Source organism: Nymphalis io, chromosome 28 (genome assembly GCF_905147045.1).
Source record: "Nymphalis io chromosome 28, ilAglIoxx1.1, whole genome shotgun sequence".
Classification (NCBI taxonomy): domain Eukaryota; kingdom Metazoa; phylum Arthropoda; class Insecta; order Lepidoptera; family Nymphalidae; genus Nymphalis; species Nymphalis io.
This window is the reverse complement of record NC_065915.1, coordinates 6,344,648-6,880,207: the sequence shown is the minus strand read 5'-3', so window position 1 is coordinate 6,880,207 and position 535,560 is coordinate 6,344,648. Positions and strand designations below refer to the sequence as shown.

General features: G+C 35.6%; 10 protein-coding genes, 1 long non-coding RNA gene, 43 other non-coding genes and 1 pseudogene across 74 annotated transcripts; 28 read left to right on the top strand and 27 right to left on the bottom strand.

Annotated features, from left to right (window-relative positions):
- Positions 1-14,179: 14,179 nt before the first annotated feature.
- On the bottom strand, positions 14,180-14,298 carry LOC126779341 (5S ribosomal RNA). The gene has a single exon (XR_007670315.1). It is a non-coding gene; the product is annotated as a 5S ribosomal RNA (ribosomal RNA).
- A 1,759-nt stretch (positions 14,299-16,057) lies between these two features.
- On the top strand, positions 16,058-17,965 carry LOC126779189 (zinc finger protein 260-like). Its single transcript, XM_050503101.1, has one exon. It carries the CDS (start codon positions 16,165-16,167, stop codon positions 17,794-17,796), a length of 1,632 nt encoding a protein of 543 aa, XP_050359058.1. The 5' UTR covers positions 16,058-16,164; the 3' UTR covers positions 17,797-17,965.
- Positions 17,966-19,330: 1,365 nt separating this feature from the next.
- On the top strand, positions 19,331-19,449 carry LOC126779337 (5S ribosomal RNA). Its single transcript, XR_007670312.1, has one exon. It is a non-coding gene; the product is annotated as a 5S ribosomal RNA (ribosomal RNA).
- Positions 19,450-21,286: 1,837 nt separating this feature from the next.
- LOC126779363 (U1 spliceosomal RNA) lies at positions 21,287-21,448 on the bottom strand. Its single transcript, XR_007670336.1, has one exon. It is a non-coding gene; the product is annotated as a U1 spliceosomal RNA (small nuclear RNA).
- Positions 21,449-24,933: 3,485 nt separating this feature from the next.
- Positions 24,934-25,095, top strand: LOC126779367 (U1 spliceosomal RNA). Its single transcript, XR_007670341.1, has one exon. It is a non-coding gene; the product is annotated as a U1 spliceosomal RNA (small nuclear RNA).
- Positions 25,096-25,544: 449 nt separating this feature from the next.
- On the bottom strand, positions 25,545-25,663 carry LOC126779343 (5S ribosomal RNA). The gene has a single exon (XR_007670317.1). It is a non-coding gene; the product is annotated as a 5S ribosomal RNA (ribosomal RNA).
- A 3,305-nt stretch (positions 25,664-28,968) lies between these two features.
- On the bottom strand, positions 28,969-29,087 carry LOC126779344 (5S ribosomal RNA). The gene has a single exon (XR_007670318.1). It is a non-coding gene; the product is annotated as a 5S ribosomal RNA (ribosomal RNA).
- A 5,092-nt stretch (positions 29,088-34,179) lies between these two features.
- Positions 34,180-34,298, bottom strand: LOC126779336 (5S ribosomal RNA). Its single transcript, XR_007670311.1, has one exon. It is a non-coding gene; the product is annotated as a 5S ribosomal RNA (ribosomal RNA).
- Positions 34,299-40,924: 6,626 nt separating this feature from the next.
- On the bottom strand, positions 40,925-41,086 carry LOC126779358 (U1 spliceosomal RNA). The gene has a single exon (XR_007670330.1). It is a non-coding gene; the product is annotated as a U1 spliceosomal RNA (small nuclear RNA).
- A 2,127-nt stretch (positions 41,087-43,213) lies between these two features.
- LOC126779375 (U1 spliceosomal RNA) lies at positions 43,214-43,375 on the top strand. The gene has a single exon (XR_007670348.1). It is a non-coding gene; the product is annotated as a U1 spliceosomal RNA (small nuclear RNA).
- Positions 43,376-43,823: 448 nt separating this feature from the next.
- LOC126779334 (5S ribosomal RNA) lies at positions 43,824-43,942 on the bottom strand. Its single transcript, XR_007670309.1, has one exon. It is a non-coding gene; the product is annotated as a 5S ribosomal RNA (ribosomal RNA).
- A 5,062-nt stretch (positions 43,943-49,004) lies between these two features.
- Positions 49,005-49,123, bottom strand: LOC126779333 (5S ribosomal RNA). Its single transcript, XR_007670308.1, has one exon. It is a non-coding gene; the product is annotated as a 5S ribosomal RNA (ribosomal RNA).
- Positions 49,124-55,332: 6,209 nt separating this feature from the next.
- On the bottom strand, positions 55,333-55,494 carry LOC126779355 (U1 spliceosomal RNA). Its single transcript, XR_007670328.1, has one exon. It is a non-coding gene; the product is annotated as a U1 spliceosomal RNA (small nuclear RNA).
- Positions 55,495-57,629: 2,135 nt separating this feature from the next.
- LOC126779374 (U1 spliceosomal RNA) lies at positions 57,630-57,791 on the top strand. Its single transcript, XR_007670347.1, has one exon. It is a non-coding gene; the product is annotated as a U1 spliceosomal RNA (small nuclear RNA).
- Positions 57,792-58,239: 448 nt separating this feature from the next.
- LOC126779332 (5S ribosomal RNA) lies at positions 58,240-58,358 on the bottom strand. The gene has a single exon (XR_007670307.1). It is a non-coding gene; the product is annotated as a 5S ribosomal RNA (ribosomal RNA).
- A 5,022-nt stretch (positions 58,359-63,380) lies between these two features.
- Positions 63,381-63,499, bottom strand: LOC126779331 (5S ribosomal RNA). The gene has a single exon (XR_007670306.1). It is a non-coding gene; the product is annotated as a 5S ribosomal RNA (ribosomal RNA).
- A 6,165-nt stretch (positions 63,500-69,664) lies between these two features.
- LOC126779362 (U1 spliceosomal RNA) lies at positions 69,665-69,826 on the bottom strand. Its single transcript, XR_007670335.1, has one exon. It is a non-coding gene; the product is annotated as a U1 spliceosomal RNA (small nuclear RNA).
- Positions 69,827-79,301: 9,475 nt separating this feature from the next.
- On the top strand, positions 79,302-79,463 carry LOC126779364 (U1 spliceosomal RNA). The gene has a single exon (XR_007670337.1). It is a non-coding gene; the product is annotated as a U1 spliceosomal RNA (small nuclear RNA).
- Positions 79,464-79,911: 448 nt separating this feature from the next.
- LOC126779339 (5S ribosomal RNA) lies at positions 79,912-80,030 on the bottom strand. Its single transcript, XR_007670314.1, has one exon. It is a non-coding gene; the product is annotated as a 5S ribosomal RNA (ribosomal RNA).
- Positions 80,031-82,686: 2,656 nt separating this feature from the next.
- LOC126779345 (5S ribosomal RNA) lies at positions 82,687-82,805 on the bottom strand. The gene has a single exon (XR_007670319.1). It is a non-coding gene; the product is annotated as a 5S ribosomal RNA (ribosomal RNA).
- A 4,351-nt stretch (positions 82,806-87,156) lies between these two features.
- Positions 87,157-87,318, bottom strand: LOC126779360 (U1 spliceosomal RNA). The gene has a single exon (XR_007670332.1). It is a non-coding gene; the product is annotated as a U1 spliceosomal RNA (small nuclear RNA).
- A 2,685-nt stretch (positions 87,319-90,003) lies between these two features.
- On the top strand, positions 90,004-90,165 carry LOC126779373 (U1 spliceosomal RNA). Its single transcript, XR_007670346.1, has one exon. It is a non-coding gene; the product is annotated as a U1 spliceosomal RNA (small nuclear RNA).
- Positions 90,166-90,625: 460 nt separating this feature from the next.
- On the bottom strand, positions 90,626-90,744 carry LOC126779330 (5S ribosomal RNA). Its single transcript, XR_007670305.1, has one exon. It is a non-coding gene; the product is annotated as a 5S ribosomal RNA (ribosomal RNA).
- Positions 90,745-95,715: 4,971 nt separating this feature from the next.
- On the bottom strand, positions 95,716-95,834 carry LOC126779329 (5S ribosomal RNA). Its single transcript, XR_007670304.1, has one exon. It is a non-coding gene; the product is annotated as a 5S ribosomal RNA (ribosomal RNA).
- A 6,616-nt stretch (positions 95,835-102,450) lies between these two features.
- On the top strand, positions 102,451-102,569 carry LOC126779328 (5S ribosomal RNA). Its single transcript, XR_007670303.1, has one exon. It is a non-coding gene; the product is annotated as a 5S ribosomal RNA (ribosomal RNA).
- Positions 102,570-106,624: 4,055 nt separating this feature from the next.
- On the top strand, positions 106,625-106,743 carry LOC126779327 (5S ribosomal RNA). Its single transcript, XR_007670302.1, has one exon. It is a non-coding gene; the product is annotated as a 5S ribosomal RNA (ribosomal RNA).
- A 3,156-nt stretch (positions 106,744-109,899) lies between these two features.
- Positions 109,900-110,061, top strand: LOC126779353 (U1 spliceosomal RNA). The gene has a single exon (XR_007670326.1). It is a non-coding gene; the product is annotated as a U1 spliceosomal RNA (small nuclear RNA).
- A 2,678-nt stretch (positions 110,062-112,739) lies between these two features.
- LOC126779342 (5S ribosomal RNA) lies at positions 112,740-112,858 on the top strand. The gene has a single exon (XR_007670316.1). It is a non-coding gene; the product is annotated as a 5S ribosomal RNA (ribosomal RNA).
- Positions 112,859-119,434: 6,576 nt separating this feature from the next.
- On the top strand, positions 119,435-119,553 carry LOC126779348 (5S ribosomal RNA). Its single transcript, XR_007670322.1, has one exon. It is a non-coding gene; the product is annotated as a 5S ribosomal RNA (ribosomal RNA).
- Positions 119,554-119,951: 398 nt separating this feature from the next.
- Positions 119,952-120,111, bottom strand: LOC126779368 (U1 spliceosomal RNA). The gene has a single exon (XR_007670342.1). It is a non-coding gene; the product is annotated as a U1 spliceosomal RNA (small nuclear RNA).
- Positions 120,112-125,115: 5,004 nt separating this feature from the next.
- LOC126779326 (5S ribosomal RNA) lies at positions 125,116-125,234 on the top strand. Its single transcript, XR_007670301.1, has one exon. It is a non-coding gene; the product is annotated as a 5S ribosomal RNA (ribosomal RNA).
- Positions 125,235-129,507: 4,273 nt separating this feature from the next.
- Positions 129,508-129,626, top strand: LOC126779317 (5S ribosomal RNA). Its single transcript, XR_007670293.1, has one exon. It is a non-coding gene; the product is annotated as a 5S ribosomal RNA (ribosomal RNA).
- A 3,178-nt stretch (positions 129,627-132,804) lies between these two features.
- LOC126779352 (U1 spliceosomal RNA) lies at positions 132,805-132,966 on the top strand. The gene has a single exon (XR_007670325.1). It is a non-coding gene; the product is annotated as a U1 spliceosomal RNA (small nuclear RNA).
- A 2,685-nt stretch (positions 132,967-135,651) lies between these two features.
- LOC126779370 (5S ribosomal RNA) lies at positions 135,652-135,770 on the top strand. Its single transcript, XR_007670344.1, has one exon. It is a non-coding gene; the product is annotated as a 5S ribosomal RNA (ribosomal RNA).
- A 5,855-nt stretch (positions 135,771-141,625) lies between these two features.
- Positions 141,626-141,744, top strand: LOC126779338 (5S ribosomal RNA). Its single transcript, XR_007670313.1, has one exon. It is a non-coding gene; the product is annotated as a 5S ribosomal RNA (ribosomal RNA).
- A 450-nt stretch (positions 141,745-142,194) lies between these two features.
- On the bottom strand, positions 142,195-142,356 carry LOC126779369 (U1 spliceosomal RNA). Its single transcript, XR_007670343.1, has one exon. It is a non-coding gene; the product is annotated as a U1 spliceosomal RNA (small nuclear RNA).
- Positions 142,357-145,425: 3,069 nt separating this feature from the next.
- Positions 145,426-145,587, top strand: LOC126779354 (U1 spliceosomal RNA). Its single transcript, XR_007670327.1, has one exon. It is a non-coding gene; the product is annotated as a U1 spliceosomal RNA (small nuclear RNA).
- A 4,390-nt stretch (positions 145,588-149,977) lies between these two features.
- LOC126779359 (5S ribosomal RNA) lies at positions 149,978-150,096 on the top strand. Its single transcript, XR_007670331.1, has one exon. It is a non-coding gene; the product is annotated as a 5S ribosomal RNA (ribosomal RNA).
- Positions 150,097-154,481: 4,385 nt separating this feature from the next.
- LOC126779347 (5S ribosomal RNA) lies at positions 154,482-154,600 on the top strand. Its single transcript, XR_007670321.1, has one exon. It is a non-coding gene; the product is annotated as a 5S ribosomal RNA (ribosomal RNA).
- Positions 154,601-154,779: 179 nt separating this feature from the next.
- On the bottom strand, positions 154,780-154,941 carry LOC126779312 (U1 spliceosomal RNA). Its single transcript, XR_007670288.1, has one exon. It is a non-coding gene; the product is annotated as a U1 spliceosomal RNA (small nuclear RNA).
- Positions 154,942-158,933: 3,992 nt separating this feature from the next.
- LOC126779357 (U1 spliceosomal RNA) lies at positions 158,934-159,095 on the top strand. Its single transcript, XR_007670329.1, has one exon. It is a non-coding gene; the product is annotated as a U1 spliceosomal RNA (small nuclear RNA).
- A 3,754-nt stretch (positions 159,096-162,849) lies between these two features.
- On the top strand, positions 162,850-162,968 carry LOC126779335 (5S ribosomal RNA). The gene has a single exon (XR_007670310.1). It is a non-coding gene; the product is annotated as a 5S ribosomal RNA (ribosomal RNA).
- Positions 162,969-163,367: 399 nt separating this feature from the next.
- On the bottom strand, positions 163,368-163,527 carry LOC126779371 (U1 spliceosomal RNA). Its single transcript, XR_007670345.1, has one exon. It is a non-coding gene; the product is annotated as a U1 spliceosomal RNA (small nuclear RNA).
- Positions 163,528-168,426: 4,899 nt separating this feature from the next.
- On the top strand, positions 168,427-325,355 carry LOC126779266 (uncharacterized). Of its 2 annotated transcripts, none has more exons than XR_007670279.1 (2): positions 168,427-168,576; positions 324,872-325,355. It is a non-coding gene; the product is annotated as an uncharacterized LOC126779266 (long non-coding RNA). The 2 variants fall into 2 exon arrangements; XR_007670278.1 differs by lacking the exon at positions 168,427-168,576 and adding an exon at positions 219,673-219,834.
- Positions 169,400-169,518, top strand: LOC126779311 (5S ribosomal RNA). Its single transcript, XR_007670287.1, has one exon. It is a non-coding gene; the product is annotated as a 5S ribosomal RNA (ribosomal RNA).
- Positions 173,584-173,729, top strand: LOC126779376 (U1 spliceosomal RNA; annotated as a pseudogene).
- Positions 182,618-205,211, top strand: LOC126779179 (angiotensin-converting enzyme-like). The gene is made up of 15 exons (XM_050503077.1): positions 182,618-182,794; positions 189,817-189,893; positions 195,769-195,988; positions 196,611-196,986; positions 197,706-197,897; positions 198,812-198,926; positions 199,524-199,676; positions 200,515-200,639; positions 200,874-200,958; positions 201,391-201,484; positions 202,417-202,491; positions 203,685-203,759; positions 203,944-204,077; positions 204,489-204,587; positions 205,015-205,211. The coding sequence occupies exons 1-15, from the start codon at positions 182,723-182,725 to the stop codon at positions 205,181-205,183; spliced, it is 2,061 nt and encodes a 686-aa protein (XP_050359034.1). The 5' UTR covers positions 182,618-182,722; the 3' UTR covers positions 205,184-205,211.
- Positions 214,956-236,511, bottom strand: LOC126779170 (chaoptin-like). Its single transcript, XM_050503058.1, has 19 exons — positions 236,373-236,511; positions 235,270-235,537; positions 233,791-233,960; positions 232,989-233,141; positions 232,239-232,342; positions 229,793-229,891; positions 229,179-229,280; positions 228,304-228,448; positions 227,639-227,893; positions 226,453-226,625; positions 224,668-224,871; positions 223,726-223,960; positions 222,514-222,713; positions 222,008-222,092; positions 220,685-220,880; positions 220,211-220,288; positions 218,035-218,232; positions 216,806-217,073; positions 214,956-216,490 (listed from the first exon to the last, which is right to left on the bottom strand). Exons 2-19 carry the CDS (start codon positions 235,529-235,531, stop codon positions 216,052-216,054), a joined length of 3,366 nt encoding a protein of 1,121 aa, XP_050359015.1. The 5' UTR covers positions 235,532-235,537; positions 236,373-236,511; the 3' UTR covers positions 214,956-216,051.
- Positions 239,004-267,393, top strand: LOC126779177 (3-hydroxy-3-methylglutaryl-coenzyme A reductase). Of its 3 annotated transcripts, XR_007670276.1 has the most exons (3): positions 239,004-239,211; positions 259,532-262,411; positions 264,778-267,393. XR_007670276.1 is itself a non-coding variant. In XM_050503071.1 (2 exons), the coding sequence occupies exon 2, from the start codon at positions 259,564-259,566 to the stop codon at positions 262,069-262,071; it is 2,508 nt and encodes an 835-aa protein (XP_050359028.1). In that variant the 5' UTR covers positions 239,004-239,211; positions 259,532-259,563; the 3' UTR covers positions 262,072-263,429. The 3 variants fall into 3 exon arrangements, 2 of the variants coding, with proteins under 2 accessions (XP_050359028.1, XP_050359030.1); XM_050503071.1 differs by lacking the exon at positions 264,778-267,393 and having other exon boundaries at positions 259,532-263,429; XM_050503073.1 differs by lacking the exons at positions 239,004-239,211; positions 264,778-267,393 and adding an exon at positions 257,067-257,215 and having other exon boundaries at positions 259,532-263,429.
- LOC126779207 (uncharacterized) lies at positions 270,015-272,472 on the bottom strand. Its single transcript, XM_050503124.1, has 2 exons — positions 271,929-272,472; positions 270,015-270,684 (listed from the first exon to the last, which is right to left on the bottom strand). The coding sequence occupies exons 1-2, from the start codon at positions 272,059-272,061 to the stop codon at positions 270,068-270,070; spliced, it is 750 nt and encodes a 249-aa protein (XP_050359081.1). The 5' UTR covers positions 272,062-272,472; the 3' UTR covers positions 270,015-270,067.
- On the bottom strand, positions 272,762-310,788 carry LOC126779165 (paired amphipathic helix protein Sin3a). 14 transcript variants are annotated; one of them, XM_050503037.1, is made up of 32 exons: positions 310,624-310,788; positions 301,953-302,050; positions 294,415-294,478; positions 290,774-290,916; positions 290,366-290,574; positions 289,738-289,873; positions 289,297-289,481; positions 288,097-288,215; positions 287,272-287,363; positions 286,685-286,813; positions 286,335-286,457; positions 284,212-284,343; positions 283,785-283,875; positions 283,362-283,572; positions 282,965-283,119; positions 282,684-282,830; positions 281,944-282,041; positions 281,553-281,669; positions 281,279-281,455; positions 280,768-280,872; positions 280,421-280,619; positions 279,054-279,221; positions 278,180-278,271; positions 277,730-277,826; positions 277,158-277,270; positions 276,715-276,889; positions 275,725-275,906; positions 275,315-275,452; positions 274,974-275,078; positions 274,519-274,589; positions 274,318-274,429; positions 272,762-274,212 (listed from the first exon to the last, which is right to left on the bottom strand). In XM_050503037.1, the coding sequence occupies exons 2-32, from the start codon at positions 302,019-302,021 to the stop codon at positions 273,931-273,933; spliced, it is 4,236 nt and encodes a 1,411-aa protein (XP_050358994.1). In that variant the 5' UTR covers positions 302,022-302,050; positions 310,624-310,788; the 3' UTR covers positions 272,762-273,930. The 14 variants fall into 14 exon arrangements, with proteins under 14 accessions (XP_050358994.1, XP_050358993.1, XP_050358996.1 ...); XM_050503036.1 differs by lacking the exon at positions 310,624-310,788 and adding an exon at positions 309,424-309,815; XM_050503039.1 differs by lacking the exon at positions 310,624-310,788 and adding an exon at positions 305,126-305,782 and having other exon boundaries at positions 278,180-278,268.
- Positions 311,408-325,355, top strand: LOC126779206 (protein seele). Its single transcript, XM_050503122.1, has 7 exons — positions 311,408-311,611; positions 311,685-311,752; positions 315,283-315,382; positions 318,138-318,292; positions 318,844-318,936; positions 320,766-320,861; positions 322,680-325,355. Exons 1-7 carry the CDS (start codon positions 311,524-311,526, stop codon positions 322,833-322,835), a joined length of 756 nt encoding a protein of 251 aa, XP_050359079.1. The 5' UTR covers positions 311,408-311,523; the 3' UTR covers positions 322,836-325,355.
- A 2,194-nt stretch (positions 325,356-327,549) lies between these two features.
- Positions 327,550-347,408, bottom strand: LOC126779212 (ras-related protein Rab-31). Its single transcript, XM_050503130.1, has 6 exons — positions 347,214-347,408; positions 333,757-333,884; positions 331,039-331,181; positions 330,392-330,536; positions 329,646-329,763; positions 327,550-328,996 (listed from the first exon to the last, which is right to left on the bottom strand). Exons 1-6 carry the CDS (start codon positions 347,254-347,256, stop codon positions 328,890-328,892), a joined length of 684 nt encoding a protein of 227 aa, XP_050359087.1. The 5' UTR covers positions 347,257-347,408; the 3' UTR covers positions 327,550-328,889.
- A 15,855-nt stretch (positions 347,409-363,263) lies between these two features.
- Positions 363,264-382,455, bottom strand: LOC126779196 (homeobox protein Hox-C4). Its single transcript, XM_050503108.1, has 4 exons — positions 381,939-382,455; positions 381,504-381,692; positions 364,523-364,680; positions 363,264-363,620 (listed from the first exon to the last, which is right to left on the bottom strand). The coding sequence occupies exons 1-4, from the start codon at positions 382,453-382,455 to the stop codon at positions 363,264-363,266; spliced, it is 1,221 nt and encodes a 406-aa protein (XP_050359065.1).
- Positions 382,456-431,090: 48,635 nt separating this feature from the next.
- On the bottom strand, positions 431,091-504,813 carry LOC126779167 (R3H domain-containing protein 2-like). Of its 5 annotated transcripts, none has more exons than XM_050503050.1 (31): positions 504,425-504,813; positions 457,981-458,288; positions 456,372-456,452; positions 455,690-455,917; positions 455,366-455,526; positions 454,767-454,861; positions 454,287-454,353; positions 453,560-453,615; positions 452,885-453,014; positions 452,241-452,371; positions 451,692-451,785; positions 450,037-450,157; positions 449,398-449,493; positions 448,964-449,069; positions 448,597-448,695; positions 448,136-448,236; positions 446,998-447,075; positions 446,537-446,603; positions 445,844-445,938; positions 443,454-443,951; positions 443,191-443,299; positions 442,147-442,223; positions 441,469-441,574; positions 440,751-440,820; positions 440,220-440,319; positions 439,618-439,764; positions 438,480-438,796; positions 438,068-438,147; positions 437,199-437,302; positions 436,327-436,375; positions 431,091-435,856 (listed from the first exon to the last, which is right to left on the bottom strand). In XM_050503050.1, exons 3-31 carry the CDS (start codon positions 456,438-456,440, stop codon positions 435,804-435,806), a joined length of 3,504 nt encoding a protein of 1,167 aa, XP_050359007.1. In that variant the 5' UTR covers positions 456,441-456,452; positions 457,981-458,288; positions 504,425-504,813; the 3' UTR covers positions 431,091-435,803. The 5 variants fall into 5 exon arrangements, with proteins under 5 accessions (XP_050359007.1, XP_050359008.1, XP_050359011.1 ...); XM_050503051.1 differs by having other exon boundaries at positions 438,068-438,144; XM_050503054.1 differs by lacking the exon at positions 437,199-437,302.
- Between the last annotated feature and the right edge of the window lie 30,747 nt (positions 504,814-535,560).

The following is a 535,560-nucleotide window of genomic DNA, read 5'->3' as shown; positions in this document are numbered from 1 at the left end:
TTTTGATCTATCCAAAATAAATATAGAGAAATAAGATTATTTATAAATTAACTCATTTTATTGTTATTTGAAAGTACGACTTAAAAATAAAAACATTTGAAATATACTTAAAAGATAATTTAAAAATGCGAAATTACATAAATTAAATCACAAATTGAAAATCGTTTCGAAATCGACTTAGCAATTTTAATCACAACTAATTACAAACCATACAGAGGTAACTAAAAGTATTTTTTTTTTATTATTTATTCACAATTATTGGGTTTAACATTATGTCTTAAGATAATTAATTAAAACCTTGCAACACTTCAATTAAAAAAAAAATAGTGACTTACCTAAAAAAACATTAATCCCTTATATGTTCACAGATTAAAAATAAAGTTTTAACAACAAATTTCGCCGGCCACCGTTTACTCTTGCGAAATATATGGGAATGCAAAAATTTTCATTCTATTTCTGTCTTATATAAACGTCAAACGGGTCGCGTTATTTATTCGTGGAATCCAGAATGAAGGATTTGGTAGAGTCAGCAGAAAAATTTAATTAAACATTAAAACGATAATCTTCAAAAAAAAATTCTTAATCTAATACTTTATTTATATTTTATTGTTATATTTTTATATATTGTATATAATATTTCAAGACCTAAAGCCATCAATGTAAGTAACTGGGATGATGGGAACACGTAAATCTAAAACGAAGATTGCGAATTCAAATCCAGATAATCACTGAGACAACATATGCTTTTAATTCGTCTCGTGCTTGACGGTGAAGGAAAACATCGTGAGGAAACCTGCCTATGTCGGTTTATAATCTGACACTTATTTAAAGTGGTGTGGTGTTGAGCTCCAAAACCTTCAAGAGGAGGTGTTTTAAACCCAGCAATACGACTTTAATAGGCTGTTACTGCATCATTGGAGTAACCCCTTTGAAAATTCTTTATGCATATGAGGGATAGATATACGCTACAAATCTTCTATAGATATTTTATGTAAGGGACTTTCTATAGATCTGTATATCTATAAAAAAAATTAAAACGCAAAAGGCATACATTACATTTTTATTTAAATGTTTTTTAATTATTACATATTTTAAAAACAATGTCATCTCATTGTTATATGACTTAAGAAAATTCTAAATATTATTAACGTGGTTGGAAATGGTGTGTTCTCCTATAATTGATAAGTAAATAAGCATGTGTTGGTTGTATTTTAAGTACAATGTTGGATATACAAATAAATAAATAAATAGACTGTTCGCGTAAGACTGTTCGCGTATGACAATATTTCCTAATACATAAGATAACTTCAGTTCTAAAAAATATTATTTTTATAATATATTTTTATTTCGACCAACACTTACACAATTTACATATGCATTAGCATAGAATATTTACCTTATATATTCAATAAAATATTGAAAATAAATAATATATGTCAAAAATAATAATTTATTCAAATTTAAAATAAAAAGTTATTAAAAATTGAAGAAATTACTAGAATTAAATATTCATAAACATAACATCCATTTTTGTTTTGCTATCCGTACATCGCTTTGGCTGGCCCGCGAAAGATGTGACCCGAAACTCTAATAGCTTTAAATTCAACCAACAACCTTGACTTTCAGCTTATTATTATCTATGGAAGCCATCTTTATCGATGACGTACGAATGAAACATTTTACTAGGTATTTAAGAAAATCTAAACTATTCGTCAACTTAAAAGTCCCGTTAAACTATTCAAAAAAGCCCCGATGATCCATTAGATAGAACGCTTGGACGTTGAACCATGATAGCAGCTTCAAGAAACATATATAGACATAACAAGCAGAGTTTTGACCGTGCTGGAAACGCTTATAGTAGCGGAGAGGAGGTGAATTCGTGACCGCCACATGGACTTTTATGGCCTATTACGTTTACAATAGCCGGAGGATTTGTTGATTTCTATTAACTCTCTTATTGATTACTAAATATTACATATAACTTAATCCTAAGACACAATACTGCTCGATGCTGGATGCAGATATTGAATCCTACCTTATATATATAACTTAATCCTATGAAACAATACTGATTGTTACTGGATCACATATTGAATGATACATATAATTATATTAGACTAATTGAGGTGGTACGTGCAGAGCTGACTCGCGAGGGCTACTTCGCGGCCACGTGCTGTGTCAGCGATCCCTCCTGAGGTGCTGTACGGTTGTGTGCTGTATGCTGTACGTTACGTGGCCTATTACAAATGGCAATTGATTTATTTATAAAAATAAAGTTTACTTGATATAATCCATTTTTTTATACATATCATTACAAACATTATATAATTATATATTACATCATATAATTATATATTATTTTAGTATATAATTTTTTTATTTACATCTCCCTAATTACAGTTAATAAGCAAAGAACATTCATTGTTATCTTTTTAAAAACAAAATAGGTGACATACTGACAAAAAGGCCACTTGTGGTGGTTACCAGCTCTTAGAGATTGATAGTGTATGAAATTTTAACCAATACATCGTCAATACCACCAACCTTGGTAACTAAGATGTTATGTCTCTTGTGCCTGTGTAAAGGTCACTCACCTTTCAACACAAGAATACGCAAGTATTGCTGTTTGGCGGTAGAATATCTTACGTGGGTGGTACCTACCAACTTGCACAAAGACCTACCAAGTAAAGTATTTTGTCATTTCGAAGACGATCGGCTATCACGATCGCAATCATGTTCAAAAGATCTTTATCAACATTAGCGAAACAATGGAGTTCTTTGTTGTATTTTCACCAACGGCTTCATTTAACACATTTTATATTCGAGTCGATACGGTCTAGTGGCCAAAAATACGTGAATATTAGCCGATGATTGCGGGTACAAAGCCGAGGATGTTCCTCTTGAGTTTCAACTGCTTAATTTGTACTTATTGCTTAATTCAGCTCGTTTTCATTAAAGGAATATGTCGTGAGGCAACCTACATTGGATAAAATCTGCCACACGAATAACCTTCCTCCAATACCTTCTAAAACTTCTCCTTAAAAGAAGAAATATAAATGTTTTCTGTGGAGGGGAAGGCTTGAAGTTAATTCCGCCACGCTGCTTCATTGCGGGCTTGTGTATAATATTATTAATACTTAAGACTAGAAACTTATATAGACATATATACTTATATCAATACTAATATCATAAATACGACACTGTCTGTTACTTATTTATTTGAAGAGGCACATCTATAGTACATATATTAAACATTTGTGACCTTAAAACAATTAAGTAACTCTCTGATATATACAAAACACTGACAAGCTTATTGTCTAAATACTTAACAAAAATTAGTTGTAATAGCTCCCATACAGCCTCGTTGATCTAATGGCTAGATATAAGGCCGCCGACCCGGATGTCCTGGGTTCAATTTCCAGGTCGGGCCAATAAATAGTTATTGGATTTTTCTGTCAGAAAATTCTCAGTAGCAGCCCGGGGTCTGGAAGTTGGAAGTGTGTACACTCCCGTGCCTCAGAAAGCACGTGAAGCCGTTAGTCCTGCGCCTGAACTCTTTCCGGTCGTGTCGGATTGCCGTCTCATCGGATTATGAGAAGGAATAGAGAGTGCACCTATGTTTGCGCACACACTTGTGCACTATAATATGTCCTGAGCAGTTGGCTAATCTCTCCTGAAATTAGCCGCCGTGGCCGAAATCGGTCTGGAGGACCTTACTTATACATATGTTTATTATATTGTTTGTTATTATATGTTCAATGCTAAGCTAATGTCACAATAAAAAATCCGATAATAAAATTTAACCAAGCGTCAATAGCTCAATGGTATACGGAAAGCCTAGCGATGTAAGTTGCAGGTTCGATCATGAAACTTTGGGCTAGTTTTGTCCCCACTCCATTTTATATATATATATATATATATATATATATATATATATATATATATATATATATATATATATATATATATATATTTTTAATTTTTTTTCTCGCAGTGGAAACCTTCAGAAAGGTACCCGGGTCCTATGGGGGTGGAACTGGGTTATGTGGGATTCTTACCCACTAAAACCACTGCGATGGCCATCCTCAGCACGGGTCGGAGAGGCTGCGGGATCGTGTTGATATAACGCATCCGCGGCCTCTCCCGTGCTTTGCTCCACTCGTGGCTCAGCGGAGCTCTCATCAGGAGGCGAATTTCGCCCCCCCACACTCCTCGCTAGGGCGTACGGCAGCGCGAGGACATCACGGCTGCCGTCTTCCACAGGACCGTCTGAAATAGGACACGTGAGGCCCCCCCCTCACGCATCCACGGCCCTAGGGTTACGCCCTATCTTTTAAGCCCCGGGCGTCTGGGCTATGGGAGGGCCGAGACGACGCCGTCGTCGTCTCCGCCGAGCAGGATCGGCCCTTTCCCGTTCCCGCTCCGCCGTCTCCTTCTGAACCATGACGGTCTCACAGAAGGAGGCTACGGCCCTTCACGCTGATTCCCTGCGAAGCATCGCCGACACGATTGCTCGCAGGGACAGGTCTTGTCCGACTTCACGGACCAGGATCTCCCTTTCCACACTCCACGCGGGGCACACTTCCAACGTATGCTGAGCGGTGTCCCGGTCCGCACCACAGTGGTGACACATCGCCGTCGATTCGCGTCCGATCTTACACAGGTATTCTCCAAAACAACCGTGACCGGTCATTACCTGCGTAAGTCGGAAGGTGACTCGTCGCTTTCGTCTCATCCAGGCTTCGAAGGCTGGCAGGATCGCTCCAACGACGCGTTTGCGTGTGTACCGTTCTTCACAGAGACGGTCGCGCCACGTCGCAAGACCTCCGGTGATCCTGCCGCTTCAACGCCTCGAGCGCACTCGAAGTGGGCGCGCTTTCACTGTTCTAGCGGAGGATGCGGGTCTGTTGGTAGACCCTCGCATCCATATCCGCCAGAATATCCAAGGGCGGAAAGCGCGTTAGGAGGGTTGCCGCCTCGTAGGATATCGTGCTATATCCCCGCACTATGCGGATGGCCACTCTCCGCTGCGAACCTTGGATCTTAGTCCTGCAGCGACGGACGCCCGATAGTCTGTGAGACCAAACGGGTGCCCCGTAGAGGGTCATCGATCGCACGACACCGGCATAGAGACGGCGAACTTCCTCCCTCGGTCCCCCGAGATTAGGCAGCAGTCTGTGCATGGCACCCGCTACCTTCTCGATCCGGGGGGCTAGGCGCTCGAAGTGCTTCTCAAAGCCCCAGCGACCATCCAGTGTGAGGCCCAGGTATTTCATGTACCTGGCCACCTAACACAAGCTTTACGCTTAAATGGAGGGGTGAATTGAAATACTAATAATTTTGTGGAAAAAAAAAACCTGAATTGCTAATATTCTGGAAGAAAAATACAAGACATTATTTATTTGTAGTGTTTTGATATTTGACGTAAATAAATATTTATTTACGTAAATAAATATTTATTTATTTATATGATGTTTTCCTTCACCGCAAAGCACGAGATGAATTATAATCACAAATTAAGCACATGAAAATTCAGTGGTGCTTGCCCGGGTTTGAACCCATGATCATCGGTTTAGATTCATGCGTTCTTACCACTGGGCCATCTCGCCATTTTTCCAACAGCAATACGTATAATTGTTTTCCGGTTCAGAGGGTAGGTTAACTACAGGCATGAGAGACATAACATCTAGGTCCACAAGGTTGGAGGCGCGTTGGCGGTGTAATGGATGACATATATTGCTTACTATGAGGGCTAGTGACTTCTTACTATTAAGTTTTTGGTTTATCATGTCTAGTAATAAACGAAAAGTAAAATTGGACGAAGCAATATATAGCGATTCGATATTTTAATGGATGCTTTATTATTGTAATTGTTAACGATAGCCGTTACGGTTTAAGGCTGTATCTAGTTCCTATAGGTCAAGGATGCCTAATATCTAAGTATTATAAGATTAAGCAATTTTTATATACTACACTAGCTACCAGTTCCGGCTTCGCACGTGTAGAATAATAGTCTACATGAACCGTTTATTTCGTAATACATAACGCTGTTTAGAATGTTTATCGACCAGTCGACATGATTTCTTCCGATATCTTCAAAAATCATCGTCATATTTCAGCAAATTTAGACTTTTTCCGCCAACACGCATTGGAGCAGCGTGGTGGAATAAGCTCCAAGCATTCTCCTCAAAAAAGGAAAGGAGACCTTAGCCCAGCGTTTGGAAATTCACAGGCTGTTACTGAGACAATACTTTAACGAATTATACTCCTAAACCTTCATCATGAATTACTTCGTCCAGTGGTGAAAACTATTTTAATTCGGTAGTTTTTGAGTTTATCGCAGACAGACAAATACGACGGTGGGATTGAATTTAATAATATGTAGTGATGTTTGATAATTCAGGAACAGAACGTATACACATATTAATTGTTAACCGATTAATTCGCAGCAGTAAAGTGTGGTACTTATTTTTAATAAATGGATTGTTTTTCGTATGGTATACTCCACCAAGGATTCCGGGTTCCTGAAAGAATTATATGTGAAACCTATATTAAACCTCATCTGTATGAAACAAAAAACAAAACGTGACGTCACCGTTTATTCCTAAATGGACAAAAATTGTGTTATTTTCAAGTTAACTAAACGCCAGTCAGAACCCAATACTCACCTCAAACTGTCATTGATATTCCGCTCGCGAAACGTTAAATTTTCGGGCTTATTTAAAAATACAGTTAGTGACCCAAGTACGCTTTAAATCGCTATCGTGTTTGGGATTACCACTGCGTGGAAGAGGTAGACAATAAAACGGGACAAACGTATCGTTGATCAAATCAAATAAAATCATTCTTTATTCAAGTAGACGAAATGGCCAAGTAGTTCAAACCTGGGCTGGTGAGGTTTATAATTCTCGTGCTCGTATGAATGACATCATGAGTACGTTTGTCTGATGAAAATATGAGCAGCGTGACCGAATATGCTCTAAGCTTTCTTAAAAAGAGTGAACTTTAGCTCCACAGCGCGGAAATACTTACTTTACTATTATATATAAAAATTGGCTCATAAAACCACTTTTGAATTGTCATGTTACAGAATTAAATTGAAGTTTAAGCTACTAATGGTTCGGAATAAGAATAAAAGATTATAACCGCCAAGAAACTGAGTTTCTTACTTACTTACTTTTATATATTATAGGTAGACAGACAAGCAAATGGGCCACCTGGTGGTAAGTGGTCACCAACGCTCATAGACAATGGCAATGTAAAAAATGTTAACCGTCACTTACACCGCCTTGGGACAACAACAACCTTGGGAACTAAGATGTTTTGTCCCTTGTGCCTGTAATTACACTGGTTCACTCACCCTTCAAACCGGAATACAACAATACTAAGTGCTGCTGTTTTGCGATAGAATATCTGATGAGTGGGTGGTACCTACCCAGACGAGCTTGCACAAAGTCCTACTTACTTAGTTAGTTATAGTTATAGGTATGTTGATTGAATACTAATTAATTTTTTGCCAATCAAAATAGGAATACCAATGGTTGTAATTTACTTTCTCTTTTTTTATTTATTTAATAGGAAGCTAATGTTATATACTAAGAAATACATTTTCTTAATGATTATATGAAATTAGTGTCACAAACGATTTACCAATAACAGGCTAACTTAACATTCAAATAAAAGTTATTGTTTGAAATAAGTATCGAATGGGGTGGCAACTTTCATTTTACAATAATAACTGACTCATTTTTGTTATACTTAACAATTGAAAAGCTCCTTCCAAGGCTATATGAACAAAAGCTCGTTGATAGCCTTCTCCCAAATAAAACAATGAAAGCTTACCTTGACAATAATTTCGTAAGGTTACTGCCACGCGATCCCGCCATATGCAAAGGTCAATACCCTCGTGCGAATTAAAAATCATCACAATATATTACGAGTTACAACTCTATTTGTGCGCGTGCGCAGAATTAAGATAACGAAATATTTTAAACATTCCATTGACAAAGGTGTCAGGGAATTTGTCAAGTGAAATAGGTCAATGAACTGACAAATATATAATATACCGTAAATCATATTGTACATACACAGAATCTGTAAGCGCTTCTTCCTGAGGACCTTTATCTTGTAAATTGTATTTTTAAGAGTCTAATTTTTGATATATCTCTATTTCCACGGAATGAAATGCTATAGTTTTTAAAAGTCTTTATCCGTATGCTACGAGTATATATGTACGTTTTCTTGTTAATTTTCATCTCGCCCGATTTCATTTGTCACTTAATAATGCATCCCGATTATAATTAAGTTTAAAAAAATGATTATTTTTTTTCTTCAATATATATATATATAACACTATGTATATAAAGTATACAACGGTGGTCCCCGAATTTAAAAAGAAACAGTAAATAACGCATAGTTTTTTTCGTCTTCCTTTCAAACGAGCGCTGGGATAAGCCCTGTACGTCTTTCGCGTTAAATAAACAATATTCTTAATATTTTTCACCGAATGTATCAATTCTGTGGCGTAATATATATTGAAAAAAGCGCGTGTCATTTATTATTTATTTAAAGTCATTAATGTCATTGTTGATTGTTATATTTTAGGGGCAGAGGGCCGGGTATTTGGTAAAAAAGTCATCTATCATTGTGATTCAAGCTTGCTTCATGACAAATTTTATCAAAATCGGTTCAGTCGCTTAGCCTTGAAAGCGTAACAGACAGAGATACTTTCGCATTTATAATATTAGTATTTATTATGATAAAATCCAATTAAATAGTTTAACTTCTTAACAATAATTTTATATGTTATAAATATGTTTAAAGGAAATATATACACCTATATTGAGCAAGAAAGACAGTGTTGCTCATTAAAACAACTACTAGTAACTAATTTACTGGTTGCAGAGCTTCGTGCAAGCTCGTCTGGGTAGGTACCACCTACTCATCAGATATTCTACCGCAAAACAGCAGTACTTGGTATTGCTTTGTTCCGGTTTGAAGTGTGATTGAGCCAGTGTAATTACAGGCACAAGGGATATAACATCTTAGTTAGCAAGGTTGATGGCGCATTGGTGATGTAAGCGATGATTATTTCTTACTATGCCAATGTCTATGGGCGTAGGTGACCACTTACCATCAAGTGGCCCATATGCTCGTCCGCCTTCCTATTCTATTTAAAAAAAATAATGAAACGAGTAACTCAATTTTATTTAAGCTTTCCATTTCCGAGCTTTTGCTAAACTAACTACGGTGTTGTAGCATGTAAAGCTGTAAGTGCTGTCAGCAGTGATATTCTGTAAGAAATCACATCACTCACCCGTGAAATCTTGACATCCGACTTATGGTGATATACTATTTTGATGCGTGTATCCTTGAAATGTTATGATTATAGTGGTCAATGTCGCATGTCAGTTTCTGACATTTCACGACCGTTGTCTCGAGTTGGTTCTTAAAGAATACTGGATCGATTCCCAGGTCGGGAAAAAAAATGTGTAAGTTCAGTAAGGAACTGTGTCTGATCTGTTTCCGGTCGTGTCGATCTGCTATCCCGTCGGATTATGATTGAAGACATAGAGACTACCTCCGCAGTTCTCCAGGTCTGTCGGGACATAAGCCTTTCGCAAAAAGGTAACGAGAATGCTTTTAAAAATGGATGTATTTGTAAATGTTTTTTTTTTGTTTTGTTTTTACAATAGAATATATAAGTATTGTATTCCTTCAACCAATGACATGAGCTGAATTATAAGCGCAGCAGAGGTGATTTCCCGAAAAGTTTCAAATCACAGGCGTGTTAAGGCTATGCTAAAAAATTAAATAGAAAAATTCAAATACAAAAATCTATTTAATAAAGAAGCAGTAGTTTTTTCCGCGGCTTCGCTCGTGTTAGGAGGAAGGTAATCAGGTGTTCAGTAATAAGTAGCACTTGTCTCTCATGTAACCTTGCTTTAGCTATAATTGTAACAATGCCCTTATATATACTATATATTTACATTCATTTCAATTATTGTTATTTACGAGTAAAGAACTTAAGTAAATATATACAGTTGAGTAACTGTCATTATCCCACTGCTGGAACTGCCTTCTCTTCTTTTGAGGAAAAGGTATTGAGCTTATTCCAGGTTACTCCAACATAGGTTGTTAAATACATATGTAATAGATTTTTATCGAACATGCATGTTTCCTCACGACGCTTTCAAACCCCATGCACGAGATGAATTATAATCACAAAACATTGTTTTGAACTCACGATCATCGGTTAAGATTCACGCGTCCGAACCACTCGGTCACATCGGTTTCAAATATATTCAAAATACAAATCAATAATAAAGTAAAGTGAGGTCATTTACATTATCCAATGAACGGATTGTCAGTTTATCTGTGTACGTTCATCTATCTCTTAAATCTACTTTATGAAGACGTATAAAATCTAACTGTATAATGTCACTGACTCATTTTCGCGTATTCGTTTATTTAGTTTGGTGCTTGATGCTTTTTTTAGCTTAAAGAACATTTTTTTTTATGAAAATGGTAAATTGCTGGTATTTCAGAAAGCAGAATATCCTTCGCTTCAATGTCGTTTCGAATAGGAAATTTAAAAAAATCTGGCATTGTTACTGAAATTTTTATTTACCTCTCCATGCGTAAGCGTGAAGCTTGTTCTAGAAAAGCGGACTTAATAGAATTCAAATTTACTTTTAACAAGCCTAAATTTATACACACTAATCTATGAGTTTAATTACATTATTAAAGCTTGGCATAAGGCACACATACTTTTGCCACTTTAAAAAGAAATACTGTCACACTGATCCGAACTTTTCAGAACCAGGTGCAATTTTTTAGGTACTAATTATTATTTATTAAAAAGTAATAACTAATACATAATTTAATTTATGTGAAAAAAAAAATATGACGTTCGAAATTTAAACAGTTATTTCTTTAAATTCAATTCGTATATAACTTTTATGGTAACATTAACCGGTGTTGCGAGTAAACAAAATAACAAAACTGCTATATATCAGAAATCTCCAGACGGCGATAACAATTTAGATTCCGATAGTAAAGCAGCGCTTTAAGAATACTAAGAAGTTCCTTATGTGGTGCCATTGACCTAGGATCTAGGTACAACTTTTACGTAATAACTACTTTCTGTTGATCTGTTAAGAATGTTGCCAGGATAGAAAATACTGAGAAATATATGTAAGCACAAAGAGTACTAAATAATCTTAAAAGTCAGTATCTTTTTTTATTATTTCGGAATCGATAAGTGGACTGGCCAATGAACCACCTGATGGTAAGTGATCACCACCGCATATAAACATTGGTACTGTAAGAAATAACCACGTAGAATGTTATTGCGGCCAACCTTTGGGCTCAGATATCACGTTCCTTGAGCCTGTTACATTGGCTCACTCATCCCCTAAATCGGACCACAACAATACTCTATCGCTGTTTGGCGGTTAGAATATATGTAACAAAGCAGATGTTAATTTTTATAATTAACTGTATATAAAATTAAAATTATCAATTAGATATATTTTCTAATTAAAAAATATGAAAAAAAGTGTTATTATTTTAATGATCTGATAATATGACTACTGTAAATGTTTAAAAATCCAAATAAATTAAAAATTATCTATATAATATGACTGACTGACATACTATCAAAGCTCAGATAAGAGTATACATAGACTTATATGGAATATGGAGACGTGTTTTTTTTTAAATTATTTACATTTGGTCTATAGAAGTGAAGCTTCTGTTTTTTAAGAATTTACTCAGAGGATTCCATATTGATGTTTCTTTAACCTCCACGTGAAAAAAGAGTTCTCCGAAACGAATGGACCGATTTTAAAGCCGTCTTTTCCTTTTGAAAACTGATGTGATCAAGATGGTTCGTAGTAAATTATGAAGATGTGTACAGGCATTTGAAGATCATCAGCTCTTTTTCTACTTAATGAATGAGTATTACCAACTGTTAATGGTCCGATCGAATTGAAATTACGATCCCCAAAGTGTCAATGCTTGTATCAAAATATAGCTAGATACTTATAATAAAATTTTAGTTATTAATTATTATTTTTTATTCTTGAAGATTTTGTTTCGATTTAATTTTTTTATTTTATTTAGTATTGTAAAAACACGCCAAGAAATATTTAATATATATTCTCCATTCAGCAAACCTACAAATGTACATATATGGTCATATAAGTTTTTGAGATAAGACAAACGTGTAACGCTAAAAGACACCAATATGTATATTTTTTTATTATCCTCAGTCAGGTCCCATGATATAATTTATAATTAGCATAATGAGATGGCCCAGTAGTTAATGCGTGAATCTTAAACGATGATCGCGGGCACGCACCACTGAATTTGCACTTAATTTGTGTTTATAATTCATCTCGTGCTCGGCGGTGAAGGAAAACATTGTAAGGAAACCTGCATGTATCTAATTTCACTGAAGTTCGGCCACATGTATGTCCACTAAACATTATGGAACAGCGCGGTGGAATAAGCTTCAAATCGTCTCCTCAAAAGGAGAGGAGGCCTTAGTTCAGCAAAGACATTCACAGGCTGTTACTTTAAATTTGGTCCATTGCCTTACTGGTACAGCACTTTATTAAAAAAAAAGTATAAAAGCGGGAATTGAAGCTGATAGGACAATCTTAATGTCATTTTAAAATAAGTCATAGTAAGTCATATCCATCCTTATAAAATTAAAAACAACCGAACGGATTTTCGTACGGTTTTCACCAGTAAAATGAGTGATTCATGAGGGAGGTTTAGATGTATAAATTTTTTTAATAGAATAGGAAGGTGGACGAGCATATTGGCCACCTGATGGTAAGTGGTCGCCAACACCCATAGATATAGGCACTGTAAGACATGTTAACAATCGCTTAAATCACCAATGCGCCACCAACCTTGGGAACTAAGATGTTATGTCCCTTGTGCCTGTAATTTGACTCACTCACCCTTCAAACCGGAACACACCAATACTAAGTACTGCTCTTTTGCGATAGAATATCTGATGAGTGGGTGACACTAGCTAAAGCTAGCTAGTGTGCAAGCGCACAAAGCTCTACCACCAGGAAAGTACATATAATGCATTAATGTATTTTGTAAATATGCCCATGATTGTTAAATTGTCGAAAAAAATCATTCCGACTGGGAGCTTTACTGGCCTCACGTAAAACAATAGAGCTTTAAGTCATATCCTAAAATAAACAATGACTTAAGCGTTATTCTAATTCAGAATTTATAATTTCATCAGTAAAACAGGTTGAGATGTTCGTGGGAAATTATAGTTTTCGGAATTCAAGCGATCTTGTGAACGACGAATGTAAATGGTCAAATACATGATATAAATAATAATTTGTGTATATTTGCTAATCTACATATACATAGGGAAACACAGCAGTTGCGTACCTCGTCTCCTCTGTTTATCAACCGATTTGGAAAATCAAAATATGTTAATATACAATATGCGTGTGGATAGGCGGTTGCTTATGCGTGTGTATGTGTGTTTTTGTTTCGAAAGATTGTCGAATTGGTTTATCTGATGTTAAGTGATCACCACTCCCATAGATATTGCCGATTTAAGAAATATTAATCATACCTTACATCGCCAGTGCAACCAACCTTGGGAATTAAGAAGTTATGTCTCTTGTGACTGTACACTCGCTCACTCACCCTTCAAACCAGAACACAACAATACTAAGTATTGCTGTTTAGCGACAGAATATCCGATTAGTGGGTGGTACTATAGATTATCTGAATAACCTACCCACACGGGCTTGCACAGAGCCCTACAATCTAGAGATATGGGAAATAATTTCAAAAAATTGACATCGGTATGGTGGAGGTAAAAGCATGTTTAAACAGATTTTTTCTAAAATACATTTCACAAAACAATTGTGAAACTATTTATAAATAAATTTAAGGACAATAATAGTTCTGCGAACATGAAGTGACTGCATCTCAATCAAAACTGTATGGGCGAATAGATCGTTTGACGATTCATTGCTTGAAAAATAGCTTCGGTTAAAACCTTATTTTACCCGTACAAAGTCGACACGGGCAACTTGTCGTCAACAGAATTTATTAAACTCAAACAAGTAGCTAAATGCATAAAATAATGTGTACAACTAGATAACACGAGACAAATGAAATGCAAAAAGGCCAACGACACGCGGTGTTCCCAGGCGGTCACCCATCCAAGTACTGAACGCGCCCGATGTTGCTTAACTTCGGTGATCGGACGAGAACCGGTGTATTCAACATGGTATGGACGTTGACGATAGCTCGATTAGAAAACACAATCATAAAACATTTGTTGCATGGTATATTTAATGTTAATTTGATTTTATTATCAACATAAATATACACCTTGAATAGAATTGTTCATTCATTAATTATTTTTTACAATATTATTTATTAATTTGTTTATACTCCGTAATTTTTTTTCAGTTTCATTTAAATTTTTATTTGTTATTATTCTGCTATGTATTTTTGATTTAATTATTTGTGAAGACTTGATTTGGATATGTTTTTTTTTAATGTGATAATATTTTTTGTATGTGTCGTAAAACAATATTGTAGTGTTGAATTTTTTTCAATACATAATTAAATTAAACGAAAAATATTCAAATTTGAATAAAATAAAAAATAATAATAATAAAATAGACGTTTATATAAACTGATTAAATTAATATTTAAAATAGTAGAAAAACCTATTGATTAGATTTACTTCTATTTAGAACGATTTACCTAAGTGTTTAAATAAAATTACTCAGATGGATATATATTTATATATATTATACACAAAATAACTTTTTAAAAACCCGTCCCTGGATTGGAGTTCAAGACCTGGGGTCCGCAGGCTTATTAGCTCCCCGCGATGGCCGGTTGATCTATCCGAAGAGTATGCAGGATCGTTTTCACATAGGGATCGGCTGCCCCTCGCGTGTCTTGCTCCGCGTGTTGCTTGGAGGAGTGCATACAGCGCGAGACTATCCGGGATGGCGTCTGGCGTGAAAACAGGTCACATAAGAGCGAGGTAGGGCCTCGCAAATACACGGCACTAGAGGAGCTAGACTAACGAAGCAGTCAAAGAAAAGTCGTATGAAATATAACAATAATTCTAAAATAAGCTTTTCAACCATTTATTATAATATAGGTTGTGTTCAGTTCGTATAATTAATATTGCGCGTTAAAAAATATATATCCAAGACATACAAAAAAAACCTTCTAGTTGTAGTTGACAGGTTGAAATTTTTAATTTTTATAGAACTCGGTAACAACGATATTTTAAACTTGATTACTGAGGTTTTAACTTTGAATATATTACTCGTTTTGCGTCGATTAATACCCGAGTCACGAAGAACGAGAAAAAAACATCATTTACATTGTTACATACACATCACATACAATTTATTTTCGCTACTGAACGAATTATATGTGAATTTATTTTTAAGATTCTTTTAAAATAAATTAAAGTCATAACATAACTTTAACAACTATGAAATTTTAAATTTAGTGAACTCAAGGATTTACAGACGATTTAAAAAAAAAAAACTTTTCAAATATTTAAGCGTAATGGTTTGTTTTTATACTTATTTATCAGGTGTAGAAATTTTAAGTAAATACTAATTATTTTTAAATTACAGTATGAAAATTAATTTTTTTTAACCAGCAACACATTTAGCACTTTAGGCTGTCAATTTTAGATAGACAAATGTAGGTACAACAAACCAAAAAATTTAACCTGAGGTGCAAAATGTTTTTCAAAGGAATTTTGAGTAAGTTATAACAATTTAATATATTTTTTACTTTATAAATTTTTTATTTTAAGATTTTTTTACTATCTGACATTTCGTTTAAAATTTCCATAAATATTTATGTAATTTATTATTACTATAAAAATAAGATCATATCAAAAGCTGCTTGTTTTACAATATATATAATTTTAATTTTACTTATGATAATTATAATATCTTGAGGGGTGAATATATTTTTATGGAGCAACAATTTTTAATTAGCAAGTGGCAACACCATCGCGTCCTAACGTCAAATAAAAGTAATTGTATTTATTTATCATACAATTTTTTTAAAAATACATCACAATATATTGCAAAAAATCATCTATATACGTATTTAACATCAATGTCTGAAGAAGAAGAAACTTACTGTCGACTTTGTGCAGAACCAACACCCGTAGATCAATTAATATCCCCGGAAGAACATGAAGTTTTTACACCAAAGGTAGCAACGAAACTATCTTGCATAAACATCGATATATCAAAGCCTAACGAACTACCTAAAACAATATGCTTCTCATGCTTCACTCTATTAGACAGAACATGGACTTTCTTAAATAACGTAAGGACTGCGCAAGAGAAATTAAAAGCTATATTTGTGAAAAGATCGCAGAAAGACAATGAACAACCTAGTGAGGAAACGTCTGAAAAACTTCCGGATATTCCACGGAAACCCATAAATACAAACTGGGAAGACCTCCAAAGACCTAAATTAGAGATTAAAGTAGAAGAATCTATTGAAAACCCCGAGGCATTGCTTCAAAAAGCCGTCAACTTATGTTACGAAAACCCAGGAGACAACGGCGCTGTAAAGACTGAAAACGACACAGATTATGAAGACCTTCTTATCGAGTCTAATAATTGCTACTTGAGCTCATCAGATAGCGATTCACCTTTAAAAAAAATAGCGAAAAAGAAAAAGGTTGGCCGTAAAAGAAATAAAGATACCAAATTCGAATCGGATAATACTGAACTACCTATTGATATTATTTCGTTGAATAATACATGGGATAATCAAACTTGCAGGTGTGCCAAGTGTGATGCCCTCTGCCAAAGTATAATATCCTTGCAGCTTCATTCTCTCCAAATTCACAATCAATGCTGTTTATTTAAATGTATTGAATGTGAGAAAATAGTAAGTACATACAGGTCTATTGTCAGACACGTACGGACACACAACAGTGCACTGAGACATTGCTGTGAATACTGTAATAAGGTATTCTTAAGAACGTCGGAACTAAATTTACACAAAGTGAAAGATCATAAAGACATTTACAAAACGAAGTGTACGTACTGTGGTGCATCATTTGAAACGCCAGAAGAATTAAAAGAACATAAGGCAATATTTTTCAGTGGATCAAAAAAATCATCAAAGGAAATAAAAATTATAAATGGGGAAAAACACACAAATTGCAAATGTGATCTTTGCGATAAGGTATTTAAAAACCGACAGAATCTATACCAGCATCGAGTCTTACACACAGAAAGGAGTAGAAACTTTGCTTGTCACGTGTGCGGTAAAATGTATTACACCAAAGGTAGCCTTAGTGCCCACATGAGGACACACGAAGATACAAGACGGTACAAATGCGATCATTGTCCAAGAGCCTTCCATGCGAAAGGAAATCTCATCTCTCACTTAAGCTTACACTCTGGCTTAAAACCATTCATATGCGAACAGTGCGGTAAAAGTTTTAGGGTTAAACGTCATTTGATATCACATTCTATCATACATACAGACCTAAGGCCGTATGTTTGTGAATATTGCAACAAAACATTCCGTTTTAAAACACGACTCAATCTGCATGTACGTCAGCACACTGGTGTGAGGCCTTATAAATGTGTATATTGTCAACGGGACTTCACAAATGGGTCGAATCATAAAAAACATATGTACAGACGGCACGGCATTGACACATCTTCGAGGAATAAGTATAAAATTGTAAATAAAGAAGATAATGAAGACACTAAACTATAAGAAACATTACCGGCAAAACAATAACTGTATTAATAAGGTCTCAATAAAATTACATTTAATTTTTTATGTTTAATTATTGAATAAAAGAAATAATCAGCATGATTGTATATTATATAATAAAATTTCAATTGATCTTATTATTATTATTCACTTAGAGTCAAATATTACTGCAGTGATTAATAAATAAATTCAATCCAGAAACTTGTGTACAATTTATTTATTATTAGATAAAGATCTCCGACTCTATTACCCAATAATCTTAAAATTATAATATAATTATTTATTTAATTATCAAGATTAATAGCATTCATGTATTATACAAACATGTCATTTACAAAATTAAAAATCCTCCGAAACAACTTACTAGCCAAGTCACGGCAATACCAAAAGTTAGATTTACGTATCATAAAATTATTTAATGACACAATAAATTAAACAGGATTACTTATCTGTTACAAGATATCTCAGAAACCTGAGAAGATTTGGGAATTATTTACATACTATGAATACAAAAAAATTGTTTTTTATTTTATTTATATTTCCAATAAGGCAAAAAGCTTAGAATTAAATTCTTAGTTACTATTGTTATAATAAACATATGTTTATAAGCTCTTTTAATGACAAGATAAACAGCACACATTTAATTAAATGAAAAAATAACACAGTAAAAATATCTTTATTTGATTTAAAAGAAATAAGGTACTAGACGTGACGAGGGAGGCGGTTTGTCTTTAAGTAACATTTAAAAAGGTTGTATAATTATGATAGTTATTTATTTACTGTTATCTAATATACTGTCGTATGCTGTGCTAAGGCCTTATCTATTTTTTGAGGGGAATGTTTGGAGCTTATTCCACTACGCCGCTCCAATGCCAATTGATTTTCATCCAACACATCCATTGCTCCTTCTTCAGGAAGCCTAAAAAGTACTGCGCCTTAGTCAATACTACTTCTATACTGTTGTTATTCTATGTTGTTATTATTCTGATTGCCTCTGGTCTAGTGGCTGTATATAATTCTGCAGTTCCCGAAGTCCTTGGTTCAAACCATCAATAAATCTTATTGGGTTTTTCTGTCGAAGATGCTCAGTAGCGTCAAGGAGTATAGAAGTTGGAAATAGACACTCCCGTGCCTCTTTTCGGTCGTGTCGGATTGCCATCACATTGATTATAAGAGTGAGGGAATAAAAAGTGCATCTGTGTTTGCGTACGCACTTGTGTGTATAATATAGCTTACGAAGTTGGCTACTCTCTCGAGTTGGCCGCCATGAACGAAATCAGTCAGGACATCAATTATGTTACGAGTAGGTATCATCATACTATTTGATTTGGTATTATTTCTTATCCTACCAATATTATAAGCACCAATGTGTGTTTACATGATTTCTAACTGACTGACGTCACAAAATGATTTTATATATATTTAATTACATAAAGCTATAACAACATGATTTTTATGTTTATTACAAAGTCGTAGTTGACAGTAAAAAAATTATATAATAAATGTTTGGTTTATGTTTTTTGATTGAACTATTGCCAACGTCCATACCATGTTGAATACACCGGTTCTCGTCCGATCACCGAAGTTAAGCAACATCGGGCGCGTTCAGTACTTGGATGGGTGACCGCCTGGGAACACCGCGTGTCGTTGGCCCTTTTGGATTTTTTCAATAACAAAACGAAATTAATGTTATTATAAAATGCGATATCCTAGCTACCCGATATCCTAGATGACCCGGCAAACTTTGTTCTGTCATATAAATTATATATTGTAGGAATATAGGAGGGTAGTAGTGGGAGGAAGTGTATTTAAAGGAGGGTGGACGGTAGACAGGGCTCTTTTTGCTATCGTGTGTTCGGTCGATTGGTGTCATACTGTGTTATTTTTGTAATCCATTGCGATTAAGTTTGTTAGTGTCGTGTTGCTAGGGTTAGTTTTGAATTAAATTAGGAGAATTGTTGTTACATAAATTCATTAGTAAAAATTGTCGAATAGTTTGTGAGTTTGTGATTTGTGAAGTAAAATTGATTAAATTTATTATCTAGTTTTCTGTAATTTTGTTTTTAAAAAAAATCCCATCTGATCTGGTTTCTAAGAATATACTGAATATTTTAGTTTTTAAATAAAAAGTAATGAATTTATTGTAAGTGTGTGGGGATGGGATCTATGACAGAAAAAGGAAAGGAGCACTGTAGACGATAACCGCCGATAAAAACAAAAAAACACCAACCAATCATTTTTTAATTATTTCCTACCTTACCACGATGTTCCATTATTCTTTACTTCTAAGTTCTCAGTAATATATTTCTTTTAATGTGTAGAGATTTTTTTTTACTTTTAGGGTTTATTAAATTTTGCATTAAATTGTTTAGTTGCATTCTTATTTACAGTTTCATTAGGTATGAAGGATTATATATTATTCTATTACTTGCTGCTGCTATACCCATGGACAACTGTATGTAGCATGATCACGAGCAGTGGCGAAGCTATCGTAGCTGGTGGTGCAGTGCACCAGGGCCCCGGAGCTCAGACGGCCCTCTAACCTCACCTTTGAAAAGAGGGGAGTATAAAAGAAAAAAAAAGTTTTGTGGGGACGGGGATTTCTGTAAAAAATAGTTTTTTTTTCCTTTTATTGATCTCATCTGTGTAATAAATATTCTGTATTGTCATGTGCGTCGGTGTCTATTTATTCCCATTTTCTTCTATTAAACACATACGTCGCCTCTATGAGGGGTAGCCTCATAGAGGCGACGTATGGATTTAGCTTACTAGGGATAAGTTGAACTCACTCTTTCCTATTCTTGTTCCTTCCTTATGATTCTTTCCTTATGCATCGGGGCCCTTGTCCACCTAGCTACGCCACTGTTTACGTGTAATCATGTCAAAGATATAGTTGTTCTCGTAAAGAGAAATAGGTACTACACCTAACATAGTTTATAAAGGAGGCGTTACAATAATTCAGTATATCTATATATTTAATTATTAGAATAGTAATAATCGCACTGCCATAAATACGAAAGTTTGTGTGTGTTGTGAACATTTGTTACTTCGTCACGCTTTATCACAGCTAAGATATGACATAATTAAGATCTTTTGGCCTTTTTATCCCGTTTAACTTGATTTACGATTATAACGCAGACAAAGCAGCGGGCCAAGCGATAGTTCCTTATAAAAATAAGTATCTACATTTGAATGATCACGTTTCTAGATTGAATTGACTGTAGAGCTACCACCTATTCGGAATATACCGAATAGAGCCGTAGAGTAAGATCAAAGGAACTGGCTTTCAGTTGTAAATCTATTTTACTTTTGGCTGCCTCGATAGTCTAAATATGTCTAGCGTACCTACAACTCTATAAAGCGATCGATTCCTACTGGTGACATTTTAAATCTTAGGGGTGTAGGACTTTAATCGCTCCTAGAAAGTTTGGTTATTGGCCGATTATTTTAATACCATAATTATATTTAAATTATATAAGAGTTATTTTAAGGGGGACGGCGCGTACGCAGTCCCCACTAACAAAAATTACGCGTCCGAGTTATCCGCATTAGGGATAATCGCAGAGGTCAACCCGTCCGCAGTGCAATGGACAAGCCTCGCTCTGGGGGAACCGCCATCATGATCACGGTGTCCTCTACGCCAGGTAAGTATGCATTGCTCCTTGCCGGTCACCCTTATGTATTTCGGACTACGAACTTCGTCAGCGCGATCTAATCTACTACTAGCGACATCTATCGTCTCAGTGCCGTAAACGTAACACGATATGTTTTCACGGTTACAATAAGCCTAGCTATGCCTTTCAAATAGGATATAGAGTAATCACAAGCTAGCCGCTATATCAAAGAGACTATATCAAGTCAATTGTTATTTCATAGTAAGTATAGAGTATAGAGGTGAAGAAACCTTTATTTCATACAGGAAATGTTTTAAATAAACGTTTCAAAAATTGCCATATTTGCGCTACTGGAGCTAAAGAGTATTACCGGAAATCATATTTATTAGATTAGTAATTTAGATTAAATTTGATCAAGAGATTAGTATAATATAGCGTTTATTATTAAAGCGTGAAATAGTGTTAATAAATTGTAAAGTTTAATTGTTATTTTTTATATTGATAATATAAACAAATTATTTTATTTTTGTATATTAAAAAAAATAGTATTTAATGATCAATTGTCAGGTTTGAATATCATTGTGTCTAAAATCTGGCTTTGTTACCATCAACTACTAGTTTTATTGAAGAAATAATGAAACGGTCTTCTGATTGAGATATACGTATTATTAATAATAATAATAATAAAAATTTATTGCTTCAGATAGGTCGTACATTACAAAGTAACTCTTAAGAAAAAACATACATATTTTTATGAGATACAAATTATTCATACTGGACACATTTTTCTAATTTACCACTCTTTTTCATTGACGACCGTATCGCAATTGGTTTCAAGCTCAGCTATGTGCTGTGCTATGCCCAGCGCTGATTTTCAGCTTGCTCCTTCTATATTAAGTTGATTTAGTTGAGAGCGCCGCACCGTTCCGTATCATATTAAAATATAATGAAATCAAAAAAAAAAAAACAAAAACTGATATAAAAGCAAGTAAAAGAAAAACCAGTGACATAATTATATAGCACAAAAAGAAGTAAATAAGCAATTTCTCCAGGTCAATAACTACATTTTAAAGCTGAACATTAATAGAACAACCAAAAACTTAATACACGCACGCACATCTTCGCATCATAACAACCATAACTCTATGTGTACGTCATGGCTAGGACAATTGAAACTATGACTAAATAAAAATAAAGAGAAGTCCTAGTTTTTAGGATTCTATTCTTTCATATTTTGCTTGTAGACGAAGGTAATATTCTTTAAGGTAATATTCTTTATTACCATTAGATATTCAAAAATTTAAATTAATTATTAAATTTCAACCTAAAAAACCACCCACTGTGGAAAATTCAACTGATTTACAACATTTTCTCAATTAATATACCAAAATATTACTAAAACGCAAAATAGTACCACGTCTCAGTTGCGGCGTTATGGATTTCCACTGATTTACGCTGATTACTCGGTAAGTAACTCATATTACTATAAGAATTATACATTTTCAGAACAATAAAAATATCTGTTTACCAAAAATGTGGTAATTTGATTGAACTTGGTAACTCGTTCACAGAAATTTGCAAAAGAATTGTTGTAACCGAAAAATCCGTCACGTCAGCTGAGAAATAATTTTTCAGCGGAACAGTTTTCGTAACTCAGTAGAAACTAAATTCGCGTTTACATTGCTAAAATACTTTAATCCTCAAAATGATATATTTACCCGACTGCCCTGAAGGATGGTACTGTTTTTCGATACTTACATAATATACGTATGTATCTTTGGCATACTCTGTAACCTAAACAGGTTGATGGTTTTTAGTATTTGTTTTTTTGCTATCCAGTCGGATATTTTAGTTTTTTCCTAAAAATTTTTATCTTGTATATTAAGATTTTTATAATCATTTAAAATTGAAAGTGGAGCCGTATTAAATTAATTATTTAATAAAATTAAATTAGAAATTTTATAAATCAATTTAAACTATATCATAATAATAATAATAATAATAATAATATCCTGGGACATTTTTCACACACGGCCACCTGATCCCAAATTAAGCTTGCACAAAGCTTGTGCTATGGAAACCAGACAACTGATATACTACATATACCACTTTTCTTTCTTAAATACATACTTATATAGATAATTACACCCAGATTAAGGACAAACAGACATGTTCATGCAGACAAATGTCTGTCCTGGGTGGGAATCGAGCCCACAACCTTCGGCGTGAAAGGCAAATATCTACCAACCACGCCAACCGACTCGTCATAAACGAAAGCCTTAATTAATGTTTATTAAGACACATACTAACATATTATTGTTGTAGATATTGAAATGGCACTTACTGCGAGAGTAAGAAAATAAATGAGCTAACGGAAGATGAAAAAGAAGAGAAGAGAAAAAAGTAAAACAAGTTTTAAATAATCAAAATACTACACTATCTACAAGAAAAAAACGAATAACGAATAGGAAGAGATTAGTTCGAAACTACGATAATAATGCCCTAATAAAATTCTATTGTTAAAAACAGCACTTCAAACAAGCAAGAAAGCAATTGTATTGTTACAAAATTGTAACACAAAAAAATCCAGCCTAAAAGAAAATATGGATATAATTAAAGCCAGAGAAGTTTTGGAAAGTTAGTAAATATAAATTTAGTTAGGTAGCTTAGAATAAAATTCAATGCTTTTATAAAAATGTGTACGACTCTACATTTTCCACCCCGTTCCGTTACTGTTACTACGTTACTGTTAAATATTTCTAAATAATGATGGACAAAGCTCAAAGTATCTTTTACATTTGTTGTTGTGTAATTTTATTAATTTTATCATTTACTTATAATATTATTTGGATCTTTTTTTTTCTTACTATTAATAGGCCAGCATTTGACCGTTGACTTGCCTGATGTTAAGCATCGACACGGTCTAAGATGTAGCACGCTTGCCTATAAGAAACCTGTTTACTCTGGATTTGAAGACACCAACATTGTACCTATCGGGAAATACGGACTCAGATGAAGCATTCTAGTTTCGCAGTGCGAATTATGAATGTAGACTCAAAGCGCTTCTTACGTAGCAGTAGGCGGGGAATCTCAAATTAATGCCAAAAATGATGAAATGTAAGTATGTTTTTGTCTTTTTTTTAACTCAGAGGATGTACAATTGTTGATCACATTTTGATAAGTGCTTATAATGAAAAATTAGGAGAAGATTTGTGATTTAAGTAATTTATCTGGTTACATAAATATATGCGTTTTTAATATTATTTTACCCTAAAATCAAGGCAAAATAGCACGTAACTCAGTGGAAAAAAATACCAGGGTCGGACGCATTTAATTCGCAATATATGATAAACTACACAGTGTTTTGTGTGATTTCTGTGTTTATATGACAATTTAGACATTACTGATTTAATGAATGTTGATATTGTTGCATAAAACATATGTGCTAAAAATAAAACTATTTTTTAAAATCACGCAAACATTTCAAAAAATGCCCATAAAGGAGACCGGCGAGGAGCAAAGCATACCTACCTGGCGTAGGGGACACCGTGATCATGAAGGCGGTTCCCCCAGAGCGAGGCTTGTACATTGTACTGCGGACTGGTTGACCTCTGCGATTATCCCTAATGCAGATAACTCGGACGCGTAATTTTTGGTAGTGGGGACTGCGTACGCGTCGTCCCCCTTAAAATAACTCGTATATAATTTAAATATAATTATGGTATTAAAATAATCGGCCAATAACCAAACTGTCTAGGAGCGATTAAAGTCCTACAGTCCTAGGATTTAAAATGTCACCAGTAGGAGTCGGTCGCTTTATAGAGTTGTAGGTACGCTAGCCATATTTAGACCATCGAGGCAGTCAAAAATAGAATTACAACTGGTTATCTTGCCGTTTTATTTTCGACAGAATCGAGTACGTGGTAGGTGGAGGAATTACGAGTAGGTGGTAGCTCTACTGTCAATTTAAACCAGAAACATGACGATTCTAATGTACTTACTTGAGTAAAGAATATTTTGATTATGTTTTTTTTGTTTTATAACGACTATACTACATGATAACCATATTTGGATAATCAAATACCAGATAACGCTCAAAATGAAATTTAACATGAGAAAAATGAAATATAAAAAGGCCAACGACACGCGGTGTTCCCAGGCGGTCACCCATCCAAGTACTGAACGCGCCCGATGTTGCTTCACTTCGGTGATCGGACGAGAACCGGTGTATTCAACATGGTATGGACGTTGGCGATAGTTCAATCAAATAACATAAACTAAACATTTATTATATCATTTTTTTAACTGTCAACTACGACTTTGTAATAAATATAAAAATCATGTTGTTATAGCTTTATGTAATTTAATATATATAAAATCATTTTGTGACGTCAGTCAGTTAGATCATGTAAACACACATTGGTGTTTTTAATATTAGTAGGATAAGGAATAATACCAAATCAAATAGTTTGATGATACCTACTCGTAACATAATTGATGGTAGAGCTTTGTGCAAGCTCGTCTGGTTAGGTACCACCCACTCATCAGATATTCTACCGCAAAACAGCAGTACTTGCTATTGTTGTGTTCCGGTTTGAAGGGTGAGTGAGCGAGTGTAATTACAGACACAAGGGACATAAAATCTTAGTTCCAAAGGTTGGTGGCGCATTGGCTATGTAAGCGATGGTTGAAATTTCTTACAATGCAAATATCTAAGGGCGTTTGGTGACCACTTACCATCAGGTGGCCCATATACTCGTCTGCTTTCCTATTCCATAAAAAAAAATGTGACCAATGCCATAGTATGTTTGCATCCTTCACATTCGAGATTGTTAATTTTATTTGCACTTTCATCACAAGCAAATTTAGGATAATATGCCGTGGCTCTGTATCGTAATTACCGCGCCCCGAGTTGTGTACGTAAAATTAATATATACGAAATGTATATTATATTCTTTATCGATATTATCTTCTATCGAAAGCGGAAAGCACTAGTACCTCTACATGAAGAGTACGGACTTATTGCCGATCACAGTTACGATCAATCTGCATTAACAAAAGATTAAAAAAAACAACAATAATAAGCTCACTAATTTCGCGTGATTTGTGAAAAAATCCGCAATCATAAGATCGACTTTCGGTAGATTGTTTGTTAGTCTACGTGAAAATACTGCTCTTATTTTAGCATAAAATAATATATTGATAATCGTTCTAATATTATTATAAGTGAAAGAACGTATGCGGGGCGTCAAATCACAGAGAGGGATAAAATAAGTACGAAATTATCAACGCGCGTATCGCAAAAGAGTCGCCCGCAATAACGATTGGGCGAAGTGACGTCACAGTCAAAACTCGGACGGAGCAGAAATTGTACGAGAGCCTACATACAATAAAAAGTTTAAATGATATAATCATAATTTTTTCTCTCATTATTTATTATAATCACTTAAAGATTATTTTAGTAAAAAAAAAATTACATCTTCCTAATGTAAGACTAAGTCAGATTGTAATATATCATCTTATTAGATGTGATATGAATTATTACTAAATATTACTGGAGTGTTTTTGTCATTTTTTATATTAATCAATAATAATCTATATTTTTAATCTGGCAACAAGAACATCGACAGATACTCTTTACGGCGGTAAACTGACAGACGTTGAATTCTCTTTACGAGCATTGCGGATTCCGTGTTGAGATCTAGTGCATACACTAATTATTTACTACCTTACTAGGATGTTCCATTAGTCTTTACTTCTAAGTTCTCAGTGATATAATTTTTTTAATTTATAGTTTCTTTTTTTTACTTTTATGGTTTAATAAATTTTACATTAAATTGTTTACTTGCATCCTTATTTACAGTTTCATTAGGTATGAAGGAATATATATTATGCTATTACTTGCTGCTGCTGTACCAATGGCAATGTATGTAGCATGTTCACGTGCAGTGGTGAAGCTATCGTAGGGCCAGGTGGTGCAGTAAACCAGGGCCCCGGAGCTCAGACGGCCCTCTAACCTCACTTTTGAAAAGAGGGGAGTATAAAAGAAAAAAAAAAGTTTTGTGTGGACGGGGATTTCTGTAAAAAATAGTTTTTTTTCCTTTTATTGATCTCATCTGTATAATAAATATTCTGTATTGTCATGTGCGTCGGTATTTATTTATTCCCATTTTCTTCTATTAAACACATAGAGATTCTACCCCTCATAGAGGCGACGTATGGATTTAGGTTACTAGGGATAAGTTGAACTCACTCTTTCCTATTCTTGTTCCTATCTATAATTTTGAAGGCCAATATAAGTTCCAGCTACACAGAAAGAGGGGATGAGGGCCCGATTCTTTTCTTAAGCATCGGGGCCCTTGTCCACCTAACTACGCCACTGTTTACGTGTAATCATGTCAAAGATATAATTGTTCTCGTAAAGAGAAATAGGTACTACACCTAACATAGTTTATAAAGGAGGCGTTACAATAATTCAGTATATCTATATATTTAATTATTACCATACCATACCATAACAGCCTGTGAATGTCCCACTGCTGGGCTAAAGGCCTCCTTTCCTCTTTTTGAGGAGAAGGTTTGGAGCTTATTCCACCACGCTGCTCCAATGCGGGTTAGTAGAATAGTAAAAGTAGTATAGTAGTTTAATTATTAGAATAGTAATAATCGCACTGCCATAAATATGAAAGTTTGTGTGTGTTGTGAATATTTGTTACATCTTCACGCTTTATCACAGCTAAGATATGACGTAATTAAGATCGTTTGGCCTTTTTATCCCGTTTAACTTGATTTACGATTATAACGCAGACAAAGCAGCGGGCCAAGCGATAGTTCCTTATAAAAATAAGTATCTACATTTGAATGATCACGTTTCTAGATTGAATTGACTGTAGAGCTACCACCTATTCGGAATATACCGAATAGAGCCGTAAAGTAAGATCAAAGGAACTGGCTTTCAGTTGTAAATCTATTTTACTTTTGACTGCCTCGACAGTCTAAATATGGCTAGCGTACCTACAACGCTATAAAGCGATCGATTCCTACTGGTGACATTTTAAATCTTAGGAGTGTAGGACTTTAATCGCTCCTAGAAAGTTTGGTTATTGGCGATTATTTTAATACCATAATTATATTTAAATTATATACGAGTTATTTTAAGGGGGACGACGCGTACGCAGTCCCCACTAACAAAAATTACGCGTCCGAGTTATCCGCATTAGGGATAAGAGTTAAGAGGTAAGAGTTGTAGGTACGCTAGCCATATTTAGACCATCGAGGCAGTCAAACGTAAAATAGAATTACAACTGGTTATCTTACCGAATTTTTTCGACAGAATCGAGTACGTGGTAGGTGGTGGAATTACGAGTAGGCGGTAGCTCTACAGTCAATTTAAACCTGAAACATGACGATTCTAATGTACTTACTTGAGTAAAGAATATTTTGATTATGTTTTTTTTGTTTTATAACGACTATACTACATGATAACCATATTTGGGTAAGCAAATACCAGATATATGCTCAAAATGAAATTTAACATGAGAAAAATGAAATATAAAAAGGCCAACGACACGCGGTGTTCCCAGGCGGTCACCCATCCAAGTACTGAACGCGCCCGATGTTGCTTAACTTCGGTGATCGGACGAGAACCGGTGTATTCAACATGGTATGGACGTTGTCGATAGTTCAATCAAATAATATATAAACTAAACATTTATTATATCATTTTTTTACTGTCAACTACGACTTTGTAATAAATATAAAAACTATGTTGTTATAGCTTTATGTAATTTAATATATATAAAATCATTTTGTGACGTCAGTTAGAAATCATGTAAACACACATTGGTGTTTTTAATATTAGTAGGATAAGGAATAATACCAAATCAAATAGTTTGATGATACCTACTCGTAACATAATTGATGGTAGAGCTTTGTGCAAGCTCGTCTGGTTAGGTACCACCCACTCATCAGATATTCTACCGCAAAACAGCAGTACTTGCTATTGTTGTGTTTCGCTTTGAAGGGTGAGTGAGCCAAGTGTAATTACAGGCACAAGGGACATAACATCTTAGTTCCCAAGGTTGGTGGCGCATTGGCGATTAAGCGATGGTTAACATTTCTTACAATTCCAATGTCTATGGCCGTTGGTTACCACTTACCATCAGGTGGCCCATATGATCGTCGGCCTTCCAATTCTTAAAACAAAAACCATAATTGATGTCCTGACTGATTTCGGCCATGGCGGCCAACTCGAGAGAGTAGCCAACTTTGTAAGGTATATTATAGTACACAAGTGTGTGCGTAAACACAGATGCACTTTTCATTCCCGCACTCTTATAATCAAATGGGATGGCAATCCGACACGACCGGGAAGAGGCACGGGAGTGTGTATTTCCAACTTCCATACTCCGGGCCGCTACTGAGAATCTTCGATAGAAAAACTCAATAAGATTTATTGATGGTTTGAACCAAGGACCTCGGGAACTGCGGAATTATACACAGCCACTAGACCAGAGGCAATCAGAATAATAATAACATAGTCTTAACAATCGAATGTATGAGTTCCTTGTACCGGAATATATTAAATAAAAAAAGTGGTCATCGCCCTTCATAGAAGAAGAATATCACTTTTGGCCCAAAGTTCTAGTGCTTCGAATATGCAATTACCTGAATTGACATTTTTAGTTACTAATGATTGTTTTGTTTGTTTGTTTGTGTATTTCTTATTATAAAATTGAATACTTATTTTTAAATTATTTTTAAAAAAGTCATTTTCGCTTCTGGTTTGTAAGATCAGAAGTGGGATAGACCGCGTGTTCTCTTGTGCTCGTTTGCCATCCAATTAGTAAGCTCTTTAGTTCTATTGCATTTTAAATTTATAAGTGTGTTTTGTTTTTATTACTATAAAGTTACCGGTAAATTAGCTACTACCGGTTAATTAGTTACCGTAGTGGTTCTGTTGATCGTGATAGATTTCGTAATAGGTCGCGATTACGAAGTTCTAGAACCAGTTTGGAAAGTGGTATTTCTGTCCGTGTATACAGAGCCCACAAGTAGTTATTATTTGGTTTTAATACTTGTGCTAAAGGTAAAACAGGATCATTTGATCCTTGAAAGCGCGAAGCACCCAATCCGAGCGATAACCGTAATGTCACGTGTCATATTATAATTCAAAACGTACCCGTTGATATTCTGATAGACAAAAAAACTTAAATATTATAACTTTTACATAATTTCAACTTATCGCTTGATGCGCGGGATAGGAAGTCAGTAAATTGAAACCATTTCTTAAGTAACGGTTATGAAATAGAACCTTCTAGAAAAGAGCGTACTCATTCCTTAAAGGCCGTCAACGCACCTGCAAGTACTCCGGTGTAAGAAGGATTATATATTTTTCTATTACTTGCTGCTGCTGTACCCATGGACAACTATATGTAGCATGTTCACGTGCAGTGGTGAAGTTATCGTAGGGCCAGGTGGTGCAGTGAACCAGGGCCCCGGAGCTCAGACGGCCCTCTAACCTCAGCTTTGAAAAGAGGAGCATAAAAGAAAAAAAAATTGTGTGGTCGGGGATTTTTCTGTAAAAAATTGGTTTTTCCTTTTATTGATCTCATCCGTATAATAAATATTCTGTATTATCATGTGCGTCGGTGTTTATTTATTTCCATTTTCTTATATTAAACACATAGAGATTCTACCCCTCATAGAGGCGACGTATGGATTTAGCTTACTAGAGATAAGTTGAACTCACCGTTTCCTATTCCTGTTCATATCTATAATTTTGAAGGCCAACATAAGTGCAAGCTACACGGAAAGACGGGATGAGGGCCCGATTCCTTCCTTATGCACCGGGGCCCTTGTTCACCTAGCTACGCCACTGTTTATGTTTAAGTCATGTCAAAGATATTGTTGTTCTCGCAAATAGAAATAGGTACAACACCTAACATAGTTTATAAGGAGGCGTTACAATAATTCTGTATATCTAATATATAAAAATCTCGTGTCACGGTGTGTATGGTCGAACTCCTCCGAAACGGCTCGACCAATTTTTATGAAATTTGTTATGTATATTTGGGAGGCATGAGAATAAGTCGTAAAGTATATTTCATACCGCTAGCTGATAAGGGTGTCCCTATACAGAATTATTTTTCTATTTTTTAGACATTTTTGTTTGTTTGTACTTTATTTTGATTAGCATTAAAAATACATATAACCCCAAATTTTGACCTTCCTAACCCATCATCCCATTTTATAATCACGATTTCAGTATTTTTGTTCGAACAATATCAAAATAATTACTTATAGTTAACTTCACGTCATTTTGACATTTAAAAATTTGAAAATATATAACGATTTATTTAATTGATAAGAAATATGAACGTGTTTTATGATATTGAAAAAGTTGGTAAAATACTAAAAGGTCAAATACATTATCGTTATACTGTTTTATCAGTAAATACAACAATTTGGTCTGTTTGTGTGTGTGTGTGTGTGTGTGTTACAGTGAAAAACGCCCGCAAGACGCAAAGGGGCACATTTGGGCCGTCGATAACCTATTAAAGCATCAAGCATGCGTGATAATAGAGCAGAAAGAACAGACGACCAAATCTAACAAAATAACGAAAATATGCATGTGAGTATGTCACCATTGAAAGGTTTGCTTTTCGGCACGTATCCAGTAGCACGACTGTTCCTGAAGTCCATTTGCACACGAAAAAATATCGCAAAGGACTTTGTTCCTCCCCGGGTCTCTTCTTCCCCAACCGTACATTGTATTTTTGTTATCGTTTTAATTTACACAGGACTTATATCGAGTCTTTATCGCAATTTTGTGGAGGAAAGGCAATAAACCGAAATTGTAGCAAGTGTAAATAATGCAATCTTCAATTAATTCAAGTGTACATACATTACATACATTCAATATACACATGATTCGAGTGTTTACAGTATAATCATATGCTCAGCGTCAAAGCAATAGCAATATCAAGCTATTGTAACAATATTTAATTTATAGTAGACTCTGTTAAGATTGTTTGAAACTTTTAAAGACATTTTTGATGTTTAATTTATTGTTATAGTCTAAATTACTTTGACAATATTCAAAAAAAAAATCCTTTAGAAATAATATCATTATTCTGAATCAAGTTTAATTAATTAATGCAATAGTTAAACTTAATTCCATTTGAATTCTGTTAGCAGCGCCACCTTTGAACAGACTATGTTTGTTTATATATTTTGTGTGAAATAAATCATCTCGAATTGTGTAAAATATTACATTATATTTCAAAAAATATTTAACAGTAATTCAATTTGTCTGTTTTAATAGAAACTGTTAGTTGCTAATAATTAAATCGATTGAACCCGCATTGGAGCAGCGTGGTGGAATAAGCTCCAAACCTTCTCCTAAAAAAGAGGAGAGGAGGCCTTTAGCCCAGCAGTGGGACATTCACAGGCTGTTACGGACGGACTCGTCTAGTAAATACTCGGTAAAGACTCGTCTTCGTTCTGCAAGTAGATCTCGTGAATATCACCGTAGTGGTTCTGTTGATCGTGATAGATTTCGTAATAAATCATCTCGAGTTGTGTAAAATATTACATTATATTTCAAAAAATATTTAGCAGTAATTCAATTTGTCTGCTTTATTAGAAACTGTTAGTTGCTAATAATTGAATCGATTGAAAGATTGATTGGCAATAAAAAGACGCGGTTGCCTTACTGGAATTATAAAAGGATTAATTTAAATTAGGAGTCACGGCAAAATTAAAATTCTTGAAAGAAGAAAAAATATGGAGATGGCCAACGTTGCGATGGCGAAATAGCCAGCGCAAAGATTATGTTCCATTCGTATGTATTGTGTTTATCCCATATTCTACCGCCAAACAGCAATATTTAGTATTGCTGTGTTCCGGCTTAAAGGGCGATGGAGCCAGTGTAACTACAGGCACCACGGACAATTTAGTTCCCAAGGTTGGTGGCGCATTCGCGGTGCAAGGAATGGTTAATATTTTGATAGTGACAATGTATATGGGTGGGTGTGACCATTTACCAATATTATAAAGAAAACAAATAACGGACCACTTTTTCAAAAGTTCTGTCTCATAATGTGGGACGAATGTGCAATGAGCCACTCACACACAAAATCCGTAGACATAACCTAAGAAGACAATAATAAATAAACGCATGAAAAAATTCGCAGGGTGTTGCTTTATGCTTATATGTATAATGACCATCAATAAGTCGCAAGGCCAAACAATGTCCGTTTGTGGCTTAGATTTGGGCACACCATGTTTATCACACGGACAAGTATACGTGGCATGTTCTCGGGTGGGCAAGCCATCGAGCTTATTTATTTGTTGGCTAAAGACGGACTGACAAAAAATATCGTACACTCAATTGCTCTTCGAAATTAATTAACTGCTTTAGGATAAAATATATTACTTTTTTCACTTTACATTTAACTTTTAATCAAACAATGAATATGTACATTAAATTAATGAAATACATTGAATTGAGAAAATGATTGGTTGGTGTTTTTTTGTTTTTATCGGCGGTTATCGTCTACAGTGCTCCTTTCCTTTTTCTGTCATAGATGCCATCCCCACACACTTACAATAAATTCGTTACTTTTTATTTAAAAACTAAAATGTTCAGTATATATAATTTATATGACAGAACAAAGTTTGCCGGGTCATCTAGGATATCGGGTAGCTAGGATATCGCATTTTATAATAACATTAATTTCGTTTTGTTATTGAAAAAATGCAAAAGGGCCAACGACACGCGGTGTTCCCAGGCGGTCACCCATCCAAGTACTGAACGCGCCCGATGTTGCTTAACTTCGGTGATCGGACGAGAACCGGTGTATTCAACATGGTATGGACGTTGGCAACAGCACGATCAAAAAACACAAACATAAAACATTTATTCATTCTATAATTTTTATTGTTATTTGTATTACTATGTCCACTTTGTAATAAACATAAAAACCATATTGCTATAGCTTTGCATTCATTTTTTTCTCCTTTTTAAAACGTTTTGAGCAAACAGTATCTGGTTTGGCTGTTGATCTTAGTTATACTATTCCGAAATGGTAATAAAATAAATAAAATTAAAGTGTTTGTCTGCGATTTCAAAATGACTGCCCCTTTTACAGTTAATCTAGCTATTTGCGAGTTATCCAAACCAAAAAAAATAATTTTGCCTGTCCATCGATAAGGTTGTCCGGGAAATATTAGTCCATAAATGGTTAAAAATTGTAAATTGAAATAAACTTATTATTATAAGAAGCGTTTTTTATAGTTACGAGTTCTTAAATTCTTTTTTTTCGCCCAACGTCGCTTGCTCGCCCATACAATTTCGCCTAAATTTTCGCGTTATTCTTGATTTTATTTATATTTCTGTTTGTATAAAAAACTTTAATATATTTATTATACAGCACCAAAGCATACTCATTCAACAAATAGAACTCAGGAAAAATACTTTTTCCATATATATATATTATCAACAAAAACAAGTAGATTCGTAATGAGCATTTTAATGTAAGTACCTTAGTAGTAAAATTTGTCGTATATATAAGTTTTTACTTTGAGGATCAAACAATTAATTTTTACAGGCTAGTTATTGGTATTCGCTAAATATAAGCATAATTCAGAATGTTCGTAATACGGCCTTGATACGTTGAATACCGATAGTGTTGTCATAAGATTTGTATCGAAAAAAATGCATTTCAACGTTAATCTTAAGTTTATTGTTAATCTCGAAGATAATTTGTGAACAACGCCGTATCGCCAATGGTATACGTTGATAAAATCCTTAATGACTGTGACCCATTGAAATTAATTGTTACCATATTACGTTTCTTTGAAAGTCAAATACGTTGTCTAATATAGTACGTATAATACAAATTAAATCAAATAATTCTTTATTCAAATAGACTTATAAGGGTACTTTTGAATCACCATGTTATTATTATTACAGTATTGAATTAAATGTAAAGCTAGCACCGGTGATCTTCTAGTATACCTTTTTTTTTTTTTTACGCTGGAAAAACGCAGTACGCGTTTCCCCCACGGGAACAGTGGGGGGTATGTGGGGCTCGCCGATGCCCGAGGCGCCGAGTGCGCCCCGAACAACGGAATACCCACTAAATAACCAGCGGTACCCTTTCCGTCATAACGAGGAGCGACACGGGATCGCTTGCGCATGCTACCGCGACGCTCTGACGGGTGGCCTGCGTATGCAGGCCTCCATTCTCTATGGGGATTACCAGGGTACTGAGAACCCCCTAGTCTCAGCGACGCCTATTGCGGCGGAGGGAAAAGGTGCGCATAGCGCCTCATTCTTCTCCCCAGTCTTCTTCGGCGGAGCAGGTTTGCAGTGGCGTCCTCTTCCCGCTCCCGCTCCGCGGCCTCCTTCTGCGACATTACATTTTCACAGAAGGAGACCATTTCCGACCAACACTCATCGCTTCCGAGCATCGCGTTGATGATGCTCGGCAAGGAGAGGTCTCCGCCGACAACTGCCGCCAGAGAAAGCCTCTGGGGCCCCCACGCGGCACACTCCGTCAGGGTATGTTGCGCCGTGTCGATTGGCGCACCACACTCGTGGCAGGAAGGTGACATTTCCCGCCATGCTATCTTGTGCAGGTACTTACCGAAGCAGCCGTGTCCGGTAAGTACCTGCGTTAACCTAAACGAGAGCGTGCCTCGTTTTCTTTTGAGCCAGCGATTTAAGTGGGGACGTACCGCCTCCACTGTCGCCAGGCCCGCTGTGGGGGACCTCAGATCTTTCTCCCATCGGGCTATCAGGGCTTGCTGGGCTAGAGCCCTGATCCGCCCAACATCCGCCGACCCTGGACGGTCGCCGCGGTCTCTCGCCTCGGCCCGGAAGCGGTACACCTCTGCGAGCACCTCCGCCTGGAGTTCCCAGGGTGGATCGCCCGCGAGGAGCGTCGCCGCTGTCCAAGACACCGTACGATACCCTCTTATCGCTCTTGCCGCTATGACCCTCTGCGGCCTTCGCAGGAGGAACCGGTTGTGAGCAGTGAGCGCATCGACCCATATCGGGGCACCGTACAGTGCCATCGACCTCACTACGCCAGCATAGAGGCGCCGACATAGCGATCCCGGTCCTCCCACGTTGGGTAGGAGGCGACCCAAGGCGGCAGCTGTGTTGATGTGCTTCGGGCCGAGTTGCACGAAGTGCTGTCTGAAGCTCCATCGCCCGTCCAGGATCAAGCCCAGATACTTCATCTAGGCCTGCACCTTGATCACCGTCCCGATACTTGCCCCTGTACCTTGGACGGTGATACTTGCCCCCCGAGGGGGGCCTCTCCATGGACCGTGGAAGAGGAGAGCCTCCGTTTTGGATATGGAGACTCTCAGGCCCAGCATTTCCATTCGGTCCACGGTCAAAGTTCTTCCAACTTCAGCCAGGTGGGCCGCCTCCCCAAAGTCCCGTCCCGTCGCGGTAATGAGGGTGTCGTCCGCGTAACAGAACACCCCCATACCGGGAAGGACGGGTGCCTTCAGAAGCCAATCAAAACCGACGTTCCACAGAATTGGGCCGAGGACCGACCCCTGTGGAACGCCGCAGCCTACCCGACGCCGGACCAACTTCCCGTCGCCTCCTGCCCATACGACCTCCCTGTCCTGGAGGTACGCCTCCAACAGTCTCCTCAGATAGATCGGCACCCCTTGGTATCAGAGTGCCTCTCTGATCGTCTTGAATGGGAGACTGTTAAAGGCGTTTGCAACGTCTAACAACACCGCCAGGACCACTTGCCCCTGGGCCACTGTTTCCGTGGTCCGAGTCTTCAGGGCGTTCAAGGCGTCGATCGTTGAACGGCCCGCCCTGAACCCGAACTGAGCCTCCGAGAGACCCGGACCGGCCTGGTCGAGGTGTTGAACGAGACGAGCTGCGAGAATCTTCTCAAACAATTTGCCCGTCTCGTTCAGCAGCACTATCGGCCTATATGCCGAAGAGGAGCCTGGTGCCCGCCCCTCCTTTGGCAAGAGCACCAACTTCCCTTGCTTCCAAAGCTTCGGAAACTGCCCGCTGCGCAGACATTCGTTGAACAGCTCCCGAAGTCTCGTACCTAGGTATTCCAGGGCATCGCACAGAACACGCCCTGGAACACCGTCCGGACCCGGCGTCGTGTTTTTGGTCCTCAAGCGGCCGAGGGCCATCTCCATTTCTTGCTCCGTGATCAATGGTGGGGCCACTAGGTCTTCTATCACAGAGCGAGGGGCCATCTGTGGAGGGACAAACTAGCCTGGGTGGGGAAACAGTTCCCCGACCAGGCGCAGAACGAGCTCCGGCGGCAGCGTCTCCGTCACGGGGGTAGTTTGGGTGCGGAATTTTCCGCGAACCCCTCGATATGCTCGCCCCCATGGGTTTAGGTTGAGGCTCACCAGCAGCTCTTCCCTCGCCTTCTCTTTGGCCCGACTTATTGCCAGCTGCAGGTCCTTTTTTAGCTGGCGGTAAGCGGCCAAAAGCTGTCCCTCCAGGTCCACATCGAGGCCGTTGCGTCTTCGACAGCGGACGTAGGCCCGCCGCGCCCGATTGCACGTCGCCCGAAGCTCGGCTATTTCGGGCGACCACCAGTACACATGCCGGCGCTGGGCTCTGCGACGGGGTCTCGGCATGGCCGCATCGCAGACCTCTTTGAGGGCACGGCTAATGCGGCCCGCCAGCTCTTCCACGCTGGCACCCTCCCTCCGTCCCGCGGAACCCCACCGTTGCACAATGGCGGCCTCCTTGACTAGCTCGCGGTCTAACTGGCCAAGAGACCACCTCGGCAAAGTGGTCGGCACCTTCTGGGGTTCCGCCAGCCTGCGAGAGATCTTCTAGTATACCTGACCGACGCGCTAACAATTGAGTCTAAGAGGCCGCCTCTTGGACTCAACTACAATAAAGTTAGCAGTTAGTCTGGACATAGAAAAAGCCTGTGATTGGTCTTCCCAGGAACAATTCAACTGGATAACCAATTTTGCCTGATCGGCCCATCAAGGTTGTTGACGGTCCATGCTTAAAATTCGTCAATTCTGGTATTCCACAAGGCTGGGTGCTATCACCTACTCTGCTTCTTCTGTATATTAATGTTGGCAAACGACAGGACTGTAGACGCTTCATACACCGGCCGCGCTAATATTTGTCGAAAACACGTCGATGTATGAAAGTGCAATACTTTCATCACAAGCAAATTGAGGACAATATGCCGTGGCTCTTTATCGTAACTATCCAACCTGAATTGTGTGTGTATAATTCAAATATACGAAATGTATATTATATTCTATATCGATATTATCTTCTATCGAAAGCGGAAAGCACTTGTATCTCTACATGAAGAGTACGCACGGACTTATTGCCGATCACAGTTCTGATCAATCTGCATCATTTGTTAAAAAGTTTAAAACAAACAATAATAATAAGCTCACTAATTTCGCGTGATTTGTGAAAGAATCCGCAATCATAAGAACGACTTTCGGTAGATTACTTGTTAGTCTACGTGAAAATACTGCTCTTATTTTAGCATAAAATAATATATTGATAATCGTTCTAATATTATTATAAGTAAAATAACATATGTGGGGCGTCAAATCACAAAGAGGGATAAAATAAGTACGAAATTATCAACGCGCGTATCAAAATAATAATAATAATTTATTTATTTAAGTAACATTAATATTAAAATAATAATTTACTGGTGGTAGGGCTTTGTGCAAGCTCGTCTGGGTAGGTACCACCCACTCATCAGATATTCTACCGCAAAACAGCAATACTTGATATTGTTGTGTTCCGGTTTGAAGGGCGAGTGAGCCAGTGTAATTACAGGCACAAGGGACATAAAATCTTTGACATTTCTCACAATGCCAATGTCTAAGGGCGTTTGGTGACCACTTACCATCAGGTGGCCCATATGCTCGTCCACCTTCCTATTCTATAAAAAAAAAAAAAAGTAACAAGACTCATATACAAAATTACAAAAAAATAAAATAAACACTACTATCAACTACTTATACAATTTACTGGTCCAGCCGAAACTTTACAACAGCGGTTTACAAATATACAGTAAAGTTTATAAAAGAGTCGCCCGCAATAACGATCGGGCGAAGTGACGTCACAGTCAAAACTCGGACGGAGCAGAAATTGTACGAGAGTGCCTACATATAAAAAAAAGTTTAAAAGATATTTTTTTTACACATGTTATTATAATCACTTAAAGATTTTAATTATTTCAATACAATTTTTTTTTTTTAATTTTATATCTTCCTAATTATTTACTACCTTACTATAAGTCTTTACTTCTAAGTTCTCAGTAACATATTTCTTTTAATGTGTAGAGATTTTTTTTTACTTTTAGGGTTTATTAAATTTTGCATTAAATTGTTTAGTTGCATTCTTATTAACAGTTTCATTAGGTATGAAGGATTATATATTATTCTATTACTTGCTGCTGCTGTACCCATGGGCAACTGTATGTAGCATGATCACGTGCAGTGGCGAAGCTATCGTAGCTGGTGGTGCAGTGCACCAGAGCCCCGGAGCTCAGAGGGCTCACCTCAGCTTTGAAAAGAAAGGAACATAAAAGAAAAAAAGAAATTTTTGTGTGGGCGGGGATTTCTGTTAAAAAACTTTTTTTCCTTTTATTGATCTCATCCGTATAATAAATATTCTATATTGTCATGTGCATCGTTGTTTATATATTCCCATTTTCTTCTATTAAACACATAGAGATTCTACCCCTCATAGAGGCGACGTATGGATTGAGCTTACTAGGGATAAGTTGAACTCACTCTTTCCTATTCTTGTTCCTATCTATAATTTTGAAGGCCAATATAAGTTCCAGCTACACAGAAAGAGGGGATGAGGGCCCGATTCTTTTCTTTATGCACCGGGGCCCTTGTCCACCTAGCTACTCCACTGTTTACGTGTAATCATGTCAAAGATATAGTTGTTCTCGTAAAGAGAAATAGGTACTACACCTAACATAGTTTATAAAGGAGGCGTTACAATAATTCAGTATATCTATATATTTAATTATTAGAATAGTAATAATCGCAATATAATATATCCATAAATATGAAAGCTATGATATGACGTAATTAAGATGTTTTGGTCTTTTTATCCCGTTTAACTTGATTTACGATAATAACGCAGACAAAGCAGCGGGCCAAGCGATAGTTCCTTATAAAAATAAGTACCTACATTTGAATGATCACGTTTCTAGATTGAATTGACTGTAGAGCTACCACCTATTCGGAATATACCGAATAGAGCCGTAGAGTAAGATCAAAGGAACTGGCTTTCAGTTGTAAATCTATTTTACTTTTGGCTGCCTCGATAGTCTAAATATGGTTAGCGTACTTACAACTCTATAAAGCGATCGATTTCTACTGGTGACATTTTAAATCTTAGGAGTGTAGGACTTTCATCGCTCCTAGAGAATTTGGTTATTGGCCGATTATTTTAATACCATAATTATATTTAAATTATATAAGAGTTATTTTAAGGGGGATGGCGCGTACGCAGTCCCCACTACCAAAAATTACGCGTCCGAGTTATCCGCATTAGGGATAATCGCAGAGGTCAACCCGTCCGCAGTGCAATGGACAGGCCTCGCTCTGGGGGAACCGCCTTCATGATCACGGTGTCCCCTACACCAGGTAAGTATGCATTGCTCCTCGCCAGTCACCCTTATGTATTTCGGACTACGAATTTCGTCAGCGCGATCTAATCTACTACTAGCGACATCTATCGTCTCAGTGCCGTAAACGTAACATCGTTCATACAAGTTAAACACTTACAATTATTAGGATAAGCCTTACAAGCTAGCCAAAGAGGCGCTGCTGGTACTAGACGATAAAATTAAAATAATCGCGCTGACGAAGTTCGTAGTCCGAAATATATAAGGGCATTTTTTTTTTGATTTTGCACTATTGTGGTATTGGGTGTCCCCTGTTTAAAATAAAAGATAATGTGAAATTGTAGTATGAAGTCAGAATCAGAAAACCGTTTCATTATTTCTTCAATAAAACTAGCAGTTGATGGTAATAAAGCCAGATTTTAGACACAATGGTATTCAAACCTTACAACCATTGAATGGGACATGGCAAAATATGGGTCCATTGATCATTAAATACTTTTTTTTAATATAAAAAAATAAAATAATTTGTTAATATTATCAATACACAAAATAACAATTAAACTTTACAATTTATTAACACAATACTCGTATTTTTTTTTTTATATCCTAGGACATTTTTCACACACGGCCACCTGATCCCAAATTAGGCTTGAACAAAGCTTGTGCTATGGAAACCAGACAACTGATATACTACTACTACTTTTCTTTTAAAAATACATACTTATATAGAAAATTACACCCAGACTAAGGACAAACAGACATGTTCATGCACACAAATGTCTGTCCTGGGTGGAAATCGAGCCCACAACCTTCGGCGTGAAAGGCAAGTATCTACAAACCACGCCAACCGGCTCGAATAAAATAAAGCCTTAATTAATGTTTATTAAGACACATACTAACATATTATTGTTGTAGATATTGAAATGGCACTTACTGCGAGAGTAAGAAAATAAATGAGCTAACGGAAGATAAAAAAGAAAAGAAGCGAAAGAAGTGGTGAGAACAGAAACGTAAATAGAAAGTAAAACAAGTTTTAAATAATCAAAATACTACACTATCTACAAAAAAATGAAACTGCAAGAAAAAAACGAAAAACGAATAGGAAGAGATTATTTCGAAACTACAATAATGCCCTAATAAAATTCTATTGTTAAAAACAGCACTTCAAACAAGCAAGAAAGCAATTGTATTGTTACAAAATTGTAACACGAAAAAATCCAGCCTAAAAGAAAACATGGATATAATTAAAGCCAGAGAAGTTTTGGAAAGTTAGTAAATAGAAATTTACTTAGGTAGCTTAGAATAAAATTCAATGCTTTTATAAAAATGTGTACGACTCTACATTTTACACCCCGTTCCGTTACTGTTACTACGTTACTGTTAAATATTTCTAAATAATGATGGACAAAGCTCAAAGTATCTTTTACATTTGTTGTTGTGTAATTTTATTAATTTTATCATTTACTTATAATATTATTTGGATCTTTTTTTTTACTATTAATAGGTCAGCGTTTGACCGTTGACTTGCCTGATGTTAAGCATCGACACGGTCTAAGATGTATCACGCGTGCCTATAAGAAACCTGTTTACTCTGGATTTGAAGACACCAACATTGTACCTATCGGGAAATAGGGACTCAGACGAAGCATTCCAAAGTTTCGCAGTGCGAATGATGAATGTAGATTCAAAGCGCTTCGTACGTAGGCGGGGAATCTCAAATTAATGCCAAAAATGATGAAATATAAGTATGTTTTTGGTCGTTTTTTTAACTAAGAGGATGTACAATTGTTGATCAAATTTTGATAAGTGCTTATAATGAAAAATTAGGAGAAGATTTGTGATTTAAGTACTTTATCTGGTTACATAAATATATGCGGTTTTAATATTATTTTACCTTAAAATCAAGGCAAAATAGCACGTAACTCAGTGGAAGAAAATACCAGGGTCGGACGCATTTAATTCGCAATATATGAACTAAATAAACTACACAGTGTTTTGTGTGATTTCTGTGTTTTTATGACAATTTAGACACTACTGATTTAATGAATGTTGATATTATTCCATAAAACATATGTGCTAAAAATAATACCATTTTTTAAAATCACGCAAATTTTTAAAAAAATGCCCATAAAGGCGACCGGCGAGGAGCAAAGCATATCTACCTGGCGTAGGGGACACCGTGGTCATGAGGCGGTTCCCCCAGAGCGGGGCCTATTGATTGCACTGCGGACTGATTGACCTCTGCGATTATCCCTAATGCGGATAACTCGGACGCGTAATTTTTGGTAGTGGGGACTGCGTACGCGCTGTCACTCTTAAAAATAATTCTATATGATTTAAATATATTAATAGCATTAAAATAATCGCCCAATAACCAAACTGTCTAGGAGCGATTAAAGTCCTACAGTCCTAGGATTTAAAATGTCACCAGTAGGAGTCGGTCGCTTTATAGAGTTGTAGGTACGCTAGCCATATTTAGACCATCGAGGCAGCCAAAAATAGAATTACAACTGATTATCTTGCCGATTTTTTTCGACAGAATCGAGTACGTGGTAGGTGGTGGAATTACGAGTAGGTGGTAGCTCTACAGTCAATTTAAACCAGAAACATGACGATTCTAATGTACTTACTTGAGTAAAGAATATTTTGATTGTTTTTTTTTTGTTTTATAACGACTATACTACATGATAACCATATTTGGGTAAGCAAATACCAGATATACGCTCAAAATGAAATTTAACATGAGAAAAATAAATTATAAAAAGGCCAACGACACGCGGTGTTCCCAGGCGGTCACCCATCCAAGTACTGAACGCGCCCGATGTTGCTTAACTTCGGTGATCGGACGAGAACCGGTGTATTCAACATGGTATGGACGTTGGCGATAGTTCAATCAAATAACATAAACGAAACATTTATTTTATCTTTATTTTACTGTTAACGACGACTTTGTACTAAACATCAAAATCATGTTGTTATAGCTTTATGTAATTTAATATATATAAAATCATTTTGTGACGTCAGTCAGTTAGAAATCATGTGAACAGACATTGGTGTTTTTAATATTAGTAGGATAAGGAATAATACCAAATCAAATAGTTTGATGATACCTACTCGTAACATAATTTATGGTAGAGCTTTGTGCAAGCTCGTCTGCTTAGGTACCACCCACTCATCAGATATTCTACCGCAAAACAGCAGTACTTGCTATTGTTGTGTTTCGCTTTGAAGGGTGAGTGAGCCAGTGTAATTACAGGCACAAGGGACATAACATCTTAGTTCCCAAGGTTGGTGGCGCATTGGTGATTTAAGCGATGGTTAACATTTCTTACAATGCCAATGTCTATGGCCGTTGGTGACCACTTACCATCAGGTGGCCCATATGCTCGTCGGCCTTCCTATTCTAAAAACAAAAACCATAACTCTTATAATCAGATGGGATGGCAATCCGACACGACCGGGAAGAGGCACGGGAGTGTGTATTTCCAACTTCCATACTCCGGGCCGCTACTGAGAATCTCGATAGAAAAACCCAATAAGATTTATTGATGGTTTGAACCAAGGACCTCGGGAACTGCGGAATTATATACAGCCACTAGACCAGAGGCAATCGGAATGATAATAACATAGTCTTAACAATCTTCGACCGAATGTATCAGTTCCTTGTACCGGAATATATTTAAAAAAAGAAAAGTGCGTCATCGCCCTTCATAGAAGAAGAATATCACTTTTGGCGCGAAGTTCTAGTGCTTCGAATATGCAATTACCTGAATTGACATTTTTTGTTATTAATGATTAATTTGTTTGTTTGTTTGTGTATTTCTTATTATAAAATTGAATACTTATTTATAAATTATTTTAAAAAAAGTCATTTTCGCTTCTGGTTTGTAAGATCAGAAGTGGGATAGACCGCGTGTTCTCTTGTGCTCGTTTGCCATCCAATTAGTAAGCTCTTTAGTTCTATTGCATTTTAAATTTATAAGTGTGTTTTGTTTTTATTACTATAAAGTTACCGGTAAATTAAATACTCGTCTTCGTTCTGCAAGTAGATCTCGTGAATATCGCCGTAGTGGTTCTGTTGATCGTGATAGATTTCGTAATAGGTCGCGATTACGAAGTTCTAGAACCAGTTTGGAAAGTGGTATTTCTGTCCGTGTATACAGAGCCCACAAGTAGTTATTATTTGGTTTTAATACTTGTGCTAAAGGTAAAACAGGATCATTTGATCCTTGAAAGCGCGAAGCACCCAATCCGAGCGATAACCGTAATGTCACGTGTCATATTATAATTCAAAACGTACCCGTTGATATTCTGATAGACAAAAAAACTTAAATATTATAACTTTTACATAATTTCAACTTATCGCTTGATGCGCGGGATAGGAAGTCAGTAAATTGAAACCATTTCTTAAGTAACGGTTATGAAATAGAACCTTCTAGAAAAGAGCGTACTCATTCCTTAAAGGCCGTCAACGCACCTGCAAGTACTCCGGTGTAAGAAGGATTATATATTTTTCTATTACTTGCTGCTGCTGTACCCATGGACAACTATATGTAGCATGTTCACGTGCAGTGGTGAAGTTATCGTAGGGCCAGGTGGTGCAGTGAACCAGGGCCCCGGAGCTCAGACGGCCCTCTAACCTCAGCTTTGAAAAGAGGAGCATAAAAGAAAAAAAAATTGTGTGGTCGGGGATTTTTCTGTAAAAAATTGGTTTTTCCTTTTATTGATCTCATCCGTATAATAAATATTCTGTATTATCATGTGCGTCGGTGTTTATTTATTTCCATTTTCTTATATTAAACACATAGAGATTCTACCCCTCATAGAGGCGACGTATGGATTTAGCTTACTAGAGATAAGTTGAACTCACCGTTTCCTATTCCTGTTCATATCTATAATTTTGAAGGCCAACATAAGTGCAAGCTACACGGAAAGACGGGATGAGGGCCCGATTCCTTCCTTATGCACCGGGGCCCTTGTTCACCTAGCTACGCCACTGTTTATGTTTAAGTCATGTCAAAGATATTGTTGTTCTCGCAAATAGAAATAGGTACAACACCTAACATAGTTTATAAGGAGGCGTTACAATAATTCTGTATATCTAATATATAAAAATCTCGTGTCACGGTGTGTATGGTCGAACTCCTCCGAAACGGCTCGACCAATTTTTATGAAATTTGTTATGTATATTTGGGAGGCATGAGAATAAGTCGTAAAGTATATTTCATACCGCTAGCTGATAAGGGTGTCCCTATACAGAATTATTTTTCTATTTTTTAGACATTTTTGTTTGTTTGTACTTTATTTTGATTAGCATTAAAAATACATATAACCCCAAATTTTGACCTTCCTAACCCATCATCCCATTTTATAATCACGATTTCAGTATTTTTGTTCGAACAATATCAAAATAATTACTTATAGTAAACCTCACGTCATTTTGTCATTTAAAAATTTGAAAATATTTAACGATTTATTTAATTGATAAGAAATATAAACGTGTTTTATGATATTGAAAAAGTTGGTAAAATACTAAAAGGTCAAATACATTATCGTTATACTGTTTTATCAGTAAATACAACAATTTGGTCTGTTTGTGTGTGTGTGTGTGTGTGTGTGTGTGTGTGTGTGTGTGTGTGTGTGTGTGTGTGTGTGTGTGTGTGTGTGTGTGTGTGTTACAGTGAAAAACGCCCGCAAGACGCAAAGGGGCACATTTGGGCCGTCGATAACCTATTAAAGCATCAAGCATGCGTGATAATAGAGCAGAAAGAACAGACGACCAAATCTAACAAAATAACGAAAATATGCATGTGAGTATGTCACCATTGGAAGGTTTGCTTTTCGGCACGTATCCAGTAGCACGACTGTTCCTGAAGTCCATTTGCACACGAAAAAATATCGCAAAGGACTTTGTTCCTCCCCGGGTCTCTTCTTCCCCAACCGTACATTGTATTTTTGTTATCGTTTTAATTTACACGGGACTTATATCGAGTCTTTATCGCAATTTTGTGGAGGAAAGGCAAGAAACCGAAATTGTAGCAAGTGTAAATAATGCAATCTTCAATTAATTCAAGTGTACATACATTACATACATTCAATATACACATGATTCGAGTGTTTACAGTATAATCATATGCTCAGCGTCAAAGCAATAGCAATATCAAGCTATTGTAACAATATTTAATTTATAGTAGACTCTGTTAAGATTGTTTGAAACTTTTAAAGACATTTTTGATGTTTAATTTATTGTTATAGTCTAAATTACTTTGACAATATTCAAAAAAAAATCCTTTAGAAATAATATCATTATTCTGAATCAAGTTTAATTAATTAATGCAATAGTTAAACTTAATTCCATTTGAATTCTGTTAGCAGCGCCACCTTTGAACAGACTATGTTTGTTTATATATTTTGTGTGAAATAAATCATCTCGAATTGTGTAAAATATTACATTATATTTCAAAAAATATTTAACAGTAATTCAATTTGTCTGTTTTAATAGAAACTGTTAGTTGCTAATAATTAAATCGATTGAACCCGCATTGGAGCAGCGTGGTGGAATAAGCTCCAAACCTTCTCCTAAAAAAGAGGAGAGGAGGCCTTTAGCCCAGCAGTGGGACATTCACAGGCTGTTACGGACGGACTCGTCTAGTAAATACTCGGTAAAGACTCGTCTTCGTTCTGCAAGTAGATCTCGTGAATATCACCGTAGTGGTTCTGTTGATCGTGATAGATTTCGTTATAAATCATCTCGAGTTGTGTAAAATATTACATTATATTTCAAAAAATATTTAGCAGTAATTCAATTTGTCTGCTTTATTAGAAACTGTTAGTTGCTAATAATTGAATCGATTGAAAGATTGATTGGCAATAAAAAGACGCGGTTGCCTTACTGGAATTATAAAAGGATTAATTTAAATTAGGAGTCACGGCAAAATTAAAATTCTTGAAAGAAGAAAAAATATGGAGATGGCCAACGTTGCGATGGCGAAATAGCCAGCGCAAAGATTATGTTCCATTCGTATGTATTGTGTTTATCCCATATTCTACCGCCAAACAGCAATATTTAGTATTGCTGTGTTCCGGCTTAAAGGGCGATGGAGCCAGTGTAACTACAGGCACCACGGACAATTTAGTTCCCAAGGTTGGTGGCGCATTCGCGGTGCAAGGAATGGTTAATATTTTGATAGTGACAATGTATATGGGTGGGTGTGACCATTTACCAATATTATAAAAAAAACAAATAACGGACCACTTTTTCAAAAGTTCTGTCTCATAATGTGGGACGAATGTGCAATGAGCCACTCACACACAAAATCCGTAGACATAACCTAAGAAGACAATAATAAATAAACGCATGAAAAAATTCGCAGGGTGTTGCTTTATGCTTATATGTATAATGACCATCAATAAGTCGCAAGGCCAAACAATGTCCGTTTGTGGCTTAGATTTGGGCACACCATGTTTATCACACGGACAAGTATACGTGGCATGTTCTCGGGTGGGCAAGCCATCGAGCTTATTTATTTGTTGGCTAAAGACGGACTGACAAAAAATATCGTACACTCAATTGCTCTTCAAAATTAATTAACTGCTTTAGGATAAAATATATTACTTTTTTCACTTTACATTTAACTTTTAATCAAACAATGAATATGTACATTAAATTAATGAAATACATTGAATTGAGAAAATGATTGGTTGGTGTTTTTTTGTTTTTATCGGCGGTTATCGTCTAAAGTGCTCCTTTCCTTTTTCTGTCATAGATGCCATCCCCACACACTTACAATAAATTCGTTACTTTTTATTTAAAAACTAAAATGTTCAGTATATATAATTTATATGACAGAACAAAGTTTGCCGGGTCATCTAGGATATCGGGTAGCTAGGATATCGCATTTTATAATAACATTAATTTCGTTTTGTTATTGAAAAAATGCAAAAGGGCCAACGACACGCGGTGTTCCCAGGCGGTCACCCATCCAAGTACTGAACGCGCCCGATGTTGCTTAACTTCGGTGATCGGACGAGAACCGGTGTATTCAACATGGTATGGACGTTGGCAACAGCACGATCAAAAAACACAAACATAAAACATTTATTCATTCTATAATTTTTATTGTTATTTGTATTACTATGTCCACTTTGTAATAAACATAAAAACCATATTGCTATAGCTTTGCATTCATTTTTTTCTCCTTTTTAAAACGTTTTGAGCAAACAGTATCTGGTTTGGCTGTTGATCTTGGTTATACTATTCCGAAATGGTTATAAAATAAATAAAATTAAAGTGTTTGTCTGCGATTTCAAAATGACTGCCCCTTTTACAGTTAATCTAGCTATTTGCGAGTTATCCAAACCAAAAAAAATAATTTTGCCTGTCCATCGATAAGGTTGTCCGGGAAATATTAGTCCATAAATGGTTAAAAATTGTAAATTGAAATAAACTTATTATTATAAGAAGCGTTTTTTATAGTTACGAGTTCTTAAATTCTTTTTTTTCGCCCAACGTCGCTTGCTCGCCCATACAATTTCGCCTAAATTTTCGCGTTATTCTTGATTTTATTTATATTTCTGTTTGTATAAAAAACTTTAATATATTTATTATACAGCACCAAAGCATACTCATTCAACAAATAGAACTCAGGAAAAATACTTTTTCCATATATATATATTATCAACAAAAACAAGTAGATTCGTAATGAGCATTTTAATGTAAGTACCTTAGTAGTAAAATTTGTCGTATATATAAGTTTTTACTTTGAGGATCAAACAATTAATTTTTACAGGCTAGTTATTGGTATTCGCTAAATATAAGCATAATTCAGAATGTTCGTAATACGGCCTTGATACGTTGAATACCGATAGTGTTGTCATAAGATTTGTATCGAAAAAAATGCATTTCAACGTTAATCTTAAGTTTATTGTTAATCTCGAAGATAATTTGTGAACAACGCCGTATCGCCAATGGTATACGTTGATAAAATCCTTAATGACTGTGACCCATTGAAATTAATTGTTACCATATTACGTTTCTTTGAAAGTCAAATACGTTGTCTAATATAGTACGTATAATACAAATTAAATCAAATAATTCTTTATTCAAATAGACTTATAAGGGTACTTTTGAATCACCATGTTATTATTATTACAGTATTGAATTAAATGTAAAGCTAGCACCGGTGATCTTCTAGTATACCTTTTTTTTTTTTTTTCGCTGGAAAAACGCAGTACGCGTTTCCCCCACGGGAACAGTGGGGGGTATGTGGGGCTCGCCGATGCCCGAGGCGCCGAGTGCGCCCCGAACAACGGAATACCCACTAAATAACCAGCGGTACCCTTTCCGTCATAACGAGGAGCGCCACGGGATCGCTTGCGCATGCTACCGCGACGCTCTGACGGGTGGTCTGCAGGCCTCCATTCTCTATGGGGATTACCAGGGTACTGAGAACCCCCTAGTCTCAGCGACGCCTATTGCGGCGGAGGGAAAAGGTGCGCATAGCGCCTCATTCTTCTCCCCAGTCTTCTTCGGCGGAGCAGGTTTGCAGTGGTGTCCTCTTCCCGCTCCCGCTCCGCGGCCTCCTTCTGCGACATTACATTTTCACAGAAGGAGACCATTTCCGACCAACACTCATCGCTTCCGAGCATCGCGTTGATGATGCTCGGCAAGGAGAGGTCTCCGCCGACAACTGCCGCCAGAGAAAGCCTCTGGGGCCCCCACGCGGCACACTCCGTCAGGGTATGTTGCGCCGTGTCGGTTGGCGCACCACACTCGTGGCAGGAAGGTGACATTTCCCGCCATGCTATCTTGTGCAGGTACTTACCGAAGCAGCCGTGTCCGGTAAGTACCTGCGTTAACCTAAACGAGAGCGTGCCTCGTTTTCTTTTGAGCCAGCGATTTAAGTGGGGACGTACCGCCTCCACTGTCGCCAGGCCCGCTGTGGGGGACCTCAGATCTTTCTCCCATCGGGCTATCAGGGCTTGCTGGGCTAGAGCCCTGATCCGCCCAACATCCGCCGACCCTGGACGGTCGCCGCGGTCTCTCGCCTCGGCCCGGAAGCGGTACACCTCTGCGAGCACCTCCGCCTGGAGTTCCCAGGGTGGATCGCCCGCGAGGAGCGTCGCCGCTGTCCAAGACTTCCAGCATTTCCATTCGGTCCACGGTCAAAGTTCTTCCAACTTCAGCCAGGTGGGCCGCCTCCCCAAAGTCCCGTCCCGTCGCGGTAATGAGGGTGTCGTCCGCGTAACAGAACACCCCCATACCGGGAAGGACGGGTGCCTTCAGAAGCCAATCAAAACCGACGTTCCACAGAATTGGGCCGAGGACCGACCCCTGTGGAACGCCGCAGCCTACCCGACGCCGGACCAACTTCCCGTCGCCTCCTGCCCATACGACCTCCCTGTCCTGGAGGTACGCCTCCAACAGTCTCCTCAGATAGATCGGCACCCCTTGGTATCGGAGTGCCTCTCTGATCGTCTTGAATGGGAGACTGTTAAAGGCGTTTGCAACGTCTAACAACACCGCCAGGACCACTTGCCCCTGGGCCACTGTTTCCGTGGTCCGAGTCTTCAGGGCGTTCAAGGCGTCGATCGTTGAACGGCCCGCCCTGAACCCGAACTGAGCCTCCGAGAGACCCGGACCGGCCTGGTCGAGGTGTTGAACGAGACGAGCTGCGAGAATCTTCTCAAACAATTTGCCCGTCTCGTTCAGCAGCACTATCGGCCTATATGCCGAAGAGGAGCCTGGTGCCCGCCCCTCCTTTGGCAAGAGCACCAACTTCCCTTGCTTCCAAGGCTTCGGAAACTGCCCGCTGCGCAGACATTCGTTGAACAGCTCCCGAAGTCTTGTACCTAGGTATTCCAGGGCATCGCACAGAACACGCCCTGGAACACCGTCCGGACCCGGCGTCCTGTTTTTGGTCCTCAAGCGGCCGAGGGCCATCTCCATTTCTCGCTCCGTGATCAATGGTGGGGCCACTAGGTCTTCTATCACAGAGCGAGGGGCCATCTGTGGAGGGACAAACTAGCCTGGGTGGGGAAACAGTTCCCCGACCAGGCGCAGAACGAGCTCCGGCGGCAGCGTCTCCGTCACGGGGGTAGTTTGGGTGCGGAATTTTCCGCGAACCCCTCGATATGCTCGCCCCCATGGGTTTAGGTTGAGGCTCACCAGCAGCTCTTCCCTCGCCTTCTCTTTGGCCCGACTTATTGCCAGCTGCAGGTCCTTTTTTAGCTGGCGGTAAGCGGCCAAAAGCTGTCCCTCCAGGTCCACATCGAGGCCGTTGCGTCTTCGACAGCGGACGTAGGCCCGCCGCGCCCGATTGCACGTCGCCCGAAGCTCGGCTATTTCGGGCGACCACCAGTACACATGCCGGCGCTGGGCTCTGCGACGGGGTCTCGGCATGGCCGCATCGCAGACCTCTTTGAGGGCACGGCTAATGCGGCCCGCCAGCTCTTCCACGCTGGCACCCTCCCTCCGTCCCGTGGAACCCCACCGTTGCACAATGGCGGCCTCCTTGACTAGCTCGCGGTCTAACTGGCCAAGAGACCACCTCGGCAAAGTGGTCGGCACCTTCTGGGGTTCCGCCAGCCTGCGAGAGATCTTCTAGTATACCTGACCGACGCGCTAACAATTGAGTCTAAGAGGCCACCTCTTGGACTCAACTACAATAAAGTTAGCAGTTAGTCTGGACATAGAAAAAGCCTTTGATTGGTCTTCCCAGGAACAATTCAACTGGATAACCAATTTTGCCTGATCGGCCCATCAAGGTTGTTGACGGTCCATGCTTAAAATTCGTCAATTCTGGTATTCCACAAGGCTGGGTGCTATCACCTACTCTGCTTCTTCTGTATATTAATGTTGGCAAACGACAGGACTGTAGACGCTTCATACACCGGCCGCGCTAATATTTGTCGAAAACACGTCGATGTATGAAAGTGCAATACTTTCATCACAAGCAAATTGAGGACAATATGCCGTGGCTCTTTATCGTAACTATCCAACCTGAATTGTGTGTGTATAATTCAAATATACGAAATGTATATTATATTCTATATCGATATTATCTTCTATCGAAAGCGGAAAGCACTTGTATCTCTACATGAAGAGTACGCACGGACTTATTGCCGATCACAGTTCTGATCAATCTGCATCATTTGTTAAAAAGTTTAAAACAAACAATAATAATAAGCTCACTAATTTCGCGTGATTTGTGAAAGAATCCGCAATCATAAGAACGACTTTCGGTAGATTACTTGTTAGTCTACGTGAAAATACTGCTCTTATTTTAGCATAAAATAATATATTGATAATCGTTCTAATATTATTATAAGTAAAATAACATATGTGGGGCGTCAAATCACAAAGAGGGATAAAATAAGTACGAAATTATCAACGCGCGTATCAAAATAATAATAATAATTTATTTATTTAAGTAACATTAATATTATAATAATAATTTACTGGTGGTAGGGCTTTGTGCAAGCTCGTCTGGGTAGGTACCACCCACTCATCAGATATTCTACCGCAAAACAGCAATACTTGATATTGTTATGTTCCGGTTTGAAGGGCGAGTGAGCCAGTGTAATTACAGGCACAAGGGACATAAAATCTTTGACATTTCTCACAATGCCAATGTCTAAGGGCGTTTGGTGACCACTTACCATCAGGTGGCCCATATGCTCGTCCACCTTCCTATTCTATAAAAAAAAAAAAAAAAGTAACAAGACTCATATACAAAATTACAAAAAAATAAAGTAAACACTACTATCTACTACTTATACAATTTACTGGTCCAGCCGAAACTTTACAACAGCGGTTTACAAATATACAGTAAAGTTTATAAAAGAGTCGCCCGCAATAACGATTGGGCGAAGTGACGTCACAGTCAAAACTCGGACGGAGCAGAAATTGTACGAGAGTGCCTACATATAAAAAAAAGTTTAAAAGATATTTTTTTTTACACATGTTATTATAATCACTTAAAGATTTTAATTATTTCAGTACAATTTTTTTTTTTTTTTAATTTTATTTCTTCCTAATTATTTACTACCTTACTATAAGTCTTTACTTCTAAGTTCCCAGTAACATATTTCTTTTAATGTGTAGAGATTTTTTTTACTTTTAGGGTTTATTAAATTTTGCATTAAATTGTTTAGTTGCATTCTTATTTACAGTTTCATTAGGTATGAAGGATTATATATTATTCTATTACTTGCTGCTGCTATACCCATGGACAACTGTATGTAGCATGATCACGTGCAGTGGCGAAGCTATCGTAGCTGGTGGTGCAGTGCACCAGGGCCCCGGAGCTCAGAGGGCTCACCTCAGCTTTGAAAAGAAAGGAGCATAAAAGAAAAAAAGAAATTTTTGTGTGGGCGGGGATTTCTGTTAAAAAACTTTTTTTCCTTTTATTGATCTCATCCGTATAATAAATATTCTATATTGTCATGTGCGTCGGTGTTTATATATTCCCATTTTCTTCTATTAAACACATAGAGATTCTACCCTTCATAGAGGCGACGTATGGATTTAGCTTACTAGGGATAAGTTGAACTCACTGTTTCCTATTCTTGTTCCTATCTATAATTTGGAAGGCCAATATAAGTTCCAGCTACACAGAAAGAGGGGATGAGGGCCCAATTCTTTTCTTTATGCACCGGGGCCCTTGTCCACCTAGCTACTCCACTGTTTACGTGTAATCATGTCAAAGATATAGTTGTTCTCGTAAAGAGAAATAGGTACTACACCTAACATAGTTTATAAAGGAGGCGTTACAATAATTCAGTATATCTATATATTTAATTATTAGAATAGTAATAATCGCAATATAATATATCCATAAATATGAAAGCTAAGATATGACGTAATTAAGATGTTTTGGTCTTTTTATCCCGTTTAACTTGATTTACGATTATAACGCAGACAAAGCAGCGGGCCAAGCGATAGTTCCTTATAAAAATAAGTATCTACATTTGAATGATCACGTTTCTAGATTGAATTGACTGTAGAGCTACCACCTATTCGGAATATACCGAATAGAGCCGTAGAGTAAGATCAAAGGAACTGGCTTTCAGTTGTAAATCTATTTTACTTTTGGCTGCCTCGATAGTCTAAATATGGTTAGCGTACTTACAACTCTATAAAGCGATCGATTTCTACTGGTGACATTTTAAATCTTAGGAGTGTAGGACTTTAATCGCTCCTAGAGAATTTGGTTATTGGCCGATTATTTTAATACCATAATTATATTTAAATTATATACCAGTTATTTTAAGGGGGACGGCGCGTACGCAGTCCCCACTACCAAAAATTACGCGTCCGAGTTATCCGCATTAGGGATAATCGCAGAGGTCAACCCGTCCGCAGTGCAATGGACAGGCCTCGCTCTGGGGGAACCGCCTTCATGATCACGGTGTCCCCTACACCAGGTAAGTATGCATTGCTCCTCGCCAGTCACCCTTATGTATTTCGGACTACGAATTTCGTCAGCGCGATCTTATCTACTACTAGCGACATCTATCGTCTCAGTGCCGTAAACGTAACATCGTTCATACAAGTTAAACACTTACAATTATTAGGATAAGCCTTACAAGCTAGCCGTTAAGCCAAAGAGGCGCTGCTGGTACTAGACGATAAAATTAAAATAATCGCGCTGACGAAGTTCGTAGTCCGAAATATATAAGGGCATTTTTTTTTTGATTTTGCACTATTGTGGTATTGGGTGTCCCCTGTTTAAAATAAAAGATAATGTGAAATTGTAGTATGAAGTCACAATCAGAAAACCGTTTCATTATTTCTTCAATAAAACTAGCAGTTGATGGTAATAAAGCCAGATTTTAGACACAATGGTATTCAAACCTTACAACCATTGAATGGGACATGGCAAAATATGGGTCCATTGATCATTAAATACTTTTTTTTAATATAAAAAAATAAAATAATTTGTTAATATTATCAATATACAAAATAACAATTAAACTTTACAATTTATTAACACAATACTCGTATTTTTTTTTATATCCTAGGACATTTTTCACACACGGCCACCTGATCCCAAATTAGGCTTGAACAAATCTTGTGCTATGGAAACCAGACAACTGATATACTACTACTACTTTTCTTTTAAAAATACATACTTATATAGAAAATTACACCCAGACTAAGGACAAACAGACATGTTCATGCACACAAATGTCTGTCCTGGGTGGGAATCGAGCCCACAACCTTCGGCGTGAAAGGCAAGTATCTACAAACCACGCCAACCGGCTCGTCATAAAATAAAGCCTTAATTAATGTTTATTAAGACACACTAACATATTATTGTTGTAGATATTGAAATGGCACTTACTGCGAGAGTAAGAAAATAAATGATCTAACGTAAGATAAAAAAGAAAAGAAGCGAAAGAAGTGGTGAGAACAGAAACGTAAATAGAAAGTAAAACAAGTTTTAAATAATCAAAATACTACACTATCTACAAAAAAATGAAACTGCAAGAAAAAAACGAAAAACGAATAGGAAGAGATTATTTCGAAACTACAATAATGCCCTAATAAAATTCTATTGTTAAAAACAGCACTTCAAACAAGCAAGAAAGCAATTGTATTGTTACAAAATTGTAACACGAAAAAATCCAGCCTAAAAGAAAACATGGATATAATTAAAGCCAGAGAAGTTTTGGAAAGTTAGTAAATAGAAATTTAGTTAGGTAGCTTAGAATAAAATTCAATGCTTTTATAAAAATGTGTACGACTCTACATTTTACACCCCGTTCCGTTACTGTTACTACGTTACTGTTAAATATTTCTAAATAATGATGGACAAAGCTCAAAGTATCTTTTACATTTGTTGTTGTGTAATTTTATTAATTTTATCATTTACTTATAATATTATTTGGATCTTTTTTTTTACTATTAATAGGTCAGCGTTTGACCGTTGACTTGCCTGATGTTAAGCATCGACACGGTCTAAGATGTATCACGCGTGCCTATAAGAAACCTGTTTACTCTGGATTTGAAGACACCAACATTGTACCTATCGGGAAATAGGGACTCAGACGAAGCATTCCAAAGTTTCGCAGTGCGAATGATGAATGTAGATTCAAAGCGCTTCGTACGTAGGCGGGGAATCTCAAATTAATGCCAAAAATGATGAAATATAAGTATGTTTTTGGTCGTTTTTTTAACTAAGAGGATGTACAATTGTTGATCAAATTTTGATAAGTGCTTATAATGAAAAATTAGGAGAAGATTTGTGATTTAAGTACTTTATCTGGTTACATAAATATATGCGGTTTTAATATTATTTTACCTTAAAATCAAGGCAAAATAGCACGTAACTCAGTGGAAGAAAATACCAGGGTCGGACGCATTTAATTCGCAATATATGAACTAAATAAACTACACAGTGTTTTGTGTGATTTCTGTGTTTTTATGACAATTTAGACACTACTGATTTAATGAATGTTGATATTATTCCTACATAAAACATATGTGCTAAAAATAATACCATTTTTTAAAATCACGCAAATTTTTAAAAAAATGCCCATAAAGGCGACCGGCGAGGAGCAAAGCATATCTACCTGGCGTAGGGGACACCGTGGTCATGAGGCGGTTCCCCCAGAGCGGGGCCTATTGATTGCACTGCGGACTGATTGACCTCTGCGATTATCCCTAATGCGGATAACTCGGACGCGTAATTTTTGGTAGTGGGGACTGCGTACGCGCTGTCACTCTTAAAAATAATTCTATATGATTTAAATATATTAATAGCATTAAAATAATCGCCCAATAACCAAACTGTCTAGGAGCGATTAAAGTCCTACAGTCCTAGGATTTAAAATGTCACCAGTAGGAGGCGGTCGCTTTATAGAGTTGTAGGTACGCTAGCCATATTTAGACCATCGAGGCAGCCAAAAATAGAATTACAACTGATTATCTTGCCGATTTTTTTCGACAGAATCGAGTACGTGGTAGGTGGTGGAATTACGAGTAGGTGGTAGCTCTACAGTCAATTTAAACCAGAAACATGACGATTCTAATGTACTTACTTGAGTAAAGAATATTTTGATTGTTTTTTTTTTGTTTTATAACGACTATACTACATGATAACCATATTTGGGTAAGCAAATACCAGATATACGCTCAAAATGAAATTTAACATGAGAAAAATGAAATATAAAAAGGCCAACGACACGCGGTGTTCCCAGGCGGTCACCCATCCAAGTACTGAACGCGCCCGATGTTGCTTAACTTCGGTGATCGGACGAGAACCGGTGTATTCAACATGGTATGGACGTTGGCGATAGTTCAATCAAATAACATAAACGAAACATTTATTTTATCTTTATTTTACTGTTAACGACGACTTTGTACTAAACATCAAAATCATGTTGTTATAGCTTTATGTAATTTAATATATATAAAATCATTTTGTGACGTCAGTCAGTTAGAAATCATGTAAACACACATTGGTGTTTTTAATATTAGTAGGATAAGGAATAATACCAAATCAAATAGTTTGATGATACCTACTCGTAACATAATTTATGGTAGAGCTTTGTGCAAGCTCGTCTGCTTAGGTACCACCCACTCATCAGATATTCTACCGCAAAACAGCAGTACTTGCTATTGTTGTGTTTCGCTTTGAAGGGTGAGTGAGCCAGTGTAATTACAGGCACAAGGGACATAACATCTTAGTTCCCAAGGTTGGTGGCGCATTGGTGATTTAAGCGATGGTTAACATTTCTTACAATGCCAATGTCTATGGCCGTTGGTGACCACTTACCATCAGGTGGCCCATATGCTCGTCGGCCTTCCTATTCTAAAAACAAAAACCATAACTCTTATAATCAGATGGGATGGCAATCCGACACGACCGGGAAGAGGCACGGGAGTGTGTATTTCCAACTTCCATACTCCGGGCCGCTACTGAGAATCTCGATAGAAAAACCCAATAAGATTTATTGATGGTTTGAACCAAGGACCTCGGGAACTGCGGAATTATATACAGCCACTAGACCAGAGGCAATCGGAATGATAATAACATAGTCTTAACAATCTTCGACCGAATGTATCAGTTCCTTGTACCGGAATATATTTAAAAAAAGAAAAGTGCGTCATCGCCCTTCATAGAAGAAGAATATCACTTTTGGCGCGAAGTTCTAGTGCTTCGAATATGCAATTACCTGAATTGACATTTTTTGTTATTAATGATTAATTTGTTTGTTTGTTTGTGTATTTCTTATTATAAAATTGAATACTTATTTATAAATTATTTTAAAAAAAGTCATTTTCGCTTCTGGTTTGTAAGATCAGAAGTGGGATAGACCGCGTGTTCTCTTGTGCTCGTTTGCCATCCAATTAGTAAGCTCTTTAGTTCTATTGCATTTTAAATTTATAAGTGTGTTTTGTTTTTATTACTATAAAGTTACCGGTAAATTAAATACTCGTCTTCGTTCTGCAAGTAGATCTCGTGAATATCGCCGTAGTGGTTCTGTTGATCGTGATAGATTTCGTAATAGGTCGCGATTACGAAGTTCTAGAACCAGTTTGGAAAGTGGTATTTCTGTCCGTGTATACAGAGCCCACAAGTAGTTATTATTTGGTTTTAATACTTGTGCTAAAGGTAAAACAGGATCATTTGATCCTTGAAAGCGCGAAGCACCCAATCCGAGCGATAACCGTAATGTCACGTGTCATATTATAATTCAAAACGTACCCGTTGATATTCTGATAGACAAAAAAACTTAAATATTATAACTTTTACATAATTTCAACTTATCGCTTGATGCGCGGGATAGGAAGTCAGTAAATTGAAACCATTTCTTAAGTAACGGTTATGAAATAGAACCTTCTAGAAAAGAGCGTACTCATTCCTTAAAGGCCGTCAACGCACCTGCAAGTACTCCGGTGTAAGAAGGATTATATATTTTTCTATTACTTGCTGCTGCTGTACCCATGGACAACTATATGTAGCATGTTCACGTGCAGTGGTGAAGTTATCGTAGGGCCAGGTGGTGCAGTGAACCAGGGCCCCGGAGCTCAGACGGCCCTCTAACCTCAGCTTTGAAAAGAGGAGCATAAAAGAAAAAAAAATTGTGTGGTCGGGGATTTTTCTGTAAAAAATTGGTTTTTCCTTTTATTGATCTCATCCGTATAATAAATATTCTGTATTATCATGTGCGTCGGTGTTTATTTATTTCCATTTTCTTATATTAAACACATAGAGATTCTACCCCTCATAGAGGCGACGTATGGATTTAGCTTACTAGAGATAAGTTGAACTCACCGTTTCCTATTCCTGTTCATATCTATAATTTTGAAGGCCAACATAAGTGCAAGCTACACGGAAAGACGGGATGAGGGCCCGATTCCTTCCTTATGCACCGGGGCCCTTGTTCACCTAGCTACGCCACTGTTTATGTTTAAGTCATGTCAAAGATATTGTTGTTCTCGCAAATAGAAATAGGTACAACACCTAACATAGTTTATAAGGAGGCGTTACAATAATTCTGTATATCTAATATATAAAAATCTCGTGTCACGGTGTGTATGGTCGAACTCCTCCGAAACGGCTCGACCAATTTTTATGAAATTTGTTATGTATATTTGGGAGGCATGAGAATAAGTCGTAAAGTATATTTCATACCGCTAGCTGATAAGGGTGTCCCTATACAGAATTATTTTTCTATTTTTTAGACATTTTTGTTTGTTTGTACTTTATTTTGATTAGCATTAAAAATACATATAACCCCAAATTTTGACCTTCCTAACCCATCATCCCATTTTATAATCACGATTTCAGTATTTTTGTTCGAACAATATCAAAATAATTACTTATAGTAAACCTCACGTCATTTTGTCATTTAAAAATTTGAAAATATTTAACGATTTATTTAATTGATAAGAAATATAAACGTGTTTTATGATATTGAAAAAGTTGGTAAAATACTAAAAGGTCAAATACATTATCGTTATACTGTTTTATCAGTAAATACAACAATTTGGTCTGTTTGTGTGTGTGTGTGTGTGTGTGTGTGTGTGTGTGTGTGTGTTACAGTGAAAAACGCCCGCAAGACGCAAAGGGGCACATTTGGGCCGTCGATAACCTATTAAAGCATCAAGCATGCGTGATAATAGAGCAGAAAGAACAGACGACCAAATCTAACAAAATAACGAAAATATGCATGTGAGTATGTCACCATTGGAAGGTTTGCTTTTCGGCACGTATCCAGTAGCACGACTGTTCCTGAAGTCCATTTGCACACGAAAAAATATCGCAAAGGACTTTGTTCCTCCCCGGGTCTCTTCTTCCCCAACCGTACATTGTATTTTTGTTATCGTTTTAATTTACACGGGACTTATATCGAGTCTTTATCGCAATTTTGTGGAGGAAAGGCAAGAAACCGAAATTGTAGCAAGTGTAAATAATGCAATCTTCAATTAATTCAAGTGTACATACATTACATACATTCAATATACACATGATTCGAGTGTTTACAGTATAATCATATGCTCAGCGTCAAAGCAATAGCAATATCAAGCTATTGTAACAATATTTAATTTATAGTAGACTCTGTTAAGATTGTTTGAAACTTTTAAAGACATTTTTGATGTTTAATTTATTGTTATAGTCTAAATTACTTTGACAATATTCAAAAAAAAATCCTTTAGAAATAATATCATTATTCTGAATCAAGTTTAATTAATTAATGCAATAGTTAAACTTAATTCCATTTGAATTCTGTTAGCAGCGCCACCTTTGAACAGACTATGTTTGTTTATATATTTTGTGTGAAATAAATCATCTCGAATTGTGTAAAATATTACATTATATTTCAAAAAATATTTAACAGTAATTCAATTTGTCTGTTTTAATAGAAACTGTTAGTTGCTAATAATTAAATCGATTGAACCCGCATTGGAGCAGCGTGGTGGAATAAGCTCCAAACCTTCTCCTAAAAAAGAGGAGAGGAGGCCTTTAGCCCAGCAGTGGGACATTCACAGGCTGTTACGGACGGACTCGTCTAGTAAATACTCGGTAAAGACTCGTCTTCGTTCTGCAAGTAGATCTCGTGAATATCACCGTAGTGGTTCTGTTGATCGTGATAGATTTCGTTATAAATCATCTCGAGTTGTGTAAAATATTACATTATATTTCAAAAAATATTTAGCAGTAATTCAATTTGTCTGCTTTATTAGAAACTGTTAGTTGCTAATAATTGAATCGATTGAAAGATTGATTGGCAATAAAAAGACGCGGTTGCCTTACTGGAATTATAAAAGGATTAATTTAAATTAGGAGTCACGGCAAAATTAAAATTCTTGAAAGAAGAAAAAATATGGAGATGGCCAACGTTGCGATGGCGAAATAGCCAGCGCAAAGATTATGTTCCATTCGTATGTATTGTGTTTATCCCATATTCTACCGCCAAACAGCAATATTTAGTATTGCTGTGTTCCGGCTTAAAGGGCGATGGAGCCAGTGTAACTACAGGCACCACGGACAATTTAGTTCCCAAGGTTGGTGGCGCATTCGCGGTGCAAGGAATGGTTAATATTTTGATAGTGACAATGTATATGGGTGGGTGTGACCATTTACCAATATTATAAAAAAAACAAATAACGGACCACTTTTTCAAAAGTTCTGTCTCATAATGTGGGACGAATGTGCAATGAGCCACTCACACACAAAATCCGTAGACATAACCTAAGAAGACAATAATAAATAAACGCATGAAAAAATTCGCAGGGTGTTGCTTTATGCTTATATGTATAATGACCATCAATAAGTCGCAAGGCCAAACAATGTCCGTTTGTGGCTTAGATTTGGGCACACCATGTTTATCACACGGACAAGTATACGTGGCATGTTCTCGGGTGGGCAAGCCATCGAGCTTATTTATTTGTTGGCTAAAGACGGACTGACAAAAAATATCGTACACTCAATTGCTCTTCGAAATTAATTAACTGCTTTAGGATAAAATATATTACTTTTTTCACTTTACATTTAACTTTTAATCAAACAATGAATATGTACATTAAATTAATGAAATACATTGAATTGAGAAAATGATTGGTTGGTGTTTTTTTGTTTTTATCGGCGGTTATCGTCTAAAGTGCTCCTTTCCTTTTTCTGTCATAGATGCCATCCCCACACACTTACAATAAATTCGTTACTTTTTATTTAAAAACTAAAATGTTCAGTATATATAATTTATATGACAGAACAAAGTTTGCCGGGTCATCTAGGATATCGGGTAGCTAGGATATCGCATTTTATAATAACATTAATTTCGTTTTGTTATTGAAAAAATGCAAAAGGGCCAACGACACGCGGTGTTCCCAGGCGGTCACCCATCCAAGTACTGAACGCGCCCGATGTTGCTTAACTTCGGTGATCGGACGAGAACCGGTGTATTCAACATGGTATGGACGTTGGCAACAGCACGATCAAAAAACACAAACATAAAACATTTATTCATTCTATAATTTTTATTGTTATTTGTATTACTATGTCCACTTTGTAATAAACATAAAAACCATATTGCTATAGCTTTGCATTCATTTTTTTCTCCTTTTTAAAACGTTTTGAGCAAACAGTATCTGGTTTGGCTGTTGATCTTGGTTATACTATTCCGAAATGGTTATAAAATAAATAAAATTAAAGTGTTTGTCTGCGATTTCAAAATGACTGCCCCTTTTACAGTTAATCTAGCTATTTGCGAGTTATCCAAACCAAAAAAAATAATTTTGCCTGTCCATCGATAAGGTTGTCCGGGAAATATTAGTCCATAAATGGTTAAAAATTGTAAATTGAAATAAACTTATTATTATAAGAAGCGTTTTTTATAGTTACGAGTTCTTAAATTCTTTTTTTTCGCCCAACGTCGCTTGCTCGCCCATACAATTTCGCCTAAATTTTCGCGTTATTCTTGATTTTATTTATATTTCTGTTTGTATAAAAAACTTTAATATATTTATTATACAGCACCAAAGCATACTCATTCAACAAATAGAACTCAGGAAAAATACTTTTTCCATATATATATATTATCAACAAAAACAAGTAGATTCGTAATGAGCATTTTAATGTAAGTACCTTAGTAGTAAAATTTGTCGTATATATAAGTTTTTACTTTGAGGATCAAACAATTAATTTTTACAGGCTAGTTATTGGTATTCGCTAAATATAAGCATAATTCAGAATGTTCGTAATACGGCCTTGATACGTTGAATACCGATAGTGTTGTCATAAGATTTGTATCGAAAAAAATGCATTTCAACGTTAATCTTAAGTTTATTGTTAATCTCGAAGATAATTTGTGAACAACGCCGTATCGCCAATGGTATACGTTGATAAAATCCTTAATGACTGTGACCCATTGAAATTAATTGTTACCATATTACGTTTCTTTGAAAGTCAAATACGTTGTCTAATATAGTACGTATAATACAAATTAAATCAAATAATTCTTTATTCAAATAGACTTATAAGGGTACTTTTGAATCACCATGTTATTATTATTACAGTATTGAATTAAATGTAAAGCTAGCACCGGTGATCTTCTAGTATACCTTTTTTTTTTTTTTACGCTGGAAAAACGCAGTACGCGTTTCCCCCACGGGAACAGTGGGGGGTATGTGGGGCTCGCCGATGCCCGAGGCGCCGAGTGCGCCCCGAACAACGGAATACCCACTAAATAACCAGCGGTACCCTTTCCGTCATAACGAGGAGCGCCACGGGATCGCTTGCGCATGCTACCGCGACGCTCTGACGGGTGGTCTGCAGGCCTCCATTCTCTATGGGGATTACCAGGGTACTGAGAACCCCCTAGTCTCAGCGACGCCTATTGCGGCGGAGGGAAAAGGTGCGCATAGCGCCTCATTCTTCTCCCCAGTCTTCTTCGGCGGAGCAGGTTTGCAGTGGTGTCCTCTTCCCGCTCCCGCTCCGCGGCCTCCTTCTGCGACATTACATTTTCACAGAAGGAGACCATTTCCGACCAACACTCATCGCTTCCGAGCATCGCGTTGATGATGCTCGGCAAGGAGAGGTCTCCGCCGACAACTGCCGCCAGAGAAAGCCTCTGGGGCCCCCACGCGGCACACTCCGTCAGGGTATGTTGCGCCGTGTCGGTTGGCGCACCACACTCGTGGCAGGAAGGTGACATTTCCCGCCATGCTATCTTGTGCAGGTACTTACCGAAGCAGCCGTGTCCGGTAAGTACCTGCGTTAACCTAAACGAGAGCGTGCCTCGTTTTCTTTTGAGCCAGCGATTTAAGTGGGGACGTACCGCCTCCACTGTCGCCAGGCCCGCTGTGGGGGACCTCAGATCTTTCTCCCATCGGGCTATCAGGGCTTGCTGGGCTAGAGCCCTGATCCGCCCAACATCCGCCGACCCTGGACGGTCGCCGCGGTCTCTCGCCTCGGCCCGGAAGCGGTACACCTCTGCGAGCACCTCCGCCTGGAGTTCCCAGGGTGGATCGCCCGCGAGGAGCGTCGCCGCTGTCCAAGACTTCCAGCATTTCCATTCGGTCCACGGTCAAAGTTCTTCCAACTTCAGCCAGGTGGGCCGCCTCCCCAAAGTCCCGTCCCGTCGCGGTAATGAGGGTGTCGTCCGCGTAACAGAACACCCCCATACCGGGAAGGACGGGTGCCTTCAGAAGCCAATCAAAACCGACGTTCCACAGAATTGGGCCGAGGACCGACCCCTGTGGAACGCCGCAGCCTACCCGACGCCGGACCAACTTCCCGTCGCCTCCTGCCCATACGACCTCCCTGTCCTGGAGGTACGCCTCCAACAGTCTCCTCAGATAGATCGGCACCCCTTGGTATCGGAGTGCCTCTCTGATCGTCTTGAATGGGAGACTGTTAAAGGCGTTTGCAACGTCTAACAACACCGCCAGGACCACTTGCCCCTGGGCCACTGTTTCCGTGGTCCGAGTCTTCAGGGCGTTCAAGGCGTCGATCGTTGAACGGCCCGCCCTGAACCCGAACTGAGCCTCCGAGAGACCCGGACCGGCCTGGTCGAGGTGTTGAACGAGACGAGCTGCGAGAATCTTCTCAAACAATTTGCCCGTCTCGTTCAGCAGCACTATCGGCCTATATGCCGAAGAGGAGCCTGGTGCCCGCCCCTCCTTTGGCAAGAGCACCAACTTCCCTTGCTTCCAAGGCTTCGGAAACTGCCCGCTGCGCAGACATTCGTTGAACAGCTCCCGAAGTCTTGTACCTAGGTATTCCAGGGCATCGCACAGAACACGCCCTGGAACACCGTCCGGACCCGGCGTCCTGTTTTTGGTCCTCAAGCGGCCGAGGGCCATCTCCATTTCTCGCTCCGTGATCAATGGTGGGGCCACTAGGTCTTCTATCACAGAGCGAGGGGCCATCTGTGGAGGGACAAACTAGCCTGGGTGGGGAAACAGTTCCCCGACCAGGCGCAGAACGAGCTCCGGCGGCAGCGTCTCCGTCACGGGGGTAGTTTGGGTGCGGAATTTTCCGCGAACCCCTCGATATGCTCGCCCCCATGGGTTTAGGTTGAGGCTCACCAGCAGCTCTTCCCTCGCCTTCTCTTTGGCCCGACTTATTGCCAGCTGCAGGTCCTTTTTTAGCTGGCGGTAAGCGGCCAAAAGCTGTCCCTCCAGGTCCACATCGAGGCCGTTGCGTCTTCGACAGCGGACGTAGGCCCGCCGCGCCCGATTGCACGTCGCCCGAAGCTCGGCTATTTCGGGCGACCACCAGTACACATGCCGGCGCTGGGCTCTGCGACGGGGTCTCGGCATGGCCGCATCGCAGACCTCTTTGAGGGCACGGCTAATGCGGCCCGCCAGCTCTTCCACGCTGGCACCCTCCCTCCGTCCCGTGGAACCCCACCGTTGCACAATGGCGGCCTCCTTGACTAGCTCGCGGTCTAACTGGCCAAGAGACCACCTCGGCAAAGTGGTCGGCACCTTCTGGGGTTCCGCCAGCCTGCGAGAGATCTTCTAGTATACCTGACCGACGCGCTAACAATTGAGTCTAAGAGGCCACCTCTTGGACTCAACTACAATAAAGTTAGCAGTTAGTCTGGACATAGAAAAAGCCTTTGATTGGTCTTCCCAGGAACAATTCAACTGGATAACCAATTTTGCCTGATCGGCCCATCAAGGTTGTTGACGGTCCATGCTTAAAATTCGTCAATTCTGGTATTCCACAAGGCTGGGTGCTATCACCTACTCTGCTTCTTCTGTATATTAATGTTGGCAAACGACAGGACTGTAGACGCTTCATACACCGGCCGCGCTAATATTTGTCGAAAACACGTCGATGTATGAAAGTGCAATACTTTCATCACAAGCAAATTGAGGACAATATGCCGTGGCTCTTTATCGTAACTATCCAACCTGAATTGTGTGTGTATAATTCAAATATACGAAATGTATATTATATTCTATATCGATATTATCTTCTATCGAAAGCGGAAAGCACTTGTATCTCTACATGAAGAGTACGCACGGACTTATTGCCGATCACAGTTCTGATCAATCTGCATCATTTGTTAAAAAGTTTAAAACAAACAATAATAATAAGCTCACTAATTTCGCGTGATTTGTGAAAGAATCCGCAATCATAAGAACGACTTTCGGTAGATTACTTGTTAGTCTACGTGAAAATACTGCTCTTATTTTAGCATAAAATAATATATTGATAATCGTTCTAATATTATTATAAGTAAAATAACATATGTGGGGCGTCAAATCACAAAGAGGGATAAAATAAGTACGAAATTATCAACGCGCGTATCAAAATAATAATAATAATTTATTTATTTAAGTAACATTAATATTAAAATAATAATTTACTGGTGGTAGGGCTTTGTGCAAGCTCGTCTGGGTAGGTACCACCCACTCATCAGATATTCTACCGCAAAACAGCAATACTTGATATTGTTGTGTTCCGGTTTGAAGGGCGAGTGAGCCAGTGTAATTACAGGCACAAGGGACATAAAATCTTTGACATTTCTCACAATGCCAATGTCTAAGGGCGTTTGGTGACCACTTACCATCAGGTGGCCCATATGCTCGTCCACCTTCCTATTCTATAAAAAAAAAAAAAAAGTAACAAGACTCATATACAAAATTACAAAAAATAAAATAAACACTACTATCAACTACTTATACAATTTACTGGTCCAGCCGAAACTTTACAACAGCGGTTTACAAATATACAGTAAAGTTTATAAAAGAGTCGCCCGCAATAACGATCGGGCGAAGTGACGTCACAGTCAAAACTCGGACGGAGCAAAAATTGTACGAAAAAAAAAGTTTAAATGATATTTTTTTTACACATGTTATTATAATCACTTAAAGATTTCAGTACAATTTTTTTTTTTTATATCTTCCTAATTATTTACTACCTTACTAGGTTGTCTATAAGTCTTTACTTCTAAGTTCACAATAATATATATTTTTTTTATTTAGTTTTTTTTTACTTTTAGGGTTCATTAAATTTTGCATTAAATTATTTAGTTGCATTCTTATTTACAGTTTCATTAGGTAAGAAGGATTATATATTATTCTATTACTTGCTGCTGCTATACCCATGGACAACTGTATGTAGCGTGATCACGTGCAGTGGCGAAGCTATCGTAGCTGGTGGTGCAGTGCACCAGGGCCCCGGAGCTCAGAGGGCTCACCTCAGCTTTGAAAAGAAGGGAGCATAAAAGAAAAAAAGAAAATTTTGTGTGGGCGGGGATTTCTGTTAAAAATCTTTTTTTCCTTTTATTGATCTCATCCGTATAATAAATATTCTATATTGTCATGTGCGTCGTTGTTTATTTATTCCCATTTTCTTCTATTAAACACATAGAGATTCTACCCCTCATAGAGGCGACGTATGGATTTAGCTTACTAGGGATAAGTTGAACTCACTCTTTCCTATTCTTGTTCCTTCCTTATGATTCTTTCCTTATGCATCGGGGCCCTTGTCCACCTAGCTACGCCACTGTTTACGTGTAATCATGTCAAAGATATAGTTGTTCTCGTAAAGAGAAATAGGTACTACACCTAACATAGTTTATAAAGGAGGCGTTACAATAATTCAGTATATCTATATATTTAATTATTAGAATAGTAATAATCGCACTGTCATAAATACGAAAGTTTGTGTGTGTTGTGAACATTTGTTACTTCGTCACGCTTTATCACAGCTAAGATATGACATAATTAAGATCTTTTGGCCTTTTTATCCCGTTTAACTTGATTTACGATAATAACGCAGACAAAGCAGCGGGCCAAGCGATAGTTCCTTATAAAAATAAGTACCTACATTTGAATGATCACGTTTCTAGATTGAATTGACTGTAGAGCTACCACCTATTCGGAATATACCGAATAGAGCCGTAGAGTAAGATCAAAGGAACTGGCTTTCAGTTGTAAATCTATTTTGCTTTTGACTGCCTCGATAGTCTAAATATGGCTAGCGTACCTACAACTCTATAAAGCGATCGATTCCTACTGGTGACATTTTAAATCTTAGGGGTGTAGGACTTTAATCGCTCCTAGAAAGTTTGGTTATTGGCCGATTATTTTAATACCATAATTATATTTAAATTATATAAGAGTTATTTTAAGGGGGACGGCGCGTACGCAGTCCCCACTAACAAAAATTACGCGTCCGAGTTATCCGCATTAGGGATAATCGCAGAGGTCAACCCGTCCGCAGTGCAATGGACAAGCCTCGCTCTGGGGGAACCGCCATCATGATCACGGTGTCCTCTACGCCAGGTAAGTATGCATTGCTCCTCGCCGGTCACCCTTATGTATTTCGGACTACGAACTTCGTCAGCGCGATCTAATCTAATACTAGCGACATCTATCGTCTCAGTGCCGTAAACGTAACACGATATTTACATATATATAATATATCGAATCGAATATATATATCGAGGGTATTCTCTGAATATTCTCATATTGTGTTCGGTGAGATTATTGTATATGTAAGACGTGCCATCTCTCCGATCGAACATCCCCCGCTCCCAACGACCCCCTCCGGTGCCAGTTGTACTCGCCGCGTCCTCCGACGTCGGCTTGAGGAAACGGCCGGTGCTAGTTGCCAGGAGTCTGCCTGCTCAAGTGAAGAGAAGCGCACGAATAGATCCTGCACTTTTTTGGTTATCAAAAAATCCTGCAGGATCAACGAAACCAAGGAAAGCTGAAGAACAGAGATACCGGTGTGCACGGACCGAACTTCCGCTCGCGGGCGCTTAGCTGGGCCTCCCCTAGGGGTCTCACCTGGCTTGGTTGCACGCGCCGAGGTCGTGGTGCCCGTGCATACACATCAAGAGCAGCAATCCGACACCACCATCATGTCTGAAGGGGGGGAGCCCCCCCCCTTAGACCAACGCAAGCGTGGCCGAGGCAGGTCCGGCATCGCGCGGTCAGTTGTTCAGAGACATCTTCGACAACTCGACCGTGCCTGTCGCCCTCACCCCCGCCGCCGCCCCGCGTATACGCATAATGCATGCTGAAACCGGTGGAGGACGTCCACCGGGCTGCTGAAGCAGACTTCGCCGCCACTGTAGCTGAGTCTACAGCAGGCGCGGAAGGAGCCAAGCGCCCGAGACCGGACTCTTTGCCGGAGTCAATGGAAGGGGAGGACAAGCGCCCCAAGACCGATGTTTCCACTGCATCACCGCCGTACGGATCGCCGCAGGATTCGGCATCCTCATCGCGCGCGGCATCGCCTACAACGGGCGAAGCAAGCGAAAAAGGACGGCCAAAAGAATTACCACCGCCGCGATCCCCCTCCCCAATGGAGGGGGGGTCGCAAGACACCTGGCCGCGTGACTCGACGAGCTACGCGGCACTGCCATCGACGGTCGAGGAGAGGACAGCCTCCCGTCTCACTTCACCGCAACCGGGGCCGTCAGGGGTCACCTATGCGGCGGCCGCTGCCGCTCCAGCGTCGCCCAGGAGTCGAGCCCCTGCACCGGTACCAGCCCCAAGAGCGACGCCTCGTTCTAGCTACCCGCCGATCACGGCGGAACGCCTACCGAACTGGACGAGGCACTTCGAGGTGCTTAAAAACAAGCTAGGACACGCCCCGAACGCACGCCCTTTGGGAAAGGGAGTGCGCTTCTTGCCCGGATCCGCGGAGGAATTTCGGGTCATCCAGCGCCATCTGACTGAGGCTATGAACCAGGATAAGACTATATCCTGGTTCTGCTATAGCCCACCCGCGGAACTGCCAACCAAGGTGGCCATTAGGGGGCTACCACTCGACACACCCCCGGAAGAGGTGATCGCCGCCCTGCGCAGTTTAGGGTTCCCTGCGCAGTGCGCGAAGGCGATCCCAGGCGGAAGAGGTCGACATGGGTGCACCTATTTCGTCCAGCTGGTGCACCTGAAGGAGCAGGAGCTCAGGTCACTATACAAGACTACTGAGCTCCTGTGCATGCCCGGCCTGCTGATTGAAGCCTGGAGAGGCGCGAAGAGCCCGCCTCAATGTCACCGCTGCCAGGCATTTGGCCACTCCTCGGCCAATTGCCATAGGCAACAAAAGTGTGTTCGCTGCGCCGGCGAACACCTGGCACGGGACTGCCCGAGACCTCTTTCGGAACCACCGACGTGCGCAAACTGCGCTAAGGCGCATACAGCAAAGGACCGGAGGTGCCCGGTCTTTAAGAAAGAAGCACGAAGGAGGGGCATTAACGTGCCCGCCCCTCACCCGAACGGACCGAGAGCACAGCCAAAGGGGGACAGGGAGCGTGTCCCCCCGGTAGCACCTAAGCAGGTGGTCGGTCGCCCTATCGTCGCAGAACCTAAAGCGACGATAGTAGTCGACCAGCGAACCAAGCAGCCACCCCCTGCGAAGAAAGCCACGGAGGTGCGAGCCAAGCTTGCGCCCCCAACAACTTTGGCGCCTCCAGCCAACCAGCCGACGGCCAGGGACCAGCCTATAAAGGTGCCTAACAAAAAGAAGAGAAGAAAGAGGGCAGCTAGGCCTCCCAGGACTGAGCCTGCGGCGGCATCGACGCCGCAGCCCAGGAAGGCAGCGACGGAGCCAAAGTCCGCTCCGGCTGCCGCCACGCGTCCGGTGGTGAGGCAAGAAGTGCCTCCCCCTGCGCAGATGACTACCTCGGCCAGTGCGAAAGGCCTGGACACCACCATCATCGTCCGGGTCTTCATGGAGGCACTGACGGCGATCCTGGTCGCCTATACACAGGGCCAGGACATAATACCTGCCATCTCAGCTGGAATAGCCGCTCTTGCGAAGCTCAATTCCAGCTGAGAATATTATATTGGAACCCAGGTGGCATACGTGGCCATATCCGGGAGCTGACCTTACTCGCCCAGTCGCAGGATATTCACGTAATCCTCCTGGGCGAGACGAAGCTCTCGGCTGAGATCGAGCTCCGAATCCCGAATTTCTTCGTGTATCGGCGAGATGAAGTCTCTCCCCGGGGCTGCCCATTCAGAGGGACTGCAGCCCTGGTGAGGAGGGATATCATACACGAAGAACTTGCACATGCACCTTTTGTGAGCCTACGTACGCAGGGGGTGCGTGTGCATGCTGGTGAGACGGAGCTGCTGCTGTATGCCGCCTACAAGCCACCCGGACAGGTTTTCTGCAGCACCGATGTCCAATCGCTTATCGACTCGCCGATGCCTACACTGATCGTGGGTGATCTGAACGCGAAGCACCACGCTTGGGGCTCGCGCGTCATCACCCAGGCGGGTAGGCACCTGCTTGAGGATAGCGAACGACAGGGTTACGGTGTGTTGGGTCCAGGAGCGCCGACCCACATACCGACTAACCCTTCGTACCAGCCGGACGTCCTGGACATCGTGCTGCACCACCGACTAGACGCACCCATCGATGTTGAGGTGAATTACGACCTCAACACACAGCACCTGCCGATTGTGGTCACAATCGCCCTCCAGCGCGACTTTACAGTGCCCCGCTCCCCTCGTTTGCGGGTCGACTGGGGGCGCTACTCCTCAGAGCTCTCGGAGTTTGAGCTCACGGTCCCGATCGCGACGACTGAAGATGTGGAAGGAGCTGCTTCTAAAATTTCTGAGGCGATCCAGAAAGCCAAAGAAGCAGCCACCTCTCAAGGAAGCACACCGAGAAGTCGTCAGGACCAGCTGCCGAGCTCGCTCCGAGTGAAGCTGAGGAAGAAACGAGTTCTTCGCCGACTGTGGGCGCGAACGCGCTGCCCGAGGGTGAAGCGTGACCTCAATAGGATTGCAGAGGAAGTGTCGCGTGCGCTCGTGGCTCTCGAGGATGACTACTGGGAGGCCACCATCGATCGAGCATCCGAGCACGACACTACGTTGTACCACCTCTGCAAACAGCTTACCGGACATGACTCGCCTGTCTACCCGCTCCTAGATCGAGCGGGTAACAGAAGATATTCCGCCAGCGACAGAGCAGAGATCCTGGCGGAACATTTGGAGGGTCAATTCACCCCCAACCCACCGGACTTATCAAAGATCGATGTCGTCCATCATCACGCGGCGATCCAGAGGCAAGTGGAGGTATTCCTGTCGGCCCCAATCCCGCCGCTCCAGGGAGACGATTATATCTCTCTGTCCGAGCTGCGGAAGGCCGTCTTCCGATTACCGAAGAGGAAGGCGCCAGGCCCCGACGGAATTACCAACGCCGCGTTGATGCAGCTACCCAACAACTGCCTCGTAGCGCTCGCGAGTGCTTTTAACGGGATACTCCGGACCGGACACTTCCCCGAGGCGTGGAAGAGAGGGAAGGTTATCGCCCTCCCTAAACCCGGGAAGGATCGTCGCCTCCCGGCAAGCTATCGGCCTATCACGCTACTCTCGCACATCGCCAAGCTGTTCGAGCGTCTGTTGCTGCGGAGACTCGCGCCTCACCTGCCCCTGCGCGAGGAGCAGTTCGGATTCCGCAGCGACCATTCAACGACGCTCCAGCTGGCGAGAGTTCTTAGCCACTTAGCCAGTGAGCGAAACAGAGGGCATCCCACCGTCGGGGTCTTTCTCGACATGGAGAAGGCCTTCGACCGGGTGTGGCATGCCGGACTCCTGGCTAAGCTCTTGAACACCTCGGCGCCTCTCGCGTATGTGCGAGTAGTGGCGTCGTTTTTGGAAGGCCGAAGCTTCTATGTCTCGGTGGAAGGCGCGGACTCTCAGCCGCGCCCCATTCGAGCCGGAGTACCCCAGGGTAGCTGCCTGTCACCGCGTCTATACGCGGTGTACACGGACGACATCCCTACCCTCCGCGACCATCTGCGTGAGGGTGAAGAGGATGTGATGCTGGCCCTGTACGCGGACGACAGCGCATTCTTTTCGTCGTCCTACCACCAGATCGTCGCAATAAACAAGATGCAACGAGTGTTGGATCTGATACCGGATTGGCTAGACAAGTGGAGGATGGCTGTCAACGTCGATAAGACGGCCGCTCTGCTTGTCGGTGCTGACAAGCCGATGCGTCGGCTCACCCTTCGAGGCCAGGACGTGGGATGGCAGACCTCAGTCTGCTACCTGGGGTGTCACTTGGACCGCAGGCTGCGCATGATACCCACCGTTAACAAGGTGGTGAGTCATGCCGCGGCTGCCCGGTCTAAGCTGCACACCCTCTTCACGTCGCGGCTTCCATTAAAGACCAGACTGAGGGTCTACGGTGCCTACGTCCGCTCGCGCCTGACGTATGCGGCCCCCGCCTGGTACGCACTCTGCTCAGCGTACCAGAAGCGGAGGATTCAGATCCAACAGAACCGATGCCTACGCTTGATTGTAGGAGCTCCGAGGTACGTCAGAAATGATGTCATCCATAGAGACACCAGGACGCCCACCGTGGAGGAGTTCGTCCGCAAGCTCGCTCGCTCGCTATTTGCTAAGGCAGATAGCAGTGCGAGCGTACACCTCCACGGAGTAGCACCACTTCATGCCAGACCACCTGAGGGGCGTCCGTTACCTCGTGAGCTCCTATTGTCGCCGACCATCAGCGCCGATGCAGGCATCGGTGAAGAGGAAGACGACGATCTGGAGACGCGGTAGGACGACATAACCAGTGAACAACATTACCACTGAAGAAAGATAGCCACTGGGTCACAACGACCCTGGCCCTATGGGCCTAAAAGAATCGACACGACGGTCGAACCGTCGGGGAGGACCATCCCGGGTAGGGGGGGCAACCCCGAGGCCCGTACCCAGACTGGCCTAGGCCAGCCAGGAGGACCATTGATGAACGGTTACAATTGGGGTGTCACTTGGACCGCAGGCTGCGCATGATACCCACCGTTAACAAGGTGGTGAGTCATGCCGCGGCTGCCCGGTCTAAGCTGCACACCCTCTTCACGTCGCGGCTTCCGTTGAAAACCAGACTGAGGGTCTACGGTGCCTACCTCCGCTCGCGCCTGACATATGCGGACCCCGCCTAGTACGCACTCTGCTCAGCGTACCAGAAGCGGAGGATTCAGATCCAACAGAACCGATGCCTACGCTTGATTGTAGGAGCTCCGAGGTACGTAAGAAATGATGTTATCCATCGAGACACCAGGACGCCCACCGTGGAGGAGTTCGTCCGCAAGCTCGCTCGCTCGCTATTTGCTAAGGCAGATAGCAGTGCGAGCGTACACTTCCACGGTATAGCACCGCTTCATGCCAGACCACCTGAGGGGCGTCCGTTACCTCGTGAGCTCCTACTGTCGCCGACCATCAGCGCCGATGCGGGCATCGGTGAAGAGGACGACGACGATCTGGAGACACGGTAGGACGACATCACCCTCAAAAAAGGAAAATCGTAATCGTAATCGTAAGGACTTATAGCCACCGGGTCATAACGACCCTGGCCCTCTGGGCCAAATCCGGACAGAACCGTCGGGGAGGAACATCCCGGGTAGGGGGGGGCAACCCCGAGGCCCGTACCCAGACTGGCCTAGGCCAGCCAGGAGGACCATTGATTGATTGACGGTTACAATTAGCCTAGCTATGCCTTTCAAATAGAATATAGAGTAATCACAGAGTAGCCGCTATATCAAAGAGACTATATCAATTCAATTGTTATTTCATAGTAAGTATGGAGTATAGAGGTGAAGAAACCTTTATTTCATACAGGAAATGTTTTAAATAAAGGTTTCAAAAATTGCCAGATTGGCACTACTGTAGCTAGAGAGTATTACCGAAAATCATATTTATTAGATTAGTAATTTAGATTTATAAATTTGATCAAGAGATTAGTATAATATAGCGTTTATTATTAAAGCTTTCCTTTTAATTTTATCCTCTAGCACCAGCAGCGCCTCTTTGGCTTAACGGCTAGCTTGTAAGACTTATCCTAATAATTGTAAGCGTTTAACTTGTATGAACGATGTTACGTTTACGACATTGAGACGATAGATGTCGCTAGTAGTAGATTAGATCACGCTGACGAAGTTCGTAGTCCGAAATATATAAGGGCATTTTTTTTGAGTTTGCACTATTGTGGTATTGGGTGTCCTCTGTTTAGAATAAAAGATTACGTGAAATTGTAATATGAATACGAATATTGTGTTAATAAATTGTAAAGTTTAATTGTTATTTTTTATATTGATAATATAAAAAAATATTATTATTTATTATTATTGTTGTGTTCCGGTTTGAAGGTTGAGTGAGCCAGTGTAATTACAGGCACAAGGGCCATAAAATCTTAGTTCCCAAGGTTGGTGGCGCATTGGCTATGTAAGCAATGGTTGACATTTCTTACAATGCCAATGTCTAAGGGCGTTTGGTGACCACTTACCATCAGGTGGCCCATATGCTCGTCCGTCTTCCTATTTTATATAAAAAAAAAAAAAAAAATATTTTTGTATATTAAAAAAAATAGTATTTAATGATCAATTGTCAGGTTTGAATACCATTGTGTCTAAAATCTGGCTTTATTACCATCAACTACTAGTTTTATTGAAGAAATAATGAAACGGTCTTCTGATTGTGATATATGTATTATTACCATTAGATATTCAAAAATTTAAATTAATTATAATTTTAACCTAAAAAACCGCACATTGTGGAAAATTCAAGTGAGTTTTGACATTTTCTCAATTAATATACCAAAATATTACTGCGATTCCGGTTTATATTTTAAGACTAACAACCCTACGGTAACATTCAAAAGGCCGCTATTTTGTGTAATCTTGCACTAGTTTCGTAAAACGCAAAATAGTACCACGTCTCAGTTGCGAGCGTTTTGGATTTCCACTGATTTACCCTGATTACTCGGTAAGTAACTCATATTACTATAAGAATTATACATTTTCAGAACAATAAAAATGTCTGTTGTTGTCTAAAATGTAGTAATTTGATTGAACTTAAAAGATAATTCGTTCTCAGAAATTTGCAAAAGAATTGTTGTAACCGAAAAATCGGTTACGTCAGCTGAGAAATCATTTTTCAGCGGAACAGTTTTCGTAATTCAGTAAAAACTAAATTCGCGTTTACATTGCTAAAATACTTTAATCCTCAAAATGATAAATTTACCCGACTTTTTCTGAATTTTCGATACATACATAATATACGTATGTATCTTTGGCATACTCTGTAACCTAAACAGGTTGATGGTTTTTAGTATTTGTTTTTTTGCTATCCAGTCGGATATTTTAGTTTTTTCCTAAAAATAATTTTTATCTTGTATATTAAGATTTTTATAATCATTTAAAATTGAAAGTGGAGCCGTATTAAATTAATTATTTAATAAAATAAAATTAGAAATTTTATAAATCAATTTAAACTATATAATAATAATAATAATAATAATAATATCCTGGGACATTTTTCACACACGGCCACCTGATCCCAAATTAAGCTTGTACAAAGCTTGTGCTATGGAAACCAGACAACTGATATACTACATATACCACTTTTCTTTTATAAATACATACTTATATAGATAATTACACCCAGATTAAGGACAAACAGACATGTTCATGCAGACAAATGTCTGTCCTAGGTGGGAATCGAACCCACAACCTTCGGCGTGAAAGGCAAGTATCTACCAACCACGCCAACCGACTCGTCATAAAAGAAAGCCTTAATTAATGTTTATTAAACACATACTAACATATTATTGTTGTAGATATTGAAATGGCACTTACTGCGAGAGTAAGAAAATAAATGAGCTAATGGAAGATGAAAAAGAAGAGAAGCGAAAAAAGTAAAACAAGTTTTAAATAATCAAAATACTACACTATCTACAAAAAAATGAATCTACAAGAAAAAAACGAAAAACGAATAGGAAGAGATTAGTTCGAAACTACGATAATAATGCCCTAATAAAATTCTATTGTTAAAAACAGCACTTCAAACAAGCAAGAAAGCAATTGTATTGTTACAAAATTGTAACACGAAAAAATCCAGCCTAAAAGAAAACATGGATATAATTAAAGCCAGAGAAGTTTTGGAAAGTTAGTAAATAGAAATTTAGTTAGGTAGCTTAGAATAAAATTCAATGCTTTTATAAAAATGTGTACGACTCTACATTTTACACCCCGTTCCGTTACTGTTACTACGTTACTGTTAAATATTTCTAAATAATGATGGACAAAGCTCAAAGTATCTTTTACATTTGTTGTTGTGTAATTTTATTAATTTTATCATTTACTTATAATATTATTTGGATCTTTTTTTTTACTATTAATAGGTCAGCGTTTGACCGTTGACTTGCCTGATGTTAAGCATCGACACGGTCTAAGATGTATCACGCGTGCCTATAAGAAACCTGTTTACTCTGGATTTGAAGACACCAACATTGTACCTATCGGGAAATACGGACTCAGATGAAGCATTCCATTCATCAGACTCAAAGCGCTTCGTAAGTAGGCGGGGAATCTCAAATTAATGCCAAAAATGATGAAATATAAGTATGTTTTTGTCGTTTTTTTAACTCAGAGGATGTACAATTGTTGATCACATTTTGATAAGTGCTTATAATTAAAAATTAGGAGAAGATTTGTGATTTAAGTACTTTATCTGGTTACATAAATATATGCGGTTTTAATATTATTTTACCCTAAAATCAAGGCAAAATAGCACGTAACTCAGTGGAAGAAAATACCAGGCATTTAATTCGCAATAAATAATAAACTACACAGTGTTTTGTGTGATTTCTGTGTTTATATGACAATTTAGACATTACTGATTTAATTAATGTTGATATTATTGCATAAAACATATGTGCTAAAAATAAAACCATTTTTTAAAATCTCGCAAACATTTAAAAAAATGCCCATAAAGGAGACCGGCGAGGAGCAAAGCATACTTACCTGGCGTAGGGGACACCGTGATCATGAAGGCGGTTCTCCCAGAGCGAGGCCTGTACATTGTACTGCGGACTGGTTGACCTCTGCGATTATCCCTAATGCGGATAACTCGGACGCGTAATTTTTGGTAGTGGGGACTGCGTACGCGCCGTCCCCCTTAAAAATAATTCTATATTATTTAAATATAATAATAGCAATAAATAATCGCCCAATAACCAAACTGTCTAGGAGTGATTAAAGTCCTACAGTCCTAGGATTTAAAATGTCACCAGTAGGAGTCGGTCGCTTTATAGAGTTGTAGGTACACTAGCCATATTTAGACCATCGAGGCAGTCAAAAATAGAATTACAACTGGTTATCTTGCCGATTTTTTTCGACAGAATCGAGTACGTGGTAGGTGGAGGAATTACGAGTAGGTGGTAGCTCTACAGTCAATTTAAACCAGAAACATGACGATTCTATTGTACTTACTTGAGTAAAGAATATTTTGATTATGTTTTTTTTGTTTTATAACGACTATACTACATGATAACCATATTTGGATAATCAAATACCAGATATACGCTCAAAATGAAATTTAACATGAGAAAAATGAAATATAAAAAGGCCAACGACACGCGGTGTTCCCAGGCGGTCACCCATCCAAGTACTGAACGCGCCCGATGTTGCTTAACTTCGGTGATCGGACGAGAACCGGTGTATTCAACATGGTATGGACGTTGACGATATGTCAGTCAAAAAACATAAACCAAACATTTATTATATAATTTTTTTACTGTCAACTACGACTTTGTAATAAACATAAAAATCATGTTGTTATAGCTTTATGTAATTAAATATATATAAAATCATTTTGGTGACGTCAGTCAGTTAGAAATCATATAAACACACATTGGTGTTTTTAATATTAGTAGGATAAGGAATAATACCAAATCAAATAGATTTTTTTTTTATATCTCCGGGATAGCAAATGACTATACTCCACCTGATGGTAAGTGGTAGTAGAGTCCAAACGCGACGACGGCCAGTACAGTCGGTAAGAGTGTTCTGTACTTGTTTGTTTCTTTTCTGTTCCTTAGTTTGATGATACCTACTCGTAACATAATTGATGGTAGAGCTTTGTGCAAGCTCGTCTGGTTAGGTACCACCCACTCATCAGATATTCTACCGCAAAACAGCAGTACTTGCTATTGTTGTGTTTCGCTTTGAAGGGTGAGTGAGCCAGTGTAATTACAGGCACAAGGGACATAACATCTTAGTTCCCAAGGTTGGTGGCGCATTGGTGATTTAAGCGATGGTTAACATTTCTTACAATGCCAATGTCTATGGCCGTTGTAGACCACTTACCATCAGGTGGTCCATATGCTCGTCGGCCTTTCTATTCTAAAAACAAAAACCATAATTAATGTCCTGACTGATTTCGGCCATGGCGGCCAACTCGAGAGAGAAGCCAACTTTGTAAGGCATATTATAGTACACAAGTGTGTGCGTAAACACAGATGCACTTTTTATTCCCGCACTCTTATAATCAGATGGGATGGCAATCTGACACGACCGGGAAGAGGCACGGGAGTGTGTATTTCCAACTTCCATACTCCGGGCCGCTACTGAGAATCTTCGATAGAAAAACCCAATAAGATTTATTGATGGTTTGAACCAAGGACCTCGGGAACTGCGGAATTTTATAAAGCCACTAGACCAGAGGTAATCAGAATAATAATAAAATAGTCTTGACAATCGAATGTATGAGTTCCTTGTACCGGAATATATTTAAAAAAAGAAAAGTGCGTCATCGCCCTTCATAGAAGAAGAATATCACTTTTGGCGCGAAGTTCTAGTGCTTCGAATATGCAATTACCTGAATTGTCATTTGTAGTTATTAATGATTGTTTTGTTTGTTTGTTTGTGTATTTCTTATTATAAAATTGAATACTTATTTATAAATTATTTTTAAAAAAGTCATTTTCGATTCTGGTTTGTAAGATCAGAAGTGGGATAGACCGCTTGTTCTTTTGTGCTCGTTTTCCATCCAATTAGTAAGCTCTTTAGTTCTATTGCATTTTAAATTAATAAGTGTGTTTTGTTTTTATTACTATAAAGTTACCTGTAAATTAAAGACTCGTCTTCGTTCTGCAAGTAGATCTCGTGAATATCACCGTAGTGGTTCTGTTGATCGTGATAGATTTCGTAATAAATCATCTCGAGTTGTGTAAAAATTACATTATATTTCAAAAATTTTTTAGCAGTAATTCAATTTGTCTGCTTTATTAGAAACTGTTAGTTGCTAATAATTGAATCGATTGAAAGATTGATTGGCAATAAAAAGACGCGGTTGCCTTACTGGAATTATAAAAGGATTAATTTAAATTAATATCTTAGGAGTCACGGCAAAATTAAAATTCTTGAAAGAAGAAAAAATATGGAGATGGCCAACGTCGCGATGGCGAAATAGCCAGCGCAAAGATTATGTTCCATTCGTATGTATTGTGTTTATCCCATATTCTACCGCCAAACAGCAATATTTAGTATTGCTGTGTTCCGGCTTAAAGGGCGATGGAGCCAGTGTAACTACAGGCACCACGGACAATTTAGTTCCCAAGGTTGGTGGCGCATTCACGGTGCAAGGAATGGTTAATATTTTGATAGTGACAATGTATATGGGTGGGTGTGACCATTTACCAATATTATAAAGAAAACAAATAACGGACCACTTTTTCAAAAGTTCTGTCTCATAATGTGGGACGAATGTGCAATGAGCCACTCACACACAAAATCCGTAGACATAACCTAAGAAGACAATAATAAATAAACGCATGAAAAAATTCGCAGGGTGTTGCTTTATGCTTATATGTATAATGACCATCAATAAGTCGCAAGGCCAAACAATGTCCGTTTGTGGCTTAGATTTGGGCACACCATGTTTATCACACGGACAAGTATACGTGGCATGTTCTCGGTGGGTAAGCCATGGAGCTTATTTATTTGTTGGCTTAAGACGGACTGACAAGAAATATCGTACACTCAATTGCTCTTCGAAATTAATTAACTGCTTTACGATAAAATATATTACTTTTTTCACTTTATATTTAACTTTTAATCAAACAATGTATATGTACATTAAATTAATGAAATACATTGAATAGAGAAAATGATTGATTGGTGTTTTTTTTGTTTTTATCGGCGGTTATCGTCTACAGTGCTCCTTTTTCTGTCATAGATCCCATCCCCACACACTTACAATAAATTCATTACTTTTTATTTAAAAACTAAAATATTCAGTATATATAATTTATATGACAGAACAAAGTTTGCCGGGTCTGCTAGGATACCGCATTTTATAATAACATTAATTTCGCTTTGTTATTGAAAAAATGCAAAAGGGCCAACGACACGCGGTGTTCCCAGGCGGTCACCCATCCAAGTACTGAACGCGCCCGATGTTGCTTAACTTCGGTGATCGGACGAGAACCGGTGTATTCTACATGGTATGGACGTTGGCAACAGCACGATCAAAAAACACAAACATAAAACATTTATTCATTCTATAATTTTTATTGTTATTTGTAATACTATGTCCACTTTGTAATAAACATAAAAACCATATTGCTATAGCTTTGCATTCATTTTTTTCTCCTTTTTAAAACGTTTTGAGCAAACAGTATCTGGTTTGGCTGTTGATCTTAGTTATACTATTCCGAAATGGTAATAAAATAAATAAAATTAAAGTGTTTGTCTGCGATTTCAAAATGACTGCCCCTTTTAAAGTTAATTTAGCTATTTGCTAGTTATCCAAACCAAAAAAAATAATTTTGCCTGTCCATCGATAAGGTTGTCCGGGAAATATTAGTCCATAAATGGTTAAAAATTGTAAATTGAAATAAACTTGTTATTATAAGAAGCGTTTTTTATAGTTACGAGTTCTTAAAAACTTTTCTGAAGCGACCGATCGACGTCACGCCGCCCAACGTCGCTTGCTCGTCATTACAATTTCGCCTAAATTTTCGCGTTATTCTTGATATTATTTATATTTCGGTTTGTATAAAAAACTTTAATATATTTATTATACAGTACCATAGCATACTCATTCAACAAATAGAACTCAGGAAAAATACTTTTTCCATATATATATATATATATATATATTATCAACAAAAACAAGTAGATTGGTGATGAGTATTTAAGTACCTTAGTAGTAAAATTTTTCGTATATATGTTTTTACTTTGAGGATCAAACAATTATTTTTTACAGGCTAGTTATTGGTATTCGTTTAATATAAACATAATTCAGAATGTTCGTAATACGGCCTTGATACGTTGAATACCGATAGTGTTGTCATAAGATTTGTATCGAAAAAAATGCATTTCAACGTTAATCTTAAGTTTATTGTTAATCTCGAAGATAATTTGTGAACAACGCCGTATCGCCAATGGTATACGTTGATAAAATCCTTAATGACTGTGACCCATTGAAATTATTTTTTACCATATTACGTTTCTTTGAAAGTCAAATACGTAGTCTAATATAGTACGTATAATACAAATTAAATCAAATAATTCTTCATTCAAATAGGCTTATAAGGGTACTTTTGAATCACCATGTTATTATTATTACAGTATTGAATTAAATGTAAAGCTAGCACCGGTGATCTTCTAGTATACCTGACCGACGCGCTAGCAATTGAGTCTAAGAGGCCACCTCTTGGACTCAACTACAATAAACTTAGCAGTTAGTCTGGACATAGAAAAAGCCTTTGATTGGTCTTCCCAGGAACAATTCAACCGGATAACCAATTTTGCCTGATCGGACCATCAAGGTTGTTGACGGTCCATGCTTAAAATTCGTCAATTCTGGTGTTCCACAAGGCTGGGTGCTATCACCTACTCTGCTTCTTCTGTATATTAATGTTGGCAAACGACAGGACTGTAGACGCCTTATACATCGGTCGCGCTAATATTTGTCGGGAACACGTCGATGTGTATAAACTGTACCTGAAATCACAAGAGCTTATTAACCAAAGCCTGAGATTGGGGCCAACCAAATTTGAGACTGGCTTCTAAAATGTCACCTTTTGTCATATCCTCTCATTTTGAGAATACCACCTCGCTGCCAAATCCAGTGTCTCGACGTTAGGTTCCGCGGTCTATTGGAAGGTGAAGCCAAATTAGCCTCTAGAAGCTTTGTTTGCTCAACAAGGTAAGACAGCACTTCACGTCAGCTCCTCAAATAAAATTCTACAAGGCGAAAATTCAGCCCCACATGGAGCACTGCTCTCATCTCTGGGTGGGAGAGATGACACTTAGCATCTTTTATGTTCTGAGAAACTGTTTAGATTAATCCCAGGCGCTGAATCGGACATCGCGTCTAAATTCTAAATTCCATCCATACCATTTCGATGTCTGGAAATCCATTACTACAACGCTATTTTTAAAGCATTTACTTCGTCACACAGACACTCTGTGAAACCAATTTTTTGAATCGTTATGGTTTCTTCCATTACAAGTAGGCTCTTCACATTGCTGCTATTTCTAAGCGATGGTTGACATTTCTTACAATGCCAATATCTAAGGGCGTATGGTGACCACTTACCATCAGGTGGCCCATATACTCCTCTGCTTTCCTATTCCATAAAAAAAATGTGACCAATGCCATAGTATGTTTGCATCCTTCACATTCGAGATTGTTAATTTTATTTGCACTTTCATCACAAGCAAATTTAGGATAATATGCCGTGGCTCTGTATCGTAATTACCGCGCCCCGAGTTGTGTACGTAAAATTAATATATACGAAATGTATATTATATTCTTTATCGATATTATCTTCTATCGAAAGCGGAAAGCACTAGTACCTCTACATGAAGAGTACGGACTTATTGCCGATCACAGTTACGATCAATCTGCATTAACAAAAGATTAAAAAAAACAACAATAATAAGCTCACTAATTTCGCGTGATTTGTGAAAAAATCCGCAATCATAAGATCGACTTTCGGTAGATTGTTTGTTAGTCTACGTGAAAATACTGCTCTTATTTTAGCATAAAATAATATATTGATAATCGTTCTAATATTATTATAAGTGAAAGAACGTATGCGGGGCGTCAAATCACAGAGAGGGATAAAATAAGTACGAAATTATCAACGCGCGTATCGCAAAAGAGTCGCCCGCAATAACGATTGGGCGAAGTGACGTCACAGTCAAAACTCGGACGGAGCAGAAATTGTACGAGAGCCTACATACAATAAAAAGTTTAAATGATATAATCATAATTTTTTCTCTCATTATTTATTATAATCACTTAAAGATTATTTTAGTAAAAAAAAAATTACATCTTCCTAATGTAAGACTAAGTCAGATTGTAATATATCATCTTATTAGATGTGATATGAATTATTACTAAATATTACTGGAGTGTTTTTGTCATTTTTTATATTAATCAATAATAATCTATATTTTTAATCTGGCAACAAGAACATCGACAGATACTCTTTACGGCGGTAAACTGACAGACGTTGAATTCTCTTTACGAGCATTGCGGATTCCGTGTTGATATCTAGTGCATACACTAATTATTTACTACCTTACTAGGATGTTCCATTAGTCTTTACTTCTAAGTTCTCAGTGATATAATTTTTTTAATTTATAGTTTCTTTTTTTTACTTTTATGGTTTAATAAATTTTACATTAAATTGTTTACTTGCATCCTTATTTACAGTTTCATTAGGTATGAAGGAATATATATTATGCTATTACTTGCTGCTGCTGTACCAATGGCAATGTATGTAGCATGTTCACGTGCAGTGGTGAAGCTATCGTAGGGCCAGGTGGTGCAGTAAACCAGGGCCCCGGAGCTCAGACGGCCCTCTAACCTCACCTTTGAAAAGAGGGGAGTATAAAAGAAAAAAAAAGTTTTGTGTGGACGGGGATTTCTGTAAAAAATAGTTTTTTTTTCCTTTTATTGATCTCATCTGTATAATAAATATTCTGTATTGTCATGTGCGTCGGTGTCTATTTATTCCCATTTTCTTCTATTAAACACATAGAGATTCTACCCCTCATAGAGGCGACGTATGGATTTAGCTTACTAGGGATAAGTTGAACTCAATCTTTCCTATTCTTGTTCCTATCTATAATTTTGAAGGCCAATATAAGTTCCAGCTACACAGAAAGAGGGGATGAGGGCCCGATTCTTTCCTTATGCATCGGGGTCCTTGTCCACCTAACTACGCCACTGTTTACGTGTAATCATGTCAAAGATATAGTTGTTCTCGTAAAGAGAAATAGGTACTACACCTAACATAGTTTATAAAGGAGGCGTTACAATAATTCAGTATATCTATATATTTAATTATTAGAATAGTAATAATCGCACTGCCATAAATATGAAAGTTTGTGTATGTTGTGAATATTTGTTACTTCTTCACGCTTTATCACAGCTAAGATATGACGTAATTAAGATGTCTTTTTATCCCGTTTAACTTGATTTACGATTATAACGCAGACAAAGCAGCGGGCCAAGCGATAGTTCGTTATAAAAATAAGTACCTACATTTGAATGATCACGTTTCTAGATTCAATTGACTGTAGAGCTACCACCTATTCGGAATATACCGAATAGAGCGGTAGAGTAAGATCAAAGGAACTGGCTTTCAGTTGTAAATCTATTTTACTTTTGACTGCCTCGACAGTCTAAATATGGCTAGCGTACCTACAACTCTATAAAGCGATCGATTCCTACTCGTGACATTTTAAATCTTAGGAGTGTAGGACTTTAATCGCTCCTAGAGAGTTTGGTTATTGGCCGATTATTTTAATACCATAATTACATTTAAATTATATACGAGTTATTTTAAGGGGGACGGCGCGTACGCAGTCCCCACTACCAAAAATTACGCGTCCGAGTTATCCGCATTAGGGATAATCGCAGAGGTCAACCCGTCCTCAGTGCAATGGACAGGCCTCGCTCTGGGGGAACCGCCTTCATGATCACGGTGTCCCCTATGCCAGGTAAGTATGCATTGCTCCTCGCCGGTCACCCTTATGTATTTCGGACTACGAACTTCGTCAGCGCGATCTAATCTACTACTAGCGACATCTATCGTCTCAGTGCCGTAAACGTAACACGATATTTACACGGTTACAATAAGCCTAGCTATGCCTTTCAAATAGGATATAGAGTAATCACAAGCTAGCCGCTATATCAAAGAGACTATATCAAGTCAATTGTTATTTCATAGTAAGTATGGAGTATAGAGGTGAAGAAACCTTTATTTCATACAGGAAATGTTTTAAATAAACGTTTCAAAAATTGCCATATTTGCGCTACTGGGGCTAAAGAGTATTACCGGAAATCATATTTATTAGATTAGTAATTTAGATTAAATTTGATCAAGAGATTAGTATAATATAGCGTTTATTATTAAAGCGTGATATAGTGTTAATAAATTGTAAAGTTTAATTGTTATTTTTTATATTGATAATATAAACAAATTATTTTATTTTTGTATATTAAAAAAAATAGTATTTAATGATCAATTGTCAGGTTTGAATACCATTGTGTCTAAAATCTGGCTTTATTACCATCAACTGCTAGTTTTATTGAAGAAATAATGAAACGGTCTTCTGATTGTGATATATGTATTATTACCATTAGATATTCAAAAATTTAAATTAATTATTAAATTTCAACCTAAAAAACCACCCACTGTGGAAAATTCAACTGATTTACAACATTTTCTCAATTAATATACCAAAATATTACTAAAACGCAAAATAGTACCACGTCTTAGTTGCGGCGTTATGGATTTCCACTGATTTACGCTGATTACTCGGTAAGTAACTCATATTACTATAAGAATTATACATTTTCAGAACAATAAAAATATCTGTTTACCAAAAATGTGGTAATTTGATTGAACTTGGTAACTCGTTCACAGAAATTTCCAAAAGAATTGTTGTAACCGAAAAATCCGTCACGTCAGCTGAGAAATAACTTTTCAGCGGAACAGTTTTCGTAACTCAGTAGAAACTAAATTCGCGTTTACATTGCTAAAATACTTTAATCCTCAAAATGATATATTTACCCGACTGCCCTGAAGGATGGTAATGTTTTTCGATACTTACATAATATACGTATGTATCTTTAGCATACTCTGTAACCTAAACAGGTTGATGGTTTTTAGTATTTGTTTTTTTGCTATCCAGTCGGATATTTTAGTTTTTTCCTAAAAATGATTTTTATCTTGTATATTAAGATTTTTATAATCATTTAAAATTGAAAGTGGAGCCGTATTAAATTAATTATTTAATAAAATTAAATTAGAAATTTTATAAATCAATTTAAACTATATAATAATAATAATAATAATAATAATATCCTGGGACATTTTGCACACACGGCCACCTGATCCCAAATTAAGCTTGCACAAAGCTTGTGCTATGGAAACCAGACAACTGATATACTACATATACCACTTTTCTTTCATAAATACATACTTATATAGATAATTACACCCAGATTAAGGACAAACAGACATGTTCATGCAGACAAATGTCTGTCCTGAGTGGGAATCGAACCCACAACCTTCGGCGTGAAAGGCAAATATCTACCAACCACGCCAACCGACTCGTCATAAACGAAAGCCTTAATTAATGTTTATTAAGACACATACTAACATACTATTGTTGTAGATATTGAAATGGCACTTACTGCGAGAGTAAGAAAATAAATGAGCTAACGGAAGATGAAAAAGAAGAGAAGAGAAAAAAGTAAAACAAGTTTTAAATAATCAAAATACTACACTATCTACAAGAAAAAAACGAAAAACGAATAGGAAGAGATTAGTTCGAAACTACGATAATAATGCCCTAATAAAATTCTATTGTTAAAAACAGCACTTCAAACAAGCAAGAAAGCAATTGTATTGTTACAAAATTGTAACACAAAAAAATCCAGCCTAAAAGAAAATATGGATATAATTAAAGCCAGAGAAGTTTTGGAAAGTTAGTAAATAGAAATTTAGTTAGGTAGCATAGAATAAAATTCAATGCTTTTATAAAAATGTGTACGACCCTACATTTTCCACCCCGTTCCGTTACTGTTACTACGTTACTGTTAAATATTTCTAAATAATGATGGACAAAGCTCAAAGTATCTTTTACATTTGTTGTTGTGGAAAATACGGACTCAGATGAAGCATTCCAGTTTCGCAGTGCGAATGATGAATATAGAATCAAAGCGCTTCGTACGTAGGCGGGGAATCTCAAATTAATGCCAAAAATGATGAAATATAAGTATGTTTTTGTCGTTTTTTTAACTCAGAGGATGTACAATTGTTGATCACATTTTGATAAGTGCTTATAATGAAAAATTAGGAGAAGATTTGTGATTTAAGTACTTTATCTGGTTACATAAATATATGCGTTTTTAATATTATTTTACCCTAAAATCAAGGCAAAATAGCACGTAACTCAGTGGAAGGAAATACCAGGGTCGGACGCATTTAATTCGCAATATATGAACTAAATAAACTACACAGTGTTTTGTGTGATTTCTGTGTTTATATGACAATTTAGACATTACTGATTTAATGAATGTTGATATTATTGCTTATAACATATGTGCTAAAAATAATACCATTTTTTAAAATCACGCAAACATTTAAAAAAATGCCCATAAAGGAGACCGGTAGGAGCAAAGCATACCTACCTGTCGTAGGGGACATCGTGATCATTAAGGCGGTTCTCCCAGAGCGAGGCCAGTACATTGTACTGCGGACTGGTTGACCTCTGCGATTATCCCTAATGCGGATAACTCGGACGCGTAATTTTTGGTAGTGGGGACTACGTACGCGCCGTCCCCCTTAAAAATAATTCTATATTATTTAAATATAATAATAGCATTAAAATAATCGCCCAATAACTAAACTGTCTAGGAGCGATTAAAGTCCTACAGTCCTAGGATTTAAAATGTCACCAGTAGGAGTCGGTCGCTTTATAGAGTTGTAGGTACGCTAGCCATATTTAGACCATTGAGGCAGTCTAAAATAGAATTACAAATGGTTATCTTGCCGTTTTATTTTCGACAGAATCGAGTACGTGGTAGGTGGAGGAATTACGAGTAGGTGGTAGCTCTACTGTCAATTTAAACCAGAAACATGACGATTCTAATGTACTTACTTGAGTAAAGAATATTTTGATTATGTTTTTTTTTTGTTTTTGTGTTTTATAACGACTATACTACATGATAACCATATTTGGATAATCAAATACCAGATATACGCTCAAAATGAAATTTAACATGAGAAAAATGAAATATAAAAAGGCCAACGACACGCGGTGTTCCCAGGCGGTCACCCATCCAAGTACTGAACGCGCCCGATGTTGCTTAACTTCGGTGATCGGACGAGAACCGGTGTATTCAACATGGTATGGACGTTGGCGATAGTTCAATCAAATAATATATAAACTAAACATTTATTATATCATTTTTTTACTGTCAACTACGACTTTGGAATAAACATAAAAATCATGTTGTTATAGCTTTATGTAATTTAATATATATAAAATCATTTTGTGACGTCAGTCAGTTAGAAATCATGTAAACACACATTGGTGTTTTTAATATTAGTAGGATAAGGAATAATACCAAATCAAATAGTTTGATGATACCTACTCGTAACATAATTTATGGTAGAGCTTTGTGCAAGCTCGTCTGGTTAGGTACCACCCACTCATCAGATATTCTACCGCAAAACAGCAGTACTTGCTATTGTTGTGTTTCGCTTTGAAGGGTGAGTGAGCCAGTGTAATTACAGGCACAAGGGACATAACATCTTAGTTCCCAAGGTTGGTGGCGCATTGGTGATTTAAGCGATGGTTAACATTTCTTACAATGCCAATGTCTATGGCCGTTGGTGACCACTTACCATCAGGTGGCCCATATGCTCGTCGGCCTTCCTATTTTAAAAACAAAAACCATAATTGATGTCCTGTATGATTTCGGCCATGGCGGCCAACTCGAGAGAGTAGCCAACTTTGTAAGGTATATTATAGTACACAAGTGTGTTTTTTTTTTTTTTATATCGCCGGGAGGGCAAATGACTCTACTCCACCTGATGGTAAGTGGTAGTAGAGTCCAAACGCGACGACGGCCAGTACAGACGGGAAAAACGTTCTGCACTAGCCGCCTTCGCCTTGCCGGCCCGCAAGATGCCTCTTCACGCCTCGTTTGAAGGAACCCGGGTTGTAAGAGGAGGGGAATACGTGAGCTGGTAAGGAATTCCATTTTTTGGAAGTGCGACAAAGAAAGGAGTTGCCAAATTTCTTTGTTCGCGATGGAATTGATGTCACAGTTAGGCGGTGACATCGAGAACCAGCTCGCGTGGACTTAAGAAGGAAGGGGGAAGCAGGAATTAGAGAGAATAATTCCTCAGAGCACTCGCCGTGATACAGTCGATAGAAAGCGCTCAGTGCTGCTATCTCACGACGCAATTGTAAAGGTTCAAGGGTGTTTGTGACCTTTACGTCGCCAATAATGCGTACGGCACGTCGCTGCAACCGGTCCAAGGCCTCAAGTAGGTACTTAGCGGAGCCATCCCAAAGGTGCGAGCAATATTCCACGCAAGACCGTACCTGTGTTTTGTACAGCAGGCACAGTTGTTGTGGCGTGAAAAAGCGCCGCACCTTGTTCAGAACTCCGAGTTTCCGTGAAGCTGTTTTTATAACAGCCTCGATGTAATCCCTTGGACTAAGGTCGCAGCGAACGTCAATCCCCAGCATGGCGATTTTGCTTTGCATCACCAGCGGAGTACCACAGAGGGAGGGAAGAGGGGAAAATGTTGACTTTTTCGCCGTGAGAGCGCATACCTGTGTTTTCTTGGCATTAAACTCAACAAGATTATCAGAGCCCCATTTGGCGATGAGATCTAACGTCCTATCGAGTTCAATGACAAGATTCTCCCGCCTCTCCTCAGTTTCCGCCCGCCTAGCCACTGCGCGTCCGTGGTATCCACCATGCACTGTACTATCATCTGCATAGCAATGTATGTTCCCAAGGGAGAGCATATCATTGATATGCAAAAGAAAGAGTGTGGGAGATAGCACAGATCCCTGGGGGACCCCAGCATTCACTACATAGAATTGTGAAGCGCAACCATCTACTAAAACACGAAGGCTACGCTTGTGTAGGAAGCTGGCAATCCAGGTGCATAGCTGAGCAGGCAGACCATATGCCGGTAGCTTGGAGAGAAGACTTCTGTGCCAGACCCTGTCGAAAGCCTTGGAGATATCGAGGCTGACAGCCAACGATTCTCCATGCTTGTCGATAGCTTCACCCCAGAGGTGTGTTACGTACGCTAGAAGATCACCTGTGGACCGTTTTGGTCGAAACCCGTACTGACGATCATTAATTAGACAGTGATCTTCTAGGTAATGGATCAGTTGGTTGTTTAAAATCCGTTCCATCACCTTACAAAGTACTGAGGTGATAGCTATTGGCCGATAATTTGCCGGGTCAGACCGATCCCCTTTTTTGGGAACCGCTTGCACATTAGCTCTTCTCCAAGCCCCCGGCACACTTCCCGAAGAGAGAGAAAGTTGGAACAGGCGCGTTAACACAGGAGACAGCTCCGCTGCGCACTTCTTCAGCACTATGGCTGATATTCCATCGGGACCGCTAGCTTTCCGTACATCAAGTGATTGCAGCTCCGCACGCATATCACGTTGCCTGATTTTAATGTCAGGCATCGTATGGCCACATGCAGGTATTGTAGGTGGCAGTGCACTACAATCATCGATGACGGAATTGTCGGCAAAGAGTTTAGCCAGGAGATCAGCTTGCTCTTGCGGACTGTGAGCTAGCGATCCGTCCGGATTTCTGAGCGGTGGCAGCGAAGGTTGGCAGAAATTGTTTTGCACAGACTTGGTCAGACGCCAGAAGCTACGGGAGCCCCTAGGATGCGAAACAAGGTCATGACCAATCTGTACAATGCGCTGTGCATCCGCTCTCGTGTATGCCTTTCTACAGGACTTGGAATTTTTATTATAGTTTGCTTTCAGTGAGTCAATGTTAGATGCCCCGCTAATGCGGCCGTTGATCCACTTGCGATATGCCGCCTGCTTAGCTGATACAGCATCGGCACATTCACGAGTGAACCAACGGTTACGCGTACTCCTACTGACGAGATCTGAGCTAGGAATGTAGTATTCCATTCCCAGCATGATCTCGCCAGCAACAGCAGCGGCACTAGCTGTCGGGTCATTCCCACTGAAGCAACGTTCCTTCCAAGGGACCGACGCATAGTAATCGCGCATACCGTCCCAATCCGCCGACTTATAGTGCCAAACGCGACGTTTGCATACCGCTAGTGGCGGCAGCTTGGCCTGTGGCACTCTGGTAGAAATAAGGCTGTGATCCGAAGAGCCAAGACGAGCCTGAACCACAACCTGATATTCCACCGGGTGAGAAGTCAGCAGAAGGTCCAGTAGAGAAGGTGCTTGCCCATCAATGTCTGGGATCCTGGTGGGCTGATCAACCAGTTGGGTGTGCGTAAACACAGATGCACTTTTTATTCCTGCACTCTTATAATCAGATGGGATGGCAATCCGACACGACCGGGAAGAGGCACGGGAGTGTGTATTTCCAACTTCCATACTCCGGGCCGCTACTGAGAATCTTCGATAGAAAAACCCAATAAGATTTATTGATGGTTTGAACCAAGGACCTCGGGAACTGTGGAATTATATACAGCCACTAGACCAGAGGCAATCAGAATAATAATAACATAGTCTTGACAATCGAATGTATGAGTTCCTTGTACCGGAATATATTTAAAAAAAAAAGAAGTGCGTCATCGCCCTTCATAGAAGAAGAATATCACTTTTGGCGCGAAGTTCTAGTGCTTCGAATATGCAATTACCTGAATTGACATTTGTAGTTATTAATGATTGTTTTGTTTGCTTGTTTGTGTATTTCTTATTATAAAAATGAATACTTATTTATAAATTATTTTAAAAAAGTCATTTTCGCTTCTGGTTTGTAAGATCAGAAGTGGGATAGACCGCGTGTTCTTTTGTGCTCGTTTGCCATCCAATTAGTAAGCTCTTTAGTTCTATTGCATTTTAAATTAATAAGTGTGTTTTGTTTTTATTACTATAAAGTTACCGGTAAATTAAAGACTCGTCTTCGTTCTGCAAGTAGATTTCGTGAATATCACCGTAGTGGTTCTGTTGATCGTGATAGATTTCGTAATAAATCATCTCGAGTTGTGTAAAATATTACATTATATTTCAAAAAATATTTATCAGTAATTCAATTTGTCTGCTTTAATAGAAACTGTTAGTTGCTATTAATTGAATCGATTGAAAGATTGATTGGCAATAAAAAGACGCGGTTGCCTTACTGGAATTATAAAAGGATTAATTTAAATTAATATCTTAGGAGTCACGGCAAAATTAAAATTCTTGAAAGAAGAAAAAATATGGAGATGGCCAACGTTGCGATGGCGAAATAGCCAGCGCAAAGATTATGTTCCATTCGTATGTATTGTGTTTATCCCATATTCTACCGCCAACGGACACCGAAAGGCACCACGGACAATTTAGTTCCCAAGGTTGGTGGCGCATTCGCGGTGCAAGGAATGGTTAATATTTTGATAGTGACAATGTATATGGGTGGGTGTGACCATTTACCAATATTATAAAGAAAACAAATAACGGACCACTTTTTCAAAAGTTCTGTCTCATAATGTGGGACGAATGTGCAATGAGTCACTCACACACAAAATCCGCAGACATAACCTAAGAAGACAATAATAAATAAACGCATGAAAAAATGCGCAGGGTGTTGCTTTATGCTTATATGTATAATGACCATCAATAAGTCGCAAGGCCAAACAATGTCCGTTTGTGGCTTAGATTTGGGCACACCATGTTTATCACACGGACAAGTATACGTGGCATGTTCTCGGGTGGGCAAGCCATTGAGCTTATTTATTTGTTGGCTAAAGACGGACTAACAAAAAATATCGTACACTCAATTGCTCTTCGAAATTAATTAACTGCTTTAGGATAAAATATATTACTTTTTTCACTTTACATTTAACTTTTAATCAAACAATGAATATGTACATTAAATTAATGAAATACATTTAATAGAGAAAATGATTGGTTGGTGTTTTTTTGTTTTTATCGGCGGTTATCGTCTACAGTGCTCCTTTCCTTTTTCTGTCATAGATGCCATCCCCACACACTTACAATAAATTCGTTACTTTTTATTTAAAAACTAAAATGTTCAGTATATATAATTTATATGACAGAACAAAGTTTGCCGGGTCATCTAGGATATCGGGTAGCTAGGATATCGAATTTTATAATAACATTAATTTCGTTTTGTTATTGAAAAAATGCAAAAGGGCCAACGACACGCGGTGTTCCCAGGCGGTCACCCATCCAAGTACTGAACGCGCCCGATGTTGCTTAACTTCGGTGATCGGACGAGAACCGGTGTATTCAACATGGTATGGACGTTGGCAACAGCACGATCAAAAAACACAAACATAAAACATTTATTCATTCTATAATTTTTATTGTTATTTGTATTGCTATGTCCACTTTGTAATAAACATAAAAACCATATTGCTATAGCTTTGCATTCATTTTTTTCTCCTTTTTAAAACGTTTTGAGCAAACAGTATCTGGTTTGGCTGTTGATCTTGGTTCCTAAATTCCGAAATGGTTATAATATAAATAAAATTAAAGTGTTTGTCTGCGATTTCAAAATGACTGCCCCTTTTACAGTTAATTTAACTATTTGTGAGTTATCCAAACCAAAAAAAAATAATTTTGCCTGTGCATCGATAAGGTTGTCCGGGAAATATTAGTCCATAAATGGTTAAAAATTGTAAATTGAAATAAACTTATTATTAATAATAATAAGAAGCGTTTTTTATAGTTACGAGTTCTTAAATTCTTTTTTTTCGCCTAACGTCGCTTGCTCGCCCATACAATTTCGCCTAAATTTTCGCGTTATTCTTGATTTTATTTATATTTCGGTTCGTATAAAAAACTTTAATATATTTATTATACAGCACCAAAGCATACTCATTCAACAAATAGAACTCGGGAAAAATACTTTTTCCATATATATATATATATTATCAACAAAAACACAAGTAGATTGGTGATGAGTATTTAAGTACCTTAGTAATAAAATTTTTCGTATATATAAGTTTTTACTTTGAGGATCAAACAATTAATTATTACAGGCTAGTTATTGGTATTCGCTAAATATAAGCATAATTCAGAATGTTCGTAATACGGCCTTGATACGTTGAATACCGATAGTGTTGTCATAAGATTTGTATCGAAAAAAATGCATTTCAACGTTAATCTTAAGTTTATTGTTAATCTCGAAGATAATTTGTGAACAACGCCGTATCGCCAATGGTATACGTTGATAAAACCCTTAATGACTGTGACCCATTGAAATTAATTTTTACCATATTATGTTTCTTTGAAAGTCTAATACGTAGTCTAATATAGTACGTATAATACAAATTAAATCAAATAATTCTTTATTCAAATAGGCTTATAAGGGTACTTTTGAATCACCATGTTATTATTATTACAGTATTGAATTAAATGTAAAGCTAGCACCGGTGATCTTCTAGTATACCTGACCGACGCGCTAGCAATTGAGTCTAAGAGGCCACCTCTTGGACTCAACTACAATAAAGTTAGCAATTAGTCTGGACATAGAAAAAGCCTTAGATTGGTCTTCCCAGGAACAATTCAACTGGATAACCAATTTTGCCTGATCGGACCATCAAGGTTGTTGACGGTCCATGCTTAAAATTCGTCAATTCTGGTGTTCCACAAGGCTGGGTGCTATCTCCCATTTGGGTGGATGCTCTCACCACTCGTAACAGAGCTTTTCTGCGGAGGCCGCAAAGAGTCATAGCGGTGAGAGCGATACGTGGGTACCGTACGGTGTCATGGACGGCAGCGACACTTCTCGCGAGCGATCCGCCCTGGGAACTCCAGGCAGAGGTGCTTGCGGAAGTGCACCGGTTCCGGGTGGAAACGAGGTCAAACGGCGTCCGTCCAGGCTCGGCGGAGATTGAGCGAGTCAGGGCCCTAGCCCAGCGAGCCTTGATTCGTAGGTGGGAGGAGGACCTGAGGTCCCCCTCGGCACGCCTCGTGACAGTGGAGGCGGTCCGCTCCCACTTGAGTCGCTGGGTGGAACGGAGTCACGGCACACTCACATTCAGGCTGACGCAGGTACTTACCGAACACGGTTGTGTCGGTAAGTACCTGCACCGGATAGCGAGGCGGGAGGTGACACCCTCCTGCCATGAGTGTGGTGCGCCTTCGGACACAGCGTGCCACACTCTGATGGAGTGTGCCGCTTGGGGACCTTAGCGCCTGTCCCTGGCGGCCTTAGTCGGTGAAGACCTCTCGCTGCCAAGTGTGATAAACGCAATGCTTGGTAGCGAGAGGTGCTGGTTGGAGACGGTCTCCTTCTGCGAAAATGTCTTGTCGCAGAAGGAGGCAGCGGAGCGGGAACGTGAGGAGAGGGCCTCCGCTGACTCGCTTCGCCGAAGAAGACCGGGGAGAAGGCGTCGGCGCTATGCGCATCTTCTCCTCCCGTCCTAAGTGTTGCCGGGGTTAGGGGGTCTTTGTACCCTGAGAACCCCCTAGGATTTGGAGGCCTTCAGAGTTGGGCCAACCGTCGGGGCGTCACGGTAGTATGCGCAAGCGATCCCGTGACGCCCCTCGAAAAGGCGGTGTGGGTACCGCTGGTTTTTAAGTGGGTATTCCGGCACATACTCGGCGCCGGCGAGTCCCACATAACCCCCCACTTCAAGTGGGGGAAATGCGTAAACGCGTTTTTCCAGCGCAAAAAAAAAAAAAAAAGGCTGGGTGCTATCACCTACTCTGCTTCTTCTGTATATTAATGTTGGCAAACGACAGGACTGTAGACGCTTCATACACCGGCCGCGCTAATATTTGTCGAAAACACGTCGATGTATGAAAGTGCAATACTTTCATCACAAGCAAATTGAGGACAATATGCCGTTACTTTATCGTAACTATCCAACCTGAATTGTGTGTGTATAATTCAAATATACGAAATGTATATTATATTCTATATCGATATTATCTTCTATCGAAAGCGAAAAGCACTTGTATCTCTACATGAAGAGTACGCACGGACTTATTGCCGATCACATCTATGATCAATCTGCATTAACAAAATATTAAAATAAACGATACTAATAAGCTAACTAGTATATTTTGCGTGATTTGTGGACTAATCCGCAATCATAAGATCGACTTTCGGTAGATTGTTTGTTAGTCTACGTGAAAATACTGCTCTTATTTTAGCACAAAATAATATATTGATAGTATTATAAGTATTATCTAATATTATTATAAGTGAAAGAACGTATGCGGGGCGCCAAATTACAGAGAGGGATAAAATAAATACGAAATTATCAACGCGCGTATCGCAAAAGAGTCGCCCGCAATAACGATTGGGCGAAGTGACGTCACAGTCAAAACTCGGACGGAGCAGAAATTGTACGAGAGCACCAACATATAAAAAAAAAGTCTAAATGATATAATTGTAATTTTTTCACACATGTTATTATAATCATTTAAAGATTATTTTCGTACAATTTTTTATTTTTAAATTTACATCTTGTGATATATGTATTATTACCATTAGTTATTCAAAAAATTAAATTGATTATTAAATTTCAACATAAAAAACCGCCCTCTGTGGAAAATTCAACTAAGTTACGTCATTTTCTCGGTTAATATACCAAAATATTACTGCGATTCCGGTTTATATTTTAAGACTAACAACCCTACGGTAATCTTGCATTAGTTTCGTAAAACGCAAAATAGTACCACGTCTCAGTTGCGGCGTTATGGATTTTCACTGATTTACGCTGATTACTCGGTAAGTAACTCATATTACTATAAGAATTATACATTTTCAGAATAATAAAAATGTCTGTTTATCTAAAATATAGTAATTTGATTGAACTTGGTAACTCATTCTCAGAAATTTGCAAAAGAATTGTTGTAACCGAAAAATCCGTTACGTCATCTGAGAAATAATTTTTCAGCGGAACAGTTTTCGTAACTCAGTAGAAACTAAATTCGCGTTTACATTGCTAAAATACTTTAATTCTCAAAATGATAAATTTACCCGACTGTCCTGAAGGATGGTAATGTTTTTCGATACATACATAATATACGTATGTATCTTTAGCATACTCTGTAACCTAAACAGCTTGATGGTTTTTAGTATTTGTTTTTTTTCTATTCAGTTGGATATTTTAGTTTTTTCCTAAAAATAGTTTTTATCTTGTATATAAAGATTTTTATAATCATTTAAAATTGAAAAGTGGAGCCGTATTAAATTAGAAATTTTATAAATCAATTTTAACTATATAAAATAAAGCCTTAATTAATGTTTATTAAGACACATACTAACATATTATTGTTGTAGATATTGGAATGGCACTTACTGCGAGAGTAAGAAAATAAATGAGCTAACGGAAGATGAAAAAGAAGAGAAGCGAAAGAAGTGGTGAGAACAGAAACGTAAATAGAAAGTAAAACAAGTTTTAAATAATCAAAATACTACACTATCTACAAAAAAATGAATCTACAAGAAAAAAACGAAAAACGAATAGGAAGAGATTAGCTCGAAATTACAATAATAATGCCCTAATAAAATTCTATTGTAAAAAACAGCACTTCAAACAAGCAAGAAAGCAATTGTATTGTTACAAAATAGTAACAAAAAAAAATCCAAAGTCTAAAAGAAAATATGGATATAATGAAAGCCAGAGAAGTTTTGGAAAGTTAGTAAATAGAAATTTAGTTAGGTAGCTTAGAATAAAATTCAATGCTTTTATAAAAATGTGTACGACTCTACATTTTCCACCCCGTTCCGTTACTGTTACTACGTTACTGTTAAATATTTCTAAATAATGATGGACAAAGCTCAAAGTATCTTTTACATTTGTTGTTGTGGAAAATACGGACTCAGATGAAGCATTCCAGTTTCGCAGTGCGAATGATGAATGTAGACTCAAAGCGCTTCGTACGTAGGCGGGGAATCTCAAATTAATGCCAAAAATGATGAAATATAAGTATGTTTTTGTCGTTTTTTTAACTCAGAGGATGGACAATTGTTGATCACATTTTGATAAGTGCTTATAATGAAAAATTAGGAGAAGATTTGTGATTTAAGTACTTTATCTGGTTATATAAATATATGCGGTTTTAATATTATTTTACCCTAAAATCAAGGCAAAATAGCATGTTATTATATAATTTTTCATTCTATGAAGGGCGATGACGCACTTCTTTTTTTTTAAATATATTCCGGTACAAGGAACTCATACATTCGATTGTTAAGACTATGTTATTATTATTCTGATTGCCTCTGGTCTAGTGGCTGTATATAATTCCGCATTTCTCGAGGTCCTCGGTTCAAGCCATCAATAAATCGTATTGGGTTTTTCTATCGAAGATTCTCAGTAGCGGCCCGGAGTATGGAAATTAGAAATACACACTCCCGTGCCTCTTCCCGGTCGTGTCGGATTGCCATCCCATTTGATTATAAGAGTGCGGGAATAAAAAGTGCATCTGTGCTTACGCACACACTTGTGTACTATAATATACCTTACAAAGTTGGCTACTCTCTCGATTTGGCCACCATGGCCGAAATCAGTCAGGACATCAATTATGGTTTTTGTTTTTAGAATAGGAAGGCCGACGAGCATATGGCCCACCTTTTTTTTTTTTTTTATATGCCCCGGGATGGCAAATGACTCTACTCCACCTGATGGTAAGTGGTAGTAGAGTCCAAACGCGACGACGGCCAGTACAGTCGGGAAGAATGTTCTGTACTAGCCGTCCCCGCCTTGCCGGCCCGCAAGATGCCTCTTTACGCCTCGTTGGAAGGAACCCGGGTTGTAAGAGGAGGGGAACACGTGAGCTGGTAAGGAATTCCATTTTTTGGTAGTGCGACAAAGAAAGGAGTTGCCAAATTTCTTTGTGCGCGATGGAGTTGATGTCACAGTTAGGCGGTGACATCGAGAACCAGCTCGCGTGGACTTAAGAAGGAAGGGGGAAGCAGGAATTATAGAGAATAATTCCTCAGAGCACTCGCCGTGATACAGACGATAGAAAGCGCTCAGTGCTGCTATCTCGCGACGCAATTGTAAAGGTTCAAGGGTGTTTGTGACCTTTACGTCGCCAATAATGCGTACTGCACGTCGCTGCAACCGGTCCAAGGCCTCCATTAGGTACTTAGCGGAGCCATCCCAAAGGTGCGTGCAATATTCAACGCAAGACCGTACCTGTGTTTTGTATAACAGGCACAGTTGTTGTGGCGTGAAAAAACGCCGCACCTTGTTTAGAACTCCGAGTTTTCGTGAAGCTGTTTTTATAATAGCCTCGATGTAATCCCTTGGACTAAGGTCGCAGCGAACGTCCATCCCCAGCATGGCGATTTTGCTTTGTATCATCAGCGGTGTGCCACAGAGGGAGGGATGAGGGTAAAATGGTGATATTTTCGCTGTGAGAGCGCACACCTGTGTTTTCTTGGCATTAAACTCAACAAGATTATCAGAAACCCATTTGGCGATGAGCTCTAATGTCCTATCGAGTTCAATAACAAGATTCTCCCGCCTCTCCTCAGTTTCCGCCCACCCAGCCACGGGTTATTTAAGATGTTAGGTCCCTTGTGCCTGTAATTAGACTGGCTCACTCACCCTTCAAAGCAAAACACAACAATAGCAAGTACACCTGTTTTGCGGTAGAATATCTGATGAGTGGGTGGTACCTAACCAGACGAGCTTGCACAAAGCTCTACCATCAATTATGTTACGAGTAGGTATCATCAAACTATTTGATTTGGTATTATTCCTTATCTTACTAATATTAAAAACACCAATGTCTGTTCACATGATTTCTAACTGACTGACGTCACAAAATGATTTTATATATATTAAATTACATAAAGCTATAACAATATGATTTTTATATTTATTACAAAGTCGTAGTTGACAATAAAAAAATATATAATAAATGTTTGGTTTATGTTTTTTGATTGAACTATTGCCAACGTCCATACCATGTTGAATACACCGGTTCTCGTCCGATCACCGAAGTTAAGCAACATCGGGCGCGTTCAGTACTTGGATGGGTGACCGCCTGGGAACACCGCGTGTCGTTGGCCTTTTTATATTTCATTTTTCTCATGTTAAATTACATTTTGAGCGTATATCTGGTATTTGCTTATCCAAATATGGTTATCATGTAGTATAGTCGTTATAAAACAAAAAATATATAATCAAAATATTCTTTACTCAAGTAAGTACATTAGAATCGTCATGTTTCAGGTTTAAATTGACTGTAGAGCTACCACCTACTCGTAATTCCACCACCTACCACGTACTCGATTCTGCCGAAAAAAGTCGGTAAGATAACCAGTTGTAATTCTATTTTACGTTTGACTGCCTCGATGGTCTAAATATGGCTAGCGTACCTACAACTCTTACCTCTAACTCTTATCCCTAATGCGGATAACTCGGACGCGTAATTTTTGGTAGTGGGGACTGCGTACGCGCCGTCCCCCTTAAAATAACTCTTATATAATTGAAATATAATTATGGTATTAAAATAATCGGCCAATAACCAAACTCTCTAGGAGCGATTAAAGTCCTACACTCCTAGGTTTTAAAATGTCACCAGTAGGAATTGGTCGCTTTATAGGGTTGTAGGTACGCTAGTCGTATTTAGACTATCGAGGCAGTCAAAAGTAAAATAGGTATACAACTGAAAGCCAGTTCCTTTGATCTTACTCTAAGGCTCTATTCGGTATATTCCGAATAGGTGGTAGCACTACAGTCAATTCAATCTAGAAACGTGATCATTCAAATGTAGATACTTATTTTTATAAGGAACTATCGCTTGGCCCGCTGCTTTGTCTGCGTTATTATCGTAAATCAAGTTAAACGGGATAAAAAGGCCAAAACGTCTTAATTACGTCATATCTTGTCTTGTTGTGATAAAGCGTGAAGAAATAACAAATGTTCACAACACACATAAACTTTCGTATTTATGGCAGTGCGATTATTACTATTCTAATAATTAAGTATATAGATATACTGAATTATTGTAACGCCTCCTTTATAAACTATGTTAGGTGTAGTACCTATTTCTCTTTACGAGAACAACTATATCTTTGACATGATTACACGTAAACAGTGGCGTAGCTAGGTGGACAAGGGCCCCGATGCATAAGGAAAGAATCATAAGGAAGGAACAAGAATAGGAAAGAGTGAGTTCAACTTATCCCTAGTAAGCTAAATCCATACGTCGCCTCTATGAGAGGTAGAATCTCTATGTGTTTAATAGAAGAAAATGGGAATAAATAAACACCGACGCACATGACAATACAGACTATTTATTATACGGATGAGATCAATAAAAGGAAAAAACAATTTTTTACAGAAATCCCCGACCACACAAATTTTTTTTTCTTTTATTCTCCTCTTTTCAAAGCTGAGGTTAGAGGGCCGTCTGAGCTCCGGGGCCCTGGTTCACTGCACCACCTGGCCCTACGATAGCTTCACCACTGCACGTGAACATGCTACATATACATATACCCATGCTGTACCCATGGACAACACATAGTTGTCCATGGGTACAGCAGCAGCAAGTAATAGAAAAATATATAATCCTTCTTACACCTGAGTACTTGCAGGTGCGTTGCCAGCCTTTAAGGAATGAGTAGGCTCTTTTCTAGAAGGTTCTATTTCATAACCGTTACTTAAGAAATGGTTTCAATTTATTGACATCCTATCCCGCGCATTAAGCGATAAGTTGAAATTATGTTAATGTTATAATATTTAATTTTTTTTTTGTTTATCAGAATATCAACGGGTACGTTTTGTATTATAATATGACACGTGACATTACGGTTATCGCTCGGATAGGGTGCTTCGCGCTTTCAAGGATCAAATGATCCTGTTTTACCTTTAGCACAAATATTAAAACCAAATAGTAACTACTTGTGGGTTCTGATACACGCACAGAAATACCACTTTCCAACCTGGTTCGTGAACTTCGTAATCGCGACCTATTACGAAATCTATCAGGATCAACAGAACCACTACGGCGATATTCACGAGATCTACTTACAGAACGAAGACGAGTCTTTAATTTACCGGTAACTTTATAGTAATAAAAACAAAACACACTTATAAATTTAAAATGCAATACAACTAAAGAGCTTACTAATTGGATGGCAAACGAGCACAAGAGAACACGCGGCCTATCCCACTTCTGATCTTACAAACCAGAAGCGAAAATGACTTTTTTAAAAATAATTTATTAATAAGTATTCAATTTTATAATAAGAAATACACAAATAAACATCAAAACAATCATTAATAACTAAAAATGTCAATTCAGGTAATTGCAAATTCGAAGCACTAGAACTTCTAGAAGGGCGATGACGCACTTTTCTTTTTTTAAATATATTCCGGTACAAGGAACTGATACATTTGGTCGAAAATTGTTAAGACTGTGTTATTATCATTCCGATTGCCTCTGATCTAGTGGCTGTATATAATTCCGCAGTTCCCGAGGTCCTTGGTTCAAACCATCAATAAATCTTATTGGGTTTTTCTGTCGAAGATTCTCTGCAGTGGCCCGGAGTATGGAAGTTAGAAATACACACTCCCGCGCCTCTTTCCGGTCGTGTCAGATTGCCATCCCATCTGATTATAAGAGTGAGGTAATAAAAAGTGCATCTGTGCTTGCGCACACACTTGTGTACTATAATATACCTTACGAAGTTGGCTACTCTCTGGAGTTGGCCGTAACATTCCGTAACAGCCTTTGAATATCCCACTGCTGGGTTAAAGGCCTCCTCTCCTTTGCGGGACGCTGCTCCAATGCGGGTTGGTGGAATACACATGTGGCAGAATTTCCGTGGAATTAGACACATGCAGGTTTCCTCACGATGTTTCCCTTCACCGTAAAGCACGAGATGAATTATAACTTTGACCGAAATCAGTCAGGACATCAATTGTCTTTTTTTTATAGAATAGGACGATAGGGCGGACGAGCATATGGGCCACTTGATGGTAAATGGTCACCAACGCCCATAGACATTGACATTGTAAGAAATATTAACCATCGCTTACATCACCAATGCGCCACAAACCTTGGGAACTAAGATGTTATGTCCCTTGTGCCTGTAATTATACTGGCTCACTCGCCCTTCAAACCGGAACACAACAATAGCAAGTACTGTTGTTTTGCGGTAGAATATCTGATGACTGGGTGGTACCTACCCAGACGAGCTTGCACAAATCTCTACCATTAATTATGTTACGAATAGGTATCATCATACTTTGGGGGCGGGATTACACGAGCGGAGCAAAGCGCGGGAGATACAACGCGGATGCGTTATATCAACACGATCCCGCAGCCTTTCCGATCCGTGCCGAGGACGGCCATCGCAGTGGTTTTAGTGGGTAAGAATCCCACATAACCCAGTTCCCCCCCCCATGGGAGCTGGGTACCTTTCTGAAGGTTTCCACAGCGTGAAAAAAAAAGGTATCATCATACTATTTGATTTGGTATTATTCCTTATCCTACTAATATTAAAAACACCAAAGTGTGTTTAAATGATTTCTAACTGTCGTCACAAAATAATTTTATATATATTTAATTACATAAAGCTGAAACAACATGATTTTTATGTTTATTACAAAGCCGTAGTTAACAATAAAATAAAGATAAAATAAATGTTTCGTTTATGTTTTTTGAAAATTAAATTAAGGTGCCGAAACGTGGACACTAACTGCGGGACTAGTCCACAAATTCAAAGTCGCTCAGCGTGCTATGGAGCGAGCTATGCTCGGAGTATCTTTGAAGGATAAGATCAGAAATGAGATTATCCGGAAAAGAACCGGAGTCACCGACATAGCTTGCAAAAGTAGCAGGCTGAAGTGGCAGTGGGCTGGTCACGTATGTCGTAGGACCGATGGCCGTTGGAGCAGACGAGTCCTAGAGTCGAGACCGCGAATCGGCAAGCGCAGCGTAGGGCGCCCTCCAGCCAGGTGGACCGACGACCTTAAGAAGGTGGCGGGCACCAACTGGATGCGGAAGGCGGAGGACAGGGAGCTTTGGCGCACCTTGGGAGAGGCCTATATTCAGCAGTGGACAACGATTTTCTGTTGATTGATTGATTGATTTATGTTTTTTGATTGAACTATCGCCAACGTCCATACCATGTTGAATACACCGGTTCTCGTCCGATCACCGAAGTTAAGCAACATCGGGCGCGTTCAGTACTTGGATGGGTGACCGCCTGGGAACACCGCGTGTCGTTGGCCTTTTTATATTTCATTTTTCTAATGTTAATTTTCATTTTGATTGTATATCTGGTTTTTGATTATCAATTTTTTTTATGTAGTATACTCGGCTTAAAACAAAGAAGCGTAATCAAAATATTCTTTACTCAAATAAGTACATTAGAATCGTCATGTTTCGGGATTAAATTGACTGTAGAGCTACCACCTACTCGTAATTCCTCCACCTACCACGTACTCAATTCTGTCGAAAAAAATCGGCAAGATAACCAGTTGTAAATCTATTTTACTTTTGGTTGCCTCGATGGTCTAAATATGACTAGCGTACCTACAACTCTATAAAGCGACCGACTCCTAGTGGTGACATTTTAAATGGAGTGTAGTATTTTAACCGCTCCTAGAGAATTTGGTTATTTTGCGAATATTTTAATGCTATTAATATATTTAAACCATATAGAGTTATTTTTAAGGGGGACGGCGAGTACGCAGTCCCCACTACCAAAAATTACGCGTCCGAGTTATCCGCATTAGTGATAATCGTAGAGGTCAACCCGTACGCAGTTCAATGGACTTTGCTCCTCGCCGGTCATCTTTATGAACATTTTTTTAAATGTTTGCGTGATTTTAAAAAATGGTATTAATTTTAGCACATATGTTTTATGCAATAATATCAACATTCATTAAATCAGTAATGCCTAAATTATCATATAAACACAGAAATCACACAAAACACTGTAGTTTACCATATATTACGAATTACATGCGTCCGACTCTGATATTTTCTTCCACTGAGTTTCATCATTCGCACAGCGAAACTTTGGAATGCTTCGTCTGAGTCCCTATTTCCCGATAGGTACAATGTTGATGTCTTCAAATCCAGAGTAAACAGGTTTCTTATAGGCACGCGTGCTACATCTTAGACCGTGTCGATGCTTAACATCAGGCAAGTCAACGATCAAACGCTGGCCTATTAATAGTAAAAAAAAAAAGATCCAAATAATATTATAAGTAAATGATAAAATTAATAAAATTACAAAACAACAAATGTAAAAGATACTTTGAGCTTTGTACATCATTATTTAGAAATATTTAACAGTAACGTAGTAACAGTAACGGAACGGGGTGGAAAATGTAGAGTCGTACACATTTTTATAAAAGCAATGAATTTTATTCTAAGCTACCTAACTAAATTTCTATTTACTAACTTTCCAAAACTTCTCTGGCTTTCATTATATCCATATTTTCTTTTAGACTTTGGATTTTTTTATGTTACTATTTTGTAACAATACAATGCTTTCTTGCTTGTTTGAAGTGCTGTTTTTAACAATAGAATTTTATTAGGGCATTATTATTGTAATTTCGAGCTAATCTCTTCCTATTCGTTTTTCGTTTTTTTCTTGTAGATTCATTTTTTTGTAGATAGTGTAGTATTTTGATTATTTAAAACTTGTTTTACTTTCTATTTACGTTTCTGTTCTCACCACTTCTTTCGCTTCTCTTCTTTTTCATCTTCCGTTAGCTCATTTATTTTCTTACTCTCGCAGTAAGTGCCATTCCAATATCTACAACAATAATATGTTAGTATGTGTCTTAATAAACATTAAATTAGGCTTTATTTTATGACGAGCCGGTTGGCGTGGTTGGTAGATACTTGCCTTTCACGCTGAAGGTTGTGGATTCGATTCCCACCCAGGACAGACATTTGTGTGGATGAACATGTCTGTTTGTCCTTAGTCTGGGTGTAATTATCTATATAAGTATGTATTTATAAAAGAAAAGTAGTATATGTAGTATATCAGTTGTCTGGTTTCCATAGCACAAGCTTTGTACAAGCTTAATTTGGGATCAGGTGGCCGTGTGTGAAAAATGTCCCAGGATATTATTATTATTATATAGTTTAAATTGATTTATAAAATTTCTAATTTTATTTTATTAAATAATTAATTTAATATGGCTCCACTTTCAATTTTAAATGATTATAAAAATCTTAATTTAAATTCTAATTTATTTTGCGTTTTAGTAATATTTTGGTATATTAATTGAGAAAATGTTGTATATCAGTTGAATTTTCCACAGTGGGTGGTTATTTAGGTTGAAATTTAATAATTGATTTAAATTTTTGAATATCTAATAGTAATAATACATATATCACAATCATAAGACCGTTTCATTATTTCTTCAATAAAACTGTCAGTTGATAGTAATAAAGCCAGATTTTAGACACAATAGTATTCAAACCTGATAACTATTGAATGGGACATGGCAAAATATGGGTCCATTGATCATTAAATACTTTTTTTTAATATATACTTTAAAGTCGAGTCATACACCAATCATGGTGTATGATCGAGTTAATTTGTTGTATAATGTATGTGGTGTATACTGTTTGTTTCCCAAATATAATAAAAATAAAAAAATAAAATAATTTGTTTATATTATCAATATAAAAAATAACAATTAAACTTTACAATTTATTAACACAATATTCGTATTCATACTACAATTTCCAATAATCTTTTATTTTAAACAGGTGACACCCAATGCCACAACAGTGCATACTCAGAAAAAGAATGCCTTAATATATTTCGGACTACGAACTTCGTCAGCGCGATCTAATCTACTACTAGTGACATCTATCGTCTCAAAGTTGTAAACGTAACATCGTTCATACAAGTTAAACGCTTACAATTATTAGGATAAGTCTTACAAGCTAGCCGTTAAGCCAAAGAGGCGCTGCTGGTACTAGACGATTTAATTAAAAGGAAAGCTTTTATACTATACACTACATTATACTAATCTCTTGATCAAATTTATGAATCTAAATAACTAAACTAATAAATATGATTTCCGGTAATACTCTCTAGCTACAGTAGCGCCAATCTGGCAATTTTTGAAACGTTTATTTAAAATATTTCCTGTATGAAATAAAGGTTTCTTCACCTCTATACTCCATACTTACTATGAAATAACAATTGACTTGATATAGTCTCTTTGATATAGCGGCTAGCTTGTGATTACTTTATTCTATTTGAAAGGCATAAATAGGCTTATTGTAACCGTGAAAACATATCGTGTTACGTTTACGGCACTGACACGATAGATGTCGCTAGTAGTAGATTAGATCGCGCTGACGAAGTTCGTAGTCCGAAATACATAAGGGTGACCGGCGAGGAGCAATGCATACTTACCTGGCGTAGGGGACACCGTGATCATGAAGGCGGTTCCCCCAGAGCGAGGCCTGTCCATTGCACTGCGGACGGGTTGACCTCTGCGATTATCCCTAATGCGGATAACTCGGACGCGTAATTTTTGGTAGTGGGGACTGCGTACGCGCCGTCCCCCTTAAAATAACTCGTATATAATTTTAATATAATTATGGTATTAAAAATATCGGCCAATAACCAAACTTTCTAGGAGCGATTAAAGTCCTACACTCCTAAGATTTAAAATGTCACCAGTAGGAATCGATCGCTTTATAGAATTGTAGGTACGCTAGCCATATTAAGACTATCGAGGCAGCCAAAAGTAAAATAGATTTACAACTGAAAGCCAGTTCCTTTGATCTTACTCTACGGCTCTATTCGGTATATTCCGAATAGGTGGTAGCTCTACAGTCAATTGAATCTAGAAACGTGATCATTCAAATGTAGGTACTTATTTTTATAAGGAACTATCGCTTGGCCCGCTGCTTTGTCTGCGTTATAACCGTAAATCAAGTTAAACGGGATAAAAAGACCAAAACATCTTATTTATGTCATATCTTAGCTGTGATAAAACGTGAAGAAGTAACAAATATCCACAACATACACAAACTTTCGTATTTATGGCAGTGCGATTATTATTATTATTCTAATAATTAAATATATAGATATACTGAATTATTGTAACGCCTCCTTTATAAACTATGTTAGGTGTAGTACCTATTTCTCTTTACGAGAACAACTATATCTTTGACATGATTACACGTAAACAGTGGCGTAGCTAGGTGAACAAGGGCCCCGATGCATAAGGAAAGAATCGGGCCCTCATCCCCTCTTTCCGTGTAGCTTGAACTTATATTGGCCTACAAAATTATAGATAGGAACAAGAACAGGAAACAGTGAGTTCAACTTATCCCTAGTAAGCTAAATCCATACGTCGCCTCTATGAGGGGTAGAATCTCTATGTGTTTAATAGAAGAAAATGGGAATAAATAAACACCGACGCACATGACAATACAGAATATTTATTACACAGATGAGATCAATAAAAGGAAAAAAAACCTTTTTTACAGAAATCCCCGACCACACAAAACTTTTATTTTTCTTTTATACTCCTCTCTTTTCAAAGCTGAGGTTAGAGGGCCGTCTGAGCTCCGAGACCCTGGTGCACTGCACCACCTGGCCCTACGATAGCTACGCCACTGCACATGAGCATGCTACATACAGTTACCCATGGGTATAGCAGCAGCAAGTAATAGAAAATATAAAATCCTTCTTACCTAAAGAAACTGTAAATAGGGATGCAACAAAACAATTTAATTCAAACTTTATTAAACGCTAAAAGTAAAAAGTAATATCCTATAAAATTGAAAAATATATATTACTGAGAACTTAGAAGTAAAGAGTGATGGAACAACGTAGTAAGGTAGTAAATAATTAGGAAGATGTAATTTTTTTTTGTACAAAAATAATCTTTAAATGATTATAATAACATGTGTGAAAAATTATGATTATATCATTTAAACTTTTTTTTTATATGTAGGCGCTCTCGTACAATTTCTGCTCCGTCCGAGTTTTGACTGTGACGTCACTTCGCCCAATCTTTATTGCGGGCGACTCTTTTATAAACTTTACTGTATATTTGTAAACCGCTGTTGTAAAGTTTCGGCTGGACCAGTAAATTGTATAAGTAGTAGATAGTAGTGTTTATTTTATTTTTTGTAATTTTGTATATGAGTCTTGTTATTTTTTTTTTTTATAGAATAGGAAGGTGGACAAGCATATGGGCCACCTTTTTTTTTTTATATTCGCCGGGAGGGCAAATGACTCTACTCCACCTGATGGTAAGTGGTAGTAGAGTCCAAACGCGACGACGGCCAGTACAGACGGGAAAAACGTTCTGCACTAGCCGCCTTCGCCTTGCCGGCCCGCAAGATGCCTCTTCACCCCTCGTTTGAAGGAACCCGGGTTGTAAGAGGAGGGGAAAACGTGAGCTGGTAAGGAATTCCATTTTTTGGAAGTGCGACAAAGAAAGGAGTTGCCAAATTTCTTTGTTCGCGATGGAATTGATGTCGCAGTTAGGCGGTGACATCGAGAACCAGCTCGCGTGGACTTAAGAAGGAAGGGGAAAGCAGGAATTAGAGAGAATAATTCCTCAGAGCACTCGCCGTGATACAGTCGATAGAAAGCGCTCAGTGCTGCAATACTCACGACGCAATTGTAAAGGTTCAAGTGTGTTTGTGACCTTTACGTCGCCAATAATGCGTACGGCACGTCGCTGCAACCGGTCCAAGGCCTCAAGTAGGTACTCAGCGGAGCCATCCCAAAGGTGCGAGCAATATTCCACGCAAGACCGTACCTGTGTTTTGTACAGCAGGCACAGTTGTTGTGGCGTGAAAAAGCGCCGCACCTTGTTCAGAACTCCCAGTTTCCGTGAAGCTGTTTTTATAACAGCCTCGATGCAATCCCTTGGACTAAGGTCGCAGCGAACGTCAATCCCCAGCATGGCGATTTTGCTTTGCATCACCAGCGGAGTACCACAGAGGGAGGGAAGAGGGGAAAATGTTGACTTTTTCAATTATGTTACGAGTAGATATCATCAAACTATTTGATTTGGTATTATTCCTTATCCTACTAATATTAAAAACACCAATGTGTGTTCACATGATTTCTAACTGACTGACGTCACAAAATGATTTTATATATATTAAATTACATAAAGCTATAACAACATGATTTCTATGTTTATTACAAAGTCGTAGTTGACAATAAAAAAATTATATAATAAATGTTTGGTTTCTGTTTTTTGATTGAACTATTGCCAACGTCCATACCATGTTGAATACACCGGTTCTCGTCCGATCACCGCAGTTAAGCAACATCGGGCGCGTTCAGTACTTGGATGGGTGACCGCCTGGGAACACCGCGTGTCGTTGGCCTTTTTATATTTCATTTTTCTCATGTTAAATTTCATTTTGAGCGTATATCTGGTATTTGCTTATCCAAATATGGTTATCATGTAGTATAGTCGTTATAAAACAAAAAAAATATAATCAAAATATTCTTTACTCAAGTAAGTACATTAGAATCGTCATATTTCAGGTTTAAATTGACTGTAGAGCTACCACCTACTCGTAATTCCACCACCTACCACGAACTCGATTATGCCGAAAAAAGTCGGTAAGATAACCAGTTGTAATTCTATTTTACGTTTGACTGCCTAAATGACGATGGTCTAAATATGGCTAGTGTACCTACAACTCTTACCTCTAACTCTTATCCCTAATGCGGATAACTAGGACGCGTAATTTTTGGTAGTGGGGACTGCGTTCGCGCCGTCCCCCTTAAAATAACTCATGACAATACAGAATATTTATTATACAGATGAGATCAATAAAAGGAAAAAACCGATTTTTAACAGAAATCTCCGTCCGAACAAGATTTTTTTCTTTTTTTCTTTTATGATCCTCTCTTTTCAAAGCTTAGGTTAGAGGACCCTCTGAGCTCCGGGGCCCTGGTGCACTGCAACACCTGGCCCTACGATAGCTTCGTCACTGCACGTGAATATGTTACATATAATTGTCCATGGGTATAGCAGCAGCAAGTAATAGAATAATATATAATCCTTCATACCTAATAAAACTGTTAATAGAGATGCAACTAAACAATTTAATGCAAAATTTATTAAACCCTAAAAGTAAAAAAAAGAAACTAAACTGGACTGTCTTGATAAGTTAAATTAGTCATACTACTTTTTGCATGTTAACTTGATTTCAGTTGTGTAAAATTCAATCGATTAAATATTTATTGTCAAAATGTTCAAGGTTTACGAACAAAAACTAATGATCTATATAGAAATATTTGTTGTTGTACGTATGATTTAATAATACTCACAGAAACCTGGTTGTGTGACAGCATTCTTAATTGTGAAATGTAGAGACATGTATAACTCTAAAAAAAAAACATGGGGGAGGAGTGCTGGTTGCCGTGTCCAATAGACTTATTTCTCGAAGAATGGTCCACTGGGATAGTTCTTGTGAGGATTTGTGGATCGTTCTAGAAATAAAACCATCTATAAAAATTGCTATTTGCGCAACCTACATTCCTCCACCAGTTAATAAAAAAGTCTTGGAAACATTTATGGACAATTTTAATCGTGTTACAGAACAAACGAAATATAACACACTAATAATTGGCGATTTTAACTTAAGTTGCATTGATTGGAACTTGGCTGATGGTCCCCATGATAGTTACCATACAACTACTTTAGCTTAATCTTTAATAGACTTTTCCCATACTAATTGTCTTCGTCAAATGAATCGCATTAAGAATGTAAAAAATAAAGTACTCGATCTAGTGTTTTTTAATGGTGAATCGTTAACGGTTACAGTAGATAATGCCCCTAAAGAATTAACTCGCATTGATCCACTACACCCACCCCTTAATATTGATATTGTCGTAACACACAATTTGCAGGAAAACTTGAGGATTAATCAAGATATCAAAAAATATAATTTCGCTAAGGCCAATTTTGTAGCTATAAATGAATTTCTTAAAAGTATAGACTGGAGTGAAAAATTTGCAGAGCTTCATGATATTAACACAATGGTTGATTACCTATATACGAAGATATATAATTCTATAGAACTTTACACGCCGAATTTCAAAAGAACAAAATCATTAAAATATCCACCTTGGTTCAACAAAACTCTTATAAAGAGAATAAGAGAAAAGGAAAAACTAAGATTGAAATTTAAAAAATACAAAAATGCTATGGATGGTTTGTCACTTACGCTCTTAGAAAAACGATGCGATAGACTATCTATTGAGTGTTACAATTCTTATCTTAACTTTGCAGAAGAAAAGATTAGATCCAACAGTAAATTTTTCTGGTCATATATGAAAAGCAAACGCGATAAAAATGTTAACACCTATCCAACATTAATGAAAAATGATGAAACTGTAGCGTCTGATGGCTTAGCAATTTGTAACCTATTTGCGTCACAGTTCTCTTCGCTGTATGAAGAAAACGAGAGCAAGTACGATATGGACAAAATACTGCGAACCATGGATGCTACAGTCAGTTGCAATAATAGCCTACCTTTGATCCAGCTTGATGAATCCGAAGTCATTAATAAATTAAAGAATTTGGATATAAATAGGGTTCTGGATCTGACAATATTCCGCCTAATTTTATTATAAACTGTGCCCAAAGTCTTGCTGTACCACTAACAATTATTTTTAACAAAGCATTAGTCACCGGAATATTTCCTTCTAAGTGGAAAACTGCGAAAGTAGTCCCTATTTTCAAAAGTGGAGAAAAAAATTATGTAAAAAACTATAGGCCTATTTCAATCCTTTCTATCTTTGGTAAGGTGTTGGAGTCTCTAATATATCCATATATTTACAGTCATGTTAAATGTTTTCTTAGTACCCACCAGCATGGCTTCATAGCCGGTAGATCTACATGCACAAATCTAGTAAATTACTCCGAAATCTTATTTGAATCTGTTGATAGGAACAAGAGAGTGGATGTTATCTACACAGACTTAAGTAAAGCATTTGACCTGGTTCCATGTTCAGTACTAGTCTTGAAGTTGTCCAATTATGGTATTGTCGGATCTTTACTGAGATTTCTAGCATCATATCTTACAGAAAGACATTTTTATGTTGTTGCCGGCGGTTATGAATCGGTTGAATGCGATGTAAAATCTGGAGTCCCACAAGGATCACACCTGGGTCCGCTGCTCTTCAATATATTCATAAACGATCTGCCTAATTGTTTTAAATATTCTACACCATTTCTGTATGCTGACGATGTCAAACTTCTTAAAATGATTGAAGAACCAAATGACACTATTCTTTTACAAGATGATCTGACAAGATTATACCATTGGTGTAATGATAACGGCATGAGACTTAATTCAGTAAAATGTTCATGGATATCATTCACCAGGAGTTTAAAAGAATTTCAAACGAATTATTACATAGTTGGTGCCCCTATTAAATCTGTGGACAGAATTTCAGGCCTGGGAGTAATCTTCGACAAAAAACTAACTTTCATACCTCATATTGATGGTGTAATTAGCCGTGCCTCGAAAATGTTAGGTTTTGTAATAAGAAATGGAAGATTATTTCGAAATCCTAGAACAAAAATTATTTTATTTAATAGCTTAGTCAGGAGTATACTGGAATACGGAAGCGTTGTTTGGAGGCCACATTATGCAACACACTGCCTAAGACTTGAGAGGATACAGAAACGTTTTCTTTATCATCTTACTTTCTCGTTAGGTAAAGGGAAAATACTTCCTTCTTACAAAAAAAGATTGGAATTTTTCAAAATTCTTTCACTAAGTGATCGGAGGGATTTGTTGGATTTAAAATTTCTTTATAAAACACTTAACAACAACTATGATAACTCGTTTCTGATATCAAAAATTAAATTGAATGTTCCCATTAGATATCCACGTAAACTAATAACACCATTAGTAAGACCTTTCCGCAAAACTGTTTTAGGAAGCAATTCACCTGTATCTCGCTTATGTGGGATTTTGAAACAAGTTTCACAAAAAAATATTGTCAAAATTGTCAGCTAACTAATTTATTTTGTTTATATTTGTATTTTATTATTTTACTATTATTGTTAATTCTTGTCATTTTTAACCTTGATTTACTAACAATTAATTATTTATAAGTTTGTCATCTCCAACTTTATCTTTGCAAGTGGTATTCACCTTAATAGGTAATGCATTTAGTTTTAAGTTGTATTAAAATTGTATACCTTTGTACGTGTTGATGTATTTACCACTGGTGAATCTTAAATAAATAAAATAAAATAAAATAAAATAAAAAAAAAACTATAAATTAAAAAAATTATATCACTGAGAACTTAGAAGTAAAGACGAATGAAATGAAAGAAATGGAACAACCTGGTAAGGTAGTAAATAATTAGGAAAATAATCTTTAAATGATTATAATAACATGTGTGAAAAAAATATAATTATATCATTTAAACTTTTTTTTATATGAAGGAAGATAATGTCGATATAGAATATAATATACGTTTCCTATATTTTATTTATACACACACAACTCGGGGCGCGATAGTCACGATACGGAGCGACGGCATATTATCCTATATTTGCTTGTGATGAAAGTGCAAATAAAATTAACAATCTCGAATGTGTAGGATGCAAACATACTATGGTATTGGTTACATAGCGATGTGAGGAGCCAACTTGAAATGAAATTGACATTTACTGTAAGAAACCCTTTTTATGTATAAGGGGAGCAAACAAGCATGAGGCTTCCCTGATAGAAAGTGATTACCACTGTCCAAGGACATCTGCAACACCGGAGTACTTGCAGGTGCGTTGCCGGCCTTTATGGAACGAGTAGGCTCTTTTCTTGAAGGTTTCTATGTCATAACGGTTCGAAAAAGTTGTTGGGAAATAATGGTTCCGCATCGAGATGGTATGGGTGGAATTTACAATTTAGACGCGATGTCCGGTGATGAAATTCAGCGCAACGGAATAATCTATACAGGTCCTCAGAGCATTCCCCTTAAAAGATGCGATAGAAGATGCAGAGTGATAACATTTCTTCCGCCTAGAGATGAGAGCAGTACTCCATGTGAGGCTGTTTTTTTGTCTTGTAAAATTTTAGGCGAGAAGCTGACACAAACACAAATTTACCAATAACATAGATGAGTAGCTGTGGTCTGTCCACATTGATATATGCATCTTCAGTGCATCTAATTGATAGTTTACTTAGAACTCCTTCTTTATTTGGCCTCGGGCTGACCTGACCATAGTTGATTTATCAACCTAAGTACATTTGTTAAAATTTATTTATAACCCTGCCTTTTAAGAACCTCTAAAATTCTCTTTTTTACGTCAAGTCTTGTCAAGTCACGTCTCATCTTTCATGGTGTAGGATTTAGTGGAGGCCAGTGGCCATATCGACGGTCGTAAATTATTTAACCACACACGACTTATATATTCGGTCGTCTTAGTGGCATTGGAAACCGCTCCTTCACTGTGACAGCATAGTCGACACATTTTTCTTGACGTCAAAGATATAACTCATAATCAGACAAGCACCGCCACATAAATCTCTTGTTCATGAAACCATTAACGACGTCGCGAACTTTATATGAACGTTTATATGAACGATGATTGGTTAGAACAGTTAAGGTTAGATTCGGTTTTATTTCGGTGCTGTGTAAATGTAAATGAATCCTTTGTGATTTAATACGTCTGTACCAATCAAAATTGAAGCCATTATGTAATCGGAACAACATATGTCTAATTCTAACGAAACTTTCGGAAACTTTGCGATCACCGTTACTTAAGAAATGGTTTCAATTTACTGACTTCCTATCCCGCGCATCAAACGAACACGCGGTCTATCCCACTTCTGATCTTACAAACCACAAGTGAAAATGACTTTTTTAAAAATAATATATCGTAAATTTATAATGTTACTATTTACGAGTGTATTCAACTGCATAATAAGAACTACACAAATAAACAAACAAAACAATCATTAATAACTAAAAATGACAATTCAGGTAATTGTATATTCAAAGCACCCAAAAGTGACATTCTTCTTCTACGACGGGCGATGCCGCACTTTTCTTTTTTTAATATATTCCGGTACAAGGAATTCAATGTTAAGATTATGTTATTATTATTGCCTCTGTTCTAGTGGCACTATACAATTCCGCAGTTCCCGAAGTCCTTGGTTCAAACCATCAATAGATCTTATTGGGTTTTTCTGTCGAAGATTCTCAGCAGCGGCCCGGAGTATGGAAGTTAAAAATACACACTCCCGTGCCTCTTTCCGGTCGTGTCGGATTGCCATCCCATCTGATTATAAGAGTGTGGTAATAAAAAGTGCATCTGTGCTTGCGCACATACTTGTGTACTATAATATACCTTATGAAGTTGGCTACTCTCTGGAGTTGGCCGCCATGGCCGAAATCAGTCAGGATATCAATCATGGTTTTTGTTTTTAGAATAGGAAGGCCGACGAGCATATGGGCCACCTGATGGTAAGTGGTCACCAACGCCCTTAGACATTGGCATTTTAAGAAGCCAATGTGCCACCAACCTTGGGAACTAAGATGTTATGTCCCTTGTGCCTGTAATTACACTGGCTCACTCACCCTTCAAACCGGAACACAACAATACCAAGTACTGCTGTTTTGCGGTAGAATATCTGATGAGTGGGTGATACCTTCCCAGACGAGCTTACACAAAGCTCTACCATCAATTATGTTACGAGTAGGTATCATCATACTATTTGATTTGGTATTATTCCTTATCCTACTAATATTAAAAACACCAAAGTGTGTTTAAATGATTTCTAACTGACGTCACAAAATAATTTTATATATATTTTATTACATAAAGCTATAACAACATGATTTTTATGTTTATTAAAAAGTCGTAGTTAACAGTAAAAAAAAAGATATAATAAATGTTTAGTTTGTGTTTTTTGACTGAACTGTCGCCAACATCCATACCATGTTGAATACACCGGTTCTCGTCCGATCACCGAAGTGAAGCAACATCGGGCGCGTTCAGTACTTGGATGGGTGACCGCCTGGGAACACCGCGTGTCGTTGGCCTTTTTATATTTCATTTTTCTCATGTTAAATTTCATTTTGAGCGTATATCTGAATTTTGATTATCAAAATATTTTATATAGTATACTCGGCTTAAAACAAAAAAAGCATAATTAAAATATTCTTTACTCAAAGAAGTACATTAGATATTATTATATTTAAATCATATAGAATTATTTTTAAGTTGTACGGCAAAAGTAACTGTAAGTCTATTTTACTTTTGGCTGCCTCGATGGTCTAAATATGACCAGCGTACCTACAACTCTATAAAGCGACCGATTCCTACTGGTGACATTTTAAATCCTAGGAGCATAGGACTTTAATCGCTCCTAGAGAGTTAGGTTATTGGGCGATTATTTTAATGCTATTAATATATTTAAATTTATTATTGTTATTTTAAAGGGGGACGGCGCGTACGCAGTCCCCACTACCAAAAATTACGCGTCCGAGTTATCCGCATTAGGGATAATCGCAGAGGTCAATCAGTCCGCAGTGCAATGAACAGGCCCCGCTCTGGGGGAAACGCCTTCATGATCACGATCCCCTACGCCAGGTAGGTATGCTTTGCTCCTCGCCGGTCGCCTTCATGGGCATTTTTTTTAAAGTTTGCGTGATTTTAAAAAATGGTATTTTTTTTAGCACATTTATTTTATGCAATAATATCAACATTCATTAAATTAGTAATGTCTAAATTGTCATATAAACACAGAAATTACACAAAACACTATGTAGTTTATCATATATTGCGAATTAAATGCGTCCGACCCTGGTATTTTCTTCCACTGAGTTACGTGCTATTTTGCCTTGATTTTAGGGTAAAATAATATTAAAACCGCATATATTTATGTAACCAGATAAAGTAATATATAATCACAAATCTTCTCCTAATTTTTCATTATAAGCACTTATCAAAATGTGATCAACAATTGTACATCCTCTGAGTTAAAAAAACGACAAAAACATACTTATATTTCATCATTTTTGGCATTAATTTGAGATCCAAATAATATTATAAGTTAATGATAAAATTAATAAAGTTACACAACAACAAATGTAAAAGATACTTCGAGCTTTGTCTATCATTATTTAGAAATATTTAACAGCCAATTGTGTTTTTTTTGGTGGACCGTCACTCAACGGAACGGGTGGAAAATGTAGAGTCGTATACATTTTTATAAAAGCATTGAATTTTATTCTAACCTACATACTACATAACTAAATTTCTATTTACTAACTTTCCAAAACTTCTCTGGCTTTCATTATATCCATATTTTCTTTTAGACTGGATTTTTTATGTTACTATTTTGTAACAATACAATTGCTTTCTTGCTTGTTTGAAGTGCTGTTTTTAACACCAGAATTTTATTAGGGCATATTGTAGTTTCGAACTAATCTCTTCCTAATTGTTTCTCGTTTTTTTCTTGTTGATTCATTTTTTTGTAGATAGTGTAGTATTTTGATTATTTAAAACTTGTTTTACTTGCTATTTACGTTTCTGTTCTCACCACTTCTTTCGCTTCTCTTCTTTTTCATATTCCGTTAGCTCATTTATTTTCTTACTCTCGCAGTAAGTGCCATTCCAATATCTACAACAATAATATGTTAGTATGTGTCTTAATAAACATTAATTAAGGCTTTATTTTATATAGTTAAAATTGATTTATAAAATTTCTAATTTATAACGGCTCCACTTTTCAATTTTAAATGATTATAAAAATCTTTATATACAAGATAAAAACTATTTTTAGGAAAAAACTAAAATATCCGACTGAATAGAAAAAAAACAAATACTAAAAACCATCAAGCTGTTTAGGTTACAGAGTATGCTAAAGATACATACGTATATTATGTATGTATCGAAAAACATTACCATCCTTCAGGACAGTCGGGTAAATTTATCATTTTGAGGATTGAAGTATTTTAGCAATGTAAACGCGAATTTAGTTTCTACTGAGTTACGAAAACTGTTCCGCTGAAAAATTATTTCTCAGATGACGTAACGGATTTTTCGGTTACAACAATTCTTTTGCAAATTTCTGAGAATGAGTTACCAAGTTCAATCAAATTACTATATTTTAGATAAACAGACATTTTTATTATTCTGAAAATGTATAATTCTTATAGTAATATGAGTTACTTACCGAGTAATCAGCGTAAATCAGTGAAAATCCATAACGCCGCAACTGAGACGTGGTACTATTTTGCGTTTTACGAAACTAATGCAAGATTACCGTAGGGTTGTTAGTCTTAAAATATAAACCGGAATCGCAGTAATATTTTGGTATATTAACCGAGAAAATGACGTAACTTAGTTGAATTTTCCACAGAGGGCGGTTTTTTATGTTGAAATTTAATAATCAATTTAATTTTTTGAATAACTAATGGTAATAATACATATATCACAAGATGTAAATTTAAAAATAAAAAATTGTACGAAAATAATCTTTAAATGATTATAATAACATGTGTGAAAAAATTACAATTATATCATTTAGACTTTTTTTTTATATGTTGGTGCTCTCGTACAATTTCTGCTCCGTCCGAGTTTTGACTGTGACGTCACTTCGCCCAATCGTTATTGCGGGCGACTCTTTTGCGATACGCGCGTTGATAATTTCGTATTTATTTTATCCCTCTCTGTAATTTGGCGCCCCGCATACGTTCTTTCACTTATAATAATATTAGAACGACTATCAATATATTATTTTGTGCTAAAATAAGAGCAGTATTTTCACGTAGACTAACAAACAATCTACCGAAAGTCGATCTTATGATTGCGGATTAGTCCACAAATCACGCAAAATATACTAGTTAGCTTATTAGTATCGTTTATTTTAATATTTTGTTAATGCAGATTGATCATAGATGTGATCGGCAATAAGTCCGTGCGTACTCTTCATGTAGAGATACAAGTGCTTTTCGCTTTCGATAGAAGATAATATCGATATAGAATATAATATACATTTCGTATATTTGAATTATACACACACAATTCAGGTTGGATAGTTACGATAAAGTAACGGCATATTGTCCTCAATTTGCTTGTGATGAAAGTATTGCACTTTCATACATCGACGTGTTTTCGACAAATATTAGCGCGGCCGGTGTATGAAGCGTCTACAGTCCTGTCGTTTGCCAACATTAATATACAGAAGAAGCAGAGTAGGTGATAGCACCCAGCCTTTTTTTTTTTTTTTGCGCTGGAAAAACGCGTTTACGCATTTCCCCCACTTGAAGTGGGGGGTTATGTGGGACTCGCCGGCGCCGAGTATGTGCCGGAATACCCACTTAAAAACCAGCGGTACCCACACCGCCTTTTCGAGGGGCGTCACGGGATCGCTTGCGCATACTACCGTGACGCCCCGACGGTTGGCCCAACTCTGAAGGCCTCCAAATCCTAGGGGGTTCTCAGGGTACAAAGACCCCCTAACCCCGGCAACACTTAGGACGGGAGGAGAAGATGCGCATAGCGCCGACGCCTTCTCCCCGGTCTTCTTCGGCGAAGCGAGTCAGCGGAGGCCCTCTCCTCACGTTCCCGCTCCGCTGCCTCCTTCTGCGACAAGACATTTTCGCAGAAGGAGACCGTCTCCAACCAGCACCTCTCGCTACCAAGCATTGCGTTTATCACACTTGGCAGCGAGAGGTCTTCACCGACTAAGGCCGCCAGGGACAGGCGCTAAGGTCCCCAAGCGGCACACTCCATCAGAGTGTGGCACGCTGTGTCCGAAGGCGCACCACACTCATGGCAGGAGGGTGTCACCTCCCGCCTCGCTATCCGGTGCAGGTACTTACCGACACAACCGTGTTCGGTAAGTACCTGCGTCAGCCTGAATGTGAGTGTGCCGTGACTCCGTTCCACCCAGCGACTCAAGTGGGAGCGGACCGCCTCCACTGTCACGAGGCGTGCCGAGGGGGACCTCAGGTCCTCCTCCCACCTACGAATCAAGGCTCGCTGGGCTAGGGCCCTGACTCGCTCAATCTCCGCCGAGCCTGGACGGACGCCGTTTGACCTCGTTTCCACCCGGAACCGGTGCACTTCCGCAAGCACCTCTGCCTGGAGTTCCCAGGGCGGATCGCTCGCGAGAAGTGTCGCTGCCGTCCATGACACCGTACGGTACCCACGTATCGCTCTCACCGCTATGACTCTTTGCGGCCTCCGCAGAAAAGCTCTGTTACGAGTGGTGAGAGCATCCACCCAAATGGGAGATAGCACCCAGCCTTGTGGAACACCAGAATTGACGAATTTTAAGCATGGACCGTCAACAACCTTGATGGTCCGATCAGGCAAAATTGGTTATCCAGTTGAATTGTTCCTGGGAAGACCAATCTAAGGCTTTTTCTATGTCCAGACTAATTGCTAACTTTATTGTAGTTGAGTCCAAGAGGTGGCCTCTTAGACTCAATTGCTAGCGCGTCGGTCAGGTATACTAGAAGATCACCGGTGCTAGCTTTACATTTAATTCAATACTGTAATAATAATAACATGGTGATTCAAAAGTACCCTTATAAGCCTATTTGAATAAAGAATTATTTGATTTAATTTGTATTATACGTACTATATTAGACTACGTATTAGACTTTCAAAGAAACATAATATGGTAAAAATTAATTTCAATGGGTCACAGTCATTAAGGATTTTATCAACGTATACCATTGGCGATACGGCGTTGTTCACAAATTATCTTCGAGATTAACAATAAACTTAAGATTAACGTTGAAATGCATTTTTTTCGATACAAATCTTATGACAACACTATCGGTATTCAACGTATCAAGGCCGTATTACGAACATTCTGAATTATGCTTATATTTAGCGAATACCAATAACTAGCCTGTAATAATTAATTGTTTGATCCTCAAAGTAAAAACTTATATATACGAAAAATTTTATTACTAAGGTACTTAAATACTCATCACCAATCTACTTGTGTTTTTGTTGATAATATATATATATATATGGAAAAAGTATTTTTCCCGAGTTCTATTTGTTGAATGAGTATGCTTTGGTGCTGTATAATAAATATATTAAAGTTTTTTATACAAACAGAAATATAAATAAAATCAAGAATAACGCGAAAATTTAGGCGAAATTGTATGGGCGAGCAAGCGACGTTGGGCGAAAAAAAAGAATTTAAGAACTCGTAACTATAAAAAACGCTTCTTATTATTATTAATAATAAGTTTATTTCAATTTACAATTTTTAACCATTTATGGACTAATATTTCCCGGACAACCTTATCGATGGACAGGCAAAATTATTATTTTTTGGTTTGGATAACTCGCAAATAGTTAAATTAACTGTAAAAGGGGCAGTCATTTTGAAATCGCAGACAAACACTTTAATTTTATTTATTTTATAACCATTTCGGAATTTAGGAACCAAGATCAACAGCCAAACCAGATACTGTTTGCTCAAAACGTTTTAAAAAGGAGAAAAAAATGAATGCAAAGCTATAGCAATATGGTTTTTATGTTTATTACAAAGTGGACATAGTAATACAAATAACAATAAAAATTATAGAATGAATAAATGTTTTATGTTTGTGTTTTTTGATCGTGCTGTTGCCAACGTCCATACCATGTTGAATACACCGGTTCTCGTCCGATCACCGAAGTTAAGCAACATCGGGCGCGTTCAGTACTTGGATGGGTGACCGCCTGGGAACACCGCGTGTCGTTGGCCCTTTTGCATTTTTTCAATAACAAAACGAAATTAATGTTATTATAAAATGCGATATCCTAGCTACCCGATATCCTAGATGACCCGGCAAACTTTGTTCTGTCATATAAATTATATATACTGAATATTTTAGTTTTTAAATAAAAAGTAATGAATTTATTGTAAGTGTGTGGGGATGGCCTCCTCTCCCTTTTGATCTATGACAGAAAAAGGAAAGGAGCACTGTAGACGACAACCGCCGATAAAAACAAAAAAACACCAACCAATCATTTTCTCAATTCAATGTATTTCATTAATTTAATGTACATATTCATTGTTTGATTAAAAGTTAAATGTAAAGTGAAAAAAGTAATATATTTTATCGTAAAGCAGTTAATTAATTTCGAAGAGCAATTGAGTGTACGAAATTTTTTGTCAGTCCGTCTTTAGCCAACAAATAAATAAGCTCCATGGCTTGCCCACCCGAGAACATGCCACGTATACTTGTCCGTGTGATAAACATGGTGTGCCCAAATCTAAGCCACAAACGGACATTGTTTGGCCTTGCGACTTATTGATGGTCATTATACATATAAGCATAAAGCAACACCCTGCGAATTTTTTCATGCGTTTATTTATTATTGTCTTCTTAGGTTATGTCTACGGATTTTGTGTGTGAGTGGCTCATTGCACATTCGTCCCACATTATGAGACAGAACTTTTGAAAAAGTGGTCCGTTATTTGTTTTCTTTATAATATTGGTAAATGGTCACACCCACCCATATACATTGTCACTATCAAAATATTAACCATTCCTTGCACCGCGAAGGCGCCACCAACCTTGGGAACTAAATTGTCCGTGGTGCCTGTAGTTACACTGGCTCCATCGCCCTTTAAGCCGGAACACAACAATACTAAATATTGCTGTTTGGCGGTAGAATATGGGATAAACACAATACATAAGAATGGAACATATTCTTTGCGCTGGCTATTTCGCCATCGCATCGTTGGCCATCTCCATATTTTTTCTTCTTTCAAGAATTTTAATTTTGCCGTGACTCCTAAGATATTAATTTAAATTAATCCTTTTATAATTCCAGTAAGGCAACCGCGTCTTTTTATTGCCAATCAATCTTTCAATCGATTCAATTATTAGCAACTAACAGTTTCTAATAAAGCAGACAAATTGAATTACTGCTAAATATTTATTGAAATATAATGTAATATTTTACACAACTCGAGATGATTTATTTCACACAAAATATATAAACAAACATAGTCTGTTCAAAGGTGGTGCTGCTAACAGAATTCAAATGGAATTAAGTTTTACTATTGCATTAAGTAATTAAACTTGATTCAGAATAATGATATTGTTTCTAAAGGATTTTATTTTGAATATTGTCAAAGTAATTTAAGCCCTTTTACAATAAATTAAACATCAAAAATCTCTTTAAAAGTTTCAAACAATCAAAACAGTCTATAAATAGAGTCTATAAATTAACGCACACACACACACACACACAAACAGACCAAATTGTTGTATTTACTGATAAAACGGTATATCGATAATGTATTTGATCTTTTAGTATTTTACCAACTTTTTTAATATCATAAAACACGTTTATATTTCCTATCAATTAAATAAATCGTTAAATATTTTGCAAATTTTCAAATGTCAAAATGACGTGACACTTCTCGTGAACGACGTAGACGAAAGTTCGATGAGGTTCACTATAAGTAATTATTTTGATATTGTTCGAACAAAAATACTGAAATCGTGATTACAAAATGGGATGATGGGTTAGGAAGGTCAAAATTTGGGGTTATATGTATTTTAATGCTAAATCAAATAAAATACAAACAAACAGAAATGTCTATAAAATAGAAAAATAATTCTGGATAGGGAGAGCCTTATCAGCAAGCGGTATGAAATATACTTTACGACCTATTCTCATGCCTCCCAAATATACATAACAAATTTCATAAAAATTGGTCGAGCCGTTTCGGAGGAGTTCGACCACACACACAGTGACACGAGATTTTGTATATGTTAGATATACAAAATTATTGTAACGCCTCCTTATAAACTATGTTAGGTGTTGTGCCTATTTCTATTTGCGAGAACAACAATATCTTTGACGTGACTTAAACATAAACAGTGGCGTAGCTAGGTGAACAAGGGCCCCGGTGCATAAGGAAGGAATCGGGCCCTCATCCCGTCTTTCCGTGTAGCTTGCACTTATGTTGGCCTTCAAAATTATATATATGAGCAGGAATAGGAAACGGTGAGTTCAACTTATCTCTAGTAAGCTAAATCCATACGTCGCCTCTATGAGGGGTAGAATCTCTATGTGTTTAATATAAGAAAATGGGAATAAATAAACACCGACGCACATGACAATACAGACTATTTATTATACGGATGAGATCAATAAAAGGAAAAAACAATTTTTTACAGAAATCCCCGACCACACATTTTTTTTTTTCTTTTATGCTCCTCTTTTCAAAGCTGAGGTTAGAGGGCCGTCTGAGCTCCGGGGCCTTGGTTCACTGCACCACCTGGCCCTACGATAGCTTCACCACTGCACGTGAACATGCTACATATAGTTGTCCATGGGTACAGCAGCAGCAAGTAATAGAAAAATATATAATCCTTCTTACACCTGAGTACTTGCAGGTGCGTTGCCAGCCTTTAAGGAATGAGTAGGCTCTTTTCTAGAAGGTTCTATTTCATAACCGTTACTTAAGAAATGGTTTCAATTTACTGACATCCTATCCCGCGCATTAAGCGATAAGTTGAAGTTATGTTAATGTTATAATATTTAATTTTTTTTTGTTTATCAGAATATCAACGGGTACGTTTTGAATTATAATATGACACGTGACATTACGGTTATCGCTCGGATCGGGTGCTTCGCGCTTTCAAGGATCAAATGATCCTGTTTTACCTTTAGCACAAATATTAAAACCAAATAGTAACTACTTGTGGGTTCTGTGTACACGCACAGAAATAGCACTTTCCAGCCTGGTTCGTGAACTTCGTAATCGCGACCTATTACGAAATCTATCAGGATCAACAGAACCACTACGGCGATATTCACAAGATCTACTTACAGAACGAAGACGAATCTTTAATTTACCGGTAACTTTATAGTAATAAAAACAAAACACACTTATAAATTTAAAATGCAATACAACTAAAGAGCTTACTAATTGGATGGCAAACGAGCACAAGAGAACACGCGGCCTATCCCACTTGTGCCTTGTGCCTGTAATTATACTGGCTCACTCGCCCTTCAAACCGGAACACAACAATAGGAAGTACTGTTGTTTTGCGGTAGAATATCTGATGACTGGGTGGTACCTACCCAGACGAGCTTGCACAAATCTCTACCATTAATTATGTTACGAATAGGTATCATCATACTTTGGGGGCGGGATTACACGAGCTGAGCAAAGCGCGGGAGATACAACGCGGATGCGTTATATCAACACGATCCCGCAGCCTTTCCGATCCGTGCCGAGGACGGCCATCGCAGTGGTTTTAGTGGGTAAGAATCCCACATAACCCAGTTCCCCCCCCCCATGGGAGCTGGGTACCTTTCTGAAGGTTTCCACAGCGTGAAAAAAAAAGGTATCATCATACTATTTGATTTGGTATTATTCCTTATCCTACTAATATTAAAAACACCAAAGTGTGTTTAAATGATTTCTAACTGTCGTCACAAAATAATTTTATATATATTTAATTACATAAAGCTGAAACAACATGATTTTTATGTTTATTACAAAGCCGTAGTTAACAACAAAATAAAGATAAAATAAATGTTTCGTTTATGTTTTTTGAAAATTAAATTAAGGTGCCGAAACGTGGACACTAACTGCGGGACTAGTCCACAAATTCAAAGTCGCTCAGCGTGCTATGGAGCGAGCTATGCTCGGAGTATCTTTGAAGGATAAGATCAGAAATGAGATTATCCGGAAAAGAACCGGAGTCACCGACATAGCTTGCAAAAGTAGCAGGCTGAAGTGGCAGTGGGCTGGTCACGTATGTCGTAGGACCGATGGCCGTTGGAGCAGACGAGTCCTAGAGTCGAGACCGCGAATCGGCAAGCGCAGCGTAGGGCGCCCTCCAGCCAGGTGGACCGACGACCTTAAGAAGGTGGCGGGCACCAACTGGATGCGGAAGGCGGAGGACAGGGAGCTTTGGCGCACCTTGGGAGAGGCCTATGTTCAGCAGTGGACAACGATTGGCTGTTGATTGATTGATTGATTTATGTTTTTTGATTGAACTATCGCCAACGTCCATACCATGTTGAATACACCGGTTCTCGTCCGATCACCGAAGTTAAGCAACATCGGGCGCGTTCAGTACTTGGATGGGTGACCGCCTGGGAACACCGCGTGTCGTTGGCCTTTTTATATTTCATTTTTCTAATGTTAATTTTCATTTTGATTGTATATCTGGTTTTTGATTATCAATTTTTTTTATGTAGTATATTCGGCTTAAAACAAAGAAGCGTAATCAAAATATTCTTTACTCAAATAAGTACATTAGAATCGTCATGTTTCGGGATTAAATTGACTGTAGAGCTACCACCTACTCGTAATTCCTCTACCTACCACGTACTCAATTCTGTCGAAAAAAATCGGCAAGATAACCAGTTGTAAATCTATTTTACTTTTGGTTGCCTCGATGGTCTAAATATGACTAGCGTACCTACAACTCTATAAAGCGACCGACTCCTAGTGGTGACATTTTAAATGGAGTGTAGGATTTTAACCTATTTATTATATATTTATATTATTTATAACCTAAATTTAGAGAATTTGGTTATTTTGCGAATATTTTAATGCTATTAATATATTTAAACCATATAGAGTTATTTTTAAGGGGGACGGCGAGTACGCAGTCCCCACTACCAAAAATTACGCGTCCGAGTTATCCGCATTAGTGATAATCGCAGAGGTCAACCCGTACGCAGTACAATGGACTTTGCTCCTCGCCGGTCATCTTTATGGACATTTTTTTAAATGTTTGCGTGATTTTAAAAAATGGTATTAATTTTAGCACATATGTTTTATGCAATAATATCAACATTCATTAAATCAGTAATGTCTAAATTATCATATAAACACAGAAATCACACAAAACACTGTAGTTTATCATATATTACGAATTACATGCGTCCGACTCTGATATTTTCTTCCACTGAGTTTCATCATTCGCACAGCGAAACTTTGGAATGCTTCGTCTGAGTCCCTATTTCCCGATAGGTACAATGTTGATGTCTTCAAATCCAGAGTAAACAGGTTTCTTATAGGCACGCGTGCTACATCTTAGACCGTGTCGATGCTTAACATCAGGCAAGTCAACGATCAAACGCTGGCCTATTAATAGTAAAAAAAAAGATCCAAATAATATTATAAGTAAATGATAAAATTAATAAAATTACACAACAACAAATGTAAAAGATACTTTGAGCTTTGTACATCATTATTTAGAAATATTTAACAGTAACGTAGTAACAGTAACGGAACGGGGTGGAAAATGTAGAGTCGTACACATTTTTATAAAAGCATTGAATTTTATTCTAAGCTACCTAACTAAATTTCTATTTACTAACTTTCCAAAACTTCTCTGGCTTTCATTATATCCATATTTTCTTTTAGACTTTGGATTTTTTTATGTTACTATTTTGTAACAATACAATGCTTTCTTGCTTGTTTGAAGTGCTGTTTTTAACAATAGAATTTTATTAGGGCATTATTATTGTAATTTCGAGCTAATCTCTTCCTATTCGTTTTTCGTTTTTTTCTTGTAGATTCATTTTTTTGTAGATAGTGTAGTATTTTGATTATTTAAAACTTGTTTTACTTTCTATTTACGTTTCTGTTCTCACCACTTCTTTCGCTTCTCTTCTTTTTCATCTTCCGTTAGCTCATTTATTTTCTTACTCTCGCAGTAAGTGCCATTCCAATATCTACAACAATAATATGTTAGTATGTGTCTTAATAAACATTAAATTAGGCTTTATTTTATGACGAGCCGGTTGGCGTGGTTGGTAGATACTTGCCTTTCACGCCGAAGGTTGTGGATTCGATTCCCACCCAGGACAGACATTTGTGTGGATGAACATGTCTGTTTGTCCTTAGTCTGGGTGTAATTATCTATATAAGTATGTATTTATAAAAGAAAAGTAGTATATGTAGTATATCAGTTGTCTGGTTTCCATAGCACAAGCTTTGTACAAGCTTAATTTGGGATCAGGTGGCCGTGTGTGAAAAATGTCCCAGGATATTATTAGTATTATATAGTTTAAATTGATTTATAAAATTTCTAATTTTATTTTATTAAATAATTAATTTAATACGGCTCCACTTTCAATTTTAAATGATTATAAAAATCTTAATTTAAATTTTAATTTATTTTGCGTTTTAGTAATATTTTGGTATATTAATTGAGAAAATGTTGTAAATCAGTTGAATTTTCCACAGTGGGTGGTTATTTAGGTTGAAATTTAATAATTGATTTAAATTTTTGAATATCTAATAGTAATAATACATATATCACAATCAGAAGACCGTTTCATTATTTCTTCAATAAAACTGTCAGTTGATAGTAATAAAGCCAGATTTTAGACACAATGGTATTCAAACCTGATAACTATTGAATGGGACATGGCAAAATATAGGTCCATTGATCATTAAATACTTTTTTTTAATATATTTTTTTAAGTCGAAACTTGATTGGTGTATGATCGAGTTAATTTGTTGTATAATGTATGTGGTGTATACTGTTTGTTTCCCAAATATAATAAAAATAAAAAAATAAAATAATTTGTTTATATTATCAATATAAAAAATAACAATTAAACTTTACAATTTATTAACACAATATTCCTATTCATACTACAATTTCACATAATCTTTTATTTTAAACAGGTGACACCCAATGCCACAATAGTGCATACTCAAAAAAGAATGCCTTAATATATTTCGAACTACGAACTTCGTCAGCGCGATCTAATCTACTACTAGTGACATCTATCGTCTCAAAGTTGTAAACGTAACATCGTTCATACAAGTTAAACGCTTACAATTATAAGGATAAGTCTTACAAGCTAGCCGTTAAGCCAAAGAGGCGCTGCTGGTACTAGACGATTTAATTAAAAGGAAAGCTTTTATACTATACGCTACATTATACTAATCTCTTGATCAAATTTATGAATCTAAATAACTAAACTAATAAATATGATTTCCGGTAATACTCTCTAGCTACAGTAGCGCCAATCTGGCAATTTTTGAAACGTTTATTTAAAACATTTCCTGTATGAAATAAAGGTTTCTTCACCTCTATACTCCATACTTACTATGAAATAACAATTGACTTGATATAGTCTCTTTGATATAGCGGCTAGCTTGTGATTACTTTATTCTATTTGAAAGGCATAAATAGGCTTATTGTAACCGTGAAAACATATCGTGTTACGTTTACGGCACTGAGACGATAGATGTCGCTAGTAGTAGATTAGATCGCGCTGACGAAGTTCGTAGTCCGAAATACATAAGGGTGACCGGCGAAGAGCAATGCATACTTACCTGGCGTAGGGGACACCGTGATCATGAAGGCGGTTCCCCCAGAGCGAGGCCTGTCCATTGCACTGCGGACGGGTTGACCTCTGCGATTATCCCTAATGCGGATAACTCGGACGCGTAATTTTTGGTAGTGGGGACTGCGTACGCGCCGTCCCCCTTAAAAATAACTCTTATATAATTGAAATATAATTATGGTATTAAAATAATCGGCCAATAACCAAACTCTCTAGGAGCGATTAAAGTCCTACACTCCTAGGTTTTAAAATGTCACCAGTAGGAATTGGTCGCTTTATAGGGTTGTAGGTACGCTAGTCGTATTTAGACTATCGAGGCAGTCAAAAGTAAAATAGGTATACAACTGAACGCCAGTTCCTTTGATCTTACTCTAAGGCTCTATTCGGTATATATTTCTAATAGGTGGTAGCTCTACAGTCAATTCAATCTAGAAACGTGATCATTCAAATGTAGGTACTTATTTTTATAAGGAACTATCGCTTGGCCCGCTGCTTTGTCTGCGTTATTATCGTAAATCAAGTTAAACGGGATAAAAAGACCAAAACATCTTAATTACGTCATATCTTAGCTGTGATAAAGCGTGAAGAAGTAACAAATATTCACAACATACACAAACTTTCATATTTATGGCAGTGCGATTATTACTATTCTAATAATTAAATATATAGATATACTGAATTATTGTAACGCCTCCTTTATAAACTATGTTAGGTGTAGTACCTATTTCTCTTTACGAGAACAACTATATCTTTGACATGATTACACGTAAACAGTGGCGTAGTTAGGTGGACAAGGGCCCCGATGCTTAAGAAAAGAATCGGGCCCTCATCCCCTCTTTCTGTGTAGCTGGAACTTATATTGGCCTTCAAAATTATAGATAGGAACAAGAATAGGAAAGAGTGAGTTCAACTTATCCCTAGTAAGCTCAATCCATACGTCGCCTCTATGAGGGGTAGAATCTCTATGTGTTTAATAGAAGAAAATTGGAATAAATAAACACCAACGCACATGACAATACCGAATATTTATTACACAGATGAGATCAATAAAAGGAAAAAAAACCTTTTTTACAGAAATCCCCGACCACACAAAACTTTTTTTTTTCTTTTATACTCCTCTCTTTTCAAAGCTGAGGCTAGAGGGCCGTCTGAGCTCCGAGACCCTGGTGCACTGCACCACCTGGCCCTATGATAGCTACGCCACTGCACATGAACATGCTACATACAGTTGCCCATGGGTATAGCAGCAGCAAGTAATAGAAAATATAAAATCCTTCTTACCTAAAGAAAATGTAAATGGGGATGCAACAAAACAATTTAATTCAAACTTTATTAAACGCTAAAAGTAAAAAGTAATATCCTATAAAATTAAAAAATATATATTACTGAGAACTTAGAAGTAAAGAGTGATGGAACAACGTAGTAAGGTAGTAAATAATTAGGAAGATGTAAATTTTTTTTTTGTACAAAAATAATCTTTAAATGATTTTAATAACATGTGTGAAAAATTATGATTATATCATTTAAACTTTTTTTTTATATGTAGGCGCTCTCGTACAATTTCTGCTCCGTTCGAGTTTTGACTGTGACGTCACTTCGCCCGATCGTTATTGCGGGCGACTCTTTTATAAACTTTACTGTATATTTGTAAACCGCTGTTGTAAAGTTTCGGCTGGACCAGTAAATTGTATAAGTAGTAGATAGTAGTGTTTATTTTATTTTTTGTAATTTTGTATATGAGTCTTGTTATTTTTTTTTTTTATAGAATAGGAAGGTGGACAAGCATATGGGCCACCTTTTTTTTTTTTTTTTTATATTCGCCGGGAGGGCAAATGACTCTACTCCACCTGATGGTAAGTGGTAGTAGAGTCCAAACGCGACGACGGCCAGTACAGACGGGAAAAACGTTCTGCACTAGCCGCCTTCGCCTTGCCGGCCCGCAAGATGCCTCTTCACGCCTCGTTTGAAGGAACCCGGGTTGTAAGAGGAGGGGAATACGTGAGCTGGTAAGGAATTCCATTTTTTGGAAGTGCGACAAAGAAAGGAGTTGCCAAATTTCTTTGTTCGCGATGGAATTGATGTCACAGTTAGGCGGTGACATCGAGAACCAGCTCGCGTGGACTTAAGAAGGAAGGGGGAAGCAGGAATTAGAGAGAATAATTCCTCAGAGCACTCGCCGTGATACAGTCGATAGAAAGCGCTCAGTGCTGCTATCTCACGACGCAATTGTAAAGGTTCAAGGGTGTTTGTGACCTTTACGTCGCCAATAATGCGTACGGCACGTCGCTGCAACCGGTCCAAGGCCTCAAGTAGGTACTCAGCGGAGCCATCCCAAAGGTGCGAGCAATATTCCACGCAAGACCGTACCTGTGTTTTGTACAGCAGGCACAGTTGTTGTGGCGTGAAAAAGCGCCGCACCTTGTTCAGAACTCCGAATTTCCGTGAAGCTGTTTTTATAACAGCCTCGATGCAATCCCTTGGACTAAGGTCGCAGAGATCGTCAATCCCCAGCATGGCGATTTTGCTTTGCATCACCAGCGGAGTACCACAGAGGGAGGGAAGAGGGGAAAATGTTGACTTTTTCAATTATGTTACGAGTAGGTATCATCAAACTATTTGATTTGGTATTATTCCTTATCCTACTAATATTAAAAACACCAATGTGTGTTCACATGATTTCTAACTGACTGACGTCACAAAATGATTTTATATATATTAAATTACATAAAGCTATAACAACATGATTTTTATATTTATTACAAAGTCGTAGTTGACAATAAAAAAATTATATCATAAATGTTTGGTTTATGTTTTTTGATTGAACTATTGCCAACGTCCATACCATGTTGAATACACCGGTTCTCGTCCGATCACCGAAGTTAAGCAACATCGGGCGCGTTCAGTACTTGGATGGGTGACCGCCTGGGAACACCGCGTGTCGTTGGCCTTTTTATATTTCATTTTTCTCATGTTAAATTTCATTTTGAGCGTATATCTGGTATTTGCTTATCCAAATATGGTTATCATGTAGTATAGTCGTTATAAAACAAAAAAAAACATAATCAAAATATTCTTTACTCAAGTAAGTACATTAGAATCGTCATGTTTCAGGTTTAAATTGACTGTAGAGCTACCACCTACTTGTAATTCCATCACCTACCACGTACTCGATTCTGCCGAAAAATGTCGGTAAGATAACCAGTTGTAATTCTATTTCACGTTTGACTGCCTCGATGGTCTAAATATGGCTAGCGTACCTACAACTCTTACCTCTAACTCTTATCCCTAATGCGGATAACTCGGACGCGTAATTTTTGGTAGTGGGGACTGCGTACGCGCCGTCCCCCTTAAAATAACTCATGACAATACAGAATATTTATTATACAGATGAGATCAATAAAAGGAAAAAACCGATTTTTAACAGAAATCTCCGTCCGAACAAGATTTTTTTTTCTTTTTTTCTTTTGTGATCCTCTCTTTTCAAAGCTTAGGTTAGAGGGCCCTCTGAGCTCCGGGGCCCTGGTGCACTGCACCACCTGGCCCTACGATAGCTTCGTCACTGCACGTGAATATGTTACATATAATTGTCCATGGGTATAGCAGCAGCAAGTAATACAATAATATGTAATCCTTCATACCTAATAAAACTGTTAATAGAGATGCAACTAAACAATTTAATGCAAAATTTATTAAACCCTAAAAGTAAAAAAAAGAAACTATAAATTAAAAAAATTATATCACTGAAAAGTTAGAAGTAAAGACTAATGGAACAACCTGGTAAGGTAGTAAATAATTAGGAAAATAATCTTTAGATGATTATAATAACATGTGTGAAAAAAATATAATTATATCATTTAAACTTTTTTTTTTATGAAGGAAGATAATGTCGATATAGAATATAATATACGTTTCCTATATTTTAATTTTACACACACAACTCGGGGCGCGATAGTTACGATACGGAGCGACGGCATATTATCCTATATTTGCTTGTGATGAAAGTGCAAATAAAATTAACAATCTCGAATGTGTAGGATGCAAACATACTATGGTATTGGTTACATAGCGATGTGAGGAGCCAACTTGAAATGAAATTGACAGTTACTGTAAGAAACCTTTTTTATGTATAAGGGGAGCAAACAAGCAGGAGGCTTCCCTGATAGAAAGTGATTACCACTGTCCAAGGACATCTGCAACACCGGAGTACTTGCAGGTGCGTTGCCGGCCTTTAAGGAACGAGTAGGCTCTTTTCTTGAAGGTTTCTATGTCATAACGGTACGAAAAAGTTGTTGGGAAATAATGGTTCCGCATCGAGATGGTATGGGTGGAATTTACAATTTAGACGCGATGTCCGGTGATGAAATTCAGCGCATGGGATTAATCTATACAGGTCCTCAGAGCATTCCCCTTAAAAGATGCGATAGAAGATGCAGAGTGATAACATTTCTTCCGCCTAGAGGCTGTTTTTTTGTCTTGTAGAATTTTAGGCGAGAAGCTGACACAAACACAAATTTACCAATAACATAGATGAGTAGCTGTGGTCTGTCCACATTGATATATGCATCTTCAGTGCATCTAATTGATAGTTTACTTAGAACTCCTTCTTTATTTGGCCTCGGGCTGACCTGACCATGGTTGATTTATCAACCTAAGTACATTTGTTAAAATTTATTTATAACCCTGCCTTTTAAGAACCTCTAAAATTCTCTTTTTTACGTCAAGTCTTGTCAAGTCACGTCTCATCTTTCATGGTGTAGGATTTGGTGGAGGCCAGTGGCCATATCGACACTCGTAAAATATTTAACCACACATGACTTATATATTCGGTCGTCTTAGTGGCATTGGAAACCGCTCCTTCACTGTGACAGCATAGTCGACAAATTTTTCTTGACGTCAAAGATATAACTCATAATCAGACAAGCACCGACACATAAATCTCTTGTTCATGAAACCATTAACGACGTCGCGAACTTTATATGAACGTTTATATGAACGATGATTGGTTAGAACAGTTAAGGTTAGATTCGGTTTTATTTCGGTGCTGTGTAAATGTAAATGAATCCTTTGTGATTTAATACGTCTGTACCAATCAAAATTGGAGCCATTATGTACTCGGAACAACATATGTCTAATTCTAACGAAACTTTCGGAAACTTTGCGATCACCGTTACTTAAGAAATGGTTTCAATTTACTGACTTCCTATCCCGCGCATCAAACGAACACGCGGTCTATCCCACTTCTGATCTTACAAACCACAAGTGAAAATGACTTTTTTAAAAATAATATATCGTAAATTTATAATGTTACTATTTACGAGTGTATTCAACTGCATAATAAGAACTACACAAATAAACAAACAAAACAATCATTAATAACTAAAAATGACAATTCCGGTAATTGTATATTCAAAGCACCCAAAAGTGACATTCTTCTTCTACGACGGGCGATGCCGCACTTTTCTTTTTTTTAATATATTCCGGTACAAGGAATACAATTCCGGTACAATGTTAAGATTATGTTATTATTATTGCCTCTGTTCTAGTGGCAGTATACAATTCCGCAGTTCCCGAAGTCCTTGGTTCAAACCATCAATAGATCTTATTGGGTTTTTCTGTCGAAGATTCTCAGCAGCGGCCCGGAGTATGGAAGTTAGAAATACACACTCCCGTGCCTCTTTCCGGTCGTGTCGGATTGCCATCCCATCTGATTATAAGAGTTATGGTTTTTGTTTTTAGAATAGGAAGGCCGACGAGCATATGGGCCACCTGATGGTAAGTGGTCACCAACGCCCTTAGACATTGGCATTTTAAGAAGCCAATGTGCCACCAACCTTGGGAACTAAGATGTTATCTCCCTTGTGCCTGTAATTACACTGGCTCACTCACCCTTCAAACCGGAACACAACAATACCAAGTACTGCTGTTTTGCGGTAGAATATCTGATGAGTGGGTGATACCTTCCCAGACGAGCTTACACAAAGCTCTACCATCAATTATGTTACGAGTAGGTATCATCATACTATTTGATTTGGTATTATTCCTTATCCTACTAATATTAAAAACACCAAAGTGTGTTTAAATGATTTCTAACTGACGTCACAAAATAATTTTATATATATTTAATTACATAAAGCTATAACAACATGATTTTTATGTTTATTAAAAAGTCGTAGTTAACAGTAAAAAAAAACATATGATAAATGTTTAGTTTGTGTTTTTTGACTGAACTATCGCATCTTTTGCATTTTTTCAATAACAAAACGAAATTAATGTTATTATGAAATGCGATATCCTAGCTACCCGATATCCTAGCTGACCCCGCAAACTTTGTTCTGTCATATAAATTATATATACTGAATATTTTAGTTTTTAAATAAAAAGTAATGAATTTATTGTCAGTGTGTGGGGATGGCTTCCTCTCCCTTTTGATCTATGACAGAAAAAGGAAAGGAGCACTGTAGACGATAACCGCCGATAAAAACAAAAAACACCAACCAATCATTTTCTCAATTCAATATATTTCATTAATTTAATGTACATATTCATTGTTTGATTAAAAGTTAAATGTAAAGTGAAAAAAGTAATATATGTTATCGTAAAGCAGTTAATTAATTTCGAAGAGCAATTGAGTGTACGATATTTTTTGTCAGTCCGTCTTTAGCCAACAAATAAATAAGCTCGATGGCTTGCCCACCCGAGAACATGCCACGTATACTTGTCCGTGTGATAAACATGGTGTGCCCAAATCTAAGCCACAAACGGACATTGTTTGGCCTTGCGACTTATTGATGGTCATTATACATATAAGCATAAAGCAACACCCTGCGAATTTTTTCATGCGTTTATTTATTATTGTCTTCTTAGGTTATGTCTACGGATTTTGTGTGTGAGTGGCTCATTGCACATTCGTCCCACATTATGAGACAGAACTTTTGAAAAAGTGGTCCGTTATTTGTTTTCTTTATAATATTGGTAAATGGTCACACCCACCCATATACATTGTCACTATCAAAATATTAACCATTCCTTGCACCGCGAATGCGCCACCAACCTTGGGGACTAAATTGTCCGTGGTGCCTGTAGTTACACTGGCTCCATCGCCCTTTAAGCCGGAACACAGCAATACTAAATATTGCTGTTTGGCGACAGAATATGGGATAAACACAATACGTACGAATGGAACATAATCTTTGCGCTGGCTATTTCGCCATCGCAACGTTGGCCATCTCCATATTTTTTCTTCTTTCAAGAATTTTAATTTTGCCGTGACTCCTAAGATATTAATTTAAATTAATCCTTTTTAATTCCAGTAAGGCAACCGCGTCTTTTTATTGCCAATCAATCTTGCAATCGATTCAATTATTAGCAACTAACAGTTTATATTAAAGCAGACAAATTGAATTACTGCTAAATATTTTTTGAAATATAATGTAATATTTTACACAACTCGAGATGATTTATTACGAAATCTATCACGATCAACAGAACCACTACGGTGATATTCACGAGATCTACTTGCAGAACGAAGACGAGTCTTTAATTTACAGGTAACTTTATAGTAATAAAAACAAAACACACTTATTAATTTAAAATGCAATAGAACTAAAGAGCTTACTAATTGGATGGAAAACGAGCACAAAAGAACAAGCGGTCTATCCCACTTCTGATTTTACAAACCAGAAGCGAAAATGACTTTTTTAAAAATAATTTATAAATAAGTATTCAATTTTATAATAAGAAATACACAAACAAACAAACAAAACAATCATTAATAACTAAAAATGTCAATTCAGGTAATTGCATATTCGAAGCACTAGAACTTCGCGCCAAAAGTGATATTCTTCTTCTATGAAGGGCGATGACGCACTTCTTCTTTTTTAAATATATTCCGGTACAAGGAACTGATACATTCGGTCGAAGATTGTTAAGACTATGTTATTATCATTCCGATTGCCTCTGATCTAGTGGCTGTATATAATTCCGCAGTTCCCGAGGTCCTTGGTTCAAACCATCAATAAATCTTATTGGGTTTTTCTGTCGAAGATTCTCTGCAGCGGCCCAGAGTATGGAAGTTAGAAATACACACTCCCGCGCCTCTTTCCGGTAATGTCGGATTGCCATCCCATCTGATTATAAGAGTGCGGGAATAAAAAGTGCATCTGTGTTTACGCACACACTTGTGTACTATAATATGCCTTACAAAGTTGGCTACCTTCTCGAGTTGGCCGCCATGGCCGAAATCAGACATCACATCAATTATGGTTTTTGTTTTTAAAATAGGAAGGCCGACGAGCATATGGGCCACCTGATGGTAAGTGGTCACCAACGGCCATAGACATTGGCATTGTAAGAAATGTTAACCATCGCTTAAATCACCAATGCGCCACCAACCTTGGGAACTAAGATGTTATGTCCCTTGTGCCTGTAATTACACTGGCTCACTCACCCTTCAAAGCGAAACACAACACACAACAATAGCAAGTACTGCTGTTTTGCGGTAGAATATCTGATGAGTGGGTGGTACCTAACCGGACGAGCTTGCACAAAGCTCTACCATCAATTATGTTACGAGTAGGTATCATCAAACTATTTGATTTGGTATTATTCCTTATCCCACTAATATTAAAAACACCAATGTGTGTTTACATGATTTCTAACTGACTGACGTCACAAAGTGATTTTATATATATTAAATTACATAAAGCTATAACAACATAGTTTTTATATTTATTACAAAGTCATAGTTGACAGTAAAAAAATGATATAATAAATGTTTAGTTTATGTTATTTGATTGAACTATCGCCAACGTCCATACCATGTTGTATACACCGGTTCTCGTCCGATCACCGAAGTTAAGCAACATCGGGCGCGTTCAGTACTTGGATGGGTGACCGCCTGGGAACACCGCGTGTCGTTGGCCCTTTTATATTTCATTTTTCTCATGTTAAATTTCATTTTGAGCGTATATCTGGTATTTGATTATCCAAATATGGTTATCATGTAGTATAGTCGTTATAAAACAAAAAAAACATAATCAAAATATTCTTTACTCAAGTAAGTACAATAGAATCGTCATGTTTCTGGTTTAAATTGACTGTAGAGCTACCACCTACTCGTAATTCCTCCACCTACCACGTACTCGATTCTGTCGAAAATAAAACGGCAAGATAACCAGTTGTAATTCTATTTTTGACTGCCTCGATGGTCTAAATATGGCTAGCGTACCTACAACTCTATAAAGCGACCGACTCCTACTGGTGACGTTTTAAATCCTAGGACTGTAGGACTTTAATCGCTCCTAGACAGTTTGGTTATTGGGCGATTATTTTAATGCTATTATTATATTTAAATAATATAGAATTATTTTTAAGGGGGACGGCGCGTACGCAGTCCCCACTACCAAAAATTACGCGTCCGAGTTATCTGCATTAGGGATAATCGCAGAGGTCAACCAGTCCGCAGTACAATGTACAGGCCTCGCTCTGGGGGAACCGCCTTCATGATCACGGTGTCCACTACGCCAGGTAGGTATGCTTTGCTCCTCGCCGGTCTCCTTTATGGGCATTTTTTGAAATGTTTGCGTGATTTTAAAAAATAGTTTTATTTTTAGCACATATGTTTTATGCAATAATATCAACATTCATTAAATCAGTAATGTCTAAATTGTCATATAAACACAGAAATCACACAAAACACTGTGTAGTTTATCATATATTGCGAATTAAATGCGTCCGACCCTGGTATTTTCTTCCACTGAGTTACGTGCTATTTTGCCTTGATTTTAGGGTAAAATAATATTAAAAACGCATATATTTATGTAACCAGATAAAGTACTTAAATCACAAATCTTCTCCTAATTTTTCATTATAAGCACTTATCAAAATGTGATCAACAATTGTACATCCTCCGAGTTAAAAAAACGACAAAAACATACTTATATTTCATCATTTTTGGCATTAATTCGAGATTCCCCGCCTACGTACGAAGCGCTTTGAGTCTACATTCATAATTCGCACTGCGAAACTAGAATGCTTCATCTGAGTCCGTATTTCCCGATAGGTACAATGTTGGTGTCTTCAAATCCAGAGTAAACAGGTTTCTTATAGGCAAGCGTGCTACATCTTAGACCGTGTCGATGCTTAACATCATCGGCAAGTCAACGGTCAAACGCTGGCCTATTAATAGTAAGAAAAAAAAGATCCAAATAATATTATAAGTAAATGATAAAATTAATAAAATTACACAACAACAAATGTAAAAGATACTTTGAGCTTTGTCCATCATTATTTAGAAATATTTAACAGTAACGTAGTAACCGTAACGGAACGGGGTGGAAAATGTAGTCGTACACATTTTTATAAAAGCATTGAATTTTATTCTATGCTACCTAACTAAATTTCTATTTACTAACTTTCCAAAACTTCTCTGGCTTTAATTATATCCATAAAATATGGATTTATTTATTTATTATTTAGAAATATTTAACAGCCAATTGTGTTTTTTTTGGTGGACCGTCACTCAACGGAACGGGTGGAAAATGTAGAGTCGTATACATTTTTATAAAAGCATTGAATTTTATTCTAACCTACATACTACATAACTAAATTTCTATTTACTAACTTTCCAAAACTTCTCTGGCTTTCATTATATCCATATTTTCTTTTAGGCTGGATTTTTTTGTGTTACAATTTTGTAACAATACAATTGCTTTCTTGCTTGTTTGAAGTGCTGTTTTTAACAATAGAATTTTATTAGGGCATTATTATCGTAGTTTCGAACTAATCTCTTCCTATTCGTTTTTCGTTTTTTTCTTGTAGATAGTGTAGTATTTTGATTATTTAAAACTTGTTTTACTTTTTTCTCTTCTCTTCTTTTTCATCTTCCGTTAGCTCATTTATTTTCTTACTCTCGCAGTAAGTGCCATTTCAATATCTACAACAATAATATGTTAGTATGTGTCTTAATAAACATTAATTAAGGCTTTCGTTTATGACGAGTCGGTTGGCGTGGTTGGTAGATATTTGCCTTTCACGCCGAAGGTTGTGGGTTCGATTCCCACCCAGGACAGACATTTGTCTGCATGAACATGTCTGTTTGTCCTTAATCTGGATGTAATTATCTATATAAGTATGTATTTATGAAAGAAAAGTGGTATATGTAGTATATCAGTTGTCTGGTTTCCATAGCACAAGCTTTGTGCAAGCTTAATTTGGGATCAGGTGGCCGTGTGTGAAAAATGTCCCAGGATATTATTATTATTATTATTATATAGCTTAAATTGATTTATAAAATTTCTAATTTAATTTTATTAAATAATTAATTTAATACGGCTCCACTTTCAATTTTAAATGATTATAAAAATCTTAATATACAAGATAAAAATTATTTTTAGGAAAAAACTAAAATATCCGACTGGATAGCAAAAAAACAAATACTAAAAACCATCAACCTGTTTAGGTTATAGAGTATGCCAAAGATACATACGTATGTTATGTAAGTATCGAAAAAGATTACCATCCTTCAGGGCAGTCGGGTAAATATATCATTTTGAGGATTAAAGTATTTTAGCAATGTAAACGCGAATTTAGTTTCTACTGAGTTACGAAAACTGTTCCGCTGAAAAGTTATTTCTCAGCTGACGTGACGGATTTTTCGGTTACAACAATTCTTTTGGAAATTTCTGTGAACGAGTTACCAAGTTCAATCAAATTACCACATTTTTGGTAAACAGATATTTTTATTGTTCTGAAAATGTATAATTCTTATAGTAATATGAGTTACTTACCGAGTAATCAGCGTAAATCAGTGGAAATCCATAACGCCGCAACTGAGACGTGGTACTATTTTGCGTTTTAGTAATATTTTGGTATATTAATTGAGAAAATGTTGTAAATCAGTTGAATTTTCCACAGTGGGTGGTTTTTTAGGTTGAAATTTAATAATTAATTTAAATTTTTGAATATCTAATGGTAATAATACATATATCTCAATCAGAAGACCGTTTCATTATTTCTTCAATAAAACTAGCAGTTGATGGTAATAAAGCCAGATTTTAGACACAATGGTATTCAAACCTGACAATTGATCATTAAATACTATTTTTTTTAATATACAAAAATAAAATAATTTGTTTATATTATCAATATAAAAAATAACAATTAAACTTTACAATTTATTAACACTATTTCACGCTTTAATAATAAACGCTATATTATACTAATCTCTTGATCAAATTTAATCTAAATTACTAATCTAATAAATATGATTTCCGGTAATACTCTTTAGCTCCAGTAGCGCAAATATGGCAATTTTTGAAACGATTATTTAAAACATTTCCTGTATGAAATAAAGGTTTCTTCACCTCTATACTCCATACTTACTATGAAATAACAATTGACTTGATATAGTCTCTTTGATATAGCGGCTAGCTTGTGATTACTCTATATCCTATTTGAAAGGCATAGCTAGGCTTATTGTAACCGTGTAAATATCGTGTTACGTTTACGGCACTGAGACGATAGATGTCGCTAGTAGTAGATTAGATCGCGCTGACGAAGTTCGTAGTCCGAAATACATAAGGGTGACCGGCGAGGAGCAATGCATACTTACCTGGCGTAGGGGACACCGTGATCATGAAGGCGGTTCCCCCAGAGCGAGGCCTGTCCATTGCACTGCGGATGGGTTGACCTCTGCGATTATCCCTAATGCGGATAACTCGGACGCGTAATTTTTGGTAGTGGGGACTGCGTACGCGCCGTCCCCCTTAAAATAACTCGTATATAATTTAAATGTAATTATGGTATTAAAATAATCGGCCAATAACCAAACTCTCTCGGAGCGATTAAAGTCCTACACTCCTAAGATTTAAAATGTCACGAGGCAGTCAAAAGTAAAATAGATTTACAACTGAAAGCCAGTTCCTTTGATCTTACTCTACCGCTCTATTCGGTATATTCCGAATAGGTGGTAGCTCTACAGTCAATTCAATCTAGAAACGTGATCATTCAAATGTAGGTACTTATTTTTATAAGGAACTATCGCTTGGCCCGCTGCTTTGTCTGCGTTATAATCGTAAATCAAGTTAAACGGGATAAAAAGACATCTTAATTACGTTATATCTTAGCTGTGATAAAGCGTGAAGAAGTAACAAATATTCACAACATACACAAACTTTCATATTTATGGCAGTGCGATTATTACTATTCTAATAATTAAATATATAGATATACTGAATTATTGTAACGCCTCCTTTATAAACTATGTTAGGTGTTGTACCTATTTCTCTTTACGAGAACAACTATATCTTTGACATGATTACACGTAAACAGTGGCGTAGCTAGGTGGACAAGGGCCCCGATGCATAAGGAAAGAATCGGGCCCTCGTCCCTCTTTCCGTGTAGCTGGAACTTATATTGGCCTTCAAAATTATAGATAGGAACAAGAATAGGAAAGAGTGAGTTCAACTTATCCCTAGTAACCTAAATCCATACGTCGCCTCTATGAGGGGTAGAATCTCTATGTGTTTAATAGAAGAAAATGGGAATAAATAGACACCGACGCACATGACAATACAGAATATTTATTATACAGATGAGATCAATAAAAGGAAAAAAAACGATTTTTTACAGAAATCCCCGTCCAAACAAAACTTTTTTTTTCTTTTATACTCCCCTCTTTTCAAAGGTGAGGTTAGAGGGCCGTCTGAGCTCCGGGGCCCTGGTTTACTGCACCACCTGGCCCTACGATAGCTTCACCACTGATCGTGAACATGCTACATACATTGCCATTGGTACAGCAGCAGCAAGTAATAGCATAATATATATTCCTTCATACCTAATGAAACTGTAAATAAGGATGCAAGTAAACAATTTAATGTAAAATTTATTAAACCATAAAAGTAAAAAAAAGAAACTATAAATTAAAAAAATTATATCACTGAGAACTTAGAAGTAAAGACTAATGGAACATCCTAGTAAGGTAGTAAATAATTAGTGTATGCACTAGATCTCAACACGGAATCCGCAATGCACGTAAAGAGAATTCAACGTCTATCAGTTTCCCGCCGTAAAGAGTATCTGTCGATGTTCTTGTTGCCAGATTAAAAATATAGATTATTATTGATTAATTAAAAAAAGTGACAAAAACACTCCAGTAATATTTAGTAATAATTCATATCACATCTTATTAGATGATATATTACAATCTGACTTAGTCTTACATTAGGAAGATGTAATTTTTTTTGTACTAAAAAAATCTTTAAATGATTATAATAATATGTGAAAAAATTCCGTCCGAGTTTTGACTGTGACGTCACTTCGCCCAATCGTTATTGCGGGCGACTCTTTTGCGATACGCGCGTTGATAATTTCGTACTTATTTTATCCCTCTCTGTGATTTGACGCCCCGCATACGTTCTTTCACTTATAATAATATTAGAACGATTATCAATATATTATTTTATGCTAAAATAAGAGCAGTATTTCCACGTAGACTAACAAACAATCTACCGAAAGTCGATCTTATGATTGCGGATTCTTTCACAAATCACGCGAAATTAGTGAGCTTATTATTGTTGTTTATTTTAATCTTTTGTTAATGCAGATTGATCAGAACTGTGATCGGAAAAAAGTCCGTACTCTTCATGTAGATATACTTGTGCTTTCCGCTTTCGATAGAAGATAATATCGACATAGAATATAATATACATTTCGTATATATTAATTTTACGTACACAACTCGGGGCGCGGTAATTACGATACAGAGCCACGGCATATTATCCTAAATTTTCTTGTGATGAAAGTGCAAATAAAATTAACAATCCCGAATGTGAAGGATGGAAACATACTATGGCATTGGTCACATTTTTTTTTTTTATGGAATAGGAAAGCAGACGAGTATATGGTAAGTGGTCACCAAACGCCCTTAGATATTGGCATTGTAAGAAATGTCAACCATCGCTTACATAGCCAATGCGCCACCAACCTTTGGAACTAAGATTTTATGTCCCTTGTGTCTGTAATTACACTCGCTCACTCACCCTTCAAACCGGAACACAACAATAACAAGTATTTCTGTTTTGCGGTAGAATATCTGATGATTGGGTGGTACCTACCCAGACGAGCTTGCACAAAGCCCTACCACCAGTATACACACCACATAGCAATGTGAAGAGCCTACTTGTAATGGAAGAAACCATAATGATTCAAAAAATTGGTTCCACAGAGTGGCTGTGTGACGAAGTAAATGCTTTAAAAATAGCGTTGTAGTAGTGGATTTCCAGACATCGAGATGGTATGGATGGAAATTAGAATTTAGACGCGATGTCCGATTCAGCGCCTGGGATTAATCTAAACAGTTTCTCAGAGCATAAAAGATGCTAAGTGTCATCTCTCCCACCCAAGGATGAGAGCAGTGCTCCATGTGGGGCTGAATTTTCGCCTTGTAGAATTTTATTTGAGGAGCTGACGTGAAGTGCTGTCTTACCTTGTTGAGCAAACAAAGCTTCTAGAGGCTAATTTGGCTTCACCTTCCAATAGACCGCGGAACCTAACGTCGAGACACTGGATTTGGCAGCGAGGTGGTATTCTCAAAATGAGAGGATATGACAAAAGGTGACATTTTAGAAGCCAGTCTCAAATTTGGTTGACCCCAATCTCAGGCTTTGGTTAATAAGCTCTTGTGATTTCAGGTACAAGTTTATACACATCGACGTGTTCCCGACAAATATTAGCGCGACCGATGTATAAGGCGTCTACAGTCCTGTTGTTTGCCAACATTAATATACAGAAGAAGCAGAGTAGGTAATAACACCCAGCCTTGTGGAACACCAGAATTGACGAATTTTAAGCATGGACCGTCAACAACCTTGATGGTCCGATCAGGCAAAATTGGTTATCCGGTTGAATTGTTCCTGGGAAGACCAATCAAAGGCTTTTTCTATGTCCAGACTAACTGCTAACTTTATTGTAGTTGAGTCCAAGAGGTGGCCTCTTAGACTCAATTGCTAGCGCGTCGGTCAGGTATACTAGAAGATCACCGGTGCAAGCTTTACATTTAATTCAATACTGTAATAATAATAACATGGTGATTCAAAAGTACCCTTATAAGCCTATTTGAATGAAGAATTATTTGATTTAATTTGTATTATACGTACTATATTAGACTACGTATTTGACTTTCAAAGAAACGTAATATGGTAAAAAATAAATTCAATGGGTCACAGTCATTAAGGATTTTATCAACGTATACCATTGGCGATACGGCGTTGTTCACAAATTATCTTCGAGATTAACAATAAACTTAAGATTAACGTTGAAATGCATTTTTTTCGATACAAATCTTATGACAACACTATCGGTATTCAACGTATCAAGGCCGTATTACGAACATTCTGAATTATGCTTATATTTAGCGAATACCAATAACTAGCCTGTAAAAATTAATTGTTTGATCCTCAAAGTAAAAACTTATATATACGAAAAATTTTACTACTAAGGTACTTACATTAAAATGCTCATTACGAATCTACTTGTTTTTGTTGATAATATATATATACGGAAAAAGTATTTTTCCTGAGTTCTATTTGTTAAATGAGTATGCTTTGGTGCTGTATAATAAATATATTAAAGTGTTTTATACAAACCGAAATATAAATAAAATCAAGAATAACGCGAAAATTTAGGCGAAATTGTATGGGCGAGCAAGCGACGTTGGGCGAAAAAAAGAATTTAAGAACTCGTAACTATAAAAAACGCTTCTTATAATAATAAGTTTATTTCAATTTACAATTTTTAACCATTTATGGACTAATATTTCCCGGACAACCTTATCGATGGACAGGCAAAATTATTTTTTTTGGTTTGGATAACTCGCAAATAGCTAAATTAACTGTAAAAGGGGCAGTCATTTTGAAATCGCAGACAAACACTTTAATTTTATTTATTTTATAACCATTTCGGAATAGTATAACCAAGATCAACAGCCAAACCAGATACTGTTTGCTCAAAACGTTTTAAAAAGGAGAAAAAAATGAATGCAAAGCTATAGCAATATGGTTTTTATGTTTATTACAAAGTGGACATAGTAATACAAATAACAATAAAAATTATAGAATGAATAAATGTTTTATGTTTGTGTTTTTTGATCGTGCTGTTGCCAACGTCCATACCATGTTGAATACACCGGTTCTCGTCCGATCACCGAAGTTAAGCAACATCGGGCGCGTTCAGTACTTGGATGGGTGACCGCCTGGGAACACCGCGTGTCGTTGGCCCTTTTGCATTTTTTCAATAACAAAACGAAATTAATGTTATTATAAAATGCGATATCCTAGCTGACCCGGTAAACTTTGTTCTGTCATATAAATTATATATACTGAATATTTTAGTTTTTAAATAAAAAGTAACGAATTTATTGTAAGTGTGTGGGGATGGGATCCATGACAGAAAAAGGAAAGGAGCACTGTAGACGATAACCGCCGATAAAAACAAAAAAACACCAACCAATCATTTTCTCAATTCAATGTATTTCATTAATTTAATGTACATATTCATTGTTTGATTAAAAGTTAAATGTAAAGTGTAAAAAGTAAAATATTTTATCGTAAAGCAGTTAATTAATTTCGAAGAGCAATTGAGTGTACGATATTTTTTGTCAGTCCGTCTTTAGCCAACAATAAATAAGCTCTATGGCTTGCCCACCCGAGAACATGCCACGTATACTTGTCCGTGTGATAAACATAGTGTGCCCAAATCTAAGCCACAAACGGACATTGTTTGGCCTTGCGACTTATTGATGGTCATTATACATATAAGCATAAAGCAACACCCTGCGAATTTTTTCATGCGTTTATTTATTATTGTCTTCTTAGGTTATGTCTACGGATTTTGTGTGTGAGTGGCTCATTGCACATTTGTCCCACATTATGAGACAGAACTTTTGAAAAAGTGGTCCGTTATTTGTTTTCTTATGATATTGGTAAATGGTCACACCCACCCATATACGTTGTCACTATCAAAATATTAACCATTCCTTGCATCGCGAATGCGCCACCAACCTTGGGAACTAAATTGTCCGTTGTGCCTGTAGTTACACTGGCTCCATCGCCCTTTAAGCCGGAACACAACAATACTAAATATTGCTGTTTGGCGGTAGAATATGGATAAACACAATACATACGAATGGAACATAATCTTTGCGCTGGCTATTTCGCCATCGCATCGTTGGCCATCTCCATATTTTTTCTTCTTTCAAGAATTTTAATTTTGCCGTGACTCCTAAGATATTAATTTAAATTAATCCTTTTATAATTCCAGTAAGGCAACCGCGTCTTTTTATGCCAATCAATCTTTCAGTCGATTTAATTATTAGCAACTAACAGTTTCTATTAAAGCAGATAAATTGAATTACTGCTAAATATTTATTGAAATATAATGTAATATTTTACACAACTCGAGATGATTTATTTCACACAAAATATATAAACAAACATAGTCTGTTCAAAGGTGGCGCTGCTAACAGAATTCAAATGGAATTAAGTTTTACTATTGCATTAAGTAATAAAACTTGATTCAGAATAATGATATTATTTCTAAAGGATTTTATTTTGAATATTGTCAAAGTAATTTAGACTCTATAACAATAAATTAAACATCAAAAATGTCTTTAAATGTTTCAAACAATCAAAACAGTCTATAAATAGAGTCTATAAACAGAGTTCTATAAATTAACGCACACACACACACACACACACACACACACACACACACACACACACACACACACACACAAACAGACCAAATTGTTGTATTTACTGATAAAACGGTATACCGATAATGTATTTGATCTTTTAATATTTTACCAACCTTTTCAATATCGTAAAACACGTTTATATTTCTTATCAATTAAATAAATCGTTAAATATTTTCAAATTTTCAAATGTCAAAATGACGTGACGCTTCTCGTGAATGACGTAGACGAAAGTTCGATGAGGTTCACTATAAGTAATTATTTTGATATTGTTCGAACAACAATACTGAAATCGTGATTACAAAATGGGATGATGGGTTAGGACGGTGAAAATTTGGGGTTATATGTATTTTAATGCTAAATCAAATAAAATACAAACAAATAGAAATGTCTATAAAATAGAAAAATAATTCTGGATAGGGACAGCCTTATCAGCAAGCGGTATGAAATATACTTTACGACCTATTCTCATGCCTCCCAAACATACATTACAAATTTCATAAAAATTGGTCGAGCCGTTTCGGAGGAGTTCGACCATACACACCGTGACACGAGACTTTTATATATTAGATATACAGAATTATTGTAACGCCTCCTTATAAACTATGTTAGGTGTTGTACCTATTTCTATTTGCGAGAACAACAATATCTTTGACATGACTTAAACATAAACAGTGGCGTAGCTAGGTGGACAAGGGACCCGGTGCATAAGGAAGGAATCGGGCCCTGATCCCCTCTTTCCGTGTAGCTTGCACTTATGTTGGCCTTCAAAATTATAAATATGAACAGGAATAGGAAACAGTGAGTTCAACTTATCTCTAGTAAGCTAAATCCATACGTCGCCTCTATGAGGGGTAGAATCTCTATGTGTTTAATATAAGAAAATGGGAATAAATAAACACCGACGCACTTGACAATACAGAATATTTATTATACGGATGAGATCAATAAAAGGAAAAACCAATTTTTTACAGAAATCCCCGACCACACAATTTTTTTTTCTTTTATGCTCCTCTTTTCAAAGCTGAGGTTAGAGGGCCGTCTGAGCTCCGGGGCCCTGGTTCACTGCACCACCTGGCCCTACGATAACTTCACCACTGCACGTGAACATGCTACATATAGTTGTCAATGGGTACAGCAGCAGCAAGTAATAGAAAAATATATAATCCTTCTTACACCGGAGTACTTGCAGGTGCGTTGCCGGCCTTTAAGGAATGAGTACGCTCTTTTCTAGAAGGTTCTATTTCATAACCGTTACTTAAGAAATGGCTTCAATTTACTGACTTCCTATCCCGCGCATCAAGCGATAAGTTGAAATTATGTAAAAGTTATAATATTTAAGTTTTTTTGTCTATCAGAATATCAACGGGTACGTTTTGAATTATAATATGACACGTGACATTACGGTTATCGCTCGGATTGGGTGCTTCGCGCTTTCAAGGATCAAATGATCCTGTTTTACCTTTAGCACAAGTATTAAAACCAAATAATAACTACTTGTGGGCTCTGTATACACGGACAGAAATACCACTTTCCAACCTGGTTCTAGAACTTCGTAATCGCGACCTATACGATACGAAATCTATCACGATCAACAGAACCACTACGGCGATATTCACGAGATCTACTTGCAGAACGAAGACGAGTATATTAAATACTCGTCTACCTACCGGTAACTTTATAGTAATAAAAACAAAACACACTTATAAATTTAAAATGCAATAGAACTAAAGAGCTTACTAATTGGATGGCAAACGAGCACAAGAGAACACGCGGTCTATCCCACTTCTGATCTTACAAACCAGAAGCGAAAATGACTTTTTTAAAAATAATTTATTAATAAGTATTCAAATTTATAATAAGAAATACACAAACAAACAAACAAAACAATCATTAATAACTAAAAATGTCAATTCAGGTAATTGCATATTCGAAGCACTAGAACTTTGGGCCAAAAGTGATATTCTTCTTCTATGAAGGGCGATGACCCCTTTTTTTTATTTAATATATTCCAGTACAAGGAACTCATACATTCGATTGTTAAGACTATGTTATTATTATTCTGATTGCCTCTGGTCTAGTGGCTGTGTATAATTCCGCAGTTCCCGAGGTCCTTGGTTCAAACCATCAATAAATCTTATTGGGTTTTTCTATCGAAGATTCTCAGTAGCGGCCCGGAGTATGGAAGTTGGAAATACACACTCCCGTGCCTCTTCCCGGTCGTGTCGGATTGCCATCCCATTTGATTATAAGAGTGCGGGAATAAAAAGTGCATCTGTGTTTACGCACACACTTGTGTACTATAATATGCCTTACAAAGTTGGCTACTCTCTCGAGTTGGCCGCCATGGCCGAAATCAGTCAGGACATCAATTATGGTTTTTGTTTTAAGAATAGGAAGGCCGACGATCATATGGGCCACCTGATGGTAAGTGGTCACCAACGGCCATAGACATTGGAATTGTAAGAAATGTTAACCATCGCTTAATCGCCAATGCGCCACCAACCTTGGGAACTAAGATGTTATGTCCCTTGTGCCTGTAATTACACTGGCTCACTCACCCTTCAAAGCGAAACACAACAATAGCAAGTACTGCTGTTTTGCGATAGAATATCTGATGAGTGGGTGGTACCTAAGCAGACGAGCTTGCACAAAGCTCTACCATCAATTATGTTACGAGTAGGTATCATCAAACTATTTGATTTGGTATTATTCCTTATGCTACTAATATTAAAAACACCAATGTGTGTTTACATGATTTCTAACTGACTGACGTCACAAAATGATTTTATATATATTAAATTACATAAAGCTATAACAACATGATTTTTATGTTTATTACAAAGTCGTAGTTGGCAGTAAAAAAATGATATAATAAATGTTTTGTTTATGTAATTTGATTAAACTATCGCCAACGTCCATACCATGTTGAATACACCGGTTCTCGTCCGATCACCGAAGTTAAGCAACATCGGGCGCGTTCAGTACTTGGATGGGTGACCGCCTGGGAACACCGCGTGTCGTTGGCCTTTTTATATTTCATTTTTCTCATGTTAAATTTAATTTTGAGCGTATATCTGGTATTTGATTATCCAAATATGGTTATCATGTAGTATAGTCGTTATAAAACAAAAAAAAACAATCAAAATATTCTTTACTCAAGTAAGTACATTAGAATCGTCATGTTTGAATATAGAATTATTTTTAAGGGGGACGGCGAGTACGCAGTCCCCACTACCAAAAATTACGCGTTCGAGTTATCCGCATTAGGGATAATCGCAGAGGTCAATCAGTCCGCAGTGCAATCAACAGGCCCCGCTCTGGGGGAACCGCCTCATGATCACAATATCAACATTCATTAAATCAGTAATGTCTAAATTGTCATAAAAATACAAAACACTCTGTAGTTCATCATATATTGCGAATTAAATGCGTCTGACCCTGGTATTTTCTTCCACTGAGTTACGTGCTATTTTGCCTTGATTTTAGGGTAAAATAATATTAAAAACGCATATATTTATGTAACCAGATAAAGTACTTAAATCACAAATCTTCTCCTAATTTTTCATTATAACCACTTATCAAAATGTGATCAACAATTGTACATCCTCTGAGTTAAAAAAAACGACAAAAACATACTTATATTTCATCATTTTTTGCATTAATTTGAGATTCCCCGCCTACGTACGAAGCGCTTTGAGTCTACATTCATCATTCGCACTGCGAAACTGGAATGCTTCATCTGAGTCCGTATTTCCCGATAGGTACAATGTTGGTGTCTTCAAATCCAGAGTAAACAGGTTTCTTATAGGCAAGCGTGCTACATCTTAGACCGTGTCGATGCTTAACATCAGGCAAGTCAACGGTCAAACGCTGGCCTATTAATAGTAAAAAAAAAAGATTCAAATAATATTATAAGTAAATGATAAAATTAATAAAATTACACAACAACAAATGTAAAAGATACTTTGAGCTTTGTCCATCATTATTTAGAAATATTTAACAGTAACGTAGTAACAGTAACGAAACGGGGTGGAAAATGTAGAGTCGTACACATTTTTATAAAAGCATTGAATTTTATTCTAAGCTACTTAACTAAATTTCTATTTACTAACTTTCCAAAACTTCTATGGCTTTAATTATATCCATATTTTCTTTTAGGCTGGATTTTTTTGTGTTACAATTTTGTAACAATACAATTGCTTTCTTGCTTGTTTGAAGTACTGTTTTTAACAATAGAATTGTATTAGGGCATTATTGTAGTTTCGAACTAATCTCTTCCTATTCGTTTTTCGTTTTTTTCTTGCAGATTCATTTTTATGTATATAGTGTAGTATTTTGATTATTTAAAACTTGTTTTTCTTTCTATTTACGTTTCTGTTCTCACCACTTCTTTCGCTTCTCTTCTTTTTCATCTTCCGTTAGCTCATTTATTTTCTTACTCTCGCAGTAAGTGCCATTTCAATATCTACAACAATAAAATGAAATAAAAACTGCGTCCCCTACTATTAAGTGATGATGTAGCGATACTGCGCGAACGCAAACGCGAAATATTTCGATGTTAGCTGCATTCGTTGGGATATTTATTAACAAAATTAGATCTTGACACAATTCAATTAGAGTTTTATTTTTATTGCAAATATTAGTTGTATCGTTGCAATGAAATACAATATCTATAGTAAGCGTGACGGGTGAATGGAGCATAAAAAATACATAAATCAAAGTCAAAAAGGCATAGAGAATGGGCAGAGCGGCCGCGAGATGTTTGTCACCAGCTGTTAGATGCGTCCCCATCAATAATGAGGGTAATTTTGTCGCATTAGACGATTTGACAATTGATGTTTGGAGAAATCATATTTTCAATGTAATTCTGATCACGTCGTTGACTTATTATTAGCTGTATTGTGGGATTTTTAATAATTTGTAAAAGTTTTTATTTTTAACGAACAGTACAAATGTAGCCTTAAGAGTAAAAGTAGGCTCAGAAACATTTAACATCACCTTACTTATTGGAAAACGAAACGTGTCCAGTACACGACACTGAATGACGTTACTACGACATGAGCCGTAGCCTCTGTCTACCTCCTATGAAAACACATGTATATACATAATTTAATTATTTAATGATGATGAATCTCAAGAGAAACCAGCCATGCAGGACATGTAGTGCACACACATGCATGTGCGCAAACACAGGTGCACAACAAGCACTCTCTATTCCCTCACTCTCATAATCCGATGGGGAATCCGATACCAATGACTTCAGGAACTTTCCGAGACATGGAAGTGTACACAGTTCTGGAAGTTAGATTGCTAAAATCCAATAACATTATATCGTGCTGACTTGGGGTTTGAACCCAGGACCACGGGATCTGCGGGGTTATATCTAGCCATTAGACCAAATAAGCAGTCAAATTCATACGTAGTCATGTACGTATGATATGTATGTGTCTTAATAAACATTAATTAAGGCTTTCGTTTATGACGAGCCGGTTGGCGTAGTTGGTAGATATTTGCCTTTCACGCCGAAGGTTGTTGTGACAGACATTTGTGTGCATGAACATGTCTGTTTGTCCTTAATCTGGTCGTATATAGATAATTACGTACGTATAGTATGTATTTATAAAAGAAAAGTAGTATATGTAGTATATCAGTTGTCTGGTTTCCATAGCACAAGCTTTGTACAAGCTTAATTTGGGATCAGGTGGCCGTGTGTGAAAAATGTCCCAGGATATTATTGTTATTATTATTATATAGTTTAAATTGATTTATAAAATTTCTAATTTAATTTTATTAAATAATTAATTTAATACGGCTCCACTTTCAATTTTAAATGATTATAAAAATCTTAATATACAAGATAAAAATTATTTTTAGGAAAAAACTAAAATATCCGACTGGATAGCAAAAAAACAAATACTAAAAACCATCAACCTGTTTAGGTTACAGAGTATGCCAAAGATACATACGTATATTATGTATGTATCGAAAAACATTACCATCCTTCAGGGCAGTCGGGTAAATATATCATTTTGAGGATTAAAGTATTTTAGCAATGTAAACGCGAATTTAGTTTCTACTGAGTTACGAAAACTGTTCCGCTGAAAAATTATTTCTCAGCTGACGTGACGGATTTTTCGGTTACAACAATTCTTTTGCAAATTTCTGTGAACGAGTTACCAAGTTCAATCAAATTACCACATTTTAGGTAAACAGATATTTTTATTGTTCTGAAAATGTATAATTCTTATAGTAATATGAGTTACTTACCGAGTAATCAGCGTAAATCAGTGGAAATCCATAACGCCGCAACTGAGACGTGGTACTATTTTGCGTTTTTGTAATATTTTGGTAAATTAATTTAGAAAATGTTGTAAATCAGATGAATTTTCCACAGTGGGTGGTTTTTTAGGTTGAAATTTAATAATTAATTTAAATTTTTGAATATCTAATAGTAATAATACATATATCACAATCAGAAAACCGTATCATTATTTCTTCAATAAAACTAGCAGTTGATGGTAATAAAGCCACATTTTAGACACAATGGTATTCAAACCTGATAATTGATCATTAAATACTTTTTTTTAATATACAAAAATAAAATAATTTGTTTATACTATCAATATAAAAATAACAATTAAACTTTACAATTTATTAACACAATATTCCTATTCATACTACAATTTCACATAATCTTTTATTTTAAACGGGTGACACCCAATGCCACAATATTGCATACTCAAAAAAGAATGCCTTAATATATTTCGGACTACGAACTTCGTCAGCGCGATCTAATCTACTACTAGTGACATCTATCGTCTCAATGTCGTAAACGTAACATCGTTCATACAAGTTAAACGCTTACAATTATTAGGATAAGTCTTACTAGCTAGCCGTTAAGCCAAAGAGGCGCTGCTGGTACTAGACGATAAAATTAAGAGGAAAGCTTTTATACTATACGCTACATTATACTAATCTCTTGATCAAATTTATGAATCTAAATAACTAAACTAATAAATATGATTTCCGGTAATACTCTCTAGCTACAGTAGCGCCAATCTGGCAATTTTTGAAACGTTTATTTAAAACATTTCCCGTATGAAATAAAGGTTTCTTCACCTCTATACTCCATACTTACTATGAAATAACAATTGACTTGATATAGTCTCTTTGATATAGCGGCTAGCTTGTGATTACTTTATTCTATTTGAAAGGCATAGCTAGGCTTATTGTAACCGTGTAAACATATCGTGTTACGTTTACGGCACTGAGACGATAGATGTCGCTAGTAGTAGATTAGATCGCGCTGACGAAATTCGTAGTCCGAAATACATAAGGGTGACCGGCGAGGAACAATGCATACTTACCTGGCGTAGGGGACACCGTGGTCATGATGGCGGTTCCCCCAGAGCGAGGCCCGTCCATTGCACTGCGGACGGGTTGACCTCTGCGATTATCCCTAATGCGGATAACTCGGACGCGTAATTTTTGGTAGTGGGGACTGCGTACGCGCCGTCCCCCTTAAAAATAACTCTTATATAATTGAAATATAATTATGGTATTAAAATAATCGGCCAATAACCAAACTCTCTAGGAGCGATTAAAGTCCTACACTCCTAGGTTTTAAAATGTCACCAGTAGGAATTGGTCGCTTTATAGGGTTGTAGGTACGCTAGCCATATTTAGACTGTCGAGGCACTCAAAAGTAAAATAGATTTACAACTGAAAGCCAGTTCCTTTGATCTTACTCTACCGATCTATTCGGTATATTCCGAATAGGTGGTAGCTCTACAGTCAATTCAATCTAGAAACGTGATCATTCAAATGTAGGTACTTATTTTTATAAGGAACTATCGCTTGGCCCGCTGCTTTGTCTGCGTTATTATCGTAAATCAAGTTAAACGGGATAAAAAGACCAAAACATCTTAATTACGTCATATCTTAGCTGTGATAAAGCGTGAAGAAGTAACAAATGTTCACAACACACACAAACTTTCGTATTTATGGCAGTGCGATTATTACTATTCTAATAATTAAATATAAAGATATACTGAATTATTGTAACGCCTCCTTTATAAACTATGTTAGGTGTTGTACCTATTTCTCTTTACGAGAACAACTATATCTTTGACATGATTACACGTAAACAGTGGCGTAGCTAGGTGGACAAGGGCCCCGGTGCATAAGGAAGGAATCGGGCCCTCGTCCCTCTTTCCGTGTAGCTGGAACTTATATTGGCCTTCAAAATTATAGATAGGAACAAGAATAGGAAACAGTGAATTCAACTTATCCCTAGTAAGCTAAATCCATACGTCGCCTCTATGAGGGGTAGAATCTCTATGTTTTTAATAGAAGAAAATGGGAATAAATAGACACCGACGCACATGACAATACAGAATATTTATTATACAGATGAGATCAATAAAAGGAAAAAACTGATTTTTAACAGAAATCTCCGTCCGAACTAGATTTTTTTTCTTTTCTTCTTTTATGATCCTCTCTTTCCAAAGCTTATGTTAGAGGGCCCTCTGAGCTCCGGAGCCCTGGTGCACTGCACCACCTGGCCCTACGATAGCTTCGCTACTGCACGTGAATATGTTACATATAATTGTCCATGGGTATAGCAGCAGCAAGTAATAGAATAATATATAATCCTTCATACCTAATGAAACTGTTAATAGAGATGCAACTAAACAATTTAATGCAAAATTTATTAAACCCTAAAAGTAAAAAAAGAAACTATAAATAAAAAAAAATATATTACTGAGAACTTAGAAGTAGACTAATGGAACAACCTGGTGAGGTAGTAAATAATTAGGAAAATAATCTTTAAATGATTATAATAACATGTGTGAAAAAAATATAATTATATCATTTAAACTTTTTTTTATATGAAGGAAGATAATATCGATATATAATATAATATACGTTTCCTATATTTTAATTTTACACACACAACTCGGGGCGCGATAGTTACGATACAGAGCGACGGCATATTATCCTAAATTTGCTTGTGATGAAAGTGCAAATAAAATTAACAATCTCGAATGTGAAGGATGCAAACATACTATGGCATTGGTCACATAGCGATGTGAGGAGCCAACTTTAAATGAAATTGACATTTATTGTAAGAAACCTTTTTTATGTATAAGGGGAGCAAACAAGCAGGAGGCTTCCCTGATAGAAAGTGATTACCACTGTCTAAGGACATCTGCAACACCGGAGTACTTGCAGGTGCGTTGCCGGCCTTTAAGGAACGAGTAGGCTCTTTTCTTGAAGGTTTCTATGTCATAACGGTTCGAAAAAGTTATTGGGAAATAATGGTTCCGCATCGAGATGGTATGGGTGGAATTTACAATTTAGACGCGATGTCCGGTGTTGAAATTCAGCGCATGGGATTAATCTATACAGGTCCTCAGAGCATTCCCCTTAAAAGATGCGATAGAAGATGCAGAGTGATAACATTTCTTCCGCCTAGAGATGAGAGCAGTACTCCATGTGAGGCTGTTTTTTTGTCTTGTAAAATTTTAGGCGAGAAGCTGACACAAACACAAATTTACCAATAACATAGATGAGTAGCTGTGGTCTGTCCACATTGATATATGCATCTTCAGTGCATCTAATTGATAGTTTACTTAGAACTCCTACTTTATTTGGCCTCGGCCTGACCTGACCATGGTTGATTTATCAACCTAAGTACATTTGTTAAAATTTATTTATAACCCTGCCTTTTAAGAACCTCTAAAATTCTCTTTTTTACGTCAAGTCTTGTCAAGTCACGTCTCATCTGTCATGGTGTAGTATTTGGTGAAGGCCAGTGGCCATATCGACGCTCGTAAACTATTTAACCACACACGACTTATATATTCGGTCGTCTTAGTGGCATTGGAAACCGCTCCTTCACTGTGACAGCATAGTCGACACATTTTTCTTGACGTCAAAGATATAACTCATAATCAGACAAGCACCGACACATAAATCTCTTGTTCATGAAACCATTAACGACGTCGCGAACTTTATATGAACGTTTATATGAACGATGATTGGTTAGAACAGTTAAGGTTAGATTCGGTTTTATTTCGGTGCTGTGTAAATGTAAATGACTCCTTTGTGATTTAATACGTCTGTACCAATCAAAATTGGAGCCATTATGTACTCGGAACAACATATGTCTAATTCTAACGAAACTTTCGGAAACTTTGCGATCACCGTTACTTAAGAAATGGTTTCAATTTACTGACTTCCTATCCCGCGCATCAAGCGAACACGCGGTCTATCCCACTTCTGATCTTACAAACCACAAGTGAAAATGACTTTTTTAAAAATAATATATCGTAAATTTATAATGTTACTATTTACGAGTGTATTCAACTGCATAATAAGAACTACACAAATAAACAAACAAAACAATCATTAATAACTAAAAATGACAATTCAGGTAATTGTATATTCAAAGCACCCAAAAGTGACATTCTTCTTCTACGACGGGCGATGCCGCACTTTTCTTTTTTTTAATATATTCCGGTACAAGGAATACAATTCCGGTACAATGTTAAGATTATGTTATTATTATTGCCTCTGTTCTAGTGGCAGTATACAATTCCGCAGTTCCCGAAGTCCTTGGTTCAAACCATCAATAGATCTTATTGGGTTTTTCTGTTGAAGATTCTCAGCAGCGGCCCGGAGTATGGAAGTTAGAAATACACACTCCCGTCCCTCTTTCCGGTCGTGTCGGATTGCCATCCCATCTGATTATAAGAGTTATGGTTTTTGTTTTTAGAATAGGAAGGCCGACGAGCATATGGGCCACCTGATGGTAAGTGGTCACCAACGCCCTTAGACATTGGCATTTTAAGAAGCCAATGTGCCACCAACCTTGGGAACTAAGATGTTATGTCCCTTGTGCCTGTAATTACACTGGCTCACTCACCCTTCAAACCGGAACACAACAATACCAAGTACTGCTGTTTTGCGGTAGAATATCTGATGAGTGGGTGATACCTTCCCAGACGAGCTTACACAAAGCTCTACCATCAATTATGTTACGAGTAGGTATCATCATACTATTTGATTTGGTATTATTCCTTATCCTACTAATATTAAAAACACCAAAGTGTGTTTAAATGATTTCTAACTGACGTCACAAAATAATTTTATATATATTTAATTACATAAAGCTATAACAACATGATTTTTATATTTATTACAAAGTCGTAGTTGACAATAAAAAAATTATATCATAAATGTTTGGTTTATGTTTTTTGATTGAAATATTGCCAACGTCCATACCATGTTGAATACACCGGTTCTCGTCCGATCACCGAAGTTAAGCAACATCGGGCGCGTTCAGTACTTGGATGGGTGACCGCCTGGGAACACCGCGTGTCGTTGGCCTTTTTATATTTCATTTTTCTCATGTTAAATTTCATTTTGAGCGTATATCTGAATTTTGATTATCAAAATATTTTATATAGTATACTCGGCTTAAAACAAAAAAAAGCATAATTAAAATATTCTTTACTCAAAGAAGTACATTAGATATTATTATATTCAAATCATATAGAATTATTTTTAAGTTGGACGGCAAAAGTAACTGTAAGTCTATTTTACTTTTGGCTGCCTCGATGGTCTAAATATGACCAGCGTACCTACAACTCTATAAAGCGACCGATTCCTACTGGTGACATTTTAAATCCTAGGAGCATAGGACTTTAATCGCTCCTAGAGAGTTAGGTTATTGGGCGATTATTTTAATGCTATTAATATATTTAAATCATATAGAGTTATTTTAAAGGGGGACGGCGCGTACGCAGTCCCCACTACCAAAAATTACGCGTCCGAGTTATCCGCATTAGGGATAATCGCAGAGGTCAATCAGTCCGCAGTGCAATGAACAGGCCCCGCTCTGGGGGAAACGCCATCATGATCACGATCCCCTACGCCAGGTAGGTATGCTTTGCTCCTCACCGGTCGCCTTCATGGGCATTTTTATTAAAGTTTGCGTGATTTTAAAAAATGGTATTTTTTTTAGCAACATATTTGCTAAAAATATGCAATAATATCAACATTCATTAAATTAGTAATGTCTAAATTGTCATATAAACACATAAATCACGCAAAACACTGTGTAGTTCATCATATATTGCGAATTAAATGCGTCCGACCCTGGTATTTTCTTCCACTGAGTTACGTGCTATTTTGCCTTGATTTTAGGGTAAAATAATATTAAAACCGCATATATTTATGTAACCAGATAAAGTAATATATAATCACAAATCTTCTCCTAATTTTTCATTATAAGCACGTATCAAAATGTGATCAACAATTGTACATCCTCTGAGTTAAAAAAACGACAAAAACATACTTATATTTAATCATTTTTGGCATTAATTTGAGATCCAAATAATATTATAAGTTAATGATAAAATTAATAAAGTTACACAACAACAAATGTAAAAGATACTTCGAGCTTTGTCTATCATTATTTAGAAATATTTAACAGCCAATTGTGTTTTCTTTGGTGGACCGTCACTCAACGGAACGGGTGGAAAATGTAGAGTCGTATACATTTTTATAAAAGCATTGAATTTTATTCTAACCTACATACTACATAACTAAATTTCTATTTACTAACTTTCCAAAACTTCTCTGGCTTTCATTATATCCATATTTTCTTTTAGACTGGATTTTTTATGTTACTATTTTGTAACAATACAATTGCTTTCTTGCTTGTTTGAAGTGCTGTTTTTAACACCAGAATTTTATTAGGGCATTATTGTAGTTTCGAACTAATCTCTTCCTAATTGTTTCTCGTTTTTTTCTTGTAGATTCATTTTTTTGTAGATAGTGTAGTATTTTGATTATTTAAAACTTGTTTTACTTTCTATTTACGTTTCTGTTCTCACCACTTCTTTCGCTTCTCTTCTTTTTCATCTTCCGTTAGCTCATTTATTTTCTTACTCTCGCAGTAAGTGCCATTCCAATATCTACAACAATAATATGTTAGTATGTGTCTTAATAAACATTAATTAAGGCTTTATTTTATATAGTTAAAATTGATTTATAAAATTTCTAATTTAATACGGCTCCACTTTTCAATTTTAAATGATTATAAAAATCTTTATATACAAGATAAAAACTATTTTTAGGAAAAAACTAAAATATCCGACTGAATAGAAAAAAAACAAATACTAAAAACCATCAAGCTGTTTAGGTTACAGAGTATGCTAAGGATACATACGTATATTATGTATGTATCGAAAAACATTACCATCCTTCAGGACAGTCGGGTAAATTTATCATTTTGAGGATTAAAGTATTTTAGCAATGTAAACGCGAATTTAGTTTCTACTGAGTTACGAAAACTGTTCCACTGAAAAATTATTTCTCAGATGACGTAACGGATTTTTCGGTTACAACAATTCTTTTGCAAATTTCTGAGAATGAGTTACCAAGTTCAATCAAATTACTATATTTTAGATAAATCGACATTTTTATTATTCTGAAAATGTATAATTCTTATAGTAATATTAGTTACTTACCGAGTAATCACCGTAAATCAGTGAAAATCCATAACGCCGCAACTGAGACGTGGTACTATTTTGCGTTTTACGAAACTAATGCAAGATTACCGTAGGGTTGTTAGTTTTAAAATATAAACCGGAATCGCAGTAATATTTTGGTATATTAACCGAGAAAATGACGTAACTTAGTTGAATTTTCCACAGAGGGCGGTTTTTTATGTTGAAATTTAATAATCAATTTAATTTTTTGAATAACTAATGGTAATAATACATATATCACAAGATGTAAATTTAAAAATAAAAAATTGTACGAAAATAATCTTTAAATGATTATAATAACATGTGTGAAAAAATTACAATTATATCATTTAGACTTTTTTTTTTATATGTTGGCGCTCTCGTACAATTTCTGCTCCGTCCGAGTTTTGACTGTGACGTCACTTCGCCCAATCGTTATTGCGGGCGACTCTTTTGCGATACGCGCGTTGATAATTTCGTATTTATTTTATCCCTCTCTGTAATTTGGCGCCCCGCATACGTTCTTTCACTTATAATAATATTAGAACGATTATCAATATATTATTTTGTGCTAAAATAAGAGCAGTATTTTCACGTAGACTAACAAACAATCTACCGAAAGTCGATCTTATGATTGCGGATTAGTCCACAAATCACGCAAAATATACTAGTTAGCTTATTAGTATCGTTTATTTTAATATTTTGTTAATGCAGATTGATCATAGATGTGATCGGCAATAAGTCCGTGCGTACTCTTCATGTAGAGATACAAGTGCTTTTCGCTTTCGATAGAAGATAATATCGATATAGAATATAATATACATTTCGTATATTTGAATTATACACACACAATTCAGGTTGGATAGTTACGATAAAGTAACGGCATATTGTCCTCAATTTGCTTGTGATGAAAGTATTGCACTTTCATACATCGACGTGTTTTCGACAAATATTAGCGCGGCCGGTGTATGAAGCGTCTACAGTCCTGTCGTTTGCCAACATTAATATACAGAAGAAGCAGAGTAGGTGATAGCACCCAGCCTTTTTTTTTTTTTTTGCGCTGGAAAAACGCGTTTACGCATTTCCCCCACTTGAAGTGGGGGGTTATGTGGGACTCGCCGGCGCCGAGTATGTGCCGGAATACCCACTTAAAAACCAGCGGTACCCACACCGCCTTTTCGAGGGGCGTCACGGGATCGCTTGCGCATACTACCGTGACGCCCCGACGGTTGGCCCAACTCTGAAGGCCTCCAAATCCTAGGGGGTTCTCAGGGTACAAAGACCCCCTAACCCCGGCAACACTTAGGACGGGAGGAGAAGATGCGCATAGCGCCAACGCCTTCTCCCCGGTCTTCTTCGGCGAAGCGAGTCAGCGGAGGCCCTCTCCTCACGTTCCCGCTCCGCTGCCTCCTTCTGCGACAAGACATTTTCGCAGAAGGAGACCGTCTCCAACCAGCACCTCTCGCTACCAAGCATTGCGTTTATCACACTTGGCAGCGAGAGGTCTTCACCGACTAAGGCCGCCAGGGACAGGCGCTGAGGTCCCCAAGCGGCACACTCCATCAGAGTGTGCCACGCTGTGTCCGAAGGCGCACCACACTCATGGCAGGAGGGTGTCACCTCCCGCCTCGCTATCCGGTGCAGGTACTTACCGACACAACCGTGTTCGGTAAGTACCTGCGTCAGCCTGAATGTGAGTGTGCCGTGACTCCGTTCCACCCAGCGACTCAAGTGGGAGCGGACCGCCTCCACTGTCACGAGGCCTGCCGAGGGGGACCTCAGGTCCTCCTCCCACCTACGAATCAAGGCTCGCTGGGCTAGGGCCCTGACTCGCTCAATCTCCGCCGAGCCTGGACGGACGCCGTTTGACCTCGTTTCCACCCGGAACCGGTGCACTTCTGCCTGGAGTTCCCAGGGCGGATCGCTCGCGAGAAGTGTCGCTGCCGTCCATGACACCGTACGGTACCCACGTATCGCTCTCACCGCTATGACTCTTTGCGGCCTCCGCAGAAAAGCTCTGTTACGAGTGGTGAGAGCATCCACCCAAATGGGAGATAGCACCCAGCCTTGTGGAACACCAGAATTGACGAATTTTAAGCATGGACCGTCAACAACCTTGATGGTCCGATCAGGCAAAATTGGTTATCCAGTTGAATTGTTCCTGGGAAGACCAATCTAAGGCTTTTTCTACGTCCAGACTAACTGCTAACTTTATTGTAGTTGAGTCCAAGAGGTGGCCTCTTAGACTCAATTGCTAGCGCGTCGGTCAGGTATACTAGAAGATCACCGGTGCTAGCTTTACATTTAATTCAATACTGTTGTAGCGGAGTTGTGAATGATGTTGTAGATGAGGTTTAATTAAAACAGTTTCTTCCACTACTAATTTATTTCTTGTAGAAATAATAAATAACATATGTGCCTATCTTAGGCACAGCACAGAGTAGAATGATAAGAACGAAGTATGAAGATAAGTTTAGATGCAAGAAGGAAGTATGACTTATCACAAACACTTAAGGTTCAAAATTGTGTAGCAAATTAGAACTTAGAAGCGACGTGCGTTCAGTACGAGATCTAGGATTCGACTGTTGGTGGAAGGCGGCCGACTGCTGAGCCGATGCGTTCACGTTTCTTTGTTTAAAGTAACGGTATATAATCAAAGAATAGACATTTCTATTATACGATGGCGCGGCGACTGCCTTCCGACATTACATAAATTATTATATTATTTATATAAGTATATAAAGTATTATAGTATATATAGTATAGTTATATGTACATATGTTATAGTAATATTTGTATTTATGTTACATTTATTATTTTATGTATGAAAAATATATAAGATATTATATGATTATATATATAATGTTTTATTTATATAAGTTATATAGGTTGTAGGGATCTGGTAAGTGTCGCCTTCGCCACACTGTAATAATAATAACATGGTGATTCAAAATTACCCTTATAAGCCTATTTGAATAAATAATTATTTGATTTAATTTGTATTATACGTACTATATTAGACTACTTATTAGACTTTCAAAGAAACGTAATATGGTAACAATTAATTTCAATGGGTCACAGTCATTAAGGATTTTATCAACGTATACCATTGGCGATACGGCGTTGTTCACAAATTATCTTCGAGATTAACAATAAACTTACGATTAACGTTGAAATGCATTTTTTTCGATACAAATCTTATGACAATACTATCGGTATTCAACGTATCAAGGCCGTATTACGAACATTCTGAATTATGCTTATATTTAGCGAATACCAATAACTAGCCTGTAATTTTACTGGTGGTAGGGCTTTGTGCAAGCTCGTCTGGGTAGGTACCACCCACTCATCAGATATTCTACCGCAAAACAGCAATACTTGATATTGTTGTGTTCCGGTTTGAAGGGTGAGTGAGCCAGTGTAATTACAGGCACAAGGGACATAAAATCTTAGTTCCCAAGGTTGGTGGCGCATTGGATATGTAAGCGATGGTTGACATTTCTTACAATGCCAATGTCTAAGAGCGTTGGTGACCACTTACCATCAGGTGGCCCATATGCTCGTCCGCCTTCCTATTCTATAAAAAAAAAAAAAAAAAATAATTAATTGTTTGATCCTCAAAGTAAAAACTTATATATACGAAAAATTTTATTACTAAGGAGTACTATTTTTCCTGAGTTCTATTTGCTGAATTAGTATGCTATGGTACTGTATAATAAATATATTAAAGATTTTTATACAAACCGAAATATAAATAAAATCAAGAATAACGCGAAAATTTAGGCGAAATTGTAATGGCGAGCAAGCGACGTTGGGCGGCGTGATGTCACGCTTCGATCGGTCGCTTTAGAAAAGTATTTAAGAACTCGTAACTATAAAAAATGCTTCTTATAATAATAAGTTTATTTCAATTTACAATTTTTAACAATTTATGGACTAATATTTCCCGGAGAACCTTATCGATGGACAGGCAAAATTATTTTTTTTGGTTTGGATAACTCGCAAATAGCTAAATTAACTGTAAAATTGGCAGTCATTTTGAAATCGCAGACAAACACTTTAATTTTATTTATTTTATAACCATTTCGGAATTTAGGAACCAAGATCAACAGCCAAACCAGATACTGTTTGCTCAAAACGTTTTAAAAAGGAGAAAAAAATGAATGCAAAGCTATAGCAATATGGTTTTTATGTTTATTACAAAGTGGACATAGTAATACAAATAACAATAAAAATTATAGAATGAATAAATGTTTTATGTTTGTGTTTTTTGATCGTGCTGTTGCCAACGTCCATACCATGTTGAATACACCGGTTCTCGTCCGATCACCGAAGTTAAGCAACATCGGGCGCGTTCAGTACTTGGATGGGTGACCGCCTGGGAACACCGCGTGTCGTTGGCCCTTTTGCATTTTTTCAATAACAAAACGAAATTAATGTTATTATAAAATGCGATATCCTAGCTACCCGATATCCTAGATGACCCGGCAAACTTTGTTCTGTCATATAAATTATATTTACTGAATATTTTAGTTTTTAAATAAAAAGTAATGAATTTATTGTAAGTGTGTGGGGATGGGATCTATGACAGAAAAAGGAAAGGAGCACTGTAGACGATAACCGCCGATAAAAACAAAAAAACACCAACCAATCATTTTCTCAATTCAATATATTTCATTAATTTAATGTACATATTCATTGTTTGATTAAAAGTTAAATGTAAAGTGAAAAAAGTAATATATGTTATCGTAAAGCAGTTAATTAATTTCGAAGAGCAATTGAGTGTACGATATTTTTTGTCAGTCCGTCTTTAGACAACAAATAAATAAGCTCGATGGCTTGCCCACCCGAGAACATGCCACGTATACTTGTCCGTGTGATAAACATGGTGTGCCCAAATCTAAGCCACAAACGGACATTGTTTGGCCTTGCGACTTATTGATGGTCATTATACATATAAGAATAAAGCAACACCCTGCGAATTTTTTCATGCGTTTATTTATTATTGTCTTCTTAGGTTATGTCTACGGATTTTGTGTGTGAGTGGCTCATTGCACATTCGTCCCACATTATGAGACAGAACTTTTGAAAAAGTGGTCCGTTATTTGTTTTCTTTATAATATTGGTAAATGGTCACACCCACCCATATACATTGTCACTATCAAAGTATTAACCATTCCTTGCACCGCGAATGCGCCACCAACCTTGGGGACTAAATTGTCCGTGGTGCCTGTAGTTACACTGGCTCCATCGCCCTTTAAGCCGGAACACAGCAATACTAAATATTGCTGTTTGGCGGCAGAATATGGGATAAACGCAATACATACGAATGGAACAAAATATTTGCGCTGGCTATTTCGCCATCGCAACGTTGGCCATCTCCATATTTTTTCTTCTTTCAAGAATTTTAATTTTGCCGTGACTCCTAAGATATTAATTTAAACTAATCCTTTTATAATTCCAGTAAGGCAACCGCGTCTTTTTATTGCCAATCAATCTTTCAATCGATTAAATTATTAGCAACTAACAGTTTCTAATAAAGCAGACAAATTGAATTACTGCTAAATATTTTTTGAAATATAATGTAATATTTTACACAACTCGAGATGATTTATTACGAAATCTATCACGATCAACAAAACCAATACGGTGATATTCACGAGATCTACTTGCAGAACGAAGACGAGTCTTTAATTTACCGGTAACTTTATAGTAATAAAAACAAAACACACTTATTAATTTAAAATGCAATAGAACTAAAGAGCTTACTAATTGGATGGCAAACGAGCACAAGAGAACACGCGGCCTATCCGACTTCTGATCTTACAAACCAGAAGCGAAAATGACTTTTTTAAAAATAATTTATTAATAAGTATTCAATTTTATAATAAGAACTACACAAACAAACAAACAAAACAATCATTAATAACTAAAAATGTCAATTCAGGTAATTGCATATTCGAAGCACTAGAACTTCGCGCCAAAAGTGATATTCTTCTTCTATGAAGGGCGATGACGCACTTTTCTTTTTTTAAATATATTCCGGTACAAGGAACTGATACATTTGGTCGAAGATTGTTAAGACTATGTTATTATCATTCCGATTGCCTCTGATCTAGTGGCTGTATATAATTCCGCAGTTCCCGAGGTCCTTGGTTCAAACCATCAATAAATCTTATTGGGTTTTTCTGTCGAAGATTCTCTGCAGCGGCCCAGAGTATGGAAGTTAGAAATACACACTCCCGCGCCTCTTTCCGGTCGTGTCAGATTGCCATCCCATCTGATTATAAGAGTGAGGTAATAAAAAGTGCATCTGTGCTTGCGCACACACTTGTGTACTATAATATACCTTACGAAGTTGGCTACTCTCTGGAGTTGGCCGCTTTGACCGAAATCAGTCAGGACATCAATTGTCTTTTTTTTATAGAATATGACGATAGGGCGGACGAGCATATGGGCCACTTGATGGTAAATGGTCACCAACGCCCATAGACATTGACATTGTAAGAAATGTTAACCATCGCTTACATCACCAATGCGCCACCAACCTTGGGAACTAAGATGTTATGTCCCTTGTGCCTGTAATTATACTGGCTCACTCGCCCTTCAAACCGGAACACAACAATACCAAGTACTGTTGTTTTGCGGTAGAATATCTGATGACTGGGTGGTACCTACCCAGACGAGCTTGCACAAAGCTCTACAGGTATTTTCTTCCACTGAGTTACGTGCTATTTTGCCTTGATTTTAGGGTAAAATAATATTAAAAACGCATATATTTATGTAACCAGATAAAGTACTTAAATCACAAATCTTCTCCTAATTTTTCATTATAAGCACTTATCAAAATGTGATCAACAATTGTACATCCTCTGAGTTAAAAAAACGACAAAAACATACTTATATTTCATCATTTTTTGCATTAATTTGAGATCCAAATAATATTATAAGTGAATGATAAAATTAATAAAATTACACAACAACAAATGTAAAAGATACTTCGAGCTTTGTCTATCATTATTTAGAAATATTTAACAGCCAATTGTGTCTTCTTTGGTGGACCGTCACTCAACGGAACGGGTGGAAAATGTAGAGTCGTACACATTTTTATAAAAGCATTGAATTTTATTCTAAGCTACCTAAGTGAATTTCTATTTACTAACTTTCAAAACTTTTCTGGCTTTCATTTTCATATCCATATTGTTTTTTAGACTTTGGATTTTTTATGTTACTATTTTGTAACAACACAATTGCTTTCTTGCTTGTTGTGCTGTTTTTAACAATAGAATTTTATTAGGGCATTATTATCGTAGTTTCGAACTAATCTCTTCCTATTCGTTTTTCGTATTTAGATTTATTAGATAGTGTAGTATTTTGATTATTTAAAACTTGTTTTACTTTTTTCGCTTCTCTTCTTTTTCATCTTCCGTTAGCTCATTTATTTTCTTACTCTCGCAGTAAGTGCCATTTCAATATCTACAACAATAATATGTTAGTATGTGTCTTAATAAACATTAATTAAGGCTTTATTTTATATAGTTTATAAAATTAGTTAGATTTATAAAATTTCTAATTTAATTTTATTAAATAATTAATTTAATACGGCTTTACTTTCATTTTTAAATGATTATAAAAATCTTAATATACAAGACAAAAATTATTTTTAGGAAAAAACTAAAATATCCGACTGAATTGAATAAAAAACAAATACTAAAAACTATCTAGCTGTTAAGGTTACAGAGTATGCCAAAGATACATACGTATATTATGTACCTATGTATCGAAAAACGTTACCATCCTTCAGGGCAGTCGGGTAAATATATCATTTTGAGGATTAAAGTATTTTAGCAATGTAAACGCGAATTTAGTTTCCACTGAGTTACGAAAACTGTTCCGCTGAATAATGATTTCTCAGCTGACGTGACGGATTTTTCGGTTACAACAATTCTTTTGCAAATTTCTGAGAACGAGTAGTAACTCGTAATTTGATTGAACTTAGTAAAGTTCAATCAAATTACCACATTTTAGATAAACAGACATTTTTATTGTTCTGCAAATGTGTAATTCTTATAGTAGTATGAGTTACTTACCGAGTAATCAGCGTAAATAACGCACGCAACTGAGACGTGGTAATATTTTGCCTTTTACGAAATTAATGCAAGATTACCGTAGGGTTGTTAGTCTTAAAATATAAACCGGAATCGCAGTAATATTTTAGTACTTATATTAATTGAGAAAATGACGTTACTCAGTTGAATTTTCTACAGTGGGCGGTTTTTTAGGTTGAAATTTAATAATTATAGCTGGTTAGCTTATAAGACTTATCCTAATAATTGTAAGCATTTAACTTGTATGAACGATGTTACGTTTACGACATTGAGACGATAGATGTCGCTAGTAGTAGATTAGATCGCGCTGACGAAGTTCGTAGTCCGAAATACATAAGGGTGACCGGCGAGGATCAATGCATACTTACCTGGCGTAGGGGACACCGTGATCATGAAGGCGGTTCCCCCAGAGCGAGGTCCATTGCACTGCGGCCGGGTTGACCTCTGCGATTATTCCTAATGCGGATAACTCGGACGCGTAATTTTTGGTAGTGCGTACGCGCCGTCCCCCTTTAAAATAACTCTATATAATTCAAATATAATAATAGTATTAAAATAATCGCCCAATAATCAAACTCTCTAGGAGCGATTAAAGTCCTACACTCCTAGGATTTAAAATGTCACCAGTAAGAATCGGTCGCTTTATAGGGTTGTAGGTACGCTAGTCGTATTTAGACTATCGAGGCAGTCAAAAGCAAAATAGATTTACAACTGAAAGCCAGTTCCTTTGATCTTACTCTAAGGCTCTATTCGGTATATTCCGAATAGGTGGTAGCTCTACAGTCAATTCAATCTAGAAACGTGATCATTCAAACGTAGGTACTTATTTTTATAAGAAACTATCGCTTGGCTCGCGACTTTGTCTGCGTTATAATTGTAAATCAAGTTAAACGGAATAAAAAGACATCAACATACACAAACTTTCGTATTTATGACAGTGCGATTATTATTATTCTAATAATTAAATATAAATAGATATACTGAATTATTGTAATGCGTCCTTATAAACTATGTTAAGTGTAGTACCTTTTACTATTTGGTATAATTTTATCATTCAAGCTTTTTTTTATACTTAGACGCTCTCGTACAATTTCTGCTCCGTCCGAGTTTGACTGTGACGTCACTTCGCCCAATCGTTATTGCGGGCGACTCTTTTGCGATACGCGCGTTGATAATTTCGTACTTATTTTATCCCTCTTTATGATTTGACGCCGCACATACGTTCTTTCACTTATAATAATATTAGAACGATTATTAATATATTATTTGATGCTAAAATTAGAGCAGTATTTTCACGTAGACTAACAAGTAATCTACCGAAATTCGATCTTATGATTGCGGATTCTTTCACAAATCACGCGAAATATATTAGTGAGCTTATTATTATCGTTTGTTTTAAACTTTTTAACAAATGACGCAGATTGATCAGAACTGTGATCGGAAATAAGTCCGTACTCTTCATGTAGAGATACTTGTGCTTTCCGGTTTGGATAGAGGATAATATCGATATAGAATATAATATACATGGGGATGTAAGGGAGCACAACTGTTTCTAGCTGTTCTCAGCCAACCTCACCTGCACGTGGTGCATCCTGCCGATTAACAAACGAGGCTCTGGCGACCGACTAATGGCAGTATAACCATTCCATTAAGGCGAAGCTAAATACTGCAGACAGGTGACGGGCAGCAGCGTCACCTGTACGACGAGCTACGCTCTGCGATCACCAACCCGCCTGCCCAGCCTGGTGATTACGGGCAAAACGTTTTGCATGCACACACTTATACGCAACGGCCCCTAGTTCCCAGTCGCCCCGCTGTTCCTGGCCAAGGCGGCGGTCATGGTAAGGGTGGGGCAGGGGGTGCTAAGAATCACCGGGTTACGGTAGGCCGCCAACACCGACTGACCCTGGCTACGTATAACGGACTCCCGCTACGGCTCGACGAACACCTGGCACAGCTCGAAGAAGAACTGAGGAACATAAGGTGACATATTTTGGGGCTATGTGAAATCCGAAGAAAGGGAGAGGATACCATAGCCTTAGAATCAAGCCATCTTATGTACTTCAGAGAGACTTGTCTGACGTATTTAATAAAAATTTGCGAGAAGTAAAGCGTTAAAAGTGATTGAATTTCGAGATAATTAAGATGTTAATAGCACTAATAGAGCCGAGATGGCCAAGTGGTTAGAACGCAAGAATCTTAACCGATGATCGTGGCTTCAAACCCAGGCTAGCACCACTGAATTTTCATGTGCTTAATTTGTGTTTATAATTTATCTCGTGAAGCACGGTGAATGAAAACATCGTGAAGAAACCTGCATGTGTCTAATTTCATTGAAATTCTGCCACATGTGTATTTTACCAACCCGCATTGGAGCAGCGTGGTGGAATAAGCTCCAAAACTTCTCCTCAAAAGGGAAAGGAAGCATTAGCCCAGCAGTGGGACATTAACAGCTTGTTACTGTTTTTTACTGTTAATTGAAATCGGTCGCCGTATAAAGTAGTAAGTTATTGGACCATCGAATCATCAAGCAGTCAAAGCCTTTACGAAACATCTTGCTTTTCATGAAAAGGATTTTTCGCACAGACAGTTATACAAAGAACGTTTGGCAACATTTAATATGATTTCTCTTCGAAGTAGGCGCGAATTGTTAGAACTTAAATTCCTACACAGTATTATTAACGATAAGTTAACCAACTCAGAATTAATTGAAAGAATACTGATATGAGTTCCGTCTAGGGCACACAGAAGTACTCACACCCACAAAATATTTCCTACTCCTAGCGTAAAGTCTCATATTGGTAAACAAGCTCCCTCAGTACGGCTGTGTAAAATATATAACAATATCGTTTAATCAATTCCGGACATTGACATTTTTTTGTGACTCTCTCTCAATCTTTAGAAATAAGTAAATTAATTATTATAAAATGCATTATTAGTTTTAATTAATACTTTTAATACTTTTGTCATTTTTTTTAAATTACTGATGATTTTTTGTTACTTTTAATTTGAATTTGATTAGATGAATCCGGAAGTGCTATGTACACTTGTAATTGATATGCATATTTGATGTACTATTATTGATTTATAAATTAATCTTTTCAATGCTTTATATGTATGTTGAAAGTGTGGTATTATAAAATAAATAAATAAAACATGAATTGAGCTCTCAGCAGACACTAACAGTTTCCAAAGTATTCTGGACGTCAGCTAACATGCAGCGATGCTATTTAATGACGATGTCCCACAATTTCAACTATCTAGATGGTCCATGTGATGGACGGCAAATGAGACATCTGAAATAATCACCACCGGCGCAACATTGGCGCTGTGGGAAATATTAACCATTACGTACATCGCCAATGCGCCACCAACCTTGGGAACTAAAATGTCATATCCCTCGTGCATGTTATACTTGGCACAACAAAACAATACTAAGTAGGTGTCAATCTAAGAAAAATTGGCAGTAATGCGTTTCTGTAAGAACTCATTTCACTCACCCGTGAAATGTTGACAACCGACTTATGTTGATATAGTATTTCGATGCGTGTATTCTTGAAATGATATATTTTTTTATTCTCAATACCACATGTCACTTTCTGATATTTCACGACCGTTTTTTGCGATGAGTTTCGAGTTTGTCCCTATAATAGCCCTATAGTGCCTTTTATTCCTCTTTGTTAAACGATAGTATTCCGTTTGGCAGCTATTAACGACATATATGATATACTATCAAGAAAAAAAAATTAACATGAATTTATTTTCATAAGTTTTCTTATAATTTTCAATAATGATCATTGTACAATTTCAACTATAAGCAAACACTTGTTTATTTTAATAATAATTACTGAAAACCAAAGCCAAGAATTGAATACAATTCACTGCCTTCCGACTGTGTGTATATTTAAATATTTACACATAAGCATTAAGTTGACTACCTTAGAAATAGAAACCAGTTAGAAAAAATGTAAATATCTAAGTTTTCAACAAAACTTGCCGTCACTGACTAATTTATTTATTTAGTTATTTGTAATAGCACACTTACAACATACATATAAAGCATTGAAAAGATTAATTTATATAATAACTTATTGTCTAGGTAAAATGAACTATTATAAACATCCTCCTTAGCTTAGAAAGGGCCAGGACCTAACAATGTACAGTATTCGGAGCATAAACAGGATATTATATTACCTTTTGTTATTATAGTTAAGAAAAACAATATGGCGTCTGTCATGGCGGACGTTCGTATGTTTTTATGTCATATTATTTCATTTCCATATTATATTATATATCCCAAATATAATAATAAGTCTAATTCTATTTTATAATAAATTTTAATCTATCGTAGTTTTGATCGTTATAATAGTCTTACATTAATAAATAAAGAAAAACTGACATATTACTATGCTCAAAATAAGAAAAACCACAACGGGAACTGTAAAAATATCACGTACATACCAGTTCTATGTAACTTTTAGATTAACAAAGAAATCAATAAATTTTTATTTTTCGTAACAATGGGAGTGATAATAACCGGAAATTACAACTTACCGTGTTTAATGGGGCACGACTATCGAAACACCCTTTTTTAACGCTGGAAAAACGCATTATGCGTTTCCCCCAATGGAACAGTAGGAGCCCCGAACATCAGAATAACAATTAAAAACCAGCAGTACCCGTTCCGTCTTAACGAGGAGCGCCACGGGGTCGCTTGCGCATGCTACTGAAACCTCAACTATCGAAACAGCCTACCCTAGACCAATAAAAAGCTAAATAAAAAAAATAATAAAAAATATGTTATAAAAGTATTAAATCATTAGGATTAATGTCAAACTATAAAGACTACTTAAGACGATATTACCCTACGGTCCGTTATGCTTAGCCCAAACGGTGACTTCTAACAATAATTATTTCAAATTAAAAAATATATATATTATTCTGCTATTGTTGTATATTACTTGTAAAATAAATAAATTCGCTGAGTTTTTTTCGCCGGTTCTCCTCATTTCTGAGGAGCTTATTTCCGAACCGGTGGTAGATTTATGACAACCAAGACGTAAGTGTAACGCTTCTATATTGAATGAATGAATGAATGAAGATTTTTGACTTTGAAAATACTTAGTATAGTTCTTAAAATTGATTACTTATAGAAACGCTTTTGATTATGCCTCGTATAGCTTATTGTGAAGTTGACATCTGAATTTTGGAAGTTAAATTAAAGTGGATATCAGTAGTTAAGTGGAATAGTGTTGCATTATAAATAAAGATAAATTAATTAGGAACTGTTTGTAGTGTATAATAAAGCAGAGTGCTTAAGTAAGCTTTGGTAATCTTTACGCCCCTTTTCTAATAATATAATTAAGACAAGAGAAATGCGGACCGTTTCTTGAAAATAAAAATTGGAAATGATTTTTTCTTTTTTTTTTTTTTTTTATAGAATAGGAAGGTGGACGAGCATATGGACCACCTGATGGTAAGTGGTCACCAAACGCTCTTAGACATTGGCATTGTAAGAAATGTCAACCATCGCTTATAGCCAATGCGCCACCAACCTTGGGAACTAAGATTTTATGTCCCTTGTGCCTGTAATTACACTGGCTCACTCACCCTTCAAACCGGAACACAACAATATCAAGTATTGCTGTTTTGCGGTAGAATATCTGATGAGTGGGTGGTACCTACCCAGACGAGCTTGCACAAAGCCCTACCACCAGTAAATGATGGATTCAAACACATATATACGTGTAAACTTCTTAGCGCTCAGTACACGGTAACTGAGACTTCGAGCGTCAGACGAAATCTAACGCTTACTGCGTAAGATTTCTAGCGTCAGATGACGTCAGCGTAACATTTAATATTTTCACATCAATTCTCGTGGGTACCTTGGCGCATACCATTTATGTTTTTTCGTATTTGTTTATTCACAAATATATTGTCCGTTCCGTTGTTGTAACTCATTTTTAATTTATTTAAATATTAATTTAATATGCCTCCATGTTTATTACCAGCCAGCATCACAATCTACGTTACAAAAATAAAAAAAAACTTGGTAAAATATGGTATTCATTTGCAATGTAAATATTCGTTTGCATTTGACGTCATTGAGTCCAGATGACTTTTTCATTTAGTCTGATAGCGTGCCAGTTGATCCTTGAAGAACTTTATCTTTGTGGGATTCTGGATTCCTCTGCTCTGGATGGTAATCAGCCTATTTCACCATAATCCGGTCATCCCTATTATAGTTCACCATTTATAGGTGATAATTACATTATTACTCTAACGCACTTGACAACTCTTCAATTTGGTAGTATTTTATATTTAACATCAAAAGTGAAAATGATTTTAAAAAAACTCAAATGAATCTTTTTAAAAATAGAACACCAAATCATACAAAATGATGTTAATAACTCAATTACTCTTAAAAATCTACACAAAACAATTAAACACATTCAACAAATCACAAGTCGCGCTAATATAGAATTAATAATTGTCACAAACAAAATGGCGGTTTGAAATTAGCGCGCGTCTTATTTTAATAATTCTGTTGTACTGATAAAGGTATGTCGTAACTTTATTATATTACTGTAATATTGTGGCGGAAACTTGATCTATTCAATTTCAGTTCAGAAATCTAAAATCTAAATCGTTTCTTAACCCAGTGTTTGTATATGTATACGCTGTATTATGATAAACTACGCGACGATTTGAATATATCTTTAACTGAGTGTAATGTACTTACAATAACGGTATTACAAATTAAATAATACATATTATATTTTATATATCAGCTCGCTTTGCACACACACCGTCTTTCCTTTGCGCCAATACCAATATATATATATATATATATATATATATATATATATTGAAAATAGAATATATATATATATTCTATTTTCCCGCGCTCCGCGATGTGTATCATCCGACATGACAGATAAACAGATAATACATATTGATATTATAATTCATCCTTATGTAAAAATCTAAAATTGTTATTGTGACTGATGATGTCGTTTTTTTTTTGTTATAATTTTTATTAATACAATTCTTTTCCCTTTTACGAATTTTTATTTAAAATGTTTGTCCCTTTGTTTGGATCAAATCTTGGAAGCTGAACTCTAGTGCCACATCAACGACATCATATTGATTCGGTTCCGTATTTACACCCAGGATTAGATCCAGAGGAGTCCCCGATAGTCAAAAGCATAGACAATAAATTTAATTTATAATAGTTTGTTATTAAAAGTATTTTCGCTATTATTTTATTATTTATTATCAATATAATTTGAGATTGTATCTAAAAAAATATGTAGAGTTAAATAAGCATGAGTGCGTGATTGTGATAAGTGTTCGTGTATGTACAATCATCGTTAATTATAGTAACGTCAGCAAAACAATTAATTTCGTTTGTTACATTAACATCTTGTTTGACAGCATCATTGCGTGTGACACTTAAAATATATCCAAAGAATATCGAGAAGAAATCGTTGATTAATTATTTTATAAAAAAAAAGTCTCATTACTGGGCTAATGGCCTCTCCCCTCTTCAGGAGAATGGTTGCAGGTTTTTCTCTCATATGAGACAGAATTTCTAAATTCTACATATATATATATATATATATAGAATTTAGAAATTCTGCATATGCATGGTCATGTATTACAGCAACAGCTGATTGATATAAATATATACATACATATAACATTTTAAATAATTGTATTAATGCATAATACAAATTTTTTATACATAATACATCCAAACTCGTCGCGGTAATCGAACCATGCAGACCTTAGAACGAAAGACAGGGACACTACCAACTGCACCAACGGGCCAGTCAGCCTTATTTTAAAGAGATATCATTATTTATTATATAAAAGTATTATTTATAATATGAGTAATATTTTTTAGTGATTGGTAGTTACTTGCCTTTCACGACGAAGGTTGTGTGTTCGATTTCCACCCAGGACAGACATTTGTGTGCATGAACATGTCTATTTGTCCTGAGTCTGGGTGTAATTATCTTATATAAGTATGTATTTACAAAAGAAAGAAGTAGTATATATAGTATATCGGTTGTCTGGGTTCCATAGTACAAGCTCTGCTTAGTTTGGGATCGAATGGCCGTGTGTAAGTAATGTCCCAGTATATTATTATTAAACATTCGGCGCTTAGATGATGATTAAACCAATAAAGAAAGGTAGACTTGGTTAGGTAGCAATCATCAAATATTATACCGCCAAACAGCAATACTTATTATTGTTGTGTTTTGGTTTAAAGGGTGAGTGAGCGAGTGTACGGGCACAAGGGACATAACATCTTAGTACCCAAAGTTGATGGTGCATTGGTAGGAATTGATTAATATTTCTTACAGCGCCAATATCTCTAGTGGTGATCACTTATTATCAGTAACAGCAAATGACTGTTTCTGTATCAGTAACAGTCATTTGCTCACCCTCCAACGTATTTCATAAATTAAAAAAAAGAGGACAGCAAAAAGGTTACACAGGTAAACATGCGCCACGGTAGCATGCGAAAGCGATCCCGTGGCGTTCCTCTTTAAGACGGAAAGGGTACCGCTGGTTTTTTAGTGGGTATTCCGGTATGTTCGGTGCGCACTCGGCGCCTTGGACACCGGTGAGCCCCACATACCCCCCCACTGTTCCCGTGGGGGAAACGCGTAATGCATTTTTCCAGCGTTACAAAAAAAAAGGTAAACATACACATTCTCTGAGAGACAAAATTTCGTAGGCATGAAACATAAAATAAAATATCACAACTTCAATTTACATATATAATGTATGTCCGTGTGTCGCACGCACGCAATCGACCATCTCAACAGGATACACATGTGATTATTGGACCCAAGATAGATCTTAAGAATTATCATAAGCAATGTTAAACTGTAAGAAAGCCTGTCATCGTAAAATTTATTGAAACTTATTTAAAAAAAAAAAATTACATAAAGTTATTTAAAAAAAAAACTAGGTAATAATATTAATGTTATTCATTTCGATTTTTTTATATTGAACGCATGTAATATTGAAGGTCACTTAAATAACGCAAGAAACGAGTGTTTCTTTTCCACAAAAAGAGTGAATGTTTATTGCCAGTTCTTTGAATATAATTTTATATTTAAATAATAAAAATCTCAAACGATATATCTTGAGATAAGACAATCTTGGCTCGTGCCACACCCGTGTGCATCGCCGTGTTCACCAAACCATATAGAAAACAAAAGCAAAGGAAATATTGTACCAGTCGTCGACAAGAAAGACCGCGAAACAGTTTTACTAACAGACTAAAAAACATATAATAAAAAAAAACAAACAAAATTATCAGTCAAACACTATACTTCATTTTAATTTTGTGAATTAAACAATATAAAAAAAAACAAATTCAAATTAAAAAGTGATATAATTTTATTGTATTTTTTAAAATTATATTTAAGTGACAAAATGTTACGTGTATTGAGACAATAAATCTGACAGCTGATTCAAGATGGCCGCCGGCTCGCTTCTCCTACTTGCTTTCTGCACACGGTATGCGATGTGCGACGATTACTTCAAGATGGTGAGAATCAATTATTTAAATACAGATAACAATCTCGAGATGGTTACGGTAAAAGAATAAAAATTATTGTCTATTAGCAATATATGGGGCATAACAAACATGCTAAGAGACCATTGAATATCATGAAATGAATTTGTCCATGCGTATCTGTGTAGGGTTACCATTTTAATCTGTAATTTATAAAATAGTCAGGATATTCTCAAATACAAAGTTATATTTTTTTTTTTTTTATAGAGTATATAGAGATAAATATAGAGTATATAAAGAATAATGTATTCTTTGTAAAATTAGTTATTTTGGCATTGTCAGTGCTGCTTGAATTTATTGCACTATTTCTATTTTTTCTTTACAAAAATGAATGCTGAAAACTTCCGGCCATTTTGATCCTAGGGAATTTATTGCTCTAAGTGAAGATCACATTATTAAACTAGATAATAAGTTTATTATGTATACACATTGTTTTATATCCAAACTATCTACCCAACCCGGCTTCGCACGGGAAAAAGGGTAGATAAAATGTTATTATCGTAATATATGTAACTCTATTGGTGTATGCGGCGCACGCCTGTAAAGCTACGACTGGGTATGATTTTTCCCGACATCTTCAACAATCGTCATATTTCAGTCAATTTATATAAAACATTAATGAATTTTGCACTTCATCTATAAATGAAACCGTATGAAAATCGGTTCATTAGTTTTTTAATTTATCGCGCCCAAAGAGACAACAAACGCGGTCGAGACAGTTTGTTTTTAAATATGTAATGATAATGTAATAATATTTTTTTCGGAATACCCTCCCAACCTCCGTTTTCCCCACCACCTACCATATGGGTACCTTCAAGTCTAGCGCGCTCCATCTTAGACTGTATCTCACTTTTCATCAGGTGTGATAACAGTCAAGCGCTAGCCTATACATTTAAAAAAAATGTAATTCGTAATTTAAACATGCTTTCAAAAGTTTTCTATCTAAATTAAAAAGAACCAGACAGAATCCGAACTCGTCCGATCAAATACGAACGCAGGGTTTTCCTATATCTGTGTATTTAAAAAATTACCTGAAATGTCGTGATCTTGTATTAGTTAATTCATTTGAACAGTTATTTAAATCTTCATTCTCAATAAGAAAATATAATTACAATCACTTTTTGATTACAGCTTGAATTATAAGACAATACCATGAATTTATATGAATAAAATAAAAAAAATAAATGTTTTCTTAATGTCCCCCATTCTTAATCTTTTCGAACAGTAGGATATTCTGTCAAACTCGAAACGTCAAATGTCAAAAATGACACGCGACATTGACCATAATAACCATAATATTTAAAGAATACACGCATCAAAATAGTATATCACCATACGTCGGTTAACATTTCACGGGTGAGTAACGAAGTAAGTCCTTAAAATAGCACCGCAGCTCAACATACAAAACGGCTGCACGGATTTGGGTGTAATTTGGAATAGAGGTAGCTTATATACTTTGATTTAACACATAGCTACATAGCACTTGACTCTTAACGCGCGAAAACAAAAACAATACCAAATGAAAGAATTTGAACTTTTGTCTTCATCCGTACATTTGTTCGGCTACTCGTAACCTAATCGGTCCCAATATCTAACTAGTTATTATATACAAGTAACCGACTATTGTTTAATGTAGGGCAGTCGATCCTATAAGTTATTACGTCACATACATACATGCGATTTCGAAACATGAATTCATATTATAGTATTTTTATAGGGACGTTACTTAATTACGCCTCTTTGAAAGTTCGACAATCGGCTTTTCTTAAATATAGTTATCGGAATATATATATTTTCTTATTTATTATATAAACTAGTAAAAATTAAAGTTAAGATCATTAACACTCCTCGAAGAAATGTAAGTTAGGACCTTTTGTGCTATCTCTATTTGGGCAATAACTTTTCGGACAAATTGGACATCAATTTTCGACCCTTAAATTAAGCGATTCGCAGCGAAAACTGCCATTACAGAGGTTTTTTCTGGTAAGATTCCGGCATAACCCTGTTACCAGATGCCTGAGTACATATAAGAGAAGCTGATAATGTTACACTCCGTGTCTCACGTAAACCCGTTAGACCGGCAGCTGATCTCTTTCCTGTCGTATTGGATTACCGTCCCATTGTATTGTAGGAGAAGGAACTGAGGAAAGAGTTTACATGCAAACTGTTTACATGCTGCGTTCAATAATCTAGAGGTAAAGACACACTTGTAACGGCCTTACTTATATGTGATTTAGTTAAACGATGCTGTCTTCTTCTTTCGAATGTCAAAACAATTATCACAGAAAGAGAAAAATCATTGTTTCACTGTCAAAACAAAATCAAAATTCTTTATTCAATGTAGCAGCATTACACATATTGATTGTCAAATAAGAAACTATCAATAGAACTGAGAACAGGCAAATTGGTATGAAATATACTTGAACCCCAAGGAAAGAGAAAGGTTACTTTTTTATACCTAACACCGGCACCCCCCCACCCTGTTTCTTATAATAAAAACCTCACACATTTATCAAGCCCGGTAACTGTTTAATTAACTATGACAGTACAACCGTTCTATAAATAGAAACAGCCTGTTAATGACCCACTGCTGGGCTAAGAGGGAGAGGAGTCTCCCTTTTCAGGAGAAGGTTTGGAGCTTATTCCACCACGCTGCTCCAATGCGGGTTAGTAGAATACACATGTGGCAGAATTTCAACGAAATTAGACACATTCACCGTCAAGCACGAGATGAATTACCTGGGTTTGAAACCATGATCATTGGTTAAGATTCACGCGTTCTAACCACTACGCTATCTCGGCTTTTTCGTTCTATATAATTAAATTTCTATACAAACTTAAAATTCACCGCATAAACATAATCGTAAAATGCCAGCATGTGATATGCGACATTGACTATAATAATTATAATATTAAAATAAGTTTTTTTTTTGTTTTTATTTAAGCACATAATGCATGGATTAAAAACTGGTAAGCTTATGTACTAAGGCATAACGTAAATGATACACGCTTCAAAATACCGTATCAACATGAGTAGGTTGTCATCATTTCACGACACGATGTTACAAAACAGCGCTGCAGATAGCGGTGTCATTATGTTCAAAAAGCGTTAATTAAATCTCTGATCACGCGACGCATTAAATTATTAAGCAGATTTATTGTTTTAATAAAAAAACAAATGAAAGTATAGCTTCTTTGCATAGATCAATGCACTCTTATAATTGTAATTATATTAATGCTGTATAATTTTTCATATGTGGAGCAGCATGATAGACTAAGCATCGAACATTCCCATGAGAGACGAACTTACAGTAACAGCCTGTGAATGTCCCACTGCTGGGCTAAGGCCTCCTCTCCCTTTTTGAGGAGAAGGTTTAGAGCTTATTCCACCACGCTGTTCCAATGCGAGTTGGTGGAATACACTTGTGACAGAATTTCAGTGAAATTGACACATGCAGATTTTAAGCACGAGATGTATTATAATAACAAATTAAGCACATGAAAATTCAGTGGTGCTTTCCCGGGTTTGAACCTACGATCATCGATTAAGTTTCACGCGTTCTTACCACTGGGCCATCTCGGCTCACCTATTACATCATAAATAATCAGTCAGCAGTGAGAAAATGGACTGTTAAGTCGTACCTTGAATCATACTTATAATTTTACATGAAGTTATCCAACATCATAACGATAATATCTAACCAGAGATAATATAGTTATGACGTCAAAAAACACGATTGCCCTGCAAAAAAACGAACTTTTACTTGTGGTAGGGCTTTGTGCAAGGTAATCTAATCTGGGTAGGTACCACCCACTTATCAGATATTCTACTGCAAAACAGCAGTACTTTGTATTGATTTCTGGTGTTTATGTTCCGGTTTGAAGGGTGAGTGAGCCAGTGTAATTACAGGCACAAGGGACATAACATCTTAGTTCCCAAGGTTGGTGGCGCATTGGCGATATAAGTGATGGTTAACGTTTCTTACAATGCCAATGTCTATGGGCGTTGGTGACCACTTACCATCAGGTGGCCCACATACTCGTCCGCCTACCTATTCAATAATAAAAAAAAATTAAGCCAGTGTCACTGAGGATGTAGGGGAACTATCCATCGCAATTAGTTCAGGTATTTAAAAGTTATAGTGGAATAAAAAAGCTCACATACATACATGAGCGTTGAAAAAATTACACTCCTTATAACCAAAAACTGTTCAAAAAGTTAAAAAACAATATATAAAGTTCTATTTAGAACTTAAATGTCCGTACCACCACCAAAGATTTATCTGTTGGATCTCCAACAGTTGTACATAACATAAATCGAAACATGCAAGGAGCACACCATTCCCAACCACAATCACGGAACGAGTTAAAAAATGTATATACAAATTAAAATAAAAAACAAAAATACTTAAATAAACAGAAAATACCACATACTCATAAACTCATTACTAGAGACAGTTTAGCTACAAGCACAACGGACAAAACATCTTACTCCCTAAGATCAAGAAAACAGAACAAAATGTATATTAGATGTATTTTTGTTTTAGAAAAAGACTAATAAAAGACGACTGTTTTGCATACTGATTTCGCCAAATTAAGTCGTTTAAATAAATGCCTTTATTTTTTACACAATAACTTAAAATAACTTAAATTATTCATAAGATGAGCAACGGTCATTAATAATTAACCCAAAAAAAAACCCAAACAATGTTTAAAATAACCAAAAAAGCGGAAGATTTGTCAACACAGTCATGGAACCTTAGCTAAGCGTGAAGGTTACCTTAATGCACAAAAGAGAACCTACTTACTGTGGGTACCACCATGACTTGTTTTTTGGGTTAATACACACAATTCAAATCTAATATTATAAATGTGAAAGTTGCCTTAAAATAACTAGGAAATTGAAATTTTCAAAAAAAACAGTAGGCATTTTTAGAAATACCACCAAAGGTTCTCTTAATTTAATTCAATATCATTATTAATATTAATTGAAGTTTTATATTTTATTTAAAAATGGTAAGCATACTGGTATATGAGCCTCCTGGTAAGTGGTCACCAAATCATACAGTGTAAAAAATATTAACCATCGCCAATGCGCCACCAACATTCGGAAATCAGAACACACAACACAACTATACTAAGCATTGCTATTTGGCGTCAAACACATTTGCATCCTCGATTCCCTCCAATGGCACGGCAATCCAACATGAACAGAAATACTTCAAGCGCAAGATGACTTACAAGTAACTTGAGTGTAAATTCTTCTATTTTCCAAACGATTTTATTAGTACCCCACTCTTTAACCCAGGACCTCGTGAACTATAACCTAAAAATCTATCCATTTATCAACGAGCCAGTTCTATAAGTAAAAGTGAAACTATCATTGAGTAAACGGCATATTTCGTCAATTAAAAATCACTTACCATAGCGAAACCTCATTGTGTACCGTCTGTTATATATAACAATGAACCGCTCAATTTATGTACTACTTTCAAATACCAACGATTATTTCGTTTAATAAAACATCTGATCTTTACCCAAGAAGTTGGTTAGAACTTTTCAAGAACTAGTTTTATGTGATGCAAGGCTAGTAGTGTAGGGTTTATGAAAAACCGCCTGGAAAGGCACCACAATGTCATCAGATATTCTAGCGCTAAACAGCAATACTCAGTATTATTGTGTTCCGGTTTAAAGAGTAAATGAGCCACTCAAGTGACATAACCGCGGGCTCTGCGGCCATATATCTAGCACTAGACCAACGGGGCAGTTAACTAAGTTGAGTTAACTGTCTATATACTATGTATAATTATATATATTGTGTATGGAAATCAACGAATACGAACTCTATGCTTTTTTATCTATTTGTTATTTAGCAATTCCGAGTTATGACGCGAGCGAGAGTTATTTATATAGAATACATAGGTATGCATTGTGTAATAAGCCTTACCTATCAATGTTTTTTAACTAAGATTTTTATCCCCCCTTTAATCAACAGTAGCCATCAGCAATTACCATCAAGATGACAATGCCAAGAACAATAATAATTTGCAACGATTCTTATAATTCTATTATTTAAAATGTCCTTCGTTGCGCGTGCGCAGCCACGAATTATCTTAACCATGTAAGATCACGGAGCTGCTACCGGTCATCATGATGTATCATCATTATTTATCTGAGTCAGATTTCACAAAGTCATTCTCATTAATTCCACTTTTACAGATATACTTATAAGATAAGGAAACTGTTATTCCTACCAGACAATACAATTATTTTCTGGGACCGAATTCTAATGATATATATCGCTTACGATACTTTACCGATTCAATTCCGATCCAACTTGGAATAATCTATATTTATTCGAATTGGAACCGAACCGACAATATGTTAACATATAGCGTTATGTCAAAATCCAACTTAATTGTTAACTTTTATGACAATAGTCGATAATTAAATTTAAGAATATGAAAACGGATAAACGGCAACGATCACGCTTCGATTCGATTGCGATAAAGTGACAATTTGTTAGTGGAATTTGCTTAATGTACAGCCCCCTGTACATTAAGCACATTTTGTTAGTATAAAAATCATAAAAATTACCGTCTAGCTTACTTAGAAACGTTTAACGGGTGATTAGTTAAACAATGATGTGTCTTATTCTTTCGAATGTTAATAATGACAGAAAGAGACAAATCAATGTTCAACAGAACAGCCGCTAAGCAACTTTGTAAATAAGCCCTTTTATATATTATTTCAATGTTTATCACAATCCTGCTTTATCTTTTTTTGCATTATATAACTTGTAACACGCCACATGCAGGAATCCTTATATATTCCTTCACGCCGAGCACGAGATGAATTATAAACACAAATTAAGCACATGAAAATTCAGTGATGCTTGCCCGGGTTTGAACTCTGAATCATCGGTTAAAATTGACCTTGTAACCATCACGGCTTTTAAAGTGTAATTGTTATTTTAATTTTATTGTGTTTTATAGGGGGTGAATACAAATTCAGCAGAAGCGACGCAGTTCCTCAGAGAATATGATCGAGAAGCTTCTGGAATGTGCTACAGGTAAGATCTAATGTCAACTTTTAACTAAATAAAAAAAATGTTTCAGCTCATAATTGTCCCACTAATGTACAAAGGCCTAATCAATAAACAAAAGATTTGGAACATTTTCTTCTGAGCTGCTTACAGCAAATTCCACACATCTTTCTCGAGATATATTCTTTTACGAGATAATCAATTGTTAACTCATTCTCACGTGAGCTACGACTGGGGTCGACTTATTATATTGAATTGAACTTTTCATTATAACCATATATAATATTGATTCGAATAACAATCTAAGTGTCACCCCAAATATTAAATTTCAAAGAATAAAAAGTGCGATTTGTTCCTTTGTAAAGATTTAATTGAATGAGCGAGACAAAGAAACATAGACATGATTATTTAGGTCAGTGCTACCCATTGTTACAGCCACGCCTTTATTCATATCCATAGAAAAAATCCGACAAATATCAAATAACCTATGTACCTTCTTATATAAATTAAAAATGAACCAGTATTTGTAATGATAAGTGTGTATCCATAAAGATACATACAAATAAAAGAAATAGATCGAGAGCTGCCACCACAGCGTACGCAGTAATAGTTTAGTGCTCCTCGAATGAAAAAAAAATTCCAGCAAATTAGTGACTTTTAGTATTTTTAATTAAAAATTATAAATAACATCCATATAGTTTTGTGGTTCGGAGATCAGTGTAGATAATTATCTGTCTACCGTCATAAATCACAATATAAGTCATCACAGTTTACTCTGTAAACATCATAAGTGACGGAACTGTAAACAGTATTGCATTTTTTCATTGTTGTCTACTAACTAAACTTTGGCGCATTTGTAACGGCTCTGGTAATAAATCCGAGAAGGTGATGGTTCAAACCCTGATGAACCACACATTTATTTCCACGATAATTTTAAAAATAATTAATTCAAAAGATGGTTAATACATGTGAGATATGTAAGGTCAACATAGGAGTCGGGCAAAAACGTATTAAGTGCAATAGTTGTAACTATTTGTTTCATTCCGATTGCGTTCATTTTAACAGAGATTCGAATAACGCTAGATTCACATGGAAGTGTTCAACTTGCAAAACAAGTTCTAAAAGAGTGCAAAGTGTGAGTAATAAGGATATCAACACTTCATCGCATAGTAACAAGTCGCCTATACCACAAGCTACGTCAAGTAGTCAAGAAGCTATGAGAAACAAAAACTTTAATGATTTATTATTAACAGAAATAAGAAACTTTCGCGCAGAAATAAATGCGAGACTCGATAAACAAGATAATGAATTCAAAAAGCTACAATCTTGTCTCATGGTGATGAATAATGACTTATTTGAATTATAAACAAAAGTCTTAGAAGTCGAGCATCAGGGTCAAAGAATCAAAAAAAAAAATAGAACAGAAATTATCTGATTTAATGTTACAAAATGAAATAAATAAAAGGGACCAAAAAGATCGTATCGTATTTAGTAACTTGGAGATATGCGGTGTTACACAAACTCCGTTACATTTTACTGGTGGTAGGGCTTTGTGCAAGCTCGTCTGGGTAGGTATCACCCACTCAAAAACAGCAATACTTGATACTGTTGTGTTCCGGTTTGAAGGGTGAGTGAGCCAGTGTAATTACAGGCACAAGGGACATAAAATCTTAGTTCCCAAGGTTGGTGGCGCATTGGCTATAAGCGATGGTTGACATTTCTTACAATGCCAATGTCTAAGGGTGTTTGGTGACCACTTACCATCCATTACCATTACAGTTGGCCCATAGGCTCGTCCACCTTCCTATTCTATAAAAAAAAACTCCTAATAATGAAAATCTAGCTGATACTGTATGTATAATAGCAAAAGCCACGGGAACGTCGATTCTACCCAGTGACTTAGAATGTGTATATAGGATGAAAACCAGAAAACAGCAATCCCAAATGGCATCTGCATGTAATAAAGAACAACCCACAACTGATTTGACATTTGCTAATATAGTTTCAACCCCAAAAGGAGAAGAGCCGTCACGCATATTAGTTCGTTAAGTGCAAGGAAATAAAAGGCAAAGTAATCGGTTCAGTAAAAAAATGGCAAAAGTCAAATTAAAGGGGGCTTACAACATTGGATATAGGAATAAGCGGTGTTACCCATAAAATTTTCTTAAGAGATAATTTGACATTAAAATCAGCGTCCCCTTCGTACTGTAAAGGATAAGGCTCGCGAACGAAACTTTTCTTTTGTTTGGGTTAACCCAGATTGCAAAATTTTAATGCGCAAATCAACAAAGTCAACTGTTTTTCATATAAACTCCATACGCGACATTAGTCGTTTTATATTATAACTATCTCTTATAATTTATGTTTATTGCGAATATACTATGATAGCAGAAATTAAAATATATTGTAATATATTTGTGTACTTTTAGAGGCAATTGCGAAATTGATATCGTTCAATTATAATATATTGCAATTATTATGAGGAAAATATTTCATACAAACATTTTAAGAAGGAAAATTTTATATTATATATTTTTTTATATAATATAAAATAACATAAATTATATATACGCTTAATTCTATAAAATGGGTAAAAAAGTTATAAATTATCTGTGCTGCTCAATCACAAATACTGGAAGAGACGAATTATCACACACTATAAAATATTTTGATCCAGACATAATTACTATCACGGAAACATGGCTATCTGAGAATGTCACGCTAAAAAATTACAATATCCCAGGCTTTAATTTTTTTCATGAACCACGATCAGGTTCGCAATCTAGAGAAGAAGTAGGCGCATATGTATGTTCAAATGTGAGAGTAAAAGTATTGCCAGTGGATTCTTGAGCACTTGAGCAACAGTGGCTTGAAATTAAAATTAATAGTAGCATAATTGCTGTAGGAGTCATCTACCGACCTCCTAAATTTAGTTTTAGCACATTTTACCTAGGCTAGATGACAATCTATCATTTTTAACACCAAAATATGAATACGTATTTGTAACTGGTGACATAAACATTGATTTAAATTCACAATGTATTTCTCAAAATGAATTTTAACGTTAATAGCGGAATTTACATTGAATCAAATAGTTAACAAACCTACTCGAGTCACGAATACATCTAACTCTCTAATAGATGTTATCTGCTGTAATGATAGCTTAAATATAAGTGAAATTAATGTTCAATAGAACGATGATTTGTGTGATCATCCTTTTATTACGGCATTTATACCTCTGGAAGTAAATAAACCAATTCGAAGTTATTCAGTACAGACCATTTAATAATTTTGATCTTGATACATACCAGTTCGCATCAGTCGATGCTATGGTAGTGTTTTATTTTTTTAATTCTGGGCCTTTTCAATCATTTTGTTCCTTTAAAAACAAATATCCCACATCCCCATGGATTACATATACCATTAAAGCAATGATGATAGACAGAAATGAGGCTTGTAATATTGCTAAAAAAACGAACTCCGATCGTGATATAAATTCATACAAACAATTGAGAAACACTGTATTTGAGGTAACTCAAAAAGAAAAATCTTTTTATTTCGCAAATAAAATTAATAAATTTATTAATAATCCGAAAAAAATGCACGGTGAACTTAAGTTTTTAGGCACTCACAATTCCAGCCTATCAATGTGATCCAAATAAAATAAATAAAATATTTCTTGACTCGGTACCTAGTGTTTCACATAATAATAGCATTATAAATAAGTATAACCAACCGATTTATTCTGAATGTGATTTTACAGAACTTTCCGCCGAGAGCATCTTGAAATAATTAATTCTATAATCTCTAATGCCGTAGGTATTGATGACATTTCTATCAAAATGGCAAAACTTACCCTCCCATACTCGTTAGTTGCTATTACACATATAATAAATACTTCATTACGCACGGTATACTTCCCAACATCGTGGAAAACTACAATTATTAAACCTCTTCCGAAAAAGACAAATGTGAGTCAGTGAAAGACTTGCGACCAATTGGAATATTGCCTGTTTTATCAAAGGTTTTGGAAAAGGCTGAAAATCAACAAATTGCTTCCTATTTTGAAAAAAATTGCATTATTCCGAAATGTAAATCCGGTTTTAGAAAGTCACACAGTTCCACTAAAGCGTTATTACATATAGTTGATGAAATTCTTTCTACATCTAATAATAATATGGCTTCAATTTTGATACTATTAGACTACAGTAGAGCATTTGACTGTTTCAATATAGAATTACTTCTTGCCAAATTGAAATTTTATGGTTGTTCTGATCTCGTATGTAAGTGGTTTTCTAGTTATTTCAAAGATAGATTAAAAATAGTAGAAGTTTCTGGCATGAATGTAAAGCCTACAAGGTCTAGCGCTATAAAAGTTAATAGAGGTGTTATCCAAGGTTCAACACTTGGACCAATTTTGTACTCAATTTATACGACAGATCTTTACGAATGTGTATAAACTAGTTTAGTCCACATGTACGGAAATGATACACAGTTATTATTGAACATCAATCCATATATAAATAATGATATAACTATCCAAAATGTTTATGACGATACCTTCTCAAATTTTTAGTTGATCGAAGAATCATGACCTGTCATTAAATCCACAAAAATGTAAAAGTGGATTTTTATAGATGGTCATTCCTCAGTTGAGTCTAAGCTAGCGAGGAATCTTGGGGTGAAGTTGGATGGGTCATTACGTTTTGAAGAATACATATCATCTGTTACTTCAGTGTTACGCTTTACTCAAAATGATTTATAAGTTAAGATCATTTTTGAGTGAATCAGCGCGATCAAAACTTGTGAAGTCCTTGGTTTTATCTCAGTTGGACTACTGTGATGTCCTTTATGGCCCCTGCCTTTATAAAAAGACTACAGAGAATACAAAATTCTTGTCTAAGATTTTGTTACAATATACCTCGATATTCGCATATTACACCTTATTTAAATTCCAAGAATATATTAAATATGAAAAATCGCCGTACACTTAAATTACATAATATCACTTTCACCTTAAAATGTCGTAAAATTACCAATTATTTGGCGGATAAGCTTAAATGGTCTGAAACAAATGAATCCAATTGTAGATTGAGCCGAGTTCCGCGACTAGTACTGCCTAGACCACATTTGCAAGCATTCAGAGGTAGCTTTCGTTTCGCAGCTTCTAAGTTTTGGAATGATATCCCGCCTCCAATTAAGAACAGTACTTCTCAAAATAAGTTAATAAGACACAATGCAAGCAGTGGCTTTTATCTATGCAAAAGACACAATGTGTCTGGACAAATGTGTGTGTCTAAACTTAATATACTTAATTGTTATTTTGATTGTAAATTATTAAAATATATATCTCTATTTGCTTATACATTTTAAATATTATTATTTTTTATTCAATATGAAATATTTTCCTTTTCCTAGAATTTAAAAAAAAAACCTCTCTGTTTTAGTAATGCTTGCATGTTTTTTATTTTAGCCTATTGGACGTGTTACAAAATTGTATTTAATTATTTATATTTATTTTATTAGTATTTGTTATTAACTTTTATTATTTAAGTAATTTTATCTTCTTTTACCTTTTACTGCACTGAATGCTGCGTTTGTGTTGGCAGCATATGTACAAGGCGTAGACTGAAAAGCAACCCAGCTGAGACTACGACATTTTCACCAAATTATCAAATATCATATTGTTAATTTTTTTTTATGGTTTTGTACCCTAATTTTGTTATTGTTTCTTTTTGGTGAATAAAGTTATTTATTATTATTATTATTATTAAATACATTCTCACAAATATATTCTGGCGAATATATATACTTTCTAACTTTAGCATTCGACCATTTATAGTTACAAATTGTAGATATTGTTCGCTCAAACAAACAAACACATCATGTTTTAATTTTTCAGGGTTACTATGTCACAGTGGAAATTCGTTACAAACATCACAGAATACAATCGACGTCGAATGCTGGAAGAACTGGCTTTGAGCTCCAAATTTGAGAAGTTATCATGGAGGAAGGCAGCTGCATATGACGCATCCAGATTATCAGACCCCCAGGGTAGAAGACAACTCTCCAAGATCCTACAAGCCAGCCGAGCCAGTTTATCTGACGAAAAGTTTACTGAGGTTTTTATTTATTTTTTAATTTAATTTAGGTAAGTGAATGGATGTGGACTTCTCCCAGAAGGATGAACAACAAGTTGTACAACAGATAAAATAAACTATACGGTTTTAAATTATCTATAAACAATGGCAATAACAAAGATCCATAAACATTATAACACTTTTATTATTTAATATATTTTATAGTAATAAATAAATTCATATTCTCAAATATACACTGATAACTGTCAGAAATATGGCAAATTAATAAAAAGTAGAAAATTGTTTACGGTTTCATCTTAGTTTCAATGCCACAAGACAACGCGTGTGTTGGCTATACATGGCAGATAATTCTGTCCTTATTAACAAATACATAGTTTAATTAACAAGATAATGGGCATATAGTGACAATAATATATTAAAAATAAAATACTGTACATAGCTCTACGTGGTAAAAATTTATGATGTACCAGGATCAAATTTATATCAATAAGAAATAAATGTCACGCATTAATTATGAAGATTACATAAAGTAAACGATGCTCTAACGTCTGGCCTACATTATTTTCAAATTAATAATATTATTCAGATTAATCCATACAGATTACAGAGGATTAACCATTTTAAACGATTCTTTTATTCACAGATCCATCAACTAATAAATGAAATGAAGGAGTTGTACAACTCGGCGAAGATTTGTCCATTCGGACAAAAGCCATACGACCCTCACGTCCCAAAAGTATCGTATCCCACAGACTTTCCTGAAACGAATCGTGGCTACCAACCTTACCAGCTCACAAATCAGCCATACCAACATTACCAACCTTATCAGGAAAACCCCGAGTATCCAAACTACTGTGACATGCAATTGGATCCAGAAATTTCTAGAATTCTCGCACATTCCAGAATCGAAAGTGAATTGCTGTACGTGTGGACGAGTTTCAGGGAAAAAACTGGTCCAAAGTTGAAGAATCGTTTTATGAGATACGTCCAATTGGCTAACGAAGCAGCTATTAATACTGGTAAGATATTTTGCATTCTAAAAATTCTTATTTACTAAATATTTAAGATTTTAATCGATATATACACATCACAATTACATTACTTAAAAATATTTTTCTTTATGTTTAGTATACAATATTTTGCTTAATGTTTTTTTTTTTTGAAATTCAACGACTTAACTTTTACTTGTGCAAGCCCGCCTGGGTATATACCACCCGCTCATCACATATTCTACCGCCAAGCAGCAGTGTAACAGGCACAAGGGTCATATCATCTATCCCAAGATTTGTGCTATGGTGATATAAGGTTATAAAGATTAATAGTTCTTACAAAACCAATGTCTACGGGCCACCTGATAGTAAGTGGTGAGCACTTAGGTTTTTTATTTTTAATCTACATAAATGATCTACCTATTTTAACGGAATTTCGTATCGTATTGTTTGCAGTTTGCTAGTGTTACAAACTTCGCGATTGTTGGAAAAGGACTGATAAAACTTATTCCTTATTTAAAATAATTACTACTTTTGGTTAGTTTTTCTTGAGAGTACAAATTTTATCATTTTCCAAATAATAATAGATAACTTCACATCAAAGAACAAGAGTTTTCTTCTAGAACACAATATGTGCAATGTGATTATGTAAAAAGAAAGGCTTTCCCAAAACCCAACCATTAATTTCCATAGTTAATGGCTCACCATTAATTACTATAATTTGTAATTAATTAGTGTTCCAACTTTAGGTTACAGAGATGCTGGTGATCAGATGAGGTCTGCGTATGAAGATCCTTCGTTCAGGGCGAGTGTTGAGGAAATATTCAACCAAATTGCACCGCTATATAAGCAATTATTTACTTATGTACGTCGGAAGCTGGTACTGAGATATGGCGAAACCAGCATTAGACCTGATGGACCGATACCTGCGCATCTACTAGGTGAGTCGGGTATTTGTGTTTATAATTCTATATAATTTGAGACTACCTCGTTGGTCTAGTGGATTGATGTAAGGCCGCAGACCCGGAGGTTCTCGGTTCGATTCCCAGGTCGGGCCAATAAAAAGGTATTGGGTTTTTCTGTCAAAAAAATCTCAGTAGCAGCCCGTGCCTCGGAAGGCACGTAAAGCCGTTGGTCCTGCGCCTGAACTCTTTCCGTTCGTATCGGATTGTCGTCCCATCGGATTATGAGAGTTAGGGAATAGAGAGTGCACCTGTGTTTGCGCACATACTTGTGCACTATAATATCTCCTGCGTAGTTGGCTAATATCTCTTGAGATTGGCCGCCGTGGCCGAAATCGGTCTGGAGAATATTATTATTATAATAGAAAATAAGGTGCAGTTGACCCATGGTATTCCAGCCCCTATCTCATCTGGCACCCCTATAATCCGAGATGCCCCATAGTAATAAATACAACAAATCTTTAACTATGTATGTTTTCAGCTATTTAATGTGTCATATTATTTATTCATATCATACAAATCTTAATCAATATAACCGACATGTACTAAGGGATGACGTCGTAAATTTTTTATAAACAGGCAGGACCGGCTGCCATTTCATGTAATAATGAAACATTAACTTAAACTATTGAAGATTTTATTTTCTAGACAGACATTTTTATAAAATACAATACAAAAAAGAACAAAATACAATGTGTATTTTGTTCTTTTTTGTATTGTATTTTACAAACATAAAGCAACACAAATTTAAAGCAAAAACAATTACTAATCATCATAATTATAATCTGTGGCCCGTACTCTAAACTCTAAAAAATTTCATCGTAAATGTCTGCGGGATTACGCCAGGTTCTAAATAATATCATATGCTTTAAATATAATGTTTATATTTTTAGGTAACATGTGGGCACAGAACTGGAAGTCAATTATGGATCTTGTGATGCCATTTCCTCAAGCGCCAAACATCGACGTCACTTCTGAAATGCTGAGGCAAGGTTTCACACCACTAAGGTTAGTTTTGTTTTAAAACACAGGTGCACTCTCTGTTTGTTCACTTTCATATTCCGTTGCCGAAATGGCCGAAAAGAGTTCAGATATAGGAGCCATGGCTTTATGTGCTGTCCGACACGTCAGAGAGTGAACACTGCCAATTTCCAGACTCCTGCTGCTACTGACAATGTTTCAAAAGCAAAATCAAATAGCTTTTTAATAACCTGGGGCTTCATACCCAGATTTGCAGCCCTATAAGTTACCCATTAAACCAACGAGACAGTAAATAATGGTGGTAGACTTTGTGCAAGCTCGTCTAGGTAGATACCACCCACTCATCAGATATTCTACCACAAAACAGCAGTACTTAATATTGTTTTATTCCTGTTTGAAGGGTGAGCGAGCCAGTGTAATTATAGGCATAAGGGACATAACATCTTAGTTCTCAAGGTTGATGGCGCATTGGGGACGTAAGTGATGGTTAACATTTCTTACAATGCCTATGTCTATGGCCGTTGGTGACCACTTACCATCAGGTAGCCCATATACTCCTCTAACCTACCTATTTTGTAAATAAAATCATAAGTCAAGTTAAGGTCGAGGAAATTTATTTTCTAGAATGTTCCAAATGGCAGAGGAGTTCTACACGTCGATGGGCTTGAAACCGGTGCCGCCTGAGTTCTGGCGAGGATCGATGCTTGTGAGACCTCCGCAGCGTAGTGTACAGTGTACTGCTAGCGCCTGGGACTTCTGTAACAGGATCGACTACAGGTTTGATCTAGTTAAAAGTTTTATTGATAATATAAAAAAAGTGGTATGTAACACATTTCATTTTATAACGTATAAATATATAACTAATTTTTTGTGCGAACTTTGTACGGATATAATACAAATATAATTCCAATAAGAGATTTATTAGTTATGAATAAAAAATAAGAGAAATAAAAACAAGACATAATAAAATAAAAGTCTTTCAAACATTGTTTTACGTCATTTATTTTCTTCTACTTCCTCATCATACAATTCGATAAACGATTGCGACATCCTCTCTTTTGCATTGAGCAATTAATTTATATGTTATTGTGTATATAATATAAGCGAAATGCCACTCACCACGAGATCTCCTAAACTATCCGCCTGATTGACTTGAAATTTGTCACAGTTACTTCTCCGACGTAGACGCCCACTAAGAACGGCTTTCACGCAAATCCTATCCCAAATATAATATTGTTTTCTTATTATGTACCCATTCGAAGCCGAACGATTAGTTAAAAATAAAATTATACATATAAAACTTATAAGCACTGAACTGTTATAGTATGTACTAAAACCACGTATATGTATATATAATATTATATTTTCAAATTGTTTTAAATTTAAGTATTTATTTTCTTTCTTTGTTATTTTAATTACCTAATGTCTCATTTACCGTGGTTACCTATAGATATGGCAACCCTTAGACCTATTAATTAGTAATTTTTTATTATTACTGTACTGTGTGTGTCATGTTGGTAATCCTAAATAAATAAATAGAAAGTTTTGGTAGAATAGCTATTGAACCACAAACGTATAGTCTAGTATGAAAGATACCTCTTCTTTTATATTTCAGGATCAAACAATGCACAGAGGTAACGATGCAAGATCTGATCTCTACCCACCACGAAATGGCCCACATCCAATACTATTTGCAGTACGCTGAACAACCTCAGCTATTCAGAGATGGAGCTAACCCTGGTGTGTGCCATGCCATCTTTTTTTCCATATTTATCTTTGCATAGTTACCTAATAAAGCTGCAAACCCCAAGGACAAGGGCTTTATCCTAATCCAGGCCACGCCTATTCCGAGGCGTGGCCTAATCCAGGCCATGCCTCGGAAAGCACGTAAAGTCGTTTTGCGCCTGATATGTTCCTGAAAAAAAAACCAGTAATAATTATTGAACAATATTAAAATTTCTTATTTCGTTCTAGCCTTTCATGAAGCAGTAGCGAACGCCGCGACTCTGTCTGTGTACAACCTGCCACATCTTCAAAGAGTTGGGCTTTATCAAAACAAGTGAGGATATAATTACTCTGTAATAGTAAGCAGATCAGATATTTGTAATGACTCGGTAGGGCTTTGGCTTGCAAGCCCTTCTGAGTAGGTAACACCCACTCATCAGATATTCTACCGCTAAGCAGCAGTACTTGGTATTGTTTCGTTCTGGTTTGAAGGGTCAGTGAGATAACAACTTCGTTCCCAAGGTTGGTGGCGCATTAGTGATCACTTAACATCATGTGGCCAATTTGCTCGTCCAGTACCATAAAAAAAAAAGATCGAAAGTAAGATAATAGTAAAATGGGTCATAACTTTTTAATTATAATTCAAAAGCAGTTTTCAAACTTGTATTTACTTTATTTTTAATATTATTAGACAAAAGAATCATCGCTAAACAACACTCAAAAAAGGCTGTATATATTTACGTTTTTATTTTTACATTTGTCACAGATCCCATGACCCTTACGAAGTCAGCATGAACTTCCTTATGTCGATGGCGTTGGAGAAAGTAGCGTACTTACCATTTGCACTTATGGTTGATCAGGTAATTCAACATAATTTAGTAACAACATATTAGTGCCACTAACTTTCGAGACGTCGGGATGTTGGAGGTCGGACGCCCTTACTTTTATCAGGGAAATTGGCCGTCGCTTTAAAGATTTGACAGTCGCTCCGAGTCTTACTTGGCGCAAAGTTTGTCCATTGCCTGTGTTATGGGCAGCTTTGCATCGGGGTCATTATTCAAATTATTAACTTCCTATTTAGTTATTTATTTATTTACCAATTTTATCTTTATCACTAGAGTTTCTTAGTAACTCTCTTAATTATAACAAAGGCTAGGTACTTTACACAACACATTCTACAGTAGTCTATATGATTAAAATATTCAGGAGAGCGTATCCACTCGAACTATGTTACCTCGTATTAGGAGTATTACCTTCCCACGGACTAAGTCCAATGATAATTACCAACATATTAAGTTAGACCGGCAAGGTTTATTAACTGATTATATTATCTTACGATGTAGTATGGGTAATAATAGCTTATTAATACTTGCATTAATACGATATAAGCGAAATACATAACACAGAAAAAAAATCATATTCGAGCGCTTTCTGATCATTTTGAATTTGACAGAGCCCAAGGTTGACAGCGTGTTGAAGATGTAAGGGATGGTTGGTATTTCTTGGTGTCTATGTCTATTGGGCGGTGTTCACCAACTTTCCTTAGATGACATATTTAACATTTCAGCATACTGTTTTAAATTAAGATTTTTTTTTATGAATTTAATAAGGTTATAGTTGTCTAAATAAGAACAGATTTTGATCAAATATTAAAAGCACAATTACTGGATTTTATTAAGCATGCTGTTGCAAGAGAAATTATTTGGTAATGAACTTGTCGGTATATTTTGCCCTGGAACTTTGATCACACCGTTTCTTCTAGAGCTATAAAGTAGACGTGCATTTGTTTCAGTGGCGCTGGTCAGTATTTGAAGATGGAGTTCAGAACATGAACGCAAAATGGTGGCAAATGAAATTGAGATATCAGGTATGGCTGTCCATTCTATTCTATTATTCTTCTTTTATTTGTATATCTTAATCTTATTTTTCTTTTCGACTGCCTCGTCGGTCTAGTGGCTAGATATAAACAAATCCCGAGGTCCTGGGTTCAAACTCTTGGCTGGGTGGATAAAAACTTACTGAATTTTTCTGTGCTTCTCAATAGCAGCCCGGAGTCTGGAAGTTGGATTATGAGTGTATCTGTTTTTACACACACTTGTGTAGTAAACTATAATATAATATGCAGTTGACTAATCTCACTTAAGTTTGGCCGCCAGACACAATATAATTTCTCTCTTACTTTTTTCAAGTAAATTGGTGGTTAATATTTTATTTATTTTATATGTAAAGGTTTCTATATACTTCTATGTCTACTAAGCAACTTTTGATATTAGGTTTTTCACATTTGTCTGTTAACTTAGGAACAGCTCATAAGTAGTGTGTGCGTTCATCTATTAATTTTTTGGATTTCATTTAGTTCACAAACATCATTCATCTTGAATATCAATTGATAATCATAATCAAACAAAAATGCCGAAGAAATATTTCTTATAATATAAAATTCATTTTCAAACTTATCGTCTAATCAATTAAGTCTAATTATATTATTATTATATACATAGTAACAGCCTGTAAATGTCCCACTACTGGGCTAAGGTCTCCTCTACCTTTTTGAGAAGAAATACTTCCGCATTTTTAATATTATGCCCAGCTATATAGGATATATGCGTTCTAACCACTAGGCCATCTCGGCTTTTTGGGGTCCAAATCTACAGCGAGAAATTGTTTAGAGAATTCAAATATATATATATATAAACAGTAACAACATGTTAATGTCCCACTGCTGGGCTAAGGCTTCCTCTCCCTTTTGAAGAGAAGGTATGGAGCTTATTCCACCAAGCTGTTCCAATGCGGGTTGGTGGAATATACATGTGGCAGAATTTCAGTAAAATTAGACACATGTAGGTTTCCTCACGATGTTTTCCTTCACCGTAAAACACGAGATGAATTATAATCACAAATTAAGCACATGAAAATTCAGTGGTGCTTGCCCGGGTTTGAACCCACGATCATCGGTTAAGATTCAAGCGTTCTTACCACTAGGCCATCTCGGCTTATTACATATACATAACTCAATGTAAATAAATCATAAGAAAAAATATATTTTTATAATAATCGCAGGGAGTTACCCCACCAATAGCGAGGACGGAAGCTGACTTCGACCCTGGATCCAAGTACCACATCATATCTGACCAGGTAATATTATATATAAATATGGATTCATTTGTATATCTTCGTGAGTTCGTTTCTTAAGTAAGAAGTAAAGGGTTAATAATTATTTATTAAGGGTCAAAAGCTTGTATTATTTGTTTTGTATGATACCTAACTTTATAGTTATTTTGGACATGTACTAAATTGGCTAAAACCATTGCATATACAGGAATATATCAAGTACTTCCTAGCAACGATCCTAGAGTTCCAGATATTTGATCAGCTCTGTACAGCCTCCGGGCACAGTGGTCATCTGCACGAGTGTGACATTTATAGAAGCCGGGATGCTGGGAGACTATTAAGGTAAAGACTTTTTCCAGAGACTTTTCCACACTTTAATGAACGTTAGAACACTCACCGGTAGCCCTACAACCGTTACTTGGTGGTAGGACTTGTTGCAATCTCGTCTGGGTAGGAACTCACTCATCAGATATTATACCGCAAAACAGCAATAGTTAGTATGGTTGTGTTCCGGTTCCGGTGTGAGTGAGCCAATGTAATAACAGGCACTAGGGACATAACATCTTAGTTCCCAAGTCACATCGTCAATATTTCTTACAATGCCAATGTCTATGGGCGGTGGGGACAACTTACCATCAGGTGGCCAATTTAAAAAGTTCAAAGTTGTTCCATTAAAAGCTGGTTAAAGCTACAAATATAATTGCCCTATGAAAGTTCTAAGGTGATTACGAAATACAAATTTTATAATTTCAGTGAGATAATGCAACCAGGAGCGTCTAAATCAGCTTCAGATATAATAAGGAGTATGACCCGAGGCAAAACTAATAGGATTTCTCCGGAATCACTCGTCAGGTTAGACAATCATTATATTTATATGCGAGATTTGTTTACTTTAAATATTTAAATAAATATATATAACTTTAAAACTACTGTTTAAATTTTGGCCAAAGAAATTTCCTTAACCAATTTTTTCATTTAACTAAAATGAAGTATTTATTTATTTATAATAGAACAACCAACTGGATTATATATTTTTTATATTATATATTACAAAGCCTTAGGTTACTAGGTTAACTTATTGCTTTTTTTTTAAAAGAGTAACTAATGATCTACTTGCCTGTTCTTCTCGATAGCCACATTGCCACCGGTAGCGCTTGACGACTCATAAGTACTTGTAAAAATCAAATATAATAAAAATATTTTGATTTGAACTGATTTCTTAGGAATAGGACATTTGACATTTAAACATTTGACTTTAAAGAATAATTTACATTTTCAGGTATTTCCGTCCGCTTGAACTTTGGCTTCGAGTACAAAACCGCGACGAGCTGATCATTGGCTGGAATTCAAACTACCACGATGTTTCTCTCTTCGCTCCACAAAAGGCATCCGCTCATAAAAGCTGTCCGTCCGTCTTGTTACTAATATTTTTAATTGTATTGATTTAGTGTTGTGATTAATAAATTTTGTTTTATTCTCATTGTTTTTATGATTTTCTCAATTATCAGGATTTTTAATTAATTTATAAATATGGCCCGACTTTGCCTTGTTATATTCATTTACAGCCTTTTTAATACCACGTGCGCAAAAAGACAAAATACTTCACACATCAGCTATTTAAAAATTCAATTGTATATAATTGAAAAAAAGTAAAGAAATCAATGTACTAAGTAACAATACTTAATGAGTTTTTAAGTATCGTTAAGACCGCAAAACGAAAGTGTATTCTCGCCTCGTGTTGTCAACTTATTTGAAGTTTCCGGCTCCTTTCCCACAGATGGCTATTAGGATCGTTTTTTTATAATATAATAATAATGTCCTCAAGACAAATTTCGACCAAGGCGGTCAATTTCAAGAGATATTAGCCAACTGCGCGGGACATTATAATGGTGCAAGAGTGTGTGCGCAAACACAGGTGCACTTTCTATTACCTAACTCTCATAATCAGATGGGATGGCAATCCGACACGACCGGAAAGAGTTCAGGCACAGGACCAACGGCTTTACGAGGCACAGGAGTATACACGCTACCAACTTCCAGATTCCGGACTTTTATTGGGAATTTTCGACAGAAAAACTCAATAACTTTTATTGGTACGACTTGGGATTTGAACCCAGGACCTCCGGGTCTGCGGCCTTACCTATAGCCACTAGACCAACAAGGCAGTCAGATATTTTGTCTGACAAGAGATTAAATGTAGTAATATTATATATATTTTCTTCGCTTAAAGTTTTATATTATTTATAAAAGGTAGTTTTCTAGACCGACTAACCTAATAAATTGTAATAAGCGGTAGGTAGTACTTTAATTGCTTAGAAACCACTGCCGCTTTGATTGTTATTATTTTAATGATGATTTGAATGAACTAATATATTTGACGACGTTCGCGCACTAATATTTTTGGACAAAATTATCTATATAAGTATGTATTTACAAAAGAAAAGAAGATATGTAGTATATCAGTTGTCTGGTTTCCATAGTACAAGCTCTGTACAAGCTTAATTTGGGATCAGATGGCCGCGTGTAAAAAATGTCCCAGGATATTATTATTATTATTATAAAGTTCATGGTTCAAATAATAGACGACTATAGTTTTATGAATACTATTGATCACATTAGATGTTTCTATGTACCAATTTGATAATCTTGTCTGTGAAGTAATATATGAAGATGACTGTATAACCGACTCATAGGATATTCTACCGACAAACACCATGAATTACATCTTGTTTTTTTTACACTTAATAGGCAAGCGTTTGACCGTTGACTTGCCTGATCTTAAGCATCGACACGGTCTAGGATGTAGCACGCTTGCCTATAAGAAACCTGTTCACTCTGGATTTGAAGACACCAACGTTGTACCTATCAGGAAATACGGACTCAGGCAAAGTACGATAAACAAAAAATGACTCTTATAAATACGATACGATACTTCTGACGTACCGGGTAGCTTTTAAATGACGATACAAAAGCTACTCGATACGTCAGTAGTCAGAAATCTTTGCTGACGTATCGAAAGAGAAAAAACAAAACTGTTTTTTTAAGCTGTCAATTTTAGATTTTTATTAAGATTGACTTCGCTTATATTTATAATAGTGAGGTTAATAATAAAATTGTAAAAATTATTATATTATAGCTCCCGCCCGTGTATTAAAGAGCCCTCCCCTTTGATATATACCCTATCTCCTTTTTTGTATTCCAGAAAACGCGTGTATAAAATTTAACGGTGATCAGTCTCAACCGTTAACTACTCATAGTTAAGACGTAAAAGCGTAACAAACAAACAAACAAACGTATTTATAATATTAAAAAGGATCTACAAATCTACATACTCCGATTTCTTTGAGATAAAAAAAGCGTCCGGCTTGGCAGTTTTCTCACGGACTACAATGATGTAATATGCTGCCTCACATAAAATATACATATAACATATAATCATAAACAGCCTTATTGAACCGGAGGTTTCTTTTTTTTAAATTTAAGCCTAGTTGTGCTTGCTTTGGTCCGCTTAAATTAAATTATCTTGTACCGTGGTTTTATTTATGAATTAATGGTGACATTGATAATAATAATGTCTTTTTGAAAGTCACAACCGCGTAAGCCCATTGGTAGAAAGTGTGAATATTTACCAAATATTACGGGTTCAAATATAGACAAGCACCACTGTATTTTCATGTGTTTAACTTGTGTTTATAATTCATCTCGTGATTGGCAGTGAAGTAAAACATCGCGAAGAAATCTGCATATCCACCAACTTGCATTGGAGCAGCGTGATGGAATAAGCTCCAAACCGTCTCAATAGAAGAGGCCCAGACGAGGGACGTTTACAAGACAGTTATAAAGATTGAGCCAGTAATTACAGGGATCAAGAGACATAACATCCAAGCTTCCACGTTTGGTGGCACATTGATGGTATATTAACTGTATTACAATACCAACGTTTATGGAAGATGTACACACATCGCGCATTCCTTCGTCTGCCAATATAAAGTATATTCAAAAAAATGTAAAGCTGTATAAAATAACTATTTAAACTTTAAAGCTGTATAATTAACTCCAGTAAATTAGACATCATACGCAACAAGTTTCTGGGCTAAGGAAAACAACACAAACCCCACTGCGATCTATCTTACGCTATTGTTACGTTAAAAACTTTCATCTTAGTATCAGCAAAAGTTCAACTCAATGCCATGAAAGGTTTGCAATGATTCAACATAAACAAAGAACCATTAATTTGGGTAAATTTATATAACAAAAATATGACTATTTATATATGACTTTAAGAAGGTGGCGGGCACCGACTGGATGCGGAAGGCCGAGGACAGGGAGCTTTGGCGCACCTTGGAAGAGGCCTATGTTTAGCAGTGGACAATGATTGACTGTTGATTGATTGATTGATAACTTTTTTTTTTTTTTTATATGCCCCGGGATGGCAAATGACTCTACTCCACCTGATGGTAAGTGGTAGTAGAGTCCAAACGCGACGACGGCCAGTACAGTCGGGAAGAATGTTCTGTACTAACCGTCCCCGCCTTGCCGGCCCGCAAGATGTATCTTCACGCCTCGTTTGAAGGAACCCGGGTTGTAAGAGGAGGGGAACACGTGAGCTGGTAAGGAATTTCATTCTTTGGTAGTGCGGCAAAGAAAGGAGTTGCCAAATTTCTTTGTGCGCGATGGAATTGATGTCACAGTTAGGCGGTGACATCGAGAACCAGCTCGCGTGGACTTAAGAAGGAAGGGGGAAGCAGGAATTAGAGAGAATAATTCCTCAGAGCACTCGCCGTGATACAGACGATAGAAAGCGCTCAGTGCTGCTATCTCGCGACGCAATTGTAAAGGTTCAAGGGTGTTTGTGACCTTTACGTCGCCAATAATGCGTACTGCACGTCGCTGCAACCGGTCCAAGGCCTCCATTAGGTACTTAGCGGAGCCATCCCAAAGGTGCGAGCAATATTCAACGCAAGACCGTATCTGTGTTTTGTATAACAGGCACAGTTGTTGTGGCGTGAAAAAACGCCGCACCTTGTTCAGAACTCCGAGTTTTCGTGAAGCTGTTTTTATAATAGCCTCGATGTAATCCCTTGGACTAAGGTCGCAGCGAACGTTCATCCCCAGCATGGCGATTTTGCTTTGTATCATCAGCGGTGTGCCACAGAGGGAGGGATGAGGGTAAAATGGTGACTTTTTCGCTGTGAGAGCGCACACCTGTTTATGCACAACTATTTATGTACCACTTGCGTTACAAAGTAAAACATATCTAGAATCGATTACAAATACTTTTTTATTAATAATAATTCGGCGAAAACCTACAAATAAAATTACGTTATTGAGTACTATATACAATAACTTAAATAATACACGTGGAACTGGTTAATTCAAGTTTGTTGTAATTTAAATATTTGAAATGAAAGTAAACTCAATTTATAATAATTTATAGCACGTGTTATTATTACGTAAATAATTTCAAACAGTAAGCGAAATCTCTGATAAATTCTTTAAATGAATTCCTGTGAAAATGGGGGGTGAAATTGATTTTACAGTCAATTTAATCTTTCACATTTCATCTTAGTAGGTATTTTTGAATCAAATTCGTACCGAACGGAACAGTTGTGCCGCCTGTCTGAAGGATTCCTCAAAATGTGGTGAGGATCATACCAGGGAATCATACCCTTTCGTCAGAGCGTCACGGTAGATTGCGCAAGCGATCCCGTGACGCCCCTCGTTAAAACGGAAAGGGTACTGCTGTTTTTTAATGGGTATTCCGGTGTTCGCCTCGGTCACCCTCATCATCAGCCCTAAATTCCTCGTTTCCCCGTGGGGGAAATGAGGAATAAGAAATACGGTTCATTCAAAACTATTTATCAACATTTCTTGAAATTTCAGGCTATTCCTAGATTGAAATAACTTTCCGGTGTTATGGCATATAATAAAAAGATAAAACTGTTAAATGAGACTTCAATTAAAACTAAAATAATCACACAATTGTATGTATATTCACGTATAGTTATAAAAATTCTGCATCACACATATTTTTGTGGGACAAGAGTGTCTTTAAATAATATATTTCGTAGCGAAAGCGGAAATTTTTGCGCCTTTTTCGAATCATGTGAAGGGGTTTTTAGGAGGGGATTTTTCGAATCATAACCCTGCAGATACGCTCGAAAGTTAAGACGAGCCGAGTGAGAAATTCGATGCCATATTTAATAAGTTTTTGTAAGACCTTTTAAATTATTTAATATATTCAATAAAACGTATAATTATTAACTAAATGTAAATGCTACAAAATTCTGTACTTTTCTTTTAAAAACACGAAGAAAAAAAATTTACAACAAAATGTCTTGCATGAAAATCAACGAATATAAATCGCAGGCCTTTTTCTCATCTAGCTTTTTATATAATAATTTGCTTAGCTTGTTATTGATCTTTACATAGGTTTAAACTGAATTAAAAAGTGTACAGGTATACAATATGAATACTAAAATTAACATTAACAAACCATTACAATACATGCCGAGGTCTGGCCTCACAGGAAGCACCCTTAGGACGTCCGTTTCTCTTAAGCCCCTTATGTAGAGTCCCAACAAACGGCTTGAGTTCAACACGCCCATACTGCCCGATAACGCCGTACCGCTAGGACCAACAGCAATATACTTTCAATAAAAAACAAAAAAAAAAAAATATAAATTTTTTATCAATTTATTAACATAGGCTATTATACCAATACAAAAGCGAAGTTGGTCCCGTATATAAAAAACTAATTTGTGTACATAGACATACATATATAACTACAATAGCAATAGTTTTAAGATAATGTTAATCTCTTATAAATTAGTGATAAGTTAATTTTTATTTTTATTTAATTTGAATTTATGTTCCTTTATCTGTGACTAATGTTTTTTTTTAGATTTATGTAAGTACGTAGACAAGCGGGAATACTTACCACTATACTATTGAGGATAGCCGAAATGGCCTAGTGGTTAGAACGCGTGAATCTTAATCGATGCTCGTGGGTTCAAGCCCAGACAAGCACCACTGAAAACACAAATTAAAAAAAATTATGTGCTTAATTTGTGTTTATAATTCATCTCGTGCTTGACGGTGAAGGTAAACGTCGTGAGGAAACCTGCATGTTTCTAATTTCATTGAAATTTGTCACATATGTATTTTGCCAACCCGCATTGGAGCAGCGAGGTGGAATAAGCTCCAAACCTTCTCCTCAAAAGGGAGAGGAGGACTTAGCCCAGCAGTGGGACATTAACAGGCTGTTACTGTATGTACGTAGGAGTGTACTGTTTATTTTTGTTATTATAATTGTAGTATAATTGTAATGTAAATGCCAGTAGTGGTATAACACCACTGTACAATTTGTTTCCTATTTTTACTCTTTAATTGTCAATGCTGATGGTGTTTTGAAGAAGAATAAATAAATCTCATAATGAGAGTACAAAAAATACATCGTAAGAAAACCAGCTTGGTTACATATAATATTACGCGCTGGTACACCATGGTGTATCTTCAAACTTTATCCTGAACAGGATAGACCTTTACCCTTTTTTTTATATATAAAATTGTTTTTGTTTTATTAAAATTTACATATCATCGCATTATAATTTTTAGGAGTACAATTTTAATTTTGTTTTTGTTTTTTTTATATTTTCTGCTCTATTTTCTAATGATATGTGAAATTGTCAATAAGAGCAAAAAAAGTGAACCCGATTTCCTAAATTATTATTATTATTAACAAGTTGAGCGATATCGTTACAATTACGTTATTCGCCTTTCTTTTCGCATACGCCTCATATTTATAGGGTTGGTGCTAAAGTATCATTATAACAGTTTTTTTTTTAATATAATATATATATATTTTTAAACAAAGAAACTTTTTGAACAGCCAATATAAAAGTAATGTGTAATATGAACAATAAAATTAAAATTATTACGTTATTTATTTTATTTATATTCGACAAAGTTGTAATAAGAAACTGCACGATTTAATTTTATTAAGTTTCTAAACTTAACAATTACTATTCGTATTTAATTAATTTTTAATAAATTCTATAAGTAAATATGTTACATATCATACTTTTATTTACCAAATATATATATCAATATGATGTACGTACTATGTTTCTTAATGAAACTCTCTCATATTATAGAATAATATGTAATTAGCATCTTGCTAACAATATCTTACAACGAATACTAGAATTTAAACGGTGACAACCTTCAATTTAAGCCAAGATGAATACAACGTGAACCGATACGAGTTTTTAAGCGACCCTTTTAATGCATTTCTCCTTTTACTTTCAACCGACAATATTGCAACCGTTCAGTTGAAAATTAAAAATCGAATCGCGAGCACACCAAAAATGTCACGGCATATTATGACATTATTTTTTTTAATTATCGTCCTAAGTGTAGCAAATTCCCAAGATGAAGGTTCACATAAAAGAGATTTGATAAGGGCTTTAGAAAATAAAATTGAGATTAAATTCTTTGAGTATGCCAATAATATTGTTAAATGGTTGGAAAATATAAATTATAAGAATTTAAATAATAGTGATTTGGGTAAAGTGATTGGTTATAATGAAATCAAACCGAAATTGGATAAAATTGGCACTGGTAAATACTTTTAATTACATTTCTCTATATTTAATTGACAATATGTATGTAAATAACAATCATATCGGTAAAATCTTTTTTTTTTCTATAAATTCTTAAACGGTAGTATTTTCAAATTTAAGTTTTTTTTTATAGTATACATTATTTATATAACTAAACTAGCTGGATAAAATGTTGCAAATATTTTCTATATTTTTTATAATAGCGGCTTGAATGGATTTAAGTTAGATTGCATCCTAAGCTTTATAAATTTAGCGTCTTTATTGTTTTTCTGATGATATATTTTTTTTAACATGCGTAAATAATTCAATAACACTATTATATTATATATGAAAAATAATTGAATAAAAGCGGCAAAATAAATATGATATATCATCAGTTTATTTGGTTGAGTTTGAATTTTATTCGTCATTTAAATAACGGGAAGGTTATTATTAATAAAAAAATAAGGGAGAGGAGACCTTAGTCCAGCCGTAGGCTCAATATAAAATATAAAATAATACTGCCATAGGACAAAGACCTCAAGATTCAGCCTAATATCATTTTTTTTCTTTTCCTTAGAAGCTCGAGGGATGAAAATGATCACAATGGCTCTAATACCAATAATCTTTCACATCGGAGTGACGTCGACATGGATAATGCTGACAGCATTTTTGGCGGCAAAATCAGTTGCAATAGGACTAATTCTCTTAACTTTCAAAATTGTTGTTAGCTCTGTTAAAGTAAGTTGTTTTGTTTTTTAAATTTTCCAGTATCAAAATAAGAAATATTTTATTTGAAAATAGAAATATATTTTTTAATATATACTATCGTCGGTTTTTTCAGAAGTTTATTTTAATTAAAATTTAATTTAAAACACCAGTCTCATTATTTAAAATAATCAAAATGGCGACATTTGCAGATAGCATCATTCATCACAGCTTGGAAAGTTAAAAAACATTACAGTGAATTATCTTGGCCAGTGCATCATGACCATCACGGTAAGAATACGTTCTATATATATGTTTTTTTTTTAATATGCCCGAACATATTTGTCATTTGATATCTGTGGTCACCTTCTCCCATAGACACTAATATTGTAAAACGAACTAATGACAATGAGATCCTGATGTTATGTCCCTTGTGCTTGTAATTATAATTGCCGAATCTAATATATTTTAATAATTTTTTTAATTCTGTTTATAATTCATCTCGGCTTTCCGGTGAAGGAAAACATCGTGAGGAAACCTGAATGTGTCTAATTTCATCGAAGTTCTGCCACATGTGTATTCCACCAACACGCATTCGAGCAGTTTGGTGGAATAAACTCCAAATCTTCTCCTCAAAAAGGGAGAGGAGACCCAGCAGTGGGACATTTACAGGCTGTTACTTACTTACTTATTTTTTTTAATATTTTTTTTCAGCCATTCACAGCGACCATCATACCCACATACCGGATTATAGTTCATATCATTCCCACACCCCTGACTTTAGTTCGCACCACGCCCACACACCAGATTTCATTTCGCACCACTCCCACTCACCTGATTTTGGCTCCCACCACTCCCACAAACCAGATTGGAGTACGCATTCGACCGCATACAAAGCTCATCCACCTACCTTCCCTCCCTTAGAAATTGAATATGTTGACAGTAAAAAGGCTGACAAGCGACTCGGTTAGTGTCATAATAAACAATAATGGTAGTTTTTTTGGAAAATTATATTATAATTTATTATAGTTATAATTACTTATTTTTAAATTAAACTTCGTGGTCCCTTTTTTATTTATTTAATTTATTTTGAAAAAATAACTTTGTTATAAGTTATTTAATGAAACGCATTTATTATTTGTAAATAGGTAACTTTATTTGTAATAAAAATATATATAAAACCTGGAATGTTTCTTTTTACGTTATATGCTGGTATATAAATGATAAAAAAGACTTTTTTAACTTCAACATACAAAAATGTTATAAAGAAAATAATTTGTTTGTATCTTATATAATTAAAAAATGCGAACACATTTTAAATACATCTATTAATATTATTTACAGAAATAAAATATTATATATTTGTATATTACATACAATATTTAATTCATTATAAATACAAAAATACACAACAATTGTCTTTATAAGTAAAAAATAATAGTCACAAAGAGAGATTCTTAAAACAAAAAAAAAAATTAAAGCCACAACATATAGTTTATAATTAAAAAAATATGACATTACAATTTAGGCGGGAAACAAAAATATAACCTAAAAAAATCTTATAATTCTCAAAATAAAGTCGATAATAACAAAAATACGTCGGCCATCTTATAACTTTATGTTATTAAAATTTAATAAACTTAAAGAAATATTTTTACAAACAATTGAAATATAAAATAATCAATATTATTTTTTTTTTTTTTTTAATAATTAAGTACGATTTCTGAAAGTCGACCGATAATACATGTACTATATATATTATATTTGTGACATGCGACAGAAAATAAAAAAATATGGCAGTATTATTTCGATGCAATTAATAATAGAATTATTTAATAGTTCATAAATATTCAATATTATCAACTACATAGTAAGTATATTATTTTTATTATTGATGAATATTCTTTTTAATAATATTTGCCTAAAACTTATTTTTTAAATAAAAAATGCCTATATTTTGATGCGTACATTTTTTTAAAGAATATATTTTTTTATTTGTATTGACTTGTGGAATTACGTAGCAATGTCTTTTTGAAATGGTAGTATAATACAACCTGTCTTATATGCTTTCAGAACTTTTTCTTATATATCTTTGTTTTATATACAGAAATTAAACTACACTTGTGCACTTAACATTTCAACTTGCAAGTGCTGAATTTTTTAAATGAGTTTTTTATGTGTTATTGACAATAAAAATCTACGATGTCGGGCAATGTGTTTTAAAAAATATATCGCTGAAGATATTGTCTATAGTTATGGATTTTATGACACCTGAAACTTCACGTCAGAAAAGAAAACAACTCGCAATAGCTTTCCTTTTCTAACTGACAATAAAATAAAATACTATTAAAACAAACTATCAAACGCTGTACATAGCTTCTAGATTGAATGTTTTTTTTTTAACTTTGTAAAAAGGCTTTATATAATCGATTTTTGATTCGAGAATTGTAATGCAGATGATATATCAAATTTCTTTTTAAATTTCTATATGTCAAATTGACGTAAAGAAATTGACAAGTGTAATTGGCGGAAAATATTTCCGTCGAGCATCCCATAATAAATATTTTTATATAAAATAAATTATAAATAATATATATTTTTTGATATTCAAAATTATATTTCTTTTGAATGAAAAAATAATACTTTTTTGTATTTAAATACCGAATTTAAACATTAAAAATGATTTTACATAATCATAAAATAACTTGATAATTCAAAATTGTCATTAATGAGTATTTTAAACAGCAAAAGCCGAATACATGGACGGAATATAATAAACATTTTTTATCTGTTTTAAACACAAACCTTTTTTTCTATGATAATAAGTAAGGTACTAATTATTCTGCTTTACCATTAAACGTAGATCTTCATACTTTCCTTGAAGTCTCTTTCTTATAAAATATATTAGAAAAAGACAAAAAATACTACGTCTTTCAATAAAAGCAAAATTCAAAACCTTTTAGGTCAATTTTAGTTTTTTCCAAAATAAATATATATAATATAAATCAAATATCCAAATCAGCCAATCTCCTAAAACATACCCCTAAAAATATGCAGAGCGTTATTAATATGGAATCGCTTACAAGACCAAGCACGCTATTTCTGCCAAACGAAACATATTTGACCCTCTTTTTCGACAACCTCCTTTTGTCAACTGTCAATTTCTTCGGCCACGAATCGAAATTCGACGGAACTATTTGACATTGGCTGTCAAACCATTTGCGCGCGAAACCGCTAGAACTCTTCGCTTGGATACAAATGTCGGCACCATTTTGTACTGTCGTTTTAAAATCCTTTTCAACGGGTATCGTCAGGGAACGGACGTTGTACGAAATATCTTTGCTGTAGTACAGTGTGTTGTTTTTATCCCTTATGTATAGATAAAAATCGGCGACGTCGTCTGCGGTCGAGACATACCAATGCGCGTATATTGAAGTCTGTGAGCTGAAAAAGAAACAGTTTGTAAAGCACATTCCAACCACGGGAAGAGATAAAAAACTTTGAGATTAAATTGGCGATATCGTTGGCCTCGAATAGTCTATGGTGTTAATTGTGGATTTATGATAAATTTTGTTAATCTTACTCCTTATTCGATTGAAATGTAATATAAATTATGCCTTTCCATTATTCCAACATTCTTCATAATAATGAGTTTAAATAGTACTTATTAAAGTAACATGGATCGCCATTTTAAAATTATAATTCAAAATCTCCATTAGTGAAATTATGTATAAACATGAATATAATAAAAATACTTACTATTGTACATCCCTGAACAAAACATCCGGTTCCGACGTGAAATCGTACTCAGTGTTGCCATAATTCCTTATTTTATCATTCAATTCAACATTGCTGGCACACAACAACCTTTCTTCGTCCAAATTAAAAAAGTTCTCGTTTTCCAATGTTGGCGGTTCGAGACACGTGATGTTTTTGTATTTATCATCTTCCCTCAACACAGACGAGGGTAGTTTTTGTAAATAATGTTTCAGAGGGCGTGTGAAGCAATCACATTTGAGTTTATTATCTGTAATATAAATTTAAAAATAAAATTAAAAAAATACCATTAGCGTTGCTATGCTTTTTAATTTTTTTCGTTTATTATCATCCGATATGATTTACGCTACAGTATTATCTGTGCTCAACATACCAATTGTTATGTCGGTTCTATCTACTGACAAGTTACAACAACGGAGATAAGCTTTTTACTTGGTGATGGAGCTTTGTGCAAGCTCGTCTGGGTCTATACCCAAACGAGCTTACTACTTCTGGTACTATTCTCATCAGATATTCTATCGCAAAACAACAGTACTTGGTATTGTTGTGTGCCGGTTTGAAGGGTGAGTGAGCCAGTGTTATTACAGGCACAAGGGACATAACATCTTAGTTCCCAAGGTTGGTGGCGCATTGGTGATGTAAGCGATGGCTAACATTTCTTGCAATGCCAATGTCTAAGGGCGTTGGTGACCACTTACCATCAGGTGGCCCATATGCTCGTCCGCCTACCTACTCTATAAAAAAAAATATTCCAATTTGGAGCGATCCAGTGTAACGACAGGCACAAGGAATATAATATCTTAGTTCCCAAGGTTGACATTGACGAAATATATATAATGTCCTCCAGACAGATTTCGGCCACGGCGGCCAATCTCAAGAGAGATTAGCCAACTACGCAGGAGATATTATAGTGCACGAGTGTGTGCGCCAACACAGGTGCACTCTCTATTCCCTCACTCTCATAATCCGGTAAGAGTTCAGGCGCTGGACCAACGGCTTTACGGGCTTTCCGAGGCACGGGAGTGCACACACTTCCAACTTCCAGACTCCGTGCTGCTACTTAGAATTTTCTGACAGAAAAACCCAATAAAAGAATTGAACCCAGGACCTTCTGGTCTGTGGCCTTACATCGAGCCACTAGACCAACGAAGCAGTCATAAGTATATATATATTCTATAAGCATAGGCGGGAAATTATTAAAAAAAAATCACCTTCGAAATACACCCCTAAGCCGTTATCTCGTATCATTTTCACGATCTCCGGATAAAAACTGGTTAAATAATTCTTACGGACGTCCAACAGCTTTAAAAACTTCGCCTTCACTAAACTGTCAACTGGCAACACTTCCAACGTGTTATTCCGGAGATACATTTCAGTTATATTATCTGGAAGATTGAATGTGGTGTCCGCTAAAAAAAAAACAAACAAAAAATATTAATAAAATATTCTAATTTTAAAAGTTTATCTGTTTAGTTACAAAAACCTTTAAATTTATATTTGAAGTCAGTATTGAGGGCCTTGGATTCAATCAAATACGGTTTTATTAATTTTTTTTTTTAATTGTGATATCTAAACACGCGGTAGCGTATCAAGCCAAGTTTAAGCTAACAGAACTGGCGAGCAGTACCGTGTGTAATATCCCACGAACCATTTGGAGGAACTTTTGACCCCCTCATAACTCAAAAACCATTTAACAGGAACACGTCAAATTTGGCTTATACATTGAGACCTGCGAGATACATATGTGCTCCAAATTCCCTAAACACACCTTTAAAGGTTATTTTGATATTAACGTCCAAAAATCGTCACTTTTATCACTGACTGACCTATATAGATCAAAATAAAATTTTGATCTATAGGTCAGTCAGTTCCAGATGACCTAGAAAGTTTAAATTATTAATAATTATTTATAACTTGATTATTGATCTTACATTATTGATGTGCGGTAAATATTGAAATAATAATTAATACTAAATCCCAGTTAATAACGTAATAAATACGAAAGTCGATGTAAGTAGTTATAAGTACTAAAACTGATGTTTGGATTTAAAAAAAATTAAGGGTGGTATTCCAATCGTTATATATTCACGTGAAGACCTTAAAATCCCCATAAAGATCTGCTGTCATCAATTTTGATTGCTAATTCCTAGATTACAGGCACTATAAGTAAGCGTTCGTAACAGAATCAATTAATTGAAAAATTATAATAAAACGATAAAAAATTACTAGATAGAGAAAATAGAAAAAATACTAGTCAGACCTTAGGCTTCAATATATTATCCTAAGTTATAAGAAGAAATTATATTTTATGTTGTTATAAATAAAAAGCCGAGATGGCCCTGTGGTAAGAACGCGTGAATCTTAACCGATGATCGTGGGTTCAAACCCGGGCAAGCACCACTGAATTTTCATGTGCTTAATTTGTGATTATAATTCATCTCGTGCTTTACGGTGAAGGAAAACATCGTGAGGAAACCTGCATGTGTCTAATTTCACTGAAGTTCCGCCACATGTGAATTCTACCAACCCGCATTGGAGCAGCGTGGTGGAATAAGCTCCAAACCTTCTCCTCAAAAAGAGGAGAGGAGGCCTTTAGCCCAGCAGTGGGACATTCACAGGCTGTTACGGTTACGGTTGTTATAAATAAATTTCAATGGTCACATTGAATTTGGCACCCATTCAGATCTCACTTTTGTCGTTGTCAACAACCAGAGCATATATCATAAAATTGAACTTGGCTCTCATTTCACATTTATGTTTTTGACGGAATAAACTATACTTTTTTTACTTGGTGGTAAAGCTTTATGCAAGTCTAGGTAGTTACCACCTATTTACTTACTATACTATTACTGGTGGTAGGGCTTTGTGCAAGCTCGTCTGGGTAGGTACCACCCACTCATCAGATATTCTACCGCAAAACAGCAATACTTGATATTGTTGTGTTCCGGTTTGAAGGGTGAGTGAGCCAGTGTAATTACAGGCACAAGGGACATAAAATCTTAGTTCCCAAGGTTGGTGGCGCATTGGATATGTAAGCGATGGTTGACATTTCTTACAATGCCAATGTCTAAGAGCGTTGGTGACCACTTACCATCAGGTGGCCCATATGCTCGTCCGCCTTCCTTTTGTATAAAAAAAAAAAAAATTATCAAATATTCTACCGCCAAAAGGCAATGAGTATTGTTGCGTTCCGGTTGAAATTATGAGTGAGCCATTGAAACTTCAGGCACAAAGATAACATCGTAGTTCCCAAGGTTGGTGGCACATTGGCGATGTGTATGATTAATGTCTTTCAGCGCCAATGTCTATAGGATGTGGTGACCACTTACCATCACGTGGTCCATTCGACCGTCTACCTACCCATATTACAGAATATCTAATACTTACATGTCCTTGATACTAGATCTTTTAACTGATTATTTGAAAGATCTATAATTTCTAATGACGTTAAGTTCCCTAGTACATCTAGAAAAAGAAAAAAAAAATGTGTTTATTTTATATATTAAAGTAAACAAAAACTTGGCATCTCTTTTTATTGCAATGAATAAAAGAGATAACAAATAATGTCGTGCGAAATTATTTCGCTAAAATCAAAATACACTTTATACAAGTAGGTTCTTAAAAGCGCTTTTGAATAATAATTTTACATGTAATGATTAAAAATTTTCGGAATGTGTAATTTTTTTACCAATCAATTCATTTCGGGGCGTCAATTAAATATAAATTAATTTTTATACTAACTACACAACTTATGTTAAATGAAAAGTTACCATATATAAATTGTTATTAATATGTGTAATTTTCAAATTAATATAATTACACGACCAGGTTATATGAAAAGATGTTTCAAAAAAAACTTACTATTCCTAATATCATTAATATAGTTGTTGGATAAATTTAACTTTTTCAATTTCTTCCCGCCAAAAGTTATGTCAAATGTGACAACCGGTATCTCATTGTGACTCAGGTCGACTTCCATAAGTCTGTACGGTATCCAAGGACTCGCTGGGAACATCTTCCTTGTTAAGAAACCGAATTGATTGTGACTAAGGTTAACCTGAAAATTGTAAGTAAACAAAAATATAATATATAATATTAAATTAAATTAATGTCAAGTGAAATTTATGTTAAATTGAGGAAAGGTCGTGTTTTAAAATATATATCTTTTTTTTATAGAATAGGAAGGCGGACGAGCATACGGGCCACCTGATGATAAGTGGTCACCAACACCCTTAGACATTGGCACTGTAAGAAATGTTGACCACCGCTTACATTGCCAATGCACCACCAACCTTGGGACCTAATATTATATGTCCCTTGTGCCTGTAATTACACTGGCTCACTCATCCTCCAAAGTGAGTATCATGAGCATCAATTCATATATATATATATATATATATTTAATGCGTCTAATACTCTGTTACACTACAAACAGTTCTTGATTAATATATCTTTATTTATAACACAACACTTTACTTATAAATATGTTAACACTGTCGACATATTATATTTAAAATTTCGCCTATGGATACCATGGCAACACAAGATCATAGTTATTTATTTGTATTTACATCCTGTCATTGTGATAGACTATTACATTTACAAATGTAGTCGAGATGGCCTAGTGGTAAGAACGCGTGAACCGATGATCGTGGGTTCAAACCCGGGCAAGCACCACTGAATTTTCATGTGCTTAATTTGTGATTACAATTCATCTGTCTAATTTCACTGAAATTCTGCCACATGTGTATTCCGCCAACAAGCATTGGAGCAACATGGTGGAATAAGCTTTAGACCTTCTCCTTAAAAGGGAGAGGAGGCATTAGCCCAGCAGTGGGACATTCACAGGCTGTTCCTCTTACTATACATGTACAAATAAATATTTTATTTTAGTACTCATACCGTAATCATTTACTCATTTCTTCTTATTTATTGTGCTTTTTGTATTTTTTTTTAATTATTATGTGGTATTTGTTTTTAGTGTATTTTTTTTGGAATAAGTAAATGTAACATAGAATATCTGTAAGATCATTCATGCTGAGTTAGCCTATAAGTGAGTCATACAATATTTTGTTATTTTTTCTTTTTTATATACACATAAGTTACCTATAAGACAATAATACTGTGTGCAACATTGGCTTCCTATTTAAATAAATAAATAAAAATTATATAATAAATATTTACCATTTCTAGTGACAGGCAATCGTCTAGAAGCCCGTTTGTTTTGTTGTCTATCTTGTTTAGTTTGTTGTATGAGAGATCCAATTTCCTGTAATCCATATCAAAAACAACCAACTTGTAACGATAGAAAAAAAGATTTAAAAAAAAGTCCTAATTTAAATTGCAAGAATTCAATTGAAGAGAACATCAATTTATTGTAACCAGATTTAATTACAAATTTCAAGATAATTCCTTTCTGATAGGAAATAAATGTAATTTTAAATAGATAAAAAACAATATTACTTTAAAATCCATCCGGCGCTGTTACAAGGTTCATTTTTGTATCAAGCGATTATTTATTAAGTGTGTCTGGGACCAAATGGTAGACGTCAGAAGCGCATTCTCTCAACGGTGGGACTTACGTTAATTTTTAAGCTAATAAATGAAATTAACAACTTCATAAATAAATTCGTTTGTAATAGTTATGCTAAGACTTTATTTCATAGCAATATGAGCTCTAACACACTCACCTTAAAGCAACTAATCCTTTGAAAACTTCATTCGGTATCTTCTCCAATTGGTTGCCGCGTAACGACAAATCCAGCAGCTGCTGCATACCATTAAACGTCCTTGGACCCAAATCCGTCAACTGGTTGTACGACAGGTCGAGTTTGAATGTCGTTGGCAAGTTACCGAACGCGGATTTAGAGAGGGACGTAAGGTTATTGTACTGTAAACAAAATTGAATTGATCGGATTCCTGGATGGACTTTACCGGTGGTGGGGCTTTGTGCAAGCTCGTCTGGGTAGGTACCACCCACTCATCAGATATTCTACCGCAAAACAGCAGTACTTGGTATTGTTGTGTTCTTGTTTGAAGGGTGAGTGAGCCAGTTTAATTACAGGCACAAGGGACATATCGTTTCTTATCTTAGTTTCCAAAGTTGGTGGCGCATTGGCTATGTAAGCGATGGTTGACATTTCTTATAATGTCAATGTCTAAGGGCGTTGGTTACCACTTACCATCAGGTGGTCCATATGCTCGTCCTACCTATACTATAAAAAAATAGTTATAGATAGAATACAAAGATGTTATGTACTTTATTGTATACCAAAATTGCAAACACATGGATAAAATTTAAGTAGCATACATTTTGGCGGCCTTATCGCTACACAGCGATCATTTCCAGGCAACCAACCAGTTGCACAACAAATCCAGTTTTTAATTTGAACTACAGCAAGCTTATGCACCAAAATATATACTCATTCAACTGACTTTAATAAAACAAAAAATTAAGGTCCTCCAGACCGATTTCGGCCACGGCGGCCAATCTCAAGAGCGATTAGCCAACTGCACAGGAGATATTATAGTGCACAAGTGTGTGCGCAAACACAGGTGCACTCTCTATTCCCTCACTCTCATAATCTGATGGGACGGAAATCCGACCCGACCGGAAAGAGTTCAGGCGCAGGACCAACGGCTTTACGTGATTTCCGAGGCACGGGAGTGTACACACTTCCAATTTCCAGACTCCGGGCTGCTACTGAGAACTTTCTGACAGAAAAACCCAATAACTTTTTTTATTGGCCCGACCTGGGAATTGAAGCCAGGACCTTCGGGTCTGCGGCGTTACATCGAGCCACTAGACCAACGAGGCGGTACAAACAAAATATTATTGATACCATATAAGAGCGGTGACGCCCTATTTATAATATTATAAAATATAATATAAAACTTCATACCTGTAAATACAAATACTGCAAGCTGGTCAACGTATTCAAGGCCTCCCACGGGGGCCTAGTGAGCCCGTTGCCCGCCAGGTCCAGCGACTGCAGCGTCAGCAGGCCGGAGAAGGCGTCGCTCGCCAGCCGGTCGCCCAGCGCGTTGCTCGACAAGTTGAGCCGCAGCAGCGCGTTCATGGTCGGCCACGTGTTGTACACGATCTCCGATAGATTATTGTGAGCGAAATTCAGTTCGCTGCAAACATCACTTATTTTATTTCATTTAGAAAACAATACAAGTGCATGTAACACATTTATATAAAGAAATATATGGATAAAAACATCGACCAATGAAGTAACCACAAGTAAACAATTACGAGTGTAAATTAAATTACTACATTTTCAATTAATTAATATGAGTGACAATAGCCGAGATGGCCTAATGGTTAGAACGCGTGAATCTTAACCGATGATCGTGGATTTAAATCCGGGCTTGCGCCACTGAATTATCATGTGCTTAATTTGTGTTACATAATAGGAAACCTACATGTGTCTAATTTCACTGAAATTCTACCACATGTGTACTCCACCAACTCGCATTGGAGCAGCGTGGTGGAATAAGCTCCAAACCTTCAATAAGTGAGAGGAAGTCTTACCCCAGCAGTGGAACATAAATGGCATTAGGCCTCCTCTCCAATTTGAGAAGGTTTAGAGCTTATTCCACCACGCTGCTCCAATGCGGGTTGGTAGAATACACATGTGGCATAATTTCAATGAAATTAGACACATGCAGGTTTCCTCACGATGTTGCTTTCACCTTCAAGCACAAGATTAATTATAAACACTCAATACATGAAAATTCATTGGTGCTTGCCTTTGGGTTGAACCCAAAATCATCGGTTACGATTCACGCGTTCTAACCACTATCCTCCATTTAAAAAAAAAAAAAAAAACTTTACTAACCCCAAACTGATTGGTATTTGGAATATCTTGGTCAGATAATTGTGACTGATATCTAACAGCCTGCAACTCGCCAACTTCGCTAGACTACCACGAGACACGTCTTGCAGCTTGTTGTACGACAAGTCGAGCTCCAGGACCGTCGGTATCGTACCAAAGGTCGCAGGTTTGATACGCTCTAAGGCGTTGTGACTCAGATTGAGAAATCTAGAACAAATATTTTTTTTTTTTTTATAGAATAGGAAGGAGGACGAGCATATGGGCCACCTGATGGTAAGTGGTCACCAAACGCCCTTAGACATTGGCATTGTAAGAAATGTCAACCATCGCTTATAGCCAATGCGCCACCAACCTTGGGAACTAAGATTTTATGTCCCTTGTGCCTGTAATTACACTGGCTCACTCACCCTTCAAACCGGAACACAACAATATCAAGTATTGCTGTTTTGCGGTAGAATATCTGATGAGTGGGTGGTACCTACCCAGACGAGCTTGCACAAAGCCCTACCACCAGTAAATATATTGTTCTTACTTCTTTATATAAGATGGTATGTGGTTTCCTATAATTGAAGGAGCACATAGCCTGATGGGTAATGTAAGCTTGTGTTGAGTATTACTTGTTGGAGATTCCAAAAAAGAAAACAAAAGATATTAACGAAGCCGAGTGATGGCAGCACTGTCGCTCGGAAATTTCGCACCAAAACTGATACTTGCTGAGAGAGGGACGCCAGATGGGAGGACACTTAGTTTCCAATCTGCGCCAACGGGCCAGTCAATTTTTCAACAGTAATCCTTCCGCTCCGGTGTTTTTTTATATACAGTAGGTAGGCGGACGAGCATATGGGCCACCTGATGGTAAGTGGTCACCAGCGGCCATAGACATTGGCATTGTAAGAAATGTTAATGCGCCACCAACCTTGGGAACTAAGATGTTATGTCCCTTGTGCCTGTAATTACACTGGTTCACTCACCCTTCAAACCGGAACACAACAATATCAAGTACTGCTGTTTTGCGGTAGAATATCTGATGAGTGGGTGGTACCTATCCAGACGAGCTTGCACAAAGCTCTACCACCAGTACATGCAGTTTATAGTTACAGTTACTGTTTTTATGTACCAGTATATAGTTGCGGAGTCTTGGTGTATTATTTATGTATTTATTTAAATGGCAAGTCCCCACCGCCTTCCTTGCATTCCGACCATTCCTTACATCACGAATGCGCTACTAAACTTGGGAACTGAGATATAATATCCCTTGTGCCTGAAGCTACACTGGCTCACTCACCCGTCAAACCGGAACACAGCAATACTAATTATTACTCTTATTTTATTAAATATGAAGCCAACGCTGTATACATTTTTGTTTCTTATTATAGACTACAATCGTAAATAACTCAAATATAAAAATTTCATACCTCACTTATAGGCTAACTTAACATGCGTAGGAATAAAAAAATGCATTCTTTGTTATAACTTAAAAAAGAACTAAATTACGTAAGCAACAAAAAAAACAAAGAAAGAGGAACTATTTATAAAAACAAAACATGCTAAAATTATAACAAAAAAAAAAAAAAACTAAACGTCGTTATAAAAAATTGTCATTTAAATTAATTAATGTAAGTAAACAAATTTATGTACTTACTATGACATACATATTAAGAGTATTGTCTTGCATCTTAGAATTAAATAAACGAAGGGTAACGCTAAGCAGTTACTTTTTAATTTGTCTTTTTTAAAGCTTAAAGTACACACTCACACTTATTTGAATATCACAATAAACCAACTCACCGTATGGAGAACAAATTCTGGAACACAGCATTGTATATGTCTGTGAGATTGTTATACGATATATCCACTGTATGCAGTTCGTATAGCTTCGGGAATGTCCCCTTTGGTACAGTGGTTATGTAATTGTGGGACGCGTTCAGTACGCGAATACCTGTCATGTTGTGTATCGGTATCTAGAAAATATATTAATTATCATGTAAATATTAGTAGTAATAACAGTCCCACTGCTGGGCTAAGGCCTCCTCTCCCTTTTGAGGAGGTTTGGAGTTTATTCCACCACGCTGCTCCAATTCCGTGTTGGTGGAATACACATGTGGTAGAATTTCTATGAAATCAGACACATGCAAGTTTCCTCACGATGTTTTCGTTCACCGTCAAGCACGAGATGAATTATAAACACAAATTAAGCACATGAAAATTCAGTGGTGCTTGCCCAGGTTTGAGCCCACGATCATCGGTTAAGATGCACGCGTTCTAACCACTAGGCCATCTCGACTCGGGTTTCGGGAATATCCCCTTCGGTATCGTAGTTATGTAATTATCATGTAAATATTAATAGGAGATATGACTAAATAAATTGATATCGTATGCACGTCCGCCTTCCTATTCTTTAAAAAAAAAAGTAATTTCCAGCTAACAATGGTATAAAAAAATGGTGAGCGTCAAGGTCAAGAGAATTTATGTGTAGACACGCGAGCTCATGTACCAATTACACGCACACATTAACACACGATAAATTTAATCTTACGTTGACGTCATCTGACGCTTGAAACCATACACTGACGTCATCTGACGCTCGAAATCCTACACTTGCATCATCTAACTCTCGAAATCTTACACTGACGTCATCTAACACTCGATATCTTACACAGAAGTCATCTGACGCTCGAAATCTTACACCGACGTCATCTAACGCTCGAAATCTTACACAGATGTCACCTGACGCTCGAAATCATACACTGACGTCATCTGACGCTCGAAATCATACACTGCCATCTAACACTCGAAATCTTTCACTGACGTCATCTGACGCTCGAAATCGTAAAAAGACGTCATCTGACGCTCGTAACCCTACACTGACGTCATGCGACGCTCGAACCCTCAGTCAGCCCCTACCGAGTGCCGAGCGCTAATATATATTATAGATTTGATCTAAACGAAAATAATAATTCCAACAAACCCTCACCTGACTCATACTAGTGAACTCATTGTGTGAAACTTGCAGTTCGTTCGCGTACGTGTTCTCGTCGAATGCATTTTTGTCGATATCCTTGAGGTTATTAAAACTCAAATCCAATACCGTCATGTTGTTGCAGTTCTGAAAAGCTCCGGGTTCGATCTTCGACAGCGCATTGTGGGATATATTCACAACAGCTAAATACAGGTCGGTGAACGCCTGTTTGTCTATCAATGTTATGTTATTCTCTGCTAGATTTATTAACTGAAAAAAAAAAACGAAATGAAAAAAATGAAATATATTAGGTAGCCAGACTGCAAAATACGCAGCCAGACACAAGATATATAACATAAGGAAAAGTTTTGAAAATTGTAATTTAATTATGGCTTGGTGCATCCCATCTGGGTAGATACCACTCACCACAATTGCTACCGCCATAAAGCTATAATTAGTATTATTGTATTCTAGTTTGAAAGGTGAGTGAGTCAGTGTAACAACGGGCACAAGGGACATAACATCTCAGTACCCAAGATTGGTTACGCATTGATAGTTTAAGGAATGTTGAATTGTCTATGGGAGATGGCGACCAATTAGCATCGCGTGCCCCATTGTCAGTCAGCCTAACTATAGATATATAATAAATCAGTGTAGGACATATATATGTCATAGCTCACCTCTGCATATTTGACCTGCTGAAACATCTGATAATCGACCTTGGTGATGAAATTCCTTGCCAGATCCACGGTTCCTATGCGAGTCACAGCTGAAAATGTCCCTCTGCCCACATCGGATATCTGATTGTCTTGGAGGTACAGACGTCTGAAAAACATTTAAGTATTATAAATATACCATCGCAAATACATAAAATGTAATTAAACAAAAAAAATCTCATGTTAAGCGAAGTCTGTTATTTTATTTAGTATCTATGAAAGCTTCAACAACTTTGTCATAATTTTATCTCAATTAGTTATTTACTAACATTATATATTATACAGACCGTATCAATATTAAACACATTTATTTATATAATAAACTAGTTCTCTACTACTAGAGGCAGCCAGTCTGGAAATTGGAAGTGTGTACACTCCCGTGCCTCGAAAAGCTCATCACTCATCAGATATTTTACCGCAAAACAGCAGTACTTGGTATTGTTGTGTTCCGGTTTGAAGGGTGAGTGAGCCAGTGTAACTACAGGCACAAGGGACATAACATCTTAGTCCCAAAGGTTGGTGGCGCATTGGTGCTGTAAGCGATGGTTAACATTTCTTACAATGTCAATGTCTATGGGCGTTGGTGACCACTTACCATCAGGCCCTATATGTTTGTCCGCCTTCCTACTGTATAAAAAAAATAAAAACAAAGCCTTTAGTCCAGCGCCTGAACTCTTTCCGGTTGTATCGGATTGCCGTCCCATCGGATTATGAGAGTTAGGGAATAGAGAGTGCACCTGTGTTTGCGCACACACTTGTGCACTATAATATCTCCTGCGCAGTTGGCTAATCAGTTGGTTAGCAGGTTTATCACATGTGTATGTAAAAAAAATCATTACCTCAAAAACCTCATCCCCCTAAAGCTGTTCGTGTCCAATTTCTTAATTTTATTATTATCCAAATGTACAACTTTTATAACTGTATTTCTCGCGAACATACCTCTGTAATATAAATATATTAGATTAACACACATAATAATTAATATTAATTAATTTATATACTCGAAAGTCGAGATGGCCTAGTGGTTAGAACGCGTGAATCTTAACCGATGATCGTGGTTTCAAAACCGGGCGAGCACCACTGAATTTTCATGTGCATTTGTGTTTATAATTCATATCGTGCTTGACGGTGAAGGAAAACATCGTGAGGAAATCTGCTTGTGTCTGATTTCATTGAAATTCTGCCACATGTGTATTCTACTAACCCGCATTGGAGCAGCGTGGTGGAAAAAGCTCCAAAACTTTCTCCTCAAAAATGGAGAGGCCTTAGCCCAGCAGTGGGACGTTAATAGGCTTACAACTAGGCAATCTTAGCTTTTTTTTATATGACCATATATTTTCATGAATAAATTTAATTTATATAAGTAACATAACAATATTAAATAACAATAAGGAAAATTATGCTCTGTTATATAAAAACACATACTATACACATATATACATAGAATAGTTACCTCGGTATTTCCGGAAGTTGATTGTGACTCGCATTACACCATCCGAGTTTTGTCAAATCACCAATATGGCTACCGTCCAATTTGGTGATATTATTATAACTGTAAAAGAAATTAATTAGAAATTAATTTTATTATAGATTATTGTAAAATCACTAGTTTCCGCTATCTCGCGTCTGGGGGGGAGGTATAGGTACCCTATAGGGGGGTTCACAATACCCTGGGTACCCGCCCTAGAGAATGGAGGCCAGCATAGGCGGGCCGGCCGTCAGAGCGTTACGATAGCATGCGCAAGCATGGCGCTCCTCGTTAAGACGGAAAAGGAACCGCTGGTTTTTTAGTGGGCATTCCGATGTTCGGGGAGCACTAGGCACCTTGGACACCGGCGAGCCCCACTTACCACGGAAACAGTGGGGGAAACGCGTAATGCGTTTTTCCAGCGTTAAAAAAAAAATAGGTACCCTATATCCTTAAATAATGCATAATTTCATCATTCATCAGCGTAACAAACAAACATTCACTTTTACATTTAAAATATTAGTAAGAATAACCTTCTGATCTAACCGTCATATATAAATAAGCAAAGTTTATAAATAAGTCCGTGAGTGATTAGTTTAATAATGCTGTCTTCTTCTATCGAATATCAAATCAATAATGACAGAAAGAGAGCCCAGTGTTTAACTAAACAGTTAAGCAATGTGTATGAGTCATACCGGGTACTCGAAGCAAGTGGTAGTTTTACATTGAAAATCTTATAAAATAACAATTTTTTTTTCTATTATAGGTAGGCGAACGAGCACATGGGCCACCTGATGGTAAGTCACCAACGCCCATAGACATTGGCATTGTAAGAAATGTCAATGCGCCACCAACCTTGGGAACTAAGATGTTATGTCCCTTGTGCCTGTAGTTACACTGGCTCACTCACCCTTCAAACCGAAACAATACCATATACTGCTGCTTTGCGGTAGAATATCTGATGAATGGGTGGTACCTATACAGACGAGCTTGCACAAAGCCATTTTGTGATTGTAGTTACTTAATAATTAATTTATTTAATTCGAACTTGAATATTTCTACGACTTACCATTATTACATCCTTTGTAAGCGTAAAATAAATTTTATTAATAATTACTTTTTACTTAGCATTTTTATCGTTGTTAAAATTTATAACTTATTATATACATTTATGAGCATTAATATTATATACATATTTATTGATTTCTTTATATATTATAGTACATAGTCCCAATTTAAAAATTATTGTACCCCTTCATATATACTTATATATTATATATAGACTACCTCGTTGGTCTAGTGGCTTGATGTAAGGCCGCAGACCCGGAGGTCCTGGGTTCAATTCCCAGGTCGGGCCAGTAAAAAGTTATTGGGTTTTTCTGACAGAAAATTCTCAGTAGCAGCCCGGAGTCTGGAAGTTGGAAGTGTGTACACTCCCGTGCCTCGGAAAGCACGTAAAGCCGTTGGTCCAGCGCCTCAACTCTTTCCGATCGTGTCGGATTGCCGTCCAAACGGATTATGAGAGTTAGGGAATAGAGAGTGCACCTGTGTTTGCGCACACACTTTTGCACTATAATATCTCCTGCGCAGTTGGCTAATCTCTCTTGAGATTGGCCGCCGTGGCCGAAATCGGTCAAGATGATATTATAACGGTATACATAAAACTTATATCGTAATACATATAATTTAATGGTTCACGCGGCGCACGCAAGTCAAGTTGTTCAGTCGTCACGATTTCCAACATCTTCAGCAACCGTCGTCATCAGCTCATTTTCATAAAACATTAATTAATTTTACACCTAAAATCTTTCCTTATGAATCACTCCATCCAAACTTCCAACTTCCAGACTCCGGGCTGCTACTGAGAATTTTCTGTCAGAAAAACCCAATAACTTTGTATTGGCACGACCTGGGAATTGAACCCAGGACCTCCGGGTCTGCGGCCTTACATCAAGCCACTAGACCAACGAGGCAGTTTACAGTTATACTACCCGTACGAAGCCGCAACGAATAGTTAGTAAATAAATAACTAATGAAATAGTTGAAATATGTAAGAAACACCGTTTTTAACCAAAGACCGTAAATTTGAATCGAATACACGTTTCTGCAAGCACTATCGTTACGGTATAATGTATGTCGACGAGCCGGTTGGCGTGGTTGGTCACTTGCCTTTCACGCCGAAGGTTGTGGGTTCGATTCCCACCCAGGCCAGACATTCGTGTGCATGAACATCTGTTTGTCCTGAGTCTGGGTGTAATTATCTATATAGGTATGTATTTATAAAAGAAAAGTAGTATATGTAGTATATCAGTTGTCTGGTTTCCATAGTACAAGCTCTGCTAGTTTGGGATCAGATGGCCGAGTGTGAATAATGTCCCAGGATATTATTATTATTATTATACATAATGTACTTGATATATGAGACACTAACCTCAAATCCAATACTTCTGTGTCCCGAAGCCCCTTAAACTGATTCCTCTTCAGATTGACCAGTCTGTTACCATGGAGATCTAACTTTTTCAATTTTTTTAAATGCTGAAATGAATATATAATGAAATCATTTAATAAAATATAATACAAATGCAGTGTTGCCAGAAACGTCACTTGTGTTTAATGTTGCTAGCGTAAAAAAAAAAATTTTGAGTGTCACTCTTTTATTAATAAGCCCCCGTCTTCTATGATGGTACACAAATCTATTATAAGCTCAATGCCCCATGGATACCTAAAACGTCACAAGGTTCTATGGCGATTCGTCCACGATCCAATCTCACACCATAGCTCATTCCAACCACAGGATGAGTAAAGACAAATACACAATATAACATTGAATTAGAAACATGTATGGATAGGTACCCCACCAAATAATCTACCACCAAACAGCAATAATGTATTATTGTGTTCCAGTTTAAATGGTGAGTGAGCTAGTGTATCTGACACACAAGATACATAACATCTTAGTTCTCAAGGTTGATGGCGCGTTTAATAATATTTCTTACGGCGCCAATGTCTATGGCAGGTGTCGACTACTTACCATCGTGTGACCACTTTCCCCGTCTGTCTGTCTATATTATATTAAAAAATCCAATTTTTTTTTTACACTTAATAGGCAATTGTTTGACCGTTGACTTGCCTGATCTTAAGCATATTAGGTAACTCCTTGAATCCTTGAGATAAAACTTACTTGAAAGGCTTCAACAGGAATATCAGACAGCAAGCCATTTACGAGGTGTAACTTCTCCAGCCGTGCAACAGCTAAGCTATCAGCGAAGATGTCCTTACTGAGTGCCGTCATACTATGTCCGTCTATTGATAGGATTGTTAGGTTACCCAGAATCTAGAAAATACCATTTTTATTCATATAACATTAATAACACACCAATATTACAAGCTACTTTCCACCCAAGGCTTCGCTTGTATGTTTTGGTAAATACACTAACCTGTACCCCTGACAACACGTATACAAAAATATCACAAACAAACAAACAAACTTTTACGTATTTATAATATTAGTAAGGATGACTGCCTCATTTGTCTGATGGCTAGTTTATAAGGTTGTAAATCTCAGGATCAAATTCCAAGTTTAGCCACTTAAGACTAATTGGGTGTTAATGCAAACACTGTCAGTGTTACTGTGCCCTTGCCTCGGATAACGCGTAAATGCGATACGATGGTCGTTGAAGGTGAACCGCATATAACATTAGTATATACATACATATATATTTTTTTATAGTATAGGTTGGCGGACGAGCATATGGGCCACCTGATGATAAGTGGTCACAAACGCTCATAGACATTCGCATTGTAAGAAATGTTAACCATCGCTTACATCACCAATGCGCCACCAACCTTGAGAACTAAGATGTTATGTCCCTTGTGCCTGTAATTATACTGGCTCACTCACTCAAAAGTCCGTGACAATTACGACGTGAACGCCAGGCCTATAGTCCACAGATAATCGCTAACAATATAATAATTTGGAATACCTTAAATGCCTCCTTAGGAAACTTATTGATCCTTGTATTGACCATATATATTTCCTGTAAAGTCCTGTTCACACCGGCGAACGCGTAACCGTCTATCGATTTGATGGGTGTGTCGATAATGTGCAACGTTCGCACTGTTGATCGATGGAGGAGTGGGCCGAAGAGATGGGCTGAAATTAGACAGGAACTCTTTGAATCGAAGACTTCCAATTTTTTTTCTCACTACCTGACCATCAGATAATAATATCTTTATTCCTCAGGCAACAAACCACATACTTTTGGTACATGATAATTAAACATAACATTACATAATATACATTAATAATTAGAATCACAATCACACTCCTTCCCTCCTGCTTCCCCCTTCCTTCTTAAGTCCACGCGAGCTGGTTCTCGACGTCACCGCCTAACTGTGACATCAATTCCATCGCGAACAAAGAAATTTGGCAACTCCTTTCTTTGTCGCACTTCCAAAAAATGGAATTCCTTACCAGCTCACGTGTTCCCCTCCTCTTACAACCCGGGTTCCTTCAAACGAGGCGTGAAGAGGCATCTTGCGGGCCGGCAAGGCGAAGGCGGCTAGTGCAGAACGTTTTTCCCGTCTGTACTGGCCGTCGTCGCGTTTGGACTCTACTACCACTTACCATCAGGTGGAGTAGAGTCATTTGCCCTCCCGCCGAATATAAAAAAAAAACACTCACAAAAATAATAATAATTAAAATATATAAGAATTAAAAATGAGCTAGTTATATGACATAAGAAAAAAAAAAGATGAAATAATACATATATTGAGATAAAATAAAATAGGAAATTAAATTGATCGCGTATGAGGCACATGAACCAAATCATCACATAGACCTCTGGATCATCCACCTCATCACTTAACTGCCCATATCACCCGCAATAATCCTTAGGATAGTGCTGGAACTGTCTCTGACTCTATAATAAGTTGACATTTTTGCCCGTAGACATTGTAAATGCAAGAAGTATAAATCAATCCCAATAATCACAACCATGCAAACAATGGGAGTATGATTGTAGAGGTAAAGAGAAGAGTCTTCATCCGAAAAAGTTTCTGCTGAAGTGTATGAAATTACCAAAGGTACATCAATAGCTAAACGGTTTTACCCGAAACTAACATGCTGCCAAATGGTCCACCTGTTGGTTGGAGATCACCACCACACATAGACACTTCAAATCGGAACATAACTATAACAACATTGCTGCTTGGCAATAGCCGACATTAGGTTTCCAACACCAGAAACTACTTATATATTTTTAGTTAGGAAGGTTACGTTATTAACTTTTATTTATATATTGATAGTTAATATTGGATCTTCAATCTATATTTTGTCGGTTTAAATTGAAAATTTTTTGAAATACTTCCTCGTGAAATAACTCGAAAGACAAGACCAGTGAGCCAGGAAAATAGTATGAAGGTATGAATTTCCATAAAAATTAATTGTGATAAAAACTTACATATTTTGCATTCTTTTATTTCCAATCTTTCAACTGGCAACCCTAAACTAGCTATATTCCCCAGTCCAACACTCATGACCGCCAACCCTGTGTTCTCACATTTAATGTGCAACCCTGCATCTGTCCCTTTCTGACATACACAAGGAAACAGGAGCTGATTGTCTGACTCTTTTGGACATGGATATGCTGGGCCAGGTGGAATATATTCTGAATTTAAATTTGGGAGAATTGTTGCCAACATAAAAAATATGAGTGTCGCCATTGTGATCTGGAAGTAAATAATGTTAGATAGTAAATTCATGGTAATAATCACCACAATTACTCACAACTTTATTACTTACTTAATATGCCATTCCTAACAAGAAATCCTAATATTTATAGTTATGAAGATTAATAATAAAAAATTTGAAGCCAAGTTTGAACAAAAGTTTAAATATATATATTGTTTTCAATCACTAACATTTTTTTTAAAGTAGTTGTTATGCCCTTTTTATAATATTATAAGGTAACACCTACACATTATTAGTAAATTCGTATATTACTAGTTAATTTTACAAGAAATTACAAATAATTAATATATATTTTTTTAATTTTGATTGTAATGTTTAACGAGACATTGGACTATAAATAGTTTAACATTAAAAGAATATTATAAATAAGCAATTGGAGAAAGTTTGTTTACTCAATAAAAAATACGATACTTAATACGCATTTATTACATCATGTATTTAAAAACTTTCACATTTAAAACAACCTTAATAATATAAATAACATTCATTAATGTCGAGTTAAAAAATAGGATCTACGCGACATAATTCATCCAAGGCTATTTTAATATCAAGGAAGTATTACTATAAAAAAATATCAAGAAATTCTTACAAGCTTTGCAAGGCCAATGAAACAACGAAACTGTTTTGTTTTAAAGCAGCTATTATATACGCTAATCTAATTTATTTATAGGTTTTAAATAGATATATTTTTTATGCCTATTTTCATATAATTACTATTTTATTAAATCGAATTAAGAAAACTTTGTTAACAAAATATATGTACTAACTTTGAAACAACTTTCACCTAAAAATAAACATGTATTAAAATGTTACCTGCTTGTAATTTATATTCTAATAGCAATCACAATTATTTGTCTACTGCAGTTAATATTTTAAATTAGTAAAACATAATAATTGCGAAAATAATACGCAATTTTCTATCAGAGAAGCAAAAACACAGCCCACTCCATAGTAGGAAGCACGGAACTGTCAAATTATGGATTGACAAACTCTTCTCTTGGAAATGACAAAGATATTGCATTATTCAGCCTATTATCGAGTAAATTTTATTAAGCGTTTTATTTTAATATATATATATATATATATATATATATATATATATATATATATATATATATATATATATATATATATATATATATATTATATATATAATTTTTGGCTGGATTTTGCGTATATATATATATATATATATATATATATATATTTACGCAAAATCCAGCCAAAAATTACTTAGTAATTAACCAATATATAAAAATGTAGTGGGCACACAATATTAAGGGCCCACGACAATGATGATGATTTAAAAGTTTCTTATATGCATGATTACCATGCCTTTATACCGTAGACAGAGAAACTAAGTTAGTTTTAGTTTAGTTAACTAGGTTAGTTTCTCTGCCTACCCTTTATACGTACAACAGCGTTTTAAAAAAGACGCGGGCTAATTTCAAACCGCCATTTTGTTTGTGGACAGAGTAATAAAACTCGTAAAGTCAATTAACTATAGACGACGAGTTTTGATTTGTTGATTTTTTTTAATTGTGTCAATTGTATTTTTAAGAGTAAATTTATATTCATTTGTATGATTTGGTGTTCTATTTTTATACAGACCAATTAGAGGTTTTGATAGCTACAGTTTCACTTCTGGATACTTAATAATATCATTGGCGAGCGAGTAAAAATTTGTGCGCGAGTTCTCATTAAATAAATTCTGTCTATTAATTTGTAATACATTACTTATATTTAGGACCATGTCATTTTTTCACTTTGAGTATTGTATGGATAAAATGTATGCCCAAGATTAAATTCATACTTATATACATAAAAATATATTAATATTAATAAATATATATTAATAAATATACATGAATAAAATTCCTTATTTAGGTCATATATGTGTTGCCAACTTGGTCTGTAAGCTGTAATGGAAAATTGCTTCTCAGCTGGTTTAATACTTAAAAACAAAATATTTAAATTTATTAAAATATACTTACTATACGTTTTATATTTCAATTTCAAATGTTATTTATTACTATAAAAATTAAGCAATTTTTTTTATAATGTTACTTTTATTTGTTCAACCTTATTAAAATTGTTTAGTATTTTTGACTCTTATTATAAAAACATTATTTTTAATCACAATATATTATTTTTCTTTGATAAAATATATAAGATTTTTACAAGCCAATTACAAAAGGTAAAAAACGTCAAAGGAAAAGCAATTTACTAAATTAAAAAACCTAAAAATATATTTTTTGTAATAGACACTAAATACTTTTTTTTAAAACAATCAGAAATAGATAATAACAAAAAACAATGTTACGAATCGCTTATGTCATTGTTGACATATTTATAACAAACATGTTTTTAATTCATGATTAAATTAAATACCAATTTAACTGGACTTTATATAAAGATTTCCATATACCATATAAAATGCCTCCAAAAATAAAAAAGAAGCAACCACCAATACGATGTGACGAAATTCAGGGTGAACGTTTCCATGCACCCACAGAAGATGTATTTTCCCACAATTGGTGGGATGTCTTTTGCTTCCCTTACATATTGTGCGGGAGACTATGGGATTGTTTCGTCTCGCTATGTTCGGGCACAAATCAATGTCTTGTTTATTGGATGATGATACAATGGATCGTATGTAAAATAACTAAAATAACTACACCCGATGCTATCATATTTCCATATTATTTTTATATGTTCTGCCAAGTTGTAATGCTTACTCTTGCGTTTGTATTACTCTGGATGTGGTTTGGCAAAACTGTGGTGATACCATATTTTCAAGCTTATTATGATGCATTAGTTGCTGAAGACACAGTTTCATCACCTAACACAACGAGATTGTCGTTAAGAAGATATTGTTTTAGAAAAAGTGATATATTCAACACTACACTCGATAACGCAGCAAGAAATATTGAAGTGAATATGCAATCTACTTGTATACTTGCAATGTTATCTGATTATTTGGTCCGCCAAATATATATATAGAAAAGTTTCTGTTTTATTTTAAGTTTTTCTTAAATTAAGGCCTACGTCCATAAAATAGTTGAATATATACAAGAATAATACTGTAGATTAAATAACGTGATATTTTTATGATAATTACTTAAACAGATACATATGAAATAATAACACGCAAGACGACTCAGCTACGGCTACAAGAGATTGGTTGTATCGTAGTACAATGGTTCAATAATCAAACAACAAGTGAGGTTGTACGAGTACTGCCGAATTAGAGATTTTACCCCTTAGTTATGGCAGCCTAGTTATTTTAAGGGATTTGTGGCATTATTTTTTGTTTTAATATATTTTAGATTTATTTATTTATAAATTAAGCCTAAGAAATAAAGTGTGCTTAGGGATTTTTTTTAAGATGTGGCAATACCAGACAGTTTAAGAATCAAACTTCAGACTGATTCTGTAGAATCAGTAGAGCACCAGTTCCTTCTATTAGTGTTGATTAGTTTGTGAACGTCACTTCACATCAAAAATGTCGAAAAGTGTGTCAAAGCAATTTCATTTCACAATTTACGAATATTGAAGCGTTACTTCGCTCGCGAAATAAAACGTTCGCGTTCAAGAATCGAGTGCTTTTATCAATTTCCATTAAACACTTTGGAAGTAAATTAAATACCTGGTAAGTAAATTTCTTTTTTTCAAAAGTGAAATTTTCACGTAACACTGGCCATTTACAGTTAATTTATCTTCGTCGATATTATAAATATGTTACGTTCTATGCTTTAAAATTCGAACAAATCTAATTTTTGGCGCGATTCAGTTATAATTTGTTTTGTTTTATGTTTTTTTTAGATATACTACCGCTTAAATATTTGTCGTAATCGTGATATAAATTTATAGTACTATTGCGTGTGTAGATAAATAAATTCGGATGTGGATACCATTTATTTTTGGCATAATTAATAATTAAATTGCAAGAGATTAAGTGAAAAGTGAAAATTATTCCATCTAAGTAGGTCCACTCTCTCCATTGGTGACCTTGATTTTTTGGCACACTTCGTTCAAGTACACGAGAAATCAATGCGTGTGCAAATATTTTTCAAATTTCGTTAGAATATTTTGTAATGATTCAAAAATAAATAATTTAGGGATGTATAATACATACTCTACGAATATTAGTGTATTGTCACCTTGTGATATATAATATCATGTATTTCATACATTAAAAAATTTCACATTATAAAATAACAATAGTTGTAAGAATAGATATGAATCTAAATAATATTTTAATATCAATACTACATTATAATTTTCTATTATAAGTTCCTGGTGCAGCAGGCTTGGTTCATGTCTTAATTCAGAATTGCTAAATACCAATTTTTATAGATCTTTTTTCAAAAATGAAGAATTTTCATATGAACTTTCATTCGCTTTATCACTATCATAGGGGTTAAATTTTTAAAAATCTTTCCTTAATGCTAACTTGTGTAAAAGGAACCTATAGAAATTTTCATGCCACTAACCCCTAAGTAATTTGGGCTGTGCATTGATGTCAATCAGCCTGGAATTATGTTCTATCACACTTTTATCAAATACAAAAATTCTATAATCAGTTTCAATGCCTGAAAATTGCTGAATAAAAAAATGTTCACTTCATCTAGCTTCCTTAAGAAAAAAAATGTTCAAAACAAAGACATAAGTTAATAGATTTTATTTATAGATGATTGAGTATTACATGAGCTGTTAATAAAATTTAACAAAATATCTGTTGTTTCTGTGAGCCTTTTGACTAAAATCTCCTCCAACTGTTACTATTGAAAGGTCCAAGGCTTAATTTCATCTTCCTATCTACTTAGTTGGCATTGCATATTTTATATCTACACAAGGGACATAACATCTTAGTTACCAAGATTGGTCGCACATTGGCGATGTATGCGATTAACATTTCTTATAGCCAATGTCAATGGGCGTTGGTGACCATTTACCATCCGCGTATCTATTCTATAAAAAAAAATACTTGTGTAAGTTAGTTATAAAGACATAAAGATAATAATTATCATGTAATCCTATTATATTAAAGTTTTTGATATATTTGAATGTAAATATACAGTTTTAGATGAAAATTTAAATAATGACTATGTAAGTCAAGAGCATTTTTGGCATCATCGATGTGTTAAATTGCATATCCTATTTTTTCGCCCATTAATGAACCGGCCAGCCTTTCATGAATAAGTGTGTATATAATACCGTGTTATTAATGTTCACCGTTTATTAAACAAACAGATTACATAAAATAGAGGAATATTATATATAATAACATCAAAAATAGTTATATATACTCAATTATTATTGAAAGTAAATAATAAATCCTATGTAATACAGAAGATAGTGTTCCATCATAAATATAATGGTGTACTTGGTAAATATTTACTTAGAGCTTGTATTGTAAAAGCTTGCCATTGGTTAAAAAAAATTAACAAATTTTGTTACAAAAAAATTGATGTATGCTCAAATGCCTCATTAGTATTTCAATTTTGTTGGTTGCCTGGAAGAGATTGCTCTTTAATAATAATGCCACCAAAGTTGTATGCTAATTAGGTTTTATCCATGTGTTATGTATAAAGTATAGTCTATCTACATTATATTCCATAACTGTGAATTTCCCACTGAGCTTATTCCACCATGCTGCTCCAATGCGGGTTGGTGGAATACACATGTGGCAGAATTTCAGTGAAATTCGACTCATATGAATTATAATCACATGAAAATTCAGTGATGCTTGCCCGGGTTTGGACCCACTATCATTGCTTAAGATTCACGCGTTTTTACCACTGGGCCGTCACGGGCCAGTCTCTACCTATATTCTATATATTAATATACAAATTACCGAAACCGAAACAGCCTGTGAATGTCCCACTGCTGGGCTAAAGGCCTCCTCTCCTTATTTTGAGGAGAAGGTTTGGAGCTTATTCCACCACGTGTTATATACAAATTAACAGAGATCATTTGTTTCTACCTAGGAATCATTATAAATTATATATTTATTCTAATGATAGAAATTATCATATTTCTTCCTTCCTTAAATTCTGCAAATGTTTTATATTCAAATATATTTTATATGTATTAACGAACAAATGGATCAACTTATTATAATTAATTAACAATAATCTATTGAATGGCCATTTCACAAATGCTTACAATATTTATGTTGAACAGTTTTGGTTTTGTACAGCCATACCATATATTGCTTATTATCACTACTAACACCACCACACCATGGGAACTTTTAGGTATATAATACACATATATAACCAAGCACTTAAAATAGGAAATGTGATAGGCAATCTCATCAGGTGGCCCACATGATAGCAAATTTTCCATTAAGTAATACAAAAGTATATTATCTTGAAGAGTCACACATTGTATTAAGTTTGAATGTGTTTTTATTATTAAATGTGTAACTGCTGATGGTCCTTAATAAAATAAATAAATAAAATTAGGTGAGCCTCCTGCCCGGACCCCTCTAACATAAAAAAAACTACATTTCTACCTCGGGAGACTAACAGTAAAAAAGGAGTATGGGTCCAAACTGAACCTTGTACAAAAGTATGTTTTAAAAGTATTTTTTAATGTATGTTTATGGCTATATACATATAAATAAAAAGAACTTTGCGCTTGTCATGTTATTAAGACAAATTTAAAGCGGAAGTAACTGTACAGCTAATTATATAAAAATAATATATGCTAAAACCTGTTTGTAGAGTTTTGTGCAAGCTTGTCTGGGTAGGTACCACGCACTCATCAGATATTCTACCGCAAAACAGCAGTACTTGGTATTGTTGTGTCCCGGTTTGAAGGGCGAGTGGACAGTGTAACAGGCACTAGGGGCCTAACATCTTAAGATCCCAAGGTTGGTCGCTTATTGGTGATGTAAGCGATGGTTAACATTTCTTACAATGCCAATGTCTATGGGCGTTGGTGACCACTTACCATCAGGTGGCCCATATGCTCGTCCGCCTACCTATTATATAAAAAAAAAACCTCAACTGAAACATGATCCATCTTCTGGTATGAGTTTTATGTACATATTATGTACATAGTATATTGGTTTAGTAATTTTTTCAGTTAGGCATTACAAAACAAATGTCTGCTCGTTTTTTTTTGTATAGATTTTATCCGAGTCATAGTATTGAATCATCTTTTTCTTCAAACATTATTACATATGTATTTCAAAATGTTTCCTGTGGACGATGTTACGATATGAATCTATATTCGTTCGACACAATGCGACTGCACGGCTGGAATAATAATAGTTTGCGTCATTATACTTAAGCTATGGTTAAACCATTGACAAGTTTTTTTTTTTAAAGAATTCATTCGTTCTACAGCGTGTTCGTAATTTGACTTTTTTATTTAAAGTTGTGAAATTGGCATTGGCGATGTAAGTTGATGTAATCTCTATATCGACATTTTCATTGGGCCATTTTCATACCTATGATATAAAAAAAATATCATCCTTATAGAAACGATTATTTACCAAAAGTAATTATAACTGGCTGTGTCAAAACGAATGCAACCGGATTAAATATAAATATTATTTTCCGCTTAAACCCAAAACAATTAGAATTATTGATAAGGAACTTTATCAAAGATTGATCTTTAGGTATAATATTTTTCGCATAACATATATGCTAATATTACAATGCCGAAAAGTATATTTGTAATTTTTTTTTATATGTATATAATATCATGCTTATGAGTTATGACCCACGGGGGCGGAGCTGTAACATTTAATACTGAACAGAGTTACCATGACTGTGGTCGGTGGTGACAACTTACCATCAGATAGCTGGGTATTTTAAGTAAAAAAAACTCAGTTAAACTTTAAGAAAACATATTTTTTTTTGAAAACACACATCCATTTATCTACCCCTCGTATTATTATGTCTTCCTTCGATCTTTAAGTCCTAGAACAGCTGGCGATCGCTAAATGTATATATATTGAAATTGTCTATGGATAAATATTAGCATCAAAATGAGTTGTAACGTTATATGAACGGCATTTTAACTTTAATTATAAATGAATGTTATTACATTGATAAATAGGGTTTTTTTTTTCTTTTTTCTGGAGTGTATCTACGCTATTTGAGCGCAAAATATTCTGCCAACGTCATGTATAAAATGGATGACACATGATATAAGATCATTCGGTTTCAAATTTGGAATCGTTTAAACCCTTTAACCGCCCAACTTCATATCTGTTGGCGTGCCCCCAGCGCCCGGCACAGTGAATCGAAAAATAAATACCTACAAAAAAGAGGGATGTGCAATACTTAACTTTTAGATGTCGATATTTCGTTTTAACCTTTTAACCGCCCGACTTAGCTTGGTGGAGATATAGATACCTACTTGAGTATTACTTACCTTACGAAATCATTCGGCATTTTTCGTAAACCAGGAAAACAAAAAGTGTTTGAAATTTTGAACGATTTATTAATTCGTACTTAGGCTATTCAAAATAAAATCAGTCCAGAGAAGAAAAACGATTGATTTCTCAAAAGTAAGTAGGTACAGGTAATGAGTTCTTATGTGTATTGATTTATACCTACTCCAAAGTTTAGTGCGAGTTTTTATACGTAGTCGATCGTGTCTACGTTAACTTCGATTTGTACTGAAACTTAAGTAACGCCTGGTGACAATAACGGGAACTACAAATGTTCCACAAATCTACGTAAACGTTAACACGATCGAATACGAGTACTTAAAGAAACGCGCACTGCCTACTAAACAATTAACAACAAAAATAAAAATAAAAAAAGTTACTCTTGGACATTATCAGTTTACATATAGACTTAAATGGTAACGATATTTATCACAATTTATATCACACTAATGAACAATAAACATAAAAATAAAAATTTCACTCTTGGACATGTCATTATCAAATTACAATTATAGACTTAAATGTAACGTAATGTAAAATATCACAATTTTAATAACACTTATTTCAATAAAATCAGTCTTACAATCAGAGGTAAGATTTTTCATTAATAATAATCAGTCGAATAATTCTAAATACATTCGGTATCGTACCACAATTATTGTGGTACTCAACAGCACATGGATCTATGCATAGATAAACTTTGCATTTTTGGCACAAAAAACGAGTCTCAGACCGTTTTATTTTTGCTGCGCACATTTTACATCGCTGACTATTGCCGGTTAGTATTCTAACAGGAAAATGCTCTAAAACACTATTATGTAAAAAACTGTTAGAGTCAAGGACGCCGCGCGGTGTTGACTGTTGAGTTAAAGAACATTGTTTGTATTTTTCTATTATTTGCCTGATAACGTTTAATTGGAAATCAGCTAAACTATAATTTTGTTAATTTTTTATCAGTTTATGCAAGTAGAAAGCATTAAGTAAAAACATGTCAAATATGTGAAACCCAAGCTTTTTATGCCATTTTTTTGATTTTCTTATACAACCCAATGTGCTAGTCATCATATCAGATAGGTTAACCGACCCCATATTTTTTGTGTAGTCTACTACACACTGTGGTTTCATTTTGGGTAGCCCAGTTGAGTAATCTACATTGCCTGATGGTATTATTTTGTCATCGTGTATTGTAGACAACATTAGGATCGGTTTCTTATCTTGCCATTTTAGGGCTAAGAGGGGAGGAGACGAGTAAGCGGCTATTTGTCCACGTTTCACGCCAACCGGCTCGTTAAATAAAAAAAAATTATACAGATTATGAAAAATGCATTGAGCTAGTATAACATTGCTCATATTACTTTGTGCAAGCCCGTTTGTGTACCACCAACTCATCAGATATTCTACCGTATTGGTAGCTTAGTATTGTTGTGGTCCCGTTGCAAGGATGAGAGAGCCTTAGGCACAAGAGGCATAAGCATCTTAGTACCCCAGGTTGGTGGTGCATTGGCGATGTTTGGAATGGTTAATATCTCTTACATGCCTTAGAAGTTTATCAAAAACATAGGTCTGACTCGAGCTTCGCCGTACAACATTTTTTAAAGTGCAGTTAGATTTACTAGTCTTAGTAGATTGATTTTCATTTTATCTCTGGATCACACGTAACGGTTTATCTGTTTCCTATATAACAACATTTACTATACGATAATAAATATTAAACAAACATACAAACGTCATTAGTTCAGGGTCTTTTCAGTGGCACACACGTGATCAAATCAAGCACGAGAATAATGAGCGGTCCGTCCAGGGTTCAAACCATCTTAAGATCGTTGATTTAATGGCTAGTTTAATACGGCTGGGAATCCCCTAATCACGAAGTTCCCTTGTTCAAACTTCAACTCGAGAATGACAAGGAACGCAACATATTAGTTCTCAAGGTTAATACCGTTGTGGGTATAAATGACGGTTGGTATTTCTTAATACTGAATAAGAGTGAATTTCACGTAGCCTTCAATCATGAAAATCTTAGACAATCCTAAGTTATGTTATTTGTTTTGCTTTTACGTCTTAACTATTCGACCGATTATCTTTTTTCCTTACACATTGTAAGAGGTATTGGAAAGAACATATGTACCTTTTTTTAACGCTGGAAAAACGCGTTACGCGTTTCCCCTCGGGAACAGTGGGGGGGTATGTGGGGTCGCCGGTGTCCAAGGCGCCGCGAACATCGGAATATCCACTAAAAAACCAGCGGTACCCTTTCTGTCTTAACGAGGAGCGCCACGGGATCGCTTTCGCATGCTACCGTGATGGACATATTGTACCTAGCCAGGGTACCTCCCACGCGATATGAAGTAAATTTGAAATGAAAGAATCTTCCATCACAGTCAATGTCAGTCATCAGTGATGACCAAAAACGATAACATGGCCAAATATCGAATACAATGAACAAATTTAACTTTTTATTCTGTCTTTATTTATATTTGGCGCGTGTGAGTTCACACGTGTAGGAGTTCGTTATTTTAGCGCGGAGGGACAACTATTTCGAGATGATCAGCAGTGTTGTGCTGTACTTAGTATGATCGTGTCTCATTCGTGAAATGTTGTAAATCGACTTGGTGATACGCCATATTGATTCGTATATCCCTTAAATAATGTAGTTATTATAGTCAATATCGCATATCACTTGTTGATGTTTTACGATCTTTTTCTGCAGAGCTATTCTGTAAGATCTTTCAAATTTGAGAATCGATCGAACGAAACCTAAATTTAGTATTGTTGTGATCCGGCATGAAGTATATCAACATAACGTCTTAGTTTTAACCCAAGGTTGGTAACGCATTGGCGATGTAAGGAGTGGTTGGTTAATGCCAACGTCCGTGGTCTGTGGTGACCACTTCCCATTGACCATTTGTCGGTCTAGCTACTTCAAATAAAAGAAAAACTTTCTCGATAACATTTTATTTATTTTAATCTGTTTAAGAAAACGCTATTCGAATGTAATAATTATTGCCGTCAATGTCCCATATATACTCCAATTAAATCATCAAGTTCTACATCTATTATCTTTAATTTGTTCCATACAGGATAGCTCGTGATATCATAAAATAATGACTCAGCGTGTCTCGCAAAAGTCTCGGAAAATCCCGACACGTTTAATAGGAACAAATGAAATCGCGCACATGAAACTAACTCCTGGTCCTGGGTTTCAATCCCCGTCATTTCTATAAACTGTTATTGAATTTTCCTGTCGACTAATTTCCAGCAGCAGCTCAGATTCTGGAAGTTGATAATGCTTACATACCTCGACAAGTAAATCCTTGTCCCGCTCCTGAACTCTTTCCGGTCGTGTCCGGATTTGTCGATATTTTATTAAAATGGCTCGCCTATTGCAATGCGATTCTGTAAGAACTCACTTCATTACCCGTGAAATGTTTTGTATTCTATTTTGATGAGTGTATTCTTGACATTTCACGATAGCGTTCTAAGGTGAATTTCGATTTTGTCCTTACAGATAAATAAATTAATATTTACAGTTGATAAATGTATATAAATAAAGTAAGTATATATTACTCTGTCGCAATACATACAACATATTATGTACATTGAATAATAATTTGTAATGTAATTAACTAAAAGTTGAGGCTCGAATTACACGTGCCGGTAGAGCGTCTTCGTCACGCTTGGCAACGAAGATTTGAGTATATAATAAGAGAATTAATTATTAATAATAAATCGCATTGTATATTAATGATTTATAATTATTGAATATATATATAATAGGTACCACCCACTTTTCAATTTGTCTATGGGTGAAGGACCAATGGCCTTCAGGTAGCCTATTTGCCAGTTTGCCTACCTATATTATTGCTAAATATACTAAAAAAAATCTTCCCTCTTTTCTTTTTTGCACAATTACAAGACATTTTACTGGTGGTAGAGCGTTGTGCAAGCTCGTCTGGGTAGGTGCCACCCACATCAGACATTCTACCGCAAAACAGCAGTAATACTACGACATAACTTCTTAGTTCCCAAGGTTGGTGGCGCATTGGCTATGTAAGCGATGGTTGACATTTCTTACAATACCAATGTCTAATGGCGTTGGTGACCACTTACCATCAGGTGGCCCATATGCTCGTCCGCCTTCCTATTCTATAAAAAAAACAATAAGTTAATAATTTTTCAATTCAATCCATATTTGTAGTCTACGTAGCTGTCGTTTTCTTAAACAATGAACAAAATTATAAATATAACATAACGTTTGTTACTAATGGCGCTTATTCAATTCAATACTGTTACATAAATAATAGCTATATTTTAAACAGGAATTTATAGCAAGGAAAACCCGTCACTCAGCTATTATGTGATAAAAATAAAAAACGTAACCATAATAAAAAATGTTTCATTTGAATAACAAATAAAGCGTGACGTTACTGAACGGCTCGTGTCAATTTACATAGTCTATGAGATAAGTCGTTGGGATGTACTGGTTTCCTTGTAATTACAAAGCACAGTGTCACTTGTATATTCATTGAAATCGTTATGATTTTGGGTGGTTAAGGAAAACTTCGTGAGGAAGTATTGTCTTGGATTCCTGCTGAATGAAGCTCTAAAGAAAATTAACAGACTTTAAATGTCCCACTGCTGGATTGGTCTTCCTCTTTTGGTGTTAGTTTCGAGGTTATTCAACCACACTGTTTTTATAAATATGTTAATATGATTCATAATTCTGCCTAAAGTTGTTTGAAAAATAAAATTTGTCAAATGACAAAACCCCACTGTTTATCGATAGGTTAAAGTAAAATTAACAGTCTGTGAATGTCCCACTGCTGGGCTAAGGCCTCCTCACTTTTTGAGGAGAAGTTCCTTAATTCACTAACCTACTCATATGCGGTTTGATACAAATGTGGCAGAACTTCAGTGGAATTAAACACATGCCGGTTTCCTCATGATATATAAACACAAACTGGCTCGTTTGTCTAGTGACTAAATACAAGGTTCTGGGTTCAATTCCCAGGTTGGGCAAATAAAAATAGAAGTTATTGGGTTTTTTGTCAGAAAATTCTCAGTAGCAGCTCCGGGTCTGGAAGTTGGAAGTGTGTACACTCCCGTGCCTCGTAAAGCACGTAAAGCCGTTGATCCTGCGCCTGAACTCTTTCCGGTCGTCTCGGATTGCCGTCCCATCGGATTATTAGAGCTAGGAAAGAGAGTGTGCACCTGTGTTTGCGCACACACTTGTGCACTATAATATCTTCCGCGCAGTTGGCTTATTTATCTTGAGATTGACAGAAATCGGTCTGGAGAACATTATTATTATTATTAGTTTATTCCAATTGAATAAGGAGTTAAGAAAAACATCATCATATTATATTATTATCATAACCATCAGTCTGGACGACCTTATAAACACAAATTAAGCATATGAAAATTCAGCGATTGAACCCGCCGCCTGGATTTGAACCCGTGATCATCAATATCAATCAATAGGTTATATAAAGTTAATATATGTCTCGTAATATATATATAGGCTATGTAAGCAATTTCCTGATAACATTGACCTGAATGAATCTAATTGATTCACTCGATTCTATTTACAATCGTTTAATAATAGACGCACAAAAATTGTTGCAAAAAATATTTCGCCATTGTTATTTATGCTACTTAATTGTTCCTTTGTTGGCTTACGAATACATAAGGCTGATGATCTCCACGTCTTGAGTTTAACAGGCCGGATCAGTAAGGATTTTTTTAAATTTATGTATTTGTAATCATCAGCGTTGATTAGTGGTTAGAACGCGTGATTCTTAACCGATGATCGTGGGTTCAAACCCGGGCAAGCATTACTGAATTTTCATGTGCTTAATTTGTGTTTTTTAATTCATCTCGTACTTGACGGTGAAGGAAAACATCGTGACGAAACCATGAATACACATGTGGCTAATTTCACTGAAATTCTGCCACATGTGTATTCGCTGGAATAAGCTCCAAACCTTCTCAAAAAAGAAGAAGAGGATTTAGCCCAGCAGTGGGACATTCACAGGCTGTTAGTTTATTTTTTACTTTACATAAACGGTTGTAAAGCGTGTAAGTGTTTGTTGTAACTTAGTACTACAATAATTATTTTCTTTTTATTACGTAATTGAAGACTTACGTGACCTTACTTATAAACGTTGATTTGTTTAACAATGTTCTGTCTTCTTGCGAATGTCAAATTAATAATGATAAATCAGCAAAATAAAAAAATGAAAAACAGCTGGTTTTTATTACTTATTTTCTCAAAAAATGTATATAAAGGATATACTTAAATGAATAATACACTAGATAAGCTTTTCTGTAAATTTTACTAGTGTACGAAATTTTTTATGAAAAAAAAAAAAAAAAAAAACTCACGGATCGTGAGATGTAAGTGTGCAGTATCTGTGTAGTTTCGGTCAAGTATTATAAAAATATATATAATCATAGCCTATATTCTTCCAGGGGTATTACAGGGGTATGGTAGTGTAAAAAAATATTAATCATCTTAACTAAGTTGTAAGAACTAAGATGTCTCTCGTGCCCGTACTTACACTGGCTCACTAACCCTTACTGATATGAGGCACTCACCCAGACGCTTGCACAAAGCCCTACCACATGGTATATCATGATTTTAAAAATAAAACAATATTAAGATATAATTTAAACTTTTTTTTATTATTAACATGACAAATAATCCATTTTGTTTTTATGAAATTACCAGTATTTGTCTCACGGCTGAGCAAAAACCTCTTTCGACGTTAAAAAAAGGTGTAAAGCTTTATCGATTCAACGGCTTGACTAGCATTTTTGGACCCCAAAAAGAACCTTATGCCCTTTCTTAGGGTTCAAGCTTCATTAATACCAAATTTCATTAAAATCGCTTTTCATATTTATTTAATATCAAACTACCAACAAAAGTTACAATGTTACAATATATCACATAATATAGGCTAGACAATATTAACTGCACGTTTAATTACAGGTAATTACAGCATGCTTATTATTAATTTTGTATCAACTGAGTGGATAAAATATAACATAAATTTTCTAATCATTAATATATATAATAACAATAAATAAATCCACTCTTATAGAACGAAAATATCACGAGAATATTTAAATTACCGTAACAGCCTGTGAATGTCCCACTGCTGGGCTAAAGGCCCAGTTTGGAGCTTATTCCACCACGCTGCTCCAATGCGGGTTGGTAGAATTCACATGTGGCGGAACTTCAGTGAAATTAGACACATGCAGGTTTCCTCACAATGTTTTCCTTCACCGTAAAGCACGAGATGAATTATAATCACAAATTAAGCACATGAAAAATCAGTGGTGCTTGCCCGTGTTTGAACCCACGATCATCGGTTAAGATTTACGCGTTCTTACCACAGGGCCATCTCGGCTCTTTTATACTAATTTTATAAATGTGAAAGTAACTGTATCTTTTAGCTTTCACGGTTAAACGAATATATAATGATTTGACATTAATCTAATTTTATTTTATTTAGTTAGTTATTATATAGTATATATATATATATATATATATATACATATATATCAGTGTTTATTTGACGTTTACATATAGCGTTCAGAGAACTCGTGTAAATTGTTTATTCGACATAATTAGAATTGTTGATAACCCCGTGCAATAATAATAATGCAGGCCGCATTTCCACGTTGTACGGCAATGGACAAGGTTGTATAATATATTTTCTTAAATAGTTAACAACGGTGTAGCTAATATTTTAGTATAAGTCATATATATTTTATTGTATAAGAATTATATACATACTAAAACATATAGGAATCAATATTAAACATCCTACTGTACTAATGTTCTCGAAGACAACTACCTCACATTTCTAGTCAATGAAGAAGTCATCTGGACTAATGACGTCAAAAGTTTTTAATCCAGAAATGTGATGTCAGTGATGCTGTGAGTAATACACATTGAGATACATTTTTATTTGGCACAGATAACTAATTACAATAAAGCAATACATTATATACAAAATAAAGCTACACTATTATTATATGTCACAATGCGTGTAAATACAGCTAAGTACATACTATTATATATATATTGAAATATATATACATATGTTGACGCGTGACATTATTGAATAATGTAAATCAGTTAATTTTGAGTTATAATTTATTTTGTTTTTTTTTTTATCGTTGATAAATTATTCTGTTTAGTTTATTAGAGCGGATAACACCGAATGGACCGTTGCGTTTGTCACGACGGGCTAACGTCATGTCAACCATGGACTGGTTGACAGCGATGGTACGAGGTGATCATTCGCAAACCCCTTGGCTCTACATCGCTAATTATTAGTGTAATCTCTGATTGTATAAGAAGTATTTGTAATTAAAATAGTGACAGAAATCAACGTTGCAGTATAATTATTTTAACGTTTCCTGAGCATAACGCCCACCATGGATTTCCGTGCTAACGAGTTCACGAATCAACAATTAGATGCGATAGGCTTCCCGACGTACCGTTATACAGGGTTACAGGGTAATATGTCACGATCCTTTTAAAGGGTTATAGTTCAGGACAATAGCTATCAAATGACCCCCAAAATGCTTATGCAAAAGTGTATCGTTTTCGAGTTATTAATTTTTTAATATTTTTTTTATTTAAAGGATGTTTAAGATTCTAAAATTCAATAAAAAAAAATCAACGTATTTTCCCTATTTTTTTTTGTATTTCTTGCTAGGGTACATCCTAGTTAATAATTACCAGTTATAAAACAAAAACAATCTTCAAGCATTTTTAAATTACAGATCCAAAACTGTACAACTTTTCGATTTTTAATTTTGATTCTTTAAGTTACTCGCAATTTTTTTGTAAAAATCACTATGGCTCTTATCGTGCGGATCATTTTAAAAACATCTGCGTTTCCTTAGCTATCCATCGGTACATAAAAAGTACAGTAACAATCATAAACTCAGGAGAAAATTAGATAACAAAGAGACCAGGTAGGAAATTCTAAGAAATGCTATTGTTAAGAAATTAAATCTGGATCAAAGAGAAAAGGACCTCAATGCAAAGTAGTTAAAGATTATTTTTAATAGGGGTAATAGGTAAAAAAGGAGAGATAAACCAGAGCTGTCATTGCAATTTTGAATTTAAATCAAAAACAAAATACTTAATCTTTTTAGTTACTCCATACTTTCGAAATTACACTGTTTATTATTCATAATTCGTGTTCAAAATGAGATCCCCTATTTCGTATACAAACACGCATTCTTTTTCTTAATTCACTTTTTATTACAACACTACTCAAGCTATGTCGAATAGAATTTGCAGCATTCATTATTCTTGTTTTGAGTTCTTCAATTGTTTGTACTGGTGAAACATCATAAACCAGGCTTTTCATATGCCCCCAGACATAATAGTCCATCGGAGTCAAATCTGGACTTCTCGCTGGCCATGGGATTGGTCCTCCTCTGCCAATCCATCTATTACGATAATTGCTGTCTAGCCACTGTCTTACGGACATTCGAAAGTGTGCGGGGCAACCATCATGCTGGAATATCATTCTCTGCCTAAGTTTCAGCGAAACATTTTCGAGTAACTCATGCAGGATTTCTCTAAGCAAGCTTTCATAACTTTCACCATTTAAGTTATCAGGTAGGAAATGTGGCCCAATAAGATTATCATTGATAATCCCCATCCAGACGTTTACCGAGAAACGTCTTTGGGAACCGCTTAATCGCTTTTTGTGAGGGTTTCCCTGTTCTTTTTGAGACCAATATCGAATATTGTGGTAGTTAGTAATACCATCTTTGTCAAACTTTGACTCGTCTGTCCATAAAATTTTTCTCAAAAAATTGGGATTTTCTGCATCACAGTGTAGCATAAATCGGCAAAAATCTAAACGTCTTGCAGGATCTCCTTCTTCAATCACGTGTACGGGTGTGTAATGATAGGGATACAATCCAGCCGCGTGGACAGTAAACCAGACTCTCCATTGAGATACGCCCAGTCGGTTTGCCACAATATTAGTGGAAACTGTAGGGTCCTCTCGAAAATGACGAATAATTACATCTTCTTCATCTGGAGAACGGACACGAGGGCGTCCGGAATCAGATTGTCTCCTTTGCACGCGACCAGTTTCTCTAATTCGACGATACACACCAATAAAGACACTATTGTCAGGTGTCCGGCGATCCGGAAATCGACGATTATACTCACGACGAGCAGCTGCGGCGTCACCGTTACAATATCCATAGCAAAATAAGATGTCAGCGTATTCCTCATTAGAGTACGGACGACGAGAAGAATTTTGTTCTGCAGCCATAATAGTCCTTTTTACGCGCCAAGTTATCATAAACACAAATCACAAATTCCTTTTAGCTTATATATATAAGCACGTAAAGCCGTTAGTCCTGCGCCTGAACCCTTTCCGGTCATGTCGGATTTGCCGTCCCATCGGATTATGAGAGTTAGGGAATAGAGAGTGCACCTGTGTTTGCGCACACACTTGTGCACTATAATATCTCCTGCGTAGTTGGCTAATCTCTCTTGAGATTGGCCGCCGTGGCCGAAACCGGTCTGGAGGACATTATTATTATTACTTGTATTATTATTATGGCAATTCCTTTAACCATTTTATCAGAAATGTATTGAATATATTATTTACTTCCACAAAATATTTGATTTTTCTCATTTTATGCTTAGAGAACGTATATTGTTTCCTCTCCTCTTAAGGATTAACCTTGGAGGTTATTCCACGCTGATATAATAAGGGATGTAACACCTGATCGAAGAAGTAGTAACGCACTCGGCGTCTTGGACACCCGAAAGCCCCACATAACCCCGCCCCCCACTGTTCCCGTGGAGGAAACGCGTAACGCGTTATTCCAGTGTTAAAATATAAACATCCATATGGCTAGCATATATGTATATTCATCCGACCCAAACGATACGGTTACTTAGGGGTGCTCGGCCGAGCTTGAACCCACAGTCTTCGATTAAATATACCGTATTCTAGCCACTGATCCATTACAGTCGAAGTAAGAATGTGTACTTTCGTTAAATACCCCAACAGTACAATGATCTTCACCTTGAAATATTATTAATTTCGTTTCAAACAATTTTGAACTTTATGTCCATGGAATAAGAGTGGAGGGTTTTTGAGGTAAATGCAGGCGTTATCGATAAACAGGTTTCGATAAAGCAACCATAACTGTGTGTTTTCTCTTTACGAATACAGGGTTGCCAACATAATCTAAAATAAATAAAAATTTACTTCAGGATATAAATAATGATATATATGCTTATCTCATCTCTATATATGTAAATAGACAAAGACAAAAGAGTTACCTTTCTCTCTGTTTGCTAAACGTTTTTTTTTGTTTGGTACCTATTGTCGAACTTTAGTGGTATCAATAAAATTGGGCAAAGATGAGAATAAGAAATATTCGAAACGTATAAATTAATATATGATATATAAATTACCTTTCAATATTATTTATGGTCGAATTTCCAGTGTCACGCCATAAGTTTCTGATAGGGTTTAACTCTAGAGGCGATGAACATGATCTATATCATGGGACGCTTGCATATATAATGTCCTATGTAACCTATCCTATATAACGGATTGTACGCAAATCAAAATTTGGATATGCTAAAATACATTATTCTTATTCCCGCGCGAATGCCAGAACTAGTTTTAAATATAATATAATTTATCCTACATGACATTCAACGACATACTTTAAAAAAAGTAATCCTTAATCTTTAAATGTAATTATTATATTAAAATACATTTCTTATAATTTAGTTAATAATCTAATATGTCTAAAAGTAACTATAGGTAGAAAGTGAATTTCAAACAATTATCAATTTACGTACGGTTGGTTTTTAGTTGTGAGCCCGAAATACGGGCCTTAGACCCCCCCTCACCTATTTATTATATAAGCGAGAAAGTTTATTAAATAGAACAAATGGATCGTAACCGTAATCCCCGGTTGAAATGCGGTCATCTGCCACTTAGTTTTCATGAGCCTAATTTGTTTTTATACTTTAATGTCCTATTTGGTGGTGAAGGAAATTGCGAGGTCACCTACATGAACCAGATCAAATTCTATTATTTATTAATCTACCAACTTGCACTGGATCTGCAGTGCTATTCTATAAGAATTCACTTCATTACTCGCCTGTGAAATGTTCACAATCGACTTATGGTGATATACTATTTTGATGCGTGTATTCTTGAAATATTATAATTCTTTCGGTATATGTCGCGTGACACATTCTGACTTTCACGACCCATTACTGCGGTGAGGTATTTTTATGTGAGAGAGGACAAGCGAGCAGGAGGCTCACCTGATGGAAAGTGACTTCCACCGCCCGCCACCGCTTTGTATTAATATGAACATAAAAACTTTTATAACCCAAGTCTCATGCTATCCGAAACATTCAAATTAGATGAAATGTTTTATATATTAGTTATGCGTAATCAATATTTACATTTAAAGTCGTATAATGATGACACATCTGGACTGGAATAGGCAAAGTTCTAATCATCCGATATGAAAAAAACTATTGTAAATCGATGAATGCGGATTCAAACCCAGACAAGCACCATTGAATTTTCATTTAATTAATTTACGTTTATTCATATTTTGCTCATTTTCATCATCAAAAAACTGGTAGTTACTATTCTACAATAGAGAGAATATTCGACGCGTATATTTTTGGATTTGCAAAGACAAATGCATATACATAATTATCTGTCGTATATTTAAAAACCACTTGATCTCGAAATTTTTCAGGAGTGATATCAAGAAATAATAAAGTAGTAAGTGCCCTAAAGTCGGAGAATAACTCGCTAAGTGCAATTCTTAGCAATAATTTAAAAGAACGTCAAACTAGTATTTAAATACTTGGTCAAGGATAACGGCTAAATAAATGCTAAAGTTTTTAAAATAAGTCGCTAAAGGGCGAAAAGATTTACTCGGAAAATTGATTGCGAAATACATAAACACTTACCAATAAACTTTTTCGTTTGATAAAATAACTATAAAATTTTACAACAAACGTAGTAGCTTACGAGATTATATTCAACTTCGCCGGTTAGAATGTTTGTGTGAAATCTTGCAACTCACATCTATACTAATGTTATAAATACGTTTTCACGGCTAAACCACTGAACCAATTTTGATGAAATTTGGTATGAAAGCCCAACAAGAATCCCAAGAAAACATTTGTTGACAGGTATTATATATAATGGATTTTTTTTTCTTAATATTGTACTCATTTTGATTTAATTGCAAGCTTCGGTCCTATATTAATGTATTTGTTTCTAATTATTGCAAATAATAACCACGATTGTGATAGTTTTTTAGATCAAAAATAGACCTTTTGTTCGGAGTACCTTAATAATAAATTGGACAAGCAAATATTCTGTGATTACAATATTGATACCTAACTCATATTAGCAATAACTATATATTATAATCAAAATATACTTTCTTCAATTAGGTTCTCACTTTTAAATCGTCATCTTGAAATTTTTATTTAATATAAAACAGCCGGTTCTGAATGTAGATTCAACTAAGAAGAACCGGTTAGAAACTCAGTGGTTACTCTTTTTAGCAATAAAAAATTATATGTAATAATCCTAGGACATTATTCACACACGGAAATTTGATCCCAAAATAAGCAGAGCTTGTACTATGGAAATCAGACAACTGATTATACTACTTTTCTTTTGTAAATACATACTTATATAGATAATTACACCCAGACCTAGGACAAACAGACATGTTCATGCACACAAATATCTGTCCTGGGTGGGACCCACAACCTTCGGCGTGAAAGGCTAGTGTCTACCAACCATGCCAACCGGCCCGTCAAATCATATATTTATATATACTGTACGAGCATCAACGAATACTAACTCCAAGCTCTTCTATTATTTATATAATCATATACAGTATTATAAGCCTTATTAGATTAAATTTTTATGAAGGCTTCCAAAATTGCATCAGCTTTATTCTGCCTTGTAATATGAATTTGAACACCTTGTGATGTTTTTTTTTTTTATAGAATAGGAAGGTGGACGAGCATATGGGCCACCTGATGGTAAGTGGTCACCAAACGCCCTTAGACATTGGCATTGTAAGAAATGTCAACCATCGCTTATAGCCAATGCGCCACCAACCTTGGGAACTAAGATTTTATGTCCCTTGTGCTTGTAATTACACTGGCTCACTCACCCTTAAAACCGGAACACAACAATATCAAGTATTGCTGTTTTGCGGTAGAATATCTGATGAGTGAGTGGTACCTACCCAGACGAGCTTGCACAAAGCCCTACCACCAGTAAAAGGTATTTCAAATTTCCAATTCAGTAAAGTAAGAAATGAGAAAGACTTTATGGCGTATTTCCATTTCTTTTTTTTCCATTTATTTTAACTCAGTCATATATTCAATTGTTAACGTTTTTTTCTTTTTTTCCATATTATGTGGAGATTCCAAGACGTGTTGTCATTGCCTTTGTTATATCTTCATATCGGTTTATTGCTTGGTACTTTGCTTGGTTTTAATTTTGGAGTGCAATTTTTTTTGTCTTGTTTTGAGTCAGCTTTGGCTTCTTGGCATTTAAGCATTTCTAAAATGTCAAAGTTTAAAATTCCTTCAAGTAAAATATTTAAATCATGATAAAGATTCTAAATTGTTTGAAAGTTAAGTGAAAAATAGAAGATTTCATATTGTTTAAGAATTATAATAATATACTCTATTCCAAATTTTTGCACGAAATACGAACCAGGTTATTTAAAATTTCACTAAACGATAATTTTCACCGTTATATATATAAATAAGACATTTGATTATAAAATCATAAATATTTTTAAATAAATACTTGTATATAAGTACTGTGGCTTATTTATAGTTATCCAGTTTATATGTAACAGTTTTCATAGCGCTTTAAAAGTTGTTAATGAGGAATTGGCATCAGAACGCTAGGGGACTAATTCTACTAACAAATTGTCATTTTATCGCAATCGAATCGAAGCGTGATCGTTGCCATTTATCAGTTTTCCTATTCTTTAATTTAATTATCGACTATTGTCATAAAAGTTAACAATTAAGTTGGATTTTGACAACGGTATATGTTAACATATTATCGGTTCGGTTCAGATTCAAATAAATATAGATTATTCAAAGTTGGATCGGAATTGAATCGGTAAAGTATCGTAAGCGATATAAATTAGTAGAATTCGGTCCCAGTTCATAATGTATCTGGTGGGGCGCTATAAATTTCTACTTACATATATTCAATTCAATTCATAATTAATGATAATAATATGAAATAGCTTTTGATATAATGACCATGAAAGAATTATTTTAACGCTAAAAACATTCAAATAAGATGAAAAGCTTATGAGTATATGTTGACCTTTCTTAAACATTATTTTTTATAGATTATGCATTACAAATCCATAAAAATTTACAATATTTCAAAATCTTACGACATCGCTAACAAAGTTATGAGACAAGATAACTAATCCAAGGTTTTCTTTACAGATATCAGCTGCTAGGCAGCATAAACAGCTATAATGAAAGTGTGGGGTGCTCATGGCGAGTTTTGCGCCCGACATCAATGGGAGGTAATCGTAGCCACTTTGGCTCTTTTGGCCTGTGCTGCTAGTGTGGAAAGACATGGCACAGGTACACGAGCTGAACGATGCGCAGGTTGGGCGAGAGCTTGTCCAGGACTTGAAGCGGAATACCAAGCAGCTGATGCGGTCATAATGACCTTCGTACGTTGTGCGGCTCTGCTCTACGCTTATTACCAAGTTTCAAATCTCCAGAAAATTGCTTCGAAATACCTTCTCATCATTGCTGGTGTCTTCTCAACATTTGCCAGTTTCATCTTTACGTCAGCCCTTGCAAGTTTATTTTGGAGTGAACTAGCCAGCATAAAAGATGCTCCGTTTTTGTTTTTACTCGTTGCTGATGTTGCCAGAGGAGCGAGAATGGCAAAAGCCGGTTGGAGTGCAGGTGAAGATCAGGGCAAGAGGGTAGGGAAAGCTCTTTCTCTACTCGGGCCGACAGCGACGTTAGATACACTTCTAGCGGTTCTCCTCGTCGGCGTTGGTGGTTTATCAGGCGTTCCTAGATTGGAACATATGTGTACATTCGCCTGCTTGGCGTTATTAGTGGACTATTTAGTATTTGTTACATTTTATCCCGCTTGTCTGTCACTGGTAGCAGATTTCGCTTCTGGTCGAAAAGAAATGGGAACGGACGGTCCTTTTTCTGAAACTGATTTAAAACCAAACCCAGTTGTGCAAAGAGTGAAAATGATTATGGCTGCTGGGTTACTTTGTGTTCACTTAACTAGTAGATGGCCCTGGACTAGAGAGAACGGTATGATAGAAGGATCTTTGACTAACGATTTTAAGTCTGGATCGCATGAGAATGTTCTTTTCCACTCATATGTCAAATGGTTTTCAGTGAGCGCAGATTACATCGTTATAGCAACGTTGCTGTGCGCTTTAATTATTAAATTCATCTTTTTTGAGGAACAAAAAAATTGGATAATTGACATGAACGATTTAACAGTTAAAGAGGTTGTGAAACGCAACAGTAAACCGAAGTTTTCGGTTGGTGAAGATATCAAGTCTGACATGCATACGCAAACGGATGACTTGCTGAATTGTGAAGAATCAGAGTGGCCTCTACTTTCGCCTAGTTCTTCAGCCGCTAGACTTAATTCTAAAAAGCGCCCAATGGCAGAATGTTTAGAGATATATCGGTCAGAAGGTGTCTGTACATCTCTTAGCGACGATGAAGTTGTAATGCTTGTTGAACAGTCACATATACCTTTACACAGGCTTGAAAATGTCTTAAACGATCCTTTACGAGGCGTTAGATTACGTAGGAGAGTCATATCCTCGAGATTCCAAACGGAAGTTGGTATAAAACAACTACCGTATCTAAATTATGATTACAGTAAAGTTTTGAACGCTTGCTGTGAAAACGTTATAGGATACGTTGGTATCCCGGTTGGATTTGCTGGTCCGTTAGTTGTGGATGGTAAAGCGTACATGATCCCAATGGCTACAACTGAAGGCGCCTTAGTTGCGTCCACAAACAGAGGCGCAAAAGCCATTGGTACCAGAGGCGTCACTAGTGTTGTTGAAGATATCGGAATGACAAGAGCTCCTGCTGTCAAGTTACCCAACGTCGTACGCGCACATGAATGCCGCCAGTGGTTAGACAATAAAGACAACTACGCAATCATAAAAGAAGCATTTGATTCAACATCAAGGTTTGCTCGTCTTCAAGAAGTCCACGTTGGTGTTGATGGAGCAACCCTGTATTTAAGATTCAGAGCTACCACTGGCGACGCTATGGGTATGAATATGGTATCCAAGGGTGCTGAAAATGCTCTGAAGTTACTTAAGAACTTCTTCCCTGATATGGAAGTAATCAGTCTTTCTGGTAACTACTGTTCTGACAAGAAGGCTGCCTCGATTAATTGGGTAAAGGGAAGAGGGAAAAGAGTCGTTTGCGAAACTACAATATCAGCTGAAAACTTAAAAAATATCTTCAAAACTGACGCTAAAACAATGACTCGATGCAACAAAATTAAAAACCTATCCGGATCGGCGTTAGCGGGCTCCATTGGTGGGAATAATGCTCACGCGGCGAATATGGTGACAGCTATATTTATAGCAACGGGGCAAGATCCGGCTCAGAACGTAACAAGCAGTAATTGTTCGACAAATATGGAAGTTTGCGGTGAAAATAGAGACGATCTCTACATAACATGTACTATGCCTTCGCTAGAAGTGGGTACAGTAGGTGGTGGTACTGTTTTGACAGGACAAGGAGCTTGCTTACAAATCCTCGGTGTGAAAGGAGCCGGTGCACGTCCTGCTGAGAATTCAGCCAGATTAGCTTCTCTCGTTTGCGCCACCGTTTTAGCTGGAGAATTAAGCCTGATGGCTGCTCTAGTCAATTCCGACTTAGTTAAATCACATATGCGTCACAACAGATCAACAGCGAACGTTGCAAATGTGACAAACGATATGACTTTAAAAGTACCAAAGTTATAACATTGGTTACGTTAGTCAAGATAAAGGAGAGTAATGCTTACATCAATAATTAAGTAATTAAGGTATTACCATCGGAAATTACCAAAAATCGTACACTGCCCTCTATACACCGATAACTTGGATTACAGACCGAATAGTTTATGACGTGTGTTAAATTTTTTTAATAAAATATGTGTCGTATTACAATGGAACCTCATATAAACTAATCCAGTGTGCACGAGGCTAAAGTAAAAAATTGGACCCAGAACTGTTCCCTGTGAAATACCCGGTGATGTAAACGTAAGAATTGTAAATAACGCTTCGCCTTTAAACTTCAAACGATACAAATCAATATATTATTGTAAGTATAAATGAATTTAATAAGCTATCATATATTATAATCGACAATAAATTCGAAAACGTGTTTAAAATCTGTATAAGTTAAATGACTTCGTTTGAAAATGGAAACTACTTTTTACATCGATTGCCAACTGGTTATTATAGCTGTAAGCATTGTATAATCTTCGATTACTAGTAAGAATTTATTAGTGATCGAAGTATATAATATAATAAATAATACGTTCGTGTATAAACAGCATCGTAATATGTACATAAGCAATGTCTGCATAACGTGCGGTGAATATGAATTGTTTTGAAGATATTGCAAAAAGCACTCGTCAGGAAATGTCAAGGATATTGACAAAGGGGTTATATGTTACCTCCCAAACGCTTATTCAAAGATCACATGAAATTTATAAAGGATTACATTAAGTCAAATGTTTTCAATTGGAAAGTGAACTTGATTGACAAAATATGAAAGGAAAGATCACAGTTCGTGTTTATAAAATTAAGTCAGCTTACGAAGAGATTTGTTTAATATATCAAATGTCGTCATGTTTAATCATTTCAATGCTAAATGTACACTTTCGTCTAAATATTTCTGTATGAAAAAAAACATCAGTTTTTTTTATTGATAATCTTTTTTTATGACTAGTTTTCGCCCATTGGTCAGGATAGATACGTTATTCAAAACTGGAAGAAAAGTTTTTCGAATATATTTTTTTAATTGTTAACTTAAACTCGTTGATAACTATGAAAACAAAAAGAAATCGTTTTCAAATGAGCTCATAAAAAGGTCTGCTTAAATAAAGAAATAATAGTGTTTTTTTCTAAATTTCAAATAGACTGGAATGGCACTGTAAGAAATATTAAAAATTCCTTATAGCCAATGCGCCACTTGAAAATAGTAATTTGTCTCTGTAGTTACCTTTCAAACTGTAACACAACTATACATAGCATTGCTGTTTGGCGGTGGAATATATAATGAATGCAGGAAATAAGATGTACATTTAAATAATGAAATAAATAATTAAAACTCACCAGCTGTTAATGATTTCGTGACGATTTAAGCTAGCGTGTTAACTTAACGCGTGATATGTCGTCATAATAACCTTGGTCCCCATTTTGAGAATGTTAAACAACATTAAACTTAATTTGCCCACAAGATAAATCATCAAAAACCCATTCAATCTTTTAATTGAGATATTATTAAAAACTATATTTATATAAAACCACGAGAAGCGCGAGATACTTGTGCCTGGAGTTTTATTGGCTGGTGGTGAGTGCAGTACCTAACAATCTTGATGGTTGCTTTTCGGCGGGTGAATATGTTATGAGTGGGTGGTACCTACCCAGACATGCTTGCACATATCCAACCAAGTAATATACCCTAATACCTATAACATTATTATGTCGAAACGAATGTGTACTTCATTCGTGTTAGCTATTATAAGCGTTTTGAACGTAATTTTTCAAGATTAAATGTAAAAACTACCATCAGTGTCAATATATTAAAATGTCCCACTGCTGGGTCTAAGGCAACTTTTGAGGAGAACGTTTAGTCGGTTTTAAATTTCCGACACGCTACTTCAACGCGAGTTGGTTAATATTGCGATGTAAAAGAAGAATTATAAACACGGATTAAGCGCATGATTTCGATTGTGCTTGGTGGAATTCAAACCCGCAATGTTCGCTTAGAATTCAACTGTTCTATCTAACCACTCGGCCATATCGGCTTCTAGATATCAAGTAGTTATTTTGATAATTTATATAATAATATGATTGAAACTTAAGCTATCATCGCTGAACTAACCAAAATATAAATTATTCTTTGATATTGAAATATATCATTCATGTTTGCAAGAAAAAACTTGAATGAAGTATATTTAGAATTTTGTTAGACGGAAATTGATGAAAAAAAGATGATACTGCTTTATGAAAACACATTTCCAAAATTGAAATCATTACATACCAAAAAACACGTTTAGAAATCAACCTTTGAAAGTCATATATGACATAATTGCACAAGAAATGACGAAAATGACAGCTATTATGACCTTGAATATGATTTTCATATTTAACAAGCCATCAGTATGACCGTGAGATTATACTGAACTTACACAAAAAACACGATGCTGTGTGACCTCATTATCTAACGACTGAATTAATTTAAGATTTATTAACAATAAGTTTCTGTTATTTTATTTATAATAGATTTTACGAAACAATAAATTTATGGGTAAGGCATAAGTTGTGTATAAATTTTACAAATATACTTTTAATCATATATAAACGACGTATGTAATTATTTTTATATAATACTTATATACCGGTCCCGGTTTCGCACGGGAATAAAGGTCTATAAAAAATTGTGATTGTTTGGGCCAGGGATCCTTCGCGGATGTTCGCAGAACGACTCTCCGAAGTTACACCACATTCGGATGAATGGTTGAGCAACGGATTGAGGACAAACATACAGAGACATTTTTATTTAATAAGATTCGTAAACTAAGCCATTCTGTAACAATCTTGAAACCTGTCGCAGTACACGATCGTGAAATGTCAGAAAAGTAGCGATATTGACTATAAATATTGTTATCAAAGTTAAAGAATTCAAATCATATCACCTAAGTTGGTTTTCAACATTTCACGAATGACGTACGAAGTGAGTTCCTCGAAACGGCAATACAGGACTAATCTAAACATTGTACGTACGTATTTGAGTTTGCATATTTATATTCTTATAAAATCTTTTGTCCTAACTAACGATTAAACCACAGCGAAAACTGCTGAGTTTTGAAACAATTTTAATTTTTTATAATATAAGCATCGCCTAATTAAAGATTTTTGGAAATTTCAACTTTAACTATTTTAAATTTGACCCGTACGAAAACTAGAGGGGCTTCTATATATATACATAATATATTGAATCATTTTACTAAAATTCATTGAATGTAATTTAAATAAGCTGTATCCATATTTGTATGATGAGTAAAACAAATTATTATTTTAATAAATGCAACGCTCTGTTATACGTCATATTCTTGTAACCGTTGACTTTCGTCTTACGCGTCGTAATTCGATTTGCACCGAATACAAAACAAGTGCATTGCGTCATGATACTATAAATAAAATGGCATTTTGTATTAAAATCAATTAAAGGTCCTTCGGGAAACCTATTCCGTTAAAAGTTATGATAACTTGATGGGAAAATATTTTAAATATAGTTTCAATTAAAATTTATGTTTCTTTATTCAATATAGCAATAAGCATTACACTTATTTATCTGAGACAAAATATGCTGTCTTTATTTAAAAGAAAATAAAATTCGCGGTAAATTATTTTGTTTCTCTTTATATTACTTAACATTCTATACTATACTCTGAACCGATGAATATGACTAAATAACAAAAGAAATTTCGAATATAATCATATTTGTACTTAAAAAAAATAGCTTTTTTATTTGACTATATGCAAAAGGTACAAAACATCATGCCTTTATTGATATGTTAATCATTTTATTCTATTAAATCATTAAACTCCATCATTGTGACAACCCACTAGGAAACTAGACAGAAATAGGTAAAAAAATTGTAATTTATTTCGTACAAGACTTGTTCATAAGTTAAAAGTAAGAGTGAAGTCACCAGTCATTAAGTTTGAGTTAACGATAAGGCAGGGACTGTCACCGACCTACAATTTTTTTTAAATTACATGATTGTTGTAACGAATGCTTAAAAATCGGTTTTATGAAATGAAGACGTTTGGTATAAAATGTTAAAAAAAAATCCATTAGGTGTTGCTCAAAATGTTTACGATTAAAATTTTTCCTAATATTATTATTTAATTTTAAATATAATATTTAAACAGTATTTAAAAAACAAATTCTAAATTTATATATAATATCCGTTTAAAGGTTAAGTCTTCATGCGTTATCACTATCAGCTGTTGGTCTATCGACACATTATTATTATCAATTTATCTTCTACCACAATTGACTCTGAGATAAATAAGTTATATAATTCAAATATGGTTTTATAATAAGTGTTATACTAAAAGGTTAAAATTATTAACTTTTCCTTGTAATTATCGTAAAATTCAGTTCACATATCTTGTGCCTGACTCGTATGTTTATTTAAAACATATTTAAATGGAGTGGGTTTATATTTATTTTACTTAACAATTTTATATTTACGCTAGTCAATAAAAATGTATATGGTTACACTTTGTAATTAAAAAAAAAAACAGATTATTTTGCGCCTTTTTAAATGTCAAATAATGTCTAAAAAAATGGTCATTTGTCACCATTACAATGTTAATATTTTAATAAAATTAGTTACAATAACTTGTATAAAATGTAAAGATCGTAAAACCTATATAGTTTTAATTACATTAGTAAATGTAATTAAATAACATCTAATATATTCATTAAAGGCGGTCAATGTATGATCAGTGTTATGAAATAGCTTGCCTTATTTTGGTTTAGCTTAGCTAAGCATTCGATATTATGTTCTGATTGTTTTTAATATTGACTGTAATCATTTTTAAAATCATACAAAAGAAAGAGATAGCAAGCATAAGCAATATATTTTAGTTGTTACATTGTTTAGATTTTAAAGAATGTGTAGAGTAAAATGTTTAACGATATTATATTTGAATAATTTTCGGAATGACCGAATCTACGTACTTAATTGAAATTACTGTATTGAATTGTGTTTAAAAACCTAGGTTTGATGTTTATTTGAATAACCCAGATAAAACATATTGTTTTTTATATTATTGTATTTTTCATAAAATAATAATTAATAAGTAGGAGTGGATGCGGGGTTGTTACCTGGAAATCTCTCGTGAGGTATAATTTGGACTATAATTATTATGTAATAAGCTAATAAATTAATAAGCTAAATGTCTGTCTTCCAAAATAAAATTCCTAGTACATATATTTAATTTGACGTACATAATGCTGCGTAGATGAATGTTAGGGCTCTGTTGATTAAATGTATATTTTATGAAAATGGATTTTTATTTACCTATCAACTGTTGTAGCATCCGTCTAAAAACACTTATTAAGTACCTACCCACATAGTTTTATATTTTAAGTACTATAAAATGGTTTAAATTGGGATTTATCATTTAAAAATTATGTGTTTTTTAAAATAAATCTGCAAATAAAGTACGGATATAAAAATATTCAAGTATGTTACGAAATATATAATAGCAAGTTATGTGTTTATTTTTTTATTTATAATGTAAATGATAACCCATAGTAAAATAATAGAATCTTATTTGCATAAAATTTTCATTTTTTTTTTATTATAGTTTTTCTTGTATTATAATTATGGTACCAACAAAAATTGTTAAAACATTATTTATTTTTGATAACTTTACCATTTTTCGGAAAAGAATGTTACACAATTTGAATATAAAAGTGAGACATAATACATATTAAGCTATTGAAAAAATAATATGCTTAATTAAAAACACTGCAACATATAAAATTAATCACTTATTGCACATGGGATATTCAGGGGACCACCATTATATTTTTTATAACTTTAAACTGTATCAAATATAATGTATATTTGAATGATCTATGTAGTATATTTTAACAAATCATAGATGTCATTTAATAAACAAATATATGAACTTGAAACTACGCTACGAACTGAGATGGAAAGGAGCCCTAGTCCAGCAGCGGGAGAGGCAGAAATGCATAATTAGGTGGTCACAAGATTTATGTACAGAATTTGGACCCTCACTTACCACCCACTGAATACTTTTTTAACTGCTATTAATTAATTAAGAAGCGATATTCAGATTAATAACGAATATATAGCGTCGTTTAATCTTTTAGTACTCGTCTTTATAAAGCAAAGGTTGCATGCAAGACTGGTTGTTGTAAAAAACCACAAATCTAACAGGAAGAGATTTTGTAGCTCATATATAGTACTCACTACTCGTGGTAAAATACGTCTATTTTTTAATGTGTAAGGGTCCGTTCACACAGACCGGCTCGGAGAGCATCGGCCTGCTTTTTTCTTTTCACACAGACCGGGTCGTATACGCTTGGAATTGGCCGGAGCGGAGCCGCCAACTATTTCACATCGACCGGCTGGAAGAGATCTGAAAGCGGGTGCGGTTGGATGTGCTCGGAGCCGGTCGGATGCGCTCGGAGTCGGGTGGATACACTACAAAGGCAGTGCCAGTATTCCGCGCAGTCTAAGTTTTGTTTTCGGTGTGTTAACGTGTGCTTTTCGAAACATGGATTAGATTAGATAGCTCCGACGAAGAAATATATTTGTTAGCAAGATTACTTGAAATAGAACATAGGAAACGTAAGCGCAAGCGGAAACAAATATGGGTAAAACATATTTGGAAAAACAGACTAATCCATGGGGAGTTTCACACCATTTTCGAGGAATTGAAGAGAGATAGCCTAAAATTTTATGAGTATTATCGTATGGAATATTGGCAATTTTTGAAATTGACAGATTTGTTAAGAGTACATATAACAAAAAAGACTACAAATTATCGTTGCACCATTACAGCCGAAGAAAGGTTAACGGTAACTTTAAGGTAAATAAAAAACAATTATTTATACTAATCATGTTATTTAGATCACAAAATCACAGCCCTCCATTTATTAAGCATTGTTTACGTTAATGAAATGTAAATTACTTATACTAATCATGTTAAATAACACAAACATCTAAATAGATAATAATATGAATTCATCTCATTCCATTAGTGCTGATTGTGAAAAAGATGACTATCAACCGCTTGTCAATGAAATTTTTATTATCAGAGAAATGTGATTCTTTAGATCCTCCTGAATTTGCATGTGAAGTTGATTCTTTGATTACCACAATGCATGAAATTAAATCTACTGACTCAATTTTGCACGAGGAAGCAAAAAAATATGTCGCAGGCCATGTAATCAAAAAAAGCAAAAATAAAATATTTAAAAATTGTTCGTTTGATTTGCTAAAATCGGAAATTGATCCCGTTTCCTCTAATTATGCAATTGATTACACGAAAAAGTCTTTGTTTAACGCATGTGATGATTTTGTTCAATTGCTAAATGAAATTTATTTAATGATTGTTATATGTCTAAGCGGTTTCTCCTGAAATAACAAATTTAAAGAATAAATTTTTTTGTTCTTTATAAATTGCAGATGTGATTTCATAAATTGATATTAGTTGATTATTTAATTAATTTATCTATTAATTTAATAGTCAATAGTTGGTGTTAAAAGGAGTTAATAGACTTTTAATAGGCAAAATTGTCGATTTTGACAACAATGATAAAATAAAATTACAGGCTTTCAATTACAATAAAAGTCATAGGCAACAAAAGTAATTATTACTTATGTTTTCTATATACATATATAGTACATATTGTACCTTATTATAATTTATTACTTAATTATATTTTTTAATAAATTATCAACTATAATCAATTTGTTTATTTTAGCAATGTAAGTAAATAGATATATAAAGAAATCAAACCTACAATTTACCGAATAAAGTTAATTTTTTTTTTAGATTTGTAGAGGACGGCAATTCCAATACTATACTAGAAATTAAACTCGGATAGGAGTCGAGTTTAAATTAAAACAGAAATAAGCGGATTCGTAAATGTGATTTTCGTAATTGTATGGACGAGTGCATGCTAGACTTAACTTTCAGGTGCACACGATGATTTTAAAGGTTTAAAGGTTTCGTTTGACACTAGGTAAGTAGATTGATTAGTCGATGGCGGTGAATTTATAGACAAAGAATAATTCAAATCTGTACTATTTTCATACAGACTTAATTCAGCTTCATTAACAATGTTAAACACGCGCCTTTTAATTCGTGCTTGGACTTCTTTTGGGAATGTTTCCACTGTATCTGACATAGACAAAAAAAAATTACGTAATGCCTTGTCACGGGGTGTAGTATTTCTTTTTTCTTCAAGATACTCTTCGAAAACCGTAGCAACATCTTTGCTTAAGCGTGGTCTCTTTTTCGAGCCAGAAGTACTTGCAAGCGATTCAACTTCAGAATGGTCAGAACGTTTAGATGATGTCGATGGTGGTGGTATTGGTGTGCCAGGCTCTGAATCATCCGATGATAATGTTACATTAGATATTTGGTTTCGATTGCGAAAAAATGGTATTATAAAAGAAAGTTCTTTTTCAAATTTTATCAATTTGGACGTAGTTGCACCATCGCCACTCTTGCCTTTTCGGTTATAATAGGCTTTTCTGAAGTTATCTCGCAGTTTCTTCCAACGATCCTGGCACTGCGTCACTGGAAAGAACAGAAATGAAAAATTAATAACATAACTCTTTTTTATTTTATAGTTCGTTTTGGTACGGCAGTCTTATATTTCTATTTTGTGTGTTTGTTTTATTTTTACAGATTCCTCATCACTGGTTGCAGTTTCAAAAACTTGTCATTTAATTTTCGAATGGGAATTTCTACAGTTCATTCAATTATTCATGAGACAATCAGAGTAATTTGTGATGTTTTGATGCCCATAGTTATGCAGATGCCAGATGAAGAAATGTGGGAAAAGGTTTCACGTGATTTCTTTAATATTTGGAATTTTCCTAACTGTTTGGGCGCTATAGACGGAAAGCATGTCAATATACAGGCACCAGATAATAGTGGAAGCTTATACTATAATTATAAAAACTTTTTCAGTACAGTGTTACTAGCTGTGGTCGACGCGAAATACAGTTTTTTTATTGTTGATGTGTGATGGATGTGATGGATCATATGGTAAAAATAGCGACGGCGGAATTTTACAGAATTCAAAATTTTGGAAAAAACTCAACACCAATAAGTTAAAGCTGCCCCCAAATAAACCTCTACCTAGTACCACTGAAAGCTTACCACATGTTTTTATAGGAGACGAGGCATTTCCTTTGAGCAATAATATATTGCGGCCGTATCCAAGAGAACAAGCAAGAACAGAATTATCAAAAAAAGTATTTAATCTGCGTTTAAGCAGGGCAAGAAAAGTCGTAGAATGTGCATTTGGAATGCTAACTCAAAGATTTGAAATTTATCAAAAACGAATGAAAATTCAGCCGAAGTACTGTGATTTAATTATATTAGCAACTACATGTTTACATAATTTTTTAATAGAAAATCGGACGCCAGGACAAGAGAATGAATTTCACAGCAATATAAATTTATTAACAGCAATAACAGACAATAATAATGAAAACAGTTCTAATAGCGACGCAGTTCTAACCACAAGGAATAAATTTAAGGATTATTTTTCATCAAGTGGTGCTTTAGATTGGCAAGATCAAGTGGCTACGCGAGTTTCTTAAGTTATATTTAATAAAAATTGTCTACTACATAAGTATATTCTAACGATCAGATACTCAAACGAGTTTTTAAAGTAAGGGCGCATTTAAACTCATGTTATTCCTATTTTGACTTTGAATCTAACACGTCGCAGCACGAGTTTAAGAAGCCCTTGCTTTAAAATTCGTTTGAGTATCTGGGGGTAGGTGTAAAACAATGAAAACCTTACTTACCACTTATTCCGAGACATTTGCTAATTTCCTCCCATGCATTGTCTTTCATTATCCGATCGCTATATGATGGCTTGGTTATGTCAAATAAACACTCATATTTTGACACGAGTATTATTAATTTTTCATCATTCATCTTTTCGTACAAGTACGCACAACTATTACGTTCAAATGTTGCTATCAAAATGGCGGTCGGCGCGGCCGCAGCGGGCACGCAATCGGAGCCGATCGGCTACGCGATAGAGAAAGAGCACGCAATCGGAGCCCATCGGCTGCGCGAGCGAGAAAGAGCACGCAATCGGAGCCGACAGGCTGCGCAAGCGAGAAAGAGCACGCAATCAGAGCCGATCGGCTGCGCGAGCGAGAAAGAGCACGCAAGCGGAGCCGGTCGGCTCCTTTTATTACTTCACACGAAGCGCGTTCAGGCATTTTTAATGACAAAAAAGGTGCAAATGCAAAAATAAACTTTACTACAATCACTCAAAACACTGTTTCCAACGTGATAAAAATCTGCTCTCCTCTCCGAGCCGGTCTGTGTGAACGGACCCTAAAGCATACTTTTACGTTCAAGCGGAAACCGGTGAATAGGAATAAATAAAACTTAGACTGAATCAACACGACTTAATCCCTAGAAATGAATATTTGGTATGAAAGAAAAACCTCCTCGTGGATGAAATTTCTGTACAAAGTGAAACACGAACACATATCAATGAACATCATTGCATAATAATGTTTTGAAATTCAGCTACGGACAAAAACCTTCGGAGTCTAGATTTATTGAAGTTTATTATATTAAATAAATACAGAAGATGAGGTATGAAATAAAAATGCAATAATATTATAAATATAATAATATTTATTCCTTTCGACAAGTCATTTTATATGAATTAACAAGATTGGTTCTTCAACAATTAAACTCTAAAATCACTGTCAAAATATTTACAGGCTGTACTTTTTAAAAGAGATCTTTACACACTACTGGACTAATTATTTCAGAGTTTTATTTACAGATGCTCTGAAAAGCATTAATCATGTAGTCAGGGTCAAAACTATACCCTAGGCGTCCTAGGTCACTAAAACGTGACCTAGGCGCAAGATTATGAAACCGGTCCAAAAAAATTTTGAGCTATGCTTTAGCATACATTTAACTTTTATTTTTTTGAGTCAATACAGTTACCGAGTTACCCTGTATTCCTTCACGTGGACCGATTCCATTCACACGCTCTGTCCATCCGATAAATACTGCTTTTGGTTGTTCTTATTATATAAATAAAACTTTTTAAACAATATATTTACATTAAATACGAAATAATAGCGAACCATAACATGACGAATGAAATTGCAAATTAACTTTTACAATATTGTTAATTTTTTACAATAAACTATAAAATGTTTTGGTTTATCGTTGTATATTAACGAACGAAAGTTATTTTATAATCATTAATAGTACAATGACATAAGCAAATTACGTGAAAACTAGATTGAACCCACAATTTAGTTTAAAATCAGGCTAACTCGGTTACAATAAAAAAAAAAACTTCATTAAGTCGTAAAGTCAAAACTCCACATTATATAACAAGTTAGATGATAAACAGTTAAACAATTTGACCAATTTTTAAATCAACTTTGTTGTTATAAATACTTTTCGTTCGTTAAAACACTGTATATAAACAAAAAACCCATAGTGTTTTACAAAATAGAATCAACATTAACAAAATAATAAACGTTACATCGAATGCATAACAAAATATATCATGTGACGGACGAACAGAGCGTTTCAATAAATATCTAATTTATATTCGGGCCGCGTCCGTTGCGCCGCGACTGTCGTTTAGTTATATTACTGTTCAATTGACATTTCAAATTAAACATTACATTGAAGATACATTTTGATATCAGTAAAAGAAATTCGATTTCATTGAGATTTCTTATAAACATTAGGAAAAGTCGGTCAGTCAGTAGGTCAATAATAGGTGAGACGGTAGAAAGAGCCTCTTTTATCTTCTTAGAAGAAAAACGATTCAGTATAAATTGACAGCTTTTTTTTCAAGATTTCGAGTTTGTTCATTTCAATAATGTTAATCGAGTGTCGCTTCAGTATGGACAGTCGCGCGCGCCGGTCGCCTCCTCGCACGTGACGCGGGCTGGCTAAGTGTTGGCGAGCGAGCGACGGGCGAGCCAAGCGCGGAACCGAGCCCGCCGCGCCGCCGACAGGCGCGCGTGCGACGCGCGCGCCAGCGCCAGGCAACCCGCACGGTACAGCTGCTGCGGTCGACACGCCACCAGCCTGCGGAGGGATGCAGTCGTTATACGTCGTTACTATACTTCAACAATTATTGAATACCAATCACAATTAGTATAATCATCGTCATTCGACGTGTGTGCCACTGACCGGATGGTGTTGGCGAGCGTGCACTCGGAGTGGTCGTGCAGGCGCGGCGGCTTGCGGCGGCGCACGGCGGGCGCGCAGTCGGCGGCGGCGCTGGCCGTGTGCGGCGCGGGCGCGGCGCCGGCGCGGCGCGCGTTCCGCCGCAGGAACACGGGCTTGTTGCGCGCCGCCGCCGCGCCCGCGCCGCCCGCGTCCGGCCGCGCGTAGCTCTCGGCGTACAGCGACCACGCCGCCAGCCGCGACACCGCCTCGCCGTTCGTCTCGCGGCTGCGCGACTGCGGAAGGACGGCGGTTAGTCTCACACTATCGGGTGCAATCTCGGGGTCCGATGGGGAGCGACCGGTATCATGAGCGGACCGAAGCATGACAGCTTAACAATGCAAACTTCGTGAGTAACTACTGAGTCAGCTTTGCCAAAAATTCAGTTACATGAGTTGACTAAACCCGAGATGCGTATTCGAGATATACGAGACGGCCACTTGACAAACGAAGCAGTTGTGACATTGTTAATATATTTCTAGACAGATGTAAATAACAACATCTGTCCTTTAAAAATGATATTTATTTCACCTAAAGTAGTTTATTTATAAATATTGTTAATATAATTTAAACACGTATTTAAATACAATAAATGTTAAACTAAATATTCAATGAATTACCTGGTTAGTGGGCGATAGTCTAGAGGAATCGTGGTGGGGCGAAGCGTGACCCTCGCCCGCAGCCTCCAGTAACTCAAACGTCACTTTACAATCATCCCCGCCATACTATTAAAAATATAATAAATTAGTACACAATTTTTTGAATGTAATATACGACTTTTATTAAACCGGACTTGTATACATCATAGATTTAACTCAATAATTTTTGTCGACTATTGTTTTAAAGATTCACAACTATATTTCCACATGCTTAATGATGTCTTTATATAATTTTTTTGCTCGGTGGTGAAGAAACGATCCGATCAGGAGAAGGTAGTGTAGGACGATAGCGAGACACTCACGACTCTGACGAGGAAGGCGGTGTGGTGCGCGCGCAGAGCCCGCAGCGCGCGCCGCACGTAGGCCGCCGAGCCGCGCATGCCGCGCGACGCCAGCTCCGCCGCGCGCGACGACCAGCTCTCCGACACGCAGTGCTGCAGCTGTGTAGTTGTAATGTATCCATAAGTTAAGGGCACTAAATGCATACATTATTGTTTGTTACATATATAAAAATATTCGGGGAGATCTTATTCAAACGCATTTTTCCAATAACATGCTGTTTGCTTGAATCTGATAATATTATAATACCACATCGACAATAATTAAATGTTACTAATTTATATTAGTTATAGAACGAATGGTAATATAATGTGATATTTACCTACATTACAGATATTCAAAAAAACATCGGAAGATCCAAGAGGAGACTGACCTGTCGAACAGCTGTAGACACCAGCTTGTCCAGCGTGTAGGCGGGATACGCCTTGATGCCGAGCATCTCTCTCGCGGCGTCTTCGTACGCATTCGCATCTACGTTTCCGTCCAGCACACCCTTCACCAGCTCGAGAAGGGCGTTGTAGTATTCCGCTGGCGATGAAGCCTCCATCGGTAAATCTGTTACAATGTTAAACGTTATTTATGTTATTAATTTATTTGCGTGTGTTTCTTGATTTATTTTTCATTTTTATTTGAGTCTATATTACTAAATTTATATTTGTTGAAATTTTATGTTTGATCTCAAAAAAAAATATTTAAAAAGCAAGAGGATTAATGCATGCATTGCTGTAAAAATGTTAATATCGCGTGGCGTGGGAATAGAGTAAAGATTAGAGCCCGATTTATTGATTCTGTCATTAAGCCTGCTACAAATAATCCCCGGTCAAATGCCAATAAATTATAATGCTAATCATCGATTTTAATAATATCTACAAAACGCTCCATAATATGATTAACCATAAGAAAGTGTCAAACGAAACTCTTCTAATAGATATTTTTAATGACAATTTGAATCTGTTTCGTAAACAAATATCTTTTATTTTTCCTCATTAATAATGTATAATTTTTTGTTTTTAATATCTTTTTCTTTATAAATGTACCTCTTACTTTTGTTTGCCTTTAATCAAATAATTAATATTAAAAAATTTAAATGTTCTCAGATATTTATATTTTATCCATTTTATACCAATCAAGTGATAATTTTATAATAATTTAATTGTTAATGTCTTTTCTAATTGTTATAAATATTTTAATTTTTAAAATTATTATTTATTTGTTAATTCGAAATGTTGATATATTTTGTAACACCTATAATTTAGGAGAACTTGATTTGTATAATAACGTTATGTTTAAAGACTCAATTGTATTTATTTATGGTGTTGATATTATAATAAATAAATATAATAATTGCTAAAGTGGCACTCACTGGAAGGCTTGAGGCGCAGCGCGGCGGCCACGCTGGGCGGGCGCCCGGCGGCGCGGGACGTCTCGGCCTGCGCCAGCGCCAGCGCCGCCCGCCGCGCCGCGCCCAGCCGCTGGCACAGGATGCCGTGCAGGCGCAGGAACAGGTACCACGACGACGTGCACACGAAGCGCGCCTCCTGGAGTGGGGATTCATTAGTCTGCGTTCGCGTGTGCTAGCGTGTGTTGCATTTGGGCTGGTTTTGATGACATATTATGCAAATGCTAAATAAAATAATTGAATAACAAAAGTGTAATAATACGAATTTAAACTTATTTTTATATATATTTTTTAAATACCTTATTTCAAATCTATAATTAGTTAATGCAACAGAGACAGCAAAGTTAATCTGCCTTTATACATTTTCCTTTATTGACTTTAGTTATATATAATAAAATAAATCTTACATTAGATGGATGATCTCTATAATCATCTTCGACATCCTGATCACTCTTGAAATCAATCTTCATGTTGGCAGAATCCTCATTGCTGCTGCTACGTTTGATGGAGTTTGTGCTCTCTGTATTAGCAATTTAAATTCTATTAATAAAATTACTTTCAACACTCAATATATTACACAGAATATTTATTGAAATAACTCAAAACTGTGATGAATATATCACTTATATATCAATATCATTTTCAATTCTATTATTTGGTTATTTATTACGTACATATGTGTGTATGTTTATATTCTTTTAATATTTATCTCGCTGTTTTGTGATATATCATATGATTTATGTAATATTTTTAGACATCAGAAGGAAGGCAGCATGCGTGTATCACCACTGACAGTCTGTCAAAGCACATCGCATGTGTTTCATCATTTGTCTCATCTTCAATTACTGTTGATTTTTATCCTATTTAAAAAAATATATCAGAATACTTAGTACGTGGATTATATACCCTTCCCGGAGGGCATGCATAGAGCTCTATCGATAAAAACTATACACTCACACTACACACTCATATTACATACCTTTGCTGTCAGTTGTGTTGTTGTTTTTAGGCTTATTCTCCTTGTCGTTTTTGTTGTTCCGACTGCTTTTGTCAGACGCATTGTCGGACTCTGACGACTGTGGAATAACAACAACATCAGAATAAATTTTATTTTACTATCAATCTTATTAAATTAACCAAATCGAAATGTAGTTTCTTCAGGAAAAAAAACCCACAAGAAAGTAAATAGTTCAACATGTTGTATTAACTAAAACATGTGACCGAAATAAAACTATAAAAATAATCTAAATATCCAAACAAAAGAAAAGCTACCATTTTATATTCCTTGATTTTTATTTCTTGTGTATCTGAATGATACTCATCGATGTAACGATATTTAGGACGAATTAATCATTAATCAAATTACCTTTTGAAAGATCGGTCATTAATAGATAATTATTTTAATTAATCTGAAAATTAATCAGCATACCTCTTGTTTCTCTTGTTTGACGCTCCCTCCCTTATCATCAGCAGCCTGATCTGGACTCGGACTGCCTGGACTATTTGGCTCTTCTTTTTCTTCTAGAACAATTTTAAAATGCTATAAAATCGATATATAATTCTAATCAAAATCACCCATCATATAATTCAAAAATTAATCCTAAATTTTGACTTTTATAAACATTATTAATAAATTAATTGCACCTCGCATGTTCAATTCCCGAATATATTTTTTATATCATATTTACTATCGACATATTATAATAATTTGAAGAAATAATATATTCTAAATAGACATCAGAAGGAAGGCAGCATGCGTGTATCACCACTGACAGTCTGTCGAAGCACTTCGCATGTGTTTCATCATTTGTCTATATATATAAATTTCCATAACTATGACATTAATTACTCTTCGTACTATTACAAATATCTGAAATTAAGTATTATGCTCTTTTAATTAGAGCTGCACTATTATATTTATATTATAAAAACTTGATCTTGTTTTTGTCAACAAAGGAAAATCGTAAATATTTATCCATTCATACTATCGTGTATTTATAATTCAAACAATATTTTCAAGGCCTGATTATAAATTTTTAGGTGAATTCGATTTCATCGAATAAAATTATCATTTAATTTCAATATACTCACACAATATTACAAATAGACACATTTTTTTAGTTTAAGTAACAATAATATTGGTACATCACATGCACACAGGTACAAATCGTCGCGATATTGACTACATATGTGTGTATATTTATATATAAACAATATTTTAAATTTTATTTAATTGTAACTAATTTGATAAGGAAACAATTTTATAGTATTATAAATATTAATATAAAATAGTTGAGACATACCCTCATCTCTCTCATCATCAGACAATGGTTGCCGGGGGTGGGCGAACAGATCGGGAAGAAAGTGCCGTAGTAGTTGTTTAATTCTTCGCTTCTCAGCTTTCTGTATACCCGTCTGCCTTCTCGCGTGGTGGATCAACAGTTCTGCTGCGTCACGAACGATTTTGATCGCTGTCGTAATAAAGAAACCTTATTAATAGATACAATGTATTTAACATAAATGGTTTAATTGCAGGTAGACATATTTTTGTACTTTTTAACAAAATAAGTGACGATGATTGAGAAGTAAGAAATATCCCTTTTTACCCTGACTCAAGTCGAGATGGCCCAGTGGTAAGAACGCGTGAATCTTAACCGATGAACGTGGGTTCAAACCCGGGCGAGCACCTCTGAATTAACATGTGCTTAATTTCTGTTTATAATTCATCTCGTGCTTTTCGGTGAAGGAAAACATCGTGAGGAAACCTGCATGTGTCTAATTTCATCGAAATTCTGCCACATGTGTATTCTACCAACCCGCACTGGAGCAGCGTGGTAGAATAAGCTCCAAACCTTCTCCTCAAAAAAAGGGAGAGGAGGCCTTAGCCCAGCAGTGGGACATTTACAGGCTGTTACTGTACTGTACTGTACCCTGACTCTGAGGGCGACAATAGCATTGCTTGATAAAATATGAAGAAAATTTTTTTTTAGAAATAATAGTTGATAGAATTCGACTTAACTCAATTCTGTTACTTTCTCTTATACATATTAATGTATAGATTACCCCAAATCATGTATACGTAATACATCAATGCGCCAGTCCCTAGTTTTTTTTATTTTTATAGAATAGGAAGGCGGGCGAGGATAGGAATGCGCCACCAACCTTGGGAACTAAGATGTTATGTCCCTTGTGCCTGTAATTACACTGGTTCACTCACCCTTCAAACCGGAACACAAAAATACCAAGTACTGCTGTTTTGCGGTAGAATATTTGATGAGTGGGTGGTACCTACCCAGACGAGCTTGCACAAAGCTCTACTACCAGTAAAACCTACCTTAGTTTAGCAATTAATAAAATATGATTGTGTATGAGACATCAGAAGGAAGGCAGCATGCGTGTATCACCACTGACAGTCTGTCCAAGCACATCGCATGTGTTTCATCATTTGTCTCAGGTCATCATTTAGTATCGAGTTTTTATTTAATTTAATGTTTATATACAATATATAGTCGAGTTAACCAAACTATTAATTATTATGAATTGGACTTCAATATGAGTTTTAAGAATCATAATTATTACTCTATTCATAAAAAATACAAATCACTGCATAAACAAATAATATGCACGTTAAAAAAATTATTATTGACTGAATTAATATGACACTGGTTACCTTCGTGGCGCGTGCGCAGACCGTAGTCGGCCACGAGATGCGGACCGGGCCGGCGCGCGGCGTAGGCGCTCTCCACCTCGTTGAACAAGCACTTGGAGCGCAGCGCCTTCAGGTCGTTCTGCTTGAAGTTGATGCCCTGGTGGTCCAGTGACTTCAGGTAGTATTTCTCGTTCTGCTCGCGCCACTGCTTGTTGAAGCCCTGCGGCACGAAACTCGTCAGACTCCGATCGACTAATACTAACGCATAATCTTTTTCCATTTATTTTTTTGTTTTACTTAAATATTATTATTTTTTTTAATTTATATAGTTTCGTGACTTTTATGTACGACTTTAATTTAAATCTTACCTTCTGAGCTTCCCTCCACTCCTCCTCTTTAGCTTTGAGCCGCCTCAGTACGACCGGTACGGCGACAACGGGATTCTTCTTCAAACCCGCGATAATGTCCACCGCCTGTAACAAATAAATATTAGAATATTTGATATTTTAAACTAGTATAATATATATAAATATTGTATAGCACGAAAACTACAGCATATATTAAAATATATGGCAAATATAACTAAATTCTACTTGAAAAAAATGAAATGGCATCACTACCGAATGTAAATAACCGTTACACCAAAATAAAATGTATAAAATAAACATATAAGAAATAATATATAAAATAAAAATACACCTTTCAATATTCTACAGCATGCTTGTTGTAATAATGTCAAAATTATATATTACTATATAACTGAAAAGAGTTTTTGTATAATTTGTATACTACTGTTGCGACTACTGTGGTGTTTGTGTTCGTGTGCGTGTTCGTGTACGTGTGTGTGTGCGCGCATGCGTAGAGCGTGCGGTGCCGTACCACCTTGTCGCCGTAGATGCGGCGCAGCGCGCGCTGGTGTATGGTGGGCGAGTGCCCGCCCAGGCTGTCGTCGAGGCGGTACTTTGCGGCGTCCTCGCTGGTCATGCGAGATAGCTTTTTCTGGACACCCTCCAGCACGCGGATGGTGGCCGCGTTCGTCTCTATCACCACGTCCAGCTGCAAGAGACGGCGATGTTCGAGGAGGAACTTATAACACTTGGTAAAACTTCAATATTTGAATTAAAAAAAAAACAATGAGCAATATGATATAAACCTCGAATCGTTCATCTTCACAGCGGTAAATATATTCTTCGAACTGCGTTTTCCTCGATGTAACGAAAGTCGAATCCTCACTCCACGTCGGAAAGGACACCCACGTGTCGTTGAGAACCTAAAACAAAATATGACAACATAGTGTATAATAATCAGTGAACTCAATATTCCTCATTTACTTGTTATTCATTATACTTTTGTCGCCATCGCATTTTTTGTAATACAAACATAACCGCTTTTACTTCTGTGAAGAAGTTGTGTAGCAAACAAGCGCATGATTATACAAGACTTTTAAAAACAAACGAACTAACAGATACATATTATTAAGTTACTTTATTTTAAATTATACACGTCATTAAACTTAAATTAATATAATTCCACGTTACTCTTACCTCTTTGCAAAGCGGCGTCCGCCCAGAGCATCGTCTCGCAGCTGCCTCGCGTGGTAACGCACAGTACGAAGTTCCTAACCTCTTACACGTCGACAGATCTATTAAATAATTATAATCTTTATATATTTATATTTTGACATCATCAATGCAAGTAATAAAACTCTATAAATATTCTGAATAGTCTAGATATTTTGTATAATTTGAAACTTGTTATGGAAAACAGTGAAGGCGATTTTAATGAGCTTTAATTACATTATTTTTGAAGAAATAATATATTCTTAATAGACATCAGAAGGAAGGCAGCATGCGTGTATCACCATTGACAGTCTGTCGAAGCACATCGCATGTGTTTCATCATTTGTCTATATATAATTAAACAAATATATCTAGAGTAAATGAATTTTATATAAAAAATATTTGCTGAAATTATTTTTAAATTTCTAATATAATTAAATTATATTTTAAAATGTTTTGTATCAAGAGAAAGATCCATGATGATAGCTACCGTAACTAATATTAATATTTTTCGTTTTTTTTATACTTTCACATTTTAACTAGGTATCATGAAATTTTGCATATACGTTGTCAGCAGCACATAAAAAGACATAAGCTATATAACTCCTGCACCGCCTAACATGCCGGCGAAGCCACGTGCGGAAACTAGTTTTACGTAAGTCTCGTAAGCTCATCCGAGGGTAATGTTATTAATTTAATTGTTGTGTAATTATTATGAATCTCACCTATATCCATAGCAGCGTCTCCTTGAGGTCTTTCATGCCTCAACTGGGCACCATATGCCCCGAGAGGCTCATGTCGCTTCGTCTCTGACCCGAGCCTGGATCGTTCACAGCTGAGTAAGCTGCTTGTGCTACTGAAGTTATTGTAGCCTGGCAATAATAATCAGGTAAAATATTAAGAAACTCGTACTAGGAAAAGTTTCACAGAATTATTATAAGTGCAAAAGAAACATTTTGGCAAGTTTTTTTGCATCATTGTAATAGTTATTTGTCAATTAACCTACCAGTATGAGTAGTGGTAGGCGTGTGCGGTGGTGAGACCGGACCCACGAAATCTTGTAACCATTTCTTTAGTTCCGGGTGACGGTAGAGGAACGGCTCGGTGACGCAGAGAAGCTCAGATGAAGAGATAATTTCATTGGTGAAGAGGAGAAGGCATCTGTTTATTCAAATATAAGTAGTATAAATATAAATTATATGCATTTGTTATTACATTATGACTAACGTAATTTTTTGTTAACATTTAAGCTCGTTAATAGCTACCAAACAAACAAATTGACTAACGAACGAGCAAAAGAATACTGAGATGTTTTGTCTTTGTATATTAATATATACACATATTAATAGTTTGGCTAATAACTAAAAGACTAAGGTCGAGGTGTGAGTGGGTACAGTACATACCTGAGGAAGTTCTCGTAGATGTGCTGCGAGCGCAGCGCCTTGCGCGCGCGGTCGAAGAACCCGTAGTCGTGCGCCGTGGCCAGCTTGGCGGCGTCCGCCAGCGACACGTCGCGCAGCGCCGGTGACGCGCCGCCCGCGCGCGCCTTCTTGGGCGGTGGCGCCCCGCCCGCTGCGGCACAGACCTCATTACTGACGCGAACTGAATACCCATCTAATGCGGAAGTCCAATCGAAACGTAAGCCACATATTCATGCGAATCGGTGGATGGGGGAACTGCATTCACATTCAAACCGAAAACTATTTTGTGTAAACAAAGTAACTTGTTTTCTTTACACAACCCGTGTATAACACAAAGTAACTTGTTTTTTTACAAGACCCATGTATAACGTTGGCTTAAGTTGACAAATTTAATATACAACTCACCGATTTGAGTCGAGGATCCGAAGCTAGGCGACCTCTTGAGATGGTGATGCTGTGGTGGAGCGGGGGGCGCACTCGTGTGCTTCGGGAGTGGCTGTTTTAGATAAATTTAAGTTTAATAACATAAAATGGGCAACAATAAGAAATTAACTAATAGAAAGAAAGTAAAGTAATTTAATTTAAAAATAGACACGACTTTTAATATTAACATATTCATTGTTACTTCTATACTATAATATACATATTTCATAAATGTAGTAAAGTAGACAACAAATACATTTACCATAGTGGGTCAAATTAATAAATGCTTCAACTGCAATACGAAACTACGATTAAATTCACATAACATAATGATCTACAACTTCAGAGCGGTAAAGTTGAAACATTCCTCCTAGAAATAGTTAAAGATGATAATTAATAAAAGTATTACCGGCGCGTGGTGTAGCTGCGCGTGCGCGGCGTGCGGCACGTGCGGGGCGTGCGGCGCGTGCGCGGAGTGCGGCGCGTGCGGCGGGGGGGACGCGGCCGCGTAGCGCTCCTCCTCCCGGGGGGCCACCGGCGTCTGCGCACACAAATACTCATATAAGTACCAGAGTATAATCATTTCAATCTTAAATTATGACATTGCTACATCTGCCGTAGCCATGAGTTTGTATGTAAAAAAAAAACAATATATAAGATAAAATTCGAATAAAATAATATAAACATTAATATAGTTTATATGTTATAATTTTTTTTTCCGGTTCCTGCTTGTGTAAAGTAAACATCTCTGTTAGTACTCACTACAAAGTTAATTTCAATGGTACGGAAAAACCAACCACAATAAGTTATAACTGTCATAAACATTAAAAATAGTGACAAAGAAACAAAGTGGGCCAATGATTATAAGTAATAGATAGATAACTACTAGAAGAGTGCAGTGAAAAAGTTTTGTGATCACTATCAAAAATTAACGCTAATCAAAGAGGGTAGGTAATAATACCTTTCTCCACTGCGACAATCAAAGGTACCAACCTAACAAAGTTAACAACTACACCATAGACTATTAAGAGTTGCCATCATAGTACCGATAATACCAACTATACATTAGCGTTGACAACTATAAATCAGGGTTGCCAAACTAAATCCAATATTGCCACCTAAATAAGAAATTTACCCTTAAAAATGGAAAATCAAATGGGAATTTTCTGGGGAAAATTAAAAGAGCAGATGGCAGCACAAACAAAGGAAATAACTGAAGCGGTAACTAAAAACGTTACGGAAAGTATCATCATTACACTTTTAGAAGAAAATAAAAGAGTGAAAATAGATGTAAAAAATTTACAAGATAAAATAAAAATTATGTAAGAAGAAAAAAGAAGAAATAACCTAATATTCTTTGGGGTAAAAGAAGAATATCGCAGTGAGTCCCAGATCGATTCTATTATAAAATTGATTGGAAAGGAGATGAACATCCATATCAACCCACACGAAATAAACAACGCCTACAGATTGGGCGAAAAGAGTGATAACAAAATCCGTCCTATTCTCGTAACTTTTACAACAAATTGAAGAAAAAAAGAAATACTTAAAAACAAAAAGAAACAAGTCAGATATTTATATTAAAAAGGATTTTAGTAAAGAAGTTCTGGAAAAGAGAAAGCAGCTTCTACCTCAAATGAAGGAAGAAAGAGCGAAGGGCAAAGTCTGTTATCTTATAAGAGATAAATTGGTTACCAAAGATCCGAAAGAAGACTAAAGGGACAAAAGGAAAAGAGACCATATAGATTCTCCAATCAAATCGCCAAACTGCTTAACTACGCCTGCTCCGAGGAAGGTTAGCAAAACAAACATGCTGGATTACGTGGCGAGAGGTAGATCTACGTCACTATCACTGCCAACAACTTCAAAAAACCACCAATAGACATCGACAACCGGAAACGAAAACAAACTAACAAAACGTACCCAACCGAACGAAACAATCAGAGCAACCACCCCAAGACGGCCGGTCACCACGGGAAAAGCGACCACTACCCTCCAAACAATTTAACACCTACAAAAGATAAATTTGAAAACGAGAAACTTAATTGGAAACGGGTATACCACATAGCAACGTATAATACACTTTCATTGAGATCAAAAGAGAACCTACAAGAATTAACACATGCTATCCAACATATACTACATTTTACTGGTGGTAGAGCTTTGTGCAAGCTCGTCTTAGTAGGTACCACCCACTCATCAGGTATTCTACCGCAAAACAGCAATACTTGATATTGTTGTGTCCTGGTTTGAAGGGTGAGTGAGTCAGTGTAATTACAGGCACAAGGGACATAAAATCTTAGTTCACAATGTTGGTGGCGCATTGGCTATGTAAGCGATGGTTGACATTTCTTACAATGCCAATGATAATTTCAGTAATGTAAAATGTAGCAAAAATGTGTCTGAATAAAGGCTATTATTATTATATGTTGTAATATTTTGCATTTCGATGTAATTTTGATCAATATCTATACTAAGTATGGTTGACATAAATTAATGGTTAAATTCAATAATTCAAATCGTCCAACAAACCTGTGGCGGTGGTGATCTCGAATGCGGCGGTATGTGTGCGGGTTTGGTTACCGCCTTTGCATCTGGTAAAAACTGACCGAATTCAGCCAAGAGATCATCTTGATTCTCAAACAACTTTGCCACCTGTTGAATATAAACTTAGTTTAGAAAAAAAGTTGCAAGTTAATGGTAGGTAACAAAGTTTTAAATTATCATCGCATTCACTCTGACGAACAATCACTCAAGTGGCTATTAATTTTCAAGCCAAATTGCTGAATTTCCAACATTATTGGATTGCTTCCATAATTAATTCATTAATTTTGTTCAGAAATTTCACTTGAAGTTATCAATCATTTAAAATTCATTATTACCTGCGAATAGACTTCCTGCTCAGTCTGTTGCTTTGCTTGAGGCTCTTTGACGTCTCTATGACCTCGTTGGTATGCATGAAGTATCTCCAAGAAACGCTTGTACTTATCTGGTTGCCTGGAGAAACGGGACTGCCAAAAAAAATACAATCATATTATTGACATATAAAAAATTACATTTGAAACTACATACATATTAAATATTTTACTTTTTATTCTATATAAAACGATGAATGACTAATGACAACTTATTTTTCTTTTTAATTACTTCCGATCTGTATATATATAAATTTAACAATTTCCGTTCAATATAATTAGCACTGTAATCACGCATCGTCAATAGACAATCAGTTGGGCGTATAATTAATAATTACACACTATACAAATGATGTAAATTATAATTTATTGTTACAAAAAATTACCTCTCGAATCTCATTAAACTCAGCTTTTAAATACTGAATCAGTGTTTAAAATGTATCTCTTGCGTGAACGGTGATGGTAAATACAGTGAGTAAAGGTTAATCCACCATCCATCCACATTACAATGTGAGATTTTACTACAAACAAATGTTGGTACACGTAGGCCTCACCTTGATCTTGTTGACGTATTCGATGGCGTGGTTAAACTCCACGGGCTGGCCTGCCGCCGCGCCCGCATGCGCCGCGCTGCTGGGCGCCGAGCCTGCATACACACACACATCGTACAGAAGTTTAAGAAGTTCCATCACACGAATGTTGCATTCCGAAATTATTCTACTTATTTTTACAGATAATTAACAGCTGTTTATAGATAAACGAAAAATTATTGTGTAATCGTAACGTCAATCACAATACACAACATAAAAATTTTTCTCACAACATTTAGGATTCTTAAATAATACATATATTTGTCCATAGCATTCATTTATATACAAGAGGCAGTGTTCCCGAGATCCGCATTAAATTTAGATCGTACGTTGTTTCCTACAAACGATCAGTAATTGCCTACAGTTTGTTGTATTATTCAACATTTATAGTCATTTATTCGAAGTTATATAGCCGACAACATTCTTCGTTAAACAGATTATCTAGGACAATAATAATTCGGCCTAATAAGTTCCTGCAATCAGCTGCAACTCTACAGAGCTTTATAATATTATTGGTAAAAGTGGTCCTTGCGGTTTTATTCGCGTTAAACTTTACTGCTCCACCCTCCGCGAGTTATGAGTGACGTCACTTGTCATTAATCTACATAGCCATAACCTGTATGATACAGGTTGGCTAACTAGCGCAAAGTTTTATTAAAACACACTGGAAGGTGCTAAGATTAACGCCTTCAAGCCAACTCCTCAGCAAATTTATAAAACTAATTATAATATTAAAACATATATATTTCATTTGCAAAGAATAACAAATAAAAATGTATATTTTCATACCTGGTGGATGATGTATGGCTGCTGCTTCTATCTGCTGATGAGCTTGTGAGATATGATGCAGGGTGTTAGCTGGTGTTGCATTCACCGACAAGTTGTGAACAATCGCTGTACTGACGGACCTGCGAATCAATTTTTCTTTTTAGTATGCAGTTGTAACGATTTATATAATTATTTTATTTAATGAACAAATGTCAGAACTCATAAAGAGCAGCCGCAAGTTTTTATCATTGCTGTCAATCGGTAATTAATTTCATCATGATAAAGATATAAATATTTAGTCTTCTTCTATTATATCTAACCGAAATCTGGGGAAGCGCTGCCAACACACGATTGGACAAACTACAAGTCCTACTACAAAAGAAAATAATAAAAATGTTATTTAATTTTAAATTTCGAACATCAACTAAAAAAAATTATCGCGAAACTAAATTAATGAACATAAAACAATCGTATAATTACAGCACTTGCACTTTCATACGTAAAACTTTTAATAAAAATGTCCATACCGAACTACAATTTAATAGCAGCAAAAAATATGGGCGCCCCCGCACTCGACGGCCGGTAGTTCGGTCAAACCGCAATAACGTATGACGGTGCGCGTCTTTATAACAAGATACCCTCAGACATTAAAAATATTGACTCGTTCGATATATTCAAAAAGCGACCGTCACATTATATTATTACAAAAATACCTGTCTGAGTATGTAGAATGGAATAAGAGTGGTTTTCAAATCGTGGTGATGTTTTGTGTGTTATATCAAATTGTGTTTGATGATTTGTGTGTTATTTTCTCCATTGAAAAATGTAAGTACGACAACGAATGCCTGTTAATTGTTTGTATTTTTTCTTCAATTGTGTTGTCATGTAAGTGATGCAATTGTCTTTATGGGAATAAATAATCTTTAAACCTAATATTTAGTCTTCTCTAAATAATCTACATTCAGAAAAACAAATAAGAAAGGGCCAGATTAAAAAAAATAAAAATTTTAAGCATAAGCTTAGCTGAGATGGTTTAGTAAACTCTAGGTACAACACAGGCAATCAACATTTAATTATTATTAATAATAATAAAATAATTATCAATAGGTAACCAGATTAAGATTTAGTTCCAAAACATCAAATCAAAGAGGAGAAGACAAGAGGTGTTTAACCAATAGTTGGACAATTCTATGTATTGTGGTAATGTAAAGGTATACTGACTGTGGTACTGGCAGCAAGTGCACGAGCTGCGACTGCGGCGGCGGGTGGTGTACGCCGAGAAGCACGCCGCTACCACCACCACCGCCGCCACCGCCGCTCACTGCGCTTACGCCCACGCCACCCACTCCACCCACGCCCACGGGCCCGCAGCCCGCTCCAGTGGGGGATGGCATGGACACTGACACCTGGGAAAATTATGTCGATTATATCGGTCCCAAATTCCTAATAGACACAGCTATTTGCCTAGCCATTAAGAAATTTTATTTTAATAAAGATATTTTCAAACTGGGCTGATATATACTGGAAGTTTATATATATGCATGTTAACAATATTAGTTGTTCCTAAGCACAATCACACACATAAATATATATAATGTATTATACAGAAAGAAAATAAATTCGTCCTTGTCTAAATGGTTAAAAATCAATAATAAATCTCACCTGTCCGTTACTCTGCACTTCTATCTTGTACCCTGGTGGCAGGAAGGTATTGAATCCAACAATCAGCTCCGGATGCCCCTTGAACAGATTCGACACCCGGGTGATGACGCCGGGCGTGTCGATTCTGCAACCAACACTACATGTTCAATGGTGTTAAAAGTTTATTAACAATTTAGTTGTATTGTAATTAATATCAGTGAGAAAAAAAAGCAGCCAATTATACTTTTCATTTCTTTCAAACGGTAATTGTTTTCATCATTTTAGTTTATAGAATATATGTATATGATGTAGCTAAAGAAGCTTTAAATTTCAGAAATGCTAGTAAAATCCAACATGTATAAATTAAATTAATTTTTACTATACACATTTTATATTTTATATGTCAAATTTATCCCTCATATATATATATATATATATATATATATATATATATATATATATATATATATATATATATATATATATATATAGGAGGACATGACACTTGTGTATTTACTTGATGGCAATATTTTTATAATAAGATGATTAATATGTTTGTTATAGAAGTTAACTATATATCTAAGTACCAACATGGGTTATACTATCCTACCATCATAATACTAACTCCAATATCGCGCATAACACTCACGTCTGACTTTTGAATTCCTTCATGATGTCCAAAAAGTCGTTGTAGACCTGCGGTTGTGTGTTGAATTTGTATTTGACTTGGTCTAGGTATGAGAGCGCATCCTCGACCTTCAAACGTTGGAACTGTCCCGCCGGCTGAGCTGCCAGCGGCGCAGCCAGACCGGGCGACTGGCGTCCGGGTATAGGTAGTGGGGCTGGTTGCTGAACAAGCTATGGATAAACAAATGATAGTTACACATAAATACTGTTGCCTATAGCAATAAAAAAAAATTGTGCGATTTTGTCTATGCAGTTATGTTTCTAGATGGTGTAGAAATACCATAATGGGCGAAAACTTTTTAAGCCTAGTTTAATAGTCACAAAGACTATAGAAACCAGGTCGCGTCGCTTGTAATGAATAAACAAGTACCTTAAGCCTCGGTGGCACTTGGGGCGGCTGCTTCGGCGCATATTGCACCGTGTTCGGCTTAAGATAATTGATGACGGCGGGAGCGTTGGCGCGCGCTGGGCCGCGACTGAAGCCTCCACTGACTGACAGCATCGCTGTCGCTCCTGAGAACAAATCACGGAACTTACACATATATCTATTAACATTTATATCTATTATACATTTTTAAATACTAGAAATGTATAAAGAATATTGTCTTGTCTATAGACCTTTCTAAATGGTGAGTAAGCCGTTAGCCAACGTAACCTACAAACAAAAAATCATAATCAAATGTTTTTTTCTTCGATGATATTTGAAACCGTTGTTTAACCTTATCATTGTTAAAGGTAAATATCAAGCAATTTGAGTCAAATTGTGTAGATTTTTCACTTGTCTTTATTAAAACAGTCTCACTATATATAGATCTCCAAGTAACAGATATTTCTTCGAATTCATTTTAGGTACGGATTTTATAATAATAATTAGCTTTTTTATTAACAAATAACACATAATACAAATAGAATAACTATTATACATGAAATCGGATAAATATAACCCCCACCTCAAATTATTCTTTACACAAATTCAATAAACGTATATAAAAACCTTCCAGTTTATGATGGTTACTTATATTTGTCAAAGTTATAGCGCTTGGCAATTTTGATACCATGAGAAGTGTCAACTATTTTGAGCGACTTCAAACTCGAAAACGTCAATGTTTTGACAGTGTCGTTATCCAAATTTGACAGCTCTAACGTCGCATCGTAAAGTGTGCCTAAAGCGAGTTTTTGACAGTATCTACGATTTGTATGGAATGAAAACATCAATGTGTAATGACAATAATCAGAATTCTGTACATTTTGGCTTTGTAAGAAATGTTAACCATCGCTTATAGCCAATGCGCCACCAACCTTGGGAACTAAGGTGTTGTGTCTCTTGTGCCTATAATTACACTGACTCACTCACCCTTCAAACACACAACACAACAATATCAAGTACTGCTGTTTTGCGGTAGAATATCTGATGAGTGGGTGGTACCTACCCAGGTAGGTACACTTGCACAAAGCCCTACCAGTATTTGTGATAAAGAATCCTTCTAAGATTGGGGAAAACTAATATTAATATTTTTCCCATAATTATATTAATAATTTTCCCATAATCATATGATAATTACAATCTGCTTGATAAAGTTTTATTGACGGATGGAGAATCAGTAACGTAAAAAGTAACGCTTAAAGTAATAATAAAACTATACACATAGCTCATGATTTCATTTACAGCATTTCAAATATTCAAAATAATAATCTAAAATCTCGAAAGTATCGAAGCAACAGAACGCGCAGTAAACGTACGTGCGCGCTATTTCGCGCGTCGGCAACGCGGGTAAACAAATGCGCAGTATCGCAAGTTGAACGTTCACGCAGTTTATCGAGCGTCCGTACGGACGCGTGTGTAGGGTTGCCCTGCTCCCGAGAACTTAGCGAGGTATTGGACTTTTTATAATCTTGTCCGAACAAATTTATAAGTACTGTCTGGAGTACGGCTCTCGTTAAGCTTTATATCATTCACAGGCATAACTTACAAATCAAATGAAGTAATGACGAATATTTTATTTTTTTAAACTATAAAAACAATTTGCCTCGATTTTTAAGGCAAAACGTCCGGCCTGATATAATGCACACTCCAGTTATTGAATTTTAAGGCCTTGCAAACCTGCTCGTGTGAAACTTGCGTGATTCTTAATTATTCTTTTAACATTTACAATGTCCACAAAAAAAAAACTTGTACCAGGAGACACTATCCGCCTACACTTTATACTTTTTTTATTGTATAAACATGAAAAAATCATTGACAAATTTTGAGTCGAATAATCAAGAAGATTCTTGAATGAAAAGTTATAAGATACAACAAGATACCCACACATACGCAGCTGAGTTCAACAAAAGCTTATATATAAGTTTAAAACATTTTATTTAGCACCATATCCATTATTGATATATATAAATATAAAAACAAAGTTGTTTACAATTGTTCGCAACTACACTGTACGTTATCGTACCTGACCTAAGGTAACGCGGGAGATTGCATCTCGCGACCTTACCCGCCCACGCGCTTGCACGCTGTTAGCTTACAATTTCATAACAACTATTTTCACTAAATATATTATATAAAACGTAATTTGGCGCCGTTCCTCTACTGCAAGTTGGTGAAACATGTCCATTTCAATAGAAGGATTAGTTAAGAGACAATTAAACAAATTTGACCTCGAGTTGACATTTGTGAAAATGTGGCGTTTTAATTGTCGGTAAAGTTTAAGGATGCGTGTAATTTGTGAAAAATTTGTGTGTGTAATAATTAATTATCATTTCTTATAATATTGTAAATATAAATATGTCGATTTGTTAGAATCCTATAAAAGTCCCACTATTGGATAAGGTTTGGGGTCTTATTCCAAAACGCTGCTGTTATTGCGGCCGGTGAATGAATACACATTTGACAAGTTGCTTATCCAGATTTGAACGCGTCATCTTCGGTTAAAATGTTATATCTACTGGGCTATCCCCCTTACTAGAATGTTAAATGTCTTAAAACATTTAATATCGTGTTATGAATTAAAAAAATTAACGATTTTCGTGACGTGAAAGAGTATACCGGATGTGGGAACAACATGCCTCGCCCTTTCGTTATAAATGAATACTGTAAAAATCACCTAAAACATGATCATGTATGTAAATGCTTTAAAGCTTATATAGCGATTTTTTTACTATGTGACAGCATACATATTATTTAACTACGAAGTCTTTTCTACCATACAATGAAACAATGCATTGCACAACTGACTTCTGGCTGGTCTAGTTTTAAATGGTAGAAAAATAATATGTATGTTACATAGTAATAAAATCGTTATATGTATAAGCTTTAAAGCATATTGTATTACATACATGATCATGTTTTAGGTGATTTTTACAGTATTCATTTATAACGGCTCATCTTTCAAGCTGTTATTTAGAAATAAATGATGAAAAATGGTAAAAAAAAATGAATGATGGTTCGTACCATTTCCTCGGATGGAAACGACTAAGCCCAGCAGTGGAACATTTACTGGCTGTTACTTTTTGTTAAGCAAACCAAAATAAGGGAGGTTCTCGATTTGGTTACATTCTGTTTTTAGACATCCTTAATTTATGAACCAATTTGGAAAATTATTTTTCGTTTGGGAAGAAATACTTTCCGTTACATTTCGTTCAAATTAAAAAAAAATACCAGCCCTAATGATATGATCTCCAATTTTATTTGAAGTCGGTTTTGCTTGTGACTTTGCCGTTAACAAAAGGCTGTTGACGATAAAATTGGAGACATCAGAAGGAAGGCAGCATGCGTGTATCACCACTGACAGTCTGTCGAAGCACATCGCATGTGTTTCATCATTTGTCCCTTAACAGCTCAACTTATATAAACCTTATACAGCCAATTAGTTCACAAACCGATCTTTCTCTTTCCTTCATTTGTAATTAGATAAAAAGAAAAAAGACAAAGCATTTTGCAACTATACGACCGTAGTTTAAAGTATATATATATTTATCATATGAATGTATATATAGTATATTTATTATTAAACTTACCTAATAATTGTGGTTGGGCCGATTGGGCCAATGTATGCATGTTGCTTGCTCCCGCTTGCTGAATCTGTAACAAAATATGATAATATATAGAAACTTATATATCAACTAGCTTGGGCTCGAGAATGAGGGAAGAGGGTAGGTGTTAGTCTTTTTAATTTTTTTTTTTTTAATATCCTGGGACATTTTTCACACACGACCATCTGATCCCAAATTAAGCTTGTACAAAGCTTGTGCTATGGGAACCAGACATACATATATAGATAATGCACACAAATGTCTGCCCTGGGTGGGAATCGAACCCACAACCTTCGGCGTGAAAGGAAAGTATCTACCAACCACGCCAACCGGCTCGTCGTCAGCCTATATTTATAAGTCAAATGTAAATCCTTTATTCAATATAGAAGCATTACACTTACTTCATCACCTTTTATGTAATTAAAATATTTGTAAATAATAATCTTTATCAATATTATCAACGGTAAAAACGAAAACTTTGCCTTTTCAATTTGCACGATAACATCTTATAAATAAATACAATCGATATTAACGTAATAAGAGTCTAATAAAGAACACGTGTATATTTTTATTTACATAAATCGTGTTTATTATTAGTAAATACATTACAAGTAATATTTTTTAATATAATACAACGTATGAAATCTTTATAAATCTAATTAAACAAATCGGACTGCCTCGTTGGTCTAGTGGCTTGATATAAGGCCGCAGACCCGGAGGTCCTGGGTTCAATTCCCAGGTCGGGCCAATAAAAAAGTTATTGGGTTTTTCTGTTAGAAAATTCTCAGTAGCAGCCCGGAGTCTAGAAGTTGGAAGTGTGTACACTCCCGTGCCTCGGAAAGCACGTAAAGCCGTTGGTCCTGCGCCTGAACTCTTTCCGGTCGTGTCGGATTGCCGTCCCATCGGATTATGAGAGTTAGGGAATAGAGAGTGCACCTGTGTTTGCACACACACTTGTGCACTATAATATCTCCTGCGCAGTTGGCTAATCTCTCTTGAGATTGGCCGCCGTGGCCGAAATCGGTCTGGAGGACATTATTATTATTATTATTTAATTAAACATGATATCATATTTAGTTAATACGGTGATACGTTCAGCTGTTCGTTTAAGTTCTTTCATCAAACTAAAGTAACTCGCTATCTATCTAGCTATCGTGCCATAATCAATATCATCTTCATAATATATTAATGGCGACCTCGATTAATGTAAAATGACTTGTGGCAAAGTGGATCGATAAAATAACCAGCTGGATGCACTTCCACAATCAAGGCATTGTTAGTTCCGTCCTAACAGCGAGTCGTGATAGGGACGTTAGTAATATTTCTATTTAGACGAAATTAATACAGGTTTGGAGGTAGGGCTTTGAGCGAACCCGTCTAGGTAAGTACCACCCACTCATCAGATATTCTACCGCCGAACAACAGTACGGTAATATTGTTACGTTCCGGTTTTACGAGGAGTGAGCCTACCTACAAGCAATGCACCATGCATTGGCGATATAAGGTATGGTTAATATTATTATGGGCGGTGGAGATCAATAACCATCTAGTGATCCATTTGTCCTTCCGACTACCAACCCCACCATACGTCTAAACCTGGATATTTTTTTTTGTCAATCGTATTAAAACAGTATGATTTAAATAACAATCATAAATATCTCAACGAAAGCAAAAAAAATACAATAAAAAACGATATAATATGTATTGCATATATATATAATATGAAATTCTTTACAATATATAAGTTTAACGCGATTTGAATTTGTGTTAAACTCGAATTGTATTACATTAGATGATAAATAAAACTGTATTAACATTTTCGGCACGCCATAACCCACAAAAGGCTGTGACGCTTCCAATGCTAAATTCACTATATCCCCTTTTACGCAGTCGTCATTCTTATTGTAAGTAAGCGACGGGATAGGGGGACGAGTATATATATAACGGACAGATTATGCAAAAAAAGTATATATAAATATAATAATATCCTGGGACATTTTTCACACACGGCCATCTGATCCCAAATTAAGCTTGTACAGAGCTTGTGCTATGGAAACCAGACAACTGATATACTACATATATTACCTTTCTTTTGTAAATACATACTTATATAAATTACACCCAGACTCAGGACAAACTGAGATGTTCATGCACACAAATATCAAGTAATATTCGGGTGAACTTTAATTTCTATATATCTAGAACGAGATAGGCTGTGTAGGCGAGAGAGAGGCCTATAGTTCAGAAGCTATTGGGCTATAAATCAATACACTACACGGGCGGAGTGTTATGCAGCGTGTATCATAAATATACCCGTATTGTGTGCGAAATTAACGCGGAAACGCCGGGTCATTTTCTCAATAGTAACAAAAATATTTACGTTTACAATAAATTTAATAATAATAATAATATCCTGGGACATTTTTCACACACGGCCATCTGATCCCAAATTAAGCTTGTACAAAGCTCGTGCTATGGAAACCAGACAACTGATATACTACATATATTACCTTTCTTTTGTAAATAAATACTTATATAGATAATTACACCCAGACTCGGAACAAACAGACATGTTCATGTTAATGCACACAAATGTCTGTCCCGGTTGGGAATCGAACCCACAACCTTCGGCGTGAAAGGCAAGTATCTACCAACAACGTCAACCGGCTCGTCAAATTTAGTCAATAAAGTAGTACTAGAAGGCAATAGGTACTTCATGTCCTTTTAGTTATTCCTGACAACGTGTATGCTAAAATAGATAATAATCGATTGAGTAGTTAAAACGTGAGAGCGTAACAAACAAACAAACAAACAAAGTCACTTTCGCATTTATAACATTCGTAAGGATTATATTTATGCATTGGTCTACAACCTGACAAGAACCGTTACAAAATCGCTAAAGAACAATTTAAGTTGAAATATTTAAAGTAATTTTGATTCTTTTTCAATTAAACAAAGATGGTCTTCTTTCATGAGAAGAATGTTCTGGTACTTATTCCATCACTGCGTGTGGCTGAATTAGATCCGACAAATGCAGGCGCTACCTCAATATTTTCCTTCATCAGACAGTTTATTTCCTCTTGTCTTACTAATATTCTGCTGCGGCTTCGTCCGCGTGGTAAGGCGAGATGGACGGGTATTTGGTATTAAGTAAAAAAGTACACTACATCCGTTTGAGCTTCATACTTGATTTTATCAAAATCGGTTCAGCGGTTAAGCCTTTGAAAGCGTAAACAAAAGTGTTACTTTAGCATATATAATATTAGTGTAAATGTTTATTTATTTGTTTATTTAATACTTATTGCACAACATAAGAACGCGTGAATCTTAACCGATGATCGTGGGTTCAAACCCGGGCAAGCACCACTAAATTTTCATATGCTTAATTTGTGATTATAATTCATGTCGCGCTTTACGGTGAAGGAAAACATCGTGAGGAAATCTGCATGTGTCTAATTTCACTGAAATTCTGTCACGTGCGTATTCCACCAACCCGCATTGGAGCAGCGTGGTGGAATAAGCTCCAAACCTTATCCTCAAAAAGAGGAGAGGAGGCCTTTAGCCCAGCAGTGGGACATTCACAGGCTGTTACGGTACGGCACAACATATAAATAAGGCAATAGAAGTATATATAGAAATAATACAAAGAAATGGAAAAAAAAATGGTTCGCAAAGGCGGTCTTATCGCTTATAGCGATCTCTTTCTCACAGACAACCTTTGGTGAATTTTTTTTATAAAAGATTAGGTAAGTGCATTTACATATAAAAAGGAGATACTAAACATTTAATAAACTACACATAGCTACATCACACTAAACACATAATAATGCATACATATATGCAAACATATACATACATATATATATATATATATATATATATATATATATATATATATATATATATATATATATATATATATTATATAATTATATTATGTTATGTGTGGCTAAAAATTCTGTACAAAAATATAAACACTAACAACAAAAAAAATATATCAAATTATATCTGAACCCGCGATCTTCAGTCAACATCCACGTTTCTACCCACTCCGCTATTTCGTCTCAGCTATTTAATCAGGTGTAATTCATAATAGCCGGTACCATGCCAAGTGATTCAGACTCGTTATTTATAACTACAGTTATAAAAAGCTTTCCGTACACAATCGCCACGTCCTTGATGCTAAAGCTTTTTATACAAATTTATTTCAATCTTATACAAATTATACTAAATGTAAACAAAAAAAAAAACGTACATAACATACATTTAGATTTTTTAATCACATTGTTTTTTAATTAATAGTAAAAAGTTCGTTAGCACTTTTTTAAATTGAAATATTCTTTATTCAAATAGTTGTACATCGTAATTTTACAAGATGTATTCAAATTAAAAGTACTTATCGAGAGAAATCGACTTGAAACTCAGTAGCTACACTTTTTCTTAATAACAAAGGCGGTCAAATCAATCACACTCATTATTTATACACATACTATAAAGAGGAAATATTTCTTAGTTTGTAATCAATAAACTCGACTACTGAAACTAAAATGCACAATCAACTGTTCTTTGTTTACGTCACAACACTATTCCATTTAACTACTCATAATTTAATTTCCAAAGGTCCGATAAAAACTTCGTCGACATTCAAAGCGGCATTTTTTTACGAATCCATAGCGAATATTCTATATTTTAGATTTCGACCAATCACGTAGCGTCTATTCAAGGTCAAAGTGGTTTACTTGTCTTTACCTCCTACCATTGGCATAGACGAGCGGTAATCAACCTGCAGCCCGCCGGACTTTTGTAGTTGGCTCACCTGACGTTACTTTATTTTAAACTGTTTTAAGTTTTAAACGTTTTTATTAACACCTTAATAATTCGAATTAAACAACTGCCTGTGGCCACGAACACTAGTGTTTGGACGTCATGAAATAATAAAAAAAAAGTTAAAATATACGCAATAAATAATTTCATAGTTGTTTAATTTGGAACAATTCCGAAACCTAAGAAATACTTATCTAAATATTTTTATTTGCGACCCGCGACACCATGACTGTGTTAGTCATTCCCTTTTTTTGTAGCCCTTATAAATAAAAAGGACGAGTATTACTGGCCAGGTATTATTAACACTGAAGCTACTAGCCCACGGGTACAAATTAGTATAATATATGTATCTATGTCTCTACCGCTGCTTGCACTCAGCTGATAACTGCTGATAACCTCATGTTTACCAACTGATATTGTACAATTGCAAAACTAATTACTTACATCAACGTACTCATATCCGTTAACTTTCGTTGCATATAATTCTGTGTTAAACTTTAATTTACTCGGTGGTAGGTACCATTCGCTCATCGTTTATTCTACCACGAACGAAATAACTTAGTATTATTGTGATTCGGTTACCTTAGTTCCCAAGGTTGGTGGCGCATTGATGCTGTATGGAATGATTGATGTTTCTTATAGGGTCAATGTCTGAGTTATGGTGACTACCATTACTATCAGGTGCCCCAATTTAACTGTCTGCCAATGCGTTACTACTTTTTTTTAAACTTTTGTTACCTAAAGGTACATATATTAAATAACGTATTTTATTTTATTTTTAAATTATCAAGAATAGTTTGGTTTCTTTAAGACATTTATTCCGAAACAAAATGTACAAATAAATTGAAAAGCATTTCTACCTAAAAAAAAAACATTGTATTATTAATGTAATATTACTTTCTAAGACAGTTTATATAATTTAATTTGTTTTAATAATAAAAATTACTAAGTATTATATTGTAATATGACATATGGGCGGAGCTTATGAACATAGCTGACAAACCTCTAAGGTATTGAAAGTCGCCATAATCCACCAACCATTACCACATTAGAGCAGCGTTTGGAAATGAGGTTTGAAACTTTACAGTGGAAGTACTCGTACTAACGTTTTATAAAAATAAAATAATTATGAAAACCGTACGTATGTTACATAGTACATAACAGGCTGTAAATGCCTACAGCTGAGCAAAGACTCCCTTCTTCAGAAGGTTTGTCAGCTTATCTGTACTTACTAATATCAAATCAAATTAATTTATTCAATTAATCTTAAAAATATAGAATGTTTTTGGAATTTCACTATTTTAACTCTATCGCAGTTTCAGAGATATGTTTCTTCCGATTATACATGCAAAAGTATCTCGATTTGTCTGTTACGCTAAACATCTAAATAGATTTCGATAAAATTTGGTACAGAACCAGCTAGAACCCTATGGACGCGCATACGCTACAACACTCGCAATCATTCCCCTCCCCTTACAAAAGGGGAGTACTACTTCTATATAATAAATTCAACGGTTTCCGATTTGATAAGGGAATTCTAAAAATTCCGTGTGCCAATAGTAATCATGATAACGGCTTCAAAGTAATCGTTTATCGAGTAAAGAATAATGCAAACTTCCTTTTCATCGTGGCCGAAGTCGTTGCACTCAATTGCATGCTAATTTCACATTCGAAAATGTACATATAATTTTAATTGAAATAAGGAAAATGCATTGTTGTATGTAATTATATTTACGTAAAAGCGACAATTGGCTTCTATTACGGTATTGTTACCGTCTGTAAATGTCCCACTGCTGGGAATACGAGCTCCTTTTTAGGTAAAGAAAACGAGATGTTTTGGAGCCACCACTTATACGAATTAGATACACATACGAAACATTCAAATTGCCAAATGTTTTCTTTCTTGCCTGGGTTCGAACCTGCAATCCGCGGTAAAGATTCACGTGTTCGAGCCACTGAGCTATCTTGGGTCAACACTATGCCACTTACATTGTTTTTATACACACTGTCTAATACACCATCTTTTTTAAATTGTTAATATAATTCAATTAAGGATAACGTCGAACGAAATTAATTACAGATAATAAATGTTAATATAATAATTAACTTTTTTTCTTGTTAATCTGTCATTGTTTATACCATGGATTATTCGTTAACTCTGTAATATTCGAGATAAAGGGATGAAATCTCAGGCAGTCTGTTTGACTGTTCATAACATTGATATCTTTTAAAGTTAATATAATAATTTAATTATAATAATTCCTAAGTTCTACCTATTGATACCACATTTTATATTAATTGTAAAAAATAGAAATGCTTATTCTTTTTATTAATATTGTAACATAAATTATATTAAAGAAAATAGCTTTATTTCCAAGCAATATAATAAAAGTAAATAAATTATAATATTGTTGAGTATAAAAAGATTTATGAAGTCGTAATATTAATGAAATGTTATGTTTTTTATTTTATTTGTTTTTTATTGCTGCGTTTGACCGATCAGCATTACGTTGCCACTTATGTATTTTTTCATGAAGGTTTTTATAATATCCAATTTGTTGTAACTCGCCGCTAGATGGCGCTGTAGTTTTATCAACTTCTTTACCATTTAACCAATCTCAATAAAAACTGGTATGTATAGCCGGGCAGGATAACATAATTGGGATTTTCTAGTTTATGTATATAAAAACAATAGTTACCTGAGCAGCGGATTGCGGTATTGGTGAGGGCTCATCAGGCCCCAGACGGGGACCGGTTCGCTTCATCATCTTGGCTCAAGTGGCCATCACCCGGTCACCTGGAATGATACAACATCATCAATGAATAACAGCTTCAACAGTCTATATTGAGGCACATTTTAGAATCTATAGTGTTATACCGTAAAAGTAAGTATATCATATATTAGTTATAAAGTTATCATTATATAAAACAAATTTAAATGCTTGTAAATTCTATCAATGTGTAAGAAATAATTGGTACAATGTTCACCAATTATTTCTTTCACAGACACTGTGTATGGGCGGTGCTGACCACTTACAATCAAATGGTCCATTTCTGCTCACCCATTTCAAATAATGTTTACATTGCCATGATTTAGTATAAGTAGACTGTACATTATATCAAATTTACATTACATTAATTGGAGGAACATCGCATCAGAACACTTTAGGTAATTTGTGATAAACCTATATTATAAACTGTAATAATGTTCTTATATTGCCATCAACCCTCCTAGCTTGTTTTTTAATTTTCATCCCATTTTATGGGACTATTGGGGTGTTAGAATTCTTTTTTTTTTTTTTTGCTTAAAGTACTAAATAGTAGTACACTAGAAAATTGTTATGAATTTTATTTTTTAATTTATAATACAAGACAGATTTAAATTGATAAAGATCGATCACTTAACCAAAGTCAAAAACACAAAACCTTATGTCATTGGCTGTAGAGTCGATGTGCAAGTCATTATCCTTAAAAACATTGACAAATAAAAATAAAAAAAAAGTTTATTCTAAAGACATTATTAATTTAAAATAAACTTACTACTTTATAACTATAAATTGTTTTATTTTAAATTGTAAATAAAATTATTTAAGATCCTTTCTCGTATTTTAAGAACAATATTACTGTGGTATGTAATGCTTAATGTTATATGTAAGTGTTAACATATATATTATATAAATATGTTACTATAAAATTGCATTTAAACCGCTTTTTATTTTAACTTTTATTATGTTTTATAAATGCCATGAAACTAAAAACTAGCACAATTTATAGTCATAATTATATAGGATTTAAATAAATTCAGTTGCAACGACTGTATATTTCTGAACAATTTTCCTGTACTTTTAGTAGCACTAACTCACCTTACTACTAAATAATTCACTAATATATTTTATAACCCTAAGTTAATGATTCAAAATAACCGATTCAAATCTTAATTTCTTAATTCATTGGGTAATCTAACAAAATTCTAATCATGATAGCTAACAGACTAGACTGTATATTTATAAACCGCTGTTGTAAAGTTTCCGCTGGACCAGTAAATTGTATAAGTAGTAGATAGTAGTGTTTATTTTATTTTTTGTAATTTTGTATATGAGTCTTGTTACTTAAATAAATGAATTAATATTATTATTATTATAATATATTTTTTCTATACATAAATATGTCCATAATGTAAATATATTATATAAGATTATATCAATTAAGCCTACTACTGTTGAACAAAGGACCACATTAACATGGGTGGGTAAGCAGTGTTAAGGTGACATTTTTAAGTCTATTCCATCAGGCCATGCCATTTGTTTTATCACATATATATTTATTTAATAATACAACGATATTAAAATCTTATTTATTTACTTGTAATTAGTATTAAGAACAAATGTATTAACATTTTCGGCACGCCATAACCCACAAAAGGCTGTGACGCTTCCAATGCTAAATTCACTATATCCCCTTGTACGCAGTCGTCATTCTTATTGTAAGTAAGCGACGGGATAGGGGGACGAGTATATATATACTTAGGTATATAAAATTAAAGATTTATGTAAGTGCTGGTACAATTTTGTTAACAACTAACTTGTTTTCATATTAATAATATGTTATTTTATACGCATTTGAGATATATTATTACTGCATACTTAAATTTAAAAATCTTGAATGAATTTGTAATAAATCTTTTTTGTTTTTTAATTAATAATATTTAATACGTTTCAAACGAGTTGTATTACGTAGTCTTTTTAGCAAACGCACATGTCAAATTATTTACGATAAGGTTAAAAATGAACACATTTTAATATTAAACACGTGGTCTTATGGACCGGAAACGCTTCTGAGAAACAAATAAATTACGAAACAAAGTATCGAAATATGATTACTATAAAGTGATTAGACGCAATAAGGTTTTTAGAATACGTAAGAGAAAAAAAACGCTTCACCTGGTTTAAGCTTGAATAACACGAGTTAAAAGATATCTTATTACGTAACAGCAAAACATATCGCATGGACGCTATATATACAAAAACAAATATATATTATATCGACTATTTCTCGCGATGACGTCATAGCACGGTTTAATGCGTGGGTTGAACTAAATAAAGGATTTTTAAAGTTAAAACATTACTATGTCAAATCATCGTAACACAAAGTTAAAGCTAACATATTAATTACGCAACGGATATCGAAATATAACAAGGCTCGTGCACTTAAAACGCTACCATTTTGAAATTCCAAACAGCTCGTTCACAGCACACACACAGGTTTAGACAAAAACCGGTCCCGCCGCGAAGCCGATGACACAAACTCACACTTATTTATAGCGGAAAACGTATACAAATCGATAACACTGACAATGTGCACAATTACATCCAACGTCGATGCAAAATTCTATCGCGTAGCTTACAAGTTGCCAACAAAAGTACAAAACAAGCTAAATGACATTTCGACTAGTAATCCCGCCTTTTTTATTGACGTGAAACGTTCTAAAACAACAATTTTAGTGGAGTGGTATCTTTCACGATTCAAGTCGCGTATGAAAATTTATTATTATTTCTACAATGAATCATTGCTGAGAGTCGGATGTAGTTTTTAACGTAAAGTGTAATCGACTTTCAGAATAGAGCGGTAAAGTCCGGTTTACCGTGGGCCGAAAGTAACGAGGACGGCGCTGTGGTATTCGTCACCGACGTAGAAAATGGCGAATAAATACCAAAGAACTAAAAGGCGCTGTTAATAACGAATTTCTATTACGACGTCGAATTTAAGCTACATAGAAATCGAGATGCGAACGTCTACTTATCTAAGCACTAGAGATAACGTCCTACCTCGACCAGTTTTTTTTATTTTATAAAATCACATATGGGATACATACCGGTGGAAACCTTGTAAGATAACGCTGAATTCTTCGATTTTGAATTGATTTCACCTCAGGTAATTCAAAAACCTCTTTTAAGACAAGGGCTTATGATAATAACGCGTCACGGTACGCTCGGAGCGAGCACATTCGTGCGCCTTCAAATAGCGCAACGGCGCAACTTTTTCGAGCGCGGCGTCAACACGGTCAGGTGGGCGAGGTTGCGACACTGCCATAGTGTCGTCTCACTCTTTCACCGTTTCCTCTCTCTGGTATATGCCGTCTTGCTCGCACTCACGTTTATTTAGCACTGAGGCATGAAGGGACGCTAACAAGACCCTCCGCGCACGAACGTCGCGCACCGAGCTGCGCGGCCGACTGACTGTAGCTCGGCACCTTCTCCGTCCACCAGGCTGCGATCGAGCCGAAGCCCCAGAGAAGTGTGGCAACGTCGCATCAAATAATAGCGAGCGAAACGGACGTGCCGCGATATGAAATGCCACGACCAACGAATCTCCACGAAGGTGGTGGACCAAAACAAATCTCCTTTCTCTAAAATTATACAACAGACAGTTGCGATCGAGAGCGCGAATGAGCGCCGCCATATCTATTTCCCGCCAAATGTTTATAGAGAGCAAGTAAACAACATTGTATTGTCCTAAATTTTGTTGTACATTATTTTAAGTAACTAATAAATAATTTTGATTGGATGTATGTATGTTATATGGAGGGTGCCGCTTATTTTGACGATGTTTCTATGACAACAACGCGAATTTACGACAAGGGGGACAATGAGACGATTACACTGATGGAAGAAATAAAAGAAGAACAACGGTATAACCCCTAATTTTCTATTTAAAAATTATACGCTTACGAGCAACGTTTGAAGAACTAATTAAGATAATATCTTCGAAGAGAAATGTCTTAACTGTGTATAAAATACATAACACAAGATTACTTTCTACGTTATATCTATGGTCTATTTAGTTAAATTAAAAAAAAAACACCTTGAAAAAGGTTGCGATAACCTCGATCAATTTACAATAGCAGTAAGTTAACGCCATTAATAACACGTTTGAATTAAAATAAGGACAAGGAAAAACCAAACAAATATATAAAGTAACATTTTATAAAAAAAAATATTTGATTAAAATATTTTTTTCAATTTCATTAATGTACAATATATATATATGGTTAGAAGAAGAAGAGTTTATTGATTACAATTTAATATATATACATATATACTTAGAATAGATATCTAAAAGCGAAATGCAAGGAGGGATTCTATTATGTATCTAATAATGGCTCAATAAGACTCGGGGTGTAATGAATTAGGAGAGTAAAGTCGCTATGGGTTGAAATTTGGTGTACCACACTAATAACCTCCCATTATATCTAAAATATTATTTACTATTTAACTGAATTTATCAAGTGTTCACGCAATTATATTAGTTTAAAAGGTAATATTATCAACTGCACTTAATTGATGATTAACCAAGAGAATAAGTTTTAAGACTCCAAAATTATGTAATTTGTAAATGTTCATACTTTTGAAAATATAACATATTGAATGTTTTTAAATGTTCAAATAAAGCAAATATCGAATCACGTTTTTTTCTATCATTCGCCATCATTGAAACAGTAACTAATGCAATATTATGGTGCACGGAACTTGAAAAAAAAACATGCCTGCCGTAGTCTTATTGTCTGACAGTTACATATATTTTTTTTTTATTCACTATAAGCTAAAGCTTGACAATAAATATACCCAATGGTAAATACAGATGTGATGTAGAAGATGCCTAATCACGCTCAATTTATCAACATGAGCACCATCATTTATTTATTATCCGTACAATCCGTTAATACGTACTTGTAACAAAAAAAAATCACCGTTAAAGAAACTTTAATTATCATAATTATTAATTTGCTTTATAAAGTATAATTTAGGTATATTTAAATGTAGAGACGCTAATGACGAACGACTATAGTTTTTTTTCTTTATTACATGCTTTTTTTTAAACACGTCTACATTTTAGATCAAATCTTGGAAACTGCAGCTTCTTCCTTGATTTGAAATTCTATATGTTGTTTCGACCACAATGCATCTTTAAGGTTAGTCAAAAGTTTAGTCGAGAAATTTGGTATACAAAAATGTTTTTCAAATTTTAATTAAGATATTTTATTGTAATTAACATCAATAATACATGTGATTATAAAGCAGGTGTTGACGAGCCACCATTATTTCAATTTATTATTATTACAATTAGTTTATTGTATATTTTTATAGTATTTTTTTTAAGTAATTAGTTTTTAAGAAAAAGGGACGAACATTTTTAATCCTATAATCGGTTGTAGAGATAAGATGGCCAGTCTTAATACAGGTAGTTTTCTTTGTGATGCTTAAAATTTTTTATTTGACAGTATACATATAAACTGTAGAATGAAAGTTTGATGAAACATTAAAAAAAACAAGGCCACAGATAATAATACATCGAAGTATCTCTTACCAACCGTATTCGAGGTTACGAATGTTCATAATTTCTAAGAAACCAATTCTAGTTTTTTTTTTTAAGTTAGTAACAGTTATTCGTTTATAGTCCAGCCAATAAAACATTTAAATCGAATTTGAGATAAGTTGCTGAATATTTGATAAACTTGGTTTATCCAAAATATATTTGTTAACAACAGAATTAGTTAAAACTCGAAATATGATTAATTATAATTAACTTTCTTGTGTAGAGTACACTAAATTTCACGGAATATTAAAAGAAAACGACTTTATTGTATTATGTAACGAATATCGCTTTAATATATGTTTTATTTTTATTTTCGATAACTGCAATACTTTCAAAGATTTTAATGAAAGTCAACGCCCATTACGGAGAATGATTGATTAAAAAAAAGTATTATGCTGCTGTTACACAAGACATTTCAAATTGTATATATTTTTGAGTTTTATATAGAACCTATTTTGTAATAGAACTGAATTGAAACACTTGATATAATATGCGAATTATTTAAAAAATAACACTATTTAGTTCAATTATTAAGCTATTTTATTGCACTTAATCAAAATAATTTTATACATTTGGTAAAACTATATATGTTTTCTAAATAAACTATCTCATTAGTCCGTCCAATTATAAATTATTTATAAAAAAATAATCTTGGATTCGATAAAGTTTTGGATCATTAAGTTTACGACGATAAGTAAATAATATACATATTTGAAAAAGAATACAGATTCTGAATTTTATCGAATTAAAATTTGATTGAAATGTGATAAAGTAATAAGAAACAAACATGGTTTAGTGGCAGAATAGTTAAACAATGCAGTCTTCCTCTTCGAGTGTCAAATCAATGATTACAAAAAAAGATAAATCATTGTTTAATTAAACAGCTACTAAGTAACGTTTATAAGAAAGGCCATAGATTGATATACAAGAGAAACATTTAATGGATTTGACCACTTCTTGTAGCAAATTTATCGTTAATGCGTTTAACAATGTCTTTTCAAGTTTTCAAGGTATAACGAAACGATGTAGTTTTTGAAAATATAACACCTCTAAATATATAATTCAAAGAACACAAGATGACAATTTAAAAACCCTACATATATATTTGTATAAGCATTACTTTACCTAGTGTGTATAAACTATGAATACATGTAAGGATACAACACAAGTATGAGAGTACATAATTCAATAAATATGTTTGTGCGAGTACCGTTACCTACCATTAAAAAATGTAATTAGAGTTCCGAAAATAATATTATTACGATTTAAGAGTATTCAATTCATTTATCACGCTTTAATTTTATCCATTGTTTTGAACGTAGGATACGAAACGGTTAGCCTTGAAATTTCTTATCGTTTATAACAAGTGACTGGGGATTGAAAAGTGCGACGTTGCCAGCATTCCGCGCCCGCTATTGCGTCTTAAATTTACAATTACGGCCGCCATCTTGTTTAGAATTATCAGATGCAACTCTGCTATTATAAGCGGTTTATTTTAACCTATTTTTGTTTCTTTTTGCTCGTATTTCAAACATCACTACTTGTCGTTATGAATGAAATGGTAAAACCAGTTTGTTAAAAAGTAAAAAAAAATGTAGTCACGTGGTTACGTAATATCTGAAAAAGTCGCTAACGCATCCGAGATTTCATTTAACATGTTAACATTTAAGCTGCTGATAACTCGAGAGCAGATATGGACATGCATGCGACATGTGTGTCTAGATCATCGAGATTGTAGATCGCTAGGCATATCCATAGCTAGCTAAGTGTCGGCGCAATATGGTTGAAGATACGTACATTGAGGTCGGACACTGGCTTGCGGGGCGCACGCCCCGCGGTCACAGGGCACCATTCGGGCCGACCAACAACCAGATACATCACAAATACGGACATTTTAACGAGAATACCACGGTATCGATCACGCACAGGCGCCATTTTGAACCGACACTGAGCGCACCGTGTCGCGGTGTTGCCACGTCGCTTATTTCCAAACGGCGCTTCTATTTCGGGCTCGCTCCCCCCGCACCGCTTCACCGTGACGCTCGGCGGTCCGCAAACAGAGCGGCCGATGGTCGACAAAACATTCATGACTATCACCCACTTCGCGGTGCCTATACCATGTATAAATATGAAATCTAGTCGGCTGCTGGCGGACAAAGCGAGCGACGTAACAGCGTCTAACATGATAAGATAGTACATAATATAATATAGCGAGCGTGATACATCGCGCCGGCTTTCACCGGAGCGGGGCGAGGCACGGCCCGCGCAGGACATGTGCCATTGGCCACCGCAGAGATCGATAGACAAACACCGACGAGGACGCCGACCTATATACTATAATGAGCCTTACAGCTCTAAGCATAGGGACCGTTTTAGTAGAGCACATACTATAAACAAACTACCGCACAACCACACTGACGTTCTTGATGTAAGTACACACGAACACAGCTCCGTAGAAACGACGCGGGGAACGGCAGAGCGCGGCCCGACCGATGAATGTATATCATCATGTATTATGGCACTTTTCTAGAGTCGAAATTCCTATACCCGGCGCACCCAGCGCTCCCCGACGAAGGACAAAGGGCCGATTTCACACGGAAAACAAAGGGAAACGCCGGCAGCATTCAGCACTTGCTTGTTTACAATGATTGCCTTTTTTTTTCACAAGTAACCGAACGTCGCGTTGCCAAGTCGTAGAGAGCGCGCCGTATATCATTATGAAATTAACTAATTCTTGAAGCAATACTCTCGATTGAAACTAGATGATACAAATAATTTAAATAACATTAATCAATCGCGCTTGTTGTTACGTTATAAAACTTGCAACGTATGGGAGAGCACAGGTGTGGACACATCGTATATACAATATGGTACTTAAATATTACTTTCTGACTACAAGGGTATTGAATTCGGCAAAAGAAGCAATTTGTATCAATCAAAAACCTAATTAATAAGCATCAAATAGGATAAGACGCAGTCTGTCAACTGAGCACTTACCTTTATTTTTACTTGAAATAGACTTCTTTCTTCGTAATAATCACGGGATTGACACTTCTCGGCGATATAAACAAGTAGATTATGGTATTTTGAGATTTTGAGAAGATTTGATATGCACAAAAAAAATATACATTACGTTGAGCAATCGTCCTACGCGCATAGAGACCGAATGCGAACTGTTGGTTTAGTTTGGGTCGGTTGATGGTGGAGGGAGGCGGGCGGAAAGCCGGAGAATGGGTGAGCGAGGGAGCAAGAAAATACAAGTTCTTTTTTATTACGATGTCCAATTATTATTTGGAAATATAGTAAATAAATCAAAATAATTGTATATATTATTTTTGGACATATTTACTTTGATATTGATTGATATTGCTTGTGAGATATGAATTTTAGTTCTTGTTTTGACATCCGTTCACATTTTGATTGAAAGCTGAAGCATTCAACTATCATACTTATTTTCTAAATGTGCTACAAAACATTAGGAGATAATTTTATTTTATTTTTTATTTTATTAATAATAATAATGTTGCCAATTTATACATAATTAATACATTATTGGTTTTGTTTTTTTTTTATAATGAAAAACTTTTTTAATATTTTTTTTTCTATTTGATAGCAAATTTTATAAATACATTATTTAACTTTGAACATATTGTAATTTTCTATAAGTCTTAAGCCTTAGAAGTATTTATTTCACACCAGAGCTATAACTAATTTTAACAAAACCGATTTTTATTAATTTATTTGTCATCTGTCATCCAATTTGTAATTACCAATCAGCATTGAGTTCGTGTATTTGAAGGAAATTGATAAACTATGTAACACGTCCTACGAATTTTAAAGTCATTTTTCCGAGATTTTCATTGAAATTGCACATCATTTAAGTGAAAAATATTTAAAATGCGGTTAAATGCTGCTATTTTAAGTTTTGCTCTTCTACTCGTTGTGGTGTCAGCGAGAATAGATCCTCAAAATTTAAGATGCTTAGGTATGTTTACCTCGTGTTTACATGAATATTTCTTATTTAAAACTAATTTTATAAGTGATATATTTCATTACAGTGTGTCGGAAGACCTTCGAGGAGCTTAATGCAGTCATTAAGGGCGTTGATAAATGGAAGAAGGTTGAAGTAAGTATTTAATTAAATATTTTCCTTGTTTACGAATACTGCATTTACTAAAGTGTATTTAAATAATATAGTTATTTAAAAAAACTGCAAGAACTTGAGTGTTTATATAATGCTTATACAAATTAAATCATGTATATTAAATTCATATTATATATATTTTTTCTTTTAAATTAAATACCTCTGTAACTTATTTTATAGTAAAAGAGTTTCTTCTTGATGAAATTTATATTCCTAATCGGTATCAGACTTATATTTAAAAAAAACCGTAAAGTGATTATTCAAAAGTTTAGTGTAAGCCTATTTAATTTTAAATAATTCTATTTGGGTGCTATATTCAACGTTGCCATTCAGTAATAACTGTCATAATTTAATGCCAATAATGTGTAATAGTAATGGTTGTAGAAATTTGCTTCCACATAACCTGGCTCTCAGGACCAGGTTGACTTTAGAAGATTTCTCCCTTGTGAAGGAAAAGAGTTTGGCTTTTCTGGGTTAAACTTTTTACACCAGCTGTAGCTGATTATTCTGCTAAAATAAATAACACTATTTTTACATTGTATTCAATTAAGTTTTTTTTATAGTAGGACAAACAAATAGGCCACCTGATGGCATTGTAAGAAATGTTAACCATCGCTTACTTAATGCGCCTCCAAACTTGGGAACTAAGATGTTATGTCCCTTGTGCCTGTATTTATTATTATTTGTTAAAAGTTAATTGAAATCAGAGTATTCTCTAGTACTCAGAGTAGTCTAGTTTGAATCGTCATATTACAGGTTTAAATTGAATGCAATGCTACCAACAGTTTGTGGCTTATATTTTATTTATCGGAAAAGAAACTCTGTAGTTACTCTTTCAAATCAAATGATATATATAATTAAACTATGTTCAATCCAACTAATGTGAATTCAAACTCCACTGTTTTTAATCATGAATATAATTTATTGTGTGATAATTCTTATATACTAATGTTTTTATAACATATAATTGAACATATAAGTTTTATTATTGCTTAATATATATATTTTTTATAGCTGTGTTTTGCTTTAAGCATTAGAGAGTTAGTAACAGGTTAAATTTAGTTGTAAGGTTTAACACACATACAGGGTTACAGGGTAATATGTCACGTTACAGTACAGGGTTATAGTTCAGGACAATAGCTATCAAATGACCCCCAAAATGCTTATGCAAAAGTGTATCGTTTTCGAGTTATTAATTTTTTAATATTTTTTTTATTTAAAGGATGTTTAAGATTCTAAAATTCAATAAAAAAAAAATCAACGTATTTTCCCTATTTTTTTTTGTATTTCTTGCTAGGGTACATCCTAGTTAATAATAACCAGTTATAAAACAAAAACAATCTTCAAGCATTTTTAAATTACAGATCCAAAACTGTACAACTTTTCGATTTTTAATTTTGATTCTTTAAGTTACTCGCAATTTTTTTGTAAAAATCACTATGGCTCTTATCATGCGGATCATTTTAAAAACATCTGCGTTTCCTTAGCTATCTATCGGTACATAAAAAGTACAGTAACAATCATAAACTCAGGAGAAAATTAGATAACAAAGAGACCAGGTAGGAAATTCTAAGAAATGCTATTGTTAAGAAATTAAATCTGGATCAAAGACAAAAGGACCTCAATGCAAAGTAGTTAAAGATTATTTTTAATAGGGGTAATAGGTAAAAAAGGAGAGATAAACCAGAGCTGTCATTGCAATTTTGAATTTAAATCAAATACAAAATACTTAATCTTTTTAGTTACTCCATACTTTCGAAATTACACTGTTTATTATTCATAATTCGTGTTCAAAATGAGATCCCCTATTTCGTATACAAATACGCATTCTTTTTCTTAATTCACTTTTTACTACAACACTACTCAAGCTATGTCGAATAGAATTTGCAGCATTCATTATTCTTGTTTTGAGTTCTTCAATTGTTTGTACTGGTGAAACATCATAAACCAGGCTTTTCATATGCCCCCAGACATAATAGTCCATCGGAGTCAAATCTGGACTTCTCGCTGGCCATGGGATTGGTCCTCCTCTGCCAATCCATCTATTACGATAATTGCTGTCTAGCCACTGTCTTACGGACATTCGAAAGTGTGCGGGGCAACCATCATGCTGGAATATCATACTCTGCCTAAGTTTCAGCGAAACATTTTCGAGTAACTCATGCAGGATTTCTCTAAGCAAGCTTTCATAACTTTCACCATTTAAGTTATCAGGTAGGAAATGTGGCCCAATAAGATTATCATTGATAATCCCCATCCAGACGTTTACCGAGAAACGTCTTTGGGAACCGCTTAATCGCTTTTTGTGAGGGTTTCCCTGTTCTTTTTGAGACCAATATCGAATATTGTGGTAGTTAGTAATACCATCTTTGTCAAACTTTGACTCGTCTGTCCATAAAATTTTTCTCAAAAAATTGGGATTTTCTGCATCACAGTGTAGCATAAATCGGCAAAAATCTAAACGTCTTGCAGGATCTCCTTCTTCAATCACGTGTACGGGTGTGTAATGATAGGGATACAATCCAGCCGCGTGGACAGTAAACCAGACTCTCCATTGAGATACGCCCAGTCGGTTTGCCACAATATTGGTGGAAACTGTAGGGTCCTCTCGGAAATGACGAATAATTACATCTTCTTCATCTGGAGAACGGACACGAGGGCGTCCGGAATCAGATTGTCTCCTTTGCAGAATGAGATGAATGCAGAAAAAGAATGCGTATTTGTATACGAAATAGGGGATCTCATTTTGAACACGAATTATGAATAATAAACAGTGTAATTTCGAAAGTATGGAGTAACTAAAAAGATTAAGTATTTTGTTTTTGATTTAAATTCAAAATTGCAATGACAGCTCTGGTTTATTTCTCCTTTTTTACCTATTACCCCTATTAAAAATAATCTTTAACTACTTTGCATTGAGGTCCTTTTGTCTTTGATCCAGATTTAATTTCTTAACAATAGCATTTCTTAGAATTTCTTACCTGGTCTCTTTGTTATCTAATTTTCTCCTGAGTTTATGATTGTTACTGTACTTTTTATGTACCGATAGATAGCTAAGGAAACGCAGATGTTTTTAAAATGATCCGCACGATAAGAGCCATAGTGATTTTTACAAAAAAATTGCGAGTAACTTAAAGAATCAAAATTAAAAATCGAAAAGTTGTACAGTTTTGGATCTGTAATTTAAAAATGCTTGAAGATTGTTTTTGTTTTATAACTGGTTATTATTAACTAGGATGTACCCTAGCAAGAAATACAAAAAAAAATAGGGAAAATACGTTGATTTTTTTTTTATTGAATTTTAGAATCTTAAACATCCTTTAAATAAAAAAAATATTAAAAAATTAATAACTCGAAAACGATACACTTTTGCATAAGCATTTTGGGGGTCATTTGATAGCTATTGTCCTGAACTATAACCCTTTAAAAGGATCGTGACATATTACCCTGTAACCCTGTATACTAACAGTTTATGTTAAATAAAAGCTTGAAACAAAATTGTATTTTTTTAGGTCGGTAATTTCAGAATGGACGCCGAGGGCAACACAATGCAACAGAAAGTACCAGCCCATCGTTCAGCTGTTTACATATCTGAAGTAATTGATGGAATTTGTAAGTTGTAAAATGTTTATATTACTTTTTTGTTTATTTGTCCATCAAAAATTTATATTGGTTTTACAAAGTGCTTAATCTTAATATTTTTTTTAAACTATAATATTTTTTGCATAAGATAGTAAAAACAATATTTATCTTTAGTGTAAAAGTTTTATTTATTAGAGAATTTGTTTGCAAAGACAAATATAATTATTTTCTAGTTTTAACAAAAACTCCCATTTTTGCATTTATTTCTGAGATAAAAAGTACAAAACAAAGCTTATGTTACCCTCCGGTCCATAAATAACATGACCATACATTCTAATTTGAGTGGGACGGGTCCATTAAGCATTGTGTTAACATATAACTATTAAAAGTGCTGCTATAGCAAAATATGTTATCTGTGACAGTTAATTGTCAAGTAACGTTAGAAAAGAAACAGAATATTATTGGGAAGAATATTATGTCACCACGAAAGAGCACGAGGAGCAGAATATTATATTACCACGAGAAATATATAGAGTTAACTTGTACATTTTGTGCAATTATAAACATTATTCAGTGAGTGTTTGATTTCTCTTTCTGTCATCATTGATTTGTCATTCGAAAGAAGTAGACATAGCATTGCTTAACTTATCGTCATCTAAGCAATATTATAAGGTAGACAGATTGACAAATGGACCAAATGGTCCAAATGGATGTAAATGGTCAACACCGCCCACCCAAAATAAACCATCCCTTACATCCTTACAATGCGCCACCAAAATCAGAAACTAAGGTTATGTCCTTTGTGCCTGCTGCCTATAGTTCACTGGTTCATTAACCCTTCAAACCGGAACACAACAATACTAAATATTGCTGTTCAGTTGGATGGTACCTACCCTTTCATCATTTTTGACCCGTGGTCTTATTTAAGGTTTTGATATCTGCGGCTTTATAGATATATTATATCTATTAGGTCAAGGCCGACTACGTGAAAATCGAAAATTGACTTAAATTTATTTATTGCTAATTATAGGAGTCATAAAATTTATATAATTCGAAAGGTACTGTCCACAAAAAAAAAGAATTCAGGCAAAAAAGTGGATGAATTTCTGTTATATATTTAGGTACCCCTAGACGGACTTGCAAAAAGCCACATCAAGTTAATGTCTTATATACTATTTAAGTAAATAATAAACGTTATATAATACTTCAAGTCAGCTATTTGCATGTTTATTTAATAAAGCGTCATTACGAAAAACCTACGAGCTCTGCAGTTGCATTGTCTTAAAACACTTACATAGTATGTTTACAAAATAACATCGTAGTGTAAATATTTTGTGTTGTTGATATTTTTTTCATCTGCATTTCGACTGCTTCGTTGTTCTAGTGGCTTGATGTAAGGCCGCAGACTCGGAGGTCCTGGCTTCAATTCCCAGGTCGGGCCAATAAAAAGTTATTGGGTTTTTCTGTCAGAAAATTCTCAGTAGTATCCCGGAGTCTGGAAGTTGGAAGTGTGTACACTCCCGTGCCTCGGAAAGTACGTAAAGCTGTTGGTCCTGCGCCTGAACTCTTTCCGGATGGATATTGCTGTTTGGGTTTAATTGACTTTGAGACCCTTTGGTCAGCTACCGTGAAAGCTGGAATTATAGTGTATTCATGTGTACAGTGAGAGGGTTCTTACTGAATAGCCCAAAAAGTCAGTCTGGGTACGGGCCTAGGCTTTGCCCCTTTACCCGGTATGTGCCTTACCGGCAAGTTATCTTGCCGTGTCTTTTAATTTTGGCCCGAAGGGCCAGGGTCTCAATGACCCAGTGGCTGTTGTTGATTCATGTCTAATACTTTATATGTTGTTGTAACTTGTAATTCGTCACTAGATGGCGCTGTAGCTCGTTAACTTAAACGTTCCAGCGATCGCCATGACGTTGGTATAAATATAAATGGCAGGATAAATTACGCCGCGTTTTCATTGGCTATGTCTATATATTATTATAAATGTAAATGATATCTGCCTGTTACGCTTCCACGGCTAAAATGTTGAATCGATTCCGATGAAATTTGGTATAAAGCAAGCATGAATCCTAAGGAAACTTACATTTTTAAATCTAACCAAGGTGGTTTTATGTGAAAACTAGTAAAAGGATAATTAACTAGCTATCTTTTAACAGAAGACATTTTGAAATTTAAAAAAGACCATTGTTACTGTACTAAGACACCCTGTCTTAGTTGGTAGTTTTTGAAATTTTGTTTATTTGCCCGGGGGAGGGCGTATAAAGCTTTTTTCTCCCATTATTTCAATTTCATCTGATTGACAAAATCAAAGCGTTTTAAGTACACAAAGCATAAGCATTTTCTATATTATGGTATGAGATCATTAACACTGTGGGGGGGGGACCATGTGTAAACGTTACGAGGAAAGGCGGCCTTGTTGGGCTTTTTTGTTTTTTATAGCCGAATTACCGATAGTAATACTTGGTGGTAGGACCTTGTGCCTCAGTAGGTACCACTCACTCATCATATATATTACCTCTTAACAGCAATTATCAGTGTTATTATGTTCCTGTTTAAAATGCGAGTGAGCCAGTGTAACTACAGACACAAGAGACATGACATCTTAGATTTCCAAGGTGGATTGGCGATGTAACGGGTGGTTATTATTTATTACTGTACCAATGTCTGAGCGGTGAGCATATGTCATCAGGTTATATTTACCGGTCTGCCTGCCTATTTTTAAATAAATCGTAAGTCTACGTCACCGATTGTGAAGTTTTATCGTATTCAATTTTTTTAGGCAAGAAAATGGATGACTACGTACGTGTGTACTACAAGGCGACAGGCAAGCTCGCGATAATGCAGCTCATCACGCCGGGGGGTGGCATGAACCCTGAGTTCTCGAAGACAAAGTTCGTGACGGACGACGACTTGAACAAGAGCCTCGAGTACTATGTGAGTATAATATAGGTTTTTTTTAGATTTAAGTAAGTCAAATTGAATTAAAAGTAATGTAACAGCCTGTACATGCATTTTACTGGTGGTAGAGCTTTGTGCAAGCTCGTCTGGGTAGGTACCACCCACTCATCAGATATTCTACCGCAAAACAGCAGTTCTTGGTATTGTTGTGTTCCGGGTTGAAGGGTGAGTGAGCCAGTGTAATTACAGGCACAAGGGACATAAAATCTTAGTTACCAAGGTTGGCGCATTGGCTATGTAAGCGATGGTTAACATTTCTTAGAATGCCAATGTCTAAGGGCGTTGGTGACCACTTACCATCAAGTGGCCCATATGCTCGTTCGCCTTCCTATTCTATAAAAAAAAAAATCTAAATTTTCTTCATGATCACTCCGTCTATCGGTGAAAACCGTATGAGAATCCGTTCGGTGGTTTTTGAGTTTATCACGTTCACACAGACAGACGGACGCGACGGGGGGACTTTGTTTTACAATTATATTTTACGTTATATTTTTTTTGTTATATAATTGTTATTCAATATTTTTCAGTGCGAACGTATGTTTGAAGCTAACGAAGACGAAATCACCGATTTGTACAAGAACAGGCCGGAGGATGACGTCATGCCGGACGCAGAACGAGAAGTATGTATATGCGTTCTCTTTCTTACAGTAAAGTCATAGCCTGTCAATGGTACGGATATATAATAGGTTTTCTTCGTTTGAAAAGAAGATTTGAAGCTTATTCTAAAACGATGCTCCAATGTGGTGCGTACACATGTAGCATTTCAGTGAATTATACAGCATGGTTGTATAATTCACTGAAATGAATCAATTCACTGAAACTCAAGGTTGGTGGCGCATTGGCTATAAGCGATGGTTGACATTTCTTACAATGCCCATGTCTAAGGGCGTTTGGTGACCACTTACCATCAGGTGGCCCATATGCTCGTCCACCTTCCTATTCTATATAAAAAAAAGCTTACCTACGCCCAAACGCCGCCACGTGTTAACAACGAAGCTAGCTAGCTTCGCTGTTAACACGTGGCGGCGTTTGGGCGTAGGCTACCTTTGATAAACAAGCACGATGCAATCCCCCTTCATACTTTAATCCTGGCTTAGCACAGGTAGTTAGGATTAGGTAAATTCGTTCTTACACAACTATCGGACGTGGATAGTACGATAATTTCCATTATGATGTACAATTTGATAATGACACGAACCATTAACAGTTTTTTACTGTCAGCGCCATCTATTGGCTCGTTTCTTTCTTTGGAACAATGGCAGCCGTTTCATATCTTGGTTTGATGCGGTGTGTTGGCAGTTACAATATTTCGCGGGATCAAAACGAAAAACAAAAATGTGCAGCATATTTCAAATATATTGTTGTGATTTTGTATAATATTAATAAATATAATATTTTATAATTATTATCTTGTTGTACGATAATTTTAATATCCCCGGTACGATAACTGACTGGCTTTAGTTTGTGAACCCTGATGGCAAGCGATGGCAATGGCAGTACAACACCACGCCGCACGCGCTTCATTTATTTAAATTGGAAATTTGGTCAAAAATGAAGTACCAATTTTTTTTACATAATTCCGAATGAAAATCATGTACCGACCAAATAAAAACAACTGTTGGCGGTCCTTTGCATGAATGCACGAGGCTTACCACTGACAGGGACATATGGCGCAGGCTCGTGAGACGAATAACATCTGCGCCGAATAATTTATAATACTTCATGGCGACCACAACCGCTCTGACAAGAGTGTCACGACGAAGAAGAAGAATTCTCCTTAAATATTGATAGTACCAGTCCACCGTGTATATAATAATATTTTGCCGGTATAATATTGCGTGTTTGCATAAAGCCCTACCACCCAATTCCCCTAACTATTAAACTCATGGAATTCCGAACGAATCTTAATTTTTACATGGAGTTCTGTTATAAGTAATCCTTTGATTATATATATACATGTTTGTAGAAACAGATTATCGTGTATATTAATATATAAGAATATGAGACGAAGGAATTTCATATTTCGATTTTCTTTTCGTAGTTAATAATTACTTGAGCTATACTGATTTTTCAATAGGACCTTGAAGGCTGAGTGAGCCAGTGTAATTACAGGAACAAGGGACATAACATCTTAGTTCCCAAGGTTGGTGGAGCATTGGCGATGTAAGCGATGGTTAACATTTCTTACAATGCCAATGTCTATGGGCGTTTGTGACCACTTATCATCAGGTGGCCCATATGCTCGTCCGCCTTCCTATTCTATATAAAAAAAGAATTCTTGGTATAGATGTACAATATCAAAATTAGTCAAATTCGTTAAGCCAGCCCAGAACCTTAGCCCAGCTGTGGGACGTTTCCAGGCTGTTGTTTTTTCGGGAAAACACTAAACACTATATCATAATCCGGGTAATAATTGTACAAATTGTTGATATTTGTTTTCTATGTGCAGATCTGCTTCAACCACGCCAAGTACTGCGAGGACTGGATGTTGCCGACTGAGGAGGATACCACCTGGACACCGGAGATGGAAGCGGAGTATGTTAAGGTGAGATCCCCATGTTACCCCCTCACGTAATCAATCAGACCTTTCTACTTACTGTTACTTTCCAATGTATAAGAATGTTACAGAGATTTTCGTAACAGTAAAAACCTATAAATAGTAACAGCCTGTGAATGTCCCACTGCTGGGCTATGGCCTCTTTTTCCTTTTTGAGAAGGTATGGAGGTTATTCTACCACGCTGCTCCAATGCGGGTTGGTGGAATACATATAAGAGAATTTCAGTGAAATTAGATACATGCAGGTTTCCTCACGATGTATTCCTTGACGGTAAAGCACGAGATGAATTATAATCACAAATGAAGCACATGAAAAGTCAGTGGTGCTTGCCCGAGTTTGAACCCACGATCGTCGGTCAAGATTCACGCGTTCTTACCACTGGCCAACTCGGATCTTCGGTTCTTATCAACAACCTATATTGATAAGAAAAAACAATCGAATGAATTTATTAAAAATATATATTCATATTATATAGAAATCTTGTAAATTAGAAAATATGAGACTATTATTGATTGATTAAATGAAAATATAAAGGCTTAAGTTAAATATTTATTATATTTCTTACAATGCCAATGTCTATGGGCGTTGGTGATCACTTACCATCAGGTGGCCCATATGCTCGTCCGCCTATCTATTATATAAAAAAAAAAACAAAAAAGATTAGTAAAGTATATACTACATATAATGTTATATACTTATCTTTGTAGTAACTAATGCAATAAAAATGATTAAATAAACAGTACAGTATATTTTCTATTACACGTAAATCACACATGTCTCTCATCTTCAAATATAGCATTAATTTATGTCAATATATACAATAAATACTTACTATGTAAAATATAAGCATCTATAGTGTCTGATGATTTTTTGTATAGGAATGAAGGATTATTATCCTTATATAATTAATTTTAATTATTATTATTAGTGTACAAGGAGAGTCGGAGGTGTCTTAGTTGAAAATTGAAAATGTTTTATTTCATATCGAAACAAAAATACTAATATAAATTTCCCAATAAAACTATTTAGTTTGATGTTTCAAAAATCCATTTTCCTTGTGGGAATGAGAAACTGTTTATATTTATAGTAAAAACACAATCTGTATTAATTCATTATCGCTTATTATATTATTAACTGAATTATATTATAATTAAATAAATAATAAGATTAATTATTTTAATTTGACTGGTGGTAAAGCTTTGTGCAAGCTCGTCTGGGTAGGTACCACCCACTCATCAGATATTCTACCGCAAAACAGCAGTACTTGGTATTGTTGTGTTCCGGTTTGAAGGGTGAGTGAGCCAGTGTAATTACAGGCACAAGGGATATAACATCTTAGTTCTCAAAGCTGGTGGCTCATTGGCGATGTAAGCGATGGTTAAAATTTCTTACAATGTCAATGTGTATGGGCGTTTGTGACCACTCACCATCAGGTGGTACCCATATGCTCTATAAAAAAAAAAACACATTATAAATTTTCATCCATAATTGAATTAAGCTTAGTTTAAAATGTTTGACGATCCCGAAATAGGGAACATATTAATATGAAATCCCTTTGAATAAGAAAATAAGATAAATAAACAAACTTAACCTTGAATTGATATAACATTAGTTGTTAACTAGTGAAGGTGAACGAATGATTTTTCTTAATGATTATAAAGATTTTGTGTGTGTGTGTGTGTATAGTGTATATGCACATTATACACATATGCATACATACACACACACACACACACACACATTCTTATATAAGTCGATCAGACATGATAATAATAAGATGTTAATAAATGAATAATATTTTTCAGGTCCACGGGCCAGATCCATATGGCTTCGGTGGTATGCCGCAACAGCAGATACAGCAGGAACCAGACGCTGAGGACTACGATGATACGGATGACGTCGAAGATGTTCCAGCTGAGGATGAAATCCAGGAACCGTCTCCAACCAAGGAGGAATTGTAGAAGTGTGTATTATAAACCATGAGTGAGTTTGTTTATTGTGAAAATATGCTTACATTTTATATAATGTATTCATAAATAACATTTGTCCAAATGTTTGTCTATTTACTTGAATAGGTTCTACATTATGTATATATATGTTACTATCCAATAGTGAAATTAAAACATAAATGTGAAAATTTAATTATATATTTAATATAAATTAATATGTATATTACTTATTGTAATAATTAAATTTGTATCAAATTGATATATATTATTTTTAATGTCTATACAATATGTACACAATGCAGTTAAATTGTGAAACGATTTGTGCAGTAGGCTTGCGTCCGATGTATCAAAACGAATTCAAAATCGGATTTCAAACACAAATTGATTTGTCTTGATTTCGCAAATTAAAAATCTGATTTCAAAAAAACGAACCAAACGCCAAAGAACTATAGATCGATTGAAAAGATTTTGAATCGACAAATAAAATCACTGGATATCACCAAACGAATTGTGTGTGGTATCCAAACGCAAACTGATTGTTACGTACTATGAAATTCGCTTTCTCTCTTTCTAACCAATTGGAATAAAGCGGAATAAAAAGGATAGCGCGAATTTTGCGATTCGGATTTTTTGCGATTTTTTGGTTCTGCTACGGATATCTATTACGCAATCATCGACCTTACTACTAAGTACTTAAAGACTATATTTGCTTGAGCGCAAGCGATTTGGTGAGGCTAGGCGTTACCGAAATCGGATATCTAAAATCGGATTTTGAATTTGAAATCGGATAAATATCAGTTTGCGTTAAAAACCAAAAAACGCCCAACTAATGTGCAGTCCTACAAATATTGTTTCATAGTGTGTAAATGAAATTATTTGTTGCATTTATCTAATACTAAAATGTAATATTGTTTGTCTTTGAATCACGAATCAACTGCTAGTTCTAAAGACGCACACAAGCTTGATTATATGTGTGATTATAAAAAATATGGCATTGAATATATAAAATGTTATACGTTTGGTTAAAATTTAATTTGTTTAAATAATCGGTGTTGCCATAGATACATGTATTTCTACCCGTAGTCCTATATTTTTATCTGTGTTACAAATAAATTTATTATTATTTTAAATTATTTATTTATAAACTCTTTTAATTGTGATTGATGATTTATTTTATATAATCTGTCGAGCTCAAGTTAGTTTTAATTTATAATTATATATTACATGGAAATGTGCCTTTATAATGTATACTTCTGAGGTTATTAGAATTTGTAAATTTAATGTTATATTTATATAATGTCATATTAGATACCGTAGTATTGGTTTGAACATAATTACAATAAAATTTTTGTGTTTGAAAATGTTAAATTTTTTAAAAGATTGAGAAAAAGTGTTTGTTTTTTAAATATTTGTTATTTTCATCATTTCATCTTAACAAATAAGAGTCCACAGATAACACAGTTTGGTCAAATATTTATCTTTTGTCTTGTATTGAGATTATTTTCTTCATACAATGTTGTGATTATGCAAAAGGAGAGTATTTTGTTTGTTTCAACTATTTACACTTTCTTTAAAACTCTTTCCATTAATCATAATTATTTATTTATTTATATAATTGACTTAATTGATAACTTTTTTTTTCACAATAAGATTATAACAATAAATTGTAATCCTTAGACTCGATTTTTAATATATGTTGTATAGGCTATTTCAATGTTAGAAGGAGTATATATAGACAAACTTTAGATTTACATATTCTATGCGATTTTCTACTAGCTCTGCTGTATGTACTACAAACGGTTCTCGTTAAATATACCTTAATTTTTAATACAACACTATACCACACAATTACTTATGTGTACTTTAATTTGAAACCGATAACTATACTGGTGGTAGGGCTTTGTGCAAGCTCGTCTGGGTAGGTACCACCCACTCATCAGATATTCTACCGCAAAACAGCAATACTTGATATTGTTGTGTTCCGGTTTGAAGGGTGAGTGAGCCAGTGTAATTACAGGCACTAGGGACATAAAATCTTAGTTCCCAAGGTTGGTGGCGCATTGGATATAAGCGATGGTTGACATTTCTTACAATGCCAATGTCTAAGGGCGATTGGTGACCACTTACCATCAGGTGGCCCATATGCTCGGCCACCTTCCTATTCTATAAAAAAAAAAAACTATTAGGACGCCATTTTATCACGAATCTATAATGCCTATGTTGTGTTAGATGTCGACCAATGATATCAAGTTAATTTAAGGTCAAAGTCGTTTATTTGTCTCTACTCTTCTATCATTGGAGTAGACTATAAATCACTCTCTTTTTACAGTAAGGGCCGTATGTACTTCTCTAATTATTTTTGGGTGCCAATTTATACTGGTGGATAGTGTGCAATATTTCATATTGTTATGTGTGATTGGTACTGTCGGCTGTAGTTTGAGGACCTGTTCGAAGTGATCGCTTAAAAATTTCAAATATGAAATGTGCGTTGTGAAAATGTGATGTTATTTTATTAAACGTTTATAAATATAATGACATAGTTTTATTTCTTAATAGATTTAAATAATAATGGTAATATGTTTATTCATATAGGTGTTGTAGGTATAATATAACTTTAAAAATAATATCCTGGGACATTATTCACACACGGCCGTCTGATCCAAAACTAAGCAGAGCTCGTACTATGGAAACCAGACAATTGATATACTACATATACTAGTTTTCTTTTATAAATACATACTTATATAGATAATTACACCCAAATTCAGGACAAACAGACAAATGTCTGTCCACAAATGTCATGCACACAAATGTCTGTCCTGGGTGGGAATTGAATAATTTAAATTTCAAAAAAATTAAAATCATCTTTAATGTTTAAATAAAAACTTTACAATGTCTAATATCAATTAATTGGTACCATCTTGGAGTTACATTGAACCTATCGATGAAATAACCAACAAATTTTCATAAACACAAATGCTGCACCCGAACGTTATGTATGTTAATCAGATTGATTGAGTACAAATGGAAGGCTTTTTCATTTACATCTTAATTCTACTTTTTGCAATTAAATAATATAATAATCTTTAATATTATAAATGCGAAATCTGTCGCTCTATTAGCCTTTTACAGCTGAATCTATGCAAGTCGGAATTCCAAGGATGGGCTCCGTTTTGATACCCACCTACCCCCTTCCCCCAACACGCGGGCGAACTAGTAAACTAAAAAAATTAAAAAAATGCGTATAAGCAATTATGTTTATTGGATAGTCAAGTATACGACGAGCCAAATTGTATTTTTAATATAAAATAACTAAGAAGAAATTAAACACGTCTAAACAGATTTGGATGCTCAGTTTAATTGATTATTAAAATACATATTTCCACTGTCTAACTAAAATGTTATATTCCCACGAATTTATTTACTGAGTTATGTTTCCCAGTAGACCACCCAACGATGAAATGCAACGATGCAATTTTAGGTTCTTATTGTGAATATTTTTGGTTGCATAACTAGACAAATGTAATAAAACAAGAACAGATATTTGAAAAATACATTTAATTTCATAATATCACATTATATACATTAAACTGTGTAAAAATTCAAAGTGTACATATTTATAAAAAAGGCACAAATCCTACGATAAAATAAATTCGATACATCGAACGTGTCAAAACGTACACAAGAGAAAAATGTCCGAACAGAAATTCGATTTATTGTGTCGAGTAAATTTTACATTTAAAATTAAAGTAATATTAATCCAACTGTTTAGTTAAATTAAAGTTACTTTCTGTCATTATGGATTTGACATTCGAAAGAAGAAGACAGCAATATTTACTTATCATTTCCCTTAAAAAGTCGTATAGATAAAACTCTAATCAAATATTAAATATTTCAAGCTTTATAATATATAAATTTAATTGTATATAATTGAATCGATTCAAAAGAGCAACTACATAGTTTCTTGTTGTTCTTGGTAGAATCTAAATTCCGAAACGGTGTTAGATTAACATTTGCAATACAATCTTGCAAAATATTAATTTAAATTTTCTGAAATATTATTCATTAAAATACATTAAGACAACAAAAGAACATCTTATCTTTCTTTAATTCATCATTATATTTAATTCATCATTATATTTTGCATATTATTTACATTACAAAACATACATTATATAATAATATTATTGGTCAATATTTATAAATCTTTAAATACTCGAAATAATACATACAAGTAATGTAAAAAAGTTTCGACTCATACACCATTGATAATACAAAAATGATTTCAAATTTAAGTGATAAAAAAAACCACGGATTATACATAATAAATACAAATTACATAATACAACAACAAACAACAAACATTTACAGCGCGGAAATGCGGCCGGCATTATGGGCATCAGCATCGGGTCACAATCAAAAAAAAAAAAAAACAAAAAAATTTTCATAGTTATCTTTTGTAATAATAATAATTGTTTAATTATCTTTTGTTATAATTCTATTATTATATAATAGACATTGAACATTTAAAAATATATACTATAACATTTAAAAAAGAATACAAATATATTCGAAATGAATATATGATAATAATTATTTATATATGTATTCATAATTTTCACGAGTTAAATCTACATAAATTGATAAGAAAATGTGAAAGAATTTATATATATATATATATTACATTATATAATGTAGATTGATGTCTGTATATAAAACATTAGTTGATTAGTTATTTAGATTATATAATAATATATTGGTAATAAAAATTATAAAAAGTATTTTCAAATGGTTCGTGTATTTCATTACATTACTATGAGTTTCAGCTAATTTTATGTTCAGTTTATTATACAATCGATTTTATAAGAATCCGTATAGTTTAGGTAATATTGAATAACAAATAACCTATACCACAAACATTTATATAATATAAGTAGGATTGATAAGGCCGTTGACCCAGAGGTTCGATTCCCGGGTCGGGCCAATAAAAAGTTATTGAGTTTTTCTTTCAGAAAATTCTCAGTAGCAGCTCGGGGTCACGAAGTTGGAAGTGTGTATACCCCGTGCCTCGGAAAGCACGTAAAGCGTTGGTCTTGTGCCTGAACTCTTTCCGGTCGTGTCGGATTTCCGTCCCATCGGATTATGTGAGCTAGGGAATAGAGAGTGCACTTGTGCTTGCGCACACACTTGTGCACTATAATATATAACTAATTTAGTTTAGTTTTGTATTGGCAACTAGTTTAGTTCGCTAGATAAAAATGTTTTAAATTTTCTTATATACAATCTGCTAATCAGGATAAAAGGCCTTAAAGACCTTAAGGATAATATAATAGTTCGGTTTAAACATGTAAACATATAAGAATTTTACTTCACGCCATAAAAATATTGCTGACGTCAGCTGCCATATTGTAAAAAGTATATAAGGTCAGTTTTTAAAAACGAAATATACTATTTTATTGGTTATTTTTATTAATAAATATTCAAAAGAACTTAATATTAGATTATTTATAGGAATGTATAAAATAATTATAATTAATACGGCAAGATTTTTCAAGGATTTTCATACGGTTTTCACCAATGAACAGAGTGTTTCATAAGAAAGGTTTAGGCGTATCATACATTAATGTTTTCTGTAAATTGTCTGAAATATGACGATGATTGGTGAAGATTTTGTAAAAAAACATGCCGACTGGGAGCTTCACAAACATGCGCCGCGTATACCATATGTATTACGATATAAACAATTAATTTATTGATATATATTGTTTAATTTAAAGTCATTGACGAGAAACTGCAAACAACTATAACTTGATTTCATATCGTGAGACAATTTATACGAATCGTTTCTTTAAATATCAATAAAATTATCTGTCATTAATAAGCTATATCGTTTTTTAAGTGTCCTGTGTTTCAAAAGCTTCGACTTGAAGAGTTTTGAGGCCACCACCACGCAACACGAGTGGATAAAAGGTATACCGGTGTAATTACAGACATGATATATACAATAGTTAGTGTATAATTCGCACGCAATGTGCTTCGAGGTATAGCTGATGGTCAGTGCGAGCGCTAGCAGCACAGGTTCCGCTGCGTCTCCCCGTGTTTGACGTCCCCCCCACTCCACGCCGGGAGCTCTATCTTCCCCGTGTGTGTCGCCTTTTCTTCTGACGGAATACCTGAAATTATTATAATTTTATTATTATTTATATATCGTCACTTGACAACTTGATAATAGTTTAATGTGTGTAACGTTTGTGCGAAACGTTTGAAGCGTGAAATTAAGCATATTTAATTTATTATTAATACATCCTTCTCCACAGACTTAATTTTACATTTTTTTTTATCCGAATTAATTCATTTCAAACACGTACAGTAACGGCTTCTAAATGTCCCACGGCTGGGCTAAGTGTTATCTCATTTTTGAGATCTGCACGAGATGTAACTTCCCCCTTTGCATCAATAATTCGTTTCGGTTGCCTCTGAGTCTTTGTTTCTTATTATTTAAAATAGATAAACTGACAAATGAGCGACCATCACCACCCATACACATTGCCACTTTAAGAAGTAATAAGCATCCCTTACATGCTAACCTTATAATATATATATGTATATAAACCTAACTACCCGCCCGATTTACTTAAAATTTGTGACAGTATTTATTATTACAACGGATTTTACGCAAATCCTATCAAAAATACACATTTCTTATTACCTACCCGTGCGAAGCCGGAACGAATAGTTACTACTCAATATTTCGTACCACCAACTAACACCTAAGCTGCTCCATGGATAAATCCTTAAACCCTTAATTGTACACATACGCACCTATGGGTAACTTCTCATCGTATTCCGTCGAGTCGTAGGAGCGCAGAGAGGCGACGAGGCTGGACGAGGACAGCGTCAAGAGTTCCGACGCCGTGTTCAGGAACACTTGGTCTATACCCTGGAACATACGTTCTGACAAATTCCATTATCGTTATACAGGTACTATTAGTAACAGCATGTTAATGTCCTACTACTGGGCAAAGGCCTCCTCTCCCTTTTGAGGAGAAGGTTTATAGCTTATTCCACCACGCTGCTCCAATGCGGGTTGGTAGAATACAAATGTGGCAGAATTTCAATGAAATTAAACACATGCAGGTTTCCAAGCACAAGATTTTTTATAATTCATATAAAAACAAATTAAGCACATGAAAATTCAGCGGTGCTTGCCCGGGTTTGAACCTACGATCGTCGGTTAAGATTCACGTTCTAACCACTAGACCATCTCGGTTTTTTCAGATACTATCAATAACAAACAAATACTATCGATTGACGTTAATTATAAATTGTCAATCAGCAATATACATCGTATGTTTGGAAATAAGTCAGAAGATCTGGTCAGTCGAATTGCGAATTATAAAAAAAAACACTACACTCCTCGGTGTGCATGTGAAGCCGTTGGTCCAGCAACTGAACTCTTCCAGTCGTGCCGGATTTGCTGACCTATTTTTATAAGAGTGAGAGAATAGAGAGCGCATCTGTGGCTGATCTCACTTGAGATTGGCCGCCGTGTCCGAAATCTTCCGTACCTGGTCGTGCAGCGCGGACGTTTCGCAGTAAGCGGCCCCGATGGAGGCCGCGTACTGCGACGCCTCGCTCTGTGTGACCGCGCGACATGACTCCAGGTCACACTTGTTGCCCACCAGCGAGAGTATCATTGGGTCCGGTACGTTACTGGAAGGAGAAACTTAAGTTTTACTCCATCATTATTGGTGACTGTGTGCCCGTGTTTGGTTTATACAGGAAGTCGTAATAACTCACTCAACATATATTCTACCACGAAGGTTTGAAGGTCGTGTGAGCCAATCTAATTGTTAATGGGAGGTGGTGACCACTTTCTTTCAGATGGGTTATTCGTCCTTTTAACAAAAACCTCTACATTTTTATATAAATTAAAACAAGAACTGCAAATACACTATTGTAAAAAATACACAGAGTAAAGTAGCAGCTTATAATTGTTCTCCAGCTTGGCTAAAGCTCCTTTTTCAGAAGTTTTAGAGCTCAGTCCACCACGCTATAACACAGGTTAGTGGATACACGTGTGGTAGACTTTAGGTGAAATTAGACACATGTAGGTTTCCTCACGATGGTTTTCTTCACTACTGAGCACGAGATGAATTATAAACACGAATTAAATACATGGAAATTCCATGGTGTTCCTTTTAATTCAACTAACCTCTGCAACTCCTTGACCCAGCCCTTGATGGAGGCGAAGCTGTTCGCGCTGGTGATATCGTAGACCAGTAGAGCTGCGTTCGCGTTCCTGTAGTACATGGGAGCCATGGACCGGAACCTCTCTTGGCCGGCTGTGTCCCATACCTTTAAAATCACAATCAAATTTCTCTGACATCTTTAATCTGTACAAATGGTTAAAATTCTTTGGAAATAAAAATATATACTGATGGTATACACGTAAAAGTCGTAGGTTCGATTTTGCCCCTTAGGCTATTGTCCCCACTCCTGACACAAGCTTAATTAACAAGTACTGTTATTGGGGGGGTAAACAGGTGTGTTAGTAATTTCCTTAAAAAAATGGGAATTGCCTATGGGAAAATAGGAATTAATAAATATTGTTCCTGCAATATATTAATTTAAAGAAGTATTATATATTTCAGGCCTTCCATTAAATTTAAAAATATTATTAATAGATTATTGAATTAAAGTTTTTTGTATTATTTGTATTACGTATTAAATTCATGTTTTTATAACTTATTTTATCTGATTATGTTTTTAATTGTTCTTTGGCTGTTTTTACCTCTCCAAGTCTTTCCGAACGAAGAATAAATATATCTCGACTTATTGTGTGTGTGTGTGTGTGTGTGTGTGTGTCTGTGTATGTGCGAGCGCGTGTATTATAATTGTCGACGAGCCGATTGGCGTGGTTGGTAGATATTGCCTTTCACAGACATTTGTGTGCATGAACATATCTGTTTGTCCTGAGTCTGTGTGTAATTATCTATATAAGTATGTATTTACAAAAGAAAAGTAGAATATGTAGTATATCAGTTGTCTGGTTTCCATAGTACGAGTTCTGATTAGTTTGGGATCAGATGGCCGTGTGTGAATAAGTCCCACGATATTATTATTTGTATATAAATGCGAAAGTGTGATTGTTTGTTTTAGTGACTCAACCGACCGTTATGAAATTTTGCATACATATCGCCATGGGTACAAAAATGGACATATCACCCAACACACTCACACAGAGGCAGAATCTATTTGGTATATAATCACGTCTATAAGCTACAAAAGTTTTTATATACCTGGCCGCCAAAAAAATCGACCCACCCGTATTTTTTTACTTACAAAGTTGTTATCTTAACTATGCGACGACCTAGGTGGATTGTTTTACTTATGGGACATACATTTAACATTTTATTACCCACTTGATATTGATTTGGAGGAGTTGTAAGTGTTATTGAGGATATTTGGAATATTTTTAAAGTATTGATAAGAAAACGTTACTTTGTGCACAAAGTGCATGGTTAGTTTATTTCCAGTTCTTAACGCGGAGTCATCTCGGTTCGATGTTTATTATTGATTAAGTGTATGAAACTTTGTTGAAACAATAATTTTAATAAGTTTCAACATAAAAAATGGATACTACTGAAGCAGAAGCTGCTCAAGTCGTAGCTCTTATTCATGAGGGGTTAAGTCAGCGAAATGTGGCTAGAACACTAAAATTAAGTCGTTCAGCGGTGCGAAGAGTGTACAAACGCTACTTGGAGACTGGGGAGTATCGCCGGAGACCAGGATCTGGCAGGGGGCGTGTCACGAACCCGACCGATGACCGCTTTATTGGTTTGACGTCTTTAAGAACCGACATCTTTCGGCTGTTGACGTTCAAGGTAGACTCCGAGAAAGTCGTGGAGTGTCTATGAGTGAAAATACTGTAAGAAGAAGACTTCGAGAGCAAAACTTAACCCCTCACAAGCTAGCAACAGGACCAAAACTCACAGCATCCCATCGACAAGCAAGACTACAATTTGCTAGGCAGCACGTCGATTGGACACTGGACCAATGGGAGACAGTATTGTTCAGTGATGAAAGCCGAATGTCTCTAGTAGGCTCTGATGGACGACGTAACGTCATGCGAAGGCCAGGAGAACGCTACTCTCAGTGTTGCATTCGAGAAACAGTCCGATTTGGTGGAGGCTCTACAATGTTTTGGGGAGGTATTTCTTTGACGGGACGCACAGAGCTGGTTTTTTTCCGTAATCGTGCTGTTAATGCTGAAACTTACATAACGGACATTCTGGAGCCTCATGTGATGCCTTACGCTGGATATATTGGGGATAATTTCCAACTTATGCACGACAACGCACGACCTCACGTCGCTAGAATTGTTAAAGACTATCTCAGGGAAGTCGAAATTCCAGTTATGCAGTGGCCAGCCAATAGTCCGGACTTAAACCCGATAGAGCACCTCTGGGACCAGCTAAAACGTACGGTTCGAGCACGAAATCCAATTCCGGAAACCCTGAATCAACTGGAAGCTGCCCTAACTGAAGAATGGCAACGAACCCCACAGGAAGACATTAAAAAGCTAATCAGGTCACTTAATAGGCGTATGCAGGCAGTGATTAGGTCAAGAGGAGGAAACACTCCCTATTAAAGTAAGATTTAGGCACCCAAATTTAAAAACAAACGGCATAATCGTTTTGTACACAAAAAAATTAAATTGCGTAAAATTTTGTGTTTTCGTGTTTTGTCACATATTTACCTAAAAACCTATTTTTTGCGCACTATTTCTGTTTTTGTACAATCCTACAATTGCATTTTTTCATTATCAATCTTAAAAATATAAATATGTGGTAGTTTAAAACCATACGATAGCTTTTTTACAAAAAATGTAGGTGGGTCGATTTTTTTGGAGGCCAGTGTAGAACCTCACCTGGAGTTTAATTCTCGCATCTTCGAGGTTGATGTTGCATGTGAAGAACGAGGCTCCGATGGTGGGCGAAATGTGCTTTGAGAACATCTTGCCTATGTAACGTACCACAAGACTTGTTTTGCCGACGCCTGAAAAAAGAAAACATATATATATATACAGTTAGGGGATTCCTTGATCACTACAATAGTGTTGTTAAAAAATATACGCGAACTTGTTAAAGACCGCCATTTTGTTGATGGATAGAAATGTAAGGTCATTAATTCATTATTGTTGAATGTGTTCAAATGTGTTATTTGGATTTTTATGAGCAATTGAGTGAGTTATTTGTATGATAAATATTTATTTGTATGATTTGGTGTTCTATTTTTAAATAAAGACTAATTGAAAGTTTTTATAAAATCAATTTCACTTCTGGATGCTTAATATATATTAAAAAAACTTCTATGAACCCGCATTGGAGCAGCGTCGTGGAATAAGCTACAAACCTTCTCCTCAAAAGGGAGAGGAAGCTGTAGCCCAGCAGTGGGACATTAACAGGCTGTTACTGTTTATTTGCATGTTGAGTTATACTATAATTGGATAAATCCTTTGTAACACTATTTTATATAAGCATTAACAAAATGTTTCTCTTAGTATATAACGTTGGCTTTTTAGTAAAAAAACAAAGTAAATAAACAAATTAAAGAATTTTACAAGCACTTATAATTAGTCAGTTTTATATAAAGCTACCGGATCGAGATAACGGAATTTGAGAGTTCAGCGAAGACGCGTTATTAATTATATTTTAATTACATTAATGTTAAAACTTAACTGTTTAACTGATTCAATTGTTTCGTATTCGCTTCACGTCAAATTCATTTATTCAATTTAGAAGCATTACAGTTACATACGTATTTAAAACCATAATAAGAGATCTTAAGAACTACCGCCGATTAGAAATTTGAGTGTCACGTTAGCATTATTTATGGCTAAATTGAGTTTTTCAAGTGATTTACCATTAAAAATATTAAATTTAGCTTATAGGTAGGGCTTTGTGCAAGCTCGTCTGGGTAGGTATCAACCACTCATCAGATATTCTACCGCGAAACAGTAGTACTTGGTATTGTTGTGCTCCGGTTTGAAGGGTGAGTGAGAGAGCCAGTGTAATTACAGGCACAAGGGACATTGGCGATGTAGGGGATGGTTAACATTTCTTACAATACCAATGTCTATGGGCGTTGGTGACCACTTACCATAAGGTGGCCCATATGATCTTCCGTCTACCTATAATATAAAAAAGCATAATTTTAACTTATCTCTGAAATAATGTGTGCGTGTTTCATGTGAAACTTCTCGGTTTGCTAACTTTAATTTACTATACAAAATGAGAATTCTCAACTGATGAAAAATTCGATTTCATTTAGCGTTCGTAGATACAAGCCACAGAAGCATTTGGTATATTTTTGACATTTTTCAAGTTGGCAACATTAAGCTACACTTTTTTTAACGCTGGAAAAACGCGTTACGCGTTTCCCCCACGGGATCAGTGGGGGGGCATGTGGGGCTCGCCGGTGTCCAAGAAGCCGAATAGGCCCCCAACATCAGAATACCCACAAAAAACCAGCGGTACCCTTTCCGTCTTAACGAGGAGGCATTCGTTTCATTCTTAATGTAGCACACCTTCATTCCATACATGAACATCACACAGACGTTCATTTACAATTTATTGTTTAATATTGCATCAGAGGCAGTTTGAACTTTTTCTGGGATCCTGTTGTAAAACCGTTGGATAACAGACGAAATTCGTTTGTATTTGAACTGAGAGATATGAACCCAGGACTAAGTAATATGTAGCCAATGCTGGCCACTATACGAACGAACCGTGTATCACACAAATGGCGTTAACTTGGCGTTTAAGCTTTGTGCAAGTATCCAGTAGGTATCACCCATTGCATATTCTACCGCTAAGCAGCAGAAACTTTGCAACTACAGACACAAGGGACATAACATCTTAGTTCCCAAAGTTTGTGGCGCATTGGAGCTGAAAGGAACGTTTAATATTTCACACCGCACCAATGTCTATAGCCGATGGTGATCACCATCAAGTGGCCCAATTGCCCGTCCGCCTACATATTTAAAAAAAAAAAAAAAAAATCATCGATCGATTTAAGAATTTATTTACATTCTTATATAGTCGTTTTTTCATTGATATACGATGTAACCTTGTACGACCGGTTTTAATCAGGCGAACCTTAACAGACATAGTAAGGTTATAGGTTATTCTAACTAGGCTTACACCTTGATTTACTAAAATAAGTATTTAAAATATATAATCATTTCAATTTATATGAAAGTAATTTAACACACTGAATGTCCCACTTCTGGGATAATGTCTCCTATATCTTCGAGTGGTAGTAGAGTTATAATGGCTGACAATCTTTATCTATATACAAATGGCCTTGAAGGACATTTCGCTACGGAATATATTTATGTACAGTAACCGTAACAGCCTGTGCATGTCCCACTGCTGGGCTAAAGGCCTTCTCTCCTCTTTTTGAGGAGAAGGTTTGGAGCTTATTACACCACGCTGCTCCAATGCGGGTTGGTAGAATTCACATGTGGCAGAATTTCAGTGAAATTAGACACGTGCAGGTTTCCTCACGATGTTTTCCTTAACCGTAAAGCACGAGATGAATTATAATCACAAATTAAGCACATGAAAATTCAGTGGTGCTTGCCCGGGTTTGAACCCACGCTTATCGGTTAAGATTCACGCATTCTTACCACTGGGCCATCTCGGCTTTTGTATTTATGTATATAACATTATTATGTATATAAAAAACTCGTCTGCCTCATTAGTGTAGTGGTAAGATATAAGGCCGCAGATCCCACTTCTGGGTTCAAATCCCAAGTCGGGCCAATAAAAAGTTATCGAGTTTTTCTATCGAAAATTCTCAGTAGCAGCCCGGAGTCTGGAAGTTGGAAGTGCGTATAGTGTGTGTGTGTTTTCCCGTGTCTCGAAAAGCACGTAAAGCCGTTGGTCCTGCGCCTGAACTCTTTCAGTTTGTCGTACACTCATGCACTATAATATCTCCTGCGTAGTTGGCTAATCTCTCTTGAGTTTGGCCGCCATGGCCGAAATCGGTCTGGAGAACATCATCATTATTTTGTAGGCACTGTGTCTTTAGATCCCTCCTACACGGCTGGGCCGAGGTTAATGAATATTCTTGTGTATGTTTGTAGATTAGATTCCTGGGCTGGTCAATAAATAGTTTAGATTAGATTGGTCACCGTCAACGTCACCTACGCTGCGATGGTGAAGCAAACAACTCTTATTTCATTCGTACGAAGTCGAGACGGGTAGCCAGTTTAGTGTATATAACAGTAGCAGCCTGTTAATGTGCCACTGCTGGGCTAAGGCCCCCTCTCCCTTTTGAGAAGAAGGTTTGGAGCTTATTCCACCACGCTGCTCCAATGCGGGTTGGTAGAATACACATGTGGCAGAATTTCAATGAAATTAGACACATGCAGGTTTCCTCACGATGTTTTCCTTCACCGTCAAGCACGAGATGAATTATAAACACAAAGTAAGCACATGAAAATTCAGTGCTTGCCCGGGTTTGAACCCACGATCATCGATTAAGATTCACGCATTCGTATATATACCTAAATATATTTCCAACAGTAACAGCCTGTTAATGCCCCACTGCTGGGCTAAGGCCTTCTCTCCATTTTGAGGAGAGTCCATTCCATAGTTTCCCCCAAAATAGTAATATACAAATTTTGCTTAAACTTTATTGATAATTTTATCAATGACAGTAAAAACACGTGGATTACATCACATATCTCGCGGATTTCAAATCTGATAACGTTGCTACTGAATAAGATAAGGAAGGATTTATAATATTAAGAATATTGCTAAAAATAAATGCAAAAGTGGCTGTATAACATGAAGCAGAATAAAAGAAAGTATGACAAATAAAAAAAATATTACAATTTAAAAACACAATGTGTGTTAAATATATCAAAATATTAATATACTTAAAACATGAGCAAGAACAGGCGACCTTTGATTTCCTTTATATACTACTAGCTACCCGCCCCGGCTTCGCACCGGTAGAATAACGGTCTACATAAAACGTATATGTATCGAGTGATAGCAGCGCTAAGCGGTTTCTATAGAATGTATCACGGCAAGTGCTCTGAGGAATTATTCTCCCACATTCCCGCTTCCTTTCCTTTCCTTTACTGGCTCTCGATGTCACCGCCTTACATCAATTCCATCGCACACGAAGAAATTTGGCAACTCTTTTCTTTGTCGCACCACTAAAATATGGAATTCTTTTACAACCTGGGTTCCATCAAACGAGGCGTGAAGAGTCTCATGCGGGCTGGCAAGGCGGGAGCGACTAGTGCAGAACATTCTTCCCGATTGCACTAGCGTCGTCGCATTTGGACTCCACTACCACTTACCATCAGGTGGAGTGCAGTCATTTGCTTTCCCGATATATAAAAAATATATATGTATCGTAATACATATAACTCTAATGGTTTACGCGGCGCACGCCTTTTTTTCGGATTGTGTAATACTGTTGGCCTTACTGGCCTCTACAGCGTCATCGGGCAGGATGGGCGAGTTGAACTCAGCCGGATGTTGGAAGCCACACAGGGCTCAAGAGAGACGGACGTCCTAAGTCCTGTGAGGCCGGACCTCGGCTTAGGACTCCGTTGAAATCGGGAGGGGCGGCGCACGCCAGTAAAACTCCCAGTCGGCATGATTTTTTCCGACATTGTCAACATTAATCTTCCTTATGAATCACATCCGTACGGTAGTTTTTAGTTTATCGCGTTCACACAGACATACGCGGCTGGGGACTTTGTTTTATAATAGTATTGATATTGTCAAAGCCCTCCTTACAACGTGGTCTTCATCACATCACAAACGTAAACCATCGCATGCGACTTTCAACAATCTTGAGAAAAGAGAGACAAAGATAGTTTGTCTCTCTCTCATATGTATTTAGAACCCCCATGACGCTAAAACTCCACCGATATTACAACCTTTTTTCATTCCTTATATTTTTATATATATATATTAGTAAGCAAGTAATGAAAAAAGGAAACATAAATGTATAATTCTTGTTGCTCGATTTTAATAGACGACTCGGGCTTTGAGCCCAAAACAGAGCCGGCAGCCTTAAGCTAGCAACTAACCCAGCCAGCCAGTCATAATTAAACAATTATTATAAAAATAATGGTGCTGACACACTTGCCCATCACACCGAAACATGATAAAGCATACTATATACCTTACTGTATAGTATAAAGAAAAATTAATAAGAACTAAGTACAACAAAAATCTCTAAAAAGTATATATATAACCTATTCATTGGAGTTCCTGCTGATTCCAGATGATACTGCAGCAACAGTTACCATATTATTGTAATATTTAATTCACATGATACTAAATATCAAATCGATCGGACCAGTAGAAGTTACTCACATCCCTTCAACAACTAGAAAAGAGCTGATGATCTTCAAACAGCTGAACAGCATTAAATCATAGCTAAGAAGAGTCATCTTTCAAACAAAAAAAAACTAAATCTAAATAGGTTAATCCGTAAGGAGATAAGATGCTAGAGACAGGCACACAGATACACACATTATTCTTATAACAAAATTCTTTTAGTTTTTGTGTAATCTATAAGAATCGCACATAAATATTCATACACACACAAACATGCACGCACATAATTACAAGCACAGGATATGCGCGCACTCGAACAATTACACATTTAAGATGGTACGGCTTTTTTCAAGGACGTTTGATACCACAACAGATATTCTACCGACAAACAGCTTTATTTGTATCATTGAGTTCCGGTATGAAGAGCAAGCCAGTGAACTACAGGCACAAGGGAAATGACATCATAGTTCCCAAGGTTGGTGGCGCATTGGCGATGTAATTAATGATTTATAATTCTTATCTCAAATGTCTAATCGTGATGGTGACCACTAACAATTAAGTTTGATTGTTATATTTTCTTTTTACTTTATTTCTGTTTTTTATTTCTTCCCAGCTTTATTAGTTTGAGTGTAATGCATTATAATATTACTTTCATTTTTAAAGTTGATGGAATTCACATGTGGCAGAGACACATGCAGGTTTCCTCACGATGTTTTCGTTCACCGTCAAAAAGGAGATGAATTATAATCACGAATTAAGCACATGAAAATTCAGTAGTGATTGTCCAGGTTTGAACCCACGATCATCGATTAAGATTCACGCGTTTTTACCACTCGGCCATCTCGTTTTCACAGGTGTGATGTCATTCAATTTTATAAGTGTGATGTCATTATCATTCTCTCGTACAATTATACTATACTAGCCTACTACACCATTTTTGTTATAAATTTTGTGACTGTGCCGATGCCGTTTCTTATATCGATAAATAAATAAAAATAAATAACGGCCCCTATAAAAAAAATAAAGTACAAGCTTTCATTTTATATTAAGCTAAAAAATTTCAATATTAAAATTATACTTTAAAGCCAACCAATTACAAAGCAAGTTGTATTTATATCATCGGTGTCGGGGTCAGGTTTTTTATCAAGTAATTTTAAAGCTTGATATGAATCAATTATTACGATCACATTGCTATGTAAAATATAAAAGATATTAGACTAAAATATACTCACGATAACGTCAACAACCTGTATATATTTGATTGTATTTATAAAATGAAGTTGAATTTTTTTATATACTAGGCAGGCTACCTGATAAAAAGTAACCATCATCCAGCCTTTGTCGCTGTAAGAATTATTAACCATTCCTGACATCAATGCTCAACCTTGGGTACTAAGATGTTATGACCCTTGTGCCTGTAGTTACACTGGCTCACACACCCTTCAAACCGGAACACAACAATACAAAGTATTGCTGTTTGGCGGTAGAATATCCGATTAGTGGGTGGTATAAGGCGTATTACTCAATAAAGGATAGTTAGTATTCCTATTGATTTCCATGCAAGTTAAATAATAATTCAATTGTATTTAATTATCTGTGTTCTCGGTAGAATCTACATTAAGAACCGGTAATTTAAAATTTAAAAACTCAAGTCTTTTTATTCAAAAGTAGTAGTACTTTAATAAGATATATTTTGATTTGATTTTAAGCGTTTTTAATATATTTTACAAGGCCAATGTCTATGTGCGGTGGTGACCACATACCGTCCAAGTGGTCCATTTGTCAATCTAACTATTAATTTTGTATAAAATTAAATTAATATTTTTTCAATACGTATGTAACGTTTAAATGATAATAAACATATTTGACGAAATAATAACACTTCCGTTTCCGAGTATTTAATGGAATTAAATATATTGTTGTTTTATTTTTATATAATCTTTCTAATGACGACATATGAAATATTAAATTAATTGGAGCGTGCAATACTGCATCTGGTCTGTCGGCGATCGCTCAGGCGTTGTGTAATATGATAGTGTTCATACCATATACTCAAATAATTACGGAATATGTTTTTTTTAATGGAAACTGCAAAGGTAGAAACTTACACTGATTTAAAAAAAAAAGATTACACCAATAATATATCTATACTTATAAAATCAATAACTATCAACGCACAGATAAAAAACTGAGTCTAGAAAGTTTCAATTTCGTATCGTATGTTTATTTTCTAACGTGATGTCTTCCGAACCGATTTTGAACAAGGCAGTGAGCGCAAACGCAGATGCACTATATTTCTTCACTCTCACAATTCAGTGGGACGGCAATCCGGAACGTTCAGTAAGCGTTCAGGCGCAGGACTGAGGCAACATCCAGACTCCGGGCTGCTTAGTAGCTATAATAGCCCTGCTTAGTAGCTACTAGTAGATGCTTAGTAGCTATAGCTATAATAGCCCAATAACTATTTAAAAAAAAGTTTGAACCCAGGACCTAGGATCTGCAGACATATATGTATACGGTCACTACATCGACGAGCTAAGCTTAAATACTTCGGACAGATATTTTGTAAACAGGAGAACTCATATACTATTTTTTTTTAATATATAAGCTAGCGCTTGACTGTTATCACACCTGATGGAAAGTGATGAGACAGTCTAATATAGAGCGCGCTTGCCTAGAAGTTGCCGTGGAGTACCGGCTTAGAATAGTACTCCCCCAATCTCATCCCGTGGGTGTCGTAAGAGGCGACTGAGGGACGGGGAAAAGGGGGGATGGGCAGCAGCGTCCCCCCTCCCATAAACATCTTACCCCCCTACTGCGCTCGCCAACACGCCTGCCCAGCGCGGCGAGTATGGGCAAACCCCTCCCTTAATGGCAGATGCGCCCAAAAAAAGGCCCCCAGTTACCGGCAAGCCCGCTAGGCCCGACCAAGGTAGCGGTCGCGGTATCGGCAGGGCAGGGGGTGCTAAGAATCACCGGTTCACGGCAGGCTACCGTATAAAACGACTGAACATGGCAACATATAATGGACGCTCGATGAGGCTGGACCATCACCTCGCCGAATTAGAAGTAGAGTTAAGTCATATAAACTGGCATATACTGGGGTTATCTGAAGTCCGAAGACAGGGGGAGGACACGATAACTCTAGAGTCCGGTAACTTACTCTACTTCCGCGAAGGTGATAACCTCTCCCAGGGTGGTGTCGGTTTTTTAGTCAAAAAGGATCTCATTAGCAGCATTGTGGAAATCAGTAGTGTGTCGAACCGGGTAGCGTACCTTGTCCTAAAACTTTCCGACAGGTACTCCCTGAAGGTCGTACAGGTATATGCGCCAACTTCGACATACTCTGATGATGTGGTCGAAGCGATGTACGAGGACATCGCAAAGGCCCTCAACGACACCTCGAAGGCCCACTACAATGTTGTTATGGGAGACTTTAATGCTAAAGTGGGAGTACAAGATAGCGGTGAATCGAAAGTCGGACCTTACGGCTTGGGCTGCAGAAATCACAGGGGGCAAATGCTGGTAAACTTTCTCGAAGCGCAGGGGCTTTTTTTGATGAATTCTTTCTTTCAAAAGAAGCCTCAGAGGAGGTGGACCTGGCGAAGCCCCGATAACGTGACAAGGAACGAGATAGACTTTATCATTTCGAATAAAAGGCACATATTTAGAGATGTTTCAGTGATCAACAGGTTTAATACCGGAAGTGATCACCGCTTGGTTCGAGGCACTCTAAATATCAACTTAAAAGCCGAAAGATCGAGAATGATGGGGTCTACTCTCCGACCTACCATGCTCCAAGCTGCTCAAGGCTCCGAAAAGTTCCATATGGAACTTCAAAATCAATTCACCGCGTTGGAAACCATAAGCAGCATTGATGAGAGAACCGACACGCTGGTCAAAATACTGCAAAACACATCCCGCAAGTGTTTTCCGCCACAGAGAAGAGACAACGCACCAAAACTCTCTGCTGAGACACTCGAGCTCATGAGAAAACGACGAGAACTACCATCGTTTTTGTCAGATAAGGCCTTAAACCGAACAATAAAAACGCTGACGCGACGCGATCTCCGACGCTCCAATACCCGTGCCATCAAGGCTGCGATTGAGCAAAATCGGGGATCGAAAGTGTTCGCTCGCAAGTTTGGGAGGCCGCGTCTGACAAAACTTAAAACTGAAAATGGTGGGGTCGTTACCTCTAGGCCTGAGATTGTCGGAGAAGTAGAGAGGTTTTATGGGCAGTTGTTCTCTTCAAGATCGGATAAACCCGTGGGAATCAGTATTGATGACCAGCGCGCCCCTCTTATGCGCCATTACTCCGAGGAGCTCCCGGTCGTTGACCAAGGAGAGATTAGGGCGGCTCTAGAACAGCTTAAAAACAACAAAGCTCCGGGAGATGACGGAATCACAACAGAGTTGCTTAAGGCAGGCGGGACTCCGGTCCTGAAAGAGCTAGCACGCCTCTTTAATTCCGTCATCCAACATGGCAAGACCCCGGAAACGTGGAGCGGGAGTGAGGTGGTACTGTTTTTCAAGAAAGGTGATAAAACCCTCTTGAAAAACTACAGACCAATCTCCCTCCTGAGTCACGTGTATAAGCTGTTCTCAAGAGTCGTCACGAACCGTCTCGCCAGACGACTTGACGAGTTGCAGCCCCCAGAGCAAGCCGGCTTTCGATCAGGCTACAGCACCGTGGACCACATCCATACTGTTCGGCAGATTGTGCAGAAGACCGAAGAGTACAATCAGCCGCTGTGTATGGCATTTGTGGACTACGAGAAAGCCTTCGACTCCATCGAAACCTGGGCAGTTCTCGACTCATTGCAGAGATGTCATATCGATTGGAGATATATTGAGGTACTGAGATGTCTGTACAACGCCGCTACAATGACTGTCCACATCCAGGACTGTAAGACGAAGGCGATCCAACTGCGCAGAGGGGTGAGACAGGGGGATGTAATATCCCCGAAACTGTTCACCAACGCGTTGGAAGACGTTTTCAAAACGCTGGATTGGACTAGGTATGGAGTCAATGTAAACGGCCCGTACATCTCACACCTTCGATTTGCCGACGATATCGTCATCATAGCAGAGTCGCTGGAACAACTCACCGAAATGCTGCGTAGCCTAGGCGAGTCTTCCCGGCGTGTCGGTCTCGGTATGAACTTGGACAAGACCAAGGTCATGTTCAATAGGCATGTCGTGCCGGGACCGATATACGTCGAGGGGAAACCTCTCGAAGTTGTTAGTGAATATACCTACCTAGGACAGATAATACAAGTCGGTAGGAACAACTTTGAGAAGGAAGCCGATCGAAGAATTCGCTTGGGATGGGCAGCATTTGGCAACCTTCGTCAAGTCCTCAAGTCGTCTATACCGCAATGTTTGAAGACGAAAGTCTTCAACCAATGCGTCTTACCTGCCATGACATACGGTGCCGAAACGTGGACACTAACTGCGGGACTAGTCCACAAATTCAAAGTCGCTCAGCGTGCTATGGAGCGAGTTATGCTCGGAGTATCTTTGAAGGATAAGATCAGAAATGAGATTATCCGGAAAAGAACCGGAGTCACCGACATAGCTTGCAAAATTAGCAGGCTGAAGTGGCAGTGGGCTGGTCACGTATGTCGTAGGACCGATGGCCGTTGGAGCAGACGAGTCCTAGAGTGGAGACCGCGAATCGGCAAGCGCAGCGTAGGGCGCCCTCCAGCCAGGTGGACCGACGACCTTAAGAAGGTGGCGGGCACCAACTGGATGCGGAAGGCGGAGGACAGGGAGCTTTGGCGCACCTTGGGAGAGGCCTATGTTCAGCAGTGGACAACGATTGGCTGTTGATTGATTGATTGATTGATTGATTGCCTAGAAGATGCCTATTCACTCTAGAAGTCTCTCTAGAAGGTACTCATATTGTAGTGGTGGTGAAAACGGAGGTCGGGAGGGCAATCCAGATCTTAGCGGTGCGTATCAGAAACGAGGAAGCAAATCGTTTCGTACGTGTCTTAGACACGTCAACTACGTACGGGAGCAGATCTTACAAGTCTACTATAAACAAGTATTTTTACTTTATTACTATTAATTACAAGTATTAATTATATTGTGTATAACAGAATAATTTCATTAAAATACATTTAGAATAATTATCATAATAGTTAATATATGTGGTTCTTTAATTAATATAATTAGCATTCACATTAAACTATATCCGTCATTAATATCTATGGTGAGTAATTCTATGTGATTAGAAGGTTAATCACATACAATGAATTAAAATATATACTAGCAAAATCCGGCAAACTTGCTTTATTTTAGGGCTTTGTGCAAGCCCATCTTGGTAGGAGCCTCTCACTCATTACATATCCTACTGCAAGTATTTTTGTATTCAGGTTTGAAGAATCAGTGAGCCAGTGCGGTAGGGGCATACAGACGTTACATCTCAGTTCCTTAAGTTGGTTGTGCATTGACAATGTAAGGTGATTAAATATTTCTTATAGCACCAATGTCTACGGTAACTAAATGTCCTACTGCTGGGCTCAGGCTTCCTCTCATTTTAAGGCCAATCTTTGGAGATTATTCCACCACGTTGCTCCAATGAAGTTCAGTGGATACACACATGGTAAAATTTCAGATTAGACACAGATCAGACTGTGGAGATGGTCCAATCTAGAACCTGTGCATCTTAATTGTTGACTGCGGGTTCTAACCCAGGCAAACTCAAATTTTCTTGAGTTTATTTGTGTTTATATTTCATCTTATGCTCGGGGAAAAAGGCTCAAAGGAACTCATTTTGAGGAATTCTGCATGTATCTAATTTGCCATTATGCTTTCATATACCAAATTAAAAAAAATTGAATTATGTTAAATGCAATCAAACATACAAACAATTCAACTTCATAACATCAGTCAGTACATTAGCTGTATATTTCATTTAATGTTAAATTGTTAAATGTTATATTTAACAATTAAAAGTACATTTCAATTTCAATAATTGCCAATAAAATGCTAGTAGCTTTATATAACATTATTTTCTGTTTGATGTTAACGTTATATAAAGCTACTAGCACTTTTTCACTTCCCTCGCATCATAATTCAGAATTGCTAAGCACCAATTTCCATAGCTCTTTCATCAAAATCGAAACAAACTTAAACTACCTTAGGAGTTACATTTTTAAAAAATCCTTCCATAATTCTAACATACTGTATAAAATTAACCCATATACAAATTTCCATGGTCCTATGACATTCAATCAGACAGTTATTCTTTAATATATATGGTATTTTAAAAAAAGCAATTAATTACTAAGCTAATAATGATCTATTTGTTTAATGCATACTCTTAATTGATAAAAAAGAGTATATGTTTTTGACACATGTTTTTACTTTTTATGCCTAAAACTTTTTATTTCTACAGATTTTTATAATCTGTGTTTGATATAGTAATTCATAGTTTCCAGCCCTGAAAGTGTTTTTTTAAATCAACTCAGCTTTTTTTTATTGAAGTGTATACACAATGTATTTTATAGAGCCTATCTGTTTCCATGTTCAATTTTCATTTAATTTATTTTTTATTAAAAAGATAGAAAATGATATAAGCTGTAACTTAAAATTATTGAGAATGAATGGAAAACTGGTTGTTATGAACTTAGGTAAAATTCAAACTGTTCCTTTTTAAAAATAGGAAGCGATTTTACTCTATTATAGAAATTTGTTTACTGTATACATAAAATTTGTTTTAAAGATTTATGATATTCTATATAATATTGGCTAACTACAAACTTATGTTAATTATTATGTTTTTAGTTATGCGCTTATTCAAAAATTAAATAATATTTATATGCCATCAAAAAGTAAATTTAAATATTCGTTCATACCAAAACTAGCTAACAAAAGTTTGTTTTAATTTTCTTCAAGTGTTACGTTACAATTTCGTAACATTACGATATAATACACTATTAGAATAACTTCCTTTCATTTCAACTCCTAATATCGTAATAAACAAGAATATATTATTCACCTTGCGAGCCCAGAACGACGATTTTAGCTTCAACAACTTTCATTTTGAAACAATAACACTACACTAAAACACTACAGAAATTATCACTGTTAAATAAAAATTACATTGTCTTGTTAGATTTCATTGATAACAACAAAGAAACAAACAATTAAGCACTTACAAACTATTTTTAAGACATATTGACGTCCATACTGTGTGACATGAAAAACACGTCTGATAAGCCGACTGAATTTGAATTCAGCATTAATTGAATGACAATTATATGACGAACAGACTTCTTAAATTTGGTTGAGTTATATTGAAGTGTCTGCTAAGTAGCGCCACCTAGGAATAAATAAGTGCATTACGTTAAAAGAGTTTGTGCCTATTTGTAAGCTATTTGTGTTGTCAACATACTTAACAGTGATTCCAGTTCTTCATTAATTGCTGCTAGATGGCAAAACATGACAAAAATATGTGTCTTTACGAGTGCCTAAATATTGCATAAGTGTAGGGACTTTGCTGCTCTATTTTTTTTATACCATTTTAGAATACTATACAAAATCGAATTCCTGACTCGGGAGGACTGGTAGTCGTGGTTTTATAATTTAAATTATATTAAAACAAAAATAATAACATACAAGTAGGTTATCTTAACAAGAAAAAAAATTATTTTGCGAGGGTTAGTAATTTAACACAATTTTAAATAGTATTACAAATTTAAATACTTCTTTTTGTCCTCAAAACTGACGTCCTCGTCAGCACATACATTTATAAAAAAATAATTATTACTTGTTAATAATTAGTTTCTTTAGTATATTGATATAATATAATAATTACTTCTTAATAATTTCTCTCTTTATATTTTATGATAAGTCATTAAAGCATCATAATTTCATATCATTAATCGCCAATCACGATAAAAATCGCCATAAGCTATTGTGATGCCACCATAAATATTGAAGATTTTATGGAGCGGGCAGACTATAAAATTTGTCGTTATTTTATGACCTTCTCAGTATAATCTGTTATTAATTTCTTTATTGTTTTAGAACGTTTATTGTTTTATAACAATAATTATTATTATTATTAAGAATTAAATTTTCCGGTAGTTTATAATTTTCCGTAGGCTATGTGTGTATGTTCATCTATTCTGGAATATTTTCTTAACTACATATCAGTTCACACACATTCTTACTATATAAAAAAAAAATACAATGGTCATCATCTTTCATCTTTTGAAAAAAACATTTTTTTCGAGAATATCTCGTGATTGGCTGGTAAAGGATGTAGTATCGTTAAGTTCAAAACTTTATCGCCGTAAGAGCTCTATTTAAATAAATGCAAATAGAGAACAAATTATAAGCATTGGATGTCTTGTATCTGAAACGCAAATATCGGTAATTAAAGTAAATATACTTACTTTAATTACAATTGTTACATTAAAAATGTTACATATTTAATTCAGTGGAATATGGTATTACTTATACGCGTTATTATAATTATTCACGCGTTCTTACCACTGAGCCGATATGGTCCAGTGGTAAGAACGCGTGAATCTTAACCGATGATCGTGGGTTCGAACCCGGGCAAGCACCACTGAATTTTCATGTGGTTAATTTGTGATTATAATTCATCTCGTGCTTTACGGTGAAGGAAAACCTGCATGTATCTAATTTCACAGCAATTCTGCCACATGAGTATTCCAACCCGCATTGGAGCTGTGTGGTGGAATAAGCTCCAAACCTTCTCCTCAAAAAGAGGCGAAGAGGCTTTTAGCCCAGCAGTGGGACATTCACAGGCTGTTACGGTTACGGTTGGAATTGAATAAATCGGAGAATTAATAGCTTAAAAAGGCGATTAAAAAAGAAACTGATACTTTGCTTTCCTTTAGATAAATACGATAAAAAGCGAAAAAGTAATCCAAATGGCCGATTTTTGTTCGCTTTGGCGGGGATTTCGGGCGCCATTACAATATTTGAGGATTCGGATTTACAAACATGCAAACTCTTCTCTTTAAACACTTATTACCTAACGCATAAGAGTGCTTTTCGTATATTTTTTTTGTGAATAGAACATGGTAAATGTAAAGCTACCCAGCCACAAGTCAAGTTGCAAATCGGAAAACATTATACAGATTAAATTTCATTGAATGACATGGAGCTGTATAAAAATTTTAAATATTGTCTATGTTTATATTTGTATAAAAAAATATTTATTTAAGTAGTATCTTATAAGCGAAATATGGGTTCGAAATAGAAGGAAGTGGTAATCAACTTATATGCATTTAATTTTGTAGGTCTCTATGAACTCTATGCTTTTTTTTAAATTTTTATTATTATCCTATACAGTAGTAGTATAATAATAAGTCACAGATATATGGCATTTTTTTCCGAAACAGTACTATAGATTATCAATAAATATGTATAATGCTTCTTTATTATAAGCAGATTTTTATTTGATTTAAATTAATTGAACCTTCGATTAATAAAAATTACAATAGCATTTTAAAACCGTTTTTTATTTTAAGTCGTTTTGGAAAGTGCTCATGACCGATCCATCCGAATCCTAGTAAAATAAATTAAATGACGAAGTAAATATTTGTGACATTGGCAGAATTATTTCGATCATCACGTTAGATTTTTTTTTTTAAATTACTGCTCCATATATATAAATACTTTAACACATCTACAGACAATTCTTAACATTCCCTAATACACACATTTGTACATACACACACGCACACGTTTGAATTAATGTGTCTCGTTTACATAAAAAAGCAATTGTGCTAAACATATATCGTAGTTACTGACTGGAAATGGCTGTTCACCGTAAATTAACCATTTGGGCATCATCCTGATTTCATTCGATAGATTTATTCTTTACTTACACGAACTGTGACTTTGTTTTATTTATTTAAATTAAAATAGATAGGTACTTAATTGATAAATAAGATATATCTCAATATTCCTTTACTTTATAAATGAAAAAAAAAATTACATTTATATATATACTTAAAAATATTTATTTATGCTATTCAAAATTTAAGCTCATTCATCATTTATTTTACCGCCAAAAGGTAATACTGAGTAAAATTCTTGCTTCATTTCAGACTTCGGTTTGAGAAATTTGACAGTGAAATAACAAACATATTAACGCCACCAAATAATATTGTGCGCTAGGGTGCTAAAATTCCTTTCAATTAATTTTTAAAAATAGCTTTAATCTACACTAAACATTAACATAGATAAAAAACATTTTACCAATCACAAGTCACCAGTTATTATTTACAACATACTATATAAACTCTTTCGTAATATACTTATAGCAAATAAGTCTCAACAAATATCAATAACAAATAATTTGTCCACTCAGCTCCCTCAGGCAACTTTATGATACATTAAGCAAATTACACGGAATGTAATCCCATCGAATACGTTAAAGGTACAAAATTGTGTAATTTAGATAAAAGCCTGTGAAAAGGCAGTAACAATAAAAGCGGTAATAAATTTCTAACGCCATCTATACGAGGAGTTGTGAATAATTCAATAGTTTGCTAATAGGTGGCGTTAGTGTGATTTAATTCTGAATCACATTACAACACGGATTGGAAGTCGCTGAGTATTTGTGATTTGAAATTTATTTCTGAAATGTATAAGAATTATAAGAAAATGAAAAGAAATCATAGCTTTTTTATTGATATATATTATTAGTAAATAGGTACATGTATTCTTGGTAATGTATTTCAACTATATATATATATATATCTTATTAGTTGTGTCCGCGTTGAATTCAATATGTCACCATACCCATGTGAGTCTAATTATTACTAAAATAAAATAAAGCCTAAAAATACATAAGGATACACAAATAATATGAAATCGGTTCAGTAGTTTCACAGTTTGCGATCATAATTATCTATATAAAAACAAAACAGACTTAAATAAAATTCGCACCCATAAAAAATCTTTTTTTTTTAATTTTTAAATTTATAATGTACAAATATATGTGTGTTTCCGGGAAAAGTTACGAATTTCTTTAAATAATTTAAATAAATTATAGTAGTATAGTAGTAATGACTTGGTCAAAGTGAATGAGATGATCTCATGTCGTATTTACGTTTTGACACGTATATACGACTTACTGAGGAGACCAGGACCCCCGCATTGGAGCAGCGTGGTGGAATAAGCTCCAAACCTTCTCCTCAAAAAGGGAGAGGAGGCCTTAGCTCGGCAGTGGGACATTTACAGGCTGTTACTTACTTATGGTAGTAATAGGGTATGAACAATAGCGGTACACCATGCGTTGCATTTCAACTGTCTCCACATAAGACTATCACTTCTCTGTAATAATAATAATAATAATGTCATATCAACAACTGGAGTCGTACCTAAAAGCCGTACAACGTAGCCTTGATATGTTACAGGTTCCTCAACACACTCATAATTTACTGCAAAAAGCAATCATCCTGAACACATGCCGCCTCACTCCCAAGTTCATTACGACTTCATCTATCTCATCTTCCTATACAATCACCTAGACCCTACTCGCGCTTGGCTACGGCCCGTATGTTTAGGTTTTTGTTACCTCATACGAGAGGAAATGTAAAATAAAAAAATATATAATAATAATAATAAAGCCTTTATTTCTGTTCTTGTTTATACAAATAATTATAATAATATTTTTTCCTTTTTGATGTGTCCTAAACTTTTGAAGATATCGGCTCACGGTCGTTAATCTCCTACAGCTTGTCTTCTGACAAAGGCCTCCTCTAAAGATTTCCATTCTATTCTGTGTTTTGCTTTGCGAGTCCATGTTGGACCCGCTACTTTTAAATGTCGTTCTTCCATCTCATAGTCTGTCTATCTCTGTTTCTTTTGCCATCTCGGGGGTACCATTCCGTCACTAACCTTTTCCATTTTTCTTCCTTCTCTCTCATCATATGTCCCGCCCATCTCCACTTTAGTTGTTTATATGATGTGTATACACCCTTGAATTTTGTTTTACTTTTTATGTTTATTAATTTAACTCTATAATTATATTACAGGTTATTAGGTGCGGCGTTTTTTCACGCCACAATAACTGTGCCTGTTATACAAAACACAGGTACGGTCTTGCGTGGAATATTGTTCGTACCTTTAGGATGGCTCCGCTAAGTACCTACTGGAGGCCTTGGATCGGTTGCAGCGACGTGCGGTCCGCATTATTGGCGACGTAAAGGTCACAAACACCCTTGAACCTTTACAATTGCGTCGAGAGATAGCAGCGCTGAGCGCTTTCTATCAACTGTATCACGGCGAGTGCTCTGAGGAATTATTCTCTCTAATTTCTGCTTCCCCCTTCCTTCATAAGTCTACGCGTGCTGGCTCTCGATGTCACCGCCTAACTGTGACATCAATACCATCGCGCACAAAAAAAATTGGCAACTCCTTTCTTTGTCGCACCTTTAAAAATTAAATTCCTTACCAGCTCACGTGTTCCCCTCCTCTTACAACCTGGGTTCCTTCAAACGAGGCGTGAGGAGGCATCTTGCGGGCCGGCAAGGCGGGGGCGGCTAGTGCAGAACATTCTTTCATTCTGTTCTGGCCGTCGTCGCGTTTGGACTCTATTACCACTTACCATCAGGTGGATATTGCCCTCTCGGCGAATATAAAAAAAAAAAAAATATATTTCATCCGTCATAATAAACAATAGCTGAATAGCGTATTTAAGCTCAAACTGTACCTATTCTTCGCGGACGAAGATGTGGGTTCAGCTAGTGCTAGCATAATGCACGGGTGCAATTTACTAATAAGGAAAATGAGAAGCACGATCAGAAAAATATTAATTACATAGATATAACTTTAGTAAATGTGTATTTAATAAAGTTTAATATACATATATGTATTAATACACAAAACTAGCGAAAACTTCGCCCCCGTCTTAGTGGGGTTAGCAGTAATTACTTATAAAAAAGAAGCCTTAGTAGAGGATGTACATTTTTTTTAAAGTATTGGCTTTACTTGAATGAGATTTTGTCCCTTTATTTAAATTCAACAAAAATAAGCTCATATAGTTCGCATGTACATTGAAAAGGATGTAGGAAAAATCATTAGTGAGCTCTAAAGACCTTGTTTACGTTGCCTCAGTTGTTACAAACATAACTTTAAAAAAAAGGTCCCGAAATTAGCCGCCCCTCAAACCTGCTGCCCTAGGCACAAGCCTACTCAGCCTGCTGGTAAATCCATCACTGAGTAGACTGTCTTGATTTTATCAAAATCGGTTCAGTGGCTTAGGCCTGAAAGCGTTACTAGGCAGACATAGTTACTTTCGTATTTATGTTAGTGTAGATGTTAAGCTAGCTATATTGTGGAAATACAAATGAACTTTATCAATAAATTAAAATAATTTTAGTATGTATGAAGTACCCTGACCGATTTCGGCCCTCAAGAGAGATCAGCCAACTGTGCAGGACATATTATAGTGTACAAGTGTATGCGCAAACACAGGTGCACTCTCTATTGTTTCACAGCAAACTGTCATGAACGGACCATGACCTTGTACACTTCCAATATCCAGACTCCGGGCTGCAATCTTTGAAAGAAAAACTAACTTTTTATCGGCCCGACCTGGGGTTGGAACCCAGGACCTTGCGATCTGCGAAAATGTAAATGCAATATACTGGTTCCAAAGTTAGACTTTACCTAAACATAACCGACATAATCATGATACTTTTATATAGTTGTTAATATTATAGTAACAGCCTGTTAATGTCCCACTGCTGGGCTAAGGCCTCCTCTCCCTTTTTGAGGAGAAGGTATGGAGCTTATTCCACCACGCTGCTCCATTGCGGGTTGGTGGAATACACATGTGGCAGAATTTCAGTGAAATTAGACACATGGAGTTTCCTCACGATGTTTGCCTTCACCGTATAGCACGAAATGAATTATAAACACAAATTAAGCACATGGAATTTCAGTGGTGCTTGCCCTGGCTTGAACTCACGATTATCGGTTAAGGTTCACGTGTTCTTACCAATGGGCCATCTCGGCTTGAATTGCATGAATTCCATACGAATAAATGAATTGAATTTTTTGCGTAATACCTATTTAACTAGAAAAACTACTAAAAAATACACATAAAAGTTAAACAAAAAGTTGCAGAGCGTTTCGGAGAGAGTTAGTAAATAATATTATTGTATAAGTTTTTTTTTTAAATTTAATTTAATTTAACAAAAAAATATTAATGTTTATTTTTATTCTTGACTTATGGGTGCCTTGTCAGCTTGTTAGGGTGCTGATATGGCTTATTATTTTATGTGATTAAGTTTGACCCGCTTTAAATTTATACTTACGAGACAAACGTGAATATAATATTTTTATTTTGTAACAGCCATTACTCAAATAATACTGATTCCATACTGTTTTGTCATGTCAAATAATTATCGAACAATATAATTTTTATTTAAACATTAACTTTAAGCGGGAAATGTAGAAATGGCCGTAAGATTTTGTTTAAAATTGCAATGCTATAATAAGTAAACTATTTACACTAATAAATTCTATTAAAATTATACAATAGTTAAACATGCAAATATCCAAACAAACACATGTTATATATCATAACGGAATACAGATATAGAAACCTTATATTATTTAGTCTATGCTCGTCCACAGATAATGTAAAACACTAAACAAGCTATGTATTTCCACGGGGGTGGAATAATCGTCTTAGTATTCAAGGAAAGTTGATTCGGGCATTGTTTGAGCCGTTGAACAATGCGGTGTTGCTACCTCGTCAAACGGACAATCATGTGAACTGGCAACACTTCACAAAAATAATATGGATGTGGCGGGAAGAGTTATTTATTTTTTATTTAATTTATTTATTGTGTCTCAAAAACAACCAAAGTGTGTTACAAAAATCTGTTATCATTTTACAAAATTAATTTAAATTGAATCTCAATTCCTGTTTCTCTAGGTTTTATTATAATGTCACCAGAGGTCATTGGACAAGGTTTAAAAATTTTTAGTAAGTAAACAAATGTCATTAAAAGAATTCACTTCCTTATCAATAAGTTGGCAGCACTTGTGTTTTGAAAAACATAACAAGAAATACAATAACCATAGTAGATATGTAAAAGCTAGTTTTCACCCGCGGCGACACAATATGAAAATTCATTTTTTATAATATTTTATTATTATAGATTAAAGACACCTGACTTCTCCATTTAACTGAAATATTTATAGAAGGTAATCATAGTTAAAACAATATGTGATGCCTACGTTATTTAAAAAAGCTTAAATAAACCAGGTAAAACGACTATTTTAATGTACCCATTCATTTTAATTTTATGTCATAATAAATTACAAATTTAAAATAGAGTCACATCCATACAATATCGTCGCACCGCAAACGAGCAATCAGCCAGCGATCGCCAACACGACAATACCCTCCCCCTCCCCGCGCTTCCAAATTCAATTTGCACCAATCAACGGCCGTCTTCCCGCCTTCTGCTGTGCCAACGGACGTGGATGGCGTTCGCTTTTTAAATTACGCTTTTATACTTTTTAAATTGTGCCCGTGTTTTGTGTTTTTATTTTACAGCCAGTATTCTTTAACAAATTGGGGCAAATAAATATTATATATTTTTTTCAATAAATATAACATAGAAATATAATGGTTTTAAATGAAAATGTAGATTTTAGTTTATGATATATTTTCCATATACCTATGTGAATAAGATTTATAAAATACATTTTAGAATATAAAAAAAACTATAAATAATCTATAGTATTATTTCTCTTAACTGATGTTAAAATAACATCCCAACTCTATGCCGTCGCCGACAGCTAGAGCTGTGTCAATTTTATATGCAAATAGTTTATTCACAAGAATAACATTGTCGGATGAAAATCGAAACGCGAAATTGCAAATAGTATCCGGCACCTCAAACAGAATACAGATTCGAGAATATCAATATTTGATATTTGATTTTGTAACGAAAGCCCGTCTGCCATGTTGTTCCCGCGCTTTTTGACTTTGACATTTCTTTTTTTTTAATTGAGGAAAATGTATCTCTCAAACATAAATTTATATATTTTTTAATTTATAATGTTTTCGTTAGTTGTTGTCTTTTTAATGTAAACCATTGTATTTTGTACCTAATATAGTAAATGTTTATTTACGATTGCCATTCTTTTTATATACTTGTATACTTTTTATATAATTGATGAAGTAAACATCATTTAAGAAGTACGATATAATACTATTCGAAAATAATATCGTTTGATTACAATTCAAAGTTACAAAATGTACGTCAAGGTTTCATGTATTTATAATATTTTTATTTAAAATTAAAATAGTAATTTAATCATAATAATTATTTGCAATAAATCCAGTTAGAATAACATAAAAAAATGAGAAACAAATTTTATAATGGTATCAATTATATCCGTTATCTAAATTTATTAATGAAGTTCAATAAAAAAAAAAACATTAATACAAGACGAAATATTATTATAAATTTATAATCGGCGTCGTGTTCTGGAAGTCGGAGCGTCTCAACGTAGCGTGTTGTTTAAACAAAGGGCATCAATCACCAGCCCCGCCCACAAGCAACATCAATAGACAAGTATACCATTTATATCTTCTTATCCATAGATAATAAAGCTATTGTTATTTTGAAGTTATTTATATTATTTTATTTACGCATTTTATATCCGTCGTTGCTATTTTCACTATTTAAAGAGAAATAACTAATGAATAACTTGTGTTGATAAATGAAAGCCTGGACGCTCTTTATGGAACCTATTTATACATCAAAAAGTTGTCCTATGTGTATGATGTAACTTAAGTTTCACGGCTATAAAAAATTCAGTCGGCTCTATGAAAATAAATAGTGTAAGACTATCTCGACCTCCGGAAACATGCGGTCTACAACATTCTGTGTTCGACTCTACCGTCTACAGACGAATTGAATATTTCAATTAAAGTAAACCACGGTAAAAAACACATAGGACAAAGGTCTGTCCGTTCTGATTGGTTGGGGATTAGCGGACACTGTCATAAATCTAAAACAAAGTCAAACATCACACGATGATTAATGGTAAATTAAGTTTGATTATTCAATAAAACCATTGCTATTAGGTTAACAACCACTTTAATCTCGACTTATGTATATAGACAAATATACATATGCACTGGTGTATGTGTAATGTACAATAAATATAATGTAATATTTATATTATTTCAAGAAGCACGCTATGAATACCGCCCCGCAAGTAACAAAATGCAGAGCGAGACAGGAGATCAGAGTCGCGGACGCGCCGCGAATGTTGAACGGAAAAGTTTTTCTACGTAATTTATACGCGAATGTGTAGGGTTAATATATGTTTTATAATCTGTGGACTATTAACAAGACAGCTGTTTTAAATTAAAATAATAAATGAATCATAATGAATGAATGACTGAATGACTTTTAATTGGTTGTATATATCAACCAAAAATTTACATCATCTAGCACGAAAACAGCAAACATTAGTATTATTCTTTTCTGCTTTGGTTAAGTGAGAATACTGATGTTATTGTTTTTTTTTAATTACTAGCATATGGGCCCTTTGATGTTGAATAGTCACCACATTGGTGCTGTAAGAATTAACAATCCCTTATATCGCCTTGCAACTAAGATGTTATGTCCCTTGTGTCTTTAATTTTACTGGCTAACTCACCGTTCAAACCGGAACACAACAATATTCATTATTGCTGCTTGGTAGCATATGTGATGAGTGGGTGGTACCTAGCTTGAACAAATACCAAAAAGTAAAAGTTGATATTAAACCTTAGTATTTCTGGCGATTTTAAAACGGATCGGATGAAAATTTTAAATATATGTTTTACTGTTGGTAGGGCTTTGTGCAAGCTCGTCTAGGTAGGTACCACCCACTTATTAGATATTCTAAATAATATCTAAATTAGATATTCTAAATTCTGCAAAACAGCAGTACTTGGTATTGTTATGTTCCGGTTTGAAGGGTGAGTGAGTCAGTGTAATTACAGGCACAATGGACATAACATCTTAGTTCCCAAGGTTGGTTGCGCATTGGCGAAGTAAACGATGGTTAATGTTTCTTACAATGCCAATGTATATTGGCGTTAGTGACCACTTACCATCATTACCATAGCTTAATTTAAAATACTTAACATAATAAATAAGCAACTCATATTAGTTATTACATAATTCTTGTATATATATATAAGTTTACGTCATGTATATTGGCAACGGCTCAAACGAGTCGACTTAAATTTTGTATTTAAGTAAAGTTGTGCTTTTCAAGTTTATACGTAGAAATTTTCTGAAAAAAAAAATATCGAACGATACTCTATCGCCAATGTACTAATATATAACACATTTGTGTATATATTACATAACATACACTAATATTTTGTATACATAGATTAAAAAATACTTTAATTGACTTTTTAAAACATTCCTCATGTGCACCCTACAATCCGACGGTAGCTCCCACCCTTAATTTTCTCGTGTAAGCGATCGCTTGCCGACGGTTTGAGGATCAATGATAATATTTATGTTTAACTACAATATGTACAACTTAATTCATCATTTTATACTTTTAGTTGTAACCTTTTTGTTATTATTATGATTTAATGGATCTATTTTTTTTCTTTGTCTGACACATGCCTACGCTAGTAGCCTAAAATATTCTGCCAATGTCACCTGTAAAAGAGGTGACACATATGGAACAATAGGTTTCAAATTTTAAAGTGTTTAATGATGGATAAGTAGTATCAACTATGTAATACTACAGTAGATATCTAGAACAACATGATAATTAAATGCATTAATTTTTATTTTGACAGGGTTTAACCGTGTGGGTGTTTTAAATCTTGTATTATATTCGAAAAAAAGATTCGTTTTGCTAACGAATATTAGAATTGAAGATAAAAGTGAATGAAGGTGCTATGTCGCATATTTTTAAATTTCTGAAATATATTTTGTCACTATACCTTAATACCTTCAGCTTTTAAGTTTTAAAACTTTAAAAGATATAAACGTCATGGATGTCCAACGTTGGTGCACGAATGACTTATCAACTAAAACATTAAAAGTGTAAATGACTTAAAATAATCTTTTTGTTTCATGATACCCTCAACCAGTATGTCTTCAATGGTCTAATTTACATTTATTGACGTTTGCAATTTTTTTTGAAATACTACTATTTGTCATCTTAAATTTACCTTCTATCCGTTGTTCGCAGCCTTTTCATTCATAGTACAAAAAAAAAAAAAAAACAATTCTCAATATTTTTTTATTAGCCCAATCATAAGTTTGAAATGACCTCCAGCCTTATACTGCTGTTAAACACTTATTGGGATGACGTAGTTGTATTTATTTCTACACTAAATCCCACATATATTTTATTAAAAAAACAATATCTATTGAAACGGGAAGGTAATAATGATAACAATATATCAATAATCAAATGTATCTTTATATTTAATGGTTTTCCAATTTACAACTGTTATTCTCCGTTGTCATGGCAACATCATCTCATCCGTTGTTTCGGTTGTCATAGCAACATTTTTGTACAAAAACGAATGACGTTTCGAAATGAGCCGATCAGGTATTAAGTTCTGTTGTCACTCGAATGTGACGCCAGTAATGGTTACAGGCGGGCTTGGTGGACAGTCCTGGCTTTAACTGTCGTGGCATGGCATAGCATGGCTTGGCATGGCTTGGCTTGGCTTGGCTTGGCTTGGCTTATTGGCTTAGTGGCATTAGCGTGGCGTTACACTATGGAATATTATTCAATGCAAGAACAAAGATATTATAAATATATAATACAATACAAGTTTTCTGCCGCACCTTAGCTATGAGGTAAGCTATGCCCTTCCTTGGAGTTTAGGCTTGATACCAAATTTCATTAAAATTAGTCCAGTGTTTTAGCTGTAAAAGCGTAACAGACAGACTTACTAGAGAGTTACTTTCGCATTTATAATTATTATTACTTTATTATTAAAAAAAACACCTTCGTTTCCCTCCGTTCGTTTTCGTACTATAGAGTTTGTTGTAACTCAATAATAATACATGTTATTATAGATTATATGCTCAAACCTACTCCGCAACTTCATATTCTGGAAAGTTTTATGAATATTGTTACAATAGATTTCAAGTGATACATAAACATTTCTTCTCATTTCTTAGTATCGTTATCTTATATATGTGTTGCTGTTATTTATTTTTTATTTTATTATCATTTTGAATTATATTTTACACACTAAAAAGACTGACAGTCTTGTAAATAATGTAATGGAATTAAGCGATTGTTGTGCAATAAAATATATTAAAAACAAATGTTGATTGCTATTTATCACATATTCAATCGCCAAAAGGTAATACTTAGTATTATTGTGTTCCGATATAAAGCCAGTGCCACTGTATCTAACAAGGCACAGGGGACATAACATTTTAGTTCCCAAAGTTGGTGGCGCATTGAAAATTTAAAGGATAGTAAAATTTAGATAAATAAAGAGAAAAATGTGTTTTGATAGAATTTGCGTAACATCCGTTCTTAGTGAGCGTCTACATCGAGGAAGGAGTAACTGTGACAAATTTCAGTCAATCATACAGTCAATCGGGCGAATAGTTTGGGAATGGTATTTCGCTTATTTACTCGTATAAATATAGATTTCATTTGTTACCGTATCAAAAATCTGCTATGTAATTAATTTTCGTTTAGGTACTTATTTGTGCAGACTTGAATGGTTTGTGATTTTTTTATATTTCATAATTTTATGTGTACTTGGTAAGTGTTTGTCTTCCTAATAATAAATAAACACAAACTTGTGCATTATAATATTGCCCGCCGTCGCTGAAAGACATTTTTGCGTTTTTATATCGTGGTGTATAAAGGCTTCGTATTATTGTTTTTGATGTGTATACATAGTTAGAGCTAATTCAGTGTAACATTTCGAGCGTTAGATGATGTCAGCGTAAGATTTGTTATTGTAAATGTGTTAATGTGTGCGGGAGATCGGTACATGACCTCATACATTTAGACATCAATTCTAGTGAGTACATTGACACACCATTTTTGAACTCAACTCATTAATGCTTTAATTTTTGTATATAAAAATAAAATAGAACTTTTTATTTGATTTTAATTCTTAAATTCTCAAAAAAGTTATAATTACTTTTTTGTATTATACAAAAATATATGTAATATATAGCAAAACCTTATCTGAAAACAAAATACTAGCCAAACATTTAAAGCTAGAATTGGTCTTTTAATATTTTAATTAGCATCGCTGTTATTGTTTGATTACTTTTATGATTATTAATAATTTTCTTGATATATCACTTGCCAAGCCCCTAGTAGACAGGAAAAGCGGAGATCCAGGAGCATTGGTACATTTACGGCCAACAGATAATTAATGGCGATGATGACATTGACGTAAAAAAAACTACAAATTTAAACATATTTACTATATTATATTCAATATTTTCTTTACATACTTAGCATATTATAAAATACACTCGCTTATTTTATTTCATTTATATTTTACAAATACTCGTTTATAATAGTTATTTAATATAATATGGTTTGTAATTTATAATTTTATGTCCCAATTGTGACAACAATGGGATGAACAGAAATTTTATAACTAATATTTACAATTGTTATTATCTATATCTTAGAAATAATACTTTTAGATGGTTTGACTGAAATAAAAACATCGGTGGGGTTTTATGTAAATAAAAAATGTTAAATAACAAATCCTTTTCGATAATTCGTAATTCGTACATAAAATTATTTTTAAAACTAATTTTAATACTGAATAAAGATGTCAATAAAATTGTTTTTTTTTTTTACAAAAACTAATAGGTACTATTTACTTATCAATATATCATTTTTATTTATTAAATTACATTTATATTTATTATATTATTTTTGGCCTGTATCAGTTCAAATTATGTACTTAATATTTAGGTAGTTAACATAGTATTTTATCTAGATTTAGGACTAGTTATACATATTTGTAATCAAATTTAATAATATCGTATGAAATTTGAATGAATAAACTCAAAATATGATCGGAAAAACATTTTTTTACCAATATAATCAAGCTTAAATATACACTTATCTGTTTATTGAAAAAATAAACCAATGTATAAATTCTAAATATTCTACAAATAAATGTTTTAATTTATTTTTACACATTGTCACACTGTTGTCATTTTGACAGCGTCATTATTATCATTTATTAATAACGCCATTTTGAATTCGTAGGTTCTTTATCATGCATAGACATATTATTTAAAAAATTACATAATAAAAATTGACAGTTATGAAAGCAGATTATATATTTAAAAATGCTGTTTACATACGATATCACAAAATAAGTTGTTCTATAACTGTATTCTCGTTTTCATAAAAGCGAAAAATACTGAACTGAGCAACTTTATTTGAGGTGGCTGTATGTATGTATGTCCTTAGGTTCTTCTTAATAGATACCTGTGTATGAATAATTTTAGGAAATAATGTTCTTTTAAGATCAGTAGTTTATAAATACGACTAAGTTACAGCAGTGAAATTCTGTAGTGTTGGAAACCGATTTACGGTGATACACTATTTTGATGCGTGTGTTCGTTGAATTTTATAATTATTATGGTCAATGTCGCATATTACTTGTTGACCGTTAAAACCGTTAAGGTTTTGCTGCGGTGAGCTTCGAGTTTGTAGTTACAGAATATCTGTACTATTTCAATTTTGTTGTCTTTCAAATAGTCTTATATATTATAGAAATATACACGTAAGTAGTAATATTTGTAAAACTTGAAAAATTAAAAACATTAAATAAAACAAAAAAAAAATAACAAACTTTAAGTACTTTTACTTAAGTACAAGTTTATAAAACGTTAAGTAATACTTATGTTAAATGTTTTTAAAGACTAGAATAACTTTTAAAACAACAGACAGTCCAAATTAAACAGGACATTTATTAAGCTATTTCAGTATCTTTACTAAGTAAAAAACCTAATTTGATAAAGAAACAAAAAATTGTTTATTCTCATACTACATACGGCCTGAACATGTCCATACCGGGCCTGCCGCCATCTTGATTCATAACGACCAGCCCACGTCTATTGTTTTCCAAATTAGAATTAAAGTTTGCTGCCGCCATAGCTCTTTCTCGTTCCAAAGCGATAATTCGGTCTCTGTCTAACAGCGGGGGCGGTTTGACAGATGTCAAATCGGCGGCCATTTGTTGTGAAGGTTGTTTTTCGTGTTCGGACGAGGGAAGATCTTTCTGTTTGTTTTTGTCGTCGTTCGGGTGGCTGACGTGCGGTTCCTTACTTTTTGTGTCCTGTTGCGCCTTTTTCGAACGTTTCCACTTCATTCTTCGGTTTTGGAACCAAATTTTTACCTGTTGACAAGTTAAAAAAATAGTTAAAATCGTTTTTCTTTATTCTTTTTAAGATATTAGTAAAATATATATTTTTTGTTTATTAATAAAATAACTATAATCTAACTCAGCAAATGTGGTGTCACTTAAAATGCACGCAATTTCATTGATTTCTAAGCCTGAATAGAAATGTACAAAAGAAATTGTCTTTTAATACGATTTTTTTAATCTTAACTTTCGACATTTTCAAGAACAAAAATAATATATCAAAACTTGACATAGGCGCAGAGATTAATCTTTAAACCCACATAAAACGCCCCAAGCAATAACGTTTATGGCGTACGTTTCACCGCCCCCATAATCTTGTTCAGAGCATTTGTAAGCTCAAATCCGAGCATCGTTCAACTTGACAGCCGCTTCGCACCATTTCGTAAATGTCAAAAAAGGGTTGTTTTTGATGTCGACCTTTGAATGCCATAAAAAGATTCGTACTTAAATTTTAACAGATATTCTATTACTTTTTATTAGTACTTCAACTGGTTGGTAGCGCCTTTAAGTTACATATTCGGTTTCATTTTTAAATAAATAAGTTTATTTTTAAATAAATAAGTTCGGAATATAACTTCATAGTTGTAAAGTTCTCTAGAAGATTGATTCATTGTTAATACCAGTACAACAAATTAGTCATGTATTTGTTATATGTATTTGTCAGTTATTTTACTGCCAAAAAAAAACAATATGAGCAACCCAGTGTATTTATAGGCGCAAGGGACGTAATGCCACATTTCTCATAATTGGTGTGACACATTGGTGCTGCATGAAATGAAATATATTTGGACATCGTTTATGGTGATTACCTACCGACTGCTGTCAGGTGACAATACCACTTTGCGTTCATCATCATGATTGGTATCATTAAGTACCTGGGTCTCGGTGAGCATCAGGCTAGTAGCGACTTCGAATCGCTTGGGTCTTGACAGGTATTTGTTCATACGAAACTGCTTCTCGAGTTCCAGAAGCTGCTGCGAGGTGAAGGCTGTCCGTGGACGCCTTGTCTTACCGAGGAGGGCGTGAGGTGCTCCTGTTGACAAAGAGAATCAGATTAATACGATACGTGTTGTTATTAATGTCTTAATATTTATTGAAAACTATTATTTGCTTGCAGCTTGTTTTAAACAAGCTTGAAATCCAATGGACGAACACAACAACAAAATTTTATCAAAATCGGTTCATAGGCTTAGCCTTGAAAGCGTAACAGACAGAGGTGCTTTTGCATTTATTAATATTAGTAAAGATTATATATTAGTTTGTACAAAATAGAAACTAATAAGATTCAAACTAGTTTTCTCCAGATTTTTAAAAAATATGTCAATGCTGTTACACAAAATTACATTGAATATCCTCTCCCTTTTTGAGGAGAAGTTTTTGAGCTTATTCCACAACGCTGCTCCAATGCGGGTTGGTGGAATACACATGTGGCATAATTTCAGTGAAATTAGATACATGCAGGGTACCTCACGATGTTTTCCTTCACCGTAAAGCACGAGATGAATAATAATCACAAATTAAGCACATGAAAATTCAGTGATGCTTGCCCGGGCTTGAACCCACGATCATCGGTTAAGATTCACGCGTTCTTAGTAGTTAGTAGGTACTCGTAATATTAAGAAAGGTTTGTGTAGTTCAAAACAAAACAACAGCGTTTAAGTACAAATGCTTTGAAAATAATAATATTATTATTATATTGATGTTACATACATTAGTATGTAATATTATCTATTAGTTCTATTTCATTTCATATTTTAAATGAAATAAAATAATTAAGTTTATCAACACGAACATATGCCTATCAATTGTAGAAACACAATCAGTGTTGATAAATACAAATTAGCGAGAATTCTAGTTGAAATGATAACGAGTGTTTTAATTATGATCGATAAAAACTGTTGATCTTTGATTATCTCACTAATTGTTATACCTACAATGGCTAATGTTAATTTTGAATGATAAGTATATTTAATCTGACGATTTGTCACCAAATAAATTAAGGCAAACATACGTACATGTAATGTTAGATACATTGTAATATATATGTATTATTCTTATTATTAGTTATTATAGTATAGGTAGGCGGACGAGCATATGGGCTACGTGATGGTAAGTGGTCACCAACACCCATAGACATTGGCATTGTAAGAAATGTTAACCATCGCTTACATCGCCAATGCGCCACCAACCTTGGGAACTCAGATATTATATCCCTTGTGCCTGGAGTTATTGTTACACTGTGTATTGAACTTTAAACTATTAACGTATTAATTGTAAAATAGAAGCTTTCACATGAATTCCAATAGCAATAACAGAACGCAACTGAGGAAAGGATACAACAATGATAGGTAGTTTCTGCAATAATATACATATACTGAACATTAAGCTATTGTTTTTGCTAACCGCAACACAAGTATAAAGTATTTATAAATAATTATATTTGCCAATGAGAAAGATGTAAATAAAAAATATATATTTTTTAAATATTATATAAAATTGATTGCAATATAAATATAAATAATTAATATCAATGTTTTTTTTTAAGTTTAACTTTTAGTTTGATGTTTTTTATGTTGGCAGCTGTGTTTGTTTTTTAAATTCTAGCTCTGTGTCCGCATTTGGTACGTTTGTGTGTTCATTGTGCGTGATATTTAAATTTCATTGTACACAAGCTAGCTCGTGCCATAAGCCGAGCATTTTTCAATTGTCACTTACAATTTTAGTTTTCACTGTTAGTGGCTGAAGGCTTTTAAATTTTGATAGAAAAAAGAATATATTAATTAATTGCATTGAATCTATAAGATTTAAGAGGTAAGTATAACCTAGAAAACTTTTTGGTATGATAAAATGAACCGAATGCTAAAAAGAAACGTTCTAAAAAAATAATATTCTAAATATTATTATTTAATTGACTATATAATCAATGGCAAAGTATTTCTATTAAATAAATTAAACATAAAAATATATGTTTTTTTAATTTAAATATAGTTGCTTTGTACATTATAAAGAACCCATTTTTGACGTATGTCTCCCGCGCTTGTCAAGTTGACAGATGCGTCAGTCGTTCGTTATCGGCGCGCAAACAGCGCCAAATGTCGCATACAGAACCAATCCTGTTACACTAATTGATAATTATCATTTCTATAGGATTAGCGGCGTATGTGATAAATTTCTTTTATTTGTATTCGATTGTTATTGCTAGGTGTAAGCAAATATTGAGTGTTGAACGTAAAAAAAGTATTATCCCGACTAATATTATAAATAGGAAAGTTAGGTTGTTTGTAACGCTTTTACTTAAACTACTCAACCGAACATTATGAATTTTTGCATACATGTATGTGGTACAATAATCACACATACAAAGGGTACCTAATACCTACTCTACACGGGAACGAAAAGTAGTTTCATTTAATAGAGTTCAATATCGTTTATTTGTGTTTTCAGCATACATTAAATTTAATTTTTTTTAAATTTAATATATTATCTTTATGGAAACAAACTACATTTTAAACAACCATTAAGTCCCGGCGCGGTCACGTACAGTCAATAATTTAAATAGGTAACCAATGCATCATACCGACCCTTAAGCACGATTCTTTGTTTGTTTTCGTACGCCATGTTTAATTTACTTTTAAATATCTTTCGAATGTTTAATTTGTGACCGCCATGCTTTTAAATGAAATACAAAAAACTGTTTTAACACATCTAAATTGGTTCTTTTGATAATAGTATTTTTATTTCAGACATTTTTTTAAAATATAAATATAAGTTTAGCTATGTTGGCTGAATGAGCTTTGGCTGAATAATTACGATCATTAAAAAAATGGTACGAAATAAAAAAAAATAGTGTGATTACTTTATTCTTCATTTGAATTATAATTATTATTTTTGGAATAAAGATAAAGAAATTTTATAATGTCGATTAATGACGTCGTTTGAAAAAGGGCTTGATTGATAACGTTCATGGTAAAAGGTTGATGGCTCCCGCATTGCCATATTATGCAGATGTTTATAAAAGCAGCTCAGAATAAATGTGAACGCACCGTGGCTACATCCAGCGATGGATTGTCATCACCGTCAGGCATTGAAACCTTTAACAATAAACCTAATAAAGCTATGAATGTAATTGTTTGTCATTCAAAAATAAACCTAAAGCCTGAGGACTAAGGGTCTATAGCATATACAGGAACCATAGACTTGACACTTGAGTCAGGAGTCAACATAGCTGATATAAATAACACGGTACTGAGATAAGCATACCTTAGGATTACGAGTACATATTCCAAGCGATTTTCTTATGGCTTTGCTATACATATACAGTTCTTGATTAATATATATTTATTTATAAATTATAATACAACACCATTCCAATTAAACTTTCACTTTGAAATTTGATTAATCTTTCAAAGTTCCGTAACTGCTTTACCGACATTTAAAATGACATACCATACCACAGATTATTTTAAATCTCGACCAATGATATGTCAATTGTAAGGTTATATGCACGCTCCTAGGGAGCCCCCCACACAGAGACAGTGCGAAGTGGGAACGGATAGTTAGTTTGTTATATTTCAAGGTTGACTAGCAATAATAATATTAACTTGCTTCGTTGAGCGAAACGTACAATCAGCGTGATTTGATTTCCTCGTAGCAAGATGTCGTTTTGTTGCCATCATATAATATTTAGGTACATTTAATTTGGTCCTTTGTTTGGATTTCAATCTAATATTTATAATATAAATGCTATTGTATGTTTGTTATTAAAAAAAGCCGATATGGCCTAGTGGTTAGAACGCGTGAATCTTAACCGATGATCGTGAGTTCAAACCCGGGCAAGCACCACTGAATTTTCATGTGCTAAATTGTGTTTATAATTCATCTCGTGCTTGACGGTAAAGGAAAACATCGTGAGGAACCCGCATTTGTTTAATTTCACTGAAATTCTGCCACATGTGTATTCTACCAACCCGCATTGGAGCAGCGTGGTGGGATAAGCTCCAAAGCTTACGTGAATGTCATTATTCAATTGTAATTTTAAAAAAATGCCTTAAAGAATATTACCTTCGTCTACAAGTAGAAGTGGCTACGTAACAAAAACTTTACAAATTAATGCGAATGAAGCAAAATATGAAAGAATAGAATCCTAAAAACTTAGACGTCTCTTTATTTTTATTTAATCATAGTTTCAATTGTCGTAGCCGTGACGTACACGTAGAGTTATGGTTGTTATGATGCGAAGATGTGCGTGCGTGTATTAAGTTTTTGTCGTTCTATTAATGTTCAGCTTTAAAATGTAGTTATTGATCTGGAGAAATTGCTTATTTACTTCTTTTTGTGCTATATAATTATGTCACCGGTTTCTCTTTTACTTGCTTTTATATCAGTTTTTGTTTTTTTTTTTTTGTTTTTTGTTTTATCATTCTCATTATACTTTAATATGATACGGAACGGTGCGGCGCTCTCAACTAAATCAACATAATATAGAAGGAGCAAGCTGAAAATCAGCGCTGGGCTTAGCACAGCACATAGCTGAGCCTGCAACCAATTGCGATACGGTCGTCAATGAAAAAGAGTGGTAAATTAGAAAAAATGTGTCCAGTATGAATAATTTGTATCTCATAAAAAATATGTATGTTTTTCTTAAGAGTTACTTTGTAATGTACGACCTATCTGAAGCAATAAATTTTTATTATTATTATTATTAAATCTCCTCAAAAGGGAGAGGAGGTTTTAGCCCAGCGGTGGGACATTAACAGGCTGTTACTGTACTGTACTCTATGTTTGTCTTGATTTTTAATGTAAACATTACCAATTTGCAATTGATAAATGAAAAATAAATGAATAAATTTAATATTTAATCAAAATCGATCCGTCGTTCTTGAGATTATGGATAACATCCAAACATACATTATAAATTGATTGAGGGCTACTGAACATAAAAATACACAATCCTTCAAATTTCTTAGAATTTTATACAATGATATAATATAGCAATTACATGGGAATATCGATTTTATTCAATACGGAATAAAGGTTACAATTCCGTAGCATTTGTTATCAGTTGATCGAAATTGATAACGCAATTTCATCCGGTCGGCGTTGATTCAAAGAGGCGTGTGCCCCTCCCCTCTCCAGTATTAAGAAATATTTAAAAATAAGACAATCTTGTCTTTATACAGAATCTTTTTTTCGACGATACATGACAAAGAAAGAACCAATTCTACTAACAAATTGTCACTTTATCGCAATCGAATCGACGCGTGATCCGTTTTTCTATTCCTTAATTTAATTATCGACTATTCGCATCAACTTAACAATTAAGTTCAGTTTTATGTCAAAACTATATAATATATATATATATATATATATATATATATATATATATATATATATATATCACACACTGAAAAAAAGAACAAAAATAAAGGAAGGCAAAGAATTGTTCAACTAATCACTCGCTAAGCAACCTTTGTAAAGCCGTCAATGTTTTTATTATATTCAATGTCTCGTTTCAATTTCTGGCATTACAATCGGTTTTTTGTCATGCTGTAAGTCTATTCATTCTCACCCGTGAAATTTTAAATACCGACTTATGGTGATGTACTATTTTGAAGCGTGTATCCTTGAAATGATATAGTAATTAAGGTCAATGTCGCATATCACTTATGTCTTCACGAGCAATTTTTGCGTTGAGTTTCGAGTGTGTTCTTTGGTCTAACATAATAGCTCTATATGTAAATCTAATTAAAGTTGACGCTCTTGAGAAAAAAGCGGCAAAAACTGTTATACATGTTCATGTAGCGACATTTAAATTACTTACAATAAGCGCTTGTAATTCAACAAATAGTATATCCACGCATTTTCATCATATATATAATAATTTATCGAATTACTTTTTTTTTTTTTATTATGAGGCAAATGTAAGTCACGGCGCGACATATTTTGTTGATGTTTCTTTAAGCAATGACCTAGTAAATAGATAATAAAATGCATTCATATTAAAATTGCTACCCTTAAGTTTTAAACGTTTATAATTAAACGACCCTTTATAAGATCAATAAGTTTACAAACAAACAAATTAGCGAACAATAAATACATATAAATTACCCTTCATTTGTTCCCCCATAGAAATAATCACTTTACAAAAGAAATTTGTTACAATATTAGCTTTTATGCCTATGAAAATAAGGTCTACAATAATTTGTATTGTTGGTTAGGACAACAGACATACAGCTTGTAGTAATTTTATTAGTTAGGGGATGGTTTCGCTAATTTCACGGGTGAGTGGATTAATTTCGGGGGTGGTATTATAATTTTTGATTTTTATTATCGCTACGTTTCCATATTTGTTTTTTTTATTACTTGGAATATTGTAAAAATCACTTGTCGCGATATATATAAAAAAAAATCTAAATAATTACACTGTAAATCTAATTTATGTATATATAGGTACTAAATATATATAAAACATTTTGATAACAAAACAGTCATTTTTGAAATGACATTTACCTAACTTTTAACTCGAGAGGAGTTATCGCGCCATAAAAATAAATTAAACAACTAAATGTTTTTTTTTTTATTTCACGTTGCGACCCCAAGGAAACATAGCATTATCTATAAACATTAAAAAATATGACACATTATGAAACATTTACAATTTTGTGTACTATGGTGTTATGTCTCTTGTGTTGTGTCTGTAGTTTTACTGGCTCACTTGCCCTTCTAAGCGGAACACAAGAATACTATGTGTGGTAGACCATGTATGAATGGGTGGTACTTACCCAGATGGTCTTGCAAGGTAATAAAGATATACCTAATGATATATAAGTATGTATATAAGGATATTTTAGCGAATCCTTGTTAAACATTGCTAGATATTATGTAGGTATAGTCAAGTATGAGTTTTTTTTTTTATAAATGATGTCCAGTTTTCCAAGTGAGTATTACTTTCCGAAGTCGGGATGTAAAACTTATGTGATATATTATCTGTAACGGCCGACGCCTGTATAAATAGATTCTTTACTGAAAATCCACTGAAAATCGACCCTTTTTCGAACAAGTTACTTTGAATAGTGACGAGCTTGATATCGATATTATACATTTATGGTCTTTTTTTTTAAATTTGTCGTTGTTATCGAAGTGATATGTTATTATTTATTTTGAAGTGATTGCAATGGGTAAATTTAAAAATAATCTCAATTTTTTTTAATTCCGTAAGTTTGGATTTTGTTCGATTAGATCCATGACTATAATATTATTATATTGTCGTGGGGTTTGCGAGAGTAGAATAGAGTCACCCCATATCAATGTGTAGTATGTTATAATTTACTGGTGGTAGAGTTTTGTGCGAGCTAGTCTGGGTAGGTACCACCCACTCCTCAAACATTGTTATTGTTGTGTTCTGGTTTGAAGGCCGAATGAGCCAGTGTTATTACAGGCACAAGGGGCATAACATCTTAGTTCCCAAGGTTGGTGGCGCATTGGCGATGTAAGCGATGGTTAACATTTCTTACAATGCCAATGTCTATGTAAATGTCGGTTGTAAAAGTTCGGTCAATCCTTTTTTTTCAGTGGTTTGCTCATGCGATGAGTAAGTTTGTTTTTATTCCATAAGGATGAGTGATGATAAATATATCATCTGAATCTAAATCTAAAACTGTGGGAAAATATTAAAGCACAGAATATATATATGTATTTTTAATTTTATGTTTAATTTAAAATTGAATTAGTCTAATTTATCCTTCCCATATTAACATAATAGAGGTTGCCTGGAAGAGATTAATAGGCTTGCATTTTTATATTTAATCTGTTATATATTTTAAGCATTATGTGTACTATGCGATGCGTAATAAATAAAAGCTCTGTCGATAACATTCATCGACACGTCACAACCCTAAACTCGGATCTAATTTGTCAAGAGCCCCTTTGTTTGTGCGAATAAATTGCTGCCTGGTAATTGGCTTAAGGGCCTTTAGGGACGGTCGCAGTTTTAGCGGAATTTTTGTTCAATTTAATTATTATAGTTAAATGTGTGGGGCGTTTTATGTTTGTTTATTTATGTGTTACAAAATAGTGATGAATTATTTGTCTTATCATTTGTCGGTTATAATAAAAATTAAAAGTAAATTACCGGAAGATATATGTACTTAAGTCATTTTCAATGTTTAATTAATTACCTCTTTGTAGGGTTTTTTGCTAACCCGTCTGGGTAAGTTACATTTATCAGATATTTTACCGCCAAACAGCAGTACTTAGTATTGCTGTGTTCCGGTTGGAGGGGTGAGTGAGCCAGTGTGACAGTCATGTCATCTAAGACCTTAGTTCCCAAGTTTGGTGACATATTTCTTCCTCTGCTAATGTCTATGGGGGTGGTGTCCAGTTACCATCAGGTGGGCCTACCTACCTGCCTGTCTTTAATTTAAACATAGGCTTAAACAAATAAATGATCGTGATTTAGTTTTTTTATTATGTTTTTCGATCACTGTTTATTATTGATATTATTTTACTGTTAATGTGCCACAGCTGGGCATCGGGTTGCTGGATACGTGTGATATCATCTCATCTGACGTATGTAACCTGCATCTCATCTTCTATGACTTCCTTATGTTTTGTTTTGTTTCTACTTTCAAATTTAAATTCTAAATTGGTTGCTATTTTCGCATTTAATATTAGTATAAATTGACAGCAATGAAATTTAATGAAACAGTTATATTTGGGTTTCAACCCACGCCTTTCGTCTTATATACATAAATCCACGTTCTTTATCCACTGCGCCATTTAAGTTCTATCTTGTTAAATATAATTCTCTACCACTCTGAATGTTTGTTGAGACGCGATTCACTCGTTCCGAAACGAACAACTCAACGTTTGCAAAACAAAATTTCGTAACGCTAATTAACAAATCTAATTTCGGGAACCTTTTAATGTACCTACTAATTATTTTATTAAAGGAATAATTTAATTTTATTTATGCTTTCCAGTGTCCTTGGATTTGAATATAAATTTTTATTTAATACATTTTTAAACGAATTTTCTAGAAACTTAAATTTGAGATTTGCATGGGAATTATTTATGTATTAGAGATGAGCTTCCTAAAGGGGGTAAATATAGAATAAAGATTTTTAGAAACAAGAAAATCTTTTTTTTTTCTGGCGTTTCTTAGTAGTGACGTAAATTATTCTGCCAATGTCAAGTTCAAATTTTGAAGTGCTTAATGATGACTAGTAAAACTATGTAATACTACATACATACATATATATATATATATATATATATATATATACATACATATATATATACATACATATATATATATATATATATATATATATATATATATATATATATAATTTCAAATTTAATAATATTTATATAATAATACCAGTTGTATTCAATCCGATTATTTAATATAAAAACGTTCCTAAGTGTTTTATATCCACAAATCGATTGACGACCATTTTACCACCCCAGCTATAACCGAACAGGTGTAACATATGGACCAGCAATAATCGAAACCCTCGAATCGAACCCATCATCGTTTCAGAACGCTTCTACAATACAAATGACACATTATTTGAGAAACAACATTCCTAGTACATACAATCTTTTGGAAATAATCACTTAAATTTTTTTATTAATATTAGGGCAATTTTTCTATCTTGCAAAGATTTAAAGAAAAGGTGCTCCGAGTTCATAATCTGTATTTCAATATTTATTCAATTAATTGATAAGGCCGCCTTTGCATACTAAATGTACTCTTAGTTCTAGATTAATAAAAAATAATAATAATAAAAAGTAATATATATTATTTAATTTCTTTACAAGCATATATTAATACATTTTTTTTCTTTACTTATACATATATAATTAAATATTTTCTTATAAGGCTTTATTTCAAATTTCTTGTGCCACGAAGACTAAAAAAAAATATATTAAAAAAACTATAATTTGTTCGAGTTATGAGTTGAAAATAGTTATTTTAATTAAATAAACGTTAAGAATTTAACTTTTTTTTAATAATATCAATAATTGATATAGTTAAAAAAGTAATAAATACAATTATTGTATGTGACATAAAGAACGTTGCATTTAAGTTTGGTCTGGCCTCACTCATTGCGTCTAAAGAAAAATTAAGTTACCAAATAACTAGGCTGTATGGTATTCGATCATTGCCTGAAAGTTGTAAACGAAATAAAAAAAACATAATGTCAATCCACTGTCAATCGTAATAAATCCAAATATGACATTTATACGCAAATAAGTTAAACGCATCGACAAATTATATCATTGGGGACAGATGGGCTCGCGTTAAATCCAACGATTAGGTTAAATAGTGCACTTTGGAATGACAAGCGCTGTAATAATATGGAGAGGGACATTTTAAATGGTTATAATTTATTACACAATTAGGTTTATTATTATTTATTTATTTCATTTAAAAGGCCGAGCACACTTGTTGCTAAGTGATTACGTTCACCCACCAACCATACAGTATTTTGATATGTGATTAAATAATAAATATAATATAGGACACAGATTAAATATACTATTTTTTTTTATTTAGTCTGTCTATTATCCACAGACGTATTTCCCGCCTTTGGTGTATCTTTCTTTTACTTATAGTTTCGTAATTTGATGTGATTGCGTGTTTTTAATTCGAGACAGCATCACAATAAAAAATTCAAGATTACAATTTGTTGTTGTCATTTTAAATAATTGATCGTAATGGGATTCTGTATTCATATGCTGGTATGTTCGGTCAGCCAATCCATGATACAGTGATCTCTTTTAAGGACCGCCATTATTAAATTATTGTCAACAATTTCCTTGGTACTCGCAGTTTGTGCCCGTTTCTTTAGTTTCTCTGTCACGTGGTCAGTCTCTAATATATTTTAATACTGTAAAAAGGCATTTTACTGATTGTGGGATCAGTATCCTTGTTTCAGATTTCTTAATATCTCGCGCGCTATTCCATCAGCATTCTGATATCCATTCTGAGTACCATCTTTTCGTTCACTGGTGAATAATATCAACGTGTGTTACAGGCATTATAAATGTTAAACAATATAATTTAATTTAAGCTCGTATGATAAATAGCCTATTTCAGCTTAAGCATGTATGATTTATTGAGATGAATTTGACGAAGCTGTCAACCGGTATGGTCTATTTATTATGAAAAATAAGATTATCACAAGTAAATCTGTCAATTCTGTGTAAATAGAATCATAATCGATCATATTGTTTTTTTTTCTCGTTGTTGAGATCGTTTTTATCTAATTTCTAACTTAAACTTATCTTTAAAAGATAAAGATATGACATGTTGATAAGTGATCATTGTTATATTTGATAGAACGCATTTGTTTTACTGATAATTTATAAATAATTAAAGAAAAATTTAATAATAAATTAAAAAAAAGGACTTGTAACTACTGACTCGTTTTTCTAATTAAATAATTTACAATTTACACATGGCAACTTTCAGTCGAATCCGTTGTATTTGAATTGTACTAAGCGCTTGGAGATTATGGTATGGAAAATAGCATAAATATTTGTTTCATTTTATAGCATGCTAACAATACACTCCGTGTTTAGAAATAATCGTAAACAGTATAAAGCAAACCTTCTTTGATGGAGCTATTTCCAGTTATTTAAATGCTAAGTTTTTGTGCTGAATTCACACAGTATGTACATGAAATATACTTCAATGTTGCTACTGTTATTAATTCAGTAAAAAAAATTTAGTTAAATAATATATTGCATTCCAAAATTTGATTAAATTAATTTAAAATATTTTAAAGATTAAAGTTATATATTTTATATTTTAAAATCAATAAATTATCTGTGGAAATGAATGAAATATTTAAAATGAATCATCTACTTATTTATCTTTTAGGTTATTGACTACAGAAATTGTGATATAAAAAAGAAAATAACAAAAAGAAGATTGATTTATCTCATTTAGTATCTTATCTAATATTTCTCAGGGAAAAAACTACTTAAAATAATAATTTTCCACATTACATGACAGCTTGGACTCAATAGATAAAACAAAAAGTAATAAAAACATACGGTTTCTACTGCGTTCACTTTCGATTACCGTAACCGTAACAGCCTGTGAATGTCCCACTGCTGGGCTAAAGGCCTCCTCTCCTCTTTTTGAGGAGAAGGTTTGGAGCTTATTCCACCACGCTGCTCCAATGCGGGTTGGTAGAATTCACATGTGGCAGAACTTCAGTGAAATTAGACACATGCAGGTTTCCTCACGATGTTTTCCTTCACCGTAAAGCACGAGATGAATTATAATCACAAATTAAGCACATGAAAATTCAGTGGTGCTTGCCCGGATTTGAACCCACGATCATCGGTTAAGATTCACGCGTTCTTACCACTGGGCCATCTCGGCTTTTTTCTTTCTCGGCTCGACTTTCGATTACACATAACAAATATCATTGAATTGCCAAGAAGTAATTAAAAAAAGTGTTTATTTTGATTTATCGCGTTTGTTTGTTTTGCTTTGCGTTCTCGCATTCACTCAACCACAAACATATTAAAAATATACAAAAGTATTAAACATAATAGACAAGAGAATATGAAATCGCTTAGTGTCTCCACTAAACGGTTTCTTTCTCCTTCTTCTTTATTTGTTTAAAGTAAAATAGTGACATTTTAAAAACGCTGTATTGTAAAGTTTACTTGACTAAAATAAATTTGATTTGATTTTTTTAGGTTATCGTTTAATTGTACATACAAGTTATTAAGTGTATTTTATGTTCTTAACTGTTCAATAGATGGCGTCGTCGATTTTATTTTAAATTTCACAATAGTTTCCTGAGGTTGTATTAAATTTTTTTTTATAGTTTTAAATATACAGTTTGCGATAAATAAAATCCAAAGTCCATTTCCATAGCAGGTAACATTGATTTCAAACAATCAACATTATTTTCCCTACATTGTTACTGACTTATTTATTAGGGGGTATTTTATTCGCCCGCGAGGGGGTGTAATTTATTGGGGTGTTTAAGTGCTAATCGTCCGCACATGTTCTTATTAGCTCTATTACTTAATAGATCTGTAACAGGTTTTTCGGTTGTCCCTTAATGGGGTCGTTTTTTCAACTTTAAAGGGGGTTGGTGTTAAAATATTAAAATAAACGATAAGTAAGGTTACCTAATTGTTTATTACTTAGTTTTTTGTTGTGATTAAATTCTTTTCTTGTAAGAAATGCCGCCGGTAACCTATTTCTTTTACAAGGTATCTAAAAAAATGTTTAATTTTTTTTTGTTTTTTTAATTGATATAATTAAGAATACACAAAGGAAGCGTTTTATTAGTATCGAGTGTACATAGATGATTAATTCCGGCGGTAAAATTGCTTGGCGCGTTTTTGATAGTTTATATACTTACTAGTTTTTGCCAAATTCGCTCGCGTTCTGAGGTGGGGAGTAAGTTCTTTTTTGTTCTCGGTATAATCTACATAGTAAGTTCAGAACGGGTAGTTGATTTAGCCGTTGTCCTACGTGAGCGACGGCTTGACGGCGAAAGCGATCCCGTGACGCTCTTAGTTAAGACGGAAAGGGTACCGCTGGTTTTTAGTAGGTATTCCGATGTTCGGGGCGCACTCGGTGCCTTGGACATCGGCGAACCCCACATACCCCCTCACTGTTCCCGTGGGGGAAACGCGTAATGCGTTTTTCCAGCGTTAAAAAAAAAGAGCGACGGCATGCGTCATTTTGACAGGTGTCGACAAATGCAATCTTATAAAACCGACTTAGAATTGTACACATTCAAATTTTAATTTCGTATCGATGTTACTGGCCGCTATAACCTTTGAATCTTTACTAAACTAATATTATACATGTGAAAATAATTGTCTGTCTGTACCGGCTTGGCAGTTAAACAACTGAACCGATTTTGATGAAATTTGGTATGAAGCAAGTTTGAACCCTAAGAAAGGACATAGGGTACTGGGGCCAGAAAAGGCTAGTTAAGCCGTGGCAAGCGATGAAGCTTTACACTTTTTTATGTGAAAAGAGGTTTTTGCTCATATAATTTCATAAAAACAAAATGGATCATTCGTCATGTAAAAAAAAGTTTAAATTATATTTTAATATTGTTTTCTTTGTAATACAATAATGAAACAATTGACGGCTTAAATAAACTATGTGGTAGGGCTTTGTGCAAACTTGTCTGAGTCAAACTGTCTGTTTGGGTGAGAACCACCATTAGACATTCTACCAATGTCTAATGGTGGTTCTCACCCAAAAACAGCAATACTTAGTATTGTTGTATTCCGTTTGAAGGATTAGTGAGCCAGTGTAAGTATAGGCACGAGAGACATCTTAGTTCTTACAGCTTAGTTAAGTTAGTTAATGGTTAATATTTTTTATTGTCTATGATGATGGTTACTAACCATCAGGAGGCCCACTTACCCGCTTAACTATCCTTTAAAAAAATATGTATTGTTCTATTATTCTTTTGTATGACAAATCATTAATGTCAGAAAGAGAGAAGCTTACACACATCAATATTTAACAAAACATCCGTTAATCAACGTTTATAAGTAAAGCCTAATTAAATTATTAATTAACAGCCATTTCTTTCATGTATTTTGACTTATCTTTGTTTGCTTTGTAGGTTAAAATGTTTGTCAAACACACAACCCTCTTTTATTCAGTTGATCTGTACTGGTTGACATGTGTGTAGTGTAAATACAGGGTGTTGTGTAAATTACACCTCCGTAGCTGGGGTTGACCGATCGTGGAGTGAAAAGCGTGTTTAAGCGCATGTGTGCATAAATCTGGATAGTGGATAGTGAATGAATAACTTTGGAATGAATGATATAGTTTTCAGTCACGAAGATTGAGTTCGACAATATTATTAAATTTAATTAAAAGCGTGATTATAATGTGATAAAATAATTCGGTTGAGAGATCGTTTTAATGAACAAATAATTTTTGTAAGCTTAAATTGTTGATGATAGAATCCTGCCGAGTTTCTTCCGCCGGTTCTTCTAAACTGATAATCATGAAACAGTGAATAAGTGAGTGCTTCTACATTGAATTAATATGTTACCGTACACTTAACTTTATATAATATTATATATGTATATAAAGCATGGAGAATCGTTGGCTGTCAGCCTCGATATCTCCAAGGCTTTCGACAGGGTCTGGCACAGAAGTCTTCTCTCCAAGCTATGCATGTATGCAGCTATGCACCTGGATTGCCAGATTCCTACACAAGCGTAGCCTTCGTGTTTTAGTTGATGGTTGCGCTTCACAATTCTATGTAGTGAATGCTGGGGTCCCCCAGGGATCTGTGCTATCTCCGACACTCTTTCTTTTACATATCAATGATATGCTCTCTCTTGGGAACATACATTGCTATGCAGACGATAGTACAGTGCATGGTGGATACCACGGACGCGCAGTGGCTGGGCGGGCGGAAATTGAGGAGAGGCGGAAGGCTCTTGTCATTGAACTCGATAGGACATTAGAGCTCATCGCTAAATGGGGCTCTGATAATCTTGTTGAGTTTAATGCCAAGAAAACACAGGTATGCGCTCTCACAGCGAAAAAGTCAGCATTTTCCCCTCTTCCCTCCCTCTGTGGTACTCCGCTGGTGATACAAAGCAAAATCGCCATGCTGGGGATTGACGTTCGCTGCGACCTTAGTCCAAGGGATTACATCGAGGCTGTTATAAAAACAGCTTCACGGAAACTCGGAGTTCTGAACAAGGTGCGACGTTTTTTCACGCCGCAACAACTGTGCCTGCTGTACAAAACACAGGTACGGTCTTGCGTGGAATATTGCTCGCACCTTTGGGATGGCTCCGCTAAGTACCTACTGGAGGCCTTGGACCGGTTGCAGCGACGTGCCGTACGCATTATTGGCGACCTAAAGGTCATAAGCACCCTTGAACCTTTATAATTGCGTCGTGAGATAGCAGCACTGAGCGCTTCCATCGACTGTATCACGGCGAGTGCTCTGAGGAATTATTCTCTCTAATTCCTGCTTCCCCCTTCCTTCTTCTTCGAGCTGATTCTCGATGTCACCGCCTAACTGTGACATCAATTTCATCGCGAACAAAGAAATTTGGCAACTCCTTTCTTTATCGCACTTCCAAAAAATGGAATTCCTTACCAGCTCACGTGTTCCCCTCCTCTTACAAACCGGGTTCTTTCAAACGAGGCGTGAAGAGGCATCTTGCGGGCCGGCAAGGCGAAGGCGGCTAGTGCAGAACGTTTTTCCCTGTACTGGCCGTCGTCGCGTTTGGACTCTACTACCACTTACCATCAGGTGGAGTAGAGTCATTTGCCCTCCCGGCGATATAAAAAAAAAAAAAAAAAAAGCATAAAGTAAAGTGCAGAGAGGCAATAGTGCCAGCGTCTTGGATACAATGCCACAGGACAATCTTTTAGACGGCTTGTTTTTGCTTTAAATTTGTAATGTGTAAAGTAAAGTATATTAAAATATAATTTTTTCAAGTATTCTCGTATAAGTACTTATAAATCATCATTTTACTGGATTAAATAATAACGCTACCGATAGTCCGTAATGTAGATTCTGATTAAAAGAAACGGCAGGCCATTCCGTCTTCTATGCATTGCTAAACTAAAACTAATCAGATTCTGATAAAACTTTTACGTACTCTGCGTACATCAATGAAGGCCAAAATGTTTTTCATTGTATGTTTGTCGTTTAATATACCTGAACGGTTTTATGAAGGGTAGGTAGTTAATATAAATATTTCAATTCACTAAAATATATATAAAATAATATTATTTACGTTCAACTTACAACGTAGTTTTGAATGGATCGGTCCAGACGTTTCGCGATTCAAAATAATATTCAAACTTACCCCCCAATTCCGGTATTCGGTGGTAGAACATGCCAGTCCTGGCCAGCCATTCGAGCTGCATCTGGTGTAGCACCCGGTCGCCAGGGTGATGGAAAGCAGAGGCCTGCGGGAGGCTTAGTCCTGGGGGCGGATAGTTGAAGAGCGGTGCCTGGATCGGTGGTTGGAGTAGACCAGGTTTTGGGATGATACCTATAACAACCATGGTTTTTATTACTGGAGATTATATTGGGTTAGGTTGTCGTAGTTATCAATATACATCTTTAACGATTTCTATTTACTAATCAAAAGTATTTGGTGGTAGGGATTTACATATTCTACCTCCAGGTAGCGCTACTTAGTACCTTTGTTATCCCGCAAGAGAGTCATAATACGGTCTGATTAAATCACGCAAAGATATTCAGAACAAGATGATCAGTTTAGTGGGTTCAAACTTACCTGGCCTATAGCTATCATATTCTTCATTCCCTCCTTCAACGCCCGGAGAAATCGGAGGGCTGTAACTCCCTGATCTATTCCCATCATCTGAACCAGGTGAACCACTTCTGGGACTGCTCTGACCTGACCTGGGACTTTCCGGTCCAAAATTCTGACTTGGTGGCCGGTTCTGACATTTGCTGATGGTATTTTGTTCAATTTGTGTGTCGTAATTATCATTCTGATATCTCGTTATATATGATTTGTTTTGTATTAACGCCAGATATTTCTGCTGCGCCATCCTCTCTTGGATAGTCTGGTCTGGTTCCATGTGTTTTGATAAAAGCGCGTCGATGCAGAAGGATTTCTTTCCATGGTTCAGGAGAGTTTTCTCCTCGTCTAGCTGTTTGTAGAACTTCATGTTCTTCGGACTGTTGGAACGGCTCGGGTCTGGGTTGGATTCCTGGTCGATTTCGAGAGGTTTGTCTGGGGTGTCGCTGTCTCGTCGGTACATCGCTTGGGAGAGTATTGTAGACATCTATGGTGTTTTTTGAGTTTTGGGTTAGTCTATGGTGTTTTTATCTGGTTACATGATCAACCTGAAATTATATAAAACGTTAGAATATGATTTGTTGGTGTAGAATATTTCACTTGGTGGTAGGGCTTAGTGCATACCGGTCTAGGTAGGTACCACACATTCATCATATATTCTATCTTTCTCTTACACCAATTATCAAACAGAATGAACTAAATGTTGGGCAAAATAACAAAAAATATTTATTTGTGGCCAAATCGCGAACACAGATTAAAAATCTATTAAGGTCATTGTTAATTGATTTTTTATTTGGCATTTAGATTTATAGATAGCAGATTCAACAAACTTTTACCAATACACTTAACAAATTAATTACAATGGTTACAGTGATCTATCTATCTAACATAAAATATAATACACGTAAACATAAATTTAAGAAAAATGATAATTACTCACTAATATACACAATAGACAACTTTGTAAATTTGATTAAAACAGTGCTTCCCGATCCCTACCCGACGCAAAGCTGCCCACGATGCAGGCCGCATTTCCAAACTGTATTTCTTATTGTTTTAATTAATAAAATACACGTAACAAAAGCAAAACTAATGCGTCAGAAACGCATACCATAAACAAGTTTTATTTCAAAATCCAATACCTAAAAGCCGATTTTTATTTCAATTATTGCATCAAATTAAATCTGCAAATATGTGGATGGCAAAAATTAAGCTGATCCGAGTCAAATCCGAGTAAAGTCAAAGTGAAGACGAAATCTTTATTCAATATATTATTGAATAAGCCGAGATGTCCCAGTGGTTAGATCGCGATACCACAGCAAGCACCACTTAATTTTTATGTGCTTTATTTGTTTACAATTTATCTCCTGCTCGACGGTGAAGGAAAACATCGTGAGGAAACCTGCATGTATCTAATTTCACTGAAATTCTGCCTCATGTGTATTCCACAACCCGTATTAGAGCAGCGTGGTGAAATAAGCTCCAAACCTTGTCATCAAAAAGGACAGGAGGCCTTAGCCCAGCAGTGGGACAATCAAAGGCATGATTAAGATTAAATATTTATTCAATATGGGAGCGTTACTTGCTTATTGATTACCAAAATCTACCACGCAAAATCAGACTTTGCGTTAGAAATCAGACGATAGATATTGAAACCTTAATAGCTACTACTGGTGGTAGGGCTTTGTGCAAGCTCGTCTGGGTAGGTACCACCCACTCATCAGATATTCTACCGCAAAACAGCAATTTTTAATATTGTTGTGTTCCGGTTTGAAGGGTGAGTGAGCCAGTGTAATTACAGGCACAAGGGACATAAAATCTTAGTTCCCAAGGTTGGTGGCGCATTGGTGATGTAAGCAATGGTTAACATTTCTTACAATGCTAATGTCTAAGGGCGTTTGGTGACCACTTACCATCAGGTGGCCCATATGCTCGTCCGCCTTCCTATTCTATAAAAAAAAAAAGCTACAAATAAATTTGGTTTGTTTTTTAGGTACTTATATAAGCTGATAAAAGCATTTTTTCTTTTTAATTTAATCTGTTATATATATAGTCATAACGTGCATATTTAACACGTAAATAAAATCACAGATAAACAATTCTTTATTGTATTTTAAATGAAGCTTTCAGCAAATATTTTTTATCTGTGCGCGTGCGCGACGCATGGCGCGAAAACGATATTGATAATTCATTATATTAATATGAAGATAATGGACTTATTATCTGATTTCAGCTTCAATTGTGACTTAATTAAAATATTAATATTGGTATTAACGGGAATTTGTATAGTTTGATATCATAATGCTAATATTTAACGCTAGTTAATATTTATTCAAATACTGTTTAATCAAAATGGAGTCTTCGTACATATAATAATACCTACTTATATTAACGTTTTAATAATATAATTGCGCAGATATTATGTATATATAAATAAATAAGATATAAAAACATAAACAAATAAGTTTTATGTTGACTTTCGGTTAGGATATATGTTATAAATTTTATTGTGTCTTATTGACATAACTTTGTATTTTAAATGGTACAAAAGCGCTTTCTCGCGGCATAAATAAAGATAAAAATTATGTTTGGAATAGCCATATAAAATAATAATGACGATTTGATTTTGGTGAAACGTGTAATAAACAAAGACAACATGACAAAATAATTATAACTTTTTCTTAAATGCATTAAAAACTCCTTACACATTTATAATATAAATAAAATTGCATAGATTCATTATTGGTTACGCGCTAACTTATTTTAACTGAACGATATATATAAATATTATGTTACAATTGATTTTGAGTATAATATTTTAAAAAGTTTAAAAGTTTTATTAATTGTTATTTTCAATAAAATGAAAATGAGACGAAAACGCACATTTACACTACATGAGTGTATGAATAGAGCATCAGTATCTTAATCGCCAAAAAGCCGAGATGGCCCAGTGGTAAGAACGCGTGAATCTTAACCGATGATCGTGGGTTCAAGCCCGGGCAAGCACCACTGAATTTTCATGTGCTTAATTTGTGATTATAATTCATCTCGTGCTTTACGGTGAAGGAAAACATCGTGAGGAAACCTGAATGTGTCTAATTTCACTGAAATTCTGCCACATGTGTATTCCACCAACCCGCATTGGAGCAGCGTGGTGGAATAAGCTCCAAACCTTCTTCTCAAAATGAGGAGAGGAGGCCTTTAGCCCAGCAGTGGGACATTCACAGGCTGTTTCGGATCTTAATCGAAGCTTGCGGGTTCAATCCCAAACTGAATTTTCATTTGTGTTTATAGTCCAGCGGTAGCGCTGAGGGAAAACATCGTGAGGGAACCTGTATCATATGAAAATACGTAAAATTTGTATCCATCAGCCCGCATTGGAGTAGCGCGGTGGACTAAGCTCAAAATCTTCTTAAAAGTAGAGTAAGGAAAGTTTTTCGTGTGATGCGTTATTGCAAACATTGCATGGAATACGCTATCATTTATTTGTAGCTTCATCCATTTGACGGTCTCGTAATTTTAGGTCAGTAGGTATTTATTTTCATCAATCATAGGTATACACTGTTTTTGTGTTCCGGTTTGAAGGGTGAGTGAGTCAGCGATGGTTAACATTTCTTACAATGCCAATGTCTATGAGCGTTGGTGACCACTTACTATCAGGTGGCCCATATCCTGGTCGACCTACCTATACTATAACAATTTTCTTTAGCTACAGTTATTTTGCGTTTTTGCTATTTAATGAAATAACCTATTAAATAAAATATATTTCTACTTAAAACAGACAGACTGATAATTCGATAGATTAAAATTATAACAAAGTATCAGCAATCATTTTAATGTACCAGCCGACCATAAGCTACACGAATCAATATTTAGCAGCGAAATTTAGGGACGTGTTTTGCGGCTGCTGCATAAAAAACTAAAAAACGAACAAATTGTCACATTTCATTATTGACAAAAAAGTTAACAATTAAGTTTTGACATAGCGTTACATATGAACATCATATCGGTTTGCATTTGATCCGAATAAATATAGAATTAAGTTGGATTGGAATAGAATCGGGAATCGTTATCGTTTTAATCAGTAGGGTTTTGTGCAAGCCCGTCAGGGTACCACCCACTTATCAGATATTCTACCACTAAACATCAATACTTCGTATTGTTGCGTTCCGGTTTGAAGAATGATATATAAGAGCAGTGTAACTACAGGCACAAGGGACATAACATCTTAGTATCTATGGTTGGCGCATTGACGATGTAAGGAATGGGTTAATATTACATCGCCAATATATATGGGCAATGGCCAATATGCATGTCCGTACCTACTAATAAGGTTTAAAAAAAAATTGGTTCACAACTGATCATGCAATCGGAATACATTTGAACACGGTGAATAATTTCGTTAAGATGTATCCGATACTAAATACATTAGCTGGTAGTTTAAAAAAGTAAAAAAAAATTGTCACAGTAATGTCGTTACAAATTAGCGAAATTGGAAGCTATTGATGCTGTCCTTACTAATCCTAACTAATAATATAAATGCGAATGTGAGTTTGTTTGTTACGTGTTCACGCGTAAACAACAAAACCGATTTTAAAAATTCTTTCGCCAATGCAAGGCTATATTATCAGCGAGTAACTTAGGCTACACTTTGTCCCCGTATTCCCACGGGAACGGAAACTACGCGGGTGAAACCGCAGGTAAAACGCTTATTATAAATAAAAGTGAGTTAACTACTTCATCATGAAATTTGTTATACACGTTCTCAGGGGTACAAAAACATACATAGGATACCTTATACTTGCGACCTCCACACGCAGGCGTAGGCGCTGAAAGTAGTTTTATATAACAGAAATCAGGTTTATATCTTTATTTGTTTTTTCAGCATACAGAAAAGGATATAGGCTACCAAACATTATTTAAACTTTAACGGTAGAACCCGCGGGCGAAAACTAGTATTATACATATTGTGTTGTCGTTAGGATTATAAAGCAAGAGTAGATTAAAATCATCTTTCAAGATTTACTTACAAACCTTAAAAAATTCCAAACAAATATCCAAATTCTTTTAATAGAAGACGATAATACTGAACGTTACTATTGTAATAACTCAACGCGTAAATAAATTTTTTTACGTCCGTGTTGTTGATGGTTAAGGAAATCATGTGGAGCCTCTGAACCACCATGAAGAATTTCAACCCCGTAGTATTAGAGAAAGTGATTTTAAACCAGCTTGCAAGATTAGACAGACACAAACAATGACAAAATATTACTAGTTATACCGTAACCGTAACAGCCTGTGAATGTCCCACTGCTGGGCTAAAGGCCTCCTCTCCTCTTTTTGAGGAGAAGGTTTGGAGCTTATTCCACCACGCTGCTCCAATGCGGGTTGGTAGAATTCACATGTGGCAGAACTTCAGTGAAATTAGACACATGCAGGTTTCCTCACGATGTTTTCCTTCACCGTAAGAATTATAATCACAAATTAAGCACATGAAAATTCAGTGGTGCTTGCCCGGGTTTGAACCCACGATCATCGGTTAAGATTCACGCGTTCTTACCACAGGGCCATCTCGGCTTTACTAGTTATAACATAATTTTTATATTATTATTTTTTTGGACCTTGGAGTAATAGTGCATAAAGTTTCTTAAAAAATATTACACCCCGTCTTATTGCCTCTACTGGTGACAGGAGGGCTGGTTCATTTTCCGTCCAGAGAATCGGAATTGCGATTAAGAGGAAATGCTACTAGCATTTTTGCCACCATTCCACGCGGTCACGATTTGTACGGTAATTATTTTTAATTTTTATTTGTATACATTATGCTTTAATATAATTTTTTTGTAATAATGAAGTTTTTATTGGAAACTATTATTAGTGATAAAATAAACATTCACACATAATATAAATTAAATTGCATATTAATAATAATGTAATGTCCTCCAGACCGATTTCGGCCACGCCGGCCAATCTCAAAAGAGATTAGCCAACTGCGCAGGAGATATTATAGTACACAAGTGTGTGCGCAAACGCAGGTGCACTCTCTGTTCCCTGACTCTCATAATCCGATGGGACGGCAATCCGACACGACCGGAAAGAGTTCAGGCGCAGGACCAACGACTTTACGTGCTTTCCGAGGCACGGGAGTGTACACACGTCCAACTTCCAGACTCCGGGCTGCTATTGATAATGTTCTGACAGAAAAACCCAATAACTTTTTATTGGCCCGACCTGGGAATTAAACCCGTCCCGGGTCTGCGGCCTTACATCAAGCCACTTGATTAACGAGGCAGTCAAATTTGCATATTATTATTACTATATATGTACTATATATGTATATGATTGATGAAAATGAGTACCTACATATTTTCTTGCCGTTTAATCTCGATAGAATGTAAGATTTACATTCTGAAACGATGATAGAGTTAAAAAATTATCGTAAGAGCTTTTAATAAAATATGAACCGTGTGAAATGACATCCAAGTATAACAAATAATTAAATATACTACTGCCAAACACTGAAATACATAGTATTGTAGTGTTCCGATTGGAAGTGTGTATTAGCAAGTGTAAGTTATTAGGGCCATAATATCTTAGTTTCCAAGTTATTTTATATAATAGGAAGGTAGACGAGCATATGGGCCACCTGATGGTAAGTCACCAACGCTTATAGACATTGGCATTGTAAGAAATGTTAACCATCTTGGGTACTAAGCTGTTATATCCCTTGTGCCTGTAATTACACTGGCTCACTCACCCTTCAAACCGGAACACAACAATACCAAGTACTGCTATTTTGCGGTAGAATATCTGATGAGTGGGTCGCACCTACCCAGACGAGTTTGCACAAAGCTCCACCAGTTGGCGTATTGGCGATGTATGAATAGGTGATATTTATTACAGCGCCAATGTTGGGCAGCTGTGGCTCGACTCTTTGCCATACGATAAAATAGCTATCTAATATTAATAAGCTTTATTCGGATTTGATTTAGAACAATGGGTATGAATAAATAAAGTATGTAAAAAAATTATGACAATTATTATAATAAGCTAATTAATAAAGTTGGTTTGTTTGTTTGTTTCGTTGAGCGCATTATTCACAATCTACCAGACCGATTCGAAAAAAAAATATATATTATTTATTATATTTTACATCTTTACAAAAGGATTCATAAGATGACCTCTATTTATATCGATAATAGGTTCGAAGTCAAAAAGAAAACCACTGCTTGTCTCCTGAAGTTGTCTTATTTAGACGTAAAAAATCTAGTATTTTTCGGCATGTTAAGTACAATTATAAATGCACACAAGCACACACATACATACAAAAACACGCCTAAGAACATATTATTATTAATTGTTTAATATTCCTTCTTATTTTCATTTGTTTCTTTTATATATATGTGTGTGTAAAGGTATCTAGGAATGTAATCTATGTGTGCAATGAATTATCGAGGATCGCTGACTCTGATAGTACAATTTATATTAGTTTCGGAGTCAGAGGTCCACCACCAGTGTTGCTAACGTAAATAAAAGCCCTAGACTTAGATAATACTGCAAACAAATTGCGTACGTGATTCTTTTGGGTGTAAATAAAAGAAATTTTTATTATAACATTACTCTACGACTCACGAGGGCAGCGCATGTATTTTATAATTACGTTATATACTATAATTTATAAAAATATACAAAGCACTGTGAAATTAAAATAAATATAGTATAAATAAAGTGTATTAATTAATAAGAGCGATGCGGTTGGTTAGCCCGTTATTCTAGTTAGAATCTCATTTCAAACCGGTGTTAATTTACGTTACATTTAATATTTTAAAATGAAGATTTATATGTGTTCGTAACAGTTGTATTTGAATAAATTTTATTGTGATTTTAATATGCATAATATATGAAATTGCCTGTGTTGCTACAATTAAAAATATTTAAAGGAACGCTTGTGTACTGTTTATAATAAAATTTGTGTAATGGTTATGTTTACCGAGTTCATTGATGTTAGCACACCTTGGAAATGAAACGATCGCCACCTGGCTATTTCTTTTTACAAAAAAAATGTAAACAATTACAAGAAATGATTTAAAAAACACCGCTGAGTTTCTTTTGCGGGTTTTTCTCAGGGTTTTCATTTCGTTTTCGAACCGTTTCTATTTTTCTAAGTTTAAAGCTTCTAATTTAACAATCAATAACCAAGTGTATTTTGATTTAATTTGATTTGATATGATATACAAATATTCCTAGTAATCATTATGCGTAACGTTAGGTACAATAGCTAGTATCACATATATATATAAACCACCCACCCGATTGACTTGAAATTAGTAACAGTTACTCCTTCCCCGACGTAGACGCTCACTAATTATGTAATATCACATTATGTCTTTCCTACGTTTGCACTGGCAACATTTGCTCAATTTTATCCAAATCCGTTCTGCTTTCGAGCGTATAAAATACATGATATATTATTATTTTAGCTCTGGGAGGAGTTATATGGTATTTAAAAATGTAAATTATCTAAAGTGTTTCATTGCACGTGATGTAAATCAAGACGGGAAGTTACGTCAACAATTATTTTTTCTCTTATAAGTACACAACTAAATATATATCAATTTAATCAGCTTTAGCTGTGCTTGTTATACTTATTTTGGATTAAAAGATCTTTTGACTTCAGTGAATGTGGTCCCTAAGGGGTATTTTCTTTCTTTTCTATTTAGATTGTTAATATTTATATAACAATGATATTTTTCGTACATTTGTTCTGTATGCGATCCTAGGCCATTTTCAATTGTGTTGAAACTTTAGTTTTGCGTACGTCCGCGATGGTTTCTGGCTCAAGAAAACAAGACATTCGCTTTGTATGTTTGTGCTTCAATATAACTTTTTATGTAGACTTCATGATGGTAGGGCTTTGTGCAATCTCGTCTGGGTCCTACCCAGTCTCGTCTGGTACCTATACCTCTCACTCATCAGATATTCTACCGCAAAACAATACCTGATATTGTTGTATTCCGGTTTGAAGGGTGAGTGATCCAGTGTAATTACAGGCACAAGGGACATAATATCTTAGTTCCCAAGGTTGGTGCCGCTTTAGAGAAATAAGCGATGGTTAACATTTCTTACAATGCCAATGTTTATGGGTGTTGGTGACCACTTACCATCAGGTACCATAACTGCCTCGTTGGTCTAGTGGCTTGAGGCCGCAGACCCGGAGGTCCTGGGTTCAATTCCTAGGTCGGGCCAATAAAAAATTATTGGGTTTTTCGGGTTCAATTCCCAGGTCGGGCCAATAAAAAGTAATTGGGTTTTTCCGTCAGAAAATTCTCAGTAGCAGCCCGGAGTCTGGAAGTTGGAAATGTGTGCACTCCCATGCCTCGGAAAGCACGTGAAGCCTTTGATCTTGCGCCTCGTCCGCCTACATATACTATAAAAAAATTAGACCTATTCGTGCGAAGCCAGGTGGGTAGTTAATTAATAATAAATAATTTATTTTTCTTGTTAGATACTAAAGATATTATAGTTTTTAGCTACAACTATTTTGCTATTTTAAGAAATAACCTTTTAAATAAAATATATTTTTATTTAAAACAGACAGACTCACAATTCGATAGATTAAAATTAAAACAAAGTATCAGCAATCAATCATTTTAATGTACCAGGCGATCATAAGGTACACGAATCAATATTTATCAGCGAAATTTAGGGACGTGTTTGCGGCTGCTGCGCTCTCATAATCCAATAGGGCGATAAATAGAGTTCCCTGGTAGGACCATCGGCTTTACGTGCTCCCCGCGGTACGGGGTAAACATGGTCAGACCGGGTGTTTGATTTCGGACTTCGTTATTTGCGTGATAAACTAGTTACTATGCTTGAATCAGTTTTTTTTATGTTTATATAATTTTTTTTTAGGTTAACTTCCTCAAGCTGTTATTGAAAATTGTCGATTGTCCGAATCGACATAAAATAGTTCTTGCCAAGCAGTTTATATAATATGTATATATAATAATAATAAAATAAGAATTAATATTATACGAATAAGTTATGAAAAACAAATATTACCTTATGTTCATTAATAGCTATTATATTATTTTTTGTGACATTTCAAATACAGCTGAGGAATAACAAAAAAAAATCGCAGTTTGAATTTAGAACTTCATTTTTCTCATACGACTTTTGGCGGTTGCGTCACGTTGCATTAACGTTTTATGTATTGCCAACACAAAAGAAATATAAGGAATGAAAATATATTACGGCTATTCTACACTTACCCGACTTACATTTATATAATTAAATAATTTCCTAGAAGTTATATTTCTCGGGGTTATATTTTAGTTTACAATTATTAACGTAATTGGGGTTTTACCTAACCTACAAAATTGATGTTATTAATATTGGTTTATATCGATTATATAAAAGCATAATATATGTTTAAAATTATAATTCAGAACAAATTATATAGCCGATCTCTTGGTATCCTATGCCTTATTGGTTTAAGAAGGCACCGTTGTACCTTTTACCTTTTACCGTTGTACATAGTTATATATACCTATAACTTATCCAAATTATTACTTTCCGAGAAATATTTAGCTCATAGTTAATAGGGAATAGAGGAAACTTTTTTTTATTTTGTAGTTGCATATATAACTTTTTTAAGTTAGAAAAAAAAAACTTTGTGCTGTATAAAAAAGTTTTTATCAGGTAATTAATAAAAAAAACAACAGCTCACCCACTCATCCGCAATAAACACACACAAGCACAACACAAAAAAAGAAAATTCGAAAAAATTCAAAAATGGAACACGTCACTCGCGTTAACGTTCGAACAACTAGCTTACAACTGAGTTATTTCATTACTTGCCACCATTATCGTACCGTGTGACAATGGGCGGTAACATCCAATTCAACATGACCCACGATACAACTAACCTCTCATACTTCGAGAGACCTGTTTAATTTCGACTGCTATGCCACACCTCCTTTTCTCTCTCGCATATGCCGTCTCACTCCCACTTATGACACACACAAATGTTTTTATACTTGATACTAAATTCTGATATTTGGAATACGGCAAGAGTTAGTCTTTTAATAAAGTGATTTTAATTAAATACAGGGATTTGTTCACGACTCCGTTGTTTTTAAATTGCATTTAATTATATTGCGTGTTAAATTTTTTTACAAGATATATTTATTGTGTGATTTTGTGAGTAATATCTGGGGATTGACGAATAACAATTATTGCGTTCTTTTGCAGACATGTATATATTATTATTCTAGCGTCTGTGTCGTTGGTCTATTGGCTATAATGCTGCAGTTAATAAAAATATATTGGGTTTCTCTGTCGAATCTCACTAGCAGCTCGGATTCCTTTTGTTAACTGAAGTGATGCTCAGCCTTGAGCTGAATTTATCTTTCAGTTTTTAAGGAATTTTAAATTTGAAATAGACGAGACGGAAAATAAGTCAAGTGCCTTGTTTTTGTAATTCTCTTACTAAAAGTAGACTTTAGTGGAGGGAGTTATCTATTACGCAGTATAGGCGGTATTGTTAAAATTATAATATTTTTATTATGTCTGGGGCCCCTCGGCTCTTAGATGCCATTTAGGCCCAGATGTAAATCCGGGGCTGTTCCTATATAAAAAGGGTGATCGCATACCTACATAATATAGTAAATATGATTATGGCGTTGATATAGAAAAAATACTTTTTAGGAATCTAGAAAAGCGTAAAGGGGCCCGAGACGTACTGCTTAGGGCTCCGACATGGTTAATCCGGCCTTTCATTGTCTTCGTGGCGAGCCGAGTTTTAGGAAGGCATGCTGAAGTAAATTTTGACCGTTTTACTGCAATAACGCGTAAAAGATCATTCCTGGTTCGCAGGGTGCGGGCCAGCTCTTACAGAATATTGACCATGATAGCTACATGACAGAGTGCAGAGCTTTTTATTGTTAAATATATTTTGTTCAATCTCTACAGGATAACCGTCCGTGCTCTTATTTAACTAGTTGCTAAATTAAATTATTTTTATGTGATTGGGGATTAGAATTTTTCGTATGCTGTGACACGCACAAATTACAATAGTGGTCCTTTTTCTTGGTTGACCCCGTGATCTTTGATTAACTTTCTCGATTTCTAGCCACTGGGTTATTACGGTTGGACTATCAACGCATCACATAATCGAAATAAACTTGTGATTTAATTGCAACGTTTTGTAATATAACGAATATTCCAAGAATAAGCAGAAGCGTCTTTCTCAAAAATTTATATTTTGTTGTTATATATTTTTTATAATTGTGGCCGTATTTTTATTATCTTTAACAGATTATTGTAGACGATTAAACATGGCGATTGATGACGTATAACTGATTCCGCGCCATTTTGTGTCGTTTATTAAAAATGGAACGTATTTCCCCGCGCGCTCGTAAAGTCTCCTTATTCTTGCTACGATGGGCTCAACTTTGTTCAATTCGACTTCATACAATCATGCCAATTAAAGCGTCATTATTATTCTTCTTTATTCATTCATTACATTTCTTAATTCTATTTTTAAAAATGCATCCATATATGGTCAGTGGTCCGCCATCCGATGGTAAGTGCTGAGTTTCTCTTACTGGCGTTACAAGTCAGATAAACTCCTTACATCATTAATGTGCCATCAACAACGGGATCAAAGACGTAAATCCCCCACGTAATTACACTGTCTCACTCACCTTTTAAACCAAAATGTAGCAATATAAAGTATTATTGTTTTGCTGTAAAATAACCGATTAATCAGTGGTACCCACCCAGACGGCTCTGCATACCCTACCAAGTAAAGATGTAATCAATATGGTTTTAAACCTTTTGCGAGATTAAGCAAGCATATCGTGTCGGATATACGTTAACTTGTTATTATTTTAATATCTCCTAACCTTTTGAATTCATACAAGAAACAACTACTGATCCTTAGTATAAGACCAGTAAGTCCAAAATACATACATACTCGAAAACCATAAAAAAATATTCAAAAAATTAAGAAGTTATACTTTTTTTTAAATAAAATATTCTATGTGGATGAAGGATTCTAAATATACGATAGCATACATATATAAAAATTACCATTTAAGCAAAAAGTGCTCAGCTTCTTTCACATTGCTCCAATGCGGTGTAGTGGATATTTTGCAGATTTCCATCCGGCACGTGCAGGTTTCCTTACCAAAGCAACACGCTGCGAATGTTCCACAGCTGGACTAAAGCCTCCTCTTCCTATAAGAAAAATGTTCAGAGCTTTTTCCACCATTGACCCGCATTTTAGCAAAATGCGGGTCAATGGCAGAATTTCAATGAAACTAGACAAATGTAGGTTTCCTCACGATGTTTTCCTTCATCGTCAAGCACGAGATGAATTATAAACACAAATTAAGCAAATGTAATTCAAGTGGTGTTTTACCGATTTTGAAGTTTCAACCTCTATCATAAAGTACTTAGTTTGTTTGGTTCCCTGTTATAAAAATCCAATATATTGTCACAGATATCATCTTTTTGAGATAAACAAAACGCACAGATAAGATTTGGATGAGCCGGTTATAATGTAATTATTTAGTTTCATAGATAATGATCGCAATGATTGACACACAGCACTGATAAACAAACTTTGTAACTATTGTTAATGCCGCTCTCGATGTTCCATTAAACCATTTCAAATATAATTTAACAAGCTAATAAATTCACGCTTAGGACGTCAATAGTCATGAATTGGTCAACTAAGCTGAGATGGCCTAGTGGTTAGAACGCGTAAATCTTAACCGATGAGCGTGGGTTCAAACCCGGGCAAGCACCACTGAATTTTCATGTGCTTAGTTTGTGTTTAATCTGCATATAAAGAACATTGCCAATGTTGTAAGGTAACAGCTTGTAAGTTTCCCACGAAGGGCCAAGGCTTTCTCTCCTTTTTTAAGAGAAGGTTTGGTGGATACATGGCATCCATCACAGGCAGGTTTCCTTACGATATTTTCTTTCACCATGCACTCAATTTCAAAGGTTAAGCCTTGGAGTTTATTTTACCATTCGTCAATGTAGCTTGGCGATGCACATTTGGTAGAATTATCCTATAGCGTTGAACGAGGGATCAATTACACAGCGACATCCATCTTAGTTACGTTAGTGTGTGTTTATCATTAAGATCAAGCGTCGGTAGCGCAATGGTTTATGTGCTGCCTATCGATGTAAGCGTCGCAAGTTCGAACCTGACCCCTTAGTCTATTGTCGTCCCCACTTAACACGAGCTTTACGCTTAAATGGAGCGGTAAATAAGAATATTATATCCTTAAAAATCAGGCATTGCTAGATATCTTTTAAATTATACATTTAATTATTAAATAATACAGTACAGTACAGGAACAGCCTGTTAATGTCCCACTGCTGGGCTAACGCCTCCTCTCCCTTTTTGAGGAGAAGGTTTGGAGCTTATTTCACCATGCTGCTCAAATGCGGGTTGGAATACACATGTGGCAGAATTTCAGTAAAATTAGACACATGCAGGATTCCTCATGACGTTTTCCTTCACCGTCAGGCACGAGATTAATTATAATCACAAATTAAGCACATGAAAATTCAGTGGTGCTTGCCCGGGTTTGAACCCACGATCATCGGTTGAGATTCACGCGTTCTCACCACTGGGCCATCTCGCTTTTCATAAAATATATGAATATAAATATATATTGTATTTAAAAATAATCGCCTTATTTATAAACGTTGTTTGATGGGTGTCAAACAATGCTGTGTTCTATCGTATGTCAAATCAATTATGACAGAAAGAGATAACTCAGTATTCAACTATCTAAGTAGCGTTTATAAGTAAAGTCGTAAGATATTAATTAGATTATAAAATCTATGATCTAAGTATAGTGAGGTATGAACACTAGAAACTTTGCATAAAGTAATTACAACATCACAACATATTATATAATAAAGGCCTCCCGTCGTGTATGTTTGTTTGAACGCGATAAACTCAAAAACTACCGAACCCATTTTTTAACGGTTTGCACCAATAGATGGAGTGATTCATGAGGAAGATTTATGTGTAAAATTCATTAATGTTTTGTGTTAATTAATATAATAATATAATATAATATCCTGGGACATTTTTCACACACGGCCATCTGATCCCAAATTAAGCTAGTGCTATGGAAACCAGACAACTGATATACTACATATACTACATTTTTTTTTTGTAAATACATACTTATATAGATAATTACACCCAGACTCAGGACAAACATACATGTTCATGCACACAAATGTCGGTCTGGGTGGGAATCGAACCCACAACCTTCGGCGTGAAAGGCAAGTGTTCTACCAACCATCCAACCGGCTCGCCAATTGGCTCGAATATGACGATAATTGGTGAAGATCAGAAAAAAACATGACGACTGGAAGCTTTACAGAGGTACCGCGCAAACCAGTAGAGTTATGCGTATTACGATATAAAGATTCTATTATTACGTCCCGTCGACGCTTAGGCGTATGACGGCGTTTAAAATGCAAACGTCCTTCCCTTCCGACTTCAACAGCGTCCTAAGCCGAGGCCCGGCCTCAAAGAGGCGCCCTATAATGTCCGTTTTTCTTGAGCCCCTCGTGTGGCTCCCAATATCCGGCTGAGTTCATCTCGCCCAACCCACCCGGTGATGCTGTAGAGGCCATTAGGGCCAAGAGCAACTAGACACTTCGATAAAAAAGGTATAAAGTTTTACGTAGACCGTTATTGCCGTTCGAAGTCACGGGTAACTACTCAGATTATAAAAACTATTATCTAAGTAGGTATAGTTAACACTAAAAATTTTACTTACTCTAATTATAATGTAATTGCTAAAGTTTTGTACGTAAATAAACAAACTTTTAAATAAAATACTTTTACAGTACGGTAACAGTAACAGCCTGTTAATGTCCCACTGCTGGGCTAAGGCCTCTCCCTTTTGAGGAGAAGGCTTGGAGCTTATTCCACCACGCTGCTCCAATGCGGGTTGGTGGAATACACATGTGGCAGAATTTCAATGAAATTAGACACATGCAGGTTTCCTCACGATGTTTTCCTTCACCGTTAAGCACGAGATGAATTATAAACACAAATTAAGCACATGAAAATTCAGTGGTGCTTGCCCGGGCTTGAACCCACGATCATCGGTTAAGATTCAGGCGTTCTTACCACTGGGCCATCTCGGCTTTTAATAAAATACTTTTAATAAAATTTAACTTAATGTTTTTTATTAATTTTATACGTTTTTTATGGAGTTAGAGTTTAGTAGAGTATTATATGTAGAGTTTTAGTGATATATCTTAATTTATTAAATATAAGAAATACCGTTGTTATCCAAAAATTAAATAGATATACAAAAGAATGAGATATATTATTAAAATGAGATAAACAGTTATGCGACTGCTCATAAGGGAGTGTAATGGCCTTATGTATGTATGTTTGTTTGTTCCACCATGACTTTTAAACGAATAAACAGATTTGAATGTATGGGGTCGGTATCGTTTTGGGGTATCGTTAGAATATTTACATCATCCTGAATGACACTGGCTATGAATTAAATTCATTCAATCATTCAGTGTTATCGTGTTTTGTATTTTAAGGTGAAAAAAAAATATGATTACCGAAGTTCAAATATTTTAAATATTCTCATAATATTCCCTCAAAAAAAGCCAAATTGTATTAAAAAAAAACATTAGTTAAACGCTAAATAATAATATATATTGTTGGTACGACTATTCAATATTCTACCGTCAATGAGCAAAGAGTAATAACAGGCTCAAGGGACAAAGCATCTTGGTTCACTAGATTGCAGCGTCAATGTATAGAGGCGGTGGTGACCACTCATCTACCTATTTTATAAATATAATTTTTAATTACATATTATAATTATTAAATAAACGCTCTAAAATCCGTTATAACTTATCTTCAAAGACGGTTAAAAATTAACTCCGCGAAGCGAAAATCACATTTATATCTACAAATCAAATAATTTTATTACACCAAGAAAATCCTACTTATGAGCGCTTCAGACCGCTGCGAAAGAGACGAACGCACTATTTTTCTTTTTTCCTCAAACCATTGTCTCGTAATGATGGGCGGGGCTCGAACTTTTCAAGCCAATCGTACGTTCGAGAGAGTGAGACGGAAAATGCTGTGAGAAAGAATGCTAAGAAGGATTCCTTGACATATTTATAGAGAAAATTCGACATGATTCGTGTAGCTTATGGTCGCCTGGTAAATTAAAATGATTACTGCTTTGTTATATTCGTAAGTATCCAATCGATTTGTCTGTCTGTGTTCACAATTCTAATTAATAATTATATATATGTATAACTTGTATGATATTACTTTATTATATAATACCTACTCTTATTACTTCTAAATATTGTATGTCTGTATGTGTATGACTCGTCTTCGAAATGTCTTATCTTGTATAAATTAATGTCGAGTCTACATGGCCCAGATGATAGAGCATGTGGAATTAAGCCGTGGGTTCAAAACCGAGTCGAGTATCACTGCGATTTTAAAACCTTAGAAGAACCGTTTGCCAGCTGTTTAGCTCATTTATTTAAAGCCTGTAGCTTGTGAAACGTCTATTTGTTACGCTATCACATCTTAATTATAATCAATCGTTATGAAATTTCATCGTCAGGGGTACATAAAAAGAATTAATGTACCTTACACCCCGTCACACGCGGGCGAAGCCGCGGGCGGTGAGTAGTATACTAATAATAAGCCGCTTTGATATATGATTGTATGTTAGTAATTAGCATGAAAGGATGTCGTAAACGGTTTTTCCCCTCGCATAGAAATGGTGATGATCTTCAACTGCGTTATAATGTTATTTTAAAACTGGCGTGCCAACGAGATGCACGTTTGGCATTTGTATAATGCCAGCGTATGCTACAGTCATGTGAATTATATTGACGTATTTATGTACATATATAATATATTAATTAAATAAACATTATATTATTTGTTTTATTGCAGTGGCGTAGCTAGGTGAACAAGGGCTTCGGTGCATAAGGAAAGAATCGGGCCCTCGTCCCTCTTTCCGTGTAGCTTGAACTTATATTGGCCTTCAAAATTATAGATAGGAACAAGAATAGGAAACAGTGAGTTCAACTTATCTCTAGTAAGCTAAATCCATACGTCGCCTCTATGAGGGGTAGAATCTCTATGTGTTTAATAGAAGAAAATGGAAATAAATAAACACCGACGCACATGATAATACAGAATATTTATTACACAGATGAGATCGATAAAAAGAAAAAAACAATTTTTAACAGAAATCCCCGTCCACACAAGTTTATTTTTTTCTTTTATATTCCTCTTTTTAAAGCTGAGGTTAGAGGGCCCCCTGATCTCCGTGGCCCTGGTGCACTGCACCACCTGGCCCTACGATAGCTACGCCACTGTGTATGTTTCTATATAATATATCTTAAAGGAAAAGGCTACGAGCTTATTCCACGACGTTGCTCCAATGCGGGTTGGTGGATACGTGTGTGACAGTCTTTTTTTCTATCGACATGCAGGTTTCCTCACGATGTTTTCCTTCACCGAACACAATAAATATAATAAATACGAATTAAGAACACGAAAATTCATTGTTGCTTAAGCTTAAGATTTTAGTTTTAGTTAGTCATAACTCAATCATAGATTAATAATGGCGCTCATATTTCAGTAAATTTTGTTATATCAACAGGTACAACGTACCTAATTTCGCTGTAAAGTGAAATTTTCGCATAACCCAATAATTACAGTTCCCACAGGCTTATCTATTAATGTGTGTTTGTATTTTGGTTACGGATAAACCTGTTCACACGGCGTCATCCACACGATTGTTATCGAGCAGGAATTAAATAAATACATTTCAGTTAATATATTTAAATTGATTTTATTTTAAGTTTCTTGTAAAAAAAAAAAACAAAGGCTGATTAGTTGGTACTATAAATGACTACGAGGGTTCATTATTTTATTTTATTTTTTTAATAGGATCTCCAACAAGGAATACATTACAAGCTTTAAATATATTATGCGAGTTATAAATTTATGTGCTCCCTCAATTACAGATAACTACAGCATCCGTCACATAGACTAAGATTCACATTAAAATTAAGAACTTAACAAATTTAAAACGACACGACTTAAAGAATTGTATAGTAAATTAAATCTAATCGTAACTTGACGCATGAAAATAAACTCTAAAACAAAAAAGTGCAATAAGTTAGTAGTGACGTCACAGTGTAGGGGGCTTAGGAGATACAAAGAGAGGGTGCTATAAACTCAAGCGATTTTTATTACATAATTTATTCAATGGGGAACTAACGCAAACTAACAAGCTGATGGTTTATCATTTTACTCTCGATATACCTAAGCTTCCTTGGGTGCGATTTTCAAGATCGAAGTGGAGTGGAGGAGATCGAGTGGAATCCCCACAGAGTTTTCCGTGACTTGTTTGTATCATAACTTAATTATATTTATAATCTACGTTTCACGATTAAAAAACCGTTTGACGTCGTACAGTCCAGATGACGTCATTGACATTTCACGGACGTGTCCGTAAATTCCAATAATTCGCGGTCACACTGTTAAAATAAACACGCGCCTGTGACAGTATCGGTAAGAGGTAGTTTATTGTAGATCGATCAAATTTAATTTTAACATTTATTTACATACATTTTTGTAAGTTGTTTTTTTTCAAACGGCTTAATCGTTCAGTCATCATTCTATTCATTCGAGACTTTTTTTTTAATTATTATAAATAACGACTTGGTGGTAGGTCTTTGTGCTTTGTCTGGGTCACCATTTATCACATATTCTACCACGTCGTACTGTTGTGTTCCAGTCTGAAATGTGAGTGAGCCAGTGTAACTAAATAAATATAATGACATTATATAAATAACTTCGATGTATTCAATTCAATCCTTTAAAAATATTTTAAAAAGTAAAATTTGTCTCCAGAATAAGTGTTGTCTAGCTCATTGCGTTTTAATTAATTGTATAAAATCCTTCAACGTCCTGTTCTAATAAGACTGAAGTTTCTACATAAATAAAGCGGCCATTTTGTATTTTAAGGCACGAAACGTAACAACAGCCACAGCTTGCTAATTTTGCATTGCTGGGTATAACTATCAACCATCAATAAGCTCCAAACTTTCTCCTCAAAAAGGGAGAGGAGGCCTTATCCCAGCAGTGGGAACTTTACAGGCTGTTACTGTAGTGTACTGTACTAAGATTTGGAGCTTATATGACGCTTGTCACTACGTCATCGAATTATTAATTAGGTGCTCTTACAGCACTCGAAATCTTCGTTGTTCTATTAGCTAGCTATAAGATTGCATATCCATATCTATCTCGATATTAAGTTCAAACTACTAAAAGTTATTAGATTTTTTTGTCGAGAAATTCTAAGTAGCACCCCAGATTCTGGAAGTAAAGCCACAATTCTACCAATCAATAACGATTACGATACCTTCCCGAATTAACTCCAATCCGATATGATGTTAAAATATACCGTTACGTCAAAACCAAACTTAATTTTTAACTTTTATGCCAATAGACGATAATTAAATCAAAGAATAGGAAAACGGGTCAACGGCAATGAACACGCTTTGATTTGATTGCGATAAAGTAACTATAATAAATATTAGTAGAATTGATTCTCAGACTGAAAAGGTACAGAGGCTCTTTGTAACACTATTTTTTATAAAATAAAATATATAAATAAGTTATTGTTCACGAATATCTCAGTGCTATTCATACTCTCATCTTAAGTCAAATCAAGAAGCATAGGTTATTAAGTTAATTAAATTAAATTGTAACTAAAAAGAAGACATAATAAAAAAAAAACGACAAAATTATATCTATTCCTATAGAGATTTAAAAATATACAGTTACGATAAAAAATAACAGAATTCGTTTAATAAATAAATCAATTTAATCTCCGTTATCGCATCTCATTGATCCAATCGATACTATTGACAAATGATAACACATGACCTCATTTAAACATGTCATCCGCCGCGATAAAGAGGTATTAAAAAGCAAATAATTCATACTTAGCTGTCAAACTTGTCGGTTGTCAAATGTGACAGCTGTCAAATGATTCGGAAATTACGAAGTGATTGAGACGGACTTATCTGTCCATGTCGATAAGCGTGTACGACACTATTTAATATGTTACATATCATTCTACGTTCAAAATTCAAATAATATTATAACATGTCTATATTTAAAAATAGATTAAAATCTTGTTACTGATGAATTTTTCCGCCTCCGCAAACATCTTTGCCAATTAAAAAAAATACATTGATTAATAAAATCAAAATATAATTTATTCAAGTCGATAAGTACTTCTGAGTCGTCATTTTTAAATCAGTGTTTTTTAATTGTAACTTTTTATGAATTAATAAACAAAAAAATAAGAAGCCTAACAATAAGATACCCTTGCCCAGAGATACTGTAAGAAATATAAACCACTTCGTGCACGATAGAAGTCTTGCTGATAACGCGAACAAGAATAATATCGTGGTATTTATCTCAGGCTTACTTAATTAAACTGCCACATTCACACTATAAATCTGAAACAAACATATTGTATACAGTATTACTTATAATAAAAAAAGATGGTTAGTGGCTTTCCCCAATAAGACGGTCCTATACAAAGTCTTACCACAGATAAAAAACTTTCATATAATAATCCTTTTACACTCATACTTAGATTATTTTGAGTACAAACATTTTGTTAATTTAATTGAATAATTTTACATCGTTTTCTGAAAAGAGCACAGGATCTTGGAACGGTTCACTCCAATCCCGATTACCCAAAGAAAATGAGCAGTCATTTTTCTTATATACAAGGATATATCGCGTGTCGGAGATGGTTTTATTTATTATATAAGCAGCAGCGCGTCGCAGTTCCCGTTTGAAATTTAGATTAACGACGTGACGTGTATTTCATGTTCTTCTAAATGATAAAATAGTAATCATTTACAAGCAAATATGTTCATTCAGAAAATTGTTCCACAGATAAGAGTACTAGCTTTTTTAGCTGACTTTGTTCTTTATTTAGATTAAAGGCGTGCTGATGGGCCACGTGATGGTAAGCGGTCACCAACGCCTATAGACATTGGCATTGTATGAAATGATAATAATGCTTACATCGCCAATGCGCCACCAACCTTGGGAACTAAATAAGATGTAATAAGACTGGCTCACTCAGCCTTCAAATCACACACATTACCAAGTACTGCTGTTTTGCAGTGGAATATCTGATGAGTGGGTGGTACCTACCCAGGCGAGCTTACACAAAGCCCTACTACTAGTCAAAACAGTCTTATACATTTATGAGAATTGATTCACATTGACTACAATGCCAGACCAATGAAGTATGCAAAATATTAACAGTAACAGCCTGTTAATGTCCCACTGCTGGGCTAAGGCCTCCTCTCCCTTTTGAGGAGAAGGTTTGGAGCTTATTCCACCACGCTGCTCCAATGCGGGTTGGTAGAATACACATGTGGCAGAATTTCAATGAAATTAGACACATGCAGGTTTCCTCACGATGTTTTCCTTCACCGTTAAGCACGAGATGAATTATAAACACAAATTAAGCACATGAAAATTCAGTGGTGCTTGCCCGGGTTTGAACCCACGATCATCGGTTAAGATTCACGCGTTCTTACCACTAGGCCATCTCGGCTTTTTATAATATTAACATGCTACATCTATGTCCGTTCTTAAACTACAAAATAAAAAATCTGAATGATTAAAATACAATTTTTATTTTATATCTATAATAGATCACTACCACGCCGTTTCGTTTTAGAGCAGTGCAGTAATATAAAAGTTCTATGTCAACAGGATTAATATTTGTGTAATATTAAAAAATATATATATGTTATTGCGTGTTAGCAAGGTCTATATGTATAGACCTCGTAGATATATATATATATATATATATATATATATATATATATATATATATATATATATATATTGTTTATAATTTATGTTTCCCTTCTTAAGTCCACGCGAGCTGGTTCTCGATGTCACCGCCTAACTGTGACATCAATTCCATCGCGCACAAAGAAATTTGGCAACTCCTTTCTTTCTCGCACTACCAAAAAATGGAATTTCTTAACAGATCACGTGTTCCCCTCCTCTTACAACCCGGGTTCCTTCAAACGAGGCGTGAAGAGGCATCTTGCGGGCCGGCAAGGCGGGGACGGCTAGTACAGAACATTCTTCCCGACTGTACTGGCCGTCGTCGCGTTTGGACTCTACTACCACTTACCATCAGGTGGAGTAGTCATTTGCCATCCCGGCGCACAAAAAAAATAAAAAATGAAAGATATCGAGATTAAATCATAGACAATTTTTAGCACTTTTTATTCGTAACAAAAACAAACAAAACAGGAAAACTAACAAATAATCACACATCTTTAAAGTATGATATCGATCTATATATGAGTCGGAGATTATACGTCTTAAGTGTATAATATTAGTTAAATGCCCCAAGATATTTTACGAACATTAAGACATTGCATTTGAACGTGATAGAGCGGATGGCCCAGTGGGTAGAACGCATGATTCTTAAGCGATAAGCGCGGGTTTCAACCAAACAAAAACCTCTCAATTTTCACGTGTTTAATTCGTGTCTATAAATCATCTAGAGGTCTGTAGCTCTCCTGTATTTTTTGACTTAAGTTATCGATAATGATAACACCAATCCGCGTTGAAGTAGCGTAGTGGAATACACTCTAAGTTCTCCTCGAGAAGGAAGGACAGCAATTGGACATTCAGTGGCTGTTACTAATTAATTCAATTTCTTTATTGCAAGCTTATCGTTACTATAGCAATATTAAAATGTACAACTTAATACTGGGTCTAATAAATATATAAGGTATAGTAAGCCGGCTGACGTTGACATCGATAGTTGATCTTATATGACTACTTGCTAATCATCTCGGCTTTGCGCGGGTAGACAAGAAGAATGTATTTAGGACAGCATTTGCGTAAAATCCGTTCTCAGTGAGCGTCTACGTCGGGGAAGGAGTAACTGTTACAAATTTCAATCGAGTGGATAGTTTGGGAGATCTCAGGTATATAATAATATAATATAAGAATGCAATATTATTTAAATATCGACTTATACAATACAAAGTTTAAAAAATATAAATATGACATACAAATAATTGAATGACGATGTCCCACTGCTGGGCTAAGGCTTCCTCTCCATTTCAGGAGAAACATTGAAGTTTATTCCACTACGTGTTCGTGGATAAAGAACGAAAACAAATTAAAAAAATATATTTTATCAAAAATTGAAGTGCAATTCCTTATTTAGGTACACATCAAAATCAACCCTTAATTCACCCTTAAGTGTAAAGTCCACACGTTATCAGAGTATTCGGTAGCACTCAACGTCCATTAATGATAACGGTCGCTGTAATGCATCATATCACCTAAAATGTCTACTGACCACTCTATTGTTTAATAGACCCGAAACTTTTGAGCAAGTGAACCGCGCGGTGTTGCCTGCATCACATTTATTTAATTTATTATTTTTTAATTACAATAATAATGCTATACCACTAAACAGTATAGTTGTATAATACTTAGTATTGGGGTGTTTTAAGGGTGAGTGAAGCGTAGTAACTACAGGCACAAAGGATATGTGATCTCAGTTTCAAGGGTTGGTGGCGCTGTAAGGGATGGTATATATTTCTCACGGCTCCTTTGGGCGATTTCACGGCGCCTAGTGCAAGGCATATTATAGTTCACAAGTGTTTGCGCAAACACAGGTGAATTCTTTATTCCCTTACTCTCATAATTTTATGGGACGGCATTCCGAAACGACTTGGAAGAGTTCAAGCTCAGGACCGGCTTTACGTGCTGGTTGAGGCACGGGACACATTCCAAAATTCCCGACAGAAAAAATCCAAGAACTGTCAATCGATAGAACCTAGGTTCTGCGCCATAATATCTAGCCACTAGACCAACAAGGCAAGCCGTTATGATACATTTAATATTAATTCATTCACACAAACTGACAAATGAATCTCGTTTCAAATAGATATTTATCCAATAATTACAGCGAATAGATAGCGCGTGGTCAACTGTTTGCTTTCACTTACCGTCACTTTGCGTCAATTAGCGGCTTCGATATTATTAACTCGCTATCAATATACCCGATATAAAACATATTTAATAACCAACAATGTTTAAATATTATAGATACGTAATAAAATTAATTTAAACGTCTCTCGGTTCAGTATAATGTTCTCCAGACCGATTTATCGCGTCTATTTTTTTACAACGCTGTTGTAGGGATCAAGGAATCTCCTAGAGAAGCTGTACAATATGATTTAACATTACGTTACATTAAAGTACATTTAAGACTAAATACTAAATAAGTGAAATTAAGTAATATCTATCAAATACATAATTAAATAACTCAATAATAACAATTGTATATTCTAATATATAATAATATCCTCCAGACCGATTTCGGCAACGACGGCCAATCTCAAGAGAGATTAGCCAACTGCGCAGGAGATATTATAGTGCACAAGTGTGTGCGCAAACACAGGTGCACTCTCTATTCCCTAACTCTCATAATCCGATGGGACGGCAATTCGACACGACTGGAAGGAGTTCAGACGCAGGTCCAATGGCATTACGTGCTTTGCGAGGCACGGTAGTGTACACACTTCCAACTTGTAGACTCTGGGCTGCTACTGAGAGTTATCTGACAGCAAAATCCAATAACATTTTATTGGCCCGACCTGGGAATTGAACCCAGGAAATTCGGGTCCGCTTACATCAAGCCACTAGACCAACGAGCCAGGCAGTTCAGTATATGGACTGTCTAGACTAGACGCCATACTGATGGTATGTACCTTTTTTTCAATCGAAGGAGCAAAGATAAACAAACCTTAAATTTATATATTTACTAATAGCTCTTTTACATTACGCACTACAAACTGTTCTTGATTAATATGTATTTAATTATAAAACTTTACTATTTCACTTAAGTACTTATATCCACTTTAATTTGACTTCCAAAGTTAACAATTTGCCTGTTAATGTCCCACTACTGGGCTAAGACCTCTCCGTTTTGAGGAGAAGGTTTGGAGCTTATTCCACCACGCTGCTTCAATGCGGGTTGGTAGAATACACATGTGCCAGAATTTCAGTGAAATTAGACACATGCAGGTTTCCTCACGATGTTTTCCTTCACCGTCAATCACGAGATGAATTATAAACACAAATTAATTAACATGAAAATTCAGTTCTGCTTGCCCGGGTTTACACCCACGATCATCGCTTAAGATTCACGCGTTCTAACCACTAGGCCATCTCGACTCCTCTATAAATCTCGACGAATCTATAACGGTTACGATACGTTTCCGATTCAATTCCAATCCAACTTTGACTATTCTATATTTATTCAAATCGGATACGAACCGATATGACGTTAACAAACCGTTTTGTCAAAACCAAACTTTATTGTTAAGTTAAATACTAATAGTCGATTATTAAATGAAATCATAGGAAAACGGATAAACGGCAACGATCAAGCTTCGGTTCGATTGCGATATAGTGACAATTTGATAGTAGAATTGGTCCCAGTTTTTACTTACCATAATGCGTTGTCATCTTAACATTTAAAATTTTAACTCTAAACAAACTAAAAATAAACATTGCAAGAAAATTAAAACTTGTAAAAATATTTACATATGGAATTCGATCTAAAATAGTTGAAGCCGACTTTATTGATACATATAATAATAATAATATCCTGGGACATTAATCATATTTCTTTTGTAAATACATACTTATATAGATAATTACACCCAGACTCAGGACAAACAGACATGTTCATGCACACAAATATCTGTCCCGGGTGGGAATCGAAGCCACACCTTTCGGCGTGATAGGTAAGTATCTAGCAACCACGCCAACCGGCTTGTCGATATTTAATCTAACCGTTTAAAAAGAGTAACTACTGAGTTTCTTGCCGGTTCTTTTCGATTCCATCTATATTCCGAATCCTTGATAACCTTACATTTTATATAACCTTGTTAAATGACGAATAATATTTTTTTCATGTTTCAAGATCAGATCAAATTGCATCTATGAATTTGGATAAAATCCCTCATTTTATATAATTTTACGTAACATATATATGTATACACATAATACATAACAAATGTACATCACACAGACAGTAGGCGCGATTAAAACAATCAACTGGGGTCGATCGTGGGATTGGTACAAGTTATAACCTGATGCGTGTTAACGTAATTCATTTAACTTAGATTAATTTTAAGTAGTTATGAAACTTATTACTTAATTGTATTCGCTTATAATGAATAATAATTGCTTAAAATGTTTCGAAAAATATGAAAATTATAGTAAATTAATAGTTTTCTATCAAGATCTGCACAAACGATGACAGCGTGCAATGGTTAGAATGCCAGTAGCATTTCCCCGTTCCATTAAAATTCTCTTAAATTACAATCTGGGCGAAAAATGAACCATCACCATGGTGGTAGTGGTGGTAATAATAAACTATACAAATAACATATTATATTATTACCGTCAATTTCACAACAGCTACTTGACTCGTTGTCCACAATTGACAGTGCCTCCTCTTCCATTCATTATTGTTTTGTTATTTATAATATCAAAGTGATGATGGCCCACTTGACCTGTTCTGGTCACGGTGTTCAATGTCATTGTCGAGTATCCAACAGCCTACCACCAGGTAGCATAGGGTTTATATTGCACAGTTGCAATGTCTGTTCCCTAATTCTTTTAGTCCAACGAGACCGCAACAACAATCAATCCGATTTGGGCAAGCCCCGTGCTTTTCGAAGCCCCGTGTTAGCTGTGTAAACTTCTAATATTTGATCTATCACTTAGGTAGAGCACGGACTACTTGATACAGGCAAATATTATGTATAAATTAAATATTTATCACCGTTGATATTCTAAGCTTTTGTAATAATTTTCCTAGTAAGGAATCTATTCTGCCCCAGATCGAATTGAGGTCTTGCACACGCCTCATCACCACACAATAGCAGGTTAGTCTCACTTGCACCATGTAAGGTATGTAAAATATTTACAAATGGTACTTGCGATAATTCATATCTATATTATATATGTATATAAGCGAAATATCGCTCACTAAGTTCTCATTATTCGCCCGATTGACTTGAAATTAGTAACAGTTACTCCTTCCTTCGTAGACGCTCACTAAGAACGGATTTTAAGCAAATCCTATATTAAATATTTTTTTGTTTTTATTTACCTGTGCGAAGTCGGGGCGATTAGCTAGTAAGATTATATTATCGATAAACAATCTTTGTCTCCACTTCCGTCTTTTGTTTTTTTTTGCGGTCATATCTCATTATGTTAATGATAATACTAATGAAAACACTACCCACGATAGAATAAGTAAATACAAAGACAAATTAGAAAGAAAGCTTGTGTAAGATTTTTATTAAAACTTTCAAAATGGCTTCTGTTAGTCGGTTACTGATAGCAAGACTGTAGCATTTCCCCGTTCAATCGCTGTTTAGTTCACTCTTTTGGAAAAACCCACCATCCCTAAGACTCGATTCAATTTCTATGCCATTGAGAAAAAAACATCTTTTACGTAAATAAAATGCTATATATGTATTTTGATCTCAATTGCGGTAACAGCTATATAAAGTAATTAATAGTATACAAAGCGACAGTATATAACAGAGAGTACATACTGTGTAGGCGCGATTAAAACAATTAACTGGAGATGGAGGGGAGAGCGGGTTAAGTTATAGGAGGTAGCGTTTAATGGTTTTTTTTTTAAGTTATAGGTAGGCGGACGTGAAAATAGGTCATGATGTTAAGTGGTTATTGATGTAATAAATATAAACCATTTCCTTACCTCGCCAATGTAATATCAACCTTGGTATTGAATATGTTTTGTCCCTTGTGCCTGTTGTCAAACTGGTCCACTCACCCTTCCAACCGGTACGCAACACTATGCTCAGTATGAGTATTGCTCTTAAGCAGTAGAATATCTGATGAATGGACGGGATCTACACAAATGGGCTAGCACAAAGCCCTACCACCGAGTGAAGCGACCACTGGTAATTAGAATCGCATAACTATTTATACATTGTCTATAAACGCGTACGCATAAAAAAATACGAATTTACTTAATAAATAAAACGCCACATCTTATGATTTAACTCGCTATAGCCTGTGAATTAAACCGGTAGTGTCGGGCGAGCTGTGAGCGGTAATTCGTACGGTAATGGCTCCCCCGGCAGATCTTTAATCTGATCGTTAATTGGATGGACCACAGTGCCGGATTCGGTATATTGTTGGGGGGAATTTTTGGGCTTTATATCCTGATTCGAATAAGGACAATGGTGTGTTTTATTTGTAGATAGTTTATTGTTTAAATAAAAAATACGTAGAAAGTATATATTATTTGTGAAACAATCATTGTAATGAGTAAATTACTGTACTGATTTTGATGAACCTTGACATGTTTATAGTTAAATAAGGTTCAAAATAAAAGATAGAAGGAATGATACAGGAACCTACTATTAAGGAGATTTCTGTAACTAAAGTACATGTGATAATTACGAATAATACTAATATTATAAATGCGAAAGTAACTCTGTCTGTGTGTTACGCTTTCTAGGCTGAACCACTGAACCGATTTTGATAAAATTTCGTATGAAGCAAGCTTGAAGCCCAAGGTCAGACATAGGCTGCCTTTTCACCTAATACCCCCTCACCCCCTCACACGCGGGCGAATATAGTTTTAATATAAATCAAAGTCCCACTATTGTCTGTATTAATGTTATAAAACAACCATAATTTTCAATCTTATTTCGCAAGTTTCGTAATTGTTTTTGGGAATGGTGTACAGTACCATGACAGTAACAGCCTGTGAATGTCCCACTGCTGGGCCCCTTCTCCCTTTTGAGGAAGGTTTGGAGCTTATTCCACGGTGTGTTCTCCTGTGATTGGTTGTACATAAATAGTTTTAAATAAATGAAAAGCATGTTTTAGATGTATGTTATATAGACAAACGAAAATTATTAAGTTTATTACATACTATAAAAATATGTTCATTTTACAAAAATAAACTATCAAATCTGTTTATAATTTTTAAGGCTCATTTGGGGATGTTTTTTAATATAAAAATATAACTTTATTTTATAGTATAGATAGGCGGATGAGCATATGGGCCACGTGATGTTAAGTGGTCACCAACGCCCATAGACATTGGCATTGTAAGAAATGTTAACAATCGCTTACATCGCCAATGTGCTACCAAGCTTGAGGGCTAAGATATTACGTCCCTTGCGCCTGTAATTACACTGGCTCACTCACCCTTCAAACCGAAACACAACAATACCAAGTACTGCTGTTTTACGGTAGAATATCTGATGAGTGGGTGGTACCTACCCAGACGAGCTTGCACAAAGCCCTACCAAATACTTATTTTTACGTTACGAGTTACGTCACAATATGCTTATAAGAATATTATTTATTCTTACAGTAACATTGATCATCGGATAGAATCGGTGATAATCACTGTTTGGTCACAAGTAAGAATAAGCTGATAACGTCAAGTTACAGATCGCGAAATGTCAACGAGTCCATCCTTCGTTTCTATAATAAATTCCATAAATAACTTAGCAAATTAATATTCTGTTTAAAAAACATTAATCAATGAGATTAACAGACGGTAAACAATTGTGTTTGTTGACTTATATTGTTGACATACGCGTGAATCTTAACCGATTATCGTGGGTTCAAAACCGGGCCAGCACCACAAAATTTATTTATCATGTGCTTAATTTGTAATTATAATTCATCTTGTGATTGACATTGAAAGAAAACATCGTAAGGAAACCTGCATGTGTCTATTTCATTGAAATTATACTGCATGTGTATCCACTAATCCGCATTGAAGCAGCGTGTCTCCTCAAATGGGAGAGGAGGCCGTAGCCCACCAATGGGACATTCACAGGCTGTGACAGGATGTAAAGTAACATTAAATCCCACTGAATTAATATATTTTTGAAGAGAAAGCTTAAGAAATTTACCAGATCAACGGGTTGACACATGTGTGAGATTTGCATCCGACTCGGGCAGGTTTCCTGATGTTTTCCTTTATCACAGAGTTCTGTATGACTATATATCTTGTTTTTTTTTTTTTTTTTTTATAGAATAGGAAGGTGGACGAGCATATGGGCCACCTGATGGTAAGTGGTCACCAAACGCCCTTAGACATTGGTATTGTAAGAAATGTTAACCATCCCCTACATCGCCAATGTCCCTTGTGCCTGTAATTACACTGGCTCTCTCACTCACCCTTCAAACCGGAGCACAACAATACCAAGTACTACTGTTTCGCAGTAGAATATCTGATGAGTGGTTGATACCTACCCAGACGAGCTTGCACAAAGCCCTACCTATAAGCTAAATTTAATATTTTTAACGGTAAATCACTTGAAAAACTCAATTTAGCCATAAATAATGCTAACGTGACACTCAAATTTGTAATCGGCGGTAGTTCTTAAGGTCTCCTATTATGGTTTTAAATACGTATGTAACTGTAATGCTTATAAATTCAATAAATGAATTTGACGTGAAACGAATACGAAACAATTGAATCAGTTAAACAGTTAAGTCTTAACATTAATGTAATTAAAATATAATTAATAACGCGTCTTCGCTGAACTCTCAAATTCCGTTATCTCGATCCGGTAGCTTTATAAAAAACTGACTAATTATAAGTGCTTGTAAAATTCTTTAATTTGTTTATTTACTTTGTTTTTTTACTAAAAAGCCAACGTTATATACTAAGAGAAACATTTTGTTAATGCTTATATAAAATAGTGTTACAAAGGATTTATCAAATTATAGGATAACTTAACATGCAAATAAACAGTAACAGCCTGTTAATGTCCCACTGCTGGGCTACAGCTTCCTCTCCCTTTTGAGGAGGTTTGTAGCTTATTCCACCACGCTGCTCCAATGCGGGTTCATAGAAGTTTTTTTAATATATATTAAGCATCCAGAAGTGAAATTGATTTTATAAAAACCTTTATTAATCTTTATTTAAAAATAGAACACCAAATCATACAAATAAATATTTATCATACAAATAACTCACTCAATTACTCTTAAAAATCCAAATAACACATTTGAACACATTCAACAATAATGAATTAGTGACCTTTCATTTCTATCCATCAATAAAATGGCGGTCTTTAACAAGTTCGCGTATATTTTTTAACAACACTATTGTAGTGATCAAGGAATCCCCTAACTGTATATATATATATATATGTTTTCTTTTTTCAGGCGTCGGCAAAACAAGTCTTGTGGTACGTTACATAGGCAAGATGTTCTCAAAGCACATTTCGCCCACCATCGGAGCCTCGTTCTTCACATGCAACATCAACCTCGAAGATGCGAGAATTAAACTCCAGGTGAGGTTCTATATAAAAACTTTTGTAGCTTATAGACGTGATTATATAGCAAATAGATTCTGCCTCTGTGTGAGTGTGTTGGGTGATATGTCCATTTTTGTACCAATGACGTATGCAAAATTTCATAACGGTCGGTTGAGTCACTAAAACAAACAATCACACTTTCGCATTTATATACAAATAATAATATCGTGGGACTTATTCACACACGGCCATCTGATCCCAAACTAATCAGAACTCGTACTATGGAAACCAGACAACTGATATACTACATATTCTACTTTTCTTTTGTAAATACATACTTATATAGATAATTACACACAGACTCAGGACAAACAGATATGTTCATGCACACAAATGTCTGTGAAAGGCAATATCTACCAACCACGCCAATCGGCTCGTCGACAATTATAATACACGCGCTCGCACATACACAGACACACACACACACACACACACACACACACACACACACACACAATAAGTCGAGATATATTTATTAAGAAATGTCAACCATCGCTTATAGCCAATGCGCCACCAACCTTGGGAACTAAGATGTTATGTCCCTTGTGCCTGTAATTACACTGGCTCACTCACCCTTCAAACCGGAACACAATGTTTATATTTTATAGCACTATAATATTCAGTGTTTAGCTGTTAATAATGACAAGGTTTACATAGGAAAATACACGGAATTAAAAGATGAAATAACCAGAAATTGGCATCTACAAAAAGTTACTATAGCATCGATAGTTCTTTCTACTACAGGCGTTATCTCATAGCAACTTCACCAGTCACTTAAAGCTTACTTACCTCCACGTACGTTTATTAAATTACAAAAAGCTGCAATATTGAACACGGTAGGATAGTAAGAAAATTTATGCATTCAGACAGAGATCACATTACATTGCCAAATGCACAGATTATTTAAAAAAATTAATTAGGATCCAGATGATGTTCATTTTACTTTGGTCCGTGATCATTAATTTACCAGTATATACCGATATTTGCAAAATAATAATAATCTCCTGGGACATTATTCACATACGGCCAACTGATCCCAAATTAAGCTGAGCTTGTACTATGGAAATCAGACAACTGATACTAATACTAGTACATATACTACTTTTCTTTTTGTAACTACATACTTATATAGATACTTACACCCAGACTCAGGACAAACAGATGTTCATGCACACAAATGTCTGTCCTGGGTGGGAATCGAACCATACCAAGATACGCGTAGCTCAGTGGCGCCTTATCAAAGATAATAGATTATATTAGATGCAGCCATAGACAATTTAATTGTATTTATTATATACATTCCTAACAAGGTCGAGATGAATAATTATAAACAGATAAAAAGAACGTGCGCACAATAGTGGTGCGCGGGATTGAACGCGCAATCTTTGATTATATATTCATGTATTCTATCCACTAAACCATCTCGTTTCTCGGCTCAATTTATCTTAATTATGTATTTTAGCATTATTCCATTGTTTTTCAAAGTTTGAAGGTTTCCATACCAATGCAAGTGAGGTAAGTATATAGCCAGGGGAGTTTAAGAAGTAAATATGTTGAACTTATTTAAAATTGTCGTCTCAAAAAATGTGTAGTTTTTTAAAGTGTAATGTTGGTAATTGGTAAGTGGGCAACGTGATGGTAAGTGGTCACCATTTATAGTCATCGGAAATGTTAGAAATATTAACCATCTATTACCGTCCCTTGTGCTTGTAGATACACTGGCTCACTACAAAATATCGAGTATTGCTGCTTAGCGATACACTACACAGACAAAAGCACAAAGCCCTACAAAGAAATAAATAAGTAATAACATAACTCTAATACAAATACATGCAATATTGTACCGAATTAGTGTGTTTTAAACTCATAATAAATCTATTTTATTCGTCACGTTAACACGAGGCCATTATAAATTTCTGTAACCAATTAGCGCTTGCAATGAATGCCGTAGACGCTAATCATCAATTAGGAACGGGGGTGTAGTCCAGGAGATAACAGAGAGAGATATAGAGACACGCATACAGGATATATTTATTAGCCATTTAATAAACGAAAAATTATATTAATTTTTATTATTGAGTTATTTATTTCTTAAATTAAATTATTTTAAAATATTTTAATAATACTTCTAATTTAATTATATTATTATCAAAAATTATGTATTTGATAGATATTACAATTTAACTTATTTAGTTTTTATTCTTAAATGTTATCATATAGTGTGGCTCCTTAGGAGATTCCTTGATCACAACAGCGTTGTAAAAAAAATAGACGCGCGCTAATTTAAAACCGCCATTTTGTTGGTGGACAGCAATGTAGGTAAAGTGATTTCATATTTAATTATTGGCGCGACTTGTGATTTGACGAATGTGTTCAATTGTGTTATTTGGATATTTAAGTGTAATTAAGTGAGTTATTTACATCAATTTGTATGATTTGGTGTTCTATTAAAAATACTAATTTGTGCTTTTTTTAAAAATTAATTTCACTCCCGGATAATATATAATATACACACACAAACGCAAGGGAGTAGAGAGTGACTGCACAAGTAAGCGTTATGACGTTTGTCAGTCTAATCCCGAAGCACTCCAAAATGTTTAAAAAAATTGCAAATAAAATAACTGAACCGGGTTCAGTGACCTCTCAGCATTATGGGTCATTTCTATTTCTGCATTCTATGTAATAAATACAACAATTAAATATATAGGTATTTAAAAGGATGAAATATCTTCGACTAAGCAGGGTCGTCAGGGGAGTAGAATGGAGCAAATTAAAGACATAACGTGCTCAGCATTCATTTTGATTGGCTCGCTGCTCACTGCTCACGGGAGCTCTGTCACTTTTATAATATAGCGTTATGCAACTTGAGGTGTTCTTATTGTTATAATGAATTAAATTATACTTATAATGATTTGCATATATTTTAGTTAATATTAAATATACTTAGTATTAAATTAAAAGTGTGTGTGAAGCAAACGTAACATAAGACGCCCTCCAGCTAGGTGGAGTGACGATATACGCAGTGTCGGGTCGGTTGGCGTGGTTGGTAGATACTTGCCTTTCACGCCGAAGGTTGTGGGTTCGATACCCACCCAGGACAGACATTTCTGTGCATGAACATGTCTTTTTGTCCTTAGTCTGGGTGTAATTATCTATAAGTATGTGTTTACAAAAGAAAAGTAGTATATGTAGTGTATCAGTTGTCTGGTTTCCATAGCACGAGCTCTGCTTAGTTTCGGATCAGATATTTGCCATCCCGGACATATAAAAAAAAAAAAGATAGCCGTGTGTGAATAATGTACCAGGATATTAAAGTGGCTGGCGGGGGATGGAGACTGAGAGCTGAAGATTGAGCTCAGTGTCGTGCCTGGAGATGCCTATGCCCAGCAGTGGACGACAAAGGGATGATGATGATTATTTTTTAATTTTAATAATAATAATAGTATAGTGGGGCTCTATTATTATATATTACAGTACATTATATACATTTTTTTTTATAGAATAGGAAGGCGGACGAGCATATGGGCCACCTGATGGTAAGTGGTCACCAAACGCCCTTAGACATGGGCATTGTAAGAAATGTCAACCATCGCTTATAGCCAATGCGCCACCAACCTCGGGAACTAAGATTTTATGTCCCTTGTGCCTGTAATTACACTGGCTCACTCACCCTTCAAACCGGAACACAACAATACCAAGTACTGCTGTTTTGCGGTAGAACATCTGATGAGTGGGTGGTACCTACCCAGACGAGCTTGCACAAAGCCCTACCACCAGTGAAATTATTGTGAAACTTACCTAAGTTTTTGAAATTTAAATAACAACATCGGTTTTTTTTTTAATAATTAGTAATCTTATTACGATTACATGATAATCGCTGTCTGGTTTTCTGAGCCGTCTTAGATGAAGTAACAAAAACCGATTTCTGCATGCATATTTTATTTGTCTATGCAGTTGGTTTATTAATAATTATTATATAAATAATATAGAATCTCCCTGTGGCTGTTTAGTTAACCGATTTCTCTCTTTCTGTCATTATTGATTTGAGATTAGAAAGAAGAAGACACGACATTTTTTTATTAGTGTCCCGTTAAACAATATGAATAACCTCAACATATAATACAAAAACTAATCTAAGATTAAACATTTCGCGTAAATAATACAATTTGTATCAAAATATTTTAAGATTCCGTATTGCTTGCGGTGTGTGAGCGAGATGGACTACGCTTTGAATGAGTGCGAGTGAGGTAGATATATCGTTAATCAACTGACGTTGTTACCAGTGAACTCTCTGGGACGTATTTGACGCGACATAAAAACAATATTTTTAAATAATTAATTTGTTTGATATTTATATACTTATGTTATGTTTATTATATGGTTATATAATATCATGTTTATCTTATTGCTGTGGGAAGCAATCTTTTATATAGCTTTCCTTGTTTCACATTTTTTTAAAACAACTAAACATTAAACTAAAAAATATATTTAACGAAACAAAAGGAATGTATCAATTTATTAGGCTGTTGTTTATTATCTTCATTTAATAAACAATTCGTATCGTTTTATATAACAAGTGTTTCATGGGAATACGCCGATAAATAAAAAACTGTAATAATTGTCTATGGGATTATCTTAGTTTTTACTGACTGTTTATATAATATAAATAGATATTTTTAACAATACGCCTGTGCCCTATACGAACTCTGCGAATGCACTTGTATTGTTAAAAACAGTGAAATAGCTTAATAAATATTGTATTTGAAGCCTGAAGAGTGTAAGTGTGATAATAATACATATCGCAATACTTTTTTTTTTCGAATTGTCTAGTTGCTGTTGGCCAGAGTGGCCTCTACAGCGTCACCTTTTGGGCGTGATGAACTCAGCCGGATGTTGGGAGCCACACGAGGGGCTCAAGAGAGTCGGACGTCCTAAGGGTGCCTCCTGTGAGGCCGGACCTCGGCTTAGGACGCCGTTGAAATCGGGAGGGTATCGCTATACGACTGACCATTGTTTGTATGAGTTACTTCAAATATCTTCGAATTTATTGGTCATTTCTTTAACCAAGAAAGATATGTAGATATATGAATGATGTATTTCAAATACTATTTTGAATGGGCTAATTATTTAAATATGGGATATAATGTTCAATTTATAATTGCATTGCAGCATTTGTATTTGAATCTCGCTCATCTGATCATTCTTTTGCGTTTTTGGAAAAAATAAATCAAATAAATATATATATTTTTAATAATATATTATAAGAAACTGCTCCGTGCATCCACGTTAATTTTTAATTATTCATGTTTGTACTTGTGGATACTCGTCTGCTAAAAATAAACAATAATAACAACCGATTTATCTAACGCAAAAATAATTATGAAAATCAGATATTGTTCGGGAAAATAGTGTATTAAACGATAAAAACTCTCTAGCTTTATAATATAAATCTAAGCGGGCTCCCACAAATAACTTTGATTTGAATATTGACAAAATCTTATTATTCTAGCTTAGCGTCATCTATTGTGCAGAGGTGTTAATATAAGATTTATATCAGCGCCATCTAACGTGAAGAGTTAAGAAACAAGCTACCGCGTCACTACCTTGTTCCATCGCTAGTTAGTTTAGACATTTTTCACTAGATGGCAATGCAAAAGAAATAAAAAACGGCAATTCGATGTTCAGATGTCAAATGTCAATAGATATAATTAGTATATCTATAGCCTATCATTGAGGCAGTAGCAGATTCGATCCTGACCCTTTACACATGGATTCGATGATCCATCTTAATCCAAGTATAACACTTAACCGGAGAGGAATATATATAATAATAAAAGTTAAATCAACCACTATCGATGAACAAAACATAGAAAGTATCACCCACGATCATAATATGGATCACCTCAACAACACGCAATCAATGCTTAATACTACCTTTGAAATGAACACCGAAATAGAGAACACATTCGTACATGCTCTAGAACATTTTCGTGATACTGAACTAACTAGCAGACCATACATTCCTAAACAAAGGACTTCTAAAAAGTTTTCATTAATAATGAAATACATAGATACGATGACACTGTTACAAAATTTGTAAACACTGATACTGATTTCATCACTCTACAGACAATAATTTACTGTGCCGCATGGACAGCAGCTATTACATTAATGGGGCAAGAATGACATTCTCAACACAAAACAACCATCAAAACAAATCATTCAGAAAACCTAGCTGGTAAAGAAGATTAGAAAATAAAATAAGGAAATTGCGAGTCAATATAGGCAGGTTAACACAATTTATTAGATTAGATTAGAGGAAATAGAAATTGAAAAGTAGCTGCAGTAGAACTCATTAAGACACAATATCAATCACACGCACAATATGAAAATACAAACACGCATATAGAACACTTCTTAGATACCTTAAAACAGAAACTCAATGCAGCAGCTAGCAGACCTAAGAGATATTTGACGTGCACTGCCCGTAAAATACAAAACAAAACATTTGCTATCAATGAAAAAATATTCTATAGAAATTTATTATCTAATTGCAAAGATAATGAGCAAAATCTAGAAATACCTCCCCCTGAAATATTTCGACAATTCTGGGCTAAGACATGCGAAAACCCCATAGAACATAATGAACATGCAGACTGGGTTAAGGAAACAACTATACATATTCCAGAGATGGAGTTCAAATTCATACCAATAGAAACGTTTATAGATGTCATCAAACGAACACACAATTGGAAATCCCCAGGCTCAGACAATATTCACAACTATTGGTACAAGAAATTTAGTAGCATACACTCATACCTACATAAGTACTTAAATACATTCATTCAATCACCACATTTACTACCGAAATATATAACACATGGAATCACATACTTAGTACCTAAAGATAAACACGATAACACAAATCCAGATAAATACCGACCAATAACTTGCTTACAAACCATATATAAAATTTTATCAGCTTGCATAAGTGAAGAAATATACAAACATATAACTAAACATAATATATTATATATAGCCAAACAGCAAAAGGGGTGTAGAAAAAATAGCCAAGGTTGTAAGGAGCAGCTTACTTTTGATGCAATCATTTTAAATAGTGCGATAAAATCAAAAACAGATATCCATAATATGTTCATTGATTATCAAAAAGCCTTTGATTCAGTCCCGCATAGCTGGTTATTGTATGTTTTAAAATTGTATAAAATAAACCCCACCCTCATGTCATTTCTTCAAAATTCGATGCCAAACTGGCAAATTGTATTAAAAATAAAACAATCGTCCATGAAATCTCTAGCTACTGAACCAATCCGTATCCAACCAGGAATTTTTCAAGGAGACGCTCTGAGCCCCCTCTGGTTTTGCTTGGCCTTAAATCCTTTTTCACTCTTGTTAAATAAAACCAATACAGGATTCACACTTTACGGTAATAACACCCAATATAACTTATCACACCTCATGTACATGGACGATATAAACTAACTCCACTGACAAAAACACGCTTCTGGAGTTAGCAAGCATTACGGAACAGTTCGCAAAAGATATTCATATGAAATTCGGAGTCGACAAGTGCAAAATTCTGTCAATCTCGAAAGGAAAAAATAGCTACACAGTCGAAACTGGTGAACAAATTGAACCAATGGATGAACAAAGCACATATAAATACCTTAGTTTTAAACAATCTAGGCAAATACTACAAACTACGACAAAACCAGAACTGCTTACAAAATTCTCGCACCGATTAAATCTCGTATTAAAGCAAACCTTAACTCTGAAAACACAATAAAAGCTATTAACACATTCGCCATACCCTTACTTATGTACTCTTTCGGAATAATACAATGGTCAAAAAGTGACATAAAAAAATTGCAGCGAACTATAAACACTCACTTCACTAAATATAGGAAACATCATCCAAAATCTTGTATTCAAAGGCTCACACTACCACGCAAAGAAGGAGGAAGGGGATTAATAGACATACACAATTTACACAATAAGCAGATACTCTCACTCAGAGCATACTTCCATGATAAATCCGAACACTCACCTCTACATAGACACGCAACAGAAATAGACAAAAAGCTTACACCATTAAACTGTAGGTTTGACAAAAACACTCAAGTAAATGAACATATCATAAGTACACAACAACAAATGTTGTTGTTGTTGTTGTTGGCAATGGCTGAAAAAACACTACATCGAGCCTATTTGAACCAACCCCACGTCGACAAAGAGAAGTCGAACGAATGGCTCAAACGAGGTGAACTGTTCCCTGAGACCGAAGGTTTTATGCTCGCCATTCAAGACCAAATAATAGCAACTCGTAACTATAGGAAGTACATAATGAAGGATCATAATCAACCTACTGACTTATGTAGACACGCAGCCTCTGAAACTATTCAACACATAACGGGGGCTTGCAAATCTCTCGCACAGACCGATTATAAGCATCGACATGATCAAGTGGCTGCAATTATACACCAACATCTAGCATACAAATATAAACTTATAACAGAAATGAATCCATATTACAAATATAAACCGGAAAGTGTATTAGACAATAGAAACCACCAAATCTACTGGGATAGAACAATAATAACTGACAAAACTATCTGTTATAATAGACCGGATATTACCGTTCATGATAAAATCAATAGAATCGTTTATCTTATCGATATAGCCGTTCCTAATTCACATAATATACAAACCACAATATCTGAAAAGTTAAGTAAATATCAAGATCTCGCCATAGAAATTAAAACGCAATGGAAAGCACAAACAGTACACATAGTCCCAATAGTCCTATCATCCACAGGTATCGTGCCAAAAGCCTTGACACAAAGTCTGAACACCTAACAAATGCCAACATATGTCCTCCATATACTTCAAAAAGCCGTAATCCTTAACACCTGCCGTATCACCCGAAAGTTTATATCATCATCCACTTTATCATCAACGTTTTTAACATAAGCAACACTCCTTAACGCTTGGCTGCAGCCCGCGTTTTAGGTTTAAACCCTTCGAAAGAAGAGAAACTTTAAAAGTTAAATAGAAATAATAATAATAACCCCCCGGGGATCACCTTGCCGTGGTGGGGGGGCTTACGGGTAGCTGGTACTGGTTCTTGAGGTCCTATCATCTTGACCAATACATATTTTCACAAAGCCATATACATCTTGGCAAACACCTACCCAAACTAACGATCCCAAACCCGACCCAATCTTGTCATTGGAGATTATCATGGAACGCAGTAATAAAAGATATAGTTTACGGTCGCTGCCGGGGGTCGCCGGGGCGCATCTGGAGCCGACACTGGATGTCACAGCATGCGATCCGTTGGCGAAGGGGAACTGAACAGACGGGTTCCCCTCGAAGAATGTGTTTCAGCAGACCAATCCCCCACACCTTCATCTACTTCACTTTCAAATCATTCACTTTCTTCAAAATTTCCATCTACTTCCACTTTCACCTTCTTCAACTACAAGTCTTTTCGAGTCACCCAGCTCTTCTCCACCATCACGATGTTCATCCCATATTACAATGCCAACAGCTGTTGTGCAGGAGGCATGTGCCATCAATACTGCGTCCAGTGCTGGTACTTCTCGTGTGCGAAATAAATGGTCACAGGTTATGAACCGCTTTATATGGCACACATATTTACTAATTACTAAATGCGAAACAACACAAATGAATAATTAATAATAATAATAATAATATCCTGGGACATTTTTCACACACGGCCATCTGATCCCAAATTAAGCTTGTACAAAGCTTGTGCTATGGAAACCAGACAACTGATATACTACATATACTACTTTTCTTTTGTAAATACATACTTATATAGATAATTACACCCAGACTCAGGACAAACAGACATGTTCATGCACACAAATATCTGTCCTGGGTGGGAATCGAACCCACAACCTTCGGCGTGAAAGGCAAGTGTCTACCAACCACGCCAACCGGCTCAAACTTATTATAATTATTTACAACTATTGCACGAGCAGTTTAATCAGAAATTCCCCCATATGCAAGTATCGCGACAACGTGTAGGAGACCAACAACGTGCTATTCTCAGGCGCAAATTACTACACAGAACGTTTTAGATGAGATAAGAAACGAAGTGGCAGATAAAATACAGACAGAGGGAGAAATAGTAGATTTTCCACTCAGACAATCTTCCCAGTCCGAACACCTAGTCTCACTAATAAACTCAAACAGTAATAAATGAATAAAATGGTCCAATGTAATCAATGAATATATGAAATAAATAAAACAGCTTATCGGAAAAAGTTATTTGAGCTCGTTGTAGACAAACATCCACACCTTTTACATCTTTTAGAACAAAGAATTGCAGATCAGCGAATAGTAATATTTTTCAATATTTTGGTAAATAAAGATAAGATAGAAGAAATTAAAATAGAAATAAACAAAAGACTACAAATTGTAAAAGATCAATCTGAACACAACATACCCATAGAATCAAATATAGCAACAGACTCAAATCACAGCCAGCCCGAAACCATTTTAGGTACCCGTATATCTTTGACCGAAAATGAAAGTGGTAGTATTTTGTTAGAAAATACTGGTGGTAGGGCTTTGTGCAAGCTCGTCTGGGTAGGTACCACCCACTCATCAGATATTCTACCGCAAAACAGCAATACTTGATATTGTTGTGTTCCGGTTTGAAGCGTGAGTGAGCCAGTGTAATTACAGGCACAAGGGACATAAAATCTTAGTTCCCAAGGTTAGTGGCGCATTGGCTATAAGCGATGGTTGACATTTCTTACAATGCCAATGTCTAAGGGCGTTTGGTGACCACTTACCATCAGGTGGCCCATATGCTCGTCCACCTTCCTATTCTATAAAAAAAAAAAAATAGTAAATTAACACCCAGCTAGAAATAGAGTTTAATAACGCAATAAATAGGTTTAAAGATATGCATCCAGAAGAAAGACCATATATTCCAAAACAAAAAACTACTCGTAAATTTGCTAACATTACACGAATATTGAATAATGAAATCATCCCGAAACATTTATGACAACATAAATTTTAAACATTTACATGCACTTATTTACTTAGCAGGTTATACAGCAGCTGTCTGTAATGGCACAATTTTTAGAGTAAGTAATTATACAGTTCAAAATAACTACCTTAAAAAAACGACATGGCAGAGAAGAATGGCAAGCAGAAGAAAAAAGAATTGAAAAGTATAGACTAGAAATCGGAAGATTAACCCAATATATTGCAGGTAATAGAAACCAGAGAGTAATCAAAACCGTAGAAGATATTAAAGTAAAGTATAAAACCCACAGTCAATACGAGGAACCAAATATTGAATTAGAACATTTTCTTGACACAATAAAACAAAAACTAAATGCCGCATCTAAAAGGCTTAAACGATACTTAACATGTACACATAGAAAACAACAAAATTTGATATTCACAAATAATGAAAGAACATTTTACAGAAATTTAGGACACATAATCAGAACACTTTAACTCAAAACACTGAATACACCATACCACAAAAACTTCACGAATTTTGGTGAAATCCAGTCCAACATAATGCAAACGCCAACTGGCTTTAGAACATCGGAGATAATACGCATATAGAGCAAATGAATTTTAAAGACATACCAATAGAAACGTTCACTCAGATTATCAAACGCACACATAACTGGAAAGCTCCTGGTACTGATAACATACATAATTTTTTGCTTAAGAAACTCACTTGTATCTATCCATACATTCATAATCACATACGTCAATTCATCAAATCACCAGAAACTATACCAAAGTTTTTAACAACTGGAATTACCTACATGCTCCCTAAAGAATCAGACCTTAAAAATCCTGCAAATTATAGACCACATGATTAGAAACAATATATAAAATAATTACAGGATGTACTAGCGAAATCATTTGTCAGCACTTAGAAGCATATAAAATTTTAGCAGAACAACAAAAAGGTTGTAGGAAAATTAGTCAAGGATGTAAAGAACAATTGGTTATAGATACAATAGTAATGAAACAGGCACTGACCAGCAAACGAAATATCTACACAATGTATGTCGATTATAAGAAGGCGTTTGATTCGGTACCTCACAGTTGGCTTCTACATGTACTTCAACTTTATAAGATCGACCCGGTACTTATAATTTTTTTTAGTTTGTATAATGCCTCAGTGGCAAACCACACTTAAAGTTTACCAGAATAACGTAATCAATTACTACTGATCAGATTAAAATACAAAGAGGAATATTTCAGGGAGATGAACTTAGTCCGTTATGGTTTTGTATGGCACTCAACCCCCTTTCCAATTTACTTAATAATACTAATGCTGGTTTCAAGCTAAAACATAATGGCACAAACTGTGTTATTTCCCATTTAATGTACATGGACGATATAAAGATCTATGGAACTACTAAAGTCGAACTTATAAAACTAACAGACGTCACACAATCTTTTTCTACGGACATACAAATGCTCTTTGGGGTTGTTAAATGTAAAATGCATTCAATAAATAGGGGGAAAACGGAACCAAATACATATATATTAGAAACGGGAGAACAAATAGAAGCAATGGATGAAGTGAGCACTTATAAGTATTTAGGATTTCACCAGTCTAAGCAAATAAAACACAAACAAATAAAAAAAGAATTGATACAGAAGTTTAATGGCTAAATCAAATATTAAAAACACATTTAAATTCACGCAACAGCACAAAAGCAATTAATACCTATGCAATACCATTACTCACATATTCCTTCGAAATTATAAATTGGTCTAAAACTGATCAACAAAAACTACAGCGAATAATAAACACACATATGACCACACACAGGAAACATCACCCCAAAATTGTATACAGAGACTCACACTACCACGCGGTGAAGGAGGAAGAGGTTTCATTGATATACATAATTTGCACAATAGTCTCATAGCTAAGATGAGAAAGTTCTTTCATGATAAGGCAGAAAGTACTCCAATGCATAAATACATAACTGAAATTGATAAAATATTCACTCCACTTAACCTACATAATAGAAATAAACAATCAAGCGAACAAATAATTAATAAAGAACAAAAAATAAGTATGTGGTCACAAAAGTCATTGCATGGAAGACATCGAGCCGAAAGGAGTTGCCAAATTTCTTTGTGCGCGATGGAATTGATGTCACAGTTTGGCGGTGACATCGAGAACCAGCTCGCGTGGACTTAAGAAGGAAGGGGGAAGCAGGAATTAGAGAGAATAATTCCTCAGAGCTCTCGCCGTGATAGAGTCGATAGAAAGCGCTCAGTGCTGCTATCTCGCGCCGCAATTTTAAAGGTTCAAGGGTGTTTGTGACCTTTACGTCGCCAATAATGCGTAGTGCACGTCGCTGCAACCGGTCCAAGGGCTCCAGTAGGTACTTAGCGGAGCCATCCCAAAGGTGCGAGCAATATTCAACGCAAGACCGTACCTGTGTTTTGTATAACAGGCACAGTTGTTGTGGCGTGAAAAAACGCCTCACCTTGTTCAGAACTCCGAGTTTCCATGAAGCTGTTTTTATAATAGCCTCGATGTAATCCCTTGGACTAAGGTCGCAGCGAACGTCTATCCCCAGCATGGCGATTTTGCTTTGTATCATCAGCGGTGTGCCACAGAGGGAGGGAAGAGGGGAAAATGGTGACTTTTTCGCTGTGAGAGCGCATACCTGTGTTTTCTTGGCATTAAACTCAACAAGATTATCAGAACCTCATTTGGCGATGAGCTCTAACGTCCTATCGAGTTCAACGACAACATTCTCCCGCCTCTCCTCAGTTTCCGCTCGCCCAGCCACTGCGCGTCCGTGGTATCCACCATGCACTGTACTATCGTCTGCATAGCAATGTATGTTCCCAGCATTCACTACATAGAATTGTGAAGCGCAACCATCAACTAAAACACGAAGGCTACGCTTGTGTAGGAAGCTGGCAATCCAGGTGCATAGCTGAGCAGGCAAACCATATGCCGGCAGCTTGGAGAGAAGACTTCTGTGCCAGACCCTGTCGAAAGCCTTGGAGATATCGAGGCTGACAGCCAACGATTCTCCATGCTTGTCGATAGCTTCACCCCAGAGGTGCGTTACGTACGCTAGAAGATCACCTGTGGACCGTTTTGGTCGAAACCCGTACTGACGATCATTAATTAGACAGTGATCTTCTAGGTAATGGATCAGTTGGTTGTTTAGAATCTGTTCCATCACCTTACAAAGTACTGAGGTGACAGCTATTGGTCGATAATTTGCCGGGTCAGAACGATCCCCTTTTTTGGAAACCGCTTGCACATTAGCTCTTCTCCAAGCCTCCGGCACACATCCCGAAGAGAGAGAAAGTTGGAACAGTCGCGCTAACACAGGAGATAGCCGCCGCGCACTTCTCCAGCACTATGGCTGGTATTCCATCGGGACCGCTAGCTTTCCGTATATCAAGTGATTGCAGCTCCGCACGCACATCACATTGCCTGATTTTGATGTCAGGCATCGTGTAGCCACATGAAGGTATTATTGGTGGCAGCGCACTACAATCATCGATCACGGAGTTATTGGCAAAGAGTTTAGCCAGGAGATCGGCTTTCTCCTGCGGACTGTGAGCTAGTGATCCGTCCGGATTTCTGAGCGGTGGCAGCGAAGGTTGGCAGAAATTGTTTTGCACAGACTTGGTCAGACGCCAGAAGCTACGGGAGCCCCTAGGATGCGAAATAAGGTCATGACCAATCTGTACAATGCGCTGTGCATTCGCTCTCGTGTATGCCTTCCTACAGGACTTGGAATTTTTATTGTATTGCCCCGCTAACGCAGCCATACAAGATCAAGTAATAGACACCCGAAACTATCAGAAACATATTATTCGCACAGCTAATTTACCGACTGATTTTTGTAGACGTTGCCAAAGCAGTTCAGAAACGATTAAACACATAACCCGTGCTTGCAAGTCAATCGTCCAAACTGATTGTAAGCACAGTCATGACCAAGTAGCAGCAATAATTCACCAATACCAACCCTGTAAAGTTCTAGAAATTAATTATTATAAAATCTACTGGGATCGAACGATCATCACCGACCAAACCATATATTACAATAGACCGGATATAACAGTGGTATACAAAAACAACAAAATAGTTTATATAGTCGATATTGCAGTATGTAACACACACAATCTACTCAGTACATACAATGAAAAAGTAATAAAATACATAAAATTGGCTAATGAAATTAAAAAACAATAGTCAATAAACACAGTGAAAATTTACCAATCATTCTCTCCAGTACAGGCGTTATCCCAAAAACACTGAAGACTAATCTCGATATTCTCCAAATGTCCAAGTCCACTCTCGCACTTTTACAAAAAACAGTCATACTGAACACCACACGTCTTACACGAAAGTTCCTCACATACCATTGTCAATTTAATATTTAACAAACCTATCACGCTTGGTCATGGCCCGCGTGATAGTTAAGTTACCCCTGTTAAAAGGGAGATATAAAAAAAGATACAAATAATAATAATAAATAATCTTTATTCACATAAAAAGTTACAAAGTATAATGACATCCCTGACGACGTTTCTGAGCTAGGCTAAAAGACCTGTATTACAGAAATCAGTGTCCTCTCTCATATTTTAGTGACATATCGTTCTATGTAAACGTATGGACGGGGATCTATAAATAGCCAAAATGAATATGTCTGGTTCAATTTTAATAAGTAAAAAGTTGCCTCCTATTGCTTCGGGTTCCGTTATAGAACATTTTATGTCTTTTTTCACGTATGTGACTATACCATCGTTTTGATTAAGGCAATTACTCGAGTAATAATAATCATAGTTATCAATAGTAGGAAAAGGTTTGTGACTATTTAACCAGCATTCCGTTAATATTATAATGTCACTCTCAAACTTGAAGCGCGACAACTACGATAAATATGAGTAAATCACTAAAAACAAGAATTGCTAGTATTTTTTAATGTACTACGTGTATTATATATAAACTACAGATATCTAATATTTACGTTACGAAGATGTTCGTGTTTATTCTTCTAGGCTCCGAGGTAAGTTAAATCATTGATATTTAATTGTCATAGTTATGGGAAAATAATTGGCCAGTAACTACAGATATAAGGGAAATAAGTTAGTTCCTAAGGTCGGTGGTGCAATGGCGTTGGAAGTGTAGCAGTACGATTAGCAACAAGAATACACACGCCACGCATGCCTCATTATATGACGTCTTCGTTTGAAACAATGAATAGCTCTGAAAAGAACTGTTTATTTGAAACAAGAAGCAGCATGCAATGACGTATGACGTATTGTCAAGCTCTTGAAAGAGCTGTTTTTATAGTTTTATTTTACTGCTACTACGTACACCTCTTAAAAAGTAATGTTTAATTTTTCTTTCAGCACCAATATCTATGGGTGGTGGACCTTCCGCATATATTTGTCCGGCCGCCTACATTAGTTAGTATTGAGACCTTTATGAAATTAATATCGGTAGCGGACGGCTTGTAGCTAGTAATTAAATAAAAGACACAATTATATGCTAAAATCTTTAATATTAACAATAATATACTCTACATGTTACAATAATCTCAATGTAAATACAATCTACGGGACTTTGCCTTACTTTGACAGCTGTCACTGTCACATTGACAGTTCCAATAAGTAGCCAGCGTGCACAGATTAAATAAACGAAACGCTAAACAGATAACGAATCTAACACCGAGACAATAAGCGCGAACTTCTAAAGACAACCATTTAGATATTTAAAAGTCACGAAAACAGTCTTTAATGTAATAGTATAAAGACCATTTTCGTATGACAAATGTAAACCTAATCCTTTACAAGATTTCTAGTATATATTTATATTATAGTATGTTATTTATATGTAAAATAACAAAACCTATGTACACATGAAGTTGAGGTAATAATGTGTGCATGTTGTCAATTAATTATCTTTAAGCAAAATATAAGAAAATACATTTCTTTATATATTAATAATAAATAATTTCGGTACGTGATAATATTTAATAATATTATTTTTTTATCGGAAGTAATTTAATTAACTATTATTATAGGACAACAATAATATGAGTAAAATATTTTCGATAATGGACATTCGAATTTCAATTGCTCTTAATATTCTAGTATTACGTGAGATCTTTGACAAATTTAAAAAAAACCTTGTATACTATCTTAAACATATAAATGTAGGAATTATATTTGTTTGTATTAACTTAAATTCATAGACCACTTGTTTTTTTACTAATATTATTAATATAATTTTATTATGTAGAATTTATGATGTTACCCTTTAAAACAAAAAATGAACTTTCAAATTCCATACGTAATACTTGAACAATAGCAACACTTATTTAAAAAAAACCAACCCAAAAACTCTTTTTAATCTATACATAGTAATTTTTAAAAAGATGAGAAAGAACTTGTAGAAGCTGCCATTACTGAAATTAAAAAAATATAAATGTACAAATAACATATTATGTATATTAAGGTAAATATATGTTAATAAAGCGTACGACAGTTCTATATAACTATAATTATCTTAATATAATACAATCTTAATTATAAACGCTGCTTAGCGAGTGATTCAACAATTCTGTCTTTTTCTTTCGAATGTCAAATCAATAATGACAAAAAGAGATAGAGTTTAATTGAAAGGCTAACCAACGTTTATAACCAAGGTGGGTACTGTTTAACGTGTAATTGTACTGTAGCACTGTGTCCACTTGTTGGAAACCGATTATATAAGCAAGGATCGTTCCATATGAGAATACTCGACTTAACTGTACACTCTGGGACACTGTGTTCAGATTTTTTCATTATTGTGCTATTTCAAAGTCCGTATTGAAATTGTTTTATTTATATAGTATGTTGATTATAGAATTACGAAAAAAAAAGTATACACCATAGCTTAATGTAGAGATTATAGACAAAGAGAACAGACGAATTATAAATTTGACAAATCCATAGAAAAGATGTACCCAATCAGTGGAGCCTCCCTAGGGGGAACACACATAATAACACCAATCATAAACTAGAAATGGCAGCGAAAAGAAAATTGACTATCAATGGGGATCTTTGATTATGTGATTTGTCATTTTCAACCAACCAACCAATACACCGTAGTAGGTGATAAAGACTGAAACCTGACGATCGTTCTGTCTCCCTTACTCATTTTCAGGTATATTTACTTGATGTTGAACTTGAAACGATCCGTTCGTTCTCTATGTCTATAGACAAGATTGAATATCAAATACTCATTCATGCATTTATAACGCACCTTCATATGGCAACACTGGACGTACAACTTCGTGTATTGGCTTTTATGAATATATTATATAATTTTTCATCCCTATGTACTTTTTTAAGAAAAATACTTAGAAAATATTAAAAAAAAAATTAACGAATGAAGTGATAATGTTGCTATTTTTAAATAATAAATACATTAATTTTTTATATAATTTGTCGACAGTTGAAGACAAAATTAGGCATGAAAAAAAAAAGAAATGGTTAGAGTACGACACATTGCGATTTTAATTAAATAAAATTATAAGAGTTCATTTAAAATCAACTTTATTTAATATTATGAGGAAAAAATAAGGATTTTAACAGTCAAAGTACATTTCCTATATATTTAATTTCGATCATTATCATCTCGTTTTTTTATTTATCACGAGTGATTGAAATTAATGTCATGAGGTATGTAAGCCACTGTGATAACACAAATTATGTTTTTGATACGAATTGCGTTGTACCTTGAAGGTTAACAAGTGCTAGATTTTGTAATCAAAGGCATTCATTTACTATTAAAAAGACTTATTTGCACTGTAAATGGAAGTAAATTTCTATATTTTTAATTATATAAATACGAATTGCAGTTAGTTATATTTGTTTGTGAGAGAGAGATAGATATCTTTTTGTGATTAATTTTTTATTACTTTGCTGCATCTCACCACTAGATGGCGTTGAGCACACTGACTGATCACCATGGATATTTATATAAATATACGGGACGACCCCTATAGATCTTACCATGTTTTATTTAAATTCACGACCTTATTTATAAACGTCGTTTAGAGGGTAATCAGTTAAACAATGATTTATCTCTTTCTAGCATCATTGATTTGACATTCGAAAGAAGAGAACAGTTGTTTAACTAATCAAGCCCCCACCCCCTAAACAAGACTTATATAATAAAATCATGTGTAACACAGGCATTAACTAACATTTGCAAGAAATGTTCCTTGACTACAAATGCTTTTATTTTTATATTTATAATCTGTTGGCATTATAAATAACAACAAAAAAAAAAAAACAATTTACATCAGACACGTTGAAACGGACATTGAAATATATGTGTGTGTACAGTGTGTGAACCTAAAGCAAATATTTAAGCCTAAAGTAGTTTATTATAAAAAAAAAATGACTAGTTCGCTTTCGTGAGATCTATAATGTATGTGAAGCTTCCGTAGGTGGAATACAGACAGAGCGTTTCGAACGTCGCGTTTTAAACGCCGCTTTAATATTAAATCTTTTCTAAGCGTATCAGAACTGTATGTCGGTTTTAATTGTCAAAGAAAAGAAATTCATATATTACGGATGAAATTCTGTCACATGTATCCATGTGATGTATCCGAGATGGCCCAGTGGTAAGAACGCGTGAATCTTAAGCGATGATCGTGGGTTCAAACCCGGGCAAGCACCACTGAATTTTCATGTGCTTAATTTGTAATTATAATACATCTCGTGCTTTACGGTGAAGAAAAACATCGCGAGGAAACCTGCATGTGTCTAATTTCACTGAAATTCTGCCACATGTGTATTCCACCAACCCGCATTGGAGCAGCGTGGTGGAATAAGCTCCTAGCCTTCTCCTCAATAAGAGGAGAGGCCTTTAGCCCAGCAGTGGGACATTCACAGGCTGTTACGGTATCCATCAACTAGCAATGACAAATACTATAGTGTATTACTGAAGTATATTATAATCTGAGTAGTAACTCTTTTTTTTTTTAAGGAGAAGCCATGCTGCTGTAAAATAACCATTTGACCGCTTATTGTGTTTAGTCCGTGTTCACTGATAGTATAAAAAAATGCGTTCTTGGTGATTTTTTTTTTCTGTTGGGCGACGAGCGATGGGACCACTTAACGGCATGTCATTACTGTCCGTAGACTTTTGCGATGTAAGAAATGTTACCCATTATTTTCATCGCCGCTGCACCAGCAAGCTTCCGTTGTGCTTGTACTGGCTCACTCACCCTTCAAATCGGAACACAACAATACTAAGTATTGCTTTTCGCGGTAGAGTATCTGATGATTTGTATCTATTAAAACGGCCTTGCACAAAACCACCAGCGAGTGTATTTTAATAATACTCTACTAATCTTCAAAATTATTTGTTAAAGTATATTTGTATATTTTAATATGGAACATCCGTAACCGTAACAGCCTGTGAATGTCCCACTGCTGTGCTAAAGGCCTCCTCTCCTCTTTTTGAGGAGAAGGTTTGGAGCTTATTCCACCACGCTGCTCCAATGCGGGTTGGTGGAATTCACATGTGGCAGAACTTCAGTGAAATTAGACACGTGCAGGTTTCCTCACGATGTTTTCCTTCACCGTAAAGCACGAGATGAATTATAATCACAAATTAAGCACATGAAAATTCAGTGGTGCTTGCCCGGGTTTGAACCCACGATCATCGGTTAAGATTCACGTGTTCTTACCACAGGGCCATCTAATATGGAACATATATTTTAGTTATGCAAAAATAATTTAAATATTTTCTTAAACAAGAACTATCGTCTCAAGCGCTCCGTTTGTATTCGCCTTTATTATGATATTGTGTCGTTTAGAATATACTATGCGTCAAAATATATTTAATTTTTTTTATTGTGAAATAATATTTTTTTTTTTTGGTAATAAGTATAATTTAATTCAGACGCAATTAAAATATGTGTGTGCGTGTTTCACATGGCGTGTCCCGATTATTGACGAAAAAAAAAAATCTTATTTGATAGAAAATATATTACGGAAAATATAACCAACCACGAGAAAAATATATGGTTTTTTTTTTAAGAAACGACAAGAGTTACTATTTAATTTTTGGTATATTTTAAAATGGCAATATTACTTTTTAAATGACAACACCGAGTTACAGATAATATATTCTCTATCAAAGGACTGTAGGATATGTTTGTAGGTAAACTATTGTATGAGTGTTTGTTCGTTCGCTTAACGTCTACCGTTCCTGGCGTCCGGATGTGGTCTACGCGGTTGGTTAAACGCTGAAAAAAAAAACAGATTATTATATTAATTATTTTATAAATATATTTGATATCTTTGAATATCATTTTAATAATTACTAAAAGCTTATTATAAGTTAAACTGTCGGCCTTAGTTTTAAGCGTTGGTGTTTAAAAACACTGACATTCTGGCTGTCTGTTCTATTTAACTAATCCAGCTGATAAACGAAGCTTAGTAATCTTTTACTTTATAATGTAATATATTTGTTTAACTATTATGTATGTATGTATGTATATTTCTATTTTGGCCTCATTTACGAGTACAATAATATGTAATGTAGTAACTTCATATATAAGCTGTTCTATTATGTAATATAAAGTAAGCAAGTAAGTGATTACTTCTTGCTTAAATATTCGCTGTTAAGCCATCGAAATAACTTGAAAATAAAATAGATTATTTTATTTTTAAAATATTCAATTATCTCAAGTCATATGTAAATAAATATATTCACCTGGAGGGAAAGGAGCCGGCGACCGCCTGCACCAAGTTCCCGGCGACATCTACAAATAAACATTTGTCTTTATGAAGTAAATGATCACCACTGAACATCTGATTGGTGTCTAAGCTTTGTGAAATATAATACTATTGTAAAGTTTGATAAATTTAAAATATATGTATATCTAATAGTGCTTAATTTGTGTTTATAATTCATCTCGTGCTTGTCGGTGAAGGAAAACGCGAGAAAACCTGCATGTGTCTAATTTTAATGAAATTCTGCCACATGTGTATTCCACCAACCAGCATTGGAGGAGCATGGTGGAATAAGCTCCAAACCGTCTCCTCAAAAGGTAGAGGAGGCCTTAGCCCTGCAGTGGGACATTAACAGGCTGTTACTGTACATAATAATAATAATATCCTGGGACATTATTCACACACGGCCATCTGATCCCGAACTAAGCAGAGCTTGTGCTATGGAGAGCAGACAACTGATATACTACATATACTATTTTTCTTTTGTAACTACATACTTATATAGATAATTACACCCAGACTCGGGACAAACAGACATGCTCATGCACACAAATGTCTGTCCTGGGTGGGAATCGAACCATACCAAGATACGCGTAGCTCAGTGGCGCCTTATCAAAAATCTATTATAGATTATATTAGATGCAGCCATAGACAATTTAGTTGTATTTATTATATACATTCCTAACAAGGTCGAGATGAATAATTATAAACAGATAATAAGAACGTGTGCGTAACAGTGGTTACAGCAGTAGTGTTGATGAACACAAATCTGTCCTGGGTGGGAATCACGACCTTCGGCGTGAAAGGCGAGTATCTACCAACCACGCCGACGGACCGCCATACATGTCATACCTGTCGCACGAGGCAGGCGCGCGGCGCGTCGCGCACGTCTCGCTCGTGGCGCCGCGGCCGCGCGTCTGGCCGCTCGGCGCGCGGCTCGAAGCGACGCGGCTCGTCTGGGGGGAGGGGGGGGGGGTCGGTATCAGTCACACCGACAAACACATTACGGCGTCGCGCGAGGACGCGGCCGCACGTACTTCGACTTCTAACTAATATTATACAAATAATCTAAATGAAATTGTAGCGAGCGGTTTTGGACCTATCTCTGTTTTGTTTTTATATTTATATAAGAATCGATTCCAGTCGCCGGAGGAGCAACGAGTGAACAAGTTTCGACCCTAAATTGACATGAAATCTTTATAGCAGACACGAACCCATAAATATCATCTGATTGTATTCCTTATTTATTCGTGACAATTTGAATATAAAATTAAAGGAGTTATTTAATGAAATAGCGTTGAGTCATAAATGAAGAATTGTTTGTAATGTATAATATTGCAAAGCTGTTAACGAATGCCATATATATATAAAAGGTTTTTTATGTTATAGGTAGAGGAACGGGCAAATGGGCCACCTGATGTTAAGTGGTCTCCACCGCCCATAGACATTGGCGATGTAAGAAGTATTAACCATTCCATACATCGCCAATACAATCACCACCCTTGGGAACGAAGGTGTTATATCCCTTGTACCTGTAGTTACACTGACTCACTCACCCTTCAAACCGGAACACAACAATACCAAGTACTGCTGTTTTGCGGTAGAATATCTGATGAGTGGGTGGTACCTACCCAGACGAGCTTGCACAAAGCCCTACCACTTAGTAATTCAATAAAGTTTGTATATCTATCTCATGCAAATGGAATAGTATATGTACTTACAGTTGTTCTTAATTTGCATATTCCGTAATGAGTTAACAATAGCTTGGGCCGCTGTCAGACGACTATCTTCGTTTGGTCTTCTGGAAAAATAATATACTATTTAAAAAGCCGAGACGGCCCAGTGGTAAGAATGTGTGAATCTTAACCGATGATCGTGGGTTCAAACCCGGGCAAGCACCACTGAATTTTCATGTGCTTCATTTTTGATTATAATTCATCTCGTACTATACGGTGAAGGGAAACATCGTGAGGAAACCTGCATGTGTCTAATTTCACTGAAATTCTGCCACATGTGTATTCCACCAACTCGCACTGGAGCAGCGTGGTGGAATAAGCTCCAAACCTTCTCCTCAAAAGGGAGAGGAGGCCTTAGCTCTGCTACTAGTAGTAGTATGTTCACATTAGACCTCACCCCATGACTCTCCCGTTGTAGTGCACGGGGTAGCTGCCCAGTATCCCGCTGCCGCTGTTCCTCCGCCGCCAGTCGTTCCTGCCCCTATTACCGGTGTTCACCTGCGCCATCTGCTCCTTTATCTGCTGTATCTTCAGCGTGATGTCGCTCGGCCGCTCCTCGTTCTTCATATCCTCGTATCTCTTCTCTTCGCCGAAAAGTATTTGCGGTCGAGAGGGATTGCGCTTCGGTCGCGGGAAGCTGTTCCGCCTGATCTCGCTCTGTTTGTCCACTATCGGATACACCGGCTGGACGAATGGATATTGCTGGGGTAACACCTGCGGGAATTTATTTTATCGATAATATAATTGTGGTAATCCAATGACTGCTTCGTTAGTACAGATATAAAGCCGCAGATCTCGAGGCCCTGGGTTCAAACTCGAGGTAGGGATCTGGAATATCAGAATCTGGAAATTGAATGTGTACTCCCGTGTCATATGCCATGTGTCATATTGTCATGGTCGAATAAAACTTTTGAGACAAAAATATTACTTTATAATTGGAATAGTTTATCTTAACATTTTTTTCAATATTTGAATGATTCGACTGTATTACTCGATAGTAAGTGTAGTGTGACACGTATATTTTTTTTAAAATAATGTTTTAGTAATAGTTATACTTTGTAATATTTGACTGCCGCGTTGGTCTAGTGGCTTGATGAAAGCTATAGATCCGGAGGTCCTGGATTCAATTCCCAGGTCGGACTAATAAAAAGTTATTGGGTTTTTCTGTCAGAAAATTCTCAGTAGCAGCCCGGAGTCTGAAAGTTGGAAGTGTGTACACTTCCGTGCCTCGGAAAGCACGTAAAGCCGTTGGTCCTGCGTCTGAACTCTTTCCGGTCGAGTCGAATTGCCGTCCCGTCGGATTAAGAGAGTTAGGGAATAGAGAGTGCACCTGTGTTTGCGCACACACTTTTGCACTATAATATCTCCTGCGCAGTTGGCTAATCTCTCTTGAGATTGGCCGCCGTGAACGAAATCGGTCTGGAGGACATTATTAATATTCCATATATATTTTACCTTGTATATCATGTTGAGTTCCCAAATATATATATATTTATTACTATATTTATTTATTTGTAAATAAATTTGTAAATTACCTGTGGGTAAACTATGTTGTAAGGCTGGTACACATTCGGATACACCAGCGGGTACAGATCGTGCAGCATCACTTTCGGTGCAGCCGGAGCGTTCATTGGCACGGTTGGCTGGATGCTCTGCCATTGGAGTGGCATTTGTTCTTGGTACTGGAAACATGAAATAGCTCAAGAAAAAAATACCAAAGTACTCTTATTTTGTTTAGTCCTAGGCGTTTTCTGTATTATTTTGTTACATTTTATATTTGTGGTGAAACGAATTTTGTCATATGATGCGACGATCTTAAGGAGATTGTTTCATTTGTGAGGTGTGAATAAGGCATAAATAAACTTAAGTGAAGTGTAATTTTATTTTTATTAAATTTCAATTCGTCGAATAGACTTGACAAGACAAGAGAATTGACAAGAAATTGGGAAGTTAATTTATTCACAAATATATTACTTTGTAAATCTGTTAAAAATATATTATAATTTCATATTAGAAATTTATATTATATATATAGGGGCAGCGTGGTGGAATTTTCTCGAAAGTTTCTCCTCAAAAAGTAAAAGAAGCATTAGCCCAGCAGTGGGTTATTTGCTCTTATTCCATTAAGGAAACTTACCGGATACGGCTGCATGGGTTGCTGGATCAGGACGTTCGGTATCGAATACTGCGGCACCATACCGGGCTGGACGTCCACTTGTCCGTACGATACGTTGTAGCTGGAAAGCATTTTTTTTTCTATTTAGGCTCAAAAATTATGATTTTTTTAAGTTAAATTTCTAAAATATAACATTAGATTGAACACGATATTATAAAGCATTTTAATTTTTTTTTTTGTAATACAATCAAGCAAACTGTGCACCTGATGAATGCATATGCCATTTCCTCGAACGGTAATGATCCATCAACCATATACCATCCCTTTTGCCTGTAATTACACTGTACACTGGCCCACTAATGTTCGATAATGTTCCTAGATGTGCCTCGAAACATTGGGTGACAGATTTGCTGCGGTACATGAAAATAAATAAGTCAGTACCTGCGACTGAACCCTCAAAGCGTCAGATACGTTACGCACGGTCGTTGACATTGAAACGTCACCCCTATCGTTCCCGAAACGGTAGCGCTGGAATAAACAGTGCGAGCGTACCCGCTGGGCGGCGCCGGCTCGCACGCGCCGCACGCCGCGCCCACGTCGGCCGCGAACGGGTAGGACGGGTCTGCAAGGGGGGGGGGGGCTTGGACGTCACTCAGCGCAGCCAACACTTGTAATTACTCCGATTTGGAGTTCATTGTGACCGAACTTGGTTTTTTACGCTTACACATATGTTTAAATTTCATTTTGTATAGTTTTTAGAAAATCTTGATGTTATCTGGTAGCGTAACATGACATGTATTTCTTCCAAATAATAAGTGCATATTGTATTTAGGTATTAAAAGGTAACAAAATTAATTATGTATGCATTGATGTAATTGCTGGTACATCATAAATAAATAAATAATTCCACCATGCTTCTCCGAAGCGGGTTGATGGATACACATGTAATCGATTTTAAGACGATATGTATGATAAAAACTGTTTACTTCCGAAGTACTCGGAGGGACCAAATGATGAACGAAATAATAACTATATTTCACTGTTTACAGTACTATGAATTTGATCAATCTTGTATCTTTTTTTTTTGTTTTTTTTTTTTTTTTCTGAATGAGTGTATGCTGTTGGCCCTATTGGCCTTTACAGCGTCACCGGGCGTTGGGGCGATTAATAGAAAAACCGGATAACATTACATTGGCCCGACCATATATGGCCGCTAGACATATGTAATATTTATCGTATTGTACATACAAAATAAAATAAAAATTCTCACCGATCCTGAACGTGTTATCGTTGTGAGGAGACGACGTCAACTGCTTCTGCTCCTCAGGCTGCTGGACTAGCGGTTGGTACATTTGAGCTGGTTGCAGAGTTTGATCCTGGAAACAGACACGTTATATATATATATGTTATAAGAAGTGGGCAAATGGGCCGCGTGATGGTAAGTGGCCACCACCGCCTATAAACATTGGCGATGTAAGAAATATTGACCAGGAATGTTACATCGCCAAAGCGCCACCAACCTTGAGAACGAAGATCTTATGTCCCTTGTCTATAGTTCCACTGGCTCACTCACCCTTCAAACCGGAACGCAACTATATTAAGTATTGCTGTTTAGCGTTAGAATATCTGATGAGTGGTACTCACCCAGGTATGTCGGTTATAAAAGAGCCAGCGGCACCACCTAATCACTTTTAAGGATATTTTCTTTTAAATATAATGTTTTTTGTTACACTTAAACCAATTAATTAAAAGAGTTTGGGGAGAAAAAAAAGGCCAGGTGATCTGCTCATCGAGAGCATGCCGTCCATTTCGCCCATACGAAGTCGTCAACTGTGTGATGGCAAGTCCTTGTCAAAGTTTAACAATGAAGGTCGAAATGCAGCAACAAAAGCATCACATTTAAATTTACCAACGCTCTGGTTACAGAACAGATTATAAATAGACTTACGATTCGACAGGCATTGATGAAAGGGTAGGCGTTGTGCTGCACGCCCGGGTACACCATGTTGGTGAGCGACATCGGACCTGCGACGAACAACAGGCTAGGTACAAAAGTTATTATATATATATATATATATATATTACAGTAACAGCCTATTAATGTCCCACTGCTGGACTAAGGCCTCCTCTCCCTTTTGAGGAGAAGATTTGGAGCTTATTCCACCACGCTGTTCCAATGCGGGTTGGTAGAATACACATGTGGCAGAATTTCAATGAAATTAGACACATGCAGGTTTCCTCACGATGTTTTCATTCACCGTCAAGCAGGAGATGAATTATAATCACAAATTAAGCATATGAAAAATTCAATGGCGCTTGCCCGGGTTTGAACCCACGATCATCGGTTAAGGTTCACGCGTTCTAACCACTAGGCCATCTCGGCTTTATTATATATATATAATTCTTAGGCTTTTTTTTATTTATTTTAGGAAGCCAGATCAGTTAAAAGACCAGCAGTGCGATTCTGTAACAAGTCCCTTACTCGCGTGTGAAATGTTGACACCCAACTTATGGTGATATAATATTTTGATGCGTGTATTCTTGAAATGTTATGATTATTAGGGTCAATGTCGCATATTACTGACATTTCACGACCTTTTTAGGTGCGTTTCGGGTTTGATCTTACAGGTTAGACCTACAGCTGGTGTTCCAAATCGGATAAACTTGGCATGAGATCCTCCTGACCGGTTCTGATCACGATATCTAGCTAACTACGCAGGAGATTAAAGCGCATTAGCGTTTTAGCGTGTCAAACATAAATGCACTCTGTATTCAGTCACTCTGATAATCCGACATCACCGAAAAGAGTTCAGGCGAAGGACCAATTATTCAAAAACGTGCTTTCCGGAGCACGTAAAACCAACTTCTGGTTGCTAGATACTCAGCAGTTATCATTCAATATATATATATATATATATATATATATATATATTATATACAAGATATATACATATGTATTATTATTGGCTGTGTTATAATGAATGCAACTCACGCATGTTGGGATCCGGCATCGGTATGGAAGTGACCTTTGCCTGCATCATGTTCTGCATATCAGCGACTTCTTGCTGATGGTAGTTCACCATCGTTTGGGGGGAGATTATCTGGGGATAATATATGTATATCAATATAAAGACTAACAAGTCGAAATGTTTTTGGAACATTTGAAAATTGTGGTTCGAGCACGGGTTTGAACCCGCGATCATTTAAAATTAACAACTTTTAAAAAAAACGTATATTATATATTTACAAACCCACCTCTTCGTTCCTGAACCCCTGTATATAGTTATGTTGTTGGTATATTTCGTCTTGAGTCATTTTCATTAACCTTTGATTTTGAATATCGAACTGCCTTTCGTAGTTTCGTTGATGCTCAAGCGCCTGCCTCTGATTGGCTAATTCAAACGCTCTCTGATTTGCTTGATCGAATGCTCTTTGATGTTGATCGAACGCCGCCGGCCTGTGATTGGCCGGCGATTCGAATCGCGCATTCGGAGGGGTGGGATTGGTCGTTTCGTACTTCGGTGTTTCTAGAATTTTCTGAGGTTCCTTCGGAACTTGGGGTTCGTATTTCTGTTTGGTTTGCTCGAATGGTCTCTGATTTGTAGTTTCATATTTTTCATGTTTCGGACTTTCCTCGTATGCTTTCTCCGGTTCCGGTTTAGGTGTCGGTGTAACCGGTTTGGTCCGGTTTTCGTAGCGAGTCTTTAATGGGCTGGTTGGATTTGAGGCGGCCTTCGGTTTTTGGGGTGAACCCTAAAAAAAAAAACAATGCGCTATTGAAATATTATTATTCTACAAAAGAAAATATACATACAAGTCACAGTTAAAATTTAAATGTACAATATTTCATTACAATTCATGGATAATAAGACATTACATTGCGATCTTTAAATTTTTTATTTTTTTGTATTCATTAAGAATTTACGTCCTCATCTTTGGCCCAGGATAACAAATCAAAGAGAGGGAGAGAGAGAGAGAGAGAGAGAGAGAGAGAGAGAGAGAGAGAGAGAGAGATGGAAGAAATTGGAGGAGGCTTTTACCGCAAACGGCGGTCCTTACACCGAAGAGGAGTAAATAACATTACTAATATAGGAAATAATATAAAGAAAAAAAAAATACATTGCTATATTTCTGTGTTGACGTGTAAAATATTTTATATAGGATATAAGTACAGTAGTTCTAATCAACTAACAAAACTTCAATTATTGTTATTTAAATAGTCAATATTTGGAATAAATAAAAGCTTTTTTTTATTTTTTATTTTAGGATTCACGTTGTCACCCAAATCGTTATTGAAATTTTGATATTAAAATTATTTAAGTAATTAAGTGGATTGTATTATTAATATAATTATATATTAATCGAGAACTATTCGTGATTATAATTCATCTCGTGCTTTACGGTGAAGGAAAACATCGTGAGGAAACCTGCATGTGTCTAATTTCACTGAAGTTCTGCCACATGTGAATTCTACCAACCCGCATTGGAGCAGCGTGGTGGAATAAGCTCCAAACCTTCTCCTCAAAAAGAGGAGAGGAGGCCTTTAGCCCAGCAGTGGGACATTCACAGGCTGTTACGGATACGGATACGAGAACTATTTATAGAGCATAATATAGAAGAGCTATTAGCAAATATTATGGAATATGTAAATATAAAGTTATATACTATGTACTTCTTATATACATAATATATAAGAAGTACATAGTATATAATTAGTTACATAATTTCTTATGTATATTTATATGTACTGTATATTTTTAATGATTTTTAATAATTATATTGAGATTTTTAGAAAATAATAGTAATATTTTTAACTAAATTAACACTTGATGATACTAATGATGCCGAGATGGCCCAGTGGTAAGAACGCGTGAATCTTAACCGACGATCGTGGGTTCAAACCCGGGCAACCACCACTGAATTTTCATGTGCTTAATTTGTGATTATAATTCATCTCGTGCTTTACGGCGAAGGAAAACATCGTGAGGAAACCTGCATGTGTCTAATTTCACTGAAATTCTGCCACATGTGTATTCCACCAACCCGCATTGGAGCAGCGTGGTGGAATAAGCTCCAAGCCTTCTCCTCAAAAAAAAGGAGAGGATAACACTTGATGGAAATTATTGAGTGAAAAAAACTAGACGATATATAAAAAACAAGAAACAAAACACGAAAAAGTTTGTCTCGCTCGACGGTTGTCGGGGTGATTGCAGGAATTCCAGCAAAAATTGTAATAGAATTGCGAAATATTTATTAGTATCTACTGGTGGTAGGGCTTTGTGCAAGCTCGTCTGGGTAGGTACCACCCTCTCATCAGATATTCTACCGCAAAACAGCTGTACTTGGTATTGCTGTGTTCCGGTTTGAAGGGTGAGTGAGCCAGTGTAATTGCAGGCCCAAGGGATATAAAACATTAGTTCCCAAGGTTGGTGGCGCATTGGTGATGTGAACGATGGTTAACATTTCTTACATGCCAATGTCTATGGGCGTTGGTGACCACTTACCATCAGGTGGCCCATATGTTCGTCCGCCTTCCTATTCTATAATAAAAAGTATTAATATATATAACAAGTTACGAGTGTAAGAGAATAAAATGTTAGTAAATGTAAAGGATTGTTTCACTGGGTTATTCTTACAGTGCTAACCTTTTCACTCGGCGATATCTGAGGTTGTTCCGTTTGACGGCGATCGCAGTAGCATTTCGTACGACAATCATCGGTTGCCTGACAGTCGCAGTCTCCTTTAACATAAATATATAACGACGTAAGATATGAAGCGAATGTTGAATAATGATCTTAATGTCATCGATACTAAAGTATTTTTAAGCGTTATTTGTGAATTCTCATTGCAATTTCGTTATTCTATAATACTGGCTAGTTTGATTGATTGATATTTTTCATTCTTCTTACAATTCCAAATTCAAATTAATTTTCTTATATAGCTGTAACGTTTCTTATGACGAGCCGGTTGGCGTGGTTGGTAGATACTTGCCTTTTCACGCCGAAGGTTGTGGGTTCGATTCCCACCCAGGACAGACATTTGTGTGCATGAACATGTCTGTTTGTCCTGAGTCTGGGTGTAATTTTCTATATAAGTATGTATTTACAAAAGAAAAGTAGTATATGTAGTATATCAGTTGTCCGGTTTCCATAGCACAAGATTTGTACAAGCTTAATTTGGGATCAGATGGCCGTGAAAAATGTCCCAGGATATTATTATATAGCTGTAACGTTTCTTATATAGCTGCTCAGCTGACAAAACAATGAAAGTGTTCGAAACATGCAAATGTATATATATATATATGATATGTAGCAATAATATGAACTGTACATTCATACCATCTACAAACGAGTGCTGTTTCTCCAGCTTCCCGCGTCTCTTCTCATTGTTCACGTCGATCTGAAACTATTCCATAAATAACATTATTATTTTTTTATTTGGATCTCCAACAGGAGCGCACACATCCCGACCACAATTACGAAACTATATTAACTTAAAACTAATTATGTACAACCAATCAAAGAAGAACATTTAATTTATTTTAGTTCTCATCTGTACATAATCAGCTTAAGTACGTTAACATTATGACGTCACAAACATGCCAGCCATTTTGTAATAAAATTGTAAAACTGTTAATTATTATATATTAAGATTTCATTAAATATTTTATATACAGTAGCAAACATGTTGTTAAAAACGATAGTGGAGTGTGACAGAGAGCGTGATATGCGGCATCCCGCTTCCACATTTAAGCAAACGCGTCTCGTAATTATACCGTCATAATAATATCAGGCCTCACCTCTCCCTGTATTGCTGGCGGGTTCTGCGGGTCGAAGTGGTAGAGACTGCCGTCGGGGTTGGTGAGTGGTCGGCCCGTCTACAATACATAATATAATTAGGAGGCAAACAAGCAGACTTTCCACGTGATGATAAGATGTCACCGTCGTCCATGCCAATATACGGGGAGTTGCTCAGTCTCATAACCCGATACGACGAAAGAGTTCAGGCGCAGGACCAACGGCTTTACGTGCGCACCGAGGCAGGCCAAATTATTGTATCGGCCCGAACTAGGGTTTGAATCCAGAGCCTCGGGATCTGCGGCCTTATATGTAGCCACTAGACCACTGTGCCGCGGCACTTTTGTATGCCGCGAAATTCTAAAAGAGTGGCGCCAAATTTTAGACATAATTATGTTAATATAATTAAATAGTATGATTTAAATTCTTTTAACAGGAATAGCCCAGCCGAGATTGCCCAGTGGTAATAACGCGTGAATCTTAACCGATGATCGTGGGTTCAAACCCGGGCAAGCACCACTGAATTTTCATGTGCTTAATTTGTGATTATAATTCATCTCGTGCTTTACGGTGAAGGAAAACATCGTGAGGAAACCTGCATGTGTCTAATTTCACTGAAATTCTGCCACATGTGTATTCCACCAACCCGCATTGGAGCAGCGTGGTGGAATAAGCTCCAAACCTTCTCCTCAAAAAGAGGAGAGGAGGCCTTAAGCCCAGCAGTGGGACATTCACAGGCTGTTACGGTTACGCTTAACAGGAATAGATATTTGATTTAAATCCATAAAATTTTATTGGGTTCGTAATCTATTTTACGCAGTGTATATATCATAAGTAAGTAAATAATTATTAAAAGTATGACCGTTAATTTCTGCGACCAATCTTACGAAGAGAATGCCGATGACAGAATCGTGTTGTCTGTGGTACTTGAGTATTATATTTGTTACATTTGTAAGATCAGCAGTCGCTTGCTAAAAATAAGCCCTAATTGTTATTTTTCTTTGTGTGTCGCCATATTTTCTCGATGTAATATCGTTAAATTCGTAAATTTTTAAATAATCATTATTACTTGATATTTAATTTCTGCACTAAAACTATAATATTCACAGAAAACACTGTCCATTTTATATAGAAGCGTACCTGCGGGTGAATGACGAGAGCCCCCGGCGGCACGGCGGACATATCGGTGACTGCCCACACCAGAGTCGCGCCTTCGACGTTTGGCTCGGGACTCGCGCCACCTGATGACAATTCGATATTAAGCTTATAAATATTTTTCTAGAAAACGCAATATGAAACACTAATAAATAATATTAATAAGCTAGTGAGTCGTCTATAGAAATGTTCCATTTTTTTTTTCTTGGATAATTAATATTAGACTAGAAATCATAAAAAAAAGATCCACTTTACTCGTTTATACAAACGTACAACCAAACGCAACACTAGACAACAATACGACAACGCAACAACGACACTCGACACGCAAACCGACACGCACGCACGGATCAACATCAACTCTAGCATTTATAAACTGTGCGCAGCAGCACGCGGTGGAAGTGGGGGGTGGGGGGGTGAAAGGCTGTATTACGGGGCTGTCTCACCGGTGGGCGAGGGGGTGACGGAGTCCGAGCTGCGCAGACTCAGGGTCTTGTATCCCGAGCTGGAGGGGGACAGACGCCAGCTGCTGCTCGCCAAGTCGCCTGCACAAGATATTCTGAGTTGGGAGCTCCGCCGTCGGCAAAGCGAGCGGTTTACATTATTATAGGCGACGGTCAGCTTATTGAGCGTCTAATGGTGCGTTTTTACCGATACAATTAATACAAGTAGAAAATGTTTGTTAATCTAAAGAACGACACCAGCAATTACACAAAGAAAAAATGTCGACAACTTGAAGTAATTTTTTTTTACAGGCTGTTCGACCACTCAATACTCTATACAGATACTACAAAGGAACTCATGTGAGGCTACCTTGCCGGCTGAGCAGACGAGGTTGCTCCGCGGCGTACCCGCCGAAGCTGTGCGACTTGGAGACCGGCCCGCGAGCCTGCGCCCCGCGACCCTCCAGGGACTGCACCTGTTGGTGAAGTTACCGAATGAGCCACTTTTAAATTTAAACGCAATAATATCATTAGAAATTGGCTATTTAATTCTTGACGTGTAAACATCTCAGCTCTTGATACACGGTAGGAGCTAACCGAGAGTTCGAGTGTCAGGTGACGTTAACGTAAGATTTGTTATTGTATGTGCGTTAATGTGTGCGTGAGATCGATGCACGATGATGTTTACACGTCAATTCTTGTGAGTATTTTGGAACTGACACAATTTTTTTTAAATTATTTATACTTATTAATGCCAAGTATATTATGTATATGGTAATATAATTGGCAGATAATAAGTTATACCTTCAGTAATCTGCTCCTAGGTGGCTCCGGCGCCAGGAGCTTGACCGGAGCGCCCGCCAGCCACGCCCACTGGGACTCGTCGCGGGAGCAATTATCCTGAAAGGAAAGTTTCAATTAACAAACACTAACTTTACAAGTAGTTTTAAATTAAAACCCTTTCATTCTATTTTAACTTTATTTTTTATTACGAGAAATTACAGTATTAACAAATAAATATTTTTAATTGATTATTTTAGGTGGGAGGACTTCGTCCGAGCCCGTCCGGCTAGGTACCTACTCATCAGATAGTCTACCGTCAAACGGCAATACTCAATATTGTCGCGTTCCGGTTTGAAGGGTGAGGCGGCGTAACGACAGCCACGGGGAACATAACATATTAGTTTTCGAGGCCAGTGGCGCAGCGGTGCCACAAGGAGTGGGTAATATTGCTCACACCGCTAATATACCACTCAACATCGGGTGATTCAATCGCTCGTCTGTCTATTTTTAACATAAAAAAAACGATTTCGGCGGCAGCGAGGAGACGATTGGCGTCTTCGAATCCAGAGTGAACAGGTTTCTTGGAGGCGCGCGTGCTACATCCTAGACCGCGTCGATGCTCAAGATCGGGCAAGTCAACGGTCAAGCGCAAGACCGCACCGAGCTGAAGATCCGGCGCCGCACGCGCTCGTAGTCGCGCTCGCGCTGCTCCAGCGACTTGCTGCGCCCCGCCGCCGCCGCCGGCGCCGCGCCCGCGCCGCCCGCGCGCTTCAGGATCGACCTGCGGGCGGCACGAATATTATATTTGTGGTGAAACGCCTCACGGGAGAAAAATCTAATTCTCATTACTATGAATTACTACAAATGTTTGTTTTGAGTTTATATCGAATCGTATTACCAATACGATATATTGTATAACAGTAGCAGCCTGTTAATGTTCCACTGCTGGGCTAGGGCCTCCGCTCCCTATTTTTTTGAGGAGAAGGTTTGGAACTTATTCGACCACGCTGCTCCAATGCGGGTTGGTAGGATACACGTTTGGCAGAATTTCAATGAAATTAGACCTATGCAGGTTTCCTCACGTTGTTTTCCTTCACCGTCAAGTACGAGATGAATTATAAACACAAATTAAGCACATGAAAATTCAGCGGTGCTCGCCCGGGTTTAAGCCCACGATCATCGGTTAAGATTCACGCGTTCTAACCACTAGGCCATCTCAACTTTTTATATATTATTCTTAATATTTTTTATATATTATTTCAATCGACAAATGAGTAGTGTTAAACAAACCTTAGATTTACATATTCCATCCGATTCGCTAGTAACTCTGTTATATCGCTCTACAAACTATTCTCGATTAGTATTATTTCAATCAATCAACAGCCAATCGTTGTCCACTGCTGAACATAGGCCTCCCGGAGCTTTGTTGTTTTTAAGCTGTTCTAGAGCCGCCCTAATCTCGCCTTGGTCAACGACGGGGAGCTCCTCAGAGTAATGGCGCGTAAGAGGGACGCGCTGGTCATCAATACTGATTCCCACGGGTTTATCCGATCTTGAAGAGAAAAACTGCCCATAAAACCTCTCTACTTCTCCGACAATCTCAGGCCTAGAGGTAACGACCCCACCATTTTCAGTTTTAACTTTTGTCAGACGCGACCTCCCAAACTTGCGAGCGAACACTTTCGATCCCCGATTTTGCTCAATCGCAGCCTTGATGGCACGGGTATTGGAGCGACGGAGATCGCGTCGCGTCAGCGTTTTTATTGTTCGGTTTAAGGCCTTATCTGACAAAAACGATGGTAGTTATCGTCGTTTTCGCATGAGCTCGAGTGTCTCAGCAGAGAGTTTTGGTGCGTTGTCTCTTCTCAGTGGCGGAAAACACTTGCGGGATGTGTTTTGCAGTATTTTGACCAGCGTGTCAAGTGTAGTATTATTTATGTATTATAAACTATCTCACTTAACTACTTATATAATTTTACTATTAAAGTTTCGATAACTCAATTATTTTCCAAATCATAGTGAATATATAAACTACTCAAGATCTCAAGACCAATGATATCGCGTCAATTCAAAGTCAAAGTTGTTTGTTTGGGTTTGCTCCTTACTTGCGGTTGAAATACGCTATATAAGGTTGATGAGACCTATTAACAATACCTTACGACCTCACTTATAAATATTGCTCGGCAACGATTTACTTAAACACTAATTTCTTTATTTCTATCATCATTGATTTGCCATTCGACAGAAGATGACACAGCATCGTCTAACAAACGTCGTTTACAAACGAGGCCGCCTGCGATGAGGCGCGTACGTACTTGGCGAGCGTGTCGGGCCCCGGGGGGGAGCTCGAGAAGGTGGCGCAGCACCACTCGCTGAAGCTCGTGCACGGGATGCGCCCGCCGCTCGTGCCTGAAACACACGCACGTTACGTCACTACACGTCACAGCGTACAACACCGAACTTTAGCGAAGTACCGTCCCGATGTGAACGACGCTGAGTCGTTCCTGTGAAGAAAAACATTGCAAGGACATCTGCACGCGTCAGGTGGGAAAGCCTTTGTGCCCCCGCCTGGGTAGTTCCCACTCACTTGTCGAATATTCTACCGTCAAACCGAAATACTTAGCTATGTGTTCAAGTTTGAAGGGTGAGTGAGCTAACTTAATTACAGGTACAAGGGACGTAACCCCTTAGTTCCCCAGGTTGGCGCCGTATTGGCTATGTAAGGGATGTTTAATATTATTTACAAAGTCTATGGGCGCTGGGAACCCACTTGCCGGTCTAGCAATTGAATTACTGATTACGATACTTTACGATACTTCGTTGTCGAAATGTGACCGTCGTGTGATCGCTGTGGACAGTCTCACCGCTCTTGGAGACGAGCACGGAGTTCTTGTTGGCCTGGTCGAGGTGGTGCGCGAGCTGGAACAGCGCGGCGCAGCGGTGCACCAGCATGCGCCCGTACGACGTCATCACCGGGAACCGCACAATGCAGCGCCTGCGGGCGACGGCCGCGACATTTATAATCGTATATCGACATATTCTAATCGTTCTTACAAAACCTTTTCATTTTGTGTAAATAAATAATCTCGTATTGAGGACACGGTTGCAGTTTAATTTAAAATAAAAGATGGTCTATATTATAAACGTTGGTGTCTCCAAGGGTCAATACTAGAGCCAATTTTATTCCTCAGTCTTATAACTGACTGATTTGATATCGTTATTTATTTTATTATATTATGTATTTAGTGCAATGGACTTTTGGTTAAGAAAAGAAATTGCGTTTAAGCTGGTAGTAAGCCAGTGTAACTACAGGCACAAGGGAAATAATATTTTAGTTCCAAAGGTGATTTTAGAGATACTTAATATTTCTATAGTGTCAAAGTCTACGGTCTATGGTGACCACTTCCAAATCCGGAGTAGTATGGTGTTTATATACTTTAAAACAACTTTATAACCGACATGTATATTTTTACAGTATACATAATTATATAAAGAGTAATGTTCTTACCCGTTGTCATTAACCAACGCATGCAACTCTTTCTCAATTTTAAGTAAAGTCATGCGATCCCGTGGATTCTTGTTCAGGGTTTCTTTTATGAAGCTGACCAGTTCGGGACCGGTTGGTTCAGCTTTATCATCTGTAAATAATAAAATTATATAATATGAGTTTGGCTTTGTTCATCAGCATGTGTTTGTTACAGCTGGACCTAGCCATTTTGAATATATCGTTATTCAACCTAGATAGATATTCTGAGTGACTTATGTTTGCCAAGACACATTTTTCACTCAAATATCTTTTTCAGTTCTGCTGCAAATATTACTGACCTACTAACACATTAGCCTCTTATTCTCTAGGCTATAGCGGGCACTAGTTTTCATTCAAATCAGCTACATTCTAATGTGAGAATTCAGTGAAACTTTTTCCTGAGCATAGCCTTTCCTATAGTCCGCTGGGTGACGTTGAATTAGCGAACAAGTCTCGATGTTGGTATCTTGGCTCCATAAGAAATTACGGGGAGGACGTTATGATTAAAATTGATTTTTGTTTGTCAGGGATATAGTCTTTTGGCTTTTGACAATTTACTCTGACTTTCACATCGCTATATGGACCATTTATCATGCATGCATTACTGAAACAAAGATTTATAACTAAACAATAGCAATAAAACCCAAAAAGACTTACCATATTCGTTACCACAATATGGTATACTTATCGGTGGCTCTTTACGCTCGGGACACCTGCAAGAGGAAACCTTCTTTAAGCATTGAGTCTTTATAGATCTCACAAAGGTGAGAATTGGACAAAGACGTTTTCCCTACAGTAACAGCCTGTTAATGTCCCACTGCTGGGCTAAGGCCTACTCTGCCTTTTGAGGAGAAGGTTTGGAGCTTATTCCACCACGCTGCTCCAATGCGGGTTGGTAGAATACACATGCGGCAGAATTTCAATGAAATTAAACGCAAGCACGAGATAAACACAAATTAAGCACATGAAAATTCAGTGGTGCTTGCCCGGGTTTGAACCCACGATCATCGGTTAAGATTCACGCATTCTAAACACTAGGCCATCTCGACTTTTTTTTGGTCTCGACGTTTTCCTTAATAGATGAGAAATATCAAGAGCTTGTTGAAAAACAACAGCAAATCCGAAATAAAGGTTTTCTGAATTCCTTTCGCAGGTTCTTGTCAGGTCTTAGGTTTCTTTGTGAACCGGTAAGATTTTTAACGACCAATAAGTAAGTGTAATGATTTTATATTGACAATTTTTTTTATTTAATTTGATTTTTCATGACAGCATTACGGAGTAAGCTTCAAACCGTCTTCTTGAGAAAATTTGTTTAGCAATACATCGAACAGATATAATATAAGTAATATTGGTAATTAAAAGTAGATAATGAAGAGAAAGATACCTGCAATAAAACGCCTGATCGTCGCCATCGAAGCTACTAGACTTCCTGGCACCGTCACCATTCGGACCTATAAGATAGTTTGTATTCTCAGTTACAAAGTAATCTTGCTAATTTTCAAACTTACATTAGAATCATCAAGATTTTTAGATAAACTTACGCCTGAAATCGAAATTCATCCACTTCTTTAAACTGTTTTTTTTTTGTGCACACCTTTCGAATTACATACAAATATAAGTTATATAACTCTCTATAAAAAATACAACCGGTCTAAATAGGTAATACCCACTCATTAGATATTCTACCGCCAAAAAGTATAATAAAATTGGACGAATGAAGCACATGGGACCTGACATCATGGTTCCTAAAGTTGGTGGTGCCTTGGCACATTGCCAATAAAGGATTGGTTAATATTTCTTACAGTGCCAATGTTTACGAGCGGTGGTGACATTCACTCGTTCTGAAATATAAACCATCACTTACCAGCGTGCTCCGTATCCAAACAGTCGGGGCACTCGTCCGAGCAGACGATACCGGAATCTTGTTTCGTTGGACAGGCGTGCTTCTGACGTCGTCCTCTGCGAACAGATGAATAAATTTAATAAATGGTTATCAGATGGAGGTTTTCCTGGGGTGATAATAATAGGATCCATTTACGTCAACATCGTAGTCAAATACATGATCGAGAACCTAAGCGCAGGCACCAATTTTTTTTGGGAACACAGCCCGCCATGAAATACTAAAAATCATATAATATTTCGATCACTTTAAATGATAAAACCTCCTTTGAATACTTTATGATCTATTTCTATTATTACGATATATTCTTTTATATACTATTTGTAAATTTTGTGCAATAAAGATATAATAAGTAAGAAAAAATGTGCTTCCAACAACAATCTTAGACTGCGTCAGCCCTTACTATCGGGTATGATTACAGTCAAAAGAACTTCGTTCCAATAATAAAATAAAAACAAGACAGTCCCTTTATAAGTTTTTTTGATAGTCACTAGAAGGTCACGTAAGTTTATGAACATGTACGATGTGTGGCATGCGGTGGATACCATGAACTACGATGGTACCTGCAGTGCGGGCATGCACATGTCCCGCACACGCAGGCGACGCGTGGGTTGTATGAGAGGAGGTCACGCGAAGAGTCCGAGTGGTGCCTGTGTCCGAGCCAACGGCGCGTGCGCAGCCTTTGCTCGCTCTCCCCGTCCGCCTCCCAAGCTCCTGACGTTATCTAAAGGAGGATAGCACTAATTACAATTCAAGCCAATTTTCTTTTTAATTTCCTGTTCAAGATAACTCTTTTGTAATATATTTTCTTTTAAAAAAAGCAAGGTACAGCTTTCGTCAGGCGTGGACATGTCAATAGTCCAAAGCGATGGAGGGGTAAAACTTACCTGTATTTCCACCGGCTGCTGCTTCCCATCACATATTCTATCACTATCGATAACACTGCACATATCGCTATGACTAGAGCCGTCGCTGTCCCTCTCGCTTGCATACGTAACGTTGTCAGCTATATCGTTGTTCCTCTCTTTGTCATTCATGTAGGGGGAGACGGTACGAGGTGGAGACGTGGATTCGCGTATCGCTTGACTGCGCACGAGTTGTTTCGTTTTGAAGCTCTGGAAAACGTGATTAACGTTATATAACGATAAGGATTATGACAATAATTGTAAGATTTGTTCAGCGAATGTTGGTTATATTTGTGGAGAGCCTCGTCTCGAACTTCACAATTTCTGTCACCAGCAATGAACTGACATAAAATAAACTCAACTGGCCATTACTTGGTCAGTTGGCGTCGGCGTAGTTTAAGGGTAAGCGAATAATTATGGCATTTATGGCCTTTTGTATTTCGATATAATCTTATTTTGTAAATGAATTAATGTTTAACATAAACGGCCTTACTTCGAAACGTTTTTTTGCGGGTGATTGGTTAAACAACGCTGCGTCTCTTTCTTTCGAATGTCAAATTAATAATGACAGAAAGAGAAAAATCTCTTGTTTAACTAAACAGTTACTAAGTAAAGCTTATAAGTAAGGCAGGTAATTATTAAAATCATATTAAAATATATTTACTCTGTTTCTACCCAGCTGGCTGCCATCTTCAGAGCCGTGACAGCCCTTATCAACCTCGGCTTGCTCCATCACAGTACCGCACTAAAATAACATTTTATATCGTTATAGCGAAATACAAGATTATTATGTATCTTAAATACATATATATATGAAAAATTAAACTTTTGTGACATAAATAAGGGATGGTAAGATTTAGATGGTAAAAATATAAAGTATGCAGAAAAAAAACGACGAAGTCGAGTATCATGGTTGAGTGTGTGCGCAAACTCAGGTGCACTCTCTATTCCCTAGCTCTCATAATCCGATGGGACGGCAATCCGACACGACCGGAAGGAGTTCAGGCGCAGGACCAATGGCTTTACTTGTTTTCCGAGGCATGGGAGTGTACACACTTCTAACTTCCAGACTCCGGGCTGCTACTGAGAATTTTCTAACAGAAAAACCCAATAACTTTTTATTGGCCCGACCTGGGAATTGAATCCTCCGAGTCTGCGGCCTTACATCAAGCCACTAGACGAACGAGGCACTCATGTACCAATACATAATACATTTAATACTTTTTTTTTAATCATCATCAATCGTCGATGGCCAGATTAACAGTATAATTTTGAAATCATATACGGACATATACGGACTTCCGTCCGTGTCTGTGATTTCAAAATAACTCTGACAGCCTGTAAATGTCCCACTGCTGGACTAAGGCCTCCTCTCCCTTTTGAGGAGAAGCATCTTTTTAATATAATATGACTATTTGCGAGTTACCAAAACCAAAACAAACATATTTTTTTTTTTTATATTAGACAACCACTGCTAACCAATAATTTAAATATTCTACATATAAGTATAACATATAAACTTATATATTCTTATATAAGTTTATATGTATGTATGTATAAGTGTATATGTATAAATATGTATATAGGTTGGTATATTACATATTTGTATTAAGCTCAATAAATTTTAAGTATAAGTCGTTCGCACACTATGCCCGATTAATGATCCTGGCTAAAAAACACATTAACATTTCTCTTCACAGAGGTTGCCTGGAAGAGATCACTATTATTGATAAGGCCGCCTTTGCATACTGTATGTTCTACCTGCTATCATATGTTACTAAATGTTTGTAAATTGTGTGCAATAAAGGATTAATAAATAAATAAATAAAATTCAAATAGGCATTAGTAGTAGTAACAGCCTGTAAATGTCCCACTGCTGGGCTAAGGCATCCTCTCCCTTTTTGAGGAGAAGGTTTGGAGCTTATTCCACCACGCTGCTCTAATGCGGGTTAGTGGAATACACATGTGGCAGAATTTTGATGAATTTAGACACATGCAGGTTTCCTCACGATGTTTTCCTTCACCGAAAAGCACGAGAAGAATCATAAACAGAAATTAAGCACATGAAAATTCAGAGGTGCTTGCCCGGGTTTGAACCCACGTTCATCGGTTAAGATTCACGCGTTCTTACCACTGGGCCATCTCGACTTAAATATAATAGAATAGGCTTAAGTACGTTCAAAAGGGAGATTTTGAAGGTTGTAGATACCCGGCGAAAACTACTGTTGTATAATTTTTATATATGAATACGTTATAATAAAAATAAAACTCACCTCACAAACGCCGTAAAATCTTCGAAATAACACTTTTAAAACTAAACATCTACACTAAAAACTTTATATACAAAATTGGACCGATTAAGATCTAGAAGGCAACTATAATTTATTAAAAATGTCCAGATTAGTTAAAGCTTAGTCCCGTTTGGGTTCTTATTGTGTTAAGCTCGTTTTTATTCTTTATTTTAAGGTTCTTTAACGTGTAAGTTCCGTTTGGACGGTATGTCGGGCGCATTTTGTTCTATAAATCCGTTATGGGGGTGAACTTTATGCGGTGCTTCTTTACTATTGCTGAACCCATTTATCTGTAACAAAAACGATTAATATTAGATAATAATGATATTAAATTAAATGTAACAAAACACTGAAATAACTCATACATTTTATAAGTCCACTAGCTAATAGGCTTTGCACGGTTAGATAAGAAAAAAAATGTCATTTGGATCGGCTTTGCGTAAAATTCTTTCGTGAGAGTCTACGTCGGGGAAGGAGTAACTTTGACGAATTTCAAGTCAATCAGGCGGGTAGTTTAGGAGATCTCGTGGTGAGTGTTTTATACATCAGTATCGGGTCTATTTTTTATGAACCGACTTAAAAAAAAGTTTCTCCATTCGACCTTTATGTACGTTTGTATATATATTCCTTAGGGTTTACGTTATGAAATGCAGATTTATTTAGAGAAGGTATAATATATTACAATCTGTCCGGGGAACTTCTTTCTTTGCTCTTTTAAAAAAAATTGTCTCCCTTTGTACTGAGAGTTTTTTTTAAAATATGGAAAATAAAAAGCCTCAATGTAATATTAAAAAATTCAAAGTACGTAGTCGATTAACGCAGTAACGGTACCATTCGTAGTTTAATTTAATATATCTTATGCTGTATCTACCTATCAGTCTACGTTAAAAAAAAAATAAAAAAAAAAATTATTTTCAACGTCGTTTTGTTAAATAAAGTTTAATTGTATTATATAATGAATGTTATGTAAACTTGTTATTGATGTACATATCAGTGTCACAGTGTGATTACACTTAATTATTGTATATTATGAAACAAAGTCATCGCGCAGCGTCAATCTGTCTGTGTGTACACGATAAACTCAAAAACCATCGAACGGATTCTCATACGGTTTTCAACAATGGCTGGATTGATTTATGAATAAGGTTTAGGTGTATAATTAATTATGGTTTTGTATACGTTGGCTGATATAAGACGATAAATGTTAACGATGTCGGAAAAAAAACATCCTAACTGGAAGCTTCAATGACGTTCGCTATGTAAACCAATAGAGTTATATGTATTACGATATAACCGTGTAGACCGTTATCTAACCCGTGCGAAGCCGGAATGCGTAGCTAGTATAATATAATAATGTTCTTATTTAATATGTATATTATATGTGTACCTATGAAATATAAAAAAAAACTAATATAGACTATTGTATTTGTATGTATGTACATTATATACTGGGGGCAAATAATACGAGCCGAGATAGTCAAGTAATTAGAAAACACAATTGAAACGATCTATTACGTTTATGGATTCAAATTTTGTCAAACATCTCTGAATCTTCATGCGCTTGTCAATTTATTGTGCAAGTTCTTCGGGTTAGGTACCACCCACTCATCAGATCTTCTACCGCAAAACAGCAGTACTGTTATTGTTGTGTTCCGGTTTGAAGAGTGAGTGAGTCAGTGTAATAACAGGCACAAGGGACATAACATCTTAGTTCCCAAGGTTGGTGGCGCTAACATTTCTTTCAATACCAATGACTATGGGCGGTGGTTTACATTTACCATCACGTGGCCCATTCGGTCGTCCGCGTACCTACTATACTATAAAAAAAACCACTCAATATCTCCTCAAATGGAGAGGAGGCCAGCTGTGAGACTACTCTAATTAAAATGGTATTAACCCTCAACTACTACAAATACGGAACCCCAATAATGCCGTTTCGCGAAACGTCAGTTTGAACGAAGTAACTTCGTACCTTGACTACAAGGCTTTTTTCAGGAAGCCACATTTTATGCTTATCAAGGCCTATCTCACAGTAGCCATTGTTACACACGACACGACATGATATAAGAATTAACGTACGCTAATTTTTTGCGAAGGTAAGCAAAATTTTATTTTCATAAAATTGGCATAACATAGTTTTTTTTTTTTTATAGAATAGGAAGGTGGACGAGCATTTGGGCCACCTGATGTTAAGTGGACACCAAACGCCTTTAAACATTGGCATTGTAAGAAATGTCAACCATCGCTTATAGCCGATGCGCCACCAACCTTGGGAACTAAGATTTTATGTCCCTTGTGCCTGTAATTACACTGGCTCACTCACCCTTCAACACAACAATATCAAGTATTGCTGTTTTGCGGTAGAATATCTGATGAGTGGGTGGTACCTACCCAGACGAGCTTGCACAATGCCCTACCACCAGGATGGTGGAATGGCAAATGGGTTACTTGATCGTTAGTGGTTGCCACCGCCCAAAGTCGCTGCAAGATATATTAAACATTCCAGGCACATGTTATGTACCTTGTGCGTGTAAATATACAACTGATGCTGAGTGTTGCTGGTTTGCGGTAGAATATGTGATGAGTGTTGGCTATCCAGACGGCTTTGCAAACCACTTTACTGCTGATAGAATCTTATTCAAGTCCATTTGGGTGGGTACCAAAACGAGTCATCAGCTATTCTACCACCAAACACCAATATTTGTGTAACTCCGTTCTGGTATAAAGGGGGGGACGGACGAATGACTCGTGAGCCAGCGTAATTACCAACACGAGATTTAATAATTTAGGTTTCATGATTAACGAAGCATTAATAAATGTACATTGTGCTGTAAAATCACAGCTCTAGAGTCTATTATAGCCCATCAAGTAAATTTACCGGTTCACCTTCAAAAAATTATCGTACAATGGATTCGAACCCCAAACGTCCCTGACCTAGTCAAGTTCAGAGCTACGCTTATGCGTCACTGACTCATGGGCTGCCGTATAGCAACCGTGTTAAATGTTACCATATTACACTATCCATTAAAAGGGTTCGCTTTGCCTCGAATATTGGATATCTTCTGTATATGTATAAAAAACAGTCTCTATAAATCCCAACGCTGGGCAAAAGCTTCGTGTCCTCAGGTGGGCAGATACACTTGTGGTAGAATAACATCCCACCAATTAATGCACGAGATGAATCATCTAACCGTATTTGAACCCGCTATCTTTGGTCAATATACACGCGTTCTAGTATAATATATGTATATTATATAAAGTTATTAGTTTTCAGAACACAAGGGATATATAGTATGTAAAGCGAAAACTGCCAAAACTATAACAGATAAAAGAAAACACAGTTTGAAAAATTTGTTGCTATCAATATTTTACTTTAATTTGACAGCTATCTCTATCTTTAACACATAAGCCAATTTACTTACCACTTTCAAAATAAAGTAAATATATAAATCAAATATATATTGTTAGCGATTGTCGTTTGCTGCTTAGTGGGGGTGGGGGTGATTTAGGTATGTGTATTTCCTTTCCTATGTCTTTCATTGGAGTCCAAGCTTGTTACGTAACAAATTTTATCAAAATCGGTCTAGCGTTTTAGCCGTGAAAGCATAACCGACAGAGTTACTTTCGCATTTATAATATTTTATAATTTAGATAAAATTTTGTTATAAATGTTCAATTTATTTATTATTCTCATCAAAATAAATAATAAATTACTTTAAGGCAATATCGCCAATCAGTTCAAGGAATTGGTATGCATCTGAAATACGCACGAATTATTGAGTAAAGCTATCTAAGCTTGACTCAAAAATGATTGTATAATTTTGATTTGTTTGAATTTGAATTGATTTGATTTAATTCAAATTAATTTAATCTAATTTATTAATTAATGTAAAATATTATTATTGCAATTTTTGTCCTTTTATTATTTATTGTCTTGTATATATGATCCTTGTTTGGTCGAAATAAATGATTTTATTATTATTATTATATTGTTGGTTTCGAATTATTAAAAAAATATATCATGGAGTAAACGGGGTAAACAGACTGATGAGATGTAGAGTTTGGACACACACATACACACATCACAGGCGTGCCTATGTCCACTTGAAAGCTTTAGCAATGTGGCGCGATCGTCTCCGCGAGTACGCGTGCAAACGCATCGTCGGAACTACGCTGCCGGCCTTCGAAACTTGTATAAGACGAAAGAATCCCATAGCCCAGTGAGGGGTACCTTTTAAAGGTTTCCATTACGCTAAAAAAGCCCATTGTCCAGCAATGGACAATTCGCTAAATGACGTTAATAGGGTGATATTCTTATTAAGCCGGTTCTAAGCGGGAAGGGTAGATATTTATCAAAAACAACGTTATAAAGGCCGAACCGATTCTGAACCCGACGACCTCAATCCTAGCCTTATAAGTTAGCCAATACACTGGCGATACAGTTTCAACTGGTATTTGACTACTTAGAATACCTTCAAAAAAAGCCGAGATGGCCCTGTGGTAAGAACGCGTGAATCTTAACCGATGATCGTGGGTTCAAACCCGGGCAAGCACCACTGAATTTTCATGTGCTTAATTTGTGATTATAATTCATCTCGTGCTTTACGGTGAAGGAAAACATCGTGAGGAAACCTGCATGTGTCTAATTTCACTGAAGTTCTGCCACATGTGAATTCTACCAACCCGCATTGGAGCAGCGTGGTGGAATAAGCTCTAAACCTTCTCCTCAAAAAGAGGAGAGGAGGCCTTTAGCCCAGCAGTGGGATATTCACAGGCTGTTACGGTTACGGTACGGGAATACCTTCTACATAACTTAAGCGGCAACTACGCGATAAAACATTAAAACAACAATTTTTAATACATAATCATTATTGGTATCGTGATATACATATTTTTATATTGCCCCAGCGTATTCGTAACACGTGTAGTGCCTTAGAGTAACGAATGTTCGAGAAATAGTATCGAGCGTCGCAATAGTCAAAATACATAATTAGGCTGTTTCATATTTCATATTAAAGGCCTATGTTCAGCAGTGGACAACGATTGGCTGTTGATTGATTGATTGATATTAAAAAAAAAAACAATTTTATTTTCACATCTTTCGTACATTATTCACAGCCAGGGAAAAGGCAATCATATTATAGTTTGTTTTTTTTAAAGAAATATATAGGCAGGCCTTTATTGGTCTGGTAGTAGGGCTTTGTGCGAGCTCATCTAGGTACTAACCACTCAATCCATATTCTACCATGTTTTAGGTAAAGAGTGAGTAAGCCAGCCAGCTAAGCACAAGGGACATTACATCTTCCCAATATTTATGGTGCAATGATGATATAAGGGGTGGTTTAATTTCTAAGTGCCAACATAAATGGGCATTGGTGACCAATCACCATCAACTGACCCTATTTTCCAGTCTACATATTGTAAAAAAATATAGAAAAAACAGAATTACTTTTCGATTGAATATCAATTACCGTCCGTTGTTATTTTTTATTTGTGACTGTGAATTCTCATGAAGTCGAGATGGCCCAGTGGTAAGAACGTGTGAATCTTAACCGATGAACGTGGGTTCAAGCCCGGGCAGGCACCTCTGAATTTTCATGTGCTTAATTTCTGTTTATAATTCATCTCGTGCTTTACGGTAAAGGCAAAAAAACATCGTGAGGAAACCTGCATGTGTCTAATTTCATCGAAATTCTGCCACATGTGTATTCCACCAATCCGCATTAGAGCAGCGTGGTGGAATAAGCTCCAAACCTTCTCCTCAAAAAGGGAGAGGAGGCCTTTGCCAAGCAGTGGGACATTTACAGACTGTTACTGATTCTCATTGCCGTGGTCGATTTGAACACATCAATTCCACACTACTAACAGTTCTAAGTGACGATGGCACCAACGTTGCACGACCTTGACTTTGTTGCTGACTCGTTCATGCTGCCTTTATGAGTTGTTTCTAAGGCACTTTTACATCGATAATAGATACTATAAGATTTACTAAGAGATTATGCTATGGGTTCGACGCGCAAGAGAATAATGTTCTAAGGATTTTAGATCAAAGTTGAACGTCACACTATAAGCTAAATAAATACAGATACGCTAATACGACATAATTGAAGATACAGAAAAAAATTTGGATACGTCGACAACTGAGCGACAAATAGTACATTTAATTATGTATAGTTGACTGTCGCTTTACCTTCGGCTACGCTCGTAATTAAATGTCCATAGCTTTTCAAATTCGAAGGATTTTCATACATTCATCCTCTTTATCACTAATTTAGGGAAATCATTTTCAAAATCCTTTTTTCGTGCTAACCAGTGTGGAAGGAACCCCACTCCGTTTGCAAATTTTCATAGTGCTAGTCCTAGCAGTTTGGGCTGTGCGTTGATGTCAGTTAGTCAGTTATTCTTTTATATACATACATACGAATACATAGATAGTGGAGCTTAATTTATTAGAGACATTAACTAATATAAGTTCCCATCTATATTATATATTCGAGATTCGAAACGGTGATAGTTTTACACTTTTAATATTGTAAAACCACAATTCAGAAGTGGTTATGATCATAGTATATAATTACAGATTATAAATAATTTTTAAATCTGAATTTCAGTGACTTTTGTATAATTTTACATCCTAATGATGACCTAAGTCAGTACTGTTGTCAGTATTAACACCGCCAGTGCACTGCTAACCATTTATAGTCAATACCCCTTTAACCTGTAATTTCATTCGTTTACACAAACAAACAAACAGTCAACCATCAATACAGGGTCAATACTCTAAAATCAATACGTAATCAAAACCCCTACTTACGTACGAATTATAAATACTTCAAATGTAATCAATAACGAAAAAACAATTAACAAAATTAAATGAGCAATATTCAGAAATTACTTAATATATTCTGTTACGCTTTCACGGCTAAACTACAACCCCAAGGAAGTATGTATCCTTTTTATATATAACACCTGCCCCCCCCCCCCACCACAAATACTCACGATAGCGCAGAGGAAAACTAGTTTATTATATATATTAAACCAGACTACATAACCTATACCAGATAAGCCTTTTATAATGGGAACTTATTGCCCTTTAGGTCTATATCGGGGTCAGATAGATTTTATTTTTAGATGAGGGTTAGCCCAAACGTAGGGTTACTGTGTTGCAGATGCACGAAGACTGGATTGGCCTTTTGTACCTTAATAATACTTTAACTAAAGGTATTTAAAAAGTTTTTTTTTGTCATCTCAATGAGAAATTCTAAGGTGAAAGTTGCGTGAGAAATTAAAATCTTATTCAAGTAGATTCTTAGTAGTACGAGTTCTGGTTCAGGATTATGTGTGTAAAACCAAATCGCATGCCGTAACGGCAACGCCATCATGACCCTCTCTACTCCCTTGAGTATACATGGCGCGTATACTATATACTTCGTTGCAATACATGTAAATTAACTAACTAATTGTCTCGGCTTCGCACGGATAGATAAAAATGTATTTTAGATGATTTTTGCGTAAAATCCGTTCTTAGTGAGCGTCTACGTCGGAGTAACTGGAACAATTTTCAAGTCAATCGAGTGGATAGATCTCGTGATGAGTGGTATTCCACTTATATATACATATATACATATATACATTATTGCTCAGTGTACAGTAAGAAAAATATATTTTATTTCATTAATTAAACTTTTAGAATGTATTTAGTTTTTTGATTTCTTTAATTATAAATTATTTTTCATAACTAACAATTTACATTTATTGGACGTCACGTGACGTCACTTTTATTTGATATAACTAAACACCGACAGGTACATGAATGGATATCCAGAATGATGCGGAAAATGCCGTAATGGTAACGGTATAGAGGCTTAAATTAACAAATATTTTAAATCCGCCTAAGCGAAATCGGTTACGGCGACCATTCTCAACGTCGAATAGCCAATTACGCAGCATTTATTTTTGTTGCGTAGTTTTGTGCGTAAACATAGCAGGCGCACTCTATGTTCAGTCTATATTAACTTTTAAAAGTCAAAATATAGTATTCTATATAGAAGCATTATACTTGAAGAGTAGAAAGAAAATAAAAACGAATGTCTATAAAATTGAGAATATTTTTCTAAAAGGGATTTGACGAAAAATTTTACAACAAACGCGAACTTTAATTGATAATTTCAAACCTTGTTTTCGAAACAGAATCGCGTAAGGCTTCCCTTTTGTGTTTGTTAACCCCTTTAAAAACTTATTTTTATAATTTCCCTTAAAGGCAATAAAAAACCTTTTCATTTGTCTGGTATGATTTCGTGTGAACAATTTTGACAAAACTGCGATTTGAGATGTTAATTGTTGTGTAATTTTCAAAGGATATGTATATATATATGTACATGGTTCAAATGAAATCCTGGTAGTGGAAATCTTTGAGGGTCAATGTTTTTTGGGAGCACCGTTCTGACTCTGCGGCAAGGTTTCACTTGAAGCGTAGCACATATTCAACGTATGCCGGATTGTCTTTCCAGCTATGCTTTAAAGGTGAAATAACTTCGTAGCGTTTTATTTAATACAGATATTATTCAAAATATAAGCTGTGTAAGTGTATAGGTAAATCGCTTTTATCTCATCTAATCTTCGAAGGCCGACAGGACGGATTAGACGATGCGTTTGTTCACTAGCTGGCGAAGCTAGTCGCGGAATGTCGCTAGAACCCTTAAGCGCTCTCACAGCTTTAAAGCTTCCAGCCCACTTGAATGTAGCTCGCTTTTGCTATTTTGCCGGAGAACGCTGATCTGTTCTCTAATCTCGCGGCCTTATCCTCTAGAAAGTCCAATTGCCGTCCCCTACTATATAATGCAATATCAGTGCGAATTTAGTTCTGTAGCGGCGAACGACGACCTATGGAACCAAACGGGTGCCCCGTAGAGAGCCATCGATCACACGACACCGGCACGAAGGCGGCGGACTTTCAAACTACAGCGTCACCAAACCTAGCGTAGCTATGAATTATTATTTAGACTAAATAAATGTATCGTTTGAACAATGACCTCAAACGGCTTATCGTTTCTTAAAACGGTCAAGTCGTCGAACTTCCATGATCACTAACAGACTTATGAACGATTATATTATATTATTACGGGTAGAATAAAGGTCTACATAAAACGCATGTATATTGACACATAACTCTATTGGTGAAAATCCGTTCGGCAGTTTCTGTGTTTATCGCGTTCACACAGACAGACAGAAAGACAGATGTGGCTTTTTTATATAGAATATAGGTAGGCGGAAGAGCATTCGGGCCACCTGATAGTAAGTGGTCACCAACGCCCATATACATTGGCATTGTAAGAAATGGTAACTATCGCCTACGTCACCAATGCGCCATTAACCTTGGAAACTAAGATGTTATGTCCCTTGTGCCTGTAATTACACTGGCGCACTCACCCTTCAAACCAGAACACAACAATACTAACTACTGTTGTTTTGCGGTAGAATATCTGATCGGGTGGTACCCAACCAGACGAGCTTGCACAAAGCCCTACCACCAATAACCAGTGGCTGGGGGACTTTGTTTTATAATATGCAGTGATGATTCGTTATTTTATAAATTCTCATGTTTTTATTTATTTTATTTGTTCATCTATTACTCGGAAACTGCTAAACTATTATATGTTTTTCTTTTGACGATAGAAATCGGTTTAAATCATGTTTATTAAGCTGTCATGGATGCGCGTTTCCCGAAGATTTGTTTTATATATCAATAACACAATAGCAGAGTCCGATTATTTTAATTGCGTTATATTTATAAGCGAATTCAAATTATTATACAAATAGGTACTATACTTTGATTATAATTCGTAGCCAACGCTATAACTAGCTTTCATGTTTAAATTGGAAAAAAAATTAAATAATAAATCGACTCAAAAAAATGAAAAATTACTGAATATTTTATTAATTAATGTATTATATAAACTTGTTTAACTTTATTGTACTAGGCGTCATGAGCGGGCTTCAAACCCCAACCAATCTGGGGACGCATACACTTGTCGGAAGCGCGGTCGAAGGATAATCTCTCGCATTGGTCTTTTCAGTCATGAACGCAAGTGCCTTCGCGATGCCGCTTAAATCATCTGTCAAAGTTGCAGAGGCCTATATATGTATATATAAACAGTATTTTTAGACCAACATAATTTACACATCTCATACATGATACGTACATAAATTAAAAATAATTTATATACTTAACATTGGCAAAAAGGCCAGTGGGCAGACCATCCGCCCGATGGTCAGACGATTTTAGGAAAATGGCGGGTGCTCAATGGATACGACTAGCACAGGATCGGGAGAATTGGCGCGCCTGTGAGGAGGCCTATGTCCTGCAGTGGATTAATGTGGGCTGAAAATGATACTTAACATTCGTAAACTGTGCACGGAGAATACCGCATCCATTCAACCCAGCGTTGAAATTCAACGACGAGCCGGTTGGCGTGGTTGGAGGATGATTGCCTTTCACGCGAAGGTTTTGGGTTCGATTCCCACCCAGGACAGATATTTGTGTGCATGAACATGTCTGTTTGTCCCGAGTCTGGGTGTAATTATCTATATAAGTATGTATTTACAAAAGAAAAATAGTATATGTAGTATATCAGTTGTCTGGTTTCCATAGCACAAGCACTGTACAAGCTTACTTTGGGATCAGATGGCCGTGTGTGAAAAATGTCCCAGGATATTATTATTATTATTCGACCCTTCATCCGATCGTCGCTATCGGTTAAATCTCGTCCCAGATACAGAACCGGTTATATTTAGTTAACTGGAGTTTCGCACGACACGTGGTTAAATTAACTACGCCCGGATGACGAGTTTGAATAAGGTTTTATAAATAAACTCTTTGTACAAATGTACATAGAGCGTTCGTGGTCCGACAGTCATTTATGTTTTGTGATTTAATTAAAATGTCGTTACACCCTTCAGAGCATTATATATATTTATATTATTATATATATTTATATTATTGCTGCTTCTAGAGTGTTCTTATTTTAAATACAGTCAAAAATCGGTTGGCCATTTATAGCAATGTTTATCAAAACTGACCATAACATGCTGTGAATGTCCCACTGCTGAGCTAAAGACCTCCTTTGCCTTTTTGAGGAGAAGGTCTGGAGCTTATTCCACCACGCTGCTCCAATGCGGGTTGGTTGAATATATACGTGGCAGAATTTCAGTGAAATTAGACACATGCATTTCCTCACGATGTTTTCCTTCACCGTAAAGCACAAGATGAATTATAATTACAAATTAAGCACATGAAAATTCAGTGGTGCTTGCCCGGGTTTGAGCCCACGATCATCGGTTAAGATTCACGCGTTCTTACCAATGGGCCATCTTGGCTTATCTCAAAACTGGTTCAACGGTTATTCTATTGTATATAGGGTTGCAACAAAAGCAATCTTGTTTTTTGGGTTAGTAAGCTTTTCGGACGTACGCAGAACAGCTCACCAAAGTTTCATCACAATCGGACGAACGGTTTTTTTTTATACAATAGGAAGGCGGACGAGCATATGGGCTACCTGATGGTAAATGGTCACTAACGCCCTTAGCCGAAAGCTTACTAACCCAAAAAACAAGATTGCTTTTGTTGCATTGTAAGAAATGTCAACCATCGCTTACATAGCCAATGCGCCACCAACCTTGGGAACTAAGATGTTATGTCCCTTGTGCCTGTAATACTCACTGGCTCACTCACCCTTCAAACCGGAACACAACAATACCAAGTACTGCTGTTTTGCGGTAGAATATCTGATGAGTGAGTGGTACCTATCTAGATGAGCTTGCACAAAGCCCTACCACCAGTAATTTTTACCATGTATAGAAGACAAACATAGAAACATTAATTTTTGTTTGTCATGTCTGTTTGTCCTGAGTCTGGGTATAATTATCTATATCAGTATGTATTTACAAAAGAAAAGCAGTATATGTAGCATATCAGTTGTCTGGTTTCCATAATACAAGATCTGCTTAGTTTGGAATCAGGTCGCCGTGTGTGAATAATGTACCAGGATATTATTATTATTATATAATATGTAGTGATGGCTTAGGAACACAAATTAGTTTTCACTCCAAGTTTCTCTGTTAAATTAAGTAAGTGTGACTTGCATTGTAGCTTATAAGTTGACATTGTATACAAACCTTTGGATCGGAAAGCGCTTAAGGATGTTGGTTTTCCGTCAACTCTCTCTGGTCATATAGTTGCTTTCATTATACAAATTATTTCTTATTATGTATTATGGTGAACCGAGATTTTTTTTTTAAATGTATAGGCTAACGCTTGACTGTTATCATACCTGATGGAAAGTGAGATATAGTCTAAGATGAAGCGCGCTTGCCTAGAAGATGCCTATTCACTCTACTCTACTTGAAGGTACCCACATTGTAGGTGGTGGGGAAAATGGAGGTCGCGAGGGTATTCCAGACCTTGGCGGTGCGTATCAGAAACGAGGAAGCGAATCGTTTCGTACGTGTCTTAAATACGTCAACTACGTACGGGTGCAGATCCATAGAGATAGCCATGAGAGAGAGCACATGAATTTCATTAACCAATAATTGCCGTTTTAAATCCAGTACACCCTCATGGAATTTACATGTGTGTGTTTATAACTCATCTGATGAGCTCATGAAAACATCATGACAGACGCCAGAAGGACACATAACCATGACATGAGTTACGTTCCCTTTAATTAATTGTCTGGGAGTATATTTTTTCTATTCATTTCTATTCTGTGTATGCCTTGAATGTAAGTACATTAAGTTGCTCTCGGGTCCCTTGCAAAGTAGTTTCAAGGGCGAGCCGTTTCCTCCATAATCCTTTGTATTGTATAATAATATTTGTATTGTATGCCAATTATAATAAACATTGATTCAATGTTCGACTAATCTAAAGTATGCTGAGAGAATGCCTTCCTGGTGACTGTCAGATTGTCATGACTAATGATACGCAAATGTAATCAGTAGAAAAAAAGTATTCATATTCATTTAAAATTAAATTAAGATCAAAATTGTAACCCTAACATTAAAGATATTAAATTTCTGGTTAGGTACCACCTAGTGATCAGATATTCTACCACTAAACAGTAATACTTAGTAATTTTCCGTTCGGGTTTGAAGGGTAAGTGAGCCAGTGTAACTGCATCCATTAGGGGCATAATATCTTAGTTCCCAAGGTTGGTGGAGCATTGAAGATGTAATGAATGGTTAATATATATATATATATATATATATATCTATATATATATATATATATCTATATATATATATATATCTATATATATATAAGTATGTGACAAGATGGATCGACGATTTAAAAAAGGTGGATTACGGGATGGATGCGGACTGCCCAAGATCGGGATGGTTGGCGTTCTATTGGGGGAGGCTTTCGTCCAGCAGTGGACGGTAATTGGCTAAAAAAAAAATTATGTTGGGCATTTGCCGCCTACCTATAACATAAATACCTATAACATAAAAGCACGCCTAGTGCGTTTTTTTAACTTATTCGATAACATTCATATTAACTGCTATTTGAATGGAATGAAAACAGCGTTGTCTAGTTACAATAATAGAATTTCCACAGACACACAGATTACAAATTTTCGTCGATAACACTAAAGCACGATAGCTATCAAACTAACAAAGGAAAAGAAAATCGGTTTATAAACAGAGTATAAAAAGATAATGAACTGTGTTGCCTATGTCTATTCAATATTAGACTGTTACATTATATTACAAAAGCATATATTGTAACAATGCTTCGATCAACTCCGTATGACCTATTTCCAGGTCGATAGCCAGGAGCCAGGAGCGGTGCCTGGAATGACCTAACCAGGTCATTTGGGTATCTCTTGAGCGACCTAGTTTCATACCAGTCATATTTCCTTTGTTATATATATATTTATACTTCCTATATATCTCTAAGGCCTATTAATATATAAATTTAAATCGCGAAGTTATATTAAGCAATTCCTTAAATAGGAGGTGGTGACCACATATGATGAGGCTACCTTTTGTCAGTTTACCTATTAGAAATATAAATAAATAAATTATTGTATCATTTTTAAAGCTTTCTTATACTATAAAAGAACCGCGATGGCTCAGTGGTTAGAAAACTCTATTTTTAAATTTTTCTTTTATACAATAAAAGGCCCTTAACGGATCAGTGGTTATAAGGCGACAATATTAACTGACGATTTCGAGTTCACACACAGAAAAGCACTACTGAATTTTCATGTGCTAAATTTGTGTTTATAATTCATCCCGTGGTCGGCGGTGAAGTAAAACATCACGAGGAAACCTGATGAAATGGCGGATGAAAACCAGACACATGAACCAACCCGCAACGAAACAGCGTGATGGAGTAAGCTACTTGAACTTCTCAAGAAAGAGAAGATGCTTTACTGCAATCTTCTAAAATGACAGATTTAGTATCCATCTTTAAATAAAACAAGAATAAAACCACTAAATGATTATTTAGTCAGCTACTTATCACACTAAACTAAATTAAAGTCTTCGTGAGAGAATTAAAATGCATTTGAGAGTTAAAAATATAAATCACGATCAGACTAAACGCCCTACTTTTAAAGGTCGATAATAGGAACTCGGGAACGTTTTAGAGGGGGAAGAGGTGACTTGAAACCAAACTATAACGGCCCTAGAAATATATTTATAATAGATATACAAGGGATCGGATACCAAATTTTGATTTAGACAAACTTTGTTCGAAAATAATCTCAATAACAGTTGTCTGAAATTATTTGCTACAAACAAAGAGGCTGATTTATATCACATCTTAATTCTTCTTCATAAATAAAAATGTTTTTTTAATGTATTCCTTCTCTATATTCTATGCTATGTTTTTAATCAGTAATCAGCCGATTGTGATAAAAATTATGTGAAGTGTTCTGCGTACGTCAGTGAAGTAACTGTCTTAAAAAATAATTTCACACATCCAAAGAAACCAAAGATACAATGGTCTCTACAATCAATCGAAAAAAATGCAGTAGAATAATTTTTGATGAAAATATTACATCACACTCAAACATCCATGTAGTCATTTTTTTTTTCAAAATTAATTAAGCATTTCAGGCACACGTACGATATAACCTCCCAGCCCCTCTTGACAACTACGTTCGTAATTGGATAATCAAACTATAGCTTTTTGCATTAAGGTCGATATTCGTTTGTGAGATATGCTGAGTCATCCAAGGTTGTTCCATATTTCAAGGTCACATGTGTTAATAATTGTATACATCGAAATGAACCTTAACATATAGACTTTAGAGTTCAGAATAAATTGATAAAGATGCAACCTCGTAGTTGACATAAACATTTCTCATTATGACTAAGGCTTTCATAGTTGCGTTTTTCTCGATTTTTCCTGTAACCAGAATTGATACTTGGTTTAACATAATGCTATTACACTCTGACCTTCAAAGACGAGGGCTAACGAGTAACATAGTGGACATGAATAATTATCTACCTAACATTAGTCATTAGATTATACACCATAACAACATTAATCAAGGTTTACCTATAAATATTGTTTAGCGGGCGTTTAGTTAAACGTTGATTTTTCTGCTCCTGTTAACATTGATTTTTTTTTTTTTTTTATAGAATAGGAAGGCGGACGAGCATATGGGCCACCTGATGGTAAGTGGTCACCAACGCTCTTAGACATTGGCATTGTAAGAAATGTCAACCATCGCTTACATATCCAATGCGCCACCAACCTTGGGAACTAAGATTTTATGTCCCTTGTGCCTGTAATTACACTGGCTCACTCACCCTTGAAACCGGAACACAACAATATCAAGTATTGCTGTTTTGCGGTAGAATATCTGATGAGTGGGTGGTACCTACCTAGACGAGCTTGCACAAAGCTCTACCACCAGTAGTGATGTAATTAGTACTCCACCTTCCCTCACTCGTTTATATTCTATTAATAAAAAATCATGGAGGTAGTATATGTGGATTTTCAAGCGAGAGCTGTATATAATTAACATAACATACCTACATAGATATTATAAAATTGGTGTTAATCAGAACACTGTTTCTCGGTAGAATTGACATTCAGAACCGGTAGTTAGATTTACATATAATCCAATACGGTAACATGACGGTTTAAAAGTGAGCTTTCTCGTAACTCTTTTCAGTAAATATTACTCACCCACTCATCAGATATTCTACCGCAAAACAGCAATACTTGATATTGTTGTGTTCCGGTTTGAAGGGTGAGTGAGCCAGTGTAATTACAGGCACAAGGGACATAAAATCTTACTTCCCGAGGTTGGTGGCGCATTGGCTATAAGCGATGGTTGACATTTCTTACAATGCCAATGTCTAAGGGCGTTTGGTGACCACTTACCATCAGGTGGCCCATATGCTCGTCCACCTTCCTATTCAATAAAAAAAAAAATATTTTGAATAAACACATTTAAAACTAATAAAACTGGTAATGGTTTAAATATTATGGTTTAGAATGATGATTCGATTGCCTTCGAAGTCGGAGCAGTGTGTGAGCTGCAACATGATGCATGACAGCACCACTAATTGGGAGATCTCATGGTTTACCACCACCATACGAATGGTTAAAGCGCTTTAATAGCAAAATTCTTTCAGTACTACGACACCTACAGCGCCAAATTAAATATCTCTATTTTACTTTGCCGCAAACAAACGTGACAGTATATAACGATACATGAAAATGGAAGAGCTTCGACGCTTAAGCCGCTTTACAACCCACCAAGCCTTTATGTATTTCGTGCATCTCCGGAATTTTTCGGGGATCATCGACAACGCATCCCGGGCCGTTTACCAGGTCAATGGGACACCGCACACGCGCGGTGAACCAAACGAATGCATCCGAATGTCAGCTCTAAGCTTTTTAACGTAGAGTTGCAAATCGTTATTAGGTCAGTAGGGCAAGCTTTGAGAGGGAAGTAGTTCACGCGCCATAAATTGTAACCGAACAATCGATTATCAACCTTATATTTATTACATAAGAGATAAAAATACTTTATTGATATATGCGACAATCTAAGTTCAGCTACAGGGAAGAGTTCAGAGGAAAAGTAACCTTAAACGTAAGCATGGAAAGTTTAAATTCTTAAATAGGTCAGCAGGACGTCACCGACATTCATGAATATGTAAAAAACATTACACAGTGTACCGTACTAGTCTGAAATAGAGTTTAAATTGGATCGTTAACTAGTCAAATATAAGTGGTTAAGGAAATTAAAGCTTATAACTAGGTAGATAAGGTTTACTATTTAAAATCGCATTGAGATATACATTCTTGCATTCGGATATATTCGTGCGAGAGTAGATTCGGGCATTTTCGATCCGATCCTTTGTCGTGTAATCAATAAATTCATAATGTTGGAGTCGGTGAGAAAATACGGCGTATTTAAAAAGTAATTGCTCTGCGTTATATTGAAACCATCTGAAATGACTTTAGAATCTTTTAGAAGTAATCCTTTAAATTGCTCTATTAAATACACATTCAGTAAAAAATCATCTTGTGATTGTCATCGGGAGGATACCTGCATATGTCCGGTAAAATTCTGTAACATGTCAAATCCAACCAGCACTGGAGCAGTGATGACTGATTGACTTCTCATTGAGAGCCTTTGGCAAGCAGTGGGATATTAGCGGCTCGTTACTTATTATATTAGAACATGAAGCTTTCTTGATTGAGCATACAATACATTAGTATTGTATGCTTTTATAGTTAGTACAATGGACCAAGAGAAAACGTTAAAATCGTCCTCTTTTTGGTTGATAATCAACACCGCCCCCCCCCCCCATGTAATATTTCAGCAACATCAATACGTTACCACCAATAAATTAAAAACTTTAGGAATGTTTACACAAGTGTTCTGCGTGTGAATTTTCCGAAGATACAAGGCCGAATCGATGTTAAAAAACCACGCCACCTGGCGGCTGCTATTATCACCATATTTATGATGTAAATAAGTAATCTGTCTTTATTTTTGTTTGCTTGGTTCTTGCAGGCGTAAATCAGTTAAGAATCTGTTTGCCCTTGAAGATTTAACCTCTTACGGTTCTCTAACCTAACCAGTTACTTAGTGGTTACTGCAGACCTTGTTATCCTAGGCTCAAATCCAGATTGGGGCCAGTATGGATTATACTTTACAAACAAATTAAATAATCCATTGTAATTGAAAACAATGTATCTACTATTATTATAAGACAAGTACCATTTTTATTAGCGATGTATTAAGGAATTTCGACCAATGGGCAATCACTCATTATAATTTTTATCATTATTTTATTAAAAATGACGTAATGCGCTGTGGTTTGGAAGTTGGGAACACTTATAAAGAAAAAAACTTATGTTGATACGCTCAAACCGACGGTATTGTGATCAACCTTTATCATAAGACATATTTATTATTATTAATTGAAGTATTACAATCTCTCTCTCAATATCTTATGATCTTGACTTTGATTCTGTACAAGATAAAACAAATTCTATTTTTAAATGTTTCACACACAAAACAGCTACGTTCATCGAATTTGCTAACATAAACATTTCACTTTAGGCGCGAAAATATTTTCATTGTCACGTGACGTACAATAAACGTTGAAAATAAAGGTCTGGTGGCAATCGATGATTTTAAATATAGAACATGACAGCTCTGTTATGTAATAAACAGTGGAATGTTCGAGAACGAAGAAAGAATCAACTATGATTAGTTTTCTTACAAATTAGTCGTTTTTAAAGCTAATTTTGAAAAAAAAAAATAGTTTAGTACCTTGAATGACATGTACGTTTATAATATATTTACTGATAGTTATTTTAATATAAATATCATTAGTGATTGCTCTCTTTTTGAACATGATCGAATTTACGGCTGCACTTCCTAAAGGCGTGTACCTCATCAGATATTCTACCACACACTCATTAGATAATCTATCGCAAAACAGCAGTACTTGGTATTGTTGCGTTCCGGTTTGAAGGGTGAGTGAGCCAGTGTAATTACAGGCACAAGGGACATAACATCTTAGTTCCCAAAGTTGGTGGCGCATTGGTGATGTAAGCGATGGTTAACATTTCTTACTATGCCAATGTCTATGGGCATTAGTGACCACTTACCATTAGGTGGCCCATATGCTCGTCCGCCCAAGTAAACTATAAAAAAAGATATAATTTATCTACAAAATCATAAAACGACCAATCACTATCAATCACATCCCGTAATATTCTTATAAATCGCGTCCGTCCACATGTAACAGCGAAACCATTCGGCATTTCCTGCACATAAACTTATAAACATTATATATAAATAAAATGTTGACGTCATCGTTCATCTGAATGAAAACCACGCAAAACCGACATTCCTTCGCCTACGATACGATTCTGTAGTATACAGATTTAAATAAAATTAATATTGAAGACAAAACAACAGCTGATTTTTATTTTCGACAAGGATTTTATAGACTTAGAACAATGAACGCTCACGATTATAAAAACACTTCCGTGATTCCAGTTAACTGACGGGCAAATGGGCCAACTGATGGTAAGTGATCACCACATAGGCTCACTACAATGTAACCATCCTTTACATCGTTAATGTGCCACTAACATTGAGAACTGAAATGTGCCTCTAGTTACAATAATTCATAACAATAACATGTATTGCTGTTTGGCGGTACAATATATTTTTTTGTAGTATTTTTTATAGATTAGGTAGGCGGAAGGGCATAAGTGCCACCTGATGGTAAGTGATCACCAACGCCCATAGACATTGGCATTGTAAGAAACGTTAACCATCGCTTACATCGCCAATGCGCCACCAACTGTAATTACACTGGCTCACTCACCCTTCAAACCGGAACACAACAATACCAAGTACTGCTGTTTTGCGGTGATGAATGCTTGGTTTGGACTAGCTACCCGTCCCGACTTCGCACGCGTAATTTATACTACCTCCTTTATCCTTATGGATTTCATCCCGTGTTATTATTTAAACATTCAGATAAAAACATTCGCCAATCAATCCATTCAGTCGCGCTGTGCCAATGTATCATACACACAACGTGCCCTGCGCGTATAACTACCATTATACAGTAACAGCCTGTTAATGTCCCACTGCTGGGTTAAGGCCTCCTCTCCCTTTTGAGGAGAAGGTTATATAAGCTCCAGCTTATTCCACCACGCTGCTTCAATGCGGGTTGGTAGAATACACATGTGGCAGAATTTCAATGAAATTAGACACATGCAGGTTTCCTCACGATGTTTTCCTTCACCGTCAAGCACGAGATGAATTATAACTACTAACTACTTATATACCTCTTGAATATTACTACACGTTATGACATAATAACATACACATATGGGTTTGCGCGTTTCTTTTTTTTTCATAATTATATAAAATAAGCTCGCCAAACCGTAAACATTAAAGTACAGGATATCCAGTGCAAGATATTTTTAAATATACAGCATTGACGTTAACTTACATTTGTAAGGAATTTCGATTATTGTTACAGTTTAGAAAAATCTTGCACTATGCTTACTGAAATTATTATCTTTGCTTATTTATACATAGATAAAACGTACCATTTTTAGTAAAAGTTTAACTATTTTTAGTTTCTACTATAATTTCAAAAATTAGCTGAGTTTTTTTTTTATTGGAAGGCACAGGCACCTTGGCCACCTGAAGGTCTATCCTGTAAAAACAAACTCAAAACTCACCGCAGAAAAAGGTCGTGAAACGTCAGAAAATGATATGCGACATTGACCTTAATAATCATAACATTTCAAGAATACACGCATCAAAATAGTATATCACCATAAATGAGTTCGTATAGAACAGCACTGACGATAAGACCTAAAATTTGAAATGATACGAATGCTTTTACTTATAGTAAAATTTTCTTAATACATTTTATCAATTCTTATTTATATCTGACAGTAACAGTAAGTAACAGTCTGTGAACGTCCCACTGCTGGGCTAAGGTCTCCTCTCCCTTTTTGATGAGAAGGTTTGGAGCTTTTTCCACCACGCTGCTCCAATGCGGGTTGGTGGAATACACATGTGGCAGAATTTCGATGAAATTAGACACATGCGGGTTTTCAAGTCAAGCACGAGATGAATTAAGAAAATTAAGCATATGAAAATTCAGTGGTGCTTGCCCGGGTTCAACCACGATTATCGATTAAGATTCACGCGTTCTTACCACTGGGCCATATCGACTTACTTGATGTAATATAAACGGAAACAACTAACGCATCAACGGTTGGAGATATTGAAATATCTATAAACGAAAGCATGTATTCGTACGTCACGATCTACATTATGTCAGTTATAAATATCTTTGACGTCGCTCACTCAGCGGTCAGGCGTGGCAGAAATGTACTATTAAATAACTACCCTCATAATACACACATCCAATTAGCTAATGATTCGGGAGGAATAGTCGTATTAGTCGGTGGTAAGGTTTTTTTTACCCGTCTGGGTACCACCTCATCATATATTCGACCAGAGTAACTAAAGGCACATGGGACATATCAACTTAGTTTCCAAGGTTGGTGCCGCATTAGCGATGTGAGAGGTGGTTAGTATTTCTCCCAATGCCAATTTCAATGGCAATGGTGACCACTTATTGCCATGACGTAGTTTTTAGTCTCTCTATTACTTTTGATAAGAAGCAATAAACTGAACTATATAAAAGTATACAAAAGCGGACTGTCTCGTTATAACAAAACAAAAACGACCAAAAAATATAAAATATACTTAAAAAAGTTATACACAATAAATTCTATATACGAAATATTAAAATAAGACTGATTATAGAGGGATTTATTATTGCACGATGAGTTGCATGACTGGTTGTTTGACAAATGTTTTTACGCTGAAAAAGAATTCCTGCAATAAATATTTGACATTTATTTATCAATTTTATATGTATTATTTAAATGAAGAATTATAATTATGTCTTGGTTTATAATTAAATGAAAAATATATATTGTGACTTGTAGCCTTATAATCAAATCAAATGAAATATAATGTAATGCCTTGTAATTGAGTTAAAATAATATTTATATATAATTTAAGTTCAAATATTTGCATGTCATAAATATAGTGACTAAACATGTATATTATGTTTAAAGCAAATAAATTGAATTACATTGAAAAAAGTAAAAAAAACGGAAATACCATGACACTGAAATGTTGGCCAAATTTTACAGCCAAGAGTGTTGTCATAATAAGTAAACATTACGATGATTAGATTCGTATTAGTATCAAGTGGTCCATTGGTTTGGGCAAATAAAACATATTTAAATGTAGAAGGCTTTAGCCCAGCGTTGGAAAGCTTACATGTTATTTCTAACCATATTAAACGTCTCGCTACAGTATCGTGCGTAAGCGATACCGTGCCATCCCATTACGACGGAGACGGTACCGCTGATTTAGTTACGTAGTCTGGCACTCGTCCAGGAATCCCAAATACCCCCCGTGTTGTGGGGCGGACGTGAATGCATTTACCAGCGTCAATGAGGTGTTATTTTGTCATCGAGATCAGATTAACAGCTTTGCACGTGTGTGTTTTTTTATGATTTATATCTTATCTGTAAAACTATATTGGTTAGTCCAAATAATAAATACATAAAAGGATTAAAAGGAATCAACAAAAGTTGGTCAAGAGTCTGTCCCGTACAATTAAATACTTAATACTTAAATGTATATAATATTTAATGTAGTGTAAGATAGTCTACATAAAACGTTTATATCGTAATATAAATTCCGACAATCATCTTCATATTTCAGCCAATTTACACAAAAACTTAATAAATTATACACCTCAACCTTCCTCACGAATTACTCCGTCCAATGGTGAAAACCATATGAAAATCTGTTCAGTTGTGTTCGAGTTTACCGCGTTCACACAAACAGACGCCGCGAGAAACTTCGTTTTATAATATGAAGTGATATTATAACTTTTAACCGGCTCTAACCAGTATTCGAGACCCATAGAGCTGACGCTTTAATAGAAAAACGTGTCATAATAATAGAAAAAAAAAATTCAAAACAAAACCGCAGAAAACGATCGTGAAATGTCAGAAAGTGATGTGCGACATTGACCATAATAATTATTATAATATTTAAAGAACACACGCGTCGAAATAACGTATCATCGTAAATCGCTTGTCAACATTGTCAAGATACGATGCGAGTTATAACAGAATATCGCTGAAGATGTGGGTGAGATAAACATGGAAATATTCTTGAAGAATTACATTTTTCGGCGAGACAATACGACAAACTGTATATAGCCTATTCCAACCAAAAGAAGAATAAACACAAACGTACAACTTTGACACTGATATCAATTGAAGCGATATCATTGGTCGAGATCTTGAATAATCTACGATATTTTTACTATGGACTCAAAAATGGCGGACATTGAAAAATGGCGCGAAGTTGTAATCGGAACTTTGCAAGTCAAATTAATGTAGTTAAAAATAGTTAAGTGGAATTGTGTTATATTATAAATAAAGTTAAATTAATCAAGAACTGTTTATAGTGCGTAATACAGCAGAACAATTAGAAAATCGCATGCAATTTGTAGATCTACGGTTTGTTTACCTTTATTCCTACTCCGATCGGAATAGGGTTTACATACTTGCATAGTTTTTGGAGCCTAAACAAGACACACGCGAGAAATAAAACTGGCAAGGTACAGCTTGGTACCTTTAAAAAATATAAAAGCCATGTGCAATGAATAGTACGTTAATATAAAGCCATGTAACAAATATTTATTGAGATATCTGGTCCAGTGATGGTCCAGTGGTTAGAGGACGTGAATTCTACTTGGAATTTCTTAACCGATGATTCAGAGTTCAAACTAATCACCTCTGTAATCAGGGTAATCGCCATTGAATTTTCATGTAAATTTATTGAGAGCGACCACAGACAATTTATGGTATGTAGTCCTACTTGTTAAATTGACATTGTATAATATATTTAACTGCCTCGTTGGTCTAGTGGCTTGATGTAAGGTTGCAGACCCGGAGGTCCTGGGTTCAATTCCCAGGTCGGGCCAATAAAAAGTTATTGGGTTTTTGATTTATACACACTTATTATATCGCCTTTGCCTATGTACGATGGTGACCATTGACAATTCGAAGCGTTTACTGGTGAGAAAATTTCTAACGTAAAAAAAGAAGAGTGACACTGATTACCAAACCGCTTTTTGATATTGACATTCGTGGGTCGCTCGTGAAGCTTTCATGAAAGATTTATAAAATGACAATTCAATAGGAGCTTGTAGAAAATTTCTAGTTTAAATTATTTTATTGTGTTGTACAGTTGATATTGGGTGGTATTTCTCCCGTAGTAAGCACCTCTCTTTCTTTCTCACAAACACTGGGTAGGTACCACCCACTCATCAGATATTCTACCGCAAAACAGCAATACTTGATATTGTTGTGTTCCGGTTTGAATGGTGAGTGAGCCAGTGTAATTACAGGCACAAGGGACATAAAATCTTAGTTCCCAAGGTTGGTGGCGCATTGGCTATAAGCGATGGTTGACATTTCTTAGAATGCCAATGTCTAAGGGCGTTTGGTGACCACTTACCATCAGGTGGCCCATATGCTCGTCCACCTTCCTATTCTATAAAAAAAAAAAAAAACACGCGGACATCATATACCTATTCAAATTAAAATTATTTATTTGCAAAGTTGAAGGTTCATTTTTGATGTTACAATGGTTAAAATCATGCCACAACAACCATAAGATGGTATGCAAATGTAATATATGTCTATGGTATAATAAATTACGAACAATGCGCGTGCGCTTTCAACGCGACACATCCCACGCATAATATTATGTTATGATATTACATTAATTTTTATACACAATTTAGCAAAAAATAATGGCAGAAAATAAACATCATTGATAGAAAAAAAAAACATAATTTGAATACATATTAAAAAAAATACATTTGTTATCATAGATCATATGATATACAGGTGTGTACCATAAAGCATAAATCAAATATTGAATAGGCAATTAATAAAACGAGCGGATTGATTTTCTTGCGAACTACGTTGACATGGTTAGCTATCTTACTAGCAATAATATAATAATATCCTGGGATATTTTTGACACACGGCCATCTGATCCCAAACTAACCGGAGCTTGTGCTATGGAAACCAGACAACTGATATACTACATACATATACTATTTTTCTTTTGTAAATACATACTTTATAGATAATTACACCCAGACTCAGGATAAGCAGACATGTTCATGCACACAAATATCTGTGCTGGGTGGGCACCCACAAATTTCGGCGTGAAAGGCAAGCATCCACCAACCACGCCAACCGGCTCGTCATATATAATGAATCTAGCTGTTCCAAGCGACTTTAAAAGTAGCCTACATACTTCCTTGTAGTTCAAACTTATTATATACCAAAATTTAACAAAATCGGTTTAATGGTTTAACCGTAAAAGCGTAACAAACAGACAGTTATTAAGATTAAGCAAATATATTCTTAGTATAAAAAAACATTGCTTCCTAGTAAATAAATAAATGTATTGCATAGATTCTATAATGTATACGATTAAATAATTGTCATGCCTTTTTTAATTTTAATTTAACGTGTGTAAGCAAACTGACAAATGGGTCATCAGATGAAGTGGTCACCATCGCCCATACACATTGGAGCTATAAGAAATGTTAAGCATTTCTTACATCGTCAATGCGCCACCAACCTTGGGAACTAAGATGTACCTTGTGCCTGCAGTTACAATGGCTCGCTCACCTTTCAGACTGGAACACAACAATTTTAAGTATTACTGTTTGGCGGTAGAATACGTCGCGAGTGGATGTTACCTACCCAGACGAGCTTTCACAAAGCTCTACTACCTATGTAAAACTTAATCACGATTAATTCAATGGTGTAGTTCTGGAATGATGATCATATTTTTTGGAATTTCAGTCAAATTAATTATCTATTAATTAGTTCAAGCGTTTCGAATCTCGACGAAGTTGATATCGGAACATTGGAAGTGGAATTAAAGTAGATATACTACATACACCGGTGGTAGAGCTTTGTGTTAGTTCGTCTGGGTAGGTACCACCCACTCATCAGGTATTCTACCGCAAAACAGCAGTATTGGTATTATTGTGTTCCGGTTTGAAGGGTGAGTGAGCCAATGTTATTACAGGCACAAGGGGCATAAAATCTTAGTTCCCAAGGTTGGAGGCGCATTGGTGATGTAAGCGATGGTTAACATTTCATACAATGCCAATGTCTATGGGCGTTAGTGACCACATACCATTAGGTGGCCCATAAGCTCGTCCGCCTTCCTATTCTATAAAAAAAAAGTAGTTAAATGGAACAGTGTTGTAATATAAATAATGATATATTAATCAAGAACTGTTTATAGTGTATAATATAGCAGAGCTACTTAACAGCATGGGGTTTGTAAATCTAAGGTTTGTTTATCTTTAATCCTGATAGTTTAGATTTAATCCTGACAGCCTCGACAAGCTGATGGTGCTTGGCAAAGTAGAGGGGAAACGACCAAGTGGCCGCTGCCCCACACGTTGATCGAACCAAATTACCAACCTCACTGGTCTCCAAGTGGCCACAGCCCTGAGGAAAGCTGAGGACAGGAAGGAATGGAGAAAATTCACAGAGATCGTGACCCAGACCCTAGATCAGAGTGGACACGACCTTCAGCAATGAAGTAAGCGACTGAGAAGAAGAATCTTTAATCCTGTCGATCAGGATATATAGATTGAAAATTACTAAACCCCGTTACAATGTAAGCCAACGTTGAGAAAATAAAAATATTCTTAAATATATTTTTATGTTCATAATTCTTTACCGAGTGAGCCATCTCCGCCCACTGGCATCTGTCGATAGTGTTTTACGTCTTGTTTTCGTTTTACGATAGAGACGGGACTTAATAACGATGTTTTAAAATACATATCGATAAGCTTTTTATTGAGTTTTTTATATAGCTGGCGTTTCAAGAAAATTAAACAGTTAAATAAAAAATATTGGTTTTATATATAATGAATCCGCTTTCATCTTGTCTATAATAGTTGTTTGACTGCCTCGTTGGTCTAGTGGCTCGATGTAAGGCCGCAGACTCGGAGGTCCTGGGTTCAATTCCCAGGTCGGGTCAATAAAAAGTTATTGGGTTTTTCTGTCAGAAAATTCTCAGTAGCAGCCCGGAGTCTGGAAGTTGGAAGTGTGTACACTCCCGTGCCTCAAATAGCACGTAAAGCCGTTGTTAAAGGTCGTGTTGGATTGCCGGCCCATCGGATTATTAGAGCTAGGGAAAAGAGAGTGCACCTGTGTTTACGCACACACTTGTGCACTATAATATTTCCTGAGCAGTTGGCTAATCTTTCTTGAGATTGGCCGCCCTTAGGACATTATTATAAATAGTTGTTTACGTTATTTAGCGGCGATTAGATGAACAATGCTGTGTCTTCTTCTTTCGAATGTCAAATCAATAATGAAAGAAAGAGCGATTTAGTGTTTAACTAAACAGCGAACTAAAGCGGCTAACAGCGGCTAAACAACATTTTTAATTATGGCCGAGAGTTTTTAATACAGTTGAAAGATGCGAGAATTTTATTAAAACAATTTATGGCTACGTTTAATTTTTGCTTATTATTTTTGGGATAAATAAATATATAATTAATTTAAAAAAAATTGAATTATTATTTATATTGCATGGAAATCAACAAATTCTAACTCCCCCTTTTGTATCGTATATAATATTTAATCAAGAAATATATGTATATAGTAATACACCCTATTATCAGTAATAGCCTGTGAATGTCCCACTGCTGGGCTAAGGCTTCCTCTCCCTTTTTGAGGAGAATGTTTTTGAGCTTATTTTACTACGCTGCTCCAATGCGGATTGGTGGAATACATATGTGGCAGAATTTTAGTGAAATTAGACACATGCAGGTGTCCTCACGATATTTTCCCACACCGTCAAGCACGAGATGAATTATAATCACAAATTAAGAACATGAAAATTCAGTGGTGCTTGCCCGGGTTTGAACCCAAGATCATCAGTTAAGATTCACACACTCTTAAAACTGGGCCATCTCGGCTTTACACCTTATTAATGTAAGTTAATTTAACACAATATTTAAATTTATTTATTGGCAAAGCTAAAAAAGCATTAAAAATATTCATTTTAATAATAATTTTTTTTACTTAGCATTTTATAAAAAAATTTAACCGCCAATTTGATTCCTTGCTTGACAGTTTCCACTGAAAAACAGCATTGAGGCGCCATTCAGCAAAAACTGAGTGAACATGCTTCAGAGTAGATACGTAAAATATTTATTTCGTAATATTTTAAATATAGGAGTACCTTAATAACAACATAAGAGATATTGCAGTCTTAAATCATATATAAAAATTAATAATGAGTATTTTTATTGGCCCGTTCTGGGGTTTGAACCAAAAATTGCGGTCTTTTACCTAGCCACGGCCTAATCTATATACCTCTACCGAATCAAGTAATAATAAGTAGTTCTATTTTCTGCCACAAGTAGCGCTGTTGCAGCTGCTAATCAAAATAATAACAATGGCGTTGATTATTAATATATATAATGTTTGGGATAATAAAACTGAAAACAGTAATTAACAGTATTAAACACGTACTTTATACACATTCCTAGAATTAAAATACTCTGTGTATTATATACATTTTATAAAATTTATAATATATATTTTAGCACCAATATGAAATATTGAAAAACACAAACTATTGCGTTTATAATATTAATAAGGTGCTGTACTAATATTCGTCTATGTATATAAAATAATATCTGATTGATTGACTTATATATCAACGCACGGCCCAAGCTGCTGGCGCTAGTCTGACATCATAATTTGCACACTGGGTTCCTGGTACACATTAGGTTTTTTTTTATAGAATAGGAAGGTAAACGAGCATATGGGCCACCTGATGGTAAGTGGCCACCAACGCCCATAGACATTGGCATTGTAAGAAATGTTAACCATCGCTTACATCACCAATGCGCCACTAACCTTCGGAACTAAGATGTTATGTAACTTATGCCTGTAATAACAACAATACCAAGTACTGCTGTTTTGCGGTAGAATAGCCGATGAGTGGGTGTACTTACCCAGACGAGGTTAACACTAAGGAAAGATTATTGAAAATGTAACCCCTAAGGTGATAATAAATAGAAGTGTTTATGAAACTCCTTCATTATTGGAGAAAGATGTATGGAAAATGGTATTTGATATTTCTCAATTATGACGCGAACGATATTTCAAATACACGTAATTTTCAATAAAAAATCATAATAATATTTTAATAGTTAACAAAGTGTACCATTTAGTTTATAATCTCAACTATATTATATTTCGTTGAATGTAACAAATCATTTTGTTTCTTTTAACAAGTATAATAACGCTCGAAGAATTTGTATACGTTACGGTGCACAAAGCTGATTATTTTTATATGCTATTCGTATGATATTTATTTATTTTGTTGCCATGGTAGTTATATATAATTTAAATATATATAATGTAAGTTTTACAGCTATAAATAGAAAATATAAGCGCCGAGATGTCTCAACGTTTAGTACACGTGAATCTTAAACGAAGTCAGCCGGTTCAAATCTAGGCGAGTACAACTTAATTTTAATGTAAAGGATAACATCGTGAAGGAACCAGTATGAGTCGGTTGAAGATCTGATACTTATGTATCCATTAGCAATGAGCAGCATCGTGAGATAAGTTAAGAACCTTATCCACAAAAAAGTTCAGCGGTACGATATTAAAAGGTATCATCAGTCTTTCATTTTTTTAGTAAAATAATTACAGTAACATACGTTTTTTAGTTTCAAATTGGACTTCAATTTTGTCCTTACGACCTTTTGCTTTTAAGCTAAAGAAATTTTCAGTTCTGTTTTGTAATACGTTAGACACCGTCTCTTCGCCCATTTAAAAATAATAATTTAAAAAAAAACATTTGGTTAACGGAACACCGGTGTGCACCAAGCCTCGCGCGATCAATCTGCCTTCTTATTCACGACTCGCTAGCACTCTACGCAAATAAACGTCATATCGATCAACCGTGTTTGAATGCGCAAAGCAGACCCGCTACCTACACTACAAGTGGCGCCCAACATGGGGCGCGGAACGATAATCATATAAATTTGAGAATACGTACACAATAATAAAGGGGATAATGTTAATTACAATTGTATATATTATTATAATATATAAACGAGTTTTAAAATAAAATAAACAAGACTGGAATATATACTTCTGTTTGACGCAAAGAAATACCGACGCTTCAAACTTACCTACCCTAAAACTTTACATAGGTATACCCCATAATATTACGGTGACAATTTGAATTTAATTACATTTCCGAATATTTATCGACAATAAACACCCAGAACTACAGAACGACATTGACCATCACTGACGCGGTAATGACGTAACTGCACTAACGACGTGACGTACGGGCTATTATTATAACTAGGCGATATTTAACGGTATCAACTGCCAACTAACGGTCTTCATATTATAAATAAGTAATTATCGATCGTTTGTTTGTCTTTATATATTACAATATTCTGTAATGAGACACCATGTTCCATCGGTTGGAACGGATGAATCTACGTGTACTTAAATTTTGTTTATAATTCATGCTCGTGCTCGAAAATCGTGACGAAAACAACGTCTGATGAAAATCTGCAGCATATTTTTTCACCAATCCGCATTGGAGCGGCGCGGTTTGATTAATACTAACATTTTCCCTAAAATTAATTACGATCTTAATTATGAAAAAATATTTACATATAACACTTTGGAAATATCATTTCATAAATTCGCTAAACATGAAAACTACTATCGATCGCTTAATCTAAAAATATCTTTCTAACGACAATACATGGCATATTACGGAAATGTCACTCGTTTGAATTAAAAATGAAAATATCTCTGCATAAACAGGCAATACATTTTTCATTTGTTACCTATTGACGAGCTTTAGTATTATCAAGGAAAACAAAATGTTCGAAACTTAAAAAATCATACATATAAATTTACTTAAATTTTCAATAATGATTATTATCAAAATTTAATATAATCAGTCGTTTTATATAAGAATCAATGCTAATATTATAAATGCCAAAGTAACTCTTAGTCTGTTACGCATTCACAACTAAATTACTGAACCGATTTCGATGAAATTTGTTATGATACTTTTTATATTTATTACATATGCCAAGATGGCCCAGTGGTAAGAACGCGTGAATCTTAACCGATGATCGTGGGTTCAAATCCGGACAAGCACCACTGAATTTTTCATGTGCTTAATTTGTGATTATAATTCATGTCTAGCTCGACGGTGAAGGAAAACATCGTGACGAAACCTGCATGTGTCTAATTTCACTGAAATTCTGCCACTTGTGTAGTCCACCAACCCGCATTGCAGCAGCGTGGTAGAATAAGCTCCAAAACCTTCTCCTCAAAAAGGGAGAGGAGGCCTTAGCCCAGCAGTGAGACATTCACAGGCTGTTGCTAATAAAAAAAACTTTTTATATCCCCCCTCCAACACGCTTGCGGAAACTATAAATAACTCCTCAATGACAATAATGAATTTTAATGTATTTTAAATAAAGAGACAGAGCCAATAAAAAAAAAACAAGTTGGCGAGAAAACTTTGAAATGCCGCCGAAGCCGAACAAAATAAGTTAAAAAACATTTCTTAGAATATGACATCTTACAAATGTATTATCAAACTTTCCTTACGACAATTAAAAACACAAAATTACTGAGAATTTCTCACATATATTTTTTTTTCATAAGCAATTTATTATGTATATATATATATATATATTTTCAAATTATTTATATTTATTCTAGTGGCTAACTTATAAGCCTACGATTCAAAGGTTTGAACTCTTGGGTCAGACCAATATAAAATTATTATTATAATTAATTATTTGGTGTTTTCAGTCGAAAAATTCTCAATAACAACCAGAAGCTTGATGAAACAGAATGTCGGTCTTGCGTCTGAATTCATCTCGGCGGGGATGTTTTCAACATTGCTAGGACCTGCCTGTGTCGGTTGAAATACTGCCAAATATATATATAAGCCACAAACCGGTAATGCGACAGCGTGGTGGAATATGCTCCTACACGTCTTCATAATAACTAAAATAAAAAAAATTACTTCATCGTTAGTACGTTTCATGATCATTCATTTTACTTACGACTTACAAATCTAACAACATCCCGTTAATATTACATTATTATGCGTAACGTAAGCACATACAAACAAGCTAAAGTCATTAACTCATTCGCCGTAACGCATAAGCAATATTTAAGGAACAACTGGAAATATTCTAGTTGCTATTAAATAGTCGTAAGATTAACAGCACAATGAAACTAAATATAATACGAACAGACGTCAGGTAATAAATCTTATAACTGTTTATACCAACTGCGAATTAAGTGTAAGCAACGATGTTTTTATATTAACTTTTTCTAAATTTTTAATACAACTTAAATAAAACAATTTTAACATCAGACTAGGCGTCGTAAACAATCGCAATCACGATCGTTTTAAAATTTATAATTAGTCATCATTCGCTTGCTTCATACTAGCACAGCGGGCCTAGACAAGTATACATCGCGATTGTCGATTATTATATACTATTATATATATATATATAAACATATACATATATATATACATATATATATATATATATATATATATATATATATATATATATATATATATATATATATATGTATATATGTCAGAGATAAATCATAAGACGGGTGCCTATTTTATTATGTAGCCGACTGATGGTAATATAAAATATAAAGGAGTATCCCCTTGGTCTCTCGGTCTCTTGCTCTCAGGACAGCGCCAGCGCCGGACGTGCGCACTGATTGATTTAATAAAATCAACATATTGGACGACAATGGCGGCCATTAAAATGGCAATCTCATGTGTTCTGATACGCTTAGCTTCCTGAATTACAGCCGTTGGATATGCAAATTAAATTAAAGCAGTTACGATTTTTTTATTACGATGTGATTGTTTACGAACAATAAGGAGTATTCAAAGCTGACTGCCAATCTTTGCTAATCGGAGTGGCACTCGAAGAAAAAGAAGTTACGATTTATTTTACTACTCTACGAAAATATTAAAATTTAGCGAATGCAGATATTTTATGGTAACGTATAATAAGATGAAATAGATCTGGTGAGGACGTTCCAATTTGTTTAAAAGCGATAGACACTGTGTTTTATTGTGTGTCGTATTTTATAAATTTCTTAGTAACTTCACAAGTAAGCTTGTACCTACATTGCAATAATTTATTTATTCAGCTACCCTGCTTCTTCGATTATTAATTAACCCTGATCTTACGCAATAATAGCTAAGAAACATGCCTAATAAATAAGCGTAGAAATGGTAAAAGAAATGAATACTCGCGTGACTCACGTTCCAGAAATCGATTAAAGTCGTTAGAGAAATAAACCGTTTACCTTGCAGAGGGACGCTGCCGTGTCAGTGATTGTGACTATGGTGGAGCATCGGGACTCTGCGGCGTTGTCTTTGCCAGGGCGTTCCGTGAGTGCTGCCACGAAACACGGTGCTAGTGCGACCGGTATCATTGATACGATACGATCTATCAATACTACTGTGAGATCCAACCAATTTTTCAATTACAATTTCGATCCTAGCATAAAAATTTTATGCGAGAAGGTCTCGCTAAAATTTAAAGCCTAGTGATGAACCGAACCGACCCGTGCAGAACCCTAGCAATTAACCTTGGTTGATTGGATTGATTTTGGTATTTTAGTAATAAAGTATTTAATATTATTGTATGTTAGTAAAGGAATAAGCTGATAGATTTCAGGCCTTAATCTAGCACAGTTGCGTGTACAAGAAATACTACCGTTGAACACTTCTTTGTACATCAATTTTTCTACAAATAAAATAAGGTGTTTTTTTAGTGAAGGAATTTGATTTGTTATTTTATTTAATATTACAATATAACATTTTGTTTAAAGCGTGGTTAGTCGACAATAGTGAAAGTATGTACAGATACGTGTGCCTGGCACAAAGAGTGGTGTCCTGAAGCGTGTATTGCGCTCTTCGATTAAGAGTATAAGGAAAAGACTGTATTAGCCCTACAAGTCAGTTTGTAACGTTGACGGTTAGTCAAGTCGCTCTTACTGGAAAATTTTCATTAGCCACTGATAACGAATGAATATTATGTCCCAAGTCGCTCTAGACTTCAATAGATGCGGAGTTCTCTATTAAATTAAAGAAGTGCCTTTTTAGCAACCAACATAGAACTCTTAGGTTGCACTATCAGTCAAGGTCAGGTACAGCCGAACGATCAGAAAGGTATGATCCATAATGGATTAGTTTTATTTAATTACGGAGCAAATTTATCGATTAACTAGCTGTGCCCGTGGTTTAACCCGCGTGTAACTTGAAGAGATCACTATCATCATACTATTATTAATTTTAATAATAGTATGATGATAGTGATTATAAAAGAGTGAGACAAGGGGATGTAATTTCCCCAAAATTGTTCACTAATGCATTAGAGGATGCGTTCAAGACGCTGCACTGAGAATGGCGAGGCATAAAAATAAACGGCGAGAACCTTTCACAATTAAGATTTGCAGACGATATCGTCATCGTGGCAGAAACCGTGCAGGACATGCAGTATATGCTGAGCATAATGGCTGATTCTTCTGTTTGAATTGGTCTCCAGATGAACTTGGACAAAACCAAGATAATGTTCAATGAATACGTCAACCCGGAACCGATAACTATTAACGGAGTTCCTCTCGAAGTTGTTCAGGAGTATGTATACCTTAGGCAAACTTTGTTGTTGGGTCGAAACAACTTTGAGAAGTGAGCACGTAGAAGAATACAGATGGGCTGGGCAGCGTATTGGAAAATTGATCAATTCTTTTCATGACAAATACCGCAATGCATGAAGACTAAAGTCTTCATAATAAAATATAGTCTAAATAAGTGCGTCTTACCAGTTATGACTTACAGAGCCGAAACGTGGACACTGACAGTGCGTATGGTTCACCATTTTAAGGTCGCTCAGCGAGCTGTGGAGAGGGCTATGCTCGAAGTTGCTCTGAAAGATCGAATCCCAAATGTGGTGGTCCGACGTGGCCCAAAGGATTAGTAAGCTGAAGTGGCAGTGGGATGGACCCATATGTCGTAGATGTGTTCTGGAGTGGAGACCGTGCCTTGGCAAACGTAGCGTGGGACGCCCACCGGCTAGTTGGAATGACAATATACACAAAGTGGCTCGCAGTGGATGGAGACTGAGAGCTGAAGATAGAGCTCAGTGGCGCGCCATTGGAGAGGCCTATGTCCAACAGTGGATGGCGAAGGGTTGATGATGATGACAAAAAGTTATAGTTAACCTTATAAGGTAGACATATAGCAAAACCAAAATTATAATGTTATGCCTTAGTACATAAGCTTAACAATCTGTAATCCATATGTCAACTTATGTTTTATGTTTGTGTGTTTAAATTAATTATTATTATTGTTAAGGTACAGTCGCCAAATTCCGTCCCCGAGCTTAATTTTGTCCCCGTCGGTATATCTTTTTCTAAATAACGCCATCTAGTTTTAATACGTCAAATCTAAAGTTAGTTATGACAGTCGGTCTTTGTAAAACTTTGACGGTGAAACGTTGCTTCTGCCGCAAGATATTTAAAAAAAGAAAAAACTGTCCAAGGTGAGTTTTTAATCGAAATACTATGAGTACTGTTTAAATATGAATGTATTTGAGTTATTGTAATGAAATGTTTGACAAAATTTGTCGTTATTTCTTAGATTTAAATTGATTGAAATTTTATTTAGGTTATGACATGTGCTTTTGGTTTAATGAACGATATCCACAAATTTGACAAATTCTTAATATCGTCCCCTCACTTGAGCCTAATATCTCCCCCGGTTCGGTATTTAGGTCACTTCATCTGTCGTAGGCGTACTTTTTTGACTGTTTTTTTATTTTATTATTAGGTGCCGAAGAGAAAGCTATGGGATCCCGAAGCAATGAAAAAAGCCGTTGAAGCTGTCCGAACTAAAGAAATGGGGTATAAAAAGGCAGTTAAGTTATTTAATGTGCCAAGAGCTACTTTAAAAGATTATGTCAAAAAGTCTGATAAATCTATAGAAGCTATAGTTTCTGGAAAAATGGGAAGAAAACCAATTTTGCCAGTTGAATTAGAAGAGGAGTTGGTAAACTATATTACTATTGTTTCACCGCTACGGACTTAAAACGTATAGCTTTTCAATTGACGATTAGAAATAACATTCCACATCCATACTCACACACTAAAAAGAAAGCAGGTAAAAAATGGATGAAGTTATTTATGGTTCGCCACCCTAACTTGTCGTTTCGCCAACCACAATCGTTATCACGAGCTCGCGTACAAGGTTTTTACTGCTGAAAATGTAATATCTTTTTTTGACATACTGAAACCTGAATTACAAAATATTAATTTCAATCCCAATAAAATATTTAATGTGGACGAAACAGGGATTAGCATCGTTCAGCATAAAGTAAGAAAAATCCTAACGGCGAAAGGTAAGAAAGCAGTTCACAAATTATCGTCTGCTGAAAAGGGAGCGTTAATAACAGTTGTGACTTGTATGTCAGCTTCTGGTCAATTCATTCCTCCATTAATGGTGTGTCCTAGAAAAAACATGAAAGCTGAACTACTTGATGGAGCACCTCCAGGCACCATAGGTGGATGTTATCCTTCGGGATGGATCCAGCCTGAGTTGTTCACAAAATGGCTAATACATTTCGTGTCTATAGTAAAACCATCAAAGGAAGACCCCGTTTTGCTGGCATTGGATGGTCACTACAGCCACAAAAGAAATTTAGGCGAGATTGACATTGGACGTGACAATGGCGTGTCCATAGTCTGCCTGCCTCCTCATTCAACTAACCATATGCAGCCTTTGGACGTTACATTCATGTTTCCCTTAAAAACTTTTTATGCCCAAGAAGTAGAAAATTGGTTAATAAATCATCCAGGGCGGATTGTTACTCACTATCAACTTGGAGGAATATTTGGGAAAGCTTATGCAAAAGCATGTAAAATTGATACAGCTGTAGCTGAAACGGCTTCCGAAAAACAGGAATATTTCCACTCAACGAAAACATTTTCATAGACTCACCACTCCTCTTTCAGCCAATTCAAACAGCACATTATCTATTATAAATGATTTCTCCGTTCCTTTGGAACCCACAAGTTCTAGATCAAGAACACCAACAGCATCACCTAGGTTAAGTAACCCTTCCTCCCCGTTCATAGTTCCAGCTGACATACAACCTGTTCCAGTTGTTGAGCCACCTTCAACGTCAACTAGGCGAGGCAAAGCCATGGTAGTTACGGATTCAACGCATAAACAAGAATTAATAGACTCGGAAAAGAAAAAAAAGAAAAAGATGAAAGAAAAACAGGACAAAAAAGGGTTACAAATTTAAAGAAAAATGAAACAGGAAGCAACAACAAGAAAACCAAAAAGCGACGTAAGAATCAATCTTCTGGCGAGGACACGTCTGAAGAAGACCCAATTTCAGTTTCTACATACGAAGAAAATAGTGACAACGATGACGCTGAATGCCCAGTATGTCAGAAAAGGTTTTCTCAAGATACAAAGGGAGAGAAATGGATAAGATGTTCAAAATGTTTCCTATGGATGCATGAGGATTGTGTTGTAAATCCAGGAATAAATTTTACTTGTGCAATCTGTTTGGAGAATTAAAATTACTTAAACTATACCAATGATTAATAAAAGTCCGATTAGATATAATAATTACGATTAATAATAATTACTTTTAAAGATAAAATTTAGGTTTACGTACTGATTATTATGATCTCAATATCGTCCCCGGGACGTAATTAGGCGTCAAAAAAATATAATTTTAGAATTTCTAGTTTTTTGTTAGTTATTTTTGTAGAAAAAGTAACAGAGTTAAGAAGTTTTTGTTCCAAATAATAAAGAAATGTTTCAACTTAACTCTGATGTCTTATTTATTACTTCACTTGTTACATTATTTAAAAAAAAATGTGTTTTACAAAAAGGGGACGTTATTTGGCGACTGTACCCTACATCTACGCATATTTAACCAATAAATACCAGAATAAGCTGAACTCTATTTAATATTATTGATCGTATAGATCTGATTTCAATTTGCATTGGAAGACGGAGTTTGGAGTTATTCTATAGCAATTGAATCGAATAAATGTTCGACGTGACTTTAAATTGACATAGCTTTATTTTTTATAAATCAATTGAAATGAAACAAAGTGATATTAGCCACAATACATTGTAAGAAATCGCACTCAAATCTGCTAAGCCGTATTTAGGATTGTCGTGCACAAACGCACAGACAAACAGATAAACGGAGAAAATTCTAGCAATCATTGTTTTGGGTTCTATCGTTCATTTACTCATATGTCTTACATGTACAACCGACGAACGGTTTCAGATTTATTATATGTAGATTTGGTGTGCCGATTAGTAATTTGAATTAAATCAATGTCTAGAATTAGACGACCATTCTTTTGAATTGAAACGAGAATTTTGTTGTTTTGTTGAACGTAATCCTGTGTTAATAAAAATAAATGTTCGTCATTGATTGATTAAATGTTTTATTTAAACTGAAAGCTGTTACGCTTTTCGAAGGATGGATTGAAAGAATTATCGCTTTGTCATAGTGGTTTGATGAAAGCTGTTACGCTTTTCGAAGGATGGATTGAAAGCCTTACCGCTTTATCCTGATGATCTGCTGAAAGCTAACACGCTTTGCAGTGAGGTTAGGCTCAAATCTGTCTTGACCCAAGGTTGATGCTGAAAGCTGTAACGCTTTGCAATGTGTTCCAAGTGCTGCTTCTGAGCGATGCTGAAAGCTCGAACGCTATGCTGTATGCTAGAGCTGTAACGTGCTGAAAGCTTGTACGCTTTGCTTTGTGTGAGGTTGAAAGCTGTCTGTAAACACTTTGCTTGCGTGCGTGCCATGCGCTGTGCCATTTAGGCTGGACCTGACGTCGAGAAGCAACGCGAGAGCGCGTTGAAGATCAGAATGGCCGTGTCAGAGATAATAAATTTAAGCGAGTATACGACGTCACTTATTAGAATAGCAACACCACACAACGTGATGTATGTCATGTAGGTTGGTCGGTTGTCAGACGTCAAGTGTGAAAAACATAAGACGGGTGCCTATTTTATTATGTAGCTGACTGATGGTAATATAAAATATAAAGGAGTATCCCCTTGGTCTCTCGGTCTCTTGCTCTCAGGACAGCGCCAGCGCCGGACGTGCGCACTGACTGATTTAATAATGTCAACATATTGGACGACAATGGCGGCCATTAAAATGGCAATCCATTTGAATCCGCAACATATATATAGTATACATATATGTATTCGATTCATCGCGTGATCAACAATTGACCCAGTCAACTGTTTAGTCACTTGTACCTAGCGGTTGGCCTCTGTGCTGGGCCACCTGGTTAGTCTTCCCCCCCGTCGATTATTCTACCCCCAAACATTAATACTCTGGTTGACACTGAGTTCAACTAGGTTCCTATAAGTACTTTTAAATCATACATAGGATTATGTTAATTGCTTAACATAGCGCCAAAACCAAACCAAAACAAATAGCTATTGCCAAAGAATATATATAACCAAAGAGATCTTAAAACATGTGTCGTATTAATAATTGAGATACTGACGCTTAAAGCATGAGTGTTCACAGACCTAAAGCGAGGTTAATCATTTCTATATATTTTGGTAAAATCCGACCCAGTAGAGTTATTCTGTAACAACAAACTCGAGACTCTCCGCGGAAAACGGTCGTCGAAAATGTCCGAAAGTGATAAGCAACATTGATCTTAATAATCATAACATTTCAAGAATACACGCATCAAAATAGTATATCACTACGAGACGAGACGGTTGTCAAAATTTCACGGTCAGTAATGAAGTGATTTCTCCAACCCGCATTGGAGCAGCGTGGTAGAATAAGCTCCAAATCTTCTCCTCAAAAGGGAGAGAAGGCCTTAGCCCAGCAGTGGGACATTAACAGGCTGTTACTGTAATGAAGTGAGTTCTTGCAGAACAGCACTGCAGTTTGGATTTTTCAGGACAATTATAAGAATCAAATAAAACTATATACAAATAAATTACGTACCAGTATTCTTATTTGTGTATCAACTTTTTTTTTTCTTTTTAGCTACGGACTAGCTTTAGTGTTAATTAGTATATTTCAAATTAAGGGATAAAAAAAATAAAATCCGCTGAGTTGGCTTCGCCGGTTCATCTCTTGCCTGAGGTACTTATTACCGAACAAGTTATAGATTTTTGACAGTCAATAAGCAAGTTTAACGTTTCCATAGACAATGAAATAAGAGTACAAAAATGATATATCCGAAACCTCCAAATATGCTTTATCAAATAATTATGATCGAACTTCGGCCACTGAGCGAACATTAGTTAAAATGAAACTTAGAAATAATTTCGAAATAGCAGACACTTCATTGCAATAGCCAATAATTTCAGGAAACTCATCATTTAAAACTATATTCAAATACACTTCAATCAAGATAAGGGTAATTCGACCCATAGCCTTAAGGGTATTAGTGGGTGGAGTTATGAATCAACCCCGCTGCAGTGACTCAACGACCTTCACCTATAGCTGGCACCTGAAAGGTTATGTCATGGTTACATACTTATCTCTGTATCAGCTCTGACGGTATGATAATATGATTCACTTTTATTAACCGGTGACGTCACAGCCAGTAATACAATATCATTTTGTATTCATATATTTATTTATATATTTATTAGAGTCGAGATGGCCTAGTGGTTAGAACGCGTGAATCTTAACCGATGATCGTAGGTTCAAACCACTGAATTTTCATGCGCTTAATTTGTGTTTATAATTCATCTCGTTCTTGACGGTGAAGGAAAAATCGTGAGGAAACCTGCATGTGTCTAATTTCATTGAAATTCTGCCAACACGCATTGGAGCAGCGTGGTGGAATAAGCTCCAAACCTTCTCCTCAAAAGGGAGAGGAGGCCTTAGCCAGGCAGTGGGGCAACAGGCTGTTACTGTACCGTACTGTATATTTATTTATAGAGCAGTCATGGCCCAGTGGTTTAGAAGAGGAGAATTTTAGCAGACGATTTAGAGTTCAAACCCGGTCTGCTTAATTTGTGTTTATAATTAATTTCGTGCTTGACGTAAGAATATATCGTGAGGTAATTTGCATGTTGTAGGTGAAAATTTGCCATGTGTATATAACACGCATTAGAGCAACGGTGAAGCAATCACATAACGTTAGTCATAGTTTCAATTGTCGTAGCCATGACGTACACGTAGAGTTATGGTTGTTATGATGCGAAGATGTGCATGCGTGTATTAAGTTTTTGTCGTTCTATTAATGTTCAGCTTTAAAATGTAGTTATTGATCTGGAGAAATTGCTTATTTACTTCTTTTTGTGCTATAATTATGTCACCGGTTTCTCTTTTTACTTGCTTTTATATCAGTTTTTGTTTTTTTTTTATTTTTTGTTTTATCATTTTCATTATACTTTAATATGATACGGAACGGTGCGGCGCTCTCAACTAAATCAACATAATATAGAAGGAGCAAGCTGAAAATCAGCGCTGGGCTTAGCACAGCACATAGCTGAGCCTGCAACCAATTGCGATACGGTCGTCAATGAAAAAGAGTGGTAAATTAGAAAAAATGTGTCCAATATGAATAATTTGTATCTCATAAAAAATATGTATGTTTTTCTTAAGAGTTACTTTGTAATGTACGACCTATCTGAAGCAATGAATTTTTATTATTATTATTATTATTATACTTAAAAAGTACAAAATGCTCAGTAGGGGGGATTTACGGTTACTTTACTTTTTACTTAATTTATAATCGACAAAAATGATAACGTTTTGAGAATTATAGCGCGAAAATATTATAATATTTAAATAGCGTTTGCTTTTGTGTTTAAAGTGTAATAATAATATATTTTCAAAGTAGCATTTCTTCTTATATATGTATATATAGCGCTTTTATATACATACATATGTTCTAAGACCCTTAACGTCTTCGACTTTAAAAGCTGTTATATTTATTAAAAATTTCTTAGAAATATATTTTATCTGGAATGAAACGGAATTATTACAATATATAAAATAAAATAAGAAATATTAATTAAACTTCACCAATAATAGTTAAAATATATATATTTATATATATACAATTCAAGAGCCGAGATTACATGGCAGGGTATAAAATATCGATCTTAAATTAAGACGGGATTTAATCCAGCACCATCGTGATTTCATGAGCCAATTTTTGCAGACTTATTAAGGCAAGACTGGTAAATGGGGCTTATGGTTTGTCACCATGGTTTGAGATCTTACAAGTCATATCCTTTGTGTCTGTACTTTAACTGACACTCACCATTCAAACCGTAATAAAACAATACTAAGTATTGCTCTTTGGTGGTAGAATGTCTACCAGACAACGAGACTAACCAGACTAACCAGACTAACCTACCCAGAGCAGCTTGCACAAAGCCCTACCGCCAAGTTACAATTTACGGCGAAGCCCCGCGTAGAACTTATCATTTTTGCCGTCTCTCTTCCAAGCTGTACGAACACATTCTATCATTACTTGTTCAGCATTAGTAATGTCTATAAATCTAATATTTGTTGCTTCAATGCCCACGCACCTCGTAAAGTAATAACGGCTCTGTATACAGACGATCAAGAAATACACAGAACCCGTCAGACATGTAACGTTTTGTTTTAATGATATCTAAAATATTTCTTTTAAAATAAAAGAGAAACCAATTATTATGTAAAAAATAAAGCCGTTAAGAAGATATTAATACAATATTTCTTGCATTATGATAATTTTTAGATGTTCCGTTCCGTAACAGCCTGTGAATGTCCCACTGCTGGGCTAAAGGCCTCCTCTCCTCTTTTTGAGGAGAAGGTATTGGAGCTTATTCCACCACGCTGCTCCAATGCGGGTTGGTGGAATAAGATTTATTTTTAGGTTTTTAGATGTAGTGATATTAAAATTATAATTGATTATAATTTAAGTATGAATTACTGGTTGTAGGGCTTTGTGCAAGCTCGTCTGGGTAGGTACCACACACTCCTCAGATATTTTACCGCAAAACAGCAGTACTTGGCACTTTTGTGTTTCGGTTTAAAGGGTGAGTGAGCCAGTGTAATTACAGCCACAATGGATATAGCATCTTAGTTCCCAAGATTGGTGGCGGATTGGCGATGTAAGTGATGTCTATGCTCGTTCGCCTATATATTTATATAAGCGATATGACACTGACTATATGAGTCATCGCAAGATTTCCGAAAGATATAGGCGGATTGACTTGAAATTTAACAATGCCAAGCTCCAAACCTCGTTAAATGTAGAGGCTTTAGCAGACTAGCCGAGGGACATTTATAGGATGCTAGTTTTCGATCGCCTTCTGTTTCCAACCTTGCTTCATACCAAATTTCATCAAAGTCAGCGGTGGTTTAGCCGTGAAATCGGCGCTAACTTTCGCATTATAAAATTAGTATATAGAAGGATTATTTAAAAAAAAACTATCGATATTAACGTTCATTCTCCAAAGACCCACCATTACATGGCGATCGGGCCAAGATTCGAATCCAGTATCATCGGAACATTAACAAGTAGAAGATAAAGTAATAAGTCTACCAGGAACACTTGATCGATTATATAATAATGTCATTTTTTTTATTTCAAATTACATATAATTATATACCAAGTAGATATAAAATATATGTATATACGTCATGACTGTAAAGAAGGTTATGCACTATCGTTTACATGATGTGACAGATAGGAACATTACATTTAGAGTTGAGCGTAATCAACTCCTTTTGTAATCAGATTAACAATCCGAATGAAAGTAATCATGATTACATGTAATCGTTAATCAAGATTACAAATGTATGAATGATTATAACATAATACATTAATTTAGCTTTACGTAACGGTTTAATATTTTCAATTGAGCCGTCTCGTCAAAAACAAATTTTACAAATTATAACAGTAATATTATTTATCTTTAATCCTACGTGAATTCGAAAAATTATATGCTTAACCGATTGTATTTCAGATGCCAGATGAACGATAAGGCGACGACGTATGGCCGGCGAGCCAATAGCCTAGTGCGCAGAGGAGATGGAAATCTCCTGTATCCACCTTACTGCATTGAACTAATAACTTCCAAAGCTCCCCAAAAGGGCTTCGAAGCCTTAGAGCAGAAGTGGAACATGTACTGTTTACTCTTTACTTTATCCATTCAATAAAATGGTGTCCCAGAGTAAAGATAATCGAAACCAGCTAAGGAATCTAGAATCCTAGAAGAGAAGAAGAATGATACTAAGACAACTGGCGCAAATTCCGAGCCAATGAACATCTCGTCGCAAAGTGCAATGCAAACTTTAACATTATTAGCATATGAATAAGAACTAAATTTTCATCAATTTGCATTTCTAAAGTTTAGTTTATGATGCTGTCTGGCAATGGAAACATGGAGTCACATTAAAATAACGTAAATCAATTTATTGATAGGATACAGCACGGAATGTAAGTCTGAGGAGATAATAATAATAATATAATAATAATAATAATATCCTGGGACATTAATCATATTTCTTTTGTAAATACATACTTATATAGATAAGTACACCCAGACTCAGGACAAACAGACATGGTATGCACACAAATGTCTGCCCTGGGTGGGAATCGAGCCCACAACTATCGGCGTAAAAGGCAAGTATCTATCAACCTCGCCAACCGGCCCGTCTAGATTAATAATTAATTATTCAAAAATGTATGACTGACAAACAACACCTTAAAGGGGGGGGGGGGGCCCTTTAACCAGTTGGTCTAAGAAGATGAAATTCTTCTCCTAAATGGGGGCTTCTCCTTTTTTATCAAAATATAACAATGAAATGCTATGTAAATGAACATTATGTATTCTAAAGTTACATAAAGTAAGATTGAATGAAGATCAACCTCGTCCAGAGTGAAAAGTCTTTTTTTATAATATGGGTAGGCAGGAAGCATATGGGTCACCTGATGGTAAGTGGTGACCAACGCCCATAGGCCTTGGCATTGTAAGAAATGTTAACCATCGCTTACATTGCCAATGCACCACCAACCTTGGGAACTAAGACATTGTGTCCCTTGGCCTGTAATTACACTGGCTCACTCACCCTTCAAGCCCGAACACAATGAAAAGTTTAAATTAATAACCATTTTTAAATTTGCATTATAAAATTAAAATTTTTAGATAAAGGAAAGAATGTTTCTTATAACTAATGTTCGCTCAGAGGTTAAAAATAGAAAAAAATCATTATTAAAAATTTTATGAAAATAATAAATTTGCATATTTTGAACATTTTTTTTCTACTCTTATTTAATTATTTTTTTTTATTGATAACAATAAAGCATGTCAAATGCTACAAGATTTGTGACTATTTAATTTATATTTTATTATATTATAATTTAATTTAAATAAATGTCTTATCATGCTGAACCCATGTAACTTAAATATAAGTCTTAAATAATGTAAATTTGCAAGCAGGAGGTAAAGTACAGTACCTACAGTCGAACAAAGAGACGTTGCATATTATTTATAATTTAAGATATAGCCCATGGTCAAATAAAATAACATAAAATTATACTTGATTCAACTAAAAGCACTTCTGTGTCATATTTTATTACATTAATTTCAATATCAAAGAACCAACAGGATCATAAGTAGATTTTACCGAGGATTCAGAGGAAAACCAGCATGAAAGCTCAGTAGTGATTCTTGCTCATAATTCCAATAACATTTTTGTATTATATATTTATAAATTTATATATCATATATAATTTTAAAATGATATTCTTATATGCTTCTTAAATTAATTACAGATATTTAAACTTATATCTAAGCAATTTTTAATAATAAAATTTAGATTGATAATAAAATATATAATATCACATATTTAATTTTATCATTGTTTTAACAAAAAAACTAATAATGGTTTTAGTTATATACTGCATTAATTTTTTTAATGTATTTATGATATAAGTCATTTCAATAAACGGCAACCGCGAAAGGGCGGTAAATGAAAATTGATTTTCAATTTACTTACTTTTCCAAAATTAACGGTAAAACAGGTAAGAAAATATATTGTACAAGTGATTATTACAAATAGGAATTTGGAAAAATAAATTATTATATGTACTTACGCAATTTCTACGTCTCCCTTTCAGAGTAATTCATAGGCACCCATATAAATTTAGCCCCTTTTGATGTCCAAAATAGAAAACTAAACACTGAACACAACGCTGTGAAAATTTATCACTTTGTCCATTATGTAGCCAATAAAATACACATCCCGCCTGATCAGATCACGGTTTAATGAAAAACTGAAAATTGTCTGAAAATTATTTTAATTAAGTGCGAAATTTCTTAAACGTTACAACTATTATCTGAAATCACTTATAATCTATTCGTAAAACACAATGGTCCGCGGTAAAAAGGCGCTCATGCCCGAAGCCACCACGTCCGTATATTTTCACAAATTCAACTCGATTTTAGGAATTCACAAAATAAAATGATGTGAATGACATGTATTTTTGACATGCGCAGACCGTCCATTGCAAAAATGGTAGCGACATCTATTAGCTTTAATATGATAAATTTTAATAGTATCTTATCATCTCACTTTGACGAGTTCAGCTATTATTCGCCAGATGGCGGTAAATAATATCTATGTGACGTACAAAACATAGACAGCGTTGCACAAAACACAAATTGTGTTGTACAAAACACAGATGGCGTTATAAATAATTAATTTAGTATTTATAAAAGTTATAAAATGTAGAAAAATATTCAAAACATAATTTAATTGTTAAATATTCAGCTAAGTTTAAACAAAATAATTAACTATTAAGTCTTAAACAAAATATTAAGTCTAGATGTGTAATTATATCTTTAAGTAAGGTTTTTTTGTTTTCTTGTATCTATTAACGTTATGAGCTCGTATTGTATTATAATATTATTATTATGTAAGCTATTGCCATGTATTACTTATAATTCGATTTATTTATACTTTCCTGTTATATTCAGAGAAAAGATGTACATTAGCCAATACCATTTTATTACAAATATTGACAGTCTGTTTTCGTAAGCTTATTTCAATACCATTAAAAATTATTTATTAATTGCTAATGCTGGCAACATTCACATACCTACATTACATTTTCAAGTACTTTCGCATTCTTAAATACGCGTATTCAACTCCTAGCCCCAAATATTTTATTATAATAATTCTGATGTTCACTACCTAAAAGGTTGTCTGGAAAAGATTGCTGTGATATTTTATTTAGGAAAAACACAGCTTAGTATTACATTTAATTAAACAATAATTTCTAAAATATACACCAAACTTTCCAGATATCGAGTGCAAAAACATTGGAGTGGTGCAAGAAGGAAAAAAACGAAATAAAACCGCCTTATATACTTTTTTTTTGTGTTTTAATAATTTATATTCTAACTTAATAAACACGTTAGAAATAATAATTAACCAGGATAATGAGCGATGATTCCAATCCAAAGTCCAGTTAGTTGTGTTATTGCGTTTATGTACAAGTATATATATGTATGTATAAATTTCAATATATATTTCAATTGGAGAATTCAAGCGAAAGATTGAAACAAAAAAGCGTATGTAAATAGTAATAACAATTATTTTGTCATTATAATCATTGTATGTATTTTCTTTAAAGGATCTTAATAAATAAAAATGAATGTTTGTATGTTTTTTTGCGTTGGTCAGATATTATGTTTTTTACAAGCTAACTTCAAAAGGAGCTGAATAGAGTAGAAACATATAATTTTTCAGTTATTTATATTTATAAAATCATTTAGACTGTCTGAATATCAACGCACAGAGAAAAACTTTTGAGTCTAGAAAGCTGCAATTTGGAATGTAAATTTATTTTACACCGTAAGCATCTGATAGAAGGGATTTTTGGAAATTTCAATTTTTGAAAAGTTGGACGGTAGCTTGTTTCATATAAGCGAGCAAACAAATAGGCTATTAGCCCATAGACATTGCCACTGTAAGAAATATAGTACTGGCTCACTCACCCTTCAAAGCGTGACACAACAATACTAAGTACCTACTGCTTTTTTGCGGTAAAATATCTGATGAGAGAAGATACCCAGACGAGCTAGTCGAGTCTATTACGAACTAGTCTGTCAAGTAGACTAATTAAATACATTTTAGGACATAAGTAAAATATCAATTAAAAGAAGTAATCAATCAAAATAGTTATTAATAAAAGGACATATCGAGACACGAAAGGAACAATAAAAATTAGTTAATTATGTGATAAGAATCATTTACAACCTTACTTAAAAAACGTTCCTTAGAGGCTGTTTAGTAAAAACACTGATTTCTCTCTTTCTGTCATTATTGATTGGACATTCGAAAGAAAACAGCGTTGTTTAACTAATGTTCCGCTAAGCAATGTTTATAAGTCGCTTCCCCCTTCCTTCCTAACTCTACGCGTGCTGGCTCTCGATGTCACCGCCTAACTTTAACATCAATTCCATCGCGCACAAAGAAATTTGGCAACTCCTTTCTTTGTCGCTCTACCAAATAATGGAATTCTTTGCCAGCTCACGAGTTCCCCTCCTCTTACAACCCGGGTTCCTTCAAACTAGGCGTGAAGAGGCATCTTGCGGGCCGGCAAGGCGGGAGCAGCTAGTGCAGAACCTTCATGCCGACTGTACTGGCCGTCGTCGCATTTGGACTCTACTACCACTTACCATCAGGTGAAGTAGAGTTATTTGCCCTCCCGGCAAATATATATATCACATCGATTTTATACACTATAATAATAGTATGCAAAGAGTAGGATAAACAAAAGCGTCCGTGACGGTAAAGATATGTGCCGCCAGTCCTTGTCCACAGATAATCACTAAAAATCTATGCTAATATTAAAAATTACTTCAGTAACTTGTACGAAAAAGGGTTGATTTTTAGTATCTGTAAGCAATCTATTTATACAGGCGTCGGCCGTTGCAGATAATATATCACATAAGTTTTACATCCCGACTTCGGAAAGTAATACTCGAGTTCAAAACTGGACATCACTTATAAAAAAAAAGTCATAAAATACTTTTTTATACCTTCATAGTTGTATGCAGCAATATTTAGCAGAATTAGCTAAAGTATCCTCATCTATACTAATATTATAAATGCGAAAGTCTGTCTGCTACGATTTCACGGCTGAGCCACTGAACAGAATTTCATGAAATTTTATATGAAGTAAGCTTACAATCGCCTCCAATAAGCGGACGTAGCCACGGGCAACAACTAGTATTATATAATATTAAATATCTTATGTACATGGCACAAAATTATATGCGAAACATACTGGCATCCTAACGATTACTTTCATCAATTTACTTGCATGAAAACTGTAAGATGAGTTCAACCCTGCATCCTACTGGTGGTAGGGCTTTGTGCAAGCTCGTCTGGGTAGGTACCACCCACTCATCAGATATTCTACCGCAAAACAACAGTACTTGATATTGTTGTGTTCCAGTTTGAAGGGTGAGTGAGCCAGTGTATTTACAGTCACAAGGGACATAAAATCTTAGTTCCCAAGGTTGGTGGCGCATTGGATATGTAGGTAAGCGATGGTTAACATTTCTTACAATGCCAATTTCTAAGGGCGTTGGTGACCCCTTACCATAAGGTGGCCCATATGCTCGTCCGCCTTCCTATTCTATATGAAAAAAAACCTTCACAATCGCTTGTTTTGAGCACTGGGCCATATCTAACTTATTTCTTGGAAAATATTTTTAAGTCAAATATGTAAATAGGTACCAAAACGTTAAATCAACGCATTTGTCCCAAAAATGCTAATAACAACCTCGGACCTCGCTGAGCTTTAGTTCATGAGTTATTAAGAGATTTCAATGGAGAAGGCATTTTAGTTATTTCGTACGAGATTACGATTATAAAATAATAAAACATATGTAGTGTTTTGTTCAAGTCCTATATCCTATTCCAATCGAAGGAGTTAATATAAACCAAAGGTCAGATTTAAATATTATTAATTTAATATATTAATAATAAGCAAGCAATTGTAGTAAAAAAAGTTATCTACACACCCATAACAAAAACACAAATACCCTCAAACATATATATATATACTCATACATACACGACACACAGCCACATACACACACACAAACACACACACATGCGCTCACACGCACATATTCACAAGCACACATTACTTTTTATTTCTATTAGCATAAGTATAGCTTTAGTTTTTCTCCTGTTTTCTATAAAATAAAACAAATAAATAGTTCCTTACCTAAAAAGGGGGAGCCAGGAGACCCTTAGCACAGGGCAACCTAGTACATTTCCTAAGATTGGTAACGCATCGGTGATGAAACGTATGGTTAATATTTCTTACGATGCCTATGTTTTTTGTAGGAGGCTTCCACTTACCAACAAGTCATCCATTTACCATCCGCCTAAATATATTCTTTTCAATATGTACCTCATAATATTAAATGATCAATTATTGCATATATATGTCGTCGGTTACGAATAATTAGTAACTTGGTTGATTTTGCTGTAACGGTGGGATGAGAACGCTGTGGCGTAACGATTCATATGATCGGAATCGCTTGTAACATTTTAATGGTTGGAGAGCGATGAATCGGAAGCTCGATTCATTACAGTGAGAGATACAGTTCGGACCTTCCAGACGGAACCGTTGGTTCACGCAACTCAGTCGCCGTCATATATATGTATATTTCGTGTATCTCAAAAATGGCTTAAATTATGTATTTAGACACAGGTTTTGCTTTTAAAGTTTATTTACATACTGTCATTCCGCAAAAACAATTAGAGCCACACAAAAATATAACATAGCAAATGTATTATATTAATTTAATAATATAATGAAATCGTTAATATATTTTATTTTTCGTAAATCGGCATCATACGATCCTTCTCAGAACCTCGGCACAGGTAGAAATTACGTCAGCTGGTATCTATCAAACTATTCTGAGGTCAAAGAGAACAAACAGGTTTGTTTTATAACATGCTCTTGTGTAGTGATTCGTTCACATATTTATATCTTTGCTATCAACATACACACATACGACATGAAAATCGCGCTTGTCACTTCAATAGACCTTCATAGTGAAGTGCTGCTAATTATATAAAGGGACGTCGGGAAGCCGGGCTACCGGATTGTTCATTCGTGAACTCGTTAGCACGGGAATCCATGGTCGGAGTTATGCTCGGGAAACGTTAAAATAATAAGACTGCAACGTTGACTTTTGTCACTATTTTAATTACAAAAACTTCAATTTCGTATACAATCAGAGATTACAGTAATAATTAACGATTTAGAGCCATTGGGTTTGCGAATGATCACCGCATACAACCGCTGTCAACCAGTCCATGATTGACGTGACGTTCGCCCGTCGTGACGAACGCAACGGTCCATTCGGTGTTATCCGGTCTAATAAACTAAACAGAATAATTTATCAACGATAAAAAAAAACAATATAAATTATCTCTCAAAATTACCTAACTTTCATTATTTAATAACCTCACGCGCCGTTATATAATAATATTCTAAATCCGAAACACGCTGCATCTTCTGGTATCAGCCCGCATCTGTAGTCTCCTTTTTGAGAAGAAGATTTTGGAGATTACTCCACCATTTTGCTTGGTTGCGGGTTGGTGGATATACGTGGGAGATTATCGGCCACACGCAGGTTTCCTGACAATATTTTGAATGTCAATTGTAATCACATGTTAAGCATAAAATACAGTGATGCCCGAATTTGAACTTGAAATCATCTGAGCCATCACGGCTCATTGGCTTAGAAGTATTTACAATTTACAATATAAATAAAAGATCAATCATCATTATCAACAGCTAATCATTGCCCACTGCTGAACTTAGGCCTCTCCCAAGGAGCGCCAAAGCTCCCAGTCCATACACTACACAAAATAAAAGATAGATAGAAGATAAATGCGTCTTTAATACCATATATCATATGTTAGGTTTGGTAAGAGGTTAGTTTATTTTTCTGCCTCGGACATTTCTGTGGAATCAGCTTTTGCCGATGGTTTTTCCGAACCGTATGACTTCTAAACCCTCAAGAAAAGAGGCAGCGCATTGGCAACCTCCTCGGTGTTTCAAATGTTAACGAGTCTCGTTACATCAGTTGTCATGTCCCATTGCCCCTTACACAGAAATAGATTATATATGTATGCTTATGTACGAAAATTTAAATAATATAATAATAATGTCCGCCAGACCGATTTCGGCCACGGCGGCCAATCTCAAGAGAGATTAGCCAACTACGCAGGAGATATTATCGTGCACAAGTGTGTGCGCAAACAGAGCTGCACTCTCTATTCCCTAACTCTCATAATCTGATGGGACGGCAATCCGACACGACCGGAAAGAGTTCAGGCGCAGGACCAACGGCTTTACGTGCTTTCCGAGGCACGGGAGTGTACAAACTTCCAACTTCCAGACTCCGAGCTGTTACTGCGACATTTAAATAAAAACTTATTTGTTCAAGCGATTTCTATTCGACGTGAAATAGTCAATACATATCTATACTATATATACTATATATATATATATATATATATATATATATATATATATTTTGATGAAATTGGGTATGGAGCAAGCTTTTTTTACTGGTGGTAGGGCTTTGTGCAAGCTCGTCTGGGTAGGTACCACCCACTCATCAGATATTCTACCGCTAAACAGCAGTACTTGATATTGTTGTGTTCCGGTTTGAAGGCTCACTAGCCAGTGTAATTACAGGCACAAGGGACATAAAATCTTAGTTCCCAAGGTTGGTGGCGCATTGGCTATAAGCGATGGTTGACATTTCTTACAATGCCAATGTCTAAGGGCGTTTGGTGACCACTTACCATTAGGTGGCCCATATGCTCGTCCACCTTCCTATTCTATAAAAAAAAAAAAAAGCTTGAACCCCCAGGAAGGACATAAGACATAGGACTTCCTTAACACGCGGGCGAAGCCGCAGGCGAAAACTATCACGATATAAATATATCTCTAGTAGAATTTATATTAAAAATAAAAAATATTTTATGTTTCGTAATTATTATTAAATCTTGCCTAACGTTATGTGTCTGTCTGTAACCGATATAGCGTTAAGCAAGGCCTGAATGACATCATGACCCGCCAGTTTATACCTAGACTATAGTCCGAGAGCTGAGTGGAAAAATAGGCTTACTTATTATAACACAAGTTAAAATCAAATTCCAACCCATCTTCAATAAAGAAGCATTACACTTGATTAATGACTGTCGAAAACCAACCAACCACCAGTTCAGAAAGAAACAGCAGATCAGCAGAGATGTCAAGAGAGATGACAAATTGTTTATTGTAGTCCTCATGGTATTTAAAAGTACACGGTTTTACATTACAACTTTTTTTTTTTATATTTGCTTAGTGCATAAAAAAAGTACAAAGAGAAAAATAATTAACAGATTATAAATGATTTCGTATATTCATTATTCCTTTTTTTTATCAATGTTCTTTTATTAAAAATAAAAATACAAAATTGTATAATTAATTTATACAATTTCGCTTTCAAATTATTTTATATATCTTTCTTTTTTTAATTATTAAAGCTGTATGTATAAAATACGGTGCTTGGCGGCTGTTTAGTTAAACAGTGATTTATCTCTGTCTATCATTATTGATTTGACTAAGCAACGTTTATAAGGCCGGTGATGTTATGAATTCTCTGTTTATAAAAGTCAGTCGTTGCATGAACGTAAATCGACCGTCGCCGCCTGTACTATCATACATCCGGGTAACTCATACATTATGTATGAAACAGTCAGCTGATGTATGCGTTAGCACATTCTTATACTAGATCAAAGTCTATCTTACCTAGAAATATGAGTGAATATTATGAAAAGTCATTTAAATCGCATATGACATCATTTGTGGGTTTTTTTAACAAAGATTGAATCCATTCAGCATTTCTAATTAAATACAACTAACTCAAAAAAACCTCTATAATATGTTAGGATTATTTGGATATCCTGTTGATTCCAGATGATGGTGCAGCTGCATCATCGAAGTCATTGATCAGACTAGCAAAATTGCTCATATCCCTTGAACTATTAGCAGAGCTGATGATCTTCAAGCAACTGAAAAGATTTTCTTTAATAGCTAAGAACATTCTTCAACCTCTTCACATTTCAAACAAAAATATCAAAAGAGGTTCATGCCTTAAGACCTACAATGCCACAGATAGACACAAAGATATACACGCCTCCATCTTGCCTCTGTTTTTGCACACCAAATAAAATACACACAGTGTTACAAAGTATGCAATCTGAAGAGCTGTAAAATGGGGATGTTTTATTTACTAAAAAGCAATTTCTACCAGACAGCCTAACATGAGAATTATTGCTACATAGATATAATTATAAAATGCATTACTATCTAGAAATAACATCTATAAATACATGTATATATACATTTGTATATGTATATTTATATTATATATATAATTTTATTTATATATATTTATATATAAATTTGATTAGTGTGTTGACCACCGTTAATATTAACCATTCCTTAAATTGCTAATACGTTTCCAATCTCGGAAGCTATGATGTAACGTCTCTTGTGTCTGTTGTTACATTGCTCACTACGGGCACAAGAAATGTAGTTGGTCAATATGGCGATGATGGTACCATCAAGTTCATTTGCCGCCCCGCCCACCTATTGATATATAAATTAATTTAAAAAAAAAACTATATTTAACTAAATATATGCAACGTGTAAAGTGTAGGCGGGTCATTATTTAGCCAATAAATGCAACAAAATATTTTAATTGCATTCCTACCTTTATATTGCATCAAACCCACTGTCCCATATTTCAATATTTTTCTCTTGTTGTGTTTTATAGTCGTTAAAATGTTTCTTTAGTATTTGCATAAAAGAAAAAAAAAATAACAGATTGTAAATGAGCCCGTATATTAAATATTATTACATTTAAAAAAAAAACAGAATTTTTTCAATTTTGCTGTCGAATTATTGTATATATATATATAAGTCGAGATGGCCCGGTGGTACGAACGCGTGAATCTTAACCGATGAACGTGGTTTCGAACCCGGGCAAGCACCACTGAATGTTTATGTGCTTAATTTCTGTTTATAATTCATCTCGAGCTTTTCGGTGAAGGAAAACATCGTGAGGAAACCTGCATGTGTCTAATTTCATCAAAATTCTGCCACATGTGTATTCCACCAATCCGCATTGGAGCAGCGTGGTGGAATAAGCTCCAAAAAAACCTTCTCCTCAAATAGGGAGAGGAGGCCTTAGCCCAGCAGTGGGACATTTACAGGCTGTTACTTTATAATTATTTAAGTTCTGATTATAAATTGAATTGAAACCTTTGATATGATTTTTAAATAATAACATATCTCTTATATTTGTCCACAGATTACAAATAATATATGTAATTACTTCTAGATACGTGCATATATTACATGCGTTAAATTAAAAAATATATCAAAAAACGAAGCAGTAGAATAAAATATTGATGATATAAGTTTAGTGACCTAAGTTATTATTTTATGGATTTATTTAGTGTCCTACGGATTTCTAACCACAGAACACCTAAGACACATCGGTATTCGGCCCCATCCGGCGGGACCGAATTTGAATATACCATACGTCCTCTTTGAACATTCACACCATTTTTATATCTTTTTAACTATTAACTGCGCCATTTTATTTTTTCTCTTTACATTCCATTTAAAATTTTGAAAATTAGTGATTATAAATCCCACTAAATAAATATTTATAAATAAAAAAAATTGATAATTTTTAAAATAAATATAATAACAATTGCTTTAATTAAAAATATAGTTCTTTTCCAATATAAATTTATATAAATAACGTAAAACGAAAAACATTTGACGATCTGTGTAAATTATGGTTTTTGATCATTTTATGTTGATGAATATTTTTAATAGTTTAAAATACCAACACCAACGCCGATTGCGTTCAGCCTAGATTGGCATCCCACGCTGAATGACCTAGACAGACGAGTAACCTTTAGTTTTACCTGTAGACTAGACTAATGTAATCGGCTAATTTTATTGACTCGATGCAGCTTCGTGACTTGAAAAAACCTTGTTCATTCTTAAACAGAAAAAGTAAAAACAAAATGGCGGATAGACTACAGCTGATGTAGATTATAATGCAAGTTGCATTCAATCAATTGTAATCATATTATTATTAGAACGATTTAACGATTAATAATAAATTTATCATCTAACTTCTGTAAAGAATGATATTTTTTCATGGCGTTTGCGTTACGTACTGTCAATTTTAGGGAGTCTTCTTCTAGTGTTAACAATAAATCCCTGATAGTAACTATCTATCGAGGTATTCTAATTCAGAGTTAAACGTTGTGAAATACTATTCGACACAAAATACTTGGAAACTGACTCTCAATACACTGTCCTTTAAAAGAGGAATACAATTTCTTAGCACAAGCCCGAATGGATCGTTCCTCCCAAAATTCTACTGCCAAAAAGACACAACTTAGTATTGTTGTGTTCCGGTTTGAAGAGCGAGTGAGCTAGTGTAACTACAGGCACAAGAGATATAACATCTCGGTGGCGCATTGGCGATGTAAGGAGGTGGATATTCTCGCAGCGCCATTTGCTCGTTCATCTACCTATTCTATAATCATAATATAAATATAGTGTAAAAAAGTGTTCATATACAACATATACTCAGCCTGTGTTCTCGAGGCAGTTCCTCGTTACATATAAGGGACTTGGTTCGTTAGTTTAGTTGTTATCTTATATATAGTAGGTCAGGATTCTAACATCGAGTCTGGTCAATAATAAGTTATTGAGTTTTCCCTATTAACTGTCACAGCAGCAATGCGTTCAGGAATCTTATGTTTCTTATCCTTTTGATTTTTTGTCTATACGGTCGTGTTCGCTCGGAATTAAAATTCTCTCTCTAGAGTATTTGTTCTCTAATATAATCAGCGTAGTTTGGAGGAAAGCTTTTACAGTATGAACGTCAAATTGAATATTATTTCATTGGTTGCCTGAAAGATTGGTGATAGAGCTTTGTGCAAGCTCGTCTGGGTGGGTACCACCCACTCATCAGATATTCTACCGCAAAACAGCAGTACTTGATATTGTTGTGTTCCGGTTTGAAGGGTGAGTGAGCCAGTGTAATTACAGGCACAAAGGATATAACATCTTAGTTCCCAAGGTTGCTGACGCATTGGGGATGTAAGCGATAGTTAACATTTGGGCGTTGGTGACCACTTACCATCAGGTGGCCCATATGCTCGTCCGCCTTCCTATTCTATAAAAAAAGAGCCGTAAAAAGTTATATGTTCATATGTTATGTAATTTTTTAATCATTGTCGTGTACAATAATGTACATTCTACCTATCTGTATATTATTTAAGGGGTTCAATAGTTAAGGATCTGACATAAGCATCTTCAGAATACATCCTTTGCGTATAAAAATATAGAATTGAAATAAAAAAAAAAACAATTCTATCGCTTATATTTTCTTTAAAAATGATCATGAAGCAGAATCTTGACATCAATGTAATATTACGACATCGAATAGAATCCTGTTAATTGCGTTAACAAGGCCGATAATAATTAATGGAACAAGCATGGCGTCGCTTAATTAACGTTAATAATGGTTAAATAATTATCTTAGAAAAAAAAACTTCACAGTCGATTTTAGATAAAAGGCATTTTTATATTAAATATTGAACCTTTACATTTTTATAAAGCAATTATAAGTAATATGAAAATGTGTTTTTTTAGTTATGTGACCAAATTACTCTTGTCAAAACTTTGGCTGTCTCGGTATAGTGGCTAATTTATAAGACTGGCCACGATTCTTAGTTCAAACTCCGGGTCAGGACATTTTTATTTATTGGGTTATTCTGTCGAGGAAATCTCATCAGCCTGAATTCTGGAAGTTGGTGGTGTCGACATACCAAGCACGAAGGAAAGGAAAGCACGTAAAGCTTATCAATCTTAATCTTGCGCCTGTTATCTTTTCGGTCAATTCGAATCGCCATCCCATCAGATTATAAGAGTGAATAGAAAGTACACATGTGTTTGCGCACATACTTGTGCACTATAATATGTTCCGATCAGATCGCTAGTCTCCATCAGACCAGGGTTGAAAGCTTTCAAGCAGACGTTATGTCAAATATCCCGATATTCAATTTTCGAATTGGTTTCGAATTTGGTATTCAGCTCCGGTTTTATGCCTACAAGGCACTGGCGTAGGGGCCTTAAAAAATAAAATAATTTTACTCTAACCGTGTCGGAACGGGGGCCCTTCAATATATATATATATATAATATTAAAGATTAATTACATATTGTATATAATGTATTCACGTTATATAGATAATCCGTTTTTTGGAAAGACGGAGGACGAAGATGTGGAGGTTACCACTTAAGATCAGGTAGTCCGCCCGCCTACCTATTTTATACAAATAAAATTAACGTGCATTAATGGAAATCTGCCAAATATTTATCCAGCATTAAAGCAGCGTGGTGGGATAAGCTCTTAACATTCTCCCCAAAACGTAGAGACGGCCTTAGCCCAGCAGTGGGATATTAACAGTCTGTTACATTACAATTTATTACTAAAAAGGATCTGTTAGTATGTGCTCTGACGTGGTGCTATTTTTTTTTACTTTGCTATTAAATTATGACGAGAACAAAACTTATCTTAAAAATCTTTGTCGTAAAATAAAATTATCGTAAACTTCTTGTTTTTTTTTAAGTTAAAACGTTATTTATTCTGTTAAACGTGTGTCGGTGTTGCCGTATTATTTGCATTTGACATTTGTCGAGTGTCGCGCACGCTGACCTTGTACAATGACATTTTGGAGAAGGGAGATAGAGTTATGCGGTGAGTTAACAAAACCATTGATTTCTTAAAAGTATTACATTTATAATATTATTTAATTGATATAATGTAACAGTTTGAACATTTAAAAATATGGTATTATTTTTAATTGTTCTTAATTTCTGTTCTTAATTTGAATTTAAAAGATTTATACAAATCTGTTCCCGCTACTCGCTTGCGCGATAAATTGTTGGTTTTATGTTCCTTATACTATTATAATAGCTTGTCTTTTTTATCATTCCGGTAGAATGGCTTAACCCTGTGTGAAAAACCCCCTCGTTCGTTATTCTACCATAAAACATTGAGTGAGCCAGTATAATTAATGGTACAATTTAAATTAAAGTATATTTTATACAAGTAGGTTCTTTTGAATCGACATTTTCCAAAATTAAATTCAATATAAAACTACCGCCTGTTTGAAAAGTAACGCTTTCAGTTGGGGTTTCATCTCATCAAACATACATATGTATATATTATATATGTGTGTATCATCTTCATATTTAAATTTATTTATATGTATGGAAATCAACGAAGATTATTCCTAGCGCATAACGAAGATTATTACCTGTATAATCCTGTACAATTCAAAGGACACATCTTGGATCTAATGCTTAGTGGCACAATGACGGTGTACATAATTGTATATCTACTTCTTGAAGTGCTGAGTTAGGCTTAACGATTTAATGGCCTATAAAAAATAGCCAAATAAATAAATAATAAATGTCTATACTCAATATTTCATATCGTTAAGTTCCGCAAGAAATAAAAAAATCACAATTTGCGTTATTCACAACATTTTTAATTTGACTTTTAACAGGATACATTGAACATGAGGTTATAGTCTATCACAAAGAATTCAAAAGTTAAACTTTTTCATTAAATATATCACCTGATCCATCACACATGCGCGAGGCCACGGGCAGAGTACACGATAAGATCATATCATAGGAAATAACTCCGTGCTTTACAAAAAAAATAACATTTTTCAAACAGTTATCGTCAGCCCATAGCTCTTAATGGTCAAATTTAATGTTCCCATTATTTAAATGAACATTAATTAATATGTAAAAATAACCATAAACTCGTTCAAATCTGTAAAAATAATTTTTAAGCTATTTATAAATTAGTAACCTCGAAATGGAGGCACTGTTTCGAAATATAATTTTGCAACTAGATCTCATCGCCTAGTTGAATAAAACCTTGGATTACAACAAGATAATACAATGTATAGCTTATAGATTACCTAAAAGATTGAAGATTATGTAACCACGTTTGACGTAAACATATTTTAGTAACTACTGCAACACTTAAATTATATCAAAAACTGTTGAAATAAAATTAAAATATGTAAAAAATAGCACTGGCAACTATGAGCCTGTATGTAGGTATATTTAAAAAAAAATACATTTAACGTATTATTAATATTATTCAACATTAAGCGTTTATAAGTAATTATATTGTTTATTTGTTGTTTGAACAAACTATTTAATAAAAATTATATCTAGCAGGCTAAATACGAATTGGTAAATTTAGTAAAAAATAAATTATAGCTAAAACGAAATAAGAAAATGGAATATATCTATATTACTACGAAAATAAATAATGAGTTTTTATATAAAGATATCATTGATGCTTTAACTTATAAATGTATGAGCTGTGTTTTTTTTTTCCAAGTCCATATTACATAAAAAATACTCTAAGATATGTACTAATATTGTCATCTCAGTTATTTTGAAAATTATATATAGAATCAGACAATCGGGATTTTTATAATTTACAGAAACTTTTTAAAAGAATTTTATTGTATTTCCACTTGAATACGGAACCATTGAAAACATTTCGTCGATAAAAATTCCATCGTTCTACACGCAAGCGATCCCTCTGAACGCGGATTTTTTTTTTGTTTTAATATTATTTTTAAATCCGGCAACGGTCCGCGTTCTAACGTCCCGCTCATCCACAAATGGCGCCATTGTATAATTAACATTATTCGACCAGTTTCTTTATAATTTTAATCAATTCATAGTTATTTGGAGGACGTATTGATTTGAAAATCTCGCCTTGACGTGTTGCTAATACTCAGTTATGAATGTGATACTGTGTGTACGCCACGTGTGTTGCCGCTTTAAAGTTTTATTTTTTTTAAAAGTGAATTCGATTTAAGGTATGGATTTTTTAATTTTATCTGTTGATTATCCTATTGTCCAGAGATTTGATTAGATGAATTTTCTTTTTTTTTTAATAAATGTTGCGTAATGTATTTTACATACGATATTGGTAGGCACGATTTAATAATTTACATATATATTTTAATTTAATTATCTACGGGCTTTTGTAACGTATCACTATAAACTTTCGATTGTGAATTATTATATAATAATTGTAATACAGTAATTTTTTGATAGACAAATAATATAAGATAAAAAGTACGTAGTAATATAAAAATACTTATATATTTTATAAAATATTCAATTATCTTCGTAATTGAGTCGGAATAAGTACTTATTCTTTCTACGTTTGTTCACGAATAATTATTATTGTTAAATTATAACCTATTGTTAACTTTGAACATTCTTATAAAATATTACAAATGTAATTTTTATTGTTGCTAATTAATATATATTCAATCATGCATATTTATAATGCTTAGTGACCTTATTTTAAAAATGTCTAAACAGCGCTTTTGTTAAGAAATTTGTTTTCAAAATACTTAAATGTTATTTATTGTAACTTAATTACAAACATAATATAATATGTTTATTTAAATCTTATTATGTCATTTTTGTTTTAAAAATACGACCAAAAATCAAATATTAAAATACTCTTTTTGCAAGTAGGCGTAACGATTATCTTGAATTAGATTAAAACCGGCACAGAATGTAGATTCTACCGAGAATAACCTGCAACAAAGTAATTAACCACTCTTTCCCACCAAATTAAATAATTATATTAATTATATACAATAAAATTTATTATTTATCCTGTATGAAAATAATTGAATACTGATTATACTGAATATTACATAGAAAACTCAATTTAATTATCTGATTATGATAAAATTAAAATATGTACGTTACGTAAGGCTCAGTAACAGGCCAAGGCCAAGGGGCCTTCGATTGCAATAACAAAAGGCTCAGACAGAACGAAATACCAACGTAGCATACCGGAGTTTGAACTGCATACCCTTCGCTCAAAAGACGCCTCCTTGATCTTTTTGCAAAGACTACGAGTTTTTTTTCTAAGCTCTCGAACTAAAATAAATTACTCGAAAAGTAAAGCAAAGCCTGTTTATTTCCAATTGCAGAGTATAGGTTAAAAAGTTGATTAATACGCACGTGGCTGAGTAATACGATCATTCAACAAATGTATGTTCCTCTTGATGTTTTCCTTCACCGCCGGTCACGTGATTTTAACATATTAAAACCAGGGTTGAACTTTGAATCCGCAATCGTCGCTTGAGATTTGTTCCAACCACTGGACCATTTGGAAAAGCCATATTGAAAATTATTCTGTGAAAATTCAAATAGCTATACGTTTTTACGAAACAGTCCTATGGTAGACAGGCGGTGTAGGCTCAGTAATAGAGTTCCTTATTTTGTGTATGAGAATAAAAAGTGACAGTCTGATTCTACTAAATTGTCACTTTATGGCATTCAAATCAGATTGAATCGTTTTAGTTTAACCGCTTTCTTATTTTGTTTATACAACGATACAGTTGCGGTTAGCGGTCAAAGTTGGATCGAGAACATATAATCTTTAAAATTTAGCAGAATTAATCCCCCAATTAAACTAAATACAAATAAGTTTCATAAAACTATTTGGATTTCAATTACGACTGTCAAACGTAATTTTTAATCTTTAAACGTTTCCAGATTTTGAATTCGGAATTTGAATTCGAAAAGAACTGGCATGAAACTTAGTTGTATCTTTTTTTTTTTTAATTATAAAAATATACGTAATTATTTACGTAAAATACAGTCATCCAATCAAGTTTTTCATATATTCGGATACAGAACAGTGTAAGGCTTTATAAATGTTATTATTTTAGTAACTATATAGATAAGCTAGCAACTAATTGCTTTGTTAGTATGCCAAAGACCTGAATTCAAATGTTATATATTTAAATAATGATATTAGTATAGTAAGTATTCCTACTCGGCTCTAGTAACTTAAATAAAGATACTACAAACTATGAACTATGTACTATGCGTATTATATCACTTATTAAGTAATTTTTTTTTATAGTATAGGAAGGTGGACGAGCATATGGCCCACTTGATGTAAGAAATGTCATTGTCATTTGTCATTGTAAGAAATGTCAACCATCGCTTATAGCCAATGCGCCACCAACCTTGGGAACTAAGATTTTATGTCCCTTGTGCCTGTAATTACACTGGCTCACTCACTCTTCAAACCGGAACACAACAATATCAAGTATTGCTGTTTTGCGGTAGAATATCTGATGAGTGGGTGGTACCTACCCAGACGAGCTTGCACAAAGCTCTACCACCAGTCTACAATTTAGTGTTATATATTTAACGTTTTGTTTCGTCTCTAGTCGTAGTTTTAATTTTATTATATAATTTATGCCCTATTTTAATTTCAAAAATCATAAAATAAAAGGTATAGCATATATCTTTTTGTATTGTATGTATAATCTTAAACAAATAAAAAAAAAAGAAATGTACCACCCGATCATCTCAAGTTTCTTATAACTAAGGTTATTTCGTCAACTCTTGAGCCTATTTTATATATAACAGAGATGAACGGGGCTACATAAGGTAGTAGGAAAGGAGTCATTTTCATGTGTTAAGTATCTTTTGTCCTTTTCTGTGTTCCTGAAAATGTGTGTGTTGTTAAGACGTGAAAGCTTAAGAAATTATTTCGTCTTAAAACAAAATAATCAATAATACAAAAGAGGTTTAAATTATTATATGAAAATATTTAAAAAAAGAATAAAACAATAAAAAGAACATGAAATATGTCAATCGTATAACAGGTTTTATTATATATTGCCTTATTAGATTTCCGGTCACGTCATAGTCTATATGATTCTGGTCACACCTACGAGTCTTTAGTCATTTTGCAATGTAATAAAAAGTATTATACAATAAAATTAGGCTCAACATATTCAACCTCTTTATAATAAAACCTTTGTATGGGCTAAGCAGTATTCACAAATTATTTTTAATTATAATGCAATTTAATAAAAACAAATCTTCAGATAGATAGATAGACAAAATTAAAAAAATCAAGGATGTATACATCCATTATATATTCATTATATAAACGTTCGTTTTATACATAAGATTAATAATAACACATAAACGGACATAAAACGATTTGATAATTAAATAGATTAGAATAATTCGTTTCGATTCAATTTTTAATTACAACCAAACCATAATCAAGAAACTAGTTAATCACTTCTAAAATAAATATAAAATAATATTCTATAATCTTTAACAAAAAGACGAATTATATGTTTATTAATTATTGTTTATGTTTAATTAGGTAACTAAAAATCAGCTTAAAGCACTTGTGTAATATTGATAAGTTAAAAAAATAGGTGAAGATTACGAAAGGCTAGGCTGCCACCCTTACAAGACCTGCGGATCCAGGTACTTACCCTCTTGGCCATAATACTACCCCACTATCTATAATAATGTCTATAAATCAGCAGTGCTGTTCTGCAACCCGTGAAATGTTGACAACCGACTTATAGTGATATACTATTTTGATGCGTATATTCTATAATGACGAGCCGGTTGGCGTGGTTGGTAGAACACTTGCCTTTCACGCTGAAGGTTGTGGGTTCGATTCCCACCCAGGACAGACATTTGTGTGCATGAACATGTCTGTTTGTCCTGAGTCTGGGTGTAATTATCTATATAAGTATGTATTTACAAAAAGAAAAGTAGTATATGTAGTATATCAGTTGTCTGGTTTCCATAGCACAAGCTTTGTACAAGCTTAATTTGGGATCAGATGACCGTGTGTGAAAAATGTCCCAGGATATTATTATTATTATTATTATTCTTGAAATGCTATGATTATTAGGGTCAATGTCGCATATCACTTTCTGAAATTTCACGACCGTTTTTGGCGGTATATAAACATAATAAACAGTAATACTTAGTATTATTGTGTTCTGTTTGAAGTGTGAGTTGGTCAGTGTAACTACAGGGACAAAGGGAATCTTATTTTCTAAGCTTGATGGCGCATTGACCTTGGATTGAGTTAATATTTCTTACTTAATATTTCGCCAATGTCTATGGACGTTAGTACTTACTTTGCGTGGCTAATTTGCCTGTCCGCCTACTTAATTTATTAAGAAACCCTTGGTACATATTATACCGCAGTACAATAACACACCCATTTCCCTCACTTACGTTTCATAGGACGATAAACATGAACGTACATATAGGCTTTACTTGTTTTCTGAGTCGTAGCAATACCAACTTCAGTCAGCCAACTCTGGGCTTCTACTGAGAATATCTTAATGGAAAAACCCAATAGTTCTTTTGTAATCAGGGGTCTAATTTTACTAATCTACAATGCTTACGATATGTCTTCGATACAATCCCAAAACTTTGATTTTCTATATTTATTCGGATCGGAACCGAACCGATATGATGAAAACATATACCGTTACAAAACCAAACTTAATTGTTAAGTTTATGAAAACGGATAAATCGCAACAATCGGGCTTCGATTCAATTGCGATAAAGTGACAATTTTTTAGTAGAATTAGCACCCAATACATCTGTCTGCATCATTATAATTGTCCACAAGATCCACGATACAGTCAATATAAATAATATTAAGCAAAAATATTGTCAACAATTTAATATATATGAATATAAATAAATACATATAGACATTCCTTTCATTACATAATGTATTATAAATGTGTTAAAGTCGAACGATAAATCGTTATTTAGAAGTTATATATTCACAAAAAATTCCCCAAAACCACTTCAAACAAAAAAAACTAGTTATATAAAATAATATACGAACAGCTTATGTAAATAATTAATTATATATTTATAATCTCATTCACCTTGAAGCGAGTCACCGAGTCACTTTAGCTCAAAGGTAGACATAATGACCAAGTAAAAAATAACTTATTAATATTATAAGTCATTTCAATAGAGTTATCTTTGTCTTGTCTTCGTGTTTTTATTTAAAGTTTCATTTTTAAAAAGGTGCTTATATATTGTTTATGAATAGTCGAGTGCTCACAAATGTCTCACGGTTGGAAGGTTCTAGTTTTAGTGCTGATTCCATAACACAGTTCCAGTTAGAAGCATCATATATATTTTACTGGTGGTAGAGCTTTGTGCAAGATCGTCTGGGTAGGGTACCACCCACTTATCAGATATTCTACGGCAAAACAGCAGTACTTGGTATTATTGTGTTCCGGTTTGAAGGGTGAGTGAGCCAGTGTAATTACAGTCACAAGGGACGTAACATCTTAGTTCCCAAGGTTGGTGGTGCATTGGTGATGTAAGCGATGGTTAACATTTCTTACAATGCCAATGTCTATGGGCATTGGTGACCACTAACCATCAGGTGGCCCATATGCTCGTCCACCTTCCAAATCTATAAAAAAATAAAAAATAAATAAAAAAATATATAAGTACGAGTACATATGGACAAAATATCCTTCGAATATTTGCTCATGATACTTTCTCTCCTACTTTTTTTATTTACTTAGCACTTAGCACTAACCTTTAAAAGCAATGTAGAATATATATTATGTATCATTATTAATATTGTATAGTTCTTTTAAAAAGCACAACGTGGCGCCATTAAATTAATTATTAATATATGAGTATGTATATTAATGTTAATTTTACTATTTATATTAGCTGTTACTAAGTTATGTGTGATGGATGCTGTAGTTTCCTGTAATTGAGGCAGCACATAGATTTATAACTCGCATATTATATTAAAGCTTGTCATGTGTATTCCGGCGTATCACGGCGAGTGCTCTGAGGAATTATTCTCTCTAATTCCTGCTTCCCCCTTCCTTCTTAAGTCCACGCGAGCTGGTTCTTGATGTCACCGCCTAACTGTGACATCAATTCCATCGCGCACAAAGAAATTTGGCAACTACTTTCTTTGTCGCACTACCAAAAAATGGAATTTCTTACCAGCTCACGTGTTCCCCTCCTCTTACAACCCGGGTTCCTTCAAACGAGGCGTGAAGAGGCATCTTGCGGGCCGGCAAGGCGGTGACGGCTAGTACAGAACATTCTTCCCGACTGTACTGGCCGTCGTCGCGTTTGGACTCTACTACCACTTACCATCAGGTGGAGTAGAGTCATTTGCCATCCCGGACATATAAAAAAAAAATCCTTGTTGGAAATCCTAATAAAATAAAATAAAAATAAAATAAACAATGCTGTGTCTTCTTCTTTTGAATATTAATTCAATGATAACAGAAAGAGTGAAATAAAGGTGAGGCCTAAAATATACGTTCCTTAGCGGCTGTTTAGTAAAACACTGATTTCTCTTTCAATTCTGTATTCAATTTCAATAATGAAATTGATTTGACATTCGAAAGAAGAAGACAAAGCATTGTTTTACTATTCATCCGCGTTAATATCTTAAAACAGTTATTAATAGACGAGTTATACTATTCAATACAAAATCATATAGAGGATAAAAAGGTGTTATTTTGATATACGATGATTGATATGCAGGAAAAAAGCCGAGATGGCCGAGTGGTTAGAACGCGTGAATCTTAACCGATGAGCGTGGGTTCAAACCCGGACAAGCACCACTGAATTTTCATTTGCTTAATTTGTGATTATAATTCATCTCGTGCTTTACGGTGAAGGAAAACATTTTGAGGAAACCTGCATGTGTCTAATTTGACTGAAATTCTGCCGCATGTGTATTCCACCAAACCGCATTGGAGCAGCGTGTTTTTTTTTTATAGAATAGGAAGGCGGACGAGCATATGGGCCACCTGATGGTAAGTGGTCATTCCACCACTATTATACTGGTGGTAGGGCTTTGTGCAAGCTACCACCCACTCATCAGATATTCTACCGCAAAACAGCAATACTTGATATTGTTGTGTTCCGGTTTGAAGGGTGAGTGAGCCAGTGTAATTACAGGCACAAGGGACATAAAATCTTAGTTCCCAAGGTTGGTGGCGCATTGGCTGTAAGCGATGGTTGACATTTCTTACAATGCCAATGTCTAAGGGCGTTTGGTGACCACTTACCATCAGGTAGCCCATATGCTCGTCCACCTTCCTATTCTATAAAAAAAAAAAAAAAACGATCATATTGTGTTATCTGTTTCATATAAGACAAATTGACTAAGCTTGATGACTTACTTTTGCTAAGCTACGTCGACGACCGGCTAGACGGTGTTCGTCAGCTAGTAAATATTAATTAATGTCAAAAGTATTTGTTTTAAATGAGTCAGTTAGAAGTGACTTATTGAGTTTATGACTCACATTGAGAGGCTAAATATTTTTAAAGTCGAAGGTTAATCATCTAAATTATCAAGTCATTACGTCATCTTTTTTAATTTCCGTTCGATATTATTGACAGATATAAAAGATCAATTAATTGATTTTGTTAATTAATATAGTAACCTAATATTTAGAAACGTCAGTATCGCAATGGTTAACAGGGCGCCTAGCGACATAACAGTCGCAGGTTCAATCTTGCCCCTTGAGTTTTTTAACACACGCTTTGCGATTAGTTGGTGGGTTAAGTAGGAAGATTAGTAATTCCTAATTAATTATAAAAAAAAAATGTTCAATTTAATATGATTTTAGTTACGAAAGTAATTAGTTTTCATCAGACTAAATTTTAGTAGTATTTTAATAAAAGTATGACAGAGCACTGTAATTGATACATTAATTCATTCATTTAATGAAATAAAACAATTATGTCATAAATAGTCAATTTTTTTTTATTCAATCAGATTTTTACTTACACTTGAATCAATTCAATTAATATACCAACCACTACAACTTTAGTTAAAACGGTTTTGCAAAACTGCATTCGTAATATCTGATATAAATTTAGGAATATCTATCATTTAATAACAAAACTTATTCAACTATAATTGTCTAATCCCAATGAAACATTTATACAATAAATACCAAAGTATTTAACCTTCCACAAATTATTATGCATGTTTAAAACCTCTTAATCCTTATCAGATAATTATGACTTAATAGATTAATTATAAATAGTCACCCCAAAGACAATAACAGAATTACTGTCCAGCAATGAACAAGAAAATACGTTAGTATCTTTTATGAGAGAGAACAATATAACAACGAACTAACCAATAATATAAAAGAATAAAAAAATAATAGCTATTATTATTATTATTATATATACAAATTAAAAGCATTTATAAGTGATAATGTACTTGATATAAGAGATTAAAAAAATCAAAGAATTTATTAATATTTCCGAACGCATGCGTCGGAATAACTAAAAAAAAACTTAAAATTTCAAATTAAGACCTTTCTTAATTGTTATCAGTAAGATAAGAACTTAAGTCTGTAAAGTAGTAACTCAGTCTTTAATCCACAAATGTTCTAATTGAGCTTTATGCTACATTTACACGAGGATAGTCGAGGTAATACACTAAGCCATTGGCTTAGTCTAAATAGAGAATATACACTACATTGGATTGTACAAGAGATTGATCAAGCCAATCCATTGAAATTTAACGATTTCTAGTAAAAAAAGAAGAAAGCCTCGTATATATTACATTGTATTTTGTGTACGACTGTCCTAATGTCTGTGCTTAGTGGATTGGCTCGGCTATTGGCCTCGTGTAACAGCATCGTTATCAAATTTTTTTTTTGGCGGATACCTTTGTCCATGGTTGGTGGTGACTACTTAACATGAGACTATGCTTGCCAATCTGCTTATCTAATACATTTAAATTCATATTTTATAAATGCCATAATATACAATCAAATAACAAAATGTTGAAAAAAATAACCCAATAACTTTTTTCTTTTTTTCAATTTATAATATACCTTATCTATGTTGGCTGTTTATCAAAACCTTAAACTAAACTCAACTTTTAATGTACAGATCATACAGGATATCGTTATTTATAATATTATATAAATTAAACATGATACAAACAAAATAAAATGGCAACACCGAAGCTATGAATAAATTCATTAGAATTAAAATATTTAAATAACTAAAATGTTTCGAAAGGTCTCGCTGGCTGGTCGTGCAACATCATAGCAACGGAGTCAAGGATGTCTTCTTTTTTAATATGTTTCTAGTTTTTTTTTTTATTTCATTTAACAGAAACACGTAGAAGCTCAGTTTGAATTTTAATTTCGTTGAGAAAAATCCGTTAATATTAACACGTGTATTTAGTTTTTTTTTAATATAAAATAGGTAGCCGTTTCGACAAATGGGTCACCTGATGGGATGGCGACCACCATGGATATGAGCGCTGTAAGAAGTATTAATGTCCCCTGTACTTTTACTTACACTAGCTCACGATTCAAACCGAAACACAACAATACCAAGAACTGCTGTTTTGCGGCAGAATATCTGATGAGTGGGTGGTACCCAGATGAGCTTGCACAAAGCCCTACCACCATTAAATTATTACCTATTAACTATTATTACACCATTAACTACACTACTACCAATTGAAACAAATTTGTTTTTTTTTTAAGTGTAACTATTGAATTTCTTGTAGGTTTGTTTTGTTTGATTGTCTTGTTTGTTGTAATCCTGCCGAGAGGATCCACATTAAGAAACTGTGGAAGCGTTTAACATTTCATAAGTTCTTTAAGTCTACGTTGGACGAAATTGTTATTATATTGCTTTGTTATATTACACATTGCTTCGCTTTTTTTTTCACTTAGATTTATTCCACATTAAAGTAGGTTTTTATCGTTCGTATAAACATTCGTCATATTACAGGCTTAAGTGGAATGCAGAGTTACCACATTTTATGCCCATAATAATATTCTGCCGCTATTTTTATTCTTAACTACAACGAAACATAACAAAATAGCGAAACAATACAATGCCACAGGACAATCTTTTAGATGGCGTGTTTTTGCTATAAATTTTTAATGTGTATTTTGTTTTATTTATTTTTTATTTTTTATATTATAAAAATGATTGTACATAGTTTCCATAGTTACTAATATAAAGTATTGTCGACAATATTTCGTATTATAAATTAAAAATTAAACCACATGTAGTAAAAAAATAGGTAAATAAATGTTTTGGGTGGCAAAAAAATAAAATAATGACAAACAAATAAAGTTTAATCCTTATTAATGGCTAAACAATTTATTTATGTGAAATGTATATTGATAAAATTGGATCATACTAAATCCGTTTGACACTTTTCAATTATTCATAAAAAACTACGAATATCAAAAATACACGTATATATGATATAAGCCCTAATGAATTAGTCGTAGTTATTGATGATTTTAAATAAAAAATTGAGATCCATTGCGAACATACACCTTAGAAAGAAAATTGAAGAACGCGTTGATGTCTTTTCTTCATCCTAAATACTTTATTCTGTAACACAAAATAATTGACCAAAACGTTATCAATTTATACACATATCACTTAAAAGTAATAAGTATATTAACTTAATATAAAAAAACATCATAGAACGCTACATTTATTGCCTTCATTGCCTTCCTTCGCAATTTTGTCACATTACAAAAAAAAATTTAGTTTATACGGCTACGTTCAATGATGTACCAACTGGAGCAGTGTGCGTGGTGGAATAAGCTCCAGTCCATCTCCTCATGAGAAGGCTTTTGTCTAGCAGTCTAGTTACTTTTGAAATATTATACCCCTTTCGATCGAAATACCTCTTCTATTCTAAATCGCATGGTAGTTACTTTTTGGATTTATTTATAATACGTTACCTTAAAAGCACTACAAACTATGATAATGGTAATCAAGTTTTTTATATGATTCTAAATGTCATGAATAAATAAATATATTCACAGATAATAATCATTGAATATTATAAAAACCAGACAATTTAAATTAATATTAGAAATATTGTTAAGTTAAAAACCTAAGAAACCTTAGTGGCGTATATCTGCCGAGGCAAACTTGAATATCTTAGTGCATTAAGATTAACACAAATATCGATAATTTTTGTCTTTGACTCAATTTTACACACGTACAGCCCAAACTGCTAAGGATAGTAACATAAAAATTTGCATACGAGTTCCTTTTACATAGTAAGTTAGCACTAAGGAAAAATTTTTGAAAATTTTTATCCCCTCGAGAATTGAAAAAGGGTACGTAAGTTTGAATGAAAATCCTTTACTTTTGAACGAAGCCGCGGATAAAGCGTAATATTGTAATGTGTTGTTTGTTTATTTGAACGTTCTAATATCAACATCTGTCAATGTATATTTATATTATATATAATAGTAGTGTAGTATATATGTATGTATGTATGTATTATGTATGTATTAGTGTATGTAGTATATAGATAAACTGGCTTGTACCCTTCCCATTTATAAATATTATGATCCTCTGCCCAAAGGTTGCCTGGAAGAGATCGCTGCTTAGCGATAAGGCCGCCTGTTGCACCTCATGCAACTTTTTTTTTTAAAAATTGTAATTTTTAGTTTTAAGTTTGGGTGCAATAAAGTGTCAATAAATAAATAAATACAATTAAAAAAAATATTTTTATTGAACGCTAGCTAGTTAGTGGCTTATAACAGCAGTCGATAGTTTTTTTGTACAATTAATAGGCCAGCGTTTGACCGTTGACTTACCTGATGTTAAGCATGGACACGGTCTAAGATGTATCATGCTTGCCAATAAGAAACCTGTTTACTCTGGATTTGAAGACACCAACATTGTACCTATCAGGAAATACGGACTCAGGCAAAGCATTCCATAGTTTCGCAGTGCGAATGATGAATGTAGATTCGAAGCGCTTCGTACGTAGGCGGGGAATTTCCACTGTGTACCTATGGCGCTTTGGTCGCATTTGCCTGGCCGTTCGATAGTTATACTATTAAAATTATAAACGCGTTTGTAAAGATGAATGGATGGTTATTCTTGGTAGTTTATATATTCCGACCTAACAGACAGGCTACCGAACATCTGCCCCACTCTTTATATTCGATCTTAAGGTAGTAAGTGTAATTACAAGCACAAATGACATAATAATGTATGTCCTTTGATTGTCTTCTAAAAAAATAACTTAAAATAAATCCTTAATTTATATATTATGTAAATTAATCACTCTATTTTAACAATTTTAATTTTTAATTTAATTTCTCGAGTTTTGTTTGTTTTTCATTTTAATTATGTATATAACATGTATATGAATTTAAATTAAAGTTTTGCATAATAACAAATAATTTTTGTGTAATTATAATTAGTTTTAAGGTTGATGACAATGTACTGAATTCATTAATAATTTGTAACATAACCTTTCCTAAGTCATGCGTCGTGGGAATAGAAGCATGAAGTATGAAGACATGAAGTCATCGTGGTGGGATGTTGACCTAGCCTCTCCTTGGCTTTGTCTGTGTCGATTATATTTCAGACATAGCCTGATAGAGGTTACGTTTTATCCCTTTCACACAGATCGAGTTAGAAAAGAACGGAACTATACGAAGATAACAAAGAAAAACAATGTCAAGATATTATTGTAATTAAGATTTAATGTAGAGAACGAAAGAGAGAGATAGAATGTGTTCTTGACTGTTCTGTCATCTGAATCTTGAACTTTATTAAATTGTCATTTTTAGTAACCAAAAATGTATATAAAAATCCAGTTAAAAATATTTTATTTGTCACTATCACACAACAAATAAACATTAAAAATAGCTACTGTACAAATCACACACACACACACACACACAAAACAATATTTTGGCAACAATGTTCAGAAATATTGTGGCAACAATGCTAGCAGCAGTTCTCCTTTGAATCGCACAACGATCATAGAGGCAAAAAACTAACCAGCGCTCCTGCCACGTTGGTAAAAAGCTAATCTTTTTTGTCCTTTTGAAGCCGAATGATAAGTGCTATTTACTAAATAATAATAATATATTTAATTACATGTATTTATTTACAATTATGTATGAAATAAATAATAGCATATAAAGCCGTATTTTATTTTCTTTCATTGTTTCAATAATATTGACGCTCGGACTTAGAGATCCAAGGTCCTCAGGTATTTTGACAATCGTGGAATACAGAAGCGATTATGCCGTAACCGTAACAGCCTGTGAATGTCCCACTGCTGGGCTAAAGGCCTCCTCTCCTCTTTTTGAGGAGAAGGTTTGGAGCTTATTCCACCACGCTGCTCCAATGCGGGTCGGTGGAATACACATGTGGCAGAATTTCAGTGAAATTAGACACATGCAGGTTTCCTCACGATGTTTTCCTTCACCGTAAAGCACGAGATGAATTATAATCACAAATTAAGCACATGAAAATTCAGTGGTGCTTGCCCGGGTTTGAACCCACGATCATCGGTTAAGATTCACGCGTTCTTACCACAGGGCCATCTCGGATTCCGATTATAATAACATTATATTTTAGGGCTTGTAGGCTTAGGCTTAAATAGCTGATAACATTTGTTCTTAATTCAAATGTTAGCTATTAAGATAATTTATATTGTGTTTAATTTTGGTAATTGGTATGTGAGAAATTTATTAGAAATCATGCCTTAAAGATCTAACAATGAGTAGCCACTAGTATGTTTGTCACGTACATGTGATTCTGAAGTTACTGAAGAAATACTTTTGGTGAATTTTAATCGCTTAATTTTGAAGTAATTGTTTTGTTAACAGATACAAAAACTTGTTAAGCAACAAACTACTGTAAAAATATAACTGCTTTGTGGCATAAAGATGAATGGCATAGTGACATTCATAACGATAGGTCGTGGGTTTATATTCATACTTCTTTAAATATGTTTTTTTTTTGGGTAATTTTTCTTTTTTATCACGTTCTTAGCAATAAAAACGTTGTAAGGAAATCTGCATTTGTTTCGATATAATTTTCCAAAATTCAATTAAAATCCACCTGAAGCTGCATATTAAAAATCTTCCATAATAGAAACGATAGTTTTTTTGTAATAATAATTATTGTATTGAGATATATTTTTTATAGAGTAGGCGGACGGGCAAGTGGGCCAGTGGGCCGCCTTCCTATTCTATATAAAAAAAAATCAGATGTACCCTTGGATAATGTAGTTATTAAACTGTGTAAACATAAAAATGATTTCAACATGGATGAAGAATCAAGAGATTGCCAGTATTAAAATAAAACACAATTACTAGAATACATCGGAATTAACTTGTTATAACTGGTTTGGTTAGGACATGTTTTAAGCCGCACGTAGAACGATTACAGGTTTTATTAAAGTCGGAGTTTTAATCTAAATAACTCACACAACTTTGATTATTTATTTCGATACCAAAAATGGTAATAATCAATTAGGAGGCAAATACATGTAATAATAAATATAAAGACAATTATTAAATATTAGATACAACTTTATCACACTAGCAGAATAAAAATAATAATAAAATAGAACATCTCATAATAAATTTGCAAAATGTTATTGGATTCTATTTTTTAATGAGGTTTTTATTAACATTGTATATTTTTTAATTGCCATAAACGGTGAGGGAATCTAGAAAGACCAAGTCAGGGTTGAATTCTACTAATCTAAAACAATTACTATACGTTCCCGATTCAATTCCGATCCAACTTTGACTATTTTATATTTATTGTGATTTTTTAGATCGGGAACGAACCGATATGATGTTAAAATATACCGTTATGTCAAAACCAAACTAATTCTTAACTCTTATAACAATAGTCGATAATTGAATTAAATAATAGGAAAACGGATAAATATCAACGATCACGCTTCGATTCGATTGCGATAAAGTCACACTTTGTTAGTAGAATCGTTCCGTTGGTCACCTTCGAGCATAAATACTCTAACAAATATAAACCGCTCCTTGCATTGCGCAGTAAAAAGGTTAGAGTTACTGAAGATATGCATGCGCTGGTAACCCCCTCCCCAAACAAGCCTGCAAAGGCAGTATTTAGCTACAAGATTATTTAATACAGGATTATTGGATTTGAATCCAAAACATGCAGGTTTCCTTTCAATGTTCTCCTTCACCACGAGACGATTTAGAAAGCATGAAAATTCAGTTGTGACCAGCTTCGAACCCACAATATTCGTGTAAGTTGCACATACTTTAACCGCTGGCCATGTCCGCCAGTGTAATGTACCAAGTTTTTATTATTATATATTTATAAATAACTCATCTGTTAGCCAGAAATTAATATATAAACGGAACGAAGCAGAGTGAGATAGAAGTTTTGAGTGCTTGTTTATTTGTTGTCTGTATTTAAAATGACAGACTATTTTATTATTGCAAGGATAAATATCAATTAAGGGACTGTTAAAATATAATTTACATAATTTGGTATTATATTATCGTTACTAATAGCTTTAAGTAAATACGAAAGTAAGTTTATTTGTTGCGCTTAACTATTCAACCAGTCAGGGATACAGAAAAGTACATAGGGTACCCCCTCACGCGCTTGCGACACTAGTTATTATTAATCCCTGTCCATAAAAAAATAGCACAAAACTATTTCTATCTCCTTTTTTGGTTATATCTTTGAAATGACCTTAAAAGCATTTCGTAGTTTCGATCGTTTGATACGAGTGACGTCACACAAGACGCCCTTGGTCAAATCTGTGTGCGCACGCGTATAATGTCGAAACACGTGGTATTTAAAAGTCAACAGCCATATGATACTTAGAGGACGTCTAATAATAGAATTGTTGCAAAGTTTTGACATTACAATGCTAAAATATATTCAAGAGATGAAATTTTAAACCACCTTTTTTATAATTTTCAATAAGACTAAACTAAGTTCTTTATAATTAAAATAAAATTCAACATATTTTGTTGGTTATGGTTATCATGATAATAAATAGTTTTAGAAATTATTGTATTAATTATTTTTAATATAATAATAATAATGTCCTCCAGACGGCGGCCAATCTCATGAGAGATTAGCCAACTAAGCAGAAGATATTATAGTGCACAAGTGTCGCATTCACTGTCGCAAACACAGGTGCACTCTCGCTTCCCTTGCCCTCATAATCCGATGGGTCGGCAATCTGACGCGACCGGAAAGATTTTAGGCGCATGACCAACGGCTCTACGTACTTTCCGAGTCACGGGAGTGTACACACTTCGAACTTCCAGACTCCGGGACGCTATTGAGAATTTTTTGACAGAAAAACCTCAATAACTTTTTTAT

Coding starts and splice junctions, on each gene's coding strand:
- LOC126779189 (XM_050503101.1), top strand. CDS start 16,165: ATGTCTGAAGAAGAAGAAACTTACTGTCGACTTTGTGCAGAACCAACA.
- LOC126779179 (XM_050503077.1), top strand. CDS start 182,723: ATGGCCGCCGGCTCGCTTCTCCTACTTGCTTTCTGCACACGGTATGCG. Junction 198,927..199,523: donor CAAGGTTTCACACCACTAAG/GTTAGTTTTGTT, acceptor TTTATTTTCTAG/AATGTTCCAAATGGCAGAGG. Junction 202,492..203,684: donor AAATGAAATTGAGATATCAG/GTATGGCTGTCC, acceptor TAATAATCGCAG/GGAGTTACCCCACCAATAGC.
- LOC126779170 (XM_050503058.1), bottom strand. CDS start 235,531: ATGGCGACACTCATATTTTTTATGTTGGCAACAATTCTCCCAAATTTA. Junction 233,142..233,790: donor TTCCTAAGGAGGCATTTAAG/GTATTCCAAATT, acceptor GGTATTTTCTAG/ATTCTGGGTAACCTAACAAT. Junction 228,449..229,178: donor AGGGGGATGAGGTTTTTGAG/GTAATGATTTTT, acceptor AATGTTTTTCAG/ACGTCTGTACCTCCAAGACA.
- LOC126779177 (XM_050503071.1), top strand. CDS start 259,564: ATGAAAGTGTGGGGTGCTCATGGCGAGTTTTGCGCCCGACATCAATGG.
- LOC126779207 (XM_050503124.1), bottom strand. CDS start 272,061: ATGAATGATGAAAAATTAATAATACTCGTGTCAAAATATGAGTGTTTA. Junction 270,685..271,928: donor CAAATGTCTCGGAATAAGTG/GTAAGTAAGGTT, acceptor TGTTCTTTCCAG/TGACGCAGTGCCAGGATCGT.
- LOC126779165 (XM_050503037.1), bottom strand. CDS start 302,021: ATGATGAAGCGAACCGGTCCCCGTCTGGGGCCTGATGAGCCCTCACCA. Junction 286,814..287,271: donor AATACGTCAACAAGATCAAG/GTGAGGCCTACG, acceptor TTTTTTTGGCAG/TCCCGTTTCTCCAGGCAACC. Junction 274,213..274,317: donor ACGCTCGCCAACACCATCCG/GTCAGTGGCACA, acceptor ATCCCTCCGCAG/GCTGGTGGCGTGTCGACCGC.
- LOC126779206 (XM_050503122.1), top strand. CDS start 311,524: ATGCGGTTAAATGCTGCTATTTTAAGTTTTGCTCTTCTACTCGTTGTG. Junction 311,753..315,282: donor ATAAATGGAAGAAGGTTGAA/GTAAGTATTTAA, acceptor GTATTTTTTTAG/GTCGGTAATTTCAGAATGGA. Junction 320,862..322,679: donor TGGAAGCGGAGTATGTTAAG/GTGAGATCCCCA, acceptor AATATTTTTCAG/GTCCACGGGCCAGATCCATA.
- LOC126779212 (XM_050503130.1), bottom strand. CDS start 347,256: ATGAAAGTTGTTGAAGCTAAAATCGTCGTTCTGGGCTCGCAAG. Junction 330,537..331,038: donor TGGGTCAAGGAGTTGCAGAG/GTTAGTTGAATT, acceptor TTCTCCTTCCAG/TAACGTACCGGACCCAATGA. Junction 329,764..330,391: donor CGTCCGCGCTGCACGACCAG/GTACGGAAGATT, acceptor CGTATGTTCCAG/GGTATAGACCAAGTGTTCCT.
- LOC126779196 (XM_050503108.1), bottom strand. CDS start 382,455: ATGTCTACAATACTCTCCCAAGCGATGTACCGACGAGACAGCGACACC. Junction 364,681..381,503: donor CCGAATACCGGAATTGGGGG/GTAAGTTTGAAT, acceptor CTTTGTCAACAG/GAGCACCTCACGCCCTCCTC. Junction 363,621..364,522: donor TGATGCTCACCGAGACCCAG/GTACTTAATGAT, acceptor ACTTGTCAACAG/GTAAAAATTTGGTTCCAAAA.
- LOC126779167 (XM_050503050.1), bottom strand. CDS start 456,440: ATGGAGCAAGCCGAGGTTGATAAGGGCTGTCACGGCTCTGAAGATGGC. Junction 455,527..455,689: donor AGCAGCCGGTGGAAATACAG/GTAAGTTTTACC, acceptor ATCCTCCTTTAG/ATAACGTCAGGAGCTTGGGA. Junction 440,320..440,750: donor GAGCCGGCGCCGCCCAGCGG/GTACGCTCGCAC, acceptor AATGCTTTCCAG/CTACAACGTATCGTACGGAC.